Below are 549,496 nucleotides of genomic sequence, written 5' to 3' on the forward strand. Positions count from 1 at the left end.
AGTCAGCCAAAGGAGATGAGTATATACGCTGTAATACCCTACAAATGTTTGTTTTCTTTCCACAATACTACTCTCAACAAAACCCTCAGATGGACTATATGGAAACTGCCTCCCACCGCATAGCCTGATCCTCTCATTCTCAATAGAAAATATTATCAAATATTGCTTTCCCTATGATCAAAGTCAGAGACAACTTCCAACCAAAAACAAACAAAAACGTACTCCATGATCCTAATGAAGCCACAGGAACATAAGCAGGACTCCCAATAAATTTTCTATTATTCTTGTCTCTTTGGGACCTCAAAAAACCCAACTTTAAAAACTAATAATGACCCAGAATCTCTATGTTTCTGATTTAGATGTCGAAAAATTGTCTGCAATGCAAATCAGAAACAAATTCTCTCCCATCCCCTCCTCTACCATCATCTCCATCTTCCATTACATACCACGCACAACAGAGAAGTGGGACAAAAGAAAAGAGAAAGACAGGCAGCAGAGAGAGTGAGAGAGCTAGGCTCGGGGTGCATGGAAACCAGCTTGTAGATCCTTGGAAATGGCCACAGAAGCGTTCAAATGTGTGCAGCAATAAATAATAACCTGACTTAGGCTAAACGTTTCAAAAGCTAAGAAGCATATTACCCATGTTGACTGTGTGTGGTGTGCATATAAGGTATGTGTAGTGTGTGTCTATCTATACACACAAACTAAGGAGAACCAGTGAACTTAGCAACAATAGTATAAATACCACAGACGCCTCACTTTGATAGCTGAGTACTCAGGGACCATGGTAGAAGGAGAAACGTCATGCTGTAGGCCTTTTTTTTTTTTTTTTTTTTTTTTTTTTTCAGAATCAAATTGGTTTAATGGTACCCAGTCTGGGTTTCCAGATTTCCAGGGATCATAAATATAGAAAAGCATAATTTGCATTATTTAAGATAGGGTTTTTTTTGTTTTTTTTTTTTTTGCTGTAGGCCCTTTAATACTTTTTGAATTTTAGATCATGTAAATAAAATACCTATTTAAAAAATAAATAAGATCAATTTTATAAATATTGGAAGAAAAGGTACATTTACCAATATCTTTTAAAAATCTCACAAAGCATTTTTTGGACTTCTTTCTAGGCTGTGACTCCCACCCCACAGAGGAAAACTGTACAGGTGCAGGCCCATCTGTCTCACTGTGTGTCACCCACAATGCAATAGTACATAGCAGTGTCACTCAGGGCAACCCGGGGCAGGCTCAGAGTGCTGGACTTTCTGTCAGCAGGGATAAACAGCGAGGCCACTTCATTTGCAACATTTGTCTTATATCCTTGAATAATAAACCGTGGTCCCTGGTTGGGAAACTGTTGATACCAGAAGATGTAATCACTTGTGGCAATGTTGTCGTGTCTACAGGATATGTTCACTTCTTGTCCTTCATATGAGTCCATGGAGATGGGCTGGGTGGTCTTAGCAAGGCTCCAAGTACCTATGGGAGTAAAACACAATCCTAACTCCTGTCCTGAAACCAAAGTGAGTTAGACGGTCCCACTCAGCACCCCCACGGTTCCCTCTCACAGTCAAATCCACCCCTACACTCTATTTCCTTGTCATGTATTTACATATACAATTTACTTCTCATTTATGTTTAGATACAAAAATACTATTTATTTTTATCCCAGGGAGGCCCATGAAAACATACACAGAAGGATCAGGTCTATTTTTTCCCTCCAATGAACAGACCATCGGGATTAGAAACCCAGAAAATCTTTGCTGACCTGAGACACATCTCACATAAATGCTCAGGAGCTGCCTGGAGAAAAATGGGATCCTGAAGCGATCCCTCTATGTCTTGGATAAAGAGCAACTGCTAACAGGCAGAGTTACGGATTCCTTTCCAGCATCATCAGGCCCAGATCCCATTCCTCTCCATCCCAAAATAACTCACTCAGGGTCAGGAACACGATCACTCTTGCCACTTGCCTCATATTCTAGGTGCAAACCAGGACCAGGTTCTAGGCTCTTCTGCTGTGTCTGAGCTGCAATGAGCCCAGCAGCAACTGCCAGGGCCCACGCCAGCAGCTGTCACTCAGGGCTGTCCTAGGAGAGCAGCCAATAGCAGGGCAGCAGCTCCCCAGAGCGGGGCTCCCCTCGAAGTTCAAATAAACCCCCAAGAAGAGTAGGGAGCAAAAACTGCTGGTACTGAAGCACAACAGCCTGAATTTCGTTTTAGATCTTTGCAGAGGGCTAATCCCTTAAAGATTTGGTCTGAATGAGGCAATGCTATGAGAGGGTAGATTCCACTGGACTCCATTCCCCATTACGTTACTGTCCACAGCCCCAGCAGATGGTCATCTACTGTGTTGGTCTGACACTCATGGACTCATTGACAGTCATGTTCTAACTGACTTGGTAACCTGCCTGACTTGGTACTTTATGCCCTGCAATGTTCCAATGACTCCTATTTAGCCAAGAAGAAACAGGGAATCTTAATCCTATTCCAAGAAAGAGTACATGAGGCAGTCTGGACTGAACCTGCCATCTCCTGATGCCCTGGGATTCTTTATAATCCCACTAAGTCCACAGCTAATACCTGCTTCTCAGACCCTGCGTGACAGACACTAAACAGAGGAACAAACCCCTCATTAGTCCCTACTGACCAGCTAGGGTAGGACATTTGGTGTGGAATCTCTCACCTAACCACAGAGGAGGTGAGGTGACCAAGAAGAAAGGGCACAGGCCAACTCAGACAGATGTAAATCTAAATCTAACTCTGCCACCTTGTGACCTGGGGCAGCTCACTCCTCTGAGCCTTGGTTTCTTCATTTGTAAAGTGGGAACAATAATATGCATTTCAGGGTCAACCTGTGGCACGTAGTCAACAGCAAACTGTAGTTCCTCTCCCCTTCTTCTCATCTGATTCAGAGTGCAGAGTACCATGGCTAGCAGAAGGCAGTTGTGTAGGATTATATGTCTAATTTTTTGTAGTTAGCATACATACTTCCTTCAAGAAATACTTAGTATAAATTCTATATTGGAAGTGCAAAAACTGAAAAGAGAAAAACAGTCATTCAGGAAAAGAGTCACATGCAAAAAAGACAGTAGTATTCATTGAATCAACCAAATGCTACAAACAAAACATGTTAGATACTCACATTAATGTGGAAAAGATAGTGTTGTGTTGTTGAGTTCTTTTCTCCTATAACGTGGGGGAAAAAGTCACTGGAAAATATTTGGGAGGTGTCTCTTCTAGGTCCAGAATTGCCGAAAGCATTCTGAATCAGCAATTTTTCCATTTTCCCACGCAAAAAAAAATCAGTGAGTGTTGATGACTTCCAGTAACATTTTGACTGAGGAGCTATCACAAGTCATGAAATAAAAACTAGATTTTCCTCAGTAACAAGTGAAGGAGAAAAGTGGTTTTTAAGAGGGACCCGAAGACACTAGAACACCTTGTACAGAAATGAAAATAAATGGGTCATGCTTTACAACGCAACTTGTTGCAACAGCGACCTCTTGTGGTAACTATACTCAGAAAAAAACGTTTCACACAAGTCAGTAGGTCTCAGATCGGCACAATTTATGGAGTATCACATTTCTTTGTAAATACAATAGCAGCTAGCTTGGTTTGGGCTATGGAGTCTATTTTCTGTTACGGAAGAAAACACCGAATGAGAAGTTAGACACACTGAATTGAAACAATCCTTTGGATTTGATAGCTGTGCTATTTTGTTCAAATCATCATTTGAGAGACAAAATTTCTTCATCTCAGCAAGAGAGATTATAAGGATTAATTAAATGAGCATAAGTAAGTTATTTCAAACTAGAGAATTCTATAAAAATACAAATTATTTTTAATGCAGGAAATATCACCAAGCCAAAATGATCTTCCTTTTTCAGGTCAAAAAATGGAACTTGATGTTTCTGTGCTGCCACCTGTTACCTCCCTTAGGAGAATATTACTGGAAACCAGGCACCTAGAGGAAGAAACACTAGAAGCTTTTCTATGCCTCAGCCTATGGAATGAAAGTAATTATTGATGACAGTGGTGTGTTGTGGGTTGAATTGTGTCTTCCTCCCACCCATAAAATATATATGCATATTGGAGTCGAAATCCCTAGTACCTCATAAGGTGACCTTATTTGGAGATAGTTTTTACAGAGATAAGTTAAAATGAGGTGTTTGGGTGGGCTCATATCCAAACTGCTGAATGACAACTGGTGTTCTTATAGAAACGGGAACATGGACACAGAGACAGACAAAAATAGAAGGAAATTTTGAAGAGGTACAGGGAGGAGATGGCCATCTACAAGGCAAGAACAGGGGCCTAGAACAGATCCTTCCCTCACAGCTCTCAGAAGGAACCAACCCTGCCAACACTTTGACTTTGAACTTCCGTCCTCCAGAACTGTGAAATGATGCATTTCTCTTGTTAAGTCACCCAGTTTGTGGCCTCTTGTTACCACAGCCCTAGCAAACTAACATATGGTGCTAATCATTATATTATATATTATGTATGTTGCAATGGTTGACTTTATGTGTCAACCTGGCTAGGCTAAAGGATACCCAGGTAGCTTGTAAAATGTTATTGTGGGGTGTGTCTGTGAGGGTGTTTTCAGAAAAGATACGCATTTCAATTGGTAAACTGAGTGAAGACCACCTTAAATGCAGGTGGGCATCATCCAATTCACTGACGGCTTGATCAGAACAAAAAGGCAGGGGAAGGACAAATTTTCTGTCTCTGCTTGAGCTGGGACATCTGTCTTCTCCTGCCCTCCAACATCAACGCTTCTGATTCTTGGGCCTTTAGACTTGGACCAAGATTTATATATAACCAATGATTACATATATATAATATATATATATACACATATATATGTTCTAATAAGTATTTGTGTATACACACACACACATATATCCTGTTGGTTCTGTTTCTCTGGAGAACTTTAACTGATATATGTATACTCCTTTGCAAAACATTTTTTGCACACACACACAAATTTGCACATGCTGGAGTTTTTTTCAACTTAATATTATTTTCCAAACATTTTTTCTTGTCAATACATATACATAAAATTCCAATTTTAATAGCCTCAACATACTTCATGGTAGAAATGTTCTAAATTTATGTACCAATTCCTCTAGTATTAAACATTTGGATTTTAGAAAGAATACCATGATAAACACCTTTGTACATAAATCTTTGTCAAAACTTCCAATTGTTTTTTTAGACTAGCTTCTGCAAAGGGGATTTCCTGGATTCAAGTAAGAACATTTTAAGACTCTTAGACACTATCCATTTATTCATCAAAAAATATTTGTGGAGCCCCTATTAGAGTCAGGCACTGGGGTAGACACCGGCCATTCAATGACGAGAAGGACCCAGTGGTCCAGTAAGAAGGAAGAGAATTCTAAAAGCAGTAATAGTCCTCACGGTAACTGCCATGATAGGGAAACCACAGAGTACTATAGGAACACACAGGAAGTGCAACTGTTTTGGTTGTAGCGTTGCAGGAAGGCTTCCCAGCAGGAGTGACACCCACCTAAACTAAAACCTAAGAGAAGAGGAAGAATGGGCCTGAGGAAGGCTGGGCTGAGTAGAAACGGGCAGAAGGCACAGCATCCGGACAGACTTGGAGCAAGAGAGTGGATGGCACTTGGGTACATGATGGCCCTGTTGTTTGATAAGAAAAACACAAAGGAGCAAATTTATCTTGTTTTGTTTTGTTTCATTTGGTGGAGGTGGGGAAGAGGGAAGAAAAATAAAGAGCTAAGCTTTGCACCATTTGATTTGAGCTGCTTCTGGAAAATTCACATATGCCAAAACCCAGTTTGATATATTTAATTGAAGCTCAGAACAAATATATGAGCTGAAAATAATCAGAAAATAATAGTTGAAGCATAAGCACAGATAATATTACCCAGAAAGAATTTGTTGACTGAGAAAATAAATAGGGTAAGGGAACCTAAAGAACACCAACTGGTAGATCATCTGAGGTCAGGAGTTCGAGACCAGCCTGGCCAACGTGGCAAAACCCCGTCTCTACTAAAAGTACAAAAATCACCCTGGCATGGTGTCAGCTGCCTGTAATCCCAGCTACTCAGGAGGCTGAGGCAGGAAAATCACTTGAACCCAGGTGGAAGTTGCAGTGAGCCGAGATGACACATGCCACTGCACTCCAGCCTGGGCGACAAGAGCTAGACTCCATCTCAATAAAAAGAAAAATAGAACACCAACTTTAAAGAGTAGGCAGAAGAAAAGCCCACAAAGGATAGAGCAGGTTCAGTCAAAGACATAAGAACATCAAAAAGAGAGAGGCGGACTGTTGTTTCGTACATAGCATAGCAGCTCCCTCACTGCAATCTATTGAAAGTCAACTCTAAACTTAAAAATAAAAAAAAGAGTGGTATCCCAGAAACCAAGAGAGGACCAGGTTTCAAACAGGGAATAATCAATCGTTCTTTGGATATAACCCAAGAAACTTGTTGCCAACCTTGGCAAGAATAGTTTGGGGCAATGGTGGAAGGTAAAACCACACTTTGGTGGGTGGAAGAGTGAGTAAAAAGTGAGAAAAGAAAGACAGTGAAGATTGCCAGACTGCCTCCCAAAAGCATCATATGAGTTTATGCCATCAATAGCATACTTCAGTACCCATTTACTCTTTGTCCATACTGCTTATATAGTTTACAACAGCTAATTTCATAGTTAAATGAAATATCATTTTACTTAATACTTGTTCATTACTGATACTGTAGAAGGAGGCATTTTGCAGGATCTGTGTCATCAGCACCTGCAGTGCTGATGACAGCAAGTGACCACAACTTACCTATGGCCCCTCCTGGAATCCATGTTCTTACACTACAGTGAACATTCCCCCAACTCTTGCATATCGCAGAAGCACAACTTTTGAGAATTAGAAAGGAATTCAATGATTCTTTCAGAGAACCCAGTGAAACTCACTACACAACCAGGGAAAGCTGAGAGGAGGGAGGAGTGAATGTAGCACGAGAAGCCTGTGGGGAGAAGTGTCCCCTTGGATCCAGGCAGGGACAGATTCTCACATGGATGAGAAGATGGCTGTCTACATCATGTTCTCAGGAAATCGGGACAACTTTTCTTCCCCAAATCGTGTTTCTCTACCTTTACCTTCTCTAAAATGCTTTAAATTATGTATCAAGGACAAAAACTGTGATTCCACAAATAACTTTTTTGAACATTGGTGCCTAAACACAACTTAACTACAATGTACATAGATAATTTTAGCTCCTTTCCTGAAAGCAGATTTTCAGGTATAGAAGATTAAATTAGAATACAGGTCCAACTGATGTAACAAAGGCCAAAATAAAGTAACTTATGATATAGTTCAAATATCAGCAGATCAGGGCTCCATAGTATTGGCGTCTTAGGTATCTGATTGCTGTGCCCCCCTAAATACCCTCTCTTATTTGGGGTCTAAGACATATTTCACACATACAGCAATCCTGACAACAGTCCTTCCAATTATCTCAATTTCATTAATTGAGATGAGGCACATAGAGTAGAAATGGCATGTCCAATGTCACATAGTTACTTAGAGGAAGAATCAGAAACAACCTATGCTTCCTAATTCTTAATTCAGTTCTCTTCCCACAGAGTTCTTGAAGTGATATAAAAGCAGGAAGAAAAATAAATATTACGAGGATAGATTTTCCAGGATTTCTAGTTTTTCCTGAAGTTTGTCTGGTTATAAGGAGTATTTTCCAACAAACAGGAAAAAGGAATGCTAAACTTAACTTTTCTTTAAGTCAAAACAGAACTTCTAAAAAGACACAGTTGCTACCTCTTAGCCACCTTAAAAAGGAGGGAAAATATGAATTCCCATTTCCCCTCATAACTCCCCTCCCATCACCACCACCACCAATCACTACCACATGACAAAAGATTACTATCTAAGGGCTAGCTTAGCCTTGAAGAATTTTCCTGAGAAGGAAATAATCTTGGGTGTTGTATCTCTTTGACTAAGAAGTAGTTCCATTTGGGTGGGGAAATGATATCAACACATGTGCAGCCTGGGGAATGACTGGAGGGAAACGTTTGTTCACCACTGCATCTGCAGGGATGATACCAATGGCCAGCACATAGTGGAAACTCCACAAATAATCACTGAGTGAGTAAGTGAATGGCTAAATGAACAAATAAGTCATAATTGTGTAAAAAGCCTTTTTTCCTTTGCAGGACTTGCATAAAACATATCAATAAGTATCAAAGGCAGAAACAGGCCACCCACAGCCAGGTCAATGGTGTAATGTGCTAAAAATATCCCAAGGGACATGAATTTCCTTTGGAGTGAAGTAATGATGGTGGCTGAGGGCTTACCTAGAATTATGGCAACTGTATACTTAAATCTAAAACAGATACCATGGTTTCTTGAAGGCAAATGTATTTGGGACAATAATGGTACAGAGCACCGCCACTCTTAGACCTGAGTAAGTGATGTTCCTGCTCTGAGTTCTGTGCCTCCACCCCACCCATCATTCAGCTATTCCTATCCCTTTCCCTATGAGAAAATCACAGGACAAAGGAGACATGGCCCTTTAGAGTCTAAATACTTCGTCTTGACCATACTCTGGGGTACCCAGGATTTCAGAATTCCCTGCACAAACATCCCCAAACCCATTTTTAAGATCTGCATGAGCCTCTTTCAAGGTTTATCTTCCCAGAAGCAGTTATCCCACCAGTGTGCACAACTCTAGGCCCAGTGGGTGGCCAAAAGGTCACTGTTTGCCTGGATTGTAGATATGTGGGCTAAGGTGTCTACATCCTTTTGCGTAACGCTCCTCAAGGTATGTGATGGAGTGAGGGATAGGAAAAGAAGCAGGTAAATTATAAGATACACACCAAAAGCCGCAGGGTGAATCTCCCTAAAGCAGCACGTTGTAGCACAAAACTACAAAAATCAAGAGTTCAAAAGTGGATCTGGGTATATGTAGGAATTTAATGTACTATAAATGTGGTATTTTAAATCTACAAGGCAAAAGTGAATTTTTCAGGAGGTGGTATAAGAATTACTGGTTATCCATGCAGGGAAAAAAAATAAACAAATGTAGATCCCTGTGTAAAAATTAACTTATTTTGGGACATACTCCTCTTAACCATGCAGTTCAAAATGGAGCTGCTAACCTGCAGAATCGTCACTCCTACCACCAGCCACCAAAGTTTGAAGCCAAGCTGGGCTAATCCTTGCAGCCTGCACCCATGGCAACCACTGATTAGTCCAAGGAAGAGCCACCTTACTCACTAGGTCAAACAGAGCCCTTCCCAGGCACTCAAACTTGGGCAAGGATAAAGAGAGAAAAGTGCATCAAGCCCAGTCCCTCTCAAGAGTATATGTGAGATGCCAGCATAGGAACTGTAAGCAGCCATCCTTGTAAGAATTTCACATTTACACCATTCCTTGATTCAAAAATCTCCTCCCATTACAGAGTGCTTCTATCTTCTTTCACAGCTAAGCTATTCCTATATCTTCATCTCATAGAGCATTTTATGAATTCTCTATCTTGGCACATACCAAACTGTTTAGAGTTGTCAGTTTATTGTTCACTCATACAACCAACACTTTTTTGACAGCACCCCTTTCTGGAGTTAGAGCTACACCATCACTAAAATCAGTCTCCTGCCTCAAGAAGCCTATAGACTGGCAGAGGGTGGAGTGGTTGGACCATGTGCCCTAGAGACAGACTGCCTGGGTTGCAATTTGCCAGTTATTACCTTTGTGACCTGAGCAAGACACTTAAATTCTCTGTGCCTTTGCTTCTTCATCTATAAAGTGAAGCTGATGATAACACTTGTGAGAATTAATGTGTTCATTAGTGTTTGGAATCACACCTGGCACATAGAGATCAAGAATAGCTTCTTTCAATTCTTTTCTAAATTGACGAATAAAATTGTATATATGTATGGTATATGACATTATGTTTTGAAATATGTGTACATTGTGGAATGGCTAAATCAAGCTAATTAACATATGCATTACCTCCCATACTTACCATTTTTGTGGTAAGAACAGTTAAATCTACTTTCAGCAATTTTCAGAAATTTCTGTTGCAAATACATTATTAGTTATCGTCACCATTACAATAGATCTCTTGAACTTATTCTTCCTATCTAATTTAAACTTTATATCCTTTGACCAACGTCTCCCCAGTCCCCCTCACTTACCCCCACAAGCCTCTGGTAATCACAATCCTACTCTGTTTCTATAAATTCAACTTTTTTATATTCCACAAATGAGATTATGTGGGACGTATCTTTCTGTGCCTGGCTTATTTCACTTGACATAATGTCCTTCGGGTTCAACTGTGTTGTCACAAACAGCAGGATCTCCTCCTTTTTTAAGGCTAAATATTATTCCATTGTGTATGTATGCCACGTTTTCTTTATCCGTTCATCTATTGATGGATACTTAGATTGATTGCATATCTTAGTTACTGTGAATAGTGCTGCCATAAACGTGGGAGTGCAGACATCTCTTTGACATACTGATTTCATTTCCTTTGGATATATGCCCAATGATGAGACTGCTGGATCATATAGCAGTTCTATTTTTGGTGTTTTGAGAAACCTCCCTACTGTTTTCCATAATGGCTGCACATTACGGAAATTACAGTCTCACCAACAGTGTGGAAGAGTTCCCTTCTCTTTACTGTCTCACCAACGGTTGTTATATTTTGCCATTTTGATGATAGCCAACCTAACAGTTTATAAGGTGATATCTCGCTATGGTCTTAATTTGCATGTTCCTAATGATTAATGATGTTGAGCATTTTTTTACATACCTCTTGGCCATTCATATGTCTTCATTTGAGAAATGGCTATTCAGGTCCTTGGCCTATTTTTTAATCAGGTTATTTGGGTGCTTTTGGCATGTAAGCTTCTTAAACGTTTTGAATGTTACTCCTTAGTAGATGTAGAGCTTGCAAATATTTTCTCCCATTCCATAGGTTTTCTCTTCACTCTGTTTATTGTTTCTTTTTGCTGTGCAGAAGCTTTGTAGTTTAATATCATCCCATTTGTCTATTTTTGCTTTTGTTGCCTGTGCTTTTGGGGTCATATTCAAAAATTCCTTGCTCACAGAGGATGCAAAGCTTTCTCCTGGGTACTATGTTCACTCTTTGGGTGGCAGGATCAATAGATGCCCAAATCACAGCATCACACAATATGCTTTTGTAACAGATCTGGAATTGTACCCTATGATTCTAATGTTTTTAATGGTCGCAACATGGTATGTAATTTTGCAAAATTATTATGATGATGACATTCCTTGGCATAAAAAGAAATGTCTGTTGAAAAAACTCTGCAAGAAAGAAAGGAAGGAGGGAGGGAGGGAAGGAGGGGGGAGAGAGAGAGAGAAAGAAAAAAGAAAAAGAAAGGAAAGAAGAAAGAAAGAAAGAGAGAGAGAGAGAGAAAGAAGAGTCCTAGCCTAGACCCGGGTCATCGTAATTTTTCCCTATGTTTTTTTCTATTTGTTTTACACTTCTTTCTCCTTTTTATGACCAGTGCTTAGCACAGTACCTGGCACATCAGGCCTCACTAAACACTTGTTGAATGAGAAATTCTATGGCTTTAAATTGTGGTTTAATTATAACAAGTGACACATCCTGGAACCACATCACTCTCATGTAAAGGAACAAAGACTTCAAGAAATGGATTGTACTAGACTCAAGAGTTTGTGTTCTGCTCACCCTGCAGCCCCCATCACTGTGTCTCTCACAGCACAGAAGTACAAAGCGGAGTCGCTCACCAGGGCAGATGGTTTCTTCAGGTGGAAAGAGCTTTGGCTCTTATTAAATTCAGCCCCAAAGCCATAGCTGCCTTTAACCAGGTTGTCCCCTGTGATGTATTTCAGAAGGAACTGGAGGCCTTGGTTGGGATATTGAACATACCAAAAAAGATAAGGGGTTCCAGAGACTGAATAGGTGCATTTCACAGTCAGAGGATTTCCTTCAGCGACCGTGATCCGATCCTCCGGCTGAGCCACCGACTGAGCTCTCAGTCCACCTGTAAATTAATCCATGCTGCATCAGTGAAGCTGCTGGAGAGCATGTAAGTAGATCGCGCGAGTGGAAAACGGGAAGGGGACATTACTCACTCAATGTGAAGAGCATCACAAGCGTCGAGATGCGTGCAGAGGCCATGGCTCTGCTCAGTACACCTCTGCTGCAGATACGGCCCCACCCCAGAGAGTGGGCTCTTGAAGAGGGACCAGCACCCCTGTCGGCACAGGGCTTTTAGAAATGGCCCTGCCTCAGGGCACTGGTGCTTCCCGGCACCAGTATCTTCTTTCTGTTGAGCACGCTTTTGGTCCAGCTCCTCAAAGCTCTGTGGGGAGCAAGACAACTTGCTGCTCCTCCTGTACCCAGCACAGACCTTACGCTGCATCGCCCCCTAGAGCCCATACATAGGAACAGCGACTTACCTGTCTAGTAGCTGGTGCTTCCTGGTCTTATCCCTGGGCCGACCTTCGGATGGTTACGGGCTCCATGAGGGACACACGGAGCAAATTGGGGATTCAAAGGAGAAGAAACAGAAGTTTGTGAATCAAAGTGGGTAAGATGCAGGCCGAGTGGATCAAGTTGTAAACGATTTGTGCTCTCTTAACATAATGCAGAGACAGAAACAGGGAAATAGGATGGGAAAATGCACAGAAAAAGAAAGGAAAATACAGCGTTGCATCAAGAGGGGAGAAAAATAAAAAAAGAGAGATAAGAAAAAGCAAATAGAAGAAAAGAGTAAGGCAAGAGAACATAAATGACAGGAGAAAAGAGGAGACTTGCTCTTCTCGTTAGAAGTAATTTAGAGCTGGCTTCTGTGTAAACCTCTGACCAAACGATAACTCAGACTGATTTTTCTCTAGGTCAGGCCTGTTAGGAGCCCATCCCATAATGATCTTTAGTCTCAAAAGAAACTTGAACTTTCTCTTTAAACATTTTTAGAGAGAGAGAAGAAAAAGGTGCTGTAAATATTTTTGAAACATTTGTCATATTAAACAGTAGATATAAAACAAAAAACGAAACAAGGAGAAGGGTTGCAAAATAGGTACTTTCCACATTCAGAGACTACTTAAAACAGACTTTGAATGATGTGCATATTCAGTAAAAAATGTATGCTTAACTAAACTTGAGGTATTATGATGGTGAAAAAGGGCGCAGTGGAAGGGGAGGACAGGCTAAAGTTTTGTACTAAAAAAGGCCACAATAGCAGCAGAGTGATTCTTCGATAGATTTTAATTTTAATGTAAAAAGTATGTATCAATATAAAGAATTTGTTCCTCTGATTTGCCTTCTGTTTCTTTTGAATACTGTCCAAATAATGTTCACTATATACTCAGAGGAAAGGATGAAAAATCTCTTTGCTTTGATCAGAAAAAAAGTGAAACATAATTCTTTCTGAATGCTTTGCTAAAGATCTCCTACTTTAATAATTGAAACCATAGCCATATAATGTCTTTCTTTGAAATTGGTAAGGTGTCTTTAAACAATGATCTTCAAGTTCCAGAGAGAGTTGTCGTAAATGGAAACAGTGAATTTCTCCTCTTTCTTCCCTCTCTGCCTCAAGCCTAAAATGAGTGTTAGTGTTGCCTTTTTGAGGGTCCTGGTAATCAACACAAGAAAATCATTTTTTTAAAAAGCTTAACAAAGAGATTAATTTTAAATGTATGTGCAAAAGTTAGGGAAGACTACAAGGGAAGGTGAATCACCTGGGGCTAAATAACAGCCAGAAGATTTCACCACTCCTAGGCCCAAAGGGACAGGAGAAGATGAAATTACCCTAATCTCAGGACACCTGTAACTGAGGGAGAGTACACCCAACAGGAGCTGTGGACTTCAGTAAAGAAAGGATCCTAGAATACAAATATCTTGACCACTCTCTCCTGCTATTACCTCCCACTGGGGTAAACCCAACCAGAAGCAAAGGGACATGGGAGACCAGTCCACACAACATACAGAAGTCAGCCTCCTGGGGTACAGAGCAGGACAGAATAGACCTGAAGAGGAAAACAGAGAATGTCCAGCCCCCTGACACTGGAGTTTATTGCTGCCCTACAAATGCATGTATGAGCATAGCTATACTGCATTTGACCAACATAAAAAGGCAAAGTAAGTTTTACTAAAGCAATAGTCTGGTATAGACTTTAATGCCTTGATTACTTTTCTAATCCCTACTTTCTCTGTCCTCTATAGATACAGCACACAAGATTATGCCTAGATCATGCAAGTGGCTCAGATATTGTTTGACTTCATTCATTTAACGATTAATGTCAAGAGGCACAAGTGAACTAAATCTTTGGGAGACTCATCTTTTTAATTTTTTTCTAGAAATTGTTTATTGTTTAGTGGTTCCCCCTAAAGTGTACTTATAGAAGGAACTAACCATGTTTATTAATTAAGCATGTTCAGCTATATAAAGAGGCAAGTTTTCCTCTGAATTTATATCATGGTTACAACTTATGGGCAGCCATTTTCAATGACAGAAATGTTGCAGAACCCATAATATTATTATTCAAAACTAGGAAAGTTATTCTTCATGTTTGCTTCCATTTAAAGAACTGACTCTTAACTGCTGAGCAGGTAGGGAAGGATTCAGGGACATCCACAGAATGAACTGCACACAGTCACCAGCAGCACCCAAAGAATTCCTAGGGCATAGACTGAAATTTCAAAATTTAACAACATAGCCTCAGTGGCTATTCAGCTTATCTCCTTTGATTTATGAGGTTAATGAAGAAATTATTCATCAAATGCCACTGTGAGCATAATATTAAACCCTGTACATTCCTTGTCACATTTATTCTTCTTAAGATGCCCCATTTTAGAGATGAGGACACCACAGTTCAGGAAAATTGAATAATTTACTTATCACCCTAAAGGAAAAAGAACAAAGATTTTTAACCCATATTTTACTGACTTCAAAGGCATTTTCCACTAAATCACACAGTGAGAATATCAATTTTGGTCATTTACTTTCTATTAAAGACAATATAATATTGGAAAGTAGCTTCCTTATCATAAAAAAAATTATACAATCTATCTTGAATAGGTTAAATAGAACTTTAGAGGTCATATTGTCAACTGAATGCATTATACCAAATGCTGATCCTGCATGTGTGTGCCACTGAACCAAAACAACCGCTGGATAGTTAATTCTGAATCACCAGCACTCAAAGACTATCCACCTTCTCCTGCACCTCTTGCTCACTGCTATGCTGGTACAGGTTTATGTACAGAAAGTTTGATCAAAATTTGACTCTATCTTATCAATTTGCCGTATGTGCCCCATCTGTACCACATTTTAGCTATTCTGTCCAACTCTTCAATTTCTGTTGAAAGAACCATGACATTCACAGAAAGTTGACATGAACTGTTTCTCCGAACCATAGTAAACTGGGTGTAGTGCTGTCCATTTAGAGGTCAGTTAAATGCGAGATGGGTGGGCCAATGGGGAATGTGCCCAAAATGCTGCAGGTAGATGTCTGTGCTCCCCTCAGGATAACTTCCTTTACTTCTTAACTGGACTACCACTGAGACATGCACATCACAACGCAAAGACAATGAGAGTAGCACAGAGCACTGTCAAAGAGTATCAATCTGAGACTCCAGGTGCTTCACCAAGGCTGCCTACTGCCTTTCCCAAGAAACTACTTGCAAACATCAGAACTCCAGCGGGCACCATGGCACATGCCTATAGTCACAGCTACTTGGGAGGTTGAGATGGTGTGGGGGTGGGAGTGGGATCCCTTGAGACCAGGAGTTCAAGGTAAGCCTTAGCAACATAACAAGTACTATTTCTTAAAAAAAAAAAAAAAATCAGAATTCTGTAAATCTCACTGATTACCCAAGACAAGAAATGACTCATGTAAACTAATGACAAAGCCCTTTGCAAATATTAGACTCTGAAATGTAGATTGTATTTATTTTAGAAGTATCAAAGAAAAATCAACACAAAATAAAGTTGTTAGAACAGACAGAAATCAGTGCTTTTTCCATGAAACTGATAAAAAATACAGTTCAACTAAGCCAATCACACTTCACATAAGTTAAGGAACTCTCAAAAGAAAGATGTAGGCAAATCTGCAGTTTGAACTTCTGCCCTCCTACCTCCAAATAAAAGAGATCAAGAATCAGTGGCCATCCATGTCTCAGTGGACTGAAAAGATTTGTATAGTGTCTCTGGGTTTAATATATTTACCTTGTCTCACCTTGACCCAGTTTCCTCATTCTTTTCTTGTAGTTTAAAATAGATCAAGCCACATCTGAAGTGTTTTGTTAAGTTCTAAGAATTCTATATTAAGAGAAATACAAGCCGACTGGAAACTGTTCAAAATGTACAACAAAGAAAGAAATCAAAATTGTAGCATATATATATATATATATCATGGTTGGGATAACTTACAGATATTTAATATGGAAAAAAACTACTCAGTGGAAATGTTGTATCTGGTTCAAAATATATAAAGGAGAAATGCAAACTGTTTCAGATTCCCAAAGGTGTAAAAGCCACACAGATGTTTCCTCAACATAAAGAGTAATTGCTTTTCAATTCACAGCTGCCAGGAGTTTGAATGGACAGTATGGGAGCAACAAGAACCCTGCTGCAAGAAGCTGTTGTGAAAATATTGGCAATTCCCTTGATGTGAGGCTGCTGAGAAAATCAAGCATAAGATGGTCTAGGCTGTCTTTTAGAACTTCTGAGAGTCATGCTGTTTTCTTTTTAGTTTGGTGTCTTTCTGTTGGAGAGAAGCTCTGACGATGAGTGTTTTATTTTGTTTTATGAGAGAGGAATAAAGAAAAAACCATATGATTGGCAAATTATAGGCACCCAATAAATAATTGTCAGACGATTGAAACTTTAAATAAGTACACAGAACTAACAGAAATCCACGTAATGAGAGGTCATCTTATTTGCTGGACACCAAGCAAAGGAGTAAGAGCTCTGTTTCCCTTCGTTCATCACAAATGGTTGTCCTTCGCAGAGAGAGTTTCTCATCCAGGGATTTACTTAAGAACAGCCTTGACATCCTGACAATTCCAGGAGAAAGCCCTGTGAGTCAGCTGATCCTCAGAAATCACAAATAACAGTACCTGTTAAATGTAAGATACCATTTGCATTGAGAAATAAACAGAGGAACAAGACATAATCCTTGCCCTCAAGAAACTTACCATCCATTTTGGTAAATGAACACTTAGGGGAAAGACTATTAAAAATCTGAAGTAAAATGTGCAAGAATTTTATCAATGGAAAAATCATTACAGATATTTCTTGCAAATCAGAAAAGAAAGAGTTTCACAAAGTTTAAGACATTTAGCCAACTAGTTAAAGACCAAGTTAGTCTAGTTCGTTCATCCTGTAGAAGGGACAGGGATGTGCTGCACAAGGTGATCCCCCTGCCTGCAAGAAAAAAATCATAACATTTAGTATTATATTTATCTCAAACTTTCCAAATTTCTGTTTTTGTTTGTTACACACACTATCATAATCTATGAGCATATAAATATGCATATATTGGAGGAGTAACATATAACATATTTTACTGACAATAGTACACAGTCAAACACTTTGTGGATCATTGTACTATAGTAGCACAGACAAGGGAGAGGGTCCTCAGCTGAGGCAGTTATAGGGGTTGGGCTAGAATCTGAATAAAGGGAGAAAGAGGGCATTTCAAGCAGAGAAAATAATCTGATACAATTCATACAGGAGACAATGCCAATCGGTCTTAAAGGATAGAGAATAAACTTATTTGGTGACCCAAAGAGATAGAGGATGTGGTAGCAGAGAGTAAAGCAGAAAAGTTTCATTGGGTTCATAATATGGCAGCTTTACTAAGCAGAGGGTACCTCTATTTAGATTTGCTGTTTTTTCTTTTTCTTATATATAAAATTAAAAAGCATGAAGCATTTTATTTACGAAATAATAAAATCAGAGATACATTTTGAGATAATCTGGTAAAGGAATGTAGAACAGCAGGAGAGAAAATGGCTATAGAAGATTATGGAAAAATTCAGTTAAATACTAGAACAATGATTATGCAAAAGATGTTACAGATGAATTTGTGAATGTTTATGTGTATTTCTGAAATCTTCAGTTTTATTGTTCAGATGTTCAAAAATGAGTCCAAAGGGAATCCATGAGAGTTCTATTGAGAGTGTCTTCCCCTTATGTGGTTTAAGACAGTATTATCTCTTTTACCAAAGTCTTCATCATTTCATACATGTCCAAGAAAGCAAAGTTTTTATGTAAGGGATATAATTTCAGTACACAAAAATAGATGCTCAAGAAGGGTAAAAAAAATAAAATAAAAAACCTTTATTTTTCATAACTATGTTTAACTTCTATTTAAAGCTATATTCTACCAAGTATCAGAAACCAAATCTCAGTCAAATCCGTTTTCCTACCTTTTCCTGAGATTACATCTAATTTCTATGCAATTTATGTAGTTCCAAGGTATCACTGGGAAAATAAATGTAAACTGGACCTTGAGATCATTATGTGTCTACACAAGCATCTGCCAAATATTTTAATTCACATCTGAATTTCAATCTGCCTACACAGTTTATTGCCGTGTTCTTGTCCTAACTATATCCATGCTTTCTCAAGCTTCTAAAAAATACTATATTTGTTATACTTTAAGTTCTGGGGTACATGTGCATATTATTTTTGGTGGAATATGACATTTTTCCATATCACAATTGTTTTTATGTAATAGATTTTTTAACAATAAAATCACTAAGTTAACTTTTTTTTAAATACTACATTTGTTATATTTTCTCCCTGTGGCTCTTCGCATTGTCTTCCCTCTATACTTGCCTGTGTTTGTGTTCAAATCTCCACTGTTTGTAAGGATGCCAGTCATTATTGGCTTAGGGCCCATCCTAATGACTTCATTTTAATTGTATCACCACTATAAACATTCTATTTCCAAGTAAGTTTGCATTCCGAGGTACTCAGGGCTAGGACTTACCCATGTCCCCTACCCAAAAAAACATCCTTTTGGGGGCGGGTAAAGGGCATGGAATGCAATTCAATTGATGACACTAATCCTTGGAAGAAAATGCAAGTAACACAGTCTTACAAATACCACCCATTCTCTGTGGCGCTCTGATTTTCAGAAGGTACAGGAGGTTACCGCAGGTGGTTTTCATGGCCCCATCAAAGAAAAAAAGTAGCAGTGAAGTCAGAGGACATAGGACACAATAGCAAGTCATGGCAAGCCTTTCAAATCTCATGGAGCCAGTGGCAGACACAGATACCCTTCAGAGGAGCTCCTCAGACAATTGAAGAGTTCAGGTGAGCCTAGATACTGCCCCCAAGAAAACGTCACCATCAGTGCAGACAAAACCAGCAGCTGACAGAACAGACCAATTCAGAGACCTCAGACAGCTCCCCAGCACTCACGTGGGCCTGTTTGGTGAGCTCTCCAGCTCTGCTCTCCATCTACAGGCTCAGGATCCCTACAATAGCTTTTCACCTAGAAATTAATACTTCCACTTGCATTTGTTTTTAGTTTAAATATTATGAAGAAGATTCCATTTTACTAATATTTCATATACTCACTGACGGGTACCCTCAATGAGACTGTATGCTAGATTATAAGCAAAGTATCCTGAGCCAAGGATTGAGGTTCCAAATGCAGGGCTGTTGGGAGCAGCTACTCGCTCATTCATTCCCTTTTCACTTCTTATTACATTACCGAGTGTTAACTAAACCACCCTTTACAAAATGGATACATGCTTTGAAAATATTGCTGCAAAGAGACTGAAGGTAGCAGATAATATTTAAAAGGTAAGCACAGAGAGCAATAAGAAAATGAAAGAGTTGAATAGGCCTGGTGGCTCACACCTATAATCCCAGTGCTTTGGGAGGACAAGGCAGAGGATCACTGGAGGCCAGGAGTTAAAGGCTGCAGTGAGCTATGATCATGCCACTGCACTCCAGCTGTCTGAATTTTTAAAAAAGAAAAGAAGATGGAAGAGTTGACATGCCTCTTACTACATCACAAGTTCATCATCAGCCATTGTATGAGGGAAAAACAAAAATAATGTAATCAGATCTCATAAAAGTGAGTCGAAAGTGTTTCAAATATCAAGATGACTATTTGAAATAATCACTCTTTTAAACCATATTTTCTGGGCCAGGTATGTTGGTTCACACCTGTAATCCCAACACTTTTGGAGGCTGAGGCAGGAGGATCACTTGAAGCCAAGACCTTGAGACCAGTCTGGACAACAGAGAGAGAACTCATGTCTACAAAAAGGGGGAAATTCACTGGGCATAGTGGCACATGCCTATAGTCCCAGCAACTCAGGAGGCTGAGTACCAGCTACCCTTGAACCCAGGAGTTCAAAGCTAAAATGAGCTATGATCATGCCACCGCACTCCAGATTGGGTAACAGAGCAAGACCCTGTCTCAAGAGAAAATTAATTAAAAATTTGAAAGCGTATTTTTATAGACATTCGCTAATATATAGTGTGTCTGGACTCAATTTTTTTTCTAATAGCAATACCAAATGAAAAAGCTTGGGTAACACTGAATTAAGAAGGAAAAAGTTATTGCTCGTCTCTGTTCTGCCTCCTGCAAAGGCCATGATCTCTGTTTCTGTTCAGCTCTTCATGGGTTCCCTGCCTCTGTGTCCTCCACAGCACAGTAGTAAACAGCAGCATCTGCCTCCTGCACCTGCAGGATGAGCAGTGACGAAGAGAACCGTTCATAGGTCATGTTGTATCGTCCCTGCTGAGAAGGCCTTGAGCCCTTAACAAGGAGTCTTGGTGCACGTCCCGGGAAGTGAAGGTACCAGAAGAAATTGTAAGCATTGGACACAGAGTGATTACAGAAGATTTCCACCACAGCTCCCTCGGAAGATGCCACTGTGGAAGGCTGAGACACTTGGTCCTTGCTTTCTGCAACTGCATTAAACAAAGAGGACTGTCACTTGAATGCTGCTATTTGACTTGTTGATTGACACTTAGGTACAGTGACTATTAGACCTGACTTCGCTGTTTTTCAATTAAAAATTAGTACAAATTTTAAAACAATTTTATACACTTTTACAAAACCAAATGGTGATGAAGCCTACTCACCCTTCCAGAGAGAGTTGAGGAGAAGCCCCAGCCACACTGCCCCCAGAGTGCTCTGCAAAGCCATGGCCAAATGCAGCTGGTCTCACCAGAAAGCTTATTTAAGACTACCTGTTTTGCATTTTTTATTCTGTGTCAGTGACATCATCAGCCAGAATCTACAACCCTTAGAAGAATTGCCACAGTTGTGAGGCTGCTTAGTAATGACTTCACTGTGCTTTGTTCTGAGAAATTAATCTTAAAAGGAATGCACCCTTTATAAGGTCACTGTGGTTGTAAAAATTTAGTATTCAAGGAGCTTCCTTTCTTCTCTAAGGGTATTAGGAGTCACATAATTAATCGGGCACTGCTTTATCATTCAAATTAAAGTGATATATTCACACAAAAAGTAGGCTAAATCCCATCACATATGACATGATGACGTGCTAATGTGTTTAAACAATGAGCATGAAATATTAGTAACTGCAGTAGACAAGAAATGATTTTTTTAAGGTACAAAAGTTACTGTGTAAAAATACTGATCAAAATTTGACTCCTTGCATTCAAGGTGATCTTTGGAACAAATACGGGGGAGAAAATGTCAGTTGTACTTTTTATGTAAACAAAAGAAACAAAAACACATTTGGAGACAATCTCTTTTGGTATGGTACCTATCCTCATTTTGCAGCCTGACACTGTTATTGTTATTAATATAGGTATTACTACAAAGTTCTCCCTTCAGCTTTTATTATATTGTATAGGTTTCCTTGGGCTTTTACTTGAAAAAGAAGAGGAAACACAGTTTGTAGCAATTCAGTGTTTACACAGTAGAGTTTTTATGTAACCTCCACCACCTAGTGGACTACATGGGAACTGATGAAAAATAATTTTCCCCATGCACCCTCTTAGACAAGTGTTCACAGCTTCTCATATCTTTAAGAGATTTCATGTCCTTTGCTTTTGTTAAAGTTCCTCATCCTTATCCAATGTCTTTAGGAATATGAAGGCTATCCAGAGGAAATAACTGCCTTTTGGGAAAGCCTTCTGATTACTAAAAGATGTTCTTCATTCAGGTGAGTGGCTATTCATCACATACTTCCATGGAGCAACAAACGTCTCTTCCCATCTTCAGATGGTTGCTTTATGCGTCCCCTTTCCTTTCTTTAATAGTCTCCTAGGTCAGAGGAAATCTACTTCTTTTCTAATCTTTTCTCTTTTCTTAATGAGAGAGTCCTTAATAATGATAAGATGGGCTGGGAGCAGTGGCTCATGCCTATAATCCCAACACTTTGGGAGACCAAGATGGGTGGATTGCCTGAGGTCAGGAGTTTGAGACCAGCCTAGCCAATGTGGCAAAACCCTGTCTCTACTAAAAACATAAAAATTAGCCGGGCATGGTGGCATGGTGGAATTACATGCCTGTAATTCCAGCTACTCAGGAGGCTGAGGCAGGAGAACTGCTTGAACCCAGGGGGGTGGAGGTTGCAGTGACCCAAGATCAAGCCACTTCACATCAGCCTGGGCAACAGAACAAGACTCTGGCAAAAATAAAATAAAATAAAATAAAATAAAATAGTAAGATGATTGTTTAGGTCCAGCAGAAACCTTTTATGTCTATTTATGAGCTCAAAATCTTTCAATTAAAATACAGAATTCCAATATGGCTCTAAAATGAGGATAGAACAATCCAAGGGAAGTGGTCACAGAGATATTTAGTGGAAGTACTAAAATAGCTACTATGATTAATTTGAGCTCTGAAATTTCTGACAACCAAAACACAGAGGGGAACACAAAAGTGATACAATTTTACAAGTAAGCTGACTAAGCCTTCAAGTAGCTTCTTACTGAAGCCAAGTGGTATGGAGCTATAGATAACTTAAAACTCTTTTTAGATACTGGTTATGTACTTTTGGTTCAAAGTAACCGCTGCACAGTATTTCAGCATGCACCACGCTTACTTAGGCAATCCCCTAGTGATGGAATTATAGGCTACCTCTAACTCCTGCAAACACAGCAATTAACATATTTTTTACATTTCATCTATTTACTATGTGAGAATTTCTTTGGCATATGTACACAGCAAGTATTGTTCAGTCATAGAAAATACACATACTCGATTTCACTAAGGTAATGACTGAAAGTAGCTATAGCCACTTACACTTCTACCAGCAGTGCATGAGCATTCCAGTCTTTCCATAACCTCAACAGCACTTAGTATTATAAAACTATCTACTTTTATCAATCTACTGAGTATGGAATCTCAACTTGCATTACTCTAATTATTAGTCAAATTGGGCCATTTGTATTTCCCTTTCCCATGTTGTCTATACAAATGATTTCCCACTTTGAAATTAGACCTCTAGTTTTTCTCGGTAAATCATAAGAGTTTCTCATATATTAATTTTTTGATGTATCCAAAATCACAAGTACCCTTTTCTAATATGGTCCTAGTTTATTAGCTTTGTCTGTGGTGTCTTTTTTTAATGGAAATCCTTAATTTTGAAGGAATCAACATTATCATTTCTTTTTACCTTATTGAACTTTAGGGATCTTGATTTAGAAATCATTCTTCACCCCAAAGCCACAAATACATTTTCTTACAGTGTATTTATTATCTCTGTAGATGTGTCTTTTACATTTAGGTTTTAATTCATCTAAAATTTACATCTGTAGAAGACCCAGCTACTTTATTTTTCTCCATAGAGAAGGACAGTTGTAACAGCACAATATACTAAATAATCCACAATTCCCCACAGATTTGTGGTATCATCACTATATAGATGTTAGAGTTACCTATGAATTTGATTCACAAAGTAACCTACTGAACTTCCTGAGTTTTATATTTATCTTATTGTTTCATTCAGCCATACTACTATACTATTTTTACTATCTGGGCTTTAGCAAGATCCCCTTTCTATCAGTCAAATATTCAGATGTAATTTAATAAAATCCACTCACCTAATTTAAGCAAAAAAGGTAGATATTAAGATATATTAGCCGGGCGCGGTGGCTCACGCCTATAATCCCAGCACTTTGGGAGGCCGAGGCGGGTGGATCACAAGGTCAAGAGATCGAGACCATCCTGGTCAACATGGTGAAACCCCATCTCTACTAAAAATACAAAAAATTAGCTGGGCATGGTGGTGCGTGCCTGTAATCCCAGCTACTCAGGAGGCTGAGGCAGGAGAATTGCCTGAACCCAGGAGGCGGAGGTTGCGGTGAGCCGAGATCGTGCCATTGCAATCCAGCCTGGGTAACAAGAGCGAAACTCGATTTTAAAAAAAAAAAAAAAAGATATATTAAGTAGATCACAGACTCTCCAGCAGAGATAGGCAATGAGAATTCAATGCTATACAGCCAAAAACAATGTTTATGTACAGTACAGGAATTATCTAATCAATCAAATCTCACATTACTCAGCCTAACACTACAAATTCACTCAGCCAGCAACAAGAACACTCAGTACTGCATATACAAAGTCCTTCTATTGCTGCCCAAGAAGTGCTAGGCTGATCCCTACTATATTAGCCTTTTCTTTCATTGCTATAAAGAAGTACCTGAGACTGGGTGACTTACAAAGAAAAGAGGTTTGATTGGCTCACCATTCTGCAGGCTTTACAGGAAGTATGATGCTGTCATCTGCTGAGCTTCTAGGGAGGCCTCAGGAAACTTACAGTCATGGTAGAAGGCAAAGGAGCAGCAAGCACATCACATGGCAAAAGCAGGAGCAAATTGGGGATTGAGGAGCCACACACTTTTAAATGACCAGACCTCACAAGAACTTATTATCACAAAGAAAACACTAAGCCATAAGGGATCGCCCCCCTACCCAAGATCCAAACACATCCCACCAGGCCCCAACTCCAGCACTGGGGATTACATTTCAACATTTGAGTGGGAACAAATATCCAAATGGTATCATCTAATGTATACACTAAAGGATACATCTGCAAACGTACCACTGGAGGAAAATGAAGAGTAGCACTGATAATGGCTATCCCTGTCTTGCTTCTGACCAAAAGGAAATGCAGCTACAATGTCTCCATTATTGAGGCTTCCTTTATAGCCTAATACAAGCCCAATTTTTTAGAATACCCCATTAGTGCTGGAATAGAGTGTGTATTTTATGTACACCCCACAAGTTCCTTTTGAACATATTTCAGTCCACTTCTATCTCTAAACTTCTGCCGCTACAGGGGGCTCAAAATCAGTATAAGGAAAACAGATGGTATGCCTTCCTCCTCCACTATTTTCTTATCTTCACCTTAGCCTCTTTACTCACCCAAATTTTCTCTCCTCTCTACAAGTTACAAAAAAATAGGTCTCATTTATGAAAGGAGAAAAACTAATTCAGGTGTGGCGAGACAAAGAAATAAAAAGGATGAAGATGCTGGTGATTTCACAAGCAGCAGCCAGTCAAAATGTCATTGTATAGCTTAAAAAGACATTTTGAAATAATCTATAGCCAACTTACCTAGGACTTAAATATAATATATATAACAAGACATAATTCTAATTCATTTGAATTCCTCCAAAGTTCTAAGAGAATTTCATTGGTTTAGGACAGTGATTAGAGAAGAAAATAATACCAAGTAATACCTATTCAAAGAAGAAAGAATAGGCTTATTAGTATAGGGAGAGGCATCTGGAGATGGGGTGGGAGATAAGTAAAGGGAAAAAATGGTAAAACCCCCAAGATGGCAAAAAGTAACATACAAAAAAAAAATGGAACTTTATCTGTCAATTATTCAAATAGACTCAGATAAAGTCTATTAAAAATTAATTACTTGCTGTAATTGGATTTTGTGGGAAATGATGAAGAGGCTGTGCTCTAGGATGCAGGCTGACTGAGGCATGACAGAATAGCATGAATGAGGTCAGTGGGAATAGCAGCATAACAATCAAAAACCACCTCTTCATAAAGGCAAGGACAACACTGGTCAAAAAAATTGTCAAAATAACTTCTTCTTGCCCACCACAGTGGCTCATGCCTATAATCCCTGCATGCACTTTGGGAGGCTGAGGCAGGCAGATCACTTGAAGTCAGGAGTTTGAGACCAGCCTGGTCAATATGGTGAAACTCTGTCTCTACTAAAAATACAAAAATTAGCTGGGTGTGGTGGTGCATGCCTGTAATTCCAGCTACTCAGAAGGCTGAGGCATGAGAATCACTTGAACCTGGAGACAGAGGTTGCAATGAGCCGAGATCATGCCACTGCACTCCAGCCTGGGTGACAGAGTAAGACTCTATCTCAAATAAATAAATAAATAACTTTTTCTGAACTCTGGAAATTAACGAAAGACTTCAATAATTCAAGAAGCATTTACTCAAGAAAACTGGCTATATCTAGATAAAAAGAGTGAGCAGCAACTTTGGTGTTTTAACTTGCCCTGTTCTCTTCTTCCTCTCCCCAGCTCTCCAACAGTCTTGAAAACCAACAACACTGCCATAATGGTGAAAAACAGCAGCCTTGAAGCCACTAGAATGGGCAAAACTGGTTTGGAGCTCCCCAAAAACACTATTCTCAGAGAATTGTCATTATTTGACCTATCTGTCACATTCCTGCAACCTCCATCGGCAAGACTTGTCTCTCTTTGATCTTATTCAGAACTTGCTCATTGTAAACAACGTGTCTGGAGGGGAGGGGGTGGAAAACAATAAGCACCAATTATTTAACATTGCCACTGCTTGAGGAGATGATAATAGTGGAAGGAACAAGAAACTGACCAAAACACTTAAAAGAAAAGCTGAATAACGAAATGCCCATAGCGGGGCTCTGAAAAACTCCCAACATATTCCTGAAACTATAGAAAGCCATGCACAAGCACACAGAAGCCTGTATACAGGCCAAAGCCCATTTGAAGACCTAGGAAAGATCTAAGAAGTACCTAATACCTCACCTAAGACTGACCTTGAAGCTCTGTGAGAGCAAGAAGTGAAGGCTAAGGCAGAGTTGCAAACTGCCCAGCTAAATATTGAAGGACTGATGAAACACACACACTAAGCCCATCAGTGAAGGATAAGAGACTTACTGGTTCCAGACATTTAAGGAAATCTCTGTTCAATCATTAGCTGACCATTAAGCCAAACAAGCAGAGACGTTAATGGCCACACATGACAAAGAACATGGACTTTACAAATGTCTTCAGGAAAGTCAGTAAACAAACTGATAGCAAACACAATAACAAGCAGCAGCAACAAACCCCAAGGGGGTGAGTGAAATTTCCAGACTTGCCACATTTTATGACTTAAAATTTTACTATTTCCCAAAAAAAAAGATAAAATCTTAAAGATAAATAAATAAAATGTTTCAATGCAAAAGTAAAATAAAATATCCATATCCAGTTTTCAACAAAGAAAAAGATAAAACATGCAAAGAAACAAGAAGATATGGTCTACAGAAAAGTCAAACAAGAAAGGGAAAGTTTGAGGAAGTTAGATATTGAAATTACAAGGCAAAGGCTTTAAATCAGCTATTTTAAACATGTTCAAAGAACTAAAAGAAATCACAAATAAGAAACTAAGAGAAGTATAAGAATTACGTCCCATTAACCATAGACTATCAATGAAGAGATAGAAGTTATAATAAAAGAACCAAAGAAAAGAATCAATAAATTTAAAAGGATTAAAACTATACAATTTTCTCCTACCATAATGAAATTAAATTAAAAATTAAAAAGGAAATTTGGGGAATTTACAATTATGTGAAAATTAAACAACACATTCCTAAATAATGAATCAAAGAAGAAATCATGAGAGAAACATGAAAATAATTTGAGATTAAAGGAAACAAAAACACACTCAAAAAATCTATAACAAAACTTATGGGATGCAGCTAAAGCAGTGCTTAAAGGGAAATTTATAAACACCAAATTATAAAAAGAAAAAGATATTAAATTAATGATCTGTTTATCTTAAACTAGAAATAAAGGAACTGTTTATCTTAAACTAGAAATAAATGAATAAACAAACTAAACCTAAAGCAAGAAGAAGGAAGGAAATAATAAAGACTAGAGTGGAAATAAATGAAATAGAGAATATAAAAGCAATAGAGAAAAACAAATTAAACCAAAAACTTCTTTGAAAAGATCAAGAAAATTGACAAACTTTTTGCTATGCTAAATTGACCAAGAGAAAAAAAGGAAAATACTGCAATGACTAAAATCAGGAATACAAACATTACTACCAAATTTACAGAAATAAAAATTATTATAAGGGAATGCTATGAACAACAACATATGCCAACAAATTAGATAACCTAGATGAGAAAGACAAATGCCTAGAAAGACTCAAAGTATCAAAACTGACTCAAGAAGAAATAGAAATCTAAACACATCTATAACAAGAGATCAAATAAGTAAACAAAAAATATTCCACAAAGTCAAGTCCAGATCCAGGAGGCTTCACTAGTGAATTGTATCAAATGTTTAAAGAATTAGCCCCAATCCTTCACAAACTCTTCCAAAAAATGAAAGCAGAGACAATACTTCCCATTTTGCAATTATGAGGAAACAATGCTTAAAATTTTCATATTGCTTAAGCCTAATTTGCCTAATACTTCCAAGACTACATCTTTTTATTCTTCTTTCTTGACTTTTCTCTATTTTTATAAGAATTCCCTAGGGTTCCATTTTCAGACCTTTACTTTCTGCCCTTTCTCAATCAGTCCTACCTGTATCTTTAGTAGTCATTTTAAAGACAAACTTTAGAAAAGTAGGTGAGCCATTTATTTTTAAATAAATATCTAATCTGACATGACTTTGCCTATAGTCATGCAGGTATGCACTGTCCAACCCTAGGAGAACTATTCACATTACAAACTCATAGATTTTAATTTCCGTTACAATCTGTAGGCAAATGGCAGTAAAGCAACTTTATCTTATAAAAATCAGTAAATGCAAACGTGCTACAACTAACTGTAATTCACATAAAATGCTATAACGACCCTAACTCTGACATCCCTAGTAAGTTAGGACTGCGAAGGAAACTGATGAACTCCTAAGATAAATTTAGTTTTCTTTACTCAAGAGATCTTATTATTAAGTCAAAATTTAACTTCTTTTCACAAAAACCTGCCTTTCTTTCTGATTTTCACTTTCAGTATTTGTTTCTAACATTCACAGTTTCCATACGTTAGTAAGTGTGGAAACCCAACTGCAAGACATAAAATTACATAACCTGCCTCTCTGACTTCCAATTTCAGTATTTGTTTCTAACATTCGCCTAGAGTTGAAATCAGCTAGCTCACTCCACCCTCTAATCTATTCTATACAGTGGAGTAAGATTAATCGGCCTCTGAGATATAACAAGTGTCACATATAAGGGAGTTGGTGATGTTTGCTGACTGCCAATATGATGTAGTGCCACCAGGTGTGCAAAGGTAGCTTAGTATAGCCTCTTGAGCTAATCCGCTTGCTCTAATGGTAAGTCATTTCTACTTTTGCTCCAGGAATCTATTCTAAAGCAACATGTACAAACTCTACCAAGATCTTCTAATCTTCTGTCATTTCATGTTTAGTGTTTCTGAAATCAAAGCAATAATTCCGAATTCTTTTTTCATCTTTCTTCCAGAATTCACCTCTAAATGTTAAACTGTTTCCTCCTGAGTATGACTAGACCGTATGAGCCTCTGCCTCCAGATATTCTCTGTGTTCATAGCTTGGATCATTGAGCACATTAATTCATTAACATGTTAATCACTTCAAAACCACAACAGTTTTAATAAGGTCCTCTGGGGATCCCAGCTCCCTTTGTTAACTACTCTTCTTACCACAGAGAAGCATTTAGAGACCAAAGAGTAATCAGTGAGCATAAGAGTTCTAATGAATCACCAGAGGCATCCCTTGGTCTTATTATAATGGCATGAGCCAGAGAAACACAGGAGATCAATTAAAAAGTTGAATTTTCCTCTAGGTCTTCTTAAGAGGCAGTCTCTATTGACCTGTAACTTCTCAAAAGTAACCAAACACTAGTCTTCTTGCATCCCAGAACTTGTGTGTGTTTGATTACACTCAACCTCTTGAGTGCCATTTGACCTAGCAGAGCAGAAGCAAATTAGTACCCTGTAATCTTATTCCTCTCTGCACAGCTTCCTTCATCAAGAGAAAACACAGTATGCAAAGAAGACTTTTAACCTAGATTATAGTCACCTTCTTCACCAGAGCCCTGAGCGTGGTAGTCCATACAATTCACTTATTATTTTCATTTCTAACTGAACTGGTCTGTTGTCTTAGGGCCTACTGGAGATGCAGTTCAAGATAATAAATTATTATCCAAGAAATCTGAAGTCAAAAGAAGTCGTAGAGTTGACCTTTACCGGAGAGGAAGCAAACAGTCCAGAAGGTTACACAACTTATCTAAGATCATAAAGTTTGTGATTAAACAAGATTTACAGCTTGTTTAATCCTAGTCTCCTAGTAAAATGTTCTTCCAAGAGAAATTACAAGTCTCTGTCACCTGAAGACAAGCCTGGAAAAAAATTAAGGGATTGCTTCAATTAAATTGCAGTTAGAAAAATATGATGCCCGATTACTTTTTCCTCTGAAATTTTGAAATCTGTCTGATAGTTTCCCTTTCCTCTCCATTCTCATTGCCCTGTTTGTATTAACTCATGCTCCCAATGCTACCATACCCTCCTTGCTTTAGCATCCATAATTCAGTGATTACTATTTCTAGTTCATCCTTCACACCACAGCTAAATAATCTTTCTAAAAGGAGATGATGTCACAATCAATTTAATAAATGTAAACTATATAATCTTAACAATGATTTTTTGCCCCATTTATCCATTTAATAACTCCAAAATCCTTGGTTTAAATTTCCTACTTTATTGATTTATACTCTCCTTTTTATCACATAATAGATTATTAGGCATAGTGGCATTTATTTCTGTGCTGTTGTCATTGTTGTTCCATGCATCTTTTAGTTAGCTGCCTATGCTTTACTTTGTTTTGACAACCATGTGTTTATAAATTGGAAAAACAAATTGTGATATAGCCATGCAAGGGAATATTACTCAGGAGTGAAGATGAGTGAACCATTGATAAAGGAAATTACATAAAAGAATCTCAAAATGATTATACTGAGGGGAAAAAAAAGACCAAGAAGAGTATATATTGTCCATTTACATAAAATTGTGGAAGTTTTGGAAAATTTAAACTAATTTATAGTTACTCAAAATGTATTCATGGTTGTTGGGAAAGGAAGATGGGGCAAAAAGGGAAAAGGGGGGATCACAAGAGGGCACAGGAAAACTTTTATGATTGATGATTTTGTTAATGAATTTGATTGTGGTAATGGTTGTCATGCACATTGCTCACATAAAGAGACCACCAGACAGGCTTTGTGTGGGCAAAAAGGCCACTTATTTCACACTCGGGTGCAAGCGGGCCAAGTCTGAGAAAGGAGTTAGACAAAGTGGGTGGGAGAGGGGATTGGTTATATAGGTTGGAGCAAATAGTCAGCTAAAGATGATTCTCTATCTTGGGGAAGGGGAGGGCATCACAGGATGGATGATCACAAGGGTAGAGGAAAACAGGCATGATCATAAGGGTGAGGAATATTGGTTGCGGTCAGAAGGGAGGGTGCAATAGATTCCATAATTACAGGGGTGGGGGTCTTGAGAAACCCAATGTCCAGGGGAAATTTTTGCAAGGCTGAACAGAAACAATGGGTACAAGTTTGCAGAGCAATTAGTCGAGGCAGGAATAAGTCGTTTTACTTCTCTCTGTGGCCACCTGGTCATTAGTGATTACTTTAGACTTTCTGGCTCCTGGGGACTTTCTGGAGGTGTACGTGTGGGTCACCAAGGCTAAAATGGCCAGGCCTGGACTTGGAGGCTTAACAATGGTGTCATGGGTATATACATATGTGAGTATTTATCAAACTGTGCACTTAAAATATATTCAATTTATTGCGTGACAGCTATACCCTAAAAAGTCTATTATGGGAGGAGAAAAAGGTTTTCTGAAATAACCATTATAAGGTCACTGGTGATCTTCAAGGGAACAGATTCCATAAGATAGTAAGTGTGAAAACCCAACTGCAAGACATAAAATTATGTAATTATTACATGAAAGTATTTTATATAATTTCAATTTTCTTAAATTTATTAAGACTTGTTTTATGGCCTACCATACGGTCTATCTTGGAGAATATTCCATGTGCTGATGAATAGAATGTATATTCTGCAGTTGTTGGGTAGAATATTCTGTAAATACCTGTCAAGTTCATTTGTTCTAAGATATAGTTTAAATTCAGTATTTCTTTGTTGACTTTCTGTCTTGATGACCTGTCTAGTGCTATCAGTGAGAGATTAAAATCCCCTGCTATTATTGTATCGCTGTCTGTCTCATCTCTTACGTCTTGTAGTAACTGTTTTATAAATTTGGGAGCTCTAGCATTAGGTGCATATATATGTAGGATTGTGATATTTTCCTGTTGGACAAAACCTTCATCATTATATATTGTCCCTCTTTGTCTTTTTTAACTGTGGTTACTTTAAAAGGGATGCTTATGGCATCCCTTTGCATGGAATGTCTTTTTCCACCCCTTTACCCTAAGTTTATGTGAGTCCTTTTGTGTCAGGTGAGTCTCTGGAAGACAGCAGATACTTGGTTGGTGAATTTTTAGCCATTCTACCGTTCTGTATATTTTAAGTGAAGCATTTAGGTCATTTACATTCAACATTAGTATTGAGATATAAGGTACTATTCTATTCATTGTGCTATTTGTTGCATGAATACCTTGTTTTTTAATTGTGTTTTTGTTTTATAGGTCCTGTGAAATTTATGCTTTAAGGAGGTTCTATTTTGGTGTATTTTGAGGATTTGTTTCAAGATTTAGAGGTCCTTTTAGCAGTTCTTGCAGTGCTGGCTTGGTAGTGTTGAATTCTCTCAGCATTTATTGGTCTGAAAAAGACTGTATCTTTATTTGTGAAGCTTAGTTTCACTGGATACAAAATCCTTCACCAATACTTGTTTTGTTTAAGGACCTTGAAGATAGGGTCCCAATCCCTTCTAGCTTGTAGGGTTTCTGCTAAGAAATCTGTTATTAATCTGATAGGTTTTCCTTTATAGGTTACCTGGTGCTTTTGCCTCACAACTCTTAAGATTCTTTACTTCATCTTGACTTTACATAATCTGATGACTATGTTTCTGGGTGATAATCTTTTTGCAATTAATTTCTCAGGTCTTCTTTGAGCTTCTTGTATTTGGATGTCTAGATCTCTAGCAAGGCTGAAGAAGTTTTTCTCAATTATTCATTCAAATATGTTTTGATTTTTCTTCTTGCTCATGAACACCAATTATTCTTAGGTTTGGTCATTTAACATAATCCCAGACTTCTTAGAGGCTTTGTTAATTTTTTTATTCTTTTTTCTTTGTCTTTCTTGGATTGTGTTAATTTGAAAGCCTTGTCTTTGAGCTCCAAAGCTTTTTCCTCTGCCTGTTCAGCTCTATTGCTGAGACTTTTCAGTGCATTTTGCATTTCTCTAAGTGTGCCTTTTCATTTCCAGAAGTTGTGATTTTTCTTTAATTATGCTATCTATTTCACTGAATATTTTTTCTTTCATATCTTTTATCTTTTTTTAAATTTCATTAAGTTGGGCTTCACCTTTCTCTGGTGCCTCCTTGATTAGCTTAATAATCAACCTTCTGAATTATTTTTCTGGCAATTCAGTGATTTCTTCTAGGTTTGGATCCACTGCTAGTGATCCAGTGTGATCTTTTGGGGGTGTTAAAGAACCTTGTTTTGTCATATTACCAGAATTGTTTCTCTAGTTCCTTCTTATTTGGGTAGACTATGTCAGAGGAAAGATCTGGGGCTCAAGGGCTGATGTTCTGATTTATTGGTCCCATGATGTGCTTCCTTGATGTGGTACTCTCTCCATTCCCCTGGGGATGTGGCTTCCTGAGAACCAAACTGTAGTGATCGTTATTTCTCTTCTGGATCTAGTCACCCAGTGGAGCTACTGCACTCTGGGCTGGTACTGGGGGGTGTCTGCAGAGTCTGGTGATGTGAACCATCTTCAGGAGTCTCAGCTGTGGATAGCAGCACCTGCTCCAGTGGAGGTAGCAGGGGGTGAAATGGACTCTGTGAGGGTCCTTAGTTATAGTTTTGCTCATTGCACTAGTCTTATATTGGTTGGCCTCCAGCCAGGAGGTGGTGTTTTCAAGAGAGCATCAGCTGTGGTAGTAAAGGGAGGACCAGGCAGTGGGCAGGTCCTAGAGCTCCTAAGAGAATATGTTCTTTGTCTTCAGTTACCAGGGCATGTAGAGAAAGAACATCAGGTGGGGGCAGGGTTAGGCATGTCTGAACTCAAGACTGTCCTTGGGTGGGGCTTGCTGAGGCTACTGAGATGGGAGCGTGGTTCTGAGGCCAATGAAGTTATGTTCCCAGAGGGATTATGACTGCCTCTGCTAAGTCATACAGGTCACCAGAGAAGTGGGGAAAAGCCAGCAATTACTGGCCTCACCCAGCTCTCACAAAGCCCAAAAGGCTGGTCTCACTCCCGTCAAACAGCCTGCCCCCGTCAAACAGCACCAAGTGCTTTTCATGCCCCCATAACAGCACCAAATTTATTTCCAAGCAGTGGGTGAGCAGAGCTGAGAACTTACCCCAAGCTACCAGCCTCCTGGTTGAGAAAGCAAACAGGGTTTTCAGGTTTTGCACCTCCCCACCTGCTTCAGTTTCTGTGCTGTGTCTGCACTCTCAGTTTCCTCCTCCTCTGAGTTCTGTCCAGGAAACTTTGAGTTCAGTCAAAATTATTACAAAGTTCAGCTGGATGTCTCCTCCTGCCTGTGGTCTTTTCCCAGTTCCTCTGGCAGCCCTCCCCAAGGACCTCTGTGGAACAAAGTTAAAAATGGCTTCCCTAGGGACTGAGATTACCCACAAGGCTCTTCCCATTGCTTCTTCTACCCCTGTATTTTGGTTGACTCTGTAAATTTGTCTCAGCTCTAGGTAAGGTTAAACGTACTATCCTTGCAACAACACTAACTATGAGAAAACCCAATACCTATTAAACTGTCTTTCTCCACTTCTCCTCCTCATCCCCTGGTAAACACTAGTCTACTTTCTAACTCTACAAATTTACCTATTCTGGATGTTCAATATAAATACAATCATACAACAGGTGGTATTTTATGTCTGGTTTCTTTAACTTAGCATAAAGCTTTTGAAGGTTAATCAGTACTTGATTCGTTTTATGGATGAATAATATTCTTTTTGTAGTTCTATCACATTTCGTTTATTCATTCACCAACGGACATTGGGGTTGTTTCCATCTTTTGGCTGTTGTGAATAATGCCACTATAAACATTCACATGTAAGAATTTATTAGAATACCTTTTCTCAATTATTTTGGGTATATATCTGGGATTGGAATTGTTAGATCATATTATAATTCTATATTTAAATTTTGTGAAACAGCCAAACTGTTTTCCACAATGGCTACACCGTTCTACATTTCCACAAGCAGTGGATGAGCTTTCCAGTTTCTCCACATTCTCACCAACACTTATTTTCCTTTTTTCTAAATTATAGCCATCCTAGTTGAGTGTGAAGTAGAATAATTTGCAATTCCCTGATGACTAAAAATGTTGAGTATATTCTTATATACTTGTTGGCCATTTGTACATCTTCTTTGTAAAAATGTCTGTTTAAGTCTTTTGCCAATTTTTAATCAGGTTGCCTATTTGTGGTTGTGTTGTAAGAGTACTTTATTCTGGATACTAGACCCTTATCAGATAAATTATTCATAAATATTTTCTCCTATCCTTCAGAGTTTCTACTTACTTTCTTGATCTGTCCTTTTACACACAAATGTTATTAATCTTGAAGAAGCCCAGTGTATCTACTTTACCTTGTATTGCTTGTGGTTTTGGTGTCCTTTCTAAGAATCTAGTGCCAAATCCAAGGTCATAAAGATTTACTCCTATGTTTTCTTCTAAGAGTTTTGTAGTTTAGCTTTTAATTTAGATATCTGATCTACTTTGAGTTAATTTTTTCACATGGTATGAGATAGAGGTCTAACTTCATTCTTTTGCATATGAATATCCACTTGTCCCAGGACAATTTGTCAAGTAGATCATTCTTTCCTCCATTGAAATGTCTTGGCACCTTTTTTGAAAATCAGTTAACCATAGGTGTATGGCTTATATCTTGATACTCAATCTATTCTATTGAGGTTATTTCTTGAGCTTATTATTATTGGGCTTATTTCTGGACTCTCAATCTATTTTATTGATCTGTATGTCTATCCTTATGCCATTAGCATAATGCCTTTGTTACTATAGTTTTGTTAAGTTTTGAAATACAAAAGTATGAGTCTTCCTACCTTATTTTTCTTTTTCAAGATTATTTTGGCCATTCTGGGTCCCTCGCAATTTCATATAAATTTTTCTATTTCTGTGGGGAAAAAAAAAGATCATTAGGATTTTGATAGAAATTGCACTGAGTCTGTCAACCATTTGGGGTAGTATTACTATTTTAATAACATTGTCTTCCAATCCATGAACACAGAATGTCTTTACAGTTACTGAGGTCTTCTTTAATTTCTTTTTAGCAATGTTTTATAGTTTGTAGTGTACAAGTCTTACATCTCCTTAATTAAATATACTTCTAAGTATTTTATATGCAATGTAAATGAAATTGTTTTCTTATTTCATTTTCAGATTGTAGTGTTTTATATAAATCCTCTGTTGCTTTTTAAATAATATTTCTTTTTAAATTAAGTGATTTTTTTCATGGTTATTTTTAGGAAGATAGTGTGGGTTAGGCTTCAGAAGAATATTCTAGGCCAGTAAGGAGACTCCCTGGCTCACAGTGAAGCCCTATATAGTACATCTTTTGTGTCTGTCAGATTGCAAGGTGATTTGACCTTCTCTCCTCATTGGTTAACAAAGGTGAATAGCTGTAGAGTTCCTTTTCAGGCACAGATTCGCCTTCATAGTTAGTGCTGTTGTTCTAACTAAAGATAACTTAAAGATAGTATGTTTAAAGTTCCCTCATTCAACCTTGCCTCTTCTGTTACACTGTAATACCAAGTAGGTTAAAGAGACTTACAGCCTTCCATGATTATGTTCCAAAGTACAGCTAACCATTGGCCCCTATGGAGAAATCTATGCTGTGCTGACTCTGTCCAAACTCTATAACCTAGTCATCCTCTCCTGGCATCTTCCTTTACCCTGATCTAATTTCAAATGCACTCATTAGCTCTTCTTTGTGTATTTTCACACTTAAAGTGTTGCTTTTTAATTTCAAAAGATGATGTTTCTCCCTTTCTAATTCATTTGCCTTATTGTCTTCAGTTTATTTTAGAGACAGGGCAATGGGCAGTTGAGTCTTTATTCTGCATCTTCCATTTCTAGTTTTTCAAACCTAATCCTTGTTGAGTGCTTAATATGTGCCATGGCATATTTTATGTTCATTATCTATTAATTATCTATTAATCCTAATTGCCACTCCAATGATATAGGCATTATTACATCCAATTTATAGATGAAGAGACTAAAGCTGAAAGGCATTAAGTGATTTGCTTAAGGGAACACTGATAACAAATGCTGGAATCAGGGCTTAGACCCAAATACATTTGATTCCAAAGCTACTTTCAATTACTATGCTATTTTTTTTTTTAATTTAACATTAGGTTATAGTCTCCCTCCCAGGTCTGCCTTCTGGAGTTAACATTGGGGAAGTCTAACCCCAAGATAGCAAGCTTTAGGGTCAAGGACCAAATTGAGACTGCAGACACATATTGCCTGCCCCACACAATGAATTTTAAGTGTTTTCAATCAACAATATTTAAAACCTGGGCGATTTTTTAAGCAACTCAGGATTTCCACTACCTTTCAAAAAGCAGAAGATTTAGCAGCACTGGGCTAGACAGTTTCCACACAATAGTATTTAGTGTGCCCTAAGTAGTAGTCTTTTATTTGAGAAGATGCATTTACTCCCTGAGTAGCAATAGTCCCTACCCAGTTCTCTTGATTCATTTATATTACCTGCCTGACCCCCTACATATCTGAGTTTATGACCCTTTATCTAATCCCTCTTTTACAGGAGAAACCTCTAAATGTTTTTGTGCCACTAATTATTTTATTTTTATAGGAAGTACCTGTCTTCCTGTAATCATTTTCACATTGCCTCATTTCCAGACCTTTCACCATCATGGTTTCCCTCTCTAGAATTTCAGAATATGTGAATGTGGGAGAAGTGAACTGATGGGGATACAGCAGCAGAATTTATGTCTCTCTTTGAACTGTGAGACTTTACCTTATGACTATACACATTGGCTAGGACCATATACATTTTTCACTAGAATTAAGGCAAATGACACCAGCACACCCTCCAAGAAAAGATTTCCAAAAGCAATGGGAAAATTGATATTCTAATTCTACATTCTAACATTGTTCTAATCCATTGGTTCTTAAAGTATGGTTCCTAAAACAGCATGAGCTCGGAATTTATAAATACAAATTCTCAGGCTCATATTAAACCTACTAAATAGAACTTTGTGTTTTAACAGGTCCTCCACATGATTCTAATGCATGCTAAAGTCTGAGAACCACTGTCTTAGACTATTGCTATTTTCAAAAAGCTGCCACTAACAATCCACAAGATTTAAACCCAGCTCTAGCATGAACCCTGCTTGACTCCAAACATACATCCTCCTTTCCAATATGTTTTCTTATGTCCTTGCCAGCAGTCACTGCTTTCTTGGCTAACTATTCACAAATCTTTATCCAATGTATCCATTCTAGAAATACAGGAATGACTGATGTCAACCTAATTATTTGTGACTTACTGGTTATAACTTCTAACTTTTTTGAATTTTGAGATATTCTTCCAACTCTACTCTTCTCACATCTCTCTTGTTCTGTAGGACTTTTCGAAGATAACCAAAAAACTGTTTCTCTGGAAACAAGCCTACTACTCTGGGGTCCATTTCATCTGGTACTGATGACAGAGCCATTTTAAACGGATAGACATTACTAGATTTTTCTTTTAATTTATAACTCTATTAATCATGTGTATTTTGCTATTTTCAGTTTTAGAATGATTATACCTGATTTGGAACAATGCTTTTCAAACTTTATGTATCATGACACATGTAGAAAATAATAACATTTTAACAGCCCACTGTTGTGAAACAAACAGAATACAACCAGGGACAACTGGTGTAAGGACTGCAGTCACCCTAGACCTGATGAAGGGACCAGTATCTCTGAATCCTTATAATACAGCAAGATACACTAATGTTGCAGGGCACATCAGGAACCAAGCTTTGATTTAGAAGTGGAAGCTCAGCCAAAATTAAGAAAGTATGCCAAAGTCCATATCCTCTTATTTGTAACAAGTTTTACTTTGGCTCATTCTGTGCTTTAAACTTCTTTATTCCCACAGCTTCAAGAAATAACCCTACATATACATTATTGATTACCAGTGACAACCTTCAAGTATACATACACATACACACACTTTTGCCTTTTAAGATTTGCTCTTAACTGAGAATCATTTATACAATTATATGATATCTTTAGGTACCTTTGCCTTTTCTCCCTTTACAAGATTATCGAATTGTCATAATTTCACTTAAAAAGTCCTAGGGGACTGGGCATGGAGGTTCACACCTGTAATCCCATCACTTTGGAAGCAAGGCAGGAGGGTTGATTGAGGCCAGGAGTTCGAGACCAACCTGGGCAACATAGTGAGACCCCCTCTTTGCAAAACTAAAATTTTAAACATTAGCTAGACATGGTGGTGTGCTCGTACTGTCCCATCTACTCAGGACGCTGACACAGGACAGTTGCTTAAGCCCAAGAGTTTGAGGCTTCAGTGAGATATGACGGTGCCACTGCAGTCCAACCTAGGTGACGGAGACCCTGTTATAAAAAAATAAAATCTACGATAATCTATATTTATTTTTTAGTGTTTCAGGTCATGAAACCATACTTTTTTTTTAGTTTTTTTAGATTAACTTTCCTAATATCCAGGAAACATCAAGCTATGCCCAGTAGATCCTCCCCCATTTTTGCAAACTCCAAAATTATATTGACACATATTCTCTCCAAGCTTCTGAGACTTCCAAAATATGTTATTTTCCTATCACTTCTATACAAATTACCACCAATTTAGGTGGTTAAAACAGCACATATCTATTATCTTATATCTCTGTAGGTCAGAAATCCAAAATGGGTCTCACAAGGCTAAAATCAAAGTGTCGACAGGGCTGCATTTCCTTGAAGACACTAGGGAAGAATCTATTTTCTTGAATTTCCCAGCTTCTAGATGCTACCCATATCCCTTGGCTTGTGGCCCCCAGTCAACAACCTCATTTCCCCTACTTCTTCACTCTGCTTCTCTTGCCTTCCTCTTTCACTTTTAAGGATACTTGTGATTACATTGGGCCTACCCAGATATTCCAGGATAATCTGGAATATGACCACCTCAAGGTCATACCCTAATCATATCTGCAAAGTCCCTTTTGCCATGTAAGGCAGCTATTCAAAGGTTTCCCATATTAGGATATGAACATCTTCAGGGGAGCCTCATTTAACCTACCAGACATGTCATTAACAAGATCTTTTCCATCAATTAGGATTAAATCCAGAGTAACAGTGTTCTTCATTGTCTCCATTACATTCTTTTCAACAAAATTGTCAGTGAGTCAACATTTATTAAACGTTTTATCAATCAAGATTGTTTCAATTGCAAGAAACAAACATTTCAACTAAAGCTGAAGGAGATTTACTGACTCATGAAACTAGAATACACAGACAGAAAGTAGGGCTTCAGGCAAGGCTTATTTAGGCCCAGAATATTTTTATTTATGCCCAACATAATGCTATACATCTCAATGACTCTATTGAGATATGGGCTAGGGTTAATCAAATCTATTACTGGAGCTGGGAATTGGGACCAATCAATCAATCCATTCCTCTCAAGCTTCATGATGCAACACAGAGAGAGGAGTGACTGGAAGCTGGGGAGGCAGCCAGTGTTGCCCACGCATATCCATGCCTAGCAGAATAAGACTCTTACTGGATGATTTCATTGTCGCCAAACAAACACTTCATAGTGTCTTACGCCTTACAAAGGCTTTTCACATACATTTTATTACTTCGAATAATTAAAATAAGTATGATTAATTCTCATGTTGTGAATAAGGAAAGAGATAAAATGAAAATACTAGAACTCAAGCACAGGAATTCTAAGACTGGAGCCCATGCCTCCAAAGCAACAAATAGCTTTATAAAATTAATACCACGGCATCATGACCTCCTTGCCTCTTTACCAGTTTTGTCATTCTGATTAAGCAATCTGTAGTATTTATTAAGAAAAATATCGGTGGCTCAAGCCTGTAATCCCAGCACTTTGGGAGGCCGAGGCGGGTGGATCACGAGGTCAAGAGATCGAGACCATCCTGGTCAACATGGTGAAACCCCATCTCTACTAACACAAAAAATTAGCTGGGCATGGTGGCGCGTGCCTGTAATCCCAGCTACTCAGGAGGCTGAGGAGGCAGGAGAATTGCCTGAACCCAGGAGGCGGAGGTTGCGGTGAGCTGAGATCGAGCCATGGCACTCCAGCCTGGGTAACGAGCGAAACTCCGTCTCAAAAAAAAAAGAAAAATATTTATTTTGCTCTAAAGAAATCTCATCCGAATTCACTTCCATACACTTCAACTCTTAGGTTTAGAGTTGTATAAGGTTTATACACTTATATATACTTCTTAACATGCAGTTCTAGCCCTCTCTTCCCACACCTTCAGTAGATGTATCTTACAAAGGAGGTAAACTTCCTGTTCTAATCCTGAATCTCATCCTGCCAGGACTTGGTAGAAAATAAAGCAGGTTTAATAATAACCATTACTTTTTCAAATTGTCTTTCTTTTCTATTGGTAAACTGTATACTGCTGTATAGAAATTTGGAATTAAAAAAAATTCTAGCATCTCCCTTTTATTTTACTGGCACCTAGTAAACATGCAATAAATATTAGTTCCCTCTTTTTCTCTTAACCCTAATAGAAAGCTACCAGTCACTTTTGTTCATCTCTTTCTCTTGAGTGTATAACAAAACCATAAATATACATGATTGTCTTTTGAAGCACAGAAAGTGCCCTTCTTTTCAGAATATTCACCTGTACCTTACAACTGGAGCCTTTTGTGCACTCATATAATGTTCAGGTTTAAATAGCCTGAATAATTTATTCTAGCTGTCCAAATAATATTTAAATTCTTACTGAAGTATTTTAAACAAATGATAGTCCAGGCTTTGATTTAAATTTTTGCTATTCTTCCTTATTTCTAATGAAGAAATGATTCCATCTTTGAATACTTCTAACTAGTAAAAAAAAAAAAATTATATTATGTTGAAACTTTAGCTTCTAGTCCCATTCTCTTTTCTTATTAGAGATTATCACAGTCTTATTCCTATTTCACATCAGAGCCTTCTCATAGGAGGCAGCTAATTGGTTCTTCTCCAACTAAAACTGTTCTTTTCTAGTTAAAAGCAGAATATTTTTATTTAGGCCCAAACAGTGGTATGACAACTATCTGCAAAAAAACTTGCTTCCAGTTGTCAAAATTCACAAACTCTTTTTTCCCTTTGTTCATGAATGATGTGGATAAGCCTAGGAATACTGACTCAAATACAGGGGAATCCTCAGAAGTTTATTGCCAATTTCAGTCTTTTTTATGGTATAATAGTCAAGACACATCACCTTGCCTAAAACTTGTATCAGCAAAGAAAAGCTTCAGTTAATTTAGTTCTAGGATTTACATGAACTTAATGATTCCTCACACTTTACAGGCCCTTCAAATGACAAAAATCCCTCAAGCTTCTCAGCTATTAGCCAAACTTCTTAGGAATTGTTGTTTCTTTGCTTTTACATGTCACTGTCCATTACTTTAACACTTACACATCACCGTCTATTAGTTTAATGTTCTAACCCTGGTCACCTCCTTACCTCACCCAAAGGAGAAGCCCATGACTGCTTACTGAAATTAGAAAACAACTCATACTTTTCACAAACCTAGAGACTCCCTTGTGCATTCTTGATTCAATATTACTTAATAGTTTATTATTTTTTAAAAGCTGAAAATTGCAAAGCAGGTCATGCTATCTCAAGAGCTTTAATTCAAGAGCTTGAATTTACTTTTGAAATATAAGCTTCTCTCAGAAATTAAATCAGTTTTGATGGTTAAATTCATTGCCCTTGCCTGGACCAGCCAGATGAAAAACAGTAAAGAAACAAATATTTATAATGATATTAGATATAACTTTGAGTTAGTCTATTACTTTAAAATGCTTTGAAAACAAGCAAATTTCCTCATCTCTTTAGGAATCTCTATAAAATGAACAGAGAATTAATGAACTTTTAGACAGTTTGCTATTACCTAAGGATATAGCCATAATAAAAGTGGATTTAACAAAAATGCTTCACAATATTATCCAAAATAATAACATTGACAAAAATATTTAACCAGCATAGTGGAATAATTTTAGGAATATTGCCAAAGACGTTTCTCACGCATGTCCTACCTTCTATGAGATCATCCTGGGAGGATTGCAAAAGTGGAATATTGACAGGAACCAACGGCTCAAGGCCACTTTGACCACCTCCGAATGGATTTTATATAAATGCCCACCAATAGGCTATAAATATGTTCTCGTTATTATTTACTCTTGAGATGAGTTGATACTTGTCCTTGACAAAGAGCTATGGCCCAGTTGTGACCAAAATGTTTAATTTCTATTTCTCTAATATGGGAAATTTCAACTTATCTTTCTAGAAATAGGGGCATATATTTCACTTACACTATTACCAAATAACTCTGTAAATCTGTATCTTTTACTTAAGACTTCACTATCTTTACCATCTACAAACATCAAGAAAAGTAAAAAGAACTAATGAAATTCTAAAACTAAAATTAGCATAGCTCTCAAAAATACTAGACTTCTGTTAGCCTTGATGACAATGAGACCTACCTTTTCTGGGACCCACAGGTGATCTCCTTATGAGCTAATAATAGGTTACCCAGTTCATTTGTAAATTTTACTTCTAAACCTGGATTTTCACCTACTACAGGTTAATGTGACTAAATATCACATGAGACATATATGATGCTTCCAGCTTTAACAGAAACATGTTCAAGCTACATTTTCTTTTTTTTTTTTTCTGGTTCTGCTAGTTTTATTTATTGAATATTGCTATAACTATTTCCTCAGTTGCTACATCCCTTCATAATTAACCCTGCTATTGGTTGTAAACTATTCCATGGAGTAAAATGTATTGTGATGAAAATCATAATTTTCTTACTGTTGGACATCAAGATTTAGTTTAATAAATAATTCCATAACAAATGCTTTGCATACTTAGTCTTTTTCTCCCCTCATGAATTAGATAGAAAAGTGCTTATAGTTATTCTTCTAAAAGTTGGCAACATTTTCTAAATTTCCTGCAGGCTGAATACTTATCACCCTTTGTTGGTCCCTCTTTTCTTTACCTTGCTTTATTCCTTTACATTTTCAAAAATACCCACTGTCTGATCTGAAATTGGGAGATCTAGTCTTCTAGAAAAGACATCAGAGAAAATCTTCCCTTGAGTCCCAGTGAAAAGAACCTTGGCAGGTATTATTAACAACTAACACAACAGTAAAACTTCAAGGTGTTGATCCTTGGAGTCATGCTTTCTTTTTCTATTTTTTATTTTCATTTTAGATTCAGGGGTACATGTGCAGGTTTATTACTAGGGTATATTGCATGATCCTGGGGTTTGGACTTCTATTGACAATCATCATTCAGATAGTAAACATAGTATCCAATAGGAAGTTTTTTTCAGTCCTTTGCCCCTTTCCTCCCTCCCAACTTTTGGATTCCCCAGTGTTTGCTGTTCTCATCTTTGTGTCTGTGTGTACTCAAGGTTTAGCTCCCACTTATAAGTGAGAACGTGCAGTATTTGGGTTTTTTGTTTGTGTGTTAATTGGTTTAAAATAATGATTTCAGTGACATGTCCATCTGCATCCTTTGTTGCTGCAAAGGACATGGTTTTATTATTACTTATGGTTATGTAGTATTCCATGGTATATATGTACCACATTTTCTCTATCCAGCCCACCATTGGTGGACACCTAGGTTGATTCCATGTCTTTGCTATTTTGAATATGCTGTGATAAATATGCAAGTGCAGGTGTCCTTTGGTAGAATGATTCCTTTTTCTTTGGGTATGAATATACCCAGTAATGCAAGTTATGCTTTCTAACTAAAAAGCTACATCCATTTCTTACAAAGCCTGGAAATCCATTCAATTGGAAGACCCTGAATTAAGGATTCTTAAAAATTCTCCAGAAGTTGATGACTGCAGAAGTGGATAGCTTTCACCCAAGACCATAAAACAAGATTCATTTTCTGACTTCTCAGCCCTTTTTTTTTCCTTTTGATCTGCCACTAATCTAACCTCCTTTATTACCTAAGTAAAAGATGCATCAGGATAATCTCTCCTATCTGCATCCTGCTGATTTTGATACCCTTTGGTCTTCTACCACTTAAGAAAAAAAAAAATTCAGGTGTGTCTTTCTTAAACTGTAGCTACTATTCTGTTTCAACTGACTGCCAGATTTGTAATGCCCTATCTAATCCTGCTGATTAAAATGTAATTGTTGTTCCTTTAAATATTCCAGAAAGTAGATTTCCTTATACATATCTGCTCTGGTACTTACTTTTCTCATATAATTAATCCAAAATTCAGTCTTTTAAATAATTGGATTTTGACACCCTATCAACAAAATGTTGCCTTTGAGGTCATAATAATCCTAACAACAAAACCCAACTTGTGAGAAATAGAAACTAATATTGGGGCTATCTTTGCTTCAATACTCATTCAAGGTAGGTAAATTGAACAATTTTCAAAAGTCAAAACAGTTCATGACCTTAAAGCATTTAGTAAACCTAATATCTGACTTGCTTAATTTAGACCAAATGCCTTTATTTTACCAATAATCTTTAAAACTGTTTTTATTTCCCAAAGATTACTAAAGTTACAGGAACTAAAATACATTAAGGTTTTTATTTTTTCTTTCAAGAAATGTAATAGCTTATTTTTTAAGCCAATTAATTAGAGCTCTTTTATATAAACATAACACACATACAACACATACATAATTACACAGACAGATGGAAGAAGATCCAATAGTTGTTAGATTTTTTATTTGCCAGTTTCTTAATTCTGTCCTCAGTTTGGAGCCCTTCAAGAAACAGGGCTGGGAAAACATGCAGTTTTTACAAAATCTAGAGTCTTCAAAGGTAGCTTGAAGAAAGGAAAATTCAAGAAGAGAAGCCAGAAGTTGTTCATGGAGAAGAAGAGAATTAACAAACGGTAAAGGTCACAGAGATATCAACCAGAAAGTATTCATTTCCTAAGCCAGGATTGAATCCAAGCACCACTGAGAAAGAACAAAACCTTAGCTACTGAGCTACAGCACTGGGAAGTCTCCATTGCCCTTCCCAGAAGGAGTCTAGAGTAGTTAATTTTGAGCTTGCAAAGGCTTTTAACTACTCAAGATAATTTTTAGAGCTAACTATGACATGAACCATAAAATTCCTGTTCCCTGGAAGGCAGAGACCAAGAGAAAGTACCAGCACATGATCACAAGGTCAAGCTCCTAAGGACATAAAACAAGATTGAGACCCTTATCCAGTTTTTTAGTTTGTTTCAGGATCCTGCAGCAAAATTTATTACTGACCAGCTTGCAGGGCCATCTTGAGCAGTTGGCTTACGGGGTTTTAAACCCATGTTCTATCTTAAGGTACCCTTTCCTCTTTATGACAGAATGATACAGGAAGACACATAAAGCATACCAGATTGGCTACAGCTTAAGACTAGCCTCATAAATCCTTTTTTCCATTATCTCCTTTACAGGAGATGAACAGTGATTTTTACCATTCATTCAACCAGTTTGCACAGGGAAAGAGAGGCCAGAAGTCTGACTAGTAAGAAATTCTTACCCTTTTGCCAGCATGTTATGTTCCTGGATTCCCCTTCCCTGAGCCACACTATAGTCCCAGGGGGCCAAATCGCAACACACAGGAAAAGTTATGGAACCACAAGCAAAATTCTTCTCAGTGTTGCAGGATGCCACCCAAGGGGCTGCATGGGGTAACCAAATTAACATTTTGCATGCTGGCCAGAGCAAAATATACGTGACAAAACATAGATATTAGCCACTCTGCGTAGCATGCAATATTGAACTGGCAAGTCTCAAACTTGCCCCTGGTTGAGCCCTGTTACCTTTTTTAACCAAGAGGGACTTTACTGAGGGGAGGGCCACCAATCCAATCCCACCCTTTACTAAGGTAAAATGTACCCCATTATTTAACCAAAGTCAGCTATTGGTGCTGTAATCTGTTTCCTTTCGATCAGGATAGTAACTAAATTAAAAGGTTAGCATATTTAATTTTGGGGAGCTCTCATTTTTAAACGTACTTCAATGCATTGTTGTTTATTCAGAATGTTTCACTGTAAGTTATCTTTAGTAAGATTTCACCATTTCTGTAGGACTTGGCTGCTTCCCAGGCCTCATGTATAAGCTAGAAGGAACTCAGTTTTTCAGAAATTGAGGATCCCACTTTTACCTAAAATATTGGCTTTTCTCTATGTTTCATTGATTAACTTAGCCAATAATCTTTCCTACCTAAGTGTGCAAGAAAAATGAAGCAAAGGGGTAGAACACAAAAATTTCCATGAACTTTTTAAAGCAAAATTTTATAACCCCTGCAATATTACCACTTACTACCAGTTTTTTTCTGACCCAGTTAGATGTCCGAAGCCTCTAACTGAATCCAAGCTAGTTAATTATCAGATCTAATTTGATTCTGAACCCAGTCCAGTTTCTGTCATGACTTTCAAACCCAGTTTGGATCAGAAATTTGCTCATAGAAACTTGGAAAGCTCAAAGCATTAATCTATGGAGCTCCAAAATCTGAGAGAGAACTTACCACAATCCTCAGTCACTCTGAGACATCAAAGGACACAGTCCATTAATCAGGTACCTTGCTTGTTCACTCATTGATCCTGCAGGTCATCAGAAGGTCTAGTTCGGATCCCACTTCTGACACAATTTGTTAAAAGAAAAGTTTCAGCCAAATTAAATTTAAAGAAGTTTAATTGAGCAATGAATGATTCACAAATCAGGTAGCTCCCAGAATCACAGCAGATTCAGAGAGACTCTAGCACAGCCACATGGTGGAAGAAGATTTACAGACAAAAAAAGAAAGGTAAATAAAATACAGAAATCAGAAGTGAGATATATAAACAGCTGGATTGGTGTACCAGGTTGACATCTGCCTTATTTGAACACAGTTTGAACACTTAGTAGTGTATGAGTGGTTGAAGTATAGCCACTGGGGTTGGCCAAATCTCAGCTATCGTTACAGGTGCATACTCCTAAGTTAGGTTTTCAATCTTGTCTGCCTGTTAGGCTAGGTTACAGGTCATCCACAAGGACTCAAATATAGAAGTACAGAGTTCTTCTCAGGCCATATTTAGTTTGTTTTAACAGAGAATTAGTATGGCCAGCATATCCCTATTCTTTTTTTTTGAGACAGAGTCTCGCTTTGTCGCCAGGCCAGGCTGGAGTGCAGTGGCGCGATCTCGGCTCACTGCAACCTCCACCTCCTGGGTTCAAGCAATTCTCCTGTCTCAGCCTCCTGGGTAGCTGGGACTACAGGCACACGCCACCATGCCCAGTTAATTTTTTTTGCATTTTTAGTAGAGATGGGGTTTCACCATGTTGGCCAGGATGGTCTCGATCTCTTGACCTCATGATCCATCCACCTCAGCCTCCCAAAGTTCTGGGATTACAGACTTGAGCCACTGTGCCTGGCCATCCCTCTTCTTAATGTGTCCCCTGATTTCCAAGGCTATTATAGTGACAACACAAGTCCAACAGTGACTGAGTGGCAAAATTTTGTAAAGTTCTTGAAGTTTCAGGTTCTTCATTGCAGCCAAGTCTGGCCTCTAATCAATGATAATAAATCAAACAAGAAAACTAGGGAAAAGATGCCCAAGCCACAAGGCCTTAGGAGTAAGCATTTTCTGTAACTTCTGATATGTTCACTCTTATTACCATCTTCTTTTCTACACACTGTCCTTGGAGGGTTGGCTATAAGCCTTATTTTATGCTCCTTATTTTAAGCCTTGTTTTTTTAAGCCTTATTATTTTAAGCCTTATTATTTTAAGCCTTATTTTATGTTCTTCAACTTTGAATTTTGCAACCATATCCTTTATTTAAAATATTCTAACCATTCCACAAAACTATTCAATCTTGAAATTCAAACTGAAAGTATAATCTTTCTACCTCTCCTTTGGAGTCTTCTTTCACCAATTTAAACCACCAAGCTCATATATCTAAAGAGAGAAAGCAAAAAGAGAATTGGAACAAGAGGTTCTAAATTTTCACTGTTATCCAAAATAATGAAAAACTGAAGCCAAAAATGTTGGCTGGTAGTTGGTGGTAGGCTGTTTTTTTCTTTTTTCCTTGATTTGCATTTAACGTAATTATATTATTATAGGTAGCATGCTAAGAGCTACATGCTTTACAAAGATTTCAAGAGTTCTAAAAAGTTTTACTATTATTATTCATGCTTTATGGATGGAAAAACAGAGGACCAGAAAAGCTAAGTAACTTTCTCCAATTAATACATCTAGGACATTGGAATTTGCACCCAATCTCTTCTAGAGTCAAAGCACTTAATCTCTCTGTCACAGAGCTGACTAAACTCTCAACTTCATTACCCTTCTCTCATCTCTGTATTTTTATATTAATTAAATAAGAAAACATGAAAGCCCATCACCTAATACTTAGCACATAGTAGGCAATCACTAAATAGTAGTTAATTTAATCATATATAAATACATCCTAAAGATTTAGACATTTAAGTACTGCCTTCTCATTAAATTATCTCGGTGATGATTGCAAAGTCTGTAACTTCATTTCCCACAGAATTAGCTTTTCCTAATTAGTGAGTAGGGCAAGCTGATGTCATTGCTTAGAAGTCCTCAAGAACATAAAGCCTATATAACGCAGGTAGAACAACAGCAACACTACAGCTGCCAGTGCCGGCTGCTTCTTTCTCTACAGATTCCCCTTCAGTACTTGAAGGTGGAATGATCCACCTGAAACTAACAATACAAAACTTGCACCTAAACAGTGTGCTGCAAAGGAAATAAGATGCTTCGGCCACACTGGTTTTCTGAATAATTAGGTCAAGTTTTGTGTTAGGAGCGTCTTAATAAACCTGCAGGGCCGCAAAAGTGGCTGATTGTGTGATTGTGGCTTATTTTTTTTTCTTTTTGGGACAGGGTCATTCTGTTACTCAGGATGGAGTACAGTGGCAAAATCGTGGCTTACTGCAGCCTTGACCTCCTGGGTTCAAGAAATCCTCCTGCCTCAGCCTCCTGAGCAGCTGGAACCACAAGTGTAAGCCAACATGCCCAGCTAATTTTTTGTATTTTTTGCAGAGATGGGGTTTTTACCATGTTGCCCAGGCTTGATTGTGGCTTTTAATCCCCTCTACTCACCACTACAATCTGTAAAAGTGAAAAAAAAATTATTTCTATACTACATCTTCTGTTAACTAGAAACCAATCCTAGAAAATCTTGCTGTAGAGTTTCATACTTTGAAATACTGAAAAATATTATGATAATAATATAGGTACAATGTTGTGAGTTTTATAGACAGCCAGTAATAGTACCTTTTACCAGAAAATATTACCAAATACGTCTACTGTGACTTATCACCAAAATTGTGAACAAGACCTGAGGAAGGAACTTCAGGGGCTCTCACCTTATGGAAAAATCAAGGTAAATGGGGTTTTCTGACTTGTCCAATTTCAAATAAGTTATTATTTCTACTGGAAGATAAAACTCTTGATATTGAAAGTATAGGACCGACACTTCTGTGACTTTTGGAGGTACTAAAAGCATCAGAAACAACCCAGATGACTTTTATAGATATTTTTGTTGCATTTGGATTTTATTTTTGTTCTTAATCATCTTTCCCCATTTCCCTTAAATGCATGCAGTAAACATTAGGTTTTCTTCTGGGGCACCATATTCTTTCTGCTGCAGTTGAACACAGCCCCATTTTTCAAAGCATTTTTTCCTGTGGCTCCACAGAAATAGAAAAAAATGATAATGATGGAAAAGTTTAGTTTAAAATGCATATTCATATTCTATGGGGAGAGAATAGACGTCTTCATTTCAAACATAGTTCTTGATCTGCACACGCTTTTCAGTCTCTGCAGGTGAAATTTCCCATACCGAATAAAATCCTAGCCCCATGCTTGTCCAGTTCTTCAACTTTGAATTTTGCAACCATGAAAACAGGTGTAAATCAGTAACACTTAAAATCACTTCTTGGAGCAAAAGCTTCAAATAAAAAAAAAGCTGCTAAGAAAAATTTCCTAAATGGTAAATTAATCTATAGCTACATTTAGATGTTGCTGTAAATATTAATCTCTGCCCCAAAAATATCTGCCTTACCACAGAACTGCTTTTTCAGTTCCTTGATTTGACACTACTATTAGTCATTCCTCTGACATGGACAACAGAAAAGGCTGTTATCTCAGAAGGCCAGCATGATAAGGTATAGGAGATATTTGAGGAGAAAGAGAGAGCTAGCAGCAGATGAAGAGCCTTCTCTAGCCTATTTTCACAAGCAGCGTGGTATTGACTAATTAGTCTGCCAGGGAGCCTGATCTTGAGGGATGATATAAATCACCGGTAGTCACCCGTGATAGGAAGGAAGTAGCAAGGATCATGGGGACCGAGCAACCAAGAGAGACAGCTTCCTTCAGTGGGCAACCTTTGGAAGATTGTGTGCGTCAGGGCAGCAGCATGAAGGAGGAAAGCTAGAAAAGAGAGGCGCCTTATAGTCCTCCCAACCCCGCCCACAATCTGGCTCAGGACATCAAAGAGAGGAAGAGAGAGTCCACTAAGACATATTCTGCTTCACTCCCTGATTCTACCAACCACCACAAAAATTCAGGTAAGCGTGGTGGTAGAGCAGAGAAAGCCTGGACCAAGAGTCGGGAGACCTGAGCTCTAGACTCAGCTGTGACTCCAGTTCCATGTAAGCTTGAACCAGTTGATTTGCCTCACTGTGCCTCATTTTCTCTATTTGTAAAATGAAAAAAAATACATCAACTCTCAAGTCCCTTTTAGAGCTAAAATCCTGTGACTATAATGCATATACTTGTTATTTTTTTAAAAAAGTGGTGCTTAAGTCATAGGCTAATTTAAAAGAAAATAAAACAACTATTTTCGTTTCATTCGTGGGGTGGTAAGTCAGACAACAGAATGCGACTTTGAAAAGAGCCAGAGTAATCTAATCAAAATGGTATAGGCTTGGATCTTGACCTCTAGTTTAAGAATAAGTCTGCCATCAGCTGAGAGGTGGAGGAGAGGTGAATTTCCACATTTTCCAAGGTTTCCAGGGTTTTTATCCTGCCTTCTCTAAATAATTGTTCGAGAACATCACAGCCACATTGCCAATTGTCTAGGAGCTTGATGCAAAGCTTCTGCCCTCTAAAAGTTATATTGTGGAAATTACAGTCTCAGAGTCCCATGGTAAAGCCAACAACAGAGCAAGTAGTTTGGGTTAATGAAAAGTGCAGTCTACAGGACGATTTAAAACAAAAACAAAAAACTATGTTCAGGGGCCAGATTTGTGTAGCCTCAAACAAATTATGTATTTAGGTTAAAGAGAATCTTAACTTCTTCTCCTGAAAAAATCCACAACCTAAATCTAAGCATTGATATCTTACTACATTAAAGGAGAAATAACTTGTTCTCTCTCTCTCTCTCTCTGCAAGATTGTTTTATATCTCTTAATGAAGGAAAATTCTCTATTATTCCAAAAGTGTATCTTAAGCACCTACTATGAGTGTATCATGATATAAGATGTTAACGGGGATTTTCAAAAGAAATGTAAGATGGCTGGGCACGGTGGCTCACACCTGTAATCCCAGCACTTTGGGAGGCCAAGGTGGCCAGATCACCTGAGGTTGGGAGTTTGAGACCAGCCTGACCAACATGGAGAAACCTGTTCTCTACTAAAAATGCAAAATTATCCAAGCACAGTGGCATATGCCTGTAATCCCAGCTACTCGGGAGGCTGAGACAGGAGAATCCCTTGAACCCAGGAGGCAGAGGTTGCAGTGAGCCGAGATCACGCCATTGCACTTCAGCCTGGGCAACAAGAGCGAAACTCCGTCTCAAAAAAAAAAAAAAAAAAAGAAATGCAAGATATTTTACCATAAATTCTAGAGAGAAAAGGCATAAACACACAAGAAATTAAATGACCAAATGATTGATGCAGATATTAAATGTTATATTGAAATTTTTTTTCTAATTCTTTACAGGCTGTCTAACAGAATGGAAGAGATTGTCTTACTCAATCAAACTTCTTTAGTGACATATTTTCAGCTTAGAGGTTTATCTGTAAATCAGAAGGCACAGATAGCTGTGTTTTCCATGTTTCTCATTTTCTATGTCTTGACCCTGATTGGGAACATTCTCATTGTCATAACTATTATCTATGACCACCGGCTCCATACCCCCCTGTATTTCTTCCTCAGCAACCTGTCTTTTATTGATGTCTGCCACTCCACTGTCACTGTCCCCAAGATGCTGACAGACACCTGGTCAGAGGAAAAGCTCATCTCTTTTGATGCCTGTGTGACCCAGATATTCTTCCTGCACCTCTTTGCCTGCACAGAGATCTTCCTCCTCACTGTCATGGCCTATGATCGGTATGTGGCCATTTGTAAGCCCCTGCAGTACATGATAGTGATGAACTGGAAGGTATGCATGCTGCTGGCTGTGGCCCTCTGGACTGGAGGAACCATCCACTCCATAGCCCTCACCTCCCTCACCATCAGGCTGCCCTACTGTGGTCCTGATGAGATTGACAACTTCTTCTGTGATGTACCTCAGGTGATCAAGCTGGCCTGCACTGACACTCACATAATTGAGATCCTCATTGTCTCCAACAGTGGACTGATCTCCGTGGTCTGTTTTGTGGTCCTGGTGGTGTCCTATGCAGTCATCCTGGTGAGTCTGAGGCAGCGGATCTCCAAGGGCAGGCGGAAGCCCCTGTCCACCTGTGCAGCCCACCTCACCGTAGTTACACTATTCCTGGGACACTGCATCTTCATCTATTCCCGCCCATCCACCAGCCTCCCAGAGGACAAGGTGGTATCTGTGTTTTTCACTGCAGTCACCCCCGTGCTGAACCCCATTATCTATACCCTTAGGAATGAAGAAATGAAGAATGCCTTGAACAAGTTAGTGGGTAGAAAGGAGGGGAAAGAAGAAAAATGAAAATGTCTACATCCTTAGGATGGTTGGTGCTCCAAATCAAAGAAATGCCTTACAAAGAATAAGTTATATACCATATTTATCAGACTATGTGACTTATAAAATTACCCTTGGTCTAATATCTGACAGTCACAGTAATCACTATGGTTATTAATATCTTCTCTGTGCTGGAAATTGTTCTAGTCACTATGTAGTTACTTACTTCTCACAACTTTGAAAGGGAGGTATTATTATGCTTGTTTGCACATGAAGAAATTAAAGCTTGAAGAGAGCAAATAACATGCCCAAAGTCACTCAGCTAGACAGCAATGATGGTAACATGTTAATCCAAGTGTGTCAGCACAGACTCAAGCTGTCTTCACTACATCATGCTGTGTCTTTCTGCTTTTCTATTGGAGTGATAACTAAGGTCTAAGCAAACACTAGTGAATCAGATGAAGTGAGTTTCCACATAACTTTGGGGACAGAGAAGGAAGACTTTGAGCAGGTGAAGTTACTGACACTCTCAAGTATCCAGGCAAAATCTGCCATCAAAGCAATGAAATGGGGATATCTTACTATTCATCCATTTGACAGATATTTACTGAGCACCTATTATGTACCAGATACTAGGTTTATACCCATAAATAAGACATACACACAGTCCTGCTTTCATGGAATTTAAGATCTAGTGAAAATAGAAAACAAAAATATGAACAAATAAATTTTAACTATAGATTTTGATAAATGCTATAAAACAGCAGGGTGCTATTGGAGAGAATGGAAGAGACTTGCTTTAGTGGTCAAAGATGGCCTCTCTGAGGAAGTTATATTTCAGTTAAGATGAGAAAGATTAAAAGGAGCCAAACATGAGAAAAGAAAGGTGATGAACATTCTAGGCAGGGAAAATGGCCAGTGCAAAGATCTATGCTGGGAAAGACCTTGGCTTGTTCAAGGAAGTAAATGATCAGTGTGATTACAGCTTAGACTACAAGGCAAAGAATGGCAAGAGAGTGATATCAGAGAGCTAAAAAGAATCTTTCCATGTCCTCTCAAGAAGTTTGGAATCTTTTCCAATACAATGAGAAGCCACCAGAATGATTTAAGCACAGGTGTGGCATTAAATAATTTGTGTTTCAATAAAATTATTTTAGTTAATATGTAGAGAATTCACTCAACTAAGCAATAGCATCCGATATTGTTCTTAGAGCAATGAAGGATGACTATTAAGTATTTAGTAATAAATACTTAGAAAACAACTTGGTAGAAAACACCAAGTTGGATAAACCATGGTCTATAAACCAATATCTTACATCTCATTGTGGTGGCACATAGTGTAGCAGAATGGAATGTGGTGAGTGAACTGGGATATGAAGAGGATATCCCAGATAATTGTATCTCATATTCATGCATACAAAAGAGCATGGCACACTGGGAATCATCAGTTCATTCTGACTCCATCACTGAGAAAGGCATACTTCAATGCAGCTTGGATTTCCTAGGCACTCAGTGAATATATGATCAATAAACTTGTGAGCCAAAAGACCTTTATCATGATTTTTAGGAGGAAAATTTTTATTCGCTAGGAAATGTGTTAGGAAGGATATTCAAGTGATACAAGCCATTTCAGTTATAGAGAGGCATTATTATAAAGGCATTCTGTAGGGCTATCTGGGTATCATAAGTTAACTTCCAACAGCCAAATCTAATAATTAATAGAGTAGTTTCTTTCTCAAAGATAACTCCCTAGAAGGTATAAAATGATATTTATTTGAACTTGTTGGTGAAATAATTGAGCTGAATTTAAGAATTACAAAATTTACATAAAATAAATACCCTTTTATTATAGACAATGGCAGACAATAAAGAGAAATATATAAATATCTTTCCAATGAGCCCAAATAGAACTGCTTATGCAGGAATCAGGCATACAAAGGAAAACGTGCAAAATTGTCATATTGTCTGTCAATAAGACAATGCTTCAAGGTAGTCGTTAAGATTGTAGCTGGTAAAACTATAACAGAACAATGATGTGATGTTTGCTTACTTTTTTCATAGTAGCAAGCAAAATTTCTGACACTACCAATTTTCAATCACACTAATCTTTACAACTCTCTGAGGAGGTAAAAATAAAACATTTAGTCTCCATTTTACAGAAAAAAAGGTTTTCAGAGTCAGAGACAAGATAAAAATGTATTTACTCACTAAATAAATAGTCTTAAAGAATAAAAATAAAAGATCTTGACTCTTGGCTCTGTGGTTTACTTTAGCAAGGAGAGAAGAATCATTATTTATTAATATAGGAATTTGTTCAGCAACTTTGTATTCAACAACTGAATTCTTCAGGTTACAACCATGTTCTATACAGTAAAGTGATGAATAGTGCCATAATACAAATAAACAAATAAGACAGTGGGGATTTATTTCTGCATAACAGATGCTCACACCTCTAATCCCAGCACTTTGGGAGGCCAAGGTGGGTAGAATACCTGAGGTCAGGAGTTCAAGACCAGTCTGACCAACGTGAAGAAACCCCATCTCTACTAAAAATACAAAAAATTAGCCGAGCGTGGTGGCACATGCCTGTAATCCCAGCTACTTGGGAGGCTGAGACAGGAGAATCACTTGAATCTGGGAGGCAGAGGTTGTGGTGAGCCAAGATTGTGCCATTGCACTCCAGCCTGGGCAACAAGAGTGAAACTGCGTCTCAAAAAAAAAAGATACCGAGTATGAATGCCCACGCACATAAAGGTCCAGAAACTAGAGGCATAATTAGATCATTTTTCTAAGTTTTTAATATGTACATAGTAGTGATATCTGGACTTCATTTCATCATAGATATATAAAATACCTATTATGACTCAAGTTTTATATGAGAATTGCAGGGGGCTGACAATATTCTACCCTTGTTTGTCAACTTGAAGTAATGATATTTAGACATTTTCATGAACACCTCCCAGTTTAATTAATGGACTGCTTCTGATGCTTTGTCCTTTTGATTGCTAAAAGGTAATCATGTATTACCCTTTAGTTAGAGTTAGTGGGTCACTCACTCTGTTCTGTGTATGTCTGTTGTGTGTGGCTGGCCATGTTGTCTGCTCTCCAATCCTCCAGAATACTCAAGCATTATTTCTATAAGCTGACAGATCATCGGGAAAATAGTGACAAAGACCCCAATCAATTCTAAATTCTTTTCAGAATAAGCAAAGAAAGCTATTTATACTTAACATTTTTATTACTAACCGTATTTCATTTCATTCCATTAGCTCCATTAAAGTTGATATTGTATGGTAGCTCTCTGACCATCTATAAGATCTTCATTTACAGATAATCCTACTCATTTCAGCCACAGAATATCATCATTGTTACCTAAAAAATTTGTCATGGATCCCTCTTCATATGGACATTCCACAATAAACTGATATACTTCAGCCCAATAAGTGATATTAGTTAACTCAGGAAATCAACAGCTGTGAAATTATGTAAGTTTAGGTACTCCTCTTAACTATTTTCATCTGCTTATTTTTTCAAACTAAATTTTGGAATACTATTGGTAATTTGGCCAGGAATGGTGGCTCATGCCTGTAATCCCAGCACTTTGGGAGGCAGAGGCTGGTGGATCATGAGGTCAGGAGTTCAAGACTAGCCTACCCAACATAGTGAAACCCCGTGTCTACTAAAAACAAAAAAAAATTAGCCAGGTGTGGTGGCAGGTGCCTATAATCCCAGCTATTTGGGAGGCTGAAGCAAGGAGAATCACCTGAACCTGGGAGGCATGGTTGCAGTGAGCGGAGATCACGCCACTGCACTCCAGCCCGGACGATATGTGTGTGTGTGTGTGTGTGTGTGTGTGTGTGTGTGTGTGTGTGTGTAGAAAATAATCTTGTGGGATTGTTATGATAAGTACACTAAATATATAAATCAATTAAGAAGGCTAAATTTATTCCTATGCAGGAAAATGTGTACATCTCCATCTCCTCAAGTTTTCTCAGTGTAGCTTTGTAGTTTTTTTCAGAGGCAATTTTTTTCAATTGGGCTTTATTTCAAAAAAAAAAATGCATGTAAACAAATCTGTGTTAAGTCTCTATTGCTACTGTAAAAAATTACCCGCAAATGTAGCCACTTAAAACAACATAAATCTACTCTTACATTTCTGAATGTTAGAAGTTCAATGTGAATCTCACCGGGCTAAAATCAAGGTGTCAGCAGGGCTGCATTTCTTTCTGAAGGTTGTAGGGGAGGATCCATTTCCTTTCTTTTTCCAACTTCTAGTGGCCACCCACATTCTGGGTTAGTGGCCCACTTCCTTCATCTTCAAAGCCTGCAATGTTGAATCTCTCTGGCTTCTTCTGTGACCACATCTTCCTCTGATTCTCTTTTTCTGCTTTCCTCTCTTGTCTTTAAGAGCCCTTGTGATCACATTGGATCCACCTGGATAATCCAGGCTACTAGCCCTATCTCAAAGTCAGCTGATTAGCAAACTTAATTCCATCTGCAACCTTAATTCCTCTTTGCTGTGCAACCTAACATATTGACAAGTACTGGAGATTAGGATATAGACATCTTCCCAGGACCATTACTCTGCCTACCACATCATCTGCATCTAAGTTTAGTTTTTAATTGCAATAACTAGCTCATCACTATTTATTGATACATGTATTGCTCCAATTCTTTTTTTTTTTTTGGTGTTCAATAACTTTTATTTTAGAAAACTGTAGTCACTCTCATATTTTAAATTTTTTTGTTATTTATACATAAGTAGCTGTACATATTTTGGGAGTGCATGTGGTAATTTAATACAACCATATAATTTGTAAAAATCAAATCAGTGTAATTGAGACATTAATCACCTGGAATATTGGTCTTCTCTTTATGCTAGAAACATTGAATTATCCTCTTCCAGTGATTTTGAAATGTACAGCAGATTACTGTAAACTATAATCTACTAATCTATCAATCACAAGGTTTTATTTCTTCTATCAAACTATATATTTACATCCATTAATCAACCTCTCTTCATCCCTCCTCCCCCCTACCCTTCCTGGCCTCTGATAACCACCAATCCAGTTCCCATAAATTCTGATTTCTATTTTATTTAACACTACTATTTCTTAAGTTTTGATACTATAAATTGACACAAATCACATTTTTATAAAATGTCGGGGAATAGTGTATTTTTACTCCCAGTTATTTCATTCACCTTACTAATAATAAAAACCATCTAGAAACCTCAAAAGCATAATGTACAAGCTTCAGGTATGGGATGATAGGGAGAAGCTGGATGGTTATTTCCTAGAAACTTGTACTCCGACTGTGGTCTTTGGACCAGCAGCATGAACATCATCTTCTGAAATCCTGTTAGAAATGCAGAATCTCAGGCCTCAATCCAGACCTACTCAATGGAAACTTGCGTTTTAAAAATGCATCACTGTTATTCAACATAGTATTAGAAGTCTTAGCTTGATCATCAGACAAGAGGAAGAAATAAAGGACATCCAAATTGGAATGGAAGTTAAATTATCCTTTTTTGCAGATGATATAATCTTATATTTGAAAAAACCTAAAGGCTCTGCAAAAAAACTATTAGAACTAGTAAACAAATTCAGTAAAATGGCAGGATAAAAAAATGAACCTACAAAAATCACTAGCATTTCTATGTGCCAACAGTGAATAATCTGAAAAAGAAATCAAAAAAAGTAATCCCATTTATTTACAATAGCTACAAATAAACTAAGATACATGGCCAAGTGCAGTGGCTCACACCTGTAATCCCAGCACTTTTGGAGGCCAACACAGGTGGATCACCTAAGGTCAGGAGTTCGAGACCAGCCTGGCCAACACGGTGAAACCTTGTCTCTACTGAAAATACAAAAATTAGCCAGGCATAGTTGTCGGTGCCTGTAATCCCACCTACTCGGGAAGCTGAGGCAGGAGAATTGCTTGAACCCAGGAGGTGGAGATTGTAGTGAGCCCAGATTATGCCACTGCACTCCAGCCTGGTGCCTGATGACAGAGCAAGTCTGTCTCAAAAAAAAAAAAAAAAAAAAAACTTAATGGGGAAAGAATCATATCAATGGTACTGGATCAACTAGATAGATAAAAAAATAGATAAATAAACCTTAACATTTATCTCACACCACATGTAAAAAGTAAACTCAAAATGGATTATAGATCTAGAATTTAAACTTAAAACTATAAAATTTCTAGAGAAAACACGAGACGATCTTTGAGACTTTGGGATAGACAAAGATTTCTTAGGACACAAAAAGCATCAATCATAAAAATTTAAAAATTAAAAATTTAGTTTAGTCAAAATTTAAAATTTCTGCTCTTCAAAATATACCTTTAAGAAAATGAAATTGCAAGATATGAAGAGAAAATATTAGTAAGACATATCCAGCAAAGGTTTTGTATGCAAAATATATAATGCAGTGACAATAAAACAAATAAATTAATTAAAAAATAGTTGAACAGACACATCACAAGACAAGATATATGAAGAGATAATAAGCAAAAAAGATGTTCAGCATTATCGGTCATTAGGGAAATGAAAATTAAAACCATATACTCACTAGAATGCCTCAAATTAAAGACTGACAATACCAATTGTTAGATGTGAAACTCTCATACTTCTGATGAGAGTATAAAATCATACAACCAATTTGAAAAACTGTCTTGCAGTTTTTTGCAAAGTCAAACATACATTTACCATGTGATCCAATTCTACATAGGTATTTACTCAAGAAAAGTGAAAGTGTGCCCAAAATAACCTGTATATATACACTTATAGCTAATTTATTGATGGCCACCAAGAACTGGAAACACCCAAATATTCATCAATACATGAAAGAATAAACAAATTCTGTTGTGCCAATGCAATGAAATATTGCTCAACAATAAAAAGGAACAAACTACTGATACTCACAAAAACATGGATTAATCTCAAAACCAGCACACAGAGCAAAAAGTAGCCAGACACAGAAAAGTGCACACTACATAATTCAGTTTACATGAAACTCTAGGAACGATAAATCTTACCTATAGTGACAAAAATCAGATCTTCGGATGCTTGGGTGGAGAAACAGGGATTAGCTGGGAGGGAACTGAGGAAAACTTTTTGGGGTGGTGAAAATGTTTTTATCTTGATTGGAGAAGTGGTTCCATGAGTATATGTATACCTTTGTCAACACTTATCAAACTGTACAATTAAAATGAGCACACTCTATGTAAGGTAACTTTACCTTAAGAAAGTGTATTTTTATATGAATTTATATATCTTTGTCTTGATTTCATCAAAATAAAGTACTACAAGAAGTACAAAATAGGCCAGGCACCGTGGCTCACACCTGTAACCCCAGCACTTTTGGGAGGCCGAGAGGGGCAGGCAGCTTGAGGTCAGGAGTTTGAGACCAGTCTGGCCAACGTGGTGAAACCCCTTCTCTGCTCAAAATACAAAAATTAGCCAGGCATGGCGGCATGCACCTATACTCCCAGCTATTCGGGAGGCTGAGGCAGGAGAATTGCTTAAAAGGAGATGGAGGTTGCAGTAAGTTGAGATTGTGCCACTGCACTCCAGCCTGGGCAACGGAGTGATACTTGTCTCAAAAAAAACAAACAAAAATTGGCATTTTCTAACTTTTTAATTTTTACCATTCTGGTGGGTGTATAGCTTTGTTTTGTTTAAACTTTTTATTTTGACAATGATTTCAGACTTACAGGAAGTTGCAGGAATAGTACAAAAAATTTCTGTCTCAAAAAAAGTACAAAATAGATCTAGACATGAGAGAATTACATTCAAAAGCAATGAAAGTTTAATTCGATATAAATAAGTAAAGGTTTATTTATACACTTGAAAATAAATTGGAAAGCAAGACTGAAACCACTATAATGTATAAATCACAGGAGTGATGTATAGCTTCCCAGAGGCAATAGCCCACAAAACAGTATAAATCAAGAGAGTTGCTTCTCACTCTACCTGCTCCTGAAACTGAGACTGAACTGAGTTCCCCAAATTGTATTCTTTTACTGGTGTCTTTAAACTTTTCTGGGTTATTTTTCCTTACATCATCCACTATGATTTTTTGTTTTATTTAAATAACAGTTAATAAGTTCTTATCCACAATGCAGAAATCTGACCTGCTCCATGCCATTTTACCTGATTTACCAAGTTATAGAAGTTGATTTTGACTCTTTACTTTTGCTCTTTCGTTAAGGATGTGGCTGCAATTATGTCTGCAGTCCCAATGCCCATCATGTATATGATTTCACGAAAAAAACCTGTCTCTGCCTGAGCTGCTTCATGGCACTTTTTACCTCCTCGTTCCTCAAGGTGTAAATGAAAGGATTCAGCAAAGGCGTGACCACTGTGTAGAAGACAGACACTACCTTGTCAATGGAGAAGCTGGTGTCTGGCCGAGTATAGATGAAGATACATGGCCCAAAGAAGAGGGCAACCACCATGAAGTGGGCCGAGCAGGTAGACAGGGCTTTCCGGCGCCCTTCAGCTGAGTGTTTTCGAAGAGAAACCAGGATGACTGTATAGGAGATGACCACGGCCAAGAAACAGGTGAGGGAGATGGTTCCACTATTAGACACAATCAGTATTCCTGTGAGGTATGTGTCTGTGCAGGCCAGCTTGATAACAAGAGGCACATCACAAAAGTAGCTATCAATAATGTTGGGGCCACAGTAAAGTAGACGAATAGTCAAGAAGGTCTGCCCTAGTGAGTGAACAGTACCCCCCAACCAGAGAGCAAAGACAAGCTGTACACAGACTCTCATGTTCATCACATTGGAGTAGTGGAGTGGAGTACAGATAGCTACATAACGATCATACGCCATAATGATCAGCAGAAAGATCTCAGCACAGGCAAAGAGATGGAGGAAGAAGAGCTGTGTGATGCAGTTGTCAAAAGAAATGGTCTTTCTCTCCAAAAGCAAACCTTCCAGCATCTTAGGCACCGTGACAGATGAGTGACAGATGTCAATAAAGGACAGATTGCTCAGGAAGAAATACATGGGGGTATGGAGACGTGGAGTAAAGACTGTGGCAATGATGATGAGAATGTTCCCCGCAAGCGTTAGCACATAAATGGCTGAGAATGCCATGAAAAGCAATATCTCCAGCACCCAGTTATCAGTGAGTCCCAAGAAGACAAATTCAGTCACTCTTGTTTGGTTTAGAGTGTCCATTCAATGAGCTTGGGGGGAGAAAAATGAAAGCTAATTTAGTTTTATTGTTATAGGAATGGAACTAATTGAAATGACTTGTGTTTCTATCTGAACTGCTTATCTATCATCAGAGCATATAGCTTACAAAATCAATTTAACAATAGTTGCTACAGTATACCCACTACTTACCAGAAGCCATGCCAGGCACTTCTATTTAAACACAACCACACCATGGCACAGGAATCAATTGTTTCCGCCTTGCAGATGAGATGAATGAGTCTTTACAAGAATAAATAAATTGCCCAAAACCTTTATCCATTAGTTATTTGGCTCTTTTCACTTCAAACTGAGGCACTGATAACATTAAGCTAATATTCCAATACAAATCCCAACTAAATAATTTGACCCTTCCTATCAAATTAAATATACATTGAAAGCCTGCAACAGTCTGCTGCACATTTTCATTTTTTTCAATGTAAGTGTCCTCTTACTATCCCTATTAATTCTTCTCTCCAGCCAAGCAAGTCACTGTCCTCCAGGCATCCTACTCTGTTTACTTAGTTTCCAAAATCTTTGTCTTTACTTATTCTTTTCCCTCTGCTCTGAAAACACACACTCTATTCAAGTGTACTCTCCTCACCTCATTGCTGACTATTAAAATACAAACAACCCTATTAAAAAGTGGGCAAAGGACACGAACAGCCACTTCTCAAAAGAAGACATTTGTGTAGCCAACAAACATGAAAAAAAAGCTCAACATCATTGATCATTAGAGAAATGCAAATCAGTACCACAACGAGATACCATTGGCTATTATGAAAAAGTCAAAACACAACAGAAGAACATGTGCTGGTAAGACTGTGGAAAAAAAGGGACACTTTTACACTGCTGGTGGGACTGTAAATTAGTTCAACCATTGTGGAAGATAGTGTGGCAATTTCTCAAAGATCTAAAACCAAAAATACCATTTGACCCATCAATCCCATTACCAGGAATATACTCAAAGGAATATAAATCATTCAATTATAATGATACAGGCACATGTATGTTCATTGCAGCACTGTTTAAAATAGCAAAGTTATGGAATCAACCTAAATGCCCATCAATTAAAGAAAATGTGGTACATAACACCATGGAATATTATGCAGTCATAAAAAGGAACAAGATCATGTCCTTTGCAGGGACATGGATGGACTTAGAAGCCATTATCCTCAGCAAACTAATGCAGGAACAGAAAAGCAAACACCACCTGTTCCCACTTATAAAGGAAATGAATAATGAGAACACATGGACACACTGTATACCTGTGGAGGTCTGGGCTTCATACCTGAGGATCTGTGCAGTAAACCACCATGCCATACATTTACCTATGAAACAAAACTGCACATCCTGCACATGTAACCACGAACTTAAAAGTTGAAGAAAAAAATATTATTTATTCTTCACTTCATCTTTGACTATTTCAAAGAGTGCTACCTTTAAGAAAACTTTCCTGATCCAATCAAAGCCTACCTATTCCCTTTCAGGCTTCTTTCATGGTCCTTGACTGTAAAATAAAGTAAAATAAGATGTTAATTTTTGCTCTCCATTAAATTAAAAATTTTTTAAGAGTAATAACCACACAGGCATTATCCTTCGCAGCACTTAGTAGGTGCCTTGAACATAATGGGTATACAAAAAAATTTTACTTAAACTGAACCAAACTTCTTAGGCAGCCTGAAAAAGAACTCAAGTTTTCCAGCACAGGGGAGCTAAGAAAATACTTTAAAAACTTACTTCTGAGGAGATCCAAGATGGCCGATTAGGAGCAGCTCAGGATTGCAGCTCCCAGTGAAAGCACGGAGGGTGAGTGTACGCCTGATTTCCAGACGGATTTTTATTGCCCACAGACCAGGAGATTCCCAGGCAGAGAAGCCCCACGGGTCACCAGTGCTGCTGGTTTGGCCAGCGCAGCTGTTTTCACCGGCACGGCTGTTTTCGCCAGCACAGCTTTTTGGCCAGTGCAGCTGTTTTGCCAGCGCCCAGGCGCAGTGGTTCTCCATACAAAATACATGGGTCCGGGTGCCATTTTAGCTGGCGATTGGAGCTCTGGGAAGGCAGAGTCGCCCATTCATCTGATTAAAAAGGGGACTGAAACAGGGAGCCAGGCCAGGAGATTCCTGGGCAAAAAAGCGCCACAAATCTCAGTGCTGCTGTTTCAGCCGGCGCAGGCGCAGTGGGTCACCACATGGTAAATCACACAGATCCCAGTGCCTTTTCAACACGTGACTGGAACACCTAGAAGACAGTCAACTGTTCAACTAAAAAAAAAAAAAAAAAAAATGCTCTAAGGCAGGGAACCAGGTGATCAGCTTCAGCTGGTCCCACCCCCACAAATAAACAGCAATCTGAAATGCTCTGGATTGAGAGTTTCACAGCAAGCACAGCTGAACCTGGGATAGTCCAGCTCTGTGGGGGAGGGGCGTCCGCCATTACCGAGGCACTCCACCACTACAGAGGTAGTCCACCATTGCTGAGGCAGCCCGCCGTTGCCGAGGCAGCCCGCCATTACACAGAAAGTCCGCCACTACAGAGGTGGGCCGCCATTGCCAAGGCAGTTCTAACTACACCCATATGAACAGGACTGCAGGGAAGTTCACACGGCAGCTGGGCGGAGCCCACAGCAGCTCAGCAAAGCCTCTGCAGGCAGACAGTGACTAGGCTGCCTCCTTGCTGAGCAGGGCAGCCCTGAAAAAAGCCAGCAGCACAACAGAAACTCATAAATAAAGCCCTAACTCCCCGGGACAGAGCACCTGGGGAAAAAAAAAGGCAGGGGTGGTTTATGAGTTCTGCTGCAGCAGACTTAAATGTTCCTGCCCAGCAGCTCTGAATGAACAACGGAGCTCATGGCTCAGCACTTGAGCTCTTATAAAGGACAGACTGTATCCTCAAGCAGCTCCCTGACCTCCATATATCCAAAGAGTCACCTCATAAAGGCGAGCTCAGACTGACCTCTGGCGGGTATCCTTCTGGGACAAAGATAGCAGAAGAAGAAACTGGCAGCAACCCTTACTGTTCTGCAGCTGCTGCAGGTGATCCCCAGGCAAGCAGGGCCTGGAATGGACCTCAGCAGTCCTACAGCAGAGGGGCCAGACTGTTAGAAGGAAAACTAAGAAACAGAAAGAAATAACTTCATCATCAACAAACTGGACATCCACTCAGAGACCCAATCTGAAAGTCAACAACTACAAAGACAACAGGTGGATAAATCCACAAAGATGGGACAAAACCAGCACAAAAAGGATGAAAACACCCGAAACCAGAAGGCCTCTCCTCCTACAAGGGATCACTAATCCTCACCAGCAAGGGAACAAGGCTGGATGGAGAATGAGTGTGATGAATTGACAGAATCAGGCTTCAGAAGGTGGGTAATAAGAAACTTCTGCGAGCTAAAAGAACATGTTCTAACCCAATGCAAAGAAACTAAGAACTTGAAAAAAGATTTGATGAAACGCTAATGAGAATAAACAACTTAGAGAGGAATATAAGTGAATTGATAGAGCTGAAAAACACAACACGAGAACTTCGCAAAGCATACGCAAGTTTCAACGCCAAACTGACCAAGCAGAAGAAAGGATATCAGAGGTCAAAGACCAACTCAATGAAATAAAACGAGAAAGAAAGATTAGAGAAAAAAGGGCAAAAAGGAATGAACAAAGTCTCCAAGAAATATGGGACTATGTGAAAAGACCTAATCTACGTGTGATAGGTGTACCTGAATGTGATGGAGAGAATGAATCCAAGCTGGAAAATACTCTTCAGGATATTATCCAGGAGAACTTCCCCAACCTAGCAAGGCAGGCCAATATTCAAGTCCAGGAAATACAGAGAACACCACAAAGATATTCCTCAAGAAGAGCAACCCCAAGGCACATAATTGTCAGATTCACAAGGGTTGAAATGAAGGAGAAAACGCTAAGGGCAGCCAGACAGAAAGGTCGGGTTACCTACAAAGGGAAGCCCATCAGACTCACAGCAGATCTCTCAGCAGAAACCCTACAAGCCAGAACAGAGTGGGGGCCAATATTCAACATCCTTAAAGAAAAGAATTTTCAACCCAGAATTTCATATCCAGCCAAACTAAGCTTCATAAGTGAAGGAAAAATAAAATCCTTTGCGAACAAGCAAGTACTCAGAGATTTCATCACCACCAGGCCTGCTTTACAAGAGCTCCTGAAAGAGGCACTAAACATAGAAAGAAACAACCATTGGGCCGGGCGTGGTGGCTCACGCCTGTAATCCAAGCACTTTGGAGGCCAAGGTGGGTGGATCACCTGAGGTCGGGAGTTCAAGATCAGCCTGACCAACATGGTGAAACCCTGTCTTTATAAAAAATAAAAAATAAAAATTGTATTTCTATATATTAGCAGTAGGCAATTAGAAAAGTTAAACTTAAGAAAAATTAATTTATAACAATGTAAAAACATTAAGTACTTAGAAACAGACTTAGTAAATGACATGTAAGACCTCTATACTGAAAATTGTAAACCACTGTTGAAATAAAGAAGGGCTAAATAAATGGAAAAAAAAAAAAGAAGAAAGGAACAACCATTACCAGTCACTCCAAAAACATACCAGATGGTAAAGAGCATCAACACAATGAAGAATCTGCATCATCTAATGGGCAAAACAGCCAGCTAGCATAAAAATGGCAGGATCAAATTCACACATAACAATATTAACCCTAAATGTAAATGGGCTAAATGCCCCAATCAAAAGACACAGACTGGAAAATTGGATAAAAAGCCAAAACCCATAGGTGTGCTGTATCCAGGAAACATCTTACATGCAAAGATACATAAAGGCTCAAAATAAAGGGATGGAGAAAGATTTACCAAGCAAATGGAGAGCAAAAAAAAGCAGGAGTTGCAATTCTCATCTCTGATAAGATAGACTTTAAACCAACAAAGATCAAAAGAGACAAAGAAAGACATTACATAATGGTAAAAAGATCAATGCAACAAGAAGAGCTAACGATCCTAAATATATATGCACCCAATACAGGAGCACTCAGATCTATAAGGCAAGTTCTTAATGACTTACAAAGAGACTTAGACTGCCACACAATAATATTGGGAGACTTTAACACCCCATTGTCAATATTAGCCAGATCAACAAGACAGAAAATTAACAAAGATATCCAGGACTTGAACTCAGACCTGGACCAAGCAAACCTAATAGACATTTACAGAACTCTCCACCCCAAATCCACAGAATATACATTCTTCTCAGCACCACATCACACCTACTCTAAAATTGATCACATAATTGGAAGTAAATCACTCCTCAGCAAATGCAAAAGAACAGAAATCACAACAAACAGTCTCTCAGACCACAGTACAATCAGGTTAGAACTCAGAATTCAGAAACTAACTCAGAACCACACAGCTTCATGGAAACTGAAAAACTGGCTCTTGAATGTTGACTGGATAAACAATGAAATTAAGGCAGAAATAAAGATGTTCTTTGAAACCAATGAGAATGAAGACACAACATACCAGAATCTCTGGGACACATTTAAAGCAGTGTCTAGAGGAAAATATATAGCAATAAATGCCCACATGAGAAGCAAGGAGAGATCTAAAATCGACACCCTATCGTCAAAATTGAAAGAGCTAGAGGAGCAAGATCAAAAAAACTCAAAACCTAGCAGAAGATAAGAAATAACTAAGATCAGAGCAGAACTGAAGGAGATAGAGACACAAAAAAACCTTCAAAACATCAATAAATCCAGGAGCTGGTTTTTCGAAAAGATCAACAAAATAGACAGCCCACTAGCCAGATTAATAAAAAAGAAAAGAGAGAATAATCAAATCGAGGCAATAAAAAATGATAAAGGGGATATCACCACAGATTCCACAGAAATACAAACCATCATCAGAGATTATTACAAACAACTCTATGCACATAAACTAGTAAACCTGGAAGAAATGGATAAATTCCTGGACACTTGCATCCTCCCAAGCCTAAACCAGGAAGAGGTCAAAACCCTGAATAGACCAATAACAAGGTCTGAAGTTGAGGCAGCAATTAAGAGTCTACCACCCAAAAAAAGCCCAGGTCCAGATGGGTTCACAGCCGAATTCTACCAGACATACAAAGAGGAGCTGGTACCATTCCTTATGAAACTATTCCAAATAATCCAAAAAGAGGGAATCCTTCCCAAATCATTTTACGAGACCAAAATCATCCTGATACCAAAACCTGGCAGAGATTCAGCAAGAAAAGAAAACATCAGGCCAATATCCATGATGAACATAGATGCAAAAATCTTCAACAAAATACTGGCAAACTGATCGCAACAGCACATCAAAAAGCTTATCCACCATGATCAAGTAGGATTCATCCCAGGGATGCAAGGCTGGTTCAACATATGCAAGTCTATAAACATAATTCACCACATAAACAGAACCAAACACAAAAACCACATGATTATCTCAATTGATGCAGAGAAGGCCTCTGACAAAATTCAACAGCGCTTTATGCTAAAAACCCTCAGTAAACTAGGTATTTATGGAACGTATCTCAAAATAATAAAAGCTATTTACAACAAACCAACAGCCAATATCATACTGAATGGGCAAAAACTGGAAGCATTCCCTCTGAAATCTGGCACTAGGCAAGGATGCCCTCTCTCACCACTCCTATTCAATATAGTACTGGAAGTTCTAGCCAGAGCAATCAGGCAAGAAAAAGAAATAAAGGGTATTCGATTAGGAAAGGAGGAAGTCAAATTGTCTCTATTTGCAGATGACATGATTGTATATCTAGAAGACCCCATCATCTCAGCCCAAAATCTTCTGAAACTGATAAGCAACTTCAGCAAAGTCTCAGGATACAAAATCAATGTGCAAAAATCACAAGCATTCCTATACACCAATAACAGACTTAAAGAGAGCCAAATCAAGAATGAACTGCCATTCACAATTGCTACAAAGAGAATAAAATACCAGGAATACACTAACAAAGGATGTAAAGGACCTCTTCAAGGAGAACTACAAACCACTGCTCAATGAAATAAGAGAGGATGCAAACAGATGGAGAAACATTCCATGTTCGTGGTTAGGAAGAATCAATATTGTGAAAATGGCCATACTGCCCAAAGTAATTTACAAATTCAACGCTATCCCCATCAAGCTACCAATGACCTTCTTCACAGAACTGGAAAAAAACACCTTAAACTGCATATGGAACCAAAAGAGAGCCTGCATACCCAAGTCAATTCTAAGCAAAAAGAACAAAGCTGGAGGCATCACATTACTGGACTTCAAACTATACTACAAGGCTACAGTAATCAAAACAGCATGGTACTGGTACCAAAACAGAGATATAGACCAATGGAACAGAACAGAGGCCTCAGAGGCAACACAACACATCTACAACAATCCGATCTTTGACAAACCTGACAAAAACAAGCAATGGGGAAAGGATTCCCTGTTTAATAAATGGTGTTGGGAAAACTGGCTAGCCATATGCAGAAAGCAGAAACTGGTCCTCTTCCTGACACCTTACACTAAAATTAACTCCAGATAGATTAAAGACTTAAACATAAGACCTAACACCATAAAAACCCTAGAAGAAAATCTGGGCAAAACCATTCAGGACACAGGCATAGGCAAGGACTTCATGAACAAAAGCATTGGCAACAAAAGCCAAAATAGACAAATGGGACCTAATCAAACTCCACAGCTTCTGCACATGAAAAGAAACAGTCATTAGAGTGAATCGGTAACCAACAGAATGGGAAAAAAGTTTTGCAGTCTACCCATCTGACAAAGGGCTGATATCCAGAATCTACAAAGAACTAAAACAGATTTACAAGAAAAAAACAAACAAGTCCATTCAAAAGTGGGTGAAGGACATGAACAGACACTTTACAAAAGAAGACATACATGAGGCCAACAAACATATGAAAAAATGCTCATCATCACTGGTCATTAGAGAAATGCAAATCAAAACTACATTGAGATACCATCTCACGCCAATTAGAATGGCGATCATTAAAAAATCTGGAGACAACAGATGCTGGAGAGGATGTGGAGAAATAGGAACACTTTTACACTGTTGGTGGGAGTGTAAATTAGTTCAACCATTGTGGAAGACAGTGTGGCAATTCTTCAAGGACCTAGAATTAGAAATTCCATTTGACCCAGCAATCCCATCACTGGGTATATATCCAAAGGATTATAAATCGTTCTGCTATAAGGACACATGCACACAAATGTTCATTGCATCACAGTTTACAATAGCAAAGACCTGGAACCAACCCAAATGCCCATTGATGATAGACTGGACAGGGAAAATGTGGCACATATACACCATGGAATGCTATGCAGCCATCAAAAACAATGAGTTCATGTCCTTTGTAGGGACATGGATGAACCTGGAAACCATCATTCTCAGCAAACTGACACAAGAACAGAAAATCAAACACCGCATGTTCTCACTCATAGGTGGGTGATGAACAATGAGAACACATGGACATAGGGAGGGGAGCATCACACACTGGGGTCTGTTGGAGGGAAATAGGGGAGGGACAGTGGGGGGTGGGGAGTTGGGGAGAGATAGCATGGGGAGAAATGCCAGATATAGGTGATGAGGAGGAAGGCAGCAAATCACACTGTCAGGTGTGTACCTATGCAACAATCTTGCATGTTCTTCACATGTACCCCAAAACCTAAATCACAATAAAATAAAAAATAATAAATAATAAAAAAAATTTTTAAAAACTTACTTCTTTAAATTCTGTAATATGATATTATTGTATAAATACCAAAGTTATATTACCCTAACTTTTTGTACTGATGGCTGGCCAAAAACTATAACAGTTGGGAGATAATTATTACAAACCACAAAATAATTTATATTCTTGATCCAAATATTTCACTAGTAGGCATTCAAACTATGAAAAAAGCTAAATCCAAGGAAATGTTAACTATAGTATTATCTTAAATAACATGAGGCTTACATTAGGGGTTTACATTAGGAACAATAGTTCATAGGGGTTACACTAGAAACAATGTTATGGGGCTTACATTAGAAACAATAATGACAAAGGATTACCAATATGAAAAAAATACTAAAACATCATGAATAAAAATGAGAGAGCATGTTAAACATTCTAAGTAATTTAAACTATATAGTGCAATATAAATTATCAAAAAAAATAGTAAACTTGAAGAAAATATTGTAACTAGATGACCAAAAAAAGAGAATATTCCTGTTATTCAAAGATCTCTTAAAACTTGATAAGAAAAGACAAATGACTCAATTAAAAATGAGCAAAGAGTATACTTAAATCACAGAGAAAGAAGTGCAAATAAGTATGAAGAAAAATATGCTTAATTAGTAACAGATTAAAAAGAAAATCAAATCCTTTTAGTCATTCATCAGATTAACAAAGATATAAGGAATGGAGTACTCTTAACACTGCTACCAGAAGTATGTATTATTATTGAGATCTTTTGGGAAAATAATCTAGCAGTGCCAATTAAAATTTTAAATGCTCATACCTCTAAACCCAGGAACTTCACTTATCGGACTGTATTCTATAGAAATAAAGGAACCAGTAACTAAAGAACTAAAGATACATGTTTAAAGGCTTTTTAGTAGAGTAGCATACTGGAAACAAACTAAATGTTTATCAGTAGAGGACTAGATAAATAACTTTTGATACAGCCACAATAAGGAATACTCTGAGTTATTAATAGTAATAATGATGAGTTGGATCTATATGTATAACCTAAGGGAGTGGTACTCAATGCAGCTGTACATTAGAACTACTTAAGGAAGTTTTATAAATTTTGATAACCAAGCCTCATGGCAAACAATTCAGAATCTCTGAGAATTAGACCTATCAGCACTATTAATGCTCCTTGAAGATTCCAATGTGCAGCCAAGATTACAAACTACTAATTTCATGAAATGTCAATAACATATTGTTAAGCAAAAGAACGCATTATGAGTATATTATGAACCTTGAAGGAAAGAAGGAAGGAAAACAGTAAGGAAGGAAGGGACAAAGGAATAAATGAACTAAGGAAGAAAGGAATTGAAAAAGATTTGTGTGTGTATGCATATATATTTATGCATATATGTGTGTGCATATGCTTCATCATATTAATATTTATATGTATTCAAATATATACATATTCATGAATTGTGTTTGTAGATATTCATTCCTAGAAGGACACAAGATAGATGTTGAAGAGCACACATCAATTTTAACATTAGTTAACTCTGGAAGTATGGAATTGAAGGAAAAAATAGGATTTTATTAATTTTTTACACGGCAATTCAGAATTGTTTAAGTTTGTATAATAAGCATGGGTTACTTTGTTTAAAAACTGTAGTCCCAAATACTTAGGAGGCTGAGGTGTAGGGAGGATCTATCGCTTAAGTCCAGGAGTTCAAGGCCAGCCTAGGCAGTACAGCGAGACTCTTGTCTCTAAAAAACATAAAAGTAGATCAGATCAAATTATTCCACTAATCAAAGACTTTCAATGGCTCCCTGTTCATACATTATAAGAGAAGTCTTTACATTAGCCTGCAAAGCCCTCGATGACACAGCTTCCCATTTCCTCTCTGACCTTGTCTCCTACCACTTTTCCTTTCAGCTCCAATCATATCGTCCTCCTTGGTATTCCTCAAATACTCAAATTCCTCAAATACATAGTTCCACTCTAGGGTCACTGCACTGGCTGCTTCCTCTGTTTGGAAGGTCTTCCCCAGATATCCCATAATTCTGGGGTCCCCAACCCATGGACCACAGACGGGTACCAGGCTGCACCGCAGAAGGTGAGTGCCTCAGCATTACCGCCTGAGCTCTACTCCTTTCAGATCAATCTTGGCATGAAATTCTCATGGAAGCGCAGATGCTATTGTGAACTGCGCATGCGAGGGATCTAGGTTGTGCGCTCCTTGTGAGAATCTAACCAGTGTCTGATGATGTAGGTGAAACAGTTTTAGCCTGAAACCAATCCCCCCCACCCCAAGTCTGTGGAAAAATTTGTCTTCCATGAAACTGGTTCCTGGTGCCAAAAAGGTTGGGGACCACTGGCATAATTAACTCCCTCACTCCCTTGATGTCTTTGCTCAAACATCACCTTCTCAACAAGGTTTATGCTGATGAACATAGATAAAACTGAAACTCACCCAGAATTCCAGCACTCCTGATCGCCTTTATCACGATCTACTTTCTTTATTTCTTGAAAGCACTGACCACCTTCTAACATACTATATAATTCACCTATTTAGTTAGTCTATTGTTTATTATTTTCTGTTTCCCACTACTAGAATATAAATTCCAAAAGGACAGACAGGGATCTTTGTTTTGTTCAATGAGTCATCCAAATTATCTAGGAAAGTATATAGAACATAGTAGTTGCTCAATAAATATTTTTAAATGATTATGAATTCTCTAACATATTATTCTGTTAGGAATAGATTACTAGAAATGAGTTTACTAGCTTAAAGATTGTTATTGTTATCAAAATATATTGTTATCAAATCTCTTCCCAAAATGTTTGCAAGATTAAATAATTCTGAAATGAATTTGAATTTTTCAGAGCCCACATTCTTAACGATGTGCCATTCTGCTTTGGTTCAATAGATTGAACTAAAGGAAAAAAGCATAAAGTGGGCTTTAAGTGACAATAAGATCCAACTATGCACTCCCTGAAGGAAGGGAAATATCTCATTCATTTTTCTATCCATGGAGCAAAGTAACTGGCATAAAGGAAGAACTCACTGCATACTTATTGAATTAATTTTTTTAAGATTTTAAAAATAGGACAAAGCAATCCTCCTGCCTCAGCCTCCCAAAGTGCTGGGAGGCTGAGACAGGAAGATTGCTTGAAGCTAGGAGTTTTATGACCAGCCTCAACAACATAGTGACACTGCATCTCTACAAAAATTTTTAAATTAGCTGAGTGTAGTGGCACATGTCTATAGTCCTAGCTACTCTAGAGGCTGAGGCAGGAGAATTGTTTAAGCCTAGGAATTTGAGGCTGCAGTGAGCTATGATTATGCCACTGCATGCCAGCCTGGGCAACAGATCAAGTTCCTGTCTAAAAATAAATAATAAATAAAAATTTTACAGATATTTTTAAAGTAACACTACAAGTAAGAATTATGAAAAATCCCAAAATTTGAGGAGAAGTTGATCTGTGCATCAAAACAATTACCCATTTTTTAAGGCAATCAGCAGAAATCTGACCTACAAAGGGGCAATTGAACTAAAAGCACCAGAATCCCCACTAGACATCAGCATTGTGCATTGTATACTGTGTATATTAGAATTCTTTATTTAAAAAAAACTGAAGGTCAGTGAAATCTGTCTCTTTCTGCCCTTTGTCTACCTTTTTTACGTTTCTTCCAAGAGCTCTAGAGTTCCCACAGCAGCTCCACAATGTAGACAGCAACAACTTTCCCCTTTTTGAAATCACTCCTCTGAAGAGTATAGTGACTTTGCAGACATCAGTGACCTCTACTCCCTGACCCCAGTTTCAGCCTATTCATCTTTGCTTTAGATCAATGATACCTCCTACCCTATCATTCTCTGCCTCACCTCTGTTTCTACCTGATCCCTCTTTCATTACTAAAGTCTCAATCCTTGGGGAGGACACACTCAGAAAAGTGTGACTTTAGAGAATGCTCCTTTTACCAAGAGAAACGTAATTTTCCATCACAGTAGACCATTATCGTGTTATCCTCAAATGGATTTGTAAAATCCAAAGCTTCCAAGGTCTTGCTTAGATAGATCTGATATAAGAGTACTGCCTATATTGATTGAACGCCAGGGCTTAAACCCCGAAGAAGAGACAATGTAGAAATTCACAGGAACATGCTCTAACCTTTGACAGCTTCATCTCCCTAATAAAATGGGATGTAGGTAAGCTTCAGAGGTGTTTTGGGCTTTCCTGGCTTTTGCATGACAAAAGCATAGCCATGCAAATTGGAATTCTGTCCCAATTCCACAGCCAATTGGAATTCTGTCCCAATTCTCCTGTTCCTAGACCTTTCTGTTACTCAAAAGTTGGCTGCAGAGAGCTGAGTTAGATCAACTCCTAAATCTCTTTCAGTATACTAAATTTAGTTTCTTTTTTAAAGATTCGGTTTTTCACCATATATGAGGAGACCATCTACTAAGTTACTAAATAAAACTGGGAAAGAAATCTCTGAGAAAAAAAAAAACTGCTGTGAAGTGTTAGAGCTGAAAGTTGTTTAGGATAAGAACGAAATGACGTCCTTGCTTCTGCATACATAGAAAGCATTTAACATCACGACTCCATACATTACAATGATGTAGTCATGGTGAGTTATGTCCCAAAGAGTGACTCTGGGTAAATCCCAGAGAAGCAGAGCTACCATGGCTCAACTGTAGTCCTCCAAATCTGCAGAACAGCCCAAAACTGATCTGTATGCTGACTTTTAGAGCACAGGCTTTTGCTGCATAAGGACGTCTGAGCTCTTACAAAGACTGGATGGCCATCTGCCGCTAAAAAAAGACTTCATCTTTTCAACATTCAACATTCATCCCGTAGTTGTGTGTGAGTGTCTGCTATGTTCCAGGCACTGTGCTAGGTATTCAAATCTAAAAATGCAGAGAGAAGTGATGGTCTTGATCACTTCCAACCTCAAGACTCCATAACATGGAGGGTTCAATAAATAGGAAAAAGAAACAGGTGTTGTGGCAAAATCTAAAGGTGACAAGTCATACCCCAGGCATCTTGAGGAATCCTGGAGGATGTGCATATTTGTGTTTTGTCTGTGTGTGTCTGTGTGTATAGGTGCCTTCATAGACAGCAACATATTTTAAAAAGTATTCTGATTCCTTACACAGAAAAGAGGTTTTAAAAATTCTCATAAATTAAAAGGCCTTCTATTAAACTTCTAAACACACACTTATGTGACATATCAGACAAGTGGCTGAGACAGAGTCTTGTTCAGTACGATGCACGAATGAGCAATCACGTGCAGACCCACAAAGAGCATGAGAAGCAATGCAAGTGGTAAAACTTACCACTTTTCTCCAGTGGTGCAGGTATGCTTTAGCTAACTGTTGTAATGTTACTATAATGTTCTTCCTTTCACTTTTTTCACAATTGTTTCTAGAAATGAAACAGAAAAAGCAAAATACTAAAAAACATGAAATAAAATACACTCTAATTTGGATATTAGTAACTGGCTTTCTGTTTGAACCGTTTTGTCTTTTTAAATTGTATGTGTGAGAGAGAGAGTGTGTGTGTATGTGTGTGTGTGACAGAGAGAGAGAGAGAGAGTTTCACTCTGTCCCCCAGGCTGGAGAGCAGTGGCGTGATCACAGCTCACTGCAGCCTCAACTTCCTGGGCTTACACTAATCTCCCATCTCAACCTTCCAAGTAGCTGGACTACAGGCACACACCGACCATGCCTAGCTAATTTTTTGGTTTCTTGGTTTTTTGTTTGTTGGGTTTTCGTTGTTGTTGTTTTTTTTTTAGAGATGGGGTTTCACCATGTTGCTCTGATTGGTCTCAAATTCCTAGGCTCAAGTGATTCTCTTGCCTCGCCTCCCAAAGTGCTGGGTTTACAGGCATGAACCATCACACCCAGCAGTTTCACCTTTTTAATATTGATCCTTGGATTTTTTTAATCCCTTTTCTTCGCTGCAAATTTTGCATTTTTCCTTTTCAATACTTTTACTTCTTTCTGGCCAACAGAGACAGAACTAAGTCTGCTTGCCATTACCACTTTAATCAGTAACTACCATGGGCACCATTAGAACTGCATTTTAAGACATCCAGAAATCTGTTACGCAAACGTCATTCATTCATTCAACAAATTTTTTTATAGAAAGAAAGTATTCATTTTTAGTTAATATGAGTAGAAAGCATACACTTTAGGGGATATAACTTGATACTAACATTAAGTTTAAAGTTTTGCATTAAGAAAAATGTTTTTTTAATTTTCTTTTTTGTCAGCAGAAATCCAAATTTATTAATTCTTAAATATATCAATCAGTCATTTACCATCATGGCAAGAAATATATACAGTGTCCCATGGTAAAATGCAGTGTTTCAAAATGATAGAAGATAATAAAAGTATAATTCAATCGTGGTGGAGAGAACAAATCACAATTTCCTCACATCTTAGTGCGTAAACTTGATCTACAGTAATACTTCAACACCACATGCTAAGTTAAAAGTGTAAAAAAAAAAACCACTCTACACCTATTTTTTTTTTTTAGGAACAGAGTCTTGCTCTGTCACCCAGGCCTGCAATACAGTGGTGTAATCATAATTTCCTGTAGCTTCAAACTCCTGGGCTCAAGCAATCCTCCCGCTTCAGCATTTCCAGTGGCAGGGACTACAAGCACGTGCCACCATACCTGGCTAGTTTTTTGGGTTTTTTCATTTTTTGAGATCTCACTATGTTTCCCAGGTTAGCCTTGAACTCTTGGTGTCAAGCTATCCTACCACCTCAGCCTCCTGGGTAGCCAGGATTATAGGCTGAAGCCACTGTGCCCAGTAAGAAAATATAAAAATTTTTAAGGAGTCTGTGTCAAATCAAAGCCAGTTAGTCTCAGGTTCTATTGTTGTGCATCAGAACTAATAAATATTGTCAAATGAAAGCAGATTTTGTGAGTCATTGTATGTAAAAATTTGGATTCTGCTTCTTTTTGCTCTTTAACCGACTCATATATCTCTGCGTATGGGCAAGTCTTTTAACTTTATTTTCATTATGGAATGCGGGTCATAATGTTATCCTTTTAATTACTATAATAGTTAATTTTATGCATCAACTTGGCTAGGCCATGGTTGTTTGGTCAAACAATGATCTAGCTGTTGCTTTGAAGGTATATTTCAGATGTGACTAATAGTTAAATCAGTAGACTTCAAGTAAAGCAAATTGCCCTCCATAATTTGGGGAGGCTTCATCTAATTAGTAGAAGGCCTTAAGAAAAATGACTGAGGTCTCAAGAAGAAGAAAGAATTCTATCTCCAGACTGCCTTTAGATGCGAGACTGCAGCAGTAACTCCTGCTGGGCTTTCCAGCCTGCAGACCTGCCATGCAGACTTTAAACTTTCCAAACCCACAGTCCACAGTCTCGTAATAAATCTCTCTCCCTCTGTCTGTCTCTGTCTCTCTCATTATATATACAATGTATATACACACAGTTGACTCTTAAACAACTCAAATTTGAACTGTTTGAGTCCACTTATACGCAGATTTTTTTTTCAACCAAACACAGATTGAAAATACAGCACTCACAGGATGCAAAACCCATGTATGTGGAGGGCCAACTTTTAGTATATGCCAGTTCTGCAGGGATGTCTGCAGGTTTGGCTACTAGTAGGGGCATCCTGGAAACCAATCCCCCCGTGTATACCAAAGGACTAATTTATATCTGTGTGTGCACGTGTGTGTGTGCATGTGTGTGTGTGTGTGTGTAAAACTTTGGTTCCACTGGAGAACTCTAATGTAATTACCTTCTTTGCAGTGATCTTCAAGATGGGATTGTGGTGAATTTAGAAATACATAGGAAGACCACTGAACATTTATCACTCTCAGGAGACAAACTTTTCTTGAAGAGCCTATTATCTCCTCTCTCCCTCCTTCAGCACCCACTTTAAATAAGTAACAATAATCATGATCACATGATAAAGGTAAGGCAGCAAGAGGATAGCAAAACTCAGTGTCATGAAATCAAATCAATCAACCCAGGACCTCTATTAAACTTAGGCTCTCTTCTAAAGTCTAAAGCAAGATTCTTCAATGTTCAATCAGTAACATTTGTTTATAGATAAAAACTACATATCTCATTTGTTTAAAATAAATTTCTTAATATACATCACACACTTACCATCTACTCTCTCCTCTAATGATTTCATTCTCCTCTGATAACCTTTTATAGAAGCCTAGGATGTAAAATCATGAAACTCAAAATTCTGTACTTTAGGGTAAACTTTAGGCTTGAAAGCTTTGGAATTTTTATCTATCTGACAAAGGACTTTGAAATCACATGACATAATCATCACATGACATAATTGAATTTGCCATCAATGAATACTCGGAGGTATTATTAAAAGTTTTCCATTCCAATGCATTTTTTGTTATTAGTCTCACTCATTTAGCCATTTAATAAGTGGACAACAAATCCAGCAGCCTTCAAATATGGAAGAGTTCCAAACCTTTGCAATTAGCATGACATCAGTTTATATGGCCACTGTAATACCCACTGCCATATACACCAGGGATTCAAAGTCCATAAACAAGTGAAACCTCACCCATGAACACTAAGTAAATTGGTACCAATCAATGGGTACCCAGGATGCCTGATATACAGCCTAGAACTAACTTAGCTTCCAAAAGTATCTTGCTAAACACTTCTTAATTTGCCTCTTTTACTGCTTGGGGATATGTTCAAAGCAAATATATATAAATCTATATTCTCCACACTTTACCAATTGTCTGGTAAGGGGTAATCTCTATAAGTAAGAAAAGAATTTCAAGCTGTTTTATAATCAGTTTTTAAATCCCTTTTTAAATATTTTGAGTATGTAAAGCAAAAATATATTGTGAAATTTATAATATGTATAAGTGAAATATATTAAAGTAATAACAAAAAGCCCAGGAGGAGAAAAATGGAGGTTTGAAAGTTTCTTATATCATATAGGAAATGATATAATATTACTTGAAGTTATACTGTATTAAAATATATAATTTATATAATTAAATTCTAGAGCAACAGCTAACATAAAGCAGTATAACTAATAAGATTATAGTGAAGATGAAATAAAATTAAAATACTAAAATAAAACCCAAAAACAAACAAACAAAAAAACTCAATCATCTAGATTAAAAAGGAAAGAAAATGAACACAGAACAAATGGAGAAAATAGAAAAAAAAATCACAAAATGGTAGATTTAAACCCAATCATATCAATAACTACATTAGAATTTTTAAAAAAGGAAAAATAATATACCACCCTAACATTTATCACAATAAATTCTGGACAGGATGTTGCAGAAACCTCCAACCCAGAGCCACCAATGGGCATAAATAACAAAAGCTCCAGGGAAAGCCCTTTCCTTCTAGCCAAAGGACAAGGAAAAAGGTGGTGGCCTAACAACAGAAAATCTTTCCGGCAGTACCCTTGCTGCTCCAGCTAAACACCAACAAACCCCAGGTCTCAGTCAGTGAGGAGGAAAGTTGATCTTCCACCCCACCTTCCTTCCCAATAGAAGCCAACTGTGGACTCTGGTTTCCTGCTTGGTAGTGTCAGCAGGCCAAACAGGGAGCTGGTCTCTCATTCCCCAGATGGCAGAAGCAGGGGGTGCTCCAATCTCCCAGCAAGATAGTGTCAGCAGGGTCCAACAATGAGCTGAGCCTCCATCTCTACCTGGCAACACGAGGTAGAATGAGGTGCTGTGAGGTGAGGCAGTCAACACTCAGCTTCCCCCACCCAATGTCAGCAATGCCCAGTGAGGAGCTGAACCTCCACACCCACCCAGTGGCCGTGTAACTGAACAAGGCAATGGAAAGCAGGGCTAATCGGAGTTCCTGTTTCCACCCCATTGTCAGCAAGGCCCAGTGATGAGCTAAGCCTCCACTCCTGTCATACCAAGCAGGGAAGAAGTAAGTCTAGTTGGCCCTCTCCTTTCCCCGCTTCCAGCTGGCCCAGCAGAAAGCTGATCATCTCCATTCAGAGGCAATAAGGCAACGTGATTTAGTGGCCCCCTTTTTGCTGGGGTGGTGCCAGTGGCACCCAGCAGGAAACAGAACATATACATCCACCAAACTTTACACTACACGTACTCTACGGGAAAACTACCTTCTAAAAAAAGATTAAACAGGATCCAGAGTTTCCTAATTTTAAAAAAAATAATAATGTCCAGGCTTCATTCAAAAATTACTTTTCATTCCAAGAATTAGGAAATCAGAATATTAATGAGAAAAGACAATCAACTGATATCAACACCAAGATGAATCAGATGCTCAAATTATTGGAAAAGGACTTTAAAACAACTCTCACAAAAATGCTTCAGTGAGGCTGGGTGTAGTGGCTCACGCCTATAATCCCATCAATTTGGGAGGCTGACGTAGGAGGATCACTTGAGCCCAGGAGTTTGAGACCAGCCTGGGCAACATGGTCATCTCTACAAAAAAATTAAAAATTAGGGGGTGTTGGTGAGTGCCTGTAATTCCAGCTACACAGAAGACTGAGGCAGGAAGATCTCTTAAGCCCAGGAATTTGAGGCAGCACTGAGTCCAGAGAACTGAAAACTACAGTAACTGAAATGTAAAAGCTCTCTGGATAGATTCAATATAAAAGGGAGATACCAGAAGAACAGAACCTGTAAACTTTAAACAGATCAATAGAATTTACCCCGTTTGAAAAACAGTGAAAAAATAGACAGAAAAAAAATGAGCAGTTTCAGAGACCTATAGGATAATAACAAGAGATCTAAATTCATATCATTGGAGTTTTCGAATAAGAGGAAAGCCGTGGGACTGAAAAACTATTCAAAGAAATAATGCCTGAAAACTCTCCAAACTTGGCAAAACTATAGGGCGGAGGTAATTGACTATAATCATGAGGATATAGAGTTGCTACTATATAATGGGATAGAGAGAAGTATGAATGGAACTCAGAGATTTATTGGAACATGTCTTGTTTCCATGCTTGGTGATAGCACTGAAGAGGTAATTGCATCAACCAAGGTCTGAAAAAGGTACAGTAACCAGGGACTTAGGCCCTTCAGGGATGAAGGTCTGAGTCACCAAAGAGCAAGAAACTGAGACCACCAGAAATGCTGAATGAGGGAGCCTAGAATGAGTGATAGAAGAGGGAGACAATAGATAACAATAATGGTCTTGGGACCAACTGCAGCACAATGACTATGCTTATCTGACTAACTCTTCTGTTTTAGGTCTTTTTTTTTTTTTTTTTTTTTTAAGAAACTGTAATCAGCCACCACACTGAGGAATAAATGACAGGACAAAGCAAATATAATGTTGGGTAAGAGTGTATCAAAGCAGTGGAAGAGCTGACCAACACTATCAATACCGTCCCCTGCATAACCCATTAACATTTTTCATGTGTTAGCACACTGGCCCAACTTTCAACTGTCAGCACTGACTGGTAGCCAGTCAACAAGGTGACCTCGATCATCTCCAACATCTCTTGTATTCACGTCACTGGGCAGTCCCCTTATACACTGTACAAGGGTGGGTCTGTGTGACCAACAGAATACAGCAGAAGTGGCGTCGCCCTGTGGGTCTCAAGAGGAAGGTTGAGTTGGACTGCGGTTGGTGATTGCTGAGACAGCACCTCAGGGATGATGACAGAGGGAGGTAATCACAATTTGCAGGCTGCAGAAACTGCAGGTTTAGAGAATAGCTGCAAGAATGGAGAAAAGTGATGTTGATAGTGGATAAGGTCCTATTATGGGAAACAACTTGAAAACCTATTATGGATTTCACTTGCCATCTTGGACTTGGTTTCTTTGGTGTTTCAATTATCTACTATCTAGATCCATCTATTCTGTCTGCTATTTCCTCTTTTGTTATATTTTGGTGCTTGGCTGAATACCTTGCTCCCATTCTAGCATCTAACATTTTTGGCTCCAATAAATGCACCAGTGATTAACAGCAAAGATTCCGTGAAATTTGCAGCAATCTACTAAAAACTCGATGCAGAGCTACGGACTGGTGGAAACATATCTTTACACTGAAGGAAGAAAAGCCTGAAATGCATTTCGTGATCATGATCATTTATCTCGCTGCAGTTGTTGGGGTGGGACAGCAAGTCCACAACCTGCTTCTCATCTACCTGATAGTGACTTTCTCACTGTTGCTTCCTCGACTAAACCAACACGGACTCATTTCAAACCACACTGGAAAGGCCAAAGGGAGACAAGCAAGCTTCTCAAACAAAAAGTAAATAAAAATGAATAATTCATCTACTTTATTCAATGTGATTAATGGCATATACATTGTCCCTAGGAACAGTTTCTACTATACTATCTGGATACTAAAATGTTAAAGAAGTAGCTCTTTTTTCTCCCTCATTCTGCCTTAATTATTCAATAGTCTAAATCCAATAAAGGTTAAAAAAAAAAAAAAAGAAATTCAGACTTGCCAACTAAGTGTCTTAGAGTCAAATATAGTTAAATGCATTTTCATTGGTGGTCTTACATGGATAACTCATTAGAGAGTATGATTTGTTTTGATTTTTCTCACCCAGGGTTAATGGAATTCTTACATTTAGGCAACTTCCTTTAAAATAATACAGAGGTGAACTTTACACTTTAGTACAGTTAAAGTGACTTTGGATAATTGTTTAAGTTGATCCTTGTTTTAGTTTGATATCAAGTAGTGGTCTGTGGCTACAGGTCTGTTCTACTGTCTGCTTCCACTGTCTGCTTAAAAAACTGTCTGGCTTCATGAATATAGAGACCAAGTTTACCCCTTCTGATGAAGACACCAATTAAGATTCATTCCTCATTCTGTTTTTTTACCATAGAAAAAGGATCCTGATGTAACAAAATTAAATTAATTCTATGCCCTAGTATATGTAGATTTCTCCCTTGTACAAAACTTATCGTTTTGTGGGGAACATTGATCCTTTCTCCCAAATCAGGAAGATCTAACAGCGTTAGAACTCTTGTGCCCTTGCACTTAGACTTCAAGTTAGTACATCCTTCAAGGCTTTTTATTAGTAGACTTCCAAAAGATTGTACTTAGGAGTTTTGGCATAGTTTTAATTTTGGATTTTCAGCTGACTTTAGCTATAACAGAGAGTATGTCAAGACTCACATGTATGACCTTTACTCCAAGACCAGTTAGTAAACGACAAGTCTCTTATGTTAATCAAAATTCATTTCAATAGAAAATAATCTTATCTGACTAATTTTTGAGACCAGAATAAGCCTTTAAAGATAAACCTCAAGGTTCTCATTTATGATAATACTGGCTGTTTCAAGTCCCAATAGGTTTGGCATAGGAGATAGTGACCACACTGGTGTCTGCCATTTTTTTTTTTTAGATATTTCTCTGAAAAAGGCAAGGCTATTGGTAAGAGCAGACATGAGTTGATGATAGTTGGCCTCTGGTCTCCACAGATTTTGTAACTCCTTGGTGAGTTTTCAGTGTGTGTGTGTTTCTATGTAATCATTATAGTCATGATAATAATCATTCTCTACCTCTCAGTAGCTAGAAATTTAGAGTAGTTGAAATCTGTAGGCATGCACCTCTGAGGGCCAAAACTATGACATATTTTGAACAATTCTTAAATGGATTAACAAGCTGTAATATAGTTTTGTGAATGTATTGCACTTATGCTGTACCTTGTGGTATATCTATTCCTATTAAATGAGTGTTATTTTCTCCCCTTTAATATTGCTGTAAACAGTGGTGGCCATTGTAGCAGATGTTTTATTTTTAAATGTTTTATATGAGAACTATCTTAAATTTACATGTGTTTCTTCATTGTAAATAAGCCTGTGTTCTTACTTCTTATCGGGACTTTTGTGTGTGTATATACATGTTCTATTGATTACCTTTGCAGTTTGAATCCTGTATTATATCTTCCACTTTGTTATGTGTAAAAGGAGAAAAATGTTAGAAGCTGGGGGTAAAAAAACAGCAGAAGTGATGGTCTAACACTTCTGAATCTGGTTATAAAAGACAGTTTCTCTCTCTCTCTCTCTCTCTCTCTCTCTCTCTCTCTCTCTCTCTCTCTCTCTCTCTCTCTTTCTCCATACACTATAAAGAAAGCCATGTGATAAAAATCTGGGGCCTCTTGCCGACAGCTATGAGCAAGCCATCTTAGAAGTACACCCTCCAATCCTAGTCAAAAGACTAAAGAGGGAGAGAGAGAAGAAAATCTACCCATACTAAGACTCTATATAAGGGAAATGCAGTAAAGGGAGTATTGTAATTCCTTTCCATGTTTTTTGTATGCCTAAAAGTTTTTACACAGCTGTGATTATTCTGTATATTCAATTATTCATCCTGGGTTTCTTGATTCATTATTGTATCATAAGCAGTTCAGCATTTTTATACAGTCTTAATAAACATCCTTTATTTGCTATGTGGTAGATAAAATTTCAAGGAATAGACCCAAGATTCCCTGCCCTAATCCCCACAATCTTGAATGTGATGCAATATTACTCTGGTGATTTTGTTGGGTTCCATGGCACAGTTGACATTTTGTATTTTATTTTATTTTATTTTTTGAGACAGAGTCTTGCTCCCTTGCCCAGGCTGGAGTGCAGTGGCATGATCTCAGCTTACTGCAACCTCAGCCTCCCGGGTTCAAGCAATTCTACTGCCTCAGCCTCCCTAGTGGCTGGGATTACAGGCACCCATCACCACATCTGGCTAAATTTTTTTGCATTTTTAGTAGAGACAGTGTTTCACTACGTTGGCCATGCTGGTTTTGAACTCCTGACCTCAAGTGATCCACCCAACTCTGCCTCCCAAACAGCTAGGATTACAGGTGTGAATCACTGTGCTCAGCCAACAGTTGACCTTTTTAAAGGGAGATATCTATGTGCCTGATGACATGAGACCTTAAAAACACATGAACTTTGTCTGGAAGATGAAGCCAGAATGATTCCAAGCGTGAGAAGAACTTGGCATGTGACTGCTGGTTTGAGGATGGTGGGAATCACATAAGAAGGAATGCAGATTGCCTTAAGGAGTTTGGAAATGCCCCCAGCCCAAAAACATTAAGAATATGGGAACTTCAGTCCCACATCTGCATGGACTAGAATTCTGATGATAATAAGAACTGGCTGGGCATGGTGGCTCACACCAGTAATCCCAGCACTGTGGAAGGCCAAGGCTAGTGGATTACTTGAGGTCAGGAGTCTGAGACCAGTCTGGTCAACAAGACGAAACCTCGTCCCTACTAAAAATAGAAAAATTAGCCAGGCATGATGGCAGGCACCTGTGATCCCAGCTACTCGGGAGGCTGAGGCACGAGAATTGCTTGAACCCAGGAGGCAGAGGTTGCAGTGAGCCAAGATCATACCACTGCACTCCAGCCTCGGCAACAGAGCAAGATTCCATCTCTCAGAAATGAATAAATAAATAAATTACCTGTAATCCCAACTCAGGGAGCTGAGGTCAGAGGATTGCTTGAGCTCAAGAGTTCAAAACCAGCCTGGGCAACATAGCAGAACCCTGTCTCTACAAAAAATAATAATAATAATAATTAGTCAGGTATGGTGGTGTGTGCCTATAGCCCTAGCTACTTGGTAGACTGAGGTGAGAGAATTGCCTGAGCCCAGGAGTTTGATCCCACAGTGACCTATGATCATGTCACTTCCCTCTAGCCTGGGCAACAGAGAAACACCTTGTCTCTAAATTTTAAAAAATTTATTAAAAATTTTAATAAATCTAATGAATTAACTTGGAAGAGGACTCTGAACTCCACTTTAGTACTCACCCAGCCAATGCCTTGACTTTACTGTGGTTATGACCTAAGCATAGAACTCAGATGAACTTGCTTGGACTTATGACCTACAGAACCATAAACTAATATATCAGTATTGTGATTTGTTATGCAGCAATAGAAACTAAGACAATTTTAAAATATTCCACTGATCATAGCATTCATAATATCATTTGCATAATATTGTTTTCCCTAATTAATAATGCCACTATGTGAACAATTCATACTCACCAAGTCCAAAGCCCTTAAATCTCATTTCTATGGTTTCTTTGGTTTCCTTGTAAACTGGAAAAAAAAACAAAACCTGATTTCTAGCCTATATTTATTTAAATGAGAGTTCAAAAAAAAACGAATCATCAGACAAAAGGAGCATGAACATTTTCGAGGCCTGGATTCATATTGTCAAGATTGCTTTCAAACATGACTATGTCTGTTCAAATTCCATCTCAAATGTTCATTTTATAACTTAGAATGAAAAAGCACTCCTACCTCACCTGAAGAGAATTTTGTTTAATCCTTGATTTACATATATATATGTATATATATATGTAACATATGACTGATCATAAACCTATGTTAACTTGGAGCAACCCTCACTTTTGATGTCCCAATAAGCTACAATCTGAGCTTCTGCTCTCTGGTCGACTTTTTCTCACGTGGAGGCAGCCACACAACAATCATGTACTCTCTAAACCCAGCTGACAGCAGGCCGTAGCATTTAATGGATTTCATTAAAAAATTGGAAGAGAACATAAGGAAATTATAAGGCAAGAAAGGAAAATCTTAACATTTACTGCAGATCTGTATTGCGATTAATGCCTATTGACTACCTCTTGCCATAGAAATCCCCTACTGGCTCTCCTGCCTCACCCAGATTTGCCACCAAATTGCTATGTTCACTCTTCTTTGCCATCTTCTATTGACTCCCCTGATGATGTTCATGCTCCCCAAGTCTAAAGCCCCTAAACTTCACTTCTAACCTGAGTTATAAACCTCCAAAATATGTTAAGATTATATTTACTTATCGAGGATGCACATAATGAAGATAGCCTTACATAATTAATCAGAATACTTAACATCTCACTCTGAAGCATTTGCATTTGGATTTCCAAAGTTCAGAGTCTCCTTAAAGAAAATGAGTATCACCACCACAATGATCCTTCCAAGGCAACAATCCACCCCAACGACAAACCCCATCTTACAGCTTTAGATCCACAAGATACAAATAGTGGTCAGGATTTCACCTTTTACAAAACAAGGGGAGAGAAATACTGAGTTCCAGTCCCAGAGGCCCTACCACACAAAACTTAGTGAAAATTCAAGACTAGAATTGAAATAACTAAACTTGAATAGAGCTGACTGTGTGCCACTACTGCTCTCAGTAACACTAGATATAGCTCTAGATAGAGACATAGCTAATATAAATAGAGAATCATAACTCACAACAGCCTTGTGAGGTAGATACTCTTATTATTCTCACTTTCTAGATAAGGAAATAAAAATATAGTGACTGGCTGAAGATCATCCAACTAGAAAGTCGCAAACTCAAATCCAGGCAGTCTGGTTCCAAAGTCCCCAGTCTTAACTCACGGCAGGCATACACTCAGGAAATATAACTTCTCGCTGCTCTGATTGCCTCTTGAATTTTGGTGCAGCTAAAGAGGCCTCATAGTCACTGTGTCTCTCACAGCACAGAGGTAAGAGGCAGAGTCTTTCATCTGGAGCTCCTTCACAAGGAGGTAACTGTACCCTTTAGAGCGATTAAGGAATGAAGAAAAATGACCTCTCTCCTCCAAACCATCCAGAACACTGTAAGAAAGAAACGTGGGTGCTTTGCCATCACGTTGCTGGTACCAGGACAGCCCGTTGAACCCAGCTGTCTGGTATGTGCAATTGATCTGGACAATGGCTCCTTCCATAGCTGTCACCTCCATGGGCTGGTCAATATTTTGTCCTGCAGTGCCTATGACAAGACACATGACTGTTACTAGGGTGGCGCTCCTGGAAGCCCCATCATTATTAAAAATGTTGCCTCCATGTGGTCACAAAAGAACTGCCATTAAGGGGAGTTTCTTAGAAAGAAATGACAGCAAAGTAGCAGCAGCAATAGATATTATTTGATATCCAATAACAATTAGCACCACATAAAGAAAATATCTATCAAGAAAGACTCTTTTGTTACAAATGTCAAAAGTGGCAATCATTTAGCTGAAAGAAAATTGTTTTGAAAACTCCCAGCAGCATTTGCTATTAGAATGAGACTTACCTCCCATCTTCATGGAAACATAAAGAAGGAAAACTCCCCACATCTGCTGCAGGATACCACGAGCCTGGCACTGCATCCCCGGTTCCTGAGCCACTGGACTCTGCAGAAGGTAGACACTTCACGTGGGTGAGGGAAGGAAGCTCAGTCTGGATGTAAAACCCAGTAGCATCTCAAGGGGAGGGCCCCTTTATTGAAGGGATGACTTTCAATTTCCTTCTACAGGAGCAGCTATAGGTTCTGTTACTACAGAAGTGTCTTCACATGAACATTTCCTACTGAGAAATTCACAGGTTTTAATCCAAGTGATTCTGGTGAAGATTGAAAAAGGATAATGTATAAAGAACAGAGAAGGCAAATAGGAATAACATAAGATAAAGTATTCAATTTCCCATCATAAGTGTTTCTCTTCTCAAGACAGGAAAAAATGGAAACAAGGGTGTAATTAGAGGTGGGACGTGTGTGTGTGTGTGTTGGTGGTGATAATGGTGGTGGTGGTGGTGTTTGTGACAATAAGGAAGAGATAGAGTTTTCAACCATCTAAATTCATCTACCAACAGATGATCAGATATTAAAGTTCAAAAGAAACATATATGTCTGTATGTGTATGTACATATATGAATATACAGGAAGAAATGAGAAAAAAATAAGCTATTAACATTAGTTACTGCCGTGCGTGGTGGCTCACACCTGTAATCCCAGCACTTAGGGAAGCCAAGGCGGGTGGATCACCTGAGGTCAGGAGTTCGAGACCAGCCTAACCAACATGATAAAACCCCGTCTCTATTAAAAATACAAAATTAGCTGGCTGTGGTGCTGCATGTCTGTAATTCCAGCTACTCGGGAGGCTGAGCCAGGAGAATCACTTGAACCTGGGTGGCAGAAGTTGCAGTGAGCCAAGATCACACCATTGCACTCCAGCCTGGGTGACAAGAGCAAAACTCCGTCTAAAAAAAAAAAAAAAAAAAAAATTAGTCGCTTCAGAGGATTGAAATTAAAAGAAAATAGTGGAAATGTTAACCTTTTCTGGTATAGCTCTGCTTTGTTTGACTTGAAATCTGTTACATACTAAACTGAGAATGTGGAAGAAAGAAAAAGAAGGAACAAAAAAGGAAGGAGGAAGACTAGGTGTAAAACAGAAAGGAAAAGAGGGAGGGAGGAAGAAACCTATGTTTCAAACTATTTCCCATGTGTTACAAAAGGAAGTTAACTCTTTTTGATACATAATTTTCCCAAACTAATGAATGTCTCACATATATCTTTACCAAAGTAATTTGTAACGCTCATGAACTCTCTGGATTTATTTCTATTTACTCCATACAGCAATTGAACTTTGTTTCAATAAAGATGATACTGTCATCTTGTGGTGAAATGTAGCAGTGCAACCTCACACACACACACACACACACACACGCCTAACATTTTCTTACTATAGAATTAAAAAGAAACTTAAAAATCATCCAGTCTTTGTCCAGCTCCATCATTTTACAGGGGAAGTTCTTGAAACTCTTGAAGGTTTTATCACACTCCAGGCTTCATATCTTCATTTATAGTCAATTTCCCAATGTTATTTAGATTAACATTAATTTTTTTGAGAGAGAGAGAGAGAGGGTTTCTCTCAGTTGCCCATGCTGGAGTGCAGTGGCGGGATCATAGCTCACTACAGCCTCAACCTTCTGGGCTCAAGTGATCTTTCTGCCTCGGCCTCTCAGATAGCTAGGACTACAAGCATCCAGCTAATTTTTTGTATTTTATTGTTGAGATGGGGTCTTGCTATGTTGTACAGGCAGGTCTTGAACTCCTGGCCTCAAGTGATCCTCCTACCTCAGCCTCCCAAATTGTTGAGATTACAAGCATGAGTCATTGTGCCCAGCCCAACATTAAATTTGTAAAATAAATAAATGGATTTCTGAAGCTACTTGCCCCAGTATATGCAGGTCAATAGAGGACCAATTTGATGTCAGATCTACTCCAGGTAATTTTAAATGTTAGATTTGTATTTGAAACCATAGCTTTTTTTTTTCTGCTCACAGTATTTAATATGCGTGGCACTTTTGACTATTAATATATTCAGAAGTACATATTGAGAATGTATTACATGCCAGGTACTATGCTAGTAGTGCTGGGGATTCTAAGCTAAGCAAAGCCCATATTCTAGTGAAGGGAGACAAACAGTAAACAAACAAGTAAATACAGTGTGTCAGATGGTGCCAAGTGCTGAGAGAAAAATAAAATGGGAACGGGAAGGAGAGGGTCAACAGAAACCTCGCTGATTAGGTGATGCCTGAACAGAAACCTGAAGATGATGGTGGAATCCTGATGAATATTCAGGGAGGAAAGGGGATCAGTTGAGATTTCATAACACCTCTAAGAAATTAGAGGTCATCCAAATAACATACAAATGAGGTCCCCCACCCCGCCGGTTCCCTTTCCAGGGATCCTGCTAGAAACATTTCCAGCTCTCTCTCAAAACAAAATAATGAGGATTTGGGGAGGAATGACGTCATTAGGGAAATACTTCAGAGCAGGGTTTCCCTCGAGGTTAGAATTTTTCTTCAAATCTCTTGGCAGTGTCTTTTTTTCTTTTAATCCATAAAAAGCAACAGCTGATGGAAACTGATATAAAATATGACTGAATATATACAGAAGTCACACACGTCTAAGAGCCCCAAAAGCCAGGTGCTCTGCCAGGTTCTGAACACTTACTTGTCGGGCCAAACTCCTAAAGAAAAAAAATGCTAAAGCCTTTCCAAAACAGATGTGGGAGCCTTTTATAGTAGGCTAGACTGAATCTCTGAAGAGCATTTCTCTATCCACTGGACCACTGCACTCAAGGACAGCCAGCCTCCTCCACAATTGTGCAGCTCTGTACATGTGAGTCTAAACGAATGAAAAAAGCAGCCCTGACACCAGTTCTGTTCAAAATAGGCTGCAGACTAATTTTGGAACTTTAAGACTTTCTGGTATTTTGTCCGAGTGTTAATTTAATCCATCTCTTTTCTTCATCTTTTTCCTCAACTCTTTCCCAAACTGCTAGAATTAAGTTCCTTCTTTTCAAACTCGGGAATTTCTTTTTGTGTTGAGAAAATGACTCAAAAAAACCTCACAATACTATTTTCTTTCCATGTTCTCATTTTAATAGGGTGGTGATAAAGGGCAGAGTTGGGCAGTGATACAGTCATAGGGATCATGAAGAACATGCTTCAGTAATTGTGCAAACACAAAGAAAGGCTGGATTCATAATCTTTTCCTTCTCCAGTGAAGAGGGTACTAAGTACTTTTTCTTAAGCAAGCTCGTTTTTGTTTAACCTTTGGTGATAGGAAAGAATGTGCTCTTGTTAATTCAATAAAATATGTCTAGGCCACCTCAAATTCTATCCATTTCCTCTACTCTGCCCTAGCTCTACCAGGATGTCTAACTCTGAATGAAGGATGACAGAAGGTGAAACTTCTTTTTGAAAGCAGATGTGGGTTGGGTCTTGTCACAAAGGTAAACAGGAGTCCTTTGATCCTAATATATCCAATACAATGCTGGACCAGCCTTCACTCCTCATCTTCAGGATTTCATGACTGTTGAGTAGTAGTTCAGATCCCAAAGATCACTTGTAGAAATCTAAACTTTCAAATTGCTGGATAGAGGCTTGCCCTTCTCAGCACCTCTCTAAATGGAAATACATTGCAAGAAATGTGCCCACATCAAACTAGCTTGATTTTGGCCAGGGTACAGGCATAGAAAGCAGCTTATCTTGTGATCCCATAATGCCACAGAGGTCCCTTGAAAGTGTTCTTGCCCCTCCCTGTCCTTATCTTCTCAATGCCACTCTTTCACCTCATTCCCAGAGTCTCTTCCTAGAGTTTCCAGGCTAATTGCTTTGTAAAAATATATTGTTTAGTCTCTGATGTCACTGGGCTCTTATTTTCAGATGCTTTCTATATTGGACTTTAACTTTTTGTCATTTTCATGTGCTTTGATTTTTTAAATTCTGACCTATCCAATTGGAGGATATCCAGTACAGTCTAAAACTTGGGAAATTTTAGAATATTTTGCTTATCTAATTAGCCGGGATAGATATACTAAAATTGCATTTAACTTTCTTTATCTTAAATATCCTAAGGTTTAAAAGCTAAAAAAGAGGACAGACCTAAAATAAAATGACACAAAGCTGAAGATAAAGGAGAGGGATAGGAGGATCCACAAATGTGGTCTCTACATTCGTCTTTTTTTGGCGGGGGGAGTGGGACAAGATCTCAACCTGCCACCCAGGAAGGAGTACAATGGTACTATCATGGCTCACTGCAGCCTTGACCTTCCAGGCTCCAGTGATCCTCCTGAGTAACTAGGACTGCAGGCATGCACCACTATACCTGGCTAATTTTTAAAATTTTTTGAACTGACAGGGTCCCAATATGTTGCCCAGGCTGGTCTCAAAACTCCTGGGCTCAAGTGATTCTCCTGCCTCAACCTCCCAAAGTGCTGGGATTACAGGCATTAGCTACCATGCTCAGCCTTTTGTCTACTCTAGGCTGGTCCAAGACTGTTTGCCTCTCTTGCGAAGAAAGCCAATCCTTCTGTAAACACAATGTTCCTCCAAAAATCTACCTTCTGGAAGTCTAAGCTATCTTCTTCTGAAGCCTCTGAACACCAAACCCCAAGTTAAAACCATCATTCTTTACCAAGTCTGCCTGGAAAGATAACCTGTCCTCAAACCCACCAGCTATAAGACACTTCAGTTTCCTGCTTCCTCCCAGACAGGCACCCAGAACCTAGAAGGGTAAAAAGAGCTTTCTTTCAACAGGGAGGCTGGGAGAAATGAAATCAAACTTATGCACAACAAAAGAGGGAAAATCAGACTGACAAAGTAGATAAATTAGGGAGAAACTTTTCACTATACATAAGTATGCATCATGGAAGTCCTTCAAATAATTGCCCCAGTGGTACAGTTCTATCTGATTTGAAATATAAAAAATTGATTTTCATAAAAATTTCATGAATATATAATTTGCCTAAGTAGAAGCACACTGGTTTATATTTCTGTATTGACAAAGAAAATTACTTTAGCTCAAAATTACTATTTTTTGCACAATTTTAATCTCAATGCTTTCTATCTTTTCTCTATATTCTAACTGCAGAAATAAGATTTAGTTTTCCCATCCGTTTTCAAATATATCGAAGTGTCCTCCTGAAACTCAGGCAATAAAAGTCTGATATTTCTTCATTCTTGGTGGGCAAAGGACAAATTTAACATTTTCCACAGACCTCAAAGAGCCAGATATATCTAGTATTATTATTATTACTAATAATAACTCTTGAATGTTAGCATATGAATTGTTACTTCAGAGAATACTTAAGATAAAATCTCTTTGGGGAATTTCTGATAGAGATTAAACAGTTAAACTTATTAATATTCACGTTATTTATAATTAATCTATTGCTATTTTAATTGCTTTCTGAAAATAGTCATTTGCATTACAAAGATACTTTGTGGTTAAATGAAAGATAAAAGCATCTGAAACCATACATAGAGTGAAAGTCTTTATCAAGCAACCTATTCAAAAAAAGAGTGAAACAAACACATTCCATCCCTCCATCTATTTTACCATCTGATTCAGATACTTGAAAATCAGTAAAGGTCTTTAGAGAGAGTTGTTGTTTGATAGACAGCAATACACAGATATTACACACAAGCACACTAAAGTTGAAGTCCTGCATTAATCAATGATTTTATAACAAACAATAAAATTCTTCTATGACTTCATACCAAAAAAAATCCAATCCCAAACCAATAAACTATACAAATCACCAAATAAATCTAAATGATATACTGGAGCAATAACAGGCATGAATGTTTCTTGGAGTTTTTTTAATAATGAAACTACACCTATATTACATAATGAATGAGATGGTCCCTTGACATAAAAGTCCCAGCCAGGTGGGCACAAGGTTCAGACAAACAAGATCAAACAGAGAAACAATGTATTCAGTCAGGGGGATTTGGCAACATCCATTCAATCTGCCTCAGTCATTCAGAAAATAATTACGGTATTTGTCACTTTTACGTGCTAGACGGGATGACTACTAAGGGAGAAAAAAAGAAATTAGACAATGCAACATAGTGTATGTGCTCTGAAAAGTATAAACATTGTCCTCAGGAATCAGGAAAGCCTTCTTAAAGAGAAGACACTCAAACTGAATCCTGAAGGAAAAGTGGACACTACCCATGTAAAGGGAGCAGAAAAGGTAATGTGTGCATAAGTCCCAACTTACAGCACCTACTGTGAGAACCTTGGGGAGTGTCATGCATCCCAGCAATAAGAAATAATTATGAGTGGTACAACAGGGACATAAATAAGGGCCAGATAAGGAATATTTTTGCATGCTATGGTGAGGAGATGAGATTTTAGCTGAGGACAAAGGGGACAATGATAGTAGGTGAAGAAAAAGTAGATGCAGTAATGTAGGGTGTTTGTTCCACACTGTTCTGCGTCTACCTCAGTCCCTCTTTGGCAAACTCTCTTTTTGGTTGGAGTTTTCGGTACTTCTCTATCACTCACATGCGTCCTTCTTTCTTCATCTGGCAAATCCTGCCTCTCAGTATCTCTCAACAGACAAGAGTTTCCACCCATCTAGGAAACTAACCAGCCTCTGGAGGGCTTCTTCTATTAAACAAACCTAAATAATTAATGGTGACACTACTTCCTCTTTTAAAAAACAATTTAACGCTATCTTTTTATCTCATAACTCCTAGGCATCAATCATCCTACAAAAGCATTCCCTTACATCATTGTGCTGTGTTTCTCTTGTCAAACTTCACCATTCATCTTAGCAGACTACAAAAAGACATGGGAAAGACCAAAAACACATCGCTGGATACTGTGGTGATAGATTTCATTCTCTTGGGCTTGTCTCACCCCCCAAATCTAAGAAGCCTTCTCTTCCTGGTCTTCCTCCTCATTTACATCCTCACTCAGCTGGGGAACCTGCTCATTCTGCTCACCGTGTGGGCTGACCCAAAGCTCCATGCTCGCCCCATGTACATTCTCCTGGGAGTGCTCTCATTCCTGGACATGTGGCTCTCCTCAGTCATCGTTCCTCGGCTTATTTTGGATTTCACTCCTGCCAGCAAGGCTGTCCCATTTGGCGGCTGTGTGGCTCAGCTGTATTTCTTTCACTTCCTGGGCAGCACCCAGTGCTTTCTCTACACCTTGATGGCCTATGACAGGTACCTGGCAATATGTCAGCCCCTGCACTACCCAGTGCTCATGAATGGGAGGTTATGCACAGTCCTTGTGGCTGGAGCTTGGGTTGCCGGCTCCATCCATGGGTCTATCCAGGCCACCCTGACCTTCCACCTGCCCTACTGTGGGCCCAATAAGGTGGATTACTTTATCTGTGACATCCCTGCAGTATTGAGACTGGCCTGTGCTGACACAACTGTCAACGAGCTTGTGACCTTTGTGGACATCGGGGTAGTGGCCACCAGTTGCTTCATGTTAATTCTGCTCTCCTATGCCAACATAGTCCATGCCATCCTGAAGATATGCACTGCTGATGGGAGGCGCCGGGCTTTCTCCACCTGTGGCTCCCACCTAACCGTGGTCACAGTCTACTATGTCCCCTGTATTTTCATCTACCTTAGGGCTGGCTCCAAGAGCCCCCTGGATGGGGCAGTGGCTGTGTTTTACACTGTTGTCACTCCATTACTGAACCCCCTCATCTACACACTGAGGAACCAGGAAGTGAAGTCTGCTCTGAAGAGGACAACAGCAAGTCGAGGGACTGTGAATGAAAATAAGTAACTACATCTTCATCATCAACACTGCCACTCTCTTCAGCTACTGCTGCATGTGACAAATGTTCTATAAATAGATGTTAGTTTCAGCTGAAATGAATATAATTCTTTTTTTTTTGAGACGGAATCTAGCTCTGTCACCTGGGCTGGAGTGCAGTGGCGCGATCTCCGCTCACTACAACCTCCACCTCCCAGGTTCAAGCAATTCTCCTGCCTCAGCCTCCTCAGTAGCTGGGATTATAGGCACCCACCACCACACCCAGCTGTTTTTTTTTTTATTTTTTATTTTTTGGATTTTTAGTAGAGACGGGGTTTCACTGTGTTGGCCAGGGTGATCTCGAACTCCGGACCTCATGATCCGCCCACCTCAGCCTCCCAAAGTGCTGGGGTTACAGGCATGAGCCACTGTGCCCAGCCTGAAATGAATATAATTATACTAGGAAGAAACTTCTGGTGCTATATTCAACCTCAAGAAATTATCCATAGCTGTTTTGTTTTACCCTTTTCTGACTCAGCTCTCCAGAGAAAGCACATGTTGACTCTGAGAAATTTATGCTTTTTCCCAAGCCTCTAGGCATTCAGAATTGCTTTGCTCACATCAAGGCAAATCCATCCTTCCAAGTACTTAGAATCTCTATGTGGCTCCTCTGTGTTTCCTTTCAGTCCCTCACTTTCCTCCATATAGTAAGTCACCAAATCCTGTTCACTCTGCCTCAGAAATGTCTCTCGGGCTTCTTTTTTTTTTTTTTTTTTTTTTCTCTCGGGCTACTTAAGTGGTCTCCTTATCACCTCCACTTTCCTCCATACAACTACCAGAGTTTTCTTTCCAAAACATTCAACTAAATATTTTATTTCCTGTCCTTATAAATATTTACTGGCTATCCACTGCATATAAATAAAGCCATACCTCTTAGCTTGTATGGTCCTCAAGTCCAAAAACATTTATTATCTGCCCCTTTAGAGAGAAAATTTGCTTACCTCTTCTCTAGACACTTTAACACAAATGTGACTTGGAAGCTATAGAGACCTCCACAAAAGTTTGGTGATAAAAATAATAAAACTATACCACTGGCCGGGCGCAGTGGCTCGCACCTGTAATCCCAGCACTTTGGGAGGCTGAGGCGGGCGGATCACAAGGTCAAGTGATCGAGACCATCCTGGCCAACATGGTGAAACCCCGTCTCCACTAAAAATACAAAACTTAGCTGGGCGTGGTGGCACGCGCCTGTAGTCCCAGCTACTCGGGAGGCTGAGGCAGGAGAATTCCTTGAACCCAGGAGGTGGAGGTTGCAGTGAGCTGAGATTGTGCCACTGCACTCCAGCCAGGCATCTGGCAACAGAGCAAGACTCTGCCTCAAAAAAATAAAAATAAAAACAAAAATAAAATAAATAAATAAAACTATACCACATTCAATGTGTTCTCTTACAACATGGACCATCTCTGGACATTTCAAGAAAGTTTGGGAAAAGCGTTCAGGCAACACCAGATGTAAGTCTAGAAGAAAGTAAGTTAGACCAAACTCAAAGTATTCAAAGAAACAAGACCAAGAAATGCTAAGAAAAATAACAGGCCAGGCATGGTGGCTTGCACCTGTAGTCCCAGCATTTTCGGAGGCAGAAGCAGGAGGATCACTTGAGCCCAGGAGTTCAAGACTAGCCTGAGCAATCTAATGAGACCTCACCTCTATAAAAAATTTAAAAATTAGTCAGGTGTGGTAGTGTGTGCTTATAGACCCAACCTCTTTGGAGGCTGAGGTGGGAGAATCACTTGAGCCTAGGAGGATGAGGCTGCAGTGAGCTGTGATCATGTCACTGCACTCCATCCTGAGCAACAGAGCAAGACCCTGTCTCAAAAAATAAATAAATAAAATTGTAAAATTAAAAAAGAAAAACCAGGCCAGGCACAGTGGCTCACACTTGTAATCCCAGCGCTTTGGGAGGCCAAGGCAGGCAGATCGCCTTAAAACCAACCTGACCAACATGGAGAAACCCTTTCTCTACTAAAAATACAAAATTAACCAAGTGTGGTGGCACGTGCCTGTAATCCCAGCTACTCGGGAGGCTGAGGCAAGAGAATCACTTGAACTCAAGAGGTGGAGGTTATGGTGAGCCAAGATCGTGCCATTGCACTCCAGCCTGGGCAACAAGAGTGAAATTCTGTCTCTAAATAAATAAATAAATGAAAAATTACTGCTCAGGGACCTTGACTTAAAACATTACAGATGAAAGTTGGATCAGATGACCTCTAATGTCTCTCCAACTCTGAAATTCTATGTTTCTTCTAGTCTATGAAGATCTATGTTAGCACCTTGGTAATTCAAAGAGTGAATTTCATAAAATGTGAATGCACCAATAAAAAAAACATCTCTTGACAAGTAACAACCATGTTAGCTTTTTTTTCTCTTTTTTTCCAAATTTATTTTGGAACAGAAAGAGAACCACAGATCTGAAGATTTCAACAAGATCTGTTAAGCCCCACAGACTTTGTCCCACCTGCTGTTACAAAATTGGAAAAAGCTAGAAACCCAGGGAGTCTCCTAGGAAACAAACTATGGATATTAGTCTTGCCTATCACAGGAGTGCTATTACAATATTCCCCAAGCTAAAAGTCTCACACATAGAAACCGACTCTGAGGGAAATAAAAAGAAGTAGTAGAACACAGGAGAGACCAACCTTAGCAGTTACCTTCAGAAAGAGCCACAGCTCTTCCCCCCGTTCATAAGGAAGCTGGAAGTGGATATCTACAAATAAGCAAGCAAATAATAAATTAAGTTTCCATAGTTTGACACTTTACTTTGATCCAGCCAAAAGTAATTTGTTGGGTCTTCCGCCACAAGCTCTTCACAACAATCGCTGCTGACCCTATGAGATATTCAAGTTTCTCTAGGAATAGATTTGTATCCTTTCTCTCAGATTGCAAGAAGAATTTCTGATGGATGCTGACACCTCCAGGTAAGAGTACCCTCCTCCTCTCCAGATACCACCTGTCATTGTTCTAATCCCATTTTTCAGAGATAAATGTGAAATCCAAACATAGTTTAAGGGGTTTCTCTACTCTGAGTCACTTTATCTCTCAACATCCTTCCTTGTTTAATTACTCAGTATAGTTCTGTTTCTGCTGTCACAAAAATTTTCTTTACTGTTCTGCTCATCATATGACTCTGCAACTACCATTTAGCGTTTTTATAAATAGTGGCTAATAGGCCGGGTATGATGGCTCACACCTGTAATCCCAGCACTTTGGGAGGCCAAGACCAGCAGATCACCTGAGGTTAGGAGTTCAAGACCAGCCTAGTTAACATGGTGAAACCCCGTCTCTACTAAAAATACAAAAATTATCTGGGCGTGGTGGTGCATGCTTGTAATCCGAGCTACTCAGAAGGCTGAGGTAGGAGAATCGCTTGAATCTGAGAGACAGAGGTTGCAGTGAGCCAAGATGGCGCCACTGCATTCCAGCCTGAGCAACAGAGCGAGACTCCATCTCAAAAAAAAAAAAAAAAAATAGTGGCTAATAGTAGGATAACACTATTTCCCCCAGGCCTTCAATTGGCTACATTTTTCTTCAAAGCTATTCTCCATTAAAGGTTCATTTACTGCCTGATTTTAATACCAACCAGACTAGGAAGAGCATCTTGGAGTTCTGCGGTGGTGCTACCCTTGCTCTGTTCTTTTGGTCCTCTCCAGGTTCCTTCTACCACCTATAAGACAAGTTCTCTGCCAAAATTTGAAAAATGGATGTGAGTAAAGCTATAATATGATTTCTTTGTTGGCAAATATTTTAAACAGACAATTCAAACTTGTTGCTAAGAAGGGTTTTACATTTTAATGGAAACTCTTTCTCATGTCTCACAATTTAATAACTCAAAGTTTTCTTATGTATATATTTGTTCCAATATTATTCATCTTTAGATTTTTTTTAAATATAAACATGGGGTTTCACCATGTTGGTCAGGCTGGTCTTGAACTCCCGACCTCAGGTGATTCGCCCGCCTTGGCCTCCAAAGTGCTTGGATTATAGGTGTGAGCCACTATGCCCGGCCTTATTTTTTGTTTTATATATCTTACTGTGAAATTCACAAAAAAGGCAATCAATTATATTAGCTTTCTACATATTTGAAATGCTTTCTATAAATAAAAAAGTGTGCTTTGAGTTGGTTTTCAGAAAATAATAAAATTTTTTAAGTTTTCTTCATGGCCATTTGAAAGATGAGTTAGGGATACAGTTTGGGACCAGAATTAAGTAAAACTCATTTGCTGAAATGGGGTTAAGCATGTGCCCTTTGCCTCATTAGAAAAGGTGCCTAATCTTTTTGGTTGATCAAAATTATACAATTATATTTAGTTTGTGGTCCCTTAATATTTCTCATATATTTTTCAAACATTCTTGTACCAAATGATCTTTATTTTATTTATTTATTTACTTTTTTTTTTTGAGACAGAGTCTTGCTCTGTAACCCAGGCTGCAGTGCTGTGGCAGGATCTCAGCTCACTGCCACCTTCGCCTCCCGGGTTCAAGTGATTCTCCTGCCTCAGCCTCCTGAATAGCTGGGATTGCAGGCCCATGCCACTATGCCTAGCTGATTTTTGTATTTTTAGTAGAGATGGGGTTTCACCATATTGGCTGGTCTCAAACTCCTGACCTCAGGTCATCCACCCACCTCAGCCTCCCAAAGTGCTGGGATTACAGGTGTGAGCCACTGCGCTTGGCCTTCAGATGGTCTTTAATATTTGACATCAGGTGAAAGAGAATTCAAAAACACATTTTCATCAATACCTTCAAAGACTAAGTATCTGTAAAACGGAAACACTACTAAGCCCTCAGCCTTTGTTTGTTTTTGTTTTTGTTTTTTTTCTGAGACAGAGTTTTGTTCTTGTTGCCCAGGCTGGAGTACAATGGTGCGATCTCAGCTCACTGCAACCTCACCTCCCAGCTTCAAGTCATTCTTCTGCATCAGTTTCCGGAGTAACTGGGATTACAGGCATGTGCCACCATGCCTGGCTAATTTTGTATTTTCAGTAGAGACAGGAGTTTCTCCATATTGATCAGGCTGGTCTCGAACTCCCGACCTCAGGTGATCCGCCAGCCTCGGCCTCCCAAAGTGCTGGGATTACCGGGGTGAGCCACCACACCAGCCTCCCTCAGGCTTTTTGAAGAAACACTCAGTGTGATAGACTGTCAGACAATGAAAGAAGTCGGGCAATTTCATGAATTCATGGTAACAAAATTTCACTCTAGTTTGATTTTAGAACTTGCTCTTAGTGTTACTACGTCTCAATTTTGAAACAGGGTAGTAACACCAGTTTAGAATCCTTGACAGAATGAACCACAAGAGTCTTAAAATTGTTATTCAGTTCACATGATTTACTACATTATTTTGATTTGGTTACTTCTGGGAAGGAATTTTCGGTAAAATGTAGAAAGACTGCTGGACTAGAAACAGTACAATCTGCTTGGAGTCCTTACGCCAGCATTATACAGCTGTGAGATTCTGCTGTCATTTAACCTCTAAAGATTATAAGAACCCTACATAGGTGCAAATTACCATCATTATTCTATGACTTTTTGTCACTCTGGTCCACTGAGGTTTCATCGGTGCCATTTTTCCTTCTCCTTGCCCCCCGCCTTTTATTTTTGAAAGCATTTAAGTAAAGTGTCTCAGAGCCACATGTGGGATTTTAATGAACCAGAGAGAACACAGAAGGGTGGTTACCTAGCAAATACTAAGCTTTCTCCTTGGAGGTTGATGATAATGGCAGTGACACAGAGAGAAAGGTCATAACAGATCAGAGGTAAAGGGAAGTTTTCCTGTTAATATTTCTAACTTAATGAAGAGGAGAAAGTGAAACTAGAGAAACAAAAAGAGGTAACTGGGGTGAAATCACACCCAAAACAGATACTCGGTATTACAAATAAAATTGCACTCCTTCCTCTCATTCCTCCCATTAAGATGGTCCTAAAATCTAAGGACAAAGTTAGAAAATACTGTTTTCTCTGGTTGAATAAAACAAGAATCATCATACTATGGGTGGACTGTGATTCCCTATCAATGGAAAATTTTCCAAAAGAAATAACACCTTTTAGAGAGTAAATCATAGAATATTCTCCAAAGCAAACAAGAAAACAATATGAAAAATAAATCAGGGAAAAATAATTAAGGAACTCTTAAAAGTTAGGAAAATGTTGAAAAGAGAAAATGGAAACAACTAAGGCAATCTACAAAAGATAGAAATTCAGGAAGAAAATAATAATTAGAATTAAACTTTGTTAATGTATCTTTGTTACTGCCCAAGGGAGAAAGATAACTGTATCTGAAGGGAAAATTGAAGTACTCCCTTAGATAAAGATGCTGTGTGATTTACTAGGTGTAATTCATTGTGACCTAAATTAAGTGTGCTTCATGAAATTCCCCGTGCTGTAATTCAAAACTCAGAAATACACATTCGATTCCTAATTTGACTTCCAGGGACCTTGATAGTATTAATAAGTGGGTGCCCTGGATAGTAGACACACTATTTCAGTCATGGGAGCAAGATCTCCCACTGTAAAGTAATAAATTATTTGTTTGGTTTTTAAGTCATTCTCTCAGGTACTTGAATAGTGTCAACTGATTTCCCACAGCCTGATTCCCCCGGACAGACCTAACCAAATCAGGCTTCTAAATGGGAACACTTTAACATCAGACCTCAGTGACCCCAGAAAACTATAGCAACCCATGACACCCAGACCAGAGCAGCCTCCTGAGCTCCTTCAGCCTAGGACTACCATTGTGCACTGCCATGAATTTCCCAAGGAACCTGTGTGGGAACTTGAGCCTCTGTACTTTCTGAAGTCAAGGAATATGGGGAGGAGGCCAGCATCTGTAGCTCTTGCATCTGGAAGAGGATTGAGGTCAGCTTTTTGAAGTTCAACCATCACTGTGTTCCCGTGACTATAATGTTTAAAACTAAAGAATTCATAAACTGCATTTTATTTACTTGAAAGAGGATGAAATGGCATGGGGTGTCAGTATTTACTGCTTCTTTTTTTAAGTTTCATAACAGAGATGGTTAAATGATGAGAGCTAAGCTCTGAAAAAGCTGGGGTACAGCAGTTTTAAAGCTAAGTGTTTAATATAAAGCCTATTGAATATAACTATCCCTGGTTTTTCTTTTTTTTTTTTTTTTTTTTTTTGCTCCGCCCCCCTCACCTCTATCCCTTGTTTTTCACTATTTGCCAAAATTGGGTCCACAGTCTCATTCCACAACCTCATAGCCCCAGTGAAGAAACTGAAACCCAGAAGAGTTGGCTTTTTTGTGTGTTATATGTGTTTTTATTTTGAGACAGGGTCTCTCACTCTGTCACTCAGGCTAGAGTGCAGTGGTGCAATCTCAGCTCACCTTGACCTTCTGGGCTCAAGCAATCCTTCCTTCCACCTCAGCCTTCCAAAGTACTAGGATTATAGGCATGAGCCACTGCACCCAGTCCTAGAGGAGCTTTGAGACTCGCTCAGAACCAAGAAGTGAGCTAATGACTACATCCATTATGATGGCAAGCTGACGATAGAGATCCATTATAATGTTTACATTTGTGGCTCTCAGCCAGCAGCAGGATCATCTGTCTATGATGACTTACTTCTTCATGAGGGTTGCCAGTTCCCTGCTCTCCACAGTCCCCTGACCCAAGGCAGAATGCTGCCCTGCTCAGGAGTGAAGGTAGAGGGAATCATTAATCAGAAAGCTCCTGACATTCACCATTAATGTTACTCTCCTCCTTCTGAGTGGGTGGAAATCAGTCCAGAGGAAAAAAAAATCAACCAATCAATTTCAATTTCTTTGACATCTCACATTAAGCCATGAGTATTTTTCAGTAAAAATTTTCATTGAGCCTATTTTATTTAAACTTTTATTTTCATAAATAATAGCTATACATATTTGTGGGGTACAATTTGATGTTTTGATAGATGTATATACATTGTAGAATGCTTATATCAAACTAACATATTCATCACCTCACATACTTGTCATTTTTTGTAGTAAGAACATTTAAAATCTGCTCTTAGCAATTTGAGGTATACAATATATTATTGTTAACTATAGTCACCGTGCTGTTCAACAGGTCCTGGAAACTTATACTGGAACTTGGTACTTTTTTTTTTTTTGAGACAGTCTCACTCTGTCACTCAGGCTGGAGTGCAGTGGCACAATCTTGGCTCACTGCAACCTCTGCCTCCTGAGTTCAAGCAACTCTCCCACCTTGGCCTCCTGAGTAGCTGGGATTACAGGTGCATGCCACCAGACTGGTCTAATTTTTGTATTTTTAGTAAAGACAGGGTTTCACCATGTTGGCCAGGCTGGTCTCAAACTCATGACCTCAAGTGATCTGCCTGCCTTGGCCTCCCAAAGCACTGGGATTACAGGCATGAGCCACTGCAGCCAGCTGAAACTTTGTACTTTTAATCAACATCTCTGTATTCCCGAACCCCATTCCCATCCCTGGCTTTTAGTAACCACCACTCTCTTTTCTACTTTTGTAAGTTCAATTTTTTTAGATTCCACATATAACTGAGATCATGCAATATTGTCTTTCCATGCCTGGCTTATTTTACTTAATGTAATCTCCTCCAAGTTCATTCATGTTGTCATAAATGACAGAATTTCCTTCTATTCTAGGATTGAGTAGTATTCTGTTGAATATATATGACATTTTTCAGACAAATGTAGAACTTTTCCCATTTTGTTCTAGTAATATGTTAATTTCAGGTCTTATGTTTAAGTCTTTAATTCATTTTGAGTTGATTTTTGCTAATGGTATGAGATAAAGGTTCAATTTCATTCTTCTGTATATGAATATGTAGTTTGCCCAACACCATTTATTGAAGAGACTGTCCTTTCCCCATTGTGGAACAAATAGCCAAAGCAATCTTGCACACACACACACAAAGCTGCAGGCATAACATCATCTTATCTTAAAATATATTATAAAGTTATAATTATCAAAACAGCATGGCACTGACATAAAAACAAACACAACACATCAACCAATGACAGAATACAGAGCCCAGAAGTCAATCCACCCATTTTTTTTTTTTTTTTTTGAGATGGAGTTTTGCTGTTGTTACCCAGGCTGGAGTGCAATGGCGTGATCTCAGCTCACCGCAACCTCCACCTCCTGAGTTCAAGCAATTCTCCTGCCTCAGCCTCCCGAGTAGCTGGGATTACAGGCATGTGCCACCATGCCCAGCTAATTTTTGTATTTTTAGTAGAGACGGGGTTTCACCATGTTGACCAGGATGGTCTTGATCTCTTGACCTCGTGATCAACCCACCTCGGCCTCCCAAAGTGCTGGGATTATAGGCGTGAGCCACCGCGCCTGGTCCCCAGTCCACCCATTTAAGGTCAGTTCATTTTCAAAAAAGGTGCCAAGCCATGAGTTTGGATATCTAAAAATTATAGGACTAGAAGGAATTTTAAAAGCTCATTATTCCAACCTTCTCTCTCTTTTTTTTTTTTTTGACAGAGTTTCCACTTTTGCCCAGATTGTGATCTCAGCTCAATGAAACCTCCACCCACTGGATTCAAGTGATTCTCCTTAGTCTCCTGAGTAGCTGGGATTATAGGTACCCTCCACCACACCTGGCTAATTTTTGTATTTTTAGTAGAAACAGAGTTTCTCCATGTTGACCAGACTAGTCTCGAACTCTTGACCTCAGGTGATCTACCTGTCTCAGCCTCCAAAGTGCTAAGATTACAGGCATGAGCCACCATGCCCAGCCTCCAACCATTTTCTTTAGGTTAAAAAATGCCAATCAAGCCAAGTGTGGTGGCTCTTGCCTGTAATCCCAACACTTTGGGAAACCAAGGCAGGGGGAGCACTTGAGACCAGGAGTTCGAGACCAGCCTCGCCAACATGAACTTCCAAGAACTTGGAAAATAGATCTGCACAGCATCAAGCATTGTCACACATAAAAATTTTGATTAGCCATTTAATCAAAATTCTATTTCATTCTTTATACAGAAATGGGTTTCTGCATTTCCTTTCTGCATATTCCTCATTCTATATGTTTATGTCCTGGCAGAGATAAGAGTTAGCCATTGGCCTCTGGAAGATTCTGAGCTGGCAGAGAACCTAATGAAACAAATACCTTTTCTCACATAGGCCGTGTTTCCAGGAAATTGTGGCCTGTACTAATACAACAGTCAATGATTATTTTCCAAAGGTTGTTGGAAAAAGTGCTCTGGGTACAGATCCCTAGATGCAAACTTTTTCATAAATGTTCAGGGAGTAAATAGTTTATCTTTTCCACTCATCTCTGTCATAGTAGCTCCAAAACAGTTGCAGACAGTATGTAGGTAAATGAACAAGGCTGTGTTCCAATAGCATCTTGTTTACAAAATACCTGCCAGAGAACATTGTCTCCCTACTTGTCATCTGTCCACATAAGAAAGAAACTTCTGCTGGGTGCAGTGGCTCACGCCTGTAATCCCAGCACTTTGGGAGGCTGAGGTGGGTGGATCACCTGAGGTCAGGAGTTCGAGACCAGCCTGACCAACATGGAGACACCCCATCTCTACTAAAAGTACAAAATTAGCCAGGCATGGTGGCACATGCCTATTATCCTAGCTACTCGGGAGGCTGAGGCAGGAGAATCACTTGAACCCGGGAGGCGGAGGTTTCAGTGAGCCAAGATTGTGCCATTGCACTCCAGCCTGGGCAACAAGAACGAAACTTCATCTCAAAAAAAAAAAAAAGAAAGAAAGAAACTTCTCTGTCCTTGCCCCTAGTTTTTACAGTCTCTTTTTCTAGTTCTCCCTCGCTTGCTTCTCACCTCTGTGTTAATTCTTGTTTTGTCCATTCTCCAGGTAAAAGTGTCTGGGAGATGGAAAGGGTCAACAACACGCTGTTGACTGCATTTATCCTGACAGGAATTCCTTATCCACTCAGGCTAAGGACATTCTTTTTTGTGTTCTTTTTACTAATCTACATCCTGACTCAGCTGAGAAACATGCTTATTTTAATCACTATCTGGGCAGAACCGAGGCTCCATGCCCGCCCCATGTACATCTTTCTTGGTGTTCTCTCGGTCATTGACATGGGCATCTCCTCTGTCATCGTCCCTCGCCTCATAATGAACTTCACTTTAGGCATCAAACCCATCCCATTTGGTGGCTGTGTTGCTCAACTCTATTTCTATCACTTTCTGGGCAGCACTCAGTGCTTCCTCTACACCCTGATGGCCTATGACAGGTACCTGGCAATATGTCAGCCTCTGCACTACCCTATGCTCATGACTGCTAAGCTGAGTGCCTTGCTTGCAGTCGGAGCCTGGGTAGCAGGATCCATCCATGGGGCTCTCCAGGCCATCCTAACCTTCCACCTGCCCTACTGTGGGCCCAATCACGTGGATTACTTCTTCTGTGACATTCCTGCAGTGTTGAGACTGGCCTGTGCTGACACGACAGTCAACAAGCTGGTGACATTTGTGGACATTGGGGTGATAGTTGCCAGTTGCTTCTCCCTGATCCTCCTCTCCTACATACAAATCATTCAGGCCATCTTGAGAATCCGTACAGCTGAAGGGTGGCGCCGGGCTTTTTCAACCTGTGGAGCCCATGTAACCGTGGTCACTGTGTACTATGTACCCTGTGCCTTCATCTACCTGAGGCCTGAAACCAACAGCCCCCTGCATGGGGCAGCTGCCCTATTCCCCACGGCCATCACTCCTTTCCTCAACCCCCTTATCTACACTCTACGGAACCAAGAGGTGAAGCTGGCCCTGAAGAGAATGCTCAGAGGCCCAAGAACTAAGAGTGAGGTTTGAAAGTGTCTTTCTCCCACGAGGAAAGCTGCCACATTTAGAATTTATTATAATGTTTAGACTTCGGTGACATTTTTTTCTTCTTGCTTTTTCTCTTTTATAGAGCCATATCATATCAATGAAAAATCAAACACAGTTTAAGGTAAAATATTAACTTTCTAACAGTACTTTAGTATCCTCTCAAGATAGCGCAAGATACGGCTACAAGAGTAGAGAATGAGACCAAATTCTCACAAACTAAACCACATTAAACAATCCAGAAGAAAGACTGCAATAATATGTTTTCTAATGTCTCAGTAATAAATTCCCCCACACCAAAACATAAGTTCAATATGATATTTCCCACTGAAAGAAAAGAGGGCCGTTGATCAGGGCACTGGGATAATTTATTCAAGACAGTATTTCATAGCAATTTAGATTTGTGAGGTTGACAATGTTTCACTGAGTTGGCCAAGACCTAACAAATATGGACAACTTTGGTGCAAATATCTCTGGTTTCAACTTCTTCACACCTCCAATCTCATTCTGTTACACTTCTGCTTTCTAAATGGGATGGTTGCTTTGTCCATGTGATGAAATCATGTTATCTATATGCAAAGTCTCTTGGAGATGGTAGACAGTCAAGTTTGATCACGTGAATGTTCAAGCTTGGGGCTTAACCTGAAGGACTCACATATTTCCTAATTTATGTAGGAGACAGAAAATTAACCATTCTCCCTTGGATAAAAACTGACCCACATAATTTCTTGATATTTTGTCCAGAGAACAGACGATACTCTAAGTATCAACTTCCTCAAACTAGAATATTATTTTTAAAATATCTTTTTTTTTTACAGTGAATATGTATTTTATTCAGTCATTTGGCTTACAACTGGCACTCTGGGAATTCAAAATTAACATACTTGCCCATGAGCTTCTTATAGACACCAGAAGTTTCAACCTTGTGTTCCACATTGTTCTGCTATACTTTGTCCAAATGAACCTTTATGAACCAGCTGCCATCCAGATTCACATGGATTCTCTTGCCCATAATTTTGCTTGGGAAAACCAAGTCCTCAAGGATTGCATCGTGCACAGCTGTCAGAGTACGGCTCCTGGGATGCTTTTGCATATTTTTTTTTAACCTGTAAGAAATTCACTTTATTTATTTTTTCTTTTGTTTTTTGGAGACAGAGTCTCACTCTATCCCCCAGGCTAGAGTGCAGTGGTGTAATCTCAGCTCACCGCAACCTTCACCTCTTGGGTTCAAGTGATTCTCCTGCCTCAGCCTCCCAAGCAGCTGGGATTATAGGCATGCACCACCATGCCCACCTAATTTTTGTATTTTTAGTAGAGATGGGGTTTTACTATGTTGCCAGGCTGGTCTTGAACTCTGGGATTACACCTGCGAGCCACCGTGCCCAGCTAAAAATTCACTTTAAGTATAACAATACAGGCAGGTTGAAAGTAAAAGGATATCCAGATACAGTAGCTCACACCTATAATCCTAGCACTGGGAGGCCAAGGTGGGCGGATCGTGAGCCCAGGAGTTTGAGACCAGCCTGGGCAACATAACCAAACCCTCTCTCTACAAAAAAACACAAAAGAATTAGCCATGTGTGGTGGCACCAGCCTGTGAGCCCAGCCGGCTACTTGGGAGGCTGAGGTGGGAGGATCACCTGAGCCTGGGAGGCAAAAGTTGTAGTGAGCCAAGATTGCACCACTGCACTCCAGCCTGGGCAACAGTGAGACCCAGTTAAAAAAGAAAATAGGCCGGGCGCGGTGGCTCATGCCTATAATCCCAGCACTTTGGGAGGCCGAGGTGGGTGGATCACGAGGTCAAGAGATCGAGACCATCCTGGTTAACATGTGAAACCCCGTCTCTACTAAAAATACAAAAAAAAAAATTAGCTGGGCATGGTGGCACACGCCTGTCGTCCTAGTTACTCGGGAGGCTGAGGCGGGAGAATTGCTTGAACCCAGGAGACAGAGGTTGCGGTGAGCCGAGATCGTGAGCCATTGCACTCCAGCCTGGGTAACAAGGGCGAAACTCCGTCTCAAAAAAAAAAAGAAAATAGGCCAGGCGTGGTGGCTCATGCCTGTAATCCTAGCACTTTGGGAGGCCGAGATGGGTGGATTACCTGAGGTCAGGAGTTCAAGACCAGCCTGGCCATCATGGTGAAACCCCATCTTTAAAGAAAAATTAAAAAAAAAAAAGAAAGAAAGAAAGAAGAGATAGAAAGGCGGAAGAAAGGAAGGAAAGAAAAAAGGGAGAGAGGGAAGGAGGGAAAGAAAGAAAAGAAAAGAAAGATTATTGCTTGAGCCCAGAAGTTCGAGACCAGCCTGGGCAATATAGTGAGACCTCGTCTCTACAAAAAATTAAAAAATGAAGTGAGAGGGGAAGCAGAGCAAGATGGCTGAATAGGAACAGCTCTGGAGCGCAGTTCCCAGTGATAATTGCGCAGAGGGTGAGTTAATCTCTGCATTTCCAAACGAGGTACCAGGTGCATCTCAGTGGGACTGGTGGCACAGTGTCTGTGGCCCAGGAAGGGGGAGCCAAGGCAGGGTGAGGCACTGCCTCACCTGGGAAGTACAATCCCCGGAGGACACCCCTCCCTTCCCAATGGAGGCCATCCGGGGCTTTTCCATCCCCTCCAGCACTCCGGTTCAGATACTGCGCCTCTCCTGCAGTTTTTAACCACCCACAGAACAGGAGATTCCCCCGGCCAAAAAGCGACAGAAGTTTCCAGCTTGGCTGTTTCAGCCGGCGCTGCAGTTTCTGCACAAAAACTCACACAAATCTGGGCGTCCGTTTTAACTGGCTCCCGGAAAGCCTGGGAGACAGAGCCACCCATTCAACTGAAAAAGAGGGTGCCAAAAGCAGGGAACCCGGTGATCTGGCTCCGAGGGTCCCATGCCTACAAAGACTGGCAATCTGAAACGTTCTGACTTGAGAGTTCTGCAGCAAGCGCAGCTGGACCCGGGACAGTCGAGCTCTGTGAGGAGAAGGGCGTCCGCCGCTACTGAGGCAGTCCGGTAAACCATTACTGAGGCAGTTTGCTACTGAGGCAGTCTGCCGCTACGGAGGCAGTCCAGTCCGCCACTACTGAAGCAGTTCGTCGATGCTGAGGCAGTCTGGTCCGCCATTACTGAGGCAGTCCACCGTGACTGAGGCAGTCCCGTCCGCCATTACTGAGGCAGTCTGCCACTACCGAGCTTGTCCAGTCCGCCATTACTGAGGCAGTTCACCACTACTGAGGCAGTCCGCCATTACTGAGGCAGTTCGCCGCTACTGAGGCCAGCTGCCGCTACCGAGGCAGTCCAGGCCGCCATTACTGAGGCAGTTCGCCGCTACTGAGACGGGTCATCTTCAATTTGCATACTAGCTAGCCCTGGATTTTCTGAAAAGATTTCAGTTGAGGAACGGTAATAAAGATTATGATAGCTTTCTGACCACCATCAACTTCAGTTTCCTTGGCTGCCATGATATTCAGCTCCATGAGCTGAGCCTTGAGGTTCGAGTTCATCTCCAGCTCCAGAAGAGCCTGGGAGATGCCAGACTTGAATTCATCTAGCTTCTCACCATTAGGCTTCACGATCTTGGTGCTGGAACTGAACATGGCTTTCTCCTTGGTGAGTACCAGCTTAGGAAGAGACTTTAAAAAATATCCTAATCTTGCCAAATACTTAACAAATAAAATGGCTGAATAATGAATTATAAAAATAAACTTAAATCTATAGCTTGTGAACCAAAAAAATTTTCAAAGGCTATAATACATCTTGTTCTTATTTGCCCATTGCTTAACATAATTGCTATTATACCTGTTATTTTAGCAATTAATAAAATAACACTAATCTGTAGACATATGATAAAAGTTAAAAAGATTAAAATTGAATCATTCTGAAGAAAAAAAGAGAAAAGACAATTTGTATATAATAAGTACCCAGGAAAAGTACTGGGTAACACCACAAGCTATGAAGAAACAGAAATAGAAATGTACTAGGATGCGATCAGTACATAAAAGAAAACACAAATGGCCGGGCGCGGTGGCTCACGCCTATAATCCCAGCACTTTGGGAGGCCGAGGCGGGTGGATCACGACGTCAGGAGACCGAGACCATCCTGGTCAACATGGTGAAACCCCGTCTCTACTAAAAATACAAAAATTAGCTGGGCATGGTGGTGCGCGCCTGTAGTCCCAGCTACTCAGGAGGCTGAGGCAGGAGAATTGCTTGAACCCAGTGGGTGGAGGTTGCAGTGAGCCGAGATCGCACCATTGCACTCCAGCCTGGGTAACAAGAGCGAAACTCCGTCTCAAAAAAAAAAAAAAAAGAAAGAAAGAAAGAAAACGAAAACACAAATGAAAGGAAACACCATTCAAAACCTAATTATTATTTTTTTTTACATAGGGTCTTGCTTTTTTCCCCAGGCTGGAGTAAGTGGTACAATCATGGCTCACTGCAGCCTCAACCTCCCAGGCACAAGTGATCCTTCCATCTCAGCCTCTCAAGTAGCTGCAACCACCACTGCATGCCACCATACCTGGCTAATTTTTGAATTTTATTTTTTCTAGAAGTGGGGGACGGGGTCTGTGTTCTCCAGCCTGGTCTTGAACTCTCAAGCTCAAGCGATCCACCTGCCTCAGCATCCCAAAGTGCTAGGTCTGCAGGTGTAAGCCACCATGCCTGGCTAAAAAACTAATTTTTGTTAAATGAGAGTTTATTGACTTACATTCAGCTGAAAAGATAACCAGGCAGAATGTAATTGGGACTCCTCCTTCACTTTTCTGTAGTTCTCTTGACTTTGTTCTCTCTCTTGGTTAAAACCTCAATCTTGTAGTCAAGCACTTTCAGATCCAAATCCACATAGGACATCATCTAGAGATTCTTTCAACAAAAGAGAAACATTCTTGTCACAGGATAAAGCGTCAGCCATGATGAAATTATATAATGATGCTGGGCAAGGTGGCTCATACCTGTAATCCCAGCACTTTGGGAGGCCAAGGCAGGTGGATCGTGAGGTCAGGAGTTTGAGATCAGCCTGACCAACATGGTGAAATCCCGTCTCACTAAAAATGCAAAAATTAGCCACGTGTGGTGGCGCATGCCTGTAATCTCAGCTACTTGGGAGACTGAGGCAAGAGAATCGCTTGAACCTGGGAGGCAGAGGTTGCAGTGAGCCGAGATCATGCCATTGCACTCTAGCCTGGGCAACAAGAGTGAAACTCCATCTCAAAAAAGAAAGAAAGAAATTATATAATGTCTAGATTTGTTTTAAAATAATCTGGTGAGAAGATACCAACCACACACACTCATTAGGATGGCTACTATCAAAAAGAAAAGCCGAAAATAACAAGTTTTGGCAAAGATGTAGAGAAATTGGAACCCTTGTGTGCTATTAGTGGGAATGTACAATGGTGCAGCCACTATGGAAAACAGTATGACAGTTCCTCAAAAATTGAAAATAGAATTACAATATGATCCAGTAATTCCACTCCTGAGTATATACCCAAATGGAATAAAAGCAGAGTCTCAAAGAGATATTTGATATTATGAACCAACGTTCATAGCAACCTTATTTATAACAGCCAAAAGATGGAAGCAACCCAAATGTGCATAGACAGATAAGTGGATAAATGAAATATGGCATGTACATACAAAGAAATATTACTCAGCCTTAGCCAGGCATGTTGGTTCATGCCTGTAATCCCAGCACTTTGGGAGGCCGAGGCGGGCAGATCATCTTAGGTCAGGAGTTTGACTGACCAACATGGCAAAACAGCGTCTCTACTAAAAATACAAAATTAGTTGGGTGTGGTGGCACATGCCTGTAATCCCAGCTGCTCGGGAGGCTGAGGCAGGAGTATCACTTGAACCCAGGAGGCAGAGGTTGCAGTGAGTCAAGATCATGCCATTGCAATTCAGCTTGGGCAATAAGAGTGAAACTTTGTCTCAAAAAATAAAAGGAAATATTAGCCTTGAAAAGGCAGGAAAGGCCGGGCAAGATGGCTCATGCCTGTAATCCCAGCATTTTGGGAGGCCAAGGCGGGAGGATCACCTGAGATTAGGAGTTCAAGATCAGCCTGGCCAACATGGTGAAACCCCAACTCTACTAAAAATACAAAAAATTAGCCTGGCATGGTGGTGGATGCCTGTAATCTCAGCTACTCAGGAGGCTGAGGCAGGAGAATCACTTGAACCTGGCAAGCTGAGGTGTAGTGAGCCAAGATCATACCACTGTACTCCAGCCTGGGCGACAGATCGAGACTTCCTCTCAAAATTATAATAATAATAATCATCATCATCATCAACTGGATAGGATGCCCATTCTGTGGACACCACTGAGCCTCTTTCCCCAGCAACACCTGTCATCGCCCAATGGGCCCATAAACAAAGTGGCCAAGGGGGTGGGATGGAGGTTATGCATGGGCTCAGCAACATGGACTTCCACTCACCAAGGCTCACCTGGCTATGGCCACTGCTGAGTGCCCAATTTGCCAGCAGCAGAGACCAACATTGAGCCCTTGATATGGCACCATTCCTCAGGATGATCAGCCAGCTACCTAGTGGCAAGTTGATTATATTGGACCTCTTCCATCATGGAAAGGGCAAAGGTTTGTCTTCACTGGAATAGACATTTACTCCAGATATAGGTTTGTCTATCCTGCAAATGCAATGCTTCCACCAAGATTACCATCCATGGACTCAAGGAATGCCTTATCCCCCATCATGGAATTCCACATAGCATTGCCTGTGACCAAGACACTTACTTAACAGCTAAAGAAGTGCAGCAGTGGGCTCATGCTCATGGAATTCACCAGTCTTACCATGTTTCCCATCATTCAGAAGCAACTGGATTGATAGAATGGTAGAATGGCCTTTCAAAGTCACAATTTTTATTTTTTTTTTCTGTCCTAGAGTGCTAATGAAACAAAGCTCCCCTGGGACCAGTGAAAAGAGGGCTTCAAGGGAGTTCCCGACAGCCAGTCTGGGAATTGTGTCCTGTAAAAGACAGTTATTATGTTGAGCTTGTTGAGTCGCTGGGGGCCAGTAGCTTATCTAACACTGCTATCTATTCAGTAAAGAAGAACCCCATTGCTTTATTTACTCACCTTACCTACTTTTTGAGACAAGCCAACCATGAGGGAGATTTCTGTTAAGTGAAATTGTGTGAGTGTAACACGATTATGTAGACAGCCAGATTCTGGTTGGCAGCAGCCAGGAAGGGAAGTGGCTTTTCTTCTGTGAAAATGCCCCTGCCCAGTTTTTGGGTTTTTTTAAACTAGATTATATAAACTATTTGCTTTTCTGAGCTGATTCAGGCAATTAAATGAGTAATAAACATTGTCATTTCTAGTTTGCCACAGTGATTTTAAAAGTCTACCTGTTTAGGGAAAAAAATAAATAAATTGTGATGATTCATCTTCATATAATCTGGTGCATTTAAAACTTTTAAATTGTTCAGTATTTCAATAAGGGACTGCATTTCATAGGCTCAGGGTACATGAGGCCTAGGTGGGGCTGATTGGGAGTACATTTAGACAAGAGTAGAAGGCTCGAATTAAAAATGGGCTCCCTACCTTATAAAATTTATTTTCTTTGAATCAAGCTACTTATCTTTAACAGGGTATCAATTGGCATTTCTGGGTAAAGAGTTGATACATTTTATTTTAGTTTAACTAGGAGAAGTGTGAGGGCCATGTGGCCTGGAGAAGGGGCAGAATGGAAATTCTCATTTTAGACTAAAGTTTGGTAGAAGGTTCAGATGCTGGAAAGTGAAGACTGGAGGATATGTTTTGTACATTTAGCAAATTTTTCTTTTTTTTTTTTTAGAAAGGAAAAAAGAAAAAAAAAGAATGAAGGAGAGGAAGAAAAAGGAAGAGAAAGAGGGAGAGAGAACAGGAGTATTGCTTTATTGCCTAGGCTAGAATGCAGTCTAAAAATGGGTATTGAAAACCTCTTTTATACCAATAATTATGCTTAACAATGGGGACAGGAAGGAATAAGGGAAGAAAATAACAAAGAAGCAGCCAACCAATATTTCTTAAACTTATGAAATGCTATGCAATTACTGAGGAGTGATTTACTTCCAATTATGTAGTCACTTTTGGAATAGGTGTGATGTGGTACTGATAATAATGTATGTTAGGGCCGGGCGCAGTGGCTCACGCCTATAATCCCAGCACTTTGGGAGGCCAAGGTGGTTGGATCACGAGGTCAAGAGATCGAGACCAGCCTGGTCAAAAAGATGAAACCCCATCTCTACTAAAAAATACAAAAATTAGCTGGGCACGGTGGCTCACACCTGTAGTCCCAGCTACTCGGGAGGCTGAGGCAGGAGAATTGCCTGAACCTGGGAGGTGGAGGTTGTGGTGAGCTGAGATCGTGCCATTGCACTCCAGCCTGGGTAACAAGAGCGAAACTCCGTCTCAAAAAAAAAAAGAATATGTTTTGTGTATTTGTTTTTGTTTTTTTTTTTTTGAGATGGAGTTTCACTCTTCTTACCCAGGTGGAGTGCAATGGCACGATCTCGGCTTACCGCAACCTCCATCTCCCGGGTTCAGGCAATTCTCCTGCCTCAGCCTCCCGAGTAGCTGGGATTACAGGCACGCACCACCGTGCCCAGCTAATTGTTTGTATTTTTAGTAGAGACGGGGTTTCACCATGTTGACCAGGATGGTCTCGATCTCTTGACCTCGTGATCCGTGCGCCTTGACCTCCCAAAGTGCTGGGATTACAGGCGTGAGCCACCACGCCCGGCCCTGTTTTGTGTATTTGAAGTGGAGAGTTCTATAAATGTTTATTAAGTTTACTTGTTCCGGGTCTGAGTTCAAGTCCTGGATATCCTTGTTAATTTTCTGTCTCGTTGATCTGTCTAACATTGACAATGTGATGTTACAGTCTCCCACTATTATTGTGTGGGAGTCTAAGTCTCTTTATAAGTCATTAAGAACTTGTCTTATGTATCTGGGTGTTCCTGTATTGGGTGCGTATATATTTAGGATTGTTAGCTCTTCTTGTTGCATTGATCCTTTTACCATAATGTAATGTCCTTCTTTGCCTCTTTTAATCTTTGTAGCTTTAAAGTCTATCAGAGGCAAGAATTGCGACTCCTGCTTTTTATTTATTTATTTATTTTTGCTCTCCGTTTGGTTGTTAAATTTTCCTCCATCCCTTTGTTTTGAGTCTTTGTGTATCGTTGCATGTGAGATGGGTCTAGATGCAACATACCGATGGGTTTTGGCTTTTTATCCAATTTGCCTGTCTATATCTTTTGATTGGGGGATGTAGTCAATTTAAATTTAGGATTAATAATAATATATGTGAGTTTAATACTGCCATTTGATGCTAGCTGGCTGTTTTGCCCATTAGTTGATGTAAATTCTTCATTATGTTGATGCTCTTTACTTTTTGGCATATTTTTGGAAAGGCTGATTCTGGTTGTTCCTTTATATGTATAGTGCTTCTTTCAGAAGCTCTTGTAAAGCAGGCCTGGTGGTGGTGAAATCTCTAAGTACTTGCTTGTTCGCAAAAGATTTTATTTTTCCTTCGCTTGTGAAGCTTAGTTTGGCTGGTTATGAAATTCTGGCTTGAAAGTTCTTTTCTTTAAGGATGTTGAATATTGGCCCCCACTCTTTTCTGGCTTGTAGGGTTTCTCCTGAGAGATCTGCTGTAAGTCTGATAGGTTTCCCTTTGTGGGTAACCTGACCTTTCTCTCTGGCTGCCCTTAGTATTTTCTCCTTCATTTCAACCCTAATGAATCTGACGATTATGTGCCTTGGGGTTGGTCTTCTTGAGGAATATCTTTGTGGTGTTCTCTGTATTACCTGGAGTTGAATATTGTCCTGCCTTACTAGGTTGGGAAAGTTTTCCTGAATAATATCCCGAAGAGTATTTTCCAACTTGGATTCATTCTCTTCGTCACATTCAGGTACACCTATCAAATGTAGATTAGGTCTTTTCACATAGTCCCGTATTTCTTGGAGACTTTGCTCATTCCTTTTTATTCTTTTTTCTCTAATCTTGTCTTCTCGTTTTATTTCATTAAGTTGGTCTTCGACCTCTGATATCCTTTCTTCTGCTTGATCAATTCGACTGTTAAAACTTGTGCATACTTCGCGCAGTTCTCGTGTTGTGTTTTTCAGCTCCATTAATTCACTTATATTCCTCTCTAAATTATCTATTCTTGTTAGCATTTTGTCAAACCTTTTTTCAAAGTCCTTAGTTTCTTTGCATTGGGTTAGAACAAGTTTTTTAATTCACAGAAGTTTCTTATCATCCACCTTCTGAAGCCTACTTCTGTTAATGGAACACACTCGTTCTCCATCAGGCCTTGTTCTGTTGCTGATGAGGAACTGTGATCCCCTGTAGAGGGAGAGGCATTCTGATTTTGGGTATTCTCTGCCTTTTTAGACTGGTTTCTTCCCTTCATTATAAATATATCCAGGCCGGGCGCGGTGGCTCATGCCTTACCCCAGCACTTTGGGAGGCCGAGGCGGGTGGATCACGAGGTCAAGAAATCGAGACCATACTGGTCAACATGGTGAAACCCCGTCTCTACTAAAAATACAAAAAATTAGCTGGGCACAGTGGCACGTGCCTGTAATCCCAGCTACTCAGGAGGCTGAGGCAGGAGAATTGCCTGAACCCAGGAGGCGGAGGTTGCGGTGAGCCGAGATCGCGCCATTGCACTCCAGCCTGGGTAACGAGCGAAACTCCGTCTCAAAAAAATAAATAAATAAATAAATAAATAAATAAATCCATCTGTCGTCTTTGTAATTACCGACTTTCTAATTAGGTCTCTGAGTGGACATCCAAGTTGTTGATTCCCAGCACCGAAATCTGAGCAATCCACTGCACCGGCCAAAACAGCGGTGTTAAGATTGATGGTGCTTTTCTGCCCAGGAATCTCCAGTCTGGCTGCCTTCTTGAGTCCGTCCTTCAATCAGCTAAATAGGCAACTGTGCCTTCCCAGAGCTCCAAACGTCGGCCAAAAGGGGACCCAGTCCCGCTTACTGTGCACCAAGAACTGCTGCGCCAGCCACAAGAGTCATGCTGGCGACCCGTGGGGCTTCTTCGCTGGGAATCTCCTGGTCCGTGAGCAACAAAAATTCGTCTGAAAGTGTGGCGTCCTCTTGTTCTCTGCGCTTTCACTGGGAGCTACAATCCCAAGCTCAAAGTCACAATTACAATGCCAACTAGGTAACAATACTTTGCAAGGCTGGAACAAAGTTCTCCAGAAGGCCATATATGCTCTGAATCAGCATCCAATATACGGTACTATTTCTCCCATAACCAGGATGCACGGATCCAGGAATAAAGGGGTGGAAGTGGAAGGCACCACTCACCATCACCCCTAGTGATCCAATAGCAAAAATTTTGCTTCCTTTTCCTGCGACATTCTGTTCTGCTGGCCTAGAGATCTTAGTTCCAGAGGGAAGAACACTGTCACCAGGAGACACAACAACGATTTCACTAAACTGAAAGTTAAGATTGCCACCTGGACACTTTGGGCTCCTCCTGCCTTTAAGTCAACAGGCTAGTTGACAAGAAGGGAGTTAGAGTGTTGGCTGGGGTGGTTGACCTAGACTATCAAGATGAAATCAGTCTACCACTCCACAGTGGAGGTAAGGAAGAGTATACATGGAGTACTGGAGATCCATTAGGGCATCTCTTAGTATTATCATGTCCTGTGGTTAAGGTCAACAGAAAACCACAACAGCCCAATCCAGGCAGGACTACAAATGACCCAGACTCTTCAGAAATGAAGGTTTGGGCCACTCCACCAGGAAAAAACTCCAACCTGCTGAGATGCTTGCTGAAGGCAAAAGGAATGCAGAATGGGTAGTAGAAAAAGGTAGTCATCAATACCAGCCATGACCACATGACCAGTTGCAGAAATGAGGATTGTAATTACGAGCATTTCCTCCTTCTTTTGTTAGAAACGTGTTTGTGATGCATACACTTGTACTAAGAAAATATCTTCATTTTATTGCCTTTCTCCCTTATCGCGTGACTTAAGATTTACTGACTTCACATCAGCATTTAAGTATTGTTAACTTTATGTAATAGTATTTGAGTTGGGATTGGTGCATTTCCAGTTGTATTATGTTAGGTGTAATTATGACCTTATTGCTGTCTTTATTTGAAGATTATGTATGGTCTCAGGATCACTTCTTGGCCTTTTGGCTAAGATCAAATGTAGTATTTATGATCTCAGGAGGTGTGTATGGGTTCAAGTCGACAAGGGGTGGACTTGTGATGGTTAATACAGAGTGTCAACTTGAATGGATTGAAGGATACAAAGTATTGATCCTGGGTGTGCCTGTGAGGGTGATGCCAAAAGAGATTAACATTTGAGTCAGTGGGCTGGGAAAGGCAGACCCACCCTTAATCTGGGTGGGTACAATCTAATCAGCTGCCAGCGAGACTAGAAAATAAGCAGGCAGAAAAATGGGAAAAGAAAGACTGGCCTACCCTCCCAGCCCACATCTTTCTCCTGCATTGGATGCTTCCTGCCGTCAAACATAAGACTTCAAGTTCTTCAGTTTTGGAACTCAGACTGGCTCTCCTTGCTCCTCAACCTTCAGGTGACCTTTTGCGGGACCTTGTGATCATGTGAACAGAGAGAGACTCCATCTCAAAAAATAAAATAAAAATAAAGAAGACTTTTTCAAAGGCATAGCCATGCCGGACGCGGTGGCTCATGCCTATAATCCCAGCACTTTGGGAGGCCAAGATGGGTGGATCACAAGGTCAAGAGATCGAGACCATCCTGGTCAACATGGTGAAACCCCGTTTCTACTAAAAATACAAAAATTAGCTGGGCATGGTGGCGCACACCTGTAGTCGCAGCTACTCGGGAGGCTGAGGCAGAAGAATTGCTTGAACCCAGGAGACGGAGGTTGCGGTAAGCCGAGATCGCGCCATTGCACTCCAGCCTGGGTAACAAGAGCGAAACTCCGTCAAAAAAAAAAAGAAAAAAAGCCATAGCCATAAGAATCTCAGGAAAATTTTTCCAATAGAGGGAAAGCTAACACAAGGCTCTAGAATGGAAAAGAAAAAAAATAAAGGTTGGCACTTTTGAACGGAAAGCTGGTGTTGTTGAAACATAATATATCGGGGAGAAGTTACATGACCACACTACACGTGAAGGGTAGATCCTGTAAAGCCTGAGAAACTATGTAGGAAGTTTGGATTTAATCTAAATAATAGGTAATGTGTTAGCAGCACAAATATAGCACCTTAAACAACATGAGCTTAACATCTGTGAGCTAATTTATTAGCGTGCAGATTTATAGGTCAAGAGTCCATGCACAGGGTCTCACAAGGTTAAAATGAATGTGTCCCTGTGTCCCTGAACTGCATTCTCTTTTATTGTTTTTATATAGACAGAGCTGAGGCAGGAGGATCGCTTGAGCTTGGGAGGCCAAGGCGCCAATGAGCTGTGATAGCACCACTGCACTCCAGCCTTGGCAACAGAGCCAGACCATGTCAGAAAGAAGAAAAAAAAAAGAAAAGAAGGAAGGAAAGAAAGAGAAAAAGAAGGAAGGAAGGAAAGAAAAGAAAAGAAAGAGGGAGGGAGGGAGAAAAAAAGAAAAAAAATTCTAGAAGCATTTCTTCCTTTTTTTTTTTTTTTTTTGAGTTGGAATCTCACTCTATTGCCCAGGCTGGAGTGCAGTGGCACAATTCATGCTCCTAATTCATACACCCAACAACCAAATATGTTTGTGTGTGTGTGTCTATATGAATGCCTATTCCCACACTCTCACCCACACTGAATCTCATCAACTAATTTTTGTCAATCTAATGGGCAGTTCATTTTTGTTTTAATTTCTCCTGATGAATAGAGAGACTGGGTAGTTTTTTGGTTTTTTTTGTTTGTTTTTTTTTTAATTTTTTTTTAGATGGAGTTTTGTTCCTGTTCTCTAGGCTGGAGTGCAATGGCACAATCTCCGCTCACTGCAAGCTCCACCTCCCTAGTTCAAGCGATTCTTCACCTCCCTAGTTCAAGTGATTCTCCTACCTCAGCCTCCCAATTACAGGCACAGGAATTACAGGCACAGGCCACCAAGCCCAGGTAAATTTTCGTACTTTTTAGAGACAGGGTTTCACTATGTTGGCCAGGCTAGTCTCAAACTCCTGACCTGAGGTGATCCACCTGCCTCAGCCTCCCAAAGTGCTGGATTACAGGCGTGAGCCACCATGCTCAGTTGAGACTGGGTAGCTTTTATTCGAGTTATTTACCATTCAGAATTGCTTGCCTGCCTTTTGTCTGTTTATATCATTTGCATATTTTTTTCTATTGAGTTGTTGACTTTTTCCTCCAATTCTAGGTCTTTGTATATTAGAAAATTCATTCATTGATGGTATGGGTATAAATATTTTCTATCAACTGTTTTATATGTGTTTATGCTGCCTTTTTTTATCCCAAAGATTTTATTTTTATGCAATAATCTTTTCTTTATAGATTCCAGGCTACTATCTCACTTAAGAAGTGCATCCCAGCCAGGCACAGTGGCTCACACCTGTAATCCCAGCACTTTGGGAGGCTGAGGCAGGTGGTTTACCTGAGGTCAGGAGTTTGAGACCAGCCTGGCCAACATCGTGAAACCCTGTCTCTACTAAAAAAAAAAAATAGGCGGATGTGATGGCAGGCACCTGTAATCCCAGCTACTCAGGAGGCTGAGGCAGGAGAATTGCTTGAACCTGGAAGGCAGAGGTTGCAGTGGAGTGGAGATCATGCCATTGCACTTCAGCCTGGGCAACAAGAGCAAAACTCAAGAAAAAAAAAAAAGTGCACCCCGGCCGGGCGCGGTGGCTCATGCCTGTAATCCCAGCACTTTGGGAGGCCGAGGTGGGTGGATCACGAGGTCAAGAGATCGAGACCATCCTGGTCAACATAGTGAAACCCCGTCTCTACTAAAAATACAAAAAATTAGCTGGGCATGGTGGCGCATGCCTGTAATCCCAGCTGCTCAGGAGGCTGAGGCAGGAGAATAGCCCGAACCCAGGAGGCAGAGGTTGTGGTGAGCTGAGATCGCGCCATTGCACTCCAGCCTGGGTAACAAGAGCGAAACTCCGTCTCAAAAAAAAAAAAAAAAAAAGTGCACCCCATCCCAAGATTTTAGAGTCCTAAATTTTCTTCTAACATTTTTATAGTTTAGTTTTGCTCATTTATATCTTCATTCATCTGAAATTTATTTTCACACATCGTGTGTAATCAGAATCTAGGTTTATTTATCTTTCCTTTTTTGTCGTTTGTTTACTTTTGTTGTTTGCTTTTGAGACAGGGTCTCGCTCTGTCACCCAGGCTGGAGTGCAGTGGCACAATCACATCTCAGTACAGCCTCAACTTCGCGGGCTCAGGTGATTCTCCCACCTCAGCATCCCAAGTTGCTGGGACTAAACACAAATCTTAGCTAAACAAAATCTCAAAACCTCTGGGGCCAACAAAAATTCTGCTGTGGTCCAATTTAGATTAATCATCCTATCCTTTATATTACTTATACATTTCTTTTATTGGAAATCTACTTCACATTGGCACAAGAGAAAATCCTCACTAGCTTCCCCCTTTTTCTCACACTCATTCCACCCTACTTGTAAGAACTTCACTTACTTCACTTGGCCCCTTCTTCACCCTTATCCTCCCACTCTTCTCTCCAGGGCCACAGTAGGGACGTCACAACTAGCTCTGTCCCTCCAGTGAAAGAAACACTTCCTGGCCACATGGTGGCTCACACCTGTAATCCCAGCACTTTGAAAGGCCGAGGCGCATGGATCACATGAGGTCAGGAGTTCAAGACCAGCCTGACCAATGTGGCAAAACCCCATCTTTACTAAAAATACAATAATTAGCAGTGGCTCACGCCTATAATCTCAGCTACTCGGGAGGCTGAGACAGGAAAATCACGTGAACCCAAGAGGCAGAGGTTACAGTGAACTGAGATCATGCCACTACACTCCAGCCTGGGTGACAGAGTGAAACTCTGTCTCAAAAAAAGAAAAGAAAAGAAAAAAACTAGTTTTAAAGTAAAATTACCTGGGCATGGTGATGTGCACCTGTAGTCCCAGCTACTCAGGAGGCTGAAGCAGGAGGATTGCTCAAGTCCGGTAATTAGACGCTGCAGTAAGCCATCGATGATAACACGACTGCACTCCAGCCTGGGTGACAGAGTGAGACTGTAAGAAAAAAGAGAAAAGAAAAGAAAGACAAGACAGTGGAGCGAAGCTTCTGCTTTTCCTTTGTAAGCCAGCAAATGCTACCCTATGGAAGGAAAAGGACATAAAGAGAAAAATACTACCCAACTGTGGTATTACACCGAATCTGTAGCAACAGCATGACGTTCAGGTAAAAAATATCTAGTATGGAGTTGGGACAGAGAAGATTAAACCTCGTGTTCCCTTATTTGGGTTGGATACAAAAACAAAATTCATCACCATAAAGATGATATTTAAATGCTGAAAAATATGCATAGGTGAGAAGGAACAAGTACTAACCACATCACAAACTCTCTCCTGGGAGTGCTCCTGAATGTTACTTCTTTGTATCTTATTTTTGTATCTGAATGTTACTTCTTTGTATCTTATTTTTGTATCTGAATGTTACTTCTTTGTTTCTTATTTTTGTATCTGAATGTTACTTCTTTGTATCTTATTTTTGTATCTGAATGCTACTTCTTTGTATACTTATTGGCCTGAATTGCAGGCTCTCACTTGTTAATTGAGTTCTTTATTCTCAGGTAATTTGGCATTTCTACCACCAGGTGGAGATGTTTCACTGTCTTTCATTTACTCATTGTCGAAAGAGAGGCTCTTAAAGAATTTGGGGTTGGGGGAGGGGTCAGGTTATTTCCTTCTGCTAGTTATACAAATAAGCACTTGCCTTCATGCTGAAAAGCGAAAAGAATTTGGAGGGGGAGGGTAAGAGGTCAGGCAGTGGCTGCCTCTTCCTCCTTGTTTGTTTTCTTAGTCGTTTGGTTTCCATGGGAATCCATGTTTGAGCAGCAACTCTGAATCCATTTACTGCCCCTCCAGGCTTGGGGCTGAGCCCAGAGACAAGCTGTGAAGAACAGCAGATGGGTAGAAAAAGGGGAAAGATTTATTTGGTAAATTTGGATAGCAAAAGAAGCCAACAGGTGCCAGGGAAGGAATAGTGAGGTGGAGTGCATAAAGGAATGTGAAAGGCAGACATGTTTTTTAGTTCAAATAAAATTTGGGAACATTAAAATCGTTTCCAAAACACTTCAGTCAAGGGTACTCTATTCTCTCCCCATAGATCATCTTAGGACACACTCTGGGCCTTGTATATTACCAGGTCCTCTCTGTCTCTTATCCAAAAGAACATCACTAGGCTAGGCACTGTGGCTCACACATGTAATCCCGACACGTTGGGAGGACAAGGCAGGAGGATCACTTGAGCCTAGGAATTCAAAACCAGCTGGGGCAACAGAGGGAGATCCCATCTCTACCAAAAATAATAATAATTAATTAATTAGCTGGGCATGGTGCTTCACACCTATAGTCCCAGCTACTCTGAAGGCTGCAGTGGAAGGACTGCCTTAGCCCAGAACAACAGTCAGCTACTATCTTGTTGCCAACCTGGACAACAGAGCAAGACCCTGTCTCAACAAAACAAAACAAAAACAAAAACCTCAGTAGACAAGTGTCAGAACCTACCCAAGGTTCTCCTCATGTGTACTCCTGTTCCAAAACGCTTTGGAGTAAGAGAAGAACTCCAAGGAAAGAACCTTCACTGCTTTCTCCAGGCAAGGCATAGTGCCGCATACGGCAAGCTCTCAGTAAAATATTGAATGTGTGAATGAATTGAATGAATTAATGAATGAATGAGCAGTAAGAATCAGATGGCCTTGACTAGCCTTACTTAGTTCCAGCTTGAGATAACAAACTCAGCACAAAGAAAAATCATCTATTCTGTCATCAAAATCATGAGGATGTGAATGTTTTCATTCACAGATTGAGTCATTCAAAGATTGATTAGGGTGTTTTGTTGTTGTTGTTCTGCTTAAATCAGATGTTTTTCGTATTTGCATTACTAATACCCCTGTTTCTAAGAGTATTTGCATTTCAGTTTGTTTGTGACAATATTCCAGTATCCATTCACAGATAGCAGTTGATCTACATATGAACAGCTTTTTACCTTGAGATGGAATCCAGTCTTCCCTCTAATTCCTTACCCACCAACCCCACTCTTCCTCCTCACTTTCTGACTCACTACCCTGTTTATCATTCTGTAGTTATCTTATTTATTGGCTTACATTTTTATTGCTTGTCACTCCTACAAATTATAGGTGACAAGCTTCTTTCTTCCTCACTAAACCTTCTCTAAGTTTTATAGTCTAAATGTTCATCTTATATGTGTTTGTCTTTTCAGACGGAGTCTCACTCTGTCGCCAGGCTGGAATGCAGTGGCATGATCTCAGATCTCCACTCACGCAACTTCCGCCTCCCGGGTTCAAGTGATTCTCCTGCCTCAGCCTCCCAAGTAGCTGGGATTACAGGCATGCACCACCATACCCAGCTAATTGTTGTATTTTTAGTAGAGATGGGGTTTCACCATGTTCACCAGGATGGTTTTGATCTGACCTTGTGATCCATCCACCTCAACCTCCCAAAGTGCTGGGATTACATGTGAGCCACAGAGCCCGGCCCTTACCTTCTTTTGAAATCCCCAATTTAAGTGACTTCTTCATGATTCTCATTTAACCTGTCACTCTCCTGCCCTCCAACTGGAAATGGCCTTTCCTTCCTCTGAACTTGTGCACAGTTGATCCGCATTGCTTATATCACTCACCTCTGGGCAAAAATTAGCGGGCATGGTGGCAGGCACCTGTAATGCCAGTTACCCAGGAGGCTGAGGCAAGAGAATTGCTTGAATCCAGGAGGCAGAAGTGGTGAGCTGAGATCATGCCACTGCACTCCAGCCTGGGTGACAGAGCGAGACTCCATCTAAAAAAAAAAAAAAAAAAAAAAAACACTGTTGTAAAATAAATGTATTAGAACCTTGGTTCCATAATTCAAGGCTGCATAATCTTCAGCAAGTTATTAGCCTCTTTAAGCCTCAATTTCCTAACTGATAAAATGAAAATAATAATATAACTAAGATTACTATAAAAGAAAATATTACTAAAGAGCCTGAGGTGGGACTTGTCAAGAAAAAGCAATCCATAAACAGTGGCTCTTAGCATTACCTGCTTACTTATTTTATCTCCTATACCAGATTAATGCTCCTTCAAGAATGGGCTGCTTTCATTCTCTGCATTTATGACACCCACCACAGTGCTTTCTATTTAGTAACTAACCAAAGATATTTGATAGAGGACAGGATGGATGGGTAGATAGATGGATACTTTACTGATGATGGACATGATTCCTCCCCATCCAGATAATCTCTGAAACATTTTTCCCTCAAGTCCATTTCTTCTTCAGTCAGGCATTCTTCATTTCTTGCCTGGATTTCTGGTGTCTCTTTCATCCATTCCGTCTCTTTCCAATTTTAAATCATCTTCCACACTTTCAAAGTAGAAGATGACCTTCTAAAATATAGCTCTAGGCCAGGCGCAGTGATTCATGCCTATAATCCCAACACCTTGGGAGGCTGAGGTTGGTAAATCATTTGAGCCAGGAGTTTGAGACCAGCCTGGCCAACATGGCAAACTCTGCCTCTACTAAAAATATAAAAATTAGTCAGGCGTGGTGGTGGGCACCTGTAATCCCAGCTACTTGGGAGGCTAAGGCAGTTGAATCACTTGAACTTGGGAGGAGGAGGAGGTTGCAGTGAGCATAGTCTGTGCCACTGCACTCAGCCTGAGTGATGGAGTGAGATAGTCTCAAAAAAATAAAAATAAAAAATTTTTTAAAATAATAATAAAATACAGCTCTATTATTTGTTTTAAAACTTCCAGTGTCTTCTCATTGCATTCAAATTTGTTAATATAGCATAAATGGTCTTTAACACTTGCCCCAACCTTCTTTTCAAACTTTCTTTCCCTATACACACATTTCTACTCTTTTTTCTTTTCTTTTTTTTTGAGACAGAGTCTTGCTCTATCTCCCAGACAAAAATGCAGTGGCCCGATTATAGCTCACTGCAGCCTCAATCACTTGGACTCAAGGAATTCTCCCACCTTAGCCTCCTGAACAGCTGGGACTACAGGCATGTACCACCACATCTGGCTAAGTTTTGTATTTCTTGTAGAGACAGTATCTTGCTATGTTGCCCAGGCCAGTTGCAAACCCATGGGCTCAAGTGATCCTCCCACCTCGGCCTCCCAAAGTGCTAGGATTACAGGTGTGAGCCACTGCACCTGGACTCATTTCTTGATTCATCTAAACCATATTGTAGGCCGGGCGCAGTGGCTCACGCCTGTTATCCCAGCACTTTGGGAGGCCGAGGCGGGTGGATCACGAGGTCAAGAGATCGAGACCGTCCTGGTCAACATGGTGAAACCCCATCTCTACTAAAAATACAAAAAATTAGCTGGGCATGGTGGCGCGTGCCTGTAATCCCAGCTACTCAGGAGGCCGAGGCAGGAGAATTGCCTGAACCCAGGAGGCGGAGGTTGTGGTGAGCTGAGATCGCGCCATTGCACTCCGGCCTGGGTAACAAAAGCGAAACTCTGTCTCAAAAAAAAAAAAAAAAACCGTATTGTGCAAAACATCCATCTTACTTGTGCCCTCCTCTTTGAAAATCTCTTCAGTTCATGCAGGTACTAGTATTGAAGTCTCCCTTCTTCCCAGGGAACTTTATGCATCCCTATACAATAGTTTCTTTTTTTTTTTTTTTTTTTTTTAATGTTACTGAGTTTATTGTAGAGAATGGTAATAGGAAATGGGATCGCACAAAGAAAAGAGATGGAGACAAAACCGGATGAGGGTTTCACACTGGGTGTCCCATCCCCAGGCCTCAGCAGCCCTGCCATGGATCTGCCCGATTCTTTCGCATAAGGAAGTTGATCTTGCGAGCCATTTCCATGTTGTAGATTTCCCGGCCCGTTTCATAGCTTTCCCTCTGTCGCCGGCGGCATGGCTTCTCATAATACCGCCGACGCTTAATGTCCTCAATGAGCGCATCCATAGTGAGGCTTCTGTTTAGGGTCCTGTATGCGCCTTCCACATTCCCTTCCTGTACCATCACAGTCCTTGCGATGAACTTCAGATGTCTTGCCATGACCTTGGATTTAAGTCTTCACTCCAAAGCCTGGTGTGCTCAGTACCTAGCCGACCCAGCTTCTCGCTACCGGAAGCGGAAACTACTCACAACAGTTTCTTATACTGTATCATCTTTATCTGTTCAAAATTGCCCCTCTTCTCAGGGAGAAGCAGGGCCATGTCTTATTTGCCTTTGTAACCCCACCATCCTACTTATCTCGTCTCTCTTCATATAAGCATGAATATGATTCTATGTTGAAAAATGTCTATTCTTTTATTCTACTTTCCCCCTAAATGCAGGCCTAGTAAGTGAAATCTCAAATGCATTTGCCAAATGTTTGTTGAAAATGTAACAAATTGGAAGATCTACCTTGGAGCTTATGTCCCAAAAGAAGGAAAGGATTTCTCTGCCCTGGGCTAAATCCTGAGGTGATTTTGCCATCTGGAGATTCAGAATCATGAACGTTTAAGCTGCTTTGGTTTTTGATTGGACTTACTTCTGGAGGTCACAGAGGTCAGTAGGCCTGAGGTTTGCTGATGGACTTTCATATTTTAAGTTAAATTTCAATATGCAAAGTAAACTATAATTAGGATCCCCAACAACAATGTAAAGAATGCAATGGAATCCCACTCTGGCATTCCATGCAGTGAGCCCAGATTGAGTCTCTCTATCCTCTTGTCACTGTCTAAATAAGCATGAGTGTGGCCGGGCGCGGTGGCTCAAGCCTGTAATCCCAGCACTTTGGGAGGCTGAGGCGGGTGGATCACGAGGTCAAGAGATCGAGACCATCCTGGTCAACATGGTGAAACCCCGTCTCTACTAAAAATACAAAAAATTAGCTGGGCATGGTGGCGCGTGCCTGTAATCCCAGCTACTCAGGAGGCTGACGCAAGAGAATTGCCTGAACCCAGGAGCTGGAGGTTGCGGTGAGCCGAGATCGCGCCATTGCACTCCAGTCTGGGTAACGAGCGAAACTCCGTCTCAAAAAAATAAAAAAATAAGCATGAGTGTGATTCCATATTGAGAAGTGCATACTTTAATTCTACCTACCTCATAAATAAAGGCAGGCCACCTACACCTCTAATATTCAGCCTAATAAATGGCAAGAACTTGTTCCAATACCAGAGTAAAACCAGTCTCTGTGGCATTCCTTCCTCAGAAATTTTTCAACTTTGACTCTAGACTTTGTCTTTTTTTTTTTTTTTGTCTTTTTGTTTGTTTGTTTTTTTTTCCTATTTGTGGAGAACGGATGTTGCCCAGGCAGGTCTCAAAACTCCTGGGCTCAAGCTATCCTCCCACTTCTGCCTCCCTAAGAGCTGGGATTACAGGCGTGAGCCACAGTGCCTGGCTAGACTTTGTCTTAAGTGATGCTTTAGAAATGATCATCAGGGGATATCTGAGGTGGCTCACACCTGTAATCACATTTTGGGAGGTTGAAGTGGGCAGATCACTTAAGTCCAAGAGTTCAAAACCAGCCTGGCCAATATGGCAAAACCCTGTCCCTATAAAAAAAATTATGGTCGGGCATGGTGGTTCACACCTGTAATCCCAGCACTGTGGGAGGCCTAGGCAGGTGGATCACAAGGTCAGGAGTTCAAGACCAGCCTGATCAATATGGTAAAACCCTATCTCTACTAAAAATACAAAAATTAGCCAGGCGCGGTGGTGCGCACTTGTAATCCTAGCTACTCAGGAAGCTGAGGCAGGAGAATTGCTTTAACTCAGGAAGCAGAGGTTGCAGTGAGCCGAGATCACACCACTGCACTCCAGCCCAGATAACAGAGTAAGACTCTGTCTCAAAAGAAAAAAAAAAAAAAACAGGTGCCTCAGTTTCACATAAAGGGATATTAAAGTAATGCTTGCTGGGGGCCAGGTGCAGTGGCTCACGCCTATAATCCCAGCACTTTCAGAGGCCAAGGAGGGTGGATCACGAGGTCAAGAGATCGAGACCATCCTGGTCAACATGGTGAAAACCTGTCTCTACTAAAAATACAAAAAATTAGCTGGGCGTGGTGGTGCATGCCTGTAATCCCAGCTACTCGGGAGGCTGAGGCAGGAGAATTGCCTGAACCCAGGAGGCGGAGGTTGCGGTGAGCCGAGATCGCGCCATTGCACTCCAGCCTGGGTAACAAGAGCGAAATTCCGCCTCAAAAAAAAAATAATAATAATGCCTGCTGATATGGTTTAGCTCTGTTTCCCAATTCAAATCTCATCTTGTAGCTCCCATAATTCCCACATGTTGTGGGAGGGACCCGGTGCATTGAGAACAAACCAATACAGTAAATTGGCACTGGGAGTGGGTGCTACTGAAGAGATACCCAAAAATGTGGAAGCAACTTTGGAACTGGATAACAACAGAGGTTGGAACAGTTTGGAGGGCTTAGAAGAAGATAGGAAAATGTGGGAGTGTTTGGAATTCCCTAGAGGCTTGTTGAATGGCTTTGACAAAAATGTTGATAATGATATGGACAATGAAATCCAAGCTGAGGTGGTCTCAGATGGAGATGAAGAACTTGTTGGGAACTGGAGTAAAGGTGACACTTGCTATGTTTTAGCAAAGAGACTGGTGGCATTTTGTTCCTGCCCTAGAGGTTTATGGAACTTTGCCCCTGAGAGAGATGATTTAGGGTATCTGGTGTAAGAAATTTCTAAGCAGCAAAGCATTCAAAAGGTGACTTGGGTGCTGTTAAAGGCATTTGGTTTCTTTTTTTTTTTTTTGAGACAGAGTCTCACTCTGTTGCCAGGCACCAGGCTGGAGTGCAGTGGCACAATCTCGGCTCACTGCAACCTCTGCCTCCCGGGTTCAAACAATTCTCCTGCCTCAGCCTCCTGAGTAACTGGGACTACAGGCGCATGCCACCACGCCCAGCTAATTTTTGTATTTTTAGTAGAGACAGGGTTTCACCATGTTGGTCAGGATGGTCTCGATCTCTTGACCTCATGATCCGCCCGCCTTGGCCTCCCAAAGTGCTGGGATTACAGGCTTGAGCCACCGCACCCTGCCAAAGGCATTTGGTTTCAAAAGGGAAACAAAGTATAAAAATTTGGATAATTTGCAGCCTGACAATGCAAAAGTAAAGAAAATTCCATTTTTTGAGGAGAAATCCAAGCCAGCTGTAGAAATTTGCATAAAAATGAGGAGCCAAATTTTTTTTTTTTTTTTTTTTTTTTTTTTGAGACAGTTTCGCTCTTGTTACCCAGGCTAGAGTGCAATGGTGCGATCTCGGCTCACCGCAACCTCCGCCTCCTGGGTTCAAGCAATTCTCCCACCTCAGTCTCCCGACTACAGGCGCGTGCCACCATGCCCAGCTGATTTTTGTATTTTTAGTAGAGACGGGGTTTTACCATGTTGACCATTAATTTTTGTATTTTTAGTAGACACGGGGTTTCACTATGGTGGCCAGGCTGGCCTCAAACTCCTGACCTTAGGCAATCCACCCACCTCAGCCTCCCATAGTGCTGGGATTACAGGCCTGAGCCATCACACCCAGCCGAGAATTTCTTTTTTCTAATGGCCAACCTTAGGATCTCCAGAACTTTAACAAATTATCCTTATAGGTTACCCCTTGAAAGCACTCTCTCTCCCCGCTCCACTCCCTGCCCCTACCCTATCCTTATCCCACTGGCTGGTAGGCTCTTGGCACTTCCCCCACAACCTCCCTTTCCTGTCCGACTATCTTGTCCTCTTTACAAACTCCCAATTCCCTTGTATTTAATATGAGGAATAAGAAGTGGAAAAGTGAAGAAAAGCAAGAAGAATAGAGTCTATCCTTCCTCCTCTGAATGTTTAAATTCCTTCCACCTCTTGCAGAATGAACTCTGAAAAGAAACACCAGACAACAGTCTGAATGACCCTCCTTGATCTTCACTCCCTCCCTCTTCCCCTAAAACACCATGGCAACTGCCACCTGAAAGAGGTTAGGCGGAAATCATCTAATAAGAGCAGAGGTAATTTATCACGGCTTTCTTATTCAGGAAAGTTTTGCAAAGGGCGCTTTACCCTAACTCTTTATTCCCTCACTTACTTAATGCTAGCAAGACAAAGAACGTGTGATAGTATATGTAATTATAAGATCCATAATTTTGGTAAATGTTGACTTTGTAGGTCTTCAAATTTTCTTTGGAATTTGTAAGTTTAAGTTATACTCCAGGTCTGCAGCCAGAAGGCAAGGCCCATAACAGAGGCAGGTATCAGCAAAATGGCAATAAAGTATTAAATTGTGGTGGAAAAAAATAGGCTGTCCAATCAGGCATTGCTTGTACAAATTTTTCTTTTCTTTTCTTTTCTTTTAAAATATGGAACGCTTCACAAATTTGCGTGTCATCCTTGCGCAGGGGCCATGCTAATCTTCTCTGTATCGTTCCAATTTTTTGGAGCACTTTTCTTTTTTAAAGACAGAGTTTCGCTCTTGTTGCCCAGGCTGGAGTGCAATGGCTCGATCTCAGCTCACCACAACCTTCGCCTCCTGAGTTCAAGTGATTCTCCTGCCTCAGCCTCCTAAGTAACTGGGATTACAGGCATGCACCACCACGCCTGGTTAATTTTGTATTTTTTAGTAGAGATGGGGTTTCTTCATATTGATCAGGCTGGTCTTAAACTCCCGACCTCAGGAGTTCCCCACTCCCCGCCCCCACCACCACCACCACCACCTCGCCCTCCCAAAGTGCTGGGATTACACGCCACCCCCTGGCTTGCTTTCACAAATTTCAACCCTGCACTTCATTAGCTACAGGACCTTGAGCAATAACACTATTTTGCCTTTCTAAGCCTCAGTTTCTTTATTTGTAATTTGGGGTGTTCTCCATGTGTGAGATGAGGACTATATAATGCTCCCTTTGCAAAATTATTTTAAAGATTTAATGATACTATGTGTTCAAAGGGCAGGGTGCACAGAATGCACCACAGCTATGATTATTGTTATCAACAGAAACAGTACATGTGTTTCTAGGTTCCTAGTTCAGTTCTCTTGCAATAAAATCAAGGCACAAGATCATAGGATTCTAATGCTTTGGAAGGTAGAGAAAATGCCTCTACAATACCTGCATTTCTGAAAACAAACTAGAAAAAGAATAAGAGCAGAATGTTGTCCTGAGAGAGAAGAAATGGAATGAAATGCCAAAAAGTTTTCTGGACTTCTTGACTATCATTTTATTTTTAGGGAAAAAACTCCTATAAGCTTAGAAGCTTTTTTTTTTTTGGAGACAGAGTCTCGCTCTGTTGCCCAGGCTGGAGTGCAGTGGCAGGATCTCAGCTCACTGCAATCTCTACCTCCTGAGCTCGAGGGATTCCCCTGTCTTGGCCTCCCAAGTAGCTGGGATTACAGGCATGCACCACCAAGCCCGGCTAATTTTTGTATTTTTAGTAGAGATGGGGTTTCATCATGTTGGCCAGGCTGGTCTCAAACTCCTCACCTCAGGTGATCCACACACCTCAGCCTCCCAAAGTGCTAGGATTATAGGAGTGAGCCACCACGCCCGGTCAGAAGCTTGCTTGCTTGCTTACTTATTTATTTATTTAGAGGCAGAGTTTTGTTCTTGTTGCCCAGCCTGGAGTGCAATGTCACAATCTCTGCTCATTGCAAACTCCATCTCCCAGGTTCAAGCGATTCTCCTGCCTCAGCCTCCTGAGTAGCTGGGATTACAGGCATCTGCCACCACGCCCGGCTAATTTTTAGTATTTTTTTTTTTTTTTTTTTTTTAGAGATGGAGTTTTGCTCTTGTTACCCAGGCTGGAGTGCAATGGCGCGATCTCAGCTCACCGCAACCTCTGCCTCCTGGGTTCAAGCAATTCTCCTGCCTCAGCCTCCCGAATAGCTGGGACTACAGGCATGTGCCACCATGCCCAGCTAATTTTTGTATTTTTTAGTAGAGACAGGGTTTCACCTTGTTGACCAGGATGGTCTTGATCTCTTGACCTCGTGATCCACCCGCCTCAGCCTCCCAAAGTGCTGGGATTATGGGCGTGAGCCACCACGCCCGGCCAATTTTGAGTATTTTTAGTAGAGATGGAGTTTGGCCATATTGGCCAGACTGGTCTCAAACACCTGACCTCAGGTAATCCACCTGCCTTGGCCTCCCAAATTGCTGGGATTACAGTTGTGAGCTACTGCGCCCAGCCCCGCCTGGCTAATTTTTTTTTTTTTTTTTTTTTTTTAGATGGAGTTTCACTCTTGTTTTCCCAGGCTGGAGTGCACCACCACGCCCGGCTAACTTTTTGTATTTTTAGTAAAGATGGGGTTTCTCCATGCTGGTCAGGCTGGTCTCAAACTCTCAACCTCAGGTTATCTGCCCACCTCAGCCTCCTAAAGTGCTGAGATTACAGGCGTGAGCCACCCCACCTGGCCTGTATTTTTAGTAGAAACAGGGTTTCTCCATGCTGGTCAGGCTGGTCTGGAACTCCTGACCTTGTGATCTGCCCACCTCAGCCTCCCAAAATGCTGGGATTACAGGCCTGGCAAACATAATTGTTTCAAATTTAACTCTGCAAAGGAATCATTTAAGAACATGTTTAAATATCTTAGGTTCCACCTCCAGAGATTCTGATTAAGTAAATCTGGGGTGGAGACCAGGAATGTGAATTCTCCCTAAATTCCCCAGGTGATTGTGGTGTTTGGGAGTCACTAGACCAAAAGAGAGTAGAGAGCTCTGGGAATTAGCATTCTTGATTGGCTCCTCATCTTTCTCTTCCTGAGATGTCACTCCAATCACCTTCTCTTTGCTCCTCACAGTTCCTGGCTTCTTTAATAACTGGGGTGTTGTGCTGATATCACAAAACAGCATGTAGGAAACTCAATGGCTAACTTTTTTTTTTTTTAACTATTTTATTTTACTTTCTGAGACAGGTCCTCACTCCGCCCCAGGCTGGAGTGTCCTGGCCTGATTACTGATTATGGCTTACTACAGCCTTGATCTCCTGGGCTCAGGTAATTCTCCCACCTCAACCTCCCAAGTAGCTGGGACTACAGGTGTGCATCATTGCCCTCCAGTGTGAGTGACAGAGTGAGACTCTGTCTCAAAAAAAAAAAAGGCTGGGCGCGGTGGCTCACGCCTGTAATCCCAGCACTTTGGGAGGCCGAGGTGGGTGGATCACGAGGTCAAGAGATTGAGACCATCCTGGTCAACATGGTGAAAACCTGTCTCTACTAAAAATACAAAAAATTAGCTGGGCATGGTGGTGCGTGCCTGTAATCCCAGCTACTCAGGAGGCTGAGGCAGGAGAATTGCCTGAACCTAGGAGGCGCGGAGGTTTCGGTGAGCCGAGATCGCGCCATTGCACTCCAGCCTGGGTAACAAGAGCAAAATTCCGTCTCAAAAAAAAAAAAAAAAAGATGAGAGTAAACAAATAAAAATAAAGCAACAACATATCTTTTCAAGAATTTAATTTTGACACCCAAATACCTTAACATTCATTTTAACTAATCCAGAGGCAACCTGTGCACACAAATGAAGGAAACAGATTATGCTCAAGTGGCCTGGCTTGAAAATTGACTCCATGATGTAAACACATCAACAGTGCTGTAGAGATAAATTATTAGACCAACACCCAATAGGAAAGCCAAAATAAGAAATGTTGATAAAATTAGAAAGTATCATCAGAATGAACCATAAATCCAGAAGAAAGAGCCCATCTTCATCACCAGTTCCCCCAATCCAGAATATTCCACACCCCTCCCAACCACCCCAGAGCCTCTCTAGCTCTGGCTCCTGTGTAAGGGAAGGAACTGGGGGTGGGATGCCATGATAAGTCCCTTTTTCCTATCTTTTACTATCTCCAGTGTTCTCGAGTGACTCTTCAGTTTCCTGGGAATGTAAGCCCCACGTTTACAAGGTCAAAAGACCAAGGAACATTTTCCAAAAATTAGATTACAAATTGAAGAAAGAAAAGTGTTATTATTTTTAATATTCTCTTCTAATATTCAGTTTGAGTCTCTTCCATTTCTCCCTCTCCTTCTTTCATTCTCTTGCTTTTTCTCTCCCTCCCTTCTTTTCCCTCTATCCCTCTCCTTCCCCTCCCCTCTCCACTTCACCACACACAGAAACCCCTTTTCAAAGGGGCTTTTTTCCAACTCAGTGAAGTAAAGTCTTTGCCCCTTTGTGGGGAAGGCTCATTAACATTCCCACAGCAGCATCTCTTCAAGGATTTTACTTTTGTAACTCTGTGGGGAGGTCAAGAGGCCACAGTGGAGAGGTAAAAGGAAAAAAAATGGTAAACTGGGGAGGGCGGAAGAAAGAAGAGGAGGGGAAAGAGTTCTTCCTTTCACAATAAGACCCACAAGAAGGAGGGGGGAAAATAGGAAAAGATGAAGACAGCCAAGATTCAGGGAAAAAGACAAATGTGGACCCTGAAATCTGCTCCCTTGGAGATTTCAGAATCCTGAGAAAAGCAGAAAGCTATTTTCCTTCTCCCCTTTCCTTTCCTGGAAGGAAATAAATGATGGAAACAGTGAGGGGAGAGAATGACAGGACCCAGTCTATTCCATGAAGGAATTAGAAGCTTTCCTAGGCTCAGTGCCCCCATTTCTCCTACAATGGTCTAGTAATAAATAATGGCACCTGTCTACCCCAGGGAAATTAACAGGATGAATTAGACAATGTCACCAACAAGTAGACTTGAGAAAGCCACCCAGGGCCCTGACCAAAGGACTGGAAAAATAATGGAGATTCAGTGAATTCCAAAGCAAAGATGACAGCATTTTCCAAAACTCTTCAGATGTAATATGAATAACTGAGGATACCTGCCTCAGTTATCACCAGCAGCCCCCCTGCCATCTGCTATCTCCTTTTTCCTTTCTTAGTATTGCCAAACTAGCCTGGAATTGTGTAAGGGAAGAAATGCATAAACCTTCAAATTTGCACCCAAACCTGTGAGTGAGCTTTATTTTGCTTATCTCTGAAGATACAGCTGTCAGAGATTTATATCACTAACCTTAAAAGGCGAAAATACTTCCCACTTTTCCAGCTGTTGGTGTTTCAGATGCTATCTCAGCCAGAAGAGTAAAAGAGAAATAATGCTAAAAGAAAGGGGCCCAGGCATTATAACCAGAAGATAAGGTATATCCGGAATATTCTATGCTCAGTAGTACTCAATTTAGGTAGGAACATCACAGCCAGAAGTTAAAGAAAAATAAATGAATCACCTTCAGTGTGCAGGCCGAGCAGGAGATACCTGGTTGTTTGCCAAACAATGTATGGTGGAGATGGAGGAATTTTTTTTTTTTTTTTTTTTTTTTTTTGAGACGGAGTTTCGCTCTTGATACCCAGGCTGGAGCGCAATGGCGCGATCTCGGCTCACCGCAATCTCCACCTCCTGGGTTCAGGCAATTCTCCTGCCTCAGCCTCCTGAGTAGCTGGGATTACAGGCACGCGCCACCGTGCCCAGCTAATTTTTTGTATTAGTAGAGACGGGGTTTCACCATGTTGACCAGGATGGTCTCGATCTCTTGACCTCGTGATCCACCCGCCTCGGCCTCCCAAAGTGCTGGGATTACAGGCTTGAGCCACCGCGCCCGGCCTTTTTTTTTTTTTTTTTTTAGACAGAATCTCTCTCTGTCGCCCAGGCTGGAGTGCAGTAGTGCAATATTGGCTCAGTGAAACCTCTACATCCTGGGTTCAAGCGATTCTCCTGTTTCAGCCTCCAGAGTAGTTGGAGTTAGGATTACAGGCGCCCACCACACCCAGCTAATTTTTGTATTTTTAGTAAAGACGGGTTTCACCATGTTAGTCAGGCTGATCTCAAACTCCTGACCTCAGGTGGTCTGCCCACCTGGGCCTCCCAAAGTGCTGGGATTACAGTCATAAGCCCTTGCACCTGGCCCAAGATGGAGGAATTCTTAAAGGTCCGACCTCATCCTACAAGGCAATTCTTTACACAAAATTCTTGACAATTATCTTCAGCCTCTGTGTGAACACATTACAGAGAGCTCAAAAATTCACTAGGAGTCCATCACACTATTAGAAAGCTCCTTTAGAGTGAGCTGAAAGTTCCTCTTAGCACCCAGCCTGGGGTACTACAAGACTCATCTAAGTCATATTCGCAGAGGCATCCCTTCAACCCTGAGAACTGCAGAGGATTGGGAGAGACAGAAAGGCCCTGCTCTTCTGGATATTTTATTTTATTTATTTATTTTTGAGATGGAGTCTCACTCTGTTGCCCAGGCTGGAGTGCAGTGGCTCCATCTCAGCTCACTGCAACCTCCACCTCCTGGGTTCAAGTAATCCTCCTTCCTCAGCTTCTCGAAGCAACTGGGATTATAGGAGCTCACCACCATGCCTAGCTTTTTTTTTTTTTTTGTATTTTTAGTTGAGATGAGGTTTTACCATGTTAGCCAGGCTGGTCTTGAACTCCTGACCTCAGGTGATCCACCCACCTCGGCTTCCCAAAGTCCTGGGATTACAGGCAGGAGCCACCATGCCCGGCCTAATTTTTCTATTTTTAGCAAAGACAGATTTTGACCATGTAGGTCAGAATGGTCTCCATCTCTTGACCTCATGATTTGCCTGCCTTGGCCTCCCAAAGTGCTGGGATTGCATGCATGAGCCACTGAGCCTGGTCTTGGCTATTTTAAATGAGATTCCTTGAGATCAATCACTTTTTTTTTCATGATAGCAGTTCAGAGGCATGTTGTGTCTTTTCTGATATAGAGAAAACAATGTGAGACTACTGTCAGATGCACCTGGATTCCAGGCCTGTGTCTGATACATCATAGCTGTGCACCTTTGGAGAAGTTACTTAACTTCACTGGGCTTTTTGATTCATCTTAAAGGGGATCAGCTATAAATAGTAGTAAAGCCTACTGTACTTATCTCAGAGTTGTAATATTCAAAACACATCACAAATGAAAATATTCTATAAATTATAAAGAGCCATACATATATTAGTCATAATCAGGATACATCAGAAGGTTATTTCAGTTTATACCCCAGAAGCAGCCACATTATCAAACAGAAGGGCATAGAAATATGACAGAACCAAAAAGCACAGTGCAGATCTTGGAGAAGAGTTATAAAAACAAGCCAGGGACAGTCTCTGAACAGACAGCATAGGGAGAGGCCCAGGGCCCTTGCAGGGAGGAGAGGGTTAAATCCTTTCCTCTGCAGTACAAAAGAAAAGAGTGTGCGGAAAGATTAGGATTTTTGCTTTTACAATGGGAGCTGCAGAAGCGTAGGGAAGAAGCTGAAGAAAAAAAGGGGGCGTCTCCCCTTTAAAGACTTGCAAAGATTGAGAGAGAAAGAGAGAGTCAAGAACAGAGAATCAGAGAGAGAGAGAGAGTCTGTCTGTCTCTGGGAAAGGAGAACATCTCTGCTTCACAGTGATTTGCACTGGGGGAGAGGCATCAATTGGCTTCGGACCCAAAGGGGAGACGAGACCAGGTCGCCCCGGTTAAGACTAAGTGAGCGTGCCCCTCCCTCTCCCAACTCTCTCCCCGGGAATGTCTCGGCGAAAGCAGCGGAAACCCCAACAGTTAATCTCGGACTGCGAAGGTCCCAGCGCGTCTGAGAACGGTGGGTGCCTGGGGAGGGGTGGGGGGCCCCTGAGTCCAAGCCTGTGTGGGTCAGGCCAGGGCAAGGGGAGGGCACTCGGGCCATGGGCGAAACCAGGCGGGGGCGGACTTGGTCACTGGGGGTTTGAAGGAGTTGAGATGCAGGGAGTAAAAAGATGACCTGCGCTGGGGAGAAGCCCCGCTTGTTACTCGGGATTGATTCTGTTTGTGTTTTCCTTGTTTTCTCTGGATGAAATGGAGTTTTCAAACTGGCTCTGTCTCCCCACCCAAGAGTTTTCTCCTCAGGTCTCCCTTTGCTCACTGGTCTTTGTGCCGTTGCTAAGTAACGTCCTCAGACCTGAAGACCGTCTCTTAGGGGTGGGATTTTCTCCCCTTTTCTTTCTGGAGAGTTGGGTTGCAAGAGAATGAATTGGACAAACGTGAAGGCTCCCCTGAGGGAGACGAGAGAAAAGTTTCTCATTGTTGGGCTGAACTGAGAGCCGATCAGAGCTCCCAGAGGGAGAGAGCTAATGTCGGTCAGAATGCAGCCTGGTTTGGGGTGTGTATGCGTGTCACCTGGAGGAGAGCTGAAGGACAGGTCTGGATGAGAGGCTTAGGTTTGTGCTTAAAGGAAGGCAAAGCAAAAAAAAAAAAAAGTGCAAGGGAACACACCTATTACTACATGCATATCATTTTATGAGAATATCATGTTTTTGAAGCAACAGGTGTCCCTTATGAGGGGAAAAAAATTGCATGGGTGATTTTTTTTTTTTTTAAGACAGAGTTTTGCTCTTGTTTCCCAGGCTGGAATGCAATGGCATGATCTCGGCTCACTGCAACCTCCACCTCCCAGGCTCAAGCGATTCTCCTCCTGAGTAGCAGGGATTACAGGCACCCACCACCATTCCCGGCTAATTTTTGTGTTTTTAGTAGATGTGGGGTTTCACCATGTTGGCCAGATTGATCTCAAACTCCTGACCTCAGGTGATCTGCCTGCCTCAGCCTCCCGAAAGTGCTGAGATTACTGGCGTGAGCCACCACGCCTGGCCCCTGAATGTATTCTTATAACATTCCATTAAGTGACAGGCAGACAGTAGAGCAGGCAGGGAATTGAAGAGTGAAATTGTCCAGAGTGTGAGAGACAGAGCCAAAATCAGGGCAAAAACTTAAATTTCGTAATGCTCAGGGCTGGTGGTGCTCACTCCACTAAACCAGGGTTTGAAAAACTTGCTTGATTGTGAGTATATCTGAGTTAGGTTGTGGGAATCTATATATTTTGCAAGTGTCCAAGTAATTTTTAGGATCAAAGAAGTTTTGGACATACTTATCAGTCGTATGGCTCCATATGTGCACGCTGAAAGTCCTGGCTCCAGAGACGCAACTCTTTAGCATACAGTTGATACACACAACAATATAGTATAGAATTAAGCACAAGCATTCTGAAACCAGACTTTCAGACAAATCCCAGTTCCACCACTTGGTTAGCTGTGTGACCATGGCTAGCTTATTTTGCCTCTCTATGCTTCAGTTTCCTCATCTGAAGTAAAGCAGAGATGTGTATACTAGCTACCTCATTAGGTTGTTGTGAAAATCTAAATGAGTTAATATGTGTAAAACTCTTGGGAAAATACCTAGCATAAATAAGTGTTTAATATGTGTAAATATTGTTATCATTTGTGAATGCAGTGGCACTTCCTGCAAGTGCTGTAATATGACCAAAACTCAGGAACCTTTTGGCAAATGTCAGCATTTCTTTATGAGACATGTGCCATGAAAAGTTCTAAGGTAGTGTATTGGTGGTAATTAAAATTAATTATAGATTAAACTTGCCTTTCCACCTGTTAGTAAACAAAAACAAAAGCCTGAGGTCAAATCAGTGCTCCATGTGCTATGAAATAACCTTAACAGACATATTATGTTTTGGGCAGAACACATCCTCCCCAAATCACTGCTTTTCTAGGATCCTACTGTGCCCATATTTAGAGGTTCTGTGGTGATGGCATCCTTCCCTCCTGAGACACATTAACCCTTCTTAATGCTGCTATAGGCCGGATGTTTCTTACTTGTGCTCTACAGGAGACTTCCCCTAGAGCCTCAACTCTTTTCCAGAGCTGCCTCACAGTTCTGCTCCCCTGCTGGTTTGACTGTGGAAGTTTGCTGAACACCCCTCCAAGCCCCCAAGAAGTACCCTCTCCTCTTCTTCCTACTTCTCCCATCTGCTCACCCATTCCCCATACCACAGCTGAGGAAAAATATTCTGTTAGGGAGTCAAAAGCTATCTTTAACAGCTGTCCTGAATGGATTTTCAAGCCCTGTAAGATATAGCTCCCACTTGGGGGCATGGTAATGCTGCTACGAAGCCATCCCCATAGAGACAGGAAAGGACATCCGCACATTTTTGATGAAAATTTGCCTTTGAGCGATGAAAGGCAGAAACAAATGTAAGGAGCAAGAAAGCAGTAGCACCCTCTGTTAAGATCTACCTTAAGAAAGCCTAAGGGTTCTCTCATCAGAATTCCCCTGGAGTGAAAGATCCAAGGCTACTGACAATTTGGATGTCTTGCATGTCATTAGGCCTCATCTGCAAGATGAGGTGGCTCTATTTGATCATATCTAAAATTCTTTCTTGATCTTACAAGCTTACAATATATAAGTTTCACATTTCCTGCTTTTTTCTTTCTTTTTGTTTGTTTGTTTGAGATGGAGTCTCGCTCTATCAGGCTGGAATGCAGTGGCAGGATCTTGGCTCACTGCAACCTCCACCTCCAAGGTTCAAGCAATTCTCCTGCCTCAGTCTCCTGAGTAGCTGGGAATACAGGTGCCTGCCACCATGCCTGTCTGATTTTTTGTATTTTTAGTAGAGACGGGGTTTCACTGTGTTAACCAGGATGGTCTCGATCTCCTGACCACGCGATCTGGCCGGCCTGGCCTCCCGAAGTACTGAGATTACAGGCGTGAGCCCCATGCTGGGTGCTTTTTTTCTTTTAAACTAGTAAATTTTCTTCTTCATGAATGAGGCAGCATCCATTCTGCAAAATAGAACGAGAGCTCTCCTTTCCCCTAATCTTTTGTAGACAGGGTTTCTATTCACTTACGTGATCTTCAGGCATCTGACTTCCTTCTATCCCAGGGCATGCCCCACAGTTAGGTAGGAAGGGCTCTTATTTAGGAGCATACTGTGTCCTTTGGTGCACCTGTGAAATTATGGCTATCATCATGAGTATCAGCAGACATTTATGTAGTAGTCTAGGGTGCCAGTAATGTTTTCAGGAGTCTTTTGCCTTCTTTTAAGCAGTATGTACCATATACAACAAGCAAATGCTGAGCCTTTGTTACACATTTTAAAAGCCTCAATTCTGCAGTGACCTAAGACATCACCAAGAAACAGTCTGAGATATCTGTTTTCTAGCCATTTTTGCTCAGATTCCCTGACCAGAACATCAAAACCTAACAGAATAGTTATTGCATGTAAGTGATGGGCAGGAAATACTCTATTTACTTAAAAACTCTGGAGAAGAAAAAAAGTTCTCTCTCCCCTACAGAGTCTAGAAATCTGGATTACAGAACATAAGGGATGTGACTGAGGAAAAATGCAAACCAGTACATCTGGGAAATGAAGGAAACGATCAGAAACCCAGATATTTAGTGAGAAGGAGAAACCAGGACAGCAGCCAAACAGATCTAGAGGGAGAGAGGGGAGTACTTTAGATGGAAGTTGGCAGACAGCAAGAATAGCAAGAGAGGAAAGAAGGCAAAGGTAGAGTTTGGGGGGCTCTGTTTACATTTGGAAGTAGAGAGCCTCATCTCTCAGGTTATTGACCCCTGGGCCACTCAACCCTAGGTATCCCCAGATCAGAAAAACACATTTTGGAAGAGAGAGTTATCTCAGGCCTGGTGTAACAGAGCACTAGATAAGAAAACAGAAAAATTGGTTTTCAATCTAGTGTGGACCTTGAAGCTATGTGACCTTCATTTTCCCAGGACTTTATTCAGCTTTTGACATTCCAGTAATAACTAATACTCATCGCCAATATTTTTAGAGTACTCAGGTACTGTCCTAGGCCCTTTTTGCTTTTTCTCTTTTTCCTCCCAACTCCCTTATTATTACATTAATAATTAAAACAAAAATTTTGGGTTGGGTGCAGTGGCTCATGCCTGTAATCTCAGCACTTTGGGAGGCCAAGGTGGGCAGATCACTTGAGGTTAGGAGTTCGAGAACAGCCTGGCCAATATGGTGAAACCCCCGTCTCTACTAAAGATAAAAAAAAAAAATTAGCCAGTTGTGGTGGCACACCCCTGTAGTCTCAGCTACTTGGGAGGCTGAGGCAGTAAAATCTCTTGAACCTGGAAAGTGGAGATTGCAGTGAGCCGCTATCACACCATTGCATTCTGGCCTGGGTGACAGAGCAAGACTCCATCTCAAAAAAATTTTTTTCTTTTTTGTAATTTTTTTTTTTTTAGACAGTTTCACTCTTGTTACCCAGGCTGGAGTGCAATGGCGCGATCTCGGCTCACCGCAACCTCCACCTCCTGGGTTCAGGAATTCTCCTGCCTCAGCCTCCCGAGTAGCTGGGATTACAGGCACGCGCCACCATGCCCAGCTAATTTTTTGTATTTTAGTAGAGACGGGGTTTCACTATGTTGACCAGGATGGTCTCGATCTCTTGACCTCGTGATCCACCCGCCTCGGCCTCCCAAAGTGCTGGGATTACAGGCTTGAGCCACCGTGCCCGGCCTTAAATTTTTTAAATTGTAGTAAAATGTATGTAATAAAATTTACCATTTTAACCTTTTTTTTTTTTTTCTGAGACAGAGTCTTGCTCTGTCACCCAGGCTGGAGTGCAGTGGCATGATCTCAGCTCACTGAAACCTCCGCCTCCCAGGTTCAAACAATTCTCCTGCCTCAGCCTCCCAAGTAGCTGGGACTACAGGTGCCTGCCACCACATCCAGCTAATTTTTTATATTTTTAGTAGAACAGGGTTTCACCATGTTAGCCAGGATAGTCTCAATCTACTGACCCTGTGAATTGCCCACCTGGGCCTCCCAAAGTGCTGGAATTACAGTCATGAGTCACCACCCTGGACCCATTTTAACCATTTTTAAGTATACAATTCAGTGGCATTAAGTACATTCACTATGTAACCATTAACACTATCTGTTTCAAGAACTTTTTCATCATTAAACAGAAACTCTGTAACTGTTTAACAATAAATCCCTATTCTCCCATTCCCTCAGCCCTGTTAGCCTGCTTTCTGTCTCTAGGAACTTACCAATTTTCCTTTTTTGGGGGGAGGGGGGACAGAGTCTCATTCTGTCACCAGGCCAGAGTGCTGTGGTGCAACCTTGGCTCACTGCAATCTCCGCCTCTTGGGTTCAAATGAGGCCTCAGCCTCCTGAGTAGCCGGGACTGCAAGGGCGCACCACCACACCCAGCTAATTTTTTGTATTTTTAGTAGAAACAGGGTTTCACCATGTCTCCATCTCTTGGCCTTGTAGTCCACCCACCTCAACCTTCCAAAGTGCTGGGATTACAGGTGTGCACCACTGTACCCAGCCTAAACTTACCAATTTTCTTATTAATGGATTCATATAATATTTGGGTACCTCATACTCATGGAACCATACAATATTTGCTCTTTTGTGTTTGATTTATTGCACTTAGGATGTTTTCTTTTTCCCTCTCTCAATTAAAATCAAATTTGTCTGAAAGCATAACATTTTCAAAGTTCATTCATGTTGCAACATGTATCAGAATTTCCTTCCTTTTTATGGCAGTACCTTCATTTTAAAGAAATCAGCCCAGTGCAGTAGCTCACACCTGTAATCCCAGCACTTTGGGAGGCTGAGGTGGGCAGATCACTTGAAGTCAGGAGTTCGAGACCAGCCTGGCCAACAAGGTAAAACCTCGTCTCTACTAAAAATACAAAAATTAGGCCGGGCGCGGTGGCTCACGCCTGTAATCCCAGCACTTTGGGAGGCCGAGGCGGGTGGATCACGAGGTCAAGAGATCGAGACCATGCTGGTCAACATGGTGAAACCCCGTCTCTACTAAAAATACAAAAATTAGCTGGGCATGGTGGCGCGTGCCTGTAATCCCAGCTACTCAGGAGGCTGAGGCAGGAGAATTGCCTGAACCCAGGAGGTGGAGGTTGCGGTGAGCCGAGATCGCGCCATTGCACTCCAGCCTGGGTAACAGGAGCGAAACTCCGTCTCAAAAAAGAAAAAAAAAAAAAAAAACAAAAAAAAAACAAAAAAAATTAGCTGGGTGTCGTGGTGCACACCTGTAATCCCAGCTACTTGGGAGGCTGAGGCAGGAGAATCACTTGAACCCAGGAGGCACAGGTTGCAGTGAGCTGAGATTGTGCTACTGCACTCCAGCCTGGGCAACAGAGCAAGACTCCATCTCAAAAAAAAAAAAAAAAAAAAAAAAAATAGAGAGAGAAATGAAACTCTTGGAGAGATAAATAAATTTTCCCCAAATCACAAAGATTAGAATGTTCTAGAGCTGGGACTTTAACTTAGGTATGAATCACTGTGCACAATGACAATGAGAGGGTCAGATCTCTAAAGTCTTAGCTCCAGAATGGTATGAATTCTGTGTTAGGTGTTGAGTCCTTTGATGTCAAATAAATTTTAATTAAAAGAGTTTTCTTGGCCAGGCGCGGTGGCTCACGCCTATAATCCCAGCACTTTGGGAGGCCGAGGCGGGTGGATCACAAGGTCAAGAGATCGAGACTATCCTGGTCAACATGGTGAAACCCCGTCTCTACTAAAAATACAAAAATTAGCTGGGCATGGTGGCGCGCACCTGTAGTCCCAGCTACTCGGGAGGCTGAGGCAGGAGAATTGCTTGAACCCAGGAGGCGGAGGTTGCAGCGACCCAAGATTGCGCCATTGCACTCCAGCCTGGGTAACAAGAGCGAAACTCCTTCTCAAAAAAAAAAAAAAAAAAAAAAAAGGAGTTTTCTTACATTTGATCTAAGATATGCTGTTCTGGAAACAAATATATTTTTCTCAGCACTAGGTGTACAAATTATTGTGCCTGTTAGTCTACTATGTTACACAGGCCATAGATACCTTAGCAGGAATAGTTACCAGAATCAATTCATAATTATGGAAGCTACCAATAAGCATTGTTCAGTGTTAATAATAAGTAAGTGGGCTAGGTGCAGTGGCTTACATCTGTAATCCCAGCACTTTGTGGGGATAAGGCAGGATCCTTTGAACGCAAGTATTCCAGACAGCCTGGGCAACATAGTGAGACCCCGTCGCTACAAAAAAATTTTTTTAATTAGCTGGGCATGATTGTGCATGCCTGTAGTTCCAGCTACTCAAGAGGCTGAGGTGGGAGGATCACCTAAGCCTGGGATGTTGAGTCTGCAGTGAGCTATGATTGTGTCATTGCACTCCAGCCTGGGCAACAGAGTGAGACTATCTCCAAAAAAAAAGTAAATTAGTTTAGGCAGGTGCTTACATAGTGTGCTTTGTTCCCTTCATGGGTGGATGATGGTGAACTCTGTAGAACAAAACCTTTCACCTTCCAATTAAAAATATGGTTCAAATATCAATTAAAAAAGAAAAACATATATGCTTCAGGATACCCATATCTGGGAAAGAAATGCAGTCACTTAAATTTACAGTAAGGTGCTGAGCACAGTGGCTCATGCCTGTAATCCCAGCACTTTGGGAGGCCAAGGCGGGTGCAGAGCACTTAAGGTCGGGAGTTCAAGACCACTCTGGCCAATATGATGAAACCCTGTCTCTACAAAAAATACAAAAAAAATAGCTGGGTGTGGTGGCTCATGCCTGTAGTCCCAGCTACTTGGGAGGCTGAGGCAGGAGAATCTCTTTAACCTGGGAGGTGGAGGTTGCAGTGAGCTGAGATCATGCCACTTTACTCCATCCTGAGTGACAGAGCAAGACTCTGTCTCAATAAAATAAAAAACAAACAAAAAACCTTACAGTATGGTGTAAATTATATCAAATTCTATTCATGGAAGCAGATTTTTCACTGGGAAAGGATACAAGGAAGCTAATGTGTGGTTGTGGGCACTGTAGGGAGGGAAACTGATGGGAGGATTTAGCTTTGAGAGTTCATTTTGTCTGTGTCCCAATTGTGGCCAAGTTTAGCTCAGATAAGATTTGTGAGGAGCAGGGTGGAAGGTGTGATGGAAAGGGCAGTCCAGTCCTCTGATACTGTGGGTCTCATCATTGTGTCACCATCTTTGTGTTTTAATTGGAATCCCCTGAGGACCTTTATAAAACCAATGCCTGGATCCTATCCTCAGGGATTTAAGTTTGGTTGGTTTGTTTATTTTGTAGAGATGGGGATCTCACTATGTTATGCAGGCTGGTCTCAAACTCCTGGCCTCAAGCGATCCTCCTGCCTTGGCCTCCAGAAATACTAGGATTATAGGCACAAGCTACCCACTGTGCCTAAACATTATTTTCTCTCTCTCTCTTTTTTTTTTTTTTTGGTTTTTGAGATGGGGTCTCAAACCCTTGAATTCAAGTGATCCTCCAACCTCCACCTCCAGAGTAGCTGGGACTACAAGGTACAGACCACTGTACCTAAACATAAACATTTAAAAACTCTCTCCCAGTAATCCTAATGGGCAGCAAAATTTGAGAACCACTGTTCAAATGTATCATCCTGCTACATACAACCACCTATTTTTCTCTTTGTCCTCCTCAACAGTTGTCTCTCAAGCCTAAAGCAGCAATTTGATGGGACACTAGGTTTAGAGAGGAAGCCACCTGGTTTCCTTTTTCTTTGTCATTTCAGCTCTCTGTAAGTTTAAACAAGCTTGTCCAGGTCTTAGTTCCATATCTACCCTGGACTTTGCATGTGACCGGGGATAGCTTACCTCACCTTATCTGCTATCTAGGGACACCATTACCAGTTTAGTTTATTCCTGCATTTGTGACTTCATTCATGTTTATGTAAGAATCCCGCTCCGCTTTTCAGGATAGGCAGTGAGTGCAAAGTGCTGAGAAATGGAGGGTTCCTCTTACAGGTGGCTGTTGATCCAGTCACCTTTCACCAGGGACTAAATTTACCTTAAAGAAGAGCGTAGATCAAATTACGCATCACAAAGCACATTTCATTAAAGAGCAAGAAAGGGGACAGTGTTTCCCAGGAGAAGATGAAAAGAAAAGGATTTCTTTTCTTGTCAGAAGACTTGACAAAACAGCAACTGGATATCAAATGTTCAATGCTAATTAACAAATGCTCAGTAGAAAGCCTCCATCTGATTCCCTCTCCCTGACTAAGGCCAGGGAGCAAATGGCAGGTAGAAGCCACACAGGGCCCTTTCTTTAGCATTAGGGAAACCATACATTGTTGATGTGCTTGAAAAAGCATTGGACAGGAGTCAAAATTCTGAATGCTTGCTTCACTGAATTACTGTGTGAACTTGGAAAAGTCACTTAACCTCTCCAAGCTTCAATTTCCTTATCTGTAAAAATAAACCGCATTGCACAAAACTGTGACTTGCCATAAACTGAAATAGAACCCCCCTCCCTCATTTGCAAGGTCAGGCCTCGAAGCACAGAACCCATCCATTTCACAGTCATGACTCACAATGCTAAGAGCCTTATTATCTGAAGTTTCAAAACACAATTCAGTAAAATGTTTTAAATTTAAAAACACAGGCAAATTTTTTGTTGAAAATTAGAAGTTACTAATATTTTTTATTTTTATATTTTTTATTTTTTTATTTTTTATTTTTATTTTTTAGAAGTTACTAATATTTTAAATAGGTTGTTTTAGCTCCCACCTCCCACAAAAAAAGACCTCCTACCATTGAAATATGCCACTGATATTAGCCAATATGTTACCTCAGAAATTAATAAGATTAACAAGCAACATGGAAAACAGATCTAATTTTAGTATATGTGTATTTAAGGTTACCTTGATTATTTTACTACCAACAATGTAAATTCTCTAACTGATAAAATTCAGGACTCCCCAAACTTTAAAAGTCTCACATGTGGCTGGGTGCAGTGGCTCACACCTGTAATCCCCGCACTTTGGGAGGCTGAGGCAGGCTGATCAGTAGGCAGGCGCCTCAGGAGGCTGAGGCAGGAGAATCGCTTGAACCCAGAAGGTGGAGGTAGCAGTGAGCAGAGACCACACCATTGCACTCCAGTCTGGGTGACAGAGTGAGACTTCGTCTTAAAAAATAAAAAAAAAGTCTCACATGTACATACTAATTTTTTTAGACGTTTTTGGTTTTTAAGAGATGAGTCCCACTCTGTTGCTGAAGCTGGAGGGCAGTGGTTATTTACAGGTGTGATCATAGCTCACTGCAGCCGCAAACTCCTGGACTGAAGCAATTCTGCCTCAGCCTCCCAAGTAGCTGGACTACAGGTGTGCACCACCATACCTGGTTTACACATTAATATTATCAAATTTTTCAATCTTTTGTCCCCACAATATTTTTCTGAGTAAGATAGTGCAGCTACAATATTACCACTTTATGAAGAGGGAAATGGTGGTATATCACGGTGTGACTGACCACCGTGTCTCAATTTATCAGCGAGGCAAGAATAGAACTGGGATTAGAACAATTTAGGTTTACTGATGCCCAGGGAAACTACAAAACCAAGGACTTGTGGTCACTTCCTGCATGTAAGAGAAAAAGAAAGTATTTTAGAAAGTGGGAAGTGCTTTAAGACTCATTTCAAGGTAAAAAGAGAATGCAGAATACCTGGTCCAGGAAGCATTTTATCCTTACTTATCCTCTCTGAATGGGAGGCTGCTTCTGTGATGGTGAGCAGGTGTTAGCTATTTCTAAGCATTCAAACCAGGCTGGAGCTGAAGGGGCTTTAGACACTGAGGGCTGCCTGGAAGCTCCTACCGCATTGTTTCAAGAGGGCTCCCCTCCCCCCAGGTTAGAGCTGGGTGGGCCTCCGTAGGCCTCGGCTGGCTAGCGTCTCCCCAAACCCACTGTCTTTAATAGTGACAGTGTGAGGAATGTTGCAAGAGGAGAATAGAGGAGGAAGAGGGTAGGAAAGAGGGTACCAAATAGGAGATGGCTTATTAAATAAGCACGGACTCTATAAATTAGGTGTTGTGTAGGCCGGGCGATCTGCAGAGTAGCCTGCATTCAGCTATTATTCTGGGGGAGGAGGGGCGGGGAGTGAAGGGGCTTAGTGTTCCGCAGAGTCCTGAAATGACTTCCTTGGAAATTCTACCTTGCAGCCGCCCACCCTGAGAAACTTCTTTTGTGGAGAGGAATGGGGGTAGGGCGGGAATAGCAGTGAGAAAGGCGGGACAAAACTTGGAGTATTTTGGGGTGTGTGTGCTGGTGAAGAGTGGATGTTCTGAGCTCCCCCTTTTCCTCTGGCCCTCAGACCTCTGAGGAGATCAGACAACCCTCTCTGGAATCCACGTTTTCCAAGCTCAGCGGATCCTTTATCCAAAGAAAAATAAGAGAAGCCTATCGCCTTGCTCTATTGAGCAGGGCTACGTTTCCCACTGTGCCCCTAGAGCTTAGGAGGGGAGGGCAGGAGGAGGAGGGGAGGGCAGGGGGAGGAGGGGAGGGCAGGGGGAGGAGGGTAGGCCTGGGCAAAGGCATCTGCAGATCGGGGGAGCTGGCCAGGGACGGGGAAAGGTGGACCCCCGCAGTGCTTCACCGCACCTGTCACTGCGCCTCCGGAAACTCTCCCGAGCTCTGGGCTCCCGCCCCCATGCCCCTGCTTGCGCTCCCGTCTCCCGCCTCCTCTAGCTCCCGCCTCCCTCCCCAGCAGCTCCTCCCCATAAACTCCCCTCCTCATCAGCTCCTCCCAGATCTCCCCTCTCCCCGCTTTCTCGCTCCAGCTCCTCCCCGCCTCCTCGTTCCCCTCCCCCTCCGCCGCTGCTCCCTGCCCCCGCCGTCGCCGCGGATCTCCGTCTCCGCAGTCTGGGCCGCTGGGTGCAGACGCTGCCGCAGACCCAGCGGCCACCGCCGCCTCCCTCAATCCCAATATCCATTGTCTCCCACCCCACCTGGCCCTCCACTTCCCCCACAACCATGGCGCACGAATCCGGGAGGAGCTCTCGTCTTGGGGTGCCCTGCGGGGAGCCGGCAGAGCTCGGAGGTGCGGTAGGGCCGGGCTGGGCAGGGGTGGGGGCGGAGGGGATGCAACGGCAGTGAAGACTTTCGGTGGGCGGGAGAAAATGCATGATTCTTTGCATAGGCCCCTGGCCTCACACCTATTCCTTGAACTCGCTGGTGCCCCGGGGAAGGGAGGGTGACTGAGGAGGGGAGTAGCATGTGCGTGCCTCCCTCCTCTGCGCCCCCAACCCTGCCCCATGCCGGGTTGTCTCCTGTCCACACTGATCAGGCCTGAGCTCTAGCCTTCATGGCCTGATGGTGAGCTCGTCTCCCCACCCCCAACTAGCAGTTACTGGGCTCCTTGTTAATTAGAGCTCGGCATACCCAACCCAACTGCGCCACCCACGCTCTCTCTCCTTGTCTTCTCCCCAGGTGATGCTAGCGAGGAGGATCACCCCCAAGTCTGTGCCAAGTGCTGCGCACAATTCACTGACCCAACTGAATTCCTCGCCCACCAGAACGCATGTTCTACTGACCCTCCTGTAATGGTGATAATTGGGGGCCAGGAGAACCCCAGCAGCTCTTCGGCCTCCTCTGAACCCCGGCCTGAGGGTCACAATAATCCTCAGGTCATGGACACAGAGCATAACAACCCCCCAGGTTCTGGGTCCTCCGTGCCCACGGATCCCACCTGGGGCCCAGAGAGGAGAGGAGAGGAATCTTCGGGGCATTTCCTGGTCGCTGCCACAGGTACAGCGGCTGGGGGAGGCGGGGGCCTGATCTTGGCCAGTCCAAAGTTGGGAGCAACCCCATTACCTCCAGAATCGACCCCTGCACCCCCTCCTCCTCCACCACCCCCTCCGCCCCCAGGTGTAGGCAGCGGCCACTTGAACATCCCCCTGATCCTGGAAGAGCTACGGGTGCTACAGCAGCGGCAGATCCATCAGATGCAGATGACTGAGCAAATCTGCAGGCAGGTGCTGTTGCTTGGCTCCTTAGGTCAGACGGTGGGTGCCCCTGCCAGTCCCTCAGAGCTACCTGGGACAGGGACTGCCTCTTCTACCAAGCCCCTACTACCCCTCTTCAGCCCCATCAAGCCTGTCCAAACCAGCAAAACACTGGCATCTTCCTCCACCTCCTCCTCCTCCTCTTCCTCTTCGGGAGCAGAAACACCTAAGCAGGCATTCTTCCACCTTTACCACCCACTGGGGTCACAGCATCCTTTTTCTGCTGGAGGGGTTGGGCGAAGCCACAAACCCACCCCTGCCCCCTCCCCAGCCTTGCCAGGCAGCACAGATCAGCTGATTGCCTCACCTCATCTGGCGTTCCCAAGTACCACGGGACTACTGGCAGCACAGTGTCTTGGGGCAGCCCGAGGCCTTGAGGCCACTGCCTCCCCAGGGCTCCTGAAGCCAAAGAATGGAAGTGGTGAGCTGGGCTATGGAGAAGTGATGGGTCCCTTGGAGAAGCCTGGTGGAAGGCACAAATGCCGCTTCTGCGCCAAAGTATTTGGCAGTGACAGCGCCCTGCAGATCCACCTTCGTTCCCACACGGGTGAGAGACCCTATAAGTGCAATGTCTGTGGAAACCGCTTTACCACCCGTGGCAACCTCAAAGTGCATTTCCACCGGCATCGTGAGAAGTACCCCCATGTGCAGATGAACCCACACCCAGTACCAGAGCACCTAGACTACGTCATCACCAGCAGTGGCTTGCCTTATGGTATGTCCGTGCCACCAGAGAAGGCTGAGGAGGAGGCAGCCACTCCAGGTGGAGGTGTTGAGCGCAAGCCTCTGGTGGCCTCCACCACAGCACTCAGTGCCACAGAGAGCCTGACTCTGCTCTCCACCAGTGCAGGCACAGCCACTGCCCCAGGACTCCCTGCTTTCAATAAGTTTGTGCTCATGAAAGCAGTGGAACCCAAGAATAAAGCTGATGAAAACACTCCCCCAGGGAGTGAGGGCTCAGCCATCAGTGGAGTGGCAGAAAGTAGCACAGCCACTCGCATGCAGCTAAGTAAGTTGGTGACTTCACTACCAAGCTGGGCACTGCTTACCAACCACTTCAAGTCCACTGGCAGCTTCCCCTTCCCCTATGTGCTAGAGCCCTTGGGGGCCTCACCCTCTGAGACATCAAAGCTGCAGCAACTGGTAGAAAAGATTGACCGACAAGGAGCCATGGCAGTGACCTCAACTGCCTCAGGAGCCCCCGCCACCTCTGCCCCTGCACCTTCATCCTCAGCCTCTTCTGGACCTAACCAGTGTGTCATCTGTCTCCGGGTGCTCAGCTGTCCTCGGGCCCTACGCCTTCATTATGGCCAACATGGAGGTGAGAGGCCCTTCAAATGCAAAGTGTGTGGCCGAGCTTTCTCCACCAGGGGTAATCTGCGTGCACATTTTGTGGGCCACAAGGCCAGTCCAGCTGCCCGGGCACAGAACTCCTGCCCCATCTGCCAGAAGAAGTTCACCAATGCTGTCACTCTGCAGCAACATGTTCGGATGCACCTGGGAGGCCAGATCCCCAACGGTGGTACTGTACTCCCTGAAGGTGGAGGAGCTGCCCAGGAGAATGGCTCCGAGCAATCTACAGTCTCCGGTGCAGGGAGCTTCCCCCAGCAGCAGTCCCAGCAGCCATCACCGGAAGAGGAGTTGTCTGAAGAGGAGGAAGAGGAAGATGAGGAAGAAGAGGAAGATGTGACTGATGAAGACTCCCTAGCAGGGAGAGGCTCAGAGAGTGGAGGTGAGAAGGCAATATCAGTGAGAGGTGATTCAGAAGAGGCATCTGGGCCAGAGGAGGAGGTGGGGACAGTGTCAGCAGCAGCCACAGCTGGGAAGGAGATGGACAGTAATGAGAAAGCTACTCAACAGTCTTCTCTGCCACCACCACCAGCACCTGACAGCCTGGACCAGCCTCAGCCAATGGAGCAGGGAAGCCGTGATGTTTCAGGAGGCAAGGAAGAGGGGGGCAAACTAGAGAGAAGCTCAAGCCCAGCATCAGCACTCACCCCAGAAGGGGAAGGCACCAGCGTGACCTTGGTGGAGGAGCTAAGTCTGCAGGAGGCAATGAGAAAGGAGCCAGGAGAGAGCAGCGGCAGAAAGGCCTGTGAAGTATGTGGCCAGGCCTTTCCCTCCCAGACAGCTCTGGAGGAGCATCAGAAGACCCACCCCAAGGAGGGGCCGCTCTTCACTTGTGTTTTCTGCAGGCAGGGCTTTCTTGAGCGGGCTACCCTCAAGAAGCATATGCTACTGACACACCACCAGGTACAGCCCTTTGCCCCTCATGGCCCTCAGAATATTGCTGCTCTGTCTTTAGTCCCTGGCTGTTCACCTTCCATCACCTCCCCAGGGCTCTCCCCCTTTTCCCGAAAAGATGACCCCACGATTCCATGAGCCTGTTTTTCTGTACCTGCTCCTCTTTGTCCCACAGAGCAGAAACAGCTTCACAGAAGGACCTCCCAGATTTATGAGCCCTGATTTTGTCTTTTGCTCTAAGTTCTTAACATGATATGTCCCTAGTGGCTTTTCTCTAGTCCCTGAGCTTGGAAATTACTGTGCTTACAAGGAGATGTCCCCCTAAGGAATTTTTCTTCCCTCCTCTTTCTTTGTACCTGAGGAAAATAGATTCCCTGCAGCTTTCTCAAGGGGAACCCTCTTCAGCTTCCCTGGTATGACCCTCTTCCCCCTCCTCTTTCCCTCTCCCTTTCCCTTTGGCAGGTGCACCTGAGCACCTACCGTTGGAATCGCAGCCTAGCCCAAAAGGGCTGGCAGCTGTCTCTGGAGGGCCCAGTGCCACTCCTCTGGGGTGACCTTTCTGCTCAGCTGGTGGGTGTGGGTCCCCTATCTTTCTAGAACCAGTACGTGGCATTCCTGTTAAGTGGCCTGCCCATGAAGCCCTGGAATTCCAGCTCCACCTCCACTACCACTCCAAGCCCGGCCCCACCAGTGCTGTTTGGCCTAGGAACTGTGGCTGGGAAGGTGCTTCCAACAATGGGATCCAGGGAGGCCAAGGAGAAGACAGCCCCCCTCCTATTTCAGCCTCCTGTACCCAAGGCAGTGCCTGAAAAACCCATCGTAGACAAGAAGTAGCAAACTGTTCATCCCTTCTCCCTCCCCCTGCTCCAGAAGGTGCCGGTACTGAAGATGCTCCAGTAATTCGTGACATAACCCTAGCAAGTAGGGAGAAATGAAGGGCGCAGGACAATTTTCCCAGTAAATCCATTGATGGTCACATTAAGGCAAAGGTGTTGGGTGTGCCAGGACCTCTCCAGCTTCTCATTCATCATGGCCTCTCAAAGCTGGGAAAAAAAAAACAACTTTTTGCCAAGAGGTCTTCCAGAAGATATTTGGGAAATGTGAAGTTAATTCATATCTTTAAGGAGCATTGTTGGTCAGCATGGTTGATGAAGTAATGATGAGAGAGTTAAGGAATGTTGCTAAAACAGTGCTTGCTGGCACCTATGTGACTAAGAAAGGTACATGATGTAAGGGAAAGGGCCTCAAATTCTTGTGAATGTGGGCATTCTGGGTAATATTCCTTTGGGCTAATAGTGGACATAGTGTGCAGAGGTGTACCAGGGATCATGGGGGATTTCCTAGCACTAGTATGCTTCTAGTTTTAGATAGCTCCCTCCTTTATTCCCTGGCCCCTTGTATTTTTCCTTATCTTCCTCTTTCAAGACCCCTATCCTCCCCATTTTGCCTATCCATAGGCTAGGGCTTGTGTCTTTGCCATTGTCTGGTTCTTAGAGTCTCAGACTTTGGGAGGCCAGCTCCAGGTGGTGTCCTCCCTGCCTCTCTGTCTTGTAATGAGATGTAGTATTTACTCTTAACATAGGATCATTTGGAACAGGAGTTCTGAGGAGGAGAGAGCGAGGGTTTTGCAACTGACTGACTTGAACAATGGCTTCTCCTCAAGCTGTAGGCTCCAGAGCTTCCTAACATAGTAAAATGTCAAGAACAGACAGGGGAGATATTAGTGTCTTTCCCTCTATCATTAAAGGTGTTTTAACCAAATATTTATGTGTTTCTCCTTATTTCATGATTACATAGCCAGCTGGGGTGTGATACGGGCATTCTCCAGCATTGGGATTCCCTTCCCACCTACATCTCCTGCCAAAGCTGAACATATGGTGTTGAAATCTTTACTTTATTCAGCCTTGTCCTAAGACAACCTTCAGTTAATGTAACTTCCCTGTGGAGTTGGTATTCCCAAAAGGTAGGCATTTGCCCACTGTGTCCAGTCATTGTCTGGATTTTCTCTACCGAGAACCTTCCATCACTAGGCTTTTGTGTGGGTTTTGTTTGGAGGTTGGAAACTTTCTTTTCAGTCTTTCTCAAACCACAGATCAGCCTTCTGACATCAGTGAATCTGTAGAACCAAGGTTAATTAAACTTTATGATCTTTGAGTTCTGATGTCATAATCAGAAAGAAAAAAGATGTGATTCAACCTTAAAAATTTCTACCAACAAGACAAAGGAGGATTCTTAGCATTAAAAATGCAGAGGAAGCACATAGGGGTGGGGATAAATAAAACATGTATTATTATTTTTGTGTGTGTGTGCCAGTCACAGTGGCTCATGCCTGTAATCTCAACATTTTGGGAGGTCTAGGCAGGTAGATGTTTCAGACCAGCCTGGGCAACATGGTAAAACACTGCCTCTACAAAAACAAAAATTAGCTGGGTATGGTGGTGTACACCTATGGTCTCCACTAAACAGGAGTCTGAGGTGGGAGGATCACCTGAGTCCGAGGAGCTTGGTTTGTAAGATTATAATATCATTAACTCTTAGTGCTAAAAGGATGGAACTGGTAAAATGATTTGCCCAAAGTCACTCAGTGGCAAAGTTGGATTAAGAGCCCAAGTATGGCCAGGCACAGTGGCTCACACCTGTAATCCTAGCACATCGGGAAGCCAATCCGGGTGGGATCACTGGAGCCCAAGAGGTCAAGACATGCCTGGACAACAAAGTGAGACCCTGTCTGTGCAAAAAATAATTAGCTGGCTGGGTGAGGTGGCTAACGCTTGTAATCCCTGCACTTTGGGAGGCCAAGGCAGGCGGAATCACCTGAGGTCAGGAGTTCAAGACCAGCCTGGCCAACATGATGAAATCCCGTCTCTACTAAAAATACAAAAAAATTAGCTGGGTGTAGTGGTATGTGCCTGTAATCCCAGTTATTCAGGAGGCTGAGGCAGGAGAATCGCTTGAACCCGGGAGGCAAAGGTTGCAGTAAGCCAAGATTGTGCCACTGCACTCCAGTCTGGGCAACAAGAACAAAACTCTGTCTCAAAAAAATAATAATTAGCTGAGCATGGTGGCAAGCACCTGTAGTCACAGCTACTCCACTGTAGTTTCAGCTACTCGAGGGGCTGAGGTGGGAGATGGAGGCTGCAATGAGCTATAATCGCATCACTGCACTCCAGCCTGGGTGACAGAGTGAGACTCTGTCTCAAAACAAAACAAAACAAAACAAAAAACAACCCAGCTAGGTAGAATTCCAGTCATTGCACTACTTTCACTGAACAGAGATGGCACTTGCTTCCTGCCACATCATTTAAGACTCTGGAGGCTGGGCACAGTGGCTCATGCCTGTAATCCCAGCACTTTGGGAGGCCAATGCAGGTGGATCATAAGGTCAGGAGATTGAGACCATCCTGGCTAACACGGTGAAACCCTATCTCTAGTAAAAATATAAAAAATTAGCCAGGTGTGGTGGTGGGCACCTGTAGTCCCAGCTACTCAAGATGCTGACACAGGAGAATTGCTTGAACCCAGAAGGCGGAGGTTGCAGTGAGCCGAGATTGCTACACCCCAGCCTGGGTGACAGTGAGACTCCACCTCAAAAAAAAAAAAGACTGAATGTGAGGCTGCCTGTAAGAAGAGAAAGAGATGAGTAAACCTATTCCTTTTTGGGGGCGGGGGTGGGGAAGGGACAGAGTCTTAGAGTCTTAACTCTTGTCACCAAGGCGGGGGGGGGTACAGTGGCACGATCACAGTTCACTGCAGCCTCGACTTCCCAGGCTCCCATCTCAGCCTCCCAGGGAGCTGGGACTATAGGTGTGCCCCACCATGCCCAGCTAATTTTTTGGTATTTTCTGTAGACACAAGTTTTCACCATGTTGGCCAGGCTGGTCTCAAACTCCTGGGCTCAAGTGATCTGCCTGCCTTGGCTTCTCAAAGTGCTGGGATTACAGTCATGAGTCACTGCACCCAGTGTAAACCTATTCTTAATTTAAGATAAAGAACCAATGTTGAATTCTAGCTGCCCCCACCAGAGCAGTATAAGCCCCCCTTTAAAATGTAACTGGTGAATAGGAACACATGGGAATCTTTAATTTCTGGCAAAGCTTTGTAGATCTGCTTTTTCTCTCAGCCTGTGGAAGGAGGTGGGTCACCAATCCTTCCATCCCCTTAACCTCTCCCACCCCCACTGGACACAGATAATGCCATTTAACTAATTAAACCAGACTTGCCCTCTCTTTAGGTGCCAGTTCCCATTATGGTAACAGCTGTCAGTGAGGCTTCTATTGATGGATACTTCCTTGGGCAGGCCAGCACTAAGCCTGAATCTCCACCCCCCTTTTCACAGCTCTATTTTCTCTCTGCCTCCTTTTCATTCCTTTCCCTCTCCTCTCCTGCTTTTTCTCCTTTCATTGACCTCCTCTTATTTGATAGCTTTGATTTCTATTTCTTTTCTTCCTTCATCCCTAATTTATTCTTTCTCTTCTTAGAGCCTTTAATTTCTTCCTTATTACAACTGACCGTATCTCTACATTCAGCCCCACCATTTCCTACTCTCAGTAACTTTTTGCTGGACAATTCTTTTGGAAGTTGAATTAAGTCTAACCTGCAGGAATGAGTATGTAAATAAATGCAGCTTGTAAAACACTTATTTTACATGACACAGAGGATCTAGTTCAAACTGAATGAATAAGTCATTGCTATTATAAGAAGCAAGAGACAGCTTCTTTGCTCATTAGGTTAGTTGACTTTTGAGGATTTACTTTGTTTCAGAGACCAAGTGTTTTCAATTCCTAGTCAAAATAATTTTTAGGCCAGGCGCAGTGGCTCAGGCCTGTAATCCCAGCACTTTGGGAGGCCGAAGCAGGCAGGAGTTCGAGACAGGAGTCTGAACTGAACCTGAGGTCAGGAGTTCGTGACAAGCCTGGCCAACATCTCTACTAAAAATACAAAAATTAGCCGGGCGGTAGTGGCCTGTAATCCCAGCTACTTCGGAAGCTGAGGTAGGAGAATTGCATGAATTGTCATCTCTCAATTAATAACCGGGACACATTCCAAGAAATGTATCATTAGGTAATTTTGTTGTTGTGCAAACCTCATAGAGTGTACTTACACAAACCAAGATGGTATAGCCTCCTACACACCTAGATTATATGACATAGCCTATTGATCCTAGGCAACAAACCTGTACAGCATATTACCGTACTAAATACTGTAGCCAATTGTAGCACAATGGTATTTGTGTATCTAGACATACAAAAGGTACAGTAAAAATACAATAGGAAAAATTAAAAACTGGTACACCTATATAGGGCACTTTCCATGAATGAATTTGCAGGACTGGAGGTGGCTGTGGGTGAGTCAGTGAGTGCATGGTAAGTGAATGTGAAGGTCTAGGACATTACTATAAACTTTGTAAACACTGTTTGCTTAGACTACACTAAATTTATTTAAAATGAAGTAACTGTGCTACAACATTACAGCAACTACAACATCACTAGGTGATAGGAATTTTTTAGCTCCCTTATGATCTTATGCAACCATTGTTGTGCATGTGGTCTGTAGTTGACCAAAACATCATTATGTGATGTTTGACTTTAAGAGAAACTTCTGCCCTTAGGAGAGCTCAGTCTTGGAGGAAAAATGTAAACAGATACTTTTTTTTTTAAGACACAGGGTCTCAGTATTGTACATACTGGACTCCAACTCCTTGGTTCAACTGATCTTCCCATCTCAGCCTCCTAGAACTACAGGCACACACTATGGTGCTTAGCATTAAACAAATACTTTTATTTGGGGTTAACAGGAACTATAATGTTCTGTGGAATCCGAGAGAGGGAATTCAAACTTGTAATTCAAAAATGAAGAAGGGAAAGGGAACATACAGTTCTCTTGAATTCTGCTTTCACAATAACCACTCTCAAGTATATTAACTCAGTCTATACAGCTTAGGAACCAATGCAGTTGCCATTTAAGAACCTACATAAGGGCAGGCGCAGTGGCTCATGCCTGTAATCCCAGCACTTTGGGAGGCTGAGGCAGGTAGATCACCTGAGGTCAGGAGTTCAAAACCAGTCTGGGCAATGTGGTGAAACGCTGTCCCTACTAAAAATACAAAATTAGCCAGATGTGGTGGCATATGCCTGTAATCCCAACTACTCGGGAGACTGAGGCAGGAGAATCGCTCGAACCCAGGAGGCGGAGGTTTCAGTGAGCCAAGATCGTGCCATTGCACTCCAGCCTGGGCAACAAGATAGAAACTTTGTCTCTAGATAAATAAATAAATAAATAAATAGGCTGGACGCAGTGGCTCACGCCTGTAATCCCAGCACTTTGGGAGGCAGAAGCGGGCGGATCATCTGAGGCTAGGAGTTCGAGACCAGCCTGGCCAACATGGTGAAACTCTGTCTCTACCAAAGAATACAAAATAAATAAATAAAAAATACAAAAATTAGCCAGGTGTGGTGGCAGGTGCCTGTAATCCCAGCTACTCGAGAGGGTGAGGCAGGAGAATCACTTGAACCCAGGAGGCAGAGGTTGCAGTGAGCCGAGATCGCACCATTGCACTCCAGCCAAGGGGAAAAGGGTGAGACTTCGTCTCAAAAATAAATAAATAAATAAACAAATAAAAATACACAAATTAGCTGGGCACAGTGGCAGGTGCCTGTAATCCCAGCTACTCAGGAGGCTGAGGCAAGAGAATTGCTTAAACCCAGAGGCAGAGGTGGCAGTGAGTTGAGATTGTGCCATTGTACTCCAGCCTGGGAAACAGAGCAAGACTCACTCTCAGAAAAAAAAAAAAAAAAGAACCTATATAAGATCCATCATACTCTATTTGGCAGACACAGAGATGGGCTGATTTTGAGATGTTCCTTCAAGAAAGAACTGACTATCTAGCTATAAGGAGCCTGGTTAGCTGACAACCTCCAGCTGTACTGCTTTTCTCCAATCCTTGGCCCAAAACTGAGCAAGGTTCAAGGGCTTAGCCATTGCAACACAGGACTCTAATGAACAATCTTTGCTCTGTTACTTCCCATTGGACTGACAGAGGCTTTATCAAGTCTGCATTGCGAGGCTGGGCGCGGTGGCTCACGCCTGTAATCCCACCACTTTGGGAGGCCAAGGCGGGTAGATTACGAGGTCAAGAGATCAAGACCATCCTGGTCAACAAGGTGAAACCCCGTCTCTACTAAAAATACAAAAATTAGCTGGGCATGGTGGCACGTGCCTGTAGTCTCAGCTACTCGGGAGGCTGAGGCAGGAGAATTGCTTGAACTCAGGAGGCAGAGGTTGCGGTGAGATGAGATCGTGCCATTGCACTCCAGTCTGGGTAACAACAGCAAAACTCCGTCTCAAAAAAAAAAAAGTCTGCATTGCGGTCTGACAGCTCTCCCTAATCAATTCCACTTCCCCCTTCCCTCGCTGCCTTTCCTTATACCAGTGTTACTCTCCAGTAAAACTTTTGTACTCCTAATTCTGTCACCTGTTTCTCAGAGAATTCAACCTAAACAAGGCCCTAAACAAGGCCCAGAATTTATTGACACATTTTCATTTCTCAGAAACTCCTGTACCTGTAACTTTGGTTATCGTCCCTGCAACTTCTTAGTCAATCAACAAACACCTGTCTTCTGATTCCCAAAACAGATTTCACTAGTCTTATTCTCAATTAGACCCAACTTTGATGACTTTCCTTTATATTTCCTTATCTTTTTTTTTTTTTTTTTTTTTTTGAGATGGAGTTTCACTCTTTTTGCCCTGGAGTGCAATGGCACGATCTCGGCTCACTGCAACCTCCGCCTCCCGGGTTCAAGTGATTCTCCTGCCTCAGCCTCCTGAGTAGCTGGGATTACAGGTGTGTGCCACCCCACCTAGCTATTTTTGTATTTTTGGTAGAGATGGGGTTTCTCCATGTTGGTCAGGCTTGTCTCGAACTCCCGACTTCAGGAGATCCGCCCACCTTGGCCTCCCAAAGTGCTGGGATTATAGGCATGAGCCACCGTGCCCAGCTTCCTTATCTATTCTAGCATTTAATAACAGTAGGTTGACTCATCCTAGTGGACATTCTGTTTTTAGTCAGATATGAACAAGACTTGAGGAAAAACAGTTCATTCAAAGAATCAAACAAAAAGTGAAGGGCTGGGCACAGTGGTTTTCGCCTGTAATCCCAGCACTCCGGGAGGCCAAGGTGGGTGGATCACGAGGTCAGGAGTTCGAGACCAGCCTGGCCAACATAGTGAAACCCTGTCTTTACTAAAAATACAAAAACTAGCCAGGCATGGTGGCAGGCACCTGTAGTCCCAGCTATTTGAAAGGCTGAGGTAGAAGACTCTCTTGAACCTGGGAAGCAGAGGTTGTAGTGAGTCGAGATCATGCAACTGTACTCTAGCCTGGGCAACAGAGTGAGACTCCCTCTTAAAACAAACAAACAAAAAACCAGTGAAGTATTCGGTTAGTACTGTGTTTTAGATGGGGTCTCAGTATGTTGTTCAGGTTGGTCTTGAACTCATGAGTTCAAGGGATTCTCCCACCTCAGCCTCCAAAGCATTTAGGATTACAGGCACACACCACAGCACACAGCCAATTACTGTCTTAATACTTACCTATTTGCTTATGATTCCATGGAGTGCCTGGTAGGATGGCTTGTTCCATTTGGTGAGGACTGGGCTCACTGAGGCAGCTTTGATTTGGACTGGAGGAGTCAAGATGGCCTCACTCACTTATGGCTACTTGGATGGCTGGCTGGAATGCTGAACCCTCACTCCTTACCATCCTTCATCCTCCAGGGTCTCTCTTTGCAAGTGGTCTATCAGGGTAACTGGACTTCCGTGAAGTCCCAGGGTTCTAAGAGGGCAGAAACAGAAGCTGTGGCAGCACATTTGGAGGTCCCTCAGATCTGTCTCTTGCTTCAACAGTGTTTAGACGGAACAGACCCAGGGACTCTCTCTCAAAAATAAGAAACAAAACAAAACAATACCCGGGAAGCTGTAATGCCTCTTAAGGTTAGGCTTTGGAACTCAGGGAATATCACTTCTGCCACATTCTTTTGGTGAAAGCTAGTCAGATGCCTAGCTCAGATTCAAGAGGAGGGGAAATAAGCTTTATTTATTGATTGAAAGAGGGGCAAAATCACAGTGCCTAAAGGCATGAGGATGGGAGGCATTGTTGTAGCCAACTCTGGAAGCAATCTACCATAGCAGATATGAGGAGAAGTTGAGAAGTGTAATGCATGCAGCACCCATCTGCTCAAAATTAGGTTTACACTCTGTTTTGACTAGAAGTCTGCATTTTTCCCTCCTCCTCCTCCTTTGTGTACTGCTGAGGGCTATGGGATGACAAGAAAGCAATGTCTTTCTTTCGAGCAGCAAACTGGTCAAGAGGAGTCTAAACAGAATCTCTCTGTGAGAAGATCATGCTAAGAGGCCTTCCTCTACTTCTAAAATTTGCCCAATACACCACTGCAGTAATTTACCCAGAGTTAATGTGAAGGCAAAGACTTCTGGGAGCTGCCCTTGATTTGATTGACTTTCAGGAGTACTTGTGCTACTTCTTTGTATTCTGTATGTGAGAGGTGGCAATCCAAATCTTAGGTATCACAAATTCTTTTTTTGTTTGTTTGTTTTTCTTTTTATGAGATGGAGTCTTGTTCTTGTCGCCCAGGCTGGAGTGCAATGGTGCGATCTCGGCTCACTGCAACCTCCATCTCCGAGGTTCAAGTGATTCTTCTGCCTCAGTCTCCCCAGTAGCTGGGATTACAGACATGCGCCACAACACCCAGCAAATTTTTTTTTGTATTTTTAGTAGAGATGGGGTTTCATCACATTAGCCAGGCTGGTCTCAAACTCCCAGACTCAAGTGATCCACTCACCTTGGCCTCCCAAAGTGCTGGGATTACAGGTGTAAGCCACCTGGCCCAGCAGGTATCACAAATTCTATCAGAGATTGAATCTCTTCCACTAGAAAATCCTTGCTTTCCTAAACAAAAATGCCTACATTTAATATCTTGACCTTTGAAATCATGTCTTTACTATGAATCAACTTCCATCTTCTGTGAGGCTATGTCCAGTACTCTTTCCCCACCAAGATTATTTAAGCTTATTGCTATATAACCTATACATTTCATTTCTGGGAGTTAAGGACTTTCAAAGAATATTGATTTCATTAAGGAAAGAACCACATTTGAAAAATCAACTCTAACAGTGCTATACTACTTCAATAAAAGGATTATCTCATTTCAGTGATAATACATGTGTCTAAACATAGGGTCACACAGGATACAGCCCAAATTAAAGAAAAAAAGCAAAAAGAGCCTATTGACAACCTTCCTGAGGGCAACTGTGAGACCCAGGTTATTAAAGGAAGCAAAAATCCTCGGGTAGAGCAGTGCACTTGAGTAATGTTACATGACTTCACATCAGCCAACTCTCCTTAGTATTTCAGTAGAGGATTTTTTTTTTTTTTTTTTTTTTTTGAGACAGGATCTCACTCTGTCACCCATGTTGAAATGCAGTGACATGATCATAGCTCATGGCAGCCTCAAACTCTTGGCTCAAGCAATCCTCCCACCTCAGCCTCCCAAGTACTATAAGTGTGTGCAACCACACCTGGGTAATTTTTTTTATTTTTGGATTCTTGCTATGTTGCCCAGGAGGGTCTTGAATTCCAGAGCTCAAATGATCCTCCTGTCTCGGCCTCCAAAGGGCTGAGATTACAGGTTTAAGTCACTGCATCCAGCTGGAAAATAGTATTTTGCTTTCTGTTAAATGTAATCCTGATGATTAAATGCTCCAGAGATGCTCATATGAGTTTCTCTCTCTCTCTCTCTCTCTCTCTCTATATATATATATATATATACACACACATATATATGTATATATATATTTTTTTTTTTTTTTTTGAGACAGAGTTCGACTCTTGTTGCCCAGGCTGGAGGGCAATGGTGCCATCTTGGCTCACCACAACCTTTGCCTCCCAGGTTCAAGCGATTCTCCTACCTCAGTCTCCTGAGTAGCTGAGATTACAGGCATGCATCACCACACCCAGCTAATTTTTTGTATTTTTAGTAGAGATGGGGTTTCTCCATGTTGGTCCGGCTGGTCTCGAACTCCTGACCTCAGATGATCCACCCACCTCAGCCTCCCAAAGTGCTGGGATTACAGGTGTAAGCCACTGCACCTGGCTGTCTATATCTATTTTGGTGTCCTCTACTTCAGTGCTCATATACAAAGTTACACATCTCAGGCTGGGCATGGCGGCTCACACCTGTAAATCAACACATTGGGAGGCCAAGGTAGGAGGATTGCTTGAGGCCAGGAGTTCAAGACTACCCAGGCAACATCTAGAGACCCTGTCTCTACAAAAGTAAAAATTATATATAATTACATATATTTTATATATAATTTAATACATATAATATAGTATAATATATAATAAAAATTATATAAAATATATATTATATAATTATATATAATATACATTTTACAATATATTTATATATAATTTATATATAATTTACATATTTTATATATATATATATATATACACTGAACTACTTGGCTGATGTGAAGTCATGGAAGATTACTCAAGCGTACTGCTCTACCCAAGGATTTTTGTTTCCTTTAATAATCTGGGTCTCACAGTTGCCCTCGGGAAGGTTGTCAACACGCTCTTTTTGCTTTTTTTCTTTCATTTGGGCTGCATGTACAATATGGGAAGGATGGTGTGCACCTGTATTCCTAGCAACTCAAGAGGCTAAGATGGGAGGATGGCCTGAGCCCAGGTATTGGAGGTTATAGTGAGCCATGATTGTACCACTGCCCTCCAGCAGTGAAACAGTGAGGACTGTCTTAACAAAACAAAAACAAAAAAACAAAGTTACACATCCCAAAAGATAGTGTAAATTCCTTTTTTTTTTTTTTTTTTTTTTTTTTTTTTGAGACAGAGTTTCGCTCTTGTTACCCAGGCTGGAGTGCAATGGCGCCATCTCGGCTCACCGCAACCTCCGCCTCCTGGGTTCAGGCAATTCTCCTGCCTCAGCCTCCCGAGTAGCTGGGACTACAGGCGTGCGCCACCATGCCCAGCTAATTTTTGTATTTTTAGTAGAGACGGGGTTTCACCATGTTGACCAGGGTGGTCTCGATCTCTTGACCTTGTGATCCACCCGTCTCGGCCTCCCAAAGTGCTGGGATTACAGGCGTGAGCCACCGCGCCCGGCCCGGAACTCTATTTTAATCGATTATACGTACTTTGTAAATTTAGTCTAAGAGAGAGATCACGTATTTGAAGACCTCTCGTATTTTTCCTTCATCAGCCCTCCTCACTTCCACACACCTCTCCAGCACACAAAGAAGCATGCGCACACCCCCTATGGCCCCGCACCTCAGACTGGGGACCACCGTTGTTTTTTTGTAAATGAAGCAATGGAAACAAACAACGTCTTCAGTGGAAAAGGTATATTAGTACCAAACTGTCAAAAGGAACAAGTGATCCTTCATCTTAAAATTCTGTACGGCAGAGCGCTGTGGCTCACGCCTGTAATCCCAGCACTTTGGGAGGCCAAGGCGGGCGGATCACCTAAGGTCGGAGTTCGAGACCAGCCTGACCAACACGGAGAAACCCTGTCTCTACTAAAAATACAAAAAAATTAGCCGGGCGTGGTGGTATATGCCTGTAATCCCAACTACGCGGGAGGCTGAGACAGAAGAATCGCTTGAACCCGGGAGGCGGAGGTTGCGGAGAGCCGAGATCGCGCCATTGCACTTCAGCCTGGGCAACGAGAGGAACTCCGTCTCAAAATTTAAAAAAAAAAAAAAAAAAAAAAAATCTGTACTACATGGTGTTGCTCTCTACGAGTGCTATTTTAACATGAGTCAACTCTCAGAATTCCTCTCCGAATATTCAACATGGCCGCATGCGCATCTGTAAGCAATATGGCCGCTCTGCCAGTCACCAACATGGCAACCACAGCCTCACTGTGCCCGGAAGCATGAGAGAGCGGGTATAAGGACTATACCGGCCGCTCTGCCAACACCTAACGTGGCTCTCTTTATAGTTTCCAAGAAAGCGCGACACCGGAAATGACTTTTCGGTCTTGCTCATCTCTAGGGGTCATTTTCCGGTTAGTCTTCTGGTGCCCGCGTGAGAATTGGTTATATCCTGGAGCGAGTGCTGGGAGGTGCTAGTCTGGCGCGCCTTATTCGAGAGGCGTCAGGGCTGGGAGACTAGGATGTCGGACACGTGGAGCTCTATCCAGGCCCACAAGAAGCAGCTGGACTCTCTGCGGGAAAGGCTGCAGCGGAGGCGGAAGCAGGACTCGGGGCACTTGGGTGAGGCACGGGGCTGTTGGGGTCGAGGCTCAACCGGGGAGTATGGGAGGGATCCCTAGAGAAAAAGCTCCAGAGTCAATGTCCTTTACCAAGCGGCTATTTCTATAAAGCCTCGTACATGGGGTTACTCCCTCCTCCCCTTCAGCAGCACAGACCTTCGCCCTTCTGCAAGTAGTTCGCGGTTCCTCTTCACCCTGGGCCTCGGTTCTGCCAGCTCACTTTTGCCAGACGGACGCTTGAGCCCCACCCCCGTCCGCCTTGCCCACTCCTCTTCAGACTGCGAGGACGTCGCCTTTGTGAGGCCTCTCAGCCCCCTATCCTGCGTAACAGCAAGACCCTTTTTTTGTTGCTGCTATGGCGCTTTGTTCCCTCAATTATAACGACTGCTTTGTAGTGGTCATTTCTTTGCAGCTGTGGGCACAGTGAGCAAGGAATGAACCTTCATATCCACAGTGACCAGTTTAGTGGCCCATACAAAGTGGCACTCCGTGTTTCTGAATGGGTACCCCTACCGGCATTGACTTAGCCATTTGCATACCTAGCAAAAATCTGAAAACATTTGTGTTTCGTTTCTAAACTTTTTCTCCCCTCCTTTTGCCTCATGTCACGATCATAAAACTTTGAAGGAAATTTAAAAGATGGTTAAGTTAACTCTTATCCACTCCCTACCCCCACGACAAACTCTGAATTATTTAAGGCAAACTAGTAACAAAGCTCTGCAAAAATAGTGACTCAATATCACCTTTGTGGCAGATTGTTCCAATATTTGCCAGTATCTTGAACTCCATCTCTCAGTCTTATTTCAGTCACGTTAGGTTCATGTGCTCATATTCTGATCCCTAGAACTAGAAAGTGCACTGATGGGATCCTCCCATAATTAAGTATCCTTTCTTATCTACAGTATACTTGGGTCTAATTAGACAAAAATAAGTAAGAAATTGCCCCTGTCCTTTAGTTTAAAAAGCATAGGTTTCAAGGGTAGATGCTTACAAAAAGTCAGGAATATGATAGGATATATATGTATTATATATATATATATATATTATATATGAAATTAAATGAATGAATCTACAGTCTGCACAGTGTAGAGAAGTAACTGAGCTGGTGTAGGTAGTGAAGCCATCAAAGCCATCATAGTGGAGCTGGCATTTGAATTTGGCCTTTATGGTTATGTTGGACCTAGATAATTACAGAGGTAAGAGGGAAGGGTAGTTGAGTAGGAAGTGCAAGTCATATCATCAGCCAATAATTAGTAGTCAAGCCTTGGAGTAGTTCCTGAATTACCCTAAGAGGGGTAATTTTTTTATTCTTGCTTTATAAACTTCACTGATTTGTTTTGTTTTTGAGATGGAGTTTTGCTCTTGTTGCCCAGGCTGGAGTTCAATGGCGTGATTTCAGCTCACTGCAGTCTCTGTCTCCCGGGTTCAAACAATTTTCCTGCCTCAGCCTCTGAGTAGCTAGCATACTACTACCACCACACCTGGTTAATTTTGTATTTTTAGTAGAGATGGGGTTACTCCATGTTGGTCAGGCTGGTCTTGAACTCCCGACCTCAGGTGACCCGCCCAAAGTGCTGGGATTACAGGCGTGAGCCACTGTGCCTGGCCTGATTTCTTTATAGATACAATTTTTTGTTTTGTTTTGTTTTTCCCCTATTGTTTGGTTTCCCATTTCAAAACTTTTTAAAAATGTGTGTAAATGATGCCAGTGACTTTTTTTGTTTTTGAGACAGGGTCTCCGTTGCCCAGGCTGGAGTGTGATGGTAGGAGCCCCTCATTGCAGCCTTTAACTTCTGGGCTCAAGCAGTCCTCCTGCCTCATCCTCCTGAGTAGCTAGGACTACAGGTGCATGCCACCATGCCTGGCTAATATTTAAATTTTTAATAGAGATGAGGTCTCACTATGTTGCCCAAGCTTGTCTTGAACTCCTGGGCTCAAGCTGTCCTCTTGCCTCAGTATCCCAAAGTGTTTGAGTTACAGGTGAGAGCCACCATATCTAGCCTATTTAATTTTCCTGTGTAATCTTTCCCCTTCGGCAATGGCAGTTGGAAAAGGAGATCTGAAGGATTCAGTAGTTGTTTGTTTCAGCAAAGTGATCTGCAAAATTAACTTATTTATTTAGTTAGTTAGAGACAGAGTCTCCCTCTGTCACCCAGGCTGGAGTGCTGTGGCATGATCATGGCCTACTGCAGCCTGGACTTCCTGGGCTCCAGTGATCCTCCCACCTCAGCCTCCCAAGTGGCTGGGACCACAGGTATGTGCTACCATGCCCAGCTAATTTTTGTATTTTTGGTAGAGAGGGGATTTCACCATGTTGCCCAGGCTGGTCTCTTAACTCCTGAGCTCAAGCAATCCACTTGCCTCAGCCTCCCAAAGTCTTGGGATTACAGGCGTGAGCCATCACGCCTGGCCTACAAAATTAACTTTTGAAAAGCCACTATATCAGTGTACTACATCATTGACTACTTTGTGTTCATCTTTCTGTCGTTTTGGTGACAGGCCATCCTCTATCTGTGGTGGTGGTGGTTGTTTTTTGGTTTTAATTGTTCCTCATCATACTTCTTTATACTTCTCCATTTCTAAATTCATACTCTTTCAATGGGTGATTCTAATTGCTGTTGGTCATTTTAAGTTTCATTTCATTTTTCCCTAATACTAACTACATTTTTGTATTAACCAAACTTTGTGCTGTATGCAGACCTAACTACTAGAGCCTTGATACTTTCATCAAGGTCCTTGCTAAACATGTTTAATGTATTTGACAATAAGTCTGTATTCTCCCTGCTTGTATAACTAGCTAGTATAATATAGCTAAGATACTTTTTTTTTTTTGAGACAGTCTCGCTGGGTTGTCCAGGCTGGAGTGCACTAGTGTAATCTTGGCTCACTGCAGCCTCTGCCTTCCGGGTTCAAGCAACTCTCTGCCTCAGCTTCCTGAATAGCTGGGATTACAGGCACCCGCCACCACACCTGGCTAATTTTTTTTTTTTTTTTGAGTCAGAGTTTTGCTCGTTACTCAGGCTGGAGTGCAATGGCACAATCTCAGCTCATCGCAACCTCCGCCTCCTGGGTTCAAGCAATTCTCCTGCCTCAGCCTCCCAAGTAGCTGGGACTACAGGCACGCACCAACATGCCCAGCTAATTTTTGTATTTTTAGTAGAGACGGGGTTTCACCATGTTGACCAGGATGGTCTCGATCTCTTGACCTCGTGATCCACCCGCCTTGGCCTCCCAAAGCGCTGGGATTATAGGCGTGAGCCACCGCGCCTGGTCGATTTTTGTATTTTTAGTAGAGACTGGGTTTCACTGTCTTGGCCAGGCTGGTCTTGAACCCCTGATCTTGTGATCCACCCATGTTGGCCTTCCAAAGTGCTGGAATTACAGGTGTAAGCAGCCGCTCTTGATTGTGTGTGTGTGTGTGTATGTGTAGAATCTCGCTCTGTTACCCAGGCTGCAATTCAGTGGCATGAACACAGCTCACTGCAGTCTTGACCTCAGGGCTCAAGTGATCCTCTGGCCTCAGCTTCCTCCTGAGTAGCTAGCACCACAGTTGTGTGCCACAAATTTTTTTTTTTTTTTGGTAGAAACAGGGTCTTGCCTTGTTGCCCAGGCTGGTCTTGAACTCTTGGGCTCAATCTATCCTCCCACCTTGGCCTTCCAAAGTACTGGGATTACAGGCGTAATCCAAGCCTAGTTAAGATGCTTATAAAAGTATTTTTGGGGTTGTAATTAAATGTATCTTGTCCTCTGACCCAGAGCTTGATCTGACCCATCATTTGGTACTGTGGTAATAGGTAAAGATGAAAGACACAAATTAAATCAGAATGTCTGTCTTCTTTCTGTGTTATTTTGATTATTTCAAAGAATGTATTTTGTTGAGCTTTAGGATTCTTAGGAAACCCTTGTGAAACATACTCTATTGTAAATTTATTAATCATGTTGTCATGTAAGATATAACCCAAAGCTTGATAAAAGTTTAGATTATTCCATTTGTTTCTCACCTACCACATCTTATTTTTTATAGCATTACTGAAATCTGGTAATTATTGACTACTGAACTCAATGTCAAAAGACAAGGATATAAAATGAACTAAAAGGTATCCATATCGTTAATAGTGGAAAATACTATGAGCAAAATATTGGGAGACCTTTGTTAGATTGGCATTTTTATTTTATATATACATATATATATATATATATATATGTTTGTTTATTTATTTATTTTTTGAGATGGAGTTTTGCTCTTGTTGCCCAGGCTGGAGTACAGTGGCATGATTTCGGATCACTGCAACCTCTACCTCCTGGTTCAAGCTATTCTCCTCCCTCAGCCTCCCAAGTAGCTAGGATTACAGGCATGCACCACCATGCCTGGCTAATTTTTTGTATTTTTAGTAGAGATGGGGTTTCTCCATGTTGGTCAGGCTGGTCTTGAATTCCCAACCTCAGGTGATCCATCTGCCTCGGCCTCCCAAAGTGCTGGGATTATAGGTGTGAGCCCCTGCGCCAGGCTGCAAGGGACTTTAATAATCACCATCTCATGCCTGTAATCCAAGCACTTTGGGAAGCTGAGGTGGGCAGATCACAAGGTCAGGAGTTCAAGACCAGCCTGGCCAACATGGTGAAACCCTGTCTCTACTAAAAACACAAAAATTATCTGGGCATGGTGGCGGGCGCCTGTAATCCCAGCTACTTGGGAGGCTGAGGCAGGAGAATCGCTTGAACCTGGGAGGTGAAGGTTGCAGTGAGCTGAGATCATCCCACGGCACTCCAACCTGGGCAACAGAGATTCTCTGTCTCAAAAAAAAAAAAAAATAGTCACCATCGGTTCAGTACTGTTCAATGCAGGAATTTTGTTTATAGTCTTATAAGTCAGCTAAATGGTAATCATCACTTAAAGTTCTTACATATTTTTAGCTTAGTTCAATTACTCTTAAACTTTTTCTCATACAGACCAAGGTGCTTCCATGACCCTTTCATGTGTACAATACCTCTTTGACAAAACAATTATATTCAGCAGGCAAAGTTAAAATCCAAGATTCAGCCAAACATGATTGTAAGAAGTAAGCAAGGTGAAGAAAGTTCTAACAATGATCTAACATTTCTAGCTAGTATGGAATTATGGAGTCATTTTCCACAATAACTTACTTTAATAAAATGTAACTACTATTACAAGGTATTTGGTGTAGTTCAGTTGTTTTCTTTGGAACCTCTGAGTTTTGTTTTGTTTTTTTTTTTGAGACAGAGTCTCACTCTTGCCCAGGCTGGAGTGTAGTGATATGATCTCGAGGCTCACTGCAACCTCCGCCTCCTGAGTTCAAGCAATTATCCTGCTTCAGCCTTCTGAGTAGCTGGGACTACAGGTGCATGCCACCACACCCGCCTAATTTTTGTATTTTTAGTAGAGACAGGATTTCACTGTGTTGGCCAGGATGGTCTCAATCTGACCTTGTGATCCACCCACCTTGGCCTCCTAAATTGTTGGGATTATAGGCGTGAGCCACCGCACCGGGCCTTTTTTTTTTTTTTTGAAACAGGGTCTCACTCTGTCATTCAGGCTGGAGTGCAGTGGCACAATCACAGTTTACTTCAGCCTTGGCCTCCTGGGCTCAGGGAATCCTCCTACCTCAGCCTTCCCAGTAGCTGGGACTACAGGCACAGGCCCCCATGTGAGGCTAATTTTTAAAAACTTTACTGTAGAGACACTAGGTTTTGCCATGTTGCCCTGGCTGGTCTGGAACTCCTGGGCTCAAGTGATCCTCCCACTTTGGCCTCCCAGAGTATAAGGCACCAAACCCAGCCCCGAATCAGATTTTAATAAATTCAGTTTCCATTAGAGTGGAAATTGTTCAAATTTATATATATATATATATATTTTTTTTTTTTTTTTTTTTTGAGACAGAGTCTTGCTCTGTTGCTAAGTCTGGAGTACAGTGTCATGATCTTGGCTCACTGCAACCTCTACCTCCCGGGTTCAAGCAGTTCTCCTGCCTCAGCCTCCCAAGTAGCTGTGGTGGCTTGTGGTACCACACCCAGCTAATTTTTTTTTTTTTGTGTATGTTAGTAGAGATGGGGTTTCACCATATTGGTCAGGCTGGTTTCTAACTCCTCACCTCAAGTGGAAACAACTGCCTCAGCCTCCCAAAGTGCTAGAATTACAGGTGTGAGCCACCGTGCCTGGCCAGAATGGAAATATTTAGGTAAACAGAATATTTCTAAATATAAACTAATGGCCTACTTATTTTACTTAGTAATTTCACTTCAGGTTCTAGAAGTTTAATATTTCATCTATATTTTAGTTAAATAACCACAGATATTAGGCTTTCTCAAAGGTAACATTTTGTCCTAATTTTAGTTTCTCAAATCTTATTAAGGTTATGATGGCTGCCAAGCTTGTGAAGTAATAGTTGATAATAATATAGTCTGGAAACATCATTTGGTAACCAAGGCTTCAGCAAAGTATTAAGAGTTTTGTGTTCGTGAGTGCTATAGGTAACACTTGGCCCCCAGCATTGTCATTTTGTATACTTTGTTAATCAATGGGCTGGATTCATTAAAATTCACACAACATGCCTCAAAAAGAATATTGGATCCCAGCCTAGGTTGTTGAGTGTATTTCTGGCTTTTATTAAAATGTAGGTTGATAGAAAGGTGATAGGGATTATTTAAATCTATCTTGCTGCTAATTTGCTTCCTTTGTAGCACAGCAAGGATAGGAAATTAGGAAATCATTACCCACCTAATAGAGAAAAGGTAGATAGAAAATCTAGTATTATCGCTGGGCACAGTGGCTCACACCTGTAATCCTGGCACTTTGGGAGGCCGAGGTGGGTGGATCACCTGAGGTCAGGAGTTCAAGACCAGCCTGGCCAACATGGTGAAATCTCATCTTTTTTTAAAAAAAAAAAAAAGAAAGAAAATCTAGTATTATCTTGGCAAAGCAGTGAATGCTTAAATATGGTTGAGGATAATCTAGTGCTAAAGTTGGTCAGAGAATTTCTTGCACAAAATAAAAGGTCTGTGTATGGGAATGCTAGAGATTTGACTTCTCAGAAATATATAGACCAGCAGTGGTTGCCTTTTTTCATTTTCACTTCTCTTCATTCTTAGATCTACGGAATCCAGAAGCAGCATTGTCTCCAACCTTCCGTAGTGACAGCCCAGTGCCGACCGCACCCACCTCTGGTGGCCCTAAGCCCAGCACAGCTTCAGCAGTTCCTGAATTAGCTACAGATCCCGAGTTAGAGAAGAAGTTGCTACACCACCTCTCTGATCTGGCCTTAACATTGCCTACTGATGCTGTGTCCATCTGTCTTGCCATCTCCACGGTAATGACCTGATAGAGTTAGGATTTACCACTTATTTTCAGTTCATGGTCAGTGTCTCATTGCCCCTACTTCCCCTTCTTCTCTAGCCAGATGCTCCTGCCACTCAAGATGGGGTAGAAAGCCTCCTACAAAAGTTTGCAGCTCAGGAGTTGATTGAGGTAAAGCGAGGTCTCCTACAAGACGATGCACACCCTACTCTTGTGACCTATGCTGACCATTCCAAGCTCTCTGCCATGATGGGTGCTGTGGCAGAAAAGAAGGGCCCTGGGGAGGTAGCAGGGACTGTCACAGGGCAGAAGCGGCGTGCAGAACAGGACTTAACTACAGTAGCTGCCTTTGCCAGTTCATTAGCCTCTGGTCTGAACTCTTCAGCATCAGAACCAGCAAAGGAGCCAGCCAAGAAATCAAGGAAACATGCTGCCTCAGATGTTGATCTGGAGATAGAGAGCCTTCTGAACCAACAGTCCACTAAAGAACAACAGAGCAAGAAGGTAGGGATCATGTGAAAAGACTCTCACAATATGCTCTTAATTATAGCTTTGTTTGACAGGGATTTACCCTTAGGGTAAGGAACAATTTTTAGAATTGAGGGTTTATAGCAGTTGTTCTCAACTGGGGATGATTCCCTACCGCCAAACTCCCAAGGCATCTGGTAATGTCTGGAGACATTTTTATTGTCACACATGGAGAAGTGCTGTTGGCATCTAGTGGGTAGAAGCCACGGATATTGTTAAACATCCTACAGTGAATAGTAGGACAAACCCCTACAACAAACAGTTGTCTGTCACAAAGTGTCAATATTGCCAATATTGACAAATTCTGATTTAGATAATCTGTCATTGACTGTTTGTAAGAATCAGATCAAGAGAAGAGAAATCCATGGCCGGGCATGGTGGCTCATACCTGTAATCCCAGCACTTTGGGAGGCTGAGGCGGGGGGGATCACAAGGTCAGGAGTTCAAGGCCAGCCTGACCAACATGGAGAAACCCTGTCTCTACTGACAATACAAAATTAGCCGGGCGTGGTGGCGCATGCCTGTAATCCCAGCTACTCAGGTGCCTGAGGCAGGAGAATCACTTGAACCTGGGAGGTGGAGGTTGTGGTGAGCCGACATCACACCACTGTACTCTAGCCTGGGCAACAGAGCAAAACTCCGTCTCAAAAAAAAAAAAAAATAGTGAGAAGAAGAATCCAAATATATAGAAATATAGGGAGATGGAGAGGAATACTAGACCAATTATGGAAACTGACTAAATAACGTGAATTGGTTCTGAGTATAAGTACTGGCCTGACATGAGTCCTTATCTGCTTGGTACTTCTAGTGTGTTAGTTTGAACAAGGTAATTAACTTCTCTTGGGCCTTTGTCTTCTCATCTGTAACATGAAGATAATAACCAGCGTATCCTGCCTTACAGAATTGTTGAATAGACTCTGAGCTAAACAGTAAAGTGTTTAGTGCTATAACTTAGTTCAGTACCCAGTAAATATGTTTTTTTGTAGAAGGAATGCCTTCCTGGGGAGGGGACATTTAGCGTAATGCTTAGCAGTAGAAACCAGGCCTCTTCCATTTTAATTTCATCCCAAATGCATATTTGTGAGCAAGGACTGAACCCCTAACACATCTCTCATCTGACGGCTCCCAATTTTCCAATATTATGTTAGCTAATTTAGGGCTAGGCACAATGGCTCATTCCTGTTATCTCATCACTTTGGGAGGCTGAGGTGGGAGGATCATTTGAAACCAGAAGTTTGAGACCAGCCTGGGCAACATAGTGAGACCATACCTCTACAAAAAGTAATTAAAACATTAGCTGGCATGGTGTCATGAGCCTGTATTCTTAAGCTGTGTTGGAGGCTGAACTGGGAAGATCATTTGAGCCCGGGAGTTCCAGGCTGCAATGAGTTATGATTATACCACTGTACACTGGCCTGGGTGACAGCAAGAGTCCATCTCTGAAAAAAAAAAAAAGTTAGCTGATTTATCTCTTATAAGACATTAATGTCAGAATTTGCAGAGTTGGTCTAAGAGCCAGTTTGATCTACAAGACGTTTTAAGTCCAAGGCTACTTCTGTCACAGGTCAGTCAGGAGATCCTAGAGCTATTAAATACTACAACAGCCAAGGAACAATCCATTGTTGAAAAATTTCGCTCTCGAGGTCGGGCCCAAGTGCAAGAATTCTGTGACTATGGAACCAAGGAGGAGTGCATGAAAGCCAGTGATGCTGATCGACCCTGTCGCAAGCTGCACTTCAGGTCTTTTGGAAGGGAATGAGGTGGGATGGGTTTGTCAGAAGCAGCCATTCCTTTTCAGCATATCCCTTCCAGTCATTGGGGTTCTGTCTGTAATCTTACTTAGTTTATGATTTGTGTAAGTCCTCCAGACTCCGAAGGTATACTTTCAGAAGTGCATTGTGTGGGAAGAATACAGGCTGTACTCCCAAATAACTGAGGTGTTTTTTTTTTTAAACCTCCCTCCTTCTTATAATAGCAAAGTTATATAGGTATGTCTGTCTCTGAGCCAGAGTGAAAGTTAGAGTTCTCTGAAAGGAGCATAATCTTAGGAGAAACAAGAACCTGAACTCTTAGGTCAATGTTTTATTCTGTTCTAATCAACTAAGTCTCCTGCACTGCTTGCCTTCCGGTGGTAAAAGAGGAAACCAAGTCTTTACTCAGAGAGGAATTACAATTATTCTGTAATGTGAATTATTTCCATGCTACCTGCCTCCCTTAAAACTCTTGGAGGAAGCTCTAATGATAGAATTAGGGGAGGGTAATAAGATAGGAGATATTTTGAAACCATTTGGAATTTGAATTGTTGGATCTACATCTGGAACACCATGTTGATTGATTCTCCCTTTTTATTTTCCCAGACGAATTATCAACAAACACACTGATGAGTCTTTAGGTGACTGCTCTTTCCTTAATACATGTTTCCACATGGATACCTGCAAGTATGTTCACTATGAAATTGATGCTTGCATGGATTCTGAGGCCCCTGGTAGCAAAGACCACACACCAAGCCAGGAGCTTGCTCTTACACAAAGTGTCGGAGGTGATTCTAGTGCAGACCGACTCTTCCCACCTCAGGTACTTCTCTGCTCAGAAAATTTGTCTCAACTTATGGACTTGTGTTTGAGTAGGGCAGCCATACATGTAGGAAAGCAGGGCATACATAATTCAGCAATCCTGTCTGGCCTATTGGGAATGGAGGGGGATACATAAGCTTGTAAGGGAATAGGAAAAATCAAATGGAAAAGGGACTCGGGCTATGTATCTGAGAGTTAAAAGTAGAGAAGATGACCAAATACCACTTTATGCAGTGGATCTGTTGTGATATCCGCTATCTGGACGTCAGTATCTTGGGCAAGTTTGCAGTTGTGATGGCTGACCCACCCTGGGATATTCACATGGAGCTGCCCTATGGGACCCTGACAGATGATGAGATGCGCAGGCTCAACATACCCGTACTACAGGATGATGGCTTTCTCTTTCTCTGGGTCACAGGCAGGTAATGCAATTCAAAGTTACATAGGTATGGACAGTACAGTAGAGTGAATACTGAGTGGGAGATAAAATCCTGGGTTTTCCTAGCCCAGTCTACACTTTTTCAGTAGACATTCAGTGAACATTTATACCTGCACAATACCATTAAAGCAGCAAGGTGGATCTAAGAATGAAAAGATAAAACAGTATCCTCAACAATCTTACCTTTCTCAAAGAACAAATGTAGAATTAAATATATATTCAGGGTATAATTTGCATTATGCACAGGCATTAGGACTCAGTAGAAAAAAAGACTTTTTCTGTTATATACTGTTAAAAGTTTTTTTTAACATATCACGTTTTGAAGGGTAAAAAGTGGGCATACAAGTAGTTAACTCATTTCTTTCTAGGGCCATGGAGTTGGGCAGAGAATGTCTAAACCTCTGGGGGTAAGTAATGGTTGTGTTGCCTTCTTTTGAGGATAATACTGTTATAGTGAGATACATGTTCTCTCCCATAGTATTCCGTGATTCCTTCCTTTATGGTACTACCCCTTTTAACCACGCTGTAAAAGTTTGGTTAAAACTCTAGCTTTTTCTTATTCCCCACAGGTATGAACGGGTAGATGAAATTATTTGGGTGAAGACAAATCAACTGCAACGCATCATTCGGACAGGCCGTACAGGTCACTGGTTGAACCATGGGAAGGAACACTGCTTGGTGAGCAGCAGTGGGGCCCAATTCAATAGGTGGAACATAAAGAATCATTTGATTTCTTTTTTTTTTTTTTTTTTTTTTTTTTTTTTTTTTTGAGACGGAGTTTCGCTCTTGATACCCAGGCTGGAGTGCAATGGCGCGATCTCGGCTCACCGCAACCTCCGCCTCCTGGGTTCAGGCAATTCTCCTGCCTCAGCCTCCTGAGTAGCTGGGATTACAGGCACGCGCCACCGTGCCCAGCTAATTTTTTGTATTAGTAGAGACGGGGTTTCACCATGTCGACCAGGATGGTCTCGATCTCTTGACCTCGTGATCCACCCGCCTCGGCCTCCCAAAGTGCTGGGATTACAGGCTTGAGCCACCGCGCCCGGCCATTTGATTTCTTATTGAGAAAAAGTTCAAAAGGTGTGGTTTCATAAGGTAATCTGTTATCTGTGGTGAGCAGGTTGGTGTCAAAGGAAATCCCCAAGGCTTCAACCAGGGACTGGATTGTGATGTGATCGTAGCTGAGGTATGTGCTTCCCCAGGCCTCCAAAGCTTCCACATTGTTGTTGGTATCAGTTATTCATGTCAGGTGTATCCTCATCCCAGATTTTTACCATTTAGATCATAAACATAATAGAAAGGGCTAGGATTGCAATCTTATGTAACTTAAAAAGCAGCTAGTTTTTATCTCCTAGGTTCGTTCCACCAGTCATAAACCAGATGAAATCTATGGCATGATTGAAAGACTATCTCCTGGCACTCGCAAGATTGAGTTATTTGGACGACCACATAATGTGCAACCCAACTGGTAAGGTGACCAGAGAACAGACTAGTCTTCAAGGGGCTATTATTTATGATTAAATACAGAACTTAGTAGAACTTCACATTATATTCCACGAGTCTATAAATCAGCGTCAGAAGCTTCATAAGCCACTTAAGCTTGTATTTAAACTGTTTTATGGGATTTTTTTTTTTAGACGGAGTCTCGCTCTTGTTACCCAGGCTGGAGTGCAATGGCGCGATCTCGGCTCACCGCAACCTCCGCCTCCTGGGTTCAGGCAATTCTCCTGCCTCAGCCTCCTGAGTAGCTGGGATTACAGGCATGCGCCACCGTGCCCAGCTAATTTTTTTGTATTAGTAGAGACGGGGTTTCACAATGTTAACCAGGATGGTCTCGATCTCTTGACCTCGTGATCCACCCGCCTCGGCCTCCCAAAGTGCTGGGATTACAGGCTTGAGCCACCGCGCCCGGCCTTGTTTTATGGGATTTTACAAATATTCATTAAAACTCAACAGGTTCTAGGATCCAAAGCACGGCTCCCTAGGGTTTCTACTCTCACAACCTAAGGATCTTCCTCAGCCATTCTATGTGATGTATTGAATCTGCCCCCTGGTGGTTATGAAGTTATCTATTTAATCTGTCAATTATTTTATCTTTCACCCCTTTAATAGAGCTTAAAACACATGCTGCTAGCATTTTGCTTATCCAAAGAATACTCCCTGGTAGCAGCAACTCTGTGAATCAGTCCTGGCTAAGCATTAGTTACTAACCATTCAATAATACAGATCCAGTCTTTTTTTTTTTTTGAGAGATGGAGTCTTGCTTTGTTGGCCCAGGCTGGAGTGCAGTAATGAGATCTCGGCTCACTGCAACCTCCGCCTCCCGGGTTCAAGTGATTCTCCTGTCTCAGCTGCCTAAGTAGCTGGGATTATAGGCATGCACCACCGTGCCCAGCTAATGTTTTGTATTTTTAGTAGAGACAGGGTTTCACCATGTTGGCCAGGCTGGTCTTGAACTCCTGACTTCAAGTGATCCGCCCACCTCAGCCTCCCAAAGTGCTGGGATTATAGGCGTGAGCCACCATGCCCGGCTCAGATCCAGTCTATTTTAACACCAGAATCTATGTCAATTCTGAACTACTCATTCTACCATATACTGTTGTAATGTTAAGCTCTTTTTAGAAGAATTGGTATATTTGATATGATAGGCAGTCTTCATTTGGTATGCGTCTTTTAACAATATTAACTAATTCCAGGATTTCTGGTTTGCCCCTCCTTTTCCCGTTTCAGGATCACCCTTGGAAACCAACTGGATGGGATCCACCTACTAGACCCAGATGTGGTTGCACGGTTCAAGCAAAGGTACCCAGATGGTATCATCTCTAAACCTAAGAATTTATAGAAGCACTTCCTTATACAGCTAAGAATCCATAGTGATGGCTCTGTAAGCTAAACCTGAAGAGTGGTATTTGTATAATAGCTTTCTTCTTTATTTAAATAAACATTTGTGTTGCAGATGAGATTTTGAAGTCCATTGTGGCTCTGCCACTTATCAGTGTGTAATCTTGTGCAACTCATCTCTCAGTAGTATTTCTTATATTTAAAATGAGAGTATTACCTCACTGGATTGCTCTGTGTTCAAACAAAACAAGTGCATGGGAAACATTAAAATGATCATAGGCTAGGCGCAGTGACTCACACCTGTAATCCCAGCACTTTGGGAAGCTGAAGTGGAGGATCACTGGAGCCCAGGAGTTCAAGACCAGCCTGGGCAACATAGTGAGTTCCTATCTCTACTCTCAGCCTCTAAAACCATTAAAAACAGGAATGCATAGGATCAAACTAATTAGTAATATATACATGGTTCGTTGAGGAGGAGGTTCTCTAGGACAGCATTTCTCAAAGTAAAAATTTGAGTGCTATTTAAGGTCATCACTTATTCTCTTACAAGTAGGTGGCTTCTCTAGTCTGTTTTTCTTTAGATTGTTTCCAATAAATAATGATAGATCTATGGTTTCTTAAATAAAGATATTGCATCAAACAAAAGTGAATACAACTTTAGACTTTGGTGGAATTTTTTAAGGATGTAGAGTTCTGCCTCTTAGATTCATAAACTGTGATAACTCAGATAAGGATGGTTAACTACATAAATAATATTTGTAAAGAGAAGTAAGAACTGGCCGGGCGCGGTGGCTCAAGCCTGTAATCCCAGCACTTTGGGAGGCCGAGGCGGGTGGATCACAAGGTCAAGAGATCGAGACCATCCTGGTCAACATGGTGAAACCCCGTCTCTACTAATACAAAAAAAAATTAGCTGGGCATGGTGGCGCGTGCCTGTAATCCCAGCTACTCAGGAGGCTGAGGCAGGAGAATTGCCTGAACCCAGGAGGCGGAGATTGCGGTGAGCCGAGATCGCGCCATTGCACTCCAGCCTGGGTAACAAGAGCAAAACTCCGGCTCAAAAAAAAAAAAAAAAAAAGAGAAGTAAGAACCTCATGGGTGATACCATTTTCCATGTAGCCCAGTATGCCTGTATTAAAGTTTTGTTCTCAAAGCAGTGTATTGATGTGATAATGGGGAATAACATTTTTTTTTAAGAGGGAACCTTTAATGTAATTTCTTATCCCTTTTAAAATGGATGCACATGGTGGCGTTTTCTCCTAGGCTCAAAGCTGAGTACTCTCCTATCATTTTAATAATATTTTAGGCAAGTCCTATGACAATTACACCAACAAGTTTCTTCAACCCCACCACCACCCCTTATCTCTATGTTTTGCTTGCCCATACGCCCTTCACCCATTCCTCTGCTATTACCACTGGTATTTTTGCTTGTGGTTGAAAGCAAAAAGCATCTCCAGATTACAGCAAATTCAGTGGCCCTGCTCCATAGTGTGGCCTCTGCTGAAGGGAGAAAAGTGGGGAAACATGAATGGCCATCATGGGTTGTGATCAGGCACTACCAGAAGTCCAGCTTGTGTTTCAAAAACAGGCTCTTGGACATGTTCCCAGCAGATAACTCTTCACTGGCTTGGAGAACAGGAAGGACTATTTCACAAACACCACTGTGTTTGAATTTCTAGAGGCTACCCAGGCCAAGAATACATCCCTAAGAGAGAAAAAGACATACACAAACAGAATTATACACAAACAGAATTATAGCCTAGATATATTCTTTTTATCTGTCTTAAACAAATAGGTTCCCAAATAATTTTCTGCAGCATCATAGTGACATAGTATCACATACGAAATATAAGAATTGTCAGAAGTAGAGGGAATGCTGATTTACTGTAGAGGTTTTGAAATAGGAAATAGAAATGCCTTGTCCTATAGCTATAGGTAATTTCCAGGAAAATCTGGGGAGGGGGTAAAATCTTATGAACTTCTCCGATTTCCCTCACAAATAGCAAATTATTGTGTGCTACTATTCCGCTTACCATTTCCCCAAATTCTAATTCCCTAAGTAGTCTGATTTGCACTAAGGATTCAAAAGCTAGTATTTGCATACACTAACAGCTTAATGTACTATCATGTTTTTAAAGAGCATACATAGGTATGTGGTAACTGAAAAATGTGAACTGCTGATTATGTCATCTTTGACTATGTGGCAAATGTAAGGTCTTAAGCAGGGGAGCTTTTCTAGTAGACCAGATAAACAGCAACCTACTCTATTTTATGCTCAAGATTACCATGTTTCCCAATAAAATTAATTTAGCAGTATCTGAATTACAAGAAGGGGAAGGGTAAGCTCACCTGCAGTGCTTCACCACACACTCATTGCTGCAGTATTCATTGTCCCAGTCCTTACTCACAATTGGAGGGTTCTCACAACCAGACCTCACACATCGAGGCTGCGGTGAGAGTGCCACAGGAGACCCACTCACCAATTCAACATCCATCTGAGAAGGAGACTCAACCTACGAAAGGAAGAGAGCATCAAGGTGGATTAGATTGCTCCCTGCCTAGCTAGCTAGCTAGTTAAATTATCTGTAGAAACCAATGAAACAACAGGTATTACAATTCCTCACAATGGGGGTAAAACTGCAGAAGAAGGTGAGTTCTTGGTCTCCCCCTCTGTAGTCCAGCTTCAGAACTTTGCCAAGCAGAATGACATGAAGATTCTTCCCATCAGGAGAAAGCTGGGCATATGCTAATGCTTTTTTCTCCCCTTAAGCCTGGCTAATCAAGTGAAGTAGTGGGAGTGGAAAGGTAGTGGTCTTTTAATTTTAATCTAACCTGTCAATGGCTTTATGCCACACATTAATATTCCTGACAGTATCAAATCAAAAGTAGAGTGTGAATAGAGGCTAAGTCACCTCAAGTAAGTTAGATGAGGGCTATGAGAAGTCAAAATGTGGTGCTGTTAGAAACAGGAAAAAAAAGGGAGATTCATAAAGTTTCCTGCTGAAAGGTTTTTTTGTGTGTGGGTTTTACTCCATCACCAGGCTGGAATGCAGTGGTATGATCTTGGCTCACTGCAACCTCTGTCTCCCCGGGTTCAAGTGATTCTCCTGCCTCAGCCTCCCAAGTAGCTGGGACTACAGGTGCATGCCACCACACCCAGCTAATTTGCATTTTTAGTAGAGTCGGGGTTTCACCATGTTGGACAGGGTGGTCTCGATCTCTTGACCTTGTGGTCCACCCACCTCAGCCTCCCAGAGTGCTGGGATTACAGGTGTGAGCCACTATGCCTGGCCATATTTATGTCTCTTTTAAAAAACAATGGTATGAACCACTTAAAATTTTTTTGCTATATCCCCTGCCCCACACATTTAAAACATCAAGCTTTCAACCTGAGGAAGCTGAAAAAAAAAAAAAAAAGAAAACATCAAGCTAAGAAGGAACTTAAGATCTAGGAGAAATGAAAAGCTTTGTATTTTTAAAGTTTAGGATCCTTGGGTAAACAACTCTGAAAAATAACTTGTTTAGGCTATATCCTGTCTAGTTGAACTACTGTCCTCTGCTTAGTTAAGGAGTGGTCTGGGACAGAAGACTATCTTAATGTGTCTCACTGAAAACACTATGGGTACTGTGGTTGAGACAAGTCACTGTTGCAAGGAACTCCCATCTGCAGGATGTTTTGTGCTCCTGGTTGCTGGGCATTAAATGCTAGTAGCAACCCCCATTTATCTATTTATCTTTCTTCTCCTCCTTCCCTCCCTCCCTTCCTTCCTCACACTCCAAGTTTTTGCTGAAGCAACCCCCATTTTTATTGGGTCAACCAAAAATGTTCTTACACATTTTCACTAGACTAGAAGATAGACTTAAAAACAGACGCTTACCTCAGGAACTACATCTGTGATCATCTCACAGATAGTCTCAGGAGAAGTTGCCTCCACTGTATGGGCCTCAGGGCTGTTGTTCATAGGCCGCTCAGGACTACTTTCCACAGTTGGTGGGACTAAGGTAGTCTGCATTTTCAAAGTGGGTAGAGGTACACTCTTGATCTGCAGAGGAGGTGGCTGTTGCTGTAAATTGATTCGAACTTTCTGAGGTGGAGGCTGTTGCATGGCCTGGAGTGGAGGAGGCTGCTGTAGAATGGTAACTTGCTGCTGAGTCGGGGGCTGTGGCATCTGTTGTAATGGAGGGGGCTGTAGTCGGGGTGGAGGCAGTTGCATAGAAGCAGCAGCAGCAGCAGCTGCTGCTGCCTGCAACACTGATCGAGTGACAATCTGGGCTTGTTGACTGGGCTGGATAGTAGCTGTACTGGTTTGGCCTAGTTGGAGCCCCCGGGAGGTCACCACTGTGGCTGGGATAACAGTAACCATCCCTCCTTGAGACATAGTAATGGAAGAGGGCAACATCTGTTTGGTAATAATCAACTTGGTGATATTGGGCTGACCCCCAGCTCCAGAAGATGCCTGGTTTGCCACATAGGATGAAAGGGTGGAGTTAACAACGATGGATGGGGACAGGGCAGGGGGCTCTATTGTAGCTGGTGCTGGAGATGCTGGGTCAACAGTAGCCATAGGAGGTGGAGAAGGAGTTTGTGATGGTGGTGCTGGATCCAATTCCACTGTTTCCACAGTGGCCTAAAAGACAAAAACAAAAGAAAACAAACACTTGGTGGTATGTGGTATTTACTGCTAACAAACAGTTCCCAAAAATGTCTTACTGGTTTAAATACTCATCTACCCTATCCCTCTTACCTGACACTCCTGGTTGTCTTTGTAAGCAGCTAGAGCCTTCAGATACTCTTTCTTGGCAGCCTCAGTTTTCCGCTTATATACCTGCAAGAAATAGACTTTAAAAAAAAAAAAAAGACTCCCATACTCCTAGGAAAGATTGATAGTTCTGTATTATTTATCAATGAATGACAATTCATCTTAGTCTAATCACTGACAGCCCCTTTCAGTGAATATAATTCTGAAAGCTAACAGTCAAGACAACCTCCACAGCAGACTCACTCCACTGAGCATACCTCTGAAAGCCAACCAATCAACAGGAGTCTTGCAAGAAGAGCTACATTTTAAAGCAAACATCAACCCATGCTCACTTCTGTAACAAAAATAAAGCCTAACCCCAAAACTGTATAAGAACAGTAGTTTGGCTTAGCCTGGGACTCTGTCTAACCAGTTTATTTTCCCTTAAGCAATGTGGTAAATTGTTTGCAAAGATGGCCACAAGACTTTCTCCCATCCTGTATGCCCCTTCCATCAACAGCCATTTCCCCTTCCTTTGAATCTGGGCTAGCTCTAAAAAGTTCTTAAACTCTAAATCCAAAAAAGAAAATGAAAGAAAAAAAAAATAGGCCAGTGCAGTGGCTCACGTCTGTAATCCCAGCACGTTGGGAGGCCAAGGTGGGTGGATCACCCGAGGTCAGGAGTTTAACACCAGCCTGACCACCATGGTAAAACCAGTCTCTACTAAAAATACAAAATTAGTCGGGTGTGGTGGCACATGCCTGTAATTTCAGCTACTTGGGAGGCTGAGAAAGGAGAATCGCTTGAACCTGGGAGGCAGAGGTTGCAGTGAACCAAGATCGCATCATTACACTCCAGCCTGGGCAACCAGAGTAAAACTTCATCTCAAAAAATAAATAAAATAAATAAATAAATAAATAATTCTAAATCCAAACTTGGTAGTGGATTTGAGAGTTAGCCACAGCATATAGCCTATCAAGTAATAGCCTAATTTTATAAATGGGGGAAAAAAAGAGACTTAGAAAAGTTAAATATCTAAAAGTAGAACAAGTATAAGGACGCTAAATATCTAAACAGTAGAAGGATGCTACATGAGGAATTACAGGACACATTATTACTTGAAAGCACATGGAATTTAAAGAACCTGGATTGTGTCTCAACTTTACCAGTTAAAAGTTATATGACCTTTACTCGGCATTGGGCTCCAGTTTCCACCTTAATAGCAGGAAATGGTAGCTATTGTACAGAGTTATTATAAAGATTCAGTGCTTTTATAATAATTATTAATTATTTATTTGAGACAGGGTCGGGTCTTGCTCTGTCACCCAGGCTGGAGTGCAGTGGCACAATCATGGCTCACTGCAGCCTTTATATCCTGGACTCAAGCAATCCTCCCATCTCAGCCTCCATAGCTGAGACCATAGGCACCTGCCACCATGCACAGCTAAGTTTTTGTAGAGACAGGGGTCTCCCTATGTTGCCCAGGTTGGTCTCGAACTCATGGGCTCAAGCTATCCTCCTGCCCTGGCCTCTCAAAATGCTAGGATTAAAGGCATGAGCAACCACACTCAGCCAATTAATAATTTTTAAATAGGTTTTCTGGAGTCAGTATATAGCTGCAACTTCTAAGACAAAGGACGATATATGTGTCATTAACAGCTGATCCTAGATAAGGACATGTAAGAAAGAAGAAAACCTCAGTTTTTATCTCTTTAAAAACTTCTGGAACAGGCCAGGCACGGTGGCTCACGCCTATAATTCTAGCACTTTGGGAGGCCAAGGTGGGCGGATCACGAGGTCAGGAGTTTGAGAACAAGCCTGGCCAACATGGTGAAACCTCATCAATACTGAAAATACAAAAATTAGCCGGGCATGATGGCACATACCTGTAATCCCAGCTACTCGGGAGGCTGAGGGAGGAGAATCGCCTGTACCTGGGAGGTGGAGGTTGCAGTGACCCAAGATCATGCTATGCACTCCACTCTGGGTGACAGAGCGAGACTACATCTCAAAAATAACAAAAAACAACAACCACAAAAACTTCTGGAACATTCACTACTAGTTCCTCAATATTTGCTCACCTGTTTTTGCTCCTCTCCAAGACTATCCCACATGGAGGCTACAATTTTTGAAACCTCGCCAAAAGTGGCATTAGGATTCTGTCCCTTGATGGCAGCCTGTGTATCACGAAAGAATAAAGCATATGCTGAAACTGGTTTCTGAGGTTCATTAGGATCTTTCTTTTTTCTCTTCTTTGGGGCCTTCTGCTTTTTCCCTGCCTCCACCACCACTGTCTTCTGGGTGGGAAGTTGCTGTAGGGGAGAAAAGAGAGAGAATTACATAATGGACAATGAGAAGTATTATGTCTGGAAACTAGCTAACGTATGGAATTTTCAGAAATGCTAAAAATTGTGGTAATAGCATTAAAAGACATTAATCAAGTATGGAGAACCAATAAGAATAGGAATTGAGAGGAGAATTATAAACTGGGAATTGGGAGGTGGAACCCCATACCCAGCAAAGAGCAGAGGAGATGGCAGGGCAGGGGTAAAGAATACTGATTAAGCTCTGTATGCCTAGAGTTTTATCCTAGACTATCACAGCAGAGTTGATTTTGACAGGGAATGCCTCACCCTCCGGAAATCCTCAACACCATCCTCGTGAAGTGAACTAGTAGGTGAAGGGGTGGTTGAAAGACGATCTTCAGGTGACTGGGCAGGTGGCAGGATGGTGCCACCCCCTAAGCTCAAACCCAGTTGGGAACTCAGTTCTGACTGATCAATGGTGGTCAACTGGCTATGCCCCATCAAGCCAGATGTCATGTCTGTCATTGGTACATCAATTGTAACAGGTGGGTTGGCACTATACTGAGTTCCTATAGAGTGGTCCAAGTCCTGAGAGAAGCAGAAGGACTAATTAAACACTAAATATATTAAAAAAACACTTTTCCCCCCTGAATTTAGGACATCTTATAAATTCCCTGCCTACCTAGACTGTATCATTTAAACTACAAAACATCAAATAACTTGTCTTCATATAAACCATATTAAGCAAAAACAAAAATATTTTTAAAAACTAAGCTTTTTTAAAAAGCACAGAAATTAATGAATTTACTTCTTTGTACTCAAAAGAAGAAATAAAAATAATCAGAGAAGTCGTACCGTTGGATAAGTTAAACAGCAATCAACTTATTCAGTAATCTATAGGTAGTGACAACACACCAAGTAAAGAAAAACTTCCTGTCTGTACACTCCCAAAAGCTTTTAAAATTGCAATATACAGGCAATCAGCATAAATAAGCCCCTTATTACAGAAATTTGGCATCAAATATAGAGTATGAAGATGTTCTACTGCTGAGATGTGCTGGAAGCCCAGCATACTGATTTATATCACATACTAATCCACAATTAATACTCTATTTGGCTCAGACCTTTAAAAAAAAAAAAAAAAAAAAGCTCTGTTCTTTGTGTTAGCTTCTCAACATGGTTCAGACCATTTTTGAATAAATCCCTCCATGTGCCAGCTATCACACTCAAATTTGAATCCTAGGATTTAAAGGCCATAATAAAAGCAGAAAACACTTTTTCCCAAAAACCACAATAAATAATTTTCAAACCAGATGTTGTACAATTTTAAATTATTTTTCAAGTAAAATCTACCTACATGGTAAATTTCATTTATTCAAGTGAAATTAAATCTTAGCTGGTGAGGCTTTAGCCACAAGAATGAGAAACAAGTAATACCCAAGTGGAGTATGGAATAAAGAGTAACTTTTGTCTCCTCTAATGCCATGCCCATTAGCTGGGGTAAGCCTGACAATGTCTTGCCCCTTACCATGGTCAAGCCCCCACTCAGGAGCCCCCCGCCCTGCTCCATCAAGCCATGGGTCATGCCCACAGGCATGTCCAATGTCTGGACCCCATACTGGGCTGAAAAACTGCCATCCTGTGAAGAGGAAGGGTCTGCCAGGTCATCAAAGTGGCCAACCACATCTGAGACAGCCAATGAGGGATCAGAATCCAAGGAGATAGGTGGGATTTCAAATTCTTCATCACCCAAGCTTGGTGTATGGAATGTCTGTAGAAGAAAAAAGGGGGAAGAGAATTAGTGAAAAGAGGAGAACTGGCATACTAAAAGTGAACATATTAGGGTACTAGAGATTCTCAGGGTACATTTTTTCTGCTTAGGATCCTATTTTGTAATCAATTTCTTAGGACCTATTTAATTTTACAAATCTCTCCTCTTTCTAATACTCTTGGTCATCTGGTACATTCAAGGGGGCTAACAGTCACAATTTTCAATTCTGTTTTTTTTTTTTTTTTTTTTGAGACAGAGTCACACTGTCACCCAGTGGCATGATCTCAGCTCACTGCAACCTCCGCCTCCCAGGTTCAAGCGATTCTCCTGCCTCAGCCTCCTGAGTAGCTGGGATTACAGGCGTGTGCCACCACGCCAGGCTAATTTTTGTATTTTTAGCAGAGATGGGGTTTCACCATGTTGGTCAGGCTGGTCTTGAACTCCTGACTTCAAGTGATCCACCTGCCTTGGCCTCCCAAAGTGCTGGGATTATAGGCATGAGCCATCACGCCTGGCAATTTTCAATTCTTGTATCTCTTTTCTACCATTACCATCTCTGTTGTCCTAAATTATGCCTATTGGTTTAATGAATAATTCTTTCAGTACCATTACTTAGGATATAGCCTTTATAACTTGTTTATCTATGATCCTTGACATCTCTCTAAAGATTCTAATAGAGAACAGTTAGTTTCACAATTATTACACCTAAACTGTTAGGCCACAGAAATTCATCGTTAGCCAGCCAATTATACTTTGTTGTTTTAGGTTCCTTTCAAATGGATGCTAAAATGTACTGTCATGGGAACTTTATCCCCCTCTAACATATTTGCACTTAGAGTTTCCTACCTCTTCTCCACTTTAGAAATTATAATGTTAACAACAAATAGATTCCCATTTGTATAGGATTTTCAGAAAATCTCAACAATGCCAACAATGCTAGTCTTTCTCTGATGAAGCTTCTCTCTAAGAGAGGAAGAAAAGGATTACTCCAGCTGGCTAAAGACTCAATCCCTTCCTCTGAGTCCAACTAGGTCAAGAATACATTCTTCCTCTTCTGAATGAGGCCACCCACCATTCATGGAGCTAACAGACCAATGTCTAAGATATGTTAACTGCTATGGTTCTGTTTTGACACTAAAATCTAAATGGAGGCATTTATAGCAATAAATAATTATAAATAATAGCAAGAAACTGCTGTCAGAGAGACCTGGAACAAGTTTTCTTCATCTGTAAAATGGGAATTATAATAGTAATCCCCTTATATGGTTATTATGAGGGTAAGTGAGATTTAGTGCATAAAAGCTTAGCACATTGCTTAATACATATAATGGCTTAATAACCATGATTAACCATTGTTATGAATGATAATATCCTAATAACAATTACTCCTCCACCTGTCTCAACCAATTATCACAGATAATTGGAATTTTACAAACTTTAAATTCTATCAAACACCAGCATAGTAAATATAAACTGATTCAGATCAAATTCAATAGGTACCCACATTTTTTCATAACTGAAAATGCATTATTTTCATAACTGAACAATGCATTCTTTAAATAGAGTTCCTAAAGTTTCTTTTTTTTGAGATGGGGGTCTTGCTCTGTCACCCAGGCTGGTCTGGAACTCCTGGCTCAAGCAAGCCCCCAGCCCCAGCCTCCCAAGTAGCTGGGACTACAGGCATGTGCTACCACACTCAGATAATTTTAAAAACTTTTTGCAGAGATGAGCTCTATCTGTGTTACCCAGGCTGGTCTTGAACTCCTGGGCTCAAGTGATCCTATGGCCTTGGCCTCCAAAGTGCTAGGCTTACAGACCTCAAGGTTCCTCTAGATTCTGAAAGGTTCTTTTCACATTATGACCATTTCTGTTTTTTTTTTTTCGAGATAGAGTCTCCTTTGTCAGCCATGATAAAGTGCAGTGGCACAATCTTACCGCAACCTCTGCCTCCCGGGTTCAAGTGATTCTCCCACCTCAGCCTCCCAAGTAGCTGATACTACAGGTGCATGCCACCTCACTAGGCTAATTCTTCAATTTTTTTGTAGAGATTGGGTCTGACCATATTGCCCAGACTGGTCTTGAACTCCTGGCCTCAAGCCATCACCCTGCCTTGGCCTCCCAAACTGCTGGGATTACAGGCATGAGCCACAGAGCTCAGCCTCCAATTCTGGTTTAATGAAGACATTACGCTGGGAGCAGTGGCTCATGCCTATAATCCCAGCTGGGCGGATCACATGAGGCCAGGAGCTTGAGACCAGCCTGGCCAACACAGTGAAACCCCTCTCTATTAAAAGAACAAAGTTAGTTGGGCATGGTGGCACACACCTATAATCCCAGCTACTCAAGAGGCTAAGGCATGAGGATCACTTTAACTCAGGAGTTGGAGGTTGCAATGAGCCAAGATTGTGCCACTGCACTCCAGCCTGGGCAACGGAGTGAGACTCTGTCTCCAAAACATAAAAGTAAAATAAAAGGCATTGCTAGAGAGAAAATTTCCAGCTAGCAGAAACCAGGGAGAAGAAAGTATGTCTCTGAAATGCCCAATCTCTCTGAATCACATTTGTAAAAGTTTCCTAAGAGACAAAAAGATATGTATACAGTTTCATTTCTGTATTTTCCTTCTCCTTACTATTTTGCTTGGTATAGTAAAAATTTGGTCGTTGTTTGAGATATAAGTAGCACGTGGAGCATAAGAACAGGCAGTTCTCAGCCAGCCACGATAGCTCATACCTGTAATCCCAGCACTTACGGAAGCCGAGGTGGGCAGATCACTTGAAGTCAGGCTTCGGGACCAGCCTGGCCAATATGAAAAACCCCATCTCTACTAAAAATACAAAAATTAGCTGGGTGTGGTAGCATGTGCCTGTAATCCCAGCTACTCAAGTGGCTGAGGCATGAGAATCGCTTGAACTCTGGGAGTTGGAGGCTGCAGTGAGCCAAGATCATGCCACTGCACTCCAGTCTGGATAACGGAGCAAGACTATTTCTTTCTCTCTCTCTCTCTCTCTCTCTCTCTCTCTCTCTCTCACACACACACACACACATACACACACACCCCAACACCAAAAATACCAGGACACAACAACAACAACAAAAATACCAGGCAGTTCTTCATGGGAAAAACTGAACTTTCCCCAAGAACTGAAATTTTCTCATTAGTACACAAACCATGCATTTATGTATGTTGTGTGTGTTTTGTTTCTTTTTAATTTTTTATTTTGAGACAGGGTCTTACCCTGTCACCCAGATTGAGTGCATGGCTCCATCATCACTCACTGCAGCCTTGAACTCTTGATCTCAACTGATCTTACCACCTTGGCCTCCCAACGTTCTACGATTACAGGTATAAGCCATTGTGTCTGGCCCATAATTTTTGTTATTGTGTGGACGTTTTAACTTCCAGTCCATAATTCTTCATGAAACTTCAGTTTAGGTTTACATGAGCAATCTTTTAGGTAGAGGGTACGAAGATTTTTATCAAATTTTCGTACAAAGAAAAAAAGTTATAGGAACAGAAAGAAGGATCAAAGGAAATATTTACTGTACTAGACTAACAGTAAAATAGTAGTGTCCAAGTTTTTTAAGATACAGACTGCTTTGGCAAAGCAAAGATGCCTATCCTTTTCTGCTTACAAAACAGCAACTTTGTCAGGATATTAAAAAAAGATAGTACTTGTTAATGAGGACCCCAAAATGATAAAAATTCATATCCAAAACAAGGGACCAGTGTTCTACAAGTGACTACCCCTCATAAACCATCTGAATACTCTCCTTGTACACTAAAACATTAGACATGGCTACGTAAAATGAACTGAACAATGATAAAAAAAAGTTAGACATGGAGAGATTCCATTATGTAGGATCAACAAGGTATTCTTTCTACACACAACCCCTTGGGATGTGGAAAAGCTTTGTTATTCAGTACCTATGGCTTTCATGGTGGTTTTCTAGGTTCTGTTTTATTTCTTCCTTTAATGACTAGATAACTGCAATTATCAAGAATACAGAGGATAAAAAAAAATAAGGGTAAACCACATGCTATCATAAAAACAGAGATTCACTAAAAACTTTCACTACAAATGATCTATAAAATTATGGGTAAAATCCAATAATGAATATCTAAAGTTATTTTATTTTACTGCATCTATTACATAACCAGATCACACTCTTCACACTCTGGACTGTTAAATATAAAACAAAGCTGAAACGGTAGCAAATATTAGAAAGAAGTGGTTTGAACACAGAAAGAGAAAACAGGAACATGATATGCAGTTACCTTCTAACTTAGCTTTCCTTTCTTTCTCTGTCCAATTCCTGGGCCATTTTGAGGGAAGGGCTGGTTTGGGAATTACAGTTTATAAGCCAAGATGCTTAGATACATAGAGAACCAAAAAAATCAAAAATACCATTCCCCTCCCTTTTTTCATTCTCTGATACCAAAACACACAATCTATTATTTCTTTAGCTTATTGTATAGGTTAGTTATTTTAGAGAAATTTATTTTAATCCAACACCTATTTATTCAACAACACACTGGCACTATGGGTCAATGAAATAACTCTTCTTAAAAACTGATGTAGTGAAAATTTTCCCTATTTACCATGAAATAATGAACTAGTTATATGTTATAGGTACTACTTTTCCTAATGAAGGATAGGTACCTTTATGCCTAATTGGCCTAATTATTTCCCCAGTGTGCTCTAAGCATAACACCACTATATAAGAGCCAGCCTGAAAAAGAGAAACAGAAAGATTAAATTGCCTTCAGATGATATAGAACTTTCCTATCTCAGGCAATACTATCTCTAGACAGCTACTCTTTTGAAATTATTACTATTTCTTATTTCACTGATATATAACTCATGTAAGGTACATAAATTTTAAGTATATAGGTCAATGGATGTTTTACATATGCAAACATCCAAGTAATCACTATCCAGATCAAAGATGCAGAACACTTCCTTGTGCCCCTTTCCAGTGAATACTTCCTTCCCTTCACAACAGGTATCACCATTTTAATCCCTTCACAACAGGTAACATCATTTTGACAGTTCAGTTCAGTTTTGCCTATTCTTGACCCTCATTTAAAAATATGAATTAATGCCGGGCACGGTGGCTAGTAATCTCAGCACTTTGGGAGGCCAAGGCAGGTGGATCACGAGGTAAGATGTTTGAGACCAGCCTGACCAACATGGTGAAACTCCATCTCTACTAAAAATACAAAAATTAGCTGGGCGTGGTGGTATGTGCCTGTAATCCCAGCTACTCAGGAGGCTGAGCAGGAGAATCACTTGAACCTGGGAGGCGGAGGTTGCAGTGAGATTGCGCACCTGCAATTACAGCCTGGGGACAGAGCGAGACTCCATCTCAAAAAAAAAAAAAAAAAAAAAGAGAACTAATATAGTGTCTAATATTTTATGTCTGTCTTCTTTTACTGAATATTTTTTAGATCATCCAATTCCATTTATCATTTCATTTTTTATTGCTGTGTGTATTCCTTTTCACAAATATACCATTTTTTTTCTGTTGATAGACATTTGGGATATTTTCAGGGTTTTGCTATTAAGAATAAAGTTGCTGTGAACATTTCTGGTGAACATATGCAATCATTTCTATTGTGTACATATCATGGAGTGGAATTTACCTGGTCACAAGTTAGGCATGTGTTTACCTTCAGTAGGTACTACTAAAGAACCTGCCAGTACTGCTAGTTTTCCAGTGGCTGCATTAATTTACACTCACTAGCAATAATTAAGTTATCCACATTCACTGGGAGCAATGGCTCACAGCTAAAATCCCAGCACTTTGGAAGGCAGAGACAGGTGGATCACTTGAAGTCAGGAGTTCAAGACCAGCCTGGCTAACATGGTGAAAACCTGTCTCTACCAAAAAATACAAAAATTAGCTGGATGTGGTGGTGCATGCCTGTAATCCCAGCTACTCAGGAGGCTAAGGCACAAGAACTGCTTGAACCTGGGAGGTGGAGGTTGCAGTGAGTCAGTATCAGGCCACTGCACTCCCACCTGGGCAACAAGGCAAGACTGCATCTCAAAAAAAAAAAAAAAAAAAGAGTTATTCACATCCTTGCCAACTCTTGAAATGGTCAGTCTTTTTAATTTTAACCATTCTGGTGGTTGTGCAATGGTATCTTACAATAATTTTAACTGGCATTTATTTCCCTGATGAGTGATGATGATACTTTTTCATATAGTTACTGGCAATTTGGAAATTTTTTTTGTGAAGTAACTGTTCAAATATTTTACCTCCTTTTAAATTGAATTCTTTTACTCTGAAGAAGTACTTGATATATTCTGAATATGAGTTAGATATATGTATTGTAAATATCTTCTCCCAGTCTGTGGAATGCCTCTTTGTTAATCATGTTTTTTCATGAAAAGAAGTTCCTAATTTCAGTGAAGTCCAACTACTCAATTTTTTCATGGTTAATAGTTTTTATGGGTAACTACTTTTTTGGGGGGAGGTTCAGCAAAGTCTAAAAATTTCCCCTCTTGTAAAAAATTTTTTTAAAAATATTACCTTTACCTACTTCTAATATATATTTGAGATGGCTCACAGTAAAACCATAATCCCATTAAAATAAAAGTTATAAAACAACCATTACCACCACTACCAAGGGAAAGAGAAGGCGTAGAAGCTGTAATAAGAACGTGGAGAACTGTTAACAATGACAGGAGCCTTAGGCAAAAGGAAGCTACTGAAACTGAGCCTAAAACTTAGCTATCAGCTTCTTGGCAAATAAAATAAAATAAGATTTCTTAAGTCACAAAAACAAAAACAAAGAACAGATTGAAACCTGAAAAGTTTCTTTCTTTTTCATTATAATATTACCTATTAATACTTTAAATTTGCTTTTCTTCACTACACGCCATGATTCAAGAAAAGTTTCTTGATGTAAAAGGGAACCACTTCTGGTCAGGCATGGTAGCTCACACCTATAATTCTAGCATTTTGGGAGGCTGAGGTGGTTGGATCTCTTGAGCCTGGGAATTTGAGACCAGCCTGGCAACATGGTGAGATCCCGTCTCTACTAAAAATAAGAAGGCCAGGTGTGGTGGCTCACACCTGTAATCCCAGCACTTTGGGAGGCTAAGGCAGGCTAAGGCAGGTGGATCATGAGGTCAGGAGTTCAAGACCAGCCCGGCCAACATGGTGAAACCCCTGCCTCTACTAAGAATACAAAAAAATTAGCTGGTCGTGGTGGCACAGGCCCGTAATCCTAGCTACTCAGGAGGCTGAGGCAGGAGAATTGATTGAACCTTGGAAGTGGAGGTTGCAGTGAGCTGAGATCGCACCACTGCACTCCCTCCAGCCTGGGTGACAGAGCAAGACTCCATCTCAGGAAAAAAAAAAAAAAAAAAAAGCAAAAAGTAATCACTTTTTATGTGGTTACCTCTTCATAAAAGGGGTACAGAATTAAAAACAGTGGGTAAACTTGAAAGCTACTTGTATAATTTTAAAATGGACTTTCGCATGAATGAGGCCAATGTAAAATTTATAATACCACTCTAAATAACAAAATTTAACCTGTGGAGACCTGATTGAGGAGAAATTGGAACTTTCATGCAGGTAAGTCCAATGTGAGATTTCCAACACTCAAATAATGAAATTTAAAAATGGAGATCTCACTCACAAGAAACTGGCAACTGAGAGTGCAAAGCACCAAGCAGATTTTAGCTGTTATTTTAATAATTTTATTTATTTATTTATTTATTTATTTTTTATAAAGACGGGGTTTCACCATGTTGATCAGGCTGGTCTTGAACTTCCAACCTCAGGTGATCCGCCCACCTTGGCCTCCAAAGAGCTTGGATTACAGGCGTAAGCCACCACGCCCGGCAATTTTAATAAATTAATTACTATTATTTTTAAAACAGAGACAGAGTTTCATCACGTTGCCCAACCTGGTCTAGAACTCCTGGGCTCAAACAATTCTCCTGCATCAGCCTCCCATAGGGTTGGGATTACTGGCATGAGCCACTGTGCTGGGCCCAGATTTCAGTTTTATATCACTTATAAGTTTGCTGCATACTAGATTTACATTTACCCTGCTTATGAGAATAATAAGTAATACCAACAAAAAAAGTTAAACTAGCGCCTAGGCACGGTGGCTCACGCCTGTAACAGCACTTTGGGAAGCTGAGGCAGGTGGATCACTTCAGGCCAGTAGTTCAAGACCAGCCTCGGCAACATGGCGAAACTCCCATCTCTACTAAAATACAATAATAATAATAATAATTAGCTGGGCCTGGTCTCAAACGCCTGTAGTCCCAGCTACTTTGGGAGGTTGAGGCAGGAGAATCACTTAAGCCTGGGAGGCAGAGGCTGTAGTGAGCCAAGACTGTGCCACTGCACTCCAGCCTGGGCTACAGGGAGACACTGTCTCAAAAAAAAAAAAAATTTTAAACTAGCAACTGCTCCTTATCAACCCAATTTTCATCCATGAAAACGTTAGGATTATAGGATAAGCCCATGAGACAGCCATGACAATTCTTGGTACAAAAAAACAGATGCAAATGGTCCACATCAGTTTTGAGAATAAATATAAATATCCTCAAAAAATGGCAGATGGTTCAAAACTTCATTTTCTCAAAGACAGAAATTTTTGTCTGTTCCACCTTTCTCTTTTGCCACCCCTAAACAAGTGATACGTATCTATATTATGAAAATATTTCTTTCCTTTTTTATTTTTTTGAGACGGAGTCTCACTCAGCTGCAACCACCGTCTCCTGGGTTTAAACAATTCTCCCGACTCAGCCTCCCAAGTAGCTGGGATTATAGACACCCGCCATCATACCCAGCTAATTTTTGTATTTTAGCAGAGACGGGGTTTCACCATGTTGGCCAGGCTGGTCTTGAACTCCTGACCTCATGTGACCCACCTGCCTCGGCCTCCCAAAGTGCTAGGATTACAGGCGTGAGCCACCGGGCCCGGCTCTATGACAGTATTTCATCAAAATTTTTTCACTAATACTTTAGGGCTTCATCATAACCTTTAATCCTATTTTAAAACATCATAAGAGACTATTATTACAGCTGTTTGACAGCTGGGGAAACTGACATACAAAGATGAAGTATTCTGCCCAAAGTTAAGTCATTGGCAAACTGAAACACATGTCGTACTCAACTCTTTTTATGTTCTCTAGCAGCTATTTCCTTTCCTCCTGGCATTAGCAAAACAAGCTGACCTGTGTACGTAAAGGTAACTACAAAATTTTTATCAAAGTGGAAATTTAGGCCGGGCGCGGTGGCACAGGCCTGTAATCTCAGCTACTAGGGAGGCTGAGGCAGGAGAATCGCTTGAACCCGGGAGGCGGAAGTTGCAGCGAGCCGAGATCGCGCGACTGCACTCCAGCCTGGCAACGGAGCGAGACTCCCGTCTCAAAAAAATAAATAAATAAATAAAGTAGGAAATTTAAATGAAATAAAATTTAAAAGACCCCTTTAACAGAGTTCGTTTCAAGAATGAACACATGTTGTCCACGGTTAACCCTCTGCTAGGTAAGCTCTTCCCCTTACCCCAATTTCTTCAGCTGAAAAATTTTCTTCCTACTGGGACCCCTCAAGATTGTGGTAGCTATTTCCTCCCCAAAGAAAAGAGACAATTCCACTGTCTTCTAATTCAGAATAACTTTCCTCTTTAAGTAAGTTATCTCTTTCCAATACTCTGCTTTTCTGATGACAGCAACTTCCAAGAACTTCCCCAGATAGTCCCCAACAGGCTCTAGAAGCAGCTGCCACTTTTCTCTAAACACCAATTGCGGCCCTTGGTTCCCAGCCCACGTCTCTGGAGTCCGTGCTCTCCTCCCCACCACCCTACCCCACGGCTGCCTCAGGCCCTCTCCCCACACGGCGTCGGCAGCTCTTGCTCACCTCGGCCCCTGACAGAAAGGGGTGCGAAGGTCCTGTGATCGTCAGGTAATTGTCATTTCCTCCGGGAAACTGGAAACCAAAAGAAAGCCGCAGGGATAAGTTAGGGGGAGCAGAGAGTTAGCCGGGAGCGATGGCTTCTGACCCTGACATTCTGACAACACTCCCCAAACCCCGCTCTCTCTCCTCTCCCGTCAGTCGCCTCTCCGCCCGGCTTCCCGTCTCTGCTTCAACCCGGTCGGCCGCGTTCTCTCTCTAGCCTTCTAAGCGATCAGTTTCCTACCTCCATCTTCACACAACCGCTACCACCGACTCAGACCCTCATCGCTCCCACCGCCCCCACTGGACACGGAACTGCCGTCACTTCCGCAAGGACGTGAGTTACTCTCTGCTGATTGGAAGGAGCGCCGTGGGGCTTCAGCGAGTGAGGCGCTGAGCTGTCGCCCCCTGGAGCTTGGTGGGATAAACGTAAAAGTGCTAGAGGCGTCCCTGGAGGTGGCTTTGGGTACTCCTGACCTAAGGAGGATTTCTGGGGAGAGCAATAGAGACGTGATCTGGGCTAGAGGAACCGGAGAGTGGGGGAGGGGGAAAAAAAGAAGATCGGTAGATCGAGTGGCTAGAGAGGTCGGAGGTAAGTGGCTGTAGATTTCGGGCGGACCCGGAACCCAGAGGAATCGACACCATGACTTATGCTTATCTCTTCAAGTACATCATCATCGGAGACACAGGTAACCCGCAGTTGGTCCGCCTTCAAGGCTGGGGCGGGAATCTGCAGCTCTCTAATTGGGTGGCGGGGGCGGGGCTCACTTAGTGGGCTGGGCAATTCGAGACAGGCGGGCGGTTCGGGGCGGCCAGGGGCGGGGCTCGGGGAGCCCCCTTCCCTGGTCTGGGAAGTCCAGACTCTGGAAGGTGTTGCAGGGTTGCGTGACTCCCGGAGCGTGCTTCTTTCACTTTCAGGTGTGGGGAAATCATGTCTCCTCCTGCAGTTTACAGATAAGCGGTTCCAGCCTGTTCACGACCTCACAATAGGTAAGTGCATCCACTTGTTCCAGAACAGATGATAAAACCTGAATTGCTTAAGTGGAAAGTTAGCAGCCTTCAGTGTTCGAAAAGTTACCCCTCACTACTTTAAACTAGTCCAAAGTTATGTTAATGAAGTGACTAATCAAACATTGATACGTGGGGGTAGTGTAAGGGAGAGTATATAGTTGAAAGATAACTTTTTAAAGTGTGAGGAATAGACCCGTTATCATATAATTTTTTTCAAATACAATTTGTATGTTTATGGAAAGTCCCACGAAAGAGTAACTGCTATTCATAAATTTATCTGTGCTTTGCAGTAAATTCATACCAACCTTACTTTTAAAAAGTTAACACCAATACATGGACTTTGTTTATGTTGGTGAAGAAGCAAATTGAAGATTTAGAATCAAATAGAAGATTTATAATTCATCCATGCTTTAGAATTAAAAGGCAAATAAAACTAAAACCTCTCTTTTAAATAGAAGACTGTGTTAGAGTTCCTCAAACGCACTGGTAATCCTGGAAAATATTAACATTTCCCACACATTTGTGATAAGGCATGACCTGAAGGGGCTTTTAACTACCCCCTCTCCGTTATTTCCATAACCCCAGTCCGAATAAACAAAATACATAAAACTAGCTGTGTTGCCATGCAAATAATGGCGTTTCTAAATAAAACCCCTACATCCCTACACTTACCATATTGCGACTTCCAAGTCCCACCTGTATGGAAATCTGAAGCTACCAGTGTTCCTAACGAATTTATCTAGAGTCAAATAATTGATGGGTTCATAAAAGGATTTAGAGGGCAGTATCAACCAAAAAGAGAATATTGAGTGAATTTTCACTTTGTGATAGGGCCAATGATACATGCTTAACAAGGCAATAATGCTTAATTGTGCCTCTGGCAATTATTAGAGATATAAAATGTATTGTTAAAAAAAAATTAGCTGGGCATTGTGGTGCATGCCTGTAATCCTAGCTACTTGGGAGGCTAAGGCAGGAGAATCACTTGATCCCGGGAGGCAGAGGCTGCAGTGAGCTGAGATTGTGTCACTGCACTCCAGCATTGGTGACAGAGCAAGACTCCATCTCAAAAAAAAAAAGTATTGTTTTTGAAAACCTATTTATTAGGCTTTCTTAAAAAAACCTGGAATTGCAAAAAAATAAATATTGTTTTAAACAGAGACCAGAGGGTGACTGAAAAATTGTCAGGAAATATTTCCAGAATTTTTAGGAGTTCTTTGGAAAAGTTACAAAACTAAATGTTACCTAGTCAAATTTAAGCATTAACTAGTTACCTAATCAAATTTAAGCATTAACTAACTAATTGCTAAAAAATTATTCACCTTTTAAAATTTGACTTTTTAATTCATTTTATTTTCCCATATCTGCTTTTTGGGATATTCCTGAGGCTATTAGAGCACAATTTTTTAAGTTCTAGAAGGGAAATGAAGAACCTTAAGAAACACAAAATTAATTGGAGCAAATAGGCAGCAATAATGGGATTAGTGGCACTGAGTTCAGACAAAGGATGAGTTATAACACATTGAGGAAAAGCAGGAACCTCCCACTCCACATGACTGCTGTTCATGAGAATCACATTCTTTCTCTCTGTCTTTACTAACAGGTGTGGAGTTTGGAGCTCGTATGGTCAACATTGATGGAAAACAAATCAAACTGCAAATCTGGGATACGGTGAGAGTACAAAATAATTTAGTCTCTGACCAACATCCAAGTATGACAAGAAAAGCTGATGCAAAGGAAAGGGCTGTTAAGGGTGGGACTAATGGTGGGGTTGAAGTAGGGGAAAGGTGAAATCAAAGAGAAGCTTTTGATTCTATCTGTAACAGTTACAAATTCTGAATGCTGTATCCTTGTGTTGTAAACTATCCAAGTAATATATTAATTTATTCTAGTAAGAATAAAATCAAACAATGTAAGTATATAGAATAGAAAGTAAATGTCCCCTTTTTATACATAAACCCCTTCTCCCTCCCCGTCTTGGTTGCTACTTTCGCAGGGGAATCATTACTGATGATTCCATGTGTATGCTTTCAGACTTTTTCTATGCATTTAGATACATAAATATAAACACATCGTAATAAAAACTGATACACTATATGGTAATAGTTTTGTTTTTATTAGTGTTTACATGTATAGAATTGGAACAGAGTAGACCTAGTTGTGTGACTTAGAGTGTATATTAAACAATCTCTATGTTGTGGAGACCTTGCCATATCAATATACATTGATCTATTTCATTCCTTTTAACCACTGCATAGTCATGGAATGTCAGTAGCATAATTTACTTAACCATCCTCCCATTGATGGAAATTTGGGTTGTTTTCCAATTTTTCATTGTTGTAAAATTTTTATTTTTATTTTTATTTTTTTGAGATGGAGTCTTGCTCTGCCCTCAGACTGGAGTACAGTGACACGATCTAGGCTCACTGCAACCTCCGCCTCCCGGGTTCAAATGATTCTCCTGCCTCAGCCTCCCAAGTAGCTGGGATTTCAGGCGTGTACCATCATGCCCAGCTAATTTTTGTATCTTTAGTAGGGATGGGGTTTCACCATGTTGGCCAGGGTGGTCTCAATCTCTAGACTTCGTGATCCGCCTGCCTCAGCCTCCCAAAGTGCTGGGATTACAGGCATGAGCCACCGTGCCCGGCTGTAAAATTTCACTGAATATTCTTTTTTTTTAAGACAAAGTTTTCCTCTTGTCGCCCAGGCTGGAATACCATGGCATGATCTTGGCTCACTGCAACCTCTACCTCCTGGGTTCAAATGATTCTCCAGCCTTAGTTTCCCGAGTAGCTGGGATTGCAGGCGCCCACCACCACACCTGCCTAATTTCTTTTTTATTTTTATTAGAGACGGGGTTTTGACATGTTAGCCAGGCTAGTATCAAACTCTTGACCTTAGGTGATCCACCCACCTCGGCCTCTCAAAGTGTGGGGATTACAGGTGTAAGCCACTGAGCCTGGCCTGAACATTCTTATTTCCTGAAATCTTTATGCAAATATTTGAGAATGTTTGTGGAATATCTTCCCAGAAATGGAAATTCTGTCAAAAGCTTGTACATATTTTCAAATTTGATACATGTGGTAATGCCAAAATTTAGTTTGGCTTAGTGTGATTTTGCCCTATCCAGATAAATTGCTTTCATGTGTATTATCTCACTTGATTTGTACCTTTTTCCCCCTATGTAAAATAATACCGTAGACTCCATTCTAGTTAAAGGGAGCTAGCAAATAGTTTGTAATATTCAACTAAAATCTCTTAATTTTTTTGCTTACTTCTTACTATGTGATTCTGTTACTTCTCTGAACTGAGAGTTAAAGCCATTATATCTACCATCAGTGCACAAATTATTTTTTCATTTTCTCTCTTTCCCCTCTTTCTTCTCTCCCCAACACTCCTCACCACACCCAAGTGTTTGTCTTAAAAGTAGTTGAAGCTTTGTCTGTCTGTCTATTTGGCTAGCTAGCTATATCTATAGATACATTCCCCACTCTCCCCACCCCAACTGGGGAATTTTTGTAGAGATGGGGTTTCAGCATGTTTTCCAGGCTGGTCTTGAACTCCTGGACTCAAGTGATCCACCCTCCTCAGCTTCCCAAAGTGTTGGGATTACAGGAGTGAGCCTTGGCGCCTGGCCAAAATGGAATGTTTTGATGCCAGGAAAAAACCCAGTAAGTGCCATTTAGTAGTATGGTCATGGCAATGGGTTTTTTTCTTTCTTTCTTTTTTAATTGCTCATATGAGACATGGATGGAAAATGAAAGTAGGAAAGTTGAGAGGTTGATTCTGCTGAGAGAGAGCATGAAAAGAAAAACAAACAATCAAAGAAAGTTGAAAGCCACTACTTTGGACAGAATCCTTAAGTACTACATGGTCATCCAACTCGCCTAGTTCTTTTCTCGTTCCTCTTAAAATTGTTTTGAGATTAATATTTGCTAAATCATAAAAAGGAACCAGTTTTAGAATACTGTGGTTTTCTATTTATTTTGAAAATTTTAGAAGATTTATACCTATAATGTTATGTCCATCTAGTCTGCCGCCTTTTGGGTAAGCTTGATCATGTCTCCCTTGTAGACCCTGATCTCCTGCCCATTGTTTACCCATCTTAGCTTCCCACCTTATTGACCCATTCTCTCACTTAATTCCAAAGCCATCCTATATGAAAATGTTTAGGGATTGCCATTACAGATATTTTAAAGAGATCAGGTTGTCCAAAGGTTTTTGTTGTCTTTATTCTGGCATTTATATGGATTTAGAGGAGGATATTTTAAAAAATATTTTATATATGTATGTGTGTGTATACATATTCCTAAATAATGCTAAAGAAGAGGTAGATATTGTACTGTAATTAATATAAAATACTGACCAAATAATATCAAATTAATTTTACTTTGGAATGCATTAAAAAAAATTTTTCCCCCTGAACAAACCCTTCATTGGAAGGAATGCATTAGGAAAACAGTGTATCTGACTTTCTAGGAGTTGATACTTCAAACTGTATATCTTAAGCAGTATAGTATGATGCTTCCACTTGGGAGAGATTAGAAAGCTATTAATTCTCTCATCAAACCTTCATCTTCGTTCTTTGCTGCTGCATTTTTTTTTTTTTTTTTTTTGAGACAGGGTCTCACTCGCCACCCAAGCTGGAGTGCAGTGGCATGATCTCCACTCACTGCACCCTCAACCTCCCCAGCTCAAGCAGTCCTCCCACCTCAGCCCCCCAAGTGACTGGGACTATAGGTGTGCACCAATCACACCTAGCTAATTTTTTGTATTTTTTGTAGAGACAAGGTTTCACCATGTTGCCTAGGCTGGTCTCGAACTCCTGAACTCAAATGATCTGCCCACCTCGGCCTCCCAGAGTGCTGGGATTGTAGGCATGAGCCTCAGTGCCCAGCCTGGTGCTTCAGATTATTTTACTGGGGATGGACAAGGATACCTGAGACTGATGCAGAGAAGCCCAAGTTGAACTGCTCACTCTTTCTAGCTTACTAATTCACAAACTTTGGTTCATGAACTAGATTGAGATGAAGTAGAGTGATCTGATTTTAAAAGGTTTTCTCATGACCCACTGATAGCATTTTCAGCTCCTAAAGTTAAATGCTGCCATGTGATTGAACCATCATGTGTGCCTCCCTCAAACTTTTCCTTTTAGTTCTTGGTAGGCTGTGAGGGAAGTAGAGGGAGGCTTTCAACCATAGCAGGAGAGGAGAAAAAGTAAGTGCTAAAAGGAAAACAAGGCCAAATGTAAGACATTAGGGAGTAATATAAAACTTTAAGTATTTTTTTAGTCTTAAAATGTTATTGGTATTATGACAAAGGACTTTAGAATTATTTTTTATTTTTGGATTCTGATCCTCTAACAGCTATGCAACTCACTGAAATGTTTCTATGATTTTTGTAGAAAGAGATTCTTCTGTTGTTGAAAAAGTAACTTTAGAGTTTGTATACTGAAATTCTCTTCTCACCTACAAACCCCAATTTAGGTTATATGATATAGTGACTAAGAGGACAAGCTTTTGTCCTAGGAAGTACTAAGGATCCTAAGTTTAAATTATGACTCTAGCACTTAATAAGCTTTATGATTTTGGACCACTTATTAAACTTGCGTGAGACTTATTTTTCCCATTTTTAAAAGGGAATAATAGTCTGGGCATGGTGGTTCACCTGTAATTCCAGCACTTTGGGAGGCCAAGGCGGGCAGATCACAAGGTCCAGGAGTTTGAGACCAGCCTGGCCAACATAGTGAAACCCCATCTCTACTAAAAATTAGCCAGGCATGGCGGTAGGCACTTACAATCTCAGCTTCTTGGGAGGCTAAGGCAAGGAGAATTGCTTGAACCTGGGAGGCAGAGGTTGCAGTGAGCCAAGATTGCACCACTACACTCCAGCCTAGGCAATAGTGCTAGACTCCATCTCAAAAATAATTTAAAAACAAACAAAAAAAAAAACAAAAAAGGGGAGGAATAATAATATCTGCCACAGGATTGCCAAGAGAAGTGAATGAAATAATATATTAATCATCTCTTATATTTCTTAACACATTGTTTATGCCAAAAAACAATTTATAGTACTATTGCAGTGTTATAATTAGTATTAACACTATTAGTGGTATTATACTATGAGAAAGCTGTTTATCTTCCAATGTCCTCAATCATGATTCTCCCACTTGTAAAATATAAATCATAGTCTTACCTCCTTTTGTGTAGGGATGTAAGGATAAATTATTTCAAGAATGTGAAAACTTTCTTAATAGGATAGAGTCAATGTAAAGGGTATTCACATTATTTAAAAGATGTTTTTGTTTTCCCTAAAGGAAAAAAAAGAACTATTCCATCAAGAAAGCAAAAGTAGCCAGTATTATGGGGTCATAAATAACTCAGTTTTAAATAGAACTTAATATCTTTGTCCAGCTGGAAATGAAATTAGAGTGTGAACATTTGTATTTTTCTAGGAAAACTCTGTTCTGGGCCCTGGGCTTCTTTCTCTGTTCCTTGTTCCTGTTTCCTATGACAGGAGCCCAGAAAGAGACATCTAGGTAGTCTTGTATTATCAGTGGAACTCTAAAGGTCAGTTAGAAGATACTCAGTTTAAAGCCGGGCGCGGTGGCTCAAGCCTGTAATCCCAGCACTTTGGGAGGCTGAGGCGGGTGGATCACGAGGTCGAGAGATCGAGACCATCCTGGTCAACATGGTGAAACCCCGTCTCTACTAATACAAAAAAATTAGCTGGGCATGGTGGCGCGTGCCTGTAATCCCAGCTACTCAGGAGGCTGAGGCAGGAGAATTGCCTGAACCCAGGAGGCGGAGGTTGCGGTGAGCTGAGATCGTGCCATTGCACTCCAGCCTGGGTAACGAGAGTGAAACTCCGTCTCAAAAAAAAAAAAAAAAAAAAAAAAAAGAAGATACTCAGTTTAAGTGCTTTTAATCTAATTTTACACTGATTCATTGGAATGAAACTTCTATTAGACCAAATATGATGTTGAAAACACATGATGTTGAAAAAATGACATACACTCAGTTTCCAGTCCTATTTCCAGTTGTTCTTTCATGAGGATAGTGGAAAACATATGCAAATATCTTTATCATGCTGACTGTGGGGTGCCACGGGTATTTAGTGATGGGGATCCAGGGATGCTAAACATCCAGTAATCTGATGGACAGTCTCTCAGGAACAGTAAGTGACTTGCCCAAAATATCAATGCATTCCCATAGAAAAATACTGATTTTCCACCTGGGCTTCTTCTCGGGCAGGCATGTTTTCTTTCCCTAATTCTTTTTTCTTAAAAGAAGTTCCTTTTTTAGTTAAGTCCTTTGTATTAGGGTGGCATGTGATCAAGTCAGTTCTGCAGAAATAACCTAGTTTTGTTGGGATTTTTTGTTGCCATGTTGGTGGGAAAGGCTGGGCAAGAATCCTTCCGTTCTATCACCCGTTCCTACTACAGGGGAGCAGCTGGAGCACTGCTGGTGTACGACATTACAAGGTGAGCCAGACCTGGTGCATGGGAGGGAGATTCTTCCCTACATTCTCTAAAGTTTTTTTTTTTTTCTCTATCTACTGATTCTGTCAAGGATGTTAACTAGGAATGGCCTCTCTAATATTTTTCTTTACACATATGGCTTCTCCTCTTTTCCTATACACTTGGAGTTGTTTTGGCCTTTTGAAATGTGTGTCTGACCCACATTCTAAATTTTTCTGCTGTAGGCGTGAAACCTTCAACCACCTGACCTCATGGTTAGAGGATGCCCGGCAGCACTCTAGTTCCAACATGGTTATCATGCTCATTGGGAATAAGAGGTAAAATTGTATCCATGTGAATAATAGTTAACAGGAATCATCTAGGTACTCTATGGATGTTGATATCCTGGTCCCCAAACTTTCTCAGTTTATGGTGGTCATAGTGTTTCATTAAAAAAATGTTGGCCGGGCACAGTGGCTCACACCTGTAATCCCAGCACTTTGGGAGACCAGCCTGACCAATATGGTGAAACCCTGCCTCTGCTAAAAATACAAAAATAAGCTGGGCATGGTGGCGGGTGCCTGTAATCCCAGCTACTCAGGAGGCTGAGGCAGGAGAATTGCTTGAACCCAGGAGTTGGAGGTTGCAGCGAGCCGAGATCGCGCCACTGCATTCTGGCCTGGGCAACAGAGCGAGACTCCATCTCAAAAAAAAAAAAAATTTTTTATTGTGATAAAATATATATGACATAAAATTTACTATTTTAACTATTTTTAAGTGTACAGTTCTGTAGTATTAAGAATATTCATTGTTCTGCAACAATCACTATCCATCACCATAACTTTTTCATCTTTTCAAACTCTGTACCCATTCAATACTAACTCCCCATCTTTCCTCCCTCATCCCCCTCATCCCCTAGTCCCTGACAACCATCATTCTACTTTCTTTCTTTCTTTTCTTTTTTTTTTTTTTTTTTTTTTGAGACGGAAGTTTCACTCTTGTTGCCCAGGCTGGAGTGCAATGGCATGATCTGGGCTCACTACCACCTCTGCCTCCCCTCTCCTGCCTCAGCCTCCCAAGTAGCTGGGATTACAGGCGTGCACCACCACACCTGGCTAATTTTGTATTTTTAGTAGAGATGGGGTTTCTCCTTGTTGGTCAGGCTGGTCTTGAGCTCCTGACCTCTGGTGATCCACCCACCTTGGCCTCCCAAAATGCTAGGATTAGAGGTGTGAGCCACCGCATCCAGCCTTTTTCTCTATGAATTTGACTGCTATTGATACCTCATATAAGTGGACTCGTAATATTTGTGCTTTTGTGACTGGCTTATTTCACTTAGCATAATGTCTTCAAGGTTTATCCGTATTGTAGCATGTGTCAGAATTTCCTTCCTTTTTAAGGATGAGTAATATTCATTGTATGCATATACCATATTTTGTTTATCCATCTGTCCATGGACACTTGGGTTGCTGCCATCCTTTGGCTAGTGTGAATAATGCTGCTATGAACATGGATCTGTTCAAGCCCCACTCTGAATTCTTTTGGGTATATGCCCAGAAGTGGGATTTCTGGATCATATGGTAATTCTGTCTTTTATTTTTTGAGGAACTGCCATTTTCCATAGCAGCTATTTCATTTTACGTTCTTACCAGCAGGGCACAAGGATTCCAGTTTCTCCACATCCTTAACAACACTTGCTATTCTCAGTAAATTGTTCTTGACACCCATAGGCCAAAAGAAATACCTAATAGTTTTATTAAATAGTTATATCCAAACAACATGAGTATTTTTTATAACTACTTAGTAACTATTTGAAAATAAAAAAGGCCAGGTGCAGTGGCGTGTGCCTGTAATCCCAGCACTGGGAGGATTGCTTGAGCCCAAAAGTTCAAGACCAGCCTGGGCAACATAGTGAGACCTTGTTTCTACAAAAAAATTTAAAAGTGAGGTGGGAGGATCACTAGGGCCTGTGAGGTTGAGGCTGCAATGAAGCCATAATTGTACACTTTACTCCTGCCTCAGCAACAGGAGTGAGACCCTGTATAAAAAAAAGAAAAAATATTTGTATTTCATTCTTTTTTTTTTTTTTTTTTTTTTTTTTGAGACGGAGTTCCGCTCTTGATACCCAGGCTGGAGCGCAATGGCGCGATCTCGGCTCACCGCAATCTCCGCCTCCTGGGTTCAGGCAATTCTCCTGCCTCAGCCTCCTGAGTAGCTGGGATTACAGGCACGCGCCACCGTGCCCAGCTAATTTTTTGTATTAGTAGAGACGGGGTTTCACCATGTTGACCAGGATGGTCTCGATCTCTTGACCTCGTGATCCACCCGCCTCGGCCTCCCAAAGTGCTGGGATTACAGGCTTGAGCCACCGCGCCCGGCCGAATGTATTTCATTCTTAAATAGCAACAGTTACCTACTAAAGACCTGTGTGTGTCTGTTGGGCACTGTGTGGCTTCTCAAACCATGGAATCACAATTGCACACTGCTACTCTCATTTCCCATTCCATATTGATTTTTGTGTACTGCTTACTTTTTTATAACAGCAACTGCCAAAAACAGCTATTCAGAGATCTGAAGATATTGAACAGATTTTATCATAATCTGATGTTGACACAGCAAACTATCTTGAGTGTTGCTGTGTTTTCCTCAGAAGTTTAAAGTATCCCATGGCACCCTCGTGAGTTTATAGTAATGCACAGACTGCACTATTTGAGAACTGTGGCCACAAGCTAATTTTTGTTTATTTGTTTTTGTTTTCAGATGGAGTCTCGCTCTGTTGCCCAGGCTGGAGTGCAGTGGCACGATCTCGGCTCACTGCAACCTCCACCTCTCCCGGGTTCAAGTGATTCTCCTGCCTCAGCCTCCTGGGTAGCTGGGACTACTGGTGCACACCACCACACCCTAGCTAATTTTTAGTATTTTTAGTAGAGATAGGATTTCAACATGTTAGCCAGGATGGTCTTGATCTCCTGACCTCGTGATCTGCCCGCCTCGGCCTCTAAAGTGTTGGGATTATAGGCATGAGTCACCACGCCTAGCCTAGGCTAATTATTTTTATTGGATCAATCAATTTATTGAAAAGTACTGTGCCAGACTCTGAGTGTGCAAGGTGGGAAAAAGTCATGCCCTTGCTCTCATGGAGCTTAATGTCTAATGGGGGCATAGATGTTAAATATAAAATTATTTGTATCAAATTTTAAATTGTGATAAATGCAGTGGAGGAAAAAGGGGGTGCTATGGAAGAGTAATGGAATCTACTTTTGATTAGGAGTGATATTAAGCTGGGATCTGAAGGATGGGCAAGAACTTGCTGGGCAAAGATTTTTTTGAAGGGTATTACTTAGGGGGAACAAACATATGAATGCCTTGAACTTGGAAGAAACTTGACACCATTATGGAAAGAAACCTAGTAGGGTTGGACTCAATCAAGAGGGAATAGTGCAAGGTGAGGTTGGAAAAGTAGACAGGGACCAGATTTCATCATCTTATAGGCTTGAGCAAGCGTTTTGGATTTTATTCTAAATACATGGAAATTGAAGTTTGGGAGATGGGGGATTAAAAAATAATAATAAATAAATACACTAGAAGCATTTTAAAGTTGTAAGTAGAGAAGTGGCTTGATCAGATTTTAAAAGATCACTCTGGAGGGAAACAAGGGCTGAAGTAGGATCCTAGTTGCAATAGTCCAGGTGAGAAAGAATGGTGGCTTGGTCTAGGAAATAACCCTGGAAAGATAGTGAAAAGGATGATTTTAAGGTACATTTTGGAAGTACTTCACTTTAGGATGGATTAGATATTTGGAGTAGGGAGGAAAGGGTATCAATAATAACACTTTGGTTTTTGGCTTATGCCATTTACTGAGATACAGAAGCCTGGAGCAAACACAGGTTGGGGAAAAAGAAGTTCCATTTTGATGTGCTAAGTTTGAAGTGCATTTTATGTATCTGTGTGGAAATGAAGAATTCACAAATGTATAAATCTGGTGCTTAGTTGAGCATCTGAGCTAGAGGTACAAATTTGGGAGGGTTGGCATTTAGATAGTTCTTCCCTGGTCTTCACACAGCTGATGTATAATAAATTAAAATATTGTTGATTTGTTGTTTTTTAATCGTCTTACACTTTTTTTTCAAGGAGTTGAAAAACTGGAACCCTTCCAAATGAAAATTTTCAAATCGAAAAATAAAAATCACAAACAGCCCAACCTTGCCTTATTCTTCAGGGTTTTTTGTTTGTTTGTTTTTTATTTGTTGTTATTGTTGTTGTTGTTTTTGAGACAAGGTCTCATGCTTTTGCTCAGGCTGGAGTACAATGACATGCTCAGCTCACTGCAACCTCTGCTTCCAGGGCTCAAGAGATCCTCTCACCTCACCCTGTTAAGTAGCTGGGACTACAGGCATCTGTCACCATGCTCTGCTAATTTAAAAATTTTTTTTGTAAAGACAGGGTCTCACTGTATTATGCAGGCTGGTCTTAAACTCCTGGGCTCAAGTGATCCTCCTGCCTCAGCCTCTGACAGTGCTGGGATTATAGGCATGAGCCACCACACTCAACTCTTCAGCCTTTTATCGTGTTTTTCATAAGGTCTTTTGATGCTGTTTTTATTCCCTTTCTCAGTCCTTAGCTCTATCTTTTTTCCCCCATATCACCTAATTTTTTTTTTTTTTTTTTTTTTTGAGATGGAGTCTCATTCTGTTGCCCAGGCTGGAGTGCAGTGACATGGTCTTGGGTCACTTCAACATCCACCTCCTGGATTCAAGCGATTCTCCTGCCTCAGCCTCCCAAGTATCTGGGATTACAGGTGCACACCACCATGCCCGGCTAATTTTTGTATTTTTAGTAGAGAGTGGATTTCACCATGTTGGCCATGCTGGTCTCAAACTCCTGACCTCGTGATCTGCCTGCCTTGGCCTCCCAAAGTGCTGGGATTACAGGCGTGAGCCACCACACCTGGCCATATCACCTGATTTTATTTTTTTATTTTTATTTTTTTCAAGGTCTGCAAAAGACCCACACCTGATTTTATAATGTCACTTTCTCTGAATTCCCTGGTGGCAAGCTGCTTTTATATGCACTAGTAATAAAACTAGTGAGAATTAAGACAACTGCATTTTCCTTATTCCTGCTTCATTCTTTTCTTGTGGATTGATTCCAGTAAAAAGGAAGATGTGACTGGGCACAGTGGCTTACTGCTACTCCGGAGGCTGAGACAGGAGAATCGCTTGAACCTGGGAGGTGGAGGTGGGAGTGAGCCAAGATCACGCCACTGCACTCTAGCCTGGGCAATAGGAATGAAATCCTGTGTCAAAAATAAAAATAAAAAGGAAGATCACTGCTGGATGCGACATCTTATGACTTTTCTACTTTCTAGTAACTAGAGTTTTTCTTTTCTTTTCTTGTTTTGTTTTTTTGTTTGTTTGTTTGTTTTTTGAGACAGAGTCTTGCTCTGTCACCCAGGCTGGAGTGCAGTGGCATGATCACGGGTCACTGCAACCTTTGCCTCCTGGGTTCAAGCAATTCTCCTGCCTCAGCCTCCTGAGTAGCTGGGATTACAGGTGCATGCCACCACACCTGGCTCATTTTTGTATCTTTAGTTGAGACGGGTTTTCACCAAGTTGATGAGGCTGGTCTTGAACTCCTGATATTGTGATCTGTCCTCCTCGGCCTCCCAAAAATCTGGAATTTTTATTTTTTTATTTTATTTATTTATTTATTTATTTATTTATTTATTTATTTATTTATTTATTTATTTTGAGACGGAGTTTCGCTCTTGTTACCCAGGCTGGAGTGCAATGGCGCCATCTCGGCTCACCGGAACCTCCGCCTCCTGAGTTCAGGCAATTCTCCTGCCTCAGTCACCTGAGTAGCTGGGATTTCAGGCACGCGCCACCGTGCCCAGCTAATTTTTTGTATTTTTAGTAGAGATGGGGTTTCACCATGTTGACCAGGATGGTCTCGATCTCTTGACCGTGTGATCCACCCGCCTCGGCCTCCCAAAGTGCTGGGATTACAGGCGTGAGCCACTGCGCCCGGCCTATGTTTTTATTTTTTTAAAGATAGGGTTTCATCATGTTGGCCAGGCTGGTCTTGAACTCCTGACCTCAGGTGAGCCTCCTGCCTCAGCCTCCCAAAGTGCTGAGATTACAGGCATGAGCCACCGCGCCCAGCCCCAAAATCTGGGATTACAGGCTTGAGTTACTGCACCTGGCTGAGTTTTCCTTTCTTTCTTTTTTTTGAGACAGAGTCTAGCTCCATCACCTAGGTTGGAGTGCAGTGACACAATCTTGGCTCACTGCAACCTTGGGTTCAAGGAATCTCTTGGGTTCAAGACATTCTCCTGCCTCAGCCTCCTGAGTAGCTGGGATTACAGGCGTCTGCCACTGCACCTGGCTAATTTTTTTTTTTTTTTTTTTTTTTTTTTGGGACAGAGTTTCACTCTTGTTACCCAGGCTAGAGTGCAATGGCGCGGTCTCGGCTCACCACAACCTCCACCTCCTGGGTTCAAGCAATTCTCCTGCCTCAGCCTCCCGAGTAGCTGGGACTACAGGCATGCGCCACCATGCCCAGCTAATTTTTTTATATTTTTAGTAAAGACGGGGTTTCACCTTGTTGACCAGGATGGTCTCGATCTCTTGACCTCATGATCCACCCGCCTTGGCCTCCCAAAGTGCTGGGATTATAGGCATGAGCCACCGCGCCCGGCCCTATTTTTGTGTTTTTAGTAGAGACAGGGTTTCACTGTGTTGGCCAGGCTGGTCTCAAACTCCTGACCTCATGATCTGCCCACCTTGGCCTCCCAAAGTGCTCGGATTACAAGTATGAGCCACTGTGCCCTGCCAGGTTTTCCTTTCATCATCTATACTTTGCTTTCCTTGATCTCATTAGAAAAACAAACAGTAGGGCATAAGCTTTGTGTAACTATGGGGGCTTGCCTAACCCTTAATAAGCCTTTTTCTCTGTAATAGAGTGAGGTATTATCTTTTAACTATGCAGCAGCTGTCCTAAATATGAAGAATATTTTCCAAGGGGCTGCAGAAATCAGTAACTCTATATGAGAGTATCTTGTAGGATCTACGTTCTTTATGGAATAACTGGCCATTGAAACCATGATGGGATTCTTTTAGAAACAGAGTTTCCTCTTTCACTTGGTTCTTTTTTTAGTTGTCTCCTTAATTAATCTCTTGCAGTGACCTAGAGTCCCGCAGGGATGTGAAGAGAGAAGAAGGAGAGGCCTTTGCTAGGGAGCATGGACTTATATTCATGGAAACTTCAGCCAAAACAGCCTGCAATGTTGAAGAGGTACTATTTGGAAAACAGTGGGGAAAGCTCTTTAGAGATTACATGATTATCTTTGTCATTTTATTCAGAATTCTCTTCTCCTATAAGAAATAGGTAAAGAAAGGAAGTCTTGTGGTCATAGTGACGACATCTGTCATTCCTTATAAAGGAATCGTCCCATTTTCTTTTACCTTGATTTCCAAGGTTTTACTTTTGCTTTGGGTAATATTAGTTGGCAAGTGTGGATTAGACACCACGCTTGTTACTAGTAAATCACTCTGGTTGGAATGTCTAATGGATTCAACTGTAGTCATTTCTAGGCCTGGTGTTGATGGTGTCTTTGGTAACTAGTGGAGAATAGAGCATATTTGTTTTATTGGTAGAAGGTACCAACCTAGGAACATCTTGGGTCAGTACCAGAATATCACATAATCCCCTTTTTTTAAAAAACTACTCTTAATGGCTTTTGGGAGACCTTCTTTTCGTTTGTTTGTTTTCTTGAGACTGAGTCTTGTTCCGTCACTCAGACTGGAGTACAGTGGCACGATCTCAGCTCACTGCAACCCGCCCCTCCTGGGTTCAAGCTATTTTTGTGCCTCAGCCTCCCAAGTAACTGGGATTACAGGCATGTGCCACTACGCCCGGCTAATTTTTATATTTTTAATAGAGACAAGGTTTCCCCATATTGGCCAGGCTGGTCTTGAACTCCTGACCTCAAGTGGTCTGCCCACCTCGGTCACCCAAAGTGCTGGGATTATAAGTGTGAGCCAATACGCCCGACTGACCTGTTTTTTTTTTTTCGTTTTTTTTTTTTTCTGAGATGGAGTTTCGCTCTTGTTACCCAGGCTGGAGTGCAATGGCACGATCTCGGCTCACTGCAACCTCTGCCTCCTGGGTTCAGGCAATTCTCCTGCCTCAGCCTCCTGAGTAGCTGGGATTACAGGCACGCGCCACCATGCCCAGCTAATTTTTTGTATTTTTTTTTTAGTAGAGATGGGGTTTCACCATGTTGACCAGGATGGTCTTGATCTCTTGACCTCGTGATCCACCTGCCTTGGCCTCCCAAAGTGCTGGGATTACAGGCGTGAGCCACTGTGCCCGGCTTGACCTGTATTTTTTACTGCTTTCTACTGGTTCCTAATTCACCTTAGAAATTCAAATATGAATAATAATTAATATTCTGTTTCCTTAATTTCTCTACCTGAACTTGAAACTGAAGTTATGATTTATGTCTCTTTCAGGCCTTCATTAACACAGCCAAAGAAATATATAGGAAGATCCAGCAGGGTTTATTTGATGTCCACAATGAGGTAAGAAAGAGTAGAAGCGCTGGCAGTTAACTTTGGTTTGTTCTGAATAGGGCTGGAGGTTCCCTAGAATGGAATGCTTATGTTCCCCATCCATCATTATACTATTTAAAAGCTCTGCCAATTTTTTTTTTTTTTTTTTTTTTTTTTGATTTTTAACCTAGGTACACAGAGACCTGTCATCATTTTCTGTTTTCCTCGTCTGACACCCAGGATGCTTAAAGAGACTATTCATGATCTAAAAGACTTATACAATATGGGAAATTTTCTTCTCAACCTTAGTTTTTTACTATTCTGGAGGCATAATTCATAATTGCTTAGGAGAGTCATTTCTATAAAGCAACTTCTGGAACAAAATGAAAAGAATCATATGCTATTTCTGCTTTTTGCCTCCTTCACTCTTACCTAATCACACCCTAATTTTGCACATAGCTATGACATTAAAGTATAATAGTGTACCTTAAAAATGAGCATAGGGGCCAGGTATGGTGGCTCATGCTTATAATCCCAGCACTTTGAGAGGCTGAGCTGGGAAGATTGCTCCAAGCCGGGGGTTTTAGACCAGACTGGGCAACAAAGAGAGACCCCTGTCTCTACAAAAAAATTAAAAAATTAGCCAGGCATGGTGGCTCACACCTGTAATCCCAGCACTTTGGGAGGCTGAAGCGGGCAGATCACGAGGTCAGTAGTTCGAGACCAGCCTGACCAACATGGTAAAACCCTGTCTCTACTGAAAATATGAAAATCAGTCGAGCATGATAGCATGTGCCTGTAATCCCAGCTACTCAGGAGGTTGAGGCAGGAGAGCTGCTTGAACCCAGGAGGAGAGGTTGCAGTGAGCCGAGATCACGCCACTGTACTCCAGCTGGGGCGAAAGAGTGAGACTCCATCTCAAAAAAAGAAAAAGTTAAAAAATGAGCACAGGGGTGCAGTGGCATACCTGTAGTCTCAGCTACCTGGGAGGCTGAGGCAGGATCATTTGAGGCCAGAAGTTTGAGGCAATAGTGCACGACAATCATACCTATGAATAGCCACTGCACTGTAGCCTGGGCCACATAGGGAGACCTCGTTTCTTCAAGGGAAAAAAAAGTACAGAAAAGCCACTTCTAGTCAACTACGGTATTTAGACCACAGATAGTCATCCTATTCTTACTGTCATACATTATTGTTCCACAGTAGTCTGGCTAGGGCACATGGTTACTTGTCAAGGTCAAACCTACTTTTAGAAGATACAATTAGTGATTTCTCCTTTCTCCCGTTTCTTTTTCCTTTTCTACCCTGGGATACAAGCAGAAATAGCCCCCTCCTCTCTCCCATTTACTTTAACACTGAGGTGGGAACTATTGCCTCTTTTCTTTTACAGGCCAATGGCATCAAGATTGGGCCCCAACAGTCAATTTCAACATCAGTGGGACCCAGTGCCTCCCAGCGGAACTCTCGTGACATAGGGTCCAACTCTGGCTGCTGCTGAACATCTGGCTTGAACTCTTTTTTTCCTTTCTGGAATAGCTTCAGATCAATAGGCTTAATGAAAGAGGTCTTTCTTGCTTTGGCTGAGAGGAACCTCTTTTAAGGTGTGATGTTTTGCCTTTCCTCCTAAAGACCAGGGGAGTATTTGGGCCCTCACTGACCTGTCCTCCTTCTGGGACATAAGCATTCCCTATAGATTAGGGCTCTTCTTATCCTTCTATACTAATTTCTAAAATGTTAGGATCAAAGCTGGTTATCACAGTAGTTAAAAAATAAATAATTTCATAAGCATATACAATCCACTCCCCACTAAGAATTAGGGTCAAGGACATTCTGCTTGAACACTTACAGTTACCAGGATCTGGTTGGCCTTTGGATGATAGATCCTCTGCCTAGGAATTTCATTGAGTTTTTTTCTTCCTTGCCTTTGGGGGTCTACTTGCCACTTCCTAAGAATTCTTGTAGAAGGCAGTTCCTTCTACTTGGACAAGAACACTGAGTACTTCTCTACTATCCTATTGTTAGCTTCTATCTCTTAGTGTAACTTCAAAACTTTTGAAAGCAGTGGAGTTGGTCAGGGACACGTGACCACTTATTACCTAAAGAAAACATTTGTTCCCTATTCATTTTATTTAAGGGACCAGATCTAACATTATAGTGTCTTTTACTAGACAGACTTCTATTGTTTCATCAAACTTCTTAACTAGACCTAGACTTTCTGCTTCAATCAAGCTAATCTACTTACTGAAAACGACGTATTTATTCCTAGTTTCATACCTTTGCACATGCCCTACTCTCCACTAACTATATACTTAAAAGTTCAAAAATTTTTTCTTTTGTAACAGACTTAGGGACTTCTAAGCAATTATTAACAAAATATCCCTTAGTTTTCATATGTTGGTTATTCATATGTATATTTATATGTATATTTATTTTTATGTATGTTACTATGTAAATACGTTTTGCAATTGTTTTTGTGTGGAATCTTGTCTTTCCATATAAGTTGTAAGCTCCTTGAGAGCAGGATCTGTGTCATTCCTTTATTTTTATAAATCACTCCCTCCACCATTCCTGTACCTAGTGCTACTCATTATGTGTTCATTGAATTTGACTGACATACTTAAAAACTTAAGATTTATTTTACACTTTAAAGGAAACAAAAGACTTTAGAGTCATCTCTTTGTAATTCTGCCCCTCTCATTTGTTTACGCTGGGGTTCTACACTGTTCTTTTCCTTCTCCTCTCCCACCTCTCCCACCTTTCCTTGTCTCTTTGCCTCCATGCCATGCAGCATACAGTAAGGCTGCCTGCTACCAAGCAGTCAGATAAGTGCGTACCTATCCAGCCATTCTCTTTTCAGAGCACTTAATACTATCTTAGCCAAATTTGCCTTTGCTTCACTCATCATGCAGCCTTCTGGGTCAGTTGCTATATATATCTTTTTTGCTTGATGTCCCATTCTCTTCCACAGCTCTGAGGTCTCATGAATTTTTCTACTTTCTTTTTGTTGTTGATGAATTGTTTCATTATTAAATATATGCATGTATTAAAGCTGTTCATACTCCATGTGTCATTTCTGATTGTATCCCAAACATTAGTAGATACTCTCCTCTTAGGCAGTTGTATCAAAGATAATGAATAAACCTCCTCTTTGGGATTAATTTTATACTGGATTCTGACCCCAGTAGTAGTAGTAATAGTTAACAGTGCACCACAGGAAGTTGGAAGACATTTGGGGTATTGCTTTGGTTTTTTTTTTTTTTTTTTTTTTGAGATAGAGTCATTCTGTCAACCAGGCTAGAGTGCAGTGGCACAATCTTGGCTCACTGCAACCTCTGTTTCCTAGGTTCAAGTCATTCTCCTGTCTCAGCCTCCCGAGAGCTGGGATTACAGGTGCACGCCACCACGCCCAGCTAATTTTTGTGTTTTAGTAGAGATGGGGTTTCACCATGTTGGCCAGGCTGGTCTTGAACTCCTGACCTCAAATGATTCACCCACCTCGGCCTCTCAAAGTGCTGGGATTACAGGCGTAAGCCACCACAACCAGCTGTTTTGTTTTTTAAAATCCTACCCGATTCCAGAAAGGATATGAAGCTGTTGAATTTGGAGTTAGACTGCTCCCTTACATCTGAGACAAAACTAAAGTAATAAAAAATGTAGTATGTGTATGGAAGGTTTTTTTTTTTTTCCCACCCAAAAAAAAATCTTTAGCAATTGAGAAGCATTAGAGGATTAATGAAAGCATTCTGCGGGCCGGGCTCAGTGGCTCATGCCTGTAATCCCAGCACTTTGGGAGGCCAAGGCGGGTGGATCACAAGGTCAAGAGATGGAGACCATTCTGGCCAACATGGTGAAACCCCGTCTCTACTAAAATACAAAAATTAGCCGGGCGTTTGGCATGCGCCTATAGTCCCAGCTACTTGGGAGGCTGAGGCGGAAGAATAGCTCGAACCCGGGAGGCGGAGGTTGCAGTGAGCCAAGACTGTGCCACTGTGCTCCAGCCTGGCAACAGAGCAAGACTCCGTCTCAAAAAAAAAAAAAAAGAAAGACAGCATTCTGCTTACAGCTACTGCTTTCGGACAATAAAGGATATCATTTTCATATTTTGAGCAAAGTTTTTTTTTGTTTGTTTTGTTTTGTTTTTTGAGACAGTCTCACTCCGTCGCCAGGCGCCAGGCCGGAGTGCAGTGGCGCAACCTCGGCTCACTGCAACCTCCGCCTCCCAGGTTCAAGCAGTTCTCCTGCCTCAGCCTCCCAAGTAGCTGGGACTACAGGCGCGCGCCACCACGCCCAGCTAATTTTTTTTGTATTTTTAGTAGAGATGGGGTTTCACCATGTTGGCCAGGATGGTCTCGATCTCTTGACCTCGTGATCCGCCCGCCTCGGCCTCCCAAAGTGCTGGGATTATAGGCATGAGCCACCGCGCCCGCCCGATAAATCTTAATACTAAAATCCAAATTGATGTACTGGCAGCAGTAGCCAAGTGAGAATTTTGCTGACAGATTTTGATACACAGGGAAACGTATTTGGCCAAGACTTATTGCTCATATGACTCCTTAATGTGTCTGAGCTCCCACCATGTAAGACCATGCAATTGTTACTCCTTGAGAAATTCCTTTGATGATCTGGAAGGATTTCCTCACTCATAACTTTAAAAAAAGATTTCTTGGCTGGGAGTGGTGACTCACGTCTGTAATTACAGCACTTTGGGAGGCCAAGGTGGGCGGATCACTTGAGGTCGGGAGTTTGAAACTAGGCTGACCAACATGGCGAAACCCCGTCTCTACTAAAAATACAAAAATTATCCGGGTGTGGTGGCGGATACCTGTAGTCTGAGCTACTTGGGAGGCTGAGGCACGAGACTCGCTTGAACCTGGGAGGCAGAGATTGCAGTGAGCTGGGATCGCTCCACTGCACTCCAGCCTGGGTGACTGAGGGAGACTATGCCACAAAAAAAAAAAAAAAAAAAAAAAAAAAAAAAAAAGGGCAGGGCGCGGTGGCTCATGTCTGTAATCCCAGCACTTTGGGAGGCCGAGGCAGGTGGATGACGAGGTCAAGAGATCGAGACCATCCTGGTCAACATGGTGAAACCCCATCTCTACTAAAAATACAAAAAATTAGCTGGGCATGGTGGCGCGTGCCTGTAATCCCAGCTACTCAGGAGGCCGAGGCAGGAGAATTGCCTGAACCCAGGAGGCGGAGGTTGCGGTGAGCCGAGATCGCGCCATTGCACTCCAGCCTGGGTAACAAGAGCGAAACTCCGTCTCAAAAAAAAAAAAAAAAATTCTTGTAGTAAGTTGTAATAGCAGTAGAGATTTAGACTATGAAGTACAGGAAAACCTTTCTCGTTGAGTGCAAGAGAATTTCACTTACAGTGAAATTATTTCCTTTCCAATTTAAATGCGGAAGAAAATTACTCTTCCCCAGGGCTGCCCCCTAATGGCCTTCCTTTTTCTTAAATGTAATTTCTCTCTAAGGCCTCTATTATTTGCGTAGATATATCTGTAGTTTTGATATGTTGAAATTTAGGCCTTAAAAAAAAAAAAAGGAATTCCCCCCTAAGTCCTGTTTTTTATTTCCAACTGATTCAGAGTGCTCCTGCTGGAAAATCTGCAAGTGAATCCTAAAGATTAGAAGTACCTAGAATAGATACATATCCTGATATTTTGAGTAAGGTGTCCATAAAGGATTACCCTAGGAACGTGTAACTTTAACTCTCATTCGAAGAATTAATTTTTGCTTATTCGATTTGTTAAAATTGCTTTACTCCTACAGTTAAGTGAGAGGGTGGTGGTTACCCGTAACCACACACGGCATTATTCCAGGGTTTCACATCGTGATTGAGGGGCACCCTGAGTGCATACAGGAGAGTATGTTCGGGCTGGACCTAGATAGCCGGACAGAACGCCGAGAGGGACTTCAGATTCTTTAAGCAGTCTCACCCGGTCTCCGCCTCCAAGGCACCAGTCCGAGCCAAGATGGCTTCCCAGAAGTAGGTAACTAAGTGTTGTTTTATTTCAGAGCGCCCCCAATGGTGGGGGTCAAAAAAAAGATGCCAAAGGGCCTGGCCGCCTATGAACTGAGCCGTCGGAGGCGAGCTGCCGCCAGATTTTATTTTCAATCAGGCATATTTGTGGTCGCCTACGTTCCCTTCTCATCCTCCTAAGACCCTCCACCCTCAAGAGACTTCCTGGATGGCGCTCACACTAGCTCGCTGGAAGAGGCCGGGCTTCGGTGCTGCCATTGGCGCACCGGAGTGCAGGGGGGCGGAGCCTAGGGAGAATGGACTACTAGCAAGCTAGATTGAGGCGAGGGCTGGCCATGCTCCGCCGGAAGGCGCCTTGTTCTCGGAGAGGGTGAGTTGAAACGCTGCCTGGAAAGGAAGCACCAGGACTTGTACAGGTAGGCTTCCCGCTCACACCCGCTCCTCAGTGCTGGGCCAGGAGTCAGCAAAAGCTGAGGCTCTCAGAGATTTGATTTCAGTAACTCCTTCTCCTCCTCCTCTCTCTTCCACTCCCTGCTCGCCCTCCAGTTGTGAGGGATCAGGTGCGGGGTGATGCTCCGGACTGAACCAGTCTCCTTTGTGAGAGGCCAGGGGAGAGGGCGGCTGTCGGGCCGCGGGATCCTAGCCGGGCCGAGCCTCAAGGGACTGCCTGGGGCGCTGTGGAGTTTTTAGGGCTTGTCATTACATTACTGGGCGTAGTGTAGATTGGAGGCGGCGCCTTGTTCTCTCTTAACAGAAGGGAAAACTCCCCGGCCCCGTTTGGTTACTCCGTACTTTGGACTCAGAAATAGGAGGTTAGGGTTTTCTACTTCTTTTTCTTTTTCTTTTTTCTTCTGTATTTCAATAATGAAGGTGGGTAGGAAAGCAAGGGGTAAGCGTATGCGGATTGTTACTCATTCTCAGGTGTAAGTTCTGTGGGTCTCCGTTGGAGAATGTTTGGAGATGGTGGGAAGAGAGAGGCTCAAGCCTTGCAACTCCCTTGACAGGTCTGCAGAGCTCACTGGTTTTCCGTTGCATTATGTAAACTCTTCACTGATGGAAGACCCCTCCCCCTGCCTTGAAGCGAATGCAGTTTCTTTATTTACCTGTCTCTAGTGTCGCAGGGAATTTCCCTGCAGCAGCTGTGCAAATGCAGCAGTCTCTTAAGGGACGGTCTTGAAGTGATTAGGGTCTTCACAGAAGAGGTATATAGTGGATCAGTCTCTTGTATGGACTGAGCAAAGTGAGCCAGAAGTCAAAGATTTAGAACTCTTTTTCTATTAAAGAATAGACATAGCGGAGCGCCCCAAACACAAGCCAAGGGAGCTGCCTCATCAGTGCCTGCTGCATCCCACCATCACACCCGTCCACAGATCGTTTCATCTCCATGCTTTTCTGAGTTTGTCGACTCAGTCAAGGATTCTCAGCCTAGGTTATCTTTAGTGTCTGCTGAAGTCATCTGGTGTGGGGCACATTACACATCGAAAGTGAGTTTTTGATTTGGATAGTGTCCGCTGTTACTTAATTAGATCGGGTCTTGTGCTTAGGAATTTCTTTTGTATTGGTCACCCAATAGTTTCAGAACAAATCCTAGTCAACTTCATAGAGCGAGATGTGAGAAACTTATTTCGAGTACTTTGGAATTATCCCAACCCTTAAAAAAAGAGTTATGATAAAAAACATTTTCCATTTAAGAAGGCCTTCTGTTGCAAGAAAGGCATGCCATTGGATCTAAAGGCAAGTGAAAGACATTGGCCAAAGAGAGGGTAGGGAAATGTGAAGAGACAGGCTTGGGAGAAGGTTTAAAACTGAAGTAAGTGGGCCAGTCGTGGTGGCTCACGCTGGTAATCCCAGCACTTTGGGAGGTGGAGGCAGGCGGATCACTTGAGGTCAGGAGTTTGAGATCAACCTGGCCAACATGGTGAAACCCCATCTCTAAAAGTACAAAAAATACAAAAATGCAAAAAAAAATTAGCCAGGCATGATGGCAGGCGCCTGTAATCCCAGCTACTCAGGAGGCTGAGGCAGGAGAATCCCTTGAATCTGGGAGGTGGAGGTTGCTGTGAGCTGAGATCGAGCCGTTGCACTTCAGCCTGGGAACAGAGCGAGACTCCGACTCAAAACAAACCAACAAAAAAACACGCCATTGTACGTATCTCCTTTGAAAAGGGTGAGGCCTTTCTAAGCAAAGCTACCACTTAAGATTAATTTGTGGGTGTCAGTTGTTTACTGAAGAAATGAGATTTGATATTCTCATCTGCGAAAGGACGGTAACATTCAGACGAATGCTAAATGCTTTAGTGAACTGTCTACAGCTCTGGAAGAGTTAAGCTATCTTCTGAGCTTACATTGAGCCTAATACTTGGGAGGAGAACAGAAGGCAAACATTTTATTAGAGTCTCCACTTTCACCTCTAGAAGTCACTCTACTTCTGGAGTTGCATTTGAGCAAGTTCTTGATCTGCAGGTCTTTGCATGACCTGCCCTTACATTACTGTGACCATTGTGGTATAATATTTACTATTTTACCTTTAGCATTTGATTCATGGATAGACTATCATGTTTTTTTTATCTTACTTTAACTTTTTAAATCCTCTCTTTCGTGCTCTTTTATTCTTTTGCCTCACCAAGTTGGTGATCTTTTTATCTTCCTGTTACAATTTTGTGCACTTTGTGTTTTTTTAGCTTAATTCACTGACATTGTACCTTTTTGCTTCTGTTTAGCTGAAACCTTTTAGGGAATGCAAAAAGACCCTAATTTTCAAGATGTAGTCTTTCTTTGGTACCTAGTATCCAAGTGAGAGTTGTATTTCTCTCTCTCTCTTTCTCTCTCTCTCCTTCTTTTTTAAATTTTAAAAGAGATGGGGGTCTTGCTGTCTGGCCCAGGGTGGTCTGGAACTCCCCACCTTGACCTCCCAAAGTGCTGGGATTACAGGTGTGAGCCATCACACCCAGTGTGACAGTTGTATTTCTATGTAATAAAGTTGTTATAAGAAGTTTTCCTTTTTTTTTTTGAAATGAGTCTCTGTGTCACCCAGGATGGAGTGCAGTGGCATGATCTCGGCTCACTGCAACTTCTGCCTCCTGGGTTCAAGTGATTCTCCTGCCTCAGCCTCCCAAGTAGCTGGAATTATAGGTGCACACCACCATGTCCGGCTAATTTTTGTATTTTTAGTAGAGATGGGGTTTCACCATATTGGCCAGGCTGGTCTCGAACTCCTGACTTTAGGTGATGTGTGCACCTCGGCCTCCCAAAATTCTAGGATTACAAGCATGAGACACCACACCCAGCCCGAAGTTTTCTTTTACCTGATAGTTTATTTAACATTTACCGCATTCTGGCCGGGCGTGGTGACTTATGCCTGTAATCCCAGCACTTTGGGAGCCTGAGGTGGGCAGATTGTGAGGTCAAGACATTGAGACCATCCTGGCCAACGTGGTGAAACCCTGTCTCTACTAAAAAAAATACAAAAATTAGCTGGGTATGGTGGCTTGTACCTGTAGTCCCAGCTACTCTGGAGGCTGAGGCAGGAGAATCACTTGAATCCAGGGGGCAGAGGTTGCAGTGAGCCGAGATGGTGCACTGCACTCTAACAGAGCGAGACTCCCTCTAAAAAAGAAAAAAAAAATTTACTGCATTCTAGATATTTTGCCCTGGATAACTTTTTTCCTTTAACCTCTCAGTTTTGTTTTATGAGTAAACTTCAAATGAAACTTTAAAGTTTTCATTGTATTTGTATTGCAAAATAAGTCCACCTCTTTTAGTTACTTAATGTTTTACATTTAAACTACAAAGTATCTTAATCTCTGAGGTTTCTCATTAAGCTGTTCTGTAGGTAACATTTCTTTTGTTCTTTTGTTATCAGTTATGTAGTTTCCATCCTTCACTAGGCCCTTAGTTTGTTAATGTCACCTGAAGCAAAATGGTCAACTTCCAAAATACTTATTTGTTGCCTTCAGGTTGCATCAGGAGACATAAAACACTTAATCTCTACCAATTAATTGTATGGTGTACTATAATAAAAATTCCGGCAGGGATAGATAGAAATTAGCCTGGCAGAGATAATTACTTTTTTTTTTTTTTTTTTTTTTCAGACAGTCTTGCGCCTTTGCCCAGGTTGTAGTACAGTGGTGTGATCTCAGCTCACCACAGCCTCCACCTCCCGGGTTCAAGCAGCTCTCCTGCCTCAGCCTCCTGAGTAGCTGGGACTACAGGCACATAGCACCATGCCAGCTAATTTTTGTATTTTTAGTGAAGACAGGGTTTCACTATGTTGGCCAGGCTGGTCTTGAACTCCTGACCTCATGATCCACCTGCCTCAGCCTCCCAAAGTGCTGCTGGGATTACAGATTACTGGCATGAGCCTCCACACCCGGCCAATAATTACTTTTACATTAGTCTTCAGGAAGGAAGGATCCAGGAATATTTCAAGCAGTGGAGCAGTGTAGGGAACTTAAGACAACATTCTAATCTCTTCAAATTCAGATTCTTCTGCAGTTTATTCTCACTAGTTTCTTTGGAAAGAGTTTCTAGAACAATGATTTACAGTTATGTGTAATTATTAAGAAAGGGCTGACCTTGTCATTTAAGGAGTAAAATAGCCCTGATTTTATTTTCTTTGTATATTAATATTTCCATAGATATTTAATTTATATGACTTCGTTTTATTTGTAGTTTATTTCATTTTAAAAAGATAATTAAATGGCATGCTACTGAAATTACCAGATAATTTCCAGGACTGTGCTTCATTGCTCCTTTGTATGTTAGCACCTTAAATGTGATAGTGCCAATCTGTTGGGTAGTGTCTCAATATTCCAGTGGTTAGTAATTTCCTAATAGCACCTTTTTGGTTTTAGAGTCTGTAATTCTTCTAAGACTATGTCAGTAGCTTTCCAATAAAAATATATATAGTAACTGAATTCTTAATTTTATCTGAGAAGAAGGATACTCAACAGCTGTAAGGTCTTACACTTTTTTTTTCTTTTCTTTTCTTTCTTTCTTTTTTTTTTTTCTGAGATAGGATGTTACTCTTTTGCCCAGGGGTGGTGCACAGTGGTGCAATTATAGCTCACTGCAACCTCAAACTCCTTGCCCCAAGTAGTCCTCCTGTCTCAGCCTCCCAAATAGCTGGGATTACAGGCTGGCCCATATCACAGTGCTCAGCTGAGAGTTTCAAAATCTATAAGGTTTGTCAGATTTTCTCTTGTGTCATTATAGAAATCTTTGAAACTTCCTGTTTTCTTTTTTTCTTCCACTACGTACTTTGGGGATGCACTTTATCTTTGGGGATTATTTCTTTGGAACATGGTTATTCAGAAGTACATTGTCATATTAGTGATATGGGAATTTCTTTTTGGTTAGTTCTAGAAGAAACTAATGATTTCTGTAGTTTGGCTGCCTATTTCGATAGACCCAAATCATAACAGAATTTCGTGTATGGAACATGATTTTATCAAATATACATCTACCAGAGTAAACAGCATTAATGGTAAGATGTTTCTGGATTTTTGAATTTTTTTAATCTTTTTTTTTTCATGTTGTATTGCTGCTGCACAAATTAATGGATTTTTGAATAGGGGTTAGCAAGTTGCATGAACATTGAATTTTTGCTCAGTATTTTATTTTTCATTTCTTCTACTCAGTACCCAGTCATTCTTGTTTTCCCCCCTTTCCTGGGTGTGGGGCACATTAGTCAGTTCTTCCTTAATTTACATATCAATTCTCCTATAAAATGTAGTGCTTTTGCCTGTTTTTCAAATATACCTCCTGTTGGGACCTTTTTTAAATGAAGTTTTAAATATATAGTATAGGCAATGACTACTTCCTTTCACTGGGCTCCGAAAGTCATGGGAGTCACAAACTAAGTAAGCTGGATCTGGGCATGTGAACTACCAAGGGACAGTCTAGTCAGTTGGAAACTAAAAGTTACCACAAGCAGGTATTGTGAAGTAAATGGAATACTTATGAAGTAGACACTGGCATATTCCTACAAACATAAAAGTGATTAGTTGAATTACCTGGGATGTTACTCTACATCATAAGTGCTGGTTGAAATCTTTTCCATGGTTATGATGTTAAAGACTTGTACTGTTTTCTCAGCACGGTAGTACTGGAGTCCTTTCATCCTGCCCAGCAGTCCTGCTATTCTAATTGTGAAACTTTTACATCTATTTCGGTATCCCTCCATTCTGCCTAACAGATCAGCTCTGCCAAGTCTCTGAGGAGTAATTTTGCTTTGAGAGAAGCCTTTAGTGGTACCGTTTTAAAATACTGGATGGGGAAAAATAAATTCCTTTTTATTTGCCTACTATGTGCCAAGCATTGTATGTTATCTTTTAATATGTAGAATAACCCTGAAATGTATGTGGTGCTAGTTTCATTTTACAAGGAAAATAAAAAAAGACTGTGAGGTTAGGTAACACAACCAAGAGTAGGAGGAGCTCTAGTCTGACTTCAAAGCCCCAGTTATTATCCAGCCTCCCTCCTTTTAAACGTTCAGTGCTGGGCTGGACACTGTGGCCTATACCTGTAGTCTTAGCACTTTGGGAAGCCAAGGCAGGTGGATCACAAGGTCAGGAGTTCAAGACCAGCCTGACCAATACAGATTTAGTCTCTACTAAAAATACAAAAAAAAAAAAAAAAAAAAATTAACGGGATGGGGTGGCACACGCTTGTAGTCTCAGCTACTAGGGAGGCTGAGGCAGGAGAATTGCTTGAACCCAGGAAGTGGAGGTTGCAGTGAGTCGAGATTGCGCCACTGCACTCCACCCTGGGTGACAGAACGAGACTCTATCTCAAAAGAAATTTTCAGTGCTGACTCCTGTGTGTGAACTGTCTTTGACCACAGCACTAGACAGGTAGGCATTCAGTAGCCTGTTAAAGCTGTGCCTTTAACAATTGTAGAACCTTGAGAATGTAACATTTCTTTTTGTCTTTTTATCTCTGTTAAACGGAAAAAGAATAAATAGTTTGTTTCTTTTAACTTAGTTATTTTGAAGATAAGATTATCTGAAATACTTTAAGCTGTACAGGAGAAAATCACTTGGTCAGTCTTGCATGTAACTCACTTTTTTAGCCAATGCAAGTCAATTTAGTCCATTAAAATTTAATGAATCCCATGTCACTGGGGTCAGTTTTTAGGCACAAGTCTGATAATAACACTGCTTTATGATGTTTCTCCTCCCACACATACTTTTTTAGCATAATTGTTGCAATGAAAACAATCCCTTATAGCCTCTAGTTGAATTAAGTAAACATTTGTATTTTTCTATTAGGCTGAATACATTTACGTGTACTTGGCTCAGTTAAAAGAGGGCATGCAGGAATGTATGTGGGGGAGCATGAAGAGGACAGGAATCTGTTACCTAAATTAATATATATTGTTACTTATGTTAAAAGTGGTAGTATAAGAGGAACATTAGCCCAGTTAGAGATTTCTCATCTAGAACACAAGAGTATCATTTTCACCTTAGTGACCATGAGCCAGTGAAGAGCAGTTTCTCCAGATACAGTTCAAACTTGACCTAAGTCTAATGTTCCCTAAAGATTAGGCTCTTATTTTCTGTCTTCAGACTTAGGCAAAAAAAACTTGAGGGTTTTACTGGAAAAAAAAAATCTACAATGAGGTTGACTTAAAACTAACAAACAAAAATAAGCCGTGCTCTGTCTTTTGAGTCATAAGGATATAGTGTTATCCGTCCAGGCGCGGTGCTCACGCTTGCAATCCTAACACTTTGGGAGGTTGAAGCAAGCAGATCACCTGAGGTTGGGAGTTTGAGACCAGCCTGACCAATATGGTGAAACCTCATCTCTACTAAAAATACAAAAATTAGCTGAGTGTGGTGGCACGTACCTGTAGTCCTAGCTACTCAGGAAGCTGAGGCAGGAGAATTGCTTGAAGCTGGGAGGTGAGGTTGCAGTGAGTTGAGGTCATGCTTACTGCAACCAACTGCATTCCAGCCTGAGCAACAGAGGGAGAACCTGTCCCCGAAAAAAAAATAAAGGATATAGTATCGTCCATTCACTTCTTGCCACAGGTTGAATTGGTCACCACTGAGGCATTATGGTCCTAAACTTAAAGGGGTAACTAACATTTCATTACTGTCAATAGTGATTACATCACTCTAGAAAACAGTCTTTTATGTATAGTTCCTTACAACCCTTTTTGCTATATGTAAAAGCTGTGACTGCTAAAGCTACTAAAAGGTAAAGGTGCTTGTGATTTTATGATACTTTTTCTGAATGTTTCTGGTAGGAAACTCTGCTACTGCCCATTTGCTGTCATGCTGTCTGAATGAGGGAAGCCATTGCTTTGGCTCAGAAACCTCTCTCCCACACACCTTCAGCTGGAAGTTCGGTGCATTCCTTCAACAAAAGTACACGGAATGCCCATTACCACCCGAGAAGCAAAAGGAATACTTTAACGGACAAGTCATACACAACCCCTTACACTTGTGGAACTCACATTCTAATAGGGGAGAGGGAGTAGACATCAAACAATTAATTATATAATCAGTTATTCAATCTCTACAACAAAAGGGAAGTACTGGATGTTATATAAGAGAATTTATAATGGGGCATGTAACCTAGAGCATAGTATAGTAAGGTGGTTAAGAATGTATCTTCTGGAGCTACAGTGCCTAAATTTGAATCTGGTACCACTTTTCACTAGCTGTAGGATGTTGGGCAAGGTATTATCCCTTTGTGCCTCAGTTTCCACATCTGTGAAATACAGATAGTTATTTTAGTCTTGTTAAGAAAAATAAGAGGCCAGGCATGGTGGCTCACACCGTAATCCCAGCGCTTTGGGAGGCTGAGGCAGGCTGGTCACTTGAGGCCAGGAGTTCCAGACCAGCCGGGCAACATGGCAAAACCTCGTCTCCACCAAAAATGCACCAAAAAAAAAAAAAAAAAAAAAAATTAGCTGAGGGCAGTGGAGTGTGCCTGTAGTCCCAACTGCTTGGGAGGCTAAAGCTTGAGCCTGGGAGGCAGAGGTTGCAGTGAGCCGAGATCACGCCACTGCACTCCAACTTGGGTGACAGAATGAGACCCTGTCTCAAAAAAAGAAAGAAAAGAAAGAAAAAAGAAAAGAAAAGAAAAGAAAGATAATTAAATATGTTCATACATTTTCATTGCTTAGAAGAGTGCTTGGCATGTAATGTACATTCAGCAATTTTAGTTGTTACTAGTCTGGGAGATCAAGGAAAACTTTTTGTTGAAATGAGCCATGAAGGATAAGTTAGAATTAAATTGGCAGAATGGAAGAGAACCAGTTAGAAGGTAATGGCAATAGTCCAGGGATATAAAGATGGTAAATTGAGCCATCTTTTGAGCCCAAGGATAATAAAGGCAGAAGTAGATGGATTTGAGGGATATTTAGGAGGTAAAGATGGGAATTTAAAATACTGGATGTGGGTAGTAAAGTAGGTTTCTGGTCTGTGTAACCATGACTGGATAGGAGATGCTAGAGAATGATTACCAGTTTATGTACATGCACATGTGCTGGTGGAATGAGGATGGGGGAACTGGAGAGTCTACCAAGAAAAGCTATGGAGTAAGCAGAGAGATATACAGATCTAGAGTTCAGAGGTGACATCTTGCCCTGAGATGTAAATGAGAGACATAAGTATATAATTTATTGAAGAAAGGAATGAATAATAATTGAAGTGATGTATTGGAATTAGCCATCCTTGAAAAGAAGGTATAGAGTGAAAAGAAAAGAAGGCCTAGGACCAAAGTGAACTTCAATTAAAGGAGTGGTATAGGAAAATAGTAGCAAAGAAGTGATGAAAAAAAAGGTAGTTACATAGGTTGAAGGAAAACTTGAAAAGTGTGGTATCCTGTAAGCCATGGGAATAAAACATGTTTGAGGGTGGGAGTGGTGATTTTGCAATTTTTATGACCCTTCCTTGGATCCTTGTGAGTCTGAAGTCTCACCACTTAAAATTGAATACTAGTGACTTAGAACATCCAGAGCAGGCTTAGGTTGAGCAAAGCCATTTAGTTGAACATGATCTTCAGACTCTAGAATCTAGAATGTAGCTATTCCTGTTCACCTTAAATTAGATTTAATATAAAGGGAGAGAGCGTTAGAATGTGCACTCAAGCTCATAGGTGTTAGCCAACTAAAACTCTTTTGGAGGCCATTAATCTGGGTAGTGATCCTCTCTCAGGCTGATTACTATCCTAGGTACAGATATGGGCAAAAACAATTTTTTCCCCAATCTATCCAACAACATTTGTCGAGTACCTGCAAGGACTTAGCCATTATGTGTCAAGTATTGTGCCAGTTGTTTCGTTAATTCTTATAAACGTCCCTGAAACTTAATAGTGTTATCCCCTTTCTATAGAGGAATGAGCTAGACTCAGAAAGTTTAATTTTCGTGATGTGACAGAAATTTGAACCCAGATCCCTTGGACTTCAAAGCTCATTATATTTCCAGGTTCAAATATAAGTAAAATATAAAGTGAAAGATAATTACCCTAACAGAGGTCTACACAAAATGCTACGAAAACTCACATGGACAGATTACTTCTGGTTTGACAGTGGAAAGTAGATATCAGAAAGGCTTTCTCTTTTTTTCTTTTTTCTTTTTGAGACGGAGTTTTGCTCTTGTTACCCAGGCTGGAGTGCAATGGCGCGATCTCGACTCACCGAAACCTCCGCCTCCTGGGTTCAGGCAATTCTCCTACCTCAGCCGCCTGAGTAGCTGGGATTACAGACACGCGCCACCATGCCCAGCTAATTTTTTGTATTTTTAGTAGAGACAGGGTTTCACCAGGTTGAGCAGGATGGTCTCGATCTCTTGACCTCGTGATCCACCCGCCTCAGCCTCTCAAAGTGCTGGATTACAGGCGTGAGCCACCGCGCCCGGCCCCCAGAAAGGCTTTCAATTATTACATCCAATGGACATTTTAAAGTTCTTATATTGTTGGCTGGGCATGGTGGCACATGCCTATAATCCCAGCACTTTGGGAGGCTGAGGCAGGCGGATCATCTGAGGTCAGGAGTTTGATCAGATCACCAGCCTAATCAATATAATGAAACTCACTCATCATTTTGTATTTTGTAAAAATACAAAAAAATTAGCTGGGCGTGGTGGTGCACACCTGTAATCCCATTTACTCAGGATGCTGAGACAGGAGAATGGCTTGAACATGGGAGGCAGAGGTTGCAGTGAGCCGAGATCGCACCATTGCACTCCAGCCTGGGCAGCAAGAGCAAAACTCTGTCTCAAAAAATCAAATAAAGTTCTTATGTTGTTGGACATTTTTCCTTTGTTTGATATAATTGATCACTCTTTTCCCCTGCAAATCTCTACTCTCTCTCCCTTTGTGACATTGCACTGTCTTGCTTCTCTATTTCTTCTCTACCTGCTTACGAAGGCATTATTCTGATTCTTAAATTCCAATGTTCTCCTGGGTTCCTCCTTAGCTTTTCTCACCTCACTAAAAATCTCAGTTGGGTCTCCAGCTAAGTGTTTTCTTTATCTGGCCAGGTGTGGTGGCTCATCCTATAATCTCAGCACCTCGGGAGGCCGAGGCGGGCAGATCAGATCATGAGGTCAAGAGATAGAGACCATCCTGGCCAACATGGTGAAACCCCATCTTTACTAAAAATACAAAAATTTGCTGGATGTGGTGGCATGCGCCTGTAGTCCCACCTACTTGGGAGGCTGAGTCAGGAGAATCGCTTGAGCCTGGGAGGCAGAGATTGTAGTGAGCCGAGATCATGCCATTGCACTTCAGCCTGGCGACAGAGTGAGACTCTGTCTTGGAAAAAAAATCTAAAAGATTTTTACATAAAACTCTGCATTTCCATCTTTTGAAAAATCTGAAGTTTTCTTTCAAGCTTGGATGTATGTTTCCATTTGAAAGGAATTAATTGGGGATGAATCGCAGCTACATTCTTTGGAATGGATATGGGTTCTCCAGTTCTTCACAGATATTAACATTCTCTTGCCTCTCCCAACAGTATTTATGCAGTTTTTCTCTTTCTTCCATTCTTTCTTTCATTCCTTCCTTTTCCCTCCCTTCCCTTCCCCTCCCCTCTCCTTTCTTCCCCTCCCCTCTCCTTCCCTTCCCTTCTCTCTCCTCTTTCTTTCCCTCCCTCCCTTCTTCCTTTCTCCTTCTCTTCTTCCTTTCTCCTTCTCTTCTTCCTCTTCTCTCTTCTCTTCTCTTCTTTCTTGTTTTCTTTTCTGACAGGGCTTCTGTCACCCAGGCTGTAGTGCAGTGGCATGAATAAGGCTCGCTGCAGCCTTAAGCAATCCTCCTGCCTTAGCCTCCCAAGTAGCTGAGACCACAGGCATGCACCACCATGCCTGGCTAATTTTTTATTTTATTTTATTTTGAGACAGGGTCAAACTCTGTTGCCCAGGCTAAAGTGCAGTGGCACAGTCTTGGCTCGCGGCAACCTCAACTTCCTGAGCTCAGGGAATCCTTCTGCCCCTCAGCCTTCAAAGCAGCTGGGTCTATAGGCATGTGCCACATGCCTGGCTAATTTTTGTATTTTTGTAGCGACAGGGTTTTGCCACGTTGCCCAGGCTAGTCTTGAACTCTTGGGCTCAAGCAATCCGCCTGCCTCTGCCTCCCAGCGCTGGGATTGCAGCCATGAGCCACTGCACCAGTCTAATTTTTAAATTTTTTGTAGAGACAGTTTCCCTTTGTTACCCAGGCTGATCTCAAACTCCTAGGCTCAAGCAGTTCTCTAGCCTTAGCCTCCCAGTCTTGCAGTTTTTCTTATCCTTGGTCTGCTTTTCACATTCCCTGGGTAATCTCCACTTATACTACTACCACTTAGTTGCTAATAACTCTCAAAAATCTATCTCCAAGCCAGACTTTTAGACTCATACAGCCAACCTCCTATTGAATGTCACTACTTAATATACTATAGGCAGCTCATTTTCAATATAGCTAAGCTATTCATCTTTCCCTCTGAACTCCAGGTTCCACTGATTTTTATCCCCTAAGTGTCTCTGGCTCTGTCCTTTCCTTCCTGTTATGGTTTTTTAAACTTAATCTTAGCCAAAAGGCCAAGAAACAATTCCATCACTATCCTTTGAATCATATTGCTATAATTTAGGCCCTAATCATTGTGTTAGGATTCTTGGTTGCAAACAACAGGAATCATCCTTTGGCTAACTTAAGCAGAAAGAAAATGTATTGGAAGGATATTGAATGGCTCAAAAAAGTAATGGGAATGTTAGAGAAACTGGTTTAGAGAATGGTATGAAATCAAAAGGAGGCAAGACCAAAGAGAAGGTCAAGGTCACACCACTGATCAGTCTATAGAAGATGCTACAGTTGGACTCTAGTGTCTGCCATTGCCAGATATTGTCTAACCGTTCGATCCTGGGTCTGCATTACCCCTGCAAAGTCAAGACTTACCCAGCAGGAGTATCCACTTAAACTAGCCTAGGTCATGTGCATACTTCCTCTTTGCTAGGAAGGGGAGGAGGTGATTGAGTCCTAATCTCCCCAGGATCCATATGGGGAGATAAGATCTAGCTTTCCATGGAAAATATAGAAAGGGGCCTTTTGGTTGCTGAGCAGAAAAAAAAAAAAATCAGCAAATATCCACTATACAACTCTTTTCTGGTCTCTCACAGCAGCCTCCTAACTGCTTCTGTGTCCTCTGTCCTCTTACGCTCTAAAGCCAGAGTTAGCTAACCAAAATGTAATTCTGATTATGTTATTCCATGTTTCAGTGGCTCCTCATCCACCTGTAAGATAATGTCTTAATATGTTATTCAAGGCTCTCCCTGCTCTGGCCCTTACCTGTCCCTTCAGCTTCTTCCCCATCCAATTCCTTCTTTGCAATTTACACTTTAGCAAGGCTAAACTACAGAACTACTTAGAGTTTCCTCTACATGTTTCATGCTGTTTTTCATTGCTATGCTTTGTTTTGCCTTTCCTCTTACTGTCCCTGCTGCCTGAATATCAGTTTCTTACAGCCTTCCCATGTGGTTTCCTTCCCACCTGGTAACTCTTCCTCATTGTTTAAGAAACGACTTGGGTGGGCACAGTGGCTCATGCCTATAATCCCAGCACTTTGGGAGGCCAAGGCAGGCGGATCAGGAGGTCAGGAGTTTGAGACCTGCCTAGCCAACACAGTGAAACCCTGTCTGTACTAAAAATGCAAAAATTTAGCCTGATGTGGTGGCATGCATCTGTAATCCCAGCTACTCAGGAGGCTGAGGCAGGAGAATCTCTTGAACTGGGGAGGCAGAGGTTGAAGTGAGCTGAGACCACACCATTGCACTCCAGCCTGGGTGACAAAGGAAGACTCCGTCTCAAAAAAGAAACTACTTTCTTGGCTAGGCGTGGTATCTCACACCTGTAATCCCAGCACTTTGGGAGGCCAAGGCAGGCAGATCATTTGAGGTCAGGAGTTTGAGACCAGCCTGGCCAACACAGTGATAGCTCATCTCTACTAAAATTACAAAAATTAGCCAGGCGTGGTGGTTTGAACCTGGTAGGCGGAGGTTGTGGTGAGCTGAGATTGTGCCACTGCACTCCAGCCTGGGTGACAGAGCAAGACTCCATCTCAAAAAAAAAAAAAAAAGGAAACTACTTTCTTGATGTTTTTTCCTCCTAAGCCCCTGCTGGTCTTACTGAATGTATCACCTCGTTACATTTGTCTTTTTTTTTTTTTTTTTTGAGACGGAGTTTCGCTCGTTACCCAGGCTGGAGTGCAATGGCGCGATCTCGGCTCACCGCAACCTCCGCCTCCTGGGTTCAGGCAATTCTCCTGCCTCAGCCTCCTGAGTAGCTGGGATTACAGGCACGCGCCACCATGCCCAGCTAATTTTTTGTGTTAATAGAGGCGGGGTTTCACCGTGTTGACCAGGATGGTCTCGATCTCTTGACCTCGTGATCCACCCGCCTCGGCCTCCCAAAGTGCTGGGATTACAGGCTTGAGCCACCGTGCCCGGCCTACATTTGTCACTGTTGTCATACTGCCTACTCTTTACCCTCTTCCCACATATATGCACAAATGCACTCTTACTTTCTGTGAGTTGAGGGTAGGGATTATGTCTTATTTGTTTTGGGATCCCTAATACTAGCAAATTACTTGCTATATTATATACTCAATACATATTGAAGTAATAAATTAGGAGGCATTTGATGTTGATCTTAGAGGAAAATAAGTAAGATTTGGTAATGCAAAGAAAGAAATTAAAGATGTGTATAATTTGAAGGGAGCAATATTAGGCTCAGATTAGAAAAAATATGACAATAGTCCTATTTTTTGGCTAGCAAGTATATGTAGACAAATAGTGGAAACTAAGATTGGAAAGATAAGATGTTGTCTTAAGATTTATGTCTTAAGTAATTGGGAGCCTTTGAAAGTTGTCAAGCACAAATCTGATTTGGCCATACTGTGTTTCAGGATATTAATCTGGTAGCAGAATGGATTAGTAGGATGAGTAGAGAGATCATTTATGAGGCTTCTTTCTCTTACACAAGCAACTACATAAGTAAGGGAGATGGGAGCAGAAATAGGAGTCAGATATATGAATCCTAACTTGCCACTTAGTTTCATAGTCAAACATTCAACTCTCTAAGCCTCAGTTTTCTCATCTGTACAATAAGAAGGTGGACAGAGTCTTTGGTAGCTCCAAAGTCTTTGTTATATATTGCAAGAGAATCAATGACACTTGGCAAATGATTGGATGGTGGCTACGGGAGGAGATTTTAGAGACTATTGAGGTTTTGAGCCACAGTGAATGGGAAAACAGTATGGCTGTTTACAAGAGTAGGAATTAGGTGTTTTTAGCGACAGTGGTAATGCTAGGATCTTTAAAAATAGGAGATCTAAAGCTAAGTTGATTTTCCTGATTTGTGTCCTTAGAGTATAAGAAAATAGGATTTCGATGTTGAGGATACTTTCAAAGGAAACTAATGGTAAGGAGATAAGCTGCTTTTTTCTTTTCTTTCTTTTTTTTTTTTTTTGGTGACAGGGTCTCACCCTGTTGCCCAGGCTGGAGTTCAGTGGCATGATCTTGGTTCAGTGCAAGCTCCACCTGCTGAGTTCAAGTGATTCTCATTCCTCACCCTCCCCAGTAGCTGGGACTACAGGCAGGTGCCACCACTCCTGGCTAGTTTTTGTATTTTTAGTAGAGATAGGATTTCACCATGTTGGCCAGGCTGGTCTCAAACTCCTGGCCTCAAGTGATCCGCCTGCCTTGGCCTCCCAAAATGCTGGGATTATAGGGGTGAGCCACTGTGCCTGGCCTTTTTCTTTTCTTTTTTCTTTTCTTTTAAGAGACTAGGTACAAGCGAGGTGCCTACCTCGACCTCCCAAAGTGTTGGCATTGCAGGCATGAGCCACTACCACACCCAGCCTAAACTGCTGTTTTTAATAACAGTGGGCCAGGCGTTCATGCCTGCAATCCCAGCATTTTGGGAGGCCAAGGCAGGCGGATCACTTGAGGTCAGGAGTTTGAGAGCAGCCTAACCAATATAATGAAATCCCATCTCTACTGAAAATACAAAAATTAGCTGGGCGTGGTGGTGAGTGCTTGTAATCCCACTACTCAGGAGGCTGAGGCAGGAGAATAGCTTGAACCCGGGAGGCAGATGTTGGAGTGAGCCAAGATTGCACCACTACACTCCATCCTGGGCTACAGAGCAAGACTCTGTCTCAAAAAAAAAAAAAAAAAAAAAAAATTTGGTTGATTTCAGCTTGCACACCATCATTCTGGAGTTGACTAGTCTCACTGGGAATAAGAGTGATCTCAAGTGACATTGCAAAGTGGACAGTGATTAAAATGTCAAATGGGCTGAGTTTCAAGAGATGGGAGAACAGGAAACCGAGTTTAGAGGGTGAGGAGTGTTTGTTTTGGGCAGATTAAGGGTCGGGAATTGTTAGAGGGCCCCAGGAGTTAGTGTCTAAAAAGCCATATTCGTATCGAAGGGTCGGAGTGTCAAAAATGCACGGCAGTCTTATATGTTATGGCAGAAAGAGTGCTTTAAAAGGCCCCATATTCCAACTGGGCTGACTCCCACGATGGAGGGAAGCTTTGGCCCCTTTTATTGGGTAGTGGGATATGGTGTAGTCACTAGAGGAGAGGGGTTGACAGGGCTGCTGGAAGGCCGGGGATCCAGAGGGAGGCGGAGCTGGCCTAGTGCGGAACACTCCCTCCCAAGTTTATACTCTTTAGGGTGGAGAATACAGTGTAGACGGTGGGGAATTTAATCCCCAATACTGGTTTCGCCCACTATGAGACTGTTCCTCTGGCCAGCCCTCTTTCTTCAACAAGCTGCAGGCTTCGCCTCGGCCCTAGAAACCGGATAGGCCTCTCCGTGCGCTCTCAACCTAACCTGCAGGGGAAGGGGGAGGGGCGGTCCTTCTAGTCCCACCTCTTGCGCTGTTTTGCGTCGTTTCGCCTCTCGTGAATGGCAGTGCGCTTTAGCCAATGAGGGTGTGGGGCGGGCGGGAGCATCAGGTTCGGTTGCGCAGGAGGAGGGGGAACTGGTGCTGGAGAGACAGGGAGAGGGGCGAACCGGCCCCCCCACAGCCGCTGCAGGTAAAGCCACCTCTCTCCTCAACTGGGGTGAGGTACAGCTCCTTTTCTCCTTCAGGGATCGTCAGGCCTCTCAGCCTGAAGCTTCCGCCCTAACATTGCTCCTACCCCGGGCATCCACACCCCCCACCCCCCGCATCTTCCCGTCTTGGCCATCCCCACCCTGGAGGGCACCCCCGCTAGCTCCTTCCCTCAAGTGCATGTACCTCATTTCCATTTTGGGGTCTCCAGTTGCCAGAAATCTCCCGCCTCTGCTGTATGGACCTTACTGGCACCAACCCCGGCAGTATGAGCAGGTAATGTACCCGGGTCCCCCCCACCCCCACCCCCAGTCGCGTTTTCCTCTCCATCAACCCCTCACTTCCTCACCTCGCCCTTTCCCTTTTTTCATATGAGTACAGAATCTCTGTAGTTTCTTCTTTACCCCATGAGAATATATATCTTTAGCTTTCGTAGTTGCCTATTTTGCTTTTCCGATTTATTCATAAGGTCTTACTTTACCAGCCTTATTTTCCCCCAAATGTCCATACCCTTGATTGAGGTGTGAGTGCTTTCTCTTTCAGTAATTGGAAAACAGAAACAGAGTAGCCACACATTTGGCAATGAGAATGGTGAAGATAAAGAAAATGGCCTAGGATCTTGATCTTCTTAGGAAATCTGAGTGGCTCCAATTTGATCCTATGTCGTTCCATCCTGATCCTTTGCTGACCCTAAATTGTGATTGCATTCACTTTGGACACTTATTTTTTATTTCTGTATAAGATTTGAGACCCTTTGTGTCTCACAAATGTCTCTATGGTACAGTTTTAAAATAATTCCCTTTTAAAATTATGTTAGTGATTTTCATTTTAGCCCTTTGGTTTATTTTATTTTCAAGAGATTTCTCATTTAAATTAAGCTGCTTCTACCCATCTTGTGTTTCAATAACGTGTTTATCTGCAACTGATCTTCTTGAAAGGATGCAGTTTCCAACAACAAGATTTATACTTTGAAGTAAATAAAATAGTTCTTTTCTTTTCTGAACCTCTGAGCAGCTAGAGGTTAAGTGGTCATGAGTGGTACTTTCTAAAAGTACACATTACAGAAAGAGGTCAACATTGCTCAATACGGCATTCGTTCATTGTCTTCTAAGAGGATGTCACTACAGAGAAATCTATAAGTGGGCAATAGAAATCTGTAGCTCATTTTACATAATTTTCTCTGTTAGACAACTGAACTAATCTCTTGCAGTGTTTCTCATCCATCATAAACAGTAAATTATGATAAACTCCTTTTGAGAGACTACAGGAAATCTTATCCCATCCCAAAGATATCGGTAACTCTGCCAAGCCAGGAATGTTTCTTTCTCTGCCCCTTATTCCTCACATGTGTCTTTTACGGATCTTCACTGGCCAAGAATGTTTTGTCCAGTGTTAATAAATACAAATAATCTAAACAATGAGATGTGGTTTTTTTTTTTCACTTAATAAATATAAAATTATAATATTGAACACACCTTTAAGAACTACACATTTATGTCCACCCTCAGTTCCCAGAAACCCTTCTTAAGGGCCCTAGTCTCCATACCCTGGTTGAGAATCATGACTTTCTTGAAAGGTATGGAGAGATTGAGATGGAGAAATATAGGGTAGAATTAAAATTCTTTATCATAGGACAGGCAGTTTATTATAGAAACGGGCAAGGGTGAGGAATAATGTAAAATAAGAACAAGAGAGTTGGGACTCTAGATTTCCAAAAAAAAATCAAGAACTATATTAAAGGTGGTAAAGCTACAGAAGAACATCAGTTTGTACCTGCCTAAAGGGGAAGCAGTAGTTTCACCTTTAAGAAGTAGATGAAGTGAAGGGCTATACTGGCATTTATAATAAGGTATTTTTCTACAGGTAACTGGATTGTTATTTGGAGATTATAGATAGGTGGCCTTTGATTTTAACCTTAACTGACTAGTTTGTTACTTTTCCCTTCCACTGCCATCCCCCACCCCACACATGCCCTCCAAGATTCTATCATGATTCTGGTCATTAGTTTGTAATTATGGAAAGTGACTAAGTACAACCACTAAATTTTGTCTTTCCTTTTGAGCATATACATGTCTTTCTCTTTTGGGGAATGGTGGGCCAAGACTGGCTTTTCATTCTTACTATAATAAAAGTTGGTATGACTTCTTTGTCTAGGCAGTTGCTTTGCCTTAAAACCCACTTAACTTCTGTTTATTTTTGCTACTAGGGTTTGAATCAAGGAAAGAGAATTCATGAGATGGATGAGAGGATTCATGAAATAGATGAGCTTGGTAGAATAAATAGGCCATATGTCGATATAGCCAGGGTGACCCACAAGTAGTAGTAGAAAGAGGGTTTAAAAAAAAGTTAGGTGTATGTTGGGAGAAGGTTTAATCTTGTAAGAATCAAGGACAGTTTAAAGATGGGAGCTAGAAAAGCAGTAGGAGACTAGGATAAAAATATGAGATAAATTGGGTCAGTATAGGCGAGATGATGGGACTGAGAAGTAATGATACTTGGTGGCAAGGTTTTTGAATTATTAGGGATAGACCGACCCAGGAGAAGCAGAAACTTGGTTCAAAATTTGGGAAGGGAGCAATAAACAATAATGCATTGACCTGTAAAAGCTTATACTTAAGTTATATAAGGGTAAGGAGATTCATCAGAAACCATTAGCCTTGTTTCTCCTATTAAAAAAAAAAAAAACTGTGCCTAAGATTGGATCATTATGGGGGGAAAGAAGAGCATTAGAATCAACAAATAGCAAGGAATCATGGAAGGGACAAATACTCCATGGAAGAAGAGGCAGGCTATAAACTATTTGCAACATAAGCTTCTATTTAGTAGAAACTTTCACTGTTGTTTATATATTACTCCTAGCTGTAGATACTTTAACTTCTGATGGTGAATGAAGGATGAAAGATAATTGGTGTCAAAGTAGGTATACTGGAAAAAAATTGATGATAATGGAGAAGGAAATTTACTAATATCAAGTTATTGAGTAGGTTTTCATTAAATCAGGAAACATAACTTTTCTGATTGCCATTTTGAGTAATTTGGAGGCAAATATTTAGATACAAGAGGCTGGAATGTGCTGGTAGAATATGCTAGTCAGGAATGGGAAATGGTATGGATCTTGGGTTCAGATATGAAAAGTATACAGTTACTAAAACAAGGAAGATCTTGTTTAACATTGTTGGAGATACTATGTATACTTTGTAATTTTGACTCCATGTTTGTTCTGTTTGTGTTGGAGTATCTGAGATATTTACCCATATTACATTGTTTTATAAGGATAAGAGTGAGATGGGTTGGGAAGGAAAAAAACATAGCATGGGGGTTATATGGAAAAGTCTCCTTCAGTCAAGTCTTTGCTGTGCCCCTAATGAATTTCTTATCTGATATCTTCCAAAAGTTAGGAGACATGGTCTTACCAAGCAAGATTTTCCTCTATTGTCAAATACTGTCATCATATACAAAGAACATATATTTTTTTCATATATTTGGGTTATATGGTGATATAATTCCCTGTCTTTGATAATTTTTCCTTTTTCTGCTAGTTTCATGAACTTAAAACCCTAGGCGTGTATTTTGTAAACCTACTTTCAGCCATTCATAAGACAGGTTTTCAAGATAGGAAGCTTTCTACCATCTCATGTTAGAATCAAAGAATGCCATCTAGTTTCTGTAAGGATCAAATGGTTTAGTCCAGGAAATGCAAGCAAGTATAATTCATTAACTGTTTTTGTTGTTGTTGTTGTTTTGAGATGGGCGTCTTGCTCTGTCACTCAGACTGGAGTGCATTGGCACGATCTTGGCTCACGGCAACCTCTACCTCCCAGGTTCAAGCCATTCTTCTGCCTCAGCCTCCCAAGTAGCTGGGATTACAGGCTCGCGCCACCACGCTTGTCTGATTTTGGTATTTTTAGTAGAAACGGGGTTTCAGAATGTTGGTCAGGCTGGTCTCGAATTCCTAACCTCATGATCCGCCCGCCTCTCAGTTTCCCAAAGTGTTGGGATTATAGGCATGAACCACTACACCCGGCCTCATTAACTGTTTTTTTGATTAGCTACTATGTGTGCTATGTCCTACTGGTTCTTGAGGGATCCACAGACAAATAAGACATAGTCCCCACCATCCAAGAACTTTCTCCCAAAAAAAGAGGAGCTGGGCCATGGTATAGGGTTGCATAGGGTGTACATTGCATACATTCATAATCAATTTTATATGTTTAGTATGGCAATTTTCCAGCAGATGACAGACAAGCATCTTGAGAAGTAGGCAACTTTTTACAATTTGTACAAAGGAACTGTTTGGGCCTTCAGAGGATATAGACAGACTTAGGTAACTATAATAAAATATTAAATATAAGTGCTTTAAATCAGGTATAAACAATGGTGTGGGTCTTTAAAGGAAGTGGAGGGATCAAGCATCACAAGTTGCTCAGTTGTTAAAGGGTTAGAGGTTCAAGGCTCACTTAATGGAGCAGAAGACCTTTCAGGGTTGGTAGGATTTTAGCTGTGAGAGATTATTGTGATTGAGATGGAGAGGAGGTGTTCCAGGCAGAAAGTACAGCATCATAAGCAAAGTCACACAGGTAGGCATCACGTTAAGGGGATTGTCTAGTCTAGTTGGACTGGAATGTAACATATCTGTAAGAGATAGTAAGAGAAGAAGTTGGGAATATAAATTGGAAACAAAATGTTGAATCCCTGCAAATGACATTTTTTATCTTAAATATGAGAAAGGTTTCTTGAGATGGGACTTCAGAACAAAAATCCTATTATAGATTAATATGTTAACTAGAATAAAGTTTCCTGGGTAAAACTGTATGATCAGCTTGGTGAGACTGTACTATGAGCCTTGGTTAAAGGTGGTTATTTTTGCTAATAGTAAAAATATATAAAATACAAGGAAAATTGATAAAATAGAATGTATCCAGAAACATTTATCTATAGACTCACTGAAATTCTTATGGCATATTTTTGAGTTCTACTAACTTAAAAACTGAAAATAGAAGGTAAATGAATATTAAATTTTTTTATCTTTACCAAAGAATAGTAGTTGTTAAAAGAAATGGACAGAGACAGCCAAATACTCTTGACAGACAGAATCTTTAAAGTTTCTAGGTGTAAGAGCCCAAGAGGGGGTCATTGTTTTCCTTTATCTTTTAGTTTTAGTTTTAAAGCAGAAATACGAGTTTTCTTTCTGCTGTATGTTTGTCCTCAGATTTCCTCACATTTTCTTATTCTCTTATATTCATGCTATTTGATAGTAAGAACAGTACCTAAGAAAGAAAAATTTTCTCTGAGATCACCAACTTTGCTTATTTTTCATTTGTATTTGTATTCCTACAACAGGAGTTCCACCATCTTCCTCTGAAGACCTAGCCATCTTGCTCCATGAAGGTCAGGACAATCTGACATGCACTTGTTTCTTGCCTCTATACTTGAAGAGTAGTCCTCTTCCATTGTGTACATTTTTTTCATAATAGGGGAGGGGAGGGGAGAGCCAGTACCCCCCCTCCCCTTCCCTCCCTAGACCTTGGAGAAATACCCTCCATTACTTTCCCAAGATGGCAGACCCCATCATGGATCTGTTCGATGACCCAAATTTATTTGGCCTGGACTCTCTGACTGATGACAGCTTTAACCAGGTCACACAAGACCCCATTGAGGAAGCCCTTGGACTGCCAAGCTCTCTGGACTCCTTGGATCAGATGAACCAGGATGGCGGAGGTGGTGATGTGGGGAATTCATCAGCAAGTGACCTGGTGCCCCCACCAGAGGAAACAGCTCCCACAGAACTTCCCAAAGAATCCACAACTCCAGCTCCAGAATCCATAACCTTGCATGATTATACCACTCAGCCTGCCAGCCAGGAGCAGCCAGCCCAACCTGTCTTACAGACATCGACGCCAACATCAGGACTTTTGCAGGTCTCCAAGAACCAGGAGATCCTGAGCCAAGGGAATCCTTTCATGGGTGTCTCTGCCACAGCTGTCTCCTCTAGTAGTGCTGGAGGGCAGCCACCTCAATCAGCCCCTAAGATTGTTATCCTTAAGGCCCCACCAAGCTCCTCAGTCACTGGTGCCCATGTGGCACAAATTCAGGCCCAAGGTATCACCAGCACAGCTCAGCCCCTGGTGGCAGGCACAGCCAATGGTGGAAAAGTCACTTTTACCAAAGTGCTAACCGGCACGCCCCTTCGACCAGGTGTTTCCATTGTCTCTGGTAATACAGTGTTGGCCGCCAAGGTCCCTGGGAACCAGGCTGCTGTTCAGCGCATTGTCCAGCCCAACCGACCAGTAAAGCAGCTGGTCCTCCAGCCAGTTAAGGGTTCAGCTCCTGCTGGAAACCCTGGGGCCACAGGGCCCCCACTGAAGCCTGCAGTTACACTGACCTCTACACCTACCCAGGTGACTTGAGTGAAAGGGGGAGGTGAATTTTGGTTTCGTAGAGGGCCCAGCAACTCTTTGAGAGAGAGCGAGCGCATGAGAGCTGGGAAAGCCTATTTAAATTCCATCTTTGCTTTTTATCAAGTTAGTGTGACAGCCACATACTTAGTACTTGCTGGGTGGAAGCAGTTAATGTTAACATATTTTTTGAGTTAGCTCTTGCTATATGTTTACATTGTACCTAGCTGGTACTAATAAGACAAACATAGTCCCTGTCCTTACAGAGCTCACAGTCTGCCAGGAAAGACAGATATTAAGCAAGAATTCACAATCATTGTGTAATATAAAGAGAAATATGGGATGCTGTGGGAACAAAGAAACATCTTTGAAGAGTTATCTTTATATTTGCAAGACCTGTAAAAGCTATTTATATCTTTCTTGTATTCTTATTACTAAGATTGTCCCCTCCTACTTTGCTTAGTGAAAGGGTTAGTTTCTAGTAAGAAGGTAGAGGCTCTAGCATCTGAATACAGGACCAAAAGAGTTAGTGGGGGTAGGGGAGCAGCACTGAGAGAAGTAGGACCAGCCAGGCACAGTGTCTCTCACCTGCAATCCCAGCTACTCAGGAGGCTGAGGCAGGAGGATTGCTTGAGGCCAGGAGTTCAAGACCAGCCTGAGCAACATAGCGAAATCCCATCTCTAAAAGAAGTGGGAATAGTGGGAAGAAGCTACAAGGAGGCAGATTTCGATTCAATATAAGGAATTTTGTATTAATAGGTTTCCAGAAATGGACTGCCTGCATTAGAAGATAGCCTTCCATCAGGAGTTTTAAAAACATAGCTTGATACCTACTGAGCAGAAGCATTATAGAAAAGATTCTATCAGGACAGCTGGGTGTGGTGGTGCCTGCTGATAGTCCCAGCGCTTTGAGAGGCTGAGGCCGGAGGATCACTTGAGGCCAGGAGTTCGAGACCAGCCTGAGAAACATAGACCTCATCTCTACAAAAAACAAAACTTAGCTGGGCATGGTGGCATGTACCTTTAGTACCAGCTACTCAGGAGGCTGAAGCAGGAGGATCACTTGAGCCCGGGAGTTATGGGCTGTGGTGTCCTATGCCCATCAGGTGTCTGCACTAAGTTTGACATCAGTATGGTGACCTCCCAGGAGCAAGGGACCACCAGGTTGCCTAAGGAGGGATGAATTGGCCCAGGTTGGAAACGGAACAGGGCAGTACTCCCTTGCTGATCAGCAGTGGGGTTGCACCTGTGAATAACCACTGCATTGTAGCCTGGGCAATACAGCGAGACCCTGTCTCTAAAAATAAAAAAGATTCTATCAAGACAGATAGGATGATGAACAAAGTGAATTGTACTGTGTCTTCTGACGCTCAGTTTTTATGATTCTAGCATGAAGAAAACTGGTGTAAATATTCCAGAGTGTACCATTCTTTAATGTTCTACTCCTCTTGCAATTTCCTTTCTTCATTCTAGGGTGAATCGAAACGCATCACCCTGGTCCTCCAGCAGCCACAGTCTGGAGGTCCCCAAGGACATCGGCATGTTGTGCTAGGGAGTCTACCAGGCAAGATAGTGTTACAGGGCAACCAGCTGGCAGCCCTGACTCAAGCCAAGAATGCCCAGGGGCAGCCTGCCAAAGTAGTAACTATCCAGCTGCAGGTGCAGCAGCCACAGCAAAAAATCCAGATTGTACCACAACCACCATCATCACAGCCTCAGCCCCAGCAGCCACCATCAACCCAGCCAGTGACTCTATCCTCTGTACAGCAGGCTCAGATAATGGGACCAGGACAAAGCCCAGGACAAAGACTTTCAGTACCAGTCAAGGTGGTACTGCAGCCACAGGTGAGAGACTTACATAGTAAGGAAAAGAAATAAAACAAAAATACTTAGTTCATTGCAGTTGCCCTCAGTAACCACTTATTCTTGAATGTGGGGCCATTCTAGATTTCTGTCTCTAAACTATTCTTTCATCCATGGAAACCTTATTTTAATTATATTATTAAAAGATTAGAGAATTATTGTTGGGTTTGGGATATGAGATTATTTAGTATTTGAATTGTTTTATTTACAATCCTTTCCTAATATTATTGTGAAATAAAAATGATTGGTGACATCCTTTAAATGATATTTCAGAAATTATATAAAGAAATAGTCAAGTGATCAGTCTTCCTTACACCCCTGTAGACAGATAAAATGTAGGCCAAGAGTAGAATTTGAATTTTTTTACTGTTAAGCCACAGACTAATACTGGCTATGTTAGTTGTAATTTTTCTGAAGTAATGGAGATGTGTATTGATATGAAAGCATAGTAAAAAGATACTGAAGTTTGTTTTGGCAGAATGCTTGCTTTTTCTCACCCCTTTCCCACCAGAAGAATACATTTTAAAAAGTATGTGTAGGTTCAATAAGATTTAGTCTGAGCTTAGTTCTTGAGGGATTAAAGAACTAGTTTCTAGCCCCCTAGTCCCCCTGCTTCAGAGCTGGATTTTATTTAGGCCATTTAACTACAAGCAAGTTGAAATTTTAGTGTCTTTATTTCTGTAGGCTGGCTCTTCCCAAGGCGCCTCTTCTGGGCTCTCTGTAGTTAAAGTTTTAAGTGCCAGTGAAGTGGCAGCTTTGTCATCACCAGCAAGCTCTGCTCCTCATTCTGGGGGAAAGACAGGAATGGAGGAAAACCGCAGATTGGAACACCAGAAGAAGCAAGAGAAAGCAAATCGGATTGTGGCAGAGGCCATTGCTAGGGCCCGTGCCCGGGGTGAGCAGAACATACCTCGAGTCTTGAATGAGGATGAGTTGCCCAGCGTTCGGCCAGAGGAGGAAGGTGAGAAGAAACGTAGGAAGAAGAGCGCTGGGGAGAGGCTGAAAGAAGAAAAGCCAAAGAAGAACAAAACATCTGGTACCTCCAAAACAAAGGGCAAGAGTAAGCTAAAGTGAGTACTCGTTGCTATTTTGATGGGATATTTGAGGGCAGAGCACTCATTTCTAAAAAGTGTTGAGCAACTTATATGTATTTAGCAGCTACATAGTTCAAGGTGATCTATCGTAGAAAATAATAAGGCCTTTCTTTTTTCTGTCCTAATGCTTACAGGATTTGTTAAATGGAAAATTGAAATTAGCATATTTTAAGAGGAAAACATGAAGGGACTGGAAAGATAGTCACTGTGTTGGGAGTTACCTTTAAAAGCTGTGACTCTGCATTCAGATATTTGTCCTGATTTTGTATTACTGTAGTGTGAAAGATTTCTCACTACCTGCTACCACCCACATTAGTAAAAAGAAAAAAGCTATGCTGGAAACATAGCTGCCCTGTTCTTGCGTCTCAACTGTGAATGGAGATTTCAGCATCTACTGTTAGCTTTAAGCAGCGTTGACAGAAAAATGATGGCTTGCCACATAATTCTTATCATAATTGAGTGTTCTCTTTCCCTTCCATGCCTTGTATCATCTTCTTTCTCACTAGCTTTTATTCCCTGGGATTCTTCAGGCTTTGTGGTACAATTATAATAATGTTTTATATTTGTATAAGATTTTTCAGCTTTTAAAAGATGGTTTTATATTTTTTATTTGAGCATCAGTAACTGTCAGGACAGGTATTATCTCTAATGTTTATAAATAATGAAATTAATGCCCTTGTAGTGACAGAAGTGGAATTGCAACAGGGTGTTCTAATACTTAATCTAGTATTTATTCTCCTATCTTGTGCTACTTTCCTTTAGGTATTTGTGAACACAGTAGTAGCAAGGATTTGTCAAATATGTTATGGTATAAGAGTCAGTCAGTGGTTTACAAATTCTAATATCTTCTTTTTTTCAAACACCCTATTTAATAGCTGTGTGTTCCATAGACTGAATATCTAAAGACTTCCCTCTGGAAGTTTTGTATGCAATAGTTTAGATTAATTATTTTTTTTTACCCCTAAGTTTTCTTTGCCTTCACTGAAAATGAATTTGATTTTTCCTTTTTAGCACCATCACTCCTGTAGTGGGTAAGAAGAGAAAACGTAATACCTCATCTGATAATTCAGATGTGGAAGTCATGCCTGCACAATCACCTCGGGAAGATGAAGAAAGCAGCATTCAGGTAAAAGGATCCCAAAAGAATTTAGTAGAAAAAAATCATGTTTAATTATGGCTAACCAAGCCAAGAAGATACTGAGAGACTCTAAGTTTCTAAACTGGACATAGGCCTAAAAGGTGAATGCACCTGGTTAATGTCTTTTTTTTTTTTTTTCCTTTTTTCTTGAGACAGTCTCGCTGTGTCGCCTGGGCTGGAGTGCAGTGGCATGATCTCAGCTTACTGCAACCTCTGCCTCCCAGTTTAAAATGATTCTCCTGCCTTAGCCTCCTGAGTAGCTGGGATTATAGGCATGCACCACCATACCCAGCTAATTTTTGTATTTTTTTAGTAGAGACTGGGTTTCACCATGTTGACCAAGCTAGTGTCAAACTCCTGACCTCAGGACCTCAAGTGATCCACCTACCTCGGCTTCCCACTGGTCAATGTCTTTAAAGTTTTTGTCCTTTTAGGCAAAAAGCATATTACTATAAAAATAGCGATACTTAGCTGGGTGTGGTGGCTCACGCCTATAATTCCAGCACTTTGGGAGGCTGAGATGGGTGGTTCACCTGAGGTCAGGAGTTTGAGACCAGCTTGGCCAACGTGGTGAAACCCCATCTCTGCTAAACATACAAAAATTAACTGGGCATGGTAGTGCACACCTATAATCCCAGCTACTTGGGAAGCTGAGGCAGGAGAATCTATTGAACCCAGGAGGCAGAGGTTGCAGTGAGCTGAGATTGTACCATTGCACTCCAGCCTGGGCAATAGAGTGAGAGTCCGTCTCAAAAAAAAAAAAAGCAATATTCATTTTCTCAAATTCCAGTGTTTCAAATACTAAGCAAATCATATGAAATCATGCTGCATGATTGTTTTTCTGGCTGTGTCAGAACTTGGCTCTCTCTTAGAACTCCAAGAATCCATTTTGTCTTACCTTGTCCACACTTCAGGATTCTGACTGTGAACAAGGGTAGTTAGGCACAAAGTTTCTCCTGCATTTTGAAGATGAGGGATGTTGGAAGATACCAAAAGAAGCCAGACCAGACTGTAGTCTTCCATCTCTGGTTTGTTGCCTTATGGTATCATCTTTGGCTCTAATTTCTAACCATAGAGAAAACCTGATTCAGGAGACCCATAGTGCTTGCTTCTAAGTAACTCTGTGGTCTGGCCAATTTACTTAACTTACTTGAGTCTCAATTTCTCATCTGTAAATGGAGGTTTTGGACTAAATGAACCTAAGTGTTTCTCTATTAATATTTATAAGTGCCTCCCCTCTTTCATAATATACATTCAGTACATTGACAAACTGTTACTTGGGTTGTTCTGGGGGAAATAACTATGTGAGAATAGCCAAGAAAGTTTTAAAAAGGAAAATGAGGCCAAAAAAATTTTTTAGAATATATTATGAAATAATGATTACTAAGACTGAAATTGGAGAAGAAAAAACAGATTAATAAAACACAGTAGAGCTTAGAAATCAACTCAAATAGTTGTGGAAATTTACTATATATGATTAGAACACCATTTTAAATCAACAGGGAAAAAGATTATTCAATAAATTAGGACAACTGGCTAACCATTTAGGAAAGCTGGATTATTTGCTTTCTGAAAAATAAATTCCAACTGAATTAAAGCTGTAAATATAAAAGTGAAATTTATAAACTTTCTAGAGGCATGAATACATTTTAAAGTAATTATCAAGTAATCTTTGTAAAGAGGATATTAAAATTCAGAAGTCATAAAGGAAAATATTGGTACACTTGACAATATGAAAATTATATATGGTATAACAACAAATAAATTCCATGAACAATGTAGTGGTTGGGAGCATAGACTCTGGAACCAGATTTCTTAGGTTCTTTTCATAACTCTACCATTTACTAGCACTGTCACTCTGAATGAGTTACTTAGCCTCTTGGTGCCTCAATTTCCTCACCTCTAAAATGTAGGTAATAGTACTTATCAAATAGGGTTGTTATAAGAATTATATGTACACATTGATAAAGCACATATAACAGTGTTTGGCTCATACTAAGAACACATATTAGGACTTACATGCATATGCTTTTGATTGAATGTGCCCTCCAAATTCATGAGTTAGCCAGGCATGCTGGCTTATACCTGTAATCCCAGCACTTTGGGAGGCTGAGGCAGGAGGATTCCTTGAGCCCAGGAAGTTGAGGCTGCAGTGAGCTGTGATCATGCCACTACAATCCAGCCTGGGCAGCAGAATGAGACACTATCTCCCCACCCCACCCCCAAAAAACCCCACAAAGTTCATAGATTGGAAGCTAAATCCCCTGTGCAACAGTGTTGAGGGGGGGACCCTTAAGAGACAATTAGGTTATGAAGGCGTTACCCTCATGAATGGATTAATGTCATTGAGAAAGTGTGTTTGTTATAAAATCAAGTTGGGCCCTCTCTTGCTTTCTCTTGGTTGTGCTGTCACCTCTCACCTTCCTGCTGTGGGCTGATGCAGCAAGAAGGTCCTTGCCAAATGTGGGCAGCTTCATATTGGACTTACCAGCCTTCAGAGATGTAAGAAATACATTTCTTTTTCTTTCTTTTTTTAATTTTTTGAGATGGAGTCTTGCTCTTTTGCTCTAGCTGGAGTACAATGGCCCGATCTCAGCCCACTGCAACCTCTGCCTCCCGATTCAAGTGATTCTCCTGCCTCAGTCTCCTGAGTAGCTGGAATTACAGGTGGCGCCACCACGCCTGGCTAATTTTTACAATTTTAGTAGAGACGGAGTTTCGCATTGTTGGCCTGGCTGGTCTTGAACTCCTGACCTCAGGAGTTGGGAGGCCTACCTTGGCCTCCCAAAATGCGTGAGCCACTGTGGCTGGCTTTCTTTTTCTTTTCTTTTTTTTTTTTCCTGAGACAGAGTCTTGCTACTTCCCAGGTTGGGGTGCAGTGATGCAATCTTGGCTCACTGAAACCTCTGCCTCCCAGGTTCAAGTGATTGTCCCACCTCTGCCTCCTGAGTACCTGGGATTACAGATATGTGCCACCTCTCCCAGCTAATTTTTGTATTTTTTAGTAGAGACAGGGTTTCACCATGTTGGCTAGATGGTTGAACTCCTGGCCTCAAGCGGTCCACCCACCTCAGCCTTCCAAAATGCTGGGATTATAGGGGGGAGCCACTGTACCTCACTACATTTCTTTTTTTCAGAGTGGGGGGGTGGAATGGAGTTTCACTCTTGTTGCCCAGGCTGGAGTGCAATGGTGCAATCTGGGCTCACTGCAACCTCTGCCTCCCAGGTTCAAGTGATTCTCCTGCCTCAGCCTCCCGAGTAACTGGGATTACAGGCATGTACCACCATGCCCAGCTAATTTTTTATATTTTTAGTAGAGATGGGGTTTCTCTGTGTTGGTCAGGCTGGTCTCAAACTCCTGACCTCAGGTGATCCACCTGCCTCAGCCTCCCAAAGTGCTAGGATTACAGGTGTGAGCCACTGTGCCCAGCCCATTTATTTTCTTATCAAAATAAATTACCCAGTCTCTAGTATTCTGTTACAGCAATACAAAATGGACATGTTTTGTTGCAACAACATGTTTTTTAACTAAAGGTTAAATAAGGGTTAAAGGGTTATACAAATAAACTATTTGTTAAGCAAAAACATGAAGGAAAAATTTCATAATACAAAACACAGAGATTAATAAAATTTAGAAAGTAGTCTGTTAGTTTGCTAAGACCAGCATAACACAATACCCCAGACTAGGTGGCTTAAGCTATGGGCATTTATTTTCTTTCTTTTCTTTTTTTTTTTGAGACAGAGTTTTGCTGTGTTATCCAGGCTGGAGTGCAGTGGTGTGATCTCAGCTCACTGCAACCTCTGCCTCCTGGGTTCAAGTGATTCTCCTGCCTCAGCCTCCTGAGTGTTTGGGATTACAGGCATGTGCCATCACACCTAGCTAATTTTTCTATTTTTAATAGATTCAGAGTTTCACCATGTTGGCCAGGCTGATCTCGATCTCCTGATGTCAGGTGATTCACCTGCCTTGTCCTCCCAAAGTGCTGGAATTACAGGTGTGAGCCACTGCACCTGGCCTGGGCATTTATTTCCTTACAGTTCTGGAGGCCAGAAGTCCAAGATCAAATGATCTGCAAGTTTTCTCCTGAGGATTTTCTTGGCTTGCAGAAGGCCACCTTCTCATTGTGTCCTCACGTGGTCTTTCCCCTTTTGGTACACATCACTGGTGTCTTTTTGTGTGTCCAAATTTCTTCCTTCTGTAAGATTGGATTAGGGCTCACCCTGGTGGCCTCATTTTAACTTAATGACTCTTTGAAAGCCCTATTTCCAATTTCCAAATACATTCACATTCTGAGGTATTGGGGGTTGGGGATTTAACATATGAATTTGTTGGCGGGGGGATACAATTCAGCCTGTGACAAGTGAGGATGACAATATTGGCAATGAAGTTAAGGAACAGACACTTACACATGGTTGATGGGAGTGTTGATTGGGACAATCTTTTTGGCAAGTCAGTGTTTCAACATATAGCAGAATTTAGAATGTTAATTTTATTTCACTCAGTGATTCTCCACCTAGGAAATTACTTTATGAATATGTTCTCAAAAGAATATGGTGATGGTGATGAGCCGGATGCAGTGGCTCATGCCTGTAATCCCAGCATTTTGGGAGGCTGAGTCCGGCAGATCACAAGGTCAAGAGATTGAGACCATCCTGGCCAACATGGTGAAACTCATCTCTACCAAAAATTAGCTGGGCATGGTGGCGCACTTCTGTAGTCCTAGGTACTTGGGAGGCTGAGGCAGGAGAATCGCTTGAACCCAGGAAGTGGAAGTTGCAGTGAGCCAAGATCGTGCGACTACACTCCAGCCTGACAACAGAGCGAGGCTCTGGCTCAAAAAAAAAAAAAAAAAAAGAATGCAGTGATATATATAGCAATATTTGCAATAGCAAAAATGTCCAAAAATTAGGTGTCCATTGGTGGAGAAATAGTTAAGTAAAATTGACAATACTCAAGCAGTAGAATACTAGATGGCAGTTAAAAACTGAAGTAGGTTGGGATGTGCTAATAAGGAAGACTTACTATTAATGAAAAAAGGTCTATATAGTATGTCTTTATAATGTTTAAAGTATGTATGTGTGTCTGTATGTGTACATATATGTATATACATCAATTTTTTTCTGGAAGGATATACAAGAAATGGATAAGAATATGTATCTTTGAAGAGAAGGGTTGGTAAGTGGGTCATGATTATTGTACTTTAGTTTTTTATCCTTTGACCCTGTGTGAAATTTTTTTAACTTGACCATTTGCCATTTTATTTTTTAGTTTAAAAATACATATATGAGAAGAATTACAACAGTGCAATAAAGCAGATAGACACTAAAATGTTTCCTAGACCTCAGCTTCACAGTCTCCCAGTTCTCCCCAGAGGTAGCCTCTGTTACCAATTTCTTGTATATCCTTCTAGAAATATTTCTTACTTCCATGAACACTCTACTTCTACTTCCACTAAATATTAATATTCCATACCTACTCTTCTCTACTGTGTGTTTTCCCTAATGATATGCCTTGGAGGTTGTTCTTTAATGGAAAAGATAGATCTATCCATTTTTCTCCTCTATTTTCCTTTTTTATTAGGAAAATTTTAGGCATACACAAAAGTAGATTTTTAATGAAGTCACACATTCTCATTCTCCCACTTTACTATTTATCAGCAGACGGCCCCCTCCCCACTCCCCCCTGTCCTTACTCCCACTCTAGTCCTGCCCACCTTTTATTTTATTTTTCAGACAGGGCCCAACTCTTGGCTCTAGGGTGAAAGTGGCTTTTATTTCCTCTCTTGTGGAAGGAGGGGGAGGAGAGCTTTCCCAGGCACATCAACCTAAAGTAGGGTTGGCTGTGCCCCTAGAGCACAGGGATAGAAGAGCAGATCATTGGATTATTCAGAAGGAAGGGCTCTTTCTTGTCCACTTCCTGGCACTCTGCTGCAGGGTGTGCTGGCAGGGATCACTCCCCTTGAGGCAGCAGCTCCCCCATCAGTGGAGGCACTATCTGCTGGTTTTCACAAAGAGGAGGGAGCAGGTGCCCTGAGTAAGGGAGAGAAAGCTGGGGTGGCCAACTCCACACCACACGCCTGCCCAGTGTAATAACTTTCATAAAGCCTGGCTGGTGCAATTCCTCCCAGGAAGACCCAGAGGAGCCCGTAGGCAATGTGAGATCTGATGGCTGATCCTTTAAATGCCCATCTCAGATTGTGATTCTTCACTGCTCACCCACTTATCTTTTGAACTATTGCACAAGTGGCTCTGGCAGGCTTCCTTTGGGGGCTCATCACTGGCAGGGCTGGTGACCCCAGAAATGGTGTGCAGATTCCTCGGGGGTGTTTGGGTCATGGGTGGGTACATTCCTTCCTTGGGTATGTTTTGGTCATGGTTGAGTTCAACACTCCATCAAGAATTTCTGGTTGTAGATGTTCCTGGTACCTCCCAGGGTGGTGCTGAAGAGTGTGCTGCTGGGAAGTCGTGCTGTAGCTGCATGCCTTTGCCCAGCACCACCCACATTTAAGCAAAAAAGTAAGTGGCAGAACAGTACACATAGTATGATTCTGTTTATTAAAAGAAAGAAAACCTTTAGAACTAAGACAAAAAAAGCAAAATTAGAACAAAATATTCTTGCATCTTTGCCCTTCAAGGTTGCTTCTAGTGTGAATTATATTGCACCCTGCAGCCTGAGAATCTTGTTTGGATTTCCCAGAGCTTCTTGCCACTAGTGTACAGGTTTTTCTCAGTGGATTCTTGGCCTTTTATAAAGTGTTAAGCCAATTGATATATGATCAATTCATAGAATAAATCACATTGTTTGACAAATGATCTATCATTTTTAGTTTGTTTTTCATCAAAATTTTGGAGTAAAATCTAAGTATATGACCATGGGCAAATAATTTTAAAACTCTTCTTTGCGAGAGACCTAATCAGTGACTCTACTACTTTTTGCTCTACAGAAGAGACGCTCAAACCGTCAAGTTAAACGAAAAAAATATACAGAGGACCTGGATATAAAGATCACAGATGATGAAGAAGAAGAAGAGGTGGATGTAACTGGTCCAATAAAACCTGAGCCTATTCTCCCTGAACCAGTGCAAGAACCAGATGGCGAGACTTTGCCTTCCATGCAGTTCTTTGTGGTAAGCTGTGAACTCAAGCAGTTTGAGAGGATTGCCTGCTGGTCACAATCATCTGTTGACTGACTACATCTTTTGCTGCAGGAGAATCCCAGTGAAGAAGATGCAGCCATTGTAGACAAAGTGCTTTCTATGCGAGTTGTGAAGAAGGAGGTGAGGACTTTTTAAATTTTTTAAAAATAGACAGGGTCTCACTATGTTACCCAGACTAAAGTGCAGTGGCTATTTATAGGTGTGATTATAGCACACTATGAACTTCTGGGCTTGAGCTATCCTTCTGCCTCAGCCTCCTGTCTGTGACTGCCATTGTGTACCACTGCACCTGACTTTTCACTATCTTAATATTAGCCCATAATGCTATGTTCACAGGCTTTATTTAATGAACACCTTTGAATGTCAGATGTATTGCTAGAGTGAAGTTGTGAGAGATGATGGAGGAAAGTTAGCTAGAAAACAGGAACTGCTTTACTGCTGCTTCTTTTACTTATATGTTTATAGAGTGGGTAAAGGCTTATTTCTTCCAGTTATCAGGCCTCTATTATTGGAGTACCAGGCTAGTTCCTTAATCCCTGCGTCATTAATGTATTCAGGGATTACTGGTGTGAAGTTCTGCAATGTGTGGTTAAAATTAAAAAGTTCTTTCTTTTACAATTAAGGAACTGATGATTAATTTCTTTCTTTTTTCTCAGCTTCCTTCTGGACAATATACTGAAGCAGAAGAATTCTTTGTCAAGTACAAGAACTAGTACGTGATCTGTGCAAAAAATTTGTCACCCCAAATTCCACAGGGTGGTAAAAAAATTCTCCTGTGTAGAGTATACTGGGTGGGAATGTGTCCCTTTTTTATAGTATTCTAGCCCAGTTTGCTGTTTTTAATTGGGAAAATGGCTATTCAGAGAGAAATTCAGGAATTGACATGACTCTTACTATTTCCTTGTAGGTAAGTGGGGTGAAGATGGTTCCTGACGAAATTTCTCGTGATTTTCTTTACCTTAGTCTAGCACTAAGATCTTGCTACTCAAAATATGGTCCATGGACCAGCAGAATTAGCATTACTTGGATGCTTTTTAGAGATGTGGGCTTTCAAGCACATCCCATACCAGGTGGTTTGTATACAAATTAGAGTTTCAGAAGTAGTGACCTAAGAGACTGTCTTCCAATTTAAGCATGTATTTGTTATGTCTGCTTCCGACTAATCCCAAAATTTCAGACAGTAGCCTGCCACCTTCTTTTACTTGCACCATGACTGGTTTTTTCCATCCCTCTTAGTTCCTATCTGCACTGTGAATGGGCTACTATCTCCCAACTAGAGAAGGATAAGAGGATTCATCAAAAATTAAAGCGCTTCAAAACCAAAATGGCTCAGATGAGACACTTCTTCCATGAGGTAATTAGGGATAGGTATTGCCTATTATTTCTTTCATAGAAGCACAAATTACTGGGGTTGTTAGCCTTGGCTGATTCTTCAAAATATTTATAGTTGGTTTGTATATATGGGTATAAAGTTTTAATTTTGGCCATTGACTTTTTTTTTTTTTTTTTTTTTTTGAGACGGAGTTTTGCTCTCATTACCCAGGCTGGAGTGCAATGGCACGATCTCGGCTCACCGCAACCTCCGCCTCCTGGGTTCAGCCAATTCTCCTGCCTCAGCCTCCTGAGTAGCTGGGATTACAGGCACGCGCCACCATGCCCAGCTAATTTTTTGTATTAGTAGAGACGGGGTTTCACCATGTTGACCAGGATGGTCTCGATCTCTTGACCTCGTGATCCACCCGCCTCGGCCTCCCAAAGTGCTGGGATTACAGGCTTGAGCCACCGCGCCCGGCTTGGCCATTGACTTTTCTTACTTAATTGCCCCATGCTTTCTTTTCTTAGGTTTAAATATGGTTCATTTATTAGTTATAGGGTATTTTGAAATTGATTTCCTAAATACACATGAAGTATTTTCAAAACTGATGATAAACTGACTGCTGGTCCGCTTGAGGCATTCTTCTTCCTCTAATGTCTCTCTTTAGCTATTGATGGTCTCTGTAGACATATTAAGAGAGAACATTTATTTTCTCAAATTTCTAATCCAGTATGACTAGAAATAGGGATAAAGCAGCTTGAATTTCCAATATCCAGGTTTACTGGTAAACACTGGAGCAAGATGAGTGAAGAAATATGTCTGTTATATTTGCAGCATTCATCCTCAGAGTAGTTTTGGTTGTGTGTTGCAAGTAGAAGAAAAAGTGGAATGGATAGACAAGTAAAGGAGATGAAGGAATGGAAATAGCCTGTGTTTAAACCCTTAAAAAAGTTTAGGTATGGGGCCAGGCACAGTGGCTCACGCCTGTAACCCCAGCACTGCGGGAGGCCAAGGTGGGCAGATCACATGAGTTCCGGTGTTTGAGACCAGCCTGGCCAACATGGTGTATCCCTGTGTCTACCAAAAATACAAAAGTTAACCAGGTGTGGTGGCGGGCAACTATTGGGAGGCTACTACTTGGGAGGCTGAGGCAGGAGAATGACTTGAACCTAGGAGATAGAGGTTGCAGTGAGCCAAGATTGTGCCACTGTACCACTCTAGCTTGGGCAACAGAGCGAGTCTCTTCCTCACAAAAAAAAAAAAAAAACCTTTAGGTATGAAGCAGAGAAGAAAATAGTTGCAGGGGATGTAGAGTCAAAGGAGGTCTTTTTTAAAAATGTGAAATGTGAAACGTGTGTATTTATGGCAATGACTCAGTAGAAGGATTCCTAAGAATGCAAGAAGCAGTAGACACCAGAGCCTTTATGGAGAGAATGACCTCTGTTAGAGAGAAAGAGACATTCACTGGTAGCAGGTGAGAAGTTGGGTACAGACCCAGGTACATTTATAGGATTTAATGTTATAAAAAAGGAAAACTCCCATCAGATAGCTTCTAATTTCTTTAAAAATTTTGAAATAGGATTCTCTGCTAAAGATGAGGTAGAAGAGTAGGTTTATTGGACAGTGATCTTTTGGTCTTATTGTTTGGTTTCATAACTCATCTAGGATGAAGAGCCCTTTAATCCAGACTACGTAGAGGTGGATAGGATATTGGATGAGTCTCACAGTATTGACAAGGACAATGGGGAGGTGAGTTGTCAAGGCATGGAGTAACATGAACATCCTCTTAGATTTCTGCTGGTTGGTTTGCCAATCTTTTCTTTTTCAGGTATAGCTGCAAAATCCTTTGGACTGAAGGTATTTCTGAATTTTTCTGTGGAATCCTTAGATAATGGGAGGTAAGGAAGTAGAGAGAGATGCTAAAAGGAAAGATTTTGTAAAGTCAAACATGTAGAAGCTAAGTACTGAAAAGTCATTCATCTGGGTTTCATTTTTCCTTAGATTTTAAATCAGGGTCTGTTGACATACAGTTGCAGGTAGAGTGTGGGGCAGGGGAAAGGAATACTTTATAACAGGACCTCCGAGTCAAATTCTTTCCTCTGTAAAATTCCAAATTCTTAAATTTATGAATATAAAAATACTTCTACGGGCAACTTCTTGCACTCACCATTAGTTAAATGTCTCTTCATTTGTCATTAAAACAGATCTGCTGGCTGGCACAGTGGCTCACACCTGTAATCCCAGCACTTTGGGAGGCCGAGGCAGGTGGAACACGAGGTCAGGAGTTTGAGACCATCCTGGCCAACACAGTGAAACACTGTCTCTGCTAAAAATATAAAAATTAGCCAGGCATGGTGGCATGTGCCTGTAGTTCCAGCTACTCAGAAGGCCGTGGCAGGAAAATCTCTTGAACTCAGGTGGTAGAGGTTGTGATGAGCCGAGATCGCATCACTGCCACAAGACTCCGTCTCAAAAAAACAAACCAAAAAATGGTCTGCTACATTTGAATCTGTATTTTAATTTTTTTTTTTAATTAAAAAAAATTTTTTTGAGACTATCTTCGCTCTTGTCAACCAGGTTGGGGTGCAGTGGTGTGATCTTGGCTCATTGTAACCTCCGCCTCCCAGATTCAAGTGATTCTCATGTCTCAGCCTCCTGAGTAGGTGAGACTACAGGTGCACACCATCACACCTAGCTAGTTCTTATATTTTTAGTAGAGACAAAGTTTCGGTGTGTTGGCCAGGCTGGTCTCGAACTCCTACTTCAAGTGATCTGCTTGCCTCAGCTTCCTAAAGTACTGGCATTGAAGGCGTGAGCCACCATACCTAGCATAATTTTCATTTTCAAATGTTCATCTGTTTAACCACCAATGAATTCAACTTTCTTTTAAATTTACTTATAATTTTTTTTACTCTATAAAACATCATTTTCGTAGATTTTGTCACTTTATTTTTACTTCAAGTAACACTTTTTGGTTTATCTTTGCAGGGACATAAAGAACATTTTTATCACATCTGACACTTTTTATACAGTGACCAGTAGAGAACAGCAGAACTTTTTTATGATGTTAGTGCTGGGTGGGTGAGCTGGGCTTATTTATGAGATAAGTGACTTGCTCCTCCCATACATCATTATAACAGGACCCCTGAGTCAAATTCTTCCTCTATAAAATTCCAAAGTTTATTCTACTATATAAGCCTTCAGGTTCACTCAGATAGTCAGAATCTTAGATATCCAGGACCCAGTATACTTCATTGTATTTAAAGCTTAACAAGCATGCTTCAGATAACATATTTTGCTTTTGAAGTTGAGGGTGGTAGTATTGTGTGTTCGTTTGTGGGAATTGAGTGGAGAATGGGCCGGTTATTAGGGCAGTTTGTTAGCTACTCTTAAATTCTCATCATTTTTCAGGATCTCAACCTTTCCAGCCTTGACAGTCTTGTGCTTTTTACCATACTTACCCTTCTAAAAGCAATTGGCCTTTGGTTAGGTCCCTTTGGAATGTCTTGCAAATGATATGACAGATGATAACGTTTTCATACTCTAATACTATAATTTATGCTCCCAATGTTGACTAATACTATCCTAAAATAAGTTTAATTTGTCATCTTTTTTTTTTTTTTTTTTGAGATGGAGTCTCACACTGTCACCCAGGCTATAGTGCAGTGGCGCCATCTCAGCTCACTGCCATCTCCGCCTCCTGGGTTCAATATTCTTGCCTCAGACTCCCGAGTAGCTGGGACTACAGGTGTGCACCACCATGCCCAACTAATTTTTTTTGTATTTTTAGTAGAGACGGGGTTTCAAAGTGTTGGCCAGGATGGTCTCAATCTTCTGACCTTGCGATCTGCCCGCCTCGGCCTCCCAAACTGCTGGGATTATAGGTGTGAGCCACCGTGCCCAGCCCAATTTGTCATCCATTTTATATTACCTACCTAATAGTGGAAATAAATATTACAGTAAATATTATACTGGAAATGTGTGACCTGGACAAATGGCTTTATATAGAGAATGAACTGAGTTAACTATGATAAAGAAAAAGATAAAAGAGCAGCTAGATCAATTCCAGAGATTCTACATCTGTGACTATATTGAGGCACTTTCACACATTTTGTTGGCTATTTAAGGAGTTTTCTATTTGATAATTATAGATTCTTGTTGATTACACTAGACCCAATCTAATCCATCCTTTATACTTCATAAGCCAAAAATGGAGATGCAGTAAGTGCAATGATCATCTTGAATAGTGAAAATAGGAGCCATTTGCTATTGGTCACTGCCCTCTCATTTTCAGTGGCTACCTACCTAGACTAGTACTTACTGTAGTTGAACTTTTTAGCATTTTGTCTTCTTTACTCTTATTACCTGTCATTGTTGATAACCTCTTATTAGCTCCTAGCTTCCTGGGACTCACAAGGACATTTCTTTACCACCATATAAGTGCTCTTGAGGTGCATTTGCACTGAGCTCTAGGAGCTCAGAAGCCAGTATATGCTGGTAGTCCTCGTCCTAAAGATAGCCTAGCGGCCAATGTGTCAGATTTGGTGCCAGGAGAATAGTGTGGCACAGAAACATGTCTTTTAATTTTAACGTGGTATAGGAAAAGATTAGTCGTTTTTTTTTTTTTAATCTGTGTAGTTGATGAGCATAATGTTTTAGTGCTTAGTGTTCTAGAAACTACTGGGTAGAAATTTTCCTTTTAGGACAGATTCTGATGAATTACTTTGAAGAATGATCAAAGCCACGAATAGTGCATCGAAGGTGAACCTTTGGTCGGTGTGTTTGGCCTGACTTTTTCAACACCTTTTAGATATTGATACTTTGTGATCTGATTTTACAATCAAATTCTTATTCTTTTTTGTTGTTGTTGAGACAGAATCTTGCTCTATCATCAGGCTGGAGTGCAGTGGCACGATCTGGGCTCACTACAACTTATGTTTTCCAGTTTCAAGCAATTCTTCTGCCTCAGCCTCCTGAGTAGCTGGGACTATAGGCACGCACCACCAGGCCCGGCTAATTTTTTTTGTATTTTTAGTAGAGATAGGCTTTCACCATGTTGGCCAGGATGGTCTCGATCTCTTAACTTCGGGATCTGCCCTCCTCGGCCTCCCAAAGTGCTGGGATTACAGGCGTGAGCCACTACGCCCTGCCCAAATTCTTATTCTTTAACCACAACAGAGAACACAGAATAAGTTTCTTAAGGCTTTGGTTTCTTCTCTCCTAGCCTGTTATTTACTACCTGGTGAAATGGTGCTCTCTGCCATATGAAGATAGCACATGGGAGCTAAAAGAGGATGTTGATGAGGGCAAGATTCGCGAATTTAAACGGATTCAGTCAAGGCACCCAGAACTCAAAAGGGTGGTAAGTACATTTGCATTAGAGTATAAAGGCCTACATAAGAAATGATTTAATTTTTTCCCTTATGGAAGTTTTTGTTGTTTTAGCTTTTTATTACAGAAATTTCAAACATATAAAAATTGAAGAAATGATATAATGTACCCATTATCCACTCAACAATTATCAGTACATATCTAGTCTTAGGTCATATATTTTCCTACCCATTAATTCCTGTTACCCAGGTTATTTTAAATCAAATCCCAGATTCATTTATTTCATCTGTAAATATTACAGTGTTTATGTCTTAAAAAAAATTATTACAACCTGAAAAATTTAATCATTCTTTAATATCATCAAATCATTAGTACCAATCATTGCATCATCTGTTAATTTTTGTTAAATCGTTTAAATTTGGTTCTCAGTAAGGTCCATATATTGCTATCAGTTAATACGTCTCAAGTTTCTTTTAACTTCCCCCTTGATCTCCTCTCCCTGCCTTATAATTTTCTCTTGAAGAAATCAGTTGATTTGTAGAGTTTTCCGTAGGCTGAAGTTTGCTAACTACATTACCCTTGGTACCTTTTTACATGTTCTCTGTCCCTGATATTTCACATGAATGCTTAGGTTAGAGCAACGCTGTCCAATAAAACATTTTAGAGCTGTGCTGTTCAATACAGTAGTCACTAGCCATGTGTTTTTTTTGTTTTTTTTTTTTAACATTGTAGAAAGCTCTTTTAGACATCACTGTTCTACAGGCTTGATCAGATGGGAGAGGGAAGCCAGTAACTCTGCTTCATAGATGGTGGTGTGTACTTACATCAGGTTGTGTTTTGTGATGTTGTCAGTCGTTTGTTGTCATTATGGATCCATACTTTAAGGATTTGAGAGTGGTGATATTTTAATTCTACCATTTCTGAATTTATTAGCCAGATTCTTCTATAAAAAGAAATTTGTTTCACTTACTATTTGGTTTCCTTGAGGTAGAGATCATATAGAAAAGATAAGTACTTTATTATTTTCCTCTATTTCCCAGTTCCAAAATAATGACGTAGTTCTCTTAAATTCTCCGAAAGTGACCAGAGTTTTTCCTCTTTATGTTTTTTTTAAAGTAACATTGTGAACTCATGAATTTAAACATATTTGACCTGTTTTAATCCAAACCAATGTTGTTTTGAATTGAATTTAACTATTAGAACTTACCTAGTAAGTCTTTTTGTTAATGTCTGCACTACATTTATTCAAATGTCTTGTTTTTTAGAATCGTCCGCAGGCAAGTGCCTGGAAGAAATTGGAGCTATCACATGAATATAAAAACAGAAACCAGTTACGGGAATATCAGTTGGAAGGGGTCAATTGGCTGCTCTTTAATTGGTATAACAGGTAAAGAAAAGAATGGGCCCGTAAGATGTAAGCTTAGTTCTGGGATTATATTTATTCGTTTTCTATTGAAACAATTTCTTCCTACATACTCTATTGTTTTTTAAAGATAGTATCTTTTAACATTTTTTTTTTCCCGTGGTAAATCTGCAGGCAGAACTGCATCCTGGCTGATGAGATGGGATTGGGCAAAACTATTCAGTCCATTGCCTTCTTGCAGGAAGTATATAATGTGGGCATCCATGGCCCCTTCTTGGTCATTGCCCCATTGTCCACAATTACTAACTGGGAGCGAGAATTTAATACATGGACAGAAATGAACACTATTGTGTACCACGGCAGCCTGGCCAGCAGGCAGATGATTCAACAATATGAAATGTACTGCAAAGATTCACGGGTGAGTTGTATGTCTTGAGAATACTATGGCTTAGAGAAAGTCGGCCAAGGTACCTGGTATTTTAGGTGCTGTATATGAATAGAAGACTTTTATTGAAAGTCTTCAGTATGCTTATGCAAAAATGTCTATGGCTAAAGGCATTTTTGTATAGCAGTATGCAGGTCTTTTTTTGACTTCGCTATTTTTTTGCCCAGTAGACATTTGATCAAGTAGAAGTTCTGATTTTATTTATGAACACATACATTTTAGGTAGAATTTTGCCAGCATCAATGAATTTTAATCACAGTATTTTCCAGAAATGAAATTCTTTTAGCCACTTAATCCATGTGGTGGTCAGCTTCTTTCTTTCTTTTTTTGTTTTTAAAGACAGAGTCTTGCTCTGTCACCCAGGCTGGAGTACAGTGGCGTGATCTTGGCTCACTGTAACATTCACCTCCTGAGTTCAAGCAATTCTCCTGCCTCAGCCTCCCAACTAGCTGAGATTACAGGTGCCTGCCACCACGCCCAGCTAATTTTTTGTATTTTTAGTAGAGATGAGGTTTCACCATATTGGACAGACTGGTTTCAAACTCCTCACCTCAGGTGATCCACCTGCCTTGGCCTCCCAAAGTGCTGGGATTACAGGCATGAGCCACCGTGCCCAGCCACTGAGGTTATTTCTTTTACTCTTTTTAGTCTACTGAAATTTTCATCATGATCAGTTTCTTTTTCTAAATGGTCAGGTATAGTGGCTTATGCCTGTAATCCCAGCACTTTGGGAGCCCGAGGTGGGCTTATTACCTGAGGTCAGGAGTTTGAGACCAGCCTGGCCAACATGGTGAAACCCTGTCTCTACTAAAGATATAAAAATTAGCCGAGTGTGGTGGTGGGCACCTGTAATCCCAGCTACACAGGAGGTTGAGGCAGGAGAATCGCTTGAACCTAGGAGGGAAGGCTGCAGTGAACCTTACCTATCTGCAAGTTAATTTTCAGTTAGGTACATATTTTGAGGCTACTGCAAATAAAATGTTGTTTCTTAATTATAACTTTCATAACTTATATCCTAAAAACAATTGTAGTTATCATGCACTTTTAACTGAATATAAATTTCTAAAATAGTAAACCTTGTATCATTGCATTCCAGCCTGGATGACAGAGCAAGACTTTGTCTCAAAAAAAGAAAAGGCCAGGCGTGGTGGCTCACACCTGTAATCCCAGCACTTTGGGAGGCTGGGGGAGATCATGAGGTCAGGAGTTTGAGAACAGCCTGGCCAACATAGTAAAACCCCATTTTTACTAAAAATACAAAAACTAGCCAGGCATGGTGGCACACGCCTATAGTCCCAGCTACTCGGGAGGCTGAGGCAGGAGAATCATTTGAACCGGGAGGTGGAGGTTGTGAGGAGCCAAGATCAGGCCACTGTGTTCCAGCCTGGTGACAGAGCAAGACTCCATCTCAAAAAAAAAAAAAAAAAAAAAAAAAATCAATTTCTTTTTTTATGTAAATTTGAAAACAAAATTGGAATTATTCGTCGTATATTAACATGAATTTTATTGTTTTTCTACTATTAGTTTTCTTCTTTTTATTTCTACCAAATCAAATCTTCCTGTCATATTTTATTTATAGTTCTTTTTTTTTTTTTTTTTTGAGATGGAGTCTTGCTCTATCACCAGGCTGGAGTGCAATGGCACGATCTGGGTTCACTGCAACCTCCACCTCCCGGGGTCAAGTGATTCTCCTGCCTCAGCCTCCTGAGTAGCTGGGATTACAGACATGTGCCACCACACCCAGCTAATTTTTGTATTTTCAGTAGAGACGGGGTTTTACCACGTTGGCCAGGATGATCTTGATCTCCTGACCTTGTGATCTGCCCACCTCAGCCTCCCAAAGTGCTGGGATTACAGGCATGAGCCACCATGCCAACCTGCAGCTCTTAATTTTGTTAAAATGATTTTTGTCAATTTTTAGACATCAATATTTTTAGACAGCCAATATTATATTCTGTATTAGCTGTTTTCATTTTTATTATCTTGTATGTTTCGTCATTGTCCAGCAGTTGTGGATTTCAGTGTTACTCAACAAAATATCTAGGGCAGAGATATATGAGCTAGGCATACAGCAGAGTAAAAAATGTCTAGCCTCTCATTCAGTGAGGTCTGTCATTTTCCCAAGAAGCTGAGTATGTTAAGGAAGCAGTGTATCTTAGATTCAGTGATATGGCACTATTTTTCAAGAAGATAAACAGCGGTGGAGGTGGGTGGTGGTACAGTTTCTATTTTCTATTAAATATGTCTTAATATAGTAGCCAAGTAATTCAGAAGAGCTCCTCGATTAGGTACGTTTTAGTTTTTTTTTTGACTTTGCTGCCTTCATGCTTAGGGACGCCTCATCCCAGGTGCATACAAGTTTGACGCCCTGATCACCACTTTTGAGATGATTTTGTCAGACTGTCCTGAGCTTCGTGAAATTGAATGGCGTTGTGTCATCATTGATGAGGCCCATCGACTGAAAAATCGTAATTGCAAGCTTCTTGATAGTCTTAAGCACATGGACCTGGTGAGTTCCACACTGACTTGTGGGCTGAAACACCTGGAATTAACCCTAATTCCCTGTGGAATTAAAATAACCCTAGTTTAGCAGAGAACAAAAAAAGTCTGAATCATGGTATTGAACAGTGAGGATGGCCTGTGTGTATGATAACGTAAAAGTCATAAATTTTAGAACTGGGAAGTTTAGTGATTCTCAACCAGAAGAAGAGGTAGGAAACTACATTGGTTACCTATTACTGCATAACAAAATACTCCAAAACTTAGTGTCCTACAGTAACTATATTTTTCATGATTTTCTAGCTCAACCACTTAGGCTGAGCTCAGCTGGTTGGTTCTTATGATGATCTTGCCTGGAGTCAGTATTGCTAAAACTGGCAGTTGATGCTGATTTTTATCTGGAGCACCTGGGTTCCACATTGCCTCTCATCCTCCGTAGGCCAGAATGGGTTTCTTTGCATGGTAGTCTCAAGGCAGTATTCCAAGAGGGCAAAAGTAGAAACAGCAACCTTTGAGATATGCTCTGAAGCTCACACAGTGTCACTTCTGCTACATTCTTGTTCTTGCAAGTTACAAGGCAAGCCTAGATTCACGGGGTGAACCTCAAAAGGTGGAACGGCAAAAAATTAATCACCATATTTAATCCAGCTCAGTTACATTCCCTAGAGGACAGCAGATTTTAGGGTATCTGTGGGGAGTTGAATATGGAGAGACATATGTAATTGGAATAAACATAATCTGAATTATTTTTTAATTTGCTTATTACAATATTTATATTATTTCAGTACATTAATGTCAGAGGGATTTCTTGAATGTTTTGTATTTATCGAAAGAGGATGTGGAAGAAAAGTTAATGGACCAGTGATCTTGTCCATTCTCATAATTTTGTACATAAAGAAATTAAAGGTTATATACTTTAAAGATTATATACTTGATAGAAAACCTCAGAAGTCCTTTATATTTTTTAATTTTGTTATTCTTTTGTTTCCTCCATTTCTAGGAACACAAAGTGCTACTCACAGGAACACCATTGCAAAATACTGTAGAAGAACTGTTTAGCTTGCTTCATTTCTTAGAACCGTCACAATTTCCCTCAGAATCAGAGTTTCTCAAGGACTTTGGGGATCTAAAGACAGAGGAACAGGTAGGAAATCTATCTGATGAGGTACTAACTCAGGACAAAAAAGACGAAGTTTGTACATGGCAGACATCTGTTGTCATTGGGCTCTCAAGAGCCCTTCTGAACTCCTTATGTTCTTTTGCCTACATCATTTGTGGCATCATTCAAAGTGTACACTTCTTAGATAGTGGAAAACTCTAATTTTCCATGTTTCTACATAATGTGAGAATGTTTGTCCTCATGTTATTGATTTATTTTTCTCTCTGTAATGGACCACAGGTTCAAAAGCTACAGGCCATTCTTAAGCCAATGATGCTGAGAAGACTCAAAGAGGATGTTGAAAAAAACTTGGCACCCAAACAGGAAACTATTATTGAAGTAGAGCTGACTAACATCCAGAAGAAATATTATCGGGCTATTTTGGAGAAGAATTTCTCCTTCCTTTCCAAAGGAGCAGGTCATACCAACATGCCTAATCTACTTAACACAATGATGGAGTTGCGCAAGTGCTGCAACCACCCATATCTCATCAATGGTGAGGGAATTCTTGGTATACACCTGAACTTCTGTAGTACCTGTGTTTACTTTCCAGATGATACTCCTTGGGGACAATGGATGCATTGACTGATCCAACCGAATTTGGGGGTGGGGACTGAGGAATGGGAAATGGTTCTCCTTTTACAAAAGAGATTCTAAGCCTGGGCAACATGATGAAACCCCACCTCTACAAAAAATACAAAAATTAGCCAGGTATGATGGCACGCACTTGTGGTTCCAGCTACTCAGGACACTGAGGTGGGAGGATCGCTTGAACCCGGGAGGTAGAGATTGCAGTGAGCTGAGATCGCACCACTGCACTTCAGCCTGGGCGACAGAGTGAGACCCTGTCTCCAAATAAAGTAAACAAAAACAATTCTTATTTGGAATGTTTTTCTCTAGTTCTTTCTACCCCTTTGATCCTGCATAATCTCCAAAATTAAGATTTGCTGTTTAGAATTTCATGAATAAGAACTCAGATTAGCCAGGCACAGTGGCATGTACCTGTAGTCCCAGCTACTTAGGAGGCTGAGGCTGGAGGATTATTTGAGCCCGTGAGTTTGAAGCTAGCCCTATCTCAAAAAGAAAAAAAAATTCTCAGGTTATTCTGTTCCCTGGATAAATGTCCTCATCGATACTCCATTTTATTGTGTCTGTCTCTTTTTTGGGTGCTGATAGTGTTCATCTTACTTAGTCCTTGTTCACATATTTACATCTTTTTTTACCCAGTTATCATAGTCCTGCCTTACTTGGAATATTTTGTATGACACAACTGAGGGTGATTTAAGTTTTTTTTTTTTTCTTTGAGACAGAGTTTTGCTCTTGTCACCCAGACTGGAGTGCAGTGGCGCTATCTCAGCTCACTGCAACCTCGACCTCCCAGGTTCAAGTGATTATCCTGCCTCAGCCTCCCGAGTAGCTGGGTTTTCAGGTACCCACCACCACGCCCGATTAATTTTTTGTTTTTCTGAGACAGAGTCTTGCTCTGTTGCCTAGGCTAGAGTGCAGTGGCATGGTCTCAGCTCACTGCAACCTCCTCCTCCTGTATTTAAGCACTTCTCCTGCCTCAGCCTCCCAAGTAGCTGGAATTATAGGCACCTGCCACCCGGCATGGCTAATTTTTGTATTTTTATTAGAGATGGTGTTTCACCATGTTTGGCAGGCTGGTCTCAAACTCCCGACCTCAGGTGATCCATTTGCCTCGGCCTCCCAAAGTGCTGGGATTACAGGCGTGAGCCACCATTCCTGGCCAGTTTTTTTTGCTTTTTGTTTTTTGTTTTAAGACAGAGTCTTGCTCCATTGCCCAGACTGGGGTGCAGTGGCACGATCTTAGCTCACTGCAATCACCATCTCCTGGGTTCAAGCGATTCTCCTGCCTCAGCCTCCTGAGTAGCTGGAACTACAGGCCCATGCCACCGCGTGAGGCTAGTTTTTGTATTTTTAGTAAAGACAGCGTTTCACCATGTTGGCAAGACTGGTATCGAACCCCTGACCTCAGGTGATCCACCCTCGTGGGCTTCCCAAAGTGCTGGGATTACAGGCATGAGCCACCGTGCCCAGCTGATTTAAGATTTTTTGTTGCTGAAATTCTGTATGTATGAAATGTTAGTCTTAAGTAAAATTACATTTTTTTCCCTTTGCTTTCTTAATTAAATAGTCTACAACCCTAATATGTTTCACTGGATCTCAACATAATTTGATTTTTCTTCTGGTAGGTGCCGAAGAAAAAATCCTAACAGAATTCCGGGAAGCTTGCCATATTATACCTCATGACTTCCACCTGCAGGCAATGGTTCGTTCAGCTGGCAAACTGGTTCTTATTGACAAGTTACTTCCAAAGCTTAAAGCTGGTGGCCATAAAGTTCTGATCTTCTCTCAGATGGTACGCTGCCTAGACATCCTAGAGGATTATTTAATCCAGAGGAGGTAAGAAAAAAGTCATCCCAGCCTGTGGTTACTCTGTCCTCATAAAGCAGCAAAAAGCACGAGGGCCTGGGTTTAATTAGAGTTGACCAATTGCAGTAAGAGAAGTTTTTAAGATTCTCACTCTCAACTTGGTTTTTGACCACCTTTGATATGGAAGTACTGGTATTGATCCTAGCTTGCTTTTTCGGTCTTCACTTCTGCTTGGCCTCTTACATTTTTCTCTGTGGCTCCCATACAGGTACTTATATGAACGTATTGATGGACGAGTTAGAGGGAACCTTCGACAGGCTGCCATTGACCGCTTCAGCAAACCTGACTCAGACCGCTTTGTCTTCTTACTATGTACCCGGGCTGGTGGACTTGGTATTAATCTTACAGCTGCTGATACCTGCATTATCTTTGATTCAGACTGGAATCCACAAAATGACCTGCAGGTAAAGGAATTCATTGTCTTAGGGACTAACTAACTAACTTGGGAGATTTTTCAGTAAGAATAGGATCTTTTAGAAAGAACTTTCAGAGAATTTGGAATTGTTTCCTTAGTTTTAAGGGTGGCAGTTAGATCAGGGAATCAGCAAATGTTTTCTGTAAAGGACAAGATAGTAAATGTTTTAGGCTTTGTGAGCTATGAAGTCTCTGTCTCATCTCCAAGTCCTTCAGCATTAAAGCAGCCATAGATAATATGTAAATGAATGGGTAGTACTGTGTCCACATTGAACTTTATTTATAAAAAATAGATGTCCATACAGAATTTAGTTTGCTGACCCCTGGTCTACATGATGGGGTGATAGTTTCATCTTGAAATTGACTCTTGGTTTTGAGTTTTTCTCATGGCTGCTCTATAGAAGTGAGAGGATCATAAATTGGTATTTTATATCCTTTCCCCTGCTAATTTTATGTTATCTTTCTCCTTGCATTTTTATTTTTTTAAACCAGGCCCAGGCACGATGTCATCGAATTGGGCAGAGCAAAGCTGTGAAGGTGTACCGCCTCATCACTCGTAATTCCTATGAGAGAGAGATGTTTGATAAGGCCAGCCTCAAGTTAGGATTGGATAAGGCTGTGCTTCAGTCCATGAGTGGTCGGGATGGCAACATTACTGGAGTGAGTCTTAGTTTATAGATAAGTTTATAATGAGTCATTGTGATAGAGGGAAACAAAAGCTATTTTTACACAGGAATTTGACTACCTTGTTTGGATTCTCAATTATTCTTAAAATATAATAGCTAAAATATTATGGCATAGTTAGATAATATTCTCTTGATAGTCTTTTCATCTGTCTATTGGTTTTTATAGATCCAACAGTTCTCTAAGAAGGAGATTGAAGATCTTTTAAGAAAAGGAGCATATGCAGCCATCATGGAGGAAGATGATGAAGGTTCCAAGTTTTGTGAAGAGGACATCGACCAGATCTTGTTAAGACGAACTACAACCATCACCATTGAATCTGAAGGAAAAGGTTCTACCTTTGCCAAGGTATGTTCTGTCTGTGCCAGAGGCTAAAAAAGCAGAGATAGGGCCGGGTGCGGTGGCTCACACCTGTAATCCCAGCACTTTGGGAGGCTGAGGCGGGTGGATCACGAGGTCAAGAGATCGAGACCATCCTGGTCAACATGGTGAAACCCTGTCTCTACTAAAAATACAAAAAATTAGCTGGGCATGGTGGCGCGTGCCTGTAATCCCAGCTACTCAGGAGGCTGAGGCAGGAGAATTGCCTGAACCCAGGAGGCGGAGGTTACGGTGAGCTGAGATCACGCCATTGCACTCCAGCCTGGGTAACAAGAGTGAAACTCCATCTTAAAAAAAAAAAAAAAAAAAAAGAAAAGAAAAGCAGAGATGATAGAGACCTGAGTCTCTAGGATTTAATTATGTTTTTATGCTGGGCACAGTGGCTCATGCCTGTAATCCCAGCACTTTGGGAGACCAAAGTGGGTGGATCACTTGACGTCAGGAGTTCAAGACCAGCCCAGCCAACATGGTAAAACCCCATCTCTACTAAAAATAACGAAAATTAGCCCGGAGTGGTGGCATGCGCCTGTGTTCCCAGCTACTCGGGAGACTGAGGCAGGAGAATCACTTGAACCAGGGAGGTAGATTGTGCCACTGCACTTCAGCCTGGGTAACAGAGTGAGACTCCATCTCAAAAAAAAAAAAAAGTTTTAAAAATATAGTTGCTGAATTTTATCACTTTAAAAAAAAAAGTCAGCTTTACCTCTGCATTTGTTTTTCGCTAGGCAAGCTTTGTTGCCTCTGAAAACAGGACAGATATTTCTTTGGATGACCCCAACTTTTGGCAAAAGTGGGCCAAAAAGGCTGACCTAGACATGGATCTGCTCAATAGTAAGGTGAGTTTCTTCTTACTTTAGGGAGGAAGTATCGCAGAAGACCACACTACTTTCAGGAGTCTTTATAGCTACTCTGATTATTTGATGCTAATTGTGGTTTATGATGGTGTATTGTATACAAAGGCTGTTGTGGATACTTTGTACCTAATAGGCCCCAGAAAAATAGTTGGGTATCTCCCACCTAATTTTACTTTCTGTTGATTATTTTACATGTCATTTAAAAAATCTCTGAGTATCTACACATGTTACATCCAAGGCCATTGTAATCCATAATTGTCTTATTCTTTTCCCGTGAACAAATCAGGAAGAGAATTATTTCTCCTTCTGTTCTCTTCATAGAATAATTTGGTAATTGACACACCTAGAGTACGAAAACAGACACGCCACTTCAGCACTCTGAAAGATGATGATCTCGTGGAATTCTCTGATTTGGAAAGTGAGGATGACGAGCGGCCACGCTCCCGCAGACATGACCGTCATCATGCCTATGGGCGCACTGACTGCTTTCGGGTGGAAAAGCATCTTCTGGTATATGGGTAAGAGCCCAACTTGCCATGAGAGGTAGTGCATAGTGCATCTCCATCCTGATAGATACTCTTTGCCTTTTAAACTGGGGGCTATGATCAAAGAAGAGATAATGTGAAACAATATTTGCCTTGGAGGGAGTTTGTTCTATTTATTCTGTTGCTATGTTTTTTAAGATCTCTGTTTCACACCTTTCCAGAGACATGATTCTGAGGGACAAGAGACCATCATTTCCCAGAAAAATGTTAATATAGTTTCCTTTTCTGTTTTTTAGTTGGGGACGATGGCGAGATATTTTATCTCATGGACGCTTCAAGCGACGTATGACTGAACGAGATGTGGAGACAATTTGCCGGGCCATTCTTGTGTACTGTCTTCTACATTACCGTGGGGATGAAAATATTAAAGGCTTTATCTGGGACTTGATTAGCCCAGCTGAAAATGGCAAGACAAAAGAATTGCAGAATCATTCAGGTAATTATCAACTCTTTCCTTTATGTTTTTCTATAGGTTATCTAATCCTTTTCAGGTCCAAGGGTTTTTCTCAATCCAAGTCTTTGATGTCTCCCCTTTCCCAGGTCTATCTATCCCTGTGCCTCGTGGACGCAAGGGAAAAAAAGTAAAGTCACAAAGTACTTTTGATATCCATAAGGCAGATTGGATCCGGAAATATAACCCTGACACTCTGTTCCAAGATGAAAGTTATAAGAAGCACTTGAAACATCAGTGTAACAAGTAAGGATAGAATTTAGCAATAACATTTTCCACCTCAAACTTTCTACACTGTTACTGAGCCAGCTCTTCCTCTGTCCCTTCTAGGGTACTGTTGCGGGTACGAATGCTATACTACCTGAGGCAGGAGGTTATTGGAGATCAAGCAGAGAAGGTGTTAGGGGGTGCCATTGCCAGGTAAAGTTCTGCTTTATTTTTTTGATTTATGCCCTGCCTTATTTGAGGAAAGATGGGTTTGCTTATTTCATTTTATGCTATCTTTGGGATATCTAATTTAAATCTATATATCAGGCCTTTAATTCTATCCTTGACACCAGCAGAAGGAAATAGGGTAGATGCATGAGTATTTAAATTGATGGATACAGGAAGATACCTATAATAACCTTTGCAAGGATTCTCACTTTAATTTCCTGCATTTCTATGCTAAATCTGCCTTCTTATACCTTCAGTGAGATTGACATATGGTTCCCAGTGGTGGATCAGCTGGAGGTTCCAACAACATGGTGGGACAGTGAGGCTGACAAGTCACTGCTCATTGGAGTCTTTAAACATGGTATGTACCTTCTCCTATTCTATTCCTTTTCTCTGAAGATTTATGTTCACAGATGGAACATTTAGCAAAATGCTCATGAGAAATAACTGAGTTATCTGATTGATCTTCAGTAAATTTGAGTAGGAAAGTAGTTCTTAAATATCCAGAGCAGTTAGTTCCTATAAATAGATGTTCAAGAAGGACCAGATGGATACGTAAATCTCAACATAGGGAGCCTCCCATCTGTTCTCTAATCACTGTCCCACGAATCAGGGCAGGTACTGTACCCCCACTATTGTTAATAATAACCACACTTAATTTGTATGGCTTTCCTCTTGGTCCAGGCTAGCATAACAATTGCAGCAGATCATCTTGTCGCAGCTGTATTTCTGGGTGAGTAGGCAGAGGGAAGGCTTAATAATGCCATCTCAGAGGCGAAGCACCACCTGCAAGGTGGACTCTTTCTGGATGTTATACTCTGAAAGAGTGCGGCCATCCTCCAACCATCTGCCCACAAATATCAGATGCTGCTGGTCAGGCGGGATGCCCTCCTTGTCTTGGATCTTGGCTTTGACATTTTCATTGGTGTCACTGGGCTGGCCCTCAAGGGTGATGGTTTTGCCTGTAAGGGTCTTTATAGAGATCTGCATCTCTGTGTCAGCTTCGGCCACCTCACCGAAGAGAAAGAGCTGAAAAATCTTCTATTTGCGTAAATGTCCTGTTTGCCTAAATGTTCAGCATTCACTCTTCTGTAGGTATGAGCAGCAGTGTTTGAGTGAAATAAAGCGTGTAAGAAGGGAGAGTTACTAGCCAAAACAAAAAATGCAGTGAGGGGTAGGAATATTTCCTTATTCTTTTTGCCGTTTTGCCAAATAACCAAATCCCAGGCACTAAAAAGCAGTGAGCATTAACTTTTAGCCAAATGACTTCGTGAATTAGAATGTCTTTTTCTAAAAAGAATATTTTTATTTTTATTTTCTATAAAATAAAAGTAATGGCACTTAAGCTACATCTTTTTTGAGACTTTTAATGGGATAAATAAAACTGCAGGCAATGCATGGTGGCTCACACCTGGAATCCCAAGTTTGGGAGCCTAAGACTCTCGATTACTACTTAAAAACTCTTCCTAGCCGGGTGCCGTGGCTCATGCCTGTAATCCCAGCACTTTGGGAGACCGAGGCAGGAGAATGACAAGGTCAGGCATTCGAGACCAGCCTGACTAACATGGAGAAACCCCGTCTCTACTAAAAAAATACAAAAAAATTAGCTGGGCATGGTGTTGCATGCCTGTAATCCCAGCTACTTGGGAGGCTGAGGCAGGAGAATTGCTTGAACCCAGGAGGTGGAGGTTGCAATGAGCCAAGAGCCCGTCATTGCACTCCAGCCTGGGCAACAAGAACGAAACTCCGGCTCCAAAAAAAAAAAAAAAAAAAAACCTCTCCATGACCCTAAATTGCTATAAAAATATTAAATATAATTAACTCCCCCAAAATAATAATAACCCAGTAGTTGTCCATGGTAACATTGCAACTATATTTTGCATTATGAGCAATATAGAAAGTAAACATAAAGGCAAAACAAATCTCTCATTTTCTTTAACTGTAACCCTTTTTCTTCTAGGCTATGAGAAATATAATACTATGAGGGCAGATCCAGCCTTATGTTTCCTAGAAAAGGCTGGCCGACCAGATGACAAAGCAATTGCAGCAGAACACCGAGTGTTGGATAACTTCTCTGACATAGTAGAAGGGTAAGCATTAGTATTTATTCTTTTAAAGCTCCAACTTGTGCTGTGAGATAACATAACCCTAGCCTTGACTGAACCCAATGGGATTCTTAATTGTAATTATACTCATAAGTGATAAATCCTTAGCAAAAACTTGGACCAGCAGAAAAGACTCCATAAACTGCCTAAACCACATATTGCCATAAGATACAACTGAGGGTGAAAATGAATGTTAACTTGCAAATGGCTTACTTGATGTTCTGTTTGGTTTGGTTTACAACACTCTTCTGTACAGCTACAGTAGCGAAGAGGATAACTGGTCTCTTCAAAGATAACAGCCAGCAGCTCTCATATGTTGCTTCTGTGGTAGAGCCTTAGGCACTTTCAGCCCTGGTTTATCATCTCCCAATGGTACCTTGCACATAAAGGCATTCATTTTGCCTAAATACATGTCCCAATGATGAGTTGCCATGCTAATACTGAGCCACCAGGTAGGGCAGTATTGCCCTAGTTTGGGTGCCAGTGAGTTTAACAACACTTCTCACATGAATACCTGAGGGGCATGTGAAATAGTTGGCTTAACTAATGAATGCCTACCCATTCCATTATGACTGACAGATTTCTCTTTGATGATCACACACCCTCAGTTTGCCTAGTGTAGGACCCTCAAAGGAAACTGGGTTATTTATTCATTGCAAATCCATTATTATGCCACCTGTCTACTCAGAAGAACAAAATAATAAAAACAAAAAAGCATGAACTATTAAAATGAAATAATAAAAAGTAAATAGTTGGGGAGGAGGAAGAGTTACATAATAAAGGTTGTCAAGAAAAAGGAACTGTGTTGATCAAAGTGTTTCAAATTCAAGCAGTTACGAATGGTACATTGTCAATTTCTTGTAATTATTTTTATTCCATTGGACGCTATACCAGACTGACCCAAAGTTTAGCACCTGGTCTGCCATTCCTGTGAACATGAAATTAAAGACTAGGCCAGGCACTGTGGCTCATTCCTGTAATCCCAGCACTTTAGGAGGCCAAGGTGGGTGGATCACTTGAGTCCAGGAGTTTTTGGGAGGCCAAGGTGGGTGGATCACTTGAGCCCAGGGGTTTGAGACCAACTTGAGCAATGTGGTGAAACCCCATCTCTACTAAAAATACAAAAATTAGCCTGGTGTGGTGGCAGGCACCTGTAGGTCCCACCTACTCACGAGGCTGAGGCAGGAGAATCGCTTGAACCCAGGAGGCACAGGTTGCAGTAAGCCGAGATTGTACCACTGCAATCCAGCCTGGGCGACAGAGTGAGAATTCGTCTCAAAAAAAAAAAAAAAAGAAAAGAAAAACATACATATATATATATGAGGCTGGGCATGGTGATTCATGCCTGTAATCCCAGCACTTTGGGAGGCCGAGGCAGGCAGATCATGAGGTGAGGAGTTCGAGACCAGCCTGGCCAATATGGTGAAACCCCCATCTCTAAAAATATTTTTAAAAAGTAGCCGAGAGTGGTGGTGCATGCCTCTAATACCAGCTACTCGGGAGGCTGAAGTTGGAGAATTGCTTGAACCTGGAAGGTGGAGGTTTCAGTGAGCCGAGATCGCACCATTGCACTCCAGCCTGGGTAACAAGAGCGAAACTCCGTCTCAGAAAAATAAATAAATAAAAATGTGGCTCATGCCTATAATCCAAGCACTTTGGAGGCCAAGGCGGGCGGATCACCTGAGGTCGGGAGTTCAAGACCAGCCTGACTAACATGGTGAAACCCCATCTTAAAAAAAATAAATAAATAATAAAAACTAGGCCAGGCACTGTGGCTCACACCTGGAATCCCAGCACTTTGGGAGGCCATGGCGGGTGGATCACTTGAGCCCAGAAGTTTGAGACCAGCGTGGGCAACATGGCAAAACCCCACTTCTACAAAAAATATAAAAGTTAGCTGGGTTTGGTGGCACACACCTATAGTCCCAGCTACTCAGGATGCTGAGGGAGGAGGATCACTTGAGTCCAGGAGGTTGAGGCTGTGGTGAGCCACGATAGGGCCATGACACTCCAGCCTGGGTGACAGAGTGAGACCCTGTCCCGAAAATAATAGTAATAAAGACTATTTCATGCCGGATATATGTGTGGCTAGGTTGTCATCCTAGGTCCTCTTAGTGATAGAAGATATGTTATTAACACTTTCTTGTGCCTCTGGATAATTTTAGGGTTGACTTTGATAAAGATTGTGAAGATCCTGAATATAAACCACTCCAGGGTCCCCCAAAGGACCAAGATGATGAGGTAAGGAATTCTCATTTGAGTCTCACTTTTCTCTATTATTAAATGGTTTTAAGTCTTCTCCCATTCTCTGAATCTTGAAGTATATTGGTTAATTTGTAATACAAATGGAAAATGAATTACACCATTTGAGTATATAAAGTATTAATGGAAAGGATTGTATTGCAGCTGGGGGAGATCAGGGATGACTTTGTGGAGGAGGTGGCACCCTAGCTGGACATTGAAAGATATTATTTGACTAATAAATTCCTGAGTTCCATTATTTTCAAGTCATTAATAAGAACTGACCTTTCAGGTTCTACTTTCTTGTTCTTCTTTTAGTTGGTTGTTTCCAAGTTTTTGTGAGGGCTCCTTTCTTTAGAAATTTTTCTTGATCCCTTGGTGCCGCAGAAGGACACGTATAAGAAAGTGATTTCAGAGTGCCAACTTCCCCCCCTTTCCCTCCCCGCTCCATCCTGTGGGGTGGATCTCCTTCTCTAGGGTGATCCCTTGATGATGATGGATGAGGAGATCTCAGTGATTGATGGAGATGAAGGTAAACTTCTAGGTCAACTAGTATAATTCTGTGTGGGGTGGTGGGTTGGGGAATTATTCACTGAATTCTGTCCTATCCCGGGATTTCTAAGTGCTTTGCCTTTGGGTGGGTTTAAATACTAGTATTATCTTTACTACCCTTGCTATACTTCCTATTCATTCTACTTTGTTTTTCACAGCCCAGGTGACCCAACAGCCAGGGCATTTATTCTGGCCTCCAGGCTCTGCCCTAACAGCTAGGCTTCGGCGCCTAGTAACAGCATATCAGCGCAGCTACAAGAGAGAACAGATGAAGATAGAGGCTGCAGAACGTGGGGACCGGCGAAGGCGGCGTTGTGAAGCAGCCTTCAAGCTGAAAGAAATTGCACGGCGGGAGAAACAACAACGGTAAGTCATAGCTGGGAACCTGTGCTGATCTGTGTCTTTAATTATGGTCCCTATACTGAAAGCCATCTCAGGAAGGATTTATTTGGAATTCTCTACAGAGGGACCATCTTTTCTACCTTGGGTGGTTAAACCTGTAGAAATTAAAACCTCACTTGTGTACAGTAATCATTAACTCTCAAGTAGGTCTCCTGTGTAGACATTCTCATTTATATTTTTGCCTGTGTCATTTTCCCCCTTAGCTCTGTAATTCTTCCTCATTACAGAGAACCTCTCACTACCTCTTCTCGGCCTTTTTAATTTGTGTTTTCAGGTATTCTAAAACACATTAAAATGTAACCAGTTTTCTTGTGTTCTTCTGATTATTGTTGCCCTACTTTTCCTTTTGTAGATGGACAAGGCGTGAACAAACTGATTTTTATCGAGTGGTATCTACCTTTGGTGTGGAATATGACCCTGACACCATGCAGTTCCATTGGGATCGCTTCCGCACTTTTGCTCGACTAGACAAAAAAACAGATGAAAGCCTTACCAAGTACTTCCATGGCTTTGTGGCCATGTGCCGCCAAGTATGCCGCCTTCCCCCAGCAGCTGGAGATGGTAAGCAAGATTGCAGAGTGGCTGGGGATGGATGCCAAAAGAACCAACTCTGTTAATTTCTTCTTCTACTCCTGTCTCTTGCAGAACCCCCAGACCCTAATCTATTCATTGAGCCCATCACTGAGGAGAGAGCCTCACGGACTCTCTACCGAATTGAATTGCTTCGGCGCTTAAGGGAACAAGTTTTATGCCACCCCCTTTTGGAAGATCGGCTGGCATTGTGTCAGCCTCCAGGTCCTGAATTGCCCAAATGGTGGGAGCCTGTTCGGCATGATGGGGAGCTTCTACGAGGGGCAGCCCGCCATGGGGTGAGCCAAACAGACTGCAACATCATGCAGGACCCAGACTTCTCTTTTCTGGCTGCCCGTATGAATTATATGCAGAACCATCAAGCAGGAGCACCAGCTCCATCCTTGTCACGCTGCTCTACTCCACTGCTGCACCAGCAGTATACCTCACGCACTGCCTCACCATTGCCCCTGCGCCCAGATGCTCCTGTTGAAAAGTCACCCGAGGAGACAGCTGCCCAGGTCCCCAGTCTGGAGAGTCTGACATTAAAGCTAGAGCATGAGGTGGTGGCCAGGAGCCGACCAACCCCACAAGACTATGAGATGCGAGTAGCCCCCTCTGATACTACCCCTCTGGTTTCCCGGAGTGTTCCACCAGTCAAACTGGAGGATGAGGATGATTCAGACTCTGAGCTGGACTTGAGCAAGCTGTCACCATCATCCTCTTCTTCCTCATCCTCATCCAGCTCCAGCTCCAGCACTGATGAGAGTGAGGACGAGAAGGAAGAGAAGCTAAGTGAGTGCATGTGACAGGCTGTTGGCCCTCTTTCCTATTTCCCCCGTCTCTTCTCTTTCCCTTTTCTAAATGCATCCTCTTGAGAGAGATCTGGATTTTGATTTGATAAAATGTCAAAAGAGACCTGTTATTCTTTGGGCCTTTATTCAAAGCCCATATAATACCATTACCATATGACATTATTCTTCCATCTTTTCTCACACATTCTATGGGATCTCTTACCAGCTGACCAGTCCCACTCAAAACTCTATGATGAAGAGAGTCTCCTGTCCCTCACTATGTCCCAAGATGGATTCCCAAATGAAGACGGAGAACAAATGACCCCTGAGCTTCTGCTACTGCAGGAAAGACAAAGAGCCTCTGAGTGGCCCAAGGTAACAAACAGCCTCATCCTTGGACATGTAGAGTCCAGAAATACAGTGTAACATTATATCCAGGAAACAAGGAACATATGGTTTTGGTTTTTTTTAAATTGTGTTTATTGCTGCATGTTTTTTCAGGAAACTTCCCAGTCGACTTAGGAATCTTAATAGTATTACCTTTCTTCTTTCTGCCTTATGATTTTTACCCATCCTGGTAGTGATGGCATTATTGATCACAGGATTATAGTATCACAGGATCACACAGACCCTAAAAATGGTATTTGTTTCTTTCCCTATTCAGGATCGTGTCCTGATAAGCCGTATTGACCTCGTCTGCCAGGCTGTACTCTCAGGGAAGTGGCCTTCTAGCCGTAGGAGCCAGGAAATTATAACAGGAGGAATTTTGGGGCCAGGCAACCACTTGCTAGACAGTCCCTCATTGACTCCTGGAGAATATGGTGACTCTCCAGTCCCCACACCACGAAGTAGTAGTGCAGCTTCCATGGCAGAGGAGGAAGCATCTGCAGTCACCACAGCAGCAGCCCAGTTCACCAAACTTCGCCGCGGCATGGATGAAAAGGAGTTTACAGTTCAAATCAAAGATGTAAGTTTGGCATTTGGGCATTGGGTAGTGGGGAAGAAGGCTGTAATCTTGCTGTAACTAATTTTACTAATAGGTTACTAAACTCATTTGGTTAGCTAATTTTAAAAATGAGTAAACTGTTATTAGAGCTTACAAAGATCCATTTAGGAAGAGTCATTTTTCCTGGTTGTTTTCCTTATTGAACCCTATTGACTATTAATTCTATTAACAATCAAAAAAGAGAAGTTTCTTAAATTAGTATACATAGGAATAGGAAGATTTTGCCCCTGTGATAAGTTGTCATGCTAATACAGAGACACCAGTTAGGGAGTTTTACCCTATATTGGGTGTTGTTGAAATAAACTCTTTCTCATAAATCCTGAGGGGCACTAGGTAAAGAAGTGAAATCTTTCTAAGGAAAAATTGTGTATGTTTTCTTGTATTTCTAATTTTACCCTTTAGTCAGATGGCCTTCTCGCTATCATTGGGCAAGAGGATGACCCATAGCCTACATCCCTTAAAGTTTAATCTTTACTTTTAAAAAACATGTACCTTATAAAAGATTCTAGAATCATAGTATGGCTGATTTCCGGAATGTCAGGATGTCTGAATTCCAATATCATAAAATACCCGAATTCCATAGTTGTAACACATCTGAATTCTAGGATGTCTGAATTCTAGAATTGTAATATGCCTGAATTCTAGAATCATTAAACGTCTAAATTCCAGAAGTTAGGATATCTGAATTCCAGAATCATAAAATGTCTGTATTCTAGAATCGGAATATGGCTGAATTCTAGAATCCTAGTATGTCTGAATTCATATGATGTCTTGGGTGGGTGGGTTGTCTTCCTAGGAGGAAGGATTGAAGTTGACATTCCAGAAGCACAAGTTGATGGCTAATGGGGTAATGGGAGATGGACATCCACTGTTTCATAAGAAGAAGGGGAACAGAAAGAAGCTAGTAGAGGTGAGTGGTAAAGAAAGTTTTTAATGTGATAATTAAATTGTCTTTTTATTCCTAATAATTGATGAAAGCAGTTGGGATTGAGGGGATGAAAGATACTAGATCTATTTCATGACTACCATTGGCTCTGCTCCCCCTTCCTTCCTCCCTCAAAGAAGAGTATGTGCTTATGGGGGTGGATTCTGGGTTTGCAGCTGGAGGTGGAGTGCATGGAAGAGCCTAATCACCTTGATGTGGACCTGGAGACCCGGATCCCTGTCATCAATAAGGTGGATGGTACTTTGCTGGTGGGTGAGGATGCCCCTCGCCGGGCTGAACTGGAGATGTGGTTACAGGGTCATCCAGAGTTTGCTGTCGATCCCCGATTTTTAGCGGTGAGTGGCAGTCCCATCCAGCAAGACTTAAAGTCATTCCATTGGTACTTAAGCTGCATGAGAAAGAGAAAGCATGACATATTATATCATTGTTTCTGTATCTGTAAAATAAGGGTAATAATTAATAATGCCCAGTCTTCCAACCTCATAATTGTGATGCCCAAAATAAAATAATGTTGAAGTACTTAAACTAAGTGCTAGGCAAATGTTTACTATTGAACTATTATGTAAACTACTTAATATTTTTTGGAGAGATCCCACTTAATGGCAGTTTTCCACTAGGATTAATCCTTTATCTATGCAATAAGCATTTATTATGAAACAAAAGACACTAGTACTAATAATTACTCCAGAGAAGATTTCTCTTCCTCTAGGATAACTTATTTGTTTTTCTATTACAGTATATGGAAGATCGCAGAAAACAGAAGTGGCAAAGATGTAAAAAAAATAATAAGGCAGAATTGAACTGTTTGGGAATGGAACCAGTACAAACAGCTAACTCTAGGAATGGGAAAAAGGTGAGAAACTGAAGCATTACCACTCTGTTCCCACACTAGATGTGACATTACAAGGCTTTCAATGATGATTGTGACTGTTATTTATCTTTTTTCCTATGTATGTTTCTGTGAAGAATTATCTTCAGTTCAATAAGGAAACCAGAGTTTTCGTTTTGTTTTGTTTTGTTTTGTTTTGTTTTTTGAGATGGAGTCTCACTGTGTTGCCCAGTGCAGTGGTACAATCTCGACTCACTGCAACCTCCGCCCTCCCAGGTTCAAGCAATTCTCTTGTGTCGGCCTCCCAAGCAAGGATAACAGGTGCCTGCCACTGCGCCCAGTACTTTTAGTGGAGACAGGGTTTCACCATCTTGGCCAGGCTGGTCTTGAACTCCTCACCTGAGATCCACCCACCTTGGGCTCCCAAAGTCCTGGGAATACAAGAGGCATAAGCCATCGCACTTAGCCCAGAGTATTTTTATCAGGATTTTTGCAGTCCTGTGGTATTGTCATCTCTAGAGGAGCATAAAATTCTAAAAACCCACTTTAGTACTTTATGCATATGAAAATACAAGAATTAGTAAGATGTGTTAGAACATTAAGGGCTAACTCTGTTCTGTTGAATAACAAGGGATTTTGGACAAATCATTTAACCTTTTCAGTTTTTACTTCCTGAAAATTGTGGGTTTTTTTTTTTTTGAGACGGAGTTTCGCTCTTGTTACCCAGGCTGGAGTGCAATGGCGCGATCTCGGCTCACCGCAACCTCCGCCTCCTGGGTTCAGGCAATTCTCCTGCCTCAGCCTCCTAAGTAGCTGGGATTACAGGCACGCACCACCATGCCCAGCTATTTTTTGTATTAGTAGAGACGGGGTTTCACCATGTTGACCAGGATGGTCTCGATCTCTTGACCTCGTGATCCACCCGCCTCGGCCTCCCAAAGTGCTGGGATTACAGGCTTGAGCCACCGCGCCCGGCAAATTGTGGGTTTTAAAGCAATTTCTTAAGTTTTCTGTTTTTCTTTTTTTGAGACATGGTCTCATTCTGTCACCAAGGCTGGAGTGCAGTGGCACAATCTCAGCTCACTGCAACTTCTGCCTCCCCTGGTTCAAGCCATTCTCCTACCCAGCCTCTCAAGTAGACTGGGCTAATTTTTTGTATTTTTTTTATATTTTGTATTTTTATTGGGGACGAGGTTTCACCATGTTGGTCAGGCTGCTCTGGAACTCCTGGCCTCAAGTGATCCACCCACCTTGGTCTCCCAAAATGATGGGATTACAGGCGTGAGCCACTGCACCCAGCTTTTAGTTTTCAAATTCTGTATATTTTAGAAGTGTGTGGAGAGGTCTACTAAGGAAAATAGTCATGAGATTTCTCAATATATAAAAAGTTGAAAATCACTAATAATATGTCAGTAATGGAAAAAGAGGAAACTATGTTTTATAATTCATAATAATAAATTTGGCCATTAAGTTATTCTATATTTTCAAATTTACTTATACTTTTATGATGGTTGATAGGACATTTGGTGGATTAAGTAACCATAATTTCTTCTTTCCAGCAAATTATAACTGCAAAAGTTTCTCTTGGCTATACTTACCTTACTTTCTGTAATAGTTGTATTTTTTTTTTTTTTGAGACAGAACAGTCTTGCTCTGTTGCCCAGACTGGAGTGCAGTGGCACAATCTTAGCTCACTGCAACCTCTGCATCCCCAGTTTAAGTGATTCTCCTGCTTCAGCCTCCTGAGTAGCTGGGACCTCCAGTGCATTCTACCATGCCTGGCTAATTTTTGTTTTTTGTTTTTTGTGGGTTTTTTTGAGATGGAGTTTCACTCTTGTTGCACAGGCTGGAGTGCAGGGGCGTGATCTCGGCTCATTGCAACCTCCGCCTCCCAGATTCAAGTGATTCTCCTGCCTCAGCCTCCCGAGTAGCTTGGATTACAGGCATGTGCCACCACACCCGGCTAATTTTGTATTTTTAGTAGAGACAGGGTTTCTCCATGTTGGTCAGACTGGTCTCAAACTCCCGACCTCAGGTGATCCATCTGCCTTAGCCTCCCAAAGTGCTGGGATTACAGGGGTGAGCCACTGCGCTCAGCCAAATTTTTGTATTTTTATTAGAAACAAGGTTTTGCCATGTTGGCCAGACTGGTCTCAAACTCCCAACCTCAGGTGATCCACCTGCACCAGCCTCCCAAAGTACTGGGCTTATAAGCATGAGCCACCATGCCCAGCCAATAGTTAATATTTTTAAAGCATACATAAATCATTGTTCACTAGAGTCATTTAAAATGGATTAGCACTTGTGTATACTTGACTTATCTAATCATTCCTTCATTTAATCTTCCATAGAAATCTTTATCCATATATAGTCATCCCTTGGTATCTGTGAGTGATTGGTTCCAAGACCCCTGCAGATAACAAACTCCATGGATGCTCAAGTCCTTTATATATAAAATGGTGTAAGGCCAGGTGCTGTGGCTCTTACCTGTAATCCCAGCACTTTGAGAGGCTGAGGCAAGAGGATCACTTGTGCCTAGGAGCTCAAGACCAGCCTGGACAACACAGTGGGACCTTAGATCTACAAAAAATAAAAAAAAATTAGCTGGGCATGGTGGTGCAGTCCTGTAGTCTCAGTTATAAGGAAGCTGAGGCAGAAAGATCACTTGAGCCCAGAGGCTGAGGCTGCAGTGAGTTGTGATCATGCACTCCAGCCTGGGCAATGGAGTCTGAGACCCTGTCTCAAAGAAACAACAACAAAAAAACAAAATCATGTAGTATTTCCATGTAACCTACACACTTCCTTTAATATACTTTAATCTTTTGATTACTTACAATACCTAATACAAGGCTGGTTATGGTGGCTCATGCTTTTAATCCCAGCACTTTGGGAGGCCGAGGCAGGCGGTTCACGAGGTCAGGAGTTTGAGATCAGCCTGGCCAACATGGTGAAACCCCGTCTCTACTAAAAATACAAAAATTAGCTGGGTGTAGTGGCAGACACCTATAATCCCAGCTACTTGGGAGGCTGAGGCAGGAGAATTGTTTGAACCCAGGAGGTGGAGGTTGCAGTGAGCCAAGATCACATCGTTGTACTCCAGCCTGGGTGACAGGGCAAGACTGTGTCAAAAAAAAAAAAAAAAACCTAATGCAATATAAATGCTATGCAAATAGTTATTACACTGTATTGTTTTAAAATTTGTATTATTTTCTATTGTTGTATTATTTTTTAGTTTTTTGTCTTCAAATATTTTCAATCCACAGATAGTTGAATCCATGGATATGGAAGGCTATGTGCACACATGTATTTATGTGTCTATATAACCACATGGAATATCTTTTAACAAAATTAATTTTTTTCTCCCAATCAATGCATATTTGCAAAATAAAATTAATTTTAAAGTAAACTAGGCATTTAACAAATTTGAAACACATAATATATGTATATTTATGAGGCTTATTTTTATATTGATGGAAGTGTTACTGTGGAAGAATGTTTCAGTTTTCCCTGTTATCCTCAAGGAGAACAAGAGTGCAATAAACAGAATGGTTGATATGGGAAAGGCTGGGGGCTAGAAGGCTAATGCCATCTCTGTCTTGAATTTAACATTACAGAGCAGCCTACTAGAAGGGCATTTCCTTCACTGTTACCTATTTTTATCTCAAGTATTTCTGCTACTCCCTATAGTCAATTGAAACTCTTGAGAAATATCAGAAAATCACAGAAAAATCCTAATATGACTAGTACAGAATTCTTTTTTCTTTTTCATTTTTTCATTTTTTTTTTTTTTTGAGATAGAATCTCCCACTGTCACCAAGGCAGAGTGCAGTGGCATGATCTCAGCTCACTGCAACCTCTGCCTCCTGGGTTCAAGCGATTCTCCTACCTCAGCTGCCTGAGTAACTGGGATTGCAGGCTTGCATCATCACACCCAGCTATTTTTTTGTTTGAGATGAAGTTTCACTCTTGTTCCCCAGGCTGGAGTACAATTGCGTGATCTTAGCTCACTGCGACCTCTGCCTCCTGGGTTCAAGCAATTCTCCGGCCTCAGCCTCTTGAGTAGCTGGGATTACAGGCATGTGCCACCACGCCTGGCTAATTTTTTGTATCTTTAGTAGAGACAGGGTTTCTCCATGTTGGTCAGGCTGGACTCAAACTCCTGACCTCAAGTGATCCGCCTGCCTCAGTCTCCCAAAGTGCTGGGATTACAGGCATAAGCCACTGCGCCCAGTCCAGAATTCTTAATATAGAATCGATAGTGAATCTAGCACAACGTTATTCCTGGGACCCACAGGAATAACTTCTAGCTTCAATGAATGTAATCAGAATTTTTTAGTCAGAACATCTAGAGAAGCCATTTAAAATTCAGATATATGTTTTTTATCAATGTGGAACAAAAATTATTTTATTAAATTTGTTGAGGAGTTTGTGTTTTTTGTTTTTGGTTTTGGTTTTTTTGGTGCTCTAGACATCTAGAAGTCTTTTTCTGACCTGTCTTGAATTTACCCTGCTTTGATGTGATAATAGAGGATATTATTATAAATGTCAATATAGTTGTGCTGCACTTCACTTAATAAGAACAAGTGAACAACCTGACATCAGGAGACACTTAAGTGAATTTTTTTATGTGCATTTACTAATTCATTCACTGTCTTACCCAGACCCCTTCATAACAAAGGTAAGCATTTGTAAAATGATTGACTGAAGATACAATATAGTCATGGGGAATAAAAGCAAAAACTAGCTCATATGAGTTTCAGTACCAAATCATTGATCTTAACTTCAATATCAGAATGTATCAACCAGCTAAACCCAGCATCTCCTCCTTCCCATTACTGCCAATCAAGCCTAAGATGGCTATACTTGTTTTGCCTGTTCTAAGGTGCATTCAGTAAAAAAGCATTGTAGGCCGGGCGCGGTGGCTCAAGCCTGTAATCCCAGCACTTTGGGAGGCCGAGGCGGGTGGATCACGAGGTCAGGAGATCGAGACCATCCTGGTCAACATGGTGAAACCCCGTCTCTACTAATACAAAAAATTAGCTGGGCACGGTGGCGCGTGCCTGTAAGCCCAGCTACTCAGGAGGCTGAGGCAGGAGAATTGCCTGAACCCAGGAGGCGGAGGTTGCGGTGAGCCGAGATCGCGCCATTGCGCTCCAGCCTGGGTATCAAGAGCGAAACTCCGTCTCAAAAAAAAAAAAAAAAAAAAAAAAAAAAAAGCATTGTAAGCTAGGACTCTGTTGGCTTTGGTTTCTTTTCCTTTTTCCCCTTTCTTTTTTTTAATTATCTTCTTCTATTCCCTCCTCCCAGGGTCATCACACTGAAACGGTGTTCAACCGGGTTTTGCCAGGGCCTATTGCACCAGAGAGCAGCAAGAAGCGGGCCCGTAGAATGCGACCAGACCTTTCTAAGATGATGGCCCTTATGCAGGGTGGAAGCACTGGGTCTCTATCTCTGCATAACACGTTCCAACACAGCAGTAGTGGCCTGCAGTCTGTGTCATCTTTGGGTCACAGCAGTGCCACTTCTGCATCTTTGCCTTTTATGCCATTTGTGATGGGTGGTGCAGCATCATCCCCTCATGTAGACTCCAGCACCATGCTTCATCACCACCACCACCACCCCCACCCCCACCATCACCACCATCACCATCCAGGCCTGAGAGCCCCTGGCTACCCCTCTTCACCAGCGACTACCGCCTCTGGTACTACCTTGCGGTTGCCATCACTGCAACCTGAGGAGGATGACGATGAGGATGAAGATGATGATGATGATTTATCTCAGGGCTATGATAGCTCAGAAAGGGACTTCTCACTCATTGATGATCCTATGATGCCAGCCAATTCAGACTCCAGTGAAGATGCTGATGACTGAAGCCCCAGCATGGGCCCCACTGCTTGGGCGGCTGCTGTATTTTCATTTACTCTGGCCCTTGGACTATGGAAACGTGGGAGGGGCAGGGGAGATGTGGGGAAGTCCAGGACTCCAGGAGGTGAAAAGGAAAAAAAAATGTACCTGATTGCTCCCACTTATGAGAGGATTGGGTGGGCAGGGGAGCTCCTAAAATAATACATGACCACTTCCTCATTTCTGGGGAAGGAAAGGAGACTAGAGCAGCTGGTGCGCTCACCCCTCCCTAGTCACCTCCATTAACCACAGACTATGTAGCGCTGGCCCTAGCCTCTGGCAGAGCCTGTTCCTGGCCGAACTGTGGATACAGCTGGAGGGTCAGGAACTGTTACCTTCCTTCCCCTTGGCATTAATAAATTTAAGTTAATCCTTTTCCACTCTTCCTTTGTTCTATATTTGCTCAAACCCAATGTGAGTATTGATTTTGGGAGGTGGGTAATTTCAGCACCACTTAACTGAAGTTCAGTACTATTCATACTAAATTACCTTGGATAGAGCAGATTAACTCATTTGTACTTCTCTAAAGGGTATATGTAAATGTAGACTGTCCAGCTGGCTAAAGGCAAGGGAATTATTTAAGGTAAAAGGCGGACAAACTTCTGGATTCAAAAATCCCAAGTTTTTAGAAGAAAGAGGAAGCAAGAATTTCATCAGGAACCATGTACATTTTGTTTCTAATTTACTGAAGTAACGGTTATTTGGGGGAAGGCATAGAATAGTGTCACTTTTCATGAACTGCAGCAAGGGGACTGGCTGACTGGAAGGATGCTGCCATGACGTGTGCTCAAGGGATTGGGGTTGTGGGAAGGAACTAAAGGTTTGTGAAGCTCCTCAAGTCATTTGTTTCCTCTGATTTCTACCATCCCACTGCTCAGATAAAGCCTGGACATATAATTTTCCTTTCGAAAGCTAGGTTCCTTCCTATAGCTTGGGTCCTAGTTTATCGCGAGGCTGGGCTCTATTTCCCTGGTATGAGTTCTCTGTCCCGGCGGACCGCTTGACCCAGCATCCTGGCACCAAGGATTCCTCTGGCCCTGGAGCAGTTAAAGGCTTTTGCATCCCCATCGTTTCCAGGAGGGGCGCGTGCCCAGTTACACTGTAGTATTTCCACTTTTACCCCACGCTAGATCCCGCTCTTTCCGCTCCCCTTCCTTTGCTGATAGGGTGGAGCTATTACACCCGCGCGCGGCAGCTCTTGTGGGGCTACGCAGGCACCGCCTTCTTTGCTTCGCCTAGTGGCTGCCGCCTCGGCAAAAAGTCTGAGGTCCTGGAAACCGCGGCTGGGCTGAGTTAAGGGCGGAGGCAGATCGTCACGTGACCACGTCGATTTGCGTGCGGCAGTGGCAAAGTCGACAAAACCCCGCGAAAATCGACTCTTTGCATTGCACATTTTGTTGATTTTCTCCCGTTTTTCTTTCTCTCCGCCCTCTACCCATCCGAGAGAGGATTTAAAAAAAAAAAAAAAAAAAAAAAATCCCTAACGGTGTCGGGACCCGGAAGCGGAAAGGGCATCTTTGAGGTCGATACTTCCGGGTCACTGGGAGAGTGCGGGATTCCTGGGCCGAGAGCGGGTGGCGGAGCCGGGACCTTGCGTGATTCTCGGAACCCGAGGAGAAGCGGCGTCCGGGGCTATGGCTGTGACTCTGGACAAAGACGCTTATTATCGGCGAGTGAAGAGACTGTACAGCAATTGGCGGGTGAGGAAGATCCCGTAATTTTTCCTAGGGAGCCCCTCAGCCATCCCATAATAACCCTGTTTCTCGGCGCCCTTTTTTCTTTTTCGGTCGGGAATTCCTGGGTTCAGTGTCTCCCCCTTTTCGTTGCTCCCGAATCGTTCACGGGAGGCGGCCACGAACGCTGCCCCGTAACAGGGAATCCCCCGCTTCACCCTGTTCTGCGGCCATCACCATCCACCCCGCGTGCCAGCCTTGATCATGCATAACAGCACCTCTCGCAGTCTCTTCCCGCCCTAGAAGAGGCAACATCCTTTCCTCCTACTCCGTGGTCACGTCTTGCTGCCCCCTCTTGCGGTGTTCTCACGCACCCACGCACTCGCTGTGTCCCTCCGGAACCACAGTATTCCGCCCCTGGTCCCGCCAGAATTATAACCGTCTTCGTAAAGGAGAGATGGAAGGGCAAGGAGGATGCCAATCGGACTCTTAGCCTTTATCGTTTGCGGGGCTTTTGCTGGAGTTAAAAAAAGAAATACTGCACACGCGCAACCGCCTCCTGTTCTAGGCCCTGGTGTGGGTTAGAGAGAGAGACCTAACGCTGAAAGCCTGCAGACAAAAGTAATACCAAAACAAAACGATGCCTAAAACCTTATTAGTTCCTTGGTTGCGTATCCGGGGCACGTGTTCAGAAAAAGAGCTGTGGCAGTTCTCAGTTTTTTAAAGATTACGCAGTTTTGCTGCTTTAAAAACGCCCACAGTTTAAACATTTTTATGATACTAACTTGAGCAAACATTGAGTTGCATTCTGTGATGCAGTCTGAGTTGACTAGCTTAAGTCTTGCCTCTGAATCCTGTCATCAAGGGAAGATACAGCTAATAAAGATTTTTTTTAATTAAACCTGAAAAACATTTTGAGAAAAATGATCAGTTTTCATTTCAGCTTTGTAAATTATGGTTGAAACCTATCCTCTACTAAAACCAAGCCATTGAAATTGGTTATTTCCTTGCCATTCATATTAAAGGTGCCTGTGCATGTTTCATCTTTTGAGACTAAATACATTAGATAATTGAAAATAAAAAGGATTCTCAGTTACATTTTATGAAAAGCAAAAATAACTCAATGCTAGATGAATGCTGAAAATTTTAAGTTTTAATTTTTTTTTTTTTTTTTTTTTTTTTTTTTTTTTTGAGGCAGAGTTTCGCCCTTGTTGCCCAGGCTGGAGTGCAATGGCGCGATCTCGGCTCACAGCAACCTCCGTCTCCCAGGTTCAAGCAATTCTCCTGCCTCAGCCTCCGGAGTAGCTGGGACTACAGGCGTGCGCCACCAAGCCCAGCTAAATTTTGTATTTTTAGTAGAGCCGGGTTTCACCATGTTGACCGGGATGGTTTCGATCTCCTGACCTCGTGATCCGCCTCCTGGGCCTCTCAAAATGCCGGGATTACAGGCGTGAGCCACCACACCCAGCCTAGTTTTTAAACTTTTTAATTAATTTCCACCAAATGATTTCTTACAGCTTGTCTCACTGTCATATTATTGTTCAAACATGATCTATGTTAGAAAAACGTTTTGAAACCTTGATACTTTCTAATGATCGGTAAGTACTAAAAACTTGAAACCCTCTTTTCTACCCATAAACTCTAAAACTATACACCTTTGATATAAAATTGTTTCTAGTCCCAGTGATTCAGATTCATCAAATAATTTCATTCTCTCTATACCATTCGTGAAAGCTAATGTGTGGCTCTAAATTCTCCTACATGACGATTAACTGTGGCCTGAAAATAGATTGCCAAACCTAATATAAAACGATAGTCTTTAAATCCATGGAAGTTATTCCCCACCCACCATTTTTTTTTTTTTTTTTTTGCTTTTCAAAATCATTAAAATTTATTTTGGTCCTCTTATTACCTTGGTGACATCATCTTGGGAAAATGTTAGCTGATAAGACACTGATGGTATAGATAAAGTTATGAGCCAAATCTGTGTAAAAATGTACCAGTAACAAAATCTGTGGCTATTATGAATAAGACTTTCTGCTTTTGTGTTAATATGTCCAGAACCCACCTGTAGAAGTTCTTTGTGTATGCAGTATTCAGCATACAGTGCTTTCATTCTGATGTACTTAATCAGGGATAGTAGTTTTCTGGGATAAATCTGATTTCTTATCCTCCTGGATATAGCAGAAACATAGTGGGATATGTAGGTGTGTTGTATAACTTTTTTCTCTTTTATGCCTTTTCCTTTTTTAATTTAAGAAAACTGGGATTGAAATAGAATAACTCAAAGTTAATAGTAAAAATTCCAAGCCTGGCTGGGTACAGTGGCTCATGCCTGTAATAATCCTAGCACTTGGGGCCAGGAGTTCAAGACCAGCCTGGGTAAGATGATAAGACCCCCATCTCTACAAAAAAAGAAAAAGCAAATAAACAAATTAGCCAGGCATGGTGGTCTGTGCCTGTCGTCCCAGCTACTTGGCATGCTGAGGCAGAAGGATCCCTTGAGCCCAAGAGTTTGAGGCTGCAGTGAGCTGTGACTGCGCCATTGCACTCCAACCTGGATGAGACCTCATCTCTTAAAAAAAAAAAAAAAAAAGAAAAAGAAAAAAGAATCCCAAGCCTTGTACTGTCAGCTTCCCTCTTTTTAAAAAAAAAAAATCCCTATTATGACTAAAATTAACTAAAGAATGATTTGGGCTCCATACTCACTTTTTAATTTCAGATACTCTTGATTATAAGCCCTTAAAAGCTGTAGTGGTTGTACCTGGTAGTTCCAGCACTCCAAATACAAGTACACAGGTTTGTAGAGAACAGATAAGCTACTAACCTTTTTCTTTCCTTTGTTTAAAATAAGAGTAGGAAAATAAAATAAGAGTAGGTGCTAACCTTACCTCTTTGCAAGTTAATTTTCAGTTGGGTACATTTTGAGGCTACTGTAAATAAAATTATTTCTTAATTATAATTTTCATAACTTATGTCCTAAAAACAATTGCAGTTATCATGCACTTTTAACTGAATAGAAATTTCTAAAATATTAAGCTTATATCTGAGTAAATCGTGTCATTTTAGAGATAGGAAAATAGAGTCAGTCAAAAATCAACAGACCTTTAATAGTGACTAGAATGTACTACTGTTTTATGACTCTTGGAGGTTTAAGTCTAGATCCAGCCTTGCCTCTTAGTTTTTAAGTTAGAGCTGCTAAGAGCAGAAAGGATTTCTGCACCTTATCAGAATATCCCAGGTGGTACTGGTGGATCTTGGAAGTGGGCTGCATGTTTCTTTGTCCTCTTATGCTTACTAGATCCGTATTCAGGAATTGCCAGGCTTTTCATGATTATGATTATTTTTAACCAAGTAGTATAATTAGTGCTGCTCATTGGGAGAAACAGAAGAGGTTATCTACCATTCCAGGTTTGCAGCTGCTTTGAGGGCTGAGGGATACAATATCCAGGCATATCTCTTTATCATTTGAGACCTACCTGTTGGGACATCCTGCTATGAGTGGACCTTGACTTCATTCATCTGCCTTTTATCTCAAAGAATGCCATAAAATGTCAAAAAGCATTTCTTTTCAGAAGGAATACTCACATTCATGTACTCATATTCATGCGACTTTATACCAACTGTCCGGATTGGGATGTGGAAGACTGACTCCAAAAGAAGCTTTATGCCTTTGAAGAAACTAATGAATTAAAGTGTCGGTGCTTCTCTTGAGTGCAGCTTTCTGGCTCTTTGCAGATTTTTATGGTGGCTTTGTTTCTTGTTCTGGATTGTTCTCTAAAGATTCAGCAGCTGTCTTCTGTGGCTCAGGAAAGACTTTAAAAAATATGTTGTAGCTTATGCCTGTAAAATCCCAACTACTGCAGAGGCTGAGGTGGAAGGATTGCATCAGGAGTTCAAGACTAGCCTGGGCAACATAGTGAAAATAAATCCCATTTCTAAAAAAAAAAAAAATTTAATTCAGTCTCCCATCAGTATCTGTCGGGAATTGGTTCCAGGACATTCCTAGATACCTAAATCAAAGAATGCTCAAGTTCTTGATAAAAAATGGCATCAGATTTTCATAGCCTATGTATATCCTCTCATTATTTTTGATCTCTAGATTACTTATAATACCTAACACAGTGTAGGTGCTCTGTAAATAGTATACTTATTTTTTAGGGGATAATGACATGGAAAAATGTTTGTCCATTTTAACTTTCAATACTCAGTTGAATCCAAAGATACGGAAAGCCAGCTGTATAGGCATTTCCTGTTATTTCATTCAGACAGTGGATTACCTCTACTTGTACTCAGCCCTTAACAGCTCTGTAGTGTGTTAGAGAAACTTCTTTTTTTTTTTTTTGGAGAGAGAGTTTCATTCTCTTGCTGAGGCTGGATTGCAGTGGCACAATCACATCTCACAACCTCCCCAATAACTAGGACCACAGGTGCATGCCACAACACCTGGCCAATTCTTTTGTATTTTTTGTGGAGACAGGGTTCCATCATATTGTCTCAGGCTGGTCTCAAACTCATGGGCTTAAGCAGTCTGCCCACCTTGGCATCCCAAAGTGATAAGATTACAGGTGTGAGTCACTGCACCTGGCCAAGAAACCTTTTAATAATGCTCAGTAGAAAGGGTTAGATGGAAATAAATGCTCAGGTAGATTGAGATTTTTATTCATAAATGTTGCTTACTCAGCTTTTATACTCTAGTTCTCTACTTTTTTCTTTTTTTTTTGAGACAGAGTATCTTGCTCTGTCACCCAGACTGGAATGCAGTGATGCATTCTCAGCTCACTGCAACCTCTGCCTCCCAGGTTCAAGCAATTCTCGTGTCTTAGCCTCCTGAGTAGCTGAGATTACAGGTGCGTGCCACCATGCCTGCTAATTTTGTATTTTTAGTAGAGACAGGGTTTCACCATATTGGCCAGCCTGGTCTCTAACTCCTGGCTTCAAGCAGTACACCCACCTCAGCCTCCCAAAGTGCTGGGGTTACAGGCGTGAGCCACCACACCCAGCCCTACAGCTCTACTTTTTATATTTACTTTTTATCCCTATTACCAACTATAGTGCCTGGTGTATAGTACTCACTCAGTGAACAGTGGTAACTGATTTTATGGGTATTTAGCTATAACCAGACTGCAAAAACATTTTCTTTTCTTTAAGACAGTATCCTTTTGGTTCAAAAGAAGATAGTAGTTCTACTTCAATATTTCTTCAATTTTTATCATCCAGATACCACCTTTACAATTTTTGCAGATTCCTTACCACTTGTATTATATTTTATTTAACTCTCACTTTAAAAATTATTTTTAATCAGTAGTAGATATACTTAGTTTTTTAAAACAAAATCATAGTTCTAATAAAAGCCTTAAAGTAACCTGTCTCAGAGGCAACCACTTTTGAGTTTTTTTGTTTCTTTCATATTTCTAAATAATATCTATGTATACTGCTTTCTTGATTTGTGAATTTAACAGTTATTAACTGTTATGGTAGATCTGAATTTAACTTTTTTGTATCATCACACTCATTTCAACTTCCCTACCTCCTGATACCTTAACATTTTTCTCTTGACACATTGATATGAAGAATTTTAAACACAGAAAAGTTGAGTTTTAAGTAAACTCTATATATCCATCACCTAGATCACACAGTTAACGTTTTGTTACGCTTGCTTTATCACACATCCATCCTTAATAGCTTTTCCCCATAGTTTTTAGTAAAATCAGTAGTTACTATTTACATTCTTTATGTTCATATACATATTTTCACTGATGGGTGAAGTGATAAAGTATGATTAACTCCTTTTTGTCTACAGTTTTTTATTTTTCCTGGCATTAGTGATTTCCTCAATTTTTTTCCTTTAAAGAAAATCTCCCTAGCCTTAATTTTTTTCCACAGGTTTTTCATAATGTTATCAATCTTTTATTCTAAATTTCTAACACTCATAGAATTTTATTCTATTTGTTTTTAAGCAACCTCACTCCCCACTTCTACCCCCCACATTATCCTGCTCCATCTGTACAGGTTGCTCTTTAAGCCTATTGAACCTTGGGACTTTCCAATATTGGGTTCCCTATATCCAAGAGCCTGTGCTTTGCCTTTTCTTTAGTACATTTTCTCTAAGAACTTCCCAAGAAAAGATGGGCCCGGTGCAGTGGTTCATGCCCGTAATGTCAGCACTTTGGGAGGCCGAAGTGGGCACATCACTTGAGGCCAGGAGTTCAAGACCAGCCTGGCCAACATGACGAAATCCCCATCTCTACTAAAAATACAGAAATTAACCAGGCATGGTGGTATACTCCTGAAATCCCGCTACTTAGGAGGCTGAGGCATGAGAATTGCTCCAACCCAGGAGGCAGAGGCCATAGTGAGCTGAAATCGTCCCATTGCACTCCAGCCTGGGCAACAGAGTGAGACTGTGTCTCAAAAAAGAATAAATAAAAAGCTCACTACTACCTCCATCGCAACCTCATGCAAAAAAAAAAAAAAAAAGAATATAAATGTCTTGAGCCCTTGCATGTCTGCCCTCACCTTTGGTTAAGAATATAGTTGACCAAAGTCAACCCTATTGCTTTGTTAATGTGGTAGGTATGAAATTCTGTGTTGAAAATCATTTTCTGCTCAGAATTTTGAAGCCAGTTTGGCTTCAAAGCTTTTAGTATTACTTTTGAGAAGGCTGATATGATTCTGTTTCCAGTATACATATAAAGTCTGTTCTCTCTGAAATTTGGAATCATGCTGTCTGTTTTGAAATTGCACAGCAGTGTGCTTTGATAAGCCTCTTTTTGGGGAAATTTTGGTCTCAAGCTCACGTTCTTCAGTCCTGGGGTGGTGTGGGTGTATTCTTTGATCATTTTGGTCCCTCCATTTCGTTAGTGATATCTTTTGTTTAGGTTTAGATCTTACCGAACAGAAATTTCAGAAACAAAAGGCATGGGTTAAATTTCTTCATTGTTTATCTTTTAATTTTATTTCTCATCTCTTTGTCTTCTGATTCAGGGACTGTTTCTTAACTTTATTTTCTCATCTTCTATTGAAATTTTTTTTCTTCAGCTATTATTTTTTATTTCTATGAGTTCTTATCCTCTGTTGTTGAATCATAAATATACTTATGTGGATGTTTTTATTTAAGGTTTTGTTTGTTTGGTTTTTTTTTTTTTTTTCCTGTCTTATGCACTGTCTTCTTCCTTTGGGCTTGCTTTTTCTCTTACATATTGGAGACTTTTCAGAAATCACACTGAGGCTTGGCTACCCATCCGTATTAAGAATAAGGTAGTAAGAAACTAGATGCTCTGCATGAATAGGACCTCTCAACTGGTGGGTCCAATTATAGAGTGAATGGGCTGGCATATTCCATGCAAGACCCCCAGATAAGTGTATCTGAAAGTGTTTTCTCTGAATTCGATCAGGATGTTCAAAGAAAAATGTATCTAATTCTTGTCTTTAGGGCATTTGTTACCAGTTATTGTAATTCACTATGCAAGGTCACTTAATTCCCCAGTACTTAGCACTTGCCATCTGCTGGTCCTGGTATCTAAGTCTGGAGCCTTTCTGATCCCATTTCTCCAAAGAGGGTTTTTAAAGGTTTAATTATTGTGTGGATGGATTAGGGATTGTGTCAGAATTTATGAGAACTAGGAATCCATCTCTTGATCTTGCTGACCAGGCCTTATGTTTTTAGCCTTGAACACACCCACATACATACATGTACCCATTCCCTTCCTGATACTTAATGCCTCCTGAGTTTTTAATCCATTGGTGCTCTATGAGGTACAGTCGACTCTGTATCAGGAATGAGGGTCTATATCAGGGGTTTCTCATCCACAGATTCAACTAATCACAACTGAAAATATTTAGGGGAAAAACCACTAAAACATAACAATACAATAAAAAATGCAAATAAAAACTGTAGTGTAACAACTATTTACATAACATTTGTGTTGTATTAGCTATTGTAAAGTAATCTAGAGATGAATTAAAGAATACAGGAGAGTCTGGTGTGGTGGCTCACGCCTGTAGTCCCAGCACTTTGGGAGGCCAAGGCGGGCAGATCACTTGAGGTCAGGAGTTCAAGACCAGTCTGGCCAACATGGTGAAACCCCATCAGTGCTAAAATTACAAAAAAATTAACCAGTCATGGTGGTGCATGCCTGTAATCTCAGCTACTTGGGAGGCTGAGGCAGGAGAATTGCTTGAACCCAGGAGGCAGAGGTTACAGTGAGCTGAGATTGTGCCACTGCACTCCAGCCTGGGCGACACAGCGAGACTTCGTCTCAAAATATAATAATAAAATAAAGAATAAAGGAGGGCCGGGCGCGGTGGCTCAAGCCTGTAATCCCAGCACTTTGGGAGGCCGAGGCGGGTGGATCACGAGGTCAAGAGATCGAGACCATCCTGGTCAACATGGTGAAACCCCGTCTCTACTAATACAAAAAATTAGCTGGGCACGGTGGCGTGTGCCTGTAATCCCAGCTACTCAGGAGGCTGAGGCAGGAGAATTGCCTGAACCCAGGAGGCGGAGATTGCGGTGAGCCGAGATCGCGCCATTGCGCTCCAGCCTGGGTATCAAGAGCGAAACTCCGTCTCAAAAAAAAAAAAAAAAAAAAAAAAAAAAAAAGAATAAAGGAGGATGTATGTAGGTTATATGCAAATACTATACCATTTTATATAGGGCACTTGAGCATCCATGGATTTTGGTATCCATGGGGGTCCTAGAACCAAATCCCTTGTGGATACCAAGTAATGACTGTACACTTTATCAGTATCTTCCCACTGAGAGTGCTCATCAGTCACCTAGGGTGACACCACTGCACTCCAGCCTGGGCGATAGAGCAAGACTCTGTCTCAAAAGAAAAAAAAACACAGTGAGATACTAATTTACACTCATTAGATGACTGTCATCAAAAAGACATAAAAACTGTTGGTTAATATGTAATGTGGAAAAATTGGAGCCCTGATAGATTCTTAGAAATATGAAATAGTGACTAGTGCAGTCACAGTGAGAAACAGTCTGATAATTCCTCAAAAAGTTACCATATGACTCAGCAGTTTGTCTCCTAGGTATATACCCAAGAGAAATATCCACACAAAACATATTCAGATGTTCATGGCAACAGTTTTTGCAATAGCCAGAAAGTGAAAACCCCCCACATGTCCTCCAGCTGACGAATGGATAGATAAAATGTGGTATATCTACACAATGAAATATTCAATAGTAAAAACGAATGAAGTATTGATACATACCACAACACAGATGAACCTTGAAAACAAGCAAAATAAGCCAGATACAAAGGCCACATTTTATTTGTTCCCATGTATATGAATTGTCCCGAATAGACAAACCCATAGAGACAGATTAGTGGTATGTCTAGGGCTGGGATGGAGGTAGGGGGAGTTGGGGAATGATTGTGCTCAAGGACACAGAGTTTGTTTTTGGAGAGATTAAAATGTTCCAAAATTGTGCTGGTTGCATAATTCTGCTAAAACTCATTACATTGTATACTTTTGAATTTTATGTGAATTCTTAGTAAAGCTTTTTTTAAAAAAAAAAAAACTCCCATTGCTCCATTAGCCGGGGAAGGACACTGGTGTTGAGGCTGACAAAACCTATCAAGGACAGAAACTACCATGGCTTCCAGCGCTTTCATGAAACCTCAGACATGTAGCCTTCTGGCCAGGCATCTGTGATTTCATGTTATTGGAGTGTTTGTTTTACCCCTAGGGTTGCATCTCTCTATTAAGATTGCTGTGGCTGAACCAAAAAAGAAGGTGTATGTAGAAATTATGACTCCTTGAAACATTCTGAGAGGCAGGTGGCTTATCTTTGAGAGTGCAAGATGATTTTGGAATATAAAAAATTACTTTGGGTTGGGCACAGTGGCTTACGGCTGTAATTCCAGCACTTTGGGTGGCCAAAGCGGGTGGATCACTTGACGTCAGGAATTTGAGACCAGCCTGGCCAACATGGTGAAACCCTGTCTTTAATAAAAATACAAAAAATTAGCCAGGCGTGGTGGCAGGTGCCTGTAATCCCAGCTACTCGGGAGGCTGAGGCAGTAGAATTGTTTGAACCCAGGAGGCGGAGGTTGCACTGAGCCGAGATCGTGCCATTGCATTCCAGCCTGGGCAACAAGAGTGAAATGCTGTCTCAGAAATAAATAAATAAATAAAACTTTTTTTTACAAATAAAAAATTTCCTTTAATTACATGGGAAGTTTGTCACTGAGCTGTGTTCCTGAACTGTGAAACATAGATCTGGGACTAAAGAATAATTTCTTTTGATATTTATCAACAATTAATAAATACTGCAAAAACAAAAAATAGAATAGCTGTGAGACTGACAAGCAGGCATGTACCTTAAACTTGAAATTTCTATCAGGAAAATATTATGCATATCTTAGGTAAACATTGAAATCTGTATTACTGTTTTGCTAGTGTGAAAATTAAGTGACGATTACCCACTCTTTTCAGAAAGGAGAAGATGAGTATGCTAACGTTGATGCCATCGTTGTATCAGTGGGTGTGGATGAAGAAATTGTTTATGCCAAATCAACTGCCTTACAGGTGAGAAATTTACAGCAATTTTTAGCCCTTGGAGTTGTTGGATTATCTACTACACTGTTCAGTATGGTAGCCACATTAAAAATTCAATTTCTGGCTGGGCGCACTAGCTTATGCATATAATCCCAGTACTTGGGAGGCTGAGGCAGGTGGATTGCTTGAGCCCAGGAGTTCAAGACCAGCCTGGGCAACATGGCAAAACCCTGTCTTTACAAGAAATACAAAAAAATTAGCCGGGTGTGGTAGTATGCATCTGTAGTCTCAGCTACTCAGGAGGCTGAGATGGGAGGATGGCATGAGCCCAGGAGGTAGAGGTTGCAGTAAGCCAGGGTTGTGCCATTGCACTCCAGCCTGGGCGACATAATGAGACCCTGTCTCTATTTTTAAAATTTGAATTTCTCAGTCCCACTCGCTATGTTTCTGGTACTTAGTAGTGGCTACCATACTGGACAGAGCAGATAAATGGTATTTTCACCATCACATAAAGTTCAGTTGGATTTAGCACTGATTTAGGACATAAGGAAAAGGAAGTATTAATATCAATTAATACGGGTTTAGCTGCATATAACAAAAACCTAAGTAACAGTGAGTTAAACAGAATATTCTTTTCCTTATGTATAGTCTTCAGGGACCCAGGCTTTTTCCACTTCTCTGTTCTGCCACCCATAGAACGTAGCTGTCTTGCACGTGGTGCAAAATGGCTTTAGAACTGTAGGTGTTTCTACATTCCAAGCAAAAAGATACAGGGAAGAAAATGAGAGTTCACCTTCCCTTTTTAAGAAGACTTACACCAGGCGCAGTAGCTCACACCTGTAGTCCCAGCACTTTCGGAGGCTGAGGCCAGTGGATCACCTGAGGTTGGGAGTTTTGTGACCAGCCTGACCAACATGGAAAAACCCTGTCTTTACTAAAAATACAAAAATTAGCTGGGTGTGGTTGCATATGCCTATAATCTCAGCTACTTAGGAGACTGAGGCAGGAGAATTGCTTAAACCCAGGAGGCAGAGGTTGCGATGAGCCAAGATCGCGCCATTGCACTCCAACCTGGGCAACAAGAGTGAAACTCTGTCTCAAAAAAAAAAAAAAAATAATAAGACTTGCTTGAAGTTCCACACAGTACTTCCATTTATGACTTATTGGCCAAAATTTGATCTTAATGATCATACTTAGCTGTAAGGAAGGATGGGAAATAGAGTTTTCATGCTGGGCAGTATGTCCAGTTAAAAATCTCAGTTCCAGCCGGGCGCGGTGGCTCACGCTTGTAATCCCAGCACTTTGGAAGGCCAAGGCAGGTGGATCACCTGAGGTCAGGAGTTTGAGACCATCCTGGCCAAGATGGTGAAACCCCATCTCTACTAAAAATACAAAAAGTAGCCAGGTGCCTGTAATCTCAGCTACTCAGAGGGCTGAGGCAGGAGAATTGCTTGAACCTGGGAAGCAGAGTTTGCCACAAGCAGAGATCACACCACTGCACTCCAGCCTGGGCGACAGAGTAAGACTCTGTCTAAAAAATAAAAAAAAAAACTCAGTTTTTTGAGGAGGAAAAATGAATAATTGGTAGGCAACTGGTAATCTTTCAGGAGGTAGTAACACACAGTTCTGTATTACTCTGTCCTTTGTTTTATGCATTTCTGTTTTAGTAAACATTGATATAGTTCCTGTAAACACAAATTGTTCAACTGATTTGATGGTTTTAATTATAGGTATTTGAAGCATATAAAAATAGAGAAAATAATACATTGAACCCCATTGTCCTGTTCTAATACATTGTCAATTCCTGGCGGATCTTGCTTAATTTGTATCCGCTCCAGGCTACCCATCCTGATTACCTTGGAGTTAATCTCAGACATCTCATTTTGTCTATAAGCATTTATTTCTATATATATGAGTTCATTAATTTTTCTCTCTGTAAATGCCTTTGTCACTGTTGTCTTTTCCCGTAGACATGGCTCTTTGGTTACGAACTCACTGATACTATCATGGTCTTCTGTGATGACAAAATCATCTTTATGGCCAGCAAGAAAAAAGTGGAGTTCTTGAAACAGATTGCCAATACTAAGGGCAATGAGAATGCTAATGGAGCCCCTGCCATCACACTGCTAATACGAGAAAAGGTCAGGATTAATAAAGAAAGTGTCATAAATGTGAAAGAACTTTTAAAAGTGATGAACAGAAATGCCTTGTAGGAGTTGGAAAGAATGCACGGGAAATTATAGGTGGCTGTGGTTGTAATTACAAAGTTCTGTTATGTCTTCATTGTTAGAAAGAAAATAATTCAGTAATCCTGTCAGTTCTGCAGCAGAACAAATGGGCTGTGAAATTCTGGTGAACACTGACTTTAGGTCTCCATTCTTGGGGACACTGTCAGTCATTTCCAATTTTTATCAAATGTGATCTTTTTTGTCATACTGCCCACCTAACATAGGATGTTTTCTCAGAATATTGTTCACTTATGTGTTTGAGTTTCTTAACTGTTCCTGAAGGAAAAGAATAGTTGTGTTGGGTGTGGTGGCACACAGCTGTAGTTCCAGCTACTCAGGAGGCCGAGGTGGGAGGATTGCTTGAGCCCAGGTGTTTGAGACCAGCTTTGGCAACGTGAAACTCTTTCTCTTAAAAAAAAAAGGAATAGTCCGGTCAACTTAGGGCAGCACTTTCACCTGAGTATATAAAAATATCTAAAGAAATGTTTTGCTCACTTTTGGTATGTTGTAATCTTCCTTAAAGATGGGAAGGCATCTTACAGGTGGGCCAGGTATGGTGGCTCATGCCTATAATCCCAACACTTTGGGAGGCTGAGGTGGGCAGATCACTCAAGCCCAGGAGTTCCAGATTAGCCTGGCAACATGACAAAACTCATCTCTACAAAAAAATCCAAAAATTATCTAGGAAAGCTGGGTGCAGTGGCTGATGCCTGTAATCCCAGCACTTTGGGAGACTGAGGTGCATGGATCACTTGAGGTCAGGAGTTCAAAACCAGCCTGGGCAAGATAGTAGAACCCCATCTTAACTAAAAACATGAAAAATTAGCTGGACATAGTGTCACATGCCTGTAATCCAGCTACTCAGGAGGCTGAGGCATGAGAATCACTTGAACATGGGTGGCTAAGGTTGCAGTGAGTTGCACCACTGCACTCCAGCCTGGCGACAGAGCAAGACTCCGTCTCAAAAAAAAAAAATTATCCAGGCATGGTGTCATGTACCTGTAGTCCCAGCTACTTGGGAGGCTGAGGCAGGAGGATTGCTTGAAACTGGAAGTTCGAGGTTGCAGTGAGCTGTGATCACACCACTGGGCTCTAGCCTGGGTAGTAAAGCAAGACCCTGTCTCTTTAAAAATAAAATAAAATAGAAAGTAGGTGGTGTAAGATTTCTCGTCGAGTTAAAGGAGGAAACAGACTGGAGTAAGGAAATTAAAAGCCAATTTATTCAGCTCCCAGGCGAGGTTCTATGGTCCTGGAAAGGGGCTAAAGAAGTTGTGCTTCTCTTCTTGGGGTGTGGGGTTTCATAGGGAGTGGAGGTAGCTGATCGACTGTGGGGAAACAAAGAGGAGGTAATTTCATTGGATATGAAGGGACTGGGCACGGACGAGGTGAACAAAGCGGAGGTATTTCCATTGGTTATGAAGGGACCGGGCACGGACGAGGGGCTGGTCAAGGACGTACGGGGCAAGCTTGCCATAGGGCAGGTCTTTGGCGGGCTTTTTCAAAATTTTGGTGGGTGCAGGGCTGAGATTGGAATGTGGAAATGGGTAAGGGGGAGCCCGCGAGGAGAGGGCAAATGCTGAGTAATGCGCTCAGAATGGTGATGTAGTTTTCAGTCGTGGAGAGAGAAGGGCGTGTCCATTCGGCTCCCAGCGAGGCAACCGGCCTTACAGGTGGGGATGGGAGAATTTATTTTTTCCATAATTTAGAATATTCCTCTACCTGTTACTAGTAAAACATATCTAATTCTAAAGCTAATTAACAGACCCCTTTTTTTCCCTATGACACTGACAGAATGAAAGTAATAAGAGCAGCTTTGACAAAATGATTGAAGCCATTAAAGAAAGCAAGAATGGCAAGAAGATTGGAGTGTTCAGTAAAGACAAATTCCCTGGAGAGTTCATGAAGAGCTGGAATGACAGCCTTAACAAAGAAGGCTTTGACAAAGTAAGAATACTACTGGAAAGTAGCAAATCAAGAGAGAAGACAGAAATATGATGGGCTTCCATAACAGATAGTGCAGGATGTTTGTTCTGGGAAAACTGTATGTTTTTCACATTTTATCCCCTTTGGCTGAGCAGTGTGCCAGTTTTACTTTTCAGCCAGTAGTTGGGACATTCAGGAGATAGTCTAGCCACTTCAGAGTTGGAAACAAAATTTCTTTTTCAAAAAAAACCGTTTTCTTTTGTTTCTCTGTGTTTCTTCCATTTGCCTTTACAAAAAGGTCTAAAGGGTTCAATTTACATTTTAAGTGGTACATTAGCTTAACACCTCTTGTAATACACACAGTGACCTGGCAGAGAGCTATTTCAAATGTTTATTCAGTTCAAGAAGAGAATATTTGAATATTCTGCAAACTAGTGATGAACAGTTTGTTAACTAACAGAAATATCACTGATAATATTCAAATTGGAGAGATGCATTACTTTTGTAATTCTGTATTTGCATATTAGAAACTCTTGTCACTTTGACTACAGATAGATATCAGTGCAGTTGTGGCATATACCATCGCTGTAAAGGAGGATGGGGAACTCAACCTAATGAAGAAAGCAGCCAGCATCACTTCTGAAGTCTTCAACAAATTCTTCAAGGAAAGAGTCATGGAAATAGTTGATGCAGATGAGGTAAATGGAGATGGGAGGGTCTTTTTACTGTTTTAATGAAGCAGTGATAAGACGATTATGCAAATTTGTTGGTGTGTTCTTTAGCTTCCTTTGAAATTAAGACTTTGACACTTAAGTTGGTGGTAATTATTATCATCTCCCTTTCAAAATAATGGTAAGCCTGCATTATGTTTTCTTGAGGTAACCCATTATTTTACTTGAGAATCCTTGGAATAGCTTTCCTACATTTTGTTCTCCAAATTTGCTTTGCCTCCATTATCTGGTGCATAAATCATTTCATGAGACCTTTTTTTTTTTTGTTGACATTGAATGTCACTCTGTCACCTAGGCTGGAGTGAAGTGGTGCCATCTCAGCTCACTGCAACCTCCATCACCCGGGTTCAAGTGATTCTCCTGCCTCAGCCTCCTGAGTAGCTGGTATTACAGGCGTGCGCCACCACACCTGGCTAATTTTTGTATTTTTAGTAGAGACGGGGTTTCACCATGTTGGTCAGGCTGGTCTTGAACTCCTGACCTTGTGATTCGACCACCTTGGCCTCCCAAAGTGCTGGGATTACAGACGTGAGCCACCATGCCCAGCCGAGATTTTTTTGTATCCTGATACGGGATACATTTTGTCTTCAAATCATAGTGTCCACACACCCCTCTTTGCTACCCTGTAGTGTTACTTTATTTCTGGATGTTCTTATAGAAAGTTCGACACAGCAAACTGGCTGAGTCTGTGGAAAAGGCCATTGAAGAGAAAAAATACCTTGCTGGGGCAGACCCTTCTACTGTGGAAATGTGTTACCCTCCCATCATTCAGAGTGGTGGCAACTATAATCTCAAGTTCAGTGTGGTGAGGTAAGTGTGAAGACTTCATAATATAGCATTTTGACTTTAGCCTATTTTTTCTTTTTTTAAAATTCATACAAATTTTTGAGGTACATTGAAATTTGGCTACACGTACATAACATATAGTGTCACCAAGTCATTGGGTGTCCATCACCCAGGTGTAATACATTTTTGTTGAGTATAGTCACCCTACTCTACTGTTAGACATTAAATTTATTCCTGCTATCTTATTTTATCTTTGTACCTCTTAACCCACTTCTCTTCATCCTTGCCTGCCTGCCCCCGACACTTACCCTTACCAGTCTCTGTTACCTATTTTTTCACTCTCTATCTCCATGTAATCCAATTTTTTAGTTCCCATATATAAGTGAGAACATTCAGTATTTGTCCTTTTGTGTCACAAGACTAATTACAACTCACAATTCATAGAGGACTAGTGGATAAGTGACTCCTCACACAACCATACTGTTAGACTATAATGGATACAATTCAGTGTGTCTTTTGCATTTTTAGAATGCAGTACTCACTTTCTCACTGAATTTTTATCCTAAAAGTTATGGTCACTAACTTTTACTCCAGAGACTTTATAAACTGGTTTATTAAGAACAAAACACAAAAAAGTTTAGATCCTTACTCAGCCACAATTTTGGGATATGGCAGGGAAAAGTAGTGATTACTGATACCATATGCCGTTGATACCAAGGACTTTGCTAGTTTTGGTAATGAAATGTTTTCTTTCTTTGTTGGTCTCTAGTGACAAGAATCATATGCATTTTGGGGCTATCACTTGTGCCATGGGTATTCGCTTCAAGTCTTACTGCTCCAACCTTGTTCGCACTTTGATGGTTGATCCTTCTCAGGAAGTTCAAGAGAATTACAACTTTTTACTCCAGCTTCAAGAGGAGCTGCTAAAGGAATTAAGACATGGTGAGGTGCCTTAGAAAAGGAGGTTTGGAAGTTATGTAACAAAAATGTCATTGGCCAGGAGCTGTGGCTCACACATGTAATCCCAACACTGGGAGGCTGAGGCTGGAGGGTTGCTTGAATCCAGGAGTTCGAGACCAGCCTGAGGAACACAGTGAGGCCCCCATCTCTATAAGGAATTTAAAATGAAAAAATTAGTTGGGCATGGTGGTGCATACCTGTGGTCCCAGCTATTCAGGAGACTGAAGTGGGGGAGGATCACTTGAGCCTGAGGGGGTCAAGGCTGCAGTGAGTCGTGATTATACCTTGGCAGTGAGCCATGATTGTGCCACTGCACTCCAGCCTGGGCAATAGAGTTGAGACCCTTTCTCAAACAAAAAAAATGTCATTACTGTTATGTTTATGTCTCTGAGACTCTCATATTAAAAACAGAATAAGATTTACAAATGTTGAATCATGCTAGCATGTAGGTCTTGAATCTGCTTTTCTTTCAAGCATGAATGATCATCATAATTTACATTGATGTTTATAGAAACCTCTTTGACTTGTTAGGCCTTCTACGTCCAGATCTTCACAAAATATCTTGGCCTTATACTATTCTTTAGTTTTAGAAAGTTCTGAAAATTTGGGCCGGGCGCGGTGGCTCACGCCTGTAATCCCAACACTTTGGGAGGCCGAGACGGGTGGATCACGAGGTCAAGAGATCGAGACCATCCTGGTCAACATAGTGAAACCCCGTCTCTACTGAAAATACAAAAAATTAGCTGGGCATGGTGGCACGTGCCTGTAATCCCAGCTACTCAGGAGACTGAGGCAGGAGAATTGCCTGAACCCAGGAGGCGGAGGTTGCGGTGAGCCGAGATCGCGCCATTGCACTCCAGCCTGAGTAACAAGAGCGAAACTCCATCTCAAAAAAAAAAAAGAATGGGGCCAGGTGCAGTGATTCACACCTGTATTCCCAGCACTTTGGGAGGCCAAGGTGGGGAGGATTGCTTGAGCCCAGTTTGAGACCAGCCTGGGCAACATGGCAGACCATGTCTCTATAAAAAATGAGCTGGGCATAGTGGTGTGTGCCTATAGTCCCGGTTACTTGGGAGGCTGAAGTGGGAGGATCACTTGAGCCTGGAAGGTCAGGGCTGCAGTGAGCTGTGATCATGTCATTGCACTCCAGCCTGGATGACACGGTGAGACCTTGTCTCAAAAAAAAAAAAAAAAAAAAAAGGGAGTGGATTGTTTAGTTCGCACTTTGAGAAACACTGCTTTAGGGGACATAAATTTTGATTTTAAAATGTTACTGAGTTTTTTTCCTAAAAGATACTTAAATGTCTCCTTTCTGTCTTGTTATTAGGTGTGAAGATATGTGATGTATATAACGCTGTCATGGACGTGGTTAAAAAGCAGAAGCCAGAACTGCTGAACAAAATTACCAAAAATTTAGGGTATGCCATGATGGGTATTGTCACTCTTGAGTCAGTTTTCAATTAGACTGTCAATGATATTCAACCAATGTAACATTTATGGACTAGCAAACTTAACTGTGCGCCAGGCACATGATGTTATCAGAAAAAGTGAGACAGATTTAAATTCTCCCAAGTGTATAAGAGAGATTTTTCCAGACCAGTGTGGTGTTGCTGCCCATAGGTATTCCAGATCTAATTACAGATGTTAGGAAATATTATTAATACATACTATATTTCCTCCATGCACATTTGCAACTTAAATACTCTGAGATGTCCTAATATTTTAAGGTTTTATTTATTTATTGAGAGACAGGGTCTCTCTCTGTTTAGGCTGGAGCTCAGTGGTGCAGTCATGGCTCACTGCAGCCTAGACCTCCTGGGCTCCAGCGGTCCTCCCATCTCAGCATCCCCCCAGCCCCCAGTAACTGGGACCACAGATACGTACCACCACATCCGGCTCATTTTTTTATTTTTTGTAGAAATAAGGTCTTGCTATGTTGCCCAGGCTGGTCTTGAACTTCTGGGCTCAAGCAGTTCTCCCGCCTTGATCTCCCAAAGTGCTATGATTACAGGTGTGAGCCACCATGCCTCGTTGATTTTTTTTTGTTGTTGTTGTTTTTGTTTGTTTATTCAATACAGTGTATTTCTCAAATGTATTTTATACATTTCTCAAATGTATTTTATCACTGAACACCTAGAAATACCTAATAAGGTGTTGTGGAACAAAGGACATTTTGGGGAACAAAGGACATTTTGGGAAACAAAGCTCTAGGCACTCTCTTTAGATGAAAACTAGTCTGTGGTATATAGTTTCTGGACTTCTCTCATAGACCAGAGGAAATTTATTGATCTATATACCAAGTCTTAGGAATCTGGTTACTTACCAATGTTCCACTAAAAATTGCTCCTACTGTCTTGGTAGTGTCATCTTTGTATTGTTTATTGGAACTCCTCTGACTTGATTTTATGGTAGAAGGTTAAAGTTTAAATGTGGGCAAATTAGCTAATATTTAAAAAGGCTTGATATAATCAATGTTACACAAGATAATTAGGAAATTATTTTTCACTATGGGATTATACAGCATATTTAGAGGCCAAAGACTGTCTTTGAATTCTCTTTTCTAACTGACTGGTCAGCAGGGGTAGGGGTAAATCATTTCAAACGTGTTTGCCTGCCTTATCGTGAAAGTTGAAATGAATATATTATACTTGATCCATGTTGGAGATCTTTTAGACTTTTGCTGATGTTGATCTGTTTCTTTTCAGATTTGGGATGGGAATTGAATTCCGTGAAGGCTCCCTAGTAATCAATAGTAAAAATCAATACAAACTGAAGAAAGGTAAGTTTCACGTACAATGGGAAAATGCTTTCGTGAATTATTTCCGTTAGCTTTATCTTCTGTTGTGCATATGTCTTACACCTCTCTACCTCATCACCGCCACAGACTGATCCTTGTTTTGCTGTTTTAGGAATGGTTTTCAGCATCAATTTAGGATTCTCAGACCTGACTAATAAGGAGGGGAAAAAGCTGGAAGAGAAAACCTATGCCCTGTTCATTGGTGACACAGTGCTTGTGGATGAGGTGTGTATTGCCTCTTAAATGTTTGAGTGCTCATGAACTAACTTTTGAGGCATGTTTTGTGGACCCTGTGGTTTTTTTTTTTTTCTTGCTTTGTTAAATGCTAGCTAAGGGGAGGAATCCATGTGACAGCCTACTGTAATACAGCTAGGAATAGAGACTGTAGTCCAGGTATAGGGAATGATTTAAACCATTAAATCATATTGTCGTATTGTGGCTTGAACCTTGATAATGATAATATCAGAAGTGATACTAATAATGAAACTGATTATGCTTTTTTTCTTTTTAATGACAGCTTTATTGAGATACAATTCACATACCATACAATTCACCCATTCAACATGTACAATTTTAGTGATTTTAAGTATATTCACATTTGTGTAACCATCACTGCAATCTAATTTGAGAATATTTTCATCACCTCAGGAAAAAACCCTGAACCTATTAGCAGTTACTCGCCATCCCTATTCCCTTCTCTCACTGGTCCTCCAGGCCTAGGCAATGACTAAACTATGTTCTCTTTCTAAGGATTTGCTAAATCGGGACAGTATAAATTCAGTCATACCCTACATACAGGTTTTGTGACTGGCTTCTTTCCATCAGCAGGAACTGATTTTTAATAATGATAAGCACAGATATTTCAGTGTTTTTATCATAAGCTAAGCAGTTTACATTAATTCATTGAAATAGTACCTTGTGAAGTAGATACTCTTACTACCTCCATTTACAGATAAATTGAAGGCACAGACAAGTTTAAGTAATTTGCCAAATGTCACTGAGCTAAAAAGCTGCTGAGCCAGGCTTCAAATCAAATCTGTATTAATGATTACCCAGTGTTGCCTCCCATATTGTAGCTCCTGGCCGGGTGCAGTAGCTCACACTTGTAATCCCAGCACTTTTGGAGGCCGAGGTGGGTGGATCACCTAAGGTAAGGATTTTGAGACCAGCCTGACCAACATGGTGAATCTCCAGCTCTACTAAAAATACAAAAATTAGCCAGACGTGGTGGTTGCACACCTGTAATCCCAAGCTGCTCAGGAAGCTGAGGCAGGAGAATCACTTGAACCTGGGAGGCAGAGGTTGCAGTGAACTAAGATCACACCATTGCATTCCAGCCTGGGTGACAAGGGCAAAACTCTGTCTCAAAACAAAAACAAACAAAAAAGACAAAAATATAGCTCCTGATGAGAGGTTAGAAGTTAGAAGGTTAAAAACTATATTTATTGTCAAACATTTTAGTGTCCAAAAGATTCAAAGCATTGCCCAGCCATATACTACGTTAGAAAGTGAAATTGCCTCTTAAATTACGTGCCTTCATTCTCCTTTTAATTCTAGGATGGCCCTGCTACTGTGCTCACTTCTGTGAAGAAGAAAGTGAAGAATGTGGGGATTTTCCTAAAGGTAGGAAGAAGATAGATGAGCAGTATAGGATGTTTAAGTTATAAAGAAGTGAAATAACATTGGCTAAAACAATTAAAATTTCAGTTTTTGGCCGTGCGCAGTGGCTCATGCCTGTAATCCCAGCACTTTGGGAGGCCAAGGTGGGTGGATAACCTGAGGTCGAGTTCGAGACCAGCCTGGCTAACATGAAGAAACCCTGTCTCTACTAAAAATACAAAAAAATTAGGCAGGCAGTGTGGCGGTTGCCTATGATCCCAGCTACTTGGGAGACTGAGGCAAGACAATCGCTGGAACCTGGGAGTCGGAGATTGCAGTGACCCAAGATTGCGCCATTGCACTCTGGCCTGGGTGACAGAGCAGGACTCTGTCTCAAAAAAAAAAAAAAAATTCATTCTTTGATTTTGACTTTTTCCATAGAATGAAGATGAGGAAGAAGAAGAGGAGGAGAAAGATGAGGCAGAGGACCTTTTGGGAAGAGGTTCTCGAGCAGCATTACTTACAGAAAGAACAAGAGTAAGTTTACTGTTTTAAATTACATTGATCTTATAGCTATCATATGGCTCATATGTTGTGATAAATTGGATTTTCCATCCACCAGAATGAAATGACTGCAGAAGAGAAGCGAAGAGCACATCAGAAAGAACTAGCAGCTCAACTCAATGAAGAAGCAAAGAGGCGATTGACTGAACAAAAGGGAGAACAGCAGATTCAGAAGTAAGAGTTTGCATTGAGCGGTGAGATTATCTGAAAGTTCTGTGTGACTACAAAAATTTCTCAGTTTTTTTTTTAATCTCACTCCAGAGCTCGCAAATCTAATGTGTCCTATAAAAACCCATCTCTGATGCCTAAGGAACCACATATTCGGGAAATGAAGATCTACATCGATAAGAAATATGAGACTGTAATAATGCCTGTGTTTGGCATTGCAACACCTTTTCACATTGCCACTATCAAGGTACTAACATTGAATACATCAGGTTTTATCCAAACCATTTCTTAAAATAGGAATTGTATTTGCCATAAATAATCTGCATTGATCATGTCTCCCACAATAGGCTCCTTCAGACTCTGTTCAGTTTACTGACTTTCCTCTTATCCTGTCATTCTCTTTCCTCTTCCAGTTTTTTTCACTTAGTAGAAAGTTCAACTGGTCTAGAAACATAATTTGCCTATCTCTCAAGTTTACTTAAGCATTATTTAACTTGTAGTTGTATTCATGGTACAAGGTACTTTGAGAATTCAGAGATTTTTTGGTGGTAAAAAATACTTCATTTTTAGAAAGATGAATTATGTGTTTATTAGATTGAGATTAAGGTTAAGAGCAGTCAACTTGTAACTCCTAACTTAATTTTAACATCTCTATAACTACTAATCTCTATTTAGGAAAGAAATCTGTTTACTATTTATGCTTTTCCTTTGAACAGAATATAAGTATGTCTGTGGAAGGAGATTATACTTACTTGCGAATCAACTTTTATTGCCCAGGCAGTGCTCTGGGCAGGAATGAAGGCAACATCTTTCCTAACCCTGAAGCGACTTTTGTCAAGGAAATGTGAGTCCCCATGAAAATAGTTATGCCCAGACCTATACTGTCTGGAGTGGTACTCAGAAACATTTCATTCTCTGCTGCATTTTTCCCTACCTAGTAAATGGCAAAGCCTTCCTCATTGATACTTGTTTCAGATTGCCTTCTTGACTTTGTACTATTTTCAGGATGGTCAATATTTTATATTTGCTAAACATATTTTGAGCCTGGGTAATGTAGTGAGACCTTGTCTCTACTAAAAAAACCAACTTGGTCAGGCACAGTGGCTCGTGCCTGTAATCCCAGAACTTTGGGAGGCCAAGGCGGGTGGATCACAAGGTCGGAAGTTTGAGACCAGCCTGGCCAATATGGTGAAACCCATCTCTACTAAAAATACATAAATTAGCTGGGTGTGGTGGCAGGTGCTCAGGAGGCTGAGGCAGAAGAATTGCTTGAACCCAGGAGGCAAAGTTGCAGTGAGCCAAGATCATGCCACTGTACTCCAGCCTGCGCGACAGAGTGAGACTCCATCTCAAAAAAAAATGATCCAGGTGTGGTGGTGTGCACCTGTCATCCCAGCTACTCTGGTGGCTGAGGTGGGATGATCCCTTGAGCCTGGGAAGTCGAGGCTGCAGTAAGCCCTGATGTTGCCACTGTATTCCAGCCTGAGCAACAGAGCAAGACCTTGTCTCAAAAAAAAATAGTAATCATGAAAATAAGTGTTAATAAACCTATTTTGCATTAGAACCCTCATAAGAAAATTGGTGCCACATTGGATTCTACAATTTCATGGTGTGAAATGGAGTAATTTGGAGATGTTAGGCCAGATTTGAAAAATGAAAATGTGATTTCTCCCACTTCAATGGACTAGGTGTTTGTAACATTTTCCATTTAAGAAAAAGAAAGGGAATGGGCATGCATGGTGGCTCACACCTGTAATCCTAGCACTTTGGGAGGCAGAGGCAGGCAGATCACATGAGGCCAGGAGTTTGAGACCATCCTGATCAACATGGCAAAACTCTGTATTTGCTAAAAATAACAAAAATTAGCTGGGCATGGTGGCATGTACCTGTAATCCCGGCTACTTGGGAGGCTGACATGGGAGGATGGCTTGAACCCAGGAGGCAGAGGTTGCAGTGAGCTGAGATTGGCCACTGTACTCCAGCCGGGTGACAGAGCCAGACCCTGTCTCCAAAAAAAAAAAAAAAAAGGTAGAGATTAAGATGCTTATAAGATAATCAGTACAGTAAAGTTTCCCTGGCCTGAAAAAGAAATGTCTATAAATGCTGCTGCTCTTCGACAGTACATACCGAGCTTCAAATATTAAGGCACCTGGGGAGCAGACAGTACCAGCCTTGAACCTTCAGAATGCTTTCCGAATTATAAAAGAAGTACAGAAACGTTATAAAACTCGAGAAGCTGAAGAGAAAGAGAAGGAGGTGAGCCTGAACACAGACAAAATATTCTTCTGCAAAGAAGGACATGTATTTTTTGGAGACTTATAAGGATATGTGACAATTCACTTTAATTTTCTTCCTGCTTAGGGCATTGTAAAACAAGACTCACTTGTGATCAATCTAAACCGCAGTAATCCCAAACTGAAAGATCTATACATTCGCCCAAATATTGCCCAGAAGAGGATGCAAGGCTCACTAGAGGCCCATGTCAATGGTATGGATAATCTCTTGTGTGCCTAGGCTTTGTCTTCAGGGGCACGTTTGTAGGAATGACAGATCAGATAATAAAGTATGACAAGGAGTCATTGGCCAGTTAGCTGAGTTGGCTAGAGCATGGTGCCAATAAGGTAGGACAAGGAAATGCTGGGAGGAATCTACTTACACTGCTGTATGGCCAGAAGGAAAGGAAAGCTCTGTACAGTTGTTCATGTGTCCTCTGACCCTGTTCAAATCAGCCAGAAGAGTTGCAGTGCCTTCTGGCCTAACCTAACTAGACTGCTTGACATTTCTTCATTCTTTTCCCCAGGCTTCCGCTTCACATCTGTTCGAGGAGACAAAGTGGATATATTGTACAATAATATTAAGCATGCTTTGTTCCAGCCCTGTGATGGAGAAATGATTATTGTCCTGCACTTTCACCTCAAGGTATACCTTTCTACTTAACTAGCTATAAGCTCTTGGGCAAGACACTTCATTTCTCTCAGCTTCTTTCCTATAAAATAGTGATGAAAAAATCACCTTTCACATAAGAACATTAAGATGGTTAAATGAAATAATGCCTCTAATGACTACAAGGCCTGGCATCTAGAAGGTGCTCATAAGCATGTTTGTTCCTTTGGTGTGTCATGCAATGGCCAGCAAAATATACGAGATCTCAGAATTTCTGTTTCTAAAATAAATAGGTTTTGCTTTAGATAAAATTTGTTACCAGCATAATTTCCAAAGTTACTATAATAAGTAAGAGCACTTTTTAAATGTACGCTATTTTACATTCCCAAGCATCATTATTTGTGATGACACCAGGGATGGTTTAATTATTTTTGCATCATGCTGTGGAGGCCCAAGTTTGGATCACTGCCATTTCCATCACAGATACTTTTGTGTTTCTGACTTCTGTCTTCTTTCTGCTTTATGCCGGCAGAATGCCATCATGTTTGGGAAGAAGCGGCACACAGATGTGCAGTTCTACACAGAAGTCGGAGAGATAACCACAGACTTGGGGAAACATCAACATATGCATGACCGAGATGACCTCTATGCTGAGCAGGTCTGTGAAATTTAGTATAGTATTTGCAGGATAGTGAGGGAGGATGAGGCCAAATCCAAGTTCAGGGATTGTGTTTTATAAACAACCCTGAGCTGGGCATGGTGGCTCACGCCTGTAATCCCAGCACTTTGGGAGGCCAACACGAGTGGATCACCTGAGGGTCAGGAGTTCAAGACCAGCCTGGCCAACATGGTGAAACCCCATCTCTACTAAAAAATATAAAAATTAGTTGGGCATGGTGGTGTGCACCTGTAGTCCCAACTATTTGGGAGTCTGGGGCGGGAGAAACTCTTGAACCCAAGAGGCAGAGGTTGCAGTGAGCCGAGATAGCACAGTGCACTCCAGCCTGGGCGATAGAGCAAGACTCCATCTCAAAAAATAACCAACCAACCCTGGATCTGTTTATGCAGAGCAACTCAAGTATCTGCTGAGATATGGTAATTACAATAGTTGAGGCTTAGGTTGCAGACTCAGCTTGACAGTTAATGGCATGGTGACCTTAAGGTATATGTACATGTTAGTTTCATGAGAATTAAGTCCTATAAAGCACTTCAGGGATGATCTGTGTAGTAAACCACTATGACACATGTTTACCTATGTAACAAAGCTGCACATCCTGCATATGTACCCTTGAACTTAAAAGTTGGAATTTTTTTTTTTTAAGCACAAAAGCACTTCAGACTTGAGGGGAGTTACTTTTAACAAATGTGATGGCTATATTTGATATATTTTTCTTCTACAGATGGAACGAGAAATGAGGCACAAACTGAAGACAGCTTTTAAAAATTTCATTGAGAAAGTAGAGGCTCTAACTAAGGAGGAACTGGAATTTGAAGTGCCTTTTAGGGACTTGGGGTAACATATCTTATCTTCTTTTTGGCTGAAGTTTCACTGGTCTGCCTTTTGGTACAATAAATTCTTCTTCCTTTAATAATAATTTAACATATTATGTCCTTTCTTCCTATGACTAGTAATCTTTGACAATCCATTTCTTCTTGAAAATGTTTAAGGGTTTAAGTGAGTGGCTAACTCTAAGAGGCTTCCTCTGGAGATGAGTCTCCAGTGAGTATGCTGGAGCTGTTTGGAATGGGGAGAGGGAAGAAATTTGTCTGTTTTGGCAGCAGCAGTCTCTCTTGTGATGAGCTCAGTCTTAAAATTTCTCTCTTCCAGATTTAATGGAGCTCCCTATAGGAGTACCTGCCTCCTTCAGCCCACTAGTAGTGCACTGGTAAATGCTACGGAATGGGTGAGTGTTTCTTACCTCCTTTTAGTAAGAAATTAAAAGAGGATAGATGTTTTTGATTCTAATTATTGTGATTTTCATTTTCGATATTTACTTAGACTTAAAACTCATTGAACAAATGACACTTATTCCCCCCACCCCCCGAGACAGAGTTTTGCTCTTGTTGCCCAGGCTGGAGCACAATCTAGACTCACTGCAACCTCCGCCTCCTGGGTTCAAGTGAATCTCCTGCCTCAACCTCCAAGTAGCTGGGATTACAGGCATGTGCCACTGCCTGGCTAATTTTGTATTTTTAGTAGAGACAGGGTGTCTCCATATTGGTCAGGCTGGTCTCAAACTCCCGACCTCAGGTGATCCATCTGCCTTCGCCTCCCAAAGTACTAGGAGTACAGGCTTGAGCCACTGCACCTGGCCAAGTGATACTTACAAAGTCTCTTTAGGGCAGGCATGATGGCTCACACCTATAATCCCAGCATTTTGAGAGGCTAAGGTGGGAGGAACAGTTGAGGCCAGGAGTTCAAAACCAGTCTGGGCAACACAGCAAGAACCTTTCTTTTCTTTTTTTAAGATAATGTCTTTTTAAATAGTTTCTTTTTAATAATTCACGTAGTTTCCTCGAATTTCTTCTCCTTAAAGGATGATTTTGATCTTGTAGATCCTTATACTGTGGCTTCTTAGTATATTGTACTGCTTCAGTCTTTCAATAAAGCCCATAAAACAGCTTAGTTGTCTTTTGTGTAATGATTTAGATCATGAAAGTTACTTGAAATATTGCTTTGGGGCCGGGCGCAGTGGCTCACGCCTGTAATCCCAGCACTTTGGGAGGCCGAGGCGGGTGGATCACGAAGTTAAGAGATCGAGACCATCCTGGTCATCATGGTGAAACCCCGTCTCTACTAAAAATACAAAAAATTAGCTGGGCATGGTGGCGCGTGCCTGTAATCCCAGCTACTCAGGAGGCTGAGGCAGGAGAATTGCCTGAACCCAGGAGGCGGAGGTTGCGGTGAGCCGAGATTGCACCATTGCACTCCAGCCTGGGTAACAAGAGCGAAACTCCGTCTCAAAAAAAAAAAAAAAAGAAATATTGCTTTGGGGGAAATATTTATATGCTAATGATTCTGTTTCTTTCTGACAGCCACCTTTTGTGGTAACATTGGATGAAGTGGAGCTGATTCACTTTGAGCGGGTCCAGTTTCACCTGAAGAACTTTGATATGGTAATTGTCTACAAGGACTACAGCAAGAAAGTGACTATGATCAATGCCATTCCTGTAGCCTCTCTTGACCCCATCAAGGAATGGTTGAAGTAAGTAAATCGGCCATCAATCTCCTATTTATCCCATGAACCCTGTATTACAGAATTTAAGTGTGGTATGTTGTGCATTAAAATCTACTGATATACTTAAGGTGAGACTGCCTTTTGTTTGTTATAGACCAAGACTTGAAAACTTGAGATCTATTAGATAATGGAGCTGTTCACTTTTTCCTGATTCCCAAAAATAGTTTATGCACCCTTAAAGAAAATAAAAATCTAAGGTTTTTTTAAATTTTCATTGTTACCCAGGCTGGTCTCAAACTCCTGGGTTCAAGTAATCCTTCCACCTCGGCCCTCCAGTATACTGAGATTACAGGCATGAGCCATTGCACCCAGCCAATGTGAAGCATATTTACAATAGCTTTTTTTTTTTTTTTCCTCGGGAGACAGAGTCTTACTCTGTCGCCAGGCTGGAGTGCAGTGATGCAATCTTGGCTCACTACAGCCTCTGCAGTCTGCAGCCTCTCCCTCCCGGGTTCAAGCAAGTGTGTTTGTTTCCTTCTTTCAGGAATTATGGTCTTGTGCTGCTTTGTATCCAGTGTTTGAAAACTGTTGTTTCGTATTTTGTTTTGTAGTTGTTTAAGGTGGTAAGGTAAACCTAGTTGTTGTTACTCCATCATGACTGGAAGCAGAAGTTTCCGTGTATGTTGTCTAAAGTGGATTTTTGCCAGTGGTGATCTCAGGCAGTTTTATGGTTGGTTGTTGTTATCCTTACTACTGTCATTTCTTTAGTGACAACAGTGCCACCATGCCAGTTTTTTCTTCTTCTTCACCCACTCTGATTCACCTCTCCTCAGCAGAAGTGAATTAAGAGAAAGTCATTTGAGCATTTTCTAAATACAGGACACTTTAGGTACTGGGAAAAAAATTCATTCCTACCTTCATATAGATATTGCATCAAGTAAACAATACATAGGAAAGCAGTGGAAGGTTGAAGAAGGAAGGCAAGAGCCATTGAAAATTGTCCTTTTTTTTTTTTTTCTTTTGAGATGGAGTCTTGCTGTGTCATCTGGACTTGAGTGCAGTGGTGCAATCTCGGCTCACTGCAATCTGCACCTCCCGGGTTCAAGCGAGGCCTCAGCCTCCCGAGTAGCTGGGACTACAGGCCTATGCCACCACACCTGGCTAATTTTTTGTATTTTTAGTAGAGATGGGGTTTCACCGTTAGCCAGGATGGTCTCAATCTCCTGACCTTGTGATCCACCCACCTCGGCCTCCCAAAGTGCTGGGTTTACAGGCGTGAGCCACCACACTCAGCTGGAAATTGTCCATATTTCTTAACTATAGTAGTGAAAAATAGAGTCGCAGAAGTGGTCATGAGTTAAGACTACTGGGAAATAAGAATGGAATCAGTGACAGAGAAGGAAAAGCATGGGTGAATGAGAGAGAAGACTAAGTGAAGAATAGGGAAATTGGTGTTTAAGGAAGAAAATGGGAGAGGATAAGCTCTGACTTGGGTGAAGGACAAAGCTTGCTTCAATTGGAATGCTGGTCTGTTGTGAGGGCTAGTGCTCTAGGAGATCAAAGAGCAGCTCTGGTGGCATAGTACAAAGAATATCTGCTCCTAGGCTAAGCACGGTGGATCACACTTGTAATCCCAGCACTTTGGGAGGCTGAGGCACGTGGGTCACCTGAAGTGAGGAGTTCTAGACCAGCCCCACAAACAGGGCAAAACACTGTCTCTACTAAAAATACAAAAATTAGCCAGGCATGGTGGCATGTACCTGTAATCCCAGGTGCTCAGGAGGCTGAGGCAGGAGAATCACTTGAACCCAGGAGGCAGAGGTTGCAGTGAGCAAGATTGTACCACTGGACTGCAGCCTGGGTGACAGAGCAAGACACTGTCTCAAAAAAAAAAATCTGCTCCCAGATATTTGAATACAGAAAATACGGAAGATTGATACTTCATGTCATTTCTCTTAGTTCCTGCGACCTGAAGTACACAGAAGGAGTACAGTCCCTCAACTGGACTAAAATCATGAAGACCATTGTTGATGATCCCGAGGGCTTCTTTGAACAAGGTGGCTGGTCTTTCCTGGAGCCTGAGGGTGAGGTGCGTGAGTGTGGGGTTTCTTTTCTGGTACATAGTGTTGCCCACTATCATTTGGTCAGTTAGAATGGCATATACCATAGCACATAAGGGGCTAGGCCATCTGGGAGAAGTTCTGAACACAACTTGATATTGTTTTTTCAAATTAGTTTTACAGGTAAATGATAAATTGATTGCACAGTGGTAGCTCCTGACAAAATTTTATTGAAACTACAAAAACTTTTCAATTTCTTAGTATTTAGGGAAAAAGTCCTTCTGGACATTTTGCAAAAATTATTTTCTAGCTGGGCGCAGTGGCTCACGCCCGTAATCTCAACACTTTGGGAGGCCAAGGCAGGTGGATCACGAGGTCAAGAGATCGAGACCATCCTGGTCAATAAGGTGAAACCCCATCTCTACTAAAAATAACAAAAATTAGCTGGGCATGGTGTCACGCGCCTATAGTCCCAGCTACTCAGGAGGCTGAGGCAGGAGAATTGCTTGAACCCAGGAGGCGGAGGTTGCGGTGAGCCAAGATCGTGCCACTCCTGCCTGGGTAACGAGCGAAACTCCGTCTCAAAAAAAAAAAAAATTGAGAGAGATCCAAGATGGCTGATCACTAGCAGCTCGGGCACGTAGCTCCCAGTGAAAGCGCAGAGAACGAGAGGACGCCACACTTTCAGACGAATATTTGTAGCTCACGGACCAGGAGATTCCCAGCGGAGGAGCTCCACGGGTCGCCAGAGCTACTCTTGTGGCCGGCGCGGCGGTTTTGCTGGCGCCTTAAAGCGGCAGTTCTTGGTGCAGAGTCCGGAGATTCCTGGGCAGAAAGGCACCATCAACCTTAACACCGCTGTCTTGGCCGGCACAGTGGATTGCTCAGATTTCGGCACTGGGAATCAAAAAGTTGGACGTCCGCTCAGAGACCTAGTTAGAAAGTCGGTAATTACAAAGACGACAGATGGATAAATATATAATCAAGGGAAGAAAGCAGCCTAAAAAGGCAGAGAATACTCAAAATCAGAATGCCTCTCCCTCTACAGGGGATCGCAATTACTCATCAGTAACGGAACAAGGCTTAATGGAGAACGAGTGTGTTCCAGTAACAGAAGCAGGTTTCAAAAGGTGGGTGATGAGAAACTTCTGTGAATTAAAAGAACTTGTTCTAACCCAATGCAAAGAAATTAAGAACCTTAAAAAAAGGTTTGACGAAATGCTAACGAGAATGGACAATTTAGAGAGGAATATAAGTGAATTGATGGAGCTGAAAAGCACAACACGAGAACTTCGCGAAGCATGCACAAGCTTAAACAGTCGAATTGATCAAGCAGAAGAAAGGATATCAGAAGTCGAGGACCAGCTCAGTGAAATGAAACGAGAAGACAAGATTGGAGAAAAAAGGATAAAAAGGAATGAGCAAAGTCTCCAGGAAATATGGGACTATGTGAAAAGAACTAATCTACGTTTGATAGGTGTACCTGAATGTGATGAAGAGAATGAATCCAAGTTGGAAAATACTCTTCAGGATATCATTCAGGAAAACTTTCCCAACCTAGCAAGGCAAGGTAATATTCAACTCCAGGTAATACAGAGAACACCACAAAGATATTTTTCAAGAAGACCAACCCCAAGGCACATAATCGCCAGATTTATTAGGGTTGAAATGAAGGAGAAAATACTAAGGGCAGCCAGAGAGAAAGGTCAGGTTACCCACAAAGGGAAATCTATCAGACTCACAGCAGATCTCTCAGCAGAAACCCTACAAGCCAGAAAAGAGTGGGGACCAATATTTAACATCCTTAAAGAAAAGAACTTTCAACCCAGAATTTCCTATCCAGCCAAACTAAGCTTTATGAGTGAAGGAAAAATTAAATCTTTTGCGAACAAACAAGTACTTAGAGAGTTCACCACCACCAGGCCTGCTTTACAAGAGCTTCTGAAAGAAGCACTATACATATAAAGGAACAACCAATATCAGCCTTTCCAAAAATATATCAAAAAGCAAAGAACATTAATACAATGAAAAATTTACATCAACTAATGGGCAAAACAGCCAGCTAGCATCAAACACCAGTATTAAACTTATATATATTTCAATTGGATAAAAAGCCAAAACCCATCCGTATGCTGCATCCAAACCCATCTCACATGCAACAATACACAAAGACTCAAAACAAAGAGAAGGAGGAAGATTTATCAACCAATCAGAGAGTAAAAATAAACAAACAGAAAGCAGGAGATGCAATTCTCGCCTCTGATAAAGTAGACTTTAAAGCAACAAAGATCAAAAGAGGCAAAGAAGGACATTACATAATGGTAAAAGGATCAATGTAACAAGAATAGCTAACGATTCTATAGATCAACGAGATAGAAAATTAACAAGGATATTCAGGACTTGAACTCAGACCCGGAACAAGTAAATTTAACAAACATTTATAGAACTCTCCACTTCAAATACACAAAACATACATTACCACCTCACACCTATTCCAAAAGTGACTATATAATTGGAAGTAAATCACTCCTCAGTAATCGCATAGCATTTCATAGGTTTAAATGAAATATTGGTTGGCTGTTATCTTCTTCCCTTATTCCTTCCTGACTACATCATTAAGTATAATTATCAGTATACAAGAGGTTTTCAATACCCATTACTAAATTGCATTCTAGCCCGGGCAAGAAAGCAATACTCCCATTCTCTCTCCCTCTTTCTTTTCCTTTTTCCTCCTCCCCATTCTCTCTCTCTCTTTCTCTTTAAAAAAAAAAAAAAATTATTTTCTAAAAAATGGTCCACTTGATGTCTGTGTGATACATTAATACAGAAAGTCTTTGTTGTTAATTTCCCTGGGTAAGGAAAGCTAAAGGGAATTTTTGAGAAATAAAATAGGAAAATAATTGTACCTGACCACTGATTTTAAACAAGTCATTTTATCTCTTGATCAGTTTTTTGCTCTTGTTTTCTTCATGTAAATGCTGGTATACTGTGTGGGCTGAATTAATTCATCAAGTTAATAAGGCAAATGTAAAAAATATGTATATTATGCCCTAATTCACCAGGGGAGTGATGCGGAGGAAGGGGATTCAGAGTCTGAAATTGAAGATGAGACTTTTAATCCTTCAGAAGATGATTATGAAGAGGAAGAGGAGGACAGTGATGAAGATTATTCATCAGAAGCAGAAGAGTCAGGTTAGTCTTATAAAGAAAAGTTCATCCTGGCATCCTAATATATCATTTCTGAAAACTACTTTTTTTTAGACTAAGAGAACTCTGTCATTCCATTTCATTCCTGCATGATGACTAATGCTTAATCAATTTTCTTCCAGACTATTCTAAGGAATCATTGGGTAGTGAAGAAGAGAGTGGAAAGGATTGGGATGAACTGGAGGAAGAAGCCCGAAAAGGTTTTCAAAAATCTGTTTTTATTCTGTTTATTTGTCTACACACAAATCTCTTAACACATTTCAGTATTTTGAGGTGTTAGTATTGATGGCCTAATGAGAGTAACAAAAGAACACTATAAAACTGATCTCAAGCCACAGATATAACTTTGAAGGAGAAAATGAGGTCTGGAATTTGTCCATACTCCCCAGTGGGTAGTGCTCTGCCTAACTGCTGTTTTCATCTGCCCAAGCCCCCATCTTGCCTATAGCCTCAATAGCCACATAGTCATGTAAGACTCAAGAATTGGCCTACTCAGTTTACAAACCTAAATCCTTTAATTTCATTTTCTAGGCTCCTTCCAGGTTAGGAATGTCTTTTTATAATGCTAATCTAGTACTTTGAAACCAAACCCCAAACAAAAGTTTAAAGCTAGAAAGGAAATAATATCTGCTGTGTTCCAAGCATTGGGAATAGGTACTTCTCATAGGTTTTTATTTAACCCTTAAATAATTCTCCCTTTTGTAAATAAACCAGGGCTCAGAAAGTACGTGCCCAAGATCACACAACTAGTGACTTAATAAAGATTAAAACTTGGGTCTAATTCCAAAATATATTCTCTCTACTATCTCATGTTATCCAGTAACATTAGGTACCTAAAGTTTACATGTCACTAACTAATAATCCTTCTTCTATTTAGCGGACCGAGAAAGTCGTTATGAGGAAGAAGAAGAACAGAGTCGAAGCATGAGCCGGAAGAGGAAGGCATCTGTGCACAGTTCGGGCCGTGGCTCTAACCGTGGTTCCAGACACAGCTCTGCACCCCCCAAGAAAAAGAGGAAGTAACTTCTGAACTTTGGCCCTGTGCTCCATTCTTCCTCCAGTCAACCCCTGAAAATTTTACATGACATAGAAACTGTATTTTTCCTTTTGTTTTCATTTGAAGTTTTGCCATTTGTGTTTATGGGTTTAGGGGGCCATTTGTGTGGACCAATCTACTCGGGGAATTCCAGGCCCACCAGGACACGTGCCAGTGGCCCCATTCAGACGGCAAGGGAGGAGGTGTTCTTGAAGACAGGAGGAGGATCCCGCTGATAATAAATATTGTTTCATTCTTCTCTCTTCCTATCACCTTCTGCCAGGACAGCGATGGCTTTTGACATCTTATTTGGTGTCTCAAAGCTGTATTTCCAAGACAGTAGTACAAGGTGACAATTACTTGTATCATGGTTCTTGACCAGCACATTCAGTCCTCCATCTTACCTTTTTGCCATGACCTTCCTCACATCTCTAAGTTTCATCTTTGCAGTACTCAAGATTCTTGGAAATTTGCTGACGGTTGTGATAAACCATGCAACTTGAGCTAGTGAGGCAGATTGGGCTTGGGCCTTCATCTGAGTTTTCCTGCTTTCTTACCTCATGCAGATTCTGAGGTATTTCTGCTGCCTTGGAAGACATAAGAAGCAGTGATACTCCCTGGCTTGGTTATTTTCTCCATACAAATGCACACATGGTACAATGATAGAAGGCAAAATTACCACTGTCTTTTTTTTTTTCTTTTTTTGGTATATCTAAGGAAGAATGGTTGTTCCTCGTGTACTGCTTCTAGTGAAATCTAGAGGAAAGCTCAGAGGAGTCAACATTTAGATCTGGAAGGGGCAAATCATGCCTTGGGCCTAGAATACCCTGATGAGAAACGAGAAGAGGAAGGGAGGCCATATCTACAATAGCCTCTCAGCACTGCTGCTCCTTATTTTAACTTGTCTTGCATTGTCCCATATTTATCATGGTTTCTGTTGAACAGCTTTTCAAGTATTTGGGGAGTTTATCTTGCCATCCTCCCCTTCTGGTTCTCTGCACCCACCTGTCCCACTGCAGTTCCTTCCATGCTCTGACTTTAAGAGAAAAAGCGGGGAGGGGTCCCGGATTTTATGTTTTTCTCCTTAGCAGTAGGACTTGATATTTTCAATTTTGGAAGAACTAAAAGATGAATAAACTGGGTTTTTTTTGTTGTTGTTTGTTTTTGTAAATTCACCTTTTGTGATCATTCTTTTTCATTTCCTGAAAGCAAGGCTGCTTCTTGCCTGGTAAAGTGCTAAGGCATTAGAGAAGAATGCCTTTAGCTGGCTAGCGGCACAAAAGAAACTTTGACCATTCTGAACTTTGAGCATTAGGTTGAGAGATACTAGACATCACAGTAAAACAAATTCATGTTGTAGCAAGTTACTTTATAAGAGACTTTACTATGGTTCCTTTGGAGATCTGAATAGCACTTGTTTCTTCATGAAAACAAATCTTGAGTCATCTCCTTGTAAATAGCATGGAGGGCAGCAGCTGCTTGAAGGGAAACCTTCAGCCTTCCTATTGGGGTAGCCAGATCTTCAGGGTTAACAACTGTTGGGAAAGGTGGGGTGGGGGGAATGTCAGGCAGCAGTATGACTCAGTTAAACACTTTGGGGTATTTGTCAGGTTAAGTACTGGAGATACTAAATGAATGAATAGTGGAAGAAAAAGGAAAATGGGGTCATTGCAACTGTGTGTGTAGGTGCTGTAATAAATGAAAGCACAAGGTGCACCTGCACCAGAATGGACAAATTAGAAAAGGAGTTCTGGAGATAATTCATGAGCTAAGTCTTTAAAAAGTAAAAGACGCCTAATGTATCAAGATATGAGAATGTGTTTGGAAAACTGCAAGGAGTGGCAGGAATGAGCCTGTACAGGCCACATAGCAGCCTTGTTTGTCTTGGAATGTGATTTCAACTGAAGATATCAGAAGTGATTGTTCTTATGTGGGGGTCTTGAAAGATGACTACTGTTTGGATAATACAGTCAAAGAGGACACAAGTTAAACCAGGGAGAGTAGTTAGGATACTGCAGTCATTCAGCGGGAGGGGAGTAATGGATGAAGGTCTGCAGTATAATGGAGAGGTGGGGATAGATTCAAAATGTTTAAGTGTAAACAATTTTTGTGATTGGAGTGAGGAATAGCTTGGAATCAAAAATAGCCATTCTAATTTGGATAACAAGATAGTTGGTGGGTAAGAGGGAATACAAGGTACAAATTTGTAATCAAGGGATTTTGAGGTACCAAGGGGACATAGGAAATACAAGTAGTGACATCTAGTTTGTGCTAAGTCCAGATTGTATTTAGAATCTGGTCTAGAAACCTAGATTTGAGATTATTTCTAGACTACAAAACTCAGTGGATATAATCAGGAAGAGGGTATATATAGAGGAAAAAAAAAAAGATTCAATGATGACAATCCAAAATTTGAAGAACAGACAAGAAACCTACAAAGGAAAAAGAACACCCAGAGAGTGATAGTCAAAATTTCCAACCAGGTGCAGTGGCTCATGCCTGTAATCCCACCACTTTGGGAGGCTGAGGCAGGTAGATCAACTGACTTCAGGAGTTCAAGACCAGCCTGGCCAACATTGTGAAACCCAGTTTCTACTGCAAAACACAAAAATTAGCTGGGTATGGTGGCACATGCCTGTAATTCCAGATACTTGGGAGGCTGAGGCAGGGAGAATTGCTTGAACCTGGGAGGCGAGGCTGCAGTGAGCCGAGATCGAAAGACTGCACCCCAGCTTGGGAAACATCGAGACACTCAAAAAAATAATAAAAAAATTTGAAAAAAGTCATGAGATTTGGCAATTAGGAAAACTGATGAGAATTCCGTAAAGTAGGCCGGGCGTGGTGGCTCACTTCTGTAATCCAAGTACTTTGGAGGCCAAGGCGGGTGGATCACCTGAGGTCGGGAATTCAAGACGCGCCTGACCAACATGGTGAAAACCCCTGTCTAAAAAAAAAAGAATTCCGTAAAGTAGAATGGAAACAGTCTTATTGGAGGGAGATGCAGGAGGTAGTGAAATACAGGCAGGGCCAGGCCCAGTGGCTCTCACCTGTAATCCTAGCACTTTGGGAGGCCAAGGCAGGAGGATCACCTGAGGTCAGGAGTTCAAGACCAACCTGACCAACATGGCGAAATCCCGTCTCTACCAAAAATACAAAATTAGTCAGGTGTGATGGCGCATGCCTATGATCCCAACTACTTGGGAGACCAGGAAGAGCATAGCATGTTTAGGAGTGAACTGGAAAATGGCTTACAAAGATATGGCACTTGCCCTATGCCCCTTTCTTAATCTTTTTTTTTTTTTTTTGAGACGGAGTCTTGCTCTGTCGCCAGGGTGGAGTGCAGTGGCCTGATCTCAGCTCACTGCAACCTCCGTCTGCCAGGGTCAAATGATTCTCCGACCTCGGCCCTGCCCCTGCCAGTAGCTGGGACTACAGGTGTGTGCCACCACGCCCTGCTAATTTTTTGTATTTTTAGTAGAGATGGATTGCACCATGTTAGCCAGGATGGTCTCAATCTCCTGACGTCATGATCTGCCCGCCTTGGCCTCCCAAAGTGCTGTGATTACAGGCATGAGCCACCGTGCCCAGCCCCCTTTGTTAATCTTCTCCCTTTGCGGGGTGTGGTGGCTCACGCCTATAATCCCAGCACTTTGGGAGGCCGAAGCAGGTGGATCGCGAGGTCAAGAGATCAAGACCATCCTGGTCAACATGGTGAAACCCCGTCTCTACTAAAAATACAAAAAATTAGCTGGGCATGGTGGCGCGTGCCTGTAATCCCAGCTACTCGGGAGGCTGAGGCAGGAGAATTGCTCGAACCCAGGAGGCGGAGGTTGCGGTGAGCCGAGATCGCGCCATTGCACTCCAGCCTGGGTAACAAGAGCGAAACTCCGACTCAAAAAAAAAAAAAAAAAAAAATCTCCCTTCATCCTTTATTTAAGTGCTCCCTTAATCTTCACAACTCAGACAGGGACTACTGTTACTCCCACTTTATAGGTGAGGAAACAGGTTAAATACCTTGCTCAAGATCATAGTTGGAAAGATACTATAGTATAGAAATACAATGAAGAATCTTATCTAACATTTGAACTTTGTAACTCTTAGGGTCTGAGGAGGAGTATTCCTCAAAAAATGTTTATAATGATGAGTCAGAATAATTTTATATCATGATTTATTAAACATTACATTTAAAAAGTTTCACAAAACAATATGTTTAATGTACTCTTAATTCCTGTTCTCTTTCCCCCAGTTTTGGTTTGCTGTTTTCAAATTCCCGTTGTGATTTACTAATTCAATTTCACATCCACTAATGGGCTGTGACTGGAAATTTGAAAAACATTGGTCAGTGGAAAATCTTAAGTGTCTAAAGATCCTAGCAGATAGATAGGTGACATCCAGGTATGTAAGCTAATGGGAGCAGTGAGGACTGAACAGAGCAGGTCCAATTAAAGGTATTCAGATACAAATGTTTTTAAAACATGACCTATAGCAAAGTGTAAAAGGATTTAAAAAGAAGGCAGTGATTAAATTTATTACATAGAAACATTTACTATAGTAGATGGAAATGGGTAGAACCCAATCTTCAGGCAAAAAAATAAATAAATAAAAAGAAAAAAAAGTAGATGGAAATGGGGTGGAAGAAACCAGTGGCAGGAAGACAGTTCAGAAATTATATAAGGGGGCCGGGCACAATGGCCTCATGTCTATAACGCCAACACTTTGGGAGGCCAAGGAGGGTGGATTGCTTGGGTCCAGAAGTTCGAGACCAGCATGGGCAACATGGTGAAACCCCGTCTCTACTAAAAATACAAAAAGTAGCTGGGCATGGAGGCAGGTGTCTGTACTCTCAGCTACTCTGGAGGTTGAGGCAAGAGAATTGCTTTAACGTGGGAGGTGGAGGTTGCAGTGAGCTGAAATCCCACCACTGTACTCCACCCTGGGCAACAGAGTGAGACTCCATCTCAAAAAAAAAAAAAGAAAAAGAAATTATAGACAAAATTATAGTAAGGAGAGCATAGTCAATTCACAAGTAGAATGGATAAGAATTAATGACCAGTGAATATGAGGAAAGAGGAGAGAGTTGATGTCTTTTTCAACAGACAGGATAGGTCAGGCATGGTGGCTCATGCCTGTAATCCCAGCACTCTGGGAGGCCAAGGCAGGCAGATCACTTGAGGTCAGGAGTTCAAGACCAGCCTGGCCAACATGGTGAATCCCCATCTTTACTAAAAATACAGAAATTAGCCAGGCGTGGTGGCGCATGCCTGTAATCCCAACTACACAAGAGATTGAGGCATGAGAATTGCTTGAACCTGGGAGGCAGAGGTTGCAGTGAGCTGAGATTGTGCCACTGCACTCCAGCCTGAGCAACAGACTCCATCTCAAAAAAAAAAAAAAAAAAAAAAAAAAACTGGGTGCATTAACACAAACAATGAGTGTCAACTGCCTATATAAACATGTTCAAGAGAGATCCAAAATTCTGATATATAAATTTGAAATGAAAAGAACTTATCCCTTTTTTTCTTGAGATGGAGTTTCACTTTTGTTGCCCAGGCTGGAGTGCAGTGGCACAATCTCAGCTCACTGCAACGTCCACCTCTCAGGTTTAAGCAATTCTCCTGCCTCAGCCTCCGGAATAGCTGGGATAACAGGCATATGCCACCACGCCTGGCTAATTTTGTATTTTTAGTAGAGACAGGGTTTCTCCATGTTGGTCAGGCTGTTCTCAAACTCCCAACCTCAGGTGATCCATCTACCTTGGCCTCCCAGAGTGTTGGGACTACAGGCGTGAGCCACTGTGCTCAGCCAAGAACTTAACTTTTTAAAAATCCCCTTTTTCAACATTGTAGATTCAAAATCAATTCTAGTTGTAATCAGGTATATGGGGGCTAATATACACAACTGACTACTTTAGTGCTGGATCCAGAAATAAATCCAGTTGTAGGGATAAGATTTCAATCCAGTTTGTGTCTCATCAACTTCAAAGTGATAATTATGTATTGAAGGTAAAATGTAATTCATTATTAGGATGATTTCCTTAGAAATAATTAGAACTGAAAATAAAATAAAAAAAGTTACTCACTGTCTAGTTCTTGCTCTAGAATATCTTTTCTTGACTCCAGGATCTGCCACAGTTTAAGATATGCGTAGCCTACTTCTTCACATTCTTTCTCTTCATCCAGAGGATCACTTACCACTGTAAACTTTAAACTAAAAAGAAATTGCATTTAACTCAGCACTGTTGATACCCTTTATGCTTCAAAAATAAAGGTAAAAGTAATCAGAAACAATACAATGTCTTCTCTGAATCACTTTTCCCTTGCCTCCATTTTACAAAATGACAATAAACAAAGTGAGGAATTGGTGTAATTTAAGTAACAGTCCTTTTAGAAGAGGAACTAAAACTCAAGATAATGTAGTTGATTCAAGTTGTCTTAAAACTATCAAGATATAATTTCCAGTAAGATGGTTCATAATTTTTTTTTTTAAGAGACAGTCTCACTCTGTAGCCCAGGCTGGAATGCGGTACCACAATCATAGCTCACTGCCACCTGAAATTCCTGGGCTCAAGCAAAGTTCCCACCTCAGTCTCCTGAGTAGCTAGGACTACAGGTGTGCACAGCCATGCCCAGCTAATTTTTCATTTTATTTTTTGTAGGGATGAGGATCTCATTATGTTGTCCAGGCTAGTCTTGAACTCCTGGCCTTGAACAATCCTCCCACCTCAGCCTCGAGTGTAGCTGGGATTACAGGAGTGAGCCACTGTACCAGACAGCTTACAATTTAGTTGAAAGATGTGATATGGACAGTGAAGATGCTTCACAAAAACAATAACAAAACAATGGTATATTTAAACAAAACAAGATTATGGGAGTTAGAAGGAGAGGCTTTTTTTTTTTTTGAGACAGTTTGCTTTTTTTGCCCAGGCTGTAGTGCAATGGTGCAATCGTGGTTCACCACAACCTCCAACTCCCAGGTTCAAGCAATTCTCCTGCCTCAGCCTCCCGAGTAGCTGGGACTACAGGCATGAGTCACCACACCTGGCTAATTTTGTATTTTTAGTAGAGATGGGGTTTCTCCATGTTGGTCAGGCTGGTCTCGAACTCCTGACCTCAGGTGATCCACCCGCCTTGGCCTCCCAAAGTTCTGGGATTACAAGCATGAGCCACTGAACCCAGCCAGAAGCAGAGGCTTTAAATCTAAAGTTAGTTACCATGGCAGAGCAAAGGAAACAGAAGGAATGCATAATTGCAAAATGAGTATAAAAGATGTATTTCTTTTCTTCCTTTTTGATTTTTTTTCTTTTTGAGAGGGAGTCTCACTCTATCGCCCAGGCTGGAGTGCAGTGGCACAGTCTCGGCTCACTGCAACCTCTGCCTCCCAGGTTCAAGCAATTCTCCTGCCCCAGCCTCCCGAGTAGCTGGGATTACAGCTGTGTGCCACCATGCCCAGCTTTTTTTTTTTTTGTATTTTCGGTAGAGACAGGGTACCACCATGCTGGCCAAGCTGGTCTCGAACTCCTGACCTTGTGATCCAGCCACCTTGGACTCCCAAAGTGCTGGGATTATAGGCGTGAGCCACCATGCCCAGCCTAAAAAAATGTATATCTTAGAGTTTTAAGTCTTGAAGATTATGCTATACAGCATGCAGCATAGTATCCTGAAGGCAGTAAGCAATCAATAACAATTAGTATATGGCCAGGCATGGTGGTTCACCCCTGTAATCCCCAACATTTTGGGAGGTGGAGGCAGGAGGGTTGCATAAGACCAGAAGTTCAAGACAAGTCTGGGCAACACAGTGAGACCCCCCCACCCATCTCTATGAAAATAAAGTAACAATTAGTATTATCTTGACAGCCAGAAAATGATACTGAATTCTAAAAACTGTTAGAATTTGTAAAAAATCCATTTAAATTTTTAAGAGAAAATTAACTTAACATGGCCAGGTACGATGGATCAAAGCAGTGTGGGAGGCTGAGGCAGACAGATCACCTGAGGTCGGGAGTTTGAGACCAGCCTGACCAACATGGAGAAACCCCGTTTCTACTAAAAATACAAAAAAAATTTAGCTGGGCGTGGTATCGGGTAATTCCAGCTACTTGGGAGGCTAAGGCAGGAGAATTGCTGGAACCCAGGAGGTGAAGGTTGCAGTGAGCCGAGATCATGCCACTGCACTCCAGCCTGGGCAACAGAGTGAGACTCTGTCTCAAAAAATAATAATAATATATAAATAAATATGTTTAAAAGAATTAACATAAAATTCCCCCTCCCACTTTTTTTTTTTTTTTTTTTTTTTTGAGACCGAGTCTTGCTCTGTCACCCAGGCTGGAGTGCAATGGTGCAGTCTCGGCTCACTACAACCTCCTTCTCCCGGGTTCAAGCAATTCTCCTGCCTCAGCCTCCCGAGTATCTGGGATTACAGATGCCCACCACCATGCTGGGCTAATTTTTGTATTTTTAGTAGAGACAGGGTTTTCATCATGTTAGCCAGGGTGGTCTCGATCTCCTGACCTCATGTTCTCCCTGCCTCAAGCCTCCCAAAGTGCTGGGATTACAGGTGTGAGGCGCCCCACCTAGCCACCCTTTTTTTTTTTTTTTTTTTTTTAAAGATGGAGTCTTGCTCGGTCACCCAGGCTGGAGTGCCGTGGCACAATCTCAGCTCACTACAACCTCCACCTCTCTAGTTCACGCAATTCTCTGCTTCAGCCTCCTGAGTAGCTGGGATTACAGGCACCCACCACTGTACCCAGCTAATTTTTTTTTTTTGTATTTTTGATAGAGACAGAGTTTCACTATCTTGGCGAGGCTGGTCTTGAACTCTAGACCTTGTGATCTACCTGCCTCTCCCAAAGTGCTGGGATTACAGGCATGAGCGATTGCACCTGGCCTATTTTAACTATTTTAAAGTTTATACATAATTCAATGTTTCTTAGTGTAATCACAATGTTGTGCCATCACCACCACTATCAAATTTCAGAACATTTCATTGGCCAAGTGCAGTGGCTCACACATGTAATCCCAGCACTTTGGGAGACTGGGGATGTGCCCATGAGTTCAAGACCAGCCTGGGTAACATAGGGAGACCCCATATCTCTCCAAAAAAAAATAAAAATAAAAATAAAAGTTGAGGAGAAGATCCAAGATGGCCGATTAGGAGCAGCTCAGGATTGCAGCTCCCAGTGAAAGCACAGAGGGTGAGTGGATGCCGCATTTCCAGACAGATTTTTATTGCCCACAGACCAGGAGATTCCCAGGTGGAGGAGCCCCACGGGTCGCCAGCGTGGCTGTTTTGGCCAATGCGTCTGTTTTGCCAGTGCCCCGGTGCGGCAGTTCTCCATACAAAATACACTGATCTGGGTGCCCTTTTAGCTGGCGATTGGAGGTCCGGGAAGGCAGAGTCTCCCATTCATCTGATTAAAAAGGGGACTGAAACAGGGAGCCAGGCCAGGAGATTCCTGGGCAAAAAAGTGCCACGAATCTTAGCGCCGCTGTTTCAGCTGGCGCAGTGGGTCACTGCACGGGAAATCACACAGATCCCGGCGCCTTTTCAACAGGCAACTGGAACACCTGGGAGAGAGTTGACTGTCCAACTGAAAAAAAAAAGGCTCTGAGGCAGGGAGCCAGGTGATCAGGCTCGGCTGGTCCCACCCCTACAAAAAAAAAACAGCAATTGGAAACGCTCTGGGTTGAGAGTTTCACAGCAAGCACAGCTGAACCCAGGACCATCCAGCTCTGTGAGGGAGGGGCATCCACCATTACTGAGGCACTCCACCACTACAGAGGTAGTCCGTCATTGCTGAGGCAGCCCGCCACTGCCGAGGCAACCCGTCATTACAGAGAGAGTCTGACATTACAGAGGTGTGCCACCATTGCTGAGGCAGTTCTAACTATACCCATATAAACAGGACTTCAGGGAAGTTCACACGGCAGCTGGGTGGAGCCCACTGCAGCTCAGCAAAGCCTCTGCAGGCAGACAGTGACTAAGCTGCCTCCTTGCTGGTCAGGGAAGCCCTGAAAAAAAGGCAGCAGCACAACAGAAACTCATAAATAAAGGCCTAACTCCCCGGGACAGAACACCTGGGAAAAAAAAGGGGGTTTATGAGTTCCACTGCAGCAGACTTAAACTACCTGCCCAGCAGCTCTGAATGAACAACGGAGCTCACAGCTCAGCACTTGAGCTCCTATAAAGGACAGACTGTCTCCTCAAGCAGCTCCCTGACCCCCGGATATCCAAAGAGTCACCTCATAAAGGAGAGATCAGACTGACATTTGGTGGGTATCCTTCTGGGACAAAGACAGCAGAAGAAGAAACTAGTAGCAACCCTCACTGTTCTGCAGCTGCTGCAGGTGATCCTCAGGCAAGTAGGGCCTGGAGTGGACCTCAGCAGTCCTACAGCAGAGGGGCCAGACTGTTAGAAGGAAAACTATGAAACAGAAGTAACTTCGTCATCAACAAACTGGACGTCCACTCAGAGACCCAATCTGAAAGTCAACTACAAAGACAACAGGTGGATAAATCCACAAAGATGGGAAGAAACCAGTGCAAAAAGGATGAAAACACCGGAAACCAGAACACCTGTCCTCCTACAAGGGATCACAACTCCTCACCAGCAAGGGAACAGGCTGGATAGAAAATGAGTGTGATGAATTGACAGAATCAGGCTTCAGAAGGTGGGTAATAAGAAACTTCTGTGAGCTAAAAGAACATGTTCTAACCCAAAGCAAAGAAACTAAGAACCTTGAAAAAAGATTTGATGAAATACTAACAAGAATGGACAACTTAGAGAGGAATATAAGTGAATTGATAGAGCTGAAAAACACAACACGAGAACTTCGCGAAGCATGCACAAGTTTCAACAGCCGAATTGACCAAGCAGAAGAAAGGATATCAGAGGTCGAAGATCAACTCAATGAAATAAAATGAGAAGGCAAGATTAGAGATAAAAGGGTAAAAAGGAATGAACAAAGTCTCCAAGAATTATGGGACTATGTGAAAAGACCTAATCTACGTTTGATAGGTGTACCTGAATGTGACAGAGAGAATGAATCCAAGCTGAAAAATACTCTTCAGGATATTATCCAGGAAAATGTCCCCAACCTAGCAAGGCAGGCCAGTATTCAAGTCCAGGAAATACAGACAACACCACAAAGATATTCCTCAAGAGGAGCAGCCCCAAGGCACAAAATCGTCAGATTCACCAGGGTTGAAATGAAGGAGAAAATCGTAAGGGCAGCCAGAGAGAAAGGTCGGGTTACCCACAAAGGGAAGCCCATCAGACTCACAGCAGATCTCTCAGGAGAAACCCTACAAGCCAGAAGAGAGTGGAGGCCAATATTCAACATCCTTAAAGAAAAGAACTTTCAACTCAGAATTTCATATCCAGCCAAACTAAGCTTCATAAGTGAAGAAAAATAAAATCCTTTGTGAACAAGCAAGTACTCAGAGATTTCATCACCACCAGGCCTGCTTTACAAGAGCTCCTGAAAGAGGCACTACACATAGAAAGGAACAACCAGTACCAGCCACTCCAAAAACATACCAAATGGTAAAGAGCATCAACACAATGAAGAATCTGCATCAACTAACGGGCAAAACAGCCAGCTAGCATCAAAATGGCAGTATCAAATTCACACATAACAATATTAACCCTAAATGTAAATGGACTAAATGCCCCAATCAAAAGACACAGACTGGCAAATTGGATAAAAAGCCAAAACCCATCGGTGTGCTGTATTCAGGAAACCCATCTCACGTGCAAGGATACAGAAAGGCTCAAATAGAGGGATGGAGGAAGATTTACCAAGCAAATAGAGAGCAAAAAAAAAAAAAGCAGGAGCTGCAATTCTCATCTCTGATAAAATAGACTTTAAACCAACAAAGATCAAAAGAGACAAAGAAGGACATTACATAATGGTAAAAGGATCAATGCAACAACAAGAGCTAATGATCCTAAATATACATGCACCCAATACAGGAGCACCCAGATACATAAGTCAAGTTCTTAATGACTTACAAAGAGACTTAGACTCCCACACAATAATATTGGGAGACTTTAACACCCCATTGTCAATATTAGACAGATCAACCAGACAGAAAATTAACAAGGATATCCAGGACTTGAACTCAGACCTGGACCAAGCAAACCTAATGGACATTTACAGAACTCTCCACCCCAAATCCACAGAATATACATTCTTCTCAGCACCACATCACACCTACTCTAAAATTGATCACATAATTGGAAGTAAATCACTCCTCAGCAAATGCAAAAGAACAGAAATCATAACAGTCTCTCAGAGCACAGTCCAATCAAGTTAGAACTCAGAATTCAGAAACTAACTTAGAACCGCACAGCTTCATGGAAACTGAACAACTGGCTCTTGAATGTTGACTGGATAAACAATGAAATGAAGGCAGAAATAAAGATGTTCTTCGAAACCAACGAGAATGAAGACACAACATACCAGAATCTTTGGGACACATTTAAAGCAGTCTCTAGAGGAAAGTATATAGCAATAAGTTCCCACATGAGGAGCAAGGAGGGATCTAAAATTGACACCCTATCGTCAAAATTGAAAGAGCTAGAGGAGCAAGATCAAAAAAACTCAAAACCTAGCAGAAGACAAGAAATAACTAAGATCAGAGCAGAACTGAAAGAGATAGAGACACAAAAACCCTTCAAAAAAATTAATAAATCCAGGAGCTGATTTTTCAAAAAGATCAACAAAATAGATCACTAGCCAGATTAATAAAAAAGAAAAGAGAGAATAACCAAATAGATGCAATAAAAAATGATAAAGGGGATATCACCACAGATGCCACAGAAATTCAAACCATCATCAGCAATTATTACAAACTCTGTGCACATAAACTAGTAAACCTGGAAGAAATGGATAAATTTCTGGACACTTGCCTCCTCCCAAGCCTAAACCAGGAAGAAGTCAAAACCCTGAACAGACCAATAACAAGGTCTGAAGTTGAAGCAGCAATTAAGAGCCTACCACCCAAAAAAAGCCCAGGTCCAGATGGGCTTACATCCGAATTCTACCAGACATACAAAGAGGAGCTGGTACCATTCCTTATGAAACTATTCCAAATAATCCAAAAAGAGGGAATCCTTCCCAAATCATTTTATGAGACCAACATCATCCTGATACCAAAACCCGGCAGAGACTCAACAAGAAAAGAAAACTTCAGGCCAATATCCATGATGAACGTAGATGCAAAAATCTTCAATAAAATACTGGCAAGCCAATTGCAACAGCACATCAAAAAGCTTATCCACCATGATCAAGTAGGATTCATCCCAGGGATGCAAGGCTGGTTCAACATATGCAAGTCTATAAACATAATTCACCACACAAACAGAACCAAAGAAAAAAACCACATAATTATCTCAATTGGTGCAGAGAAGGCCTTCGACAAAATTCAACAGCCCTTTATGCTAAAAACCCTCAATAAACTAGTTATGGATGGAACGTATTTCAAAATAATAAAAGCTATTTACGACAAACCAACAGCCAATATCATACTGAATGGGCAAAAACTGGAAGCATTCCCTTTGAAATCTGGCACTAGACAAGGATCACCACTCCTATTCAATATAGTACTGGAAGTTCTAGCCAGAGCAATCAGGCAAGAAAAAGAAATAAAGGGTATTCAAATAGGAAAGGAGGAAGTCAGATTGCCTCTATTTGCAGACGACATGATTGTATATCTAGAAGACCCCATCGTCTCAGCCCAAAATCTCCTGAAACTGATAAGCAACTTCAGCAAAGTCTCAGGATACAAAATCAATGTGCAAAAATCACAAGCATTCCTATACACCAATAACAGACTTGGAGCCAAATCAAGAATGAACTGCCATTCACAATTGCTACAAAGAGAATAAAATACCTAGGAATACAACTAACAAGGAACGTAAAGGACCTCTTCAAGGAGAACTACAAGCCACTGCTCAACGAAATAAGAGAGGACACAAACAGATGGAGAAACATTCCATGTTCATGGTTAGGAAGAATCAATATCGTGAAAATGGCCATACTGCCCAAAGTAATTTACAGATTCAACGCTATCCCCATCAAGCTACCAATGACCCTCTTCACAGAACTGGAAAAAACCACCCTAAACTTCATATGGCACCAAAAGAGAGCCTGCATACCCAAGTCAATTCTAAGCAAAAAGAACAAAGCTGGAGGCATCACACTACTGGACTTCAAACTATACTATAAGGCTACAGTAATCAAAACAGCATGGTACTGGTACCAAAACAGAGATATAGACCAATGGAACAGAACAGAGGCCTCGGAGGCAACACAACATATATACAACCATCCGATCTTTGACAAACCTGACAAAAACAAGCAATGGGGAAAGGATTCCCTGTTTAATAAATGGTGTTGGGAAAACTGGCTAGCCATGTGCAGAAAGCAGCAACTGGACCCCTTCCTGACACCTTACACTAAAATTAACTCCAGATGGATTAAAGACTTAAACATAAGACCTAACAGCATAAAAACCCTAGAAGAAAATCTAGGCAAAACCATTCAGGACATAGGCGTAGGCAAGGACTTCATGACCAAAACACCAAAAGCATTGGCAACAAAAGCCAAAATAGACAAATGGGACCTAATCAAACTCCACAGCTTCTGCACGGCAAAAGAAACAGTCATTAGAGTGAATCGGCAACCAACAGAATGTGAAAAATTTTTTGCAGTTTACCCATCTGACAAAGGGCTGATATCCAGAATCTACAAAGAACTAAAACAGATTTATAGGAAAAAAACGAACGAGCCCATTCAAAAGTGGGTGAAGTATATGAACAGACACTTTACAAAAGAAGACATACATGAGGTCAAAAAACATATGAAAAAATGTTCATCATCACTGGTCATTAGAGAAATGCAAATCAAAACTACACTGAGATACCATCTCAAGCCAGTTAGAATGGCGATCATTAAAAAAATTTGGAGACAACAGATACTGGAGAGGACGTGGAGAAATAGGAACACTTTTACACTGTTGGTGGGAGTGTAAATTAGTTCAACCATTGTGGAAGACAGTGTGGTGATTCCTCGAGGACCTAGAAATAGAAATTCCACTTGACCCAGCGATCCTGTTACTGGGTATATATCCAAAGGATTATAAATCGTTCTGCTATAAGGACGCATGCACACAAATGTTCATTGCAGCACAGTTTACAATAGCAAAGACCTGGAACCAACCCAAATGCCCATTGATGATAGACTGGACAGGGAAAATGATAAAATATACACCATGGAATGCTATGCAGCCATCAAAATCCATGAGTTCGTGTCCTTTGTAGGGACATGGATGAACCTGGAAAACATCATTCTCAGCAAACTGACACAAGAACACAAAATCAAACATCACATGTTCTCACTCATAGGCAGGTGTTGAACAATGAGAACACATGGACACAGGGAGGGGAGCACTATACACTGGGCTCTGTTGGAGGGAAATAGGGGAGGGATAGCGGGGGGTGGGGAGTTGGGGAGAGATAGCATGGGGAGAAATGCCAGATATAGGTGAAGGGGAGGAAGGCAGCAAATCACACTGCCACGTATGCACCTATGCAACAATCTTGCATGTTCTTCACATGTACCCCAAAACCTAAAATGCAATAAAAATTAAAAAAATAAAAATTAACCAAGCACGGTGGCACACACCTATAGTCCCAGCTACTTGGAAGGCTGAGGTGAGAGGATCACTTGAGGTCGAGGATGCAGTGAGCCATGATCATGCCACTGCACCCCATCTCTAAAAGAAAAAAAGAAAAGAAAAAAACTCTGTACTTATTCACTCCCACTCTCCTTCCCTAGCTCCTGGGAACCATGAATCTACTTTCTATGTCTCTGGATTTGCCTATTCTTGACTTTTCATATTTTCATTAATTTTTAAAAGCAAATATTGGTAGCTAATACAGAGTGCCAAGAATAGGACTAAAAATTCAAGCTCCTTGGCACACAAGTAGTCATGAGTTTTGTCCTCCCTCCAAAAAAATTCAAGCTCTTAAAAGCACAGCTAAATACGATTAAACTGAAACAAAGGAATTACTTAAAAAGGATACATTCTCTTTGTTTACACAGGCAAGAAAAAAAAAAAAGAAAAAAAGAAAAAAAAAAGGATACATTCTCTGCCCATTAGGCAATATTCGTTTGTAATTATGTTTCTCTGTCATTACTGATAACTACAACAATGCAAAGGGATAATACTGACTCCCACATCCCAATTTTGACAGGAAAGGAATGATATCTAGCATTACAATGTGCCAGACACAATACCAAGTGCTTTATGTTAACTATATTATCTCAATTTTCTCACCAGAGCCTTCAAATTAAGTTATATCAAAAAGATCAGGCCGGGCACGGTGGCTCAAGCCTGTAATCCCAGCACTTTGGGAGGCTGGGCGGATCACCTGAGCTCAGGAATTCAAGACCAGCCTGACCAACACGATGAAACCCCATCTCTACTAAAAATTCCAGAGTTAGCTGGGCATAGTGGTGCATGCCTGTAATCCCAGCTACTCAGGAGGCTGAGGCAGGAGAATCGCCTGAACCCAGGAAGCAGAGGTTGCAGTGAGCGGAGATCGCGCCATTGCACTCCAGGCTGAGCAACAAAAGCTAAACTCCGTAGGAGGGGGGGCGGGGTGGGGGGGTGGGGGGCGGGAAGGAGAAAACAAAAAGATCAAAGAGCTAGTAAGTCAAAAAGTCTGAAATAAATAAAAACAAGGTTGGTCTGATTACAAAGCCTGTTCTGTCTGCGAGACCATACTGGCAAAAAGAAAGCCAAAGGTATTATCAATCACAATCCAAAATTGAGTAGAAAATAATTACCACTGTAAGGGAATAAAAGAAGAGAGTTCTGGAAATGCTGGGGAAAACAAATTAAAAGCTAAAGTTAACATTGGCACAGAAAGGAAAGGACCAAATCACTTTCCATTCCCAAAAATTCTCCATAAGCTTATATCTGTTTAAGCCCACTGTGATACTGAAGTCAGGTTCACTGTTTATTTCAGCTGGCTTCTTTTTTTTTTTTTTTGAAATGGAGTCTCACTGTCACCCAGACTAGAGTGAAGTGGTTCGATCTCGGCTCACTTGATCTCAAGCAGTTCTCCTGCCTCAGCCTCCCTAGTAGCTGGGATTACAGGCATGAATCACCACGCTCAGCTAATTTTGTATTTTCAGTAGAGACGGTTTTTCTCCACTTTGGTCAGGCTGATCTTGAACTTCTGACCTCAGGTGATCTACCTGCCTCAGCCTCCCAAAGTGCTGGGATTCCAGGTGTGAGCCACTGCACCCGGCCACCCTCACTGCCCTTCAAGCAATTCTCCTGTCTCAGCCTCCAGAGTAGCTGGGTTACAGGCACCAGCCACCACACCTGACTAATTTTTATATTTTTAGTAGAGATGGAGTTTCGCCAGATTGGTCAGGCTGGTCTTGAACTCCTGACCTCAGGTGATCCACCTGTCTCGGCTTCCCAAAGTGTTGGGATTACAGGCCTGAGCCACCGCACCCCACCTCAGCTGGCTTTTCAGTTCTTTCTATGACTAACCAAAGACAAAGTAAAAGCAGATTAAACAAATGTATTGGGCCTTTCAAAAAGTAATTAAAACACTGGGTCGGGCACAGTGGCTCATGCTTGTAATCCCAGCACTTTGGGTGGCTGGGGCAGGAAGACTGCTTGAGCCCAGGAGCTGGAGACTAGCCTGGGCAACATGGTGAGATCCTGTCTCTAAAACAAAAAAATTTAAAAATAAAACACCAGTGCCATATTATCTTATGCACACACATGCAGAGAAGGTATGGATGCCAGATTTCAAAAACAAAAACCATGTGCCTACTTAAATTTGAATTTCAGTTAAACAACAAATAATTTGTGTGTGTGTATATGGAGGCAGAATCTTGCTTTGTCACCCAGGCTGGAGTGCAGTGGCATGATTTTAACTCACTGCAACCTCCTCCTCCCAAGTTCAAATGGTTCTCATGCCTCAGCCTCCTGAGTATCTGGAATTACAGGCATGTGCCACCATGCCCAGCTAATTTTTTTGTACTTTTAGTAGAGATGGGGTTTCATCATGTTGGCCAGGCTGGTCTCAAGTTCCTGGTCTCAAGTGATCTGCCTGCCTCAGCCTCCCATAGTGCTGGGATTACAGGTGTGAGCCACCACACCTGACCAAATAATTTTTTTTTTTACTGTAAGTATGTCCCACATTTTATCTAGAAACTCTGAAGGAGGCCCTCTTTAGATTATTGGAATAATAAGGACAATTGGCTTTCCTAAAACTTAAAGGGACATCTAAAATTTACTTAGTTATGTCGACATCAAAAAATTCCTGTTGGCCAGATGTGGCAGCTCCATCTATAATCCCAGCACTTTGGGAGGCTAAGGCGGGGTAGGATCACCTGAGGTCGGGAGTTCAAGACCAGCCTGGCCAACATGGCAAAACCCTGTCTCTACTAAAAATACAAAAATCAGCAGGGCATGGTGGTGCACACCTGAAATCTCAGCTACTCAGGAGGCTGAGGCAGGAGAATCACTTGAACCCAGGAGGCTGAGGTTGCAGTGAACCAAAATCGCACCACTAAGCTTCAGCCTGGGCAACAGAGCAAGACCCCATATATATAAAAAAAAAGTCCTGTAAAGAAACCATTTAAAAAATCTAAATACAACATTAATATGACAAAAGCATAATATTTGGGCAAACTAGCAATAGTACTGTGTGTATGAGAAATGAATCAAATCATACTAGAATGTCAACACTTTTTGTTCATTTCATTTGGGCACTGTCACGTTCAAGTAAACTACTGCCACAAAAAAAGGGGCCCATCAGGGTGGCATGGATGAGAAACGAACTAAACCTGTAAGATTATGTGAGCTGGGCACGGTGGCTCACGCCTGTAATCCCAGCATTTTGGGAGGTCGAAAAGGGCAGATCGCTTGAGCTCAGGAGTTCGAGACCAGTCATGGGCAACATGGTAAAACCTGTCTCTACTACAAACACAAAAAATTGGCTGGATGTTGTGGCCCATGTCTACAATCCCAGCTACTTGGGAGGCAGAGGCACAAGAATCGCTTGAGCCTGGGGAGGCAGAGGTTGCAGCGAGCCGCCGAGATCGCACCACTGCATTCTAGCCTGGGCAACAGAGCAAGACCCTGTCTCAAAAATAAATAAATATAAACCTGTAAGATTATATAATTGATTAGGTAGTCACAAACATAAATTACACTCAAGTACATAGAATATTGGTTAAGAGTAAATTAACTCAAAAGAAGTTATTAAAATATTCAGCATCTAGTTCTTGGAAGAAAGAAAAAAATTTTTTCAGCATCAGCACAAAACCAAACTTAAACTTTTGAATTCCTGACTCAGTGTCTCCTGTCTTTCAAAGTGGAAAGCAGATGCTTACTGTCCTTGCTCAGGATCTTGTTCATTCAGCATGTCGAACAGAAACTGCCTTCGGCCTTGCTGCTCCTGTGGGTCCAGGTCTATTACTGTGTTAGGGGTAAGAGAAAAAAGCAAAGAATCATATACTGTTGCAATGTGAGCCCCCAAGACTCACAAGTGGTATTCATGGTAGTTTTCATAAAAACATTAGACTCCATGCCTGGATCTAGAATAACATGGACCAACTACTTTGAAATTCTTTTTTTTTTTTTTTTTTGAGATGGAGTTTCACTCTTGTTGCCCAGGCTGGAGTGCAGTGGCACGATCTTGGCTCATGGCTCACTGCAACCTCCGCAGTTCAAGTGATTCTCCTGCCTCAGCCTCCTGAGTAGCTGAGATTACAGGTGCATGCCACCACGAGCAGCTAATTTGTATTTTTTTTTTTAGTAGGTATGGGGTTTCTCTATGTTGGCCAGGCTGGTCTCAAACTCCTGACATCAGATGATCTGCCTGCCTTGGCCTCCCAAAGTGCTGGAATTACAAGTGTGAGCCACCGCACCCCCAACCTGAAATTCTTTTTGTGTTTGTGTGACAGAGTCTTACTCTGTTGCCCAGGCTAGAGTGCAGTGGTGCAATCTTGGTTCACTGCAGTCTTCACCTCTCAAGTTCGAGCAATTCTCTTGCCTCAGCCTCCTGAATAGTTGGGATTATAGGTGCACAACACCATGCCTAGCTAATTTTTGTATTTTAAGTAGAGACAGGGTTTTGCCATGTTGGCCAAGCTGATCTCCAACTCCTGACCTCAAGTGATCTGCCCACCTTAGCTTCCCAAAGTGCTGGGATTAGAGGCATGAGCCACTGTACCCGGCCGGCTTTGAATTTCTGAATAAAAATGTTTTCAACGTTGATTTTTTTCCCCCAACTTGCTCTGTCACCAGCTTGGAGTGCAGTGGGGAAAGCTCAGCTCACTGCAACCTCCGCCTCCCGGGTTCAGGCCATTCTTCTGCCTCAGCCTCCCGAGTAGCTGGGACTACAGATGCCTGCCACCATGCCCAGCTAATTTTTGTATTTTTAGTAGAGTTGTGGTTTCATCATATTGGCCAGGCTGGTCTTGAACTCCTGACCTCATGATCTGCTCGCCTTGGCCTCCCAAAGTGCTAGGATTACAAGTGTGAGCCACCACACCCAGCCTCAACATAGATTTCTACACTTGAATCAAATATGAGGGTAGGAAAAAAAGATTTCATGCATGACTTTATCAAATTTTCATTTATGATATGCCCTTTCTTTAAAAATACTGGACAAAAAAACCAAAACCAGAAAACAAAACAAAACAAAAAAGTATAAAAATTAGCTGAGCATGGTAGTATGTGCCTGTAATCCCAGGTACTTAGGAGGCTGAGGCAGAAGAACTGCTTGAAACCAGGAGGCAGAGGTTGCAGTGAGCTGAGATTGTGCCATTGCACTCCAGCCTGGGCAACAAGAGCAAAACTCTGTTGAAAGAGAAAAGAAAAACAGAAAAGAAAGAATAGAAGAGAAGAGAAAGGGGGAGAGAGGGAGGGAGGGAGGGAATGAAGGAATAAAGAAAATAAGTACTGGAAAACACGATCCACTGAAATAAGAAAATAAGTCAGAGGATGACCAGGAGATAGGAAATCTGGTACAGGAGAGAATTTGATCATACTCTCCAAGAGCAGCAGTAATCACGGAGCAGTGGGCTAGAGCGGAACAAGAGGATAGAGATAGGTCTTCAGGAAAAAAATGGATGAGAGATAATTTGACAGGTTTATTTTAAAATTTGGGAAGGCTGTTGGATGACATGAAAATAATTACTCTATGTATTACAAGAATAAAGCAAATGAGGCCAGGCGCGGTGGCTCATGCCTGTAATCCCAGCACTTTGGAAGGCCGAGGTGGGTGGATCACGAGGTCAAGAGATCAAGACCATCCTGGTCAACATGGTGAAACCCTGTCTCTACTAAAAATACAAAAAATTAGCTGGGCATGGTAGTGCGTGCCTGTAATCCCAGCTACTCAGGAGGCTGAGGCAGGAGAATTGCCTGAACCCAGGAGGCGGAGGTTGCGGTGAGCTGAGATCGCGCCATTGCACTCCAGCCTGGGTAACAAGAGCGAAACTCCATCTCAAAAAAAAAAAAAAAGAATAAAGCAAATGAAAAATTGCTGCAAAAAAAGCATGAAAAGAAATATAATCGTTGCATACTACTTGGTTCTGCAAGAATATTTACATATTCATAACAACAGAAACAATTTAAATTGATTTAAATAAAAATTATGATACAATTTTATGGGAAGGAAAGGGACATGAGTGTAGTGCAGAAGAGGTAATTTTTTTTTAATCTTTTTTTTTTTCCTTTTTGTGGAGAATGGGGTCTCACCATATTGCCCAGGCAAGTCTCGAACTCCTGGGCTCAAGCTATCCTCCTGCCTCTGCCTCCCTAAAAGCTGGGATTACAGACGTGAGCCACAGCACCAGGTAGAAGAGCTAAATTTTAAGGCTCAAGATAGGAAGTCTAAAACCAGTGAATCAGGAAATTACAATAGAAATGTTACTCAGGGCCAGGCGTGGTAGCTCACGCCTGTAATCCCAGCATTTTGGGAGGCTAACACGGACAGATCATGAGGTCAGGAGATCGAGACCATCCTTGCTAACATGGTGAAACTCTGTCTCTACTAAATATACAAAAAATTAGCCAGGCATGGTAGCAGGCACCTTTAGTCCCAGCTACTCGGGAGGGTGAGGCAGGAGAATGGCTTGAACCCAGGAGGCAGAGGTTGCAGTGAGCTGAGATTGCCCCACTGTACTCCAGCCTGGTGACAGAGCAAGACTCCGTCTCAAAAAAAAAAAAATGTTATTCAGAAGCCAGATGTGGTGGCTTATGCCTGTAATTCCAGCTACTCAGGAGGCTGAAGCAGGAGGATCGTTTGAGTCCAGGAGTTTGAAACCAGCCTGAGCAACATGTTCAGATCCCATTTCAAAAAAACAGGAAAAGAGGAAGAAAAGAAATCAATACTCAGACTATGATGGAGGTAAGTAACCGAAGAATGGGCATGGTGGCTCACGCCTGTAATCTCAGCACTTTGGGAGGCCGAGGCAGGCAGATCACTTGAGGTCAGGAGTTTGAAACTAGCCTGGCCAAAATGGTGAGATCCCATCTCTACTAAAAATACAAATAAATTAGCCAGGCATGGTGGTATGCACCTGTAATCCCAATTACTTGGGAGACTGAGGCACGAGAATTGCTTGAACCTGGGAGCTGGAGGTAGCAGTGAACTAAGATCACACCACTGCACTCCATCCTGGGCAACGGAGCAAGACTCCATCCCAAAAAATTAAAATAAAAATTGCTGAAATGTAGAATGTGTTGGATTGAGGAAGGATGAGAACAGAGGAAGTGATTTGTGAAGAGGTGGAACAAAGGACTGCTTAACGTAAAATGTTTAGGCCCATTTGGTATTTTTAAACTGTATGCACACAGCACTTTGATAAAATAATGAAGTGAAATGGTTGGATCCACCCCACAAAAATCCAGAGTAGTTCTGACCCTCAGTCTCAATGTTCATCAGACTCCTCTCCCCAGTAACTACACAGGGTGCCTCACCCTTGCTAAAGTGAAAGTGGATTTCTTCTCCTGCCCTAGGCTTCCTTAGGGATACTGGAGTCTCTGTCTCCGACAAGGGTAGGTCGTAGAATTTGTACTCCACGTACACCTGCTTTACATTCTCATCAGACATCACTTCTGCCTCTGGGTAGAAGGTCAGGGAGACAATTTCAATGCACATCTTCTCTGAACCCTGATAAGGAAAATATGTATTTAGTTCCTAAAGCTTAGTGAGGATCCAAGTGCCTATACTCCATCCAATTAACACATTACAGTACTCTCTAGAAATCAACCACAGGAGTAATCTATCTACTACATTATTCCCCGAGAATCATTTTATAGGTAAAACTGGCATCAAACGACAATGACTGTATTGCCGTAGCTAATAGATAGGAAATTTATAAAGGGAACCCAGCTCTTCTCTCTCCCAGCTCAGTGCATCATTTCTCCAGGCCAGCCTTCCTCAGTCATCTCCACATAAAAAATGAATCAAAAAAATATCTGATTTGGAGGGCTGGGGAGCGTGGATGATGGGAGGTTGCTCGGTGAGAACAATGTGCATTGTTCCAGGCTTCACCACAGTGCAATAGATCAATGCTCTTGCACCCCATGATTATATACAAATAAATTTCTGAACAGATAGCTATTTTTCACCATTTTTTTTTTTCGAGATGGAGTCTCGCTCTGTCACCAGGCTGGAGTGCAGAGGCAGGATCTCAGCTTATTGCAACCTCCACCTCCTGGATTCAAGTGACTCTCCTGCTTCAGCCTCCCGAGTAGCTGGGATTTCAGGTGCACACCACCACGTCTGGCTAATTTTTGTATTTTTAGTGGAGTCGAGGTTTCGCCATCTTGCTCAGGCTGGTCTCGAACTCCTGGCCTCAAGTGATCCACCCACCTTGGCCTCCCAAAGTGTTGAGATTAAAGGCATGAGTCACCACGCCCAGCCCCATTAAAATCTATACTGAGTATCTAGTGCTTGGCACAATGCCTGGGACACAGTATGCACTTAGTACAACTGTATTAAATATTAACTTGAGCAAGCCCTTCTCCCTAGACTTCACTGTCCTCCTTTGAAAGGGGGAGGATAATAATATATATGTGACCAAGAGAAACTTTTATTTTCTTTTGATTTCCCGTACCTCAAGGTAAATGAAACTCTTTCCTACCTCAGGGCCTTTACACTTGCCAATTTCTTTGCCTGAGATGAGTACAGTCTATCCAGTAGATGGGTAGCTCTTCTCTTCTCATTCTTTAGATTTCAGTTCAAACATCCCTTCCTTAGAGAAATCTTTCCTTAACACCTATCCTAATGTAACCCCGCCAGTTGCTATTATATCACCCTATGTATTTCCTTCTAATAGTACTTAGAATCTCAGGCTGGTCTTGAATTCCTGGCCTCAAGCAATCCTCCTGGCTCAGTCTCCCAAAGTGCTGGGATTACAGGTGTGAGCCACCAAACCTGGCCTGAAATTGAACTATGTGTTATATATTTTTTTTTTTTTTTTTTTTTTTTTTTTTTTTTGAGACGGAGTTTCGCTCTTGTTACCCAGGCTGGAGTGCAATGGCGCGATCTCGGCTCACCGCAACCTCCGCCTCCTGGGTTCAGGCAATTCTCCTGCCTCAGCCTCCTGAGTAGCTGGGATTACAGGCACGCGCCACCATACCCAGCTAATTTTTTTGTATCTTTAGTAGAGACGGGGTTTCACCATGTTGACCAGGATGGTCTCGATCTCTTGACCTCGTGATCCACCCATCTCGGCCTCCCAAAGTGCTGGGATTACAGGCTTGAGCCACCGCGCCCGGCACTATGTGTTATATTAAATGTTTAAGTCTACTGACTTTGAGTTGTTTCTCCTCACTCCAATATCCTTCATTTTCCTGCAATTCTTCAGCACAAGTTCCAGCTTTCAAGGAAGAGTTTTCTAACCCTACAAAAGCAACCATAATTTCCCTTTTCTAATTTCTTACAACAGAGTTTATATTACATAATCTACCCCTTTGGTTTTAGGTCATCCTACATTCTTTTTTTTGAGATGGCGTTTCGCTCTTGTTGCCCAGGCTGGAGTACAATGGCTTGCTCTTGGCTCGCCGCAACCTCTGGCTCCTGGGTTCCAGCGATTTTCCTTCCTCACCCTCCAAGTATCTGGGATTACAGGCATGTGCCACCACACCTGGCTAATTTTTGTATTTTTAGTAGAGACGGAGTTTCTCCATGTTGGTCAGGATGGTCTCGAACTCCAGACCTCAGGTGATCCACTGCCTCAGCTCCCAATATGCTGGGATTACAGGCGTGAGCCACTGCACTCGGCCCCTACATTCTTATTTAATGTTTCTAATGAAGTTCATAATCATCAATTTGCTCTGAATCTTTTGTTCAGCCACTCACTCAACAAACATTAATTGAGCACCTACAAATGTGCCAGGAACAGTGGCTTAAGTGTAATTGTTTTGGCCAGGCACAGTAGCTCACTCCTGTAATCCCAGCACTTTGGGGGCTGAGGCAGGCGAATCACCTGAGGTCAGGACTCAAGACCAGCCTGGCCAACATGGTAAAACCCCATCTCTACTAAAAAAACAAAAAAAAAGAGTAATTGTTTTCTACTTCATTTATAACCCACAGGTTAGAAAACAATGATTACTGAATATATCTGTGGATGTTTATTAATATATGTATGTGTCTTTAATTAGTTCTGAAAGAGCTTTGAGGTTGAACTATTAGTTACAGGTTGAGTAAAAACTGCAGAAATGGAATGATCTCCATGAGCCCTCCCATGAAGAATCCTGTCTTCTCTTCCAGACTCCATCTCCCAAAGCAAACCTGCTCCCCTTAGATGGACTTAATGATAGGGGCACCATTCAGGCTGGGCATGAATCACAGGACACAACGGAAGATATGGGAGTAAGAGGCAAGGGATCCAGATAGAAGTATTGAAGCAAGTCATCATTTACTCCATCTCAAGAAAATGATCCTTTTATCTCACTGTACAAGCTAACCTTCATTCACACAAAATATAAATTTAAACAATTTGCATTTTCCATCAGGTTCAATAAACTGGACTGACCTTCACATATGTGGCCACTAAGCACACTGTCATTGTTTACAGTCTTATCTCGTATGCAACGATCACTCCAGTGTACTTACAGCCTTAGGATATTTCTGAGACGTGGGTGGCACTATGACTTCATCACTGTCGGTAGTTGGTGCTTCACTGACTTCAGAGCTTTGTTCAAAGGATTCTTTATCTGCTAGAGAAGAAGTTGCAGTTATAGAACTGTTTCAAAGCATTCTAGCCCAATAAAAGACCAAGCACACACATCTCCAATCCACTGTCTGGTCACTAGTTCTGAGTGTCTAGATTTTGGCTTCACTTACTAAGAATGAAACCGTCTTTTTTTTTTTTTTTGAGACAGAGTCTTGCTCTGTCGCCAGCTGGAGTGCAGTGGTGCAATCTCGGCTCACTACAACCTCTGTCTCCCTGGTTCAAGCGATTCCTCTGCCTCAGCTCCCGAGTAGCTAGGACTACAGACATGCACCACCAGACCCGGCTAATTTTTTTCTATTTTAGTAGAGACAGGGTTTCACCATGTTGGCCAGGATGGTCTCAATCTCCTGACCGTGTGGATCTGCCCTCCTCAGCCTCCCAAAGTGCTGGGGTTACAGGCATGAGCCACTGCGCCTGGCCCAAACCCTCTTTTTCAAAGACACAGTTATTCAGAAGCTTGCTATACAGGATTCACTTCTCAAAAAAAGAAAGGGAAAGGAGGAAAAACAGAAAGGAATGCAGGCAGGCAGGCAGGCAGGAAGGGTGAAAGTAAGGGAGGAAGAAAGGAAGTCCTTTTGTGGGAGCTGAAGAAAATGGCCAAGCTGAGGAAAAGCAGTGCAATTGGGTGGGGCAGACTGCATTTTCCAAAGATGGCCTCAAATGATCTCTCTCATCCCACATGCTCTCTCACAATGTGACTGACTTTGACACTGCTCCTATTGAGTGATGGGGTCTTTGTCCCCTCCCCTTCAACTAAGGTGGATCTCTTGGACTGTCTCAACTGAAAGAGCATGTTAGGAGTGATGCTATGTGACTTTTAAGGCTAGAACACAAAAATGCCATGCACTTGCACCTTGCTCTCTTGGAACTCAGCTAGCAACCTGCAAGGAAGCCCAAGTAACCTACTGACAGCCAGGATTACCTGATTAGCTATGAGGGTGAGACATCTTCCAAGTTGAACCCATCAGTCCCCCAGCTGAGCTACCCCATCTAATGCCACACAGAGAGAGGAAAAATGAGGCTTCCTCATGAGACCTCCCTAACTTGCAAAGTAGTGAGCAAAAGAAATGATCGTTGTTTTAAGTCGCTATGTTTTAGAGTAGATTATTACACAGCAATAGATTACTGGATGGCAAGCTGTGCCTCTTCTATAAAATTTCTTTCTTTTTTTTTTTTTTTTTTTTTTTTTTTTAAAAAGAGACAGGGTTTTACCATGTTGGTCAGGCTAGTCTTGAATTCTTGACCTCATGATCCACCCACCTCAGCCTCCCAAGGTGCTAGGATTACAGGCGTGAGCCACCTTGCCCAGCCTCTTCTGTAAAATTTCAAAGTCTTGATTGTCTGTTTCACTGAGGTCTCAAAGGGAAAAGGTCTGAGAAAACACAGGGGCAGCAAAAGCAAAGGCTGCTAAACGACGCAAGGCTTTGTCTACATATGTGCAAATGGCCTTAAAATCAGGCCCTTTCCATTTCTTGGTGGCCTTTACCTAATAACCCTTAGATCTTTGTCTAAAAGACTAACAAGCTTCTTTTTCAACAACAGCATCTTGCCTCTGATAGCTCCACTCAGATACCTGAAACCAGGCAGATTTTAGCTTTTTCTGCCTACTAACTAGTGGTTTTGATCTTGTTTTAAATTATTTTTGAGACAGAGTTTCACTCTTGTTACCCAGGCTGGAGTGCAATGGCACAGTCTTGGCTCACTGCAACTTCTGCCTCCCAGGTTCAACTGATTCTACTGCCTCAGCTTCCCAAGTAGATGGGATTACAGGCACCCACCACCACACCCGGCTAATTTTGTATTTTTAATAGAGATGGGATTTCACCATGTTGGTCAGGCTGGTCTCAAACTCCTGACCTCAGATGATCTGCCTGCCTCTGCCTCCCAAAATGCTGGGATTACAGGTGTGAGCCACCATGCCTGGCCAGTCTTGATGTTTTGAAATTCATGGAGAACAGAGATATTAAAACAATAATTAACAATTAGGCTTCCACAGAAACAGTATTCTTATTTATGACTATAAATAGATGACCATATAATACATGAGGTTTAGATTACCTCCTGATCTCATCTTTCACCTTCTGTAAGCAGAAAAAGCTAGTAGATAGCGATTATACCCACTCAGTCAAATACCTGAAGAATGTAAATTGGGAGTATGGAGATAACTGGAACCCTGCATTCAGGTCTGGATACACTGAAGCTATCTAGGTACATCATTACTATTTATGCTACTACTTAATGACTAAGGAATATTCCATTGTCTGCAAATCATAAGAATGGAATTACTTTCTAATAACCAGGATTTCTTGCCGGTCATGTAAATTTGGCTCTGGGAAATTGTGTGTTTGGTTATTCTTGTTAGTCTTCCTTACACTGAGTAAAATTTGATGGAAAAATGAGATTACACAATGAATAGAAAAATTCTTCTCATGAGAAGATCATTTACACTCTTTTAATAGGTTATATTCAAAGCAGCTATTTGTCAGGAAAAAAGGAAAAAAAAAGATTATGCCAAATACAGTCAAAAGCATAAGAATTATACTTTAGGCCAGGCATGGTGGCTTATGCCTGTAATCCCAGCACTTTGGGAGGCTGAGGCAGGTGGATCACTTGAGGTCAGGAGTTTGAGACTAGCCTGGCCAACATGGTGAAACCCAGTCTCTACTAAAAATACAAAAATTAGCCAGGCGTGGTGGCTCATGCCTATAACCCCAGCACTTTGGGAGGCTGAGGCGGGTGGATCACGAGGTCAAGAGATCGAGACCATCCTGGTTAACATGGTGAAACCCCGTCTCTACCAAAAATACAAAAATTAGCTGGGCATGGTGATGCACGCCTGTAGTCCCAGCTACTCAGGAGGCTGAGGCAGGAGAATTGCTTGAACCCGAGAGGCAGAGGTTGCAGTGAGCTGAGATCACACCATTGCACTCCAGCCTGGGTAACAAGAGTGAAACTCCATCTCAAAAAAAAAAAAATACAAAAAAATACAAAAACTAGCTGGGCATGGTGGAGTACACCTTTAGTTCCAGCTACTCTGGAGGCTGAGGCAGGAGAATCGCTTGAACTTCGGATTGCACTGAGCTGAGATTGTGCCACTGCAATCTAGCCTGGGTGACAGAGACTCTATCTCAAATAAATAAATACATACACACACACATATATACATATATACTTTTAGAGATTTAGAAAAAAAGTTTAAGTAGTAAAGACTCCCTTTTCACAGTAATTCTATATCTACCTTTATATTTTTCCTCTCATTATTTTTTCAAGCACATAGAAAAGCCCATAAAATATAAATGTTCAACTTATTACATTTTTGTAAAATGAATATCTGTATCACCACTCAGCCAATAAATAGAACATTGGTAGCACTCCAGATGACCAAAGGGTGCCCTTTCCTGATGATAACCCTCTTTCCCTTTCCCTAGGAATAACCACTATTCTGACCATGGTCAGAACTAGAGTAAAGCATTTGAGGCACTGACCTTAGGCATAAAATCTGAAGGGTGCTAAAAACTCAATAATCAAGAAAAACACTGTTCTTTTTTGTTTTGTTTTTGTTTTTTTTGAGATGGAGTCTTGCTCTCTTGCCCAGGCTGGAGTGCAGTGGTGTGATCTCAGATCACTACAACCTCTGCCTCCTGGGCTCAAGCAATTCTGCCTCAGACTCCTAAGTAGCTGGGATTACAGTCACATGCCACCACCCCAGCTAATTTTTGTATTTTTAGTAGAGATAGCATTTTGCCATGTTGGCCAGGCTAATCTTGGACTCTTGACCTCAGGTAATCTACCTGCCTTGGCCTCCCAAAGTGCTGGGTTTGCAGGCATGAGCCACCGCGCCCAGCCAACACACATAGTTTTAATGAGAAAATCAAAACTAGTGCAAAAAGCCATAAAGGAATGAAATATCCAAGTTTTAAATAAAAACAGGCTAACTTGAAATTCACTACCTTATTTTGCTTCCTATTTTTACTACTGAGCTATGCAATCCCTAAACACTATAATTTAGATTTATCTGTTTTTGAAATCTATATAGAGTCATACATGATATATTTTGTGTATGTTTGGCTTATTTTATCCACAATTATATATTTATTTTTTGAGATGAAGTTTCGCTCTTGTTGCCCAGGCTGGAGTGCAATGGCTCGCTCTTGGCTCACTACAACCTCCACCTCCCAGGTTCAAGCAATTGTCCTGCCTCAGCCTCCAGAGTAGCTGGGATTACAGGCTTGTGCCACCATGCCTGGCTCATTTTGTATTTTTAGTAGAGACAGGGTTTCACCATCATGACCAGGCTGGTCTCAAACTCCTGACCTCAGGTGATCCGCCCACCTCGGCCTCCCAATGTGCTGGGATTACAGGCGTGAGCCATCGCGCCCGGCCCACAATTATATTTTTAAGAAGGATATATACTGTTGCAAGTAACTACTATTTTTCCTTCCTGTATAGTATTATATGAGTGTACCATAATTTACTTATCTAGTCTACTACTCATGGACATTTGTGTTGTTCACACTGTTTTGCTCTAAGGAACAAGTATCATGATATACATATAAGTACATATGCCCAGGAATAAAAGGGCTGGGCCATAAGGAATACATATAATCTATTTGAGTAGCTAACAAAGTTTTCCAAAATGATTATACAGATTTATACTCCCATCAGCAGTGTGAAAGAATTTCCCTTGTACCACATCCTTATTCACACTTGGTATTAGCAGACTTTTTAATTTCTGTCAGTCTGGTGACTCTTTAGTGGTTAATTTGCATTTATTTGATTATTTTAAAATGTTGAACATCTTTAGTGGACACTTGACTTTGCTTTTTGTTGAGTGTCAAGTCTTTTGCCCACTTTTTTGAGACAGGGTCTTGCTCTGTCATGCAGGCTGGAGTGCAATGGTGCAGTCTCAGCTCACTGCAACCTCTGCCCCGTGCCCCACCTTGGGCTCAAGCGATCCTCCCACCTCAGCTTCCAAGTAGCTGAAACCACAGGTGTGCACCACCACACTGGCTTTTTTTTTTTCCTTTTGGTAGAGATGGGGGTCCCACTATGTTACCCAGGCTGATCTCGAACTCCTGATCTGCTCTCCTGAGCCTTCCAAAGTGCTGGGATTACAGGCACGAGCCATGGTCCCCAATCTTTTTTGTCCACTTTTCTATTGGGTTGTGCTTTTTCATCTGTAAAAATTGTGTATATTTTCTAAATTCAATCCCTTTGATAGTTACATGTGTTGCAAATATCTTTTCTACTCCACAGCTTGCCTGTTTAATCTCCTGATGAACAAAAATTCTGTCAGGTAGTCAACTTTTTGGTGTGTGTGTGATGGAGTCTAGCTCTGTTGCACAGGCTGGAGTGCAATGGCAGGACCTCGGCTCACTGCAATCTCTGTCTCCCTGGTTCAAGCGATTCTCCTGCCTCAGCCTCCCGAGTAGCTGGGATTACAGGCACCTGCCACCATGCCCAGCTAATTTTTTTCTATTTTTAGTAAAGATGGGGTTTCATCATGTTGGCCAGGCTGGTCTCAAATGCCTGACCTCGTGATCCACCTGCCTCGGCCTCCCAATGTGCTGGGATTACAGGCCTCAGCCACTGCACCCAGCCAATATTTCTTTATGGTTAATTTTTTTTCCCAACATACTATACATGTTTAATGCCACAATTTTGTTTCTTGTTTAATAAATTTTTCCTTACATTGAATGATGAATAATGCTGCTATGCATATTTGGATACGAGTCTTTGGGTGGACAAATGTTTTTATCTCCCTTGAGTAGGTACTTAAGAGTAGAATTGATAGGTTAAATATAAAATATGTTTAGGCCAGGTGTGGTGGTTCACGCCTATAATCACAGCACTCTGGGATGCCAAGGATCACTTAGCGCAGAAGTTCGAGATCAGCCTAGAAAACACGGCCATACCCTGTCTCTATACAAAAAAAAAAAATTGAGACAGAGTCTCACTCAGTCACCCAGGCTGGAGTGCAGTGGCAAGGTCACAGCTCATTGCAGCCTCCCACCTCAGCCTCCCAAGTGCTGGGATTACAGGCATGAGCCACTACACCCTGCCCAGATGTTTATCAGAGTGGCCGTAAGTCTTACATTTCCATCAGTAATGTATAAGGTTCCAGTTTTTTCATCTCCTCACTAACCCTGGGTATTAAAAGCCTCTGAAATATAACAATTCTAGTTTCTATGTACTGGTATCTCATTGTACTGTAAATTTGCATTTTCCTAATGACTAATGATATTGAGCATCTTTGCATATGGTTATTAGCCACAGAGATCTCTTTTTGGTGAAATATCTCTTCAAACTAAGTTGTCTTACTGAGTTGTAAGAGTTCTTTGAAACTATTTTCTCCGGTTTTAGAAATTTTATAATTTTGGTTCTAATATTTAGATCTATGATAAATTTTGCTCAATTTTTATGTATGGTGTGAGGTAAGGGCTAAGTTCTTTCCCCACCAGCCCCCTCAAATATGAATATACAATTGTCTCAATGCCATTTATTGGAAATACTAGTTTTTCCCTATTGAATTACCTTGGAACTTTTGTGGAAAATCAATTGACTATAAATATAAGATTTTATTTCTGATTTTCAATTCTGTTTCACCTGTCTATAAATCTATCTTTATGCCAATACCACACTGTCTGAATTACTATGTCTTTCTTTCTTTTTTTTTTTTTTTTGAGACAGTCTCACTCTGTCACCCAGGCTTGAGTGTAGTGGCATGATCTTGGCTCACTGCAACCTCCGCCTCCCAGGTTCAAACAATTTTCTTGCGTCAGCCTCCCAAGTAGCTGAGATTACAGGCATCAGCCACCACACCTGGCTAATTTTCTTATTTTTAATTGAGATGGGGTTTCACTATGTTGGCCAGGCTTGTCTCAAACTCCTGGTCTCAATTAATCCACCTGCCTTAGCCTCCCAAAGTCCAGGGATTACAGGCGTGAGCCACTGCACGCAGCTGGTTCTTTTTATTTCTATATAAATTTTGGGAAGAATTGTCATCTTAAATTGTCCAATCCATAAACATAGCACATTTTCCATTTATTTAAATCTTAATTTCTCTCAAGAACTTCCATAGTTTTCAGTATATAGGTCTCGCATTTCTTTTGTTAAGTTTATTCCTAAATATTTTATTCTTTTGTATGAAATTGTGAATGTAATTGTTTTCTTGATTTTTAGGATTGTTTGTTGCTAGTCTATGGAAACAAAATTGACTTTGGTACATAGCTCCTGCAGCCTTATTCATTTGTTTTTAGTTCTAGTGGTTTTTTTTGTAGATATCTTATGATTTTCTAAATGTAAGATCATGTCAATTGCAAATCAAGACAGCACTACTTCTTTATTCCCACAATTTGTATGACTTTAATTTTTTTCTTTTTCTTTTTTCTTTTTTTTTTTTTAAGAGACAGGGTCTTGCTATGTTTCCTAGGCTAGAGTGTAGTATCCTGCCTCAACCTCTTGAGTAGCTGGGACTACAGGCACATGCCACTACACCTGGCTCTTTTTATCTCCCCAAGGTGGGGATTTTCATTTCTTTTTCTTGCCTTATTGCTCTGACTAAAATCTCCACTACAATGTTCAGTAGGAGTAGGGAAAGCAAACATCCTTTCTTAGTCCTCAATCTTAAGGAAAAAGTCAGTTTTCACCACTGAGTATGATGTTTTTACTTTATCAGTTTGGGTTTGTTTATTTTATTTATTTATTTATTTTTGAGACAGAGTCTTGCTCGGTTGCCCAGTCTGGAGTGCAGTGGTGAGATCTCAGCTCACTGCAACCTCTGCCTCCCGGGTTCAAGCAGTTCTCTGCCTCAGCCTTCTGAGTAGCTGGGATTACAGGTACCCATCACAACGCCTGGCTAGCTTTATATTTTTAGTAGAAACAGGGTTTCACCATCTTGGCCAGGTTGGTCTCAAACTCCTGACCTCGGGATCCACCTGCCTCAGCCTCCCAAAGTGCTGGGATTACAGGCGTAAGCCACCATGCCTGGCTTACTTTATCAGTTTGAAGCAAGTTCTTTCTCTTCCTAGTTTTCTGAGAGTTCTTATCACTAATGGAAATTAGAAATTACAAAATCCTTTTTCTCCATTTATTGAGATTGTCTAAATTTGGCCTTTTTTTTTTTTTAGACAGAGTCTTGCTCTTTTACTCAGGCTGGAGTGCAGTGGCGTGATCTTAACTCACTGCAACTTCTGCCTCACGGGATCAAGCGATTCTCTGCCTCAGCTTCCTGAGTAGCTGGGACTACAGGCATGCACCACCACACCCGGCTAAAATAAAGGGGAAAAGTAAATAACTAGGTTGGCAAAAAAAATTAAATGATTAAATAGGAAAAAATAGATTTTTTTTTTTTTTGAGATGGAGTCTTGCTCTGTCACCCAGGCTGGAGTGCAGTGGCAGAATCTCAGCTCACTGCAACTTCCACCTCCCGGGTTCAAGCGATTCTCCTGCCTTAGCCTCCCAAGTAGTTGGGATTACAGGTGTGTACCACCATGCTTGGCTAATTTTTGTATTTTTTAGTAGAGACAAGATTTCACCACGTTAGCCAGGCTGGTCTCGAATGCCTGACCTTGTAATCCATTTGTCCCAACCTCCCAAAGTGCTGGGGAAAAAAAATAGATTTTAAAAGACAATACCATTTACAGGATGTAGGGGTTCCTTCTGTTTCAGTGCTGAATGGGACGATGTCACTTCCTTTTCCTCGTGCTGATTTTTAAAGCCGTCATCTATGGAGCTCTTAGCCTCTGAGAATTTCCATTCAGTGTAGTTCATCTGCTTCAGAATAAAACAACAATACCACATAGCTGGTAATATCTTGGGTTTCTTCCTTCATTTCTTCCTTCCTTCTTTTTCAATATTAGCTCTTTTTATTTTATTATTTAGAGACGGAGTCTTGCTCTGTTACCAGGCTGGAGTGCAGTGGTGCAATCTCAGCCACTGCAACCCTCGCCTCCCAGGTTCAAGTGATTCTCCTGTCTCAGCCTCCCAAGTAGCTGGAACTACACGTGTCTGCCACCATGCCCGGCTAATTTTTGTATTTTTAGTAGAGTCAAGGTTTCACCATGTTAACCAGGATGGTCTCTATCTCCTGACCTCGTGATCCGCCCGCCTCGGCCTCCCAAAGTGCTGAGATTACAGGCATGAGCCACTACGCCTGGCCAGCTCTTTTTATTTAACTTTTGTTGCTTTTTTGAGACAGTCTTGCTGTTGCTCAGGCCATAGTGCAGTGGCAGCATCTTGGCTCACTGCAACCTCTACCTCCCAGGTTCAAGCGATTCTCCTGCCTCAGCCTCTTGAGTAGCTGGGATTACAGGAGCCCGCCACCACACTTCACTAATTTTTCTATTTTTGGTACAGACAGGGTTTCACCATGTTGGTCAGGCTGGTCTCAAACTCCTGACCTCATATAATTTGCACATCTTCGCCTCCCAAAGTTCTGGGATTCCAGGCATGAGCCCAGCCAATACTAGCTATTTTTAATTTTTATAAGTTAGTACTTGTTGGCCAGACATGGTGGCTCATGCCTGTAATCCCAGCATTTTGGGAGGCCGAGGCGGGCAGATCACCTGAGGTCAGGAGTTCGAGACCAGCCTGGTCAACATGGTAAAACCCCGTCTCTACTAAAAATACAAAAATCAGCTGGGCATGGTGGCACACACTTGTAATTCCAGCTGCTTGGGAGGCTGAGGCAGGAGAATTGCTTGAACCCGGGAGGCAGAGGTTGCAGTGAGCTGAGGAGACGGTGCCATTGCACTCCAGCCTGGGTGGTAGATGGAGATTTGATCTCCAAAAAAAAAAAAAAAAAAGTCACTGTGGCTCATGCCTGTAATCCCAGCACTTTGGGAGGCCAACGTGGGCAGATCATGAGGTCAGGAGATTGAGACTATCCTGGCCAACACTGTGACACCCTCTCTACTAAAATACAAAAAATTAGCCAGGCGTGGAAGCACATGCCTGTAGACCTAGCTACTTGGGCGGCTAAGGTAGGGGGGTTGCTTGAACCTGGGATGTGGAGCCTCAGCCTCCTGAGTAGCTGGGACTACAGGCATGTGCCACCATGCCCAGCTAATTTTTTTGTAGTTTTAGAAGAGATGGAGTTTCACCACGTTGACCATCAAACCTGGCTAATTTTTATATTTTTAGTTGAGATGGGGTTTCACCATGTTGGCCAGGCTAGTCTCAAACTCCTGACCTCATGATCTGCTCACCTCAGCCTCTCAAAGTGCTGTGATTATGGGCATGAGCCACTGCCTGGCTGATTTTGTATTTTTAATAGAGACAGGATTTCACCATGTTGGCCAGGCTGGTCTCCAACTCCTGACCTCAGGTGGTCTGCCCACCTCAGGCACCCAAAGTGCTGGGATTACAGGCATGAGCCACTGTGCCCGGCAGATTATTGCTTGTGTGTCTGCTTCTGCTTCTATCTGTGAGAACATCTGGGGACAGTATAACCCACAATGTAGTGCTTCAGAGTTTTTATGCTCTTACTTGAGGTGTATTTCCATTTAAGATGTTAAGGCTAAGATACTCCAATCTGTTCTTTCCTTGAACGCCTATTCTTTTGCCATGTTTTCTTCTTGAGTAGCTCAAAACTTGGTGCTCCTTTTCCTTTCTTTCTCCCCCGTGAGGAGGTTTTCTCTTTGCTTGATACCAGCCAGCTTCAATGGGAACCTCAGGAGATGCCATCTGGTCCTGAATAGAAGGATCAGAGACAGCCTTACAAGATGGTAGTTTAACAACCTAGAAATGCAAGAAAGGGATTTAGGAACTAGCATTAGACTTCATTTACCTCCTCATGGAGCTGAGAGATGTTATCTCTCTCTCCTTTCCACAATAAAACCAAGATTTTTGCTCCATCAGTAGATTCATGGCATTATGGGTGATATATATTAAGTTCACAGGACATATGACATTCACAGAGGGAATTTCTTTTACTCCAACTGTAATGCTGTCTCCTTCAAATCTGCTCCATAGGATTGGCAGTGATCTACTACCTGTGGAGTCCTGGAGAGTTACCTGGGAAGGAACCAAAGCCTTTTCCTCTTCAGATGAGATCTTTGAACTGTCCTTGGTATCATTCGCCTTAGTCTCAGCTTCTGGTTTCAGGAAACTCTCAGGGGGTATATAGGGAAACTTCCAATCTAGTTGCACTTGAATAGATCCATTAGGTTTCTCTGCAGGGTCAGTGAGGTTAAAATCACCTAAGACATAAACACATTAATAAGACCTGATCACATGAAGTAAGCAAGTGAACATCTGCCAGAACCTTATCTATTTCCTTCCCATGTTTAATTTCATCACATTTTATCAGCAACTAATTAATATCCATCAATAATTACGATGATGATACACTCAGAAGTAACATCAAATAGCAGTGCAGTTAGAATAGTAATTGGGGAAGATGGGTATCTCTAGGGTTCAGGAAGAGATAGTGAAAGGTGTATGAAAAGGAGTACAGCTTGCTTGTCATCAGTCATCCAGCCAATAAACAAGATTGCATTATTATTACTATTATCAAGTGCTTACTGTGCCTTAGGCATACCAAGAAAACTGTCATCTACACCCAAGTGGTCCCAAGAAAACTTAAGCAAAATAGCTTTTTCCAAATGTCAGACATCTGTTTTGAAACACTGATTAATGGATGACACATACTGCCTCCCCTGTTTGGTGAAGGAGTTGTGTCCAGAACTGTCAGCCTTTTTTTAAGCAGTTATATTCAGGAGAGAGCTGCACACATTTCCTAGAGTATCCAAAACCTTGTTAAATGTGGTCGTTTCTGGCTGCAGCTATCCCACTTTCTAACGAGAACACAGATACCCCCGCCTCACTCTCCCAGGACTGTAGTCAAAGAGTTGGCCCCTCCTAGGTACATCCCCACAACCCTAGGCATGAAAGTTAGGAAAGACAGTATGGAGTTCAGCTCCACACTGGGGGAAAAAAATCCAAGAAATCTGCCTTTGTCATGGTCTGGTGTGGAAATCTCTCTAACTTGCGCCCAGTGTTTAAAGGAAGTGAGAGAAGGATGGGGGAATGTGAAGGTCTCAGCATAATCAGGTATCTCTCTAGTCATGCACTAACAACAGGCCTTAAGTAAAGACAGATACTAGACAGCATTATGGAGCCTGGAAAAGTTTGTTGAGATTCAGAGGCATAGAATTCAGGTTGCTGGCTCTACCCACTTAGGAATGCTATCTTTGTGGCTGAAAAGAAGCAGAAGCCACGAGTGTTTCCACACGAGCAGTGAGACTCTTAAGTCTTCTGCTCTGCTGCCAATATTCTAAAGTCCTTTCTCTTCAGGTTTTAAGAGACTGCTTCAAGCAAGTAATCAAAGAAAAGTAGAATCAGGACAGGGAGACAACACTGGGAAGAGAACATGAAGATGTAATAACCTCAAACTCCCACCTTTAATAGATTTGTTTTTTGCAAGAGGCAGTAAAGACACTTGGGCTCGGCCAAGATACAAGCCAGGCTCTGAGTCTTCATCATCAAAAACGTGTATAGACAGGGCCTCCCGCCTTAGATATCGGTCCAGGTCAGAGGTCACAAGCACTGGGAATCGAGCCTGATCTCTAAAGTAGGGGTTGTTACTGGCTGGAATGATGGCAGTGTCATGGTCAGAAAAGGTGAAGAAGCGGTACACAGCATATGGACTGGGTTGAGTTCCCAGCCATCGACTCCGGAGGCCACAGCACTTGGTGATTTCAATCCGTAGCTCATTCTGAGGTTCCCGAGACTCCGATCTGAACTGGAAAGATGTAGGTCATGGATTGAGGAAAAGGCAGCCCCAGAGTGCTGTAGGTGAGGCCTAGGATCCATGGTGAGGAAGAGCTATGATGTAGAAAACAACTAATCCAACTGGGTCAGGAAGAAACCTAATATCTTTACCTGCCTGCAAACTGGCTCTGGCAGTTATCTGAGGGAGATATTACCCCTCACGACTTAGAGAATGGCACAGAGAAGCTACACAGCAAGGATGTCGCTAGCTTCAAAGGCATAATTTCACTTTAGACTCAAGCCTGACCAAGGGAATAATCCAGACTAGTGGTGGTGTGACAGTTTTCTCTTTCATTCACATTCAACAAATACTTATTGAGAGTGGAAGACGGAACTGTTCTCATGAGCTGATTAGCTGAGGCTCCTCTGAGATGCCTCAGCACATCCTTTTTCTCACCTGATTCTCCTGGGCCTTCCAGCCTCCAAGCACATTGGTTGACAGGTAGACCTGGGCTTTCTTTCGTTTATTGCAGGCCTGTAGGCTGGGTTTTATGGGGAAATGCAGCCTCATCCAGTACTCTAGAACCCCAAACTCTTCTCCACCAGCTCCTGGGCAGCAGCAAGTGTGAAATCATGGAGAATACAGATGGTGCGGCAATGATCAAGAACAAAGAAAAAGGAAGAAAATAGGAAATGACCAGAAAAGCAGTTATAGAGTTTGGGAAATTCTGCATTGGTGCAGGGAGCTGCAGGAAGCTGACAGCACTTACCAATCAGTGTGGCCAAGCCATGGACTTTCTCCACAGTCTCTAGCACCCTGTCAAAGCAAATCCATCCTGCAGCAAGAGTGTTGTGCTCACTGGCCACAGCCTGGTGGAGATCAAGCCGGGCTGAAGCCCCTTGAAGGTAGTGTAAGAAAAGGGAGTCTGTCTCCACCACATACTGGGAGGTGAAGTCATAGAGGGGCTGTGGCCCCACAGACAATGGGGTACAATGGGTTTCAAAGTCATAGAAGGAATAGGTACAGAAAGTGGTAGGTTGGGTGTCTCCAGCCTGAGCCAGGGCGGTAGATGTCAGGAAGGCCTGGTGGATGTGCAGTTCGAAAAGATTCTCACCCTGATGCAGCAGAGAAATGTCCACTTTATCCTCATCTCCATGGGCCGGCAGTGTTTCCAAACATAATGACAACTGTCGGGTGCCATAAGCAACATCTTTGAGCTGTTCTAGAGGGGAAAGAAAACTGCCTATCCATTAAAGGGTAGGGAGCTCTTTCTCAGGGTAGAGGAGGGTGGACAAAAGAAAAATAAAACACATGGTGGAAGTCCGAGTTGTGATTATTTCAAGAAACCACAATTCAAAAGGAAAAGCAACAGAATGACAACCAGGAGCATTGAATTCTGATAGCCAAATAATCCAATGCCAGCTCCGGGAAGAAGGTACAAAAGGAGTGATTGGAAAGTAAACACTAAACTTAGGAAACCCTGGGGGCACATTTTATCTTACAGATGACATTGTTTTAGTATACATCATGGCCCTAGGAATTAGTTGGTAATTCCATAAAAGAAGGACTAGAAACACAAAAATATGAGTATTTCTACATATTTGGTATATTGACCATGGAGATAATAGCAAGGTGTAGACATAGTGTCTATGACATTATATTGAGTCCCACCAAGAAACGTTTCTCCTTCTCCAGCCAGGTCAGTCACAAGATCTTTCATTCTGTTCAGAATTTGGTTTCAACATAAGAAGGCAAAAAGAACTCTCTAAGTTAAAGAGTAATGGAGTAAAGGGCCGGGCGCGGTGGCTCACGCCTGTAATCCTAGCACTTTGGGAGGCTGAGGCGGGTGGATCACGAGGTCAAGAGATCAAGACCATCCTGGTCAACATGGTGAAACCCTGTCTCTACTAAAAATACAAAAAATTAGCTGGGCATGGTGGCGCGTGCCTGTAATCCCAGCTACTCAGGAGGCTGAGGCAGGAGAATTGCCTGAACCCAGGAGGTGGAGGTTGCGGTGAGCTGAGATCGTGCCATTGCACTCCAGCCTGGGTAACAAGAGCGAAACTCCGTCTCAAAAAAAAAAAAAAAAAAAAAAAAAAGAGAGAGTATCGGAGTAAAAGGTGGGAAAGGAGACTTACTGAAAGAGGCAGAAAATATTGGCAGTGGGATACAAAGATGGGTAGACAGTCTAGCAAATCTGGGCATTATCTCCCAAGTCCAACCAATCAGAAACTTTGATATATAGCCTGCTTCTAATTAGAGAATATTTGAGTCATCATAGTGTGCTGCTGCTGCTGAAAGTCCTATTTTAAGAGTTAAAGCAGTAAAATAAAATATTCAGGATACATCAGAATGTCTTCATGTCCGACACACACACACACACACACACACACACGAGACTGTTTTCTTAATTGAGATTAATATGAATACACTAAAGAAAACAAAAAACAAAACAAAAAAGTGTAATATACTTAAAATTTTGTATTACATGATGCAGGATGAATAGTCTTAGCATAAAAAGAATTTCTATAAATCTGTAAGATACTACTAAGAAGTGGGCAAAGGATAGGAATGGTCATTTCTCAAAAAGAATAATACGAATAACTGGTGAACATAGAAAAACTCTTTAGCCTTACCAGTAATCAAAGAACTATTCGCTAAAAATAAAAAAATAAAGAACTATTAGCTAAAGCAAATAAATATTCAGAAGTAGGTAAGAGCATTTATCCTGCACTGTCCCAGGAGAAAGGCCCTGATTCTGAAAGCCATGAGAATTTCAATCCAAGGGAGAATTTCCTTTGTTAATATTGCAATGACCTTTTATCAGACTCACGCTGGCATGTATAAACCATGCCCCAGAGAGACTTATGTCCCTTTATTCTAGTCCATGCTCACCGAGAAACCTACTTACTGATTTTGCTTCCTGTAAGAGGGCTTCCCTAAAGTGTGGTTCCAAATTTCTTATGGCAGCAATGGAATAACCACTACTGTAAAATAACAAACATTCATGTTTAAATGTCAGCTTCTGATTAACTTGCTTTCTGTGAGTCAGATCTTTCACCACTGGGTATACTAACAAAGCCAAATGTCTTGACAAACAAGGCTGAGAGCAGGCTCTGGTCAGCAGTGACTATACTAAGTATAGGAAGCACCATAATATGAAATTTGCATTCAGTGTCCAGCCAGCTGCCCTGTCACTGTCGACATCTTCAAACTGCAACAAAGATTTTAGAGACTTTAAGAGAGAAATCACTGACAAAAATATAGGAGATGAGTGGTGAAGTTCTATTATCTAATTAAAACTCCTTTGAGGAAACAGTGACTAGGAGAGAGGGACAAGAAAGGGAAGCGAGAGAGAGAGAGAGAGATTGTGTGTTACATCACCAATCTGAGGGCCAACAATGGCCCTCTCATTCTCACAACAGAATTAAGCCCCTGGAAGTAATTTCTAGCCCCTGTTGAAACTCTACAGAGAAACCAGAGAAATATTATGGAGGGAAAGAAGCTGCTAACATGCATTAAAACAATAAAGATGGGTCAGGTGCGGGGGCTCACACCTGTAATCCCAGCACTTTGGGAGGCCAAGGTGGGCGGATCACCTGAGGTTAGGAGTTCGAGACCAGCCTGGCCAACATGGTAAAACTGCATCTCCACTAAAAATACAAAAAATTAGCCAGGCATGGTAGTGGATGCCTGAAATCCCAGCTACTCTGGAGGCTGAGGCAGGAGAATTGCTTTAACCCAGGAAGTGGAGGTTGCAGTGAGCAGAGACTGTGCCACTGCATTCCAGCCTGGGCAACAAGAGCAAAACTCCATCTCCAAACAAAACAAACAACAAACATAATAGGATAAAGAACAAGAGGGATAAGCCATATGCTAAGGATATGAGAGGCACCCTTCTTGACAGGTACACAGAGGGGAACACAGTTGTTAGCTGTGGAAGGGTCCCAAAGTGAGGAAGACAGAGGACTAGGACTTGCCAGATGTTGGAAGGTCATGGCTTCTTAAAATACCTTCCAGCTGCTTGATACGGTTATTCTTGAGGTCTAGCAGTCGAGTCAACCTCTCCAGCTTTTCTTTGTAATCTCTATTATCGCTGTCAGCTTTTGTCGTCATTGCCTCCAGTTCCTCCTGAAACAAAATAATGTCTGAACTTTTCTGTCTCAGTGGCCTAAGACCAAAGAGCATAAAAATGTGGCACTGGCAGGGTCAAGAAGACTGCTATCCTTAGAGGGGCAGGTTCATTCACTAGAAAGCTTGGTTTCCTCACAGACCCTTCCAATACTAGTTGTGTGCTGTTGGTGCCACAGGGTAGTTCCTAGGATTGGCAAAATTTGAACCCAGAAGCCGTACACTGGCCCCATCACTGGATCCTAGTGCCAAGGTGCTGTGGGCATGAAGAATTTGAATCTTCAAGTTCTTCAAAGGACAGCCATTCTGTGTTTGCTCAGGATAGCACATCACCTGGCATCAGCCCTGGAAACTTAGGTATTCATTCCCAGTCCTGTGAGTGGTTCCCATGTTCCTATTATCATTCCCTTCCTGTACCGTCTTTCCTTGCACCTGGTAACACAAGTTGATTTTGCGCTGCAGAATAAGCAAGTCTCTGGTCTTTTCTAGTTCCAACGTGGTCTCTGCGTGTGATACTTGCAACTCATTTAGCACCTGGGATAGTTTCTTTTCTTCTTGGTTTTGGGGTTCACTTGGCTGTAGAGGGAAATGCGTTGGTAAAAGGGAGTATAAATATGACAGGTAAAGTAATAACTCTTCTCTATCAAACAGTTGTTGGTAGTAGTAAAATGCCAGCAGCAGAAATTACTCTAAAATGTAAAAAAGGACCTGTATTACTTCACAGGTGCTCTCTCCCTTAGTCCTCATGTTCCATAGCAGCAGTGAAGGGAGGTTATACAGCTGCTAATGGCTGTTTGCTCGTCCACAGATAATTTCAAGTCCTCATGTGAAAAAGATTCTAAATTTTATGAGCTGCAAAGAGTGGAAGAAATGGGTGGAGCTCATGAAGTTCTCTATTCTTGGCCCTCTCATAGTCTTTCAAAGAGTGTCCTCTGCTAGGCGCAGTTGCTCACACCTGTAATCCCATAGCTTTTGAAGGCCAAGGCAGGCAGATCACCTGAGGTCAGGAGTTTGAGACCAGCCTGGCCCAAATGGCAAAACCCTGTCTCTACTAAAAATACAAAAAACTGGCCAGGCGTGTTGGCTTATGCTTGTAATCCCAGTACTTTGGGAGGCCAAGGTGGGTAGATCACGAGGTCAATATATCGAGACCGTCTGGCCAACATGGTGAAACCTTGACTCTACTAGAAATACCAAAAAAAAATTAGCTAGGTATGGTGGTATACACCTATAGTCCCAGCTACTCAGGAGGCTGAGGCAGGAGAATTGCTTGAACCCAGGAGGCAGAGGTTGCAATGAGCCAAGATCACGTCACTGCACTCCTGCCTGGTGACAAAGCAAGACTCAATCTCAAAGAAAAACATACAAAAAATTAGCCAGGTGTGGTGATGGGCACCTGTAATCCCAGCTACTCAAGAGGCTGAGGCAGGTGAATTGCTTGAACCCGGTAGGCAAAGGCTGCAGTGAGCCAAGATCATGCCATTGCACTCTAGCCTGGGCAATAAGAATAAACCTCTAACTCAAAAAAAAAAAAAAAAAAAAAAAAAAAAAAAAAAAAAAAAAAGCGTGTCCTTAATCAGGACAAATATTAGTTTTCTAATCTCATCATCTCCCCTAGGGATATTTGCCAGAGACCTTTCTGCAGAGTGGACTACTTTGTTTAAAGAGGAACTTACCTCACTCTGAGTATTCTCTTGGAATACAGCTGGGGGAGTGGCTGGTTCAGATTGTCTGTCAGGAGGTTGGGAAACTTCGGCTGCCTTTTGGAGAAGCTCTAGTTCCTGTTTATGCTTCTGAAGTATGTTGATGACTTCAAGCTTCAGATCCTCATTTTGAGCTGGGGAAGAAATAATCCAGAAATTTGAAACTCTGTAGTTATTTATAACCATGGTCAGAGTTGGATCAAGAGTGAATTGAATTTTCCCACTAAGGTTTAATTAATTTTATAAATTTGAGAAGCAAATCTCTATTATTTCTACAGAGGGAGCCTCTAGCTTATTGAGGCAGTAAACTGAGGTGATACTTGTACTCCAAAAATAAAAGGCACCTGCAGAATGGTAGCCTGGAAGGTAGAACACAAAACAGAAAGGGAGTCACTTGACTGACTAGGACAATCCAAACTTTTCTGGACAACGCCACTGAAACCAGTATCTCTTGATTTGCAGTTTAAAAAAAAACAAACCAAAACAAAAAAAAAAAAACAAAAAAAAAAACCCAGTATCTCACCAACTCCACCCCCACTCCATTCTGACTTCTGGTTATTAGCTCTCTGTGGCACCCATCTTCACACCCACCCTGGCCTGGAGGGAGAATGGGCATCTGTGTTCCAATGTGTGTGTTTTTCTTTTTCTCTTTAGATAGATTCTCACTTCATCATCCAGGATGGAGAGCAGTGGTGCAGTCTCAGCTCCCTGGAACCTCTGCCTCCAGGCTCCAGTGATTCTTGTGCCTCAGCCTCCCAAGTGGCTGATATTACTGGCACGCACCACCATGACTGGCTAATTTTCATATTTTTAGTAGAGACGGGGTTTCACCAGGTTAACCAGCTGGTCTCGAACTCCTGGTCTCATGTGATCTGCTGGCCTCAGCCTCCCAACGTGCTGGGATTACAGGTGTGAGCCACACCAGTCCATGTGTGTGTTTTTCCAGGAAGAAAGGTAATCAGTGTTTAGTGGGCAGATCATTTCATCATTATGCATTAGAGAACAGATTAAATTAGATTGCCCTGAAGGTCCTTATAAGAAAGACTTCACATGTGCTTCATACATACTAATTGGTCCTTGGCATGTGCTCCTAAAATTTTATTTTGTGGTTCTTGCCTTTATTTTTCTTGATATTTGTTTTCCTTTGGTTTCTATTTGAATACACTAAAACCTGATGAGATATAAATTTGATAAGACTAAAGATTAAGGTTCAGGCTAGGAAAAGTAGTAAGGTCTTTTTGACAGTATTTTAAAATGTTCCAAATACCTATCTCCCGAGATCCAAGAGTTAAGATGGAAGTGAAATGGTAGTGGTAACCAAGAGTAGTAATTTGCTTCTCAAGTATTTGGTGGCCAAAAAAAAAAAAGTCTTCCAGTTACCTCTAAAATGATTGATAAGAATAAAAGACAGAAATTCACTTTCAATACTTTCAGCCAGGTGTGGTGGTTTATACCTGTAATCCCAGCTACTTGGGAGGCTGGTGCAAGAGAATGTCTTGAACCTGGGAGCAGAGGTAGCAGTGAGCCAAGATCCCACCATCATACTCCAGCCTGGGTGACAGAGCAAGACTCTCCCATAAAAAAACAAAAACAGAGGCAGCAAAGTGAGACCTTGTCTCTATTAAGAAAAAAACCCAAAAAAACAAAAACACACGAAAAAAAAAAACTTTCAATAAACTGAATGTTTTTAAAAAAACAAACTAGCATCTTCTCAAATAGAAAGACATTATATAGGAAAAAGTATGCATGAGTGGTAGGTGTCATGCTTTCCTGATTGTAGATCTTATCTATTGCTAGTGTTCTCATTCTAGTTACCCACAACCCACAAAAGAATAGGATCAAGTGAGGGGATTGAAGAAATGATGGCCCAAGTTCTCTTCTCCCAAACCAGATGTATAGGATGCCACATTTGAGAGAGCTCTTCAACGTCCAACCTACCTTTCTCCCTGGACAGCTCAAGAGAAACTTTTCTCTTCTCCTCGAGCTCAGCATCCAGTTGATCCTGTAGCTCAGAGACTTGCTGCTGTAGCCGTTCCGCTATGAGCTCATTGCTCCAGTCAGGCTGACTACTGCTGTCCAGCATGCTGACAATGGAAAGCAAGCTCTCAGATGGATACTCCAAGGTATGTGACATGACATCTTTATTACAGTTTCAGCATCTTCTGGGCCTAGTTCCCCATTCATTCCCCTACACATTTTCTCTGCCGTTGCTTTATTTGTAACTATCGTTTACCAACTGCCTTGGAATTTTTGAGTCCTATTGAGTTGTTGCTCAGTACCACTTCTGTTTAGGTCTCAGACATCTCACTGAGCAAACACTGCAAGTCATATCCATTTCCCAAGGAACTTCTCCATCATGATGGCTTTCTTTTATCAGGGAACTATGTATGTACCAAGACATTTATAGGCCTGCCAGATTAGAAATGAGGAACAAAATCTTCCTTTTCTCACACCCCATTCCTCCAACTACTTTCACCAACAGTTAGTTTAGAGAATATCTGCCTTTGACCTAGATTATAAATTATTATGCCGAAGGGCAGGAATTAAACTCTTCAACAACTGCATCCTTCACCCTAACGTATCTAGCTATCAGAGCAGACCCATTTTGGGTATAAAATACGTATGGCTGGCTGGGCGCTATGGCTCATGCCTGTAATCCCAGCACTTTGGGAGGCCAAAGAAGGTGGATCACCTGAGGTCAGGAGTTTGAGACCAGCCTGGAGAAACCTGTCTGTACTAAAAATACAAAATTAGCCAGGTGTGGTGGCGCATGCCTGTAATCCCAGCTACTCGGGAGGCTGAGGCAGGAGAATCGCTTGAACCTGGGAGGCAGAGGTTGCAGTGAACCAAGATTGTGCCATTGCACTCAGCCTGGGCAACAAGAGTGAAACACGGTCTTTTTTTAAAAAAAAAAAACAAAAAAAAACAAAAGGGCGATCTTTTTTTTTTTTTTTTTTTTTGAGAGGGAGTCTTGCTGTTGCCAGGCTAGAGTGCAGTGGCACAATCTTGGCTCACCACAATCTCTGCCACCCGGATTCAAGTGATTCTCCTGACTCTGCCTCCTGAGTAGCTGGGATTACAGGCATGCATCACCATGCCCGGCTAATTTTTTGTATTTTTAGTAGAAATGAAGTCTCACTATGTTGGCCAGGATGACCCTGATCTCCTGACCTTATAATCTACCCTTCTCATCCTCCCAAAGTGCTGGGATTACAGCCATGAGCCACTGTGCCTGTACACTTTTTTTTTCTTCTCTGGTCTCTGAGTACTAAACCATTTTTTGTTTTTTGGTTTATTTTTTGAGACAGAGTCTTGCTCTGTCACCCAGGCTGGCGTGAGGAGTGCAATCTTGGCTCACTGCAACCTCTGCCTCACAGGTTCAAGTGATTCTCCTGCCTCAGCCTTTTGGTAGCTGGGATTACAGGTGCCCACCACCATGCACAGCTAATTTTTGTATTTTTAGTAGAGATAAGGTTTCATAATGTTGGCCATGCTGGTCTCAAACTCCTGACCTCAGGTGATCCATCCACCTCAGTCTCCCAAAGTGCTGGGATTACAGGTCGGCATGAGCCACCATGCCTGATCACATGGCTGGTTCTTGATCATTAATGCAAACGAAATGACACTGATAATCAAACAATTATTTCTGTCTTTTTTCTTATCATTTTAATAAATGTGGTTTAAAAATAATTTAACGTCTTCCCCGCTCTCCCCCCCCAAAAAAAAACAAAACAAAAGAAACAACAGGCCCAGCATCATGGCTCACACCTGTAATCCCAGTACTTTCGGAGGCCAAGGCCAGTGGATCACAAGGTCAGGAGTTCGAGACCAGCCTCACCAACATAGTGAAACCCTGTCTCTACTAAAAATACAAAAAAAAAATTATCCAGGTGTGAAGGTGGGCGCCCGTAAATCTAGATACTCAGGAGGCTGAGGCAGGATAATGGCTTGAACCTGGGAGGCGGAGGTTGCAGTGAGTCGAGATCGCACCACTGCACACCAGCTGGCGACAGTGGGGACATTTCGTCTCAAAAAAATAATAAAAAAGTAACTTACTGGCCAGGCAGGGTGGCTCATACCAGTAATCCCAGCACTTTGGGAAACCAAGATGGGCAGATTATCTGAGGTCAGGAGTTCAAGACCAGCCTGGCCAACATGGTGAAAACCCATCTCCATTAAAAATAAAAATTAAGACCGGGTGCGGTGGCTCACGCCTGTAATCCCAGCACTTTGGGAGGCCGAGGCGGGTGGATCATGAGGTCAAGAGATCGAGACCATCCTGGTCAACATGGTGAAACCCTGTCTCTACTAAAAATACAAAAAATTAGCTGGGCATGGTGGCGTGTGCCTGTAATCCCAGCTACTCAGGAGGCTGAGGCAGGAGAATTGCCTGAACCCAGGAGGTGGAGGTTGTGGTGAGCCAAGATCGCGCCATTGCACTCCAGCCTGGGTAACAAGAGTGAAACTCCGTCTCAAAAAAAAAAAAAAAAAAAAAAAAAATACAAAAATTAGCCAGGAGTGGTGGCACACAACTGTGGTCCCAGCTACTTGGGAGTCTGAGGAAGGAGAATCGCTTGAACCTAGGAGGCAGAGGTTACAGTGAGCTGAAATCGTGCCACTGCACTCCAGCTGCACAAAAGAGCAAGACTCTGACTCCAATCAATCAATCAATCTTACTTAGGCTAGTATTAAGATTTCTTGGCATTTCCTGACCATACACCATGTAATGACTCAAGAAGTATTTTGAGAGATAAAGGGGAGAGGCGAATAGTAACGTCTATCACAGGGTAATGTCTATCAAAGTGGATAATCCCACAATGCTTTATTTCATCAAGTTGAAGAACATCGGTTGTTCCCATATGCTCCCATAAGACTTCTTCAATCTAACCCTCTGCCTTGTACTAGGTCAGAAAGTACTTTTAAGTTTTAAAAACTTTTTTTTTCTTACTTCCAGGTTGTTTGAGAGTCTCACTTTCTCACTGTACTGCACTGCACATAGCTCCCTGCCCCCTCAACTTCCCCAGCTCAAGCAATCCTCCTGCCTCAGCCTTCTAGGTAGCTGGGATTACAGATGCACCCCACCATGCCCAGCTAATTTTTTTATTTTTCATTTTGAGATTCTCGCTCTGTTGCCCAGGCTGGAGTAGTGGTGCAATCTCGGCTCACTGCAACCTCCTCCTCCTGGGTTCAAGCAATTCTCCTGCCTCAGCCTCCTGAGTAGCTGGGACTACAGGCGCACCACCACACCTGGCTAATTTTTTGTATTTTTAGTAGAGACAGGGTTTTGCCATATTGCCCAGGCTGGTGTCGAACTCCTGAGCTCAGGCAATCTGCCCGACTCAGCCTCTCAAAGTGCTGGGATTACAGGTGTGAGGCATTGCACCTGGCCTCCACAAACCTTTAATGAGATAAGAGGATTAGAATAAGGCAAAGGGCACCTTCACTTTTATTTTTATTTTTTTTGAGATGAAGTCTCACTCTGTCGCCCAGGCTGGAGTGCAGTGGCATGATCTCAGCTCACTGCAACCTCTGCCTCCCAGGTTCAAGCAATTCTCCTGCCTCAGCCTCCTAAGTAGCTGGGACTACAGGTGCCCACCACCACGCCCAGCTAATTTTTGTATTTTTAGTAGAGACAGGGTTTCACCATGTTGGTCAGGCCAGTCTCAAACCCCTGACCTCATGATCTGCCTGCCTCAGCCTCCCAAAGTGCTGGGATTACAGGTGTGAGCCACCACACCCGGCCATCTATCTCATTTTTAACAGCTTCATAGCACTTCATTGTGAGGATGTAGCATGTTTTGTGTAATCAATCTCTTATCAGTGCTTTCTGATTTTGTTTGTTTTTTACTATTACTAACAGGGCAGTAATTAACACTCTTTTTAAAAAATTTTATTTATTTATTCTTACTAGATTAGTGCAAAAGTATCCTTTTTGTAGACAACAGGATCTCACTATATTGCCCAGACAGGTCTGGAACTTCTAGGCTCAGACTATCCTCCCACATCTGCCTCCCTAAGTATTAGGTTTACAGGTGTGAACTACTGCACCCAGCAACATTCTTACTATATACATATATTTGCACATACACAAGAATTTTTTTCATTTTTATTCCCCCCCACCCCCAAAAAAATTGGGGGCCAGGCATGGTGGGTCATGCCTGTAATCTCAACACTTTGGGAGGCTGAAGTAGGCATATCACTTGAGCCTAGGAATTCAAGACCAGCCTGGGCAACCTGGCAAAACCCTGTCTCTACAAAAAATAGAAAAAAAATTAGCCAGGTGTGGGAGCACACACCTGTAGTCCCAGCTGCTGGGGAGGCTGAGGTGGGAGAATTGCTTGAGCCTGGGAGACTGTGGCTGCAGTAAGCCAGGACCACCACTGTACTCCAGCCTGGGGGACAGAGAGAATATGTCTTAAAAAAAAAAGAAAATTGCTGGTTTAAAAAAAGATTTTCACATTTAACATTTTAACAGTGTCAAATTTCCTTCCAAAAAACTGCCGATTTATATTCTCACTAACAATATTGAGTACTAATTTCCCCATATAGTTACCAATGCTAGGTATTTGGAAAGAGCTTTCTATGTCTTTTTTTTTTGAGATGGAATTTTGTTCTTATTGCCCAGCCTGCAGTGCAATGGCACGATCTCAGCTCACCAAAACCTCCACCTCCCGGGTTCAAGCAATTCTCCTGCCTCAACCTCCCTACTAGCTGGGATTAGAGGCATGCACTACCACACCTGGCTAATTTTGTAGTTTTAGTAAAGACAGAGTTTCTCCATGTTGGTCACACTGTTCTGGAATTCCTGACCTCAGGTGATCCACCTGCCTCTGCCTCCCAAAGTGCTGGGATTACAGGCGTAAGCCACCTCACCCGGTTTTTTTTTTTTTTTTTTAAAGATAGAGTGTTGCTCTGTTGCCCAGGCTGGAGTGCAGTGGTGTGATCTCAGCTCACTGCAACCTCTGCCTCCCAACTTCAAGCTATTCTCCTACCTCAGCCTCCCGAGTAGCTGGGACTACAGATGCGTGCCATCACGCCCAGATAACTTTTTGTATTTTTAGTAGAGAAGGTTCACCGCGTTAGCCAGGATGTTCTTGATCTCCTGACCTCATGATCTGCCCACCTCAACCTCCCAACGTGCTGGGATTACAGGCATGAGCCACTGCGCCCAGCCTGTAATGTCTTTTATAGTAACAATGCTCTGGGACCCAAATATGGTACTCACTTTTCTAAGAGTTTGTTATAATTGTCATTCAGCAATTTTCGTTCTTTTTCCAAATCTTCAACTCTCCCCTGAAACTAAGAGTGACAGTAGAGTCCTTGAGATAAAATTTTAAAGGTAAAACCCTCCCTGCAGAGAATTTCCCTTTTCCGTGGCAGGGATGAGTATGGGTGAGAGCATCTCTATCCCCATCTCCAGTGTCTACGAGAAGTCATTCAACTAGAAGGACCTGAACCAACTGAAGGTGGGCTAGAAACTTTCATTGGAATTAATGAAGATTTTCCAAAATAAGTCTCCATTGTCTCTGGGTTTCTACTGTTATGGAAGCAGGAAAACATTATGAAAGAACAAGGACTTTGAAAAACAGACTTAAGTATAAATCCAAGCTTTCCCCCCAATGGTATAATCTTAAACAAGTGATTTAACCCCTTGGAGCCTCTTTTTTTTTTTCCCCCTCATTTGAAAAAAATGCAATACTCGGGTTGGGCACAGTGGCTCATGCATGTAATCCAACACTTTGGGAGGCCACGCTAGGTGCATCACTTGAGGTCAGGAGTTTGAGACCAGCCTGGCCAACATGGTGAAACCTTGTCTCTACTAAAAATACAAAATTAGCTGAGCATAGTGGCAGGCACCTGTAATCACAGCTACTTGAGAGGCTGAGGCAGGAGAGTCGCTTGAATTGAGGGAGCAGAGGCTACAGTGAGCCAAGATCGTGCCATTGCACTCCAGCCTGGGCAACAGAGTGAGATTCTGTCTCAAAAAAAAAAAAAAAAAGCAATACTCATATTGTTGCTAAGATACACATTCTAGGCTGGGCGTGGTGGCTCACACCTGCAATCCCAGCACTTTGGGAGGCTGAGGAGGGCAGATCACAAGGTCAGGAGATCAAGACCAGTCTGGCCAACATAGTGAAACCCTGGCTCTACTAAAAAAAATACAAAAAATTAGCTGGGTGTGGTGGTATACCCCTGTAATCTCAGCTACTCAGGAGGCTGAGGAAGAAGAATTGCATGAACCTGGGAGGTGGAGGTTGCAGTGAGCCAAGATCACGCCACTGCACTCCAGCCCAGGTGACAGTGCTGTCTCAAAAAAAAAAAAAAAAAAAAGATACACATTCGAACATACCTGAAGTTGGAATGCAGATGATATCTTTCAACTGTTATCATTTACCTCTTTCAGAGTCATCTGCAAGATAGACACATCTTCTAGTTGGCTCTTCAAGCTCACAGCCTTCTTGCTCTCTTCCTTCAGCTCTGCCCTGAGCTCATTCACTTGGTTGAGGAGGGCCTCATGGGCTGCACTCAGGATCCCCTGATTCTGGGGCAAAAGGAAAGTACCTTTGGGAATGGTCATATCACTCAGCACGAGTGGTCTCCAGACACCAGCAACCCTAGCACTCTCTAGTAGATGTCACAAAGGATTACTTTGATTAATAATGTGTTACCTTTGTACTGTAAATTGACCTTGTTTTTCACCCTAGCATTTCTCTGGAAGTGTAATTTCCCTGGTAGGTACGGTTTTCCATTCTGGGCAACTGTAATTCATTATTTGAACCTTAATTTTTTTTTTTTTTTTTTTTTTTAACGTTCCCAGCTATGTGGAACCGATTTTCTTTTTATTGAGACAGAGTCTCACTCTGTCGCCTAGGCTGGAGTGCAATAGTGAAACCTCGGCTCACTGCAACCTCTGCCTCCCAGGTTCGAGCAATTCTCCTGCCTCAGCCTCTCTTGTAGCTGGGACCACAGGCGCATACCACCATGCCTGGCTAATTTTTTGTTTTAGTAGAGATGGGGTTTCACAGTGTTAGCCAGGATGATTTCGATCTCCTGACCTCGTCATGCACCTGTCTTGGCTTCCTGAAGTGTTGGCATTACAGGCGTGAGCCACTGCGCCCAGCCCTTGGTGATTCTTAAGCATAGACATTCACCCAGCTCCACATGCAGCCCACTCACAGTGGTGAGTGAGTAGGACCAAATAGTTAAGACCATCTGAGAATATCTGCAACAACTTTGTTATATCTCATCACCTCACACAAGCTAGAATACTCAAGTTTTGAGCAAATGCTATAATTTGCTCCAACAATAGGCTTAAAAATACCATTCCAAATATTTCTCAACTCAGATCTTGTATTTCAGTTTTTATGAAAACAGTGCAATAAGTATCTTTTGATATTAGTACCATTTTAAATAGAAGCTATGTGATATAACTTTAATTTAGTTAGCTAAATTCTGGTGTTATATGTTACTTGGGAGATGAACACAGATTTCTTTGGGTTTGATTATTCTGGTTACTAAGACAGACTCAAAAAATTCTCATTAAGTACCTTCTGGAGCAAGGTTTCGTATGCCTGCAAGAAAGAAATCATTATTTTACTGATTTATCAATTTCATGATATATTTATCACTGTAATATAAATCCTTAACATTTTTAAAGACATTATTAAAAATCTTATAAAACAAGTCAATTTGTTTACTTGTTTACTAATTGTTGCTATTTTTCCCTTGCCCTAGCTTGCCAAGTAGTCTGTGACTGCAGACATTCACACCATGTCTTAAAAAAGAATGAAGGATCTTGACAGGTAGTCTTAGAGAAAAGAAAAGAAAAAAAAAGACAGGAGGGTAGAAGGGCAAAAAAAAAAAAAAAAAAAACCAAACAAATTAAAAAAAAAAGACAAAAAAAGAATGAAGGGTCATTTATTCACATTTGTATTGTACTTGGTGGATTATCCAAGAAAAACGTTTAATCTTAAGCTAGGTACTATTACTTAGCATGCTTCAGAAAGGTCTCTTCAGTTTTAGCAAAATAAAATGATCATAACAGCTATTATTAGTTGAGTAGTTCCTATGTGTTACATGTTGCTATATGTTTCGTTGCCTGCTACATGATTATAATCATTTCACATATATTATCTCATTTAATCCTTATAGTAAATATGAGAGGCAAGTTTCTGTTTTTGAGACAGTCTCACTCTTGTCACCCAGGCTGGAGTGCAGTGGCACAATCTCATCTCACTGCAACCTCTGCCTCCCAGGTTCAAGCAATTCTCCCACCTCAGGCTCCCAAGTAGCTGAGATTACAGGTGCCCATCACCACATCCAGCTAATTTTTGTATTTTAGTAGAGACATGGTTTCACCATGTTGGCAGGTTGGTCTCAAACACCCCTCAAGGGATCCACCTGCCTCGGGCTCCCGACTTTTTTTCATTGTTCAAGGTTTATTGGGGGTTTTAGTTGGTATAACACTTGGATAGTTAGTTGCATTGTTTATATGTAGGCCTTGTTACATTATATGGTAACATACACTACTGATTATTATATATATAGTTCACAAAATAAAATCCTTTGAAACAATTACGCACAAGACATGCGATATTGGATTTATACACTGGATCCCAGGATGTGACTGACTGGGAAAAAATGTTGGAGTAGGCATGTTCAGTGAAGGAGCCAGGAAGTTATAAAACACACTGTGAACATCCACCTGGCTTAAGGGGCAACTGCAGTGTGTCTTCCTTAGTGCTCCTTGCGTTTTGGAACAGAATGGAATCTCAGACCTTGTGAAGGTGACTAACTCCTGAGGAAGAGGCCCGTTTGAAGAAGAGTGCAGACACACTTTGGGGGATCCAAAAAGAGCTGCAACTTTTCTTCTGATGTCATACCACTGCACTGTCTAGGTTACAACAGGATTTTAGTTGAGGTTGTACATGTTGTCCTTTTTACCTGATCTGTGATTAAAGCAGTAATATTTTTAAGGTGGACTGGGAAAAACAATTCCTGAAGTTAGAAATAGGAATGGTTTCTAAAATCCTACCTACAAGCTATATCCTGATGCTGGATGGGACTCATCTTGTGTAGTCCTAAACTGGTTAGTGTGAAGTAGTTCTACTACTTCTGAGGCACCACTGCCAGTGCTGACTTTTTTTTTTTTTAAGACTCAGTCTCCGGTGGCTCACACCTGTAATCCTAGCACTTTGGGAGGCTGAGCCAGGCAGATCACCTGAGGTCAGGAGTTTGAGACCAGTTCTGGCCAACATGGTGAAACCCTGTCAAAAAAAACAAAAACAAAAAAAACTGTCTCGCTCTCATCTCCCAGGCTGAAGTGCAGTGACATGATCTTGGCTCACGGCAACCTCCACTTCCTGGGTTCAAGTGATTCTCCTGCCTCAGCCTCCCAAGTAGCTGGGATTATAGGCACCTGCCACCACACCCGGCTAATTTTTGTATTTTTAGTAGAGATAGGTGTAAGGTCTGACCATACCATGAATGGCGTGGTAATTTCTGTGACCCGCACGTACACCCCAGATGAGTTTCCTGGAAGAAATGATCACCCCTGCGGTGTCTAACAAACCTGAGACATTCATCTATTGTTTTTTGTTCTGGCCTCAACTGACAAAGCCTTTGGACCTTGTAACCGACCTTGGCCAACCTCATGACCCCACACCCTAGGACTCCCCTCCCAGCTTGCAAACCTACGACCTCCTCCCACTTGCAAAAAACTGCCCTAAAATTACAAAAGTTAACTTTCCACTGCCTTTCCCACAACCTGTAAAACCAACTCCTATCCCACCACCCTTCACTAATGCCCTTTTTGGGCCCAGCCCGTCTGTACCCAGAAGAATAAACAGCTATGTTGATCACACAAAGTCTGTTTGGGGGGTCACTTCATTCAGAATGAATGTTTTAACATTTGGTGCTGAAACCCAGGACAGGGGATACTCCTTTGGGGAGACCAGCCCCCTGTCTCCTCTCTCCCTCTGTGAAGAGACCCACCTGAGACCTCAACAAATCACACCAGACCAGACCAGCAGCTCATGCTTAGCATGCCAAACAGCTCTCTCGCCACCTTTAGATCGGGTAAGCAGTCTCCCCTCTTTCTCTTTTCCTTTAGAGAACAGGAGACAAGTCACTCCCCCCGCACTCTCTCTCTTTTCCTTCAAATCCCAAGGAGACAAGTCTCTCCCTCTTTCTCTCTCTTTTCCTTTAAATCTTTCTCCTTCCAGTAGAGAAGAAGAGACAGTCTTTATCCACGTGGAGCCGGAGGAGACAATCTTCCTCTAGCTCAGGAACTCCGACGTTGGTAATGGACTCGGGAAGACAAGACGCTTCCCTTGGTGTCTGGTCAATTGCGGGGATACCTGCCTTGATCACTCACCCATATTACAGCCCAGGAATCAGTCAGGGATGCCTCCTGAAAACGCTGGTAGCTGCTCGCTCCTCCTAGTCTCTACTCCTTTCCTTAAAACTTACCTCCTTCGCTATGCGCACACTCAGCTCTCCATTCCTCAATCCTCACCTCTAGCCTGTGTCCTAAAAAAATCTACCACCTCTTCAACTGTTGCCCAGTCTGAAACCTAAATGTCTCTGTAACACAGCCTGACCTCAATCCAAATGGCCAGAAAATGGCACTTTCAATATTTCTATTCTGTGAGACCTAAACAATTTTTGTTAACAAATGGGCAAATGGTCTAAGGTACCAGACATCCAGGCATTTTTTTTTTTTTTGATACTCTAATCCCTCCCTAATCTCTGCTCCTTCTCTCCCCTTCCGTCTGCCCCTCCTGCCTCTGCCGGTAACCCAGAATCCTTGTCCATTGACCTTTCTGACCTTTCTCCTCCCCACCTGTCCAAACCAGACCCCAATTCCAGGCCCAACCCCTGCCCCCAGCCTTCCTCCTCTTCCTCTGCCTATACCCCACACCTCCTTATGCCTCTCCTGTCACCTCCCCACCTCACACCCTGTCCAGCTTACAGTTTAGTCCTGCAGCTAACCCCTCCACCCCTGCCCAACAATTCCCCCTTCGAGAGGTGGCTGGAGCCAAAGGCATAGTTAGGGTACACGTTCCTTTCTCTTTATCCAACCTTTTCCAAATTGGCCAAAGGTTAGGCTCCTTTTCATCAGATCCTCCAATACTTAACCCAGTCCTATAATCTCACCTGGAGTGATTTAAATGTCATCCTAAGTTCTACTCTCACCCATGAAGAATGCTTAATATGTATTTTATCACACAATCGGCCCCCGACATTTTTTTTTTTTTTTTGAGAAAAAAAAAGGGAGTTTCACTCTTGTTGCTCAGGCTGGAGTGCAATGTCATGATCTCCACTCACTGCAACATCCACACCTCCCGGGTTCAAGCAATTCTCCTCCCTCAGCCTCCCGAGTAGCTGGGATTACAGGCATGCACCACCATGCCTGGCTAATTTTGTATTTTTGGTAGAGGTGGGTTTCTCCATGTTGGTCAGGCTGGTCTTGAACTCCACACTTCAGGTGATCCGCCCACCTCAGCCTCCCAAAGTGCTGGGATTACAGGCATGAGCTACTGCACCCAACCAGCCCGATATTGAAAAGCTACAAAAATTAAAGTCTGGCCCTCAAACCCCACAATAGAAATTAATCAACCTCGCCTTCAAGGTGTTCAATAATAGGGAGGGGCTTCCCGGCAGCAGCGCATCCCAGAACTACAGATGCTTGCCTCTGCTGTAAGACAAACCCTAGCCACACCACTGGCTCATAAAAATTTCAAAGTGCCCAGACTGCAGCAACCAGCCACCCCTCCCGGACCTTGCTTCAAGTGTTAAAAACCTGGCCAGTGGGTCAAGGAATGCCCTCAACCCAGGATTCCTCCTAAGCCCTGTCCCACCTGTGAGAGGCCTCCATGGAAAGCTGGTCTGTCCGACTCACGTCGAAGCTCCCAGAGCTCCTGGAGCTCCAACCCAAAGCTCCCAGACTGAATCGGCTTGGCAGCTGAAGACTGATGTTGCCCAGACATCTTGGAAGCCCCCTGGACCATCACGGATGCTGAATTTCGGGTAACTCTTATGGTGGAGGGTCAAAGTCCATCCCCTTCTTAATCAACACAGAGGCCACCCACCCTATGCTGCCTTCAAGGACCTGTCTCCTTGGCCTCCATAGGAGGGAATTGATGGCAAGGCCTCCAGGCTTCTCAAAACTCCCTAAGTCTGGTGTCAATTAGGCCAGCGCTCCTTTCCACATTCTTTCCTAATTATCCCCACTTGTCCAGTTCCCCTGTTAGGCTGAAATATCCCAGCAAAATGGTCTGCCTCCTTAACTATTCCTGGGCTACAGCCACACCTCATTGCCATCCTCCTCCCTGAATCCATACCTTCCTCAATAGCTCCCCTTATGTCCACCTACCTTAACCCTAGGGTGTGGGACACCACCTCCCCATCTGTTGCTACAAGTCACTCACCATCATCCCCTTGAACCCTAACCACCCTTACCCAGCCCAGCACCATAACCCCATCCCTCGCAACATGGCCTTTTAATTCCTACAAGCTCTCCTCACAGTTCTCTATCCTATCTGTCCAAAGACCAGACTAATTCTACAGACTAGTCCAAGACCTCTGCCTCATCAATCAGATTATATTTCCCATCCACCTGGCTGTACCAAACCTCTAAACCTTCCTATCTTCCATACTCACTTCCACAACTCACTATTTTGTTCTCAACCTCAAAAATGCTTTTTTTTTTTTTTTTTGAGACAGAGCCTGTGTTGCCAGGCTGGAGTGCAGTGGCTCAATCTCAGCTCACTGAAACCTCCACCTCCACAACTCACTATTTTGTTCTTGACCTCAAAAACACTTTTAAAATTTGAGATGAAGTCTCGCTCTATTGCCAGGCTGGAGTGCAGTGGCACGATCTCAGCTCACTGAAACCTCGGCCTCCTGGGTTCAAGTGATTCTCCTGCCTCAGCCTCCCAAATAGCTGAGACTACAGGCATGTGCCACTACACCTGGCTAATTTTTTTTTTATTTTATTTTTAGTAGAGACAGAGTTTCACCATGTTAGCCAGGATGGTGTTGCTCTCCTGACTAACCTACCTCAGTCTCTCAAAGTGCTGGGATTACAGGCATGAGCCACCATACTCAGCAAAAATGCTTTCTTCTAAAGCCGAAATTTCTTCCCCATCCATTACCTATCTCGTTTAATCCTTCGCCAGTATACACGCACTCTCCCTGCCAAGCGTACCCAGTTAATTTCCCAAACCCCAACCCCATCCACTGAACAACGGCTTCTCTCCCTCCTAGGCGTTACAGAATACTTTGGCTTCTGGATACCGGGTTTTACCCTCCTAACCAAACTACTTTATAAACTTACAAAAGAAAATTTATGTCCCATAGGCCAAAAATCCTTCCCCCGTTCTTCCTTCCATTGTCTAAGGCCTTCGAGACTGCTCCTACGTTAGCGCTCCCCAACTCCTCTCAACCCTTTTCTTTCTACACATCAGAAATAAAAGGTTGTGCCATCAGAATTCTTACACAGGAGCCAGGCCCACGGCCTGTAGCCTTTTTATCCAAACTACTTAACTTCACAGTCTGGGCTGGCCCTCATACCTAGGCACAGCAGCAGCTGCCACCCTGATACTCTTAGAATCCCTTAAAATTACAGGCTATGCCCCACTTACCCTCTATACCTCTCACAGCTTCCAAAGTTTCGTTTCCTCTTCACACCTCACATACTTACTTTCAGCCCCTCACCTTCTCCAGCTTTATGCACTTTTTTTTTTTTTTTTTTTTTTAAAGATAGAGTCTCACTCAGTCATCCAGTCTAGAGTGCAGTGGCATGATCTCAGCTCCCTGCAGCCTCCAACTCCCGGGTTCAAGCAATTCTCCTGCCTTAGTCTCCTGAGTAGCTGGTATTACAGGTGCATGCCACCATGACCAGCTAATTTTCGTATTATCAGTAGAGACGGGGCGTCACCACATTGGTCAGACTGGTCTTGAACTCCTGACCTTGTGATCCGCCCACCTCAGCCTCTCAAAGTGCCAGAATTACAGGCGTGAGCCACCACGCCCAGCTATGCTCTCTTAATTGAAAGTCCCAAAATAACCATTGCTCTTGGACCTGACTTCAACCCAGCCTTTCACTTAATAACTAACACAAACCCTGAACCCCATGACTATCTCCCACCCTCTTTGTGTTCCTTTACACTTCACCTCGAGAGCCCTACTACCCAAGTTAACCAAAAAAATAGGAGCATACAAACTGCACATTACAGAAAAGCCCTCTCTTATTACCAGCAGCCTTAAAAAATGTCAATTGCAGTTTTTGCCTAAGTAGGCATTCACCCTGTCTCTCACTCCATCCTTGGCTGCCCTCCCCTTGCTCCTCAGACTCTCCTCCAGACCCCTCTTCCTGTCTTCTCATACCCAATCTTGTTAATGAAAGTAAATGGTTACTTATAGATACCACACACTTTCTCATACACCGTGAAAACAAGAGCTCTACATCCACAGTTACCCTACTAAACCCTGCTTCAACCTTCAACAGCCGCAGCCCTTGCTGGTTCCCTTGGTATCTGGGTACAAAGCCCCAGCCCCTGCCAGAACACTTTCTCACCTTTTCAATTTACACTTCCAGTTCTGTCTAAGCCAAGACTTTTTTTTTTTTTTTTTTTTTGAGACAGAGTCTCGCTCTGTTGCAAGGCACCAGGCTGGAGTTCAGTGGCGCAATCTCGGCTCACTGCAACCTCTACCTCCCAGGTTCAAGCAATTCTCCTGCCTCAGCCTCCTGAGTAGTTGGGACTACAGGTGCATGCCACCACGCCCAGATAATTTTTGTATTTTTTTTTTCAGAGACAGGGTTTCACCATGTTGGCCAGGATGGTCTCCATCTCTTGACCTCATGATCCGCCCACCTCGGCCTCCCAAAGTGCTGGGATTACAGGTGTGAGCCACCGCGCTCCTTCAGCCAAGAACTTTTTTCCCTCTGTGGCTCTTCTTACATCTGTCTTCCTACCAACTGGACAGGCACTTGTACCCTAGTTTTCCTCATTCCCAAAATTCAGTTTGCCAATGGGGACAAAAGCCTCCCTGTTCCCTTTGTGGTCCCAACATGACACAAGTGGGTCATTCCATTGATCCCCTTACTTGTAGGGTTAGGAATGACTACTGCACTCAGCACAAGCATAGCAGGCCTTACCACTTCAGTTGTCACCTTCTGTAGCTTCTCTAATGATTTCTCTGCTAGCATTGCAGCATTAACTCAATCACTATCCCTTCTTCAAGCTTAAGTAAATTCCCTAGCCACAGGTTGTCCTTCAAAACCGCAGAGGTCTTGATTTACTGACTGCTGAAAAAGAAGGTCTTTGCCTATTCTTAATTGAAGAATGTTTTTATGTAAATCAGTCTGGTCTTGTATATGATGCCATCAATAAATTAAAAGAGCCCAAAACCTGGTTCATCAGGCAAATGGTTATTCTGGACCTGGCTGAACACTCTAACTGGAGTCATGGTTTCTTCCAATCCTTAGTCCTCTGATACTTACATTTTTCCTTCTCTTGTTTTCTGATTAATCTCTCAATTCCTACAAAATTGTATACAAGCAATAACCAATCAGTCAATACGACAAATGCTCCTTCTAACCACCCCACAGTATCAACCTTTGCCTTAAGATCTTCCAGCAGTCTAAATTCTTTCCCATTTTTAGGTTTCTGAGCCACCTCCAATCCTGCTCGAAGAAGCCCTGAGAAACACTGCCCCATTACCCCTCTGTGCCGGCCTTCCTAATATTCCACTGCCTCCAATCTTTATTTCTTTTTCATTACCAATATAAAAAGACAACGTGGTTTCACAATGTTGATCAGGCTGGCCTCAAACTCCCGACCTCAGGTGATCTGCCCCCCAAAGTGCTGGGATTACAGGTGTGAGCCACCATACCTGGTCTTTTTTTTTTTTTTTAAAGACAACCTTTTTGAGGAAAAAAATAGATGTCATACGTAAAACTGTTTAATGCAGTTCTCTGCTATCTACAGATAAAGTCTAAATTCCTAGTATTTTTTTTTTTTGAGACACAGTCTCACTCACGTAGGCTGGAATGCAGTGGTACAATCTCGGCTCACTGCAATCTCTACCTCCTGGGTTCAAGTGATCCTCCTGCCTCAGCCTCCCGAGTAGCTGGGACTACAGGTGCGTGCCACCATGCCCGGCTAATTTTTGTATTTTCAGTAGTGACAGGGTTTCACTGTGTTAGCCAGGGTGGTCTTGATTTCCTGACCTCGTGATCTGCCCACCTCGGCCTCCCAAAGTGCTGGGATTACAGGTGTGAGCCATCGTACCCAGCCTGTTCTGTCTTTAATGACAAGAAGAAGAAAAATGTTTAGTGTATCCTCCATGACCAGGTTCCTGATGTTTCTCACCTCTGCTTTCATGGAAAGCTCCTCCTCTGTTACACACTTATTAACACATGCAAATCTTTTAGGATTTCAGTATTTAACTCACAAGTCTATTCCTTTATGAATCCTTTTTTCTTTGAGACAGAGTCTCACTCTGTCACCCAGGCTGGAGTGCAGAATCAGGATCTTGGCTCACTGCAACCTCTGCCTCCTGGGCTCAAGCACTCAAGCAATCCTCCTGCCTCAGCCTCCAGAGTAGCTAGGACTGCAGGCACACATCACAATGCCCAGCTAATTTTTATATTTTTGGTAGAGATGGGGTTTCACTGTGTCATCTGGGCTGGCCTGGAATTCCTGAGCTCAGTGATCCTTCCTCCTTGGCCTCCTAAAGTGATGGGATTATAGGCACAAGCCACCACACCCAGCCATTAATCCTTTCCTGATTTGGCACTGTTATAGGAGTTATTAAAAAATAATTTTAGGCAGAGAGAGAGGAAGAGGGGTCCTTGGAACTCTTTCATGTCCTTTAAAGCAGCTCCAGAAACATTTGTCTAGCAGGAAATCCTAGGCAACCTTTGATATGCAAATATAGGCCATTAGGAAGTGGGTCCACCCAAACGTGGCAATTCCTACCCTCTTCTTCCTGCCCTTGCCCCCATGTGTATCTGGCAACGTGGTCAACCCCACATCTCCCTATGTGTATAGAACATCATGGCACCCTTCATTTGCATATTAAAAGGCTAGGGTGGGTGGACCAGTTTTTCTGCAGGCTATGTGAATAACATGCCTGTTCAAACCAATCCCCTGAAACCTATGCAAATAAACCACCACCTCCTCCAGCCTACTCATAAGCAGCCACTTTTCCCAGCACAAGGGGTCTCTCTCAGCTTTAGAGCCTTTCTCCCTGTCTCTGTACAGGGGAGCTTTTTCCATCTTTCTTCTCCCTTCTTTCTTGCATATTGAACTCTCCGATCCTTAAAACCACTCCATGTGTGCCCATGTCATTTTATCTAATTCTTGTGAGACAAGAGCCCTGCTGTTCCTCTACTCATCAAAGCCATATCAGCACCTCACCCAGTGGTGGGTCTGACTACTCTCTCTCTGTCCTGCCCGTACCCTGCATACAGATAGAATTTTTTTTTTTAAATCAATACCATTATTGGAGTAGGATGGTAGAATTTGTTTACTTGTTCTCACTCCTATAAACTCCTTGAAGGTAGATGTTATCTTACTTATCTTTGTAATCTTTGTATCCCAGTGCTTTGCAATTCCTGGTAATCGATAAACATTTTTCAATAAAAGGATGGTATACACACACACACACACACACACACGACAAATACAAGGATGGTGCTGACCTTAGACTATTGATATGCTATTTCCACCATTCAGATATTAGTTTCTACTGTGTGATAATGAGAAAAGGGCCTTGGTGCGATTCTAGATTCAAATCCTGCTCTGCTCCTTATTATCGTTTGTGACTTGAACAGGTTACCTAACTTCTCAGAGATGCAATTTCCTCATCTGCTAAATGTACTTACCTTGAGGGCGGTTGTCAGGCTTAGAAAAGATCATGATTGTAAGTATCTGGGACAGAGTCTAGTTCATAGAAAGTGCTAAGTAAAAGGCTAGTTTCCTTCCCCTCCCCTGTGACTGCTCTTGGCTTTCTAATTTAATCACATGCTGGTTGTGGTCTTCGTGGGGGACCTTAACCTTGACACAAGTTAACTCTACTTTATTTCACCTTAACAGGCAGAGCTTGAGCCTTCTTAATAGAAAAATAATGGAAAATACTGGGAAAAGAATAGACAGTTTGTAAGGCTTGGATTTGAATATCACTTATAAATTGTGTGGCCGGGCAGTGTGGCTCACGCCTGTAATCCCAGCACTTTGGGAGACCAAGATCAAGAGATCACGGTCAAGAGATCAAGACCATCTTGACCAAAATGGTGAAACACCAACTCTAAAAAGAGTTGTGGCCGGGCGAGGTGGCTCATGCCTGTAATCCCAGGACTTTGGAAGTCCGAGGTGGGTGGATCACGAGGTCAAGAGATGGAAACCATCCTGGTCAACGGTAAAAACCCCATCTCTACTTTTTTTATTATATATATATGTGTATATATGTGTGTGTGTGTGTGTGTGTGTGTGTGTGTGTGTGTGTGTATATATATATATATATATAATTATTATTTTTTAAAGACGGGGTTTCACCATGTTGGTCAGGCTGGTCTTGAACTCCTGACCTCAGGTGATCCACCCGCCTTGGCCTCCAAAGTGCTTGGATTACAGGTGTGAGCCACTATGCCCGGCCAAAACCCCATCTCTACTAAAAAAAAAATACAAAAATTAACTGGGCATTGTGGCATGAATTTGTAGTCCCAGCTACTCGGGAGGCTGAGGCAGGAGAATTGCTTGAACCTGGGAGGCGGAGGTTGCAGTGAGCCCAGATTGCACCACCACACTCCAGCCTGGTGCCTCGCAACAGAGCCAGAGTCTGTCTCAAAACAAAAATAAAACAAAAAAAATTGTGTGACCTTAGACAAGTAATTTAATCTTTCTGAATTGTGATTTCTCATATGTAAAATGAAAAAAATATGAATCTCTTAATTAACTGGGGTTTCCCCCAACCAAGAAAGGGTAACTGATGATGGCAACTCACCTCTTGAACTTCTGTTAATTGTGCTTTTGTCGTAACCAATGAGGCATTTCTTTCATGTAAGAGCTTCTTCAGTCGAATCAGCTCTACCTTCTCTTTAATGGAAGCTCTGCGGAAAGGTGCTGAATTATTCTGTCTGAACATGGGTAGAATTAAAAACCTCTTCTCCTTGACTGCCCAATAAGAATACCTCCCTCTTGTCTCTTGCCTTCCCCTCTTCCCCATAATAGAACAGAAGTATGTGGTGTATGTACACTCTAGTAAATAATCTCCTTTCTCCCATTTCTCCTCACATCAGCTAAGATTTGATAGAGAGATCACTAACCTTAAACTTGTGTTCTGAGAAAAGATAGTAACTATTTTTTTAAATGATGGTGCTCATAATTTCCCATAAACCTTGCAATGTCAAGCTAGGTCTCAGCCTTGTTTCCTTTGAGAAATGAGGGAGGTTTGAATATCACAATTTTTAAATTTTATTTATCTATTTATTTTTGAGAAACAGTCTAACACTCTGTCACCCAGGCTGAAGTGCAGTGGTGCAATCTCAGCTCACTGCAACCTCTGCCTCCCAGATTCAAGCGATTCGCCTCCCGAGTAGCTGGGACTACAGGCGCCTGCCACTGCACCCTGCTAAATTTTTGTATTTTTAGTAAATACAAGGTTTCACCGTATTGGCCAGGCTGGTCTCAAACTCCTGACCTTGTGATCCACCCACCTCGGCCTCCCAAAGTACTGGGATTACAAGCATGAGTCACCGTGCCTGGCCTGAATGTGATGGAGAATTTACCAAGAAGATTATGAACCAGGATCCATGGCTCACGCCTGTAATCCCAACACTTTGGGAAGCTGAGGCAGGCAGATGGCCTGAAGTCAGGAGTTGGAGACAAGCCTGGGCCACATGACAAAATCCTGTCTTTACTAAAAATACAAAAATGAGCTGGGCGTGGTGGCATAAACCAGTAATCCCAGCTACTCCGGAGACTGAAGCAAGAGAATCTGCTTGATCCCAGGAGGTGAAGGTTGCAGTCAGTCGAGATCATGCCACTGCACTCCAGCCTGGTGACAGAGCAAGACTCCATCTCAAAGTAAATGAATAAAATAATAATAGTAAAATAGACCCAGCACGGTGGCTCATGTCTGTAATCCCAGCACTTTGGGAGGCCAAGGCAAGTGGATCACTTGGTGAAATACTGTCTCTACTAAAAAAAAATACAAAAATTAGCTGGGCATGGTAGTACACACCTGTAATCCAAGCTAATTGGGAAGCTGAGGCAGGAGAATGGCTTGAATGTGGGAGGTAGAGTTTGCAGTGAGCCAAGATCGCGCCACTGCACTCCAGCCTGGGCCACATAGAGACACTCTGTCTTTAAAAAAAAAAAAAAAAAAAAAATAGACCAGGTATGGTGGCTCATGCCTGTAATCTTGGCAATTTGGGAGGCTGAGCAGGTGGATCACCTGAGGTCAGGAGTTCGAGACCAGCCCAGCCAACATGGTGAAACCCTGTCTCTATATAAAAAAAAAAAAAAAAAAAAAAAGACTATTATTCCTGAACCTAGGATCTCATGTTTTCTTTGAAAGATACTGGGGAGGATTTGGGCTCACTCTACTCTACCTCCTTGATTCCCAGTCTAGTTGCTTATTAGAATAACCTGGAGCGATCTTAAAATTACACTGCCTGAATTCTATCCCCAAATAATTGAAAGGGAATCTGAGATGGGGCCCAGGGTTCTGTTGTGTGTGTTTTGTTTTTGAGACAATGTCTCGCTCTGTCACCCAAGGCTGAAGTGCAGTGATGCAATCTCAGCTCAATGTAACCTCTGTCTCCTGGGCTCAAGCGATTCTTGAGCCTCAGCCTGAGTAACTGGGATTACAGGCATAAGCCACCACACCCAGCTAATTTTTGTATTTTTGAAGATGGGGATTCACTATGTTAGCCAGGCTGTTCTTGAACCCCTGACCTCAAATGATCCACCCACCTCGGCCTCCCAAAGTGCTTGGATTACAGGTGTAGGCCACCACACCTGGCCAAGATCCGTGGTTTTAAAATGTCTCGAGGTTGAAAACTTCTATCTATACACAAAAAAAACAAAAAACAAAAAACACAACTACACATTACTAGCAGCTTTATTCATAATTGCCCAAACTTCGAAGCAACCAAGACATCCTTCAGTAGTTGAATGGATAAATTGGTATTTATAGACAAGGGAATGTTATTTGGCGCTTTGAAAAAATGAGCTTTCAAATCATTAAAAGACAGGGAGGAAGCTTAAATGCATATTACTAAGTGAAAGAAGCCAATTTGAAAAGGGCATAAGGCCGAGCATGGTGACTCATACCTGTAATCCCAGCACTTTGGGAGGCTGAGGCAGGCGGGTCACCTGAGGTTAAGTTCGAGACCAGTCTGACCAACATGGTGAAACCCTGTTTCACCATGTATTTTTCTACTAAAAATACAAAATTTAGCTGGGTGTGGTGGCAGGTACCTGTAATCCCAACTACTTGAGAGGCTTAGGCAGGAGAATCACTTAAACCCAGGTGGCAGAGGTTGCAGTGAGCCGAGATTGCACCACTGCATTACAGCCTGGGTTACAGAGTGAGACTGTCTCAAAAAAAAAAAAAAAAAAAAAAAAAAAACGTGGCCACATACTGTATAATCCCACCAGTGACATTCTGACATTCTAGAAGAGGTATACTGGAGACAGTAAAAAGATCAGAGGTTGCCAGGGGCTGGAGGTCAAAGATATGACTAGGTGGAACACAGAGAATTTTTAGGTCAGTGAAACTATTCTGTATGACACTATAATGATGGATACATGTCCTTATATATTTGTCAAAACCCATAGAATGTACAACACCAAGAGTAAACTCTAATGTAAACTATGGCTGTTGGGTGATGATGTATCAATGTATTTTCACTGATTGTAACAAATGCATCCCTCTGGTAAGCGGTATTAATAGTTAGGAAGGCTGTGTGTGTATATAGAGGCAGTGGGTATACATTTCCTGCTTAATTTTGTTATAAAACTAAAACTTGTCTTAAAAATATATTTTTAGGCCAGGTGTGGTAGCTCATGCCTGTAATCCAAGCACTTTAGAGTCCAAGGCGGGCAGATCACCTGAGGTTGTGAGTTCAAGACCAGCGTGACCAACATGGTGAAACCCCATCTTAAAAAAAAAAAAATATATATATATATATATATATATTTATTTATTTATTTTTTCCGAGACAGAGTTTCGCTCTTGTTACCCAGGCTGGAGTGCAATGGCGCGATCTTGGCTCACCGCAACCTCCGCCTCCTGGGTTCAGGCAATTCTCCTGCCTCAGCCTCCTGAATAGCTGGGATTACAGGCACACGCCACCATGCCCAGCTAATTTTTTTGTATTTTTAGTAGAGATGGGGTTTCACCATGTTGACCAGGATGGTCTCGATCTCTTGACCTCGTGATCCACCCGCCTCGGCCTCCCAAAGTGCTGGGATTACAGGCGTGAGCCACCGCGCCCGGCCTTATAAAAATATATTTTTAAGAAGTTATCCAGCCAGGCGTGGTGGCTCACACCTGTAATCCCAGCACTTTGGGAGGCTGAGGCAGGCAGATCACGAGATCAGGAGATCTAGACCATTCTGGCCAACATGGTGAACCCCTGTCTCTATTAAAAATACAAAAATTAGCTGGGCATGGTGGCACGTGATTGTAATCTCAACTACTCAAGAGGCTGAGGAAGGAGAATCACTTTAACCAGGGAGTTTGAGGTTCCAGTGAGCCAAGATCATGCCACTGCACTCCAGCCTAGTGACTGAGTGAGACTCCATCTCAAAAAAAGAAAAAGAAAAAAAAAAAAAAGTTATCTAGAAATTGATGCATGGAGAAGGCTAAGAATCCCATTTGGTCATGAGAATGAGGTAGTTTTCCTTCTATATAGTAAAGCAGCAACTCTTCTATTATACATAAACACCTCTTTAGGTTTTTTTTTTTTTTTTTGAGACAGTTTCACTCTTGTTGCCCAGGCTGGAATACGATGGTGTGATCTGAGCTCACTGCAACCTCCACCTCCCAGGTTCAAGGGATTCTCCTGCTTCAGCCTCCTGAGTAGATGGGATCACAGGCACCACCCACCATGCCCAGCTAATTTTTTTGTATTCTTAGTAGAGATGGGGTTTCACCATGTTGGCCAGGCTGGTCTTGCATTCCCAACCTCAGGTGATCTGCCCACCTCGGCCTCTCAAAGGGCTGGGATAACAGGTGTGAGCCACTGTGCCTGGCAGGTTAATCCATTTCTCAACCTACTAGGGACTCCATATCTACTACTCAGATTGAATTTAATCCCAAACATTCTCTTCCCCACCCCTCTCCCCACCCCTGATGGAGGAAAGACGTAAATAACAATCTTAGCTTTTTCAGTTCCTTATGGTTTGAAGCATGGAGTGCCACACTCTCACCGAAGCTCTGCAGCCTTCTGAGCACACTCCAAAGAGCTTCTGTTTTCAAAATTTTCATCTTTAGACCACATTTTCTCAGGAGACTTGGGTGGCTCTTCCACTTGCATGGTATTGCTGGCTGTGATGGGGGCACTGTTAGGCATGCATACACCAATGGGATTAGCCATTCTTATGACATTGCTCAAAGAAATTATACTGTTAGAACCAGAAACACTAAATATAAAAGGGATAATTGGAAACTTGTTACAGGTTTAGAATTGGGTTCTCACACATGTAAAAAGAAGTTAAGGCCGGGTGTGGTGGCTCATGCCTGTAATCCAAACTCTTTGGAGGCCAAGGCGGGCGGATCACCTGAGGTCGGGAGTTCACAGCCTGACCAACACAGTGAAACCATCTTTTTTTAAAAAAAAAAAAAAAAAAAAAGAAGTTAAATGAGTCAGTAATCTTGGTACATGTCAAGAAAAATCTTATAAAATATAGCTTTCAAATGTCAAACAAAAACAAAGGAATTACGATCTAAGAAAAAAATATGAATGGAAAGAGGGAATACCTTAAATTGAGAAAAGGACCTTTGTAAGGTCCAGCCCTACGGGGTTCTGAGCCCCTTCCTGCTGGTGCGGAGATGAGAAATTGTAGAAATAAAAGATGCAAGACACAGAGATAGAGAAAGGAGAGTTTGGGCCCGGGGGTCCACTGCCAACCAAATGGCGGAGTCCTGAAGTGGCCGCGAATGCCGGGATGCTCTCACTTTTACCGAGTTGCAAATCTGGGGGCAGGTTAGGTAGGGCGTGGTCTTGGTCAGAGACGGGGACAGGGTAGATAGGGTGTGGCAGTGATAGGGTCGAGTATATCATGTGTCATTCAGGGAGGGGCTCAGGAATTTCTGGCACCCGAAGTAAAGTAAGGAACACAATGCATCAGCACTTTTTCCATACTTATCAAAAAAGAACTACAAGATTTATATTACTATTACTGATTATCTAAGAAAAAAGGAACCAGGTGCAGAAGCAGAACGTAAGAGTAGACATGGAACATGACCACTGAAGCACAGCATCACAGAGATAGTTAAGCACCTGGATGTCTGTGGGTCCACCTGACAGCCATCAGGCCTTACCACAAGAGCTTGGAGAAGCTGAGTTTTCTCCTAATTCCTCTGGGGAAGGAGGAAGTCTCAGCTATTTTGGATGTCTCCTTCCCTAGCTAGCTAAACAGTGGGTGCTTTTCCAGCACTGGCACTGCCGCACAGCCAAGGCACCCTCCAGCAGCCCTTATGCGGGCACGTGACAGAGGGCTTAGAGCATCTTGCCTTAGTGTCATTCATTTCACCATGTCACCCCAGGTTCACACTTCCTACCTGAGAGGCATTAGTAAAAGAATTAAGCTCACCTATGACTAACTAAGATCACATATGAATAACTACTAGGATTATATTTCTAATTACTTTCTTCTTCATTATTTATATGGAAATAGGCTGAGGCTTTTTGCTCCTGCCTCGGAGCTTAAGGGATCTCCCCCCTACAGACCTTTATTTTAATTTCCTCAGAGGACAGAGAGAAGCTTTTTTCCCCATTTTTAAGCAATGACTAGGGTTGACTTTCATCTTCTCTGATGAGGCTGAAAAGACTCAAATCACCAACATTCACTTGTTCCCTAAATTATGCTTTTCTAATTAAAGTGGCAGGATAACAACATGGGATAAATGAGAAGAACTCACAGTTCACTGGGTTCACTGGCTATTTCACCTCTGGTGTTTTCACTTGTCGCATGCTCCTTAAACGACGGAGGGGCTGTGTAGCTTAGCCTGTCCCTTGGCCCTAAAAGTTTAGATAGAAGATGCAGACTCAGAGGTTCCTTCTCTTCACTTTGGAGCACCCCCACCTTTGTCTCTGTACAGGGGAGCTTCTTTCTTCCTTCCCCCTTCTCTCTTGTCTTTTAAATTCGCTGTTCCTTAAAACTAAAAAAAAAAAAAAAAAACATGTAGACTCTGGCAATACCCTCCAGAACACCAAATGCTGAAACACACAGGCTCGAGTGTAGAAAGTCTTGAGACCTGGGTGAAATCCTTATGACAATTGGTCCCCGAGGAGTTTGTTTTTTTTTTTTTTAACTCGAACTGCAACTAAAGTCACCTGAACTATAGACCAGCAAGTGAGCAAGTACAAATAGGAGAAAAAAAAAAGAAAGATGGAAGCTTGTCCAGGGCAGAGACTGTATCCAACTGTAACCATCTTTATCTCTAGTGCTCAGGACATAAGGGGTACCCAGCTATGCTGAACTGTTAAATGGAAATGAAATTTAAATTCATGCATTTTTTTTTTTTCGCAAATGTTTGGTTGTCTGGAGTACGGAACTTGAAATCATAGGACCATTCTAAGCAAAATAAGTGAGTATTAATAAGAGTACTTAATTAGCCTGGCGCAGTGGCTCAAGCCTGTAAACCCAGCACTTTGGGAGGCCGAAGTGGGTGAATCACGAGGTAAAGAGATTGAGACCATCCTGGTCAACATGGTGAAACCCCGTCTCTACTAAAAATACAAAAACAAGTTGGGTGTGGTGGTGCACACCTGCAGTCCCAGCTACTCAGGAGGCTGAGGCAGGAGAATCACTTGAATCCGGGAGGCACAAGTTGCAGTGAGCAGAGATTGCGCCACTGCACTCCAGCCCACTGGAGTGAGACTGTCTCTCAAAAAATTAAATGTTGTGTGTAGATTTTTTTTTTTTTTTTAAACTTAGGATACTCATTCCCAATTTAGATCCATGGGAATGGGTGTCTACCCTAGAGATTCAACGTTGGGTTTGGTTTTTGAGGTTTTTGTTTTGTTTATGGAGGCGGAGTCTTACTGTCGTCCAGGTTGTAGTGCAGTGGTGCCATGCGGGCTCACTGCAGCCTCCACCTCCCGGGCTCAAGCAGTCAGTGTCCCAGGTAGGTGGGACTGCAGGTATGTGCCACAAGGCTTGGCTAATTTTCATATTTTTTGGTAGAGACAGCATTTCATTTTTACCCAGGCTGGTCTCGAACTCCTGGGCTTAAGTGATCCACCTGCCTTGGCCTTCCAAAGGGCTGGGATTACAGACATGAGTTGCAGCACCCAGTCATCAACGTTGGGTTTCACAGCAGCCAGAAAGAGTCAGAACTCAGACTATTCTATCTGTAATACAGGAAGAGGAGAAATTGCGACTGATCCTGGTCACTTACCGCTTACTTCTAGACCTATGTTTCAGGAATGGGCTTTGAGAAACTATGTACCCTAAGGAAATTGAATGCAAAGTTTGTCTATGTGTGCCTATATTTTTGTTGGGAGAAGGGTCTTAGCTTTGATCGTGGTTTCAAAGGAGTCCACTTTCCCAACGGGCCAAGAACTCCAGCTTTAGAAGCACAGGTCTTCTGGAAATGCTGTCTTTCCAACCAAATAGCCCAGTAGTACAGTGGAGGGAGGCCTGGTAAGACCACTTATGATGGAGATTTGCAATGTTATCTAGGTTTATTTTCTAGACCTGCTCTGGAACTGACCAGCAAAGTTCCCATTTTCTGTTGTCTGATTCTGCCCTCAGCTGTACTCCATGGTGAACTGAGAATTTTAAACCTCATTATCCCACTCAGGAGAAAAGATCTTAGGGAGGCAGAAAGGAGGGAGTGAGAACAAAAGAACAAAATGGGCAGAAGAAGGCAGTGAGGAAAACGTGGCTGGCACATCAGTCCTTGCCAGTGTCTTAGCCCTGTCAGGCATGTGGCCTTTAATCTCACCCCTCTTCGGTTTCTCCAGCACCGATGCACCAGAGGTGTGGAGCTGTCTGTGTCCCACGGGGAAGCGAGGCTGGGCGCGGCGGGGGGCGGTGGAGCTGACGCGTTGGAACTGCCCTTGCAGTCGGTGCATCTGGGGGCGCTGGTGTATGTAGAGGCGCTGCCGCCACCCCACGTTTTGCCGGCGCCTTGTGGTCTCCGAAAGCGGCGCAGCCTCCCCCGCTACCGCTACCGGCAGGTCCCGGCCAGCAGTGGTCAACCGGAGCAAGGTCGTCCTCAGCCTGTGGACAAATAGAACACGTGGCTTCTCCTTTCATGACAGTTACTATTTCTACAGTTTATTTGGACAAATAATCATGAATTGATCTGTGATACGTATCCATCTACTGTGGTCTATTAATCACTATTTAGAGACCGAGTGTTGCTCTGTCGCTTAGGCTGGAGTGTAGTGGCAAGATCTCGGCTCACTGCAACCTTCTCCTCCCGGGTTCAAGCAATTCTCCTGCCTCAGCCTCCCTAGTAGCTGGGGTTACAGGCGCCTGCCACCACACCTAGCTTATTTTTGTATTTTTAGTAGAGACAAGGTTTCACCATGTTGGTCAAACTGGTCTCCAACTCCTGACCTCAGGTGATCTGCTTGCCAAAGTGCTGGGATTACAGGCTGAGCCACTGAGCCTGGCCTAATCACACTTTAAAAAGATTAATCTTTTTCTCTGAAAGTGTCTGAGGAAAAAAAAAAAAAAAAAAGATTAATCTTCTGTCCCCAGTATACTGTAACTTTTTGATGACAGGGATATTGTGGTACCCGTCTTTATTGCAGTGATCATGCCTTCACCTTAGTAAAAAAAAAAAAAAAAAAAAAAAAAGAGGCATTTCCCCAATATATTTGTGTGCATTTTAAAAAATTATATATAGATTTCTGTACTAATAAGTCATTATAAAATATTTTTTAAAAGGATGACAAATATAAAAATGTTAATACTTTTTCTATCCCACTTGTCTGTACACCCTTGTATATGTGCTACAAACTAAGGATAACTCCTTTATTGCTTTTAGTAACATTATCTTGACCTAAAATCTTTTTTTTTTTTTTTTTGAGACGGAGTTTCGCTTGTTACCCAGGCTGGAGTGCAATGTCGCAATCTCGGCTCACCGCAACCTCCGCCTCCTGAGTTCAGGCAATTCTTCTGCCTCAGCCTCCTGAGTAGCTGGGATTACAGGCACGCACCACCATGCCCAGCTAATTTTTTTTTTGTATTTTTAGTAGAGACGGGGTTTCACCATGTTGACCAGGATGGTCTCGATCTCTTGACCTCGTGATCCACCTGACTCGGCCTCCCAAAGTGCTGGGATTACAGGCTTGAGCCACGGCGCCCGGCCTTTTTTTTTTTTTTTTTTTTTTTTTGAGACAGAGTCTCACTCTGTCACCAGGTGCCAGGCTGGAGTGCAATGGCACAATCTCGGCTCACTGCAACCTCCGTCTCCCAGGTTCAAGTAATTCTCCTGCCTCAGCCTCCTGAGTAGCTGGGACTACAGGCTCAGGCCACCATGCCCAGTTAACTTTTGTATTTTTAGTAGAGACGTGGTTTAACCATGTTGGCCAGGATGGTCTCAATCTCTTGACCTCGTGATCTGCCTGCCTCGGCCTCCCAAAGTGCTGGGATTACAGGTGTGAGCCACTGCACCCAGCCTTCTGTGGTTATTAAGTTTAAATGAGTTCACAAGGGTGGGGCCGTAATTAGATAAGACTGTGGCCTTATAACAAGAGATTTTTCTCTCCCACCTCCCAAGACACAGTAAGAAAGCAAGTCAGCAAGCTAGAAAGATGTGTTCTCCTTTCCATGTTGAAATTAAAAAAAAAAAACAAAACAAAAGATAGCCCTCACCAGGATCCGTGCTGGCACGCTGATCTCAGACTTCCAGCTTCAGAACTCTACGAAAACCAATGTCTGTAGCTTATATCACCCAGTCTGTGGTGGTCTCTTATGGCAGCCTGAGCTGACTAAGTAAATGTCAGAACAGGCAGGCAGTGTGTCTAACTGTAGCTTTGTGTACGTCACTTAAGCTTTCTGTGCTCAGTTACCTCATTTGTAAAGATTAAAACAGTACGTACCTCACTAGATTGTTGTGAGGATTAATAAGCTAAAAAATATATATGTAAAGCACTTAGAACAGTGAGGGTACTGTGTAAGGGCTTCAGGTGTTAGCTATTATTACATATCATTATGCCCAGATAAAGAAAACCAGGCATAAAATAGCTAAGTAACTTGCCCAAAGCCAGAGGCATAGAATCCAGGTTAGCCATTTACCATAATCTCAAGTACTCTTTGATTATCAACCAAGAAGCAAGATATTTTTGGCCCATACAACCTTCTGACTTCACTCAAGTCCTCCACAATATAAAAAAGAAAAAAACAAATCACCAACTCTGAAGAATACTGGTCCACAATGAAGGCCTACAATCCTGCAAATTCTAAATGAAGCTCTGAATCACTCCTGGGGGTTACCATGAGAAAGCAAAACACTGCCCTTAACCTTAGGAAACTGGTCTGACAACTAGTCTTCCGTGTTGTTTGAAGCTGGTCTGTGCTATTCTCTATTTGTTTTTGTTTTGAGACCTAGTCTTACTCTGTCACCCAGGCTGGAATGCAGTGGTACAATCTTGGCTCACTGCAACCTCTGCCTCAAGCGATTCTCTTGCCACAGCCTCCGGAACAGCTAGGATTACAGGCACCCACCACCACATCTGGATAATCTTTGTATTTTTAGTAGAGACGGAGTTTCACCATGTTGGCTAGGCTGGTCTTGAACTCCTGACCTCAGGTAATCTGCCTGCCTCAGCCTCCCAAAGTGCTGGGACTATAGGCATGAGCCACTGTACCCAACTGCTATTTTTTTGGACACCTCACAGGACACCAGCACGAAACAAATTCACTCCAAAACCATGTTTTACAAAACAAACCATGTGATACAAAATAAGTATCACTGGCTAATATTTTCTATGTACAGACAAAATTAGTGCCACTGCCATCCACAAAATACCAAACATCCTTCTCTCCAGGTTAACATGAGTGACTGCAGCTTCTTTACCAACCATGGCTTCAGCCTTGCACTAGTCTACCCTCCCTGTAGATAAGATTTATTGATGCTTGAGTCCAGGAAGTTGAGGCTGCAGTGAGCCAAGACTGCACCACTGCACTCCAGCCTGTGTGCCAGAGTAAGACTGTATCTAAAAAAAAAAAAAAAGAAAAGAAAAAAAATAATTTATTGAGATACCCAAAGATAAAATTGTGCTTGCTTTCTGACAGGACCAAATCTGGAGCAAACCTGTTTCCTTGGATCCTCCCCCAAATCACCCAACCAACCAAAGCTCAGATGCTGTAAATTCTAACGCATTTACTGAAATGCCTTTAGTTCCCCATGGTGTGCATTTTCTCTAGCTGTAACGAATAATAAGCTCAACTACAGTTTATGTTCCTGGTGGTCCTTGGCTGGAAGGCCTTGACACCATTATCTTCAAAATGTGTCCAAGAGATATACTCCAGACTTTTCACAACTCCCATTGTTCCCATCTGTTTACCTTCCCTCACCTCCGTCTCAGATTTCTTTCCAGATCCCCATTTTCTAAAGTAAGTAATCTAAGATCACTGTATATAGCATATTTTGAAATTAAGAGTTTTCACTTCTGGGGCAGGCATGGTGGCTCATACCTGTAATCCCAGCACTTTGGGAGGCTGAGGCAGACAGATCACTCGAGGCGAGGAGTTCAAGACCAGCCTGGCCAACGTGGTGAAACCCTGTCTCTACTAAAAAATGCAAAAATTAGTTGGGTACAGTGGTGCCTGCTTGTAATCCCAGCTACTTGGGAGGGTAAGGCAGGAGAATCACTTGAACCTGGGAGGCAGAGGTTGCAGTGAGCCAAGATCAGCCCACTGCCCTCCAGCCTGGGTCATAGAGCAAGACTCTGTCTCCCCAAAAACAAACAAACAAACAAAAACCACTTTTCCACCTCTACTACTCACTAGGTATCTCAGGCTAGTTATTTAACCTCTTTATGCTTCCTTTTCCTCTTGATTATACCTCCTTCAGACTATTAAATGAATTAATAGTATTTGTAATATCAAATTAACTGCCTGGGCAGGATGACTCACACCTGTAATCCCAGCACTTTGGGAGGCCGAGGTGGGGGGATCATTTGAGGTTAGGAGTTTGAAACCAGCCTGGCCAACATGGTGAAACTCCCTCTCTGCTAAAAGTACAAATATTAAGGCTGGGTGTAGTGGTTCACATCTGTAATCCCAGCACTTTGGGAGGCCAAGGCAGGTGGATTACCTGAGGTCAGGAGTTCAGGGCCACCCTGGCCAACGTGATGAAACCCCCATCTCTACTATCAAAAAAAAAAAAAAAAAAGATTAACCAGCCATGGTGGTGTGTGCCTGTAGTCCCAGCTACTTGGGAGGCTGAGGCAGGAGAATTGCTTGAACCTGGGAGGTGGAGGTTGCAGTAAGCCAAGATTGTGCCACCGGGCTCCAGCCTGGGCAACAGAGTAAGACTCCATCTCAAAAAAAAAAAAAAAAAAAAAAATTACCCAGACGTGGTGGTGGTAGTGCAAGCCTGTAATCCCAGCTACTCAAGAGGCTGAAGCAGGAGAATCGCTTGATCTCAGGAGGCAGAGGTTGCAGTCAGCTGAGATCATGCCACTGCACTCCAGCCTGAGAAACAGAGTGAGACTCCATCTCAAAATTAAATAAAAAAAATATAGATAGCACTTACAACATGCCTACATGGATCAATATGATCTTTAGTTTTGTTTTATAAATGAAGACTCCTTCTTTTACCTGCCCCTGGAGGCTTCGTTCCTCTGAGATTTTGATCATTCCTCCTGTCTCCATCCTCTTTTGTGACCAGAGGAGGAGCCTGTCCAGTCTTATTCTGTGGGCTGAAATAGTATCACCCAGGCTCTTAATGATACTCTGTGGCCTGTGGTAACAGTCTATCAACATGTTTGGCAAAAAAATAGACAAAAGCAATATTGCTTCAAAAATTATTTTTGGCTGAACGCAGTGACTTACATCTATAATCCAAGCACTTTGGGAGGCTGAGGTGGGCAGATCATCTGAGGTCAGGAGTTCAAGACCAGCCTGGCCAACAGGGTGAATCCCCATCTCTACTAAAAATACAAAATTAGCTGGGCATAGTGGCAGATGCCTATAATCCCAGCTACTTGAGAGGCTGAGACAAGAGAATTGCTTGAACCCAGGAGGCAGAGGTTGCAGTGAGCTGAGATCATGCCACTGCACTCAAGCCTGGGGGACAAAGCAAGACTAGGTCTAAAAAAAAAAAATTATTTTTGGAGCTCAACATCCTTGGCATTTGAATCATTTTCTGGTATAGGCATCTTAGCAACACGTATTCCTTTTTGTTTAGTGTGATGTAGGCCTGGTGTAGACACAGCTTTTAAAAATTTAAGAACTTTAAATACCTTTTTTCTTTTTCTTTTTTTCCACTGTCCTCAGAGCAAGAAGATCAGAATTAAATACCTTTTGATCTCATCCTGTTGCTTCCAAGAAAGCTCCTTCACCAACATGTGATCTTCGCGAAGTCGAAAGAAACTGTCCTCCAGTTCCTCCCGGTTCATCCTGCTCAAGGGTGGTTGAGTTTTCATATTCTTACCTAAAGTCCCGAAAGAGTAAATGGACAGTATTTTTACATACATTTTTTTTAACCCTTCTGGTCTCTCATCACATCTTGCCCAGAGAGCATAAATCTATTTTGAGTCAAGTATTTATGAGGAAATTCACAAAGTATAAGAAATGACTCCAGCTGGGCGCAGTGCTCACACCTGTAATCCCAGCACTTTGGGAAGCTGAGGCAGGTGGATCACAAGGTCAGGAGTTCAAGACCAACCTGGCCAACGTGGTGAAACCCTGTCTCTACTAAAAATACAAAAATTAGTTAAGCATGGTGGTGAGCACCTAGAATCCCAGTTACTCCAAAGGTTAAGGCTGGAAAATTGCTTGAACTCAGGAGGCAGAGGTTGCAGTGAGCTGAGATTGTGCCACTGCACTCCATCCTGGGCGACAGAGCAACACTCCATCTCAAAAAAAAAAAAAAGGAAATAGCTCCTAGTGGAGGCTCTTTTCTGTATTATTACAGCATGAGGGTGTGACTCAACCTTCCATCTAGAAAGTAGATTCTCTAGACAAAAATATCCAATAAGGCTTTTATTCTACTTATTTTGTTTCTTTTTGAGACAGGGTCTCGCTGTCACCCAGGCTTGAGTGCAGTGGCGCAATCTCGGCTCACCGGTTCAAGACATTCTCCTGCTTCAGCCTCCAGAGAGGCTAGGATTACAGGCGCCTGCCACCACACCCAGCTCGTTTTTGTGTTTTTAGTAGAGATGGGCTTTCACCATGTTGGCCAGGCTGGTCTCTAACTCCTGACTTCAGGTAATCCACCTGCCTCGGCCTCCTTAAGTGCTGGGATTACAGGCATGAGCCACTGCAACTTGTCTATTTTTATATCCTTATTAGAAAATTTAGACCTAGACAAGGATTGTTCCCATGACTGTCTTCAGAAACCCAGTAAGGAAAAGCATAAAAACTTTTCTTGAGCCTGGGCGTGGTGGCTCACGCCTGTAATCCCAGCACTTTGGGAGGCCGAGGCAGGTGGATCACCTTAGGTCAGGTGATCAACCTGACCAACATGGAGAAACCCCATCTCTACTAAAAATACAAAATTAGCCGGGCATGCCTGTAATCCCAGCTACTCGGGAGGCTGAAGCAGGAAAACCGCTTGAACCTGGGAGGCACAGGTTGCGGTGAGCCAAGATCATGCCATTACACTCCAGCCTGGGCAACAAGAGCAAAACTCCATCTCAAAAACAAAACTTTTGATTACCAAGAACCATCTTATTTGTTTCTGGTCAGGAAAAACTGTACCCAAAGCTACCTCCTTAGACAGGATCCTTTGCTTGGTCTAAGCAGAGGAAACTAGAGCACACTCAGTGTGAGTGTTCACCGGCCCTGGTCTGCTCTGATCTCATGGTGAATGGGAAGCATGGTTTTTGTTATTATTATTATTTACACAGAGTCTGTCACTGTTGCCCAGGCTGAGTGTAGTGGTGCGATCTCGGCTCACTGCAACCTTCGTTTCCCTGTCTCCCGGGTTAAAGAGATTCTTGTGTTTTAGCCTCCCAAGTAGCTGGGATTACAGGCACATGCCACCAAGCTCGACTAGTTTTTATATTTTTAGTTACTGAGTACCAGCTCGGCTGTAAAGAATCCCACCCTGGCAGCGCTGAAGGAACTGAGAGGCAGACACTCAGAACAGCAAAGTGGGGCTGAGGGGCCAGCAGCCTTCCAAGCTGAAAGCCTCAGAGACTGACAGCATTCCAAACTGAAGGCCCCGAGAAGACGCTGACCCAGGCTTTTATTCTCTCTGAACAGGTGATCCTTATTAACAAACAGGTGTTCGGTGTTTTCTCATAACACAAAACATGCCAGGTAGACAGCTGGTGCCCGCTTACCACTGATCACAAACAACCTAAAAAGTATTCTCCACGAGGGAGCCGTGGGAGCAGGGTCAGATAGCTTAAATAATTGTTTTAACAGGTGTATGATATCTATATATTGTCCTGCCACTTTGGAATGCCCCAAGTAGTTTTCTACTTGGGAGGGGGCAGCTAGGTTTTCCTTACCATCGTTCTTCCTAGCAAACAATATATTCTATCATACACTCAGCATTCATCAATATTCATAAACTTAACATTTCTCAACATCAATATTCATACACGTTACATTTCTCAACATTTAGTAGAGACGAGCCTTCACCATGTTGTCCAGGCTGGTCTCGAACTCCTGACCTCAAGTGATCGATCCACCTCAGCCTCCCAAAGTGTTGGAATTACAGGTGTGAGCCACCACACCCAGCCAGGAACCATCTTAAAATCCCAGAATACAAAAGACAGCTTCTCTCCACACTGGGAAGAAGGAGGGCTCAAACCTTTGGTCTCAGAACCACTTCAGCCATCACCATCACCTTACTGATCTATCCTTTGGAAGATAACATGAAAATTTTCAAAGAACAGCTTTATTGAGGTATAATTGATACGTAATTCACTGTACATATTTAAAGTGAAAATTTGGATTAATTTTGACATTTGCATATACCTGTGAAACCACCACCACAATTAGGGTAATGAACATATTCTACATTCCCAAGTTTCCTTGTATCCATTTGTAATCCATTCCTTCCCACCCTACCCCAACCTCAACCCCTGCCTTTGTTCCCAGGAATCAACAAAAACGTTTTATGTCATTATAGATTAGTTTCCATTTTCTAGAATTTTACTTATTATTATTTTTAATTTTTTTGAGAAAAAGTCTTGCTCTTGCCCAGCTGGAATGCAGTGACACAGTCTTGGCTCACTGCAACGTCTGCCTCCCAGGTTCAAACATTTCTCCTGCCTCAGCCTCCTAACTAACTGGGACTACAGGTGTGCACCACCACGCCCGGCTAATTTGTGTTTTGTTAGTAGAAATGGGGTTTCACCATGCTGACCAAGCTGGTCTCAAACTCCTGACCTCAAGTGATCCACCTACCTTGGCCTCCCAAAGTGCTGGGATTACAAGTGTGAGCCACTCCACCGGACCACTATTTTCTAGAATTTTATATAGATCAATTAGTCCACTGTGTACCTTTTTTTTGGTCTGACTTCTTTCACTCATTATAATTATTTTGAGATTGATTCACGATATTTCATAGGTCAATAGTTCCTTTCTTTTTTTTTTTTTTTGAGATGGAGTTTTACTCTGTCACCCAGGCTGTAGTGCAATGGTGTGATCTCAGTTCATTTCAACTTCCACCTCCCGGGTTCAAGCAATTCTCCCGCCTCAGCCTCCTGAGTATCTGGGATTACAGGTATGCGCCACCATACCCGGCTAATTTTGTATTTTTAGTAGAAACGGGATTTCTCCATGTTGGTCAGGCTGGTCTTGAACTCCACACTTCAGGTGATCCGCCCACCTCAGCCTCCCAAAGTGCTGGGATTATAGGCGTGAGCCACTGCCCCCAGCTTCAATAGTTCCTTTTAATTGCTGAGTAATATTCCTTTGAATGAATAAACCATATTTATTTATCCATTCACTTTTTTTTATTATTCTTCCTAACATAGTCTATCACATGTCCATTCACTTTTTAAAAAATATTCATTTACTGTTAATGGGCATTGAATTGTTTCCATTTTTGGCTATTACAGTTACAGCTGCTATGAACATCCATGTACAAGTCTTTGTGTGGACATGTTTCTGTTTCTTTTGGGTAAATAGAAAAGTATAAAACAGTTGAGTCACAAGATAGGTGTAGGTTTAACTTTTTTTTTTGAGATGGAGTTTCTATCTTTTGCTCAGGCTGGAGTGCAATGGTGTGATCTTGGCTCACTGCAACCTCTGCCTCCCAGGCTCAAGTGATTCTCCTACCTCAGCCTCCCAAGTAGCTGGGATTACAGGCATGCACCAACACCCCCGGTAATTTTGTATTTTCAGTAGAGATGGGATTTCTCCATGTTGGTCAGGCTGGTCTTAAACTCCTGACCTCACGTGATCTGCTCACCTTGGCCTCTCAAAGTGCTGGGGTTACAGGCGTGAGTCACCCGCTCTCCACCTTTTTTTTTTTTTTTTTTTTTGAGATGGAGTCTGGCTCTGTTGCCCAGGCTGGAGGGCAATGGTATGATCTTGGCTCATTGCAACCTCTGCCTCTTGGGTTCAAGCAACCCTCCTGCCTCAGCCTCTTGAGTTGCTGAGATTATAGGTATGAGCCACCACACCCAGTGAATTTTTGTATTTTTAGTAGAGATGGGGTTTCATCACGTTGGTCAGGCTGGTATCCAACTCTTGACCTCAAGTGATCCACCTGCCTCGGCCTCCCAAAGTGCTGGGATTATAGGCATGAGCCACCACGCCCAGCCTAGATTTAACTTTTAAAAAGACTACCAAACTGTTTTACAAAGTGATTATACCGCTGGGCGCGGTGGCTCACGCCTGTAATCCTAGCACTTTGGGAGGCCAAGGTGAGTGGATCACCTGAGGTCAGGAGTTCAAGACCAGCCTGGCCATCATGAAGAAACCCCATATTTAAAATAAAAAAGTGATTATACTATTTGCTATTCCCACCAGCAGTGTATGAGAGTTCCAGTTCCTCCACATCCTTGCCAACACTTGGTCTTTTTAAATTTAGACATCCTAGTGGGTATGTAGTGGTTTTAATTGTATTAATTTTCATTATTATGTTACATTTCTCTAATAACTAATTATATTGAACATTTTATGTGCTTATTTGCCATTAATATACTTTTTGTTTGTTTGTTTTTTGTTTTTTGAGACAGGGTCTTGCTCTCCCAGCACTTTGGGAGGCCGAGGCAGGCAGATCATGAGGTCAGGAGATCGAGACCATCCTGGCCAACATGGTGAAACCCTGTCTCTACTAAAAATACAAAAAAGCTAGCTGAGCTTGGTGGCATGTGCCTGTAATCCCAGCTACTCGAGAGGCTGAGGCAGGAGAGAATCGCTTGAACTAGGGAGTCAGAGGTTGCAAAGAGCTGAGATCGTGCCACTGCGGCTGGTGACAGAGCAAGACTCTGTATCAAAAAAAAAAAAAAAAGAAAAGAAAATTCCTTTAATGTGCCGAGCGCGATGGCTCACGCCTGTAATCTCAGCACTTTGGGAGGCTGAGGCGGGTGGATCGTATGGTCAGGAGTTCAAGACCAGCCTGGCCAACATAGTGAGACCCCATCTCTACTAAAAACACAAAAATTAGCCAGGCATAGTGGCACATGCCTGTAATCCCAGGTGCTTGGGAGGCTGAGGCAGGAGAATCGCTTGAACCTGGGAGGTGGAAGTTGTGGTGAGCCGAGATCGAACCACTGCACTCCAGCCTGGGTGACAGAGCAAGACTCCAACTCAAAAAAAAAAAAAAAGAAATTTCTTTAAATTCCCTAATGTAGTCTTATCTATTTGTGACATCAAAAGTTTTTTTCTCCCAAAACAATGTTTCTGAGGTAAATTCCAGATACTTAGAATGAAAAAAAATACAACTTCCAAATCAAAGAACCTGCAAAATAATGTTACTAGGTAAACTAGGAAAGTAGGGTCACTAGGAAGAAAATTGTAATATGACCATATGCCTTTACGAAAATCTTTATTATGACAAATACTTATGCCAGGTACGGTGGCTTATGCTTATGATCTCAGCACTTTGGGAGGCCATAGTGGGCAGATAGGTTGAGGTCAGGAGTTTGAGACCAGCCTGGGCAAACACAGTGAAACCTCTCTCTACAAAAAAACAGGTGTGAAAAAGACAAAAAAGAAAAGAAAAGAAAAAAAGGCCAGGCATGGTGGCTCACACCTGTAATCCAAGCACTTTGGAGGCCAAGGCGGGCAGATCACCTGAGGTCAGGAGTTCAAGACCAGCCTGACCAACATGGTGAAACCCCGTCTTTATAAAAACAAAAACAAATAAACAGGCGTGGTGGTGTGTTCCTGTAGTCCTAGCTACTTGAGAGGCTGAGGCTAGAGGATTGCTTGAGCCTGGGGAGGCAGAGGTTGCAGTGAGCTGAGATCGCACCACTGCACTCCAGCCTGTGTGACAGAGCAAGACCCTGTCTCAAAAAAATAAAAAAATAAAAATAAAAAAAGAGAGTACTTCACTTACTTTTAGTTATTTATAAACAACAGAAGTGAAATTGGACATGTTTGTAATGAAACCTAGAAAAGCTTCTTTTCTCACAAAGTAAACGTGTAAATTTGCCCTTTGTCATCTTCCATTTTTCTTTTATGGTACTGAAGATAAATATTTAGCTTTTTGGTTATGTGGGTGGCTTCCAAACTGACTGGAACTCTCCAGGTAGGTCGTTCCTGAACAAAGGTTTCCTGTCACTAGTTCTATGACCCTTCCAGTTTGATAAATTATGTCAGTCAATTCATGTTTCATGGACTTTGTCTGTGGAACAGTTAAAGCTTTGAGAAGCACAAAATTCTCAATTGTGTACAAAATATACAAAGAACTCTTACAACCAATAATATAAACAAATAATCCAATATAAAAATTGGCAAAACTGGCCACTGAATTAAAAAGAAAATTGGTAAAGCACCTGAATAGCTCCTGAAAAAAAAAAACACTGCTATGAACATTCTAGTATATGTCTCCCGGTACATATATGCAAGAGTTAATTTCTGCAAAGTTTTTTTTTTGGGGGGGATAGAGTTTTGCTCTTGTTGTCCATGCTGGAGTGCAACAGTGCAATCTCAGCTCATCACAACCTCTGCCTCCCGGGTTCAAGCGATACTCCTGCCTCAGCCTCCTGAGTAGCTGGTATGCTATAGGCATGTACCACTACGCCCAGCTAATTTTGTATTTTTAGTAGAGACAGGGTTTCTCCATGTTGGTCTGGCTGGTCTTGAACTCCCGATCTCAGGTGATCCAATTGCCTCGGCCTCCCAAAGTGCTGAGATTACAGGTGTGAGCCACTGTGCCCAGCCAATTTCTGCAAATTTTATACACAGAAGTAGAATTATATGTTTAACTTTACTAGATAATGGCAAACATTTTCCAAAATGTTTGCATCATTTATATACTCATGGGCAGTGCAAAAAGTGCCCTATCCTCAAAAAATAATTTTATAAAAGTGAAGTCAAGTGAAAATAGAATCAACAGTAGCTATGATTGGAATTGAAGAATGGGAAAGTGTAACAATATTACAAAAATAACTTTTTTGGTTGTTTTAGAGATAGGGTACTGCTATGTTGCCCAGGCTGGTCTTGAACTCCTGGCCTCAGGTGATCCTCCTACCTCAGCCTCTTGAGTAGCTGGGATTACAGGTGTGAGCCCCCACGATTGGCCAAAGTTACAAAAATATCTTAAATCATGTGTGGAAGAAGCTCTGGTAGGGCTAAGCCCTTTTATCTTAAATTGCATACTTTTGCTTAGTGGAAGTGAAGGGCTAAGGGCTAATCACATGGATAGATGAATGAAACACACTAGTTTGTTCTTAGCTTTGGTTGTGCTGTTTGTGGTGGTTGTATTTAGCTTTACCTTCTAAACCCACACAATAATAATTTTATTATAAGAATTTGAGAATAAGGCTGGGTGTGGTGGCACATGCCTGTAATCCCAGCACTTTGGGACGCTGAAGCAGGCAGATCACTTGAGGTCAGGAGTTCAAGACTAGCCTGGCCAATATGGTGAAACCCTGTCTCTACTAAGAATACAAAATGGCAGGCATGGCGACGACTGCCTGTAGTCCTAGCTACTCGAGAGGCTGAGGTAGGAGAATGGCTTGAACCTGGGAGGTGGAGGTTGCAGTGAGCCGAGATCAGGGCCACCACACTCCAGCCCGGGCAACAGAGCGAGAGTGAAACTCCACCTCAAAAAAAAAAAAAAATGAATTTAAGAATAAAATATGAGAAGAGGGCCAGGCATGGTGGCTCACACCTGTAATCCCAGCACTTTGGGAGGCCAAGGCGGGTAGATCACTTGAGATCGGGAGTTCAAGACCAGCCTAGTAGGTGGATCAATTGAGGTCAGGAGTTCGAGACCAGCCTGGTCATCATGATGACACCCTGTCTCTACTAAAAATACAAAAACCAGACAGGCAGGGTGGTGCATGCCTGTATCCCATCTACTTGAGAGGCTAAGACAGGAGAATCGCTTGAACCCAGGAGTTGGAGAGTTGGAGGCTGCAGTGAGATCTTGCCACTGTACTCCAACCTGGGTGACAGAGTACTCCATCTCAAAAAAAAAAAAAAAATAGTGAGAAGATTGAAGAAAAGAGCTGAAAGTAAATCAGTCTCTGTGAAGACGAGCAAGGTGTCCCACAATGATTGAGAGTTCTTTTAATTCTAAAAGGTGTCCATCCTCAGGCATGGGGTTTACCTTTTGAGGTGGGCAGCACCAGAGGTATTGCATCTATGTCTCTAACTGGCAAGTCTCCTGATGTAGGGTCCACCAAATGTGACATGATCTCTGTTCCCAAACTGTAAGAGATCCCAGAGGACACTAAAATAAAGGAAAAATTCAGTGAATTACATGCAACTTTCTGAAAACTGTACATAACTTGTGGCAGGAATTTCTCAGCACGTTCATGATGGTATATGACATGTCAGAGTCATTCTTGTGGTAGGGTGGACAACTCTATACTAGAGAGTAAGAACAAGTATTCAGTAGTAATGACTTTATTTAAAATGAAAATCAGGTTTTATGATTATGGAATTGATGGATATATTTTTTGGATCATTTTTTAAGTGTCTGCTCAGCCTGGAAGCAATGACCCTCCCTTTTCTCTGCGACATAGGCCTCTATCCCTCTCTCCACTCAATTTACAGTGACTGACTCCCCAGGAATCTGTTTATACTTTATAACCCAGTCCCTGAAGTTGTTGCTGATTGGACCAGGGTTAGACAAATGACCCAAGCTGGACCAATCAGATTCTCTCTCATAGAAGGTTCAAAATAAAGCTGAGAGGTTTAAATTAGCTTCTGGGGATGGCTAGAACTATTATGTAAACTTGGGAGCTCTCAAATGACCATATTCAGCTCTGTGGCCTGAATACTCAGGAAATTCTATCTACAGAGTCGCCTCATACTCTGGCCAACACTCTTTTTCCTGGATGATAGTATCCAGTTTAGCTGGATTACAGGTGCCCACCATTGCACCTGGCTAATTTTTGTATTTTTAGTAGAGATGGAGTTTTGCCATGTTGGCCAGACTGGTCTTGAACTCCTGATAGGTGATTTGCTTGCCTCGGCCTCCCAAAGTGTTGGGATTACAGGCATGAGCCACCGCATCTGATCTCTTTCTCTTTCTTTTCTTATTTTTCTTCTATTTCTTTCTTTTCTTTCCTTCCTGTTTCTTTTTCCCTCTCTCCCTACCTCTCTCCCTCCCTCCTTTCCTTTCTTCCTTCCCAGAAACTACCTTAATTTATTTATACTAGTTTATTGTCTGTCCTCTCTCACCAAAACATAATGATTGATTTTTTTTTTTTTTTGAGATGGAGTTTCACTCTTATTGCCCAGGCAGGAGTGCAATGGCACAATCTTGGCTCACCGCAACCTCTGCCTCCCAGGTTCAAGCGATTCTCCTGCCTCAGCCTCCTGAGTAAGATGGGATTACAGGTATGAGATACCACGCCCTGCTAATTTTGTATTTTTAGTAGAGACAGGCTTTCTCCGTGTTGGTTAGGCTGGTCTCGAACTCCTGACCTCAGGTGATCCACCCACCTCAGCCTCCCAAAGTGCTGGGATTACAGATGTTAGCCACTGCTCCTGGCAACATAATGACTTTTTTTTTTCTTTTTTTGAGACAGAGTCTCACTCTGTCGCCAGGCGTCAGGCTGGAGTGCAGTGGCATGATCTTGGCTCACTGCAACCTCCCCCTCCCAGGTTCAAGCAATTCTCGTCTCAGCCTCCTGAGTAGCTGGGACTACAGGCACATGCCACCACGCCCAGCTAATTTTTGTATTTTTAGTAGAAACAGGGTTTCACCATGTTGGCCAAGATGGTCTCGATCTCTTGACCTCGTGATCCACCTGCCTCAGCCTCCCAAAGTGCTGGGATTACAGGCGTGAGCCACCACGCCCGGCTGACTTTTTTTTTTTGAGATGGGGTTTCACTATGTTGGTCAGGCTGGCCTCGAACTCCTGACCTCAGGTGATCTGCCCACCTCAGCCTCCCAAAGTGCTGGGATTACAGGTATGAGCCACCGCACCTGGCCATAATGACTTTTAAGGCAGAAAAATGATTTATCTTGTTTACCTCTATAGATGCAGTATCCAAACAGTTATTGACATATAGCAGGTACTCAATAAATAAATATTGAGTGTATGAAAAGAATAATGAACAAACAAGAGAGAGAATGACACCGAGGGGCTGAAATGAGTCAAAAAGTTCTTAAAGCATTCTGTTCTTGATCCCAGTCTTTTCCAATTTTGTCTCCAAAATTTACATCTCAGCAGGAGCAGTGGCTCACGCCTCTATTCCCAGCACTTTGGGGGCAAGGCAGGTGGATCATCTGATGTTAGGAGTTCGAGACCAGCCTAAAACTACAAAAATTTTCTGGCCACGGTAGCATGTGCCTGTAATCCTAGCTACTCAGGAGGCTGAGGCAGGAGAATCGCTTGAACCTGGGAGGCTGAGGTTGCAGTGAGCCGAGATCACAGCATTGCACACCAGCCTAGGCAACAAGAGTGAAACTCCATCTCAAAACAAAAAAGTCTGGGCAAGGTGGCTCACGCCTGTAATCCCAGTACTTTGGGAGGCCGAGGTGGGCGGATCACGTGAGGTCAGGAGTTTGAGACCAGCCTGGCTAACATGGTGAAATCCCATCTCTACTAAAAGTACAAAAATTAGCCAGGCATGGTGGCGTGTGCCTATAATCCCAGCTACTCAGGAGGCTGAGGCAGGAAAATAGCTTGAACCCAAGAGGTGGAGGTTACAGTGAGCTGAGATAGCACCACGGCACTCCAGCCTGGGCAACACTCCATCTCGGAAAAGAAAAAATTAGGTCTCTAGCCTTAACTTTCAGATTTGTACAAATTCCTACTTTTTAAACATTTCTGCATGGCTAGTAGACATCTAAAACTCACCTTCCCCAAACAGGAATTGTAATTTATCTTACCAGTCTGATTATTTCCCAGTCTTTTTTTTTTTTAAGATGGGATTTCTCCATGATGGCCAGGCTGGTCTTGAACTCCTGACCTCAGGCGATCCACCCACCTCGGCCTCCCAAAGTGCTAGGATTACAGGTGTGAGCCACCGCGCCCAGCCCCAGTCTTTCTCTATTTCCATAAATGTCACTATCTGGCTCTGTTCCTACCTTAGGTTCTACAGCAGAGTCCTGTGTCCTATACATCAAATTCTCCCTTTTTGTTGACGCTAGCTTGACTTGTCAACTGAATAAGGGTGTTCACAAGCTTATTTTGAACAGACAGAAATATAAAGAAGAAAGCAAAAGGTATATTGGAGAAATTCTATCACCTAGAGAAAACATAAACATTGTATTGATCTGCTTTCCAGTCTATTTAACTTGAACTATTTATACGCTGTTCTATAATGTTTCATTTTTTAAAATCACAATAAATGAAGAGAATCTTTCTAATGTCACAGTCTTTTTGTTTGTTTGTTTGTTTGTTTGTTTGTGAGATGGAGTTTTGCTCTTGTTGCCTAGGCTGAAGTGCAATGGTGCGATCTCAGCTCACCGCGACCTCTGCCTCCCAGGTTCAAGCGATTCTCTTGCCTCAGCCTCCCTAGTAGCTGGGATTACAGGCATGTGCCACCATGCCCAGCTAATTTTTTTGTTTGTTTGTTTTTGAGACGGAGTCTTGCTCTGTCACCAGGCTGGAGCACAGTGGCGCAGTCTCGGCTCACTGCAACCTCTGCCTCCCAGGTTCAAGCGATTCTTCTGCCTCAGCCTCCTGAGTAGCTGGGACTACAGGCATGTGCCAAAAGCCCGGCTAATATTTGTATTTTTAGTAGAGATGGGTTTTCACCATGTTGGCCAGGATGGTCTCGATCTCTTGACCTCGTGATCCACCCATCTTGACCTCCCAAAGTGCTGGGATTACAGGCGTGAGTCACTGCACCTGGCCTAATTTTTCTATTTTTAGTAGAGATGAGGTTTCACCATGCTGGTCAGCCTGGTCTTGAATTCCTGACCTCAGGTGATCCACCTGCCTCAGCCTCCCAAAGTGCTGGGATTGTAGGCGTGAGCCACACGCCCGGCCTATCATAGTCTTAAATAGATCTATACACATTTCATAGCATGCCTATCTTAAGAAAGCTGAATAATCACCCCAAAGTTTATGTACTTTCGCATGTTAAACCTAGGATTACAAGTATATCTCAGGCCGAGCCCAGTGGCTCACACTTGTAATCCCAACACTTTGGGAGGCTGAGGTGGGTGGATCACTTGAGGCCAGGAGTTGGAGACCAGCCTGGCCAACATGACGAGACAAAAATTAGCTGGGCATCGTGGTGGGTGCCTATAATCCAGTTATTTGGGAGGCTGAGGCAGGAGAATCGCTTGAACCCGGCAGAGAGAGGTTGCAGTGAGCCAAGATTGCGCCACTGCACTGCAGTCTGGGCAAAGCAGAACAGCACTCTGTCTAAAAATAAAATAAAATAAAATAATAAAAATAAAATAATAAAAAGTGGCCAGGTGTGGTGGCTCATGCCTGTAATCACAGCACTTTGGGAGGCCAAGGCAGGTGGATCACGAGGTCAGGAGTTCAAGAACAGCCTGGCCAACATGGTGAAACCCCGTCTCTACTAAAGATACAAAAATTAGCTAGGCATGGTGGTGTGTGCCTGTAATCCCAGCTACCTGGCAGGCTGAGGTAGAAGAATCACTTGAACCTGGGAGGTGGAGGTTGCAGTGAGCTGAGATCACCCCATTGCACTCCAGCCTGGGTGACAGGGCAAGACTCCATCTCAGAAAAAAACAAAAACAAAAACAGCCAGGCGCGGTGGCTCACGCCTGTAATCCTAGCACTTTGGGAGGCCGAGGCGGGTGGATCACAGGGTCAAGAAATCGAGACCATCCTGGTCAATATAGTGAAACCCCGTCTCTACTAAAAATACAAAAAATTAGCGGGGCACGGTGGTGCATGCCTGTAATCCCAGCTACTCAGGAGGCTGAGGCAGGAGAATTGCCTGAACCCAGGAGGCGGAGGTTGTGGTGAGCCAAGATCACGCCGTTGCACTCCAGCCTGGGTAACAAGAGCGAAACTCCATCTCAAAAAAAAAAAAAAAAAAAAAACACCACGAAGTCAGAGAAGCTCTAAGAATGAAATGGAATTTATTGGAATGCCAGAGAAGAAAAGCTAGTTGAGAGGGTCAGTGAAGGCATGTTGAAGAAACATCCAAAATCCAATGTAGATGTTAAATGGGTTTATCAGTTGTTTTGAACTCAACAGGATGAAAGACTAAAGAAATTTCCCTGACAAAGGACTGATATCCAGAATCTACAAAGAACTAAAACAGATTTACAAGAAAAAAACAAACAAGTCCATTCAAAAGTGGGTGAAGGATATGAACAGATACTTTACAAAAGAAGACATACATCAGGCCAACAAGCATATGAAAAAATGCTTATCATCACTGGTCATTAGAGAAATGCAAATCAAAACTACATTGAGATACCATCTCACGCCAGTTAGAACGGCGATCATTAAAAAGTCTGGAGACAACAGATGCTGGAGAGGATGTGGAGAAATAGGAACACTTTTACACTGTTGGTGGGAGTGTAAATTAGTTCAACCATGTGGAAGACAGTGTGGTGATTCCTCAAGGACCTAGAAATAGAAATTCCATTTGACCCAGCAATCCCATTACTGGGTATATATCCAAAGGATTATAAATCGTTCTACTATAAGGACACATGCACACGAATGTTCATTGCGGCACAGTTTACAACAGCAAAGACCTGGAACCAACCCAAATGCCCATCGATGATAGACTGGACAGGGAAAATGTGGCACATATACACCATGGAATATTATGCAGCCATCAAAAACGATGAGTTCACGTCCTTTGTAGGGACATGGATGAACCTGGAAACCATCATTCTCAGCAAACTGACACAAGAACACAAAATCAAACACCGCATGTTCTCACTCATAGACGGGTGTTGAATAATGGGAACACATGGACACAGGAAGGGGAGCACTATACTATACTATACTGGGGTCTGTTGCAGGGGAGTGGGGGGGACAGCAGGGTTGGGGAGTTGGGGAGAGATAGCATGGGGAGAAATGCCACATATAGGTGAAGGGGAGGAAGGCAGCAAATCACACTGCCACGTATGCATCTATGCAACAATCTTGCATGTTTTTCACATGTACCCCAAAACCTAAAATGCAATAAAAAATAAATAAATAAATAAATATAAGCCAAAAAAAAAAAATTTCCTTGCAGTAATATTGAGAATCACAGTGCATTTGGATGAGGGTAGGTTAGTAAGGGGGAAGAACCCTTTAGCAGTGATAGATGTATAAAGACAGGTTGATGACATCAGAAATTAAAATCATCCTTTTTTTCTTTTTTTTTTGAGACAGAGTCTTGCTCTTTCACCCAGGCTGGAGTGCAGTGGTGCAATCTTAGCTCACTGCAACCTCCGCCTCCCATGTTCAAGTGATTCTCCTGACTCAGCCTCCAGAGTAGCTGGGATTACGGAATGTGCCACCATGGCTGGCTAATTTTTGTATTTTTGGTAGAGATGGAGTTTTACCATGTTGGTCAGGCCAATCTTAAACTCCTGACCTCGTGATCCACCCACCTTGGCCTCCCAAAGTGCTGAGGTGTGAGCCACTGCTCATGGCCTCTTTTTTCTTTTTTACACTCTGTATCATTGGGCAAGCAATTAAAATTTTATAGCCAGTTCCCTTTACTCTGATTATCATTTTTTTGAGACAGGGTCTCACTCTGTCGCCTAGGCTGGAGTGCAGTGGTGCAATCTCAGCTCATTGCAACCTCTGCCTCCAGGGTTCAAGCGATTCTCATATCTCAGTCTCCCAAGCAGCTGCAATTATAGGCACAAGCCACCATGCCCAGCTAATTTTTGTATTGTTAGTAGAGATGGGGTTTCGCCATATTGGCCAGGCTGGTCTCGAACTCCTGATCTCAAGTGATCCACCCGCCTCAGCCTCCCAAAATGCTGGGATTACAGGTATGAGACCACATGCCTGGCCAGAAAGTAGATTTTAAGTGTTCTCATCAAACACAAAAAATTGATGAGTATACGAGGTAATACATATGTTAACTAGTCCAAGGTAGCCATTCTCTGCTATATATACATATATACATATTTCAAAGCAACAAATTTTACACAACAAATATACACAATTTCAAATTGTCAATTAAAAATTAATTAATTAACTCTCTCCGGTGCGTGCCTTCAAGATGACAAAGAAAAGAAGGAACAACAGTTGTGCCAAAAAAGGCTACGGCCACATGCAGCCTATTCGGTGCACTAACTGTGCCTGATACGTACCCAAGGACAAAGCCATTAAGAAATTCATCATTCGAAACATAGTGGAGGCCACAGCAGTCAAGGACATTTCTGAAGCGAGCGCCTTCGATGCGTATGTACTTCCCAAGCTCTATGTGAAGCTGCATTACTGTGTGAGTTGTGCAATTCACAGCAAAGTAGTCAGGAATCGATCTCATGAAGCCCGAAGGACAGAACACCCCCACCCTGATTTAGACCTGTGGGTACTGCCCCACGACCTCCACCAAAATCCATGTAAGGAGCTGAGTCCTTAAAAGACTGAAGATGAGTGTTCTCTGGAGAAAAATAAAATGGAAATTGTACTTTTAAAAATTAATTAATTGATTTGAAAAGGAGCTTTATTCATTCTGCAGATAGTGGGTACATTTCTCAGCATAAGAGCAATAGAATTAGAGCTTTGGAAGAGCTTTAGAAAGATTCATCTATTATTAGTGATTTGGAAATTGGAGAGAGGACAGCGTTAAGAGGATATTGCTATAATTTAGCCAAGAGGTCTTGAACTAGGGAAAGATGGAAGTAGGAGGATAGAAGAATAGGAAGGATCATGAACATACTGAGGAAGGAGAATCAAAAGATTTGACAACTGGTTGGATGTGGGATAGAGTTAAAAGGGTGACCGGATTAAAGATGATTTGGTAATGTTGTGCTGGATGCCTGGGAGACTGGTCGTACAATAGAAAATAAATAAACTAGGCCAGGCATGGTGGCTCACGCCGGTAATCCCAGTACTTTGGGAGGCTGAGGTGGGTGGATCACCTGAGGTCAAGAGTTCGAGACCAGCCTGGCCAACAGGGTGAAACCCCGTCTCTACTAAAAATACAAAAATTAGCTGGGTATGGTGGTGTGTGCCTGTAGTTCCAGGTACTCAGGAGGCTGAGGCAGAAGAATTGCTTGAACCTGGAATGCAGAGGTTGCAGTGAGCAGAGATAACGCCAGTGCACTCTAGCCTGGGTGACAGAGTGAGACTGTCTCAAAAAAAAAAAAAAAAAAAAAAGAATAAACTTGTTTCATTCTTCTCAAAAACACCCCTAGGAAAGACATAGGAAACTATAAATATGCATCAGCTAGAAACTTACAGTTCTTGCTTGCTCCAGATAGCTCTCGCTATTTCTTTTCTCTCAATGTTCTGGTGTCCTTTGGTAATCTAGGTTCCAATCCTCTTGTCCTTCTGGCTTGTTAACAGAGGAGTTAATCCAGTTCTGGTTAGCTTTCAAGACGTTAACTCTTTGCAGATCAGAGTGTGAAGGCTGTGTTTTTTCTCTATGCATGTTTCACTTGGAGAAAAAGCAGTGTAAACATTCCTTAACAGATCCACTTCTCAACTAAAATTAAAGCTGAAAACACATTTGCTTAATTTCAGATTAAAAAAAATTGGTTGGTGTTGAGAGGTTGATCTTTAAATCTTTACCTGAAGGGCAACAACAGTGGGAGTTGTTCTGGAGCCCTGAGATCCCTTTGAAGAAAACAAACACTGCACTGGTTGGTGGAATCAACATGCCTTTTCAGTCCACATGTTCCAGAGCCCTTTCAAGTAAGAAAATGTGTATCTTCCATTTCACCATAACCACAGTTTTCAAACCAAACTTTGGGATGTAATTATGAAGCCATAGGACATGATATAAAAAAATTAAATGTTCTTTTTTTTTTTTTAATTTCAGACCCCACTCCCTCAGAAAAAAATTAAATGTTCTTAAAAATTCTGCATGGCTGGCCACTGCATTCATATTATATATTAAGTGGAATATGGTCTCAATTATTACATAAAATCCTCTCTTTAATGCAATGAGTGTGTGGATTGAGAAAGCTCCATTCTGGTTATTGCCATGAGGTTCAGGGATTTCCAGGAGGATGAACATATAGTTAATGGGCCCCATGTGACTTCCTCTAAATCCCATAAAATAATAAGAATAAAGCTGGGGAGATAATTAGAAAGCAGAAAAAGTATCCAGGACACAACATTTTCCAGTGAAGAGAGGAAAATCCAATATAATATTTTCCCAGGTTTAAGTGACACAGTTATAAAATATAAAAGCTGGGCTTGGCCAGATGCAGTGGCTCACACCTGTAATCCCAGCACTTTGGGAGGCTGAGGAGGGTGGATCACAAGGTCAGGAGATCGAGACCATCCTGGCCAACATAGTGAAACACCGTCTCTATTAAAATACAAAAATTAGCTGGGCATTGTGGTACGCACCTGTAGTCCCAGCTACTAGGGAGGCTGACGCAGGAGAATTTCTTGAACCTGGGAAGAGGCGGAGGTTGCAGTGAGCTGAGATTGCACCACTGCACTCCAGCCTGGTGCCTGGCGCCTGGCGACAGAGCAAGACTCTGTCTCAAAAAAAAAAAAAAAGAGTTTAAAGAAAGTGATGCACATAGGATCCAATACTTGTTTATTAAAATTTTCTATATTAAAAAAAAAAAGCTGGGCTCAAGTATATATAAAAAAAGAGAAAAACGCTTTGCGCCCGGTGACCTGCAGGTATCGTGAGATCCATAGCGAAGAGCCAGGACCCCCTGGAAGCCTAGAAATTAGTGAATTTAGAAATTTTCTCAGATTTGATCACCTGTCTGGAGCAAGGAGAAGAGCCCTGGAATATGAAGAGATATGAGATGGTGGCCAAACCCCTAGTTTCTTTATTGCTGAGAAGTTGCTATCCTGCCAGAAAACTGCTATTCTCAGCTCTGTCCACATTGACTAATAGTGAGTAAAGGAACGTGGATGAAGCTGGAAGCCATCATTCTCAGCAAACTATTACAGGAACAGAAAACCAAACACCGCATGTTCTCAATTACAGAGTTTTGCTCTTGTCACCCATGCTGGAGTGCAATGTTGCAATCTTGGCTCACTGCAACCTCTGCCTCATGGTTTCAAGCAATTCTCCTGCTTCAGTCTCCAGAGTAGCTGAGATTACAGGTATGCACCACCATGCCCAGATAATTTTTGTCTTATTAGCATTGACAAGGTTTTACCATGTTGGCCAGGCTAGTCTTCAACTTGTGACCTCAGGTGATCCACCCACCTCGGCCTCCCAAAGTGCTAGGATTACAGGTGTGAGACACTGCGCCCGGCTGGTCAATGGTTTAATTCTAATGTAGTTTCTAAACTTCAAAAGCTTAAAAAAATCCTAGAGGAATGTGTCTATAAGGAGGTTTATAAAAAAATAAGGGCCCAGACAAGTTTAATACAAGTTTTTGATAATTTAAGGATCAAACCATTTGGACTGAGTAAAAATTCTGAATATTTTTTTTTAAAGACGGGGTTTCACCATGTTGGTCAGGCTGGTCTTGAACTCCCAACCTCAGGTGATCTGCCCGCCTTGGCCTCCAAAGTGTTTGGATTACAGGCGTGAGCCACCACACCCGGCCAAATTGTGAGTATTTTAATGAAGATAGTGACTCTTATAAAACTGCTAACCAAGGCAAAACAAAAATTAATTGAACTTCAGGAAAATACTGCAACATTTCTATGTTAAATAAGCCAGTAATGAATTTTTAAAGATATGTCATTTGAATAACCTCTGTGATCCAACTCAAATTACCTATGATAATCCCTTACTGTTATGCACCTAAATTGGAGAAACGAACCTGATATTTAAGATGACAAATTTAATGTTAAGTGTAAACTCATGGAGAAGCCAGAAAGCCAGCAGCCATTGGCTCATTTCTGAGTTCTTAAAGCTTCCATTATTTAAAATGCCACATTTCATTACTAATCACAGAAAAGATAAAATAATCAAAGTTAAATATATAAAAGAGAAAAACAAATAAAAAGCTGGACTTTTATGCACTTAAGCTTGCTTCTTAACCAAGCTATTTCATGATAAATCTTGAATCTTCTCTATCTCTTATTTATTTATTTATTTTTTTAAAGACGGGGTTTCACCATATTGGTCAGGCTGGTCTTGAACTCCCGACCTCAGGTGATCCGCCTGCCTTGGCCTCCAAAGTGCTTGGATTACAAGCATGAGTCACCACACCCGGCCTCTTTTTATTTTATTTTATTTTTTTGTCTTCTCTCTCTCTCTCTCTTTTTTTTTTTTTTGAGATAGAGTCTTGGTCTGTCGCCAGGCGCCAGGCTGGAGTGCAGTGGCGCAATCTTGGTTCACTGCAACCTCCGCCTCCCAGGTTCAAGCAATTCTCCTGCCTCAGCCTCTCGAGTAGCTGGGACTACAGGCGCTCGCCACCACGCCTAGCTGATTTTTGTATTTTTTTTTTTTTAGTAGAAACGGGGTTTCACCATGTTGGTCAGGATGGTCTCAATCTCTTGACCTTGTGATCCACCCTCCTCGGCCTCCCAAAGTGCTGGGAGTACAGGCATGAGCCACTGCACCTGGCCCTTCTCTCCTTTTTTAAGATGCTCTAGCCAGAGAGAGTGCTGGGCAAAATTTCAAAGTAAGCCAAGTTTGTGCTTCATGATCATGTTTTCTCTTTTCTGAACTTCTGACTTTTCGTAATTTTTTAAACATCTCTTCCTACCTCTTTCAGGCAACCAGTTTCCCTTAACATTCTCATGACATCTTAGAGTGAATTTATGTGATATATTTTTCTACTAGGCTTAAAGTACTTCTCAATGTAGACTGTAAGGCCTTGTTCTATGTTAAAGATATTTCAGGGCTGGGCACCGGGGTTCATTCCTATGATCCCAGCACTTTGGGAGGCCCAGGTGGGCGGATCACCTGAGGTCGGGAGTTTGAGACCAGTCTGACCAACATGGAGAAACCATATCTCTACTAAAAATACACAAATTAACCTGGCGTGGTGGTACATGCTTGTAATCCCAGCTATTCAGGAGGCTGAGGCAAGAGAATCGCTTGAACACAGGAGGCAGAGGTTGCGGTGAGCTGAGACTGTGCCATTGCACTCCAGCCTGGGCAACAAGAGCAAAACTCCATCTCAAAAAAAAAAATTTCAGTCATTGGCCAGGCACAGTGGCTCATGCCTGTAATCCCAGCACATGGAAGGCCAAGGTGGGTGGATCACCTAAGGTCAGGAGTTTGAGACCAGCCTGGCCAACATGGTGAAACCCTGTCTTTACTAAAAATACAAAAAAAATTAGCTGGGTGTGGTGGCAGGTGCCTGTAATCCAGCTACTCTGGAGGCTGAGGCAGAATCACTTGAACCCTGGAGGTGGAGATTATAGTGAGCTGAGATCGTGCCACTGCACTCCAGCCTGGGTGACAGAGCGAGACTCCATCTCAAAAAAAATAAACAATAAAAAGCCCACTGGGGCCAGGCATGGTGGCTCACAAGTGTAATCCCCAAATTTTGGGAGGGCAAGGCGGCCAACTATTGAGACCAGGAATTCAAGACCAGCCTGGCCAACATGGTGGAACCTGTCTTACTAAAAATACAAAAAATAAGCTGGACTTGATGGTGGATACTTGTACTCCCAGCTACCCGGGAGACTGAGGTGGGAAGATCGCTACTTGAATCCAAGAGGTGGAGGTTGTCGTTAAGCTGAGATGGCGCCACTGGAATCCAGCCTGGGCCATAGAGCGAGACAGTGTTTAAAAACAACAACAACAACAACAAACCAAGCCGGGTGCAGCGGCTCACTCCTGTAATCCCAACACTTTGGGAGGCAGAGGTGGGTGGATCAGTTGAGGTCAGGAGTTTGAGACCAGCCAGGACAACATGGTGAAACCCTGTCTCTACTAAAAATACAAAAATTACCTGGGCGTGGTGGTGAGCTCCTGTATTCCCAGCTATCTGGAGGCTGAGGCAGGAGAATCGCTTGAACCCGGGAGAGGGAGGCTGCAGTGAGCCGAGATTGCACCTCTGCACTCCAACCTGGACTACAGAGCGAGACTCCCTCTCAATAAAAGGTCCCTAGATAAATTTTATATTTTAAAAGATGTGGGCCAGATAGTTCACAGTATTTTTATACCATTTAGATTTGCTCAAAAGTTCAGTTTCTACCATAATAGTAAAATAAGTACTAACAATGAAATGTGACACTTGTCAACTAAAAAAGCATTTTGTAAGCTGTACAAAGATTAGCTTAATGAAAAATTACCAGAGGATAAAACCTTGTGCTTCAGAGCCAGAATGAGAACAGATGGCAAATACGTTAAAGAAGGCTTAACCTACAAGAAGCCAGATTTAGGTCACTGCTGAGATGAAAATTATAAGGGGAGCACAGAAGACAAAGGAAAAGCAGGAGAAAAACACTAAGTAGAAAGAAAAAAGAGAAATTGAAGAAATAAAAAAATAGGAAGTTTTTTTGTTTCTTTTTTCAGAAACAAGGTCTCGTTATGTTGTCTAGGCTGGAGTGCAGTGGCTACTCACAGCAATCAGAGCATACTGCCAGGAACTCCAAGGGTCAAGGGATTCTCCTGCCTTAGCCTCCTGAGTGGCTGTGACTATAGGCACCTGCTACCATGCCCAGCTATTTTCATTTAAAAAAAGTTCTTTTAAGAGACGGAGTCTTACTCTGTTGCCTAAGCTGGAGGACGTTTTTAAAATAAAGTCACTTACTTTCACAGTATCTTCTGAAAGTGCTTGAAGTCTGTATCATATAAGTCTCATAGCACCTTTTACTTATCTTTAGTAACACTCACAATTTACTATAAACAATTAATTGATTAATTATCCATTTAAGATTTCTGTTCTGAAGGGCAGGAGCCATGTTTGTTTTGTTTACTTCTAAGTTCTTGTGGCATAAGTTAATTACATAGTACATAATAAATACTGTTGAGTGTCACACTTATAATCTCAACACTTTGGCAGGCCGAGGTGGGTGGATCATGAGTTCAGGAGTTCGAGAACAGTCTGGCCAACATAGTGAAACCCTGTCTCTATTAAAAGTACAAAAATTAGCTGGGCATGGTGGTGGGTGCCTGTAATCCCAGCTACTTGGGAGGCTGAGGCAGGATAATAGCTTGAATCCAGGAGGTGGAGGTTGCGGTGAGCTGAGATCCTGCCACTGCACTCCAGCCTGGGTGACAGAGCTAGACTCCACCTTGGCATATCTTCTATTATTAATAATAGTGTAATGGTTATTTGCATACCCTCTAGAACCAGACCTCCTAGCATCAGAATCTTTCTTTTTTTTTTTTTGAGATACGGTCTTACTGCTGGTAGCTAAATCCTGATCTCAAGGGATCCTCCTGCCTCAGCCTCCTGAGTAGTTGGGATTACAGGCTTCTGAGTATCTAGCGACAGCATCAGAATCTTGGCGCCAACAAAAACTAGTTGTGTGACCTTAGGCAAATTATGTAACCTTTCTGTGCTTTAATTTCCACATCTTTAACATGGGGATAATAAAATTATCAAATGAGCTAATTCATGTGAAACACTTAGAAAAGTGCTTGACAAACAGTATCTGCTCAATAAATTATGTATTTTTTTACTATTAATATTTAATATAAGGGTAGTAAATAGTACTTAGAAGCAAATACTACTTGATTTCATTTTTTAAAATTTTTGTTACTTTGCAGTTATCATGATCGACATCTACTTGACTTCAAAACCACAAATAGATGTCATAATCCAGACGTTATCTCTCCTTTTTTATTTTTGAAACAGTCTCACTCTGTTGCCCAGGCTGGAGTGCAGCGGCGTGATCCTGGCTCACTGCAACTTCCGCCTCCTGGGTTCAAGCGATTTTCCTGCCTTAGCCTCCTGAGTAGCTGGGATTACAGGCACCTACCACCACACCTGGCTAATTTTTTTTATTTTTAGTAGAGGCAGGGTTTCACCATGTTGGCCAGGCTGGTCTTGAACTCCTGACCTCAGGTGATCCACCTGCCTCAGCCTCCCAAAGTGCTGGGATTACAAGTGTCCGCCACCGCACCCGGCCATCTCTGCCAGTTTTAAAGTTTTGTGGACCAAGATTTTTTTATTTTTTATTTTCGAGACAGAGTCTGACTCTGTCCCTCAGGCTAGAGTGCAGTGGTGTGATCTCAGCTCACTGCAACCTCCGCTTCCTGGGTTCAATCAAATCTCCTCCCTCAGCCTTCCACATAGCTGGGATTACTGGTCCTTCCACATAGCACGGGCCACTACGCCCGGCTAATTTTTGTATTTTCAGAAGAGATAGAATTTCACCGTGTTGGACAGGCTGGTCCCAAACTCCTGACCTCAGATGATCCGCCTGCATTGGCCTCCCAAAGTGCTGGTATTATAGCGTGAGCCACCACATTTGGCCTGTGATCAAAGATTTTTTTTTTTTTTGCCTGTTTGTTTATATTATTTATTTATTTGAGACACCACATTTGGCCTGTGATCAAAGACTTTTTTTGGCCTGTTTGTTTATATTATTTATTTATTTGAGACAGAGTATAATTAAATTTATTATTTATTATATATTTTTTTGAGACAGAGTCTTGATCTGTTGCCCAGGCAGGAGTGCGATGGCGTGATCTCTGCTCACTGCAACTTCCGCCCCCTAGGTTCAAGTGATTCTTCTGCCTCAGCCTCCCAAGTAGCTGAGATTACAGGTGCCGGCCACCATGCCCAGCTACAGGGTTTTGCCGTGTTGGCCAGGCTGGTATCAAACTCCAGACCTCAAGTGATTCACTGGCCTTGCCTCCCAGAGTGCTGGGATTATAGGCAGGTGGATCACTTGAGTTCAGGAGTTCGAGAGTATGTTGCTCCAGAGGTTGCAGTGAGCCTCGATAGGGCCACTTCACTCCTGCCTGGGCGAAAAAGCAAAATTATGTCCCTGTGCCCCCCCACCCAAAAAAAATTAAAATAAAATAAAATAAATAAAAGAATTGAGATATGATACTGAAAAACTAGAAACAACTTCAATGTCCTCAACAGGGGATTGATTTTAAAAAATGATGTTGGCCAGGCACAGTGGTTCAGGCCTGCAATTCCAGCACTTTGGGAGCTAAGGCAGGCAGACTGCTTGAGCCCAGGAGTTCAAGACCAGCCTGGCCAACATGGTGAAACCATGTCTTTGCTAAAAATATAAAACTTAGTCAGGAGTGGTGGCGGGCACCTGTTTCCCAGCTACACGAGAGGCTGAGACAGGAGAACTGTTTAAACCTAGGAGGCAGAGGCTGCAGTGAGCCAAGATCGGGCCACTACACTCCAGCCTGGGCAACAGATCAAGACTCTGTCTCAAAAAAGAAAAAAAAAGTATAAAGCAGTGTTGGCTAAAATGAGAGAGCTCTGTAATTTCATTTATTTATTTTTTTGAGACAGTTTTTGTTTACTTAAGAGGCCAGATGTGGGATAGCCTATAATCCCAGCATTTTAGGAGGCCCAGGCTGGTGGATTGCTTGAGCCCAGGAGTTTGTGACCAGCATGGGCAAAATGGTGAAACCCCATATCTACAAAAAATACAAAACTTAGTGAGTCTGATGGCACAAGCCTGTAGACACAGCTACTCAGGAGGCTGAGGTGGGAGGATCTCTTGAACCCAAGAGATCCAGGTTGCAGTGAGCCCTGATGGTGCCACTGCACTCCAGCCTGGGCAACAGAGTGAGATTCTATCTCTAATAATAATAATAATAATAATAATATAAATTACATGTCAACCAGACCTTACAGACTCCAGATCTCTCTTAAGTGCTACATAAAATATACAACAAAGAGCCTGGGCGTGGTAATCCCAGCACTTTGGAAGGCCAAGGTGGGTGGAGGTCAGGAGTTTGAGACCATTCTGGCCAACATAGTGAAATCCTGTCTCTACTAAAAATACAAAAAAAATTAGCCAGGTGTGGTGGCACACACCTGTAATCCCATCTACTCAGGAGGCTGAGGCAGGAGAACCGCTTGAACCCAGGAGGCAGAGGTTGCAGTGAGCCGAGATCATGCCATTGTACTCTAGCCCAGATGACAATGCAAAATTCCATCTCAAAAAATAATAAAAATAATACATTCAAAAAATACATATATATATGTATAAAAAACAAAGAAAGGACAGGGATGCCATGTTGCCTCACACTTGTAATCTCAGTATTTTGAGAGGCCAAGGAGGGAAGACTGCTTGAGCCTAGCAGTTCAAAATCAGCTAGGGCAACATGGCAAGACGCTGTCTTTACAAAATATAAAAAAAATTAGCCAGCATAGTGGTGTGCACCTGTGATCTCAGCTACTCCAGAGGCTGAGGTGGGAGGATTGCTTGAGACTGGGAGGTAGAAGCTGTAATGATCTGGGATCATGCCACTGCACTCCAGCCTAGGCAACAGAACGAGACCTCATCTCAAAAGAAAGAGAATAAAGGACAGTCTATCTGCTTGTCCTGGAAAAACAGCTATTTCCCCTGATAAAAAGTTAATGGTTAATTAATACAAATTTCAAACACTTTCCGTTTATGTCCAGCAATTAATAGGCAGTAAACAAGGACAATATATTGAAGGGTAAGAATGAAACTCTGCCACCAAAAAACTTACCATCCAGGAAGGGAGTAAAGAGGAGTGTAAAACTACCCATGGTGCTACGAGGTAATTTTTTTATTTTTGAGATGGAGTCTCGCTCTGTTGCTCAGGCTGGAGTACAATGGCCCATGACGGCTCACTGCAACCTCCACCTCCAGGGTTCAAGCAATCCTCTTGATTCAGCCTCCCCAGTAGCTGGGACTACAGGCGCCCGCCACCATGCCCGGCTAACTTTTGTATTTTTAGTAGAGACAAGGTTTCACCATATTGGCCAGGCTGTTCTCGAACTCCTGACCTTGTGATCCGAGCGCCTTGGCCTCCCAAAGTGTTTAGATTATAGCCATAAGTCACTGTGCCTGGCCGAGGGAATTTTAAATAAATTGCAATGTGGCAATTGAGTCGAGGCTTTAAGCACTCGTAGGATATTCTCTCTCTGATTACTTGCTCAAAGTAGATGACTTGGAAAATGTAGAAAAGTACAAGAAGGTTTTTTTTTTTTTTTTTTTTTTTTTTTGAGATGGAGTTTCGCTCTTGTTACCCAGGCTGGAGTGCAATGGCGCCATCTCGGCTCACCGCAACCTTCGCCTCCTGGGTTCAGGCAATTCTCCTGCCTCAGCCTCCTGAGTAGCTGGTATTACAGGCACGCACCACCATGCCCAGCTAATTTTTTGTATTTTTAGTAGAGACGGGGTTTCACCATGTTGACCAGGATGGTCTTGATCTCTTGACCTCGTGATCCACCCGCCTCGGCCTCCCAAAGTGCTGGGATTACAGGCGTGAGCCACCGCGCCCGACAAGAAGGTTTTTAAAAAAGTCCCACATGCGAATTTCCTACCAGGAGAAAACCACTACTAACACTTGAGTATATACTTTCTCCCATACTTTTTGTCTTTGCTTTTAAAAATAGTTTAAAGCGGCTGGGCGTGGTGGTTCACGCCTGTAATTCCGGCACTTTGAGAGGCCTCCAGCAATTTGGGAGGCCGAGGCGCGCGGCTCACCTGAGGTCAGGAATTCGAGACCAGCCAGGCCAACATGGCAAAATCCCGTCTGTATTAAAAATACAAAACTTAGCTAGGCATGGTGGCATGCGCCTGTGATCCCAGCTACTAAGGAGGCTGAGGCGGGAGAATCGCTTGAACCTGGGAGGCGGAGGTTGCAGTCAATCAAGATGGCGCCACTGCACTCCCACCTGGGCGACAGAGTGAGACTCCGTCTCCAAAAAAAAAAAAAAAAAAGTTTAAAGCAATACATGCATATGGCAAAAAACAAAAAATCAATAAAGAAACGGATATCAATACAAAGGTAAAAAGTTCTCTCTCCAAAGGTAACAGCTTCCTTTTTTTTAGGCGGGAGTCTCACTCTGTCACCCAGGCAGTGGCGCGATCTTGGCTCACTGCAACCTCCGCCTCCCGAGTTCAAGCGATTCTCCTGCCTCAGCCTCCCAAGCAGCTGGGATTACAGGCGCCGGCCACCACTCTTGGCTAACTTCTGTGTGTGTGTGTGTGTATTTTTAGTAGAAATGGGTTTTCACCATGTTGGCCAGGATGGTCTCGAATTTCTGACCTCAAGTGATCTGCTCACGCGGCCTCCCAAAGTGCTGGGATTACACGCGTGAGCCACCAAGCCTGGCCACACAGCTACCTTTCTTGTGAATCTCTCTGGAATTCAAAATTAATTAAAAAGGAATACATAAAGTGCATCCTTTTGTATTTAGTGTTTTGTACCTTGCTTTATCCACTTAGTAATAATAAATGAGATATTTCCCTGTAATCCCAGCACTTTGGGAGGCCGAGACGGTGGACCACCTGAGGTCAGGAGTTCAAGACCAGTCTGGGTACCATGGTGAAACCCCATCTCTACTCAAAATACAAAAATTAGCCGGGTGTGATGGCGCCCGCCTGTAATCCCAGCTACTCGGGAGGCTGAGGCAGAGAATCGCTCGAACCTGGGAGGCGGAAGTTGCAGTGAGCCAGTATCGTGTCACTGCACCCCAGCCTGGGCGACAGAGTGGCTACCTCTAAAAAAAAAAAAAAAAAAAGACATCGCTCACTTAGTAAAGCTGATGCTACTCCATTGCGTGCAGTTCCTAAAATGTAATCAGAGGGACTGGCAAGAGATGACCGGGTTAGGTAGGAGACAAGCCATTTTAAGTTGAGGGGAATTAATGGCATCAGATTTGGAGGGATGGGCCAATTTTGCTGGCACGTAAGATATTAGTGAGATACTTTAGGGCCAGAGGCCAGGATTTTGCACTTCCTTTATTTTTTATACTGGAGACGAATAAGGAGGTAAGTTGGTTTGGGTGGAATATGTGTTGTCTGAAGAAGGGTTTAATAGGCTGAGAAGCACAAGGTAACTGACATTCAGATCTGGAACTGAAAAAGGAAATCTCGGGTTGGAAGAATTAAAGGGCTGGTTAGTTTTCTACACACTTTAAAAGGCCTAGTCATCCCTGCGCCATCGGCATTTTAAGAAAAGTCCTTTCTTTATTCACATTGCGCGGCAGAGGCTTCATTTCGCGCTTTTTTTTTTCCTAGGCCCGGGGCTAGGGCGGATCCTTTGCGCCCGTCACCTAACTACGTCTCTCAACCCATTCCTCGCCCCCCTCCCTCCGCGCCACCGGAAATCCGAGGTCTGGGAGGACCGTCTACTAGGCCCACTAAGGGGCAGTGATAGGACACCGCGGCCGCCAATCAGACCTCCCAGATACCCGGATGTGAGACGGTACGCGATACAAAGGCGAGTTTCCACCCAGAGGGTTGTTCGGTACAATGACCAATAAGCATTCCTCAGGCGGTAAGTGACAGGAAAGATCACCAATTATAACCTAGTTTCTCTCACGCATGTGGAAATTCTCCTGCTTAGTCTAACCCACTGCTAATTGTGATTGGATAGGATTCTGAGGAGCGGTAGAACTGTCTAATTAGCAGCGGGAGAGAAAAAACGCACAGCCAATAGGAAGATTCTCAGGAGTGGGGCGGGGACTAGGCCTTCGCCTCGGCGGCAGAGGAGACTCGGGGGCCATTTTGTGAAGAGACGAAGACTGAGCGGTTGTGTCCGCGTTGCCGACTTCCAGCAGCAGTCGGCTTCTGCACTTAGAACCCGGGAGTAGGAGACTCAGAATCGAATCTCTTCTCCCTCCTTCCTCCTGGTAAGTGGAGAGGGCGGACGCAGGGAGGGCGCTGGGTGTCTCTGGAATCAGAGGGGGTGTAGGAGACAAAATGAGGGAACCCTTCCCCCTACTAACTAACCAGGCCCTCATTTATTCTGTTTGCGTTGGGGGATTAGGTCTGAAGCGGGAGACAGTTTTACAGGCCTCAGCGTGTGCGTAGATTTAACCTAGTGTCCTCTAGGCCACGATTGGCAGGGAAAATGTCCTTTTATCGCTCTTCCTGTGTTAACGGCTGCTTTCCTTTCATTTTCTACGACCGTGAGGACTCCGGGATCATGAAAATGAAGATCGCGATGTTCAATAATATAGTCGAAGTTAACGTAGCGCCGATGTCTTCTATTACCTCCGTTCTTAAATGTAAAAATCGAGGGAGGGGGAGGGGGAAGGTTACCAAGTAGATGCACCACGAGCCTTTAAATCCTGGATCGTGCCGCGTGGCCCACGAGAAAGATTTAACAAAAGATTTGCCATTGTACTGATAACTTTTTATTTTATTTCTCTTTATAAGCAAATGATGGAGCTCGAAATAGTTATTTTTACTTATAATTGTAAAAGGAAATGTGATCTGATTATATTAATTACAGCTGACTTTTCATCTGCAGGTTACAAAACACTTGAAATATATGTTAGTGGAACTTTGCTTGAGGTAGGTATTAACTCTCTGTCTCAGAAACTGAGGCAAAAAAGTGTTGGTTGTTAGGGAAATATTAAGTCATTAGCAGAACTAGTAAGGAATTTGACCACGAGGTCGGTCGAATGATTTTTACCTGGTTAATGGACTACCAGGCTCTAAAAGTACTATATTTGAATCTTTGTAAGAACCTGATGACGGAAACCACGAGGTAACTGGAAATTCCCAAATTGCACTTAGGAAAAACACTACGAGACTTGAGAATTTGTTATTAATGTAACTTTCTAAGTGTAAGATGACAAAATGTGACTTTCAGAATATTCTGGCATTAGTTTTCCCGTCCACCTAAACTTCGGCACAAATTCACAGCTACATTATATTAAGCAAATATGACGGTGCTTATTACTTGCTAGGTGCTGAAATTTGATAGAAAAATTTAAATTAAAAAATTATGTAATCTTCAGTGTCACATTTATCTGGGAAATCGATTTTTATTTCTCACATGAGATTGGTTAAGCTTATTTTTCACAATCGGTTAATCTCAAACTAAAGCTGCTGAGCACAGTTTAAACTAATTCTGCAGGGTAAGAAATTAATCCATAAGGCAACCTGTTTGATGGGAAGTAAAATGAGGATCAAAAACATCGCGACCCCTTATGGCCTGAACATTTATATTACACCTGGACTTTAAAGTTTATCATTGTGCTGAACTGTTAGAAATGAAATAAGGGCAAAAATTGATAATTGGGGAATAGTATAGGTAGTAAAAATAATGTTGGCAAAGAGAAATGTCAGAAATTAGTATTAAGAACAGTTAATAGTAATTGAAATTGATTGAAGGGCTCTTTGCCTTTGAGGCGTTGGAAATAATGGGTTCCTTCCGGTCAATATGTATATCCGGGCACGAAAAATTCTTTGAGTTAATATCAGGAACTGTTTGCCACGGGATTTATATCACAATTCTAGGTGTGTTCTCAGCTAGATACGCATTTAGTAACATTTTCACATTGGCTAGCGGGAAAAGTTTAAGAAGGATGGCCAAGTTGCAGGTTTTCTGACCTTTTTTCCCCCCATGCCTGTGCCACTCTTGGGAATACTTGGTGGTTGATAATTCCTTCTGTAGAGAATTTAAACAGCTTATGTTTGTAAGTAAATCTCTAGAGGATTTGACATGGCATTCGACCTTGTTTTGGATGGAATGGCTGTGCGAAACAAGCAAAGAATAAATTCCAAAGTAGCTAGTTGCTCTAAAAGACTAAGGGGCGAGTTATTAAAGCTTAATATTTAAGTGGTGAATGATAGGTGTTGACTGGGAGTGTGTAACAGTTTGCCTAGGAGTTAGGAGAACTAGATTTTAATCCTTGCTCACGTAAGAGGACTTAAGACTTTTTTTTAACCTATTTAAATTTTTAGTTTCTAATTCAAATTTTTTGTGGCCAGAAGACTAAAAATTGTACAGAAACAGTTTTATTATAAGCAGTAAGCAGTTTTTTTTTTTTTTTTTTTTGGGGGGGGGTGGAGACTGAGTCTCTTGTTGTCCAGGCTGGCATGCAGTCAGTGGCACGATCCTCCGCCTACGGGGTTCAAATGATTCTCCTGCCTCAGCCTCCGGAGTAGCTGGGATTAAGGCGTGCGCCACCACACCTGGCTATTTTTGTATTTTTAGTAGAGGCAGGTTTCGCCATGTTGGCCAGGTTGGTCTCTTAATTCCTGACCTCAGTGATCCACCCGCCTCGGCCTCCCAAAGTGCTGGGATTACAGGCGTGAGCCACCTCACCCGGCCACAGTTTTCTAAGTTAGTAGTTATTGCTACTATTCTAATTACTATTAGAATAGTAATTAGTATTACTACTATTCTAATTAGTATTCCTATAATACTAACTAGTATTACTATTTCAGTCTTCAAATAATTTATTGTCCCTGGGGAGCATTATTTGCTCTTACTTAGTATGTATATTCATGTGTTCTCTTTGGAAACAGGAAGATTTTGGTTTTGTGCATATTAGATTTACTAGAGAATTGACTGGTGAGAACCAGAACGTCGAGGTGTAGCATAACTGCAGGTGTTCTTAATATTTGGATTTATTAACATAACAGGAAAAAGGGTTTCTTTGGGACATTTATTGTGATAGCTTATATTTTTTTGGATTAATTTATATTGTATCAAAAACATTTGGTGCTCAAACTTGATTCTGTCACATTACACTGTGGAAGGACAGGCATTTTGTTTAAAGAATTGATTCTAAACTAGGGAATAACAGAGATTCCCCATTTAAACTCTCCACAGTGGTTCTCAAACATTAGCTGACATCAGAATCAAAATAGTTAAAACAGATAGCTGTGATCTCTGCCACCAGGGTTTCTAATTAAGTAAGTTTGGGGCGGGGCCTGAGAATTTGCACTTCTGGAAAGTTCCAGTTGATGATGCTTATGTGTCACTCATTCTGAGAGGTACCACGCTTTGAGAAGAAGGGATCCAAACCTCTGGCAGGTTTGACAAAGAATGACTTAGAGATACTTTTACTTAAAACTGTCTTTTGCGTTTTATCTAAGGATACTTTTTTTTTAATATGTAATTTTTTTTTTTTTGAGAGCCTCACTTTGTCGCCCAGATTAGAGTGCATCTCAGCTCACTGCACCCTCCGCCTCCTAGGCTCAAGGGCTCCTTCCACCTCAGCCTGCTGAGTAGTGCTGCTAATGTTCTGTATTTTTGGTAGAGATGGGGATTCGCCATGTTGGCCAGGCTGACCTTGAACTCCTGAGCTCAGGTGATCCATTCTCCCCAGCCTTACAAAGTGCTGGGATCATAGGTGTGAGCCACCCCGCCCAGCCTCTAGGAATACTCTTGATTGAAAATGGTACTGAAGTTGGTCTTTTTATGAGTGATAGCCCCAGTTTAACATAAGTAATATCTTGGGAGATAACTTCTTGGCATCAAAAGATAGACATGCTTACTTTTCACATTTTCCTTTTTTTAAGCCTATATCTTGTGGCACATTTACAAAGGATTTGGTGTGGTTGAGCTGTAAAGTTACATATCCTAAAAATTGTGTACCAGGTTTGGGTTCTGGCTCCAAGAAAATGGAATGTTTCACCATAACTGTATTTCATAAACAAGAGCATTCACATGTACATTTCCTACAATTCTGCACAAACTTTCTGCAGTTTGTACCTTTGTACAGTTTCACACATCAAATGTAAAAACTAACCTGTCATTCCTACACTGTTCTACTTTAAAACAATTTACGGTTTTAGTTACAGTACCTGTTGCTGCTGTAGTCATTCGTGTATAGTTGGCTCAAGGAATACTTCTGAAAGCTCTGTTAAAAAAAACTTTGAGACAAGGTCTCACTGTGTTACCCTGGCTGGAGTGCAGTGGCATGATCATAGCTCACCACAGCCTCCAACTCCTGGGCTCAAGTGATCCTCGCACCTCAGGCTCCTCCTAAGTAGCTAGGACTCCAGGCCACCATATCCTGCTGTTTTATTTTTAATAGAGATAAGGTCTCCCCCAGTTTCCCTGGCTGGTCTTAAACTATTGAGCTCAAGCCACGCTCTACCCCACCACCCAAAGTGTTGGGATTACAGGTATGAGCCACCACCCCGGCCTTAAAATATTTTAATTTCCTGAAATTTTCAAAGGAGAATAAGACCTCATGGCTAAATTGAAGTGAGTGCAGCTAGTTGGTTTGCACACGGAGCTACAGTCTAATTGCAGTTCTTATTTTAGCTGATGAAACAGTTGTCATGTAAATTTTTAGTATGGTATTATATACCAGATGTTTAGAATCCATAACTTGAAATTAGCTATACATGCTACTTAGTACACAGTGGAATACAGAAACAAAAGAAGTGTTACACATAAGAACTGGAATTTTTTTTTGTTTGTTTTTTGCGGCAGGGATTTGCTCTTGTTGCCCAGGGTGGAGTGCAATGGCACCATCTTGGCTCACTGCAGTCTCCACCTCCCGGGTTCAAGCAATTCTCCTGCTTGGGCCTCTTGAGTAGCTGGGATTACAGGCATGTGCCACCACACCTGGCTAATTTTGTAGTTTTAGTAGAGAGAGGGTTTCTCCATGTTAGTCAGGTTGGTCTCCAATGCCTGACCTCGGGTGATCTGCCTGCCTTGGCTTTCCAGAGTGTTGGGATTACAGGCGTGAGCCACAATACCTGGCAGGACAGTAATTTTTTCACCTATTTTATGACGTGAAATATTAAGTAGCCATAAGCCTTTTTTTTTTCCATTTGTTTGTTTTTTCGTTTTGTCAGTGAGTAGAATAATGTGCCCCTTATTTAAAACATCTTGTCCCCTAACAGTAGAACCTATTAGGTCTTATGGTTTGATCACTCACTGGTTTTGAGAATAGATGAGTCATCTCTAGAGCTTCATGGTAGGCCATTCACCTTCAGTCTGTTACTCATAGTAAAAAAAACTCCACTGAGTTTAAAACCCATGAATCTGCTTGCTTCTTATAATCTCAGTATTCAACATTTGCTCACTATTTCATCTCTATTTGTTGGCCCAGTTTTTCTGTATTTTCTTGGCCCAAACTGCACATTATGAAGATGAATATTTGAACGTAGATTCTTTTTGAGCCCCTCAAGGGCATATTGACATGGATTTAGTTAATTTTAGTCATTGATGTTGAAGAATTGTGAAAACACACACTGGTAGAGGTGATTCTATGAAGGCTATCCCATCCCAGTGGAATGTTAATGCTTTACCAAAATGTGTTAGATGCAATAGACAGATGTTTCTGTCTTGGGGGTTTAGGGCACAACATTTCTGAGGAACTCTGACTCAATCTGTCCCTTCTCCTTTCACAGGGCAGCAAGGCGAACCCCATCCCTACTCACTGGAGCTCAGCTTTGATTTTTAACCTCCCTTCCCCACCCTTCCAGAACACACACATTCCCATTCCAAAACTGATTTTATAAAGACATTTTAAACATAATGATGCAACTTGGTGTGCACTACGCGGCAAATGTACAGGTGTTTTTTTTTTAATTGTTTCCAAGACCGGGACCTGGATTTAAGATGTAATTTTTAAAATTTCTATTTCTATTTTTTCTGCAGCAGTTGGGTTAGAGGAGGAGGAGCCTTTTAGCCTCTCATAAACTGACCTCTCTACTTCCTCGTGTATTTTTAAGATTGATTGATGATGTGGAAAGGGCTTTGCTTGTCTGCTACTGAGAACTTTATCCTTGCGGTTTTTGTGGAAACTGCTTTTGGAAAGAGAAAAGAAATGAACTTTACTGACTTGACATTTTTGCACCTCCCGTTTTTCTAATCTGGGCTATTTTTATTTTTGTTTTTTTACAGTGAGATTTTTTTGATCTTCAGCTACAGTAAGTTATTCTAATTTTTTTTTAACATTTTTCCTGACTTTCCGCTGATTTCCTTTTTATTGTTGTTACTAGTTACTATTACTTATTATTATTATATTAATACTTATGATGGTGATGATGATGATGATAATGACACTGATGATTTTTAACCGGATTAAAATCGAGTTTTTCTGAATGTTTCTAAGAATTTCTCCGACCTCCTGATTGACTTTGGAGTTTTGCATCTTGGGAGAGAAACCGAAGGCATTAGTATTTTTAAGTGGATTGATCACATAAACCTTTTCTCTCCCAACCCCACCCTTGCCCTCATCCCCTTCCCCACACTGAAAGAATTTTACTGGCTGTTAAGTCTATGACCTTATTTTTCCTGATCTTTAACTTAACTGTTTTAGAGCATCTCTGGACGTCTGTATTTTTAATTTTTTTTATTTTTGTTTTTTTATTTTTAATCTTTCATTTGTTAAATTTTTAAACTGTGCTGCAATAAAATGTGTGTGGTACTACTTAACACTATGATCGTGATGGCATTTTCCCTGAAAGCCATCTTCCTCCTGTTTCCCTTGAAATCCCATCCTGCTTTTCCTGTACACTACCCCTCACAAACCACAAGCTGCAGCAACATGGATGCCCAGCCTGGAGCAGCAGCAGCCAGGATGACCTGGAGCCAGGGGGGCCTTCGGAACAGATGCACACCCTTCCTGGGTGATGGTAAGAGGTGTGAGGTCCACTTGGATTCATTACAAAGACTAGGAAATAAACCCATTTAAGTTTAGTTGATGTGTATAGGTCATAGTCTCTGGAAGTATTTGGACTAAGCGTTTTGTGTGCATCTTGAGGTGTTTCCCAAGGGGGACCACCTCAGTTATTTGTAAACTAATGGAATATGAATTTGCAATTAACTTGGGCTGATTTGGACATTTTGGATTCTTGGAAAGAGCAGCTGAAGTTTAAAATGAAAGTGGCTTGTTTTAGTGATTATCAACAAGACAACATATTAAGGAGTCCTTTTTCTTAGATTATTAAAATTTAGTAAACATTTTCTGTCATTTGACATATTTCTTGGGTTTGTGACATTTTTGGATTGTATTCTATTTAGACTATTTTTATCTCATTAAAATTTCAGAACAGTCAAACCCTAAGAGATATGACATAGTATTAAAATGCTGTCTCACTGGAGGGCAGGCTTTTTGACCTCAGAAAGCAGGGAAATCTGTTTAAACTCTACATCCAATCAGGAACTGTCTAAGGCTGTCCCCATTTATAATAATGACTCAAGGCCCAGCTAGATTTTGGGGACTTTAATGTGTTCCTGATGGTAAGAAGGGATGAATTCCGTGTTATTCACAGGAATGGTGTAGAGGTTAATAAAGATGTGGATAGCTAAAGAGTAAGAATTTTAACAACCCATACTATTTTACTCACTACAGCAAAATGTTTTGATAACCATTTTAGAGTTGCTCTGATAGATTTCAAGCTGGGGGATAATTTTATTTTAAAATATTTCTATTTTTTGTAGAGACAGGGTCTCACTATGTTGTCTAGGCTGGTCTTGAACTCCTGGGCTCAAGTGATCCTCCTGCCTTGACACCCCAAAGTGTTGAGATTACAGGTGTGAGCCACTGCATCTAACCTGGAGTAATTTTTTGAAGGCGTTTTCGGTGCTGTTGTACTAGGGTAAATCACAAACTTGCCCCCTTACCATACTCGGATGAAAAGAGTAAAATCTAGTTAAAGTGAACACCAGAGGTACACTCAAAACAGTATGGGAGAAAGTTAAAGCAAGGCCGGGCGCGGTGGCTCAAGCCTGTAATCCCAGCACTTTGGGAGGCCGAGGCGGGTGGATCACGAGGTCAAGAGATCGAAACCATCCTGGTCAACATGGTGAAACCCCGTCTCTACTAAAAATACAAAAAATTAGCTGGGCATGGTGGCGCGTGCCTGTAATCCCAGCTACTCAGGAGGCTGAGGCAGGAGAATTGCCTGAACCCAGGAGGCGGAGGTTGCGGTGAGCCAAGATTGCGCCATTGCACTCCAGCCTGGGTAACAAGAGCGAAACTCCGGCTCAAAAAAAAAAAAAAAAAGAAAGTTAAAGCAAAAGATTCCTGGAGGATATCTAAAAAAGGAATGAGAATCTTTTATTTTTTTTAAATAGGTGCAAGCTTTATTGATTCCATCCATTGTATGAGAGAAGTAGAAATACTTAATGTGCTGCTGTCAGTGTATAGACACTGTTCACTATAGGTTTAGTTTGATTTATTCCTTGTTAATTCTGCACACTTAAATGGGACATACTCTGTTTGGGGATATAAAATATAGTTTAAAAAAAATTTTTTTTTCTGGAAGATATGTTCAATAGAATATAGTTTATTATGTTTTAAGGGCTTCACAGCTGGAGTAATGTCAATATATGATGAAAGGCAAACACAGGTCCTTTTGAAGCATGCAGAAATAAGCTGAGGGTGTTGGTACCTGCCTCTAAGCCTGTAGTCCCAAATAATTGGGGTCTGAGGCAGGAGGGCCCCTTGGCCCAGGAGTTTAGAGGTTGTAGTGTGTGATGTGAATATCCACTGTACTCTAGGCATGAGACCTGAGACCCCCATCACTATTTATTTATTTTTTTTGAGGCAGAGTCTCTCTGTGTCACCAGGTGCCAGGCTGAAGTGCAGTGGTACAATCTTGGCTCTCTGCAACCTCCGCCTCCTGGGTTCAAGCAATTCTTCTGCCTCAGCCTCCCGAGTAGCTGGGACTACAGGCGCACGCCACCACACCCAGCTAATTTTTGTATTTTTAGTAGAGACAGGGTTTCACCACGTTGGCCAGAATGGTCTCGATCTCTTCACCTCATGATCTGCCCGCCTCGGCCTCCTAAAGTGCTGGGATTACAGGCTTGAGCTACCGCTCCTGGCCTTTTTTTTTTTTTTTTTTTTTGAGACAGTCTTACTCTGTTGCCCAGGCTGGAGTGCAGTGACAGGATCTTGGCTCACTGCAACCTCTGCCTCCCAGGTTCTGGCAATTCTGCCTCAGCCTCCCAAGTAGCTGGGACTACAGGCGTGCACCACCATACTTGGCTAATTTTTGTATTTTTAGTAGACACGGGTTTCACTGTGTTGTCCAGGCTGGTCTCGAACTCTTGACCTTGTGATCAGCTTCCTTCCAGAGTACTGGGATTACAGATGTTAGCCACAGTGCCCGGCCTTAATTTTTGTATTTTTAGTAGAAACAGGGTTTAGTAGAGATGCCATCCATGTTGGCCAGGCTGGTCTTGAGTTCCTGAACTCAGGTGATCCACCCGCCTGGGCCTCCCAAAGTGCTGGGATTGAGGGTGTGAGCTACCACGCCCAGCGAGACCCTATCCCTTTTTTCTTTTTTTAAAAAAAAGAAAGCATGCAGAAATGGATATCTAAGTAACCCTAAGAGGTCAGGGGATTCTTTTTTTCTTATTTTTATTTATAATTTTAAATGTATACATTTATCTCCTTGACCTTAATCACGTAAGGGGATCCTTTTAATAGAGATAGTAGGATACTGGAATGAATCTTAAGGCCAGATAATAAAAATTCGAATGCCATGCAAAAGAGTTTATATTTTATCCAGAAACCAATGGTGAGCCATTTTTTTTTCTTTTTTAAAGATGGGGTTTCACCATGATGGCCAGGCTGATCTTGAACTCCTGACCTCAGGTGATCCACCCACCTTGGCCTCCCAAAGTGCTAGGATTACAGGCGTGAGCCACCGTGCCCGGCCTATGGTAAGCCATTTTAAGAAAGATTCTAAACTGGAAAGTGACATCAGATTTTCCTTTTATTTTTTATTTTTACTTTTTGAGAAAAGGTCTTGCTCTGTCACCCAGGCTGGACTGCAGTGACATTAACAAGGCTCACTGGGAGATATTAAAATCCAAGGAATAACATTATATATAAGGGAGATAGTAAAATCCAAGGAAGAATGACCTGGCCTGGACAAAGGTAATGAATGCTAAAGCGATTAGAGATTAGAAGGTAAATTTAGGAGCATCTCAGGATGCATTTGATAAGAGGGACAAGAAGACAGATTTGGTTTGAATGCTGGTTTCTAGCTTCTGTTTGGGAATGTAAATGAAGGAAGCAGATTATAGATTGAGAGGGTGGGAAAAAGAATATTTTAAACATCTTGGAGATGTTCAAGAACATTTAAGTATAAGGTATTTATTAAATATTTGAGTATTTATTTAGAAAATTCATTAGGTTTGGGCATATAGAGATGAACAAAACATGTTCCCTGCCCTCTTTGATATTATATGTCATTGAGGGAAGAAACAAAGTAAACAATTCACAGTCAGGATCAATGAAGGAAAAAAGCAGGATGAATGGGAAGATAGCAAGGGAACCAAAATTTGAACATGAAATTTAGGGGATGCTACCAGGGAAGGAACCTTAAAGTAGCTAATGATGAAGCTGAATCTGTAAGAAAACCATATGTGAAAGCACAGATAATGAGTGGAAAAAAAAAACCTGACCACCAAGTAAGAAATAATACTGGAAAACAATTACCAAGAATACATAGATGAGGGATGGAGTTGGAGAGGTAGGCAAGGACCAAACATTCATAGCACGGGACCTTATAGGGTCTTAAGATCTTATCTTGGGCACAAGTAGAGTCTGTTGAAGGATTTTTAAGAAGAGATCTAGTTCATCTTTTGGCTGTTGTGTGGGGAATGTTTTAAGAGGGTAAAAGTAGGGCAGTAAGTTAGGAGACCTATTAGAGTAGGCCACTGCCTCAGTCTCTTGAAGAAAATAATCATCCCAGGCCTTATAATAACTTGTTCTGGTTTTTCAAATGAGTTTTTATTGTGTGTATCAATGAGCAAAGTAAATCTGAATAAGATTGAGAACTGATCAGCCTCTAGGAAACTACTAATTATTTCTGGCACACTTTGTTGGGTCATATAATGGCTTTCTGATTTGAAAGAAAAAAGTAGCAGAACTTTAATTTCTCTGTTACAGAATATTCTAAACACTTGACTGTGTGTCCACCACTGGTTTTTTTTTTTTTTTTTTTTGAGATGGAGTCTTGCTCTGTCACCCAGGCTAGAGTGCAGTGGTGGGCTCTCATTGCAACCTCTGCCCCGCAGGTTCAAGCAAATTCTCCTGCCTCAGCCTCCCAAGTAGCTGGGACTATAGGCGTGCACCACCACGCCTGGCTAATTTCTGTATTTTTAGTAGAGACAGGGTTTCACCATATTGGCCAGGCTGGTCTCAAACTCTTTTTTTTTTTTTTTTTTTTGAGATGGTGTTTCGCTCTTGTTACCCAGGCTGGCGTGCAATGGCGCGATCTTGGCTCACCGCAACCTCTACCTCCTGGGTTCAAGCAATTCTCCTGCCTCAGCCTCCCGAGTAGCTGGGACTACAGGCGTGCACCACCATGCCCAGCTAATTTTTGTATTTTTAGTAGAATGGGGTTTCACCTTGTTGACCAGGATGGTCTCGATCTCTTGACCTCATGATCCACCTGCCTCAGCCTCCCAAAGTGCTGGGATTTTAGGTGTGAACCACCGCACCTGGCTGGTCTCTTGACCTTGTGATCTGCCCACGTCGTCCTCCCAGAGTGTTGGCATTACAGGCGTGAGCCACCATGCCTGGCTGTGTCCACCACTGTTAAAGTTCTTAGTTTGTGTTTACTTAATCATCATCAAAACCTTGAATAGGAGTAAATACTATTATCATTCATGCCTTAGAGGTGAGAGTATATTGGAGTACAGAATTTAAGTAACTTGCTTAAAGTTAGACCGCTTAAGTGGTTTAGCATGGATGCCACCCAAGGAGTAAGGCTGGAGATTTCAACACTTAATCTTAGTAGACTCTTTTGATCACTTTGATATGTTGAGCATTCTAGAAAAACAAATTTTAGTTTGGTTAAATTTCCAAAGAAAACTTGGACTTTTATTTTTAAAAATTTTAAAGTAAATATTATGTTGATAAATTTTTGCCCTTGAATTCACAGCACCTTCAGTGTCTTGAAGATATGTGCATGTGCAAGATAGTAACATTGTTTAGGTAGATGTATCTCGGTGGTAAAATGTTGCTGTGTGTGATTGCACTGTTAATAGGGAAGCAAGAACGCAGCAATTTATGCCTGTAATCCCAGAGGCTGAAGTGGGAAGATAGCTTAAGGCCAGGAAAGCCTGGCAACATAGCAAGACCCTGTCTACACAAAGCTGGGTATGGTGGCACACAGCTGTAGTCCTAGCTCCTTGGGAGGCTGAGGCAGTAGAATTGCTTTAATGCAGGAATTTGAGGTCAGAGTAAGTTATGATTGTGCCACTGCACTCCAACCTGGGTGACAGAGGGAGACCCTGTCTCTCAATGTAGAATGAAAGGGAGCTTTCCTTCTTTATTTTTTTAAACTATCATAAAACAGTAAAAAGTGATTTTAGTTGGAAAAAAATTATTTGGATGTGTTAACTAAGCCCAGGTCCTTTTTCAGTCCTCATCTCACTTGACCAGTTGGTGCCATTTAACCAGTCAGCGATCTCTTCTTGAAATGCTTTTTTTTACTTTGCTTCGAGGTTTTTGTTACATGTTACTGTTAAATCTCTTTCTGTTGGAGTGCCCCATGGTTCAGTCCTTTTACTGCTCTCTTCTGTCCACACTCTGGATCATTTCATTCATGATATGATATACCATCTATAAGGTGATTTCCATACTTAGGATCAACAGCCTGTACTTCTCTTTTGAATGACATACCAATTCAGTTACCTACGTGATTGAATATCAAATATGTCAACTTAAAAGTGCAAAACTGTGCTCCTGTTCTTTCCTTAAACCAGTTTCTTGTGTACTGTTGCCTTTTTCCATTAATGAAACAACAATTTTTGTGTCACTTGGGCCAGAGATTCTGGCTAGTCATCCTTGGCTTTTATTATCTCACCTTTGGCCTATTAGAAAATCATGTTGGCGGAGTGTGGTAGCTCATGCCTGTAATCCCAGCACTTTGGGAGTCTGAGGCAGGTGCATTGCTTGAGCTCAGGAGCTTGAGACCGGCCTGGGTAACATGGTGAAACCCTGTCTCTACAAAAATATATAAAAATTAGCTGGGAGTGGAGGCACACGCCGGTAGTCCCAGCTATTTGAGAGGAGACAGGCATGAGAAATGCTTGAGCACAGGAGTTAGAGGTTGCAGTGAGTCGAGACTGAATCATTGCACTCCAACCTCCGTGACAGAACAAGAGAATGTCACAAAAAGAAAATAAAATTATATCGTCAGCTCTTTAAAACGTACCACCACTCATATTGTCAACACTTGGTCCAATTTCAAGCCACCTTTTTTTTTTTTCCGGAGGTGACGTCTTGCTCTGTTGCCCAGGCAGGAATGCAGTGGCACAAATGCAGCTCACTGCAACCTCTGCCTCCCGGGTTCAAGTAATTCTTCTGTCTCAGTCTCCCAAGTAGCTGGGATTACAGGCTCACACCCCACTAATTTTTGTATTTTTTTAAAATACGGGGTTTCAACGTGTTGGCCAGGCTGGTCTCAAGCTCCTGACCTCAGGTGATCCACCTGCCTTGGCCTACCAAAGTGTTGAGGTTACAGGCGTGAGCCACCGCGCCCAGCCTCAAGCCACCATTTTCTTTTGTACATTATTATGTGTAACAGGTTTGTGTTTATTTTGTCCCTCCCCATTAGTTTGTTCTTAAAGTGGTAGCTAGATTTATCTTACTAAAATGTAATGTTTGAAAAATGTTTTGCCTGAAAACAAACTCCCCTAATGGCTGCCTATTTTAGCATTGAAGTTAAATTTTTTCGGTGATTTACAAGGCATCCTACATGATTTGTTGTGCCTCTTCCCGTAGTGTTACTATACTGTGCTTTAGCCATGCTGGCCTTACCTATCTTGAACACATTGGATATGGTTCCACTTTAGGGCTTTTCCTTGGAATTTTCTCTGACTCATTCATAAGGTTTGGTTCTTCAGTTCTTTTTTTTTTTTTTTGGAGACAGTCTCACTCTGTTGCCCAGACTGGAGTGCAGTGGCATAATCTCGGCTCACTGCAGTCTCTGCCTCCCAGGTTCAAGTGATTGTCCTGCCTCAGCCTCCAGAGTAGCTGGGATTACAGGTGCATGCCACCAAGTCTGGCTAATTTTTTTGTATTTTTAGTAGAGATGGTGTTTCACTGTTAGCCAGGATGGTCTCCATCTCCTGACCTCATGATCCTCCTGCCTTGACCTCACAAAGTGCTGGGATTATAGGCATGAGCCACCGCGCCTGGCCTGAGATTTTTTACTCGAAAGCTACCACCTAAGTGATACGTCTTTCCTCATTTAACACTTTAAGCTCCCCTTCTCCTAAATACTCTTCAGCACTTACCACCAATTGTAGAAGTTGTTTTCTACTATGTAAAGACATAGAGATATATCTGGAAATATATATGCTAAATAATTAACATTGATTGCCTCTGGGCAAGAAGTGGGATTTAGGAGATTTGAAACTTTTGTTCTATGTGCTATTACGATGACGAATGTAGTATTTTCTTTCTAATTAAAAAGCTTATGTATATCAGCTCTTCTAATTCTATGTGGGTATAAATAGGATAGCTAGTCTGTGTAATAGGGGTTTAGTAATCTGTTAATAGTGTAAAACAACTGCCTTAACAGGTTTAGCTGTGATAAAATGAGTCAGGTTAGCATTTGAGCACATAGACTGCTGTGTTGCCTATAATCAACATTTGGAAGAACTTGACTATTTTAAAAATATTTATTCTCTATTGAGAAAGCATGGCTATTTGTAAGAGGTAGCCATAGTGAACATCTGGTTTTTAAAATTTCTACCTAATCTGATTCTGACTTTACGGTCTGAAATATTCTTCCTGTTTTCTGATCATATTGACCTATGGCTCCTGAGTTGATCTCAAAACTGAAAAAACTTAGGGAGTTCATTGAACCAGATTTAGGCTTTTCTGGCTAGTCATGAATAACAGGAGTTCAGTAGAATACAGTTTGAACAAAATTTTTCCTCTAGCCAGTTCATAATGCATTGTAATTCCCAATATTGATCCATTAAATATCATCTTCATTTAAGTGGCTTTTCCAGCTTCAGAGCTAGAAGAAAAATTTTCTCTTGCTGTTTTCCTTAAAAGTTTGTGGACTTCATCCTAGAGTTATACAGCTATTTATGCTGTTTAAAATGAAGTTTTATTAAATACAACTATCTAAAGATAACATTTTGGTGTGTGCTTCCAGGCTTTTCGGGGGCACATAGAGTGTTCAAAAAGCCTTGTCATACAGCATATATATTTAAGTAATATTTTAAAATTTAACATATATAAAGTTTATGTTAGTAGATACAGATCTCTGAAAATTCTGTAGTAGCTACTACTAAATCGACTATTTAGTAGTACATGGTACATTGCATACTTGCACTATATTTTACCTATACATTGTTGTTGTACCTTTCCCGATTTTTTCTTTAGTAAAGCCTTGAACAATGTTAAAACTACACTTATACATATTTTTCTTTCCTTTTCTTTTCTTTTTTAAAGGACGAAATTATAATTGTTCAAGGGTATGCACATTTTACTTATTTTTGGCAGGGGGTGGGGGGAGTATGCACAGTTCTTCACTTCATCTAGGTTTTCTCTCACCAGAAGGTGGTATTAAGTTTAGCAATTAATTGGCAGTGTTAGTGGCCACAAGTACTTAATTTCTAGATTTGTGAATTACTTTGTATCTTTTGCTTTCAGATTTGACCCTGTCTTATTCAGTGACTGAAGGGTTTGATATTCAGTTCTTCTAATTGAATAGTAAAATGTTGATAGAGGTATAGATTTTGAGTGAAACGTTACTACAATGCTGACTATATTTCTGTATAGTTTGAGATTCATATGTAATTTTTTTGGGGTGCACATCTTTGGTGGTATCTTTTCTTTTTTTCTTTTTTTTTTTTTTTTTTAAGAAACGGGGTTTCACCATGTTGGGCCAAGCTGGTCTTGAACTTCTGGCCTCAACTGACTCCACCCCCCTTGGCCTCCCAAAGCGCTGGGATTGCAGGCGTGAGCCACTGTGCCTGGCCGGTGATATGTTTTAATTGTGAAAAAATTTCACACACACTAAAGAGAATAGTATAATGAACTTCCATGTACTTGACCCACTTTAATAATCCTTGGCCAGTCTTTCTGTTTATACCTACATCTACCCATCCACCCTCTTCCCATGTTATTTTGAAGCAAATCCTTGATATATTTCATCTGTAGATATATCAGTGTGTGTATATATATGTGTGTGTGTGTATATATTTTTTCAATACTTGGGAAACAAAGCCACTTTAGTATCAGTGTCTATTTTTAAAAGAAATAGGACTTAACCACAATTATACCACCAAAAACATTTTATTAATTAAGTATTTTAATACTAAACGTATATAGAGGCCTGGTGTGGTGGCTCATGCCTGTAATCCCAGCTCTTAGGGAGGCCGAGGCAGGCATATCACTTGAGGCCAGGAGTTCAAGACCAGTCTGGACAACATGGTGAAACTCCAACTCTACTAAGTATACAAAATTACCCGGGTGCAGTGATGCACCCCTGTGGAAGACTGAGGCAGAAGGATCACTTGAACTCAGGAGGCAAATGTTGCAGTGAGCCAAGATCATGCCACTGCACTCCAGCCTGGGTGACAGAGCAAAACTCTTGTCTCAAAAAAAAACCCAACAAATCCATTTACTATCAAAATACTACTCTGAAAACTGAGTAAGGCATCCCCCAATGCTGTTTTATTTCTGTAGGGGTTTGGTGGGTTTTATTTGTTTTTGTTTTATAGTAAGTTTTGTCTGAAATTATGGAAGTGTTGTTGACTAAAGGTCCATTTTGAACTTTCCTTAAGAGTCGGGGTTTTAGGCCTGGTGCAATGGCTCACCCCTGTAATACCAGCACTTTGGGAGGCTGAGACGGACGGATCACCTGAGGTCAGGAGTTCCAGACCACCCTGACCAATATGGTGAAAACCCGTCTTAAAAAAAAAGAAAAAAATTAAAAAGTGGGGGTCTTATGGTTATCCTCATTGGTGATAAAATCACTAAATGCATTTTATTCTCATTTAGATATAATCTCCTGTTTTAGCTGTTGAAGAGAATGTGTAGTAACTTTAATTCAGATATCCTTAATAGCATGCTCCAGTGGCGCAGTCAGTTAGCGCGGTACTTATACGACAGATATCGTTATTAAAAATGATTCTGGACTGCTAAATTACTTTGTTACACCTGTCTAAAATCTTTTATCCATAATTAAGAAATTTTTAAATCTGACAAATTTTGCATTTGACATAGACTCATTTGGCAAGAAAACCCAATCTCAACTGATGTGAGCTTCTTTATGTTCCTTTTTTTTTTTTTTGAGACGGAGTTTTGCTCTTGTTACCGAGGCTGGAGTGCAATGGCGCTATCTCGGCTCACTACAACCTCCGCCTCCTGGATTCAAGCAATTCTCCTGCCTCAGCCTCCCGAGTAGCTGGGACTACAGGCGTGCGCCACCATGCCCAGCTAATTTTTGTATTTTTTAGTAGATATGGGGTTTCACCTTGTTGACCAGGATGGTCTCGATCTCTTGACCTCATGATCCACCTGCCTCGGCCTCCCAAAGTGCTGGGATTATAGGCGTGAGCCACTGCGCCCGGCCCTTATTTATGTTCTATATGTGACATTTATTAAACATTTATGTATTTCCGCAGAAATACTTCAGGTGATAGGTGTGTGCTTCTCCAGATCCTACTGGGGTGTTGCTGAGCAGTAAGAAAAGCATAGTATTTCTAGAATCTGAGAAAGACTGTTTTTTCTAATACATATGTCTCCAGAGATTTTTTTTTTTAAATTTCGAGATGGAGTCTCACTCTGTTGCCCAGTTAGTGGCATGATCTTGGCTCAATGCAACCTCTGCCTCCTGGATTCAAGTGATTCTACTACCTTAGCCTCCCAAGTAGCTGGAATAGGCACCTGCCACCACGCCTGGTTAGTTTTTGTATTTTTAGTAGAGATAGTTTCACTGTATTGGCCAAGCTGATCTGACCTCAAGTGATCTGCCTACCTCTCTCTTCCAAAGTGTTGGGATTACAGTTGTGAGCCACCATGTCCAGCCCCAAGGATTCTCTTAAGAGACCAGAGTACACTTTGGTACAGCTCATGCTCAGTCTGAGGTCACTGATAAAATTGAAACTTTTATTTTAAAACTTACTTTATTTGAAATTTATTTTTAAAATTGACAATAAGGAAATGAAGTCTTGTGAATAAATGTTGGCCTTTCTATTCAGAAAATAGGCTGTGCTCCAGCATAGCATCATCACCATCTGGGAGCTACAAAGGAGTTTCACCCTACTACTATGTGAATGAAAGTAACAACATAGTATGACTACCTGTATACTTTAGAAATCCACATTGAAATATTTAGGGGTCTTTTGTGGATTTCACCATGTTGGGCTAAGCTGGTAAGCACATTGAAAAGAACAAATCTAGAACACTTTTCACTCCTTTTTTAATACTTTGCTTGTGAATTACAACTTTTGGTGAACTTTGTGGCAAGAGTGGTTTTGATACTTGAGGGAGAGTGCTGAAGACCACAGTGTAGCCACGTTGAATTTACATTGGAAATAATATAAAAAATGACATTCTATTTGTAAAATTTGAAATGACTTCTAAATTACAAATAGACTGAACAAGTAATTTCAAAGCTGGCAGGCTGGAAATACATATGCTATCCTGAGATGGGTGCTTTGAATTATCAGAACTCTTAGGCAGATCATATCATATCTTGGCATAATGTAACCATTCTTTAATTCTTGGTTATAAAAGCTAAGAATATTTACATTCAAAAATACTTTGCAAATCCAGATAGATCTGTCATAGGATCATTTTTTTTCCCTTTAATGTTTTCATGAAAACATGTAAACATATAGAACAGTACAATGAATTCTTAAGTACCTTCCACCAGGATTGCCATGTCGGCTTCTTTTATTTTTTTTTTGCTGAACCATTTGCAAGGAAATTGCTGACTGAAGACAAAATTCCCCTAAATATTTAAATGTGGATTTCTAAAGTATACAGGTTGTTACTTTGATTCACATAGATAAGTTACATTAGAAATAGTAGGACCTTCCTGTATTTTTTTTTTTTGTATAGTGCATGTTTTCTTTATTTCAGTTCTCAGTCAAGATTTATTGACCTTAGTGAAATAATTTTGAAATACTCTATTTTATTCTTACTGGAGTAGTTATTCTGGATATGGATGAAATACTAATTATTTTATTTTATTTTTATTTTTTGGTGCCATGACTCGGATGAAATATTCTTTTTTTTTTTTTGAGACGGAGTTTCGCTCTTGTTACCCAGGCTGGAGTTGCAATGGTGTGATCTCAGCTCACCGCAACCTCCGCCCCCTGGGTTCAGGCAATTCTCCTGCCTCAGCCTCCTAAGTAGCTGGGATTACAGGCACGCGCCACCATGCCCAGCAAATTTTTTGTATTTTTAGTAGAGATGGGGTTTCACCATGTTGACCAGGATGGTCTTGATCTCTTGACCTCGTGATCCACCCGCCTCGGCCTCCCAAAGTGCTGGAATTACAGGCGTGAGCCACTGCGCCCAGCCCGAAATATTAATTCTTAACGTATGATCTCAGCTCACTGCAACCTCTGCCTCCTGTGAATCCCAGGAGTGATTCTTCTGCCTCAGCCTCCTGAGAAGCTGGGATTACAGGTGCCTGCCACTACGCCTGCCTACATTTTTGTGTTTTTAGTAGAGACAGGGTTTGACTTTGTTGGCCAGCCTGGTCTCAAACTCCTGACCTCGTGATCTGCCTGCCTTGGCCTCCCAAAGTGCTGGGATTTAAACAATTGTGAGCCACTGTGCCGGGCCACATCTTTTTAATGAAATATTAAAACTTTTAAAAAATACTTACCATTACTTTGGATTCCCTGTCATTATTTTTTTTTTTTACTCTTGTTTTGGGATTTATGCAGTTTTTCTACATGGAAACTTTGATCCACTTATATTTATGTTAGGATATACGGTGAAGTTGGTTCTAATTTTTGTGCAAGATGGCTGCCTCGTGGTACCATTTATTGAATTATCCATTTTCCCCCATGATTTACAAGGTCTTATGTATTTTTAGTTCTAATACTTAAAACATAGCAGTTAGCATAATTATCTAAAAGTAGCCAACTTTGTTCATAGCCTGAAAATGTCTTAGTAATATCATCATGTACTACTACTTTCCCAGAGATTTCTCTCATAGTATTTATCTTGAGATATCTATTTTTGATTAAATGAGCCAGTGATTCTTGGCAGTGGTGTAAATTAAAATACACATCTTTTCCCAGGCATTGGTTGGCCTCTGAAGAGGCCAGAGGGGGATAGGTGGAAGCAATAAAGATCCGTAGGAAGCAGAGTACAAAAATGGTGACTGGAGACAGAGCGTAATGTGGAATAGGGTACCTCGACCTAAATAAGCAAAATAGGAGTTGAAGTATTTTAAACAACATAGATCAAATGATAGTGAGCTAAGTATGTAGAATAATTTATCTTATCCAAAAAGAATATTGAGAAACTTAACAGGAAATTATGAATGACTGAAAACTTTGCAATACAGAAGATTTAGTAATGCTTTTAGAAAATTGATAACTCGTTGCTGCCATCTAGTGCTGCTATTGTCTTTGAAATTTTGCAAAGAAGGGAAATTTTACATACATAGCGTATTTAGTATATGGAATTGTTATTTAAGTTGAATGCAAGAAGTTGTTTAGGTCTTAAGATACAGTAATAAAGGAAATTGTAAGGCAGGGTTCTGAATTTCCTAATTTGATGTAGTATGTATTTTCCTTGTCTCTAGTATGATATATCTGGTAAGTGAAAGCGACAGCATCTTTAATTTTTTTTTTTTCCTGGACCAATGGATAGTGTGTTTTAAGTATAATGTGATTAGCCTATGTGGAGAGGTGACCAGGGCTTGATGAAATAATTTCTCAGTAGAAACATCTTGTGCTTTGTTTACTTTTGTGTACTTTTGCAATAAATGAGCCAAGATACACTGAAAACAGTTGGATTGAGTGGCACTGAGGACATGCCCAGTAATCTAATCTCCTATGCCTCAAACTCTTTCCATCAAAGGTGGAATCGTAGTGACCAGATTAAAAAGCAAGGATGCTGAAGGCTGGATTCCACATTTAAATTCATCTTAGCTTATCTCTCAGATAATTCCAGGGCTTTTGTGACCTGTTTGTGAACCATTTGAACCTTATTTATGTAAACAATCTTCAGATAATACAAAGTGCCATACCTTTTCCAAGTAGAATTACTTGAGATTTAAAGTCGACTTAAAGGAAAATGGAGTATTTTAATTTTTCCAATTTTTAGCTAGATCGACAATCCAAGATTGGTTTGCCTCCATTAAGAGGGTGAAGAGGCATGGTAGCACCTCACACTTATAATGAACAGTTGGAAATAAAACTGACAGGTTTGCTTCTATCCCAACTAGATAGAGTTTTTACTTATTTTTTGTTTTTAAGCTGTGGCTGGGAATGGTGAGAGTGTGAGATAGAGACAAATTTCTGTATCCAAGAAACTTTTTGTCCTTCACGGTGCTATTAAAACCTCAAATTACTTTTCTTGCATCAGGATAGAGCACATGATAAAACAGACAAAAACACATTTTTGGGCAGTAGAAATAACTCAGTAGTTCCAGTTTTGTTTTCTAGATAATACAGGACTTTGGTGATCCTTTGATTAAAAATAGGAATAAGAACCTGAAATGAAAATACCATAGTATATATAATATATATAATAACATACAAATACATTTATCCATGTGTATAATAGAAATTTGAGTGCTACCACTATGTTACCTCTTTTTTTTTTCTTTCTTTTTTTGAGACGGAGTCTCACATTGTTGCCCAGGCTGGAGTGCAGTGGCATGATCTTGGCTTACTGCAACCTCCACCTCGGGTTAAAGCAATTCTGCTTCAGCCTCCCGAGTAGCTGGGATAACAGGCAACCATTACCACACCCAGCGAGTTTTTTTATTTTTAGTAGAGACTGGTTTACACCATGTTGCCCAGGCTTGTCTTGAACTCCTGGCCTCAAGTGATTTGCTCGCCTCGGCCTCCCAAAGTGCTGGGATTATAGGCATGAGCCACCGCGCGCAGCCTAATTTTAGGATTTTAAAGTCTATGCTTTTCAGGACAGAGCTTCTGTGTCGTTCAGTGTAAGTTTAAGAAAGAATTAGACTTAAATAGCACTTAGGGTTCTCATTTGTTGAATAAATTTTTAAAGGATGTGACTAGGTTATACTTCACTTTTGAAGTATACAGAGTACTTCACTTAAGTATACAGAGTACTTAGCCTGTGCTACAGCCTTCTGATTTACAAATAGTGGAAGAAACTGGAATATTTGGAACTGTATATTTGTTTTGAGACAATCTCACTTTGTTACCTAGGCTGGAGTGCACTAGTGTGATCTCGGCTCACTGCATGCAGCCTCCGCCTCCTGGGTTCAAGCAGTTGTCCTGCCTCAGACTCCCAAGGAGCTGGCATTACAGGCACAGGCCCCCACACCTGGCTGATTTTTGAATTTTTAGTAGAGATGGGGTTTCACCGTGTTGGCCACGGTGGTCTGGAACTACTGACCTCAAGTGATCAGCCTGCTTCAGTCTTCCAAAGTGCTGGAATTACAGGCATGAGCCCTTGTGCCCAGCCCCTGCTACTACTACCTTAAATAGCTAGGAGAATTTGAATTGTCCTATCCACTCTTCACAGGATTACTCCAAAGTATAAACCTTTATGTCCAATGAGACAGCCTTATGACCAATGAGACAGCGTTAAATATGACCGTTGTCATTTATTTATATTTATAAAGCCTTAAACTTAAGATTTCTTCTTTTTTTTTTTTCCTAGTTGATAAAATACCAAAATTCTTAGAAAAAACTGAGTTGCTCTAAAACAAAAACCCTCTTTACAGTAACAAATAGGATTTTGCAAGCAAGATTTATGCTGGTATTGTTTGGTTTTGAGGCAGAGTTTTGTATCTCCCGGGCTGGAGTACAGTGACCCCATCTTAGCTCACTGCAACCAACCTTTGAATCCCGGCTCAAGCAATTCTCATGTGTCAGCCTCCCAAGTAGCTGGGATTACAGGCATGTGCCACCTCGCTCGTCTAATCTTTGTATTTTTAGTAGAGATGGGTTTTTGCCATGTTGGCCAGGCTGGTCTTGAACTCCTGGCCACATGTGATCCATCCACTTGGCTTCCCAAAGTGATAGTATTACAGGCATGAACCACCATGCCTGGCCAAGATTTCCACGATAGTATTACAGGCATGAACCACCATGCCTGGCCAAGATTTCCACTTTGGAATAATCCCCTGACAACTAGAAAACCTTCCAGAAGTAAAGGGAGTAACAAGGCAAGAAATGTGATCAAGGATTTTATTTTACTCATTGAAATTGTTGTACAGCTGTAAAAGGATGCCGGCCACCCGCTACATGCAAGAACTGAGGGACTGTTCTTAGGATTTCTAACAAGAGTCTGCATAACATGGTAAAAGCGTTGCTCGAGAAACCACATCGTACTACCTAGAGAGATGGTATTGTTGAAGCATCAGTAACACCACAAAAAGGTATTGCCACTTGTAGGACAAGGTAGTCTTGCCAAAAGATTGCATATGAGGCTGAAAAAGCCTTTGGTACCAGCTTCCAATTTCAGGAATTACAGAAGAATATAGAGAAATTGTACTAAGAGTATGAATCCTGGAAAATACAGACTAGGAAACTACTGGTCAATACCCTGGATTCTTTAGCAGATAAACTTTAATGCAATAGAAGGGGAACTTACCTACAGAAACACTTTAAATGCATCACATTTATTTTTCTGGAAATACTATAATGTCTATGGTTATACTTTAGGCATTAGAGTTTTTTTATTTTTGACAGTCTTGCTCTGTCACCAGGCTGGAGTACAGTGGCAGGATTTCGGCTCACTGCAACCTCCGCCTCCTGGGTTCAAGGGATTCTGCTGCCTCAGCCTCCCGAGTAGGTGGGACTACAGGTGTGTGCCACCACACCCAGCTAATTTTTTAACTTTTAGTAGAGATGGAGTTTCACCATGTTGGCCAGGATGGTCTCGCTCTCTTGACCTCGTGATCCGCCCACGTCGGCCTCCCAGAGTGCTGGGATTAGAGGCGTGAGCCACTGCACCTGGCCTGCCTTACTTTAAAAGTAAGAAAATACTAGTAAAGTCAGACTGGTGGTTAATTTTTGGTGAGAGGAAGAAGAGATTGACAGCGGAATCAGCCCCATAGAGTTTGTTCAGTTAGGATATTTTCCAGGGATGCAACCGTTCTTGCACCTTTACACATTTAAAGTGTCCCTTGTGCTCACTCACTATTGGAGCAAGTAAAAGTTGGAAATTTTAACTGCTTTTCTTAAAATTGGTTCCTTTTGCTTTTTAATAAATACCTGTTGGGTATTTTGGTATTCTGGTATTTCTAACTCATATTCTCCAAGTTCCTTATTTTTTGTTTTATTTCTCCCACCGCAGTTAATGAAACCATATATGCTGGCGATTAGCCTGCCTTTACTGCTTTGCATTTTGGAGTTTTGTTGTAAATGCTGTTTGTAGGATAAGATTGAAAAACTACTCTGCTGTTGCTGCTTCCTTCCAAGAATACCAGTTCTTTTCCTGTATATTTTTTTGTGTTAAACAGTATTGGCTAACATTATCCCTTTATGGAAATTTCATTTAAGGTACCTAGGGTGAAGTGTGACTTAACGTCATTTAGTTATTTCTAAAACTTTGGGAAATGGGCCTCTTACATAAAATTTTAAATAGCAACACTACTAGAATTAAAAGGAAGCTCTGAGGATAGTCTTTGTTACTATTAGTCCCCTGGAGTTGCCCCAAACATGGTGCTCAGCACATGGTTATTAAATATTTGACCCAAAAAATGAATTAATTTGTAGCGACTGTTCATATCTTAGGAGGATACGTTACTAAGAGTGGAATTAATTGGTATTTGTGAGTACATTTGTCTTTACTGTTGCTGCCTCCATCTTGAATTAAAATTCTCATAATTAAGTATGGGTATTTACAGCTATCGTACTAATTTTAGGAAACCTTTTGAAGTTGGGATTAGTATATTTCTAAAATAAGTAGTTGGTGATTTTGGAGCAAATTAAAAAATAAACCATAGGAAAATGAGAAATCATATCTTTAAACTCAGAGATGATAACCATTGCTAGCATCCTTTTACTTGTATTTCTGGATGCTTTTCTACCGAACTTTTCATGTGGGGATCTTTGAGAGAATTATGCCCTGATATACATGAAAAATGCCTTGGGCTGTGAAAGTTGAGAAGATGGTCATTTCAATCCGTTTCTGTTCTGTGTTTCAAAAGGGTATTTCTTTCAGTCACATTTGTATTTTTTGCAAATACCCATTTGGAACATTGGACATCTGTGGTTTGGTGGGTTTTCTCCTTTATATTTAGCATGCTGGTAGCTTACAGAGACCCTCAGCCCTGGTAATTTCTTCTCATTAAACCTGTGGAGATGATATTTTCTATTGCTTGTGAAAAATAATTTCTGAAAACACCTATTGCTTGTAAAAAACAATTTCTGAAAACCAGATTATACCTCTAGTTGTAATAATAGCAAATCTTTTCTTTTCTTTGTTTTTTTTTGTTCTTTTTATTTTTTTAGAGATGGAGTTTCACCATGTTGCCCAGGCTGGTCTTGAACTCCTGACCTCAAGCAATCCACCCGCCTCTGCCTCCCAAAGTGCTGGGATTACAGGCATGAGCCCCTGCGCCCAGCATAATAGCAAATCTTAATAAACTGGCAGTAATATCTGAAACCAGTTAGGCCTTTTTGCAGATTTTTGTTTCATTTCCTCTTAGTGTTTTCAGACTTTCTGGCATACTTAATAGCTGAAAGGCTGCTGGTGGTTTTTAATGGCGACTGTTTGTTAATTTTTATTTCTTAGTCTTACAATATTAATAACTTTTTGTAAAGGTATACTTTAGAAACTAACAAAGACAGACTTTTAAATTTCAGAAAGGTTTGGAAGGAAGTTTGAGCTTTTCAATAGCCTGTTAAATGACTATATTAAGCATCAGAATGGTAGGAGTTGTGTATAAATGAAATGGTGTTATACTACCTGCTTTTTTATATACATATATGTATACATACTAGATGTTTTTATTTTCACATCATCCATGAGAAATAGTTTGTCATGATTCACTTAAGGATTGGAGGATAACATGCTGGAATCTTGAGATTCATCAATACCTTTCAAAGGGTTGAAGTGGTAATTAATCTTAAGAATGTGTTTTTAAATCTTGTAAAAGATTGGGGGTTGGGTTGGGAAGAGGCAGAAGACAAAATGCTAAACGAATGTGAAATAAAATATTTTTGCTTATACAGGACCTAAGATGGTATTGTGACTCACCACATTATTATAGGATTGAGCCCCCATCACATACATAAAGACAGATAATTTTTGGTTTTAAATCTCTGGAAGGTTGTGTATATTTCTTTTGTTCCCCTGATCCTTACTTGATTCATGCTATGTTCCACTGGCTCGTTTTATCATCATCACCATCCGATATTATTAAATGTCTTGTGTTTTAGGTTATATAAAAAGTAGGCTTGGAGTCATTGCAGTCTGTAAAAAGATGGTACAGATATGTATGCATCCAAAGCATACTGCAAATTAATTGAAGTATGTGGAAATAGGTATTTCTAGTGGAAACAAATTGATTCTATTTATTGCCTTTTGAAGAAAATTATACTTGATGGGTAAGTGTAAGCTATCCATACTAATCTAGCTAATGAATGGCTTGGCACAGAATTTGACGTACTGTGTGTATATGTACAGAACCGGTGAAACTCAATAAAAGCAGTGCAAATGAAGATAGAGTTATTGATGGCAGGCAATAGCATGACCTGTAATGTGTGAAATAGCAGAAATTGGTATCAGAGAATGTAGGCAATTCTGATTTGCTTGAGGGCTTAGAGGAAGCTACATGGAATTAATTATGTCCAAGGAAATTATATTACCAATGATCTGCAAGGGAGAATTTTTTTCTCCTGAGACTTTATAGTTTAGTGATGCTATTCAGAGGATGGAGGCTCTGAATTTATTAGCAAATACATATTTAATGCTGTGAGTCCCTGATACTCTGGGCAGTTAACTGAACAGTGGTTCAGAGAGAGTGCAGAAGTTTTTATCAAGGAATATTATTTTTAGCATCTGTTCACCTGAATTTTTTTTTTTTTTTTTTTTTTTTTGCTTTACAGTTTTCGGCTTTGTGAGAAACCTTATCATCAAACACAATGGCCAGCAACGTTACCAACAAGACAGATCCTCGCTCCATGAACTCCCGTGTGTTCATTGGGAATCTCAACACACTCGTGGTCAAGAAATCTGATGTGGAGGCAATCTTTTCGAAGTATGGCAAAATTGTGGGCTGCTCTGTTCATAAGGGCTTTGCCTTCGTTCAATATGTTAATGAGAGAAATGCCCGGGCTGCTGTAGCAGGAGAGGATGGCAGGATGATTGCTGGCCAGGTTTTAGGTAAGGTCTCTATTAAGTGAATTTTTTCATTGATGATATAATTCAGGCCTGAGTTTTTCCATTTAGGGTTTTTTTTTTTTCCTCCTGTCTGTCAAACTGACAGCCTGAGATATTGTGGATATTGTGACTATTACTTCATCCTAGTAAATACATTAGGCTTATAGTTATAATTGGCTAAGTAAAGGATATTCTTCATTGTACCATTTTGTGTAGTTGAGATAGAACAACCCTCAGTTGGAAATCTTGAGTAAGGGGAGCTGGGAATGACACTTCACAATGTAAAAATGTTGCCTAAATGGTTATGTCCTGCCCACAGCAGACTGGAGGAGTCTTCTAGTGTTGGGCACTGGAATCGGACTTTCTCATTGGGGTTTCACTCCTCTACTTTTGAGCCTACTGTATAGTTTGACTGAGTCTTAGATTGTCTTGTGTTTTGTTTTTTTCTTTTTTTGGAGACGGAGTCTCATTGCAACCTCTGCTTCCTGGGTTCAAACGATTCTGCCTCAGGCTCCCAAGTAGCTGGGACAACAGGCCGGTGCCACCATGCCTGATTAGTTTTTTGTATTTTTAGTAGTGATGGGGTTTCACCATGTTGGCTGGGATGGTCTAGATCTCCTTACCTTGTGATCTGCCCACCTCGGCCTCCAAAAAGTGCTGGGATTACAGGCGTGAGCCACCGCGCCCAGCCCTTGTCTTTTAAAATATAATTACAGTTTAGAATACTTATTACCTATGATTTGGTTTATTCAAGCCAGAATCCATTGTTCACATGTGTATTTAATTCATTGTGCTAGATGCCTTTTTTTTTTTTTTTTGAGACGGAGTCTCCTCACTCTGTCATCAGGCTAGAGTGCAGTGGCACCATATCGGCTCACTGCAACCTCTGCCTCCCGGGTTCAAGCAATTCTCCTGCCTCAGCCTCCCAAGTAATTGGGACTACAGGTGGGTGCCACCACGCCAAACTAATTTTTGGAATTTTAGTAGAGAGTGTTTCACCGTGATGGCCAGGCTGGTCTCAAACTCCTGACCTCAGGTGATCCACCTACCTCGGCTTCCCAAAGTGCTGGGATTACAGGCATGAGCTACCATGTCCGGCCAGATGTCTGTTTTAACTTTTCATTTTATGTGTGCTTTGTGCCTCAGTTTCAAAAGAAACATACCTCTGCTTTTACCAAAATTAAGATGATTATTTTTCAATTTTATATTTGTGATTCTGTTTATTCTTGGTATATTTTCTGTAAATATGGACTCAAAGTATGGTAGCTTAGAGTAACATGAAATTTCTTTGATAATGTTCTATAACCAAACAGATAACATAATTTGGGTCTGTTTCATTGTTATTACATCTTACGGATTGCTTTTTCAGAAATTCTATCTTTAGTTTTAGAAAACTTTATATGGTTTTGAAGTCAAAATTGTAAATGAGGTTAATGTACCAAAACCTGAAGGTTATTCATGTATTGGTGTTCAGCACATGGACAATATGAGCCAGTGAGGCTCATTTTAATAAAAGCAGTATATATTAAAATTGAGTTACTGTTTACTGAGTAGTTTAGACCAGGTCGGTGAAAAACTGAATTTTGGAGAGTTTTTGGCTTTCTGATACGGCTTTTTTCTTTTTTTGGAGACAGAGCTTCACTGGAGTGCAATGGTGTGATCTCAGCTCACCGCAACCTCCGCCTCTCAGGCTCAAGCAATTCTGTTGCCTCAGCCTCCTGAGTAGCTGGGATTACAGGCACCCACCACCATGCCTGAATAATTTTTTGTATTTTTAGTAGAGACAGGGTTTCACCATGTTGACCATGGCTGGTCTTGAACTCCTGACCTCAGGTGATGCGCTCACCTCAGCCTCCCAGAGTGTTGGGATTACAAGCGTGAGCAACCACGCCCAGCCCTGATAGGCTTTTTAGAACAAAGAAAAGATGAATTCTTGTTTGGTGTAGACAGTGGTGGCAGGATAGGTAGCTGGGAATAGGTGTTACAAATTATATTTGAAAACTAGGATTGTTTCCCTTTATTCCTTTCATTATTTTGTGTGTGTGTATGTGTGTAAAGGTTGTTTACTTAAGCAATTAATTAATCACAAAGCAATTTTTAACCCAGGATATTTTATGTACAGTACAGCCAATCCTTACCTACAAGGAAAACCCAAATTTGCCTCTGAGTATGATTTGAGGGTGTCACACTTCAACTATATTAATTCATGAATTGCCATATATTTTATTCTAATATATTTCATTTTAATATATTTGTAATTTAGAATGAACTGAACCATTTCTCGAAAGGCAATCATTGATAGTTTTCTCCTGTAATAGTAACTGAGTGTGCAGTGCCTTGAATGGCGAGAGTTAAGTTAAAGTGGGTTATGAGGGCGGAGAGTACCAAAGATAGACTTAATGTTGTGTCTCAGGACACTTTAATGGTACAGAACAGAGCACAAAGAAAAGGAAGATGAAGTCCTAGACTTGTAACAATTTGTGAGCCTTTTTAATGTTAAAAGGAGACATGAAGCTAAGCATAGTATGGTAGCTCATACTGTAATTCCAGCACATTGGGAGGCCAGTGCAGATCACTCAACCCCCAAGAGTTTGTCTATGAAAAATACAAAAATTAGCCAGGCGTGGTGATCCCTGCTATTTGCGAGTCTGAGGTGGGAGGATTACCCAAGCTCACTGTAGTGAGCCATTACTGCATCTCTGCTCTCCAGCCTGTGTGACGTGAGACCCTGTCTCAAAAACAAAAAAGGAAAGATGAGATACATTGTTCCATATTTTCTGATTTATGTGTCTGTGTACAATTCTAAACGTTGTAGTTTGTATTAGCTGGGCTTGTTGGTGCCTGCCTGTAGTCCCCTTACTTGGTAGGCTGAGGCAGGAGAATCACTTAAACTGGTAGATGGAGGTTGCAGTGCTGCACTCCAGCCTGGGCGACAAAGCGAGACTCTGTCTCAATAATAAAAAATTAAAAAAAAATAAACTTTGTTGTTTTACTTGGATACAAAGTTGTCATTAAACTTTTTGCTTTTGTTTTTCAGATATTAACCTGGCTGCAGAGCCAAAAGTGAACCGAGGAAAAGCAGGTGTGAAACGATCTGCAGCGGAGATGTACGGGTCAGTAACAGAACACCCTTCTCCGTCCCCTCTACTCAGGTCCGGAACTTTATTATTTATAACTGCATTGTGTCCATTAGTGGGCATCTCTCTATCTGTTTTCTGGATGTTGGGAGGGTTAAGTGTGCTGTGTTTTATTTGTGTATAAATAAGGTTTTATTATTTTTGCGTTAATAGTCTCTTTTTTTGCCCTAGGAAAAATTTCTAGAGAATTAAAAATCCCTGAAGTTTTTGCTATTAATATTTAAGAATAGTTTGATACTTATAGCATAACCTGAAATACTTCTATGGAATTGTTGAGCTGTTAAGACACTAGAGAGAAGAAAGGGAAGAAGGGAGTGGTATAAGGATGTTGGATGTTTAGTTAACCGTTCTGTTTTTCAGTGTTCTTATTTTAGCTATGTCGTATGTGGAAATCTTAGTGAATTTTAACCTGAATTACCAGTTTGACCACTACATGTCTAGTGGTCTCAGGTGATTGCAATTGAGTGATTTATTGTATGAATGTTTGGGGATCATTCAGTGCTAACCATGTTGATCTATTTGTTGTGGTTTATTTGGCATGGTTCTCCCCTCACCTACTGTTATGAATTAGTAGCAACATTTCCAAATTAACGCTCTTTGGTATTTATTTTTCAGCTCGTCTTTTGACTTGGACTATGACTTTCAACGGGATTATTATGATAGGTATGTTAAGTGTTTTGTCATTCTACTGAATAGCTATTTAGTGAGAATCATTTTGTTTTTCTAGTTTGTGGTGATGAGCATCAATGATGTTTTCAAACATCTTCCCTTTCCTCTACAACAAAAAATACCTGTTTCTAAATGATTAAGTAGATTATTAGGTAGGGTGATAGTGATGTTAATGCATGATTTCATGATGTCAGGAGGTACAGGTTTTCTGGATCACTTGTTTTCACCTTCCTTCTTGAGATGAGTCAGTCTTAAAAGTAAGGACTTTCTGGCTTGCCTGATGCTGAAATGGGGCTTACTAGCTGATCCATGTCCTGTCCTCTTCATTATTTTCCTATTGCTCGTGCATCACATAATGTTTCTATCAATGCCAGATCGCATATACAATGGTGGTGCCATAAGATTGTATTATTTCCAATATTTAGATATGTGAGTAGTTACCATTGTGTTAAAATTGCTTAAAGTATTCAGTACAGTAACATGGTGTACGGGTTCGTAGCCTAGGAGCAATAGGCTATAACATGGCCAAGGTTTGTGTAAGTACACTCTGATGTTTGCACAGTGATAAGAATGCCTAGTGATGGATGCATTTCTCAGAACTTAAACCCATTGTTAAGCAACACATGGCTGTAATTGCCACCTAACTTGTCATGATAGATCACAGCAAAACCATAAAAAATGATTCCTGCCAGGTGCAGTGGCTCACGCCTTTAATCCCAGCACTTTGGGTGGCTGAGGCGGGCAATCACCTGAGGTCGGGAGTTCACGACCAGCCTGGTTAACATGATGAAACCCTGTTTCTACTAAAAACACAAAAAATTAGTTGGCTGTGGTGGTGCACACCTGTTATCCCAACTACTCAGGAAGCTGAAACAGGAGAATCGCTTGAAACCTGGGAGGTGGAGGTTGCAGTGAGCCTAGATCAGCTTGAGCAACAAGAGCGAAACTCAAAAAAAAAAAAAAAGATTACTAGCTTTAAAAATCCTGTAGTCTCACATGCCAACTGTAGGGAACCAAAAAAAAAAAAAAATCCTATAGACTTTGAGCTTCCCAGGTATACAAAATAGGAGACGATAATACCATGCTAGTTGCTTCAGGAGTTAATACGAAGTTAGTGTTGATTTGTACAGCAGATTGTAAATAGTAGTTGTAGGGATGGAGGTGATAGAGTTCTTAAAAAAAAAAGATTGGAGTAATGATTATGATGTGTGCCTTCAGAACACATTAGTATTTTTTTAGAGTCATAAGAAATGTATTTGAAAGCTGTGTGAATAGGAACTGGGTTATGGGTGGCTTTGAGTGATAGATTTAGAACTGATAGCAAATACCAGGAAATAGAATGATGTGCTAAAGAGTTACCCCACTGACATTCTGATACATCAGTCTCAGTTAACATTGACGAAAATGTTAGACTTACTTGGATTGTCATTTTTAAACTAATGCAGAATGTGTAAGTGTATGGAGCAAACTGTTGTATGCAATACACTTTTAAAATGCAATATATAAAGCATAGTACCTTATGTATATGAAACATAGTACCACTGTTCGTCTTGGAATGCCAGTATTCCAGTCATTAATATTTTAATGTTATTCCTGTATATGACAATTCAGTTTGATTTTGGAATAAAAATTATTGATTGTTGGAATAAAAATTATTGATTGGGGAATATAACATTTGAACTGAGTTAGTCATGCATGGGAGTTGTGTAAAGGAATCAAGTCAGCTGTTAAATACTGTAAAGTATACACTGAAAGTGTCAGACATGAAAGTATACATTCTGTGTTTGAGAAATACCTTATAGAATATGGTAGCTAGTCATTAAAAGGCTACAAGAGTAAGTCCAGAAAAAGAATTTTGATCTACGTTGTAAAGGGCCTTGAATGCCATATTAAGATGGTATGGTTGAGTATCCTTAATGCATCATCAAATGGTTTCTTCACTTGACATTTGTGATTTTCTCAGATTTTTTTTTTTTCCCAGGTTCAAGCGATTCTCCTGCCTCAGCCTCCCGAGTAGCTGGGATTACAGGCATGTGCCACTACGCCCGGCTAATTTTGTGTTTTTAGTAAAGACAGGCTTTCTACTAAAAAAAGTATATAAGTGACTGGAGTATGCAATCCTATCATTAGAGGTTTCAGAGTGCTGTTACTACTCCATAGCTAAATATATGTGTCACTGTGTTAGTGGATCAGAAATAGATAAATACATCAAGAACTCACAGGTCAAAGATAATACATGAACAATGATTGAGTTGTGAAGGGCCCTGATGTGTTTCAGGAGCAGCTAGCTGTAATAGAAAATTGTAAGTGATGGTTGTAAAGGGCTTTGTATGACATGTTCAGGAATTGTGTCCTATAAATGATATTTTTGAAACAGCCCTTTGGCTAGAAAAGGGAAACTGGAGAAAAAAAGATAACATTAAATATTTAACATTGTAAATGTTGAAATGGAGAGGATGTTGGGAGAATTTCTGTGGTGGGAGTATAGGTGTGAACCACTGGCGCCTGGCTGGACTTAAATAATATTTCTTTCTTAGTATTTCTTTAGACTAGTTTCTTATTGTATCCTGGACTCGTTGAGTAGGTGGGAGATACTTATTTGTAGGAGAAGCAGAGGCATTTGAGCCTGGATCAGTCTGCTGTATGACTCAGAATTGAGTGGTGGTCTGATTTCATTTTTACCCAAGACTAAGGTATCCTGTGGTGTTTTACGAATCTACTTGAGAGCATTCTTCAGGTAGATTTTGTCAGCCTCCTTGGCGTTGTTTTTTCTTTCCTTAATTTAGCTTTACTGAGATTTAATATTCTATACAATTCATCCATTTACAGTGTTCGGTTCACTTCAGTAAATTCAGAGTTGTGCGATTAGGACCATGATCTAATTTTAGATCATTCTGTCACGCTAAAAATAAATTCTTTCTGTATAGATTTGCCTATTTTGGGCATTCATATAAATGGAATCATATAATATGTATTGTGACTGGCTTTGTCCACTTAGAATATTTTCAAGGTTCATCTATGTTGTACTATGTATCAATACTTTTTTCATTTTATGGATTTTGTTTATTCGTTAGTAGATGTACATTAGAGTTTTTTTCTACATGTTAATGATGCTATGAAGATTGGTATGCAAACTTTTGTATGGTCATGTGTTTTCATTTCTTTTACGTATGTATCTAGGAGAGTTGCTGGGTTGTATGGTGATTAATATGGTCAGCCTTACCAACAGCCAAACTGTTTACCAAAAGTGGCTGTACCCTTTTTTTTTGAGATGGAGTTTAACTCTTATTACACAGATTGGAGTGCAATGGCATGATCTCTGCTCACTGCAGCCTCCGCCTTCTGGGATCAGGCAATTTTCCTGCCTCAGCCTCCTGAGTAGCTGGGACTACAGGCGTGAGCCACCATGCTCAGCTAATTCTTGTATTTTTAGTACAGACGGGGTTTCACTGTGTTGGCCAGGATGATCTCGATCTCTTGACCTCCGAGCCACTGCACCCGTTGGGCTGTACCCTTTTATATTGCCAACAATCGTGGAAGTTTCCAATTCGTCCACTTACGTTCATACCTGTATTTTGTTTTTATCCATTCTAGTCTAGTGAGAGTGTAGCAGGATCTGTCAGGTTTTAATTACGTTTTCTTTAAAAATACTGAATGTGTTTCCATGTGCTTTCCAGCCATTTGTTTACTCTTCGACAAATGTATTCAGATTCTTTGTCCATTTTTATATTAGGTTGTTTTGTTGTAGAATTCATTATATATTTTGGAAACAAGACTCAGGGTACAACATCTGATAGTGACTTTTTAAAATTTTTAATGGTTTCTTAAAATTTCACCATCCTGGTATATATGAGAGATATGTAACTGTCCATTTGTACTAAGGCTGTTGAGCAGAATTTTTAAGGATTATGGGTTTCTAATAGACTGAGTAAATTATAGAATACTGCACTCTGGAAATTGTTTATAAGCGGTACATGGATGTCTGTGGAGACAACAGACTAGAACGGTGCTGTTAAATAGAACTTTCATGTTAAGTGCAGTAGCCATACGTGACTAGTGATTTGGACTGGGGATAGTTGCAGATCAAGAATGCTGCAAAAATCAGTTTTACTGGGTAGAGTGAGTCTAGAATTGCATAAGGTATAAGAAATGTAATGACTTAAAGCCTACTTTAAAGGAAGGAAATAACCCAGACTGCAGTTTTAGAGCGAATCTTAAATGTTTAAAGAGTAAATAGGAGAAAGTCATCTGTAGAAATAAATTTTTGTTTGTGATTTCCTTACAGCAAGCGTATGATAGCAGCTCCAAATGCACATTCATCACGGGCACAGCTGGATTTTTTTTTTTTTTTTTTGAGACAGTATCTGACTCTGTCACCCAGGCAAGAGTGCAGTGGGATAATATTGACTCATTGCACCCTTTGCCTCCTGGGTTTAAGGGATCCTCCTGCCTCAGCCTCTCCTGAGCAGCTGGCAATATAGGCACGCCATCACGCCTGGCTAATTTTCTGTAGTTTCAGTAGAGATGGGGATTCATCATGTTGCCTAGGCTAGTCTCGAACTCCTGATCTCAAGTCAAGTGATAGGCCTGCCTCAGCCTCCCAAAGTGCGGGGATTACAGGCATTAGCTGCTGGGCCTGGCCAATAGTTGAATCTTTCTTGAAAATAGATTTAAGTTTTTGGTAAAGTATGATGTTCAACTTTTATCTGATTTTTTGTTGGGAAATCCTTTGCATTCATGTTTATCAAGCTAGAAAATCAAAACACCAATCCTCTGGCTTTTAAGCTATTTTATAGATAATTTGGTTTGTTACACATTGTTGATTGTGTGATTTATGGACAATTATTTCCTGGAAGCCAGTCGGGAACATTATTTACTCAACAAATACTGGTTATAATCCTGCTGTGAGGTGTTGTACATAGCAAGAATAGTATGATAAGAAATAGAGGCCAGGTTCAGTGGCTCACGCCTATAATCCCAGTGCTTTGGAAGCCCGCAGTGGGCGGATAGGTCAGAAGTTCGAAACGAGCCTGCCTAACATGGTGAAACCTCGTGTCTATTAAAAATACAAAAACTCAGCCAGTTGTGGTAGCACGGGCCTGCAATCCCAGCTACTCCGGAGGCTGAGGTTGGAGAATTGCTTGAACCCGGGAGGCAGAAGTTGCAGTGAGCTGAGATCGCACCACTGTTTTCCAGCTTGGGCAACAAGAGTGAAACTTCATCTCAAAAAAGAAAGAAAAAGTTGGCCTTAGAGAAAAGGGTGGGTTTAAGACATTATGTGAAGCATAAGGCATAGTAGTCTTTAGCTTTTACTTTGAACGAGATGGGAAGCTATTTGAAGAGGAATGAGATCACTCTTAACTGAGAGTAGATAATGGGTGACAGATTTATCCAGACAAGCAGTCATTTTTGGTAGGACCAGGGAAATGACAACGGGAGTGATTAAAAGTACCATAGATGGATTTTGAAGGTGATGGTGAGAAATTTGCTTATAATGTGAGGCCTGAGAAGAGGAATCAAAGATGTAGCCAACCTTTTTGTGCTAGACAACTGGAATCATGGAATTTTCAGTGACACTGATTGGGAGGAGCTAGGGTGAGGAGCAAATATCGTAGATCAGTTGTAGACATGTTAAAGTTGATCCACTTGGATAGAGGTTAAGCAGTTGTTTATGTGGTTCTAAGGGAGTCATCTGCTTTAAAGCTTATAAAAAACCGCAATACTGGATGAGTGGAAACAGAAAATGAGATTTTGGGAGTACTGTGACCTTTAAAGAATGGGGCGACGAGGAAAAAATGAGCAAAGAACATTGAAAATGCCAAAATGGAAAAAGTAGGACAAAACTCAGAAGCATGAAGTATCCTGGAAGCTGTATGAATATATATCAAAAGAGTAGAGAGGTGAATGAACTTGTCACATGTCATTAATAGTTCAAGTAATATAAGAATTTAGAAAATGTCGTTTTGAATTAGCAGTGTCATTGGTGACCTTTGACAAAGGTAAAGTGAATGGGAAGATAGAAATGAGAGGCAGCATAGAAAACATACAGTAAAATTCACTCTTGGTGTACAATTCCTATATCAGATTTGATCTACAAAATGCATGGTCATATAGCCATCACTATAATCAAGATAGAAATAGTTCCCAACGCTCTGAAATGCACCTTTTTCTTCAGCCACTTTTCCGTCACTCTATTCCCCAGCAATCATACCTGTTTTTATAGACAACTCCTTAAAAGGAATTTTACTGTAAGTGTAAGGATAGCTTTTTACTCTAGTGATCTAGCTTGATAAAATTGAGAATGCTGGAATGAATGGGCGTATGTTCTTTAAAATACTGTTAACATAATTTCAGCTTTTTTTAAATTTTAAAAATACAGGATTTTTTTTCTTAATACAGACCTGATCTCTCAGGCTGGTCTCAAACTCCTGCCTTAACCTTTCAAAGTGTTGGGATTACATATGAGAGCCACTGTGTGTGGCTCAATTTCAGGTTTTTTTATTGAGAGTTTTGCTTTGTCTCCCAGGCTGGAACGCAGTGGTGTGATCTTGGCTCACTTCAAACTCTGCCTCCCAGGTTCAAGCAAGTCTTGTGCCTCAGCCCTGAGTAGCTGGGACTACAGGTGCACAGAGTCAACGCCCAGCTGATTTTCTTTTTTGTATTTTAGTAGAGACTGGGTTTTACCATGTTGGCCAGGCTGGTGTTTAATTCCCAACATCAGGCTATCCACCTACCTTGGCCTTCCAAAGTGCTTGGATTACAGGCTTGAGCCACCGTGCCCAGCCTGAATTTCAGTTTTCGAAAAAGTCAAAATAGGGCCGGGTGCGGTGGCTCACGCCTGTAATCCCAGCACTTTGGGAGGCCAAGGTGGGTGGATCACGAGGTCAAGAGATCGAGACCATCCTGGTCAACATGGTGAAACCTCGTCTCTACTAAAAATGCAAAAAATTAGGTGGGCATGGTGGCGCCTACCTGTAATCCCAGCTACTCAGGAGGGTGAGGCAGGAGAATTGCCTGAACCCAGGAGGCGGAGGTTGCGGTGAGCCGAGATCACGCCATTGCACTCCAGCCTGGGTAACAAGAGTGAAACTCCTTCTCAAAAAAAAAAAAAAATCAAAATAGCACCACACTGTCAGTTTAAAAGTTTATCTTTGGTAAAGGTCCACACTGACATGGTAGTATGTGTATTGTTGAATATCATGACAAATGAGTAATGTTAAAATTCTTTGGGGCTGGGCATGGTGGCTCATGCCTATAATCACAGCACTTCAGGAGGCTGAGGCTGGTGGATCACTTGTGAGGTTCAGGAGTTCACAAGCAGCCTGGCTAACATGGTGGAACCCCATCTCTACTAAAATTACAAAAACTATCTGGGCTTGGGAGCATGTACCTTTAATCCAAGTTACTTGGGAGGCTGAGGAATATACAGAAGCAAATCTAGGGATTTTTTCCACACCTTAAAGCAGTCTTGGATCCAGTCAGGTTTCTGTATTGAGGATGGATGTAGGACTCAGGCAACCGGCATATTATAGACTAGATTCTTTTTGACTCAAAGTTTTCAGGTGCCTTTTCAAATTGTCTTCCCATGAAATGTCTAGTTTTATGTGAAGATAGTTTCTGAATGAAACCATAAAGACACCATTTTTTCCCCGTAATATGCAACTTTCAATATTTTAAAATGTCAAATTTTACTTCTTAAAATAAGCGTGTGTATTTAATGTATTTGTTTCCTCTTTCTAAGTAGTCAGTGGAACCATTTTCAATGAGATGTCTTAGAATTTGCAAAAATATTCCTAAATACTAATGTTTTAACTCTTTCTGATAGAATATTACAGAACCAATTATTGATTGATGCCATTGGCTCAATACTGGAGCTTTAGATACCTGTTCTTTTCAGTAGGGATGTATGTCGTGTTAACGCATATCAGTGACCTTTGGACAGGATTAACCAACAGTGTGGTAATAACCTGTTTTCCATTTTTTCCCCCCTCAGTTACCAGAACTACATTTCGTTTATTATGTTAGGGTTTCCCCATGTGGTGAATGACCTTGTATATTGTATAGCTCCAGTGGTGAACAAATTTAATCCTTTTATATTTTAAATGAGTGGTGCTTGCAGTTGATAGTATCTAGTTTAACTGGTACTTGACTCGCCAAGACAGCATGTTTGTGGTGAAGTACTTGGCAAATAACATTAGAAACCATCTCTTTCAGTTTAGAAATAAAACACAAGCTACAAAAACTTCGCTGGTAATTTTTTTTTTTTTTTTGAGACAGAGTCTCACTCAGTCCTTCAGGCTGGAGTACAGTGGCGCGATCTCGGCTCACTGCAACATCCGCCTCCTGGGTTCAAGCAATTCTCCTGCCTCAGCCTCCTGAGTAGCTGGGATTACAGGCACACGCCAACACACCTGGCTAAGTTTTGTATTTTTAGTAGAGACAGGATTTCACCAGATTGGTCAGGCTGATTTCGATCTCTTGACCTCGTGATCAGCCCGCCTCGGCCTCCCAAAGTGCTGGGATTATAGGTGTGAGCCAGCACCCGGCCTAGTTGATACAATTTTAAACACAAAAGCGAAAATTCCAACTGTGTTACAGTTTTTATTATTTTGGGTCACATTTTGACATACTGTTTTAGTTATTTTTGAGACAGTGTCTCGCTCTGTCACCCAGACTGGACTTCAGTGGCACAACCTTGGCTCACCGCAACCTCTGCTTCCTGAGTTCAAGCTATTCTCCTGCCTCAGCTTCCAGAGTAGCTGGGATTACAGGCTCATGCCACTCCGCCCGGCTAATTTTTGTGTTTTTAATGGAGATGGGGTTTCATCGTGTTGATGAGGCTTATCTTGAACTCCTGACCTCGTGATCCTTCCGCCTCAGCCTCCAAAGTCCTGGGATTACAGGTGTCAGCCACAATGCCTAGCCTATATTTAGATTTTAGCGTAAACTTAAACTTTTTTTTTTATCAGTTTTTAAAACCTACATAGTTACAGGTTTGAGGTAGATGGCTCTCAATTGTTAGTTCATTTAGTACTTACTGGAGCTAGACTGGGAAATACTACTTCGGCCCTCTTAATTTTTGTTTTGAGACGGAGTTTCGCCCTGTTAACCAGGGTGGAGTGCAGTGGTGTGATGTTGGCTCATTGTGACCTCCGCCTCTGGGGTTCAAGTGATTCTTGTCCCTCAGCCTCCTCAGTAGCTTGGATTACAGGCATGGGCCACCACACCTGGCTAATTTTTTTTGTATTTTTAGTAGAGATGGGGTTTCACCATGTTGGTCTAGCTGGTCTCCAACTCCTGGCCTCAAAAGTAGCTGCCCAACTTATCCTCCCAAAGTGCAGGGATTATAGGCGTGAGCCACCCAGTTAGGCAAAACAGATTATTTCAATCTGTTCACATTTTAAAGATAAGAATCAGATATGGTTTATTAAGTATATTCATTTACCAGATGACAGCTTTATTAATAGGTTAACTTTTAGTTTTTTTCTACTCTTGTGTAGTATTGACATGTATTAGGTTTATTGAGACCCAGGAAATGGCAGTATGTTAATATCTAATGTCTTATGGTCAGAATATTCATTTGAGAAGCTTCCTTTGAAAACTTGCCTTTATTAAGTGTCTTGTAATGTTTTTACTTTGGAGATTGTGGTAGACATTTTTGTTTTTATTTTTTATTCTTATTTTTTGAGAGACAAAAGTTTTTTTCTGTCGCTCAGGCTGGAGTACAATGGCTCGCTGCAACCTCTGCCTCTTGAGTTCAAGCAGCTCTTGTGCCACAGCCTCCTAAGTAGCTGGGATTACAGGCGTATGCCACTACACCCACTAATTTTTGTATTTTTAGTAGAGATGGGGTTTCACCATGTTGGGCACACTGGTCTCAAACTGCTGACCTCAAATGATCTGCCTCAGCCTCCCCACATGCTGGGATTACAGACCTGCTTCTGCATGCAGCTGGCATGTTTTTGTCTTGTGGGGAGTGGGGTGGAGTCTCGCTCTATCTCCAAGGCTGGAATGCAGTGGCACAATCTTGCGTCACTGCAGTCTCTGCCTCCTGAGTAGCTGGGATTACAGGTGGGTGCCAGCACACCCAAGCTAGTTTTTGTATTTTTAGTAGAAATCGGTTTTCACCATGTTGATCAGGGTGGTCTCAAACTCAACCTTATGAGCCACCGTGCCTGGCTGGTGTGTTTTGTTTTATTTTGTTCAGGTAATTATGTCTCTAGAATGTTTTATTTCAAGTGGTAATCACCTTTAATCTTACCAAATTTTATACCAACACTTACAATCCAGTTTGATTTTGGGTGCAGTCATAATTCTAGAGTTTAGTCCTTGTTCCTCTGGTAAAAGACTTTAGGCTTAATTAGCAAGGAATTAGCACCTATTGTTGCCTTATGATTTATTGTATAGCTTTCTCATACTGAGAATTGCTACTTTTTAGCTGCTGCTTGAAGCAGTCATACTGAGCTTAATATGTATCCCTTTTACCTTCAAAGTTATTACAGTTTTTTTTTAACTGTTTTCACACTCATCCTCTTCAACATTTTTCGAGGCAAGGACTACTTCCTCAGATGTGAGAGAGAGTCCATTTCTGCCTGAGCAGCATTTTGGGTAACTAAAAGCCCTTTCAACCCTACTGGTTGAAATATTTTGAAAATATTTTTCTTCAGAACAGTAAAGAATTTGACTCCTGTGTTAATGGTTCTGTTATAGATTTAAAACAAAACTGTATTACTTGCTTCACTTTGGTTATGGTCAGATGAAATAATATGTTTTAAAAGGAAATGCCAGTGACAGTATGGAGCTAGCTAGCTAGCTAGCTAGCTTGTTGGTTTAGATATGGGTGCCAGTGAGGGTTAGTGGCTTAGGCATTAAATTAGGTATTTATATCCAATTGGACTGGGGCTTAATTAAGCTCAGTTTAATGCTCATGGATATCAATAAATCATTTTGATTTACCTCCAGAAATTGTCTTTATGTAGTTTGGTTTTGTGTAAGTGTTACCTTGCACAAAAGATGTGATGTGGTTTCTAAACACTGATAGTTTATAGTTTCTATATCATTATACTTTGAAGATTTTGGTCAAAAAGACTAAAAGCTTTATGTCAAAATGTGAAGGTAGTAGTGATAATAAAAAGTTACTCAGTATCTTTTTATGTTTATTCCCATGAATGGATTAAACTAACAGATTAACTATATAGTTAATACTTACTTTTTTTTTTTTGAGACCGTGTTGCTCTTTCCCCAGGATCCAGTGCAGTGGTGCAGTCATGGCGCTGTCACCTCCTGCGCTCAACAAGTCTTTCTACCTCCACTTTCCTTGCTCCCTATTAACTTAGGAAAATGTTCCTGTTCATAGGCTCTCCCAAGAGGAGCTTAAATATTGCTTTGTTAAAATAGTATGGAAACACTTTTAGGTTGACAGGGGAGAGAATTAGCAATGAGATGTTGTAAATGTTTTCACTACAGGAAGATTGGAGACATTATATAACTGCAAAAACTCACCACCGTTGTATACAGATAAATAAGTGGTAGAATCATAAAATTTTAATGTTCTCGACTATATCACATTTGTTTTTTAAGAAATCTTTGGAGTTAGAGCAGTTGGTAGGTGTATTTTTATAGAGTACCTTGGCCTATGTGTTAAGTTGGTTGCATTTTTGAAAAGCTTGTATAGCTAGAATTAAAAGACCTTTTTATATGTTGCTGTAGGCTTTTACATAGAAATCACAGTGTGGAATGTAGAAAGTCTAGAACTGATGTCCACGTAAGAACTATTTTGTTCGGTTTTGAATTTTCTCTTTACAAATGTTAAGAGTCTGCGAGCCACCACTTTGGTGTATCTTTATCAATCACTGGGGCAGTAAGTTTATTATTATAAGATATTTGAAATTAAGAATTATATCAGAAACAAGCATTTAGTTGAGCAACCAGTGTTTGAGTGTTAAGTGTGTAGTGTGTACTGGCTGATGAATTTAGACACTGGTGAATAGTGAACAAGATAGACAGTAGTCTCTGTCCTGTTGTAATTAAGCATAAATTTAGTTAGAAATGATACTAATGTTTTTTATATGAGATATTTTATATCAGTGGTATTTATACATAGCCAACACATTTTGCTATGATTTGCTCAGTTTCATGAAATTGGCCTATTTTTATAGGTCAGAAATGATCCATACTCGCAGTTTTTTACATGGTTGAATCTTGTATCACTAGGTGTAGTAATTTCTGTGCTTCTGTGGGTGAAAAGATCAGGGATTTGGCTAATGCTAAAATATCTCTGTTTATATACCCAGTTAATTGGAATATTTTTAAGAGTATTTGACCTTATGTGAATTATTTATTGTACTGTATATAGGAAAAGAATAACATAAAACAAAGGCTAGTTATTATAAAAAAAAATGCCCTGTTAATACTGCCACTAGTACAGAGGCACTATTTATATCCAGTGCTAAAGGCCAGCCAACCATATAATTTGATATGTGTATTGTTTCTTAAGGAAACGTTGCTGCAGTATTAAAACTATTTTATCAGGTCATGGAGTTTTTTGCTGGCCTTCTTAATGAAATTTAGTAAAATGAAACAACTGAGAGACAATGGATATTATGTATCATAAGGTGTGTTGAATTGTACTGAGTTAATGTTACGTTTAAGTGAATTTTATTTTCATTTTGTCCAATAGGATGTACAGTTACCCAGCACGTGTACCTCCTCCTCCTCCTATTGCTCGGGCTGTAGTGCCCTCGAAACGTCAGCGTGTATCAGGAAACACCTCACGAAGGGGCAAAAGTGGCTTCAATTCTAAGAGTGGACAGCGGGGATCGTCCAAGTCTGGAAAGTGTATGTATTATTTCAGTTTTGTGATTTTGGTATCTCATGTGTTTTGAAATAGGGAAGCTAATGCGGTTCTAGTATTTTTGTGCTACATGGCTTTATGTATTCAAAATGATGGAAGACGCTGGGTATGGTGGCTCAAGTAATACCAGCACTTTGGGAGGCCAAATAGGGCAGATCACCTGAGGTCAGGAGTTCAAGACCAGCCTGGCCCAACGTGGCGAAACCCTGTCTTTACTGAAAATACAAAAAATTAGCTGGGCGTGGTGGTGCATGCATATAATGCCAGCTACTTGGGAGACTGAGGCAGGAGAATCACTTGAACCAGAGAGGCAGAGGTTGCAGTGAGCCAAGATCATGCCATTGCACTCCAGCCCAAGTGACAAGAGCCAAACTCCATCTCAGAAAAAATTAATCCAAAGTGATGGAAGAGACAGGATTGTGATTCAGTGGCCAAACTCAAATATGGAAGGCAATAAAACATTACAGAAGGTCTGATGCTGTGGCACATGTCTGTATCAGATGCTTCGGAGGCTAAGACTGCCGGGATCTAGGCTGCGGTGGGAGGATTGCATGAGGCCTAATGTTTGAGACTGTTGTGCACTTTGATCATTATCTGTGCATGGTCACTGCACTCAGGCCTCAGCAACGTAGTGAGAGCCCAGATCTAAAAGACATTAAAAACAAAACAAGAACCATTACAGAAAGTACTTTATAATAGAATCAAGGTTTTTGGGAAACTTAAAATCAAGGCCCTTCATTACCAGGAAATCTTTAGTGGCTCTCTCTCTCCCTGGGGAACTTCAGCTGTGAGCTCCTGGTGTAGTCTAGTGTGAATGTATTTGCTAATTCATATCTTCTAGTACATTTGATTTTAATCCAGGATTTTGTTTATATTAAAGTGAAAGGAGATGACCTTCAGGCCATTAAGAAGGAACTGACCCAGATAAAACAAAAAGTGGATTCTCTCCTGGAAAACCTGGAAAAAATTGAAAAGGAACAGAGCAAACAAGCAGGTAAATGGGTTTTCTGCTTGTTGGGTATTCAGTTGGGCTAGTTACATAAGGCGGTTGAAAGTATGTGTTTGAATAGTGGAATATAAAGCAATTTAATGTAAAACTTGGGGAGTGTGAATTGGGAAAGGCATTTGTGTGGGAGGATTTAGATTTGTGCTGCAGTTCTGTGATCCTTAGTGGGGATTGTCTACATCCTGTGGACATAACTGCCCCTAGACAGACTTGTCCTTCTCATCCCCAGTAGAGATGAAGAATGATAAGTCAGAAGAGGAGCAGAGCAGCAGCTCCGTGAAGAAAGATGAGACTAATGTGAAGATGGAGTCTGAGGGGGGTGCAGATGACTCTGCTGAGGAGGGGGACCTACTGGATGATGATGATAATGAAGATCGGGGGGATGACCAGGTGAAAACCACGGGAAAGGAAAGAAAAAGGTGGTGGAGGGGGGCTCAGGGACAAATGGAGTGCCTCTAACTCCATCCTATTTGTGTCTGTTTCTCACAGCTGGAGTTGATCAAGGATGATGAAAAAGAGGCTGAGGAAGGAGAGGATGACAGAGACAGCGCCAATGGCGAGGATGACTCTTAAGCACATAGTGGGGTTTAGAAATCTTATCCCATTATTTCTTTACCTAGGCGCTTGTCTAAGATCAAATTTTTCACCAGATCCTCTCCCCTAGTATCTTCAGCACATGCTCACTGTTCTCCCCATCCTTGTCCTTCCCATGTTCATTAATTCATATTTCCCTGCGCCTAGTCCCATTTTCACTTCCTTTGACGCTCCTAGTAGGTTTGTTAAGTCTTACCCTGTAATTTTTGCTTTTAATTTTGATACCTCTTTATGACTTAACAATAAAAAGGATGTATGGTTTTTATCAACTGTCTCCAAAATAATCTCTTGTTATGAAGGGAGTACAGTTCTTTTCATTCATACATATGTTCAGTAGTTGCTTCCCTAACTGCAAAGGCAATCTCATTTAGTTGAGTAGCTCCTGAAAGCAGCTTTGAGTTAGAAGTATGTGTGTTACACCCCAACATTAGTGTGCTGTGTGGGGCAGTTCAACACAAATGTAATGATGTATTTTTGTGAATGAGAGTTGGCATGTCAAATGCATCCTCTAGAAAAATAATTAGTGTTATAGTCTTAAGATTTGTTTTCTAAAGTTGATACTGTGGGTTATTTTTGTGAACAGCCTGATGTTTGGGACCTTTTTTCTTCAAAATAAACAAGTCCTTATTAAACCAGGAATTTGGAGAAAAATCACCCTGGTTTTTATTTTTGTATTTTATTATTGTTTACTTTAAAAACTCTTTGTTTTACAGCGTCCTCCACAAAACCCCTAGAATGCACAATATTTTTCTTGGAGTCATAATCATTATGCATACCAACATAACACTACTCAAATTATATTTCATTGAGATGCATGTTGCATTGAGGAGTTAACTTGACATCAAGTGGAGATTGTTTTCACAATGGCTTTTACATCCTAATGAAAGTTTGGGAAGGATATCCTCTCTGGGTTTTCATTAGAGCTTTGTAGTCCAGCTGGTACCCTTTTTGAAGTTTTTGTTGTGTGCTAAATTGTTTTGTCCTTAAATAGGAGAAGCTCAAAAACATTAAGATTTCAGGAAAATTCCAACAGCTGGATAATGGAACCCCTGCTTTCTTCTATTTTGTCCTTTTAATTATTTATAGCCCCAGTTACCTTCTGAATTCTGAAACCTCCATGTTAATGAAAAAAAAAAACAACAAAAAAAACAATTTCCTGATATTCCATAGTCTGCCTTCCCAGGTGACTGAGAACATAGAGAATGTTACACATTTATTTTACGCTAAATGATCTTTTACCCATATTAGCTAATCTTTCTGTTTTCCTTCAACTTTAATTGCAGTGATTGCGTTTTTAGCATCCAATCTTAAGACAAATATATTAAACAGCTACCAGTGTTGATACCTCATCCTTGAAAGGCCTAGTTCATATTTATTTTTCAGCTTTTCCAGCATAGCAGAAAATGGCATTTACAATTTTTGTGCACACAAACCTTGGATTCCCCTATAAAGTTGCTATTGTTGCACAGCATGCAGCACTAGCCTTTTTTCATCCTATAGGCAAAACTCATGTCTTCTTTATAAGGATTTTATAGATTATTTTATATGACAGGTGACAAAAGCAGAATATAAGGAAGAGGCTGGACTACCCTTGGAGCCCAGATACATGATATAAAGGCAATTCCTTTTGTATGTTAATTTGGTCAGAAATACTACTACTCACTTGTTTTCTGATCTGATATCAGCTCATGTTATGCAAACTTCTTTTAGTAAGTAATCCATGACTAGAAAATAAACTGGTTGTTTAGGAGAGAGTGTCAGATGTGTAAGATGCTAATAAAACCTGTTTAATATTATGTTGTTAGCTGCAACTTTTTGGAAAATACTAGATAAATTAGTCCAGAATCAAGTGTCTGCTTTTCTCTTCACTGTAGGACCCACACAGAAGCAGTCTGTTAGCTGTGAATACCACAATCTGCAGATGCTCTAGTCCCTTACATAAAATGGCATAATGGCATAGTATTTATATGTAACCTACACATAAATTCTCCTGTATACTTTAAATCATCTCTCTACATGATAAATATAACTAACTGATAAAATGTAAATGCTATGTAAATAGTTGTAGCTGTGTTTTTTTTATTTGTATTTTTGTTAACTTTTAGTTTTTCTTAGTATTTTCGATCTATAGTTGGTTGAATCTGCATGTGCAGAACCCATGAACATGGAGGGCCAACTACATTTAATTTTGTAGTAAAGCAGGTATTGAAAGAAGCTGTGGAAAGCGCTTTTAAATATTTGGTTGATACAAAGGTAATTGTAGCTTTTGCCATTACTTTTAATTAGCCACAATTACTTTTGCACATAGCTGGAGACCACAATCACACATCTACACACACATATTGGTAGGGTTATTGTTGGAATACCAACATTTCTAGTTTGTCTTGATAGGAAAGTCATTTCACAGTCTTGGTTTAAGGCTACTGTGTGTTTAAGACAACAGTACTCTAGGTTTTCTATAATCCCAGGTATACAACAATTTGACATTTAGGTCCCTAGACAAAACTAGCAAAATAGAGAGCAGGGTTGATATACCATCTGGTAAGATGCTTTTTAGATTCTGATCCAATGCAGAGGAATACAGGCTTTTTGGGAAAGGGGCTAGTGTTTTTAAAGGCCATTTATCAGATTATGATAAGTAAGTCAGTGACATTACTTAATCCTGGGCCCTGCAAAGTAAGAAAAGGAGTTGGCTCAATAGAAATAGAGAGTCAGAATAGTAGGTATGACAGTATAGGTAAAGGGGGATAGATACGATGATTTTAGAGTCAGGTAGTAATTGAGAGAGTTCTGATTTAATGTAATAGTATAATTGAGGGATTTCAGATTGACAGTCTGATTAAAGGGCCCTACACTATTTAGTAGAAGTAAAATTTAAAACAATTTAAAATTCAGAACACATGTTTCTCATGCTATAGAATCTAAACTGTCCTGTCATATAAGAATGCAATTTTTGTTCAGGGTTAGAAAGCAGGAGAGGAAGTGGATGAACCAAAAATACTTAGTAACATTTCTTTCTGATGCTGCATAATGTATGATTGGGAAAGTTTGGAGCACTCTGCATTGGGTAGTTACTAATTTGCTGCTTCTCAGTGGGATGAGCTAACAGAAAGCTGTAAGGTGGGAATCGGGGCTAAATTTGGGATTCTCGAAAAGAGGGCTCCTCTTAGATTTCACTTCAGATGTTATTACTACTTAGTTGTGTGACTTAAAGCCTCTTTTTCAGAGGGAACTAGGCGTAATCGAAAAGGAAATAAATTGGAACAAAAAGGTGGTAAATTGGAAGGAAATGAACTGGTGTCAAAGTAGGATTGGGAAGAATGTAATAATACAGTTGACGCAACCTAAGCCATAAGATAACCGTGAAGTGTCAACACATGAATCTACTATAACTTGGCAGTATGTTTTATTCAAGGGAGTTAGGGGGAGCAAAGCCCGGTGTATAATACAGAAAGTACAGAAGTAGAACAGTTGATATAAACTATATACAAGTACTAGTGTTTCGAGGTAACCTTGATAAAACAAGTGCTTTGTGGAAGTGGTTGCAGAATAAAGAAATTGTGTATGTTTAATGAGATCAGTTGAAAGTTCAGGAACATATGCCTGGCCTGACAAAGCGTTGACTGGGGAGAACCAGAAAACATTCATTCCTACTGACAGTTGACCTTTATTTATTATGAGAATTCAGCTACACTGATGTCAAATGGAGTTTCCATTTCTGAGCCCTTGTTCAGATCACATTAACCAAGAAAATGCATTTAATTGGAATTTAGAAGCATCCAAGAAAAAGTACCCTGACCAGAAAACCAGTAGACAGTAGTAAACATGACATAGAAATGATTGGTAAATGAGTTACATATAATATCTGTACTATGGTCTGAGTATCTTTTAGGAACCTTTCACACTAATAAGGAGCACTCTTTTGGAGAATTTTAGTGTTTGGAGGGAACTTGGCATAAAGTAAAAATGTAAACTGCAGAGTAAAAGGTGAGCATAGACATACCTGACCAGACAAAAGCTTTCCAAATGTTAGACAAAGTAGAAAACTGCAGAATTTGTGTTTGCATTAGTAACTTTCAAGTTAAAGAAATCTCAATTTTGGAAAGCAGGGATTTTTTAGAGTATTGGAGCAAACACCCTTTGTGAGTTAGAACTACAAAACATAGACGAAGGGGAGAATAGTGTAATGGGGTGAATCCAATTGACAAAGGGACTAGCAGGGAGTTGGAAGAGGAAAGCATGTTGGATTTTTTCCAAGTGGCACACACAAATGAAAGTTTTGAGAAACATGTCCCTGAAGCACTGACAAGTTTGCATTTGGAAAAATAACTCATACAGTCCTTTAACAAATCTAGAAAAATTGTGGCTTATGATTATAGTTTATTACCAAATTTTTGGATTTAGTAAGTTTCAACTTTGTTAAAGTTTCCTGGGAGTGGGGGATGGGCTTTTAAATCTGGATTTCAAGATGGTGCACTCCAGACCTATTAAATCTCTAGGATTGGGACGCATTGATACTTTTTTAATTTTTAACTTTTTCACACAACCAGATTGGAAAGATACTACAGACATTAATACATTTTTCGAGTTGCCATAATTACAATTTTTGGCCCAAATTGTGAACCACTGCACCAAAGAGGGAGAAGCAACCCTGTTTGATAAAGAAGGGTGAGGATTAGGAAAGGACATAGGGCTTTCAAGAAAGGGTGGCTAGGTGGCTGGCTAATAAATTTAGTAAAAAGATGACCATGTATATGTGAGAATTAAGGGCAGTAAGAGAAAGTGTGACTGCTAGTATGTTTTCATCAAAGAACTGAAGGCAACTGAAAGGGTCAAGGTGTACAAGTCCAGGCCCCAGAGTAAAGAAGACACCTAGGGAGTCATCTGGTGGGTACAGAGGAAGGGGAAAAAATTCCCTTGTTCTTTAACAAAGCCTGTTAAAGTAAGCTGTTAAAGCTATAGTACTGTCAGTAAAATGTCATGATGATGGAAATGTTTTCTGATGTATTGAGCAATATGATAGCGACTAGTGACATGTTATTGAGCCTTGAGATGTGGCTAGTGTGACTGAAGAGTTGGACTTAAATTTTTACTTCCAGACATGACATGAGACTACTGTATTGGATAGTTCAGTGCTATAGAATATTGAGAAGTTTCCAGACAAATACTGCTAGTGGTTACTAACTCAAATGTACATGAACAAATGTGACTCCAAGATTTTGTGTGTCTTGAGTTGATGTTTTCTTTCCTGGACTCTAGGCCCAAGGCTTTAATATTGAAGATTTCCTTAGTGAGGGCATCTACAATGGCAAGATTTTGCAGGCTTAATCAATGTTGCTCACACCTTCATATAGCAGTGCCTCTTACAGGATAAACTATATTGTTAGATGGGAACCCATCTTGTCAGTTGCTTCATGCTCAGGGAATAGAGTATGTTTTACAGGCTTTGTATGTATGCAGCCTGCTAGGCAAGCATTTAATTGACATAGACTCAACAGTTCTATTACGTACATATGGAAGTAATTTCTGTGTTTCAAGGAGCTTCAGAGAGATTACCTTGTTCACAGCCCTATGGTTATTCAAATAGTAGAGCCCAAAATTTGATGTAGGCATGACTTTACTCCGTGGGGTTTTGGACCTTCAACGAGGAAATGGTGTTTTTTGTCCTAGAAATTGAATAAACTATTTCCCAACTAGAGGTTAACAGACTGAGGTCCTAGCAGCTTCTCTCTTTAACAGAAGGGGAAAAATAGCACCATACCATTTCATTCTCCTAGAGTCATTTATCGATTGAATAGTTGGAAGAGCGTATAGAGAAGTGCCTGGCTAACAGCTGAAAAGTCTGCCATTTCAGGCAACTTTGTTGGGTTTTAGAAGTGAAGCAGAAATACAGAGAAAATACAGCTTCTCCCACCCACATGTATTTTTAAACCATTTCTTCTGGCCCAGAAGACGCTTTTCCATATATCTTGGAAAAAACCACTCTGTCAGTACTCTTGAGTACTTTTTCTTTTGTTCTGAGACAGAGTCTTGCTCTGACACCCAGGCTGCAGTGCAGTGGTGTGATCTCGGCTCACCGCAACCTCCGCCTACCAGGTTCAAGTGATTCTCTTGCCTTAGCCTCCTGAGTAGCATGTGCCACCACACCTGGCTAAGTTTTTTGTGTTTTTAGTAGAGATGTGGTTTTGCCGAATTTGCCAGGCAGGTCTAGAACTCCTGGCCTCAAGTGATCTGCCCACCTTAGTCTCCCAAAGTGCTGGTATTACAGGTGTGAGCCGTGGCACCTAGCTGAGTCTATGCCTGCCATGGCAGTGACATTGCAAGAGCTGTAAAAAGAGACTCCCACAGGGACATTAATGTGAAACAAGTCCATTGACAAGGATTCAGTCACTTGCAGCCTCTCACAAACCACAATAATGAAGTTGCGGTGAATTTGAGACATAGCCTTCCTCCCCAAAATTCTTGATCCAAGAATCCACCTGTCAAGTTCAATGACTGAGACTCCATTTCTAGCATGGTCCTTGGTTAACAATTTGACTAGTTTCCATCCAGGCTTAATCTTTCCATGGACCATTATGTTTATGTCTTGGTGTCTACTGCACTTACTGTCTGTCCCTGTTTTATGGATACTAGCTTTTTAAAGAGGCATAAATACTTAAAAGACCCCATTGGCCCTCCTGGGGGAAATTACCTCAAACCACAGAGTAGTCTGCTAAATAACAAGCTAGAGCCAGCTGCCAGCCTAACTTTGCCCAGGTCTACAATATTTCTGTCGTTACTTTAGTTTCCTCATCCCCGCAGACTTACCTTTTCCCCAGAAGTTTACATCCACTCTCCATATATTGTTAATACAGTTTGGCTGTTTCCCCACCCAAATCTCATCTTTAATTGTGAAGCTCATAATCCCCAACTCTGTGTTGAGGGAGGGACACGATGGGAGGTGATTGGTTCATGGGGGCAGTTTCCCCCATGCTGTTTTTGTGAGTGAGTTCTCATGAGATCTGATGGTTTTATGAGGGGCTCTTCCCCCTTGCCTCCTATACAAACTCTGTCTCACCTTCTGCCACGTAAGATGTACCTGCTTCCCTTTCTGCCATGATTTTAAGTGTCCTGAGGCCTCCCCAGCCATGCAGAATTGTCAAACTTCTTTCCTTTATAAATAACCCAGTCTTGGGAAGTTGTTGATAGCAGTGTGAAGACAGTCGAATAGTTGTTTTCATGAATGCTGGAAATGCTGTGATCTGCTCTGCCATTGCCATATCTCCCATCCTGGACTGACCCTCAGTACTTTTCCTTTTAGGGGTGACTCAGCTCTTTGCCTTGAGCAGCAGGAGTAGCCCTTGGTAGAATCTAGTTCCCCAGGGGAAATCTAAGCCTCTTAGTGTGTGCTCTTTTATGCCCTCTCACCTGGGAATACAGTCCTCTCTGCAACATAATGGCCCTACAGTTCCCTCACCCACTCCCTCAGCATGGGGATCAGGCATATGGCAGTACTTGGTGAAGTTTATGCTGCTTTGTTTTAAGCACTCACCTGAATGTGTAAGGACATCTTTCCTCAATAGTTTCTCACTTCTTAGAAGTCTGCAGTCTTCATCCAAACGTCTTGATAGCTCATTTTCCAGAGAGCTCTGTAGTTCTTGGGAAGTGTTGTCCTAGCTTTGGTTTATCTGAATAGTCCTATTTTAACTTTTCCCACACAGATGGCAGCCTCTTGCCTGCCCTTCTATTTGCACACTTGTCTATTTTCTCTTTCTCTAAATGCCTTTTGAGTATTAATACTTCACTGGTGGTTCCATAGCCTTGTCCCCACTTCTGCAACTTGAAGGCAATTCTCAATTTTCTTCTTGAGCACATTTTTACTTAGCAGCTTCTGAATATACCAGCCACAATTAAGGTACAATCTGGTCACATAACTTTTTCCCTAAGAAGAAATTTGCTGCCCAAGACTAATAGCCAGCGTTAAGAAAATGCATACTCCTGTATCTGATGTAAATGCGTTATTGTTAATGTTTAGAATTAAAGACAAAACATCCTATTTTATAGCTACTGTTAGTACCCATGTGCCTTCTAAATATCTTTTGAATAGTTTTACTTCTTTCCATCTTGACAGCTACCATCTCAATCCAAGCTTCCATCACCTTGCTCCTAGCTTACTGCAGTATCCTCCTGCCTACCCTTCATCCACTTTTACCTTTTTCCAATCACTTGTTCCTACAACAGCCATATTGGTTTTTTCAAAACACACATACGATCAGGGCACTTATTGACTTAAAACCATTTCTGGCATTACTTGCCCTTAGGTGAATGACAAAACTTTTTAATAGAGTCCACAAGACCAGAGATAGCCTGACGCTTTGCCCATCTGTACAGCCTCTGCCATATGTTCCCTTACTTTCTCTGTTCAACCACATTGGACTTTGTTCCTCTTACTACTCATGCTCGCCACCTATTTGGTTCCGAAGTGTTCCTCTTACTACTCATGCTCCCCACCTATTTGGTTCCCTAGTTACCCTCTCTCCATCCTTCAGATTTCAACTTATGTCACTTCCTCCAGGAAGCCCACCCTGCCTTTCTTAACCAGGCCAATAGGCTGTCAAAACCAGGTATCTCTTTGTAGCACTACGGTACTCATTGATTTGTATGAATATTTGATTAATGTGTGCTTTTTAAAATTAGAATGAAACTCAGCAGGGACTACATCTATTACTTATGATTACTATATTGCTAGTGCTTAGCAGTGTCTAAACAAATACATGTTGAATGAATACATAAAAAGGGGAGAAGAAAAAGGGGAGGATTGGCCCTCTGTGAGGCAGTCTTGCAAACAGCAGAAATGCAAAGCAAGGCTGAGGAAATAACTATGCACCAAACACCTAGAGGGGTATTGTAATGTGCCTGTCTCAAATGGGTGCATTCTCATCGGTAAGTTTCGCTGCTACAACTTTGCAACTTTCACTATGATAGTTCACATTCCTCTTCTAATGTCAGTCTCCAACAAATCCCTCAGTAATTCATAATCAGTAATCTCATGCCGAGAGAGGGGCATTATCCAAAATAGTTGGGTGTGTCCATTGCAGTTTTTTTGTTTGTTTTTTTTTTTTTTTTTTTTTTTTTTTTTTTTCCTGAAATGGAGTCTCACTCTGTTGCCCTGGCTGGAGTGCAGTGGCGCAGTCTCAGCTCACTGCAACCTCCGCCTCCTGGGTCCAGGCAATTCTCCTGCCTCAGCCTCCTGAGTAGCTGGGATTACAGGCACCTGCCACCACACCTGGCTACTTTTTTGTATTTTTAGTAGAGATGGGATTTCATCATGTTGGCCAGGCTGGTCTCGAACTCCTGACCTTGTGATCCACCTGCCTTGACCTCCCAAAGTGCTGGGATTACAGGCGTGAGCCACTGCACCTGGCCACTCATTTGTCTTTCAGTACCTTTAAGTTCAGTTTCCCTTACAAAGCCCACTCTTTTCTTAGTGGGAATATCTTGTACCACCTAACACCTGCATTCCTTAATTTTTTAAAATTAAAACATTTATATACTACAAAATAGGCACATGTTAAGCATGCAGCTTGATGAAGATTTACAAAGTAAACATGCCTGTTTAAACGTCACTCTGATTAGGATGGGGAACATAACCAGCACTTCAGAAACCTCTCTTCCATCATTACCACCACTGGTTATCCTAACCACTCTTCTGACTTGTATCACCATAGATAGGTTTTACTTATTTTGAAGCCATATATAAATGGTATAATGTATTATTGAAGTTCAGGTTTTCCTGAGAGCACATCTTCAGAGAAAAAAATTTGAGTGCAGTAGTTTATTTGGGGTATGGCTCCAGGATGCAGGAGTGGGAAAGATGGGAGAGTGAGACAGAAGAAAAATCAATACAAGGGTGTTATGGAGGTTGTATATATAATGCTTCCCAGAATTGCCTGACTGAACAGGAGGCTGAAATATTTATCCACTGGCTCCTGTTTCCAGTCGATTGAGGGATGCCACCAAGGAGGTTAACTTCACTGCAATTCTGAGCTTTAACTCACTATAATAAGCCCCAGCAGCACTGAAGGACATTTGGGTTATTTTCAGTTTGGGATAATACTGCTGTGAACATTCTTGTACATGTCTTTTGAGAACTCGTATGTGTACATTTGTGATGGGTATATAATGGGGTGAAATTGCTGGTTCATAGAATATGTGTATATTCACCTTTAATAGAGATTGTCAACCATTTTTCTAAAGTGGTTATACTCATTTATATTCTATCTGTAAATGAACATTTCAATTGCTCCACATCTTTGCTGACACTTAGTATTGATTTCTTTTTTAATTTTCGGCTTTTTAATGAGTGTGTAGTGGTATCTCACTTGGTGTTTGTTTGCTTTTTGGTAAATTTTTTATTGAAGTATAATTTACATACAGAAAATCACACAAATTGTGTACAGGTTTGACTTTTCATACAGTGAACACATGCAAAAACCAGTATGAAATTAAGAGTTGAAACATCACCAGTATTCCAGAAGCTCCATGCATGTTCTCTTCCAGTTTCTATACCACTATCCCAAGGGTGGTCTATTAACCCAGCAGCATAGATTAGTTTTGCCTGTTTTTCAGTTTCAAATAAATGGATAATATATTACGTATTCTTGTGTCTGGCTTCTTTGACTCAGCAATATGTCTATACAATTCATCTATATTGTTGCATGTTGTAGCTTGTTCATACTGTTCTATACAGTATTGCATTGTATAAATATATTCATTCTGTTAATATGCATTTGGGCTGTTTCCAGTTTTGGCTATTATGAATAAAGCTGCTATGAACATTCTACAGTTGTCTTGTTGAACATATGTATGCATTTCTGCTGGGTATAAAGCTTAAAAAGGAAATTACTAGAAAATAGAGTATTGCCTCATCTCACCTACCTGCTGTTTTCACTCTAATTTCAGCCATTCTGGTGACTGTGTGATAGTGTCACATTAAAAATTTTTCTTTGCTTTTATAAAGTATTTTTATGTTGGAATAATGTTAGATTTACAGAAGAGTTACAAAGACAGTACAGAGAGTTCCTTATATACCCTTATCCAGTTTCCCCTTAGGTTAATATCTTAATGTTACCGTGGTACCTTTGTCAAAACTAGTAAACCAACATTGACTGGCACATTACTGTTAACTCTAGATGTTACTCAGATTTCACGAGTTTGTATGTGTGTGTGGTTGTGCACTTTAACCACCATAATATACAAAAGTGTTCCATTGCCACAAAGTAGCCCTTGTATTACCCACTTACTGTCACACCTTATCACCCATTCTTTCACCACCTTCCCTAACCCCTGAAAACCACTGATCTTCACTGTAATTTTGTCATTTCAAGAAGTTATATGAATGGCATAGTATATATACAAACATAGCATATGTAACTTTTTGCGAATGGGTTTGCCCTCCACAGTATGAGGCTCTTTAATTCCATCCAAGTTTTATTATATGTACCAATATTTTTCAGTTTCTAAAAAGTTGCTGTGGATTTACCAGTTTGTCAAACTCCTCACTCATCTATTATAAGACATTTGGGTTGTTTCTAGTTTTGGGCTATTAAAAATAAAGCTGCTGTGAACATTTGTGTGTAAGTTTTTGTACATTTAAGTCTTCATTTCTCTGGGATATAAGAAACTGCCCAACTATTTCCCAGAGTTGCTATCTCATTTTACATTCCCACCAACAATGAGAGATGCAGTTCCTTTGCATTTTTGCCAGGATATAGCATTGGCACTTGTTTTTATTTTCACTGTTCTAACAGAGATGCATTGATGCTGTTTTCTTGTTTGTTTGCATTTCCCTAATGGCCGATGATGTTTAACCTATTTTCATGTGCTTATTTGCCATCCATATGTTATCTTTGGTAAAATGTATCTGCATGCCTCTTGCCCATTTTATAATTGGATTGTTTTTAACCATTGTGCTTTGAGAATTCTTTATATATTCTCGATTAAAGTCCTTTGCCAGCTGATTTGCAGATATTTTCTCCCAGTCTATAACTTTTCATCTTATCAGAGCCTTTTGCTGAGCAAAAGTTTTTAAAAATTTTTTTTTTTTTTAAGATGGGGTTTCACCACAATGGCCAAGCTGGTCTTGAACTCCTGACCTCAGGTGATCCACCTACCTGGGCCTCCCAAAGTGCTAGGATTACAGGCCTGAGCCACTGGGCCCGGCCCAGTTTTTAATTTTTATAAAGTCCAGTTTATCATTTTTCTTTCTCTTATGGACCATGCTGTTAGTGCTGTTTCTAAGAACTCTTCACCAAGACCTAGATCCCGATGATTTGTTTTTTTTTTTCTAAAATGTTATATAGTTTTACATCTAAATGTATGATCTATCAAGTTATTTTTGTACAAGGTATGAGGTTCAGATCGAGGAGGTTTCTGTGTGTGTGTGTGTGTGTGTTTTCCAGTGGATATTCAATTGCTTCTGTATGTAAGTTCCCTGTTTTGTTCCATTAGTCAATGTATTTATCCATCTCCCCATACTACATTTTTTATTACTGTAGCTATGTAGAAAGTCTTAAAATTGGGCAGGGTGACTCCTCCCACTATTTTTTTTCCCCCGCAAAATTGTTTTAACTATTACCTTTCCATATGAATTTTAGAATAAGCTTGGCTATTTCTAAAAATCTTGATTAGGTTGTAAACTAACAGCCCCACGGGTTTTATAATTTCATCTTGCCTGCTATGTGGAGCCAATTTATTAAGACAGAGGAATTGCAATAAAGAGTAATTAACACAGAGCCAGCTGTGAGGGAGACGAGTTTTATTACTCGTCAGTCTCCCTGAGAATTTTGGAATCAAAGTTTTTAAGGATAATTTGTTGGGTAGGGAGAAAATGAGTCTGAGTTCAGACAGGGAGTTCTGATTGGTAAGAGATGAAATAATAGGGAGTCAAAGCTATCCATCCTTTTGTGCTGAATCAGTTCCTGGGTAGGGGCCATAAAACCAAATGAGTCAGTTTATTGATCTGGGTGGTGTCAGCTGATCCATTGAGTGCAGGGTTTGCAAAATATTTCAAATACTTATCTTAGGTTTTATAATAGTGTTGTTATCCACTGGATCAATTTGGGAAGGGTCAGAATCTTGTAGCTACCAGCTGCATGACTCCTAAACCATAATTTTGAATCTTTTGGCTAATTTGTTGGTCCTACAAAGGCAGTCTAGTCCCCAGGCAAGAAGGGGGTTTGTTTTGGGAAACAGCTGTTACTATCTTTGTTTCAAACTATAGACTATACATTAAGTTCCTCCCAAAGTTAGTTTGGCCTACTCTCAGGAATGAACAAGAACAGCTTAGAGGTTAGAAGGAAGATGGAGGTTAAGTCAGATCTCTTTCATTCTCTCAGTTATAATTTTGCAATGATGGTTTCATTATAATAGGAAATATGTTAGATCTATATATTAATTTGGGGAGAACTGACATCTTTGCCATGCTTAGTTTTCCAATCCATGAACATGATATGTCTCTCCATTTATTTTGATCTTTGATTTGTGTGTGTGTGTGTGTGTGTGTTTATTTTTATTTTTTATTTATTTTTTTGCTTTATTTTTTTTCTTTTTATCATTGCTTTGTAGTTTTGAGCATACAGATCCTGTACAGGTTTTGTGAGATTTACACCTAAGTATTTTTTTAAATGATTGCACATGATATTGTGTTTTAATTTTACTGTCTTCACGTTTATTGGTGGTCTATAGCAATATAATTCAAAGAGGCCAGCCTGGTGGCAAAACTCTGTCTCTACAAAGAATACTAAAGTTAGCCAGGTGTGGTGGTACTTGGGAGGCTGAGGTGGAAGGATCGTTTGAGTTTGGGAGGCAGAAGTTGTAGTGAGCTGAGATCATAACACTGCACTTTAGCCTGGGCAACAGAGCAAGACATGGTCTCGAGGGAAAAAAAAAAAGAAATACGCTTCATTTTTATATGTTGATCTTGTATCCTGTAACTTTACTGAACTCTTTTACTGGTTCTACTGTTTTTTTCCTACTATTTTTACTGAAGTGCAATGGCGCAATCTCAGCTCACTGCAACCTCTGCCTCCTGGGTTCAAGTGATTCTCTTGCCTCAGCCTCCTGAGTAGCTGGGATTATAGGCGCCTGCCACCATGCCCAGTTAATTTTATGTATTTTTAATAGAGACGAGGTTTCACCATGTTGCCAGGCTGGTCTTAAACTACTGACTTCAGGTGATCTGCCCGCCTCAGCCTCCCAAAGTACTGATATTACAGTCATGAGCCACCGTGCTCGGCTGCAGCTCTCCATTCTATTTTTTAGCCATCCAATTAGTTTTCAATTTCAGTTATTGTGTTTTCAGATTTTAAAATTTCCATTTGGTCCTCATGTCTTCTATTTCTTTGCTTAGATTTTCTATTCTTTCATTTGTTTTATGCATACTTATAATTGCCCATTATAAGTATGAATAAGTATGAAACATTTTTATTATGTCTACATTAAAATCTTTGTCAGATGATTACAACATTTGTGTCATCTTGGTGTTGGCATCTGTTGCTCTTACGAGATCCTTGGGGTGTCACTTTTCTGGCCTGAAACCTCTGGCCAGTGGTGCCTTTGCCTGAGTTTTGCTCAGGCCTGCTGGGCTCATTCTGCCCACTTGGACTTGCAGGCTGCGCTCAGCTCACACTACCAGTGTGGATCCCACACCTGCCAAGGGTGAGTCAGGCATGGAGTGCCGAGGGGTGTGTGAGCAAGCATGGGGTCCAGCCACTGTGGAGTCAGACACGCTAGCCGCTGCAGTGGGGTGGGCAGCTCCAGGTGCTGGCAAGGGCCCTGGCTCTCTGCGAGGCTGTGGCTGGACCAGATGCACTGCAAACAGCTTCCCTGACTGGCAACAGGAAATGCAGTGATGCCTGGAAGCTTGGAGATGCCAGGCCCTGCAGGACCCAAAAGAGGGAGTCACAGTCCTGGCTTGGGAAGCTCCCAGGTCTGGGCTCCCTGAGGAGTTGCAGCTCTTCTCTCCTCTTCACCTGCAATGTGGCAAGCAAGGGACATGCTTCAGTCCTGTTTGTGTTATAGCCCTTTTAGCTCTGCCATTCAGTGGGTCCTGAGTTCTAGTCCTGTGATCAGGAAGAATGAGGTATGCAGACAAGTGGAGGGTAAGCAAGATGAAGAGGAGCTTTTTTGAGCAATGGAACAGCTCAGAGGAGACTCGCAGTGGGTAGCTGCTTTCTGTAGCCAGGGTGTCCCAAGAGTGTTCAGCTCCTAGTTGAGAGGGGGCCCTAAAGTGGGCTGCTTCTCTCTGTAGGCAGGTCTTCCAGTCATCTTCCCAGCTTTCAATAGAGCGGAGGCCTTGGAGTGGGTAGTCCTCTCTCTGCTCAGCTCTGGCTAAACCCAGGGCTTTTATGGGCCTCAGAAGGGAGGAGGTGTGCACAATTGGTCCATGGGCAGCCATGGGTGACCAGGAAAAGGCACCACAGTTTCCCACTCCATGGGACTGGCAGCCCAGCCCCCAGCACTCCTTGGCCTGAAGGTGGGGTCTCACCAGGGACCCATCACCTTCCACCCAGGAATCTATCTGGCTCCTGCTGTCATTCATTTTACCCTCCTAAACTCTGAGCTGAGATGGGAAGGGGGGAAGGCAAGGAGAAGCCAGGCAGTGGAAGTAGGCACTTCCAAGTCTGTGAGGGCAGAAGGGCCTTCCCAGGCCCCCAAGAGTGCAAGGATGTCTAAGTCTCCAGCCAGATTTTGGTGGCTGCAGCTGCATGTAGGGGTGGAGGTAGGGGGGCAGGACTGGTTTTAGTGGCTGCAGCTGTGCCCTGGAGGACAGGACTCCTGCCTGCTCCCAGCCCCCAAATAGCACAGGGAGGCTCGGATCTGCAGCCACAACTTGTGCAGCTGAAGCTCTGTCCAAGAGAGTGGGGCTCCTGTCTGCTCCATGGAGTGGGGGGGCCCAGGTCTGTACCTACAGTTTAAGCAGCTGCAGTGGCACCTAGGGTGCTCCCACCCCAACTCAGAAGGGGCGGGGCTCCCACTTGTTCCCTCCAGCTCCACTCAGCATGCAGCCCCGGGGGCCTCCCTGCTGCAGTGGGTGTGGCGGCAGTGGCAGGCTATCTGGAGCAGCCGCTGCCATCATTACCTCATTCAAATTGAGGTTTTTCTTCGTTCTTGGCATGACAAGTAATTTTTTTTAAATTGTATCTTGGACATACTGGTATTATGATTTTTTTGGATCTTACTCAAATTTTATATATTAGCAAGCCTCCACTGACACCTTGCTGGTAGAGGAAGGAAGGGGACACCATCTTCTTCTTTTTTTTGTTTGGCTTTTGTTTTTGGAGACAGAGTCTGGAGTGCAGTGGTATGATCTTGGCTTACTGCAACCTTCGCCTCCTGGGTTCAAGCAATTCTCCTGCCTCAGCCTCCCGAGTAGGTGGGATTGCATATGCCCACCACCACATCCGGCTAAGGTTTGTAGTTTTAGTAGAGATGGGGTTTCACAATGTTGGCCAGACTGCTCTTGAACTCCTGACCTCAGGTGCTCCATGCACCTCAGCCTCCCAAAGTGCTGGGATTACAGGAATAAGCCACCACGCGGGGTGTGGACACCATCTTGTTACCACTGGGTGGAGGTGGAAGTCCATGCTCCTCCCTGAGCCTCTGCTGACATGACGAAATGTGCCTCATTTTTGCTGGGTAGGGGTAGAAATTTAGACATCCGATTCAGCATCCACTGCTACCACAGGTATAGGGAGGGGCACGTTGTTGCTGCCAGGCAGGAATGGAAACCTAAACAGCCAGCTCAGCTTCCGTGGACACTGCAGGAGGGGAGAACGGTATTTCATCATTGCCAGGTAAGGTAGAAGGATAGGCTCCTCATTCAGCTCTAGTGACTGCAGTTTTTGCCATGAAGTTTGGCTGTAGTAGTGTAAACGTTGTCAAAAGATTTCCTCTCCTACTAGGCGACCCATTTTCCAGTTCTCTGGCTGGAGAAAGGATTGGGGTTGGGGGACAGTTTTATCTGCCATATGATAATCAGCTGGCAATTTTAAAAAACAAACTGCTGGGATTTTAAGTGGGATTGTTTAAGCAAAATGGAATAAATCTTTACAATTCTGAGTCTTCCAATATATGAAAATGTTATAACCCTCCATTTGTTTAGGTTTTTGTTTTAATATTGTTTAGTTGCTTTTAGCATAGAGATCTTGCTCATCTTTCATTAGAATTAATTTATTTTGGAGACTGATGCAAATGCTATAATTTTTTTTTTTTTTTTTGGAAACAGGGTCTCTATTGCTCAGGTTGGAGTGCAGTGGCACAATCTTGGCTCACTGCAACCTCTGCCTCCTGGGTTCAAGCAATGCTCCTGCCTCAGCCTCCCAAGTAGCTGAGATTACAGGGACTCACCACCATGCCTGACTAATTTTTGTATTTTTAGTAGAGACAGGGTTTCACCATGTTGATCAGACTGGAAATGCTATAAGATACTTTATTTTCCAATTATTTATTTATTTTGAGATGAGGTTTCACTCTTGTTACCCAGGCTGGAGTGCAATGGCGCAATCTCGGCTCACCGCAACCTCCGCCTTCTGGGATCAGGCAATTCTCCTGCCTCAGCCTCCTGAGTAGCTGGGATTACAGGCACGCGCCACCATGCCCAGCTAATTTTTTGTATTTTTAGTAGAGACAGGGTTTCACCTTGTTGACCAGGATGGTCTTGATCTCTTGACCTTGTGATCCACCCGCCTCGGCCTCCCAAAGTGCTGGGATTACAGGCGTGAGCCACCGCGCCCGGCCCCTCCAATTATTTATTTTTTAACAATTAATTTATGTGTTGATTTTGTATTCAGGTCCTTCCTAAATTTGTAAATTCTGTAGATTCATTCTGAGTTTTCCATGTTGTCTGTGAATAATGAAAACTTTGTTTCTTCTTTTCCAATACTTACATACTTACTTCTTACTGCCTCACTGCACATTCTTATATATAAACTGCCCAGTGTAATGTGGAATCAAAACAGTGACAGAGGACAAACCCATTTCATTCCACATCTCAGGGGGAAAGCTTTTAATGTTTGGCAATAAATATTTTGTTTGCTATGGTTTTTTATAGTAATCTTTTGTCAGATTAATTAAGGAAATATTCTTTCATCATTACTTAAAAAGGTTTCTAAAAAAGTTTTTATTTTGTTTCTATTGCTGCTGAACAAATTCATAGCAAATATATATTTTTTTAAATCCTGAATGGGTATAGCATTTTATCAAATGCTTATTCTCCATCAATTGTGACAACTGCATTTTTATCCTTTAATTTAAATGTTAAATCAACGTTATATTTTTCGAATAAACTCAACATCATATAACATTTACCCTTTTATATACTGCTGGATTTGTTTTGCTAATATTTTATTTAGAATTTTTGTTTCTGTGTTTATGAGAGCAATTGACCTACAGTTTCTTTCCTTTTAATGTTGTTTTCCAGGTTTTAGTATCAAGGTTATGCTGGCCTCTTAGTATGAATTAGGCAGTATTTTCTCTTTCTCTAATCCCTGGAAGATTTTGTGTAATATAAATATTATTTACTGTTTAAATGTTTGGGAGTTTTTACTTTTTTAATTTTTGTTTTTTCTAAATTTTATTATACTTTAAGTTCTGAAGTACATGTGCAGATCTTGCAGGATTGTTACATAGGTATACACATGCCATGGTGGTTTGCTGCATCCATCCCCCATCACCTACATTAGGTATTTTTCCTAATGTTATCCCTCCCCAATCTCCCCACCCCCTGCTATCCCTCCCCTAGTCCCCCACCCCCCAACAGACCCCAGTGTGTGATGTTCCCCTCCCTATGTCCATGTGTTCTCATTGTTCAACACCCACTTATGAGTGAGAACATGTGGTGTTTGGTTTTCTGTTCTTGTGTCAGTTTGCTGAGAATAATGGTTTCCAGATTCATCCATGTCCCTGCAAAGGACATGAACACATCCTTTTTTATGCATAGTATTCCATGGTGTATATGTGCCACATTTTCTTTATCCAGTCTCATTGATGGGCATTTGGGTTGGTTCCAAGTCTTTGCTATTATAAACAGTGCTGCAATGAACATATGTATCTTTATAATAGAACGATTTATAATCCTTTGGGTACGTATATACCCAGTAATGGGATTTGTAGTTTTGGGTCAAATGGTATTTCTAGTTTTAGATCCTTGAGGAATCGCCACACTGTCTTCCACAATGGTTGAACTAATTTACACTCCCACCAACAGTGTAAAAGTGTTCCTATTTCTCCACATCCTCTCCAGCATCTGTTGTTTCCAGATTTTTTAATGATCGCCATTCAAACTGGCATGAGATGGTATCTCAATGTGGTTTTGATTTGCATTTCTCTAATGACCAGTGATGATGAGCATTTTTTCATGTCTGTTGGCTGCATAAATGTCTTCTTTTGAAAATTGTCTGTTCACATCCTTTGCCCACTTTCTGATGGGGTTGTTTTTTTCTTGTAGATTTGTTTTAGTTTTTTGTAGATTCTGGATATTAGCCCTTTGTCAGATGGGTAGATTGCAAAAACTTTTTACTCATTCTGTTGGTTGCCGGTTCACTCTAATAATTGTTTCTTTTTTCGTGCAGAAGCTCTTAAGTTTAATTAGATCCCATTTCTCTATTTTGGCTTTTGTTGCCATTGCTTTTGGTGTTACAGTCATGAGGTCCTTACCTATGCCTGTGTCCTGAATGGTATTGCCTAGGTTTTCTTCTAGGGTTTTTATGGTGAATTTATCTGGAGTTAATTTTTGTATAAGGTGTCAGGAAGGGGTCCAGTTTCCGCTTTCTGCACATGACTAGCCAGTTTTCTCAACACCATTTAATAAACAGGGAATCCTTTCCCCATTGCTTGTTTTTGTCAGATTTGTCAAAGATCAGATGGTTGTAGATGTGTGGCGTTACTTCCGAGGCCTCTGTTCTGTTCCATTAGTCTATATATCTCTGCTTTGGTACCAGTACCATGCTATTTTGATTACTGTAGGCTTGTAGTATAGTTTGAAGTCAGGTAGTGTGATGCCTCCAGCTTTGTTCTTTTTGCTTAGGATTGTCTTGGCTATGTGGGTTCTTTTTTGGTTCCATATGAACTTTGAGGTGGTTTTTTCCAGTTCTGTGAAGAAGGTCAATGGTAACTTGATGGAGATTGAATCTATAAGTTACTTTGGGCAGTATGGCCATTTTCATGATATTGATTTCTCCTAATCATGAGCATGGAATGTTTTTCCATCTGTTTGTGTCCTCTCTTATTTCCTTGAGCAGTGGCTTGTAGTTCTCCTTGAAGAGGTCCTTCACATCCCTTGTTAGTTATATTCCTAGGTAATTTATTCTCTTCATAGCAATTGTGAATGGGAGTTCGCTCATGATTTGGCTCTCAGTTTGTCTGTTATTGGTGTATAGGAATGCTTGATTTTTGCACGTTGATTCTGTATCCTGAGACTTTGCTGAAGTTGCTTATCATCTTAAGGAGATTTTGGGCTGAGACAATGGAGTCTTCTAAATATACAATCATGTCGTCTGCAAATAGAGACAATTTGACTTCCTCTTTTCCTAAGTGAATACCTTTTATTTCTTTTTCTTGCCTGATTGCTCTGGCTAGAACTTCCAGTACTATGTTGAATAGGAATGGTGAAAGAGGGCATCCTTGTCTAGTGCCAGTTTTCAAAGGGAATGCTTCCAGTTTTTGCCCATTTAGTATGATATTGGCTGTGGGTTTGTCATAAATAGCTTTTGTTATTTTGAGATATTCCATAGATACCTAGTTTATTGAGTGTTTTTAGCATAAGGGGCTATTGAATTTTGTCAAAGGCCTTCTCTGCGTCTATTGAGATAATCATGTGGTTTTTGTCTTTGGTTCTGTTTATGCCATGGATTACATTTATATATTTGCATATGTTGAACCAGCCTTGCATCCCTGGGATGAAGCCTACTTGACCATGATGGATAAGCTTTTTGATGTGCTATTGCATTCGATTTGCCACTATTTTATTGAAGATTTTTGCATCAATGTTCATCATGGATACTGGCCTGAAATTTTCATTTTTAGTTGTGTCTCTGCCAGGTTTTGATATCAGGATGATGTTGGTCTCATGAAATGAATTACAGAGGGTTCCCTCTTTTTGTATTGTTTGGAATAATTTCAGAAGGAATGGTACCAGCTCCTCTTTGTACGTCTGGTAGAATTTGACTGTGAACCCATCTGGATCTGGACTTTTCTTCGTTGGTAAGCTATTCATTGTTGCTTCAACTTCAGAACTTGTTATTGGTCTATTTGGGGATTCAACTTCTTCCTGGTTTAGTCTTCGGAGGGTGTAAGTGTCCAGGAATTTATCCATATCTTCTAGATTTACTGGTTTTTGTGCAGAGTTGTTTGTAGTAATCTCTGATGGTAGTTTGTGTTTCTGTGGAATTGGTGGTGATAAAACCTTTATCATTTTTCCTGCATCTATTCGATTCTTCTCTCTTTTCTTTTTTATTAGTCTGGCTAGCAGTCTATCTATTTTGTTGATCTTTTTAAAAAACCAGCTCCTGGATTCATTGATTTTTTTGAAAGGTTTTTTTGTGTCTCTATTTCCTTCAGTTCTGCTCTGATCTTAGTTATTTCTTGTCTTCTGCTAGCCTTTGGATTTGTTTGATCTTGCTCCTCTAGTTCTTTTAACTAGATGTCAATTTTAGATCTTTCCTTGCTTCTCATGTGGGCATTTAGTGCTATGAATTTCCCTCTAGACACTGCTTTAAATGTGTCCCAGAGATTCTTGTATGTTGTGTCTTTGTTCTCATTGGTTTCGAAGATCATCTTTATTTCTGCCTTCATTTCATTATGTATCCAGTAGTCATTCAGGAGCAGGTTGTTCAGTTTCCATGTAGTTGTGCAGTTTTGAGCGAGTTTCTTAATCCTGAGTTCTAATTTGATTGCACTGTGGTCTGAGAGACTGTTATGATTTCTGTTCTTTTGCATTTGCTGAGGAGTGATTTACTTCCAATTATGTGGTCAATTCTAGAGTAAGTGCGATGTGGTGCTGAGAAGAATGTATATTCTGTGGATTTGGGGTGGAGAGTTCTGTAGATGTCTATTAGATCCACTTGGTCCAGATCTGAGTTCAAGTCCTGGATATCCTTGTTAATGTTCTGTCTCATTGATCTGTCTAATATTGACAGTGGAGTGTTAAAGTCTCCCACTACTATTGTGTGGGAGTCTAAGTCTCTTTGTAGGTTGTTAAGAACTTGCTTTATGTATCTGGGTGCTCCTTTTTTCTTTTTTTAAATTTTATTTTAAGTTTTCTGCCATAACACAGACCTCAAGAGGTCCTAAGAACTTGTTCCCTGGATTTTTTTTTTTTTTTTTTTGAGATGGATTTTCACTCTTTCACCAAGGCTGGAGTGAAGTGGTACAATCTCAGCTCACTTCAACCTCCTCCCTCTGGTTCAAGTGATTCTCCTGCCACAGCCTCCTGAATAGCTAAGATTAAAGGTGCTCTCCACCATGCCAGGCTAAATTTTGTATTTTTAGTAGAGAAGGGGTTTTGCCACATTGACCAGTCTGGTCTCGAACTCCTGATCTCGGGTGATCCACCCTCCTTGGCCTCCTAAAGTGCTAGGATTACAGGCATGAGTCACTGCACACAGACCTCCCCTGGAAATTTTACTGATAAACCTACCAGGGCCTAGAGTTTTCTTTGTAAGTTTTTTTTTTTTTTGAGACAGATCTCACTTTGTCGTGCAGGCTGGAATGCAGTGGTGCAATCTTGGCTCACTGCAGCCTCTACTTTCTGGGCTTAAGTGATCCTCCCGCCTCAGCCTCCAAAGTAGCTAAAGCTACAAGTGCACACCAACATGCCTGGCTCATTTTCTGAGTTTTCTGTAGAGATGAGGTCTTACCACATTGCCCAGGCTGGGTCTCAACCTCTGGGCTCAAGAAATTCTTCTGCCTTAGCCTCCCAAAATGCTGGGATTACAGGTGTGAACCACTTTGTCTTGCCTGTAAGGAACTTTTAGATAAAAGATTTAAATCTTTATTAGGTATAGTATTATTCAAATTATCAGTTTATTTGTCTGTTTTGGTAAGTCATGTTTTTCAAGAATTTCTTTTTATTTTTATTTTTTTTAACGGAGGTTCACTCTTCTTGCCCAGGCTGGAGTGCAATGGACAATCTTGGCTCACTGCAACCTCTGCCTTCCAGGTTCAAGCAATTCTCCTGCCTCAGCCTCCAGAGTAGCTGGGACTACAGGTGCATACCACCACATCTGGCTAATTTTTGCATTTTTTAGTAGAGACGGGGTTTCACTACATTAGCCAGGCTGGTCTTGAACTTCTGACCTCAGTAGATCTACCCGCCTTGGCATCCCAAAGTGCTGGAATTACAGGCATGAGCCACCATGCCTAGCCGAAGAATTTTTAAATATTTTAATTAAATTCTAAACTTATTGATATAATGTTGATGATATTCTCTTATGTTTATAATCTTTGTAGCATCTTAATGCCATTGTGATTGATTTATTTAACAGGGAATAATTGCGATTTAATCTGGACCCAAGCTATATAAAAGTTTATTACTTAATTTCTTTGCAATTGGGGATTTTATAGTTATCGTGATTTACAGCTCAATTCCACAGTATTCGTGAAGAAAACATGGTCTGTATTATTTCAATCCTTTGACGTTTTTGGAGACTTGTCATGACAGATAGGTATATGCTCTATTTTGGTAAATATCCATACATCTTGAAAAGCATGTATATTCAGTGGTAGTTAAATGCAGTGTTCTATGTATGTCAATTATGTCATTTATTAATTGTGCTGTTCATATCTCTATATCCTTACCAATATTGTTGTCAGATTGTCCTATGATCTTCCAAGAGAGATGTGTTAAACACCTCAACTATGACTGTAATTTTTTTCTATTTCTCCCTTATGTTTGGTCAGGTTTTGCTTTATATGTGTTTGAGGTTATGTTATTAAATGTATATGGTTTTATGATAACTATTTCCTTATGTTTGATTGGCCCCTTGGTCATTATAAAATGCCCTTCTTTGTCTCTAGTAATGGTCTTCCTCTTTATGTCTACTATGATTGATATAAGCATAGCTATACTAGCATTCTTTTGGTTAATGTATGCCACACACACACACACACACACACACACACACACATATATTTCATATTTTTACTTTCAACCTTTTCCCTTATATTTTAGACACAGTTTACAAAAGACATGCAGGATATATGTTTAATCCTTTCCTTTTTCTTTTTCCTTTGCTAGTTTTCGAGATACTAAATGAATTTCTCCTATTATCCTCCATATCTGACCATGGTAGTGAGCACCCCTTGACCCTCACCATCCCTGAATAGGGTTGACCTGAGAATCAATAGGATATTGCGAAAATAAGAGATTTCCAAGGTCATAAAGTACATTGTTAATTTCTATGTGGGGAGGCAGTTGTCATGTCATGAGAAGACTCAGATAGCCCTGTAGAGAGAAACTGAGGCCTCCTGCTGACAGCACGAACAGCAGCCATATGAGTAAGTTATCTTTTAAGCTTATCCTTGTGGTTTTCAATTGACTGCAGCCCTCATTGACAATGTAACTGCAACCCCATGAGACAGCCAAGCCACAGTTTCCTAACTATATGCTCCCAAATTTCTGATCCATAGAAAATTATGTGAAATAGTAAATGTTTATTTTTTTTCCTGTTTATTTTTTATTTTTTAAGACAGGGTTTCACCATGTTGGCCAGGCTGGTCTTGAACTCCTGACCTCAGGTGATCCGCCTGCCTTGGCCTCCCAAAGTGCTGAGATTACAGGCGTGAGCCACCACGCCCACCCAGTTTTGTTTTTGTTTTTTTTTTTTTTAGGAGTCTCACTCTGTTGCCCAGGCTAGAGTGCAGTGCCGCAATCTCAGCTCACTGTAACCTCTGCCTCCTGGGTTCAAGCAATTCCCCTGCCTCAGCCTCCTGAGTAGATGGGATTACAGGTGTGTGCCAACACACCCAGCTAATTTTTGTATTTTTAGCACAGATGGGGTTTTGCTATGTTGGCCAGGCTGGTCTCGAACTCCTGACCTCAGGGTAATCCACCCTCCTCTACCTCCCAAAGTCCTGTGATTACAGGCATGAGCCACCACACCTGGCCAATATTTATTGTTTTTTTTTTTAAAAAAAGCTGCTAACTTCTAGGACAATTTGTTACACAGTAATAAATAACTAATACAGATTTTGGTACATGGATGTGAGATGCTGCCATAGTAAAAATCTAAAAAGTTGGAGTGGCATTCACAGTGGGAGGAAACTGCAAGAACTTTGAGGAAAGTGTCACTGAAAGCCTAAAATTTATTGAGGAGACTGTTAGTAAATTCTGATAGCCTTTGAGAAGGCTGCAAGTGTGGACTTAAAGAAACATGAGGAAGGTGTTATCGAAAACTGGAGACCAGTTTAAAGCTCACAGGAATGTGCTTGCCTCTTTTAGTGAGTATTTTGGTGTGATCTACAGAAGCACTTCTGAGAATAATGTCTTTCTTGATCAGAATCAGGTGAAAGCTGATGAATTTCAGAAATAGTTGGAGTTTACATAACATAGAAATGTTAAATCTTGACAGAGATATTTATCATTACAGGAAACATTGAATTGAACCAACAGACTTGTCTTCTTACTCTATCTTAAGATTGTAATAATTGGGAGAAATCAAAAGTATCTACAAATTTAGTTCAGGCAAATCTTGAACAAGAGCTTTGGCAAAGAAGTTACCTCAAACTAAAAAGAAAAAGGTCTTTCAGCTCCCAGAAGACAAAGTAGAAAAAAACTGTACTATCTCAGTGACATTTTAGAGAATGCATCTGTTGAATCATTCTTAGATGCAAATAAATTGTCCACACCCACAGTAGAACAAATTGCACAAAGAAATAATTCAGAACTTGAGCTGACATAAGCTGTGGAAAATTCTTTCCTAGCACAAGATGTGCAAGCTGTTACAGTGAAACAAAAATGTGGAAAATCACAGCCAAATTGTGCTCTGAAAGAACACTCATGTCCAATATAGCCAGTGTACGAGATTATAGTAACCAAAACAACATGGTATCAAAATAGACACGTAGATCAATGGAACGGAATAGAGAACCCAGTAATAAAGCCATATACCCACAGCCAATTGATCTTTGACAAAGTTGACAAAAACATACACTGAGAAAATGACGGTCTTCAATAAATGGTGCTGGGAATTTTTTTTTTTTTTTTTTTTTTTTTTTGAGATGGAATCTTGCTTTGTTGCCAGGCTGGAGTGCAGTTGGTGTGATCTCGGTCACTGCAACCTCTGCCTCCCAGGTTCAAGTGATTCTCCTGCCTCATCCTCCTGAGTAGCTAGAACTACAGGCTCATACCACCATGACCAGCTAATTTAGTATTTTTAGTAGAGACAGGGTTTCACCATGTTGTCCAGGATGGTCTCCATCTCTTGACCTCATGATCTACCCGCCTCGGCCTCCCAAAGTGCTGGGATTACAGGAGTGAGCCATTGTGCCTGGCCCCTTTTTTTTTTAGACAGAGTCTCACTCTATTGCCCAGGCTGCAACTTCTATCTCCTGGCTTCAAAAGATTCTTATGTATCAGTCTCCCAAGTAGCTGGGATTGTATACAAGTGTTTGCCACCACACCTGGCTAACTTTTGTATTTTCAATAGAGATGGAGTTTTGCCACATTGGCCAGGCTGGTCTTGAACTTCTGAACTCAAGCCATCTGCCCACTTTGGCTTCTAAAAGTGCTGGCATTACAGGGGTGAGCCACCGCACCCAGCCACATTGGGAAAATCAAATTGCCATATGCAGAAGAATGAAACTGTACCACTCTCTCCACATACAAAAAATTAACTTAAGATGGATTAAATACTTAAATGTAAGACCTGAAACTATAAAAACCCCAGAAGAAAACCTAGGAAAAATTCTTCTGGATATTCACCTAGACAAATAATTCATAACTAAGACCTCAAAAGCAAATGCTACAAAAACAAAAAATAGACAAATGGGACCTGATTAAACAAAAATGCTTCTACAGAGCAAAATGAATAATCAGCAGGGTGAACAGACAACCTGCAGATGAGAGAAAATATTTGCAAACTATGCATCTGAGGAAGGACTAATATCCAGAATGTACAAGGAACTCAAAACAACAACAACAACAACAAAATAACCGCATTAAAAAGTGGGCAAAGGACATGAGCAGACATTTTGCAAAAGACATACAAGCAGCCAATGAAGATACAGAAAAAAATGCTTGAGATCACTAATCACCAGAGAAATAAAAATTAAAATCACAGTGAGAAACCATCTCACACCAGTCAGAATGGTGCTTATTAAAAAGTCAAAAGACAACAGATGTGACAAGTATGCAGAGAAAATGGAACTTCTATACACTGTTAGTGGTAATTTAAATTAGTACAACCTCTATGGAAAACAGTATGGAGAATTATCAAAGAACTACAGATAGAACTACTACCATTTGATCCAGCAATCACACTACTGGATATCTATCCAAAGGAAAACAAATAATTATATAAAAAGAAACCTGCCCTTACATGTTTATCACAGTACTAGCAAAGTCATGGAATCAACCTAAGTGTTGATCAATAGATGATTGGATAAAGAACATAAGAACATTATATATACATAATGTACACACCATGGAATACACACACACACGTATATACACATATACACACATATATAAAATATGTATGTTATATATAAATATGTATCTATTCATGTGTATATATGTGTGTATATATGTGTATCTACCCATGTGTGTATATATATATCTATCCATGTGTATATATGTGTATAAATATACACACATATATATTTATATATAACATATACTATGTTATATATGTGTATATATACACAAACACACACACACCATGGAATATATACACACATCTATATGTATATGCTATATGTACATATATATAATGTGTGTGGGTATATATATGCATATCATGGAATACTAATCAGCCATAAAAAAGAATGTAATCATGGTTTTATTTTTTTTTATTTATTTTTTTGAGACGGAGTCTTACTCTGTCGCTAGGCTGGAGTGCAGTGGTGCAATCTTGGGTCACTGCAACCTCCGACACCCTGGGTCAAGCAATTCTCCTGCCTCAGTCTCCCAAGTAGCTGGGATTACAGGCACACGCTGTCATGCCCAGCTAATTTTTGTATTTTTAGTAGAGACAGGTTTTCACCATGTTGGTCAGGATGGTCTTGATCTCCTGACCTCATGATCTGCCCACCTCAGCCTCCCAAAGTGCTGGGATTACAGGCATGAGCCACTGCACCCAGCTGTAATCATGTTTTTGCAGCAACATGGATGGAACTTGAGGCCATTATCTTAAGTGAAAACTCAGAACCAGAAAGTCAAATACTAGATGTTCTCACTTATAAGTGGGAGCTAAATAATGTGGACACGTGAACATACTGAAATAATAGACACTGAATACTGGAGAGGTGGGGAGGGTACCAGGGAGCGAGGGATGAGAAATTAACTAATGAGTATGATGTACACAATTCAAGTGATGTACACAATTCAAGTGATGGCCGCACCAAAAGCCCAGACTTCACTGCTATGTAATATATTCATGTAACAAAATTGCACTTGTAGCCCTTAAACTATAAAAGTGAAGTAAAAAAGCTAGAGAAACATAGACTCTTGTTACATAGTGGCAAAAAGTTTAGCACCACTATAATCTGCAGTAAAATGGAAGGTAGAAAATGTACCTAGTGAAGTGGGTGATCTAAGGAGGTTTTCAGGATGAATATCAAAAACATTTCCTGATTCTTCTCGCTTCTTAGAGTAAAATATGAGAGGAGAGAGATAAGCTATAGAAAAAGACCATTATATAAAAGTCTTTTTTTTTAAACAGAAAGGAGCAATAATTCATGGGTCAAAAAATGAATTTTTTTGACAGATGGCAAGTAAAGCTAACACTAACAAATGACAAGTGGGATTCCATCCAACAGCAGCAGAACACACATTCTTCTCAACCACATATGGAACATTTTCTAGGATAGATCATATGTTACACCACAAAAGGAGTTTTAACAGATTTAAGAAGACTGAAATTATATCAATTATCTTTTTTGACCATAATGATATGAAAGTGACAGTCAGCAGAGTAAACAGACAACCCACAGAGTGCGAGAAAATCTTCACAATCTATACATCTGACAAAGGACTAATAGCCAGAATCTACAAGGAACTCAAATTAGCAAAAACAAACAAACAAACAAACAAACAATTCCATCAAAAATTGGGCCAAGGATATGAATAGATAATTCTCAAAAGAAGATATACAAATGGTCAATGAACCTATGAAAAATGCTCAATATCACTAAAGATCAGGGAAATGCGAATCAAAACCACAATGCAATACCATTTTATTCCTGCAATAATGGCCATAACTAAAAAATAAAAAGATAATAGATGTTGGTGTGAATGCAGTGAAAAGGGAACACTTCTGCACTGCTGGTAGGAATTTAAACTAGTACAACCACTATGGAAAACAGTGTGGAGATTCCTTAAAAAACTAAAAGTAGAATTATTATTTGATCCAGCAATCTCACTACTAGGTATCTACCCAGAGGAAAATAAGTCATTGTACAAAAAAGACACACATTATAGCAGCACAATTCACAATTGCAAAAATAAGGAACCAGCCCAAATGCCTGTCAATCAAAGAGTGGATAAAGAAATTGTGGTATATATGTACATGATGGAATACTACCCAGCCATAAAAAGGAATGAATTAATGGCATTCACAGCAACCTGGATAAAACTGGAGACTATCATTCTAAGTGAAGTAACTTACGAATTGAAAACCAAACATCATATGTTCTCACTCATAAGTGGGAGCTAAGCTGTGAGGCTGCAAAGGCATAAGAATGATACAACGGACTTTGGGGACTCGAGGGAAAGGGTGGGAGGGGGTGAGGGATAAAAGACTACCAGTTGGGTTCAGTGTACACTGCTCGGGTGATGGGTGCACCAAAATCTCACAAATCACCATTAAAGAACTTACTCATGTAACCAAATATCACTTGTTCTCCAAAAAAATCTATGGAAATAATTTTTTTAAAGAAACTAGAAATCAATAACGAGTTGTGAATTTTTAGAAAATTCACAACTATATGGAAATTCAACAACATGCTCCTAAGCAACCAATGGGTCAAAGAAGAAATTAAAAGGGAAATTTAGAAATATCCTTCCTTTCTGAGATCCAGTCTCTGAAAATCTTGACACAAATGCAAATGGACGCACAACATACCAGCCCTTATAGAACGCAGCAAAAGCAACCCTAAGAGGGAAATTTTAGCAATAAATGCCTACATCAAAAAAGAAGACAGATCCCAAATAACCTAACATTGCACTTCAAGGAACTAGAAAAAGAAGAACAAAGTAAGCCCAAAGTTAGTAGAAGGAAGGGAAAAATAAAGATTAGAGCAAAATAAATGAAATAGGGACTAGAAAAATAAGAAATATCAACAATATTGAGTTGGGGTTTTTTTTTGGCCAGAGAAGGTGGTTCACACCTATAATCCCAGCCCTTTGGGAGACTGAGATGTGCGGATTGCTTGAGCTCAGGAGTTCCAGGCCAACACGGTGAAACCCCGTCTCTACAAAAAAAATGCAAAAATTAGCCGGGTGTTGTGGCATATACCTATGGTCCCAGCTACTCAGGAGGCTGAGGTAGGAGGATCACTTGAACCCACTTGTGGAAGTTGTAGTGAGCTGAGATCATGCCACTGCACTCCATTCTGGGTGACACAGAGAGACCCTGTTTCAAAAAAAAGCTGATTAAAAAATATATATATATATAATCAATAAACCTTTATCAATAACCTATAAGAGTTGAACTCCTAGAAGCAGAGAATAGCATGGTGGTTACCAAAACCTGTGAGGTGGAGGGAGTGGGGAGATGTTGGTCAAAGAATACAAAGTTTTATCTGGACAGGAGGAAAAAATTCAAGACATCTATTGTATATCATGGGGTGACTACAGCCAATAACAATACATTGTTAAGACAATAGATTTTAAGAATTCTAACCACAAAAGTGTTAAGTATGTGAAGTAGTGAACATGTTAAGTAGCTTGATTTAGCCATGCCACAATGCATACATATATCAAAACATGTTATACATCATAAATACATACACTTTTTAGTAGTCAATTTTTTAAAAAAAGCAAGTAGGAAATATTAAATTTAGGATACTTTTAGGAAAACTGTCTAAAGATGAAGCTGAGAGTGATGGTGAAATCTTTTAAGACACCAATTTATTTATGGTAAGTAAAGGATATGAGAAATTAACTGCATAAAGAAGACACAGCAGCGCTCTATCAATGTGGCAATTATTCTTGGTTTTCAAGTCTTCACAGAGGCATTCGGCTACCTATGATACAACTGATTGAAGTGAAAATTCTATTCCATCCTTAATAAAGTTTTCTTTCATAGATTTTGTTTTATTTCTGCCTAGTCATACCAGCTCTTTTGATAAAGCCTCAGTACATTTCTGAATGTTTACTGTGAGGCGAGTTAGTCTGAAATAAATGTTCTAGGTGTATCATCATCCTAGAGGCAGCAGGTTTCAGGTCTGCTTGGGAAATTCTGCAAACATAACGGCATAGGAAAATTGAACGTGAAGGAACAGGAAAAGACTAACCAAAATAGGCTGGGCATGGTGGTACACACCTGTAATCCCAACACTTTGGGAAGCCAAGAAGGGCAGATTACCTGAGGTCAGGGGTTCAAGACCAGCTTGGCCAACATGGCAAAACCACTTCTCTACTAAAAATACAAAAATCAAGTCAGGTATGTTGGCACATGCCTGTAATCCCAGCTCTTGGAGAGGCTGAGACAGGAGAATTGCTTGAACCCAGGAGGTTGGGGTTGTAGTGACCCAAGATCACGTCGCTGCACTCCAGCCTGGGAGACAGAGCAAGACTTCCTCTCAAACAAACAAACAAACAAAAACCTAATTAAAATAAAGCTGGTGTAGCAATATTAACATAAGACAAAATATAACTTAACGTGAAAATCATTAATAAGAAATCAGTAAGAGATAGACTTATGGCATGACAGCATGAGGCATTCTGTTGACCTTGTCTTCATTGAAACTGATGCAAATTATTTAAATGGTTGGACATGGTGGCTCATACCTGTAATCCCAGCACTTTGGGAGGCTAAGATGGGTGGATCGCTTGAGGCCAGGAGTTCCAGACCAGCCTGGCTAACATGGCGAAACCCCATCTCTACTAAAAATACCAAAAATTAGCCGGGTGTGGTGGGGCACACCTGTAATCCCAGCTACTTGGGAGACTGAGTCAGGAGAATCACTTGAACCTGAGAGGTGGAGGTTGCAGTGAGCCAAGATTGTGCCACCGTACTCCAGCCTGGGAGACAGAGTGAGACTTCATTTCTTTTTTTCTTTTTTTGCTCACCTTCAACTGTCTTGATCGAGTTATAGAGAGTTTATTAAAAAAGAAAAAAAAAAAAAAAAAAAAGCCAGGCGTGGTGGCTCACGCCTGTAATCCCAGCACTTTGGGAGGCCGAGGCGGGTGGATCACGAGGTCAAGAGATTGAGACTATCCTGGTCAACATGGTGAAACCTCGTCTCTACCAAAAATACAAAAAAAGTTAGCTGGGCATGGTGGCGCGTGCCTGTAATCCCAGCTACTCAGGAGGCTGAGGCAGGAGAATTGCCTGAACCCAGGAGGCGGAGGTTGTGGTGAGCCGAGATCGCGCCATTGCACGCCAGCCTGGGTAACAAGAGCGAAACTCCGTCTCAAAAAAAAAAAAGAGAAGAAAAAGAAAATTATTACACACACACACACACACACACACACACACACACACACAAACTAACCACATGAAGCCTCTAGAAATGGTCCTAAGGGTAAGCAGGAAATGAACTTGAGAAAATACACACAAGTTTGGCAAGAAAGGTGAGAGTGTGTGGTATTTGAAACAAGACTGCTCTAGAGAGGAATATTCAATTCCAGACTACTGCAGCCAAGAACACATGCTCGTCTTCACTTCCAGCCAGAGCTGAACCCTGACTTTACACCAAAAATAAACTCAAAATAGACCAAAGAGTCACATGCAAGAATAAAAACTATAAAACTGTAGAAGAAAACATTTAGAAGGTAAATATTCATGACCTTGGATTTGGCAAAGGATTCTCAGATATGACACCAGGAGCATGAACAACAAATGAAAATACAGGTAAGTTGGACTTCATCATAATGTAAACCTTTGTGCTTCAAAAGACACCATCAAGAAAGTGAAAGATGACTCATCTAATGGGAGAAGTATTTGTAAATAATCTATATCTGATGAGTGACTTGTAGCTGGAATATATAAGAAACTCTTATAACTCAATAATAGAAAAATACATAACCCAATTTTAAAATGGGCAAAGGATCTGAATAGACGTTCCTTCAAATAAGACACACAAATAGCAAACAAAACAAAACAAAACCACACGAAAAGATGCTTGACATCACTCGTCATTAGGAACAAAAGTGAGCTACTGCTTCATACCACCTAGGAGGGCTAGAATAAAAAAGTCAGAAAAGAACAAGTGTTGGTGAGGATGTGGAGAAATTAGAACCCTCTTACACTGGTAGTGGGAATGTAAAAGTATGCAGTTGCTTTGAAAAACAGTCTGGCAGTATCTCAAATGATTAAACAGAGTTAGGATATGACCCAGCAATTCCACTCCTAGGTATATACCCAAGAGAAACGAAAACGTGCACATAGAAACTTGGGCATAAATGTTTATAGCAGAGTTACTCGTATTAGCTAAAAGGATAAAACATCCCAAAGGTCCGTCGACTCAAGAATGGATAAACAAGATAGGGTATATCCATACAATGAAATACCATCTGGCCATAAAAAGAATGCAATACTGATCCATGCTACAACATGGATGAACCTTGACAACATTATGCAAAGTGAAAGAAACCAGCCACAAAAAGCCACAGACTTTAGGATTTCATTCAAATGAACATCCAGAATAGGGAAATCTATAGAGACAGAGAGTAGATTAGTGTTTCTTTAAGGCTGAGGTGGGAATAGAAGCAGAGGGGTAGGAAAGTGACAGCTAAAGAGTATGGCGTTTCTCTTTCACATGATAAAAATGTTCGAAAACTAGCTGTGGTGATGGTTGCACATATGTGTAAATATATTTTAAACCCATTTCTTAAAAAATTTTGTTCTTTCCATGTTGAGTTAATCTAAAAACCATTGTTTTGTATGTTTCAAATGTGTGAATTGTATGGTATATGAATTATACCTCAAAGCTATTTTTACTTTTCTTAAAATTTTTATTTTAGGTTCAGGGATACACATGCAGGTTTGCTACATTGGTAAACTTGTGTCATGGGATTTTTTTTTTTTTTTTTTTTTTTGGCACAGATTATTTTGTGACCCAGGTACTAAGCCTAGTACTTCTTTCCACCCTCAGCCCTTAAGTAGGCTCCAGTGTCTGTTGTTATTCTCTTTGTGTCCATGTGTTCTCATCATTTAGCTCCTACTTATAAGTGAGAACATGTGGTATTTGGTTTTCTGTTCCTGTGTTAGTTTGCTAAGGATGATGGCCTCCAGCTCCATCTGTGTTCTAGCAAAGGATATGATCTCATTCTTTTTTTAATGGCTGTATAGTATTCCATGGTATATATGTACCACATTTTCTTTATCCAGTCTACCACTGATGGCATTTAGGTTGATTCCATGTCTTTGCTATTGTGAATAGGGCTTCAGTGAAAATATGCATATATGTTTCTTTATGGTAGAACGATTTATATTCTTTTGGGTATATACACAGTAATGGGATTGCTGGGTTAAATGGTTGTTCTGTTTTTAGCTCTGTGAGGAACAGCCACACTGCTTTCCACAGTAGTTGAACTAATTTACACTCTCACCAACAGTGTATAACCATTCCCTTTTCTCCATAACCTTAAAAGCATCTGTTATTTTTGACTTTTTAATAATAACCATTCTAACTAGTGTGAAATGGTATCTCATTATGGTTTTGATCTGCATTTCTCTAATGATCAGTGATATTAATCATTTTTTCATATGCTTTTTGGCCACATGGCTCTTTTGAAATGTGTCTGTTCATGTTCTTTTCTCACTTTTTAATGAGGTTGTTTTTTTCTTGTAAATTTAAGCTCCTTATAGATGCTGGATATTAGACTTCTGTCAGATGCATAGTTTGCAAATATTTTCTCCAATTCTGTAGGTTGTCTGTCTACTCTGTTGATAGTTTCTTTGTGCAGAAGCTCTTACTCTTTTTTTTTTGAGAAGGAGTCACACCCTGTCACTGGGGCTGGAGTGCAGTGGCACAATCACAGCTCACTGCAACCTCCACCTCCCAGGTTCAAGTGATTCTCCTGCCTCAGCCTCCCGAGTAGCTGGGACTACAGGTGCCTGCTACCATGCCTGGCTAATTTTCTTGTATTTTTAGTAGAGACAAGGTTTCAATGTGTTGGCCAGGCTGGTCTCGAATTTCTGACCTCAAGTGATCTGCCCACCTCAGTCACCCAAAGTGCTGGGACTATGGGCATGAGCGACCATGCCCTGCCTGCCCTTACCTTTAATTAGATCCTGTTTGTCAGTTTTTTCAATTTTTGTTTTTTTAAAGAGATAAGGTCTCACTATGTTGGCCAGATTGGTCTTGAACTCCTGGCCTCAAGTGATCCTCCTATCTCGGCCTCCAAAAGTACTGGGACTATAGGCATGAGCCACCATGCCCAGCTTCTGTCAGTTTTTGCTGTGATTGCTATTGGTGTCTTTGTCATGAAATCTTTGCCCATTCCTATGCCCAGAATGGTATTGCCTAGTTGTCTTCTAGTGTTTTTATAGTTTTGGGTTTTACATTTAACTCTTTAATCCATCTTGAGTTAATTTTTGTATATGCTGTAAGGAAGGGGTCCAGTCTCAGTCTTTAGCATATGACTAGTCAGTTATCCCAGCACCATTTTTAAGTAGGGAATCCTTTCCCCATTGCTTGTTTTTGTCAGGTTTGTTGACGATCAGATGGTTCTAGGTGTGGCCTTATTTTTTGGGCTCTCTATTCTGTTCCATTGGTCTGTGTTTCTGTTTTTGTATTAGTACCATGCTGTTTTGGTTACCATAGCCCTCTAAGAATAGTTTGAAATTGGGGAACGCAACAGGAGCGAAACTCCATCTCAAAAAAAAAAAAAAGATGAGTTGGAGAAGAGTCTCTCCTCAATTTTTTGGCATAGTTTCAGTGGAAGTGATACCAGTTCTTTGTATATCTGGTAGAATTTGGCTGTGAATGCATCGAGTCCTGGGCCTTCTTTATTTGGTAGTCTATTTATGACTGACTCAATTTTGAAGACTGTTATTAGTTTATTCAGGGAATCAATTTCTTCCTGGCTCAGTCTTACAAGGGTATATGTATCCAGGAATTTATCCATATCTTCTAGGTTTTCTAGTTTGTGTGCAAAGAGGTGTTCACAGTAGTCTCTGATGGTTATTTGTATTTCTGTGGAATCAGTGATAGTATTTCTTTTACTGTTTCTGATTTTATTTATCTGGATTGTCTCTTTTTTCTTCTTTATTAGTCCAGCTAGTGGCCTATCTATGTTATTATTATTTTTTAAAAACCTAACTCCTACATTTGTTGAACTTTTGAATGGCTTTTTTGATGTCTCAATCTCCTTCAGTTCAGCTTTAATTTTGGTTATTTCTTGTCTTCTGCTAGCTTTGGGATTGATTTGCTCTTGCTTCTCCAATTCTTTTTGTTATAAAGTTAGATTGTTAATTTGAGATCTTTCTTTTACTTGGGGAGTTTAGTGCTATAAATTTTCCTCTTAACACTGCCTTAGCTGTGTCTGAGAGATTGTGGTATGTTGTATCTTTGTTCTCATTAGTTTCAAAGAACTTGATTTCTGCTGTGATTTTATTACTTACCCAAAGCCATTGAAGACTTTTAATTTCCATGTAATTGCATGGTTTTAGGTGATTTTTTAAGTCTTGATTTTCATTTTTATTGCTCTGTGGTCTAGAGTGTGTTTAGTATGATTTTGGTTCTTTTGTATTTGCTGAGGATTGTTTTATGTCCAATTGTGTAATCAGTTTTAGAGTATGTGCCATGTGGTGATGAGAACAAGGTATATTCTGTTGTTTTGAGTGGAGAGTTCTGCAGTGGTCAATCAGATCCATTTGGTCCAATGTTGAGTTCAGGCACTGAATATCTTGTTAACTTTCTGCCTTGAAAATCAGTCTAATACTGTCAGCGGCATATTATTGTGTGAGAGGCTAAGTCTCTTTGTAGGTCTCTAAGAACTTGCTTTATGAATCCGTGTGCTTCTACGTTGGACGCATGTGTATTTAGGAGAGTTAGATCCTCTTGTTGAATTGAACCCTTGATTGATTGATATGGTTTGGTTCTGTGTCCCCAGTCGAATCTCATCTTGAATTGCAATTTCCATAATCCCCACGTCATGGGAGGAACCTGGTGGGAGGTAATTGAATCTTGAGGGTGGTTTCCCTGCATACTGTTCTTGTGATTGTGAGTGAGTTCTCATTAGATCTGATGGTTTTATAAGTGTCTTTTTCCCTGCTGGGGCTCACTCTCCCCTGCCACTCTGTAAAGCGGTGCCTTCTGCCACAATTGTAAGTTTCCTGAGGCCTCCCTAGCAATGCAGAACTATGAGTCAATTAAACCTCTTTTCTTTATAAATTACCCAGTCTCAGGTATTTCTTCATCACAGCACGAGAATGGACTAATACACTGATGTAATGTCCTTCATTGTCTCTTTTGATCTTTGTTGGTTTAAAGTCTGTTTTGTCTGAAATTAGGATTGCAATCCCTGCTTTTTTCTGCTTTCCATTTGCTGATTTCCAAAGGAATGAAGACTTTTCTTCATTCCTTTATTTTGAGCCTATGGGTGTCACTGTGTGTGAGATGGGTCTCTTAAAGATAGCCTACCATTGGGTCTTGCTTTTTTGTCCAGCTTACCACTCTGTGCCTTCCTAAAAGGGGCATTTAGTGCATTTACATTCAAAGTTAATATTGATATGTGTGGATTTGACCCTGTCATTGTGTTGTTAGCTAGTTATTATGTCGGCTTGTTTGTGTGGTTGCTTTATAGTGTTACTGGTCTATGTATACAAATGTGTTTTTGTATTGGTTAGTAGTGATCTTTCCTTTTCATATTTAGTGCTTCTTTCAAGATCTCTTATGAGGCAGGTCTGGTGGTAATAAACTCCCTTGGCATTAGCTTACCTGAAAAGGAACTTATTTCTCCTTCACTGAGGAGGCTTAGTTTGGATATGAAATTCTTGGTTGAAGATTTTTTTTAAGGATATTGTATATAGGTCCCCAGTCTCTTCTGGCTTGTAGAGGTCTACTGTTAGCCTGATGGGGTTCCCTTTGTAGATGACCTGCCCTTTCTTTCTGGCTGCCTTTAACATTCTTTCATTTTGACCTTAGAAAATCTGACAATTATATGTCTTGGGGATAGTATATTTGTGTAGAATCTTGCAAGGATTCTCTGTATTTCCTGAATTTGACTGTTGGCTTCTCTAGCAGGGTTGGAAAAGTTTTCATGGACAATATCCTGAAATATGTTTTCCAAGTTGTTTGCTTTCTCCCTGCCCCTTTCAAGGATGCCAGTGATTCATACATTTGGCCTGTTTGTATAATCTCATATTTCTCAGAGGTTTTGTTCATTCCTTTTCGCATTTTTCTTGATTTTTGTCTGACTGTCTTATTTCAGAAAGCCAGTCTTCAAGTTCTGAGATTCTTTCCTCAGCATCATCTATTCTGCTGTTAATACTTGTGATTGCATTGTGAAATTCTTTTAGTGTGTTTTTCAGCTCTATCAGAATAGTTAGGTTCTTTTTTATACTGAGTATTTTGTCCATCAGCTCTTGTATCATTTTATTGTGATTCTTAGTTTCCTTGGAATGGTCGTTGCTGTTCTCCTGAATCTTGATGATCTTCATTCCTATCCACGTTCTGGATTCTATTTCTGTCATTTCAGCCAACTCAGCCTGGTTAAGAACCCCTTGCTGGAAAACTAGTGCAATCATTCGGAGGACATAAGACACTCTGGCCATTTGAGTTGCCAGAGTTCTTACATTGGTTATTTCTTGTCTCTGCATGTGAGTGTTCCTTTAACTGTGGTGTGGATTGAGTACTGTAAATTGACCTTTATTCTGGATGTTTTCACAGGGCTGAGGCTTTGTGTAGGGTCATTATTTGTAGCTGACTTGTCTTTGGTTTTACAGAGGGGTATGTTAGTGAGATATTTCTGGTGCTAAATCTTTGGGGTGTTATCCAGTAGGTGGCACTTAGGTGTAGTAGTCAGTTGGTAGGCTCTTGCTCAGTCCTGTGGCTCCCCTATATTTCCTCACAGTTGCAGCTATGCTCCCTCTCAATTCTCTGAAACTGTGGCCTCCTTTCTCACTTGAACGCTGCCTGTAGACTGTGGCTTGGCACTTGCAGGCTTCCCTGCAGCTCTGGGATGTTCTCAGGGTTTATGTTTCCTCCCTAACTTGGAGGCATCAGAGGAATGAACTTTAGTAATGGTTGTGGCTGAAAGTTTTTCACTTGTCTCCTGGGGGCCCTACCCCAGAGAGATACAGGTCAGCAATCACTCAGTGTAATCAGCCCTGAATGGGAGCCATGGACCCAAGCTGAGAGTTCCCTGTTGGGTGATAAGTGGGGTGGTGAGGGGTAGGTGGAACCCATGGGAGATGGACTGGCCGCCTTTCCTTGGGTGGACTGCTGCTTATTGGAGGTATGGATAAGGTACTTAGGGTCTTTGTTCCTTCATCAGTCTCAGAGTAGCAAGGGCAGCTGAAAGTAACCCAGAAATGACACAGATATTATAGTACAGAAGCACATTAAAACAGTTATAATTATATTCTATATGTACAAAAAATGAGTAAAGACAAGATATAAAAAGAGACCGAAAACAAACTTCTGTAGATGAAAGCTACAATGTCTGATATGAAAACATACACTGGATGAGATTAATTGCAGACTAGAAAGAACTGAACAACAATACCAACCAACTTGACCTAATTGGCAGTTATAGATAGAACACTCCACTCACCAAAACAGAGTATGTATTCCTTTCAAGTGTACATAGAACATTCACCAAGATAGGTCCTATTCTGGGCCTTAAAGTAAGTCTCAATAAATTCAAAAGTATCAAGTCATACAAAATGTATTTTCTGACCATATGCTATTAAATTAGAAACCAATAACAGAAAGACCCCTAGAAAATTCCCAACAATTTGGGAACCACATAACATGCCTCTAATATTACTATAATCTTGAACTGCAGGAAGGTCCTCAGCTCTAATCTACAGCACAAATGTACATTGGGTAACTGGCATAGAAGAAAGAAAAACTTGGTTTTCCAGTGTCGAGGAAATACAGATAATCACGTAAGAGTTAAGTTTTTTTTTTTTTTTTTTTGAGGCGGAGTTTCGCTCTTGATACCCAGGCTGGAGTGCAATGGCGCGATCTCGGCTCACCGCAACCTCCGCCTCCTGGGTTCAGGCAATTCTCCTGCCTCAGCCTCCTGAGTAGCTGGGATTACAGGCACGCGCCACCGTGCCCAGCTAATTTTTTGTATTAGTAGAGACGGGGTTTCACCATGTTGACCAGGATGGTCTCGATCTCTTGACCTCGTGATCCACCCGCCTCGGCCTCCCAAAGTGCTGGGATTACAGGCTTGAGCCACCGCGCCCGGCCAAGAGTTAAGTTTAGGGTGAAAGTGGAGTAGTGTTTTGGGGCAAACGATCAGCCTATTTGCAGGGATCTGTGTGGATCTAGTCTCCTCATTCCCAGTTTCCCAGCCACTTGGTTCCTCACAGGTAGACTCTTAAGAGATGCTAGAAACTTTTCAAAATTTTAATGGGCCTACATGGGGCCAATTAGTCCCACCTCCTCACCTGCCTCCTAAACTTTAATCAGTGAACACGTCCTCCTCCCTAGTGGTGAGCTGCTGGGCTGCCAGGGGAAAAGACGGCTCTGGGGTGGCTCCTGCCAGCACAAGATCATTTGTGAGGAGCTTGCAGAGTGGGGCTGCCTCATACCTATGACAACATGAGAGACTAAACTCAGTGGCAGGCTCTGATCCCCAGCCTAGGACACAATGAGTCTGGCTTTGTGTTTGTTGTTTTTCTGTGGAAGGCTTGTGTTCTGACACTCAGAGCAACAGCTCTGACGTCAAGCCAGGCGCTTTGCTGGAATTCAATGGTTTACTTAAGGACGTCTGAAGCAACTTTGGAGGAGGAAACACTCTGGTGTTAGATTATCATCAGGTAGTAACCCAGATTTCTGGAAATTGTTAACCACAGATATGTCTTCTGGAGGGAAGAGCATGTCCAGGATGACCATTCTACCCACAAGCTGATTTCTCAGGACACAGACAAGTCTAACAAGCTAGGAATAGGTATTTATATGTGGCTCAGGAAGATCTGTCTGCTCCTGAAAGTACCCCATGGTTTAATACTTTGCGAGCAAGCTATAGACCTACTGGATTAAATTTTCCGTGGGTTGGGATCTGCAATCTGCACATATAACCTTGGGCAAGGCAGCGTACTGTTTAAGAACCATTGTTTTGGATCACTGTTGCTCAAGAAATCTCACTGGCTGCTTTCCTTGGCTGCCTGCCCTTCATATCCACATGTGCTCTTACTGTGCTATCCCAGGGAGTGGGCAACGAGTCAGATATTAACAGAGCTTCTTCCCTACACCTCCCTCATCCACAGGCCCCAGGCATTTGCTCTCACTCTTATGCACTTCACTCCATAATCCATTCCCATTTGATAAGATCATCTTTAAGTTTTCCTCCCACATTTCATTCACAGGTATAAACTATAGCCAACAGAAATAGTAATAATTCCAGCATCCTTTGAACAACTGTCAGAGATACCAGTTACTCCATAATCCTTTCCTTGAGTCACTCTATATTCTAAATAATTTTGAATTTAGTGTGGATTGGAGAAGAGAGATGAAAGAGGAAAGGGGAGGAGGAGAGAGAGAGTGGGTTTAAAGCAAGTGATAAATCTGAAGGCTCTGATCAGCTCTCCACTGTATTACCCACCACACTACCCCATCCCATCCCATCACTCTACCCCAGTGTAGACCCCCTGCCTCATCCACACTGTTCTGAGCATTGCTCACCTTCCTACTTTTCTCTTCTTTTTCCTGTTTTGGAGACAGAATCTTGCTTTGTCGCCAGGCGCCAGGCTGGAGTGCAGTGGCACGATCTCGGCTCACTGCAACCCCCACCTCCCAAGTTCAAGCAAATCTCCTGCCTCAGCCTCCCAAGTAGCTGAAACTAGAGGCGCACACCACCATGCCCAGCTAATTTTTGTATTTTTAGTAGAGACGGGGTTTCACCATGTTGGCCAGGATGGTCTCAATCTCTTGACCTTGTGATCCGCCCGCCTCGGCCTCCCAAAGTGCTGGGATTACAGGCATGAGCCACCGTGCCCGGCCTTGTTTATTCTTTTAATCAGAGAGATACTTGCAGACCTGTTACCTAAACTGAAACAATCCATCAAGAAAAGTAGATGAAAAACTGGGTCTCAAAATTCTACTCCACTCTTAATGACCATCTTTCTATTTTCTTGAAGTGCCTGCAAGTTATTTCCACTCTGGGAGTTTTACAGTCATTTATCTGAAGTCTTCTAATTTACCTTGAAGTTGAATTGGCCTTTGTCACCAATGGCGCCAAAGACATTTGCAACCCAAATCTGGGACTGCCCACATTCTACAATAGTGGGATTTATTATAAAATGGCAACTGTTAAAGGATAGCCGAATGTTATATCTCCGTGATATGAAATAAGCCACAAAATTGCATTCCATGTGCTCTAAAAGCAGTTGCTAATGTTCTCTGTTCAAATTTGGACTTAACATTTTGTGTCTCAATTTTAGTAGGGCGTGTTACCTCTTTGGGCATTTCTAAAAGCATTTTTCTTGTCACTATTCAAAGTATTCTATCAACGCAAATAGTGACTCCATTCCCTGCCTGGAAACTACATTTGTTTGTCCAGAATCTTCTGCCCAGGTAGTTTGATGATTCTGGAAATTATGCCATTGGAATTAGTCAGAATCTTTGCCTGCTCAACCCAGCTCTTTCCTGTCCCAAATTCTCCCAACACTTTTCACAGGTGTGTTATTCACTTACTCTCCTCAGGGCAGGAGGAGGCAGCAGCTCACTTTTGCCCTTTTTTGTCCTACTCAGTCACATCTGCTGGCTTCAAAGTCTTTGTAACTGAGAGTCCTCCCCAAAGAGCACAGGGTGCTTAACTAGTTCAGCACCCAGAGGTAAGGGAAGACGTGGCAGAGGAGCCAGTGGGGCAGAGGAGAGTGTGGCGTTTAGGTGATGCATTCACAGCCTTGTTCACGCTCTAAATAGAAAAGGCATTTTCACAAAGCCTCACTCTTGGAGAAACTTTGTTCCTTCCTTGCTGGCTGCAACAGCTCCTGAGTCCTGCGTGATTTTGTTTTCTGGAAATGACAGGCAGCTTTGTGAACGATGAGGGGCACTCTCCCATTGGTGGAGGCTCCCCCATGCAGTCTTACACCACCTCCATCTCTCCACACTCTCAGCCCTTGTTTCCTTAAGTACCCACAGTACGGCCAGGCTAGTGCTGATTTTACAGGGCCAGCTGAGCCAATGAGCCATTGACAGCCTCTCTAAAGTCTTGTTTAGTCATGCTTGCTTAGCATGTGCATGTCTGTCTATACTGTTAGGTGGTAAGTTGCTTGCTAAGCTTTGCTGTGGGTTCATCTCATTTATCATGTGTATTTAGGTTTTGGGTCTATCTTCTTAGTGAGAATGCTCATAGTTAACCTTATTTGAACTTCCTCAATGTGCTGGAATTTGTTCAAGTTCTCTGCATGAATAACTCATTGAATTTTATAATAATCTTTAGAGACAGGTGCTAGCCCTATTTCACAGATGGAAGATGGAAACTCAGAAAGGTAAAGTAACATTCCCAAGATTATACAACTTGTTAATGGTAAAGTCCCAACTTTGAACCTTGGTAGTCTGACAGTATTTATGGCTTAAACACAAAACATACTGTCTCTAGAATATAAGCTTCCCGAGGTCAGGCACTCTTGAATTTCTGATAGGGAGAACACAGAGCTAAGCATATGGAGAACTATGAATTTATACTTGGTGAGTTAGTGTTTCATTACTTAGAATTTGTAAGATCTCCCAAGACCAAATTGTGGATATTTCTCTTAAATTTTCCATTGCTGCTCAACCAACCAAGGAGAGAAGATTGTCTCTATGACAGAGTTTCATCTACAAAGCCAAATGCCCTCAATAAGACTCATCTTCAGAAGGCTCTCCCTAGGCAGAGTTAAATTCAGTCAGAGCCCCAGGTAGTTCAACCTCATTCATGGTGGTGTCTTCTTTCTGCACCCCAGAGCACTGGAGAAGCATGGAAGGGGGAAACCTGAGCCAAGGGATTGAGTTTGAGCTCTTGGGCCTCACCACTGACCCCCGGCTCCAGAGGCTACTCTTTGTGGTGTTCCTGGGCATGTACACTGCCACTCTGCTGGGGAACCTGGTCATGTTCCTCCTGATCCATGTGAGTGCCACCCTACACACACCCATGTACTCCCTCCTGAAGAGCCTCTCCTTCTTGGACTTCTGCTACTCCTCCACGGTTGTGCCCCAGATGCTGGTGAACTTCTTAGCCAAGAGGAAAGTGATCTCCTACTTTGGCTGCATGACTCAGATGTTCTTCTATGCGGGTTTTGCCACCAGTGAGTGCTATCTCATTGCTGCCATGGCCTGTGACCGCTATGTCGCTATTTGTAACCCCTTGCTCTACACAGCCATCATATCTCCTGGGGTCTGTGCCTTGCTGATTATGGGCTCCTACAGTGCAGGATTCCTCAATTCTCTTATCCACACTAGCTGTATCTTTAGTCTGAAATTCTGTGGTGCTCATGTGGTCACTCACTTCTTCTGTGATGGACCACCCATCCTATCTCTGTCTTGTGTGGACACCTTACTGTGTGAGATCCTGCTCTTCATTTTTGCTGGTTTCAACCTTTTGAGCTGCACCCTCACCATCCTGATCTCCTACTTCTTAATTCTCAACACCATCCTGAGAATGAGCTCAGCCCAGGGCAGGTTTAAGGCATTTTCCACCTGTGCATCCCACCTCACTGCCGTCTGCCTCTTCTTTGGCACAACACTTTTTATGTACCTGCGCCCCAGGTCTGTCTACTCCCTGACCCAGGACCGCACAGTTGCTGTGATCTACACAGTGGTGATCCCAATGCTAAACCCCCTCATCTACTCTTTGAGAAACAAGGACGTGAAGGAAGCTTTAAGAAAGATTTGGGGTAGGAAAACAATGGAATGATTTCTCAATGCATTACCACATATCTTTAGAAAGCCAAGGGAACTTTTATCTTGGGTGGTGTCACCCTGAGCACATTCCCATGCCCACCCCTGTGAATAGTGGGCATGCCCTCTGGTCTGCAGGTGCTTCTGCATCTACCTGCCACAGAAGAACCCATGGTGACCTAGAGACTAAGTAGCAAGAAGGGTGTGTCTGCTTGTTGCATAATTGAACCTGTTGGCAAGACTTTGTTATCCATGTTGAGATGCTTCATTCATTTTTCCAAGTTTGTGTATTTTCTTTCCTTCCTTCCTTCTTTCCTTCCTCCCAGCCTCCCTGCCCCCAACCCCTCTTTCTCTCTTTCTTTCTTCTCACTCTGTCACCAAGGCTGGAGGACAGTGGCATGAACATGGCTCAGTGCAGTCTCAACCTCCTGGCCTCAAGCGATCCTCTTGCCTCAGTTTCCTGAGTATCTGGGACTACAGGTGGATGCCACCACACCTGGCTAAATTCTTGATAGGGAGAACATAAAGCTAAGCATATGGAAAACTATGAATATATACTTGGTGAGTGACTGTTTCATTACTTAGAACTTTTAAGATCCCCCAAGACCAAACTGGATATTTCTCAAATTTTTCATTGCTGCTCAAGTAATGCTTGCCAACTAACCAACCAGCCAACCAAGGAGAGAAGACAGTCTCTATGACAGGGTTTCATCTACAAAGCCAAATGCTCTCAATAAGACTCATCTTCAGAAGGCTGTTTTTAATTTTTGTAGAGATGGGGTCTCGCTATGTTGCCCAGGCTGGTCTTACACTCCTGAGCTCAAGTGATCCTCCCACCCTGGCCTCTCAAAGTGCTGGGATTACAAGCATCAGCTGCCATGCCAGCCTGTCATTCTTCTTTTTAAATATAGGCATTTAAGACAAATTTTTCAAATTCTGTCTAACCTGCATCCCACATTTTGAAATACAGTGGTTTTAGTATTAAGTTCTGTGTATATTCTAATTTTTGTTACCATTTATTCTTTAATCCATGAGGATTTTTTTTTCAATGTCCTAATATCTGGGGCATTTATGAAAAATCTACACCCAACATTACACTTACTAGTGAAATAATTGCTTTCCCCTTAAGATCTGAAACAAGGCAGGATATATGCTATTGCCATCTCTATTTAACATTGTTCTGAAGGCTGTAGCAAGTACATTGAAACAAACAAACAAACCAAGCATCTAGATTGGTAAAGGAGAATAAAAATTGTCTTTATTTGTAGATAATATAATCCTGAATATAGAACATTCCAAGTAATCTATTAAAAAACTCCACTAGGCCAGGCACAGTGGCTCATGCCTGTATTCACAGAACTTTGGGAGGCTGAGGTGGGCAGCCCACGAGGTCAGGAGATTGAGACCATCCTGGCCAACATGGTGAAACCCCGTCTCTACTAAAAATACAAAAATTAGCTGGGCATGGTGGTATGAGCCTGTAGTCCCAGCTATTCGGGGAGGCTAAGGCAGGAGAATCACTTGAACCCAGGAGGTGGAGGTTGCAGTGAGCTGAGATCATGCCATTGCACTCCAGCCTGGCGATAGAGTGAGATTTGGTCTCAAAAAAAACAAAAACAAGGCCGGGTGCGGTGGCTCAAGCCCGTAATCCCAGCACTTTGGGAGGCCGAGGTGGGTGGATCACGAGGTCAAGAGATCAAGACCATCCTGGTCAACAAGGTGAAATCCCGTCTCTACTAATACAAAAAATTAGCTGGGCATGGTGGCACGTGCCTGTAATCCCAGCTACTCAGGAGGAGGCTGAGGCAGGAGAATTGCCTGAACCCAGGAGGCGGAGGTTGCGGTGAGCCGAGATCGCGCCATTGCACTCCAACCTGGGTAACAAGAGCGAAACTCCGTCTCAAAAAACAAAACAAAACAAAACAAAACAAAACAAAACAAAACAAAACAAACAAAACAAAAACAAAAACAAAAAACAAAACAAAACAAAACCAAAAAAAATCCACTAGAACTAATAACCAAGTTCCGTAAAATTACAGAATACAAAAACAATATAGAAAAATTAGTTATATTTTTATATATTGGCAAGAAATAATCAAAAAATGAAAGAAAACAATTCTTTAACAATAGTGTTTCCGAAAATTAAATACTTAGGAAAAGTTTGGCAAAATAAACTCAAGACTCACATACCAGAAATAATAAAACATTACTGAGAAAAGTTAGAGAAGATTTAAAGAAATGGAAAGACATTCAATGTTCATGAACTGGAATAATCAATATCATTAACATGGCAATATCAAACTGTTCTATAGATTCAATATAATCCTTAGGAAAATCTCAGCAGGCTGTATCTTAAAAAATTGACAAGTTTGTCCTAAGACATATAAGCAAATACAAATAAACCAGAATACCTAAACAATTTTAAAAAGGACAGGTTGACTCACGCTTGTAATGCAAGAAATTTGGGAAGCCAAGACAGGTGGATTGCTTGAGGCTACGAGTTCGAGACGAGCCTGGGCAAGATGGAAAATCCCTGTCTCTACAGAAAATACAGAAATTACCTGGATGTGGTTGTGCATGCCTTTAATCCCAGCTACTAGAGAGGCTGAGGTGGGAGGATCGCTTGAGCCTGGGAAGTTGAGGCTTCAGGGAGCTGTGATTTTGCCACCACACTCCAGCCTGGACAACAAGACAAGACCCTGTACTAAAAATAAAAATTTTTAAAAGGGACAAAATTGGAAGAATACAGACTCAATTTTAAAGCTTTACATAAAGCTATAGTTATCAAAATAATGGGGGTAGTGGCATAAGGATGAGTATGTAGGTTAATGGAACATAATTTAGAATCAAGAAACAATCCTTTGGATTATGGTCAATTGACTTTTATCTGAAGAAAAATCTGACAAAAGATGCAGAAGACCTGTACATTGAAAACAACAAAATACTGTTAAAGATATGAAACACCTAAAGAAATAAAGGTACATGCCAAGTTTACTGGTACAAAATTTAATACTGTTAAGACGTAAATACTCCCCAAACTGATCTTGAAATTCAATTCTATCCCAATCAAAATCCCACCAGGCTTTTAATATATACTGACAAATTAATTCTAAAATTCATATGGACACGCAAAGACTTAGAATAACCAAAGCAACTTTGAAAAAGAACAAAGTTGAAAGTCTGACTACCTGATTTCAAGAATTATATGGTTACAATAATCAAGACAGTGTTGTATTGCTGTAAAAATAGATCAATGGAACAGAATAGAGAGACCACAATTAGACCCCAAACAAATATGTGGACAGCTGATTTTCAACAAAGCTACCAAGGCAATTTAATGGGGAAAGAATAGTCTTTTTAACAAATGCCATAGGAATATTTAGCTATCTGTATGCAGAAAAATAAACTTTTATTCATATGTCACACCAAATAAGAATAATTATGAATGGATCAGAGACCTAACTATAAGACCTAAAACTATAAAACTTTTAAAAGAAAACATAGGAGAAAACCTTTGTGACCTTGAGGTAGACAAAGATTTCTGAGATATGACACAAAAAGCATGATCTATAAAGTAACAAATGGAACCTCATTCACACTAAAATACATCAAAGACACAGTAGCAAAAAGGCCAAGTGCAGTGGTGCATGTTTATAGTCCTAGCTATGAGAGGTTTGGGCAGGAGGATCACTTAGACCCAGGTTTTCGAGGAGGCTGCAGTGTGATATAGTCTTATCTGTGAATAGCCACTGCACTCCAACCTGGGCAACACAATGAGACACTGTCTCTGAAAATATATATGCACACAAATACACACACACATACACACACACACACACACACAAAGCCCCACAGGTTATAAGAAAATATTTTCAATTGTATATGTGATAAAGCACTTGCATCCTGAATACACAGAAAACTCTCAATGCTCTATAAAAAACATCTCAATAAGAAAAGGGGCAAAAGATTTGAACAACCACTTCACCAAAGAAGATATTCAGAAGGGAAAAAAGCACATGAAAAGAAGTTTAACATCATAAGGAGATGCAAACTGAAATGCAAGTTAAATTAAAATGCAACAAGATAACAAAACACCTAAAAATAGGTAAAATGAACAAGATTGACTATAGCAAATGTTGGTGAGGATGTGAAGCAACTGAACTCTAATACACTGCTGGTGGGAATGGGAAATGGTAAAACCACACTGGAAATCAGTTTGGTGGTTTCACAAAATGTTCAATAGATACCTACTATATAAAACAACTATTCCATTTATTATATTCTACTAAGAGAAATAAAATATATGCTATATATGCCTTATGATACATGCTTTTATTTCTCTTGGGATATAATGAATGGAATAGTTGTTTCATATGGTAGACTCTACAAAAGACTTGTGCACAAATGTTCTTAGTAGCTCTATTTGGAATACGCCAAAACTAGAAATAACCCAAATGCCCATTAACGGGTAAATGAGGGGAAAACCCCCTGGTCCGTACAAGGCAATACTACTCAGCAATAAAAGGAATGAATTATTATTTACATGTTACAACACAGAATAATCTCAAAATATGCCAAATAAAACAGACAAAATGTATATATTGTACAATTCCATCTATAAAATTCTAGAAGATGCAAAATAATCTGTAACAACAGAACAACAACAGGTCAGGGGATGCTGATGGAACTGGGAGACCCACATGAAGGGAAGAAGGGAAGGTTACAAAGGGACATGAGAAAACTGTAGGGGATGACAAACATGTTTATAATGATAGTGGTGATGGATTCATGGATATACACATGTCAAAACTTAAACAAGTTTTACACTATAAATATGTGTGTTTATTGCATGGCAATTATACATCCATCCAGATGTTAAAATAGGGCCACCAACTCTTTTCTATTACTCTCAGTAAGAGATGGATTTTAATTCTCTTTCCCCCGAGTCCGGGTGGCCTTAGTGTCTGGTTTGACCATTAGAATGCAGCAGATACTGGGACTTCCGAGCTTAGATCATAAGAGGCCTTGCACCTTTGGCACAGCTATATGGGAACAATCTCTGGGATCCCTGAGCTGCCACATAAGAAGTCTGGCTACCTTGAGGCTGTGACACTAGAGAAGCCATGTATAGACACTCCAGTTGAAGCTCCCAGCTGAGCCCAGCCTTCTCCATCAAAGTGCCAGAAGTGTGAGTGACCAGCTTAGACCACCCCAGATGCCAGCTCAATACCACCACAGAATAACCTTTGTTACACCCCAATTGAGCCCTGTTTGGATTCCTGACCTCTGAAACTGTGAGATGTATTATCACAAAATACCTGTTGTTTAAAGCCATTGGAAAGTTTTGGAGCAGTTTTTTACGCAGCAGTAAATAACAAGAAATGAATTTGTCACTTGGAAGTCGGGAGTTCTTTTATAACAAAAACATGTGGCATTGACATTGGTACTGGGAAGTTGGCAGAAGCTGGAAGGGCCATGAAGAAACGGACAGTGAAAGCTTGAAGGACAATGAAGAGAATGTTATTGGAGCTGGAGAAGATATGACACATTACGGGGTGATAAGATTTTGGTAAGATCAAAAATAGAATGTACCTAATGAACTGGTAGATCTGACAAAGAAGATTTTCAAGCAGAATGTTGAAGGTGCCAAGTGGTTTATTTGGCTGCCTAGATTAAGAGATACAGCTACATTAGATACACACTCGAGATATGGCTACACTAGAGATATGGCTAAAAAAAGATGAAATAAAAAAGAAACTGTTCAGCATGCAAAATTTAGAGGGAATATAAAGTAGCCAGGGCTTGCTAGTATTAAAACTAAAACTGGGCCAGGTGTGAAGGCTCACGCCTCTAATCTCAACACTTTGGAAGGCTGAGGTCAGAGGATTGCTTGAGGCCAGAAGTTCAAGACAAGCCTGAGCAACATAGTGAGACCTCATTTTTACCAAAAAATTTTTTAATTGAAAAAAAATCCCCAAACAGTTTCTCTTTCCCATCTTTTTCAGATGTCAAAATGTTCTCAAACTAAAAACAAAAACAGGCAAAAATAAAGGCCTCAGAGTAAAGATAATCTTAATAATCTGTTGCTGAGAGACCCTTCATTAAGACTTTAATCAATTCCTTATAGACTCTTTCAACTAGAAAAAAAAAAAAAAAAGACTTTAAAAAATCTTAAGGACACCCTGCAGCTTCCTCACCCACAGTGCAAGCTAGGAATGGCCTGTCTGGAAGAGATTGGTGAGTATGGCTTTTGACTAGTAGAATGAACCCAAACAAGTTTTCTAGGAACCCCATCAAGTTTTTAGAAAGGATTATATTGGTGGGAGGATGATCTCTTGGGTTAAAAAGGGCAGAGTTCAAAATTAAAACAGCTCTCAAGGCTCCCAAATTTCTGTGGTCCGGAGGCAGTTTGATAAACTTGCAAAATGGGACATTTCTATTGCAAAAGGTAGGTAACAAAGGGCTCTTCCATTAAGGTCTTTGATCAACTTTGAGTTGATTTTTCTATATGATGTGAGATAAAGGTAAAACTTCATTCTTTTGCATGTGGCTATTCAGTTGTCCCAGTAGAATTTGTAGAAAATAATATTTTCTACATTGAATAGTCTTGAAACCATTGTCAAAAATCAATTGACTACAAACATTTGGGTTTATTTTTGGATTTTCTATTCTATTCCATTGATCTATATGTGTATCCTTATCCCAGAACCACGCTGTCTTGATTACTGTTGCTTTTAGTAAGTTTTGAAATCAGGAAATGTGAGTCTACCTACTTTGCCCTTCTTTTTTCCAAGATATTTTTGGCTATTCTAGCTTATTTGCAATCCCAAGTGAATTTTTAAATTAGTTTGTCAATGTCTACAGTAAAGTCAGCTGCTATTTTGAAATGGATTGTGTTGAATCTGTATATGATTAATTATAAATAAAATTTTATTTTATATCATTATTGACACAGTGTCTCACTCTGTCACCCAGGTTGGAGTACAGTGGTGTAATCACAGCTCACTTCAGCCTTGACCTCTTGAGCTCAGGTTATCCGCCCTCCTCAGCCTCCTGAGTAGCCTGGATTAGTAGGTAGGCACCACCATGCATACCCGGGGAATTTTTTTTTTTTTTTTTTGTAGAGTCAGAGTTTCACTATGTTGCGCAGGCTGGTACTGAAGTCCTGGACTCAAGCGACCCACCCACTTCCACCTCCCAAAGTGCTGGGACTACAGGCATGAACCATTGCACCTGGTTGAAATTTTCTTAGTTTCATTTCAGATTGTTCAGTGCAAGTGTATAAAAACTTGGCCTACTGGTCTTATTTCCTACAAATTTGCCGAACTCATTTATTAGTTCCAACAGTTTTTTAGTGGATCCCATTGGATTTTCCATGTGTAAGATTATGTCATCTGTCTATAGACATAGTTTTGTGGGGTTTTTTTGCTTTCCCAATCTGGTTAACTTTTCTTTCTTTTTCTTGCCTGATGGCCCTAGTTAGAACTTTCAGTACAATGTTAAGTGGAACTGGTGAGAGTGGACATTTTTGTCTTGTTCCTGATCTTAGGGGAAAAGTATCTGGCCTTTCACCATTAAGTATAATGTTAGCTGTGTAGTTTTATCAGATTGAAGAAGTCCCTATCTAGTCCTAGTTTATCAAGTGTTTTAAAAATGTATTTTATTTTACTTTTAGAGATGGGGTCTCACTACTGCCCAGGCTGGAGTTCAGTGGCATGATCATAGCTTACTACAGCCTCAAACTCCTGGGCTCAAGTAATCCTCCTGCCTTAGCCTCCTGAGTAGCTGTGACCACAGGAATGCACCACCATACCTGGCTAATATTTTATTTTTTGTAGAGATGGGGGTCTTGCTATGTTGTTCAGGCTGGAGATTGTTTTGTTTTATTTTTTGACAAGCTTAATCAATTTTATTATTTTTAATTATACTTTAAGTTCTGGCATACATATGCAGAATGTGCAGGTTTGTTACATAGGTATACACGTGCCATGGTGGTTTGCTGTACCCATCAACCCGTCATCCACATTAGGTATTTCTCCTAATGCTATCCCTCCCCAAACCCCCCACTCCCTGATAGGTTTTAATGTGTGATGTTCCCCTCCCTGGGTCCATGTGTTCTCATTGTTCAACTCCCACTTTTGAGTGAGAACATGTGGTGTTTAGTTTTCTCTTCCTTTATTAGTTCGCTGAGAATGATGGTTTCCAGCTTCATCCATGTCCCTGCAGAGGACATGAATTCCTCCTTTTTTATGGCTGCATAGTATTCCATGGTGTATATGTGCCACATTTTCTTTCATTGATGGGCATGTGGGTTGGTTCCAAGTCTTTGCTATTGTGAACAGTGCTGCAATAAACATATGTGTGCATGTGTCTTTATAGAATGACTTATAATCATTTGGGCATATACTCAATAATGGGATTGCTGGGTCAAGTGGTATTTCTGGTTCTAGATCCTTGAGAAATTGCCCCACTGTCATCCACAATGGTTGAACTAATTTACATTCCCACCAACAGTGTAAAAGTGTTCCTATTTCTCCACATCCTCTCCAGCATCTGTTGTTTCCTGACTTTTTAATGATCACCCTTTGAACTGGCATGAGATGGTATCTCATTGTGGTTTTGACTTGCATTTTTCTAATGACCAGTGATAATGAGCTTTTTTTCATGTTTATTGGCCACATAAATGTCTTCTTTTGAGAAGTGTCTGTTCATATTCCTCACCTACTTTTTGATGAGGTTGTTTTTTCCTTGGAGATTGTTTTATCATGAAAGAATGTTGGATTTTGTCAAATGATTTTCTGCATCTATTGAGATGATTCCATGATTTTTTTTTTTTTTTTTTTTGAGACAGTTTTGCTCTGTTGCCAGGCTGGAGTGCAGTGGCACGATCTCGGCTCACTGCAACCTCCACCTCCCAGGTTCAAGTGATTCTCCTGCTGAGGCAAGATGAGATTCTCCTCCCAAGTAGCTGGGACTACAGGCACGTGCCACCATGCCCAGCTAATTTTTGTATTTTTAGTAGAGATGGGGTTTCACCATGTTGGCTAGGATGGTCTTGATTTCCTGACTTCATGATCTGCCTGCCTCGGCCTCCCAAAGTGCTGGGATTACAGGCGTGAGCCACCAAGCCTGGCCCATTTTGTTTTTTATTCTGTAGATATGAGGTATTATATTAATTAGTGTTCAGATGTTAAACTATTCTTGCATTCCTAGTACAAATTCTACTCAGTTATGTCATACAATTCTTTTTATATGTTGCTGGATTCAGTTTGCTAGTATTTTGTTGACAACTTTTGCATCCATATTGATAAGAAATATTGGTCATAGTTTTCTTTTCTTGCAATGTGTTTGTCTAGTTTTAGTATCAGGGTAATACTGGTCTCAGAGTAAGTTGGGAAGCATTCTGTTCTCTTTTTGGAAAAGTTTGAAAAATTGATATTAATTCTTTAAATGTTTGGTAGAATTCTATGATGAGTTGTCTGGGACTGGGCGTTTGAGACTAGTGTTTAAAATTACTAAATTCAATTTCTTCACTTGTTATAGGACTATTCCGATTTCTATTTTTTCTTTAGTCGATTTCGGTAATTTGTGTCTTTCTATGAATTTGTACATTTTATCTAATTTACTGACATAATTATACATAATATTTCTTGATAATTTTGAATTTTTTTTATGTAAGGGCAGTAGTATCTTCACTCTTTTATTTCTGGTTCTAGTAATTTGAGTCTTCACATTTGATTAGTAAATCTAGCTAATGTTTGCCAATTTTGTTGATCTTTTCAAATAATAAAATTTTGAGTTTATTTATTCTCTATTTTAAAGTTCTCTTTGTCATTAATTTCCAATCTAATCTTTATTATTTCCTTTCTTCTGCTTGCTTTGTGTTTAGTTCCCTCATGTTTTTCTACTGTCTTAAGGTGGAAGGTGATATGCGATCTTTGTTCTTGCCTAATATAAAGCAGTTTACAGCAATTCATTTCCTTCTAAACAATGCTGTGTATTCCTTCTAAACAATGTTGTGTATTCATTTTAATTTATTAAAAAAATATTTACTAATATCCTTTTGATTTCTTCTTTGACCCATTCGTTGTTTTAGAGTGTGTTATTCAATTTCCACATATTTGTGAGTTTCCCAAATTTTTGTTATTTTTAATTTTATTTCATGCGGTTGGAAAATATATTTTGTATTATTTATATCCTTTAAAATTTATTGAGGTTTCATTTAAAACCTAGCTTATAGTCTATCCTGGAGATTTGTGTCTTTCTAGGAATTTGTACATTTGTACAAAAATTTTCAAAATTATAAAGGAATATAATGTATAATTATATGCCAATAAATTAGATAGATGGAATGTACAAATTCATAGAAAGACATAAATGTCATTTTCTATGACATTGAGAAGAATGTATATTCTGCTGTTGCTGGGTGGAGTGCTTGATGTATGTCTGTCAGGTCTAGTTGGTTTATAGTGTTGTTCAAATCTGTTTGCATGTTGATTTTCTGCCTAGTTGTTCTAACTATTATTGAAAATGAGGTTTGAAATCTCTACCTATCATTATTAAATTGTCTCTTTCTCCATTCATTTCTGTCTGTTTTTATTTCATGTATTTTGGTATTCTGCTTTTAGCTATATATATGTTTATAATTGGTATGTGTTGCAGTTGGCTTCAGTCTTTTATCATTATTGAATGATCTGATCTCCAATAACATTTTTGTTTTAAAGTCTATATTGTCTGATATTCGTATGATCACTCCAGGTTTCTCTGATTGATGTTTATGTAATATATCTTCTTCTATCCTTTTATTTTTAATCTAGTTCTATCTTTTAATCTAGTGTTTCTCCTGTAGAGATCATATAGTTGGATCTTAATTTTTAAATTAAACCAAGGCCAGTAATCTTTGGATTTTTGAGATGGGATTTTGTCATATTGCCTAGGTTGGTCTCGAACTCTTGGGCTCAAGCAATCTACCCACCTCAGCCTATAATCTTTGGATTTTGATTGTATTGTTTAATCCACTCACATTTAATGTTATTATTAATATAGTTGGGCTTACAACAACCATTTAACTATTTGTCTTTCTTTATTCCTCTTCTGCTGCCTGTTTTTTTTTTTTTTGCATTAAGTGAATACTTTTTAAAGTAGCATTTCAATTTTTTTAGTAACTTTTTTTTGAGACAGTGTCTTGCTCTGTCACCCAGGCTGGAGTGCAGTGGTGCAATCATGGCTCACTGTAGCCTCGATCTCCTGGGCTTAAGCAATCCTCCCATTTCAGCCTCCCAAGGAGCTGGGACCACAGGTTTGTGGCACCACCACAGGTATGCATCACCACACCCAACTAAATTTTTAATTCTTTGTAGAGACTAGGTCTCACTATGTTGTCCAGGCTGATCTTGAACTCCTAGGCTCAAGCAATCCTCCTGTCTTGTCCTCTCAAATTGCTGTAATTACTGGCATGAGTCACTATGCATGGCTGATTTTTTTCTATATATATTTTTTATATTTTTATATATTTTTTATTTTTAAAGACGAGGTCTCACCATGTTGATCAGGATGGTCTCGAACTCCTGACTTTGTGATCTACCCGCCTTGGCCTCCCAAAGTGCTGGGATTACAGGCATGAACCACCATGCCCCACCTCTTTTTACTATATTTTTAAGGTTATTTCCTTGGTAGTTGCTCTAGGGCTTCCCATATACAACTTAACTTATCAGCTTCAAATTTACACTAAATTTTCCTGACTACTTTTGTGAGTTTTTCAATGAGACAGGGAAATATTACTCTTACATAGCTATACTTTGTTTCCCCGTTTTATGATAGCATGATTATATATATTACATCTATACATTTTACAAATCCAACAATGTACTGTTAATTATTACTTTGTATATTTTTGTGTCTTTTATAGCTTTTGTCATATTAACCATCTTATTTTTCACATCTACTTTTCTTCTTTTGAGATGGAATCTCACTCTAGGCTGGAGTGCAGTGGTGCAATCACAGCTCACTGAAACCTCCACCTCCCAGGTTCAAGTGATTCTACTGCCTCAGCCTCCTGAGTCACTGGGATTATAGGCACCCATCACCACGCCCAACTAATTTTTATATTTCTAGTAGAGATGAGGTTTCACCATGTTGGCCAGGCTGGTCTCAAACTTCTGACCTCAAGTGATCCCCTGCCTCGGCCTCCCAAAGTGCTGGAATTACAAGCATAAGCCACTGTGCCTGGCCTGTTTTTGTGTATTAAAAAGTCATCTGAGGCTGTGCTCAGTGGCTCACACCTGTAATCCCAACACTTTGGGAAACCAAGGCATGCAGATTGCTTGAGCCCTGGAATTAGAAACCAGCCTGGACAACATAGCAAGACCTTGTTTCTACAAAAAATACAAAAATTAACGGGGTATGGTGGTGCATGCCTGTGAAGTGGGATGATCACTTTAACCCAGGAGGTCAAGGCTGGCTAACATGGTAAAACGCTGTCTCTACTGAAAATACAAAAATCAGCTGGGTTTTGTGGCACACACCTGTAATCCCAACTACTCAGGAGGCTGAGGCAGGAAAATCGCTTGAACCTGGGAGGTGGTGGTTGCAGTGAGCCTAGATCGTGCCAGTGCACTCCATCCTGTGAGACAGAGCGAGAATGCATCTCAAAAAAAAAAAAAAAAGAAAAATCTAATCTAAACTACAAGAATAGATGAGGATGAAAGAGTGGATGAAAGTAAAAAAGGGAGGAAAAAGATGTAGAAAACAAATACTAACAAAAATAAACCCAGAATAGCTATATTAATATTAGAAAAATGCAATCTTTATGAGTCACATCTAAACCATAAATGTAACTGTCAAGGGGTCCAGCTGCTTGCCACTTGTAGAAAGAAGTCATAATAACAAGAGTGAGGTGTGATGAAAAGAGAGTGAGATTTTATTATCCATGCTAGCAAGGGGAAGAGTAGGTGGAATCATTTCCAGAAATTTCCACTCTTCAATTTGTGGACAGAATGCAGGGGTTTTTTAAGAGAGGGTTTGAAATGCAGAAGAGAGAGGGGGCTAGAAGGTGTCTGAGGCGACCTGCTTCAATGGCTTCTCTTAAATTATTGTTTGGCCTGGTAAAGGAACTGGCACCATTATGGGCCCAATCAGGTTACAGATTAACTGCAGTCCATCTTGCAGTCAGTTTCTAGCTAGGAGAGGGTTCTAGCCTTGATGTAATCTTCTGTTGGAGAGAAAATTCTGGAGGTGTCTGGTCCATATCAGGATCTAGCCCTTGAAACTTCTAAGGAAATATATGACCAGATAAGTGAGTATAGTTTTTGCTTAACAAGTAGCTAGGTAAATAAATGTACATAGGGCATGGGTATAAAATGGGGAAAAAAATGGAGTGGAGGTCCACAAGCACATTCCAAGGCTGTATTTCAAGATGAAAAGAAACACATATGCAGTTTGTCTCAAAGTTATATCTTGAGATTGGAGAAAGGAGGAAAGAAAGTTTGAAAATGCAGTTTGGGCTGGGCATGGTGACTCACGCCTGTAATCCTAGCACTTTGGCAGCCTAAGGCAGGCAGATCGTTTGAGCTTAGGAGTTCAAGACCAGCCTGGACAACATGGCAACACCACACCTCCGCAAAAAAAATACAAAAAATTAGCCAGGCATAGTAGTGCATACCTATAGTCCGAGTTACCAGGGAGGCTGAGGTGGGAGGATCACCTGAGCCTGGAAAGTTGAGGTTGCAGTGAGCCATGATCATGCCATTGCACTCCAGCTCAGGCAGGAGAATGAGGCCCTGTCTCAAAATACGAAACGAAACAAAACAAAATGAACACAGTTTGAAACCAAGCTACATAAATAAATATACAGAAAGATTATGACAGAAAAAAATTTCATGCAAACACTAACAAAAATAAAAAGGGGGCTGGGTGTGGTGGCTCATGCTCGTAATTCCAGAACTTTGGGAGGCCAAGGAGGGTTGATGACCTGAGGTCAGGAGTTCAGGACCAGCCTGGCCAACATGGTAAAACCCCGTCTTTACTGAAAATACAAAAATTAGCCAGGCATGGTGGCGCGTGCCTGTAATCCCAGCTACTCAGGAGCCTGAGGAAGGAGAATCGCTTGAACCCAGGAGGCAGAGGTTGCAGTGAGACGAGATCATGCCACTGTACTCCAGCCTGGGGACAGAGTGATTCCATCTCGAAAAATAAAATAAAATAAAATAGGCTGGGCACAGTGGCTCACACCTGTAATCCCAGCACTTTGGGAGGCTGAGGTGGGCAGATCATTTGAGGTCAGGAATTCAAGACCAGCCTGGCCAACATGGTGAAACCCCACCTGTACTAAAAATACAAAAATTAGCCAGGTGTGGTGGTGAGTGCCTGTAGTCCCAACTACTAGGGAGGCTGAGGCAGGAGAATCACTTGAACACAGGAGGCAGAGGTTGCAGTGAGCTGAGATCACACCACTGCACTCCAGCCTGGGCAACACAGCGAGATTCTATCTCAAAGTAAAACGGGTATAGTTATATTAATATCAAGCAAAATTATATTTAAAGCAAAAATCCTTACTAAGTTAGGGACGATTCATCAAATAAAAAGTTGAATTCACTAGGAATATATAATAAATCTAAAGTGTGCATATAATTGCATGGCTTCAAAATGCATAAAAAAATGGAAACAATTTCAAGGTACAATAAATCCTCTATTCCTCTAAAGTGTTTAGAAAGACTGAAGCAAGGAGGGAGAGCAGGAGGAAGGCTGAGGGGAGAGCATGTGTGTACACATAAATAACTAACATCAGAAATTAAAAAGAGATTAATAATATAAAACATGAAGTCATTGAAAATATAATAAGGATATTATTAACAACTTGATTCCAGTAAAAATGAATAGAGGAATGGACACATTTCAAGAAAAATGCAACTAACCAACAGATAACCAGAAAGAAATTCTGAATTGTCCTATAACTATAAAATATATTTATGCCATGATTTAAATTTCTCACATATACCAAAAAACTTCCAGGTACAAATGTCTTTATTGTCAAACTCTACCAAATATTTAAAGAGGAAATAATACCAATTTCACAAACTCTTCCAGAGAATAGAAAAGGAAGGGGCCAGACATGGTGGCTCATGCCTGTAATCCCAGCAGTTTGGGAGGACAAGGAAAGAGGATTGCTTGAGATCAGGATTTTGAGACCAGCCTAGGAAGAGGCTGAGGCCTTTCCCCTCACAACCCCCACAAAAAGAAGAGAAGAGGCTTCAACTCATTTTAGGAAGACAATATACTCATATCCAAATTTATGAGAAAGAAAAATTAGCATTTATGAACCTGAGGAAAAAATGAAATTTTTTTCCTGAGAAATCCAAGCCCCCTGTATTAGTCCATTCTCACACTGTTGTAATTGAGCGAGTTAGAAGGAATGTGTTACACACTGAGTTTTAAGGGACCCTGTTCTTCAGCATCCTGGCGTGGCGACAGAGTCCAGAGGGGTGCCCTTGTCAGGGCTGAACCCCTCTAGATTAGACAGAACGATAGAACCAGGACCCCAGGCAATGGGAGTCCAGAAGCAGACAGAACTAGGAAATTTAGACCCCCAGAGTTCAAAGACAGAACCAGGAGCAGGGACTCTGGGGCACCCAGAGTCTAAAAACCAGAACCAGGACTCTTCCAGACTCCAAAAACCAGAACCAGGACTCTTCTAGAGTCCAAAACCAGCCCAAAACCAGAACCAGGACCATGGACTCTGGGGCAACCAGAGTCCAAAAACCAGAACCAGGACTCTTGCAGAGTTTAAAACCAGAACCAGGACTCTTGCAGGGTTTAAAACCAGAACCAGGACTCTTGCAGGGTTTAAAACCAGAACCAGGACTCTTGCAGGGTTTAAAACCAGAACCACGACTCTTGCAGGGTTTAAAACCAGAACCACGACTCTTGCAGGGTTTAAAACCAGAACCACGACTCTTGCAGGGTTTAAAACCAGAACCACGACTCTTGCAGGGTTTAAAACCAGAACCACGACTCTTGCAGGGTTTAAAACCAGAACCAGGACTCTTGCAGGGTTTAAAACCAGAACCAGGACTCTTGCAGGGTTTAAAACCAGAACCAGGACTCTTGCAGGGTTTAAAACCAGAACCAGGACTCTTGCAGGGTTTAAAACCAGAACCAGGACTCTTGCAGGGTTTAAAACCAGAACCAGGACTCTTTCAGGGTTTAAAACCAGAACCAGGACTCTTTCAGGGTTTAAAACCAGAACCAGGACTCTTTCAGAGTCCAAAACTCAGAACCAGGACTCTTTCAGAGTCCAAAACTCAGAACCAGGACCAGGGACTCTGGGGCACCCAGAGCCCAAGGTCACAGGAATCATCGTAGTCAATTCCAGCGTCCCGGTAATTGGATGATCCCTGTAACTTCCAGGAATAACTAGATAAGGCCTGACTTACCTTCTCCGCGGAGCAGGACCAGGGACTCTGAAGAATAATTCGGTGGAGCGCGCGGGAGTCAATCCGCTTTCCTCCGGCAAGGGGTAGTCTATGGGGCCCTGGAACGTCAAGGGACGCCTCCCCTATAGTCCGCCTCCTCCCCCGGCGGAGCCCGGAACGAGCCGGGTCTGCACCTGGCGGCAAATAGCTCGCTGGGGCCTTCAGGTGTTGTAAATTAGCGAGTTAGAAGGAATGCGCCACACACTGAGTTTCAAATTAAGAGTCTTTAAAAAAAAAAAAAAAAAAAAAAATTAGCAACCGAGAAACGGATAACACTCAAAATTTTTCTCAGCCTGAGGAAGGAGCTTAATTATTTTTTATACTTTCATTTAGGTAGGGAAGGGGAAGCCTAGCTAAAGCGGAAATTTACAAAAGCAAAAAAACAGGTTAAAGGAAGGGGCTGCGGGCACAGGTGTTAACAAGAAGCGGGTATTCGGGGTTCTTCTACACAATAATTAAAGGGAATTTTTTTTTCTTACAATGGCGGGGGTATGTCAAACAATGCGGTTACAATGGTTACAAGTGTTAGGAACAGAACGCTTCAACACTTCTAAGTGCAGCATAATCCAGTTATACACTCAAAGGGGCTGTAGTAGGGAGGGAAAAGCCAGGTTAAAGTTTACAGCTAAAATAAAGTCACTAATGCTAGCCCAGGGTAAGTTATTACAACACTACTATGAAGAAATACCTAATGCCATATGCTGGACACCATAGCTCATACCCTATAGTTCAACAGTGTATAGCCAATCACTAACCAATGTTACTTCTGTAAACTAATGAGAATTCTTGTCAAATAACTTTGTATCAGCTCATTTTTTGTCTAATTTTGCCCTTAAAAACCTGCAGGATGGTGGCCCTCTTCTCATAGCTTCATTTGGTGGTAACAAAGGTGGAACAGAGCACTCCCCAAGGCAACTTGGAAGGGTGTCTAGGGCTGTAGTTCTCAAATTTGGCTCAAATACACTCTATATTAATTTTGCCTCAGTTTTTTTAGGTTCACATATCTAAATGCAAAAATCCTAAACAAAATATTAGCAATTTTAGAGAGGATCCCGTGAAGATGGGAGAGTAGGAAGCACTAATAACTTGCTCCCTACCTAGGCAACAATTGCCCTGGCAGAATCTGTCTAATGTAATTATTTTGGAACTCTGGAGCCTATTGAAGGATTGTAAATTCCTGAGGAATGTTTTGATAGTAAGCTATGGTTAATTTTGGTCAATTTCAACTCTTAGCACTATAGCAGATACCCAACCTGTGACAGGTAGCTGTCCATGTGTTCTGGGAGCAGCTTGTACACAGCTTATGGGAGTCAGGGTAGGCAAAAATAACCCCATTCTCCCAAGTATCTGTGCTCTGCTTGTGATCACAGAGATGCAGAAAAAGAAGCAGG

At 41.3% G+C, this 549,496-nt stretch overlaps 14 protein-coding genes, 1 long non-coding RNA gene, 3 other non-coding genes, 1 pseudogene and 2 gene segments (V, D, J or C); 13 read left to right on the plus strand and 8 right to left on the minus strand.

The window, feature by feature from the left end:
* LOC135274234 (T cell receptor alpha variable 4-like) overlaps positions 1 to 2,409 on the minus strand; it is a 9,649-nt gene extending 7,240 nt beyond the window's left edge. Inside the window, 2 exon segments of the V gene segment in view lie at positions 1,347 to 1,470; positions 1,930 to 2,409. Of these exon segments, the coding sequence occupies positions 1,347 to 1,470; positions 1,930 to 1,969 (164 nt within the window).
* An 18,131-nt stretch (positions 2,410 to 20,540) lies between these two features.
* Positions 20,541 to 21,160, minus strand: LOC105726863 (T cell receptor alpha variable 2-like). The segment is given in 2 exon segments: positions 20,541 to 20,922; positions 21,097 to 21,160. Coding segments are annotated over 2 exon segments (360 nt in total).
* Positions 21,161 to 53,510: 32,350 nt separating this feature from the next.
* Positions 53,511 to 54,458, plus strand: LOC105726713 (olfactory receptor 4E1). Its single transcript, XM_012466255.3, has one exon. The coding sequence runs from the start codon at positions 53,511 to 53,513 to the stop codon at positions 54,456 to 54,458; it is 948 nt and encodes a 315-aa protein (XP_012321678.3).
* Positions 54,459 to 62,684: 8,226 nt separating this feature from the next.
* On the minus strand, positions 62,685 to 63,626 carry LOC105726716 (olfactory receptor 4E2). Its single transcript, XM_012466268.2, has one exon. The coding sequence runs from the start codon at positions 63,624 to 63,626 to the stop codon at positions 62,685 to 62,687; it is 942 nt and encodes a 313-aa protein (XP_012321691.2).
* A 10,278-nt stretch (positions 63,627 to 73,904) lies between these two features.
* On the minus strand, positions 73,905 to 90,438 carry LOC105726825 (uncharacterized). Of its 2 annotated transcripts, XR_010341952.1 has the most exons (4): positions 81,856 to 82,153; positions 80,489 to 80,543; positions 77,668 to 77,755; positions 73,905 to 74,091 (listed from the first exon to the last, which is right to left on the minus strand). It is a non-coding gene; the product is annotated as an uncharacterized LOC105726825 (long non-coding RNA). The 2 variants fall into 2 exon arrangements; XR_010341953.1 differs by lacking the exons at positions 80,489 to 80,543; positions 81,856 to 82,153 and adding an exon at positions 90,358 to 90,438.
* A 6,661-nt stretch (positions 90,439 to 97,099) lies between these two features.
* Positions 97,100 to 98,203, plus strand: LOC105726703 (olfactory receptor 10G2). The gene has a single exon (XM_012466244.2). It carries the CDS (start codon positions 97,195 to 97,197, stop codon positions 98,149 to 98,151), a length of 957 nt encoding a protein of 318 aa, XP_012321667.2. The 5' UTR covers positions 97,100 to 97,194; the 3' UTR covers positions 98,152 to 98,203.
* A 10,798-nt stretch (positions 98,204 to 109,001) lies between these two features.
* LOC105729797 (olfactory receptor 10G3) lies at positions 109,002 to 109,943 on the plus strand. Its single transcript, XM_012470716.2, has one exon. The coding sequence runs from the start codon at positions 109,002 to 109,004 to the stop codon at positions 109,941 to 109,943; it is 942 nt and encodes a 313-aa protein (XP_012326139.2).
* Positions 109,944 to 130,845: 20,902 nt separating this feature from the next.
* LOC110569206 (small ribosomal subunit protein bS21m-like) lies at positions 130,846 to 131,167 on the minus strand. Its single transcript, XM_064374451.1, has one exon. The coding sequence runs from the start codon at positions 131,107 to 131,109 to the stop codon at positions 130,846 to 130,848; it is 264 nt and encodes an 87-aa protein (XP_064230521.1). The 5' UTR covers positions 131,110 to 131,167.
* Positions 131,168 to 135,381: 4,214 nt separating this feature from the next.
* Positions 135,382 to 135,487, minus strand: LOC135274350 (U6 spliceosomal RNA). The gene has a single exon (XR_010342193.1). It is a non-coding gene; the product is annotated as a U6 spliceosomal RNA (small nuclear RNA).
* A 6,787-nt stretch (positions 135,488 to 142,274) lies between these two features.
* SALL2 (spalt like transcription factor 2) lies at positions 142,275 to 159,625 on the plus strand. 3 transcript variants are annotated; one of them, XM_012466233.2, is made up of 3 exons: positions 142,275 to 142,593; positions 155,046 to 155,363; positions 155,484 to 158,513. In XM_012466233.2, the coding sequence occupies exons 1-3, from the start codon at positions 142,521 to 142,523 to the stop codon at positions 158,000 to 158,002; spliced, it is 2,910 nt and encodes a 969-aa protein (XP_012321656.2). In that variant the 5' UTR covers positions 142,275 to 142,520; the 3' UTR covers positions 158,003 to 158,513. The 3 variants fall into 3 exon arrangements, with proteins under 3 accessions (XP_012321656.2, XP_012321639.2, XP_012321648.2); XM_012466216.2 differs by having other exon boundaries at positions 155,046 to 159,625; XM_012466225.2 differs by lacking the exon at positions 142,275 to 142,593 and adding an exon at positions 154,365 to 154,656 and having other exon boundaries at positions 155,046 to 159,625.
* An 11,319-nt stretch (positions 159,626 to 170,944) lies between these two features.
* On the plus strand, positions 170,945 to 184,987 carry METTL3 (methyltransferase 3, N6-adenosine-methyltransferase complex catalytic subunit). 4 transcript variants are annotated; one of them, XM_012466207.2, is made up of 11 exons: positions 170,945 to 171,174; positions 178,281 to 178,498; positions 178,585 to 178,989; positions 180,578 to 180,753; positions 181,371 to 181,587; positions 181,821 to 182,008; positions 182,394 to 182,432; positions 182,595 to 182,703; positions 183,146 to 183,211; positions 183,381 to 183,493; positions 184,756 to 184,987. In XM_012466207.2, exons 1-11 carry the CDS (start codon positions 171,075 to 171,077, stop codon positions 184,865 to 184,867), a joined length of 1,743 nt encoding a protein of 580 aa, XP_012321630.2. In that variant the 5' UTR covers positions 170,945 to 171,074; the 3' UTR covers positions 184,868 to 184,987. The 4 variants fall into 4 exon arrangements, 3 of the variants coding, with proteins under 3 accessions (XP_012321630.2, XP_064230845.1, XP_064230846.1); XR_010342032.1 differs by lacking the exon at positions 184,756 to 184,987 and having other exon boundaries at positions 182,595 to 182,748; positions 183,073 to 183,211; positions 183,381 to 183,414; XM_064374775.1 differs by lacking the exon at positions 182,394 to 182,432.
* Positions 184,988 to 186,138: 1,151 nt separating this feature from the next.
* TOX4 (TOX high mobility group box family member 4) lies at positions 186,139 to 203,940 on the minus strand. Its single transcript, XM_012466196.2, has 9 exons — positions 203,854 to 203,940; positions 203,574 to 203,642; positions 193,440 to 193,682; positions 192,239 to 192,499; positions 191,687 to 191,917; positions 189,612 to 189,692; positions 188,745 to 189,494; positions 187,216 to 187,379; positions 186,139 to 186,571 (listed from the first exon to the last, which is right to left on the minus strand). The coding sequence occupies exons 1-9, from the start codon at positions 203,857 to 203,859 to the stop codon at positions 186,511 to 186,513; spliced, it is 1,866 nt and encodes a 621-aa protein (XP_012321619.2). The 5' UTR covers positions 203,860 to 203,940; the 3' UTR covers positions 186,139 to 186,510.
* Positions 203,941 to 204,041: 101 nt separating this feature from the next.
* On the plus strand, positions 204,042 to 222,541 carry RAB2B (RAB2B, member RAS oncogene family). The gene is made up of 8 exons (XM_012466190.2): positions 204,042 to 204,298; positions 204,528 to 204,599; positions 206,224 to 206,291; positions 212,021 to 212,103; positions 212,325 to 212,417; positions 219,264 to 219,375; positions 220,596 to 220,664; positions 222,025 to 222,541. Exons 1-8 carry the CDS (start codon positions 204,253 to 204,255, stop codon positions 222,130 to 222,132), a joined length of 651 nt encoding a protein of 216 aa, XP_012321613.1. The 5' UTR covers positions 204,042 to 204,252; the 3' UTR covers positions 222,133 to 222,541.
* A 4,400-nt stretch (positions 222,542 to 226,941) lies between these two features.
* CHD8 (chromodomain helicase DNA binding protein 8) lies at positions 226,942 to 295,864 on the plus strand. Of its 10 annotated transcripts, none has more exons than XM_021674853.2 (39): positions 244,072 to 244,145; positions 244,374 to 244,438; positions 249,503 to 250,560; positions 252,031 to 252,402; positions 253,105 to 253,490; positions 254,526 to 254,640; positions 261,597 to 261,779; positions 261,861 to 261,929; positions 262,466 to 262,521; positions 263,046 to 263,163; positions 264,790 to 264,873; positions 268,349 to 268,486; positions 269,721 to 269,842; positions 269,993 to 270,236; positions 272,596 to 272,772; positions 273,763 to 273,906; positions 274,162 to 274,417; positions 276,135 to 276,345; positions 276,584 to 276,779; positions 277,282 to 277,449; positions 277,642 to 277,821; positions 278,580 to 278,690; positions 279,030 to 279,226; positions 279,490 to 279,689; positions 279,770 to 279,950; positions 280,035 to 280,124; positions 280,397 to 280,500; positions 282,100 to 282,229; positions 284,410 to 284,485; positions 284,963 to 285,017; positions 285,196 to 285,403; positions 285,792 to 286,000; positions 286,085 to 286,804; positions 287,030 to 287,178; positions 287,468 to 287,770; positions 288,606 to 288,719; positions 288,911 to 289,090; positions 289,492 to 289,608; positions 294,892 to 295,864. In XM_021674853.2, the coding sequence occupies exons 3-39, from the start codon at positions 249,718 to 249,720 to the stop codon at positions 295,453 to 295,455; spliced, it is 7,770 nt and encodes a 2,589-aa protein (XP_021530528.1). In that variant the 5' UTR covers positions 244,072 to 244,145; positions 244,374 to 244,438; positions 249,503 to 249,717; the 3' UTR covers positions 295,456 to 295,864. The 10 variants fall into 10 exon arrangements, with proteins under 10 accessions (XP_021530530.1, XP_021530531.1, XP_021530527.1 ...); XM_021674858.2 differs by having other exon boundaries at positions 244,074 to 244,145; positions 249,503 to 249,550; XM_021674855.2 differs by lacking the exons at positions 244,072 to 244,145; positions 244,374 to 244,438 and adding an exon at positions 226,942 to 227,033 and having other exon boundaries at positions 279,794 to 279,950.
* Positions 282,658 to 282,767, plus strand: LOC135274456 (small nucleolar RNA U6-53/MBII-28). Its single transcript, XR_010342280.1, has one exon. It is a non-coding gene; the product is annotated as a small nucleolar RNA U6-53/MBII-28 (small nucleolar RNA).
* LOC135274458 (small nucleolar RNA U6-53/MBII-28) lies at positions 288,034 to 288,137 on the plus strand. The gene has a single exon (XR_010342281.1). It is a non-coding gene; the product is annotated as a small nucleolar RNA U6-53/MBII-28 (small nucleolar RNA).
* Positions 295,865 to 297,021: 1,157 nt separating the features above from the next.
* Positions 297,022 to 332,956, plus strand: SUPT16H (SPT16 homolog, facilitates chromatin remodeling subunit). Its single transcript, XM_012466184.2, has 26 exons — positions 297,022 to 297,188; positions 307,620 to 307,712; positions 309,653 to 309,823; positions 311,702 to 311,854; positions 312,385 to 312,531; positions 313,223 to 313,374; positions 314,120 to 314,292; positions 315,638 to 315,728; positions 317,016 to 317,089; positions 317,220 to 317,332; positions 318,665 to 318,730; positions 319,148 to 319,243; positions 319,329 to 319,444; positions 319,532 to 319,685; positions 320,155 to 320,282; positions 321,559 to 321,694; positions 321,800 to 321,926; positions 322,239 to 322,357; positions 322,854 to 322,979; positions 323,722 to 323,834; positions 324,150 to 324,225; positions 325,358 to 325,527; positions 327,460 to 327,589; positions 330,623 to 330,752; positions 330,890 to 330,967; positions 331,645 to 332,956. Exons 1-26 carry the CDS (start codon positions 297,123 to 297,125, stop codon positions 331,788 to 331,790), a joined length of 3,144 nt encoding a protein of 1,047 aa, XP_012321607.1. The 5' UTR covers positions 297,022 to 297,122; the 3' UTR covers positions 331,791 to 332,956.
* Positions 330,964 to 428,052, minus strand: RPGRIP1 (RPGR interacting protein 1). 10 transcript variants are annotated; one of them, XM_012466173.3, is made up of 25 exons: positions 427,970 to 428,052; positions 419,766 to 419,888; positions 411,377 to 411,509; positions 405,840 to 406,117; positions 403,809 to 403,908; positions 402,095 to 402,307; positions 397,659 to 397,764; positions 386,192 to 386,215; positions 385,039 to 385,185; positions 383,869 to 383,942; positions 378,582 to 378,727; positions 376,617 to 376,777; positions 375,373 to 375,516; positions 374,790 to 374,940; positions 371,579 to 372,031; positions 371,266 to 371,417; positions 370,497 to 370,839; positions 369,111 to 369,295; positions 368,583 to 368,786; positions 366,731 to 366,869; positions 357,974 to 358,074; positions 354,829 to 355,021; positions 351,231 to 351,315; positions 337,883 to 338,010; positions 330,964 to 333,338 (listed from the first exon to the last, which is right to left on the minus strand). In XM_012466173.3, the coding sequence occupies exons 2-25, from the start codon at positions 419,848 to 419,850 to the stop codon at positions 333,226 to 333,228; spliced, it is 3,858 nt and encodes a 1,285-aa protein (XP_012321596.2). In that variant the 5' UTR covers positions 419,851 to 419,888; positions 427,970 to 428,052; the 3' UTR covers positions 330,964 to 333,225. The 10 variants fall into 10 exon arrangements, with proteins under 10 accessions (XP_012321596.2, XP_012321591.2, XP_064230849.1 ...); XM_012466168.3 differs by lacking the exons at positions 405,840 to 406,117; positions 411,377 to 411,509; positions 419,766 to 419,888; positions 427,970 to 428,052 and having other exon boundaries at positions 357,974 to 358,077; positions 368,583 to 368,834; positions 374,823 to 374,940; ... (1 more) ...; positions 402,095 to 402,212; positions 403,809 to 403,897; XM_064374779.1 differs by lacking the exons at positions 403,809 to 403,908; positions 405,840 to 406,117; positions 411,377 to 411,509; positions 419,766 to 419,888; positions 427,970 to 428,052 and having other exon boundaries at positions 357,974 to 358,077; positions 366,731 to 366,866; positions 374,823 to 374,940; positions 375,358 to 375,516; positions 402,095 to 402,563.
* A 12,169-nt stretch (positions 428,053 to 440,221) lies between these two features.
* On the plus strand, positions 440,222 to 497,027 carry HNRNPC (heterogeneous nuclear ribonucleoprotein C). Of its 10 annotated transcripts, none has more exons than XM_064374782.1 (11): positions 440,222 to 440,375; positions 440,999 to 441,042; positions 445,855 to 446,376; positions 467,675 to 467,951; positions 470,986 to 471,100; positions 471,701 to 471,748; positions 473,736 to 473,783; positions 484,434 to 484,591; positions 485,488 to 485,601; positions 485,843 to 486,003; positions 486,103 to 497,027. In XM_064374782.1, exons 4-11 carry the CDS (start codon positions 467,711 to 467,713, stop codon positions 486,184 to 486,186), a joined length of 969 nt encoding a protein of 322 aa, XP_064230852.1. In that variant the 5' UTR covers positions 440,222 to 440,375; positions 440,999 to 441,042; positions 445,855 to 446,376; positions 467,675 to 467,710; the 3' UTR covers positions 486,187 to 497,027. The 10 variants fall into 10 exon arrangements, with proteins under 10 accessions (XP_064230852.1, XP_064230853.1, XP_064230856.1 ...); XM_064374783.1 differs by lacking the exon at positions 440,999 to 441,042 and having other exon boundaries at positions 445,855 to 446,067; positions 446,351 to 446,376; XM_064374786.1 differs by lacking the exons at positions 440,999 to 441,042; positions 445,855 to 446,376 and having other exon boundaries at positions 485,846 to 486,003.
* A 14,586-nt stretch (positions 497,028 to 511,613) lies between these two features.
* Positions 511,614 to 512,255, plus strand: LOC110569146 (myoneurin-like; annotated as a pseudogene).
* Positions 512,256 to 530,533: 18,278 nt separating this feature from the next.
* LOC105726596 (olfactory receptor 5AU1) lies at positions 530,534 to 531,724 on the plus strand. Its single transcript, XM_012466113.3, has one exon. The coding sequence runs from the start codon at positions 530,675 to 530,677 to the stop codon at positions 531,650 to 531,652; it is 978 nt and encodes a 325-aa protein (XP_012321536.3). The 5' UTR covers positions 530,534 to 530,674; the 3' UTR covers positions 531,653 to 531,724.
* Positions 531,725 to 549,496: the final 17,772 nt, after the last annotated feature.

Source organism: Aotus nancymaae, unplaced genomic scaffold (genome assembly GCF_030222135.1).
Source record: "Aotus nancymaae isolate 86718 unplaced genomic scaffold, 86718_ANA_hifiasm-v0.15.2.pri h1tg000011l, whole genome shotgun sequence".
Classification (NCBI taxonomy): Eukaryota; Metazoa; Chordata; class Mammalia; order Primates; family Aotidae; genus Aotus; species Aotus nancymaae.

What these genes read in the sequence shown, in the direction of transcription:
- LOC110569206 (XM_064374451.1), bottom strand. Translation starts at nt 131,109, where the DNA reads ATGGCAAGACATCTGAAGTTCATCGCAAGGACTGTGATGGTACAGGAA.
- LOC105726713 (XM_012466255.3), top strand. Translation starts at nt 53,511, where the DNA reads ATGGAAGAGATTGTCTTACTCAATCAAACTTCTTTAGTGACATATTTT.
- RPGRIP1 (XM_012466173.3), bottom strand. Translation starts at nt 419,850, where the DNA reads ATGTCACATTTGGTGGACCCTACATCAGGAGACTTGCCAGTTAGAGAC. An exon ending in CAGAAGGCTGCAGAGCTTCG is followed by an intron (nt 397,765 to 402,094) that starts GTGAGAGTGTGG and finishes ACCTTTCCGCAG; the next exon opens with AGCTTCCATTAAAGAGAAGG. An exon ending in ACCCCTACATCCTGTAAATG is followed by an intron (nt 358,075 to 366,730) that starts GTATTGTCTTTT and finishes CTTCTCTAGCAG; the next exon opens with ATAAAGAATCCTTTGAACAA.
- LOC105726703 (XM_012466244.2), top strand. Translation starts at nt 97,195, where the DNA reads ATGGGAAAGACCAAAAACACATCGCTGGATACTGTGGTGATAGATTTC.
- LOC105726596 (XM_012466113.3), top strand. Translation starts at nt 530,675, where the DNA reads ATGGTGGTGTCTTCTTTCTGCACCCCAGAGCACTGGAGAAGCATGGAA.
- CHD8 (XM_021674852.2), top strand. Translation starts at nt 249,718, where the DNA reads ATGGCAGACCCCATCATGGATCTGTTCGATGACCCAAATTTATTTGGC. An exon ending in TTAGGGGGTGCCATTGCCAG is followed by an intron (nt 280,125 to 280,396) that starts GTAAAGTTCTGC and finishes TTATACCTTCAG; the next exon opens with TGAGATTGACATATGGTTCC. An exon ending in CAAAGGACCAAGATGATGAG is followed by an intron (nt 284,486 to 284,962) that starts GTAAGGAATTCT and finishes CTCCTTCTCTAG; the next exon opens with GGTGATCCCTTGATGATGAT.
- SALL2 (XM_012466216.2), top strand. Translation starts at nt 142,521, where the DNA reads ATGTCTCGGCGAAAGCAGCGGAAACCCCAACAGTTAATCTCGGACTGC. An exon ending in TCCCAGCGCGTCTGAGAACG is followed by an intron (nt 142,594 to 155,045) that starts GTGGGTGCCTGG and finishes TCTTCTCCCCAG; the next exon opens with GTGATGCTAGCGAGGAGGAT.
- METTL3 (XM_012466207.2), top strand. Translation starts at nt 171,075, where the DNA reads ATGTCGGACACGTGGAGCTCTATCCAGGCCCACAAGAAGCAGCTGGAC. An exon ending in AAGAACAACAGAGCAAGAAG is followed by an intron (nt 178,990 to 180,577) that starts GTAGGGATCATG and finishes CTTCTGTCACAG; the next exon opens with GTCAGTCAGGAGATCCTAGA. An exon ending in ATGGGAAGGAACACTGCTTG is followed by an intron (nt 182,704 to 183,145) that starts GTGAGCAGCAGT and finishes TGTGGTGAGCAG; the next exon opens with GTTGGTGTCAAAGGAAATCC.
- TOX4 (XM_012466196.2), bottom strand. An exon ending in TTGGAGAGGAGCAAAAACAG is followed by an intron (nt 189,693 to 191,686) that starts GTGAGCAAATAT and finishes TATTTCTTGCAG; the next exon opens with GTATATAAGCGGAAAACTGA. An exon ending in TCACAGATGTAGTTCCTGAG is followed by an intron (nt 187,380 to 188,744) that starts GTAAGCGTCTGT and finishes TTCCTTTCGTAG; the next exon opens with GTTGAGTCTCCTTCTCAGAT.
- RAB2B (XM_012466190.2), top strand. Translation starts at nt 204,253, where the DNA reads ATGACTTATGCTTATCTCTTCAAGTACATCATCATCGGAGACACAG. An exon ending in TGTTCACGACCTCACAATAG is followed by an intron (nt 204,600 to 206,223) that starts GTAAGTGCATCC and finishes CTTTACTAACAG; the next exon opens with GTGTGGAGTTTGGAGCTCGT. An exon ending in TATTTGATGTCCACAATGAG is followed by an intron (nt 220,665 to 222,024) that starts GTAAGAAAGAGT and finishes TTTCTTTTACAG; the next exon opens with GCCAATGGCATCAAGATTGG.
- HNRNPC (XM_064374782.1), top strand. Translation starts at nt 467,711, where the DNA reads ATGGCCAGCAACGTTACCAACAAGACAGATCCTCGCTCCATGAACTCC. An exon ending in CAACGGGATTATTATGATAG is followed by an intron (nt 471,749 to 473,735) that starts GTATGTTAAGTG and finishes TTTTTTTCCCAG; the next exon opens with GTTCAAGCGATTCTCCTGCC. An exon ending in ATCGTCCAAGTCTGGAAAGT is followed by an intron (nt 484,592 to 485,487) that starts GTATGTATTATT and finishes TTTATATTAAAG; the next exon opens with TGAAAGGAGATGACCTTCAG.
- LOC105726716 (XM_012466268.2), bottom strand. Translation starts at nt 63,626, where the DNA reads ATGGACACTCTAAACCAAACAAGAGTGACTGAATTTGTCTTCTTGGGA.
- SUPT16H (XM_012466184.2), top strand. Translation starts at nt 297,123, where the DNA reads ATGGCTGTGACTCTGGACAAAGACGCTTATTATCGGCGAGTGAAGAGA. An exon ending in ACAAAGAAGGCTTTGACAAA is followed by an intron (nt 311,855 to 312,384) that starts GTAAGAATACTA and finishes CTTTGACTACAG; the next exon opens with ATAGATATCAGTGCAGTTGT. An exon ending in TACTTACAGAAAGAACAAGA is followed by an intron (nt 319,244 to 319,328) that starts GTAAGTTTACTG and finishes TCCATCCACCAG; the next exon opens with AATGAAATGACTGCAGAAGA.
- LOC105729797 (XM_012470716.2), top strand. Translation starts at nt 109,002, where the DNA reads ATGGAAAGGGTCAACAACACGCTGTTGACTGCATTTATCCTGACAGGA.